At 44.1% G+C, this 576716-nt stretch overlaps 1 protein-coding gene and 1 long non-coding RNA gene across 4 annotated transcripts; both read left to right on the top strand.

Annotated features, from left to right (window-relative positions):
* The first annotated feature begins 225821 nt into the window (after nt 1–225821).
* SETBP1 (SET binding protein 1) lies at nt 225822–458000 on the top strand. Of its 3 annotated transcripts, XM_075585307.1 has the most exons (5): nt 225822–226804; nt 258137–258761; nt 394015–397465; nt 448368–448526; nt 453620–458000. In XM_075585307.1, the coding sequence occupies exons 2-5, from the start codon at nt 258273–258275 to the stop codon at nt 454114–454116; spliced, it is 4596 nt and encodes a 1531-aa protein (XP_075441422.1). In that variant the 5' UTR covers nt 225822–226804; nt 258137–258272; the 3' UTR covers nt 454117–458000. The 3 variants fall into 3 exon arrangements, with proteins under 3 accessions (XP_075441422.1, XP_075441433.1, XP_075441443.1); XM_075585318.1 differs by lacking the exon at nt 258137–258761; XM_075585328.1 differs by lacking the exons at nt 225822–226804; nt 258137–258761 and adding an exon at nt 267539–268194.
* LOC142486888 (uncharacterized) lies at nt 280286–353641 on the top strand. The gene is made up of 3 exons (XR_012799070.1): nt 280286–281011; nt 351006–351084; nt 351495–353641. It is a non-coding gene; the product is annotated as an uncharacterized LOC142486888 (long non-coding RNA).
* Nucleotides 458001–576716: the final 118716 nt, after the last annotated feature.

Here is a 576716-nt window from a genome sequence, read left to right on the forward strand (position 1 = left end):
CATATGGCATAAATCAGCATATTGATATCAGCGCTGACTGTAGCAGTATACAGGTATAGCTGGTTACTTGTACAAGTGAGTGGTATTGTACCTATATCGGTAACACAGCACACAGAGTCAGTTATCTGTGTAAATAATGCCAAAAGCCGTGCCTGTTGGTGGTGGATCTCTATATGTAAAAGCCACTTGGTGTTAGTGCGGTGCGTGAGTGTTGTACACACAAGTTAGTGGTATTGTACATATATCGGTAACACAGCCCACAGAGTCAGTTATCTGTGTAAATAATGCCAAAAGCCGTGCCTGTTTGTGGTGGATCTCTATATGTACAGGCCACTTGGTGTTAGTGCGGTGCATGAGTGTTGTACACACACATACACACCATATCAGTATCAGTATTAATCTAAAACAGTGCACAAGTAGTGCCTGTTAACATGGATTGTGGTAGATTCACGAAATTCATACACTCACACACATGTCAGAGAAATGTATTGACTGAGTCAGTGTTAATCTAAGACAGTGCACAAGTAGTGCCTGTTAACATGTAGTGGAATCGCGCAATACTTTGCTCATAACACACCAGACATACCTCCTATGTAGGGGCTGGGCGCCTTTGATACGTCATCACGTCAAAGGGGCGGGACATACGCTGGCGGTCGGAGTGCCTCCTGCACCCAGTAGCTTCAGCTGCATGGCTGTGCTACCGATGGTATCAACATAACTTTTAGCTATCACCAGACGCACCGCGGCTGACACTAGAAAGCTCCTGGCATGCTGCCAAAGGCGCCCAGCCCCTACATAGGAGGTATGTCTGGTGTGTTATGAGCAAAGTATTGCGCGATTCCACTCCATGTTAACAGGCACTACTTGTGCACTGTCTTAGATTAACACTGACTCAGTCAATACATTTCTCTGACATGTGTGTGAGTGTATGAATTTCGGGAATCTACCACAATCCATGTTAACAGGCACTACTTGTGCACTGTTTTAGATTAATTCTGATACTGATATGGTGTGTATGTGTGTGTACAACACTCATGCACCGCACTAACACCAAGTGGCCTGTACATATAGAGATCCACCACAAACAGGCACGGCTTTTGGCATTATTTACACAGATAACTGACTCTGTGGGCTGTGTTACCGATATAGTTACAATACCACTAACTTGTGTGTACAACACTCACGCACCGCACTAACACCAAGTGGCTTTTACATATAGAGATCCACCACCAACAGGCACGGCTTTTGGCATTATTTACAGAGATAACTGACTCTGTGTGCTGTGTTACCGATATAGGTACAATATCACTCACTTGTACAAGTAACCAGCTATACCTGTATACTGCTACAGTCAGCGCTGATATCAATATGCTGATTTATGCCATATGATATAGTACAAACTAGACACTTACCGTTACCTGTTTTGACTTACAACCATCTTTTGGATCTACTCTACACCACTAGTGTTATCGTGCGGCCATATCCTAGACTCTGGGTTTACAGTATAGAGATTTATTGTGGTCTACTTTGCTCATTTTTAATATTAATTCACTGTACACTGGCTATCATTAGTATTTGACTTGACCTACAGTGTTCCCCATATTATTTTAACATTAAGAGTTAAGACTCAATTAAAGTTTCTGGTTTTAATTAACTCATTACTCACCCACCTTACTAGGTTCTGATACATTAGGCTACACATTGGCAGAGTGCTCTCCTTGGGGTTATATTTCTCTCTGTTTTTTTCTATTTGACCTTACCCCTGATAGCAGCCCCTCCATATAGCCACATCCAGCAAGCAGTAGAAAGGGTATTCCTTCCCCCTCCACTTCCCCTTTTCCCCTCCTTGTGTTTGGACTATTGTACAAGGAGTGCTGGTTTCATCCAGATGGACATCGGCGTGGCTGGATGCAGGAGGAGGTGAGCAGGGGACTTCGGGACAAACATCAGCATGGCTGGGTGCTGGCGTAGGTGAGCATGAGTCTTTGGGACGAACATCGGCATGGCTCGGTGCTGGCACAGGTGGGAACGGGACTTTGGGATGACATCGGCGTGGCTGGGTGCTGATGGAGGTGAGCATGGGACTTCAGGACGAACATCGGCGTTGCTGGTTGATGGCAGTGAAAAGTCTGGGATGTCGAAGTCAGCTTCGGTGGGTGCAGGGCTACTTCTGGGGCCCGGCCAATAAATTTGACCATGGTCTATTTTGGTCTTCTTACCGTACAAAGGGCCAGCTTCTTTGCCTTGGGAGCCTTCAGAACATTTTCTTTAGGCACCTTTGGCTTTGGCTTGGAAACAGCCTCCGACTTTCGCTTTCTCGTTGTCAACACAGAAGAAGAAAGAAGGTTCCTGCATGCATAGAATCAGGGTTGATCAATGGATGCAGATGGAAAAATGCACAATATAGTATCTGTAGAAGAGCTCGTTCAGATAGAGACCAGCGTGTGGGAGGCTATGCAATTTGTGTTACCTTTTATGCACTGTGTCCCTATTTGAATTGTTTGGCGGGCATGGACACGAGCTGCAGTTGTTAAAAGTGGGCGTATTTATACTAAACCTGTCGAGTGAGGTCCATTACATTATAAATACACCATCACTTCTGTTGATTCAATGCACATTGAATACACTTTGAAAACACATCGAATATATATAGTTCTGTCCTTGATTTATTATCTAAAGCAGCGATGCCGAGGAAAAGGATATCAAAGGATCTCAGCATGAGAATACAGGATACAGTATGTACAAGAAAGGATACAGAATTTTACAGATCCAACGCTGTTTAGTTACTTCGGGCCTCGGTTTAGCAAAAAGCACTGTCAGCTATCATGTCCATGGTAAAGCAAAAAGTATAAAGCGGAGTCTCCCAGTCACAACAGAGTAAGTATTTTGTTTTCTTTCTGTAAATACTGTATTTCTTGCATAAGCTTATTGCATTTCCAAATGCATTTTTTTATTTACGTGTTTTCTTTGCAATTAGATGCAAGCCTAAAAATTACTGTACTACTTTTAGACGAAAATATGAAAAGGTTTTTTTTCACCTGCTGATTTTATGACTCTAAAAGTGTCTTGCATATTAAAATGCATATTTTTGGGCCTAACACATTGTTCTCGTTTCCGTTTCTCGTTTCGACAGCAAAGCGTCTGGTGGACAAAAAAATCAGCAAGGCTAATGGGGAGAGCTGTGCAAAAGCAGTCAGGACTTTTCTAGAGACGCAAATGGAGAAATAACTTCTCCACCAGTGCTCAATGTTACATAATACACTTCCACATTGATATGAAAAAGATGTGTAATAATATCTTCAGCAATTCTCCTCTTTATAAACGCACTATTGTTGGAATGTCCAAGTCTATAAATGTGAGTAGTACTAAAATGGGGTCATTGAGGCTCATTGATAGGGGTGTGTATAGATATAAGAGACAGATGGGATGTCAAGGAAGCCTATATAATAAAAGGAAACCTGAGCCTTGGCTCAATACTATCATAGAAAAACACACATCCTTAGAGCTAGACCATTGATTGAAGCAAGTCCATTTCATACACTGTATAGTATAGTACTCACAACCTCATAACATGCAGTCCATCTGGTTTCTGTGTGCTCTCAGCCCGGTATATGTGTCAAGATGAAATCTTCTCCAAAGGGGAAGGTAATGGCGATGCACAGCATTCCGGCAGGTGCCTCGTACGTTCCGGATGTAGGAAGTTGAAACGGATGCTGGATCACAATCTCAGATTAAGGATTTTAATGAAATATAGCAGCGTCAATAAAAACAGAACATTTTAGGAGGAACTCTGACGCATTTCGTGCATCCTCTGCACTTTGTCAAAGAGTGACAAAGTGCAGAGGATGCACAAAACGCATCAGAGTTCCTTTAAATCCTTTATCTGAAATCGTGATCCAGCATCTGTTTCTACTTCCTACTTCCGGAATGCACGGGGCACCTGCCGGAACGCTGTGCATCGCCATTACCTTCCCCTTTGGAGAAGATTTCATCTATTCTAGAGAAGAGTCACAATATCACAGCATTTGAGACCAGCATCAGGTTCATGAGATGTCAATTTGGATGGAAATATGGACGTGTAAAGTAAGTGTCTTACTGTAATAATGTACAGTATATTACAATAGTATGCAGAGTGACACAACAGGGTTGATATTGTACTGTAATTACTGTGCAGTAGTTATGACAGTATAGCTAAAGTGTTGTACAGTACTGTACTTTAGTTAAAAGTGTGGTTTGCCTGTACAGTCCCTGTAAAATTCTTCCTTATCATTACAGAGCATATCCTATGATAAACGAGGCCAACAGGATAAAAAGAGTGGACCAAGCACAGACATGGATCGAAAGTGGTGAGAATTTTCAGGGTGTCATCTTTTCTGACGAGACAGCTGTAGCTCTTGAGAGATTTGCCACTTTTGCATTCCGTAAAAAAGGACGACTATCTCTGAAGCCGCGGCCTAAGCAGCCCACTAAAGATGCATGTGTGTGGTGCAATCTCTAGATGTGGACCAGGATGCATAATCATCCTTGAGGGTATAATAATGCACAAAGCCACATGCTGTAGCCTTATGCACTGTACAACTGTAGTGTATTATGTACCCTAATGTTCGTCTTTTTCAAAGTTTTTTCTTTTCTTGTTCCAGGAATCATGGATAAAGTATTTTTTCAAGAGCAAATTGTCACCTGCATTGCTCAATACATTAAGCATGATTTTAATCTTGTGGTCACCGTTTTTTCTAGGACAATGACCCTAAACATACCGCCTCTCTGCCTATATTCTTGCCAGCGGGATCATCTGGGTTAATATGCCCCCGGAGTAAGTGTTCCAGTGTACAGTAGCTGTTTCTCATTGTTTTAAACAGTTTTTATCTGATCAACTAATTCGCCATTTTTTCCCCTCCCATTCCAGATCACCAGATTTGAACCCGATTTGGTCTGGCGTAGCATGCGATGAAGGATCATATAAGAAAGGTTCTTAAGCCATCCAACAAAGAGGAATTAAGAAATGGAATACTGTGTTTCTGGAACTACATACTCACCGTACAAAAATGCAACAATTATATTGACATATTAGTTGCGTTTTGCCCGTACTTTTAGAGCGTAATGGGCAGGCCATCGGCATGTAGTAAGGTAAGTACAGGTATGGTAAGTATAGTACAGGTAACTATGGTACAAACAATAAAGTTTTTCAATGTTAGCCTTATATTAAAGGTACTGTAATTGAACGTTAACCATTTTATATCTGCACTTACTCTCACCACATTCTACCGTATATATTATATACAGTACATGCATTATTTGTATTAGACATGTGTGTTACCTATTATTTCTAATAATTAATTATAGTTTACAGGTACGGTAAGTTATAGTTTATTCATTTTGTGTGCCTGTCAATAGTGTTACACAGTCAAGGTCTTCAATTCCCTAATCCTACAGCCATTTTTTTTCTTTCATAGGTGATGAAGCACTACAGGAAGGTGGGGGGGGGGGGAAATCCCAGTTTATTGTACTGTGTACATAATAACAGTCAATAGTTTGTCCTAATCCCCCCTCTCTCAATGATAAAAGAAATACTGGCTTGTTTACGCTGAGTGGTGGGACTCAGCTAAACCCCATGGCCAGGGGAGGTGTGTAGATCAAGTATTGTACTGTATAATGCCCTTTTCCTTGGCTTTGGGAGGGTGAGGGGGTGGGGAAATGTGCAATGAAGTTAAGCCGTCTTTGGCTAAACCTGTGATGAGCGCGCAGCAGGATTACAGTACAATCAAAATAATTTGAACTGTTTTAAAATGTAATAAAAGTTAAAACCTCCTTGAGAACATGTTTCTGTTTTGTGTGATATTTCCATAAACAGCATGAAAAGCAGACAAAGCTAACACAAATTTGAAGGTTTTGAATAGTATTCCCCCTCCTTAAAAAAAAATGTATGCCACCTCCTAAAGAAATTAAAATGACTTGATTTTATGAATATAAAAATTGATAAAATATTTAAAAAATGCATCACATTATGTTTTCTTATATTCACTCATTTATTAAGCCCTTGTCGGGAAATAAATAAAAAAAAAAAAAAATTTGCCTTTTATTTTTCTGACTTGCAAATAACATTGGCAGTGAAGTCATTCTTGAGAAATCACAATACAGGACTTATCACCCATGTGCATGTGTGTGAAAATGGCAAAGATATTTCTCAGCCAAGAATCAAAGGCTCAAAGAGAATGTGTCTTTTGTTTTTTACAGAAAGAGAATCCCTGCGCTTCTCCCTTTGGGATAGCAATCAAAGGGGAATGTGTATATATATATGTATTGTGTAAATACATATAAGAAAAAAGGAGACTTGCCAAGCCTGCTAACCACATCAAGGTAAGTCTCAATAGCAGGTCCCTACGCTAAATACATAGTAGTGTTATGTGAAATAAGCCCAGAAGGGGTTAAAATATCAAAGCATATGCTTATATAACCTAGTGCAGTTAAAAACTGGTATATACCAGTACAGATACTCACATGTCTGCAAGTGAAGTGAAATAATGGGACCTTGCTTTGGGATTATATGCCTAGAAGAGGAGGGGCTGGCCTGCCACAAACTGCTCAATAAGCAGTTGCAGGTGATTGGCTAAATATATTAAATTACACCATTTTATGTTTTTTACCACACTTCCCATGACCAGGCAGGGGGAGGTGTGGAGAACATGTCCAATAGTTATTCCTTGGCTTTGGGAAGGTGAGGGGATGGTGAAAGGTGCAATGAAGTTAAGCCATCTTTGGCTAAAGCTGTGATGAGCATGCAGCAGGATTAAAGTAGAATGAAAATATTTTGAACTGTTTTAAAATGTAATAAAAGTTAAAACTCCCTTGAGAACATATTTCTGTGTGTGTGATATTTCCATAAACAGTATGAAAATAGTATTTCCCCTCCTTAAAAAAAGGGTTTTATGATTGTAGAAATTGATAAAATATTTAAAAAATGCATCACATTATGTTTTCTTTAATTCACTCATTTATTAAACCCTTGTCGAGAAATAAATAAAAAAATAAAAAAGATATGCCTTTTTTTTTCTTTTTTCTGATTTGCAATTAACATTGGCAGTGAAGTCATTCTTGACAAATCTATATAGAGGACTTATCACTCCTGCACATGCGTGTGCAAAAGACAAAGACATTTCTTAGCCAAGAATTAAAGGCTCAAAAATAATGTGCTTTTTGTTTTCTTTTTTCTGACTTCTGACAAATAACATTGTGTGAGGACTCAGGGGTCACGTCGGTCGCAGCGTGACCTTCCATCACCTCTGTCCACTCCCGTGGCTGTGCGGCTCCCCCCTCGCCCGGCCTCCCTGCTGAGGGGACTCCCCCGTCCTCCCCGTCGGGATGCTGCTGCCCCACGCAGGGCTAGTGCTCGGCAGCCTGCCGTTGCTTCTGCGCGTGCATCCCTTGCTGTTACGGAACACATTCCAGCACCAGCTAATTTATTCACTGCACTTGCAGTGAAGCCACACCTCCCTGCCACATGCTGGTTACTAGTTAACCCTAAACCTTATCACCTGGCAGCCTATTATGGAAACCAGTCCTGCACTGCTCCTAGGGCTCCTCCAGGCCTGCCTCCGTTAACCATTGGTCAGTCACAGTACTTAATGCCTGTTCTGCCTCTCTCACATCGCTCAAAATAGTCTCTGCTACAGACGTCTATTCTGGCATTCCCTTTGTCTTTGTGCATTCAGGTTTCGACCCGGCTTGGCGGACGAACTTACCTGGCTCTGGATCCCGGCTCCCTCTTGACCCTGCAGCTTCTTCCATCCCTCAACCTCAGCTTGGACCTCGACCTTCCGGATCTCTCTCTCCCCAACTTTTGGCTAATGGCAAACACTTCGCTTCTTCAGTACCGGTACCGGCAAGTATTGCTACACCTGTTCACACCTGGCCTGGCAACACCAAAACACCACACTCCGGACACGCTCCTTCTGCTGCGGGTGCGTGCACATATACGTCCCCACCTCAGTATAAGGGACGAGTCTGGTCTGCGGGCAGCACCGGCGTAACATTATGTCGAGCCCACAAGACGCAGACCAGACTGACATGGCCTCCATGATGACGGCCATGTATCAACAAGTCCAGGCCCTAACTGACCAAATGGCTCTCCTCATTCAACAGGTACAGGACGTTTCTTTTCAGGCACCACCAGGGACCGCACCGCCACTGTCGCCAGAACCGGGTACTGCCGCGATTTCCGGCCCGAAGATCCCGGCACCTAAACCGTATGCAGGGGATCCACACGCCTGTCGCGGTTTTCTCAATCAGTGCGAGATCCAGTTTGAGATGGCTCCACAGCAGTACTCCACTAGTCGCAAGAAAGTGGCATATGTGTACAGCCTGCTTACAGGGAAAGCACTGTCATGGGCCTCCCCAATTTGGGAACTCCGTCCCGATATCACCCGTGATTACGCAGCCTTTAGACGAGACTTTCGACAGGTCTTCGATACCCCCGCACGCCAAGAAACTGCCTCTGACTCTTTGCTTGAACTTTCCCAGGGACGTCGTTCCGTGGCCCAGTACGCCTTGGAGTTCAGGACCATAGCAGCTGAGACACGATGGGGCCAGGAGGCTTTAGTTTCAGTCTTCTGGCGAGGCTTAACGGATTCCGTCAAGGACGAGCTCGCCTCACAACCCAGGCCAGGGCTTCTGGAGGAACTCATCTCCCAGGCCAATCGAGTGGATCAGCGCCTTCAGGTACTTCGCCTCCAACGCCAGCTTCCCCGATTTACACCCTTCCGTGCTCCTTTTCCGAGATTCTCTCCAACCACAGGACCTGCCGTTACCCCACTACCTGCTTTGGAGGCTCCGGAGCCGATGCAACTTGGAGTCCAGCGTTCCCGGACACCAATACAGCAGCTCGCCAAGTCGGTGGATTATGTTATTATTCTTGCGGATCCTCCGAGCATCTGATCCGTGAATGTCCACTACGCCCGGGAAACGACCAAACCTAGTGAGTACAAAGGGGCTCTCCCTGGGTGCTAAATCTCTTTGTCCCCTTTCCAGGAAGGAACTTCCCAAAAAATTGACCATTCCTGTCTCTCTCTCGGGTCCTACCTTCCGTACCTCCACTGCGGCATTTATAGATTCCGGCGCGGGAGGAAATTTCATGGACCAAGCTTTCTCTGAAAAGAATCAGATTCCACTCTTTAGGAAGAAGTCTCCCGTTGCCTTGGTCGGGATTGACGAGCGTCCACCCACCCCGGCATATATTTCCTTGGAGACTTGCCCCATCAACCTTTCCTCTCATTCACACAAGGAGACCTTGGCCTTTGATGTAATCCACGCCCCTGGTACTCCGGTCACTCTCAGCTTACCCTGGTTACAGAAGCACAATCCTCTCATCAACTGGACATCCCAAGATCCTATTGCTTGGAGGTCAAGGTCGGAGGAGCCGTTTCCACCAGCTGTACTTCCGCCTCGACTGCTGGCCAATGCATCCAACCCTAGGGGAGGATTGCCCGCTCCGTATGCTGCTTTTCTGGATGTCTTCTGCAAAACCCAATCCGAACTACTACCTCCTCACAGATCTTACGATTGTCCTATAGACTTGGTACCTGGATACACATTGTCCAAATCCAAATCCTACCCCCTCTCTCTTCCTGAGACGGAAGCCATGAACGAATATATCCGTGAGAACCTTAAACGGGGCTTTATTCGGCACTCCAATTCACCCGCAGGAGCTGGATTCTTCTTCGTCAAAAAAAAGGACGGTACTCTCAGACCATGTATTGATTATCGGGGACTGAACCGCATCACGGTGAAGAACCGTTACCCACTTCCTCTCATTTCTGAATTATTTGACAGACTTCAAGGTGCTAACGTGTTCTCCAAGCTTGACCTTCGCGGAGCGTATAATCTCATTCGCATCCGGGAGGGCGACGAATGGAAGACTGCCTTCAACACCCGTAGCGGCCACTACGAGTATCTCGTGATGCCTTTCGGATTATGCAACGCTCCGGCGGTTTTTCAGGACTTTATCAACGACGTCTTTCGGGATGTCCTTAATCAGTTTGTAATTGTTTATTTGTATGACATCCTTATCTTTTCCAAGAATCTAGAGGACCATAAAATCCATATCAAATTTGTACTCTCCCGTCTCCGAGAGAACCGTTTGTTTGCCAAGATGGAGAAATGTCTCTTTCACCAGTCTACCACCTCTTTTCTGGGATGTATTATTTCCAACACGGGATTGGCCATGGATCCTGAGAAATTTAAAGCCATAATCGATTGGCCGCAACCTAACTCCCTCAAGTCTATTCAGCGGTTCCTAGGCTTTTCCAATTATTACCGGAAGTTTATTCGTAACTTCTCCACAATCATCGCCTCGATCACAGCACTGACCCAGAAAGGAGCTGATCCTTCGTCTTGGTCTTCTGAGGCAGTCATAGCTTTTGAAACACTAAAACAAGCTTTTGTCTCAGCTCCCATTCTTCGACACCCGGACACCAATTTTTCTTTCACCCTAGAGGTAGACGCTTCAGACTGCGGGGCCGGCGCTGTCCTATCCCAAAAGTTTTCTCCCCAGGATAAATTTCACCCTTGCGGTTTTTTCTCGAAGAAGTTTTCCCCAGCTAAGAGGAACTATGATGTGGCAATAGAGAATTTTGGCCGTCAAGTTGCACTTCAGGAATGGAGACATCTGTTGGAGGGGTCAAAAGAGCCATTCACTATCCTCACGGACCACAAAAATCTTTTATACATCGAGAATGCCCGTCGCTTAGGCCCCCGCCAAGCCCGCTGGTCGTTATTTTTCTCCAGGTTTAATTTTATTTTGTCTTACATTCCCGGCACTAAAAACGTCAAGGCGGATGCTCTCTCTAGACAATATTCTTCTGATGAGAGACCAGAAAAAACTTCAGAGTCTATAGTTCCCAAACAAAAAATCCTCGCGGTCGCTACATTCAAAAATCTTGAGAGGATCATCAAGTCTCAAAGCCACCTTCCTAGCGATCTTGAGATCCCGAAGGATACCTTATACGTGGAGGCCAAGTTTATTCCGGAGATTCTGGAATGGGGACATGCTTCCCGTTCGGCAGGACACCCAGGCTACAAGAAGACTTTGGATCTCATCCGTCGTACCTTTTGGTGGCCCTATATGGCCAAATCCATTCTTCAGTTCACCCGGGCCTGTCCGGTATGTGCACGCAACAAGATTCATCGCCAGAGACCCCATGGTCTTCTTTTGCCCTTATCCATCCCGGAACGCCCCTGGTCCCACATATCCACGGATTTTATTGTCAAATTGCCTAGGTCGAATGGCATGAACACTATTCTAGTAGTCGTGGATCAGTTTTCCAAGATGGCACACTTTATTCCTCTCAAAGGATTACCCTCCTCACCCGCCCTAGCCGATATTTTCTCCAAAGAAATTTTCCGGATCCATGGCATACCCACGTCCATCGTATCGGATCGTGGCTCTCAATTTGTTTCCAGATTCTGGAGATCCTTCACGAGAAGACTGGGCATTGCTTCCTCCTTCTCTTCGGGTTATCACCCTCAGTCTAATGGACAGACCGAGAGGGTCAATCAATCTCTCGAGAAGTATTTAAGGTGCTTCGTCTCTGACTCCCAGGATGATTGGACGGAATTGCTTTCCTGGGATGAGTATGCCTTTAATTCCACCAGGAATGAATCAACTGGGGAGACACCTTTCTTCATTAATTACGGCTATCACCCGGCTTGCCTACCTATTTCCAAGATCTCCTCTGGAGTTCCAGCTGTGGTTGAACACATCTCCCTCCTACAGGACTCTTGGGCCAGAATTCAATCTGCACTTCAAAGGGCCTCCCTGTCTTCTAAAGTCCAGGCTGACCGCCGTCGCCGACTTGCACCCAACTACAAACCAGGGGACAAGGTTTGGTTGTCTACTAGAAATATCCGCCTCAAAACCCCTTCCTCCAAATTGGCTCCTAGGTTTCTGGGGCCATTTCCTATCATGGAGCAGATCAACCCGGTGGCTTTCCGTCTTCAACTACCCCCAAGCATGCGAATTCCTAATGTTTTCCATACATCACTTCTCAAACCGTTCATCTCTAGCCCTCTGTTCCCGGACCACACTCTTAAACCAGATCCTGTGATCATACAGGGCAACGAAGAGTACGAGGTCCAGACCATACTAGATTCCCGTTTCTCCAGAGGGAAAGTCCATTTCTTGGTTCATTGGAAGGGTTTCAGACCCGAGGAGAGGTCTTGGGTACCTCTTAGTGACATCCACGCACCAGGACTTCTTAAAAGCTTCCGGAAGAAGTTTCCATCCAAGCCATGGAAGGATCGTCCTGAGGCCGACCCTGAAGGGGGGGGTACTGTGAGGACTCAGGGGTCACGTCGGTCGCAGCGTGACCTTCCCTCACCTCTGTCCACTCCTGTGGCTGTGCGGCTCCCCCTCGCCCGGCCTCCCTGCTGAGGAGACTCCCCCGTCCTCCCCGCGGGCTGCTGCTGCCCCACGCAGGGCTAGTGCTCGGCTGCCTGCCGTTGCTTCTGCGCACGCATCCCTTGCTGTTACGGAACACATTCCAGCACCAGCTAATTTATTCACTGCTCTTGCAGTGAAGCCACACCTCCCTCCCACACGCTGGTTACTAGTTAACCCTAAACCTTATCACCTGGCAGCCTATTATGGAAACCAATCCTGGACTGCTCCTAGGGCTCCCCAGGCCTGCCTCCATTAACCAATGGTCAGCCACAGTACTTAATGCCTGTTCTGCCTCTCTCACATCGCTCAAAATAGTCTCTGCTACAGACGTCTATTCTGGCATTCCCTTTGTCTTTGTGCATTCAGGTTTCGACCCGGCTTGGCGGACGAACTTACCTGGCTCTGGATCCGGGCTCCCTCTTGACCCTGCAGCTTCTTCATCCCTCGACCTCAGCTTGGACCTCGACCTTCCGGATCTCTCTCTCCCCAACTTTTGGCTAACGGCAAACACTTCGCTTCTTCAGTACCGGTACCGGCAAGTATTGCTACACCTGTTCACACCTGGCCTGGCAACGGCAAAACACCACACTCTGGACATGCTCCCTCTGCTGCGGTTGCATGCACATATACGTCCCCACCTCAGTATAAGGGACGAGTCTGGTCTGCGGGCAGCACCGGCGTAACACATTGGCAGTGAAGTCATTCTTGAGAAATCACAATGCAGGACTTATCACCTCTGTGCATGCGTGTGAAAACGGCAAAGATATTTCTCAGCCAAGAATCAAAGGCTCAAAGAGAATCTGTCTTTTGTTTTTTTATCACATGTCCCATGGTCAGGCAGGGGAAAGTGTAGAGAACATGTCCAATGCATTTTCCTTGGCTTTGGGAGGGTGAGGGGATGGTGAAAGGTGCAATGAAGTTAAGCCATCTTTGGCTAAAGCTGTGATGAGCATGCAGTAGGATTAAAGTAGAAAGAAAATAATTTGAAATGTTTTAAAATGTAATAAAGGTTAAAACTCCCTTGAGAACATATTTCTGTGTGTGTGATATTTCCATAAACAGTATGAAAAATAGAGCAAGCCTGCTCAAATGTGAAGGTTTTGAATAGTATTCCCCTCTTACAAAAAAGTGTATGCCACCTCCTAGTGAAATAAAAAAGAAGTTATTTTATGAATGCAAAAATTGATAAAATATTTTAAAAATGCATCACATTATGTTTTCTTAAAATCACTCATTTTTAAGCCCTTGTCGAGAAATAAAAAAAGGGGAAAAAAAAGATATGCCTTTTCTTCTTTTTTTCTGACTTGCAATTAACATTGGCAGTGACGTCATTCTTGAGAAATCACAATGCAGGACTTATCACCCCTGTACATGCGTGTGAAATCGGCAAAGACATTTCTCAGCCAAGAATCAAAGGCTCAAAGATAATGTGTCTTTTTTTTTCTTTTTTCTGACTTGCAATTAACGTTGGCAGTGAAGTCATTCTTGAGAAATCACAATGCAGGACTTTATATATTTAGTTATTAATATTTATTTGTGGGGTTTCTTATCAGAATTACTTACACGTGCAAAGTCTAATTACTGTATACTGCAACATGCAACATCATTGATCAAAGAAAACAGTAACATACAGTAGTGTTTTCCATTTCCAGGAAGTGGAATACTGTAAAAGCAAAAATCACCTCGTTGTTAAATTTTTGTATAGGCTATGACATGTGCAGTAATTGAATCGATCACATACTTTATAGTACTACAGTGCATACTGTAGTGTGTTGTCAAAAATATTAACGTCGCAAAGTTTTAAAAGCATAAAGCTGGTATTACTGACGGACTGTATAAAACTAAAAAAGGCAAAGTTTTATAAAAGCGAAATTAGAGTTCCATCGAACTTTATCCTTTTCTTTTGCTGCTCAATTTCAAAGTTTTATTTCTGGGGAATTAAATTATGCTATTATTCCCAGAATTGCACATGTGTCAACTTGCGCTATATGGTGCCTGTCTATAAGCATACTGTACACTACTGTAGTGTCGTTGAGAATTAAAGCTAATGCTGTATAGTGTAACACTGTATAATACAGTACATTATATTTACCTTCATTATAAACTTTGCCAACTGGGTGGAGATGAGCTAATGTCAGAGGTGTATTGTGCGTATAAGCTGGGATCTGCATGTCGTCTGCATTATAGTTGACAGGTGACTGCTGGTAGTCAGACGGGGCCAGGTAGCAATGATTGTAATCAGGCGTGGCCAGGTAGCAATGATTGTAATCAGGTGGGCTCAGGTAGAAATATTGTAATCAGGCGGGTTCACTAGGTTTTCAGTGACGGTCGTCCAGCTATTGCAATCGTATTGGCAAGCCGGTGTGTATTGTGCATAGAAGCTGCATTGTCATGTCATGCATGTCACCTGCATTATTGTTAACTGCTGAAGTTGGTAGTCAGACAGGGCCAGGTAGCAATCATTGTTGACAGGTGGGTCAGGTAGCAAGAATTGTAATCAGGCGTGTTCACAAGGTTTTCAGTGAGTCAGTGACGATCGGCCCATTACTGCAATCGTATTACAAGCCGGGGTTGGAAAATTGCAGTGACGGGAAATACGAATCTTAAATGGATTAAACCCGATCTTTCTCCTTTTGAAATTGCCATCAGCAAACATACTGGCAAACCATGGGTCCAAGACCAATAACCCCTGCTATTTCCCTCAGGAGGCGCAGTGCGAAAAAAACAATCCTTATTAGATAAAGTTTGCCTTATCAAATACTTCCGCCGACATGGTTAGGTGAAAATTTGAAATAATTGCAGTTCTCAATGACATAATGATATATCTCTGCAAAAGTCGCCTTCTTACCTGTTCCAGCATTAATTGCAGAAAATATTAGATATGCGTAACTGACGTTCGGTTTTGATTAAAGACTTGGCATGATGTTGAGTGTACAGTTGCGGCCTATTCAGCCATTGTGCGGGCATAGCAATTGTGAATAATGTACCCAACATTGTGTTTAGAAACTGAAATTATGAAAACGCCTAAATTTAATAACGTCTTCAGCATCTTCAGCGACCAAGTTCATTTTACAATGGATCACTGTGGTGGACTCTCTTTTTATCTGTTTTTTAAACACCTGCAAATTGACACATACAGTACAGTAACTGTGCTATGCACTGGATAGGGGATACATTTTGCCACCTTGCGGATACGCGAAGAACTGCACCCAAACAAATCAGAATCCAGATAATTCAAAGAAATCAACAACGCTAAACACAGGTGTGATTGGCTGCATTAACGCTAGCGTTCGTCAAGAATAACGAGTGAATCACGCGTGGAATACAGGAGACTTTATGAAAACGGCTCTGAGAAATGTTCGAATAACAGCTGCTGCATCTCTATTTTATAAACACAACAAGGACTCCCCCATAGAGATTACAATGTATTTTTGTTGCCTGAGACATGGAGAAATTAAGTGACTTTGCCACGATTACAACGTAATCCCATGATTACTGGTATTTGAGCCGTGTTCACCCAAAATTATTAACTTTTTGGCGTTGTTACACTGCATCATTTCTCACAAGGTAAGCAACAATTTTTTGTTTTACTGTATGGCATTGACTTAAACATGTCTAAAGAAGACCAAGAACTTAAACTGTAATCCTGGTGCCATCTGGTCTGGTCGTTGTGATTTTTTTTCAGTGCATTTTGGGTGAAGCCATAACAACATTTTTGACTAAAGTATACTAAATTTAAAATTATCACTCTGTAAATGTGCAATGTCCATTTAATATGGGATTTTTTATTATAACAAGTAATGGTTACATAACAAATACATATCTTGAATTTAGATTTAGAATTCTGAACGGACTCCAACAATGCAAGAAAAACTTCTTCAGAGACTAAAACTAACAAGCAAGAAAGAAACATATGATTCAGTTCAATTAATTTCTACATCTTCTTCTGAACAGGTTATTTCTGTCCCAGGCAGAAATAAGCACTTATAGTTTTAAAGAGACATTTTTCTTGGCATGAAAATGTTATGAATTAAGACGAAACCTGTTTTGAGTAATAACACTAGTGCTACTTGAAAAAGGCCTTCTCTGAATAAGAAAATGTACATCTACATTGACAGAAATGGAAACACTTTGCAGAAGAAACTGGCCTGACTTTATATACCGTACTTTCTGAAGTACACTTCTTAAGAGAATAATGATTTGCATTTAAAATCAAGTGAATTTGTTTAAAACATATTCAATTAGCCTCTGTTAAAATTAGATAATAATTCAAGATAAAATAATCCAATAGCTTCAAAAGTCTGCTGAGGCGCTTTGCCAAAAAATTACTCACCACATATATAGAAAATGGCATGTGACAGATTTTATAGACTTTTAGTTATGCTGTCATCTGAATAGGAAAAAAATATATCTGAAATAATTGTCTAGATTCATTAAAGGTCACTAAATTGCAGTGACCAGTTCTTAACACCAAGTTTATTTTAGGGATGGGCGAATGTGTCAAAATTCGAGCAGCAAATCCTTTAAGGCCTTTTGACCAAAATTAAATCCACAGACGGCTATTTGAAGGCAATTTATACAGCAACAAATTTGGGAGCATGCTCTTGAAACTGCCATCTTTTTCCCTTCACTCTGCCTTTGTGCGAATATCATAAAATATGCTGGTTAATTTTCATATTAAATTTGTTTGCAAATTGAAAAAATTCAATTTGAACATGCATGCCCTATAAATTACATTTGGCTAATAAGGCACTTGGCCATTACTATAGAGGGGAGGGTATCAGTTGTGTAGGAGATGTGGAAAAAGCAGTGTACATTGGAGGTGGGTGCCCTAGGGGAGAGCAATTAGCCCACTAGGGGGGTGGGGGTATGGGTTTACCTCCCAGCTGGCCTTAAACACTTATGCCCGGAAACATCAAACACTTTTAAAGTGGAGTTAATATCGCACTTGGTAAAAAAAAAAAAAACACTACGGCTGTTATTACTGCATTTTAAGTTGTTATTAAGATTGGGCCAAACTTTTTTTAATGACCGCATCATGATAACATGTCTATTGTAAGCTTCTATAATATCTGTTACAGAAGCCTATGATCTAAATAACATTAAGCTGTTTGACGCCTGTAGTTACCAAGGTATACCACAACCACCAACGGGGTGAATCGTTCTTTTTTTTTTTTTAAACACTACCAAACCCTGTTGACCACCTTAGTGACTAGTAAAGAATTGCCTTGCAATACTTTACTAACCGCTAAGGTAACCAAGGGGTTAACCGTTAACCGCACCCATCACTCCTCCGTGCTAAGAAATCCAAAATCATCTTTACGGTAAGCTTTAGCTGGGATTTTTGTTTTGTTTCATGTGGAGTTATGCCAAGATCTGAATTCCTGAATGGTTACAATATACTACATCTAGTACGTGGTCTTACTGAGGAGTTTATAAGATATTAAACCTTTGAAGAAAAGGACTGTGAGACTTCCTATGGAGGTCCTCTGATCGCTGAAAACAATTTAGGGTGATCCCTAATTGGAGAGTCAGAGCTTTGGTAATAAGGCGAATCAAAGGAAACCACGGCTTGAGTGGCCATACTGTATATGTCAGTACCAAGCCTTTCACCGGCTTGGTACAGATTTTTTTATAATACTCTTGGGAGAAGGGACATGGGAAGCAAAGGCCTGTGAAAGTTCCAGGTCCATCCATGGGATGCTTCATTTTTCATGTCCCTTTTGTTCAGACCTGTGACACAAACCTTGTTATTTGTGCAGAGCATGGGAGGGCAAACAGGTCTACATGCATTTTTCAAAATAGATCCTCCACTAAAAGAAAACAATCCCTCTTGAGAGACAATATGATGAGGATCATCTGATGAGATAGTGCAAAAGCTATTCTTTTGGTCTCTCCCAGAACAAACATTGCTGAGAAATAGATTTGTTTGTCAAGAGTCCAAGACTATATTTCCAGAGCCTCACAATAGAGGGCTCTAGAGCAAGTTCCTACCATTTTGTTGATGTAGAGCACTGCGCTTCTGTTGTTCATTTTAGTCAATACATTTATATTGTGTCCGTGGGTTTCACCCGAATAAACCCATTCGTCCTTGTTTTGCCTAGTGAATGATCCCAGAAGGTAAAACGTGTTAAAAGTGCTGGTCTCCTGTGACACTGAGTTCTAACAGATCTATGTGATGGGATTCTGTCCCTTTTTGGAATATCCCCCCCACCCCCCCCCCGCATCCTATAAGAGACACTTTGTTTGTTATGACAATATCTGGAAGCAGTTCTAGAAGCAGAGAAAGGGGAATTATAGACCATTGAAGAAATTCTATCTTTGAGAACTGGTCTATACAGAATATGACTCACCAGGGTAACCCTTTACATACTGTAAGGGTTCCAGTCCAGGCTTTGGCTGAAACCTACCCTTACCTGGCTGCTGTGAACTTGGTTATTGGCTGCACCTGTCTCAGGGCTTAAATAGTAGCCAGTGACTCCCAGCCCCTGCCTGAGCATTGCATATGTTTCCCTGTGTTCCTGGCCACCATGGGTTCTTGTTGGTGAGCCATCCTTGTTCGTGTGCCTATTCTGTTCCTGAGCTTTCCCTGTTGCTTGCCTGTCCCCATGGTTTGCCTATCCCTGTGGCTCCCATGTTCCGGAGGCTAGCCTGTTACTGATGCTAGCCTGTTCCTGAGGCTAGCCTATCCCTGTGGTTTCCCTATTCTGGAGGCTAGCCTGTTGCTAGCCTGTTGCTGTGGCTAGAATGTTTATTTGGAATCCCCTTTGCTGACCCAGACCATGACCCCGCCTTCACTGCCTGCCGCTTGCCCTGACCCTTTGCCTGGTTACCGACTATGGATACTCTAACAGGACTCTGTCCCTGAGCTCTGGTCAGTTAATTGGCAACCCTACCTCAGCCCTGCGGGTCCACTTCCTGATCGGAGATGAGCACGTCACACATACATCTTGGGCCAGCAGAAATTGGGATTGTCTAAACAGAAAAGAAGCTTGGTAAAAGCCTAGGCTCAGGGAAATAAATTTTCCTAATGCTACTGCTAGTGTAACCAGTGTAATTATATCTTTGTGTAGAACATGTATTATACATTTCTGTATGGACCTGAAATTCTGGGGAGGGATACTGAGAGATAACAAAAAGGTATCTAGTATAAACTCTTTTAATTCAATGGACAGTAATAGTGTCGGGTTGGATTTTTCTTTGTTTATGGTAAACATAGTTTATGTCTAAATGCTGATCTACCAGAAGCATATCGTCTAGATAAATGAGAAACCAAAAACCTTTGAGACAGTGATAATTCAATACCTACTTTATAATCCTGGTAAAGGTGTAGGGAGTGGTAGATGGGCAAAAAAATGACTGTCTTTCGGTTGAAACACCCATTCTACCCATTCTACCCATTGTACCTGAATCTAAGATGCCTCCTGTGATTAGAATAGATTGGCATGCATGTTTTTAATCTATTTTCATGCAAAAGTAATGGGGTTGAACTAAAGTGGATATGTCAAACAGACCTTCCATTCTGAAATGTTTTTGTCTAATGAATTTGTTTAGCTTCTCTACATTTATAACCAGTTGAACTGAACCATCTGGCTTCACTATGGGGATGAGGTGGCTTCATTTGCTTTTGGTTTCTAGACGAGGGCTGCAGATTATTCAGGAAGGAGAAAAGCTGAAAAGCAAAACACCTGAGGTGAAGGGAAAGGCCTTTGCTTACCACTCTGAGGATCCATTTGTCTGATGTGATCTCTTGCCATTATCTACCTTTTATGCACTTGAAAGTGGAAGGGCAACCTCACGGGTTTTGGGAAGAAAACCCTCCGGTGTGAATCTGTTTTTGAGGTGGGATTTTTTTTTCTTGACCCTGTTTAGATGTGTCCCAGGCTGGTCCATAAAGTCTGATAAACTGACCTTCTCTACGAAATACCTCTAGTATCTTCTTGGGGAATTATTTTCATGTTCAAGATAGACTTGTGTGCCTTGTGTCTAACTTTGACTTGCCAAAATACTAAGGTCCAAAGAAATTTACTTTTTCAATGTTCTGAAAGTTGGAGTAGCCAACAGAATTGAACCAGCAGGACTGACATATAATTAATGTGGTGCCACTAACCCCTTATAGGAGGACTAACTTTGATGCTAACAGGACCTTCCTAGATAGATGAGGTCCCTGATTATCCTCCTTTTCCACCTTGTCCAACTTAAATAGGAGTGAACCGGCAGCATCCGATATTTTAAATTTAATGGTCCACAATATCTGGTCTGAACTGTTAGAGGGTGGGAAGGAGTTATTTATAGAGCCTAAGGCTGGGTCATTCTCTGGTGCTTTTAATGTCTGAATATCAGGAATGCACATGTGGCTTCTTAAGACGAAAGAATCCTATTTGCAGAAAGATGAATGGAAGGCATGACTGGTAAAGTTATACACTCTGACTCTGGGCACTACAATGGGTAAATAGCCTATTGGGTAATATACAGTACGCACTTGAGGGAGGGGTCTTCCCTGGAGACTGACTCTCACTGGATGTCACTCCTCCTGCCTTGAGGCATTGGACCTGGAGACTTCTTCAGAGTTCAGTTCATCAAGACGGATTACGAGGATGAAACACAAACGATGTGCTCCTTGTCTGAAGGGCAACATTCAGTTACCTGTACAGAATCCGGAAATGCAGCAAAGTGGCTACAACAAGCCATCTGTCAGCTACAGCCATTTGCTATTTTTTCCCTGGAGATTTGTTGTTATGTTTAACCCCCCGCTCCTCCCATTACTTTTTTCCTTTGAAAAAGGTTTCGGATAATGTTTTTTCCCAGAGCTGGGGCTTCTCCTCCAAATAGTCAAACGCAGAGGAACTGATGAGCCTTGTAACACCAAGTTTTGTCTTTTTAATGGGTAGATGTTCCTCTGAACCTGATGTGTCAAAGGAAAATTGTTTTTTTGAGGTACTTTTTTTAACTTTTGTGCAGAGGGAAAAAAGAAAGCAATGGTGTCTGTGTAGCAGTTACAGATACTGCATCCTCTATTTTCTCCAGGCTGAAAAAAAGTCTGGCACTGGGGGTTGCCTGCATGTCTTCTGGTTACAGTTGACAGGCAAGTAGAGCTGTTTTTATGCCTACCGTAACTTTTTTTTTTTTCAGAAGCTTTACGTTCCCATCAGCTGTTGCTAGGTGGCAAGCCTCCTGAAGAACAAAGGTACTACTATTCTAGTATCCCCTTGAGGACTGTTGAAACATAACACAGGGCTCACGGCCCCTGAACTTGATAAAGTACACTACACACAACTCCCCTTTTTAAGATAGGAGATTGTTCTGAAAACTTCTAAATTAGACGAAGTTGACTGCCACTCACTATACATTTTAAAAGTTGTATTACATCTGTCATTTATCTAAAATCAACACCAAGTTAGTACAGTATCATTCTTTTCCACACACTTTATAAATGACTATTTTAACTTTGCAAAGAGTGATGAACCTTGCGGCTTTCTTCTGTTTATACTAAAAAGAAATCACGTCAGACATCGTGTAATAACTTAAGCAAATGTAAACAGACTGGATACACGTCTTTTTTTTTATTTCAATTGATTTTTTATTGGAAACATTGTGCACATTTCAATCCCAGCAGATAACATTTTCAGCAAATTTTCGTAGTCCATTACAGTAGCTAGATATGTGCGTGCCCCCGGGCAAAAATAATAATTTCTGGGCCCCCTGATGTCTCTCTCTCCTTTTCTCCCACTCATGTCTCTCTCTCTCTCTCTCTTTGCTGTCTCCCTGCTCTCTCTTTGCTCTCTCTCTCTCTACTCTCTCTCTCTCTCTCTCTCTCTCTCTCTCTTTTTGCACTCTCTCTCTTTGCTCTCTTTCTCTGCTCTCTCTCTCTCTCTCTTTACTCTCTCTCTCTGTGCTCTCTCTCTCTCTCTCTTTTTTTTGCTCTCTCTTTGCTCTCTCTCTCTCCTCTTTCGCTATCTCTGCACTCTTTCTTTGCTCTCTTTCTCTCTGCTCTCTCTTTCTCTGCTCACTCTCTCTCTCTGCTTGCTCTTTCTGCTTGCTCTCTCTACTCGCTCTCTTTGCTCTCTCTCTCTCTTTGCTTTCTCTCTCTGCTCTTTCTCTTTGCTCTCTCTCTCTTTGCTCTTCCTCTCTTTGCTCTCCCTCTCTCTGCTCTCCCTCTCCCTGCTCTCCCTCTCTCTGCTCTCTGCTCTCCCTTATCCTCTCTCTCTCTCTCTCTCTCTCTCTCTCTCTCTCTCTCTCTCTCTCTCTCTCTCTCTCTCTCTCTCTCTCTCTCTCTCCTCTCTCTCTTAGCTCTCTTTCTTTGCTCTCCGTCTCACACTCTTTTCTCTGCTTTCTCTTTCTCTCTCTCTTTGTTCTCTGTCTCTCTCTCTCTGCTCTCTCTTTTCTCTCTCTCTTTGATCTTTCTTTTCCCTCTTATGTATTTCTCTCTTGTACGTATTTTTTTGCCGTGTTGCTCTCATGGTATGCGGAAAGGCCCGAATACAAGGGAGAGAAACATTTCCAAACATGGTGAGTTGCCGGCTCTGATAGGACCTGCCCTCCGAAAAGGGCTCACCCGGCGAGTTGTATCTGCTGCAGAGCGATCCGCCTCTCTCTGCGAAAATCTCGCCGGAAATAAAAATATTTTAACATTTAAATTGTTTTACTAGTGTATTGTAGCAGGGGTCTCCGGAGCTGAACCGCATTGGTTTGAGGTCCGGGGACCCCCTACTTCCCGAGATACAGGCCCTGTTATGGGGAGCCAGTATCTCCTATGCATGGAAATGTCCCGATCTCGTGACCGTGACATTTAAATTCTGCAGGGGGATACCGGCACCCCATAATGGGGCCTGTCTCTCGGGAAGTAGGGAGTCCACCGGACCTTAAACCAACGCGGTTCAGCTCCGTAGACCCCCTGCTCATCTATACTAGTAAGAAAATATAAATGTAAAAATATTTAGCAAGCACCAATACACAACACACCCTCTGTACTCCCCCATAAAACCAAGATTTATTGTTTTACACACATACTTAATACCCCAGTCAAGCAGGGGTCCCCGGTGGTCCCGACTGGTGTCTGCAGGTCCCACAGTGCACTCCGGGGGTACCTATGGGTAACTGGGGGCCCTCGGGTGGTCCCTGCAGGCTCCGTGGGCCTCCAGGTTGTACCCGATGGAGTCCGTGGACCACAATGGGGTTCACTGGTAGTCCCTGCGGGATTTTGGGCGTCCCTGGGTCATCCTCACGGGTGTCTGAGGACCCTCAGTTGGTTCCCATGGTGGTCCGGGGGGCCCTCGGGTGGTTCCCATGGGCGCCTGGGGGCCCTCAGGTGGTCCCTGCATGTCCCCAGGGCCACTAAAGCTGTGGGGCCCTCGGTTTTTCCATGCAGGTGTCCCCCGTGGGTCCTCAGGTGGTACCCGAGGACATCCAGGGGTCCTCGGGTGGTACTCGTGGGTGTCCAGGGGTCCTCGGGTGGTCCCCATGGGTCCCCGCAGGCCTGAGGTACCAATCATGTATGTAAAAAATAAAATGACGTGTCAGAAAAGATTCGAACGGCACTCCCACACTGTTATAAATGTGAAGAAAAGTGGAATAGTACAGTATTGAATAAATATAAAATATACAATATATCCTGGGCAGAAAATTGCTCAAAACCTCCGGTGAGGACTTGTTTATAACAGTCCTCCATATAAACACTTCTCCTCCACGATCCAGAGGGAGCAGGATCAACCCAGAAAAAAAGAACACAGTAATAGTGTACACTGTATACTGAAATGTGGGACTTGTTGATTGTGGCTTGGCTCTTATGTATGAACACTTACAAGAGATAAGTAATAATAAAGCAGTAACAATTACAGTCTTGGCTCCCAGGTCCCAAGGGTGTACTGACAGTAGTGAGGTATATCACAGATGTATATAGGTGGATGTCCCTGAAAATGAAGATACAGACAATAGTGCAGGTCAATTATGAACAAGTTCACACAGACACATACTCACACTTTATTAAATTATCAAAGGCAATAACAGGTTTATGGCTCTGCTGCTGAGCAAATGATAATCCTGCGGTACTGCAGTGTTCTGACATAGACTCCCTGCTGCCGCGTGCTCTGGCGTGTGATGTCACTGGCAGGGACTCGCCTCTCTCACTCTTAGCTGTTCACTCTCTCACTTACAGACTGCACAGCTCTCAGTATTCACTGCTCACAGCTTTAGATCCTCTAACCCCTCTCTACACATTTCACGGTGCTCTGCCGCTTCGTCAGGAGATAATCCCCTCCCCACACCATTACTCAATTTGTACAATCTTAATTAACCAGTTGCTCAAACGGGGCTAGGCTACTAGTTTGCTTTAAAGTGTATTTAGTTTTGAGTGTATGTAACAGATCGGGGAACTCGCTTTGCCCAGCGTGTCCCCGTCACCTTGTTTCCTTCAGTTAACCCTACCCTTTCCTTGCCTTCCTGATCCCTGCCTCGTCCCCTCATGGCACGATCGCGCTCTGGTTTGCGGTCTGCGCGCATGCGTGGTCCCCTCGCGATGCGCGGGCGTTCCCGATCCCTGGTCTCCCGTCAGGGGACTCACGCCTCTTGGCGTACCTTCATCTCCTTACCTGCTTCCTCCGCTCCTTCCCCCTCTCATACCCTCCAGCCAAGCACCTCTTCCACGATCCTTCCTCCACGCTCTGGTACTCGCTCGGCTCGGCGCGCACGCGCGACTGTGTTACAGAGGGTGCGCCCACCTTCTCTTCTTACCAACCCTCCCCAGGTACTGGCTCCGCCCCTCGGGGCTTGCAGGCTATTACCCTTGATTACCTCCCTGTCTCCTCCAGTTCTCTCTCACCTATCCCTGCAAGCACCCAGACAAACTCCTGCTCCACACCTTCCTGCTATTTGTCCTCCCTCCTTTATAACCCCAGTCTGTCCTCTTCCTCCTTGCTCTGCATAGCTTTCCTGTAGCTCCTGTGTGTGCAGTGTCTATGCCCAGCTCCCTTGTTCTGTTTCAGCTATGGTTCCTGTCCCTGCCCCTGTTTGGATTCCCTTGGTTTGAACTTGAACTCTGCTTTGGACTTTGACTACGCTGCCTTCTCCTGCCCTTGAACTCTGGCTTTCGGATATCACTACGCTGCTGTCTCCAATCCTTGAACTCTGGCTCTTGGACAATACTTTCCGACCTCTGGCGCCCGGACTCAGCAAGTATAACATTAACCCTTACTCTCCAGGCCCGGCAACGCAATTACCACACTCCGGGCACACCCTCACTGCTGTGGGTGCGTGTTATACCCTTACCAAACTCAGTACGGGGGACTGGCCGGGTCTGCGGGCATACAGGTGTTACAGTGTGGTAAAACACACTCACATGGTGTTAATAGGTTACCAGCAGTTTGATCAAATTGATCAACGCCAGCAGCTTGGAGCCAGGAAACTGAGTGGTGTATCCTGTCTGTGCTTTCAGCTAGACTTGCGTAGCCCGTCTCCTTGCGTTCCGGTGGAATCCCCGTATGATAGGCATGGGCAAGTTCAAAGAACGAACAGGTCACACTGGAATCAGCTTCCCTCTTGTTATTCAAGATACACTCTACGCGTTTCACCACTGCTGAGGTTTCATCAGGAGACGCGTATTAACACCATGTGCGTGTGTTTTACCATATATTTTTTAGTATAAAGTTTCTTATCAGATCGCACTATGGTCGGTTCTCTTGTTTCATTCCGTTAAGGTGAACATGTCTGTGGAGGTGTTTGGCACAGCGCCACAAAGATACCTTTACAAACACTATACCAGTGAGAAATCTGTGAGTACACATTTCACCAGTTTTTGAAGAAAATAAATACTTCATTTTCATCGCAGACATATTACACTATAGTATATACTGTATGCTTTGTTTTTTTCATGTACCTGCACTCCCCGAAATATCTGGACATCGATAACATTCACGGTTTGAGAAAGCAATCTGAAATTAGGGTTTGAGCTGCAAATTTAAATCTATTATTAGGGTGTATTTTACCACTTAATGACTTCACTTACTATTGATAATATATGCACTTTGTCTGGTATATTATAGACTTTTAAGTCACTGTATTCTTATTTAGGTAATACCACTGATTATAATTAAGCACCACAAGGTTAACACTTTGTTTGTTTGCACCATAAGATATAGGCCACCTTAGATCACTTGGATAGAAAACGTGATGGCATCAATTGAAACTGAATAGAACACTGGTTAAGAAACCCAAGACAACCAAGAGATTCGCTGCCGTAGTGGTTGGGTGTAGGGAGTCGGGTTCGGAGACTCGTTCATGGAAAAGTTTGTGGTATAAGACACCACTGAGGTGACAGGGTCCATAGGGGCATTTTTAGCCAGGTCAGCTTGTACTGAAAGAAGAATTTGCTCCATTTGCCGACTATTCTGGTCAAGCTGTTTCTCCATTTGGCCAAACATGTCAGAGTGCATGCGCAGAACTCGAGCCACCTCAGTGGGGTCCATGTTTGTGAGGCTGAGCATACTGTAATGAGTGCTCATCACAAACAGGACAGGACCGCAGGGCTGGTGTGAGGATGTTAGAGTACACCGACCAACAACCACGCAACAGCGTCCGGATTGCAGAGTCGTAGTCATGTAGCTGGTGTCACGAGCGAACAGACAATACATAGAATAACCGGGCCAGATTGAACAAGACTAGGATATAGTAAACTGAATGAGTTTATTTCCTATGAGCAGAACAGACAATACATCAAGCAAATAACATTACAGAAATATTTACACTTACTGGGGTTGGACAAGGAGATATTCAGCTGAATAGCAGCTCCTTAGTTGTTTTAGGTCACAACAAGCACGACAAGCACGACAAGCCCAGGAATAAGGGAAGCAACTATATAGATGCAGGCCTCCCATTCCTAACATGGCAGTTCAGTTATTGGTGAACAATTATCTTGTCCCAATCACAGGTTGCCAGGTAACGCAAGAAGCTGGGTTTAACCAACCCTCATTAATACAACCCTCCCCTGTAGCTACTTGGCCAGCCCATTTATAGAAAACTATGACATGATGCCTTCGTTGCCATCCTGTCTAGCAATAATGCTTATTGGGCAGGGGTCTTTCATGTAGGGGGTGTTACGTTTGACAGGCCATAATGGTTAGTATCCATCTGGGAGATCTGGCTGGATATGCAATGAGATGAGTCACCTCCATTGATGTATAAGTTTTTTCTCACCTCTGAGGAACTTCTCCACAACAAAGCCATTCAAGTAGCCTCCTTTGATTGTACAATTACATATCAAAGGGGCCATTTGGCAAGCTTCCAAACCTATCCAAAGTTATAGTAAAAATAGCAATAACTCATAACTATATTTCCCATATATTAAATCAGATTAACAATATGTATGCAACCTGTTTTCGTTGCATAGGAAAGTATATCCAAATTTCAGCCTTGTAACACAAACACATACAGAGATATGGTTCTATGGGGTTTAGATTATGACAAATACACAGTTAACCCCTCTCTTCATGTTAATGCATAACATAGCAATTAATTCTACGGAAGCAGGGGGATGCAGATCAACACATACACAATATGGTTAACCCTTTCCCTCCTGACATGATTTATACACACATAGTAATATAACACAGACTGCTGGGGAAATACATCTCAGACCTGGGTTAATTCTGCTGAAGCAGGGGGATGAAGATCAACATATACACAGATCCCATTAACCCCTCATACCCCAATCATGACAGCTGGTTCAGGGTAGGAGAGGTCAGATTAGTCGTGATACTTGCGGTGGTCTAGGATTGGAGAAGTCGGGTGGTCATTGTGCATAGCCGGGGTCCAGGAGTAGAGAGGTCAGAATGGTCGTTGTGCATAGCCGAGGTTCAGGGGTCAGAGAAGGTAGAAGACCGGGTACAAGCTGAGGTTAAAGTAACAGATAAACAAGGCAGAATGCAAAGGCAATAGCACGGCAGCAGGATGCTAGTGGCAAGCACTAGAAACATAAACAAGGTTTATGCTCAGCCAATTTGCCTTAGGGCTGGCATATACAGGTAAGCACAGGGAGCCAATGGGAAGGCTGCAGGCAGTATGTCATCACACATAGACTGTGAACTGATTGGCATGGGTGCAGTGTATCCCAGCTGTGGAGTAATGAAGGGAGTTAGCATTAACCCCTTGAGTGCCCCTGATATTGCGGCACTGATGTGAAGTGGGAACAGGGACATTCTCCGTTGCGTCATGGGAGGAGGCGTGGGGGCGGAGCCTAGGTACGGTGCAGCAGGAGTACTGAGGCACTCGTGCGCAGTGCACGCGCGAGGGGCGTCACCCAATGTGTCAAGGGATGTGTCACAGGGGCGGGACTGAGGTCCAATCCTCACAGTTACAGGCCAGTAGTTATTTTTTTATTTTACTTTTGGTGCCCACTAAAGACGAGGATGGCCTTCATCCTGGCAGGGATAAGTACAATTTTTATTTACTATATGCTGACTGGGTAATGTTTTATTTTGAATGGGCAATTGTTTTATTATCCGGATCTGTACACTACGGATTTTGGCCATTACTGTACTGTATGTGTTAGAGGGTGGGGGGTGGTTGTTGGGGGTAGAGGGGTGGGTAGTAGGGTGCCCATTTATTGCCATTGGGGTTATCTTTGCACCCATTGAGGGTATAGGTAACCACACTATCTATCTTTCACTTGAATATTAATAGAATATATTGTGCTGTATTTAGTCATCATAAATTTATTTGAAGATGTAAAAAATATTATCAATGTGCCAGAAATATTCTAACTTGTGAATATTTTAAACAAAACTAGTGTGTTTTGTCTCATCAGTAAATGCTAAAATCAACTCCAATTTTGCATGTACATTGCAATACAACACTTTTTTTATTTTTTATTCGCAGATTCAAAACCTCGGTGACATGTTGACAATGTTTTCACTGACTTCATACATTTTGACATGAAAATACAGTATAACAAATGTAAAAAAAACGCTTTGTGTTAGACACAACGTCAACAAATATTAGTAACAAACGTGTATGAAGAGTATTGGCCAATGTTTTGCTTATGTTGATAATGAAAGAATATGACAAATGTTCATAATAGTTATCACATTTCTTAAATTTTTTTTCTAGTATTTAAACCTGTTACTGAAAAATGTATATATCGGTAGCGCACTTTCCCCCACCCCCTGGGAGATATAGCAGCTATGGTGTGTGTGTGGTGCTTTTCCTGTGGCTCACAGGAGGCCTGAACCTCCGCCACTGGGAGCCTGGGGTGTACCTGATTCAATGGGTGACAGGGCCTCCACCTGCGCGGGATCCTAACTATTTGGGATAGCCCCATGCAAGACCATATATGAACAATACACACTGGTGTAATAAAACAATAGCACTTTACTGTAGATATATGAACAATAATAAACAATGACACTACTACTTTAACACTAAGCCCTGTGGGGCCGCAACCCTTCACGTGCTTTCCCAACACTGTGTCCACACCCCTGCGGGGTTACCCCAATGTACTGAGGTGCTCCGGCCACCATACCATCCCAGTGTCCACAAAACCAACCACCCACCCAACTGTGTGAGACAGCGCTGCCCCACTAGCCCATGTATAGTTGGTGCACTTCGGTGAGATGAGATACATGCTGGGTGTGTCCACACCCGGGCGCACAGCGATGCTAATGGGATCCATGGATCCAGTGACGGTAACCGCAAAGCCTCTGCCTCTACGTTGGGTGAGTCCCGCCGAGATTGTACCACCATATGCAATGTCTCTTTGTGGCAGGTTTCTGGTCCCAGATCACCTGAGGTCATTATTCTGCCGCTTCCTGGCTTTATCCCTCACTTTAATGCTACAGGGGCAGTGTCCCTATCTATGGGCCTATCCATGCAGCAACCACAAGCTGAGGGGAGTCAGGGCCTAGCTGGGGCCTAATGGGGTCTCTGGCCTAGTGCAGGTGCCACAGACACCTGCACACATACAACCTAATGCAAAAACAAAGAAAGAGACAGCGCAAAAAACCTCATTGTGCAATATTTAAACAAAATTGTATTGGTAAACTGGTGAGTATCACACGTACATCAATATAGTTAGATTTAAGCAGAACATGTTATGGACATGTTACCAATCTGTGCTCAGGGTACAGGACTTCTAGGGTAGCTGGCTTCTCACAGGTCTCGTGGAACAGCATGCAGGGTACAGCAGTCGTCACCGCAGGGGAACTGCCACTCCAGATGAAGAGAACACTCCGATACCGAGTGTTACGGTGGAAAGTCCTATCAACTGTATCCAGCCCTCTGCACACCAGCTTCAAAACGCCACACGGGGCGGAGGATGATTCGGCTATGTATGCCGCTGCAGGGAACCTCACCGTCAGCCGCTTGCTCGGAGAACGCTAGACGCACATCTGTGACGTCATCGGGCGGCGTCAGCGTCGTGCGCGAGTGAGTCACTGCTTAAGGAAGCTGGAAGTCCCAAGAATGTCCCGTATAGTGCCCGCTTGGAGTCGCGAGCAATTAGACAATGTATTAGACAATGTATTAAAACATCCAGTAGTAGGAATAAATGAATGCGCCCTCAGTCCAACGCGTTTCGTGTTTACAACACTTCGTCAGTGTTGTAAACACGAAACGCGTTGGACTGAGGGCGCATTCATTTATTCCTACTACTGGATGTTTTAATACATTGTCTAATACATTGTCTAATTGCTCGCGACTCCAAGCGGGCACTATACGGGACATTCTTGGGACTTCCAGCTTCCTTAAGCAGTGACTCACTCGCGCACGACGCTGACGCCGCCCGATGACGTCACAGATGTGCGTCTAGAGTTCTCCGAGCAAGCGGCTGACGGTGAGGTTCCCTGCAGCGGCATACATAGCCGAATCATCCTCCGCCCCGTGTGGCGTTTTGAAGCTGGTGTGCAGAGGGCTGGATACAGTTGATAGGACTTTCCACCGTAACACTCGGTATCGGAGTGTTCTCTTCATCTGGAGTGGCAGTTCCCCTGCGGTGACGACTGCTGTACCCTGCATGCTGTTCCACGAGACCTGTGAGAAGCCAGCTACCCTAGAAGTCCTGTACCCTGAGCACAGATTGGTAACATGTCCATAACATGTTCTGCTTAAATCTAACTATATTGATGTACGTGTGATACTCACCAGTTTACCAATACAATTTTGTTTAAATATTGCACAATGAGGTTTTTTGCGCTGTCTCTTTCTTTGTTTTTGCATTAGTTTGGTTGTGGAGCGGTACCACGAGCGCAGCAGCATAAACCTCTCATATTGTAAACAGGTTATCTTATTTGTATTATCAATATCACTAAGAGCACATTAACACATTTTTTAGAGCGCAATTCACTTTTTTCTTCTAACACATACAACCTACCCTGATGGCATCCCAGCTCCAACTGCTAGCGTGGTCTCAGCGCGCAAAATGTATCTCTCTCCAAGCAGGGGGATCTGGCCGGGTGATTGGCTGCTAGGCATCATGTGTGCAATGTTCTATGGCATCATGGGGTTTGTAGTCCCCCACGGGCCTGTGCTCCCTAATGTCCGCCGCTCTGGGGTCCTGCAGCGCATGTGCGAAATGGTGCACACGTGCAGGAGTACAAGATGGTGGCGCCCTGCAGAGGGCGCTGCTGGAGTCTCCGGCAAGCATATCGCCGCTCCATACTCCCCCGCAGTGCCGCCCGCACCTGTCCCTACCTCCGCTGTCAGGCACAACCGCACCGGGAGGTAAGGGGACAAGGGGCACCTGAGGGGACCCTGTTATATATCTAACATCTAATTAGGATAGATATTTGTTACAGCCAGAAGGTGAGATATTCATGTCTAGTGTAGCTTACAGGGGGATGGGGTGAGGAAGGTTTTCTCTAAACATCAGGGGAAGCCAGGCAATGTGAGAACAGTAATATTTTTGGCGGGGCAGACTTTTCAGCTTCATAGACGCAAACTGGAGCATGGACGGCTTTGTCTATTCTATGCATCCGTATCGTCGATAGTGTGGGCAAATCCCACAGCACTAATGTGAACACTAAATAATATATTATGAACAAATAAACTGTTTACTTAGCATACAGTATGCAATGTTTCACGTATTCATTTTTTTATTAATGTGAAACAGACACACAAAATAGTCTCTAAGTATTATCTGTATATCTCTGTACCCACTACTATAACAAATGTTTTGTTAAACTGTATCAATCATCTATACAGTATATCGATAGAGTTTGAAAAGGTTTCACAAATAGGATGGTTTTGACATTTCCAATGACATCTTATGGCTGTAGATTTGAAGTGTCGGAATCTGTAAAAAAAAATATTAGTTTACTGTACCCGATTATTTCACAATATTAAATTTTATTATTAAAACTGACGTGCGCTAACTGTGAGCCACCACATTTTAAAAGGAGTACGCCAAAGAGAGAGCCATGCTTACAAAGGCCAAGCGCTCTTCCCAACAAAATTTCTATTGATTTCCGGGGTAGAGCGCGGGTCCTCTGTAATTGCCTCTCAATTGGTTTTGTGGACACTGGGATGGTATGGTGGCCTCTCACCTTCTCTCCAGCATGTTCTCTAAATGACGCAACGGTGTCAAATGACAAAGCATTGCCATCTAAAGACTATGTAGCGACATCACATGACACTGTGACATTACACACATTAAGAGATGCAGAATAGGAATAATAATAAGAATATATAATAGTGTGTCTTGCTGCTAGTTTTACGCAGCACTTTACAGAGACATTTTGCAGACACAGTGCCTGCCCCATAGAGCTTACAATCTATGTTTTTGTTACCTGAGGCACAGGAAGATAAAGTGACATGCCCAAGGTAACAAGGAGCTGATCCAGGTTCCCCTGCTTCAAACTCACTACCAGAGTCAGGGTCTTTACTCACTGAGCAACTCCTTTAGCCCCTAGTAGATAAGAGGACAGCAGGGGGGAGGGGCAAACATGGTGGTATTAAATAATATTAACCTGGATTAGATACATTAAACATTTGGTGGATGTGACCCATTATTGATGAAAGGGGTATCCTGTATGTAGATGGTCGAGTTAATCATGTAGTTTTTGAAAACCATCTGGAACAAAATATTGAATAGTATTCCTATATGATATGTATATACATATTAATATCATATAATACAAATAAGTTTCCAGCTCCAGACCTGAAAGATTGAAACATAATATTAGAAAATATTTATAATATCCATAATACAACATAGGCTAATAGCATGAGGATTGTAGGAAAACCTTAAAATCAAAGCATTCATTCAGACCCTTCCGAACGACGCTGCCTAATACAAAAATCACTTCAGATTCTTTCTGCAAAAGTCTTCTTATCTTCACACCTCTTCCGGGTGCGGGCTTGGGGGAGGGGGGCACCCAATCAATTATTTGATATTTCAATTGCTAACATTGTGTCTTAATTCCAGAAATGGGAGCTAGATTTTGCGGGACCCTCTAGTTCTACTGAGGTCAACAGGGGAAAAAAATGATTTATTTAGATATATCAAAAGCTACCTCAGTGGACAGCAATTTTCTGCCTTTACACTTAAAAATATCTGCATGATTGGAAGTTGCATTTAACTCTCTTGTTTTAAGATCTGTATCAAATGTAAGGAGCTTGTTTTGACACCGTTGCAAAGAAAAACAATATATATTTTGTGACTAGATTTGTTTGAGCTTACTACACATACCTACTGTACTTCCTGTGGCAATCAACAGCCTACGGAAATCATACTCACTATTGAAAATGTACTCCGTCATAAGGTAAACAGTAGGATTATTTTTACATTTTTAGGCATTTAAGTTATTCAACTGTAATGAATACAAAGATGTGTTTACTCTATAACAGCTTGCCAGCCACTGCCAGGGTAATGGCAGTTACAGTACTGTTGTTTGAACACGGTGGTGTTCGTTAGACTTTGTCATCATTTCCTCCTAACCATTTATTGTGTAATAATGTGGCCATTGTCTATTAAGATGTCTGTTTAGTTTTTTTTCTACAGGAGTAACTCACTGAAAGACAGTTGGAAAAGTTTGAGGGAAAAGAAAAAGCTGACGGCTACTGCTGGCTACATACAAAAAAACAGCTTATAGATGATATATTAGCATTAGTAGCCGGCAGTGCAGCTCACTGAATAATAATATACATAAAACTTATCCTCAACATGTTGAGGGCTAAAACAGTTCCAATTACTTAGGCCCTCTGTATGCAAACAAAAACAGTACCCTATTTCCTCGATTGTAAGACGCCAAAAAAATAGGGGGGAAAATCCCACTATATTAAAAGTGCAGAATTATTTTGTTTATTTTTTAACTAGCCGGGTCACATGACACTTCCATAACCAATGCGGAGAGAGAGGCAGACACAGAATGGAGAGCGACAGGCAGAATGTGGGAAGAGAGAGAGAGAGAGAGAGAGAGAGAGAGAGAGAGAGAGAGAGAGAGAGAGAGAGAGAGAGAGAGAGAGAGAGAGAGAGAGAGAGAGAGAGAGAGAGAGAGAGAGAGAGAGAGAATGGAGGGAAAGGGGGGGGAGAATGGGAGGGAAAGGGGGGGGGAGAATGGAGAGAAAGGGGTGAGAATGGAGGGAAAGGGGGGAGAATGGAGGGAAGGGGTGGAAATGGAGGGAAAGGAGGAGAATGGAGGGAAAAGGGGGGGGGGATGGAGGGAAAGGGTGGAGAATGGAGGGAAAGGGGTTGGAGAATGAAGGGAAAGGGGGGAGAATGGATTAGAGGGGGGAGAATGGAGGGAAAGGGGGAGAATGGAGGGAATGGGGGGAGAATTGAGGGAATGGGGGAGAATGGAGGGAATGGGGGGGAGAATGGAGGGAATTTGAGAGAATGGAGGGAATGGGGGGGAGAATGGGAGGGAATGGGGGAGAGAATGGGAGGGAAGGGGGGGAGAGAATGGGAGGGAAGGGGGGGGAGAGAATGGGAGGAAGGGGGGGAGAATGGAGAGGGGGACACACATAGACCAGAGAGAGAGACACACCGATACGGAAGGGGCATTGTGGGGGTGGGTGGGGGGGTTCTTAACCCTTTTGCTGTCAGAGCAGCCAGCATCAGATTTCAAAGCAGTGAAAGAGTGAAGCAGGAGAGAGCAGTAAGAACAGGATGGATAGGAAGGTGTGCTGGATAAATAAACACACTATCCATTTACATTTAGTGGCCCTTTTTATGATGTTACCAAGTACCTTTTTTATTCCTGTACTCATTGCTTTCCTTAAAGTAAAAAGACCATGTTCTAACAATCTCCTATCTTGCATGTGATAGCAAAGAGAGACAGACAGACAGACAGACAGACAGAGAGAGAGAGAGAGAGAGAGAGAGAGAGAGAGAGAGAGAGAGAGAGAGAGAGAGAGAGAGAGAGAGAGAGAGAGAGAGAGAGAGAGAGAGACAGACAGACAGACAGACAGACAGACAGACAGACAGACAGACACAGAAAGATAGACAGACACACAGACACAGAGAGTTACACGCACAGACACAAGAGACAGACAGACAGACACAGACACAGAAAGATAGACAGACACACAGACACAGAGAGTTACACGCACAGACACAAGAGACAGACACACAGACACAGACACAGAGAGTTACACACACAGACACAGACACAGAGAGATAGACAGACACACAGACACAGAGAGATAGACAGACACAGAGAGATAGACAGACACAGACACAGAGAGATAGACGGACACAGACACAGAGATATAGAAGAATGACACAGAGAGATAGACAGACACAGACACAGAGAGACAGACACACAGACCTATTTAAGCCATGTGAAAATAAGAAAAAATGTGTGTCTTAGAATGGAGAAAATATCATATTTATTAATAATACAAAATATATTTTTTTTAAATTAAACAAACCATTATTAAATAAACAGGAAATAGAAAAATCAGTGTAACCAAGATTAAAGTCAAGATTCAATCAAAAGTAATAGACAATAACTGAGATACAGCAGCAAAAAATAGCAAACATTTGCACTTAGAAAGCTGCATTTGCAAGGAGAGTAAAGTACTAATGCATAACATTTCTGTGAAACATAATTGCTACAGTACGCCTACAGTATTAGTGCTAGTTAATGAAGTGTGACCCGCATAGCGTCCATATCAGCATACAAATCCACACGTATTGCTCCAAACACAATTTTCACCTGCAAGTGCACATTTAATAAGCTCTTAAATGTGAATACATCAGAGGCAAGTAGTGTCATATAGTCCCATAGAATGTCCGGGCTGCCTAGCGCTGTAACTTCCATACTCCCTCTCAGCCGTGTGATCGGACACTATTAGCATAAAGTATTAAAAATGAATAGACAATACTGTTCTGTGGATAACAAAATGTCTTTATTTGTGTGAGCTTTTGAGAAACACTGATTTCTTCTTCCGTAGATGTTTAAAATGAAATCAAACCCCCGCGATCTGCCTGTGAGAGGCGTGCAGTTAGAGTGACTGATTCAGCCTATCTCTTATTGCGCATCTATTACAGAGAGGCAGACCCTGGTAGGACTCACACAGCAGGGACCCCTGCTGTGTTAATCCGATGGGCCATAATAGTCTGCCCCGGCAAAACTTGTGCGGAATACTGGGAAATCTCGAAATCCATTTCGAGATTTGTTTGAATAACGGCCACTGCATCTGTACATTGAATAAAGCAAGCAAGGGTTTTACTTTAAAACAGTGCATCTTGGAATGTTATCTGTGACTGAAACCTATCCCTCCCCCATGTATAGTATGCGACTTATGACTTGAGGTGTTAAAAAGTCCCTGAAGGTTAGTGATGTAAGAGAGTGTGTGTGTGTGTGTGTATGTAAATATACATTTATAAAGAGCCCACATTGTATACAGCGCTTTAAAAAAGGTGTGTGTGGAGTGGGAGTGTATATCAATGGTGTGAGTAGGTGTGGAAATGTAAGAAGGTGTTGCATTACTAAAAGTGTGTATGGATACTATATGGTCCCTATTGGTATATAGGGATGTAATTACATGTAGTATTTGTGTGTGTAAGAGACAGCTGTGTGTGCATGCATATAGCGCAGTATGTATAGACATGGCCTTTAGCACTCATGGGAAGAGAGTTCTCTCATGTCAGTAGCGACTCATGAAACTGCGGTCTCAGTTTAGGCCAGCGCTAAGTGTAACAAACAGTTGCATAAACCTGTATTCATGCAACCGTTTCTCTTTCGGTGTTCTAAGATTACCTTTGAGTATGGCCACCTTCAGATTGTTCATTTTATGGCCAGAGTCAGAGAAATGTTCACCGACAGGATTGTCTCTTGTTCTGTGTGTGATGCTGTGGCGATGCAGATTCATTCTCTTGTTTAGCCCCTGTCCCATTCCCCTATGTAGAAGCAGCCCCCTGAGCATTTCATGCACATAATGAAGTACACGACATTTCTGGAGAAACTGGTGAACCTTCCTCTGATTTGTACTCCAGATTCCTGTTTGGTATTTGTATTGTGCCCACTGTGTGGGGCATTGCGCAGGTTTTGAATCTTGCATCCTGGCATGGTCTTGTCCCGCATTCAGTTGTATTGTTGAATACTTTACTCCCCATAATTTTCTTGAGATTATGAGGCTGTCTGTATGATAATAAGGGTGTTTCAGGGAACGTAGTTATGTATCTTCCTGGAGAATGGGTTGTAGTTCCCTGGCGATCTTACGTAGGGCTTCTAGGTGTGGGTTATATGTGACCACTAAAGGTACCCTGTCGCTTGTTTCTTTCTGTCTGTATTCAAGAAAATCCCTTCATGGTATTCTGGTGGCTTTGTTGATTTGCTGGTCTACAATTCTGGGTTATATCCACGGTTTATGAAATCCGATCTCAAGGCTGTAATCCACTGGCTTCTCTCTGTCTGCTGTGTCTGAGCATATCCTGTTATATTGTATGGCTTGACTGTAGATGGTTGCATGCTTAGTGTGTGTTGGGTGGAAGCTGTTTTCCCTCAAATACCTGGCTCTGTCTGTAGGTTTGTGGTATACAGAAGTCTGTAGTTTGTTGTTCTTTATAGTAATGGTGTATATACAGTAGCTGTAATGGTACAGTAGTATGGTGCTTGTGAAACCAAAGGCAAATCAGCCAAAAGGCAACTCCACTGCTCTGCTCTTCTTGTTGATGTTTCACTTTTTAGTATGTTCTCTTACCAGGGTATCTATCAAGGTTGTCAGTGCTATCCTCAAGTCATAGGTCACCTGGACTGAAGGATGGGCAGGTTCCTGTATTAACATCCAAAGTTTGTGAAATTCAAGGTTAGTTCGGAAGTTCCAGTAAACCTTAAGAAAACATTTTATAATCTGACCAGAATTTGAGACAGAACATGAGAGACTTATCCTTTATTTTTCTTTAAATATACTGGGCAAACGTTTGAGCAAATATAGATGTGCAAAGTTGTCCAAAACACATTTGCAACATTTTAAGCAGTTTTTCCCTGGAAAACATCAATCTCTCACTCAGTCTCTCTCCATATAGAATACCAGAATGCCCTCCATCTATCTCTAAGGCTATGGCCAGGGTGGGAGAGCGCTTGCTGGCGCTCGAGCGCCGTGACGTCAGGCGCTGGGCGTTTCATGGCCAGCCAGTTGCGCGCTTGAGGGTGAGTGTCAGGGGGCGTGGCCTTTACTTCATGGAACTGGTTCGCCCTCATTGGGCGAACCACTCACATGATGCATCAGTGTGCAGCCAAATCAAATTTGGTTGTCTCGCCAAGCAGGTAAGTGCTGCGCATTCGCAGGCGCTTGCTCACGCTGGCAACACACTTTGCATCAATATATTTCATCACGGCCAGCGTGAGCACGCCAGCTCAGCAGCACCCTGGCCGATGCCTAAGTTCTCCCCACTTACCTCTTAAATTGTAAGCTCTTTAGGGGCTGGCACTCCTTTTCCTATTGTTTTATGTCTAAAGCATATATATCAACACAACAAAAATTGCAGTATCCCAAAAAAGATATATGATATTGATAGATGGCCTGATTAATCTTGCTGTCTGAGATGCTTCTGTGGAATAAACTAGTTCCAAACAGATCTAAAAATAAAAAAAACAGAAGCGCCCCATAGTGTATTACCACATATTGATAGGTTGGAGTAACTTTAAAAATGCACACTCACAAACAATCGTTATAAAATCACAGTAGGAATAAACCTGATCTACGGTAGGGATCTCTACTCAGCTGTATCAGGAAGCCATGCCAGAGCAGATTGTGTGACCTCATTGATGTAACCTCTGGTCCGGATAGGCTCTGTCAGTCCAGTTGTGGTGTTAAGAAAACTGTCCCTAGCGAGCATCAAGGCTCCAGCAGCAACGGAGGGAGTTCCACACCAGGCGTTTTCATTGGCAAATCTTAAGCCAAAAGAACGTTTAGTGAAACAGCATGGCTCAGGCGGCGCCGGGCGAAATCCGCACCCGGTGTTTGGCAGTTCACAACACCGGTGATACAGCTGAGAAAGGGAGTCCCTAAGTTTGTCAGCGATCGAGGGGCGTGATCAGGCGCAGTGCATCAGAGTGACGTGACTACTATGAACCACCAATGAAAATGGCCCTACGCATTTCATCGCACACAGCGACTTCCTCGGGGTCAAATGTGTGTATATATATATATATGCAAAAAGACAAAGAAAAAACAGGCGCACTCTATTGTTGGTGATACTTGGTAATCCTTATATTCAGGCTGCAAGACTCCGGAGGACTGTGTAATGGGACTGGTTTTTCAAACATATTTCTATATATTTTTTATGTTTTTTACACTTTTTGCATTTTTTATATTAAGTTGTTATATAAATATGTTACATTATTGGTTGTTTATTAGTATTATATTGTGATATTATTAGTCTGCACTCACTCCAATATCCCATTGGTCAGTGTTAGCTTTAAGTTTGTCAGTCTAATATAGTGATTCACATTGGTTTAATATACAGTAAAGTAGGCACTACTGCTGCGACCACGTTTATCCTACAACATACCCGAAAATTTAAGGGCAAGTTTGCTGATGGTCACGGGCTTTCTCCGCGCGCCCTGAAAGCGGCCCGAAAACAGCTGATAACAGCTGATAGCGCTAATAACGCTAGACAAAGAAAGCGCTTAGCGCTAAACAATAGCAATGCCCGCAGGCGCACAAAACGGCATGAACGGGCCGCATCATCCCGCAATTTGCCCTGATTTGCCCGCGATTTTTAAAATCGCGGGGAAAAGGCTGCAGAAGAATAAAAGCGGCCGCCAGTGTACTTCATATTTTTCTTTCTCTGTTTTTACATACACATATACATATATATATGTGGAGGGTTTTTGTCACTTTTTTTACTCACCATAACTTAACTCAGTATGGTAAATCCCATCCTTTAGCTTCTCTGCATACCCAGTTAACCAACCCCACACTAATGAGACCCATTAAGGTCGAAACAGCTGTCTGTGGGTGAGTTTTCTGGCTATGCACCTTAACCCTGGCTGTGCTCAAAGCTGTGACCATGCAGCAAGCTTAAGCCTATAGGGAACCATGTTAAAAATGGTTTTTGAAGCAAAAAGTGGCACTGTGTGCTCATTTGCATGTCATTTCCCAGAATCCCTTGCTGCAGTAGAAGTGCTATGTGCTGGGTGATAATAGTGAAAGGCGGGGTTGCAGACCTGCCTAAGACATGCAGATGAGCATACAGTTGTATTACATTTGCAAATTTGCTTTGCTGTGGAGGGTTTATGTCACTTTTTTTACTCACCATAACTTAACTCAGTATATATATATATATATGTGTGTGTGTGAGTGTGTAGCCCCGGGTCCACTGTGGGCTTTCCGTGCGCCCCTTACCTCAGCGCGTGAACGGGTTTGGGAGCGCGCATCTGGGGTGGCGTGTAGGGCAGGCTGATGGCAAAGGGGGGCCACGTTGGTTGGGATGGCGAGTGGGTCAGGGAGGCTGCGGAGGCTATTAGAGAGGGCGCCACCATCATAAGATACTCGCGCATGCGTGGATTAACGGCAGTGGCCATTACACGTTGCGCATGCTGCCATGATTGAAAACAAGGTGCAGCGCCCGTGCCAGGAAGATAAAGAGTTCTGCCTGCGGTGTAAAGAAAAACTTGCTACAGGAATCCATCGTTCTGGAGTTCTGCTTCAGTGGAAAAGCCATCTGCCCCCTCAGACCCACCTTATAAGCCCTCACACTAACCCTCACCCCATTTTGCCGCTCCCAACACTTAACCCCCGGGGCGACACGGGCTACATATGAATACAAAAGAGATGGGGGAGCACAATAGTCGGAAACAGGCAGTGTTATAGAATTGATAGTTACTCTTTTCTAAGGTGAAGCAGTTGTAACCTGAATGGGTGTGGTGGCTCAGGTGTCTAATATCTAATTGGGAGGGTGGACACACATGAGTGTATGTGTGTTGGTGTAAAAGTGGAATAAAGGTATATAAGACTTACACGGCCTTGTGTAAGCCCAGTCGCATCAGAGTTTCTTTAGGAGTCCCGTGTACTTCTGATGAGGCTTTTCTTCTTGCGATGCTAGTTCTTCTTCTTGTTTTGTAGTCCACTTGCTTCGTTGGTTCACAGTGCCGCTCCAGGGGAAATTTCCTCTCGTGTAAACAAAAAGGAGGATAGGGTTAGCACATATAATTGTATACACGTAAATGAGGGGGGGGGGGGATGGTGTATTTATACACCAACAGGAATTGTATTCTATATAATATAGTTTAGCACTCACACGGGCTAGTGTGAGTGTTGTCCTAACTTGGTATCTTGTTCAAAAGAAATTGCCCAATCAATATCAGGTGATGAAAGGGTAGGGTATGAAGGTATTAGTAATAAATATATCACAATACTCACACGGGCCAGTGTGAGTACACACTTCTAGCGGTATCTTGTTCTTTTGTTCCAATTGTCACCGATGGTGAAGATGGGGTTTAACAAATAAAAGACACTAATGTCTGGGGGGTAAAAACTATCTTTAATAAAACATGAAAAATAAAAACAAAAACAAACTCTGTGTATCACAGAGCCTGAGGAAGTCCAGTACCTGGACGAAACGCGTTGCTCTTCATCTGGAACATTTTAAAAGCACATTACAGAGGAGGCAGAGGTGAAGTTGCAGCTCTCCATCCGGACGCGGAAAAGAGAGACCCCCTACAACTATACACCACACTGCCTACCCCTTGCATTCACCTTCCACAGAATCGTTTGTATTCTGAGTTTGTTTTTGTTTTTATTTTTCATGTTTTATTAAAGATAGTTTTTACCCCCCAGACATTAGTGTCTTTTATTTGTTAAACCCCATCTTCACCATCGGTGACAATTGGAACAAAAGAACAAGATACCGCTAGAAGTGTGTACTCACACTGGCCCGTGTGAGTATTGTGATATATTTATTACTAATACCTTCATACCCTACCCTTTCATCACCTGATATTGATTGGGCAATTTCTTTTGAACAAGATACCAAGATAGGACAACACTCACACTAGCCCGTGTGAGTGCTAAACTATATTATATAGAATACAATTCCTGTTGGTGTATAAATACACCATCCCCCCCCCCCCCCTCATTTACGTGTATACAATTATATGTGCTAACCCTATCCTCCTTTTTGTTTACACGAGAGGAAATTTCCCCTGGAGCGGCACTGTGAACCAACGAAGCAAGTGGACTACAAAACAAGAAGAAGAACTAGCATCGCAAGAAGAAAAGCCTCATCAGAAGTACACGGGACTCCTAAAGAAACTCTGATGCGACTGGGCTTACACAAGGCCGTGTAAGTCTTATATACCTTTATTCCACTTTTACACCAACACACATACACTCATGTGTGTCCACCCTCCCAATTAGATATTAGACACCTGAGCCACCACACCCATTCAGGTTACAACTGCTTCACCTTAGAAAAGAGTAACTATCAATTCTATAACACTGCCTGTTTCCGACTATTGTGCTCCCCCATCTCTTTTGTATTCATTAACTATAAGGGTCCTGGATAGATCCTGCTGGGGTTTCGAGTCACGAGAGGATACCACCCGAAAACCATTTACAGGCAGTATTACACCACTCTTTTTATACTTCTGCACATCAGAAATAACAAACAGAGATAGCGCCCGGGTACCTTCGCAAACAACGGGCTACATATATATATTGTGACATAATCCAAGGATATTAGACAGCTTTCTGACCGATTTAGATCAGAAAATACAGCCACAATATAAATCCCACAGCTTCACAGTTACTGAGGCCGGTGGGTGGGAAATCCAGACCAGAGTTTACAATGTTTCTAATTTATCTCACCTGCTCTCTTAATTGAGGAACAGATACTTATGGCATTTAGGTTTACAGCATCAGTCTCTCTCCTAGAGCCTGAAGGCTGGGGCACCACTGCTCCCTGCATCCAGTTAGGGGAGGACGCCCCGCTCAAGGTAATTGTAAATGTTCTGTATGTCATATAGTTGAAAAGCGGATAAAAAGGAACGGGGATTATAAAATGTATAGAAACTTCTAAAATATTATCATGAAAAGGCACAAAATGAAGTAGCAGAAAGTGAAAGTAATATGTATAAGTTTGAATTTACCTTCACCATTTGGTCAAACTTAAAAACAAAAACAAAGTGTAAGAACATTCGATGAGAGAGATCTATTATACTAGAATTCCAAGTGACATATACCTGCACAAAAAACTCCTGTAAACAACCCATGTTAGACCTGGGAAATATGCGAATTGGGATTTGCAAAGTATATTATATATGGTCAACACTAACTGTCTCCCTTCTTCGCTCATCACATGCAGCTCCCTCCACCATGGTGGTCGTGGGGGTTACGAGGTGGGTATAAAATTAGGTTCCTCGCTGGACCCTAGATGCTGCAATCCTACACCGCTGCCTTCATTTATCATATTTCTAACACAAAACTTGTCACATCCTTCATCAACGGAAGAACACGCTTAGGCAATAAAACTTTCATAATGTTTTTAGATGAAGCATTAAGAAGGTAATCCTTCATGAAGAGAGATAGGATAATCTCATAATGAAACCATCCACCTCCAGGGTTGCCTGATAACTATTTTCTTTCAGTTACACATATAAATAATTTAGGCAAAAATGCTTTGATTCTCCCAAGCTGTCAGTTAATGTTAGCATGCTTCAGTGATGAGATTTTCACACTAATCTTCCGTTAGAATGTTAATATCATTCAACCACAGATCTCTGAGAATGATTTTTGTTATCCCTTTCTATTTGCAGAAATGATGTTGTGTATTCATTATTGATATTTTGTACTGTACTGAAAGCATTGTCTGTGCTCTATCAAACAATAAATTAAATAGGAAATACCATCCCTTCCTTAACTCATGGTGATTTTCCTGAAAAGCTCCCTGAGAACATTTTCTTGCTGTTGGTGCAAAATGTTGTAAACAGAATCTGCTTTAGATCAATATTTAGAGATTCTATGATTCATTTATAATATTGACAGCATCAGCAGAATGGCTCAGGTAATGCTAAATTATGCATACATTAGTCAATATTACCAGCTGATATAAGGCTATGACATTCAGCATTAAATTAGCTATAAATTAAGGAGGTCCTTGAAACATGATGGTAATAGCATCATATAAGGTTCAACAAAGTATCCGGCCGCTGCTCCTTCTCTTACCGTGCACCTCACAACTGGAAAAATCTACCGGAGACTCTCACAGCCGCCACCCGTTTAAGTTCTTTCAAAACTAAAGCTGTCTCACATTTAAATCTGGTCTGTAACTGTTACATACGCCTATTACATATAATATCGCATACAGTGCATGCAATGTCTTGTATATAATGCATAACCTTGCTCACAATGCAACAATGTATTTGTCATCATAACTCTGTGCCCAGGACATACTCGAAAACAAAGGTAACTCTCAATTTATTACTTCCTTGTAAAATATTTTATAAATAGAATATACAGTAATGTATGCACCAAGTTGCATCCAGTGGTTATTGGGGTTTGTGACAATTTTGGTTGCTGTAGTACAGTATCATATGCATTTGCGTGCAATATTACTTTTAAAAATACTTATCGTTACCTATTTACCCACAGTTCTTAAATATAATTTAACTCACATATTTCATACAAAAAAATCTGGAGCGTATTGTGAAGATTTGTACATTTAAAGTGTATACCAAGTGTAACCCATGTTCCCTCCCCCTCTGGGAGAAGGACTGAGTTACTATCTTAGTGTGGGGGTGAGCCATACCTGCTGGTTCAGGAGAGCTGAGTAGCCGTGAGGATAGGCTTTTGGGTGGTCTCTGGGTTCTTGCTCATTGGATCAGCGCCTCCAGCTGTGATGGGCTCCTAGGATGTAGGATGTCAGCTCCCTCAAAGCACTCCCTACCCATCCTTCCCAGGAACTGACAACCAGGCAGAGGTACAGCCGCGGCCCCATTTATTCTCCAACATCTCCAATTTTTTTCAGGATTTTTTCCGAATGCCACGCACTTCACCATGTTCATGCCGCATTCTGACCTCATTCATACCACATTCACACCCACGGTTGATGCGCGGTTGATGTGTTTATTGATAATGGTTCGGATTTAATTGGTTGCAATTCTTCGCGTATCCGCCTGATGGCAGATATTCATGAATTGTAATGCGCATGCGCTTCAGTAATGTGTCGACTTGCAGGTGTTTAAAAGAATACCACAGTGGTCCATTGTAAATTGGCCCTGGGACTGAAGAAGTTACAATAATGTATCAATTTAGGCTTTTCATATTAAAACTAAACACGCAGTGTCAAGTGTTCTACAGTATTGTCCTGAGAGTTCTGAGATGAGTGCACAACTGCAGTCCGTGTTCCAAAAACCCAACAGAATATACGCTTATTTAATATGGCCGCGATTAATGCAACAGATGATAAGATGGCAACAGCTGTTCAAATTTATCAGTATTTTATCGAAAACTATGACTTTTACAATTTTTCACCAGATGCTCGTGTGTGGAAGCGTGCAATAAGGAAAAAGTTATGTATCGATCCATGTTTTTTTCGTATTGATCCCGATGTTATTGGAGGGTATTGGTGTGTATCACCGGGTTTTTCTATGATCATGGAGACTTCAAAAGGCGAAAGGTCATGTTAAAACCAACTAAGAAACGTCAGTCACAGGCAAGCAATACGCCAGCACCAGCAATGGCTTCCAATAACGGTCCGACCGTCAGTGAAAACCTGGTGACCGACCACCCTTGCTGTCTGTCCCCGCTCGGATACTGCTGCCTGAGCCGGATTTCACGTACAGATTCCAGCAAGCTTGCATGTACCTAAGCGATTTCCAGCCTCATCAGCTGACTACAGATGTAGTAGTCCTGCTGTCACATGGCAACTACGTGTATGATCAAGAATACGGGACTGGTAGTGGCTCGGCGCCAGCTGATTGGCAGATTGGCAGTCTATGGTGAGTAATGTTGCCGTATTTTATTCTGTTTTTGAAATATCAATGCACAGTCAAGCGAGTCTCCTGTAAGCAATATCATTGGCTGAGCAGCTTCTACAGTAGATACTGAACAATTGGTGGAAAGCTAGGCGCATGCGCATTGGAACCTTCTTGAAACGCATACGCGTGTCATTACATCGGCGGTAGGCGCATGCGCATGTGAACAGGAGACACCCCCCGAGAAAATTATTGGTGGGACTGACTGTGGGAACTTCTTTAGGGGACTGACAGACCATTACAATAAAACTTTTACTTTTTTTTCCTCAGAAAATAAAACTTTGTCATCTCATGCGGAAAACGGCAAATGGAGGGATTTCGATGGATAATATCGCTTTGTGTTACAATGCCTGCACATTGCTGAATCTGATTTAAAAAAAACACGTACCGGAGTCTACAGTTTAGTGGCCGTTGTTATTGATTAGGATATAATACCTGAAACAGTATGCTGTTGTTTTCAGACCGTATACAATACTTTTTTATATACTGTACAAAGTAATAAACTCGAAAAATAAAAAGTATGCATTTATTCTACATGTATTGCAGTACATATGTGTATTCTATACCCGTACAGCATGTATTGTTTTAATACTCTTGGGATGTACTGTACAGTGCTGAGCATGCCTACAGTATACTGTACAGTATGCCTGGACAGTACTGTACAATATGTTCTAGAAACACTGTATTGTGTTACCGTATAAAAGGAGACAATGGAACAATTTAAAACAAATCAACATTTTCTTTTATTGGTGGAGAAAGTACAAAAACATTTATTTACAAATACAATTTAAAAACATTTTAAGTGTACAGCAATTCAAAACATTAATAGGTGAATGGTTTACTGCTAGTGAAAACATTTATGTACAGAAAGTCAAAACATTTCCTTTATTAAAGTACAGGAAGTCAAAACATGTACAGCACAACAGTATGGTGTTATTAAAAAAATTTCTTTATACATAAAATTTAAAAAACGCAACATCTCCTTTATTAAAGTACTGATAGTCAAAACATTTACAGTAGGATGGTGTACAGAACAGTCAGTCAGGCCTGCACAACTCCAGTCCTCGAGGGCGGCAAACAGGCCCGGTTTTAAGGATAACCTTGAAAAACAGGCCTGTTTGCGGACCTCTGGAACTGGAATTGTGCAGGTCTTGTGTACAATAAGTAAAAACATTTCTTTATTAATACAAGTTAGAACACGCAACATCTCCTTTATTAAAGTACAGAAAGTCAAAACATTTACAAAAACATTTACAAAAAATAAACAACAGTTGAACAGTCACGCAAATTCGATCCCCACCAGATTGTCCTTCCAGGGCCGATGCCTTGTATGGCGCAAAATGCCATTAATGGAGTCTCAAACGATTTTCATTAAAGGATCTGAAATTGAAAAATAGCGCCGCAATTCCTCCACAATAGTCTTACTTACATTTTCAGGAAACGCCCTTTTTTCGTGATTTCCTTCGTAGTTCACATTGTAGACCCACCCGCAGTACACCAAGTAGGATACGTGGTGCTTAAAAATTAACATGGCATACTTCTTGGGTAAACCAGCACTCATCACCCTATACTTCTCCCTGAGTGCCGGTGGCAGCGCATGCAGGATGATGCCGGGCACCGTATCGATGCAAGCGTATGTAGGTTGGGTTCTGGGAGCGGGTGTTCTTCTGGGAGCGGGTGTGCTTGTGCCGGCGTGCGAGGGTAGGTTGTCTTGGAGGTTGTCTGTCTTGGTCGCCGTGTTGTCTCCTGGCATGGTCTTGACGGGGTTGTCATGTTATCCTCCTCCTCAACGGCATACATGTACACAAATTCTTCTGGTGGAGGGGGTGCGCTTGGTGTTGGGAGGCGGTCGAAGGTCCCATTCATCACATCCATGCCACCCTCCTGCTCCGCTGTCAGGGATACAGGGGCATGAACACCGAGCAAATTATGTATCCCCGCTATGTCAGTCTCTATCTTTTCCATCCGTCGATCCATCTTTTGCATCCGTTGATTCATATTTAGCATGGTCTCTAAAAGCAGATCTATCTTTACCAGCATAGAGTTCCCGGGGATATCCACACTTAACCCATTCAGCATGCGGTCTAATGAGCCGGTTCTTGTGCATGGCGTGCTGTGGACATCTGGGTGGATGGGTGCGACGGAGGATGAAATGAGGGTTCCCTGGAGAGAAGCGGCAGCGTCGTTGAAGAAGGATGGAGGAGGTGACCTGTGGATTTCCGGGAGAGAAGCGGCAGCGTCGTCGAAAATGGATGGAGAAAGCGACCTGTGGATTTCCGGGCGAGAAGCGGCTGAGTCGTCCAAGCGTAATGGAGAAAGTGCCCCGTGGATTTCAGGGACACCAGCGGCAGCGGCAGCGAAGAGCAGTGGAGAAGATGGGCTGTGGGTTTCCGGGAGAGCAGCGGCAGCGTCGTGGACGAGTAGTGGAGAAGATGGGCTGTAGATTTCCGGGAGAGCGGCGGCAGAGTCATCGAAGCGTAATCGAGGAAGTGGCCTGCGGTTTGATGGGTTGGCTGCCATTTGTTTTGCGTTGAGTGTACATCACCAGATTTCTTCTTGACATAATAAGGCTTACGTGTATTAAAACCCTTAGCTTTTGGGGTCAGCAGAAAGTTTTCTTTATTAGCCTTAGCCTGTCGCTTTGGCCTTGGCTTGGAAACGGCTTCCGCCTTTCGCTTTTTCGGTACGATAGGCACGGCAGAAGAGAGTAGTTTCTTGCGTCCGTAGAATCGGGGTTGATCCATGGAAGCAGATGGCACAATGCAGTATCTGGACAAGGGCAAGTTCAGATACAGATCATCGAGTGGGAGGCTATGTAAAGTGTGTAACCTTTTATGCATGGCGACGAGGTACAGGTGTTAAAAGTGGGCATACTCTAATGTGAGTCTGTAACAGGGGAGTTATCCCTGTTCAGGTAATGTGCTTCTAATCCAGCAGTGTGGTGGTTAACTCCTGGTAGTCAATTATCCAACACCACCTGCCTGATTAGATGGCTTAGTAAAGCCTGTCTTTTGAAACAGGAAGTGAGACTCCTTAGCTCCCACCTGAGCTGAACTTGGAGACACTTGTCTTGAGCCCTGCCAGAAGAAACAGCAGAGCTGCTTTCAAGACACAGGGGAAACTTCTAAACCTGAATGCTGACAAACCCTGAAGAAAAGGTAGCAACCAGGGACAGAGATGATTTTCCCTCCAAACCACAAGGAACAGATAAGACTTTTATTTACAAGACTTTTTATGTCTGTTCATTTCATGCTATATGTTTGGGGCTGGGAGACATGCTTATCTAAGGGAGTTGTGAACCGCATAGTATTTCACTAGAAATACTCCCAAGTGAATTGAAGCTTTGTTTACCCCTTGTTTGGATGGTTTCCTGATGTTAAGGAAAAGGCGCAATAAAAGGCTTATTTCATTTCACTATAATCAGTCTCCCTTGCATACCTCTGTGAGTGTCCGAATATAGAGTCATTAACATATAAATACACCATCCATTTTGTGGATTCACTGCACATTGAATACACATCGACTAAACATCGAATATACATTCTTGTGTTTGTATTTCTTTCTACTCGCAGCAATGCGTGTTAAAAAGATTTCAAAGTATCTCAGCATGAGAATTAAGGAGATGTACACGAGCGGACAACGAATTGCAGATATCCAATGCTGGTTAGCTGCTTCTGGCCTCGTTGTGCCATCAACCACCGTGTGTTATCATGCATACGGAAAAACCTAACAACGCACGAGGACACCAACGGTAACTAATGCATAAGTATATTTATATAACTATATAATACAGTATATCTATTATTGTTTATATTTCTGCATATTAATAGAACTATATATTGTGTAGATCTATCTCATTTTATAGTTATTTCGGTATATTTATATAACTGCAGTATATAATACAGTATATCTATTATTGTTTATATTGCTGCATATTAATAGAACTATATATTGTGTAGATCTATCTAATTTTATCGTTATTTCGGTGTATTTATATAACTGCAGTATATAATACAGTATATCTATTATTGTTTATATTGCTGCATATTAATAGAACTATATATTGTGTAGATCTATCTCATTTTATACTATTTTTACTGTAAATGATGTGCTGTACTTGTGGCCTACTGCACTGTAACTTACCGGATTGTTGTTTTTCTGTACACTGTAGGGAGACAACTCTTCTGGTCGACAAAATAAGTGAAGAGAATGATGAGAAGAGTGCCTTAAGGGTCAAATACACTCTGCAGAAAAATCACAATCTCACTGTATCCGAGACCAGCATAAAGAAGATGAGACGCAGGATTGGATGGAAATATGGACGTGTGAGGTTAGTACTGGACAGTACAGGAGGTTAAAGTGTTGTTTAATAAACTGTACTGTACCTATAAAATTATTCCTTCTCATTACAGAGCTTACCCTATGATAAGGGACGTTAACAAGATCAAGAGAGTGGTCCAGGCCCAGGCATGGATCGACAGTGGAGAAACTTTCCAGGATTGCATCTTCACTGACGAGTCTACTGTTTCGCTAGAGAGATTTGCCACCTTTGCATGCCACCAAAAAAGTCGCATATCTATGAAGCCGCGTCCGAAACACCCAGTGAAGATGCATGTGTGGGGTGCCATCTCTACGCGTGAACCAGGATGCATCGTCATCTTTGAAGGTACAGTAAAATGTATGTCACACGCTTTTGCCTTATGCACTGTACTGTACTAGTGTGCAGTTTTTGGAGCACTTTTCTTTTCTTGTTATAGGAATCATGAATAAAGCTTTTTTCCAAGAGAAAATTGTGCCTGAGATTGTGGAATACATCTGTGACGACTCAGGAGATTCCTTCCTCTCTTTGTCCCTCTCTCCCATCTCCTGTTACCCTTTCTACTCCTTCCCACTCCTCTCCTTCATCTTCTACCTCTCTCCCCTTGCCGCAGCGCGTTCCCCGCAGGTCTCGCATTCCCACATGCTCCCTGAGTCCCTGCTTTGATCCTCCCCGCTCCCTCTGCCCCGCGGTAGCTGCTTTACCTTCCCCTGTGGTGCCATCCGTCCCGTTGCCCCCTCCTTGCGTGGTGCCCACGGCGCGGCGTTCCGCACGCCTGGTGACGCGTCTGGTGTGTGCGCTCCCTCAGCCCACGGAGGGCGCGCGCACACACGCTCCGCCAATACCTCCCCAGGCTCACCTGCTTCTTCCTCCCTGCCGCTGCATGCCATCTCGCGGTCAGGTGTCGCGCACGCGTCCCCCTTCCCTGAGTTCCGTGCTCCTCCTGCAGTCTTCCCCTGTTCCATGCGGTCCCTCTCTGTGTTGCAACCTGTGCGTGCGCATCCCTAGCTTACAGGGGGCGCGCGCACAGGCTCTTCTTATCCTGTACCCCAGGTCTCCGCCTCCCAAGCCTTACAGGCCATTCCCCTGATTGCCCCTTTTGTCTCCTCCTCTTCTCTCCCTGTCCTATCCCTGTCATCTCCCGCTTCTCTCTCTACTCCTCCCCTCTCTCCTATTGGTATGCCCTCCTTTATAACCCCTGTCTGTCCACTTCTTCCTCGCTCTGCATAGTTCCTGTTTCCCTATGTCTAACTGACCTATGCTGTGCTCCCTCTGTGTTCCTGTGATTTCCTGCTCCTGTGTTACCTTTGATTTCCCTGGCTTTGACCCCTGCTTGCCCTGGACTACTCTGCTCTCTGGTATCCCTTTGAACCCTGCTACGCTTTCTACTTCGCTTACCTCTGGCTTCCTAGGACCTGGCTTATACTCTGACGATTCTAACCTCTGGACTCCTGAACATTGGCACACGGACACGACTATTCTTACACACATCCCAAAGCGTTGCAAGTATATACTAAAAACACTTCCAACAGGCCCAGCAACGCCATACCACACTCCGGGCTTGCTCCCATTGCTGTGGGTGAGTGGTATCATATCGTTCCCACCTCAGTACTGGGGTCTAGCCAGGTCTGCAGGCATACAGGCATGACATTATGCAGAGCCCAACAAACGCAGACCCCCCTGAGGTGGGTACAAGCATTACCATAGAGGATAAAAACACAAAAAACACAGCGCACAACGCTCATAGTGCATTAAAAATGATATTCACATAAACAATAATTAAGGTGAGTATCGTGCGTACATCAAAGTAGTAATATACGAGCATTTGCAGGATAATGTTACCCAACACCACGTGGAAGCCGGATCAGATGTCCTCACATGAGGATGGAAGCTGGTTCCTTTAACACCGGTTCCTGTTCAGGTAAGTGGGAAGTCTCTGTTAGTCCTTGCTCCCATAAACGAGTCAACACGTTAGCAGCTCTGCCATAGATTGCTGCTTTAGACGGAGCTCCACACCAGCTGAGATCCTCTCTCTCCCCTCCGTTGGAACACTTCCGGATTGGTGACGTCACCGCGGGGTTTCTCGCCGATGCTGGCGCCGGTTACACTGGGTAGGCTCGTCGTACTAGGGCAGTACAGTTAGAAACAATACTGCTCTTGGCTCTTCCAACGTGTTTCGAAACCCGTGGGTTTCTTCATCAGGGAATAAATGTATAAGTGGAATAAATTGGGTTTTAAATACCCCACGCCAGTACCTCATTGGTCTAATTGATTAACTTCTCCACCAATGAGTGGATGGTGGGGAGGAGTCAAAACACCCAGGCTGCACGCCTTACTTGTTGTCATAGACAACATAACAAAAACAAAATGAACTTTATTAACAAGCAAAAAAATGAACAAAAATAAACATAGGCAATAATAAAACGCGATAGGTGATTCTAAAACAAAGAGAGGAATATTAATACATAGACAAAATGAGCAGCATATTAGAATGCATCAAATATTGACACATTCAATCACCCTCTTATCTAATCATATCACCTATTGCTCACGAAAATAGAGTATAGTTCGCATGTGGAAATTCTAATTAAGAACACAGTATACCATGCAAAAACGCATGCTGAAAATTTACATAATAAAAAAATATATATATACTGATCACACATTAAAAGGACATAGAGGCAATGGTTAAAATTAATGAATTATAAATATTACATTAAGACTAATAAAAAAGTTTATTATAATGTCGGGCGTAGACCACAAATTTCTTGAGGATAAATCAATAGAGAGACAAAATATCTATATCCTCATTTAAACCCCCTGGATACAAAGTATTTAGTTTATGTATCCAGAAGGTTTCCTGCCTAGATAGTTCTTTGACTCTATCTCCCCCTCTTCTATTCCTTGGTATATATTTAATACCCTTGAATAAAAGGGAGGAGGGATCACTGTTGTGGCATTGTGCATAATGTTTTGACAGGCTATGTTTCATATACCCTATTCTAATGTTGCGCAGATGTTCTTGAATGCGCACTTTTAATGGGCGTTTAGTACGTCCCACGTACAATAGGCCGCACGGACACTCTATTAAATATACTACATGGTCTGTGTTGCAATAAATAAAATCTTTTATGTCATGATTTTCTCCAGTTTTCTTACACATAAATGTCTTTTTATCAGGGTGCAAATGCTTGCATACTGAGCACTTACCACATCTAAAGTTCCCAATAGGTTTATTGTTTAACCATTTTTTATCCCCATTATGGTGTTCTTTTGGTTTTATATCACTTGGGGATAATGTATTTTTTAAATTTTTTGCCTTTCTGTATATAAATTTTGGGAATTTTGAAATGTGAGCACTCAGCAGCGAGTCATTCGAGAGAATAGACCAATGTTTTTTTATTATTTTCTCAATCTGCCCTGTCATTGAATAAAAATTTGTGATAAAAGACACATTACATTTTCCCTCATTCTCTTGTAAGCTCTTTACTTTTTTATTCTTTGGTAATAACATTGTTTTTCTTTCTATTTTCCTCACTTTTTCCAGGTCATTATTTAATTTGTCGAGATGATAGCCCCTCTCTAAAAATCTCAGAGTTAGTTTTTTGGCCTGTTCTTCAAAGTCTATATCTGTGTTACAGTTTTTCCTCAATCTATAGAAAAAAACTAACTCTAAGATTATTAAACACATTAACTAGCATATTAAAATAAATAAAGTTCTACTGACCTCATCAATAAGAAGCCCCTGTCGCCAGCACAATCCTTGTCCTCCGTTGCCAACAAAATACATAGCCAATACATAGCAATAACATTCAGATATCAATTAACACCTTAATCACCTTATCGGATAATAACCGCAAAGGTAATTAAGGGGTTAAGTCACCCTGGCCCGATACCCACCCTTCACCCATTCATTTGTACAGTGGCTTCATCATGCATCTATATATATACATATATATATATATATATATAGAGAGAGAGAGAGAGAGAGAGAGTGAGAGAGAGAGATACTGTATATATATATATCAAAAACATGCTCTACTACAAATACCACTTATCCATACAGACACAGTACAATAAAATCATATTTCCTTAAAAAATACAACCTCATCTTCCAATCAAAATCCTCAAATGCCAATCTAAAGCATTAAATGCCAATCAAAACATTGCATTTACATTGTATACATGATGCATACAATCTATGCACCATGTACACTCTGCAAATGAATGTTAACAATACAATATTCCAAACAAAATACCATTAAATACAAACAAGTATACTATTAAATCCAAGCAAGTCACCATAAATCAATTAGCATTCATTAATCACATCCCAAAACAATTAAAATACCATCCGTACCAATTACACAATTAACTATTGCAATCGTTAAACAGAACAAGTTACCATCAGACACAATGAAAAATACAATATACAAAAGCAAGCCTCACCATGACCTAAAGTACACCATACAAGACCAAAAATTACATCTATCTAATTAGAAAACACATTACACAAACATTTATGCATACTGTAGCAGCATAGCCAAAACCATTTTAAATACTGCAAAACAAGCTTTTAAAATAAAATAATTTCTTACCCTGTATGTATATATCGATCTAGACATACATACATACATACATACATACATACATACATACATACATACATACATACATACATACATACATACAGTGGCAAGAAATTACCTTAAAAAAAAAATCACATGTAAAACAAAACAAAAATACATTTCTTTTGTTCACTTACCCTTACTTGACCCACACACCGACTCCCGTTGAACAGCTTACTCTCGAACCAATCCACGCACAGGAACCCATAAAATAATAAACCATAAAATAATAAACATTAAAAATAAAAAACCCAAACAATCCACGGATATTATATTTGTAATCCATCTTCATCTGTATTCTTCTTTCTTGTATCTGCGGCTCTCCTCCGGGGTCTTCTTCTCTTCTTCGGCCATGCCCTGGGCCACTCCCTGGTCTTCTTTTTCTTCCGGAGGTCCTTCCTCTCGGCGTCTGCCTTCAAAATGAGACGACATAGGCTTTTATAGGCCTATGACGTCACATTTTCGTCATATGGTTCCCACGGCCCTAATTGGGCCGTGAAAACCATGTGATTTTGGGGGGGGGGATTAATTTTGATGACGTCATTTAAAGGCAATGATGCCAGCCAATCAGAATGGCTGTGCTTCAATTGCCTTTAAGATGACGTCATGAAAAGAAAGATGGCCAGCCTCACATGGTACAATAGCCAATTTTGGCCCACGGTGACCCGCGCAGACCACCTGGTGGGCCATGGCGCCTGGCGCGACCCACAAACAGGCCTCCAGAACCTGTATGAAACAAGTTGCTGGTAACCTGTAGGTCTGTGAGGTGACCCATCGGGCCCACTGGGGACTCACATGGGCCTGGGGTATGAACCCTGTATGTAAAAGAATAAATCATGTATTTATGGGGGGGCACAGGGGGTGGGTTATGTATTTAATAAATATAATGATGTTTATTGTGGGGCTGTGTATTGTTTTAATTGTGGGTACTGGGGGTGGCAGAAGGGGGTATTGGTCCCAAGGGTATGTGGGTAGGCCACCCGGCTGGGTATTGCGTGAGGGTGGTTAGGCCTCACGGGGTGGGTGAGGGTGGGTTAACCCCTTAATGACTGTAGCATTTAATAACCACTATGGTGATTAAGGGGTTAGGGGACATTACATTGGATGTTTTTATTCTTGTTTCTGTTTTGCAGCAGCAGAGGGGGCATGGACGGTGATGAAGATGAGGATGGCCTTCATCGTGGCAGCCGGACAAGGGTGAGTGCAATATGTATTTAATGTATTTATTGTTCTTTATGTAATTTAAATGGGCACATTCACTATTATCCATTTGTGGATAATAGTAATTGTGCCCATTACTACATTACTATACTGTACAGTATGTGTTGAGGGGGGGGGTTATTTCTTTATAAGTATGTACTGTAGGTGTTTTGACATTAATTTGGGGGGGGCACAGAATTGGTACTGCAGGCCTGCGGGTGTTGGGCCACCGCCGGCCTATAGTATCATTGATGTGCATACTGTATACTGTATGTTTATGTTAGGGGGGTATAGGGGTTGTTGCTGTAATACATGTATATATATATACAGTATATATATTTTTTTATATATATATATATATATATATTTATATATATATTTATTTATTTTTTTAGTGTGGGGCTTTTGTGTGTGTATTTTTTTATTGTGGGTAGCGGGGGTAGGTGAAGGGGTTATTAGCCCCAATGGTGGTTGTTTAGGGCTTGCGGGTGGGTAGCGGGAGGGCTTAACCCCTTCATGACCGTAGCGGTATTAACCGCTACGGTCGTGAAGGGGTTAAGTGCACCCGCAACCCCCCGCAAGCCCTAAACAAGCAACAAGGGCCAAATAACCCCTTCACCCACCCCCGCTAACCACAATAAACCTGGCACGGCGGGTTAACACCTTCATTGCCTTAGCGGTTAGCCGCTAAGGTAATTAAGTGGGCTTTAAATGCATTTTACCTGCCTCGGATGCATGCCGGGGGGCTTCGGTGCTGGTATTAATGGGTATCAGTGGTGGAGACCCCCGGCATCAATCTCAGACAGGAAAAAGGCCTGGTTTTTTTTTCCTGATTCCCCTGCTTAGTGCATAGACCCCGAAACGTGCGCGAAAATGCCGCAATACACTCCGGACAAAAAAAGATAACGCATCTCCCCGCGATTATCAAAGTTGCGCCGATTCGGCCGCATTAGGATAAAGGCGGCCGCCACTGTATGATTGTCTCTCTAATTAATGTTTTATCTCTTGGGTTTTTCTTTTTCTGCTATATACATAAACTCATTTACATCCCCATATATATTATGTATTATAATATGCCTTTCTACATTTTATTAATTGTTATGTTATTTAATTTAATGGTATTATTTTTAAATATAAGGTTTAGATGTTTATATGTTTGTGCGAATCAAATAGTGTATGATTGTAACATGGTATATTCCTCAACAATGGGTGACCAAGGATGGATTTAAAAGGATTGATCAAAATCAAATAATTTAATCCCTGATGAAGTGGCTCTATAGCCAAGAAACATTTAAGACATTGCGTTAGTCCACTTTCTGGGATTTTGTATCCCCTACGGACTTTCAGCTTGTGTGACAATTGCTGGACACAACTTGCACGGTTGGCGCTGACGTCATCTGATGCGCGCCTTTCTAGGACTCCTTCCTGGCTGAGGAACAACGGCTCTGCGGTGCTAAACGGTGTTATGTATGTCTTATTTATATAGCGCCATTAATGTACATAGCGCTTCACAGTATTAATACACATGACAATCATATATAAATAACAAATAATACAAATAACAGATCATGGGAATAAGTGCTTCAGACATAAAGTAACTTTTAGGAAGAGGAGTACCTGCTCCGAAGAGCTTACAGTCTAATAGGTAGGAAGAACATACAGAGACAGTAGGAGGGCTTTCTTGTAAGTGCGTCTGCAGGGGGCCAAGCTTTACGTATCATGTGCATAATATTAGCCACAGTGCTACTCATATGCTTCTTTAAGCAGGTGTGTTTAAAGGTGGGTCTTAAAGGTGGGTAGAGAGGGTGCTAGTCGGGTATTGAGGGGAAGGGCATTCCAGAGGTGTGGGGCGGTCAGTGATAAAGGTGGATCCCAGAGACTCATTTGATTAAGGGCTGCAGGCGGTTCCTCTGAAAGACAACTCAGCTGGGCAGCTCTTCCACGGATAACAGAGGACGGTTTCAACCTACCTCGGTGTCCCGCAGCTTCCCCATGATCTATCACACAGTTTTTATCAATATGCTTTTAACCCATTTTATTTCCGTACATGCATACCGGTATCTCCCCATTGTTGTTATTCCAAGACTCAACTGAATAATACTATGAGAGCTCATTGGCTCTTCCATTTTATTACTCATATTTCATGTTGCTTGCGAAACAGCTTCTGAGAATGAGGGGCAAGTCCAGATGTTAGGCATGTCACTGCTTACCTTTAATATCGCAAGCTTATTGACAGACAGCAATGATCATGTTCAACAAGCAGTGTCTTCTTTATCACTTTTTCAGCTCTAACTAATCATAATAAAAGAGGAGTTTTACTTTTAAAATTCATACTATTATGTTGCACTTTGGTAGCAATCTTAGAGTGTTGTGATGCTATAACAACAAAGTCTTCCGACTATTAGGCCTTAAGCATACTGTAGACTAAATGCAGATGGAGCATTCGTACAAAAGTAGCCAAGAGGCAATGTGCTTTAAACTGGAACTATCAGACATTACTGAAATCTCCCACAATTTACTTCTTTTGGAAAGGCTAGCTGAAATTGATGTATTTACATTTCAAAAGTGGCATCTAAGAGGGGATATGATAACTATTTACAAATATGTGAAGGGTTAATACAAGGAACTTTCATGGGAACTAATCATCCTAAGGACAGTACAAATGACACTAGTTTATCCCTTGAGATTGGAGAAAAGGAGATTTTACCATCAGCAAAGGAAAGAGTTCTTTACAGTAAGGGTAGTAAAAATGGGAGTTTACTACACATGGACAGTGTAATGACAGGTACGATAGATATCTTTAAGTAAAGGTATGACATGGGATATATCAAATAAGTAAACATAGTGTAACAGGGTATGTCCAGCTGTACCTGTTTCTCCCCACATAGTGTATCTGCTATGTAAGTCCTGTTAAGATCCAGGCATGAGCAGGTTAATCTGTGGGCCCTTGACCCCCCCTTTCTGCTTCCCCAGAAAGTGAAGGAAGATAGAGGGTGTCTCATGGCCTCTGTACAGCCCCTTGTAGGTGGATACAGTCCATGAGCCCGCCCCTTCCAGAAGTTTCTAGGGGGAGTAGCCAAAAGTTTAGGAGACGTCCCCTCAGCCTTGAGTGGTGAGGTGGTGTCACCACCTGCTCCTCCTGTAGTAAGGAGGGTGAGTGTGTCCCTCTCTGATTCCTGGCTAGGGTGAAGGAGGGTGAGGTGATGGTGGGAGCTGTGTGTCTTCCCCATGGTGGGGTAAGCTTGCTCACTTGGGCTGGCTAGCCTAAGACCACCTGGGGCAGAGCAGTGGAGAGAGAAAGCACCGTCTAGAAGTCCTCGGATGGGTGGAGAAGACTATGCTGCTAAACATGCTGTATGATGCCATGAATAAAGACCCTGTAAAGATACCTCTGCCTAACGTGTCAGTTCCTTGGCAGGAGGAAGGTATGTGTGTAGTGATGGGGGCTGACGCCTACACTTGTGGGATCCATCACTGCTGTAGGCGCTGACAACCGTATGAAGAACACAGAGTCCTGTGCGAGCCAGTCCTGTCATGTCTCATAACAACAAGCGGACCACTCAGACCTCCTGCGAACCAAGAGGTGAAGCACCACAACAGAGAGGTAATGCGCCCTTTCCCACACACTGGTCCCTAAGTGAGGTTGGGGTGGGGGACGGGACATGTGTTACAATAGGAAGGATGTTGATTCAGGGAGAAATCTGATTGCCATTACTGTAGTCAGGAAGAAATGTATCCCCCCCCCCCCCCCACCAACCCCTGTCAGGCATAATTGGATAATGTTTCAATGGTGATATTTATTGTTAGCCTTTCTTTGAATCAATTCACTGTAAATACAACAGAACATTTCTGTCATCTAGATTTAACATAGGTGGAACCATATGTTTGTTTGTTTTTCAACTTCATCTACTACGTAACTATTTAAATGTAACTGTTTGAAAGCACTCTCAAGAACAGAAAACATTTGAACTCAAAGTGATTAATACTCTTTGACACTAAAAAAAAGTGGATTTAATACTGATCTGGGTTTCTAATACACTCAGAATTGTATGTATTGTACAGTATCTCTCAGCCTCCTGTTAATCTTACATTTTAAACCCCTTTATCCCCCCTGCAGACCCCCTTCACACTGCTGCTCTATGCTTATCCTACTGTACATGCACTCCACATTTCTCACAATCCTTTTCATCCATTTATTGTCCTGTCCATTTTTTATAATTCCCTCTGCTTTTAATTCTCTGCTTCATCTGCCTTAGATTGTTATCTTGGATTCAAAATATATGTTAAACTCATGCAATCTTTTGTAAATTAGTATTGCTTGGCCTGAGAAAGAGAGTAGAATTCTTGAAAGCTTGTCTTATAATAACTTGTTAGTTAAAATTGAAAAGGTATAGTATAATCTAATATTGATGTACTGATTTATTTTGCAAAACTGAACTAACCCAGCTATTTCTATTTAATTCACTGTGACATCAGCTCTCTCCTATATTATTCTATATGTCCCATGTAGCATTTATTCTAAGGGAGTTGCCTACTTAAATTATCTTGCAGTACTGTAGTTAAGGCTTTTGAGAAGTCGGTAATCTCTAAATGTATTTCTGTTTTCATTAGGAGAGTTGACTTACATAGTTGTATAGTAGATGAGGTTGAAAAAAGGCATACATTCATCAAGTTCAACCTATACTAAATTTAGACGACAGATACTTTATCATATATTTGTATGTACAGCATATTGATCCAGAGGAAGGCAAACAAAATCCCCAGGTAAAATATCATCTAATGATATCTCAAAACGGGAAAAATAAATTCCCCTTTATTTGGTTTATCACTGTATACCTTCCCTTTCTAAAAAGATGTCCATCCTTTTTTTGGAAAATATCTATTGTATCTGCCATCACAGTCTCCATGGGTAATGAATTCAACATTTTAATTACTCTTACTGTAAAGAACCCTTTCCTTTGCTGCTGCTGCTGAAATCTCCTTTCCTCCAATCTTAAGCTATGACCTGTGTCGTTTGTACTACCCTTGGGATAAATAGTTCTTTTCAATACTCTTTGTATTGTCCCCAACTATATCCTGTAGTTATCATGTCCTCTCTTAGACGCTTTTTTCTAATGTAAACAAATCTAATTTAACTAGCCTCTCCTCATAAATCAGATTATCCATCCATTTATTTTCAAAGAAAGAGTATGAGCTCAAGGAACATCGCTGTATTGATTAATAATGTTGGCTAAACCGTGGCATACGTACTGAAGTTTCTAATGCTAATATAGAAGCCCAAGTGATGAAGGAGGGAGAACTTAAAGGACACATAAGGGATTGATAGATCAAATCGCCAGGAATTAATAGAGAGCAAATATATTACTCTCACACTATAAATGTCACGGGAGACTCCTGTGGCGGGTAGGATCTCGGTGGCCGGAACAGCACGAGCGTAGTAGGGGTCACAAGCAGGGGTCCGAGGCAGGCGGCAGGTAGCGAAGTCAGGTAACAAGCAGGGGTCCGAGGCAGGCGGCAGGTAGCGAAGTCAGGTAACAAGCAGAGGTCGGCAACGAGGAGACTGGAACAGGACAGGCGGGGCAGGACAGGTCCGGGAGCAGGGACTGAGAACGGGGAGCAAGGACTGAGACCGGGGAGCAGGGACTGAGACCAGGGAGCAGGGACTGAGACCGGGGAGCAAGGAACAAACAGGGACAAGCCAGATTACTAGCAAGGGTCTTTACTGTGAACAGACTATAATACCGGTACAGGTACATAAACAGATCAGGAATCAAAGACAGGCATGTGCATGGGAGTCTGACTTGAAGCAAAGGCAAAACCAACAGACAGGAAGCAGAGCTATAAAGGACAGAGACAGGAGCAACAAGAAGACAGACAGGCAGACAGAGGAACCCAGAGGAAACAGAAGACAGCAGCACACCCAGTGGACAAAGAAGAACTATGGCTAAGCAGGAGGTCTAGGCGATCCTGACAATAACCTGGACTGTAGGATCTTACCCTGTGTCATGATGCAGTATGTGGTGTGGGGCTATCCTGGCTCCTGTGCTCCTCAATGGGCACAACACTGGATCAGCGTGTGAGCAATGTGAACCAGTTCTGCTGTGGTGCATCACTCCAATCACAAGTAGGTATCCAGCAAGAACAAAAAGGATTGGTGGGCCAGCAAACCAAATCTTTTTATTGAAACTCACCAGCAGTAGCAAAAATAAAAAATATTTATTAAATTACATACTGTAATAAAAAAACATGAAACAACAAACATGCAAAATCTAAGTAGACCACATCATCTGCATTACTGTGGTCTAAATTCCTACTTACCTCCTCAAAGAAACTAATAAGGTTAGTTTGGCAAGACCTATCCTTCAGAAATCCAGGCTGCCTATTATGAATATTTTTTTTCCATTAGGTATTCCTGAATATTATCACGTACTAAACCTTCAAGTAGCTTCCCCACTTTTGAGGTTAGGCTTGCAGGTCTGTAATTCCCCGGTTGTGATCTAGCTCCCTTTTTAAATATACGGTAGGCACCAAGTTTTTTTTACTCCAATCTTGTGGTGCTGAGCATGTGGAAATGGAGTCCTTGAGTATTAAATGTAATGGTTTGGCTATTATTGAACTTAACGCCTTAAGAATTCTTGGATGTATGCCATCGGGGCAAGGTACCTTATTTACTTAAATTTTATCAAGCCGCCTATAATCTTCTTCCTCAATAACCAATTGTTAGTTAATATATATGTTGTAGCTTCCTCCTACGGCACTATTATGAAAAATTTTCACTGGTAAATACAGAGGCAAAGAATTTGTTTAATACAGTACCTCTGCTTTTTCCTTATCTCCAATAATTTGCCTACCCGTCTTACACTGAAGTTCCTATATTTTATTTTCTAATTTTCTTGCTATTAAGGTACTTAAAGAACTTTTTAGGGTTGATCTTACTTTCTTTTGCAATTTTTTTTTTCATTTTCAATTTTTGCTAATTTGATTGTCCTTTTGCAACTTTTGTTGCATTTCTTATTCTGATATGATGCCTCTGTCCCATCTGACTTTAAGAACCTAAATGACTGCCACTTCTTTTCTATTTCCTCCCCTATCTGTTTATTTATCCACATTGGTTAAGACCCAAGGGTATACACTGATAAGTATACTTTTCTAACAATGTTTTAAAGACTGCCCAGTTATCTTCAACATTTTCCCTGCAAAAACACCATCTCAATTTACCTCCAGTGTTTTTGTATTGGCCAGTTCATTCCTCCGAGTTGTCGCAAAATAACAAAGTTTCACCTTAAAATCTGTGAGTGCTTTGTCCAGTGCTGGTTGCAGATCAACCAAGCACATCCCTCATTTTCTAAGCCAATGCAAATTTATCCTCACTTTAGCCAAACCCAGCTGCTGGTCGCGCAATTGATCCTCTGCCTTTTGTGTGACCAATGAATGAATGAGTGACCCATAATCCACTCTTCCGGGGCTCTACCATTGTTGCCTACTGGAGGGGTAGAAGAACATTTTAATACTCATGCGTTTGCATGTTTCCATGCCCTTCAGCTCTGGTTTAACCCCTGTAGGCACTAGACTTCCAGATCTGCCTCCCACCTCTGGAGGCCCTCTCTTTATACCTTCTCCCCTTCCCCCTTACATTTGGCAGCCTGGAAGAGGACCCAGCACCGTTACGTGTACCCTCCCAGGCAACCTTCCCCACGGTTGGGGGACAGGGGTTCAAATGATCCCCCAGCTCACATCTATCAGGCCATTGCAGCCCTTATGGAGCTAAAGACGCTATTCTGGGGCCTCTTCTAAAGCAGTGACAAAAATACATTGTGGAATGACATACTCCAGGCAGTCTCTACCTCTGGAGTGCAGCAGAGGACCACTGAGAACTGCATAAAGCGTTTCCCTGACATAATGAGGAAGGTCAAGAATAAACTGTCTACCAGCCAGCTCTGCGCTTTGAAGACACGAGGAGGTCCTGCTGCCCGTGCTCTTCATCTTAGCCCAAATGAACAAACAAGTCCAATAAATCCTGAGCCCTGAGCTTGTCTTTGGCTTGCCAGGGGACAGCAAAATCTGGTCCAGTGAGTTGGACCATGAACCAGGTGAGAACTTTGACATTATTGAATGTACAGTAGTATGTTTCGATGGGCCAATATCGTGATTCAATGTCCATAATCATTAGTATTCAATGATGTACAGTAGGTTCAAATCAGCTAACAACTCATTGTATTGTATTGTATGTCTTTATTTATATAGCGCCATTAATGTACATAGCGCTTCACAGTAGTAATACACGTGGTAATCCAATAAATAACAGATAATATAAATAACAGATCATGGGAATAAGTGCTTCAGACATAAAAGTAACATTAAGGAACAGGAGTCCCTGCTCAGAGGAGCTTACAGTCTAATTGGTAGGTAGGGAGAACGTACAGAGACAGTAGGAGGGAGTACTGGTAAGTGCGTCTGCAGGGGGCTAAGCTTTATATCATGTGTCCAGTATTATCCACAGTTACATCATAACACATTATTCTGTGTATTTTAACATTTCAGATATAGTGCTACGCCATTACACCTAAAATAGACACAATTATACACATGTAGAAGCAGTAGCTGACTATGTATGAGCATGGTTTACATTTAACATAAAGAAAATGCACACACAGCGCACCACAAATTAAAAAATGTATAACAATTTTAATATCTGGTCAAATGACTATACATACATTCAGTAAATGAATGATTCAATAACAAATAACCACAAAGATCAATAGAACTCCTGACGAAGCACACTGTTGCAAAATGCGTAGAGGTGTCAAGGATTAGACTTCGGCTGGAGTGGATCCCAGTGGCAAGAACAGCAGGGAGTGTGGTCAGGTAACAAGGAGAAGTCAGAGGAAGGCGGCAGGCAGCGTAGTCAGGTAACAAGCAGAGGTCAGCAACTGGAAGAGGACAATATTTCAATAGCACAGCAGTAAACACAGGAACCAGCAAAAGCTGAAGAACCAGTACAGTATAAACAGTCAAGGGAGGAATAGAAAAGGGAGTTTATATAGGCAGGCTAAGAGGTAGAGCACAGGTGCAGAGGTGTCAGGTTTCAGGGTCTGGAATGTTCCTTAGTTTAGCAGCAGCAATCCCGGTGGACAAGTATATGCCCTGCAGGCTAGAACAAGACATTGAGAGAGCAGCAGAAATCCCGGTGGCCAAGCATGGGTACAGCAGGCTTAGAACATGACATTACTCCCCCCTCCCAAGAGCGTTCTCCGGACGATCCTTGCTAGGCTTATCTGGATATCTCCGGTGGAAAGCTCTGACTAGTCGTGGAGCATGTACAAAGTCTTTGGGTTCCCAGGACCTCTCCTCTGGGCCATAGCCCCCCCAGTGGACCAGGTACTGTAGTTTCCCTCGGTATAACCTGGAGTCCAAAATTCTCTCTACAATGAATTCCTCTTCGTTATCCACGAGGACAGGGTCAGGAGGAGGAAGTCTCCATCCAGGAAACGGATTCTCACGGAATGACTTCAGTAGAGAAGAATGAAAAACAGGGTGTATTTTGATGGTCTCTGGAAGCTCTAATCTAAAAGACACTGGATTTATTAGTGCTTAAATGCAAAATGGTCTGATGTATTTTTGTCCAAATTTAATGGTTGGAACCCTTAATCATAGATTTTTTGTAGAAAGCCAGACTTTATCCCCAACGTGAAATTCTGGGGAGGGTCTGCGGTGTTGGTCTGCTGCTTTTTTATACCTTACTTGAGCCTCACGAAGTGTCTATTTGAGGGTCTCCTGGATGTCTCGCAGAATCTCCAGTTTCTCTGTGACTGCCGGAATGGGGCCCGAAGATGGAAAACGAGGAATAAAGTTGGATGAAATCCATAGTTTGAGAAGAAAGGACTCTTCTTAGTCGATGAGTGATGTGAGTTGTTTGTATGAAAACTCAGCTAATGGTAAAAAATCAATCCAATCATCCTGGAGATGACAAACAAAACATTGTAAGTATTGTTCCAACGTCTGATTTGTCCTATCAGTCTGACCATTGGATTGTGGATGATAGCCAGATGATAGATTTACACGAATTCCTAGAGAGGAATAGAAGGTCCTCTAACATTTCGAAGTGAATTGCACCCCTCTATCCGATATGATCTCATCTGGAGCCCCGTGAAGCCGAAACACCTCTTTTACAATCAACTTGGCTGTCTGGTCGGCTGACGGAAGATTCTGTGCTGCAATGAAATGAGCCATTTTTGTAAGTCGATCCACTACTACCAGAATGGTATTATGTCCACTTGATCGGGGCAGGTCAACAATAAAATCCATTGATATGGACCCCCAAGGACGAGTAGGAACCGGAAGAGGCTGCAGCAAACCCACAGGTGATGTTCAAGGAGTCTTGGTCCTAGCACAGGTCTCACAGGAGAGGACATAGTTTTTAACATCTTGTGCTAATTTAGGCCACCAAAAAGAGCGGGACAATAGTTCCTGTGTCTTAAGGACACCTGGGTGACCAGCGGGTCGAGAGTCGTGCATTAATTGGAGCACCTATAATCTTACTTCCTTAGGGACGAACAGACGTTCATTACAGTTCCACAAACCATCACATAGAAATAGTTCCGCTTCCGGCGGAGGGATTTTAAGAAAAGAGTCATTTGACACCCAAAAAAATTCTTTTTGGAAGAATAGTTTCTCTTGCTCTTTGTCTGAACTAGGATTAGGCAAAGACCGTGACAAGGCATCAGCATTCCCGTTCTTGGAGCCAGGGCGATATGAGATGTGGAACTGAAATCTGGCGAAGAAGAGAGCCCACCTGGCTTGTCACGCAGACAGTCTCTTTGCGGATCGAATGAATTCTAAGTTCCTATGATCCGTAAAGACCGTAATTGGATGATTGGCCCCCTCCAGTAAATGTCTCCACTCAGAGAATGCAGCTTTTATAGCCAGGAGTTCTTTGCTTCCAATGTCATAATTTCTTTCAGCTGTTGACATTTGGTACGAATAAAAGGCACATGGATGAAGGAGCATCTTGGGTCCAATCTTTTGTGACAGAATGGCACCAACAGCGGAGTCGGATGCATCCACTTCCAAGATAAATGGTAGTTCTGGATTTAGATGGATCAGGATAGGGGCAGATATGAAAAGTGACTTCAATTTTTCAAATGCCACATCCGCATCAGGAGACCATTTGAAGGGGAATTCTTTCCATGTTTGTCGGGTGATTGGGGCAATAATGCCAGAGAAATTTTTAATAAAACGTCTATAGAAATTGGCAAAGCCCACAAATCTCTGAATGTCTTTCTCTCTTCGAGGGATTGGCCATTCTACAACGACTTGAATCTTGGCTGGGTCCATACTCAAACCCTCTGGTGAGATGATGTAACAGAGAAATTGCATGCTTGTCCTTTTGAATTCACATTTTTCCAACTTGATGTATAATTTGTGCTTACGGAGACGCTCAAGGACAATTCGGACATGTCTCTGGTGATCCATGGTGTTATCTGAGAAAACTAGAATGTCATCCAGGTATGCCACTACGAATTAGTCCAATAACTCTCGGAGAACATCATTGATTAAATGTTGGAAAGTAGCAGGGGCATTACAGAGTCCAAAGGGCATCACCAGATATTCATAGTGCCCATAACGGGTTCGGAAAGCGGTCTTCCATTCGTCACCAGGTCGAATGCGGACCAAATTATATGCTCCACTGAGATCTAATTTGGTAAAGATCTTGGCTGACCGAATTCTTTCCAATAGTTCGGGAATCAGAGGTAGCGGGTACCTGTTTTTTACAGTAATCTTATTTAGTTCCCGATAGTCAATGCAGGGACGTAGAGAACCGTCTTTCTTTCCCACAAAGAAGAGCGCAGCGCCTGCTGGGGAAGTAGAGGGTCGGATAAAACCCTATCCTGTAGATAGTCATTGAGGACCTTCAATTCCGGCTCTGAGAGGGAATAGATTCTTCCGAACGGAATGGCAGCACCCGGTAATAACTCAATGGGACAGTCATAAGAACGATGTGGGGGAAGCGTATCCGCGTTCTTCTTGTCACACACATCTAAAAATTCAGAGTATGGAGCCGGTAGTAGGTTTTCTTGGGACGAGGAAATCTTATGTATTCCTACACACTCTGGTATAGGAGTCTTAGGTAGGCAGGCTAGCTGGCAGTGCTCAGAGGGAAACGTGAGTGTCTTGGTCTTCCAGTCAATTAGGGGGTTATGGATCATGAGCCATGGAATTCCCAGAATCACTGGAAACAAAGGCGATGGAAGAGACCAAATGAAATCTTTTCCTGATGATTGGGCTCCATGATTAGTGTTAAGTTACTTGTTTCATGGGTAACAGGTCCAGAGCTCAAAGGAGAACCGTCAACAACATCCATCCTTTCTGGCAATTCCTTGGCTATAAATGGTACCGAATTGTTCTTGGCGAATTCAATGTCCATAAAATTCCCTGTCGCCCCTGAGTCGACCATTATTGTGGTTGAAAAATGATGTGTTCCTTCCTCAATTCTAATAGGAACCAGGAGGTGTGGATGTAGAGAAGGAGGGTTGTCTTTACCTTGAGAAGCAGAGAAAACAGTCTTTGACTGTTCAGCGTGCAGCTGATTTCTCCTAGGGCTCTGGAAAGAAGACCGCCTTGACATGTTTGGGCAATCAGCAAGATAGTGCCCATCGTTTCCGCAATATAAACAGAGATCTTCTGTTCAGCGTCTATTCCTTTCCCCGGTTGAGATAGGTCCCCGCAATGTATTTACTTGCATCGGTTCCTCCTCAGTCTCCCTGGAACGTCTTGGGGTACTGACATCGCTAAACCCGGGGTTGCTTGGCATGAACCCTTGTCTCCCCAATCGTCTTTCCGTAAGCCTGCGATCGATTTGGATGCATAAACTGACAAATTCCTCAAATCTCTCGGGAGGCACCACCCGGGCTAGTTCGTCTTTAACTTGCTCTGAGTGACCCTGCTGAAAATGATATCTCTGCGCGGCCTCATTTCACTCAGTATCGTTAACCCATCTGCGGAATTCAGCAGCGTACGCAGCTGTCGAGCGGTTTCCTTGATGAAGGTTGTTCAGAGTTGCCTCAGCGGTTGCACCACGATTTGGGTCATCAAAAATCAAACTCATGGCTTCGATGAACTCCTCCAGATCCCTTAGCAGTGGGCTATCCTGTTCTAACATAGGGGAGACACAAGCAAGGGCCTCATCCTTGAGCAGTGTTATGATCAGTCCAACCTTGGCTTCGTTGGTATTATAGATGGTAGGCTGAAGCTTGAACACATGTCTGCATTGATTAAGGAAATCCCGAAAAGATTATTTTTTTCCTTCAAATTTTTCCGGAAGGGTTACACGGGGCGCAGTTTGCACAGTCACAGTTTTTTGAACAGATGCGGCGATTAAGGCTGCATGTAGTTCACGGTTTTCAGCTTCTGCGGTGCCAGCTCGTTCCTCTGAGCGGAGGGCATATCCTTCCACGCGGACGACACGTTCTTCTTGGCGGGCATCCCGTTCTTTCCGGAGGGTATCTTGTTATTCCACGTGACCAAGACGTTTGATAAGGTGTCCTTGTTCTTGGAAACCAACCATGATACGTTGTAAGTCATGGAGTGTCCGAGCCTGGGCCAGGTCTGTTCCGGCGGAATCCATGGTAGGGCCTGTTTATTCTGTCAAGGATTAGACTTCGGCTGGAGTGGATCCCAGTGGCAAGAACAGCAGGGAGCGTGGTCAGGTAACAAGCAGAAGTCAGAGGCAGGCGGCAGGCAGCGTAGTCAGGTAAAAAGCAGAGGTCAGCAACTAGGAGACTGGAACAGGACAATATATCAATAGCACAGCAGTAAACACAGGAACCAGCAAAAGCTGAAGAACCAGTATAAACAGTCAAGGGAGGAACAGAAAAGGGAGGTTTATATAGGCAGGCTAAGAGGTAGAGCACAGGTGCAGAGGTGTCAGGTTTCAGGGTTTGGAATGTTCCTTATTTTAGCAGCAGCAATCCCGGTGGACAAGTATAGGTGCTGCAGGCTAGAACAAGACATTGAGAGAGCAGCAGCAATCCCGGTGGCCAAGCATGGGTACAGCAGGCTTAGAACATGACAAGAGGTCACGAGAGGCTGCCCAATGAACTCACCCATTGGCTGGGATGGAGGGACCAGATACTGTGAGTGGAGGGAAGTTCTGCCAAGTGCTAGTGCAGTCCGGACATATCGCGCCAACCACAGCTACCCGCTATCGCTTATGGTCAGTATCTGTCCCCTCATTGTGGTATTTGAATCATGTTGCTAAGTAGAACTTTTATTATGAATGTTTTGTTAAATTAATTATATTCTTGGTGTAGGCTTCACAGAAGCAAGTGCTGGTTCTGTATCGCTAAGTGGGAGTGTTCTGATATTTAATGTAATTGTTTTATTCTGTCTTTATTTACATTGGTCTTTGTGGTTGTAGTTTTTGTTACTGTATCATTCGTTTACTGAATGTGTGTGGTAATTTGACCAGATATTAAAATTGTTATACATGTTTAATTAATTCATGGTGCACTGTGTGTGCATTTTTTTTTCTTTTGAGATCCCCTTTGGGAGTTCTCAACTTTAGGAGCATTGTGGGGAGTTGTAAATAAATCTAATTTAGCTTGCCTCTTCTCATAAGTTAGATTGTCCATCCCCTTTATTAATTTGGTTGCTCTTCTCTGCACTCTCTCTAGTTCCGTGATGTCTTTTCTTAGGATTGGTGCCCAAAATTGTACTCCATATTCAAGGTGTGGTCTTACTAATGCTTTGTAAAGGGGCATAATTATGTTTACTTCCCTTCCATCCATTGCCCGTTTAATGCAAGATAAGATCTTGTTTGCCTTTGCAGCTACTGCATGACTTTGGGCACTATTGCCTGCTGTCTACAAGCACTCCTAAATTCTTCTCTATCAAGGATTCCCCCAATTTATCCCCATTTAATTTGCAAGTCGCCTTTTTATTCTTGCATCCCAAATGCATAACCTTACATATATCTATATTAAACCTCATCTGCCATTTACCTGCCCACTTTTCCAGTCTCTCCAAGTCCTTCTGAAGAGAAATTACATCTGCTCTGATTCTACTACCTTTCACAATTTAGTGTCATCAGCAAAGATGGAGACTTTGCTCTTGATGCCAACCTCAAGTTCATTAATAAACAAGTTAAAAAGCAGGGGTCCCAGTACCGATCCCTGAGGTACTCCACCCATGACTTTAGCCCAACCTGAAAAAGTTCCATTTATGACAACCCTCTATCTGTCCTTTAACCAGTTTTCAATCCAGGTGCATATATTATTACTGAGTCCAATGTTCTTTATTTTGTACACCAACCTCTTGTGTTAAACCGTATCAAAAGCCTTTGCAAAATCTAAGTAGACCACATCAACTGCATTACCCTGGTCTAAATTCCTACTTACTTCCACAAAGAAACAAATAAGGTTAGTTTTGCATGATGTATTCTTCATAAATCCGTGCTGACTATTACTAACACTGTAACTTTGTTTTCCATTAGGTATTTCTGAATATTATCCCATATTAAACCTTCAAGTAGTTTCCTCACTATTGAAGTCAGGCTTACAGGTTTGTAATTCCCCGGTTGTGATCTAGCTCCCTTTTTAAATATAGGCACCACATCTGCTTTAAGCCAATTTTGTGGTACTGAGCCTGTGGAAATGGATTCCTTGAATATTAAATAAAATGGTTTGGCTATTACTTAGCTTAACTCCTTGAGAACTCTTGGATGTCTGCCATCGGGGATAGGTGCCTTATTTACTTAAATTTTTTTCGCTTGTGGTCAGTACCTGTCCTCTCATTGTGGCATTGAATCATGTTGATAAGTTGAACTTCTATTATGAATGTTTTGTTAGATTAATTTGATTCTTTGTGTAAGCTTCAAAGAAGCAAGTGCTAGTTCTGTATCCCTATGTGGGAGTGTTCTGGTATTTAATGTAATTGTTTTATTCTGTCTTTATTTACATTGATCTTTGTGGTTGTTGTTTTTGTTACTGTATCATTCGTTTACTGAATTTGTGTGGTCATTTGACCAGATAGTAAAATTGTTATACATTTTTAATTAATTCATGGTGCGCTTTGTGTGCATTTTCTTTTTTTCTTTTGAGATCCCCTTTGGGAGTTCTCAACTTTAGGAGCATTGGGGAGTTGCTCCAGCGTGCAAGCGGATTATTTTTAGCTGATTGTAAAGGACAGCCAGAGTGCAGATTTCTTACTTTGCAATATACATTTAACATATTATAATACATATTATGGGCATGGTTTTCCACTGTACCAAGCAATTGGTTTATTTGCCAATGTTTTTTTTATATATATATATATATATATATATATATATATATATATATATATTGAAATGTTTTGTATTTTATTCAGTGTGTGTTTGTTTTTTTTGTAGCTTGTCCATTCATTGCCATTGTGGCAATCCCTGCCCATATAATGGGCACGGTTTACCACTGTGGCAATCAATGGGTAGAGGGTGGGGATAGTTACCCCAGGGAGGGTGGTTAGGCCTCCCGGGTGGGTAGAGGGGGGTTAACCCCTTAATTACCATAGTTATTAATAACTGCTAAGGTGATTAAGGCCTTAGTGGCCAGTAGATATTTATTTTTATTTTTTTACTGTTGGTGCCCACTGAAGAAGAGGAGGACTCAGAGGAGGATGAGGATGGCCTTTATCCTGGCAGGGGTAAGTACAACTTTAATTTACTGTATGCTGGCTGGGTAATGTTTAGGGTATGTTTTATTTTTCAATGGGCAAATGTGCTATAATCCAGACCTGGATAAAAGGGATTGTTCCGATTGCTGTAGTGTATGTGTTTGGTGGGAGTGGGGGAGGGGTGGGGGTTGTTGTTCATTGTATTGGTGTTCATATTGTATTGTAATGTTTATTGTTGGTAGAGGGAGTGGGTGAAGCGTGTGGTTGCCCCAGGGTGGTTGGTTACTCCTCTTGGGTGGGTAGTGGGAGGGGTTAACCCTTTCAGTACCATAGAGGTTACTAGCACTATGGTAATGAAGGGGTTAACCCCTCCTGCAACCTTCCTGGGGCAACTACCCCTTTACCCACCCCCTCTACCCCCAATAAACCCTTATCATGTTGATAAGTTGAACTTCTATTATGAATGTTTTGTTAGATTAATTTGATTCTTTGTGTAAGCTTCAAAGAAGCAAGTGCTAGTTCTGTATCCCTATGTGGGAGTGTTCTGGTATTTAATGTAATTGTTTTATTCTGTCTTTATTTACATTGATCTTTGTGGTTGTTGTTTTTGTTACTGTATCATTCGTTTACTGAATTTGTGTGGTCATTTGACCAGATAGTAAAATTGTTATACATTTTTAATTAATTCATGGTGCGCTTTGTGTGCATTTTCTTTTTTTCTTTTGAGATCCCCTTTGGGAGTTCTCAACTTTAGGAGCATTGGGGAGTTGCTCCAGCGTGCAAGCGGATTATTTTTAGCTGATTGTAAAGGACAGCCAGAGTGCAGATTTCTTACTTTGCAATATACATTTAACATATTATAATACATATTATGGGCATGGTTTTCCACTGTACCAAGCAATTGGTTTATTTGCCAATGTTTTTTTTATATATATATATATATATATATATATATATATATATATATATATATATATATATATATATTGAAATGTTTTGTATTTTATTCAGTGTGTGTTTGTTTTTTTTGTAGCTTGTCCATTCATTGCCATTGTGGCAATCCCTGCCCATATAATGGGCACGGTTTACCACTGTGGCAATCAATGGGTAGAGGGTGGGGATAGTTACCCCAGGGAGGGTGGTTAGGCCTCCCGGGTGGGTAGAGGGGGGTTAACCCCTTAATTACCATAGTTATTAATAACTGCTAAGGTGATTAAGGCCTTAGTGGCCAGTAGATATTTATTTTTATTTTTTTACTGTTGGTGCCCACTGAAGAAGAGGAGGACTCAGAGGAGGATGAGGATGGCCTTTATCCTGGCAGGGGTAAGTACAACTTTAATTTACTGTATGCTGGCTGGGTAATGTTTAGGGTATGTTTTATTTTTCAATGGGCAAATGTGCTATAATCCAGACCTGGATAAAAGGGATTGTTCCGATTGCTGTAGTGTATGTGTTTGGTGGGAGTGGGGGAGGGGTGGGGGTTGTTGTTCATTGTATTGGTGTTCATATTGTATTGTAATGTTTATTGTTGGTAGAGGGAGTGGGTGAAGCGTGTGGTTGCCCCAGGGTGGTTGGTTACTCCTCTTGGGTGGGTAGTGGGAGGGGTTAACCCTTTCAGTACCATAGAGGTTACTAGCACTATGGTAATGAAGGGGTTAACCCCTCCTGCAACCTTCCTGGGGCAACTACCCCTTTACCCACCCCCTCTACCCCCAATAAACCCTTAATTGCCTTAGCGGCTAGCCGCTAAGGTAATGATGATGCTTTAAAATTTTATTTTGACAACACAGTATTGAAGCAGTGGGTCTTCGGAGCTGACTCGCATTAATTAATTGCAGCACTGGGTACCCCCTGCTTCCTGAGTTACAGGCCGGTATCTCCCTGCATTGTTCAAATCTCCCGGTCACGTAGGCCATGATGCAAAAAAATTTAAACATGGTGGGGATACTGGCACCCCATAACGGGGCCTGTAACTCAGGAAGCAGGGGTCCCCGGACCTGAAATGAATGCGGTTCAGCTTCGGAGACCCCCTGCTACAATACGGTGTTATTAAAATAAACTAAAACCTGTGCAATCACCTGTTAGAGGCGCGCAAGTTGAGTGACTGATTCAGTCTCACTTTAGTGCATGTCTCTTACAGACAGGTGAAACCCGGTAGGATTCAAACAGCGCGAGTCCCATTCAGAAGTAGAGACCCCCTGCTATGTTAATCCCTATGGGCCATTAAGTCTCCTTACTGAGACCACGAGCACATGCGAGCACAAATGGGGAAAAAAACCGGAGCAGAAGTGGATTTCGTGAGGAGTTTGACCGACCATTGGACTACATCAGTATAATATATATTTTCAAATATATATTGTGAACAGTGTTAGCTATATGGGGAAAGTGGGATACTTTTAGGTTTTATTACAGGGCATTTAATATGCTATTTATGTGATGTAGAGCATGGTGCACAAGCTTTTGTCTTCGCCCCCTGCCTACTCACCCTACCCTCCCGACCCCCCTTACCTTTTCTCCAGTGTCATCTGATGTCACAGCGTCATGTGACTCTGCCATTTGACCCCGCGTGTCTTTTGACTCCATGTTGACATGACCACGTGTCGCCAGAAGCCAGCAGAGACAAGAGATAAAATACCTTGCGCGCTCTCCGGGCATTTTATTTAAATGTTGTGGGGAAAAGCGCAGGGCCTCAGTAAGTGCAACCTACTCCTCCACCCCCAGAAAATCTCACAAACCCCCCCCAGTTTGCACACCCCTGATATAGAGTAAGTCTTTTATGACAAATATATAAATTGCATTCACACAATTCTTTAGGTGATAGTTTGTGATGTATTTTTTTTTTTTGCATGTTTGTAGTTGTAGGTATATTATCACATTGAATTTGCATTGATATTATAGCACTCTGCGATGTTTCAAAGATGGTGGGAATATTGGTATTTTCATCATGGCATGACACTAACTTGCCTCTCTTTCAGGAGGAAGGAGAGCATATTCATGGGATATGTCGGGGGTTTTTTGTATATAAGGTTGCGTTGGTACCAAATATTAGGAGGACCGGATACATGATGACTTAAGATCCTGTGATGGCGTCCGTAGGCCTTCTTAAAATGTTGCACGTGTTGTTATTCACTGAACACTAACCTGATGAAAGGCCATGTGGGCCTGAAACATAGTGTTTTTTTGGGATGTTTGTCTGATTCCTGGTCAGTAAAGGCATTTACAGTATTTATCACAATTAAAGCTTTTTTGTGATATTTTCTCTACATGATCTAAGACATTGATACAGTGAGTCTGTGAATTTCTAGTGTGCTGTCCCCTCTTTCCTTCCTAAAGATGGCCCGATATGTCTGCAGAATTCTAATTCTCTAAAATATATTTTAACCACCTGAAAAATAAGGAAACTACAAAAAAACAATATGTGATATTTAGGGCTTCCTATGTGCTTTTTTAATGACCATCTGTGTCTAAATAAACATTCTTATTTATGACAGGAAATGGGCCAGGAGAAATTCAGGCCTCTGAGGAGGTGTGTGTGTGCGAGTCTATATATAGTACAAAATATAAAAACAATTGCACAGCAGGGTTACTGTCAAAGATTATAGTTTGGTGTATTACTTACATGATGGACCTTTTTTCAAGGTTATATAAGAATTACATCAAACACTGATATTCATAAACCTCAAACTTCGCAAGTTCCATCCCCAAAAGATGGTGTAATTTCCCCCAATTGGTCATCAAAAAACTTTACAAAACTTCAAGTTCAAGATAGCATGTTATAAACCACGGGTTAAACATTTTTCATAAAAAAATACATCCTAATAAGCCTCAAGTACAGGAAATGATTGAGTGAAACTGAAAAAGCAGAATCCCACTCTGCTCTATTCATGTGTATTGTGCTTCATTGGTGATGTCATGACTCCCTGATTCTTCCGATCTCTATTAAAATGCATCTATCATATGACAGAGAAGATGGTAAATACATGGTAGATCAAGATCCAATACGTTAAACAGAACACAGAAGGTGAAACAACCATAGTAGGAGTTCTTCAATAATCAATTAAAAATATATATATTATTACCACACAAGAATATCAAGAAAAAGAGAAAAAACAGCCACAATATGCCACCAATGTAAAAAAACATAAATATATATTAAAATTATTATTCATATCCTAAAATACTTTACAGTACACCTACCACCCCAGTCCACTACTGGGTGAATAGGGGGTACTGACAAGACATTTGGATATATATATCCTTAACAGAGCTCTATCCTGGATTCCGTATTATCTCTCTCTTAAGGTTTGCTAACATCTGCTCCTCCTCTGTGGATCTTTCTGTGGGCATACCACGTAGGTCTGTCCGGGGACCTCTTCTCTTTTCTCTTTAAACACTCACTCTAGTTGAAATTATCACATCTCTTGGGTTGAAATATCACCTCTATGCTGATGACAAAAAAACTTAACTTTCAACCCCTGACCTTACACCTGTTATACAGACCAAAGTCTCTGAATGTCTCTCTCCTACAGTATATCATCCTGTGTTGCCCTCTGCCAACTCAAACTAACATGTACAATATGGAGCCTTCTTTCCCCCTATTGTAAAGAGTCTACCGTTGCTGGCATTACCTGTTGGCTCATGGAGGTCCCAAGCCTCCGCCACGGGGAGCCCGGGGTGATATAACAACAACAATCTCGGTGCAGCGCCTCCACCTGAGAGAGATCCCAACGTAGTTGGAGGAGCCCCTCACAGGAACTCAAAGATACTAATACACACACTCTGTATAAAATAACAATAACCTTTACTTAGGACTATGTATAAACAGAAATGAGAATAATAATGATACTGGTTACAGCTACCCATCAAGCCTCACACGGCCGTATCCCACCACCGTGTAACCCACACCATGTCCACAGTACCTAATGGGGCCCTTGGGCACCCAACCACCCTGGTGTCCACAAGAATATAAACCCCACCATTATATGTGGTCAGTGCTGCCACTATGGTGTGTGTTACTTGGTTGGTGCACTTATTGAGGTAGGTACCTGCCGAGTGTTCCAGCACCTGGGCGCGCCAACTGGTAGCTGTACAGGATCATTGCACGGTCTGACCTTGGGGTGAATTTGCTGGGACATCCACTCCTGGGAAGATTGGCAATTGTCTTGAATGTTTTCCACTTTTGAATAATCTTTCTCACTGTAGAATGATGGACTTTAAATTGTTTGGAAATGGCCTTATAACCCTTCCCAGATTGATGGGCAGCAACAATTGCTTCTCTAAGATCATTGCTGATGTTTTTCCTCCTTGGCATTGTGTTAACACACACCTGAAAGCTCCAGACCAGCAAACTGCTAAAACTTCGGCTTTTATAGAGGTGGTCACACTTGCTGATGATCAATTAATCAAGGGCATTTGATTAGCAGCACCTGTCTGCTAATTAGCATCTTTATTCCTATGGAAGCAGTAAGGGTGTACTTAGTTTTTCACACATAGCTTCTCCATTTTGGCTTTATTTTTGTTAAATAAATCATAACACAGTGTAATCTGTCATGTGTTGTTGCTCATCTGAGGTTGTATTTACCTAATTTTAAGTCCTGCTAAGGAACAGATGGTTGTTATTATGCCCTGATATGTAAAACCATAGAATTCAAAGAGGGTGTACTTTCTTTTTCACACAACTGTACTACAGATTATCTGCTATAAAGCCTCAGACCATACTTGTATTTAATATACACTTATGTCTATCCCAGGCATTTTTTAATTCCCTTACTGTATTATTCTCTACTACATCTGTCAGCAGGCTATTCCACAAATCCACCACCACGTTCCATGAAGAAGTACTTCCTCGTATTTCCCATCAGCCTGCAATGCCAACCACCAGCAATATAGCATGAGCTCTCGTATTCCAGCACTTCACTTTCTCTAATAGTCTTCCTTCCTGTACTTTGTTGAAACTGTATTTAAAATGTTCAATCATATCCCCTCTCACTCCTTTCAGCTGAACATATTAAGGGCCTTTAGTGTTTCTTGATTTTAAGATGTAGATCATGCACCATTTTAGTTGCTCTTCTTTAAACAATTTCCAATGTAAGTATGTTCTTCAGAAGATATCGTGGGCTATTTACTAAAAAGTTTTTAGTTTTTAGCATTCACACCTACTGATAGGGTTGCCAGGTATTCGGTTTTCACCCAGACAGGCCGGTAATTCCGATGCCTGTCCGGTAAAAAATTGGAGGCAACCATTGTTACGGCGGCGGAGGCAGTGCAAGCGCGGCAAGTGAGAAATCGGCAGCAAGACCTGTCCTTGCTCCCCTGTCCTGTTCCAGTCTCCTCGTTGCCGACCTCTGCTTGTTACCTGACCGCTACCTGCCGCCTGCCTCGGACCTCTGCTTGTTTCCTGACTTCGCTACCTGCTGCCTGCCTCGGATCTCTGCTTGTACCTGACTTCGCTACCTGCCACCTGCCTCGGACCCCTACTTGTGACCCCTACTGCGCTCGTGCTGTTCCGGCCACCGAGATCCTACCCACCACAGGAGTCTCCCGTGACAGAAAGCAAAGGCCACTTCTGGATCTCGCTGGAACAGATTCTTCTTCTGCCTGCACCCTTTCCTGCCTGCTGCAGCAGACCACATCCGCATGGTTGAAGATAAGTACTTTCGTTTCTTTTTTGGAAATCCAAGTTGGGATTTTGAAAGGTTTTTTTTTTTGTTGCTGCTAAGTGTTCTGCAAGAATTATTGCGTTCATAACGAAAAAAACATTTTTTCTGAGACTAGAACTGTTGCTGCAGAGACTATTGCAGCTTTCTTTGAGATTTTTCTTTTTGTGCAGTGCCTTGGTTAACCCTTGCAGTACCTGTTGCCACCTTTTTAGACTCTGACTTTTCATTTCCTGGATAAGGCTTGTCTCTGCATCACTGGTTGGACCACTGCTGTTCACAGAGTTCCTATTTCAAAAGACAAGAGTGCTTCTATTATTTTGTTACTGCATACTGTGATTTTTCCTGCAATCTGTAGTTTTTCATATGATTGGTTCTAAGGTTTCAGGTTTACCTGCAAGTTCCCCTAAAGTTCGTTTCTCTGCAACATATGATATCCCTACGCCTGATATCAAAGGTTTCAGATTTGACTGCAGGGTTCTCTGTCTGATATTCCTATGTCCGATGTCAAAAGTTTCAAATCTAACTACAAGTTTTCTCTGTATTAGTTTCCTGCTGTCTATGATATTTCTATGCCTGATATCTAAAGTTTCAGATTCAACTGCAGGTTTTCTTTGTCTATATGATATCCCTACGCCTGATGCCTAAAGATTCAGATGTAACTGCAGGTTCTCTCTGTCTGTATGATATCCCTACGCCTGATTTCTAAAGTTTCAGATATAACTACAGGTTTCTCTGTCTATGTTTTTTTTTCCTTGCATTTATAAATCTCTGTGACTGATGCTAAAGTCTCAAAAGGTCAGCTCTCCTATCTTGTGTCTCTCTGTGTCGGACCCCTGCTTGTGACCCCTACTACGCTCGTGCTGTTCCGGCCACCGAGATCCTACCCGCCACAGGAGTCTCCCGTGCCAGCTGTCTGTCCTGCAGGATATAAGGTACAATGTGGGAGGGGAGGTATATTTATTGGGGTGGTGGGCAGTGGTGGGATTCAAATTTTTTAGCAACAGGTTCCCTCTCACGGGGGGGGGGAGGGGGAGAATGGTGGGGGGAGAATGGTGGGGGGGGAAGGGAAGGGGGCAGAGCCGGGGAAATGTTTTATGTTTATATTTTTTTTTTTAAGTTTTATTCAGTTGAACAGAACTGCACGTGGGGGGGAGACAGAGACCAGAGCCCACTTCACCTCTCCCCCAGACCCCCTAACATCTCTCCCAGCCCCCCTCACATCTCTCCCAGCCCCCCCGCACATCTCCCCCAGACCCCCCTCACATCTTTTCCAGCCCCCCTCACATCTCTCCCTCACATCTCACAGCCCCCCTCACATCTCACAGCCCGCCCACACATCTTACAGACCCCCCTCACATCTCTCCCAGCCCCATCACATCTCTCCCTTACATTTCTCCCAGCCCCCCTCACATCTTCCCCAGATACCCCCCTCACTTCTCCCCCAGATCCCCCTCACATCTCTCCTTCACATCTCTCCCAGATACCACCCTCACATCTCCCCCAGATACCCCCCTCACATCTCCCCCAGACCCCCGCTCACATCTCTCCTTCACATCTCTCCCAGATACCACCCTCACATCTCCCCCAGACCCCCGCTTCCATCTCCCCCAGACCCCACTCACATCTCTCCCAGCTCCCCCTCACATCTCCCCCAGATACCCCCCCTCACATCTCCCCCAGGCCCCCCTCACATCTCTCCCAGCCCCCCTCACATCTCTCTCTCACATCTCTCCCAGCCCCCCTCATACTCTCCCTCACATATCACCCAGCCCCCCTCACATCTCCCCTAGACCCCCTCACATCACTCCCAGCCCCCCTCACATCACTCCCAGCCCTCCTCACATCTCTCCTTGCTCCCCCTCACATCACTCCCAGCCCCACTACACATCACTCCCAGCCCCCCCTCACATCTCTCCCAGCCCCCCCTCACATCTCTCCCAGCCCCCCCTCACATCACTCCCAGCCCCCCCCCTCACATCACTCCCAGCCCCCCACACATCTCTCCCTGCTCCCCCTCACATCACTCGCAGCCCCACCACACATCACTCCCAGCCCCCCCTCACATTACTCCCATCCCCCCCTCACATTACTCCCATCCCCCCTCACATCACTCCCAGCCCCCCTCACATCACTCCCAGCCCCCCCTCACATCTCTCCGAGCCCCCCTCCCAGCCCCCCCTCACATCACTCCCAGCCCCCCCCTCACATCACTGACAGTCCTCCTCCCCTCCATGCCTACCTGGGTGGACACAGGCACTGAGCTCCCCCAGCTTAAAGAATTCGCCGGTAGTAAAAATCTCCTGAGTCAGAGCCGGAGCACCACGGGGAGAGGAGCGTTCTATAGCAGCAGCAGACAGGAAGTTCCGGGTCAGGCTGCTAGATAGAGCACCTCCCCTGCAGTCCTGCTCTGACTCTCACTCAAGGGATTCTATTACCGGCTAATACTTTAAGCATGCCATCGCATACCACCGCCGCCGCTGTATTCCATCTCCGGCCGCCACCGCATATCATCTCCCTCTGCCGCCTGTTAAGCACCGGTTCGGCGAACGTAAGAAATCCTAGGAACAGGTTCGCACGAACGGATGCGAACCGGCTGAATCCCACCACTGGTGGTGGGGGTATATTTAATATGTATATGGGTGGTGAGGGAATATTTAATATGTATATGAGTGGTGGGGATATATTTTATATGTACAGTATATGCGTGGTGGGGGAATATTTGATATGTATATGAGTGGTGGGGGTATATTTTATATTTATTGGTGTGGTGGGGGTATATTTAATATGTATATGGGAGGTGTAGGTATATTTAATATGTATATGGGTGTTATAGGTATATTTAATATGTATATGTGTTGTGGGGGTATGTTTTATATTTATTGGTGTGGTGGGGGTATATTTTATATGTATATGGGTGGTGAGGGTATATTTTATATGTATATGGGTGGTGTAGGTATATTTAATATGTATATGAGTGGTATAGGTATATTTAATATGTATATGGGTGGTGGGGTTATATTTTATATTTATTGGTGTTGTGGGGGTATATTTTATATGTACAGTATATGGGTGGTGAGGGTATATTTTATATGTATATGGGTGGTGTAGGTATATTTAATATGTATATGGGTGGTGAGGATATATTTTATATGTATTCGGGGCGTGGGGGTATGTTTTATATGTATTGGGGGGGGGTCGCATTTTTTACCATTGTGTCCAGTATTTGTGGACAAGCCACCTGGCAACCCTACCTACTGAACATCCTGACGCGTGTTGTTGTTTTTTTAAAACTTAATTAGCATAATCACTGTGCTTGTCTCTAATTTATCTTGCACTGTAAATGCAATCTTACCTTTAATTGTTTGCAGGAATGTAGTGTGACCACAAGCAACCCTTATTATTAGCCGGCATAGTGAATCAGTTTAAATCAAACAGTGGAGACCTGAAAATCACTTTTTGCGAGCTGTGCATTATGAACGGTTATTAGTGTCTCTCTCTCCTTTTTTTTAATTTTTTTTTATATATTTTGCAGAATAAATTAGTTCTTCAGTATTAGATGATACCTTTTTTGTTGGACTAACAATTTATGTCATACAGTAGGACAAGCTTTCGAGAGTTCTCATCTCTTCCTCAGGTCAGCAATACTGGTTTACAAGGGAATCTATGGCTAAAACAGTGTAGAAGGGGAAAAAATGGGAAAAAAAAAAAATATGTACTGTAGATAAGGAAGGGTGTTAGTATTGAAGCCAGTGGAGGGTGACAAGAAATGGTATGGAGGGGGAGGGGATGTTGGGAGGGGGGGGAAGGTTGTGAAGTTTTCTGTTGACTAATTTCTGTTTGAGGTTTGGCGGCTGCCGGAACTCAAGAATGGGAGGTTTAGGAAAGATTTATTTTCATGTCTCATCCTCTGCCAGCATGTCGCCTTTATTATTTGTTCCAGCATAACTGTGGAAATCAAGGCCCGGTCATCCTTGGGTCTTGCCATCCTCTTTCAACCTGCTACCACCCTCCCTATCACGAAATTGTTCATATAACCCCCTCTCCATTTAACTTTAAGGAAAACTCCCGCTTTCTTACCAGAAATCTCAGCAACCAATCCCTGATCGCCTCTATGTAAGCGACCTCCATCACTGTCTCTTCCAAATCCTCACTCAACCAGGCCCGCCATTCCTCCCAAGCCCTGGTGAATGTTGACGATGTACACAGGGCTACGAAGCTTGCACCAACTCCAGTACTTCTTCCTGCCACAGTCTCTGTGGCAGGGCTCCCTTTCATGGCCACTCCTGGAACCAGCTCCCAGAATGCTGCTAACTGAAAACAAGATAGGGCATCTGCTATCCTGTTCTCCAACCTCAGGACAGGGCTTCGGGGCAAGGCATGTTATGATCCAGACATCTCAGGTTCAGGCACCTCAGCAACTCGACCATAACCAGGGATGAAGCCTTTAGCCTGTTAACGGCCACCACCACCACCACCCCCTTGCTATGCTTCCTGAAGATAACCTTCCTGTTGGCAAATTCTGTCCCCCATAGCTCTAATACCACCAATAGCAGAAAGAGCTCCACAAATGTCAGGTTTCACTTAAATCCCTGCTGTCTCCACTCCTCTGGCCATCCCTCTGAAAGAATGCCAAAACCTACGGATCCTGAAGCATCCGTAAAGAGCTCTATCTGTGCACTTTCCACTACCTCTTGCAAAGCAAGAGTGAGACCATAGTAACACTGCAAGAAATTGTCCCATCTTCAGTGAAAATAATAATAATAATTGCATGTTCTTGTATAGCGCAGCTAGTAATACGTAGCGCTTTACAGAGACATTTTGCAGCACAGGTCCCTGCCTCGTGGAGCTCACAATCTATGTTTTTGGTGCCTGAGGCACAGGGAGATAAAGTGACTTGCCCAGGTCACAAGGAGCCGACACCAGGAATTGAACCAGTGCCAGTCAGTGTCTTTTACTCACTGTGCCACTCCTTCTCTCTGGTACCATTTAATGCATTTTGTAACTCTGATGAAGTTGTTTGCGACTTCACCCCGCCATTGCGAATGCCAATTGCCTCCCAAAGACCCTTCCCATGGGGATGAACCTGGTTGCAAAATTGAAGTTTATTTAGTTATAAAATATTTTACCAGGAAGTAATACATTGAGAGTTACCTCTCGTTTTCAAGTATGTCCTGGGCACAGAAGTGGCCGAGCAAAGACTGGAACTGCCTCAATGTGGCCTTTTTAAGCCCTATAAAATCCATCACCAATGGCCTCAGCTCCACCATCTTACTGCCCGGGAGACAATACTCCATCTTAACTGTATCAATCTCAATTCCTCAGAACTGTCTTTCCCAGGCCAACGAGACCCTAAAACGGACCATTATATCCTGAAACTCTACTAGTACCCTCCAACACTTCCTATTAATAGGAAGTAATTCAGTTAATGGAAGATGCCCTCAACTCTGGCAACATCTCCTGGCGCACAATCCAAAAATGAACTGACATCATGACAACATGAAACCTGATAGTGAATTCCAGGTGTTCGGGTAGCAAACGGAATGCAGAGTCTGCCGGCATTTGTCATCCATGCCCTCGGCCCCGCTTCCTGTGCCAAATCCCTGACCCTGTCAAATGATGCATATTGGATGCTGCACAACTCCATATCAATCCCATCATTCATCAACAGCCCCTGCGGGTATGACAGGTGATGTATGAGATTAAATTATGCCACCTGTTTCTTTGGAACCACCCCCAACAGAGATATTCTCAACCCTGGTGTAGGGGGAGTGTGACAGGGTGAAGTCAGGTACTATAATTATGATTGGAAAACATACATCTGAGTCCTTCATCCATCACTTAGAAGGTTAACCCAGTAAGTATAATTGGTGCAATCGGGAAATAAGCTGAGACAGCTGACAACCAGCTTGATACGAGGCTACTGACTGTAGTAGGTGGCTGACTCAGACCACAGAGTTGTCCTGTGCAAGCTCCTATCCAGAAGGATTTCCTAACCGCTCTCTAGGGACAGAGATTCCCAACCAAAGATACAGTAAGAACTTTAATATTGTTCCATAACTATTGTGGTATATTTTTAGTGGTTGGGAACTGGACAAAGCCAGTAAGCCCGATAGATAGGGCCTGGAATGTTTAGCAAAATCTCCCTATGGGGAGTAGGCGTTCTTTTTATGAGTTTTGTTTGCCTTAAAGGGACAGTGTGCCCAAATGGTTATTGGTGTTGTGGAGAAATGAAACCACTAAATTTTACCCTGAAAATGCACGTGTGGACTCTTGTCTGACTTCGCCTACAGGCCGTCCTGCTACGGGTGGCGTCTGATGTGGGATTTCTGACGGCCCCTGCATCGAAAGGGCCACACAACATTTTTTTTTAAATGGAGGAAATGTTTTCTCAGTTACTTCACTAGCTGGCCCAGTGAGATGAGATACAGGCCCAGCAAGCTGAGCGACAAGCCCAGTGATATAAGAGGCAGGCTCAGCAAACAGAAAAGCTCCACTAATTACTGGCTCCAGATCCAGCCTCAGTCAGACCAGAAATTCCAAATAACCGGTGATGCTGCTGAAAATGAAGCCAACAGAAGACCCGGAGACATTCCTCATCACTTTTGAAAGAGTAGCCACTGTTCAGGGATGGACAGTTTATTGCTGGTTAATGACTCTGGCTCCACTCCTCATAGGAGAGCTCAGGCCGCCTACAAGTCTCTTCGGGCAGACGAGGCCATGGACTATCAGCAACAAAAGGCTGCCATTATGAATCACCTAGGCCTCACCCCAGAAACCTACCGGCAGTGGTTTTGGACAGTCAAATACACAGTGACAGACCCTGGGCTGTCCGATAGCCCACCGATTAGGAGACTTCTGTACCAGTTGGATACAACCAGAGAAGCATACCAAGGCAGAGATCCTTGAACAGTTTGTGCTCAAGCAGTTCATACAGATACTGGCCCATCCTCCCACTCCTGGGTAAAAAGACATGATGTAACTTCCCTAGATTCAGTGGTCCACTTGGTGGAAAACTTTCTTGGGTAGGAAAGCCAAGAGGGTAGCTGGGATTTACCCGTGCAAACACCAGCTGCTTTCGGTGATGCTAAAGGGAGGAGAGCAGACAATTGAGGTGTCTACCACCTGCCGACTCGGGACGTCCAGTCAACCCAATCAGAAGACCCTTTCCCATCTTGGAGGGGTCCTGGTACAAGCACTCGCAGAGACACCCGCCCCAGTTCTGAAGATTACCAAAGGGAGGACGCCACCCACAGTATTTCCCGAGATCCTGGGTTTCTGTCACCCATCCAGTGGAGAGGAATCCACCACCAACCAGAAGGGAAGATCCCTTCACACAGCGTAGAGGTCCGAACGACGATCCCCATCAGGAGACCTGGCTAAAGACTGAGTTTGGTGACTCAGTACAGGATGAGATGGACTGTTCCCAAGGGGATCATGATCTGTGGTTGGTCCCAGCATCGGTGGAGGGGAAAACAGTAAAAGCACTGGTGGTCTCGGCATCTGGAAAAACCCTGATCCTTGAGGGCCTACTTACAAACAACCAACTATCCTATGACTCTCCATGGACAATTGAATGTATCCATGGGGATACAAAGAAATACCCAACAGCAAACATCCTCCTCCACATCAACAATCAAGAGGCTTGACTGCTAGTAGAAGTTGCTCCCTGGATACCTGCCCCTGTTCTACTTGGCCAAATCTGGCCCTACTTCAGAACATTGTTAGCCCTACTCATGAGGAGCCTACTACTCCGGTACCGGAGAAGTTCGGGGACTTGTTTCACTTTTCCCCAGAGCTCTTTCCCCATAGACACCGCACCCCAAAGATGTGTAAACAGATGTGCGGAAAAAGAGGACTGGTTATGAAAAGCTGAGACTTTAAGTCAAGCCATGCAAGTCATGGTGGGAAATGACCAGGATGGGAAACGGACAGATATGGGAATTTTGCCAGACCTGGCTCTTCCTGACTTCCTTCAGAGGCAGAGGGAAGACCCAGCTCTGGCTAGACAATATGAGAAAGTCATACGAATCAATGATAATGTAGTGAATGAACAAGGTGTAAGGGTTTTCTCACATTTCGAACTACTAAATGACATCCTATATCGTGTGAATAAGGTTACACAAACCGGGGAGGTCATTCGACAAATATTAGTCCCTAAAGGTTTTATTAAAACAGTGTTTACCTTAGCCCATACTCTCCCGTGGGGTGGTCATCTGGGCAGAGATTGAGACGGAACCTGACGTAAAAGTACGGTCCCGTCCCTACAGATTGCCAGAAGGCTGCGTAGCCCTGGTAGAAAGGGAGATAATAGACATGTTGGAATTGGGTGTGATTAAGGAGCCTTCCGGCGAATGGTGTAGCCCTATAGTGTTGGTCTCAAAACCAGGTGGGAAGGTGAGGTTTTGCGTGGACCTCCAAAAGGTAAATGCCGTATCCAGTTCTATGCATACCCAATGCTAATGGTGGACTAATTGCATGACCCCTTGGTAAAGCAGAGTATATCTCCACCCTAGACCTTACAAAAGGATATTGGCAGACATCTTTAGCGGAGGAAACCAAATGCAAAACTGCCTTCACCACCCTTCCTGGTTTATAACAATTCGTCACTATGCCGTTTGGGCTACATGGGGTTCCAGCCACGTTCCAAAGATTAATGGACAAAGTTTACGACCCCATAGGACATATGCTGCTGCCTACTTAGATGACATCGTTATCTATAGTAGTCACTGACAGTCCATATAAAAAGTTAAGGGCAGTCCAAAGGTCCTTAAGAGAAGCAGGGCTCACTGCCAATCCAAAAAATGTGCCCTGGGAAAATCCACGATATTTGGGCTATGTCGTTAGGGGAGGAAAAGTAAGGCCACTTGCCTGCAAGGTGGCTGCCACAAAGGAAGTCCCAACCCCAAAGACAAAGATGCAGGTCCGCTCCTTTTTGGGGTTAGCAGGTTACTACAGGCGGTTTATACCAAAATTTTCAGAGATTACAGCATCTCTAACAGATTTAACAAAAAATAGATACCAACGCAAGTTAGATGGTCTTGGGAGGGTCAAAACGCCTTTGATACATTAAAGAAGTGCCTGTCAAAGGGCCCCGCTCTTTGGAGCCCAAATTTTAAGGAGCCCTTCGTAATTCAGATGGATGCCTCCGAGGTAGGACTGGGAGCAGTTCTGTCGCAACAATTTGAAGGCGTTGAACACCCCATATTGTTCATCTGCTGGAAGCTGTTCCAAAGGGAAATGAGGTGTTCCGTCATTGAGAAGTAGTGCCTCACCATAAAATGGGCAATTGAGGCCTTCAGGCATTATGTCGCGGGGGTACACTTCACCCTGGTCACTGACCACGCATCCTTGAAATGGTTAAATATCATGAAGGACACAAACTTGAGGTTGACCGGTGGTATATGGCCCTCCAGCACTTCTCTTTTAATATCCAGCATAGGCCTGGGAAGGAGCATGGAAATGCTGATTATTATTTTTTCCGCGAGAAGGAGTGGAGGGTCGGGCTTCAGTCGTGTGGGGCCCTAGCCACACACAAACAAGGGAGGTATGTGACAGGGTGAAGTCAGGTACTGATAATTATGCCTGGGAAACATACAGCTGAGTCCTTCATCCAGCACTCAGAAGGTTAACCCAGTAAGCATACTTGGGCAATCAGGAAGTAAGCGGAGACAGCTGACAACCAGCTTGATAAGGAACTGCCTGTAGTAAGTGGCTGACTCAGACCACAGAGCTGTCCTGTGCAAGCTCATATCGATATGGATTTCCAAACCGCTCTCTAGGGATAGAGATTCGCAACCAAAGATACAGTAAGGACTTTAGTATTGTTCCATAACTATTGTGGTATATGTTTAGGTGTTGGGAACTGGACAAAGCCAGCCAGCTTGATAGATAGGGCCTGGAATGTTTAGAAAGATCTCCCTATGGAGATTAGGTGTTCTTTTTATGAGTTTTTTGTTTTGCCTAAAAGGGACAGTGTGTCCAAGTGTTTATTTGTGTTGTGGATAAATAAAACCACTGAACATTTGCTTTACTCTGAAATTGCACATGGACTCTTGTCTGACCTCACCTACAGGCCGTCCTGCCACAGGGAGAAGAAAATGGCATGTCATTCTGCCTGTGAGCATCTTCTACCTTGCCTCCTACTGTTCCCATTCTCCCACAGATTTACCCCCCTTTCCTGTGCCCAATGCACCTTGTCCCTGCTCTCTCCTCTGTCTCCACTGCAGAAAGAACTCCCCCAAGTCCCTAAACATCTCACTTCATGTTCCTCCCCTGAACCGACAATCCCGCCCTAGAGGCTCCCCCACCCCATTACTTTTACTAGTCCCTCTAGCCCCCCCATTTCCCCTCCAGTCTGCCCCCTCTGTACTTGACACACCCCCTTCATGCTAAATGTGTATCACTGTCCAGGCAGAGAGGTGATAACCCACCACACACACTTCTTAACCTGCCCTCTACCCCAGTGCCTTCCTCCTCTCCTTCATCTGATCCTCCACTCCCTTGCTGTAGCCCATCTATTCCTCTTGAACCTGTCCTCTGGGGCAAACCCAACTGCTCTTTATCCCCTACTATTCCCTCCTAAATTGACATTCTCGTCTCTGAGGCCGGCCTGATCTTTTCTGCACCATTCTGGCACCCCTCGCTGTGCCCACATCTCTTGCCCTGATGTACTCAACCTCTGTGGAGGCTGGGAGCACCACTGCCATAGCCATTCCCTGCTGTGGGTCCTGCTCCCCTGCTCCCTGCTGTGGCTTCGTCATCCAGCTCGCCCCTTGCTCCACCTCTCATGATGTTACATGATGGGGCAGTGTTGCTGGCCAAAGGCAAGCCTCCGCTCCCTCTCTGCATGCTGCTGCCTCTCACTACTACACTCACTGATGTGGGCACAGGTACTTCCAGGCCTCCGGCTTGCTGAGCCATCATACCAGGATTCCAGGAACTAGGATACTCCCATCAACTTCGTGTAACAGTGTTTCCCCCACCCGGTGGGAGATGTTGCCATTACAGATCGTATGGTGCATGATACCTGCTGGTAACAGGAGGGCTTTGTCATCCACTCGTGGGTGTGGTGACACAGGACTAGCTTCTTGGGTTCATACACTACATATCTCTTTAGCAGTGCAGCTCCTCCATCTGCCGTAGGCTCAGAGACTGAAGGTGATCTCCCACGGTAGAACTATTACCTCTCCCCCCAGTAAGGTCACGCACCAGGCAGGAGTTATAACAACAGGAACGGTTTATTATCTCTTCTGTACAGCACAGTAACAAAGTAGGCTTCTACTCGATGCAGTAACTTTCAGCTACCACTGAAGGATGGTCCCTGGACCGTCACTAGAGGCCAAGTGCACCCTCAGCCATCCTAGCTCTTCCCTGCCTCTCTAGCAGAGGCAGAGGTACGGTCCACACTAACTCTCCCCCGAAGGGAAGAGGACTGGAGAAGGCCCAATAATCAGCCTCTCCACTGTGTGACCTGCCTTCTTCAAGTCGGGGAAGGCACTTCCGAATTTGGGACGGCCCTGTGCTTAAGTACCAGCAGGTGGAGGGCACCAGGTCTGTCCCATGATTCATCATGCCAAGGCCTGATGTCACCGCCTCCTGCTGTCACCCAAGTGCAGCTCCTCTGAGGGGGAAAACCCAATTTCAACGACTGGCAAGTCCTGCTTGTACCAGGGCTTTCTGCCAGGAGAGAAGCAGACTAGAAGCCACAGATTGCATGGCTACACTCGATTCAGCAGATCCTTGAAGAAAGTGGGAGGTAAGATACCCCCTTTAATACCCTTCCAAACACCCCACCCCTAGCCTGAACCCATGGCTCCTTAGGGGAGGGGCCCTTCAGCCTTATATCATGGCGACCTCCTACAGGTCCAGGCTTTCTTTCTCATTACTCAGTAACATTTTGTTTTGGAAACAATTAGGTTTTTATTCTTAAGAGAAGTTTGGCACAATTGAAACACCCTTAAAGTTTAAAAAGACTAAACTATATTTAATTTACAAATGTGATCAATAAAATTATATTTCAAAGGTATTTAACTATACTTATACAAGTGATTTTAAGGAACCCAATGCAAGTTCCTATTACCGTATACGGTAGTTGAAGTCAGTGTAATAATATATAACAATATTTACGATTACAACAATCTAAACTGCTCTAGGCATGAATTTTAAATATAGTTATTTTAAAGTAAGGTGTACTTTAAGGAGGTCTAATATGGAAATTAAAATTTATGTCTTCATTTAGATTAATTATTCTGGGTATAGTGTCATTGCTATAGGAATCTAACATCTTTCTTTGGCAATCATTTTGTCTCTGTATGCACCTACCTATTATGTATAGTATAGGAACAACCTAATGCAAGAGACACATTCTTCTTTTCTAGCCAGTAAAAAAAATAACAAGAACTATTTCAGAAAAGCAGATTTTATATTAGTGACATTGATCATGTGAATCCATTTATAGAGGTTTATATTCTCCCCACAAACAAGTTAACTATTATATGCCTTTATAAATGGTCAAATTTACAAACTTAGTTGTTGATATAAGGACATTTAAAATTATATTTCCAAGAAATGTTTTCACAAGAAAGTGGTAATTCCATTAAAATTTGTAACATTTCAACTGTAGCACATTACACTCAACTGTAAATACATAAAACTATTCAATTTTGTTACAATAAAACATTTCAAGAGTATTTTCTTTGGCAGCCATTTTTCTCTTAAGATATTATTAAACAGGAAGGTATTTTACAATTGATTTTAACTTGAGGTTTTAATTTAAAAAGGGTGTGCTACATGACATAAGTTATTTGTAAAAGCTTTTATTACAGTTAGAGTAAAATATAAAGGACAGATATGCTTAAAAAAAACAGTACTTTATATCATTATTAATGCATAAACTTTACAGTAAGTTCTCTTTTTTGTTATAAAGAGACACTGTCCTCTCTGGCTCTGATGCTAGCTTTCATTATACAGTTTACAATATTGGTTTATTAGTTCAGCGGCAGAAACCATATGGAATAGAAAAAATAAAGATCAGTAAAGAAATAAAAGTGTAAGAGTCAGACGAAACCAGCTGTTTTAATACTCATGGGCATATAGTTCTCACATCTGTTACAAGCAGGTTGCTCTGTATAGAAGACCCCAATCCCTGGTCATGGCGCTGCTTCATTGAAGGGGGTAACATTACTACTGGGGTTTTGGGCTCCCTTCTTTGGACCAAACTTACCTTAGCCATTGGGTACCTGAGTGGGGGAATGGTGGTGTGAGCATAACTAGAGCACTGGTTTCGCGTTTAAACCAAACGCTTCGTCAGGGTGAAAGGTACATATGGTGTACATACAGTATGCAAAGAATGGATGATTCAGGGCACTGCAGAATTTTCAAAAATAATTTATTACATAAGTAAAGCACTCAATAAATTGAAATTATTTTTGAAAAATCTGGATCATCCATTCTTTGTATTGGGTTCCAGATTTTTTGTAGACAGGTATTCCCTGAACCAGAAGCACCGGTAACTGCAAGTATCTATTGTTTACTTTGTTAGGTGTACAGCATTACATCTTTTTATGTACATACAGTATGTACAGGTTGATATACAGATGTATTTTTGTGACCCTGTGTATACCGCTACATTGTTAAACCTTTGTATAAATAAAACAAGAATTTTTACAAACTGGTGCCCCTATCCTCTTTTTCTTTGTAAAATTTCCCATCCATTGATACTTGCTGGTGGTCAACATGGATATTTTGGGCATATTGTAGTAGTTGCGAGTTGTGTAAATCAGTGTGGGAAGAGCCCTTTCTGATCAGATTTGCATGTTTTGCTATTCTGTAAGCCCTTCTCTTATGTCCAATCCGTTCGGAAAAAGGCTTTTTTAGAAGCGGTTTCATTTCGGCTCTGTAAATCCGATCCAGTTAAGCACAACTAGCTGAATTCTTTCTCGCCATCATAAGGGTGGCATGATAGCCTCAGTAGACGCAGATTTGTATAATTTAAAGCCACACAACCTATTTCAGGACTACAGAACATTAAGTAACTTACTTTGTGTTAAATATTCTCTGTACATTTTTCTCATTGTACACTGTAGTGGAAAACGTACATTTTTTTAAATAATTTGGACCCCTAAAAATATCAATACACAAAACCTTACATAGAAAGTATCTTCCCAAATAATTATATTACTATTAATAATATTAATGATTATTAATAATAATATCAATTCTTATTTATAATATTATAAAGCACTGCATACACTGTCAGTGCTATACAAGATAAATATATTATACATTATAATTGATAGTATTATTAATAATCATTAATATTATTAATAATAATATAATTATTTGGGAAGATACTTTCTACTGTATGTAAGGTTTTGTGTATTGATATTTTTATATGGGTCTAAATTATTTTTTTAAATGTACGTGTTCTGCTGTAGTGTACAATGTGAAAAATGTACAGAGAATACTTAACACAAAGTAAGTTACTTAATAATACATAAGTTACTTAATATACATATAATTTGGCCACCAAAAAGCTTACATTTTATTTTTGGGCAGATAAAGTTACTTGACCAAGGTTACAAAGAGCTGAACCAGTTTCCTCTGCAGTGTGTGTTTTCACAGTCAGTACATTTACTCACTGAGCCACTCCGTCAATGAATCATCGAGGGGGGAGAGAGGGAGAGTGTGTGGGGGAGATAGAGAGAGGGGGAGAAACGGCAAAGAGCGATAGAGAAATTCAGATGTTAGAAATGTGTGTGTTGGAGAAGGATTAATGATAAATTGGCTTTTGATGCAGGTGTGTTATTTGCGAGTGTGACTTCCCTTCTGGATCTCTGTCAGCCTCCTGATTAATTCTTGTCCAAGGTAAGTATAAAATGTATAAAAGTAGACATGACGTGTTTAAAATGGACTCTGTTACAGTACTTACTGTACATGCCACAAAGTATACAGTACAGTTGCATTTGAAATTGTTAAAGTTTACAATGCATTAGTGCCAGCATATGAGAGACACCTGACTCATTCCTTTTAATTATGTTGGAGTAGTAATTCTGAATTGGCGTGAAAGTATTACTGGTTACTTGTGCTAGTATGATACATTCTCTAAGTCTGGTGCTTTGAGTTGATGCTACAATAGGCAACTAGAATGTGTCATGTGCATTGATATGTAGCCATGTGTAAAATTGGTGTTACATATCTCTCTCATGTTGTGCAGTAACTCCTGTTAAGAGGGCAGGGTTGCCGGTAGTCATCATGGAGGTTTGCCCTCAACCCCTGTGATGTGCAACATGTAGCAAAGGAAGTGACAGCATGCTCTGTGTCCACTGTTAGTGACTAAGAGGTGAGTCTTTCTGGAACCTATATATTACACCTCACTTCCTAAAGTTAGGAGTTCTGTCTGCCGTGTGTTAAGTGTCAGCTGAGATCCAGAGTGTTGCAGAGAGTGACAAGCAGACCCCACTGTGTCCAGGGCTCTGGCACAGCTGGTAGTCTCCCTTAGGGGAGAGGTGGCAGAAATATACCTGGCTGATTAAAGAGTCAGGAGGGACTTTCCTAATGGAAAGCAGCTACAAGATGTGCGGCTAAGTGTCGGCCGCTATGATGGGCAGTCTGCCATGTCTGATACAATTAAAGATGCCCTTGTTCAAGAGACCCTTCTTGTCTGAGACTGGAGTTATTCAGCAAGAAGATGCACCCAGGAGTTCTCTTCCAGAAACTCCTCCCTGCTATCGTGGGGATCTGGAAGGGATGGAGGCGCTGTACCAACTGTGAGTAGAACTCAGCACTACCTCATACGCCTGTCATGGTGAAATCCCCACTACCAACAAGCGGGAGACTCAGGAGTCCTGTGAGCCAGCAGGTGCACCACACTACCCAGAGATGTAACTGGGGGCAGAGTATGCACATAGGGGCCAATATGAGATTAGGGTGGGGCCTTGTACCGTTACATTTTTGGAGGCGCTGCTGAGAGACATCATCAGGACAGGCTTTTGCTAGGCTAACTGGGAAACAGGAAATGTATGCTGCCAGGAAGTGCTGTGGAGTGGACGGGACCTAGGGGTAGTCAGGAACGTGACGGCCCGCTCGCAAAGTACACCCTAAGGGCCTTGAATGGAGTAAAGTGGGTCTGGAGACAGGGCTATAGCTGTTCTAGTCACCTTGAGGCAGCTAGTCGTAGGATGCCTGAGGGGATAGCCTGGTTAACATGGGTCAGGAATTCCTGAGAGGGCCTGCGCCAGGTGTAGCCAAAGGTAGGTTGACACCCTAGTACTGCATGGGAGAAGCAAGCCAGAGTACTCAAGCCAGTAACCAGACTACTTACCACAGAGCACATACTGGAGGATAGTGTGTACAGCTTAAAGTGAGAGAGTTAGCCTAGCCTGAGGTGGTGCATACATGAGTAAGACAACCATGAGATACATGTAGAGGTGCACTGGCATTATTTATTGCATTGAAATGGCGGCTGCCCAGCATAGAGGAGCACCATGTGCGATTGCAAGAAACAAGTAAAAATGGCGACCATGAGTAATGATGTCCCACGCGGTGCGGAGAGTCCAAGATGGCGGCTCGCACCTGATGGAGAGAGCGCACGTGGAGTGTGTACCACGGAGGTACCACATACAGAAGGGACTTTTGCTAGTCTAGTATAGAGTGGCGCTAAAGCAGTGGCTGCGCCGTTTTTGTCCTGCCTAGGAGCCCGGGGTGCCACCGTGGAGGAAAGTGTTGAGGACATTGCTATCATGTGTGAAAATAATGGAGTGTCTGATTGCCAGACAGGGATCACCAAACAAGTAACCCCTGCTGCTAATGTGGATTGCAGCGTGATCCAAACTGGCGGCTCCCGCTTCCCTGGGAGACCGCGTGGGCTGTATGAAGAAGAATATTTTGCAAACAGTGCTGTTGCAAGAACTTGGCCAGGAGAGGCGCGAAAGAGAGAACCCCACCCTGCTGGGGAGAGTGGCGCGAAAGCTGTGGCCATGCCCTCCTGGACTGTAACAGGCTCAGAGCCGATTCTGGGTCATAATGGGAATCTGTGGGAACCTCCTCTGATATCCACCAGAGGGGGGTTCCTTGTATCTGCCAATGGCGAATGGAGCAGACTGAGGGAGGAGCTATAGGTGCGCTTCCTGCCCCTCAGTTGCGAGGAGCTGGTGAACAAGAGAGACTGCTGTGCCGTGTGTCTCTCTTGTCAAACACCAGTACCAAGAGTGCAATGGACATTGCCGTACACCCCTACCTATTGCCAGTAGGCTTCCTGGGAAAAGAGGGCTTGCGGTGCCTGTGCATGCAATGCAGGTTACCCAGCGGAGAAACCAGTACCACTGCAAGATGCCCCAAGTGTGGCATACACTACCTATGGGCCGTGGAGTCGTTCGGGCCTAGGCAACCCCGCGGAGGCGAGAGGAGAGAAAGCTAAGCTGACGGCTGGAGCCTCACCTAAAGTGAAGTTAGAGAAGGCCGATCCCGGAGAATGGGGATCACTGCTGATGGTGGCGCCTGGAAAGAATGAGACTGGGGCCTTCAACCGCAGCGAGAACCCGGAACCTCGCTGTCGGTCCCCTGTGGAGGTACCCTTGCCGGCATCCGAGTCTGCCTCGTCGGATGACGAGCCAGCAAGCCCGACATCGGTGGTGATGCGCCTACCGGCGGGCCACTACAGCGGTGCTGTAAAGCAAGTCAAGCCACTTACCTGTGATGTGTATCTGGTGAGCCCAGATGTACTGCGACAACCTGCGCTGATGCGGCCGGAGAGGCGGATGAGTCCCATGGCCGTGGCGACTTCAATCGTGAAAGGAGAAGAGGACCTCATCGCAAGCCAACGGAGTGGTGAGACACCCTCTTCCCTCCCTCAGGCTCCGATGGAGGCGACGGAGAAGGAAGGCCCAGCCAAGGCCCTACGGAGCTGCGGAGCGAACCATCACATCCGGCACTGGATGTCAAACTGAAGGAAGAAGTTCCGTTGGGAGACCCCACCCAAGATGGCGGCTCATCTCGCGAGATCGATGACATCACTTCCGATGGCCACAGCGGAGCCGACCGGAAGCAGCCGTCGCCGCCGCTGATCGGCACCAGTCTGTCCCAGGAAGAGAGGGATGGGTGTCGGCAAACGGTGGAGAAGTGGGGCAGCAAGAAGAATGGTGAGCCTGCTCTGTCCGAGAAGCCACAGTCCCCTGCGGTAAGCCGTGACCTTACCAAAGTTAAGGACTTTACCCCGGACACTGTTGCTGCCCCGGCCCCAGCCCAGAGTCACTTTGCCCATGCCATTGCCCCTATCCATGCCCCAGCTATTTCGGGTCCCCGCCATAGTCACTGTGGGTCATTGGGTAAATGGGAAGGCCCCAAGCCACTTACTGATTACCGGTATGGGGTGGGTTTGGTTCAGGACTCTGGGGTTACTACCAATGTTGTTCATATTGTGCCTGTTGCACGGGTAAAACCCTAGGTGCCTCCAGTGTCAGCGAGAGTTGCCAGGAATCGCCAAAAAGCTTTACTTTATTTCCACCATCCATGGGAGGGAGAAATTGAGTTTGAAATGGGTTCCGCAGATTAGGAGAGGGAATTTAGTTCTGGTGAAGAGAACAGTGATGAGGAGGAGAATTGGGATACTGATAGTTCCATAGAAAATTTGGATTGTGAGGTATCAGATGAGAATTGGGATAATGAGACAGAAAAGATAGCTTATATCTCCCGGAGATGCCTTAAGGAAGTGTATGGGCATGATCCTCTCCAACCATTATCATCCAGACCGGAATATATGGGCTGATTGTGGGTGTCCAGTATGTCACCCAGAGTGTTATGGTACTTCTGCTCTAAACCCAGTGGACCATGCTGTGCGCAGGCCACCTTAAGAGGGTATAGTTAGTATAAGATATCCTGAGGTTAAGGGAGAAATCCTGGTTGTACCCCATCTAAGTTAGGATGTATTTTCTGTGATATTATCCACTGTGTGTTTAACTTGCAGGTACATTGGTGTGTACTAATGATATTGTGTTTTGTGTTTTGCAGTTGCCACCTGAAGGAAGGTTCCGCAAATTTAGGTCCCAAGCGGGTTCGTTGGATTCCACCAAGGGGAGATTGTAGCCATATGTAAAATTGGTGTTACATATCTCTCTCATGCTGTGCAGTAACTCCTGTTAAGAGGGCAGGGTTGCCAGTAGTCATCATGGAGGTTTGCCCTCAACCTCTGTGATGTGTAACATGTAGCAAAGGAAGTGACAGCATGCTCTGTGTCCACTGCTAGTGACTCAGAGGTGAGTCTTTCTGGAACCTATGTATTACAGCTCACTTCCTAAAGTTAGGAGTTCTGTCTGCCGAGTGTTAAGTGTCAGCTGAGATCCAGAGAGTTGCAGAGAGTGACAAGCAGACCCCACTGTGTCCAGGGCTCTGGCACAGCTGGTAGTCTCCCTTAGGGGAGAGGTGGCAAAAATATACTGTACCTGGCAGATTAAAGAGTCAGGAGGGACCTTCCTAATGGAGTGCAGCTACAAGATGTGCGGCTAAGTGTCGACCGCTATGATGGGCAGTCTGCCATGTCTGATACAATTAAAGATGCCCTTGTTCAAGAGACCCTTCTTGTCTGAGACTGGAGTTATTCAGCAAGAAGATGCACCAAGGAGTTCTCTTCCAGAAACTCCTCCCTGCTATCGTGGGGATCTGGAAGGGATGGAGGCGCTGTACCAACTGTGAGAAGAACTCAGCACTACCTCATACGCCTGTCATGGTGAAATCCCCACTAACAACAAGCGGGAGACTCAGGAGTCCTGTGAGCCAGCAGGTGCACCACACTACACATAGATGTAACTGGGGGCACAGTATGCACATAGGGGCCAATATGAGATTGGGTGGGGGGCCCGTACCGTTACAGATATATCAGTGTTGGTTTTTATTCACAGAATCCAAAGAACTTAGCCATCATGAACTTACGCCCAATTGACTAAGAAGTGAAATGTACGCATCATTAACTGTTTATCAAAAAGTGCCTATCATGATGTGTAACTTCTCCTTACGTAACTTCTCCAGGACATACAGTACTTGAAAACGAGAGGTAATTCTCAATGTACTACTTCCTGGTAAAACATTTTATAAATAAGTAAGACGTGCCAGTTATATTATGCTGATGTGCTAACGTGACGTTAGACATTGCTTGTTATAAATATTGTTTGCTAAATAAAAACCCTATTGTTGAGAAAATAATTTCTTAACACAATGGAGAAGTCTCCAAATAACATTATAACATGCAAGACTAATAACGGCAATTTTTGGTGCTGGCTAGAAAAGCAACGGAGCCCTCCACTCACTGTCACATGTCCTCTATGGCTATGTGTGGCCACTGGTGAAAGAGGGGTGTCAGATTGTTCATACTCAGGACTGGACCCTGAAATCACTGGTGTGACGAGTTGCAAGGCTGGATGCATTACCTCAATGGCAGCTGCATCACGCATATGAGCTGCTTGGTGGTGACCAGACTGTGCATCAAAGCCATCAACTCCCGGTGATGACAGCGGGAGTCCAGGAATATATCCCTGAGTTATCAACTTTACCGACGTCACTCACAGCGATGCCGGTGCCATGACTACGCCCTGTTTCTGTGTCTTTGTGGATGCACCGCAACAGAGACACCATGGGGAATGCAGTGATTGCACATCGGGTGGGTCAACCAATTCAGCCATGTTCATAGCCACATCCATGGCTTCGATCATAGCCACTGATGGCCCTATATACAGCTAAGATTTACAATAAGGATATTGCTACTTAGATGTGAGCATATAAAATTACCTGTTACCTAATCCAACTACTTAAGTGTCCATTGCATGGTGTAGCCATGTATTGTTGCTGAATATAGGCCAATTATTCCTTCAGGTGTGCAAAGATTGATGTAGAACAACTTGACATTGTTGTAATGTGAGTTTCAGACTTTAAAACCGCAGCACACGCTTTAGTCAATATGTTTGAAATATGTGTTTATAGCTTCTCATTCAATACATTTTGTGTTCACACGAGCACTACCCTGACAATTAAGACTACCAATGCCTGTAAGCAATAACTGTATATGATATTGTATTTTCATAAGTGAGCACCACTGTCTACAACCGAAACTTAACGCTCTACAGAATGGAGATACACACCAATTTTATTTATTTATTTATTTATTTATACAATATTTTACCAGGAAGTAATACATTGAGAGTTACCTCTCGTTTTCAAGTATGTCCTGGGCACAGAGTAAGATGAATAATACATGTTTACAAATACAGTTACATAAATGAGCAGGGTATATATTATATACAAGACATTGCATGCACAGTTAAAGATAATATATATTATTAACATGAATTGCAGATGCTGGGTGCAGATTCATTGCAGTCCTGGACCTGCTGATGCAAACATGTAACCCCCAAAAAGTGATCCTTAAAATGTGTCTATTTAATTTAATTATGGTCCAGTCCTCTTTCTATGTTGAATTTTTATATTAAGCTTTTAAAGTGGAGTTTTAGTAATACTGCTTATTTTAAACTTGATGTTTCCTACTTTGTAGGCCCTTTGATGTTCATTTTTATCGGTAATGATTAGACTGTAAGCTCCTCGGGGCAGGGACTCCTCTTCCTTAATGTTACTTTTATGTCTAAAGCACTTATTCCCATGATCTGTTATTTATATTATCTGTTATTTATTTGATTAAAACGTGTATTACTACTGTGAAGCGCTATGTACATTAATGGCGCTATATAAATAAAGACATACAATACAATACAATGTATTTTTGGTATCCTCTTTTATAGGGACCCTTTAGATTAGTTTCCTCTGCCGTGGGTAGAAACTTTGCAATTAATGTATTAGTCACGTATCTTTCGATTTCCTTTTATGTACTACTGGTATCGAACAAAATATGTCCAAGCGCATCAATACGTGAAAAACAATATTATATTATGTAATATTAGTATCAATTTAGTGATATATACAAAATAAAGCTAAAACCACAAATAACCCTGTGGATGTTGTGAAAGTGAACCGTAGTACTATAAATGTGTGAAAAAGAGAGATGTTTTAACCAAAAAAAAACACCCCCAAAAGAAGTAAATTGGTTAATGATAAGGCCCCACTATTGCACTCTTTTCCCCCCAGCCCAAGGACTGATACTCAGACTGAGGTATATTAGAAAAGGATCTTTATTCAGGCTGGCACTCACTGCAGTTCTTCATCACAGCGGTGCATGGTCTCAGAGGTCCCAGACCTTTGGATCGTGAATGCCCTGATCTTACAAGCCTCTGTGGCTGAAACTGATGTTCCCCCAAACAAAGGCTGGGGGTAAGCACGCTCATCCTGCCATAGGAGAGACTCACAGCTCTCTGCTTCCTTTCTCTTCAAGAGCTCAAGCAGGACTCTCTCTAACTTGGTCACACCCTCCTAGGAGACTCAAGAAGGGACGGGCTCATGGCATATACCTATCCCTGATAGGCTTTCACAGGCCATGAGTCACCACCTTACTTCTATCACTCATAAGAGGGGCATAAGGGGTCAAGATTTAACCTTACTGTCTGCAGCTAACAGGATTTACATAACAGGGATAACAGGGGAAATAAATGTATAATGGGACATACCCTTCTACATGTATTTTTTTTTTTTTTATAACTTGTATTTTATTGAAATATTTTTTTGCGTAAGAAATACAATAAAACATACATTACATAGTTACTTTGTGCATCGTAGTAAAATAAATACAATCTTTGAAACATTGTGCTGTATATAAAGAGGGGGTTCCATGACTTTTCGCGCCCTACTGAGCCGTGGAAAATGGGGTTGAACCGGGGTTGAGGGGGGAAAAGAGGGGGAAAAAAAAAGGGGGTGGGGAGGTGGGGAAGGGGGAGGAGGGTTAGGAAATGGCAGGGGGGATAGGGAAGGGAGGTAACTGATTACTAGATGTTGGTATCACCGGGTCACGAGAGATACTCCAGTTGTCAGTCGTAGAATGAGTAAGCTGGCGCCTGAGCGTTGAAGTATATAAGATAGAACGGGATCTTTGAGATCGCTCACTCCTACAGGAGAACGCATCTACCATTATCAATGCCAAATTGTGTTACGCTCAACCCCGGGGATGTCTGTCTGTGCTAACCATGGCAGCCAGACGTTTAGATAATTGTCACCAGTGTCGTTAACCAGACTCGTTAACTTTTCCATCTGGCAGATAAACCATAATCGATTCCGAATCTTTGGGATGTTTGGTATGTCGGGGCGTTTCCATAGTGCTGCGATCTCACACCTCGTTGCAATTGCAAAATGAGAAATTAATTTATTTTGGGATTTTGTTAGATCTTTTAGAGGTCTGTTCAGGAAGAACAGCCAAGGATCTGGGGGAATAGTGAGGTCAAAAATCCTCTGTATCCAATTTCTAATCTTGTCCCATATTTGGGCTATTCGTGGGCAAGACCACAGCATATGTAACAAGTCGGCCGTTCCTCCGCACTGCTTGGGGCATAGGGGGGAGGAACCTGGCACGAACTTAGATAATTTGAGTGGGGTGAGGTACCACCTCATGAGTACTTTATATGCGTTCTCCTTTAGTGTGGTGCAAATAGAGCTTTTGGCTGTGGCTAAAAATATGGTGTTCCAATCGTCCTCTTCTAGAATCTCTCCTAGGTCCGTCTCCCATTGGTTTCTAAAAGCAGGGGTGTGTTGGTGTGATGCTGAGAGATCGACTACTTCTTTATATATCGTTGATATAAGTCCCTTAGTGTCAGTTTCTGCCCGACAGAGCTTTTCGAATTTAGTCAGGGGGGGGTATGGGGCCTTCTACATGTATTTTAACTGGAAATAGAGTTTAATATGGACTTGACAGATATCTAATGGCATGTAAGTATGCTTCCTAATACTTAAGCTACAAGCATAGCATGTTTCTTTCCTAAGTGTAACGAGACAAAATTGTTTATTTAGTAACAGAAATTATTCTGTCAATTTGTCACCAACTTCAGACAATTTAAAACCTTTTGATAAAGCTAAAAAATTATCCTAGAAAAAATAACATTTGTGGGTGACACTGAACCATTGTGTTCAACACATCTATTTACAAAAATGAAGATAATGTACACTCATAAGTGTCTTGCTTTGTTGGCCTGCTCTTTCACAGTCGTTTAGAGAGAAATCTATGTTCTCTCAATATATACACTTTCAGGGTCATATGTAGTATTAACAAATGAATTAAATTGAAATATCCATGTTAGTCCAGTTGCAATAGTGCAGATTAAAGGAGTACTTCAGTACACAGTGATACCTTTTTTATTTGGACTAACCATTGTTATTATATGTATCCCCTCTATTTCCACTGTCTATATGTGCTATGGGGGGGAGGCCGGGGGCTACACCATTGGACCCCTTGAATAAAACCAGACGAGACTTGAGTATATATATGTACCTGTGTAACGGTGCTTTATGAATCCTGGGCAACCTTAACCAACAGGCACTTAATCTTAAAACATTCTATACTTAACACACTATATATGTACAGATGCTACTGCTGGTTGTCGACCGCACCATGGGAAAAAACCTCAGCCAATTCGACAAAAACTCTGCGGGTTGGTCCTCAGCAGGCTGTAAAGGAGCATCGTACTAACACAGAGGGGGTCCTTGCGTTTGAATGGGACTCGAACGGTGTGAATCCTACCGGGTTTCACCTGTCTGGAAGAGACGTGCAGTAAGAGATTGACTGAATCAGTCACACTACCTGCGCGCCTCTAACAGGCGATCGTGGAGCTTTTATTTTAATAATAAGGTATTGTAGCAGGGGGTATCCGGAGCTGAACCGCATTGATTTCAGGTTCAGGGATTCCCTGTTTTCCGAGTTACAGGCCCCGTTATGGGGTGCTGGTATCCCGGTGGCCATATTTAAATACTCCTGCGTCACGGCCCACGTGATCGGGGGATGTATACAAATTAGAGGGATACCGGCACACTATAAAAGGGCCTGTAACTCGGGAACCAGGGGTCCCGACCTATAATCATTTCAGCTCCAGAGACCTCCTGCTACAATACTGTATTATTAAAATAAAAGCAGCTTCATTACCTTAGCGGCTAACTGCTAAATCAAGGAAGGGGTTAAGCAAGACTATCTTGTTTATTGGGGGCAGAGGGGGTGGGTGAAGGGGGTGATTGCCCTAGGGTGGGTGGTTAAGCCTACCGGGAAGGTTGTGGGATGGGTTAACCCCTTACTTACCTTAGCGGTAGTAACCGCTATGGTAATGAAGGGGTTAACCCCCTCCCAATACCCACCCGAAGCCTAAGCACCCACCCTGCAGCAAATGCCCCCTTCACCCACCTCCTCTATGCCCAATAAAACTGAACAATACAATCACCAATACCGTGCCCCCTCCTCTCCCCCCCCCCAGACACAAACGCATATAGTACAGCAATGGGCAAAATCCCTATTATCCATATCTGATAATAGCTCATTTGCCCATTAAAAAAATATATATAACCAAAACATTTACCAGCCAGCATATAGTAAATTAAAGTTCTACTTACCCCTTCCAGGATGAAGGCCTTCCTCGTACACCTCGTCTTCCTCTTCTTCAGTGGGTACCAAAAAAAAACTACTGGCCACTAACCCCTTAATCACCTTAGTGGTTAATGTACAGTGTGGTAATTAAGGGGTTAACCCCCCCTCCTGCTACTCACCCGGGAAGCCTAACAACCCTCCCAAGGGCAAATACCCCCACCCTCTACCCACTGATTTGCCAAGTGGTACAACATACCCATATAATTTGGTCATGATTAGCCACTATGGCAGTCAATGGAGAACCTAAAAAACCTAAAAAATTCAACACAAAAAAAAAAAAAAAATAAATAAATAAAACCACATTAACAAAATTCAATCGGCAAAAAACCACAATAAAAAAAACAAGAATAAAAAAAACACTGATGGTCGGTTACCAAGACAACCATTGTAACATTACTGTGGTGCATTGCCGGGCTTGCGTCTTCTGACTGGTGACATTGATCGCTTGGACGTCTCTGAGCTCACGGTTGCCTAGACATCACAATAGCTTCATTCCACTGCAGTTCTGGGTTCCCGTCGGCTGACGCACCATGTGACTTGTGACGTTATCAGCGATCTCGGCCTAACCATGGCAACCTGACATAAACATCTGCTGCATTTTCGGGTTTTAGTCGGCTGAGGCCCCATGTGGTTAGTGATATCAGTGGCCCGAACCAATGAATGCCCTCGATTGCAGTCTCCACCCCCTGATGTCATCACCGCCTGGCGGGGTTTTAAACTCCACACGACAGCTGATCATAAAGGCACCTGGTCTCAAGCTGTACACCAGATGCCAATTGCAGATTACGAGGGATACGGTGATCGTGTCAGAGATATTCATCCAAAAGTAACATTACTCCTATTGGGTATTCACTCAAACTACCACAGACTGATCTCTATTGTGACATTCTACATTTGACAGTGATTTTCTTCAGTGCATTGTGGTCGGGTGTCATTAATACATTGTCCATGTGGGCTGTCTTCAAATGATTCACTTCCAAGATCAGTTATTCTTAGTGCTGCACTGGGCTTCCCCCTTTTTTATGTTTTGTTAGGATGTGTACCCAGTAGGGTCTACACAAATATCCTACCTCTTAGGGAGGGTTTTACCATAGGGGTTAAGGGAAGTACTTTGATCTTATTGATTTTTGGGAATGGGCCTGAAGAAGGGGCTCACTCCCCTACCTGAAACATTGCCCCCTTTATTCCCCTGTACCCGGCGTTCCTTGTCTTTCTCTCCCCTACTACCCATTACCCCATGTACCCTCCCTTCCATCGTGTTGCATTGCGTATAGTTATACCTTTTTTTGTGTGCATATTTGTTATTCTCTTTCTTCACGATATATACTTCATCTACATTCTGCATTAAGTGTACATTGTATATAGACTTTTGCCGCTGGTACCAATTACTCTGGATTCAGATATTGTTTTCCCCTTTGTATTAGAAAGCCTTGTACCAGTGACAACTTCCATAGTGTTTGTACTGCCATTCTCACTGCATGAGTACTATACTGTACTCTCCTTGACCAATTGGGCAAGATGGCTATTATCTCTGCTTTCTTTTACTTTATTTTCCTCAATACTTTTGAGATAAGAGGAATTGGTGGGGATACTGTATGTAGGTCAGCTGAAATTCCAATCTGAAACATAGAGCATCCATATGTAACATTTTGTCAGTAGCCAGGATGGCTGCTGTATCCACAGTGTGGCCAGAAGTGCATAGTCACTGTGCCGATGCCTCAAAATAACCCCCCCCCCACCCCAATCAGGAGCAACCTTCAAGCAATCCAAACCAGGTTTAGATTGACATTTCTAGTGGAAGCCTTCAACCAGAGAAGTGGCTTGGACATCTTTGGCATTCACCCAAGATCTCTCTTTGGGCCATACCCTCTCCAATGTACCAAATACTAAAGCTTACCATGTGAGTTCTGAGTGTCCAAAACGTGCTCTAGTTCTAATTCTTCCGGACCTTCCACCAAACTGAACTGGAAGGAGAGAGGAAGAAAATGAATTCAGAAATTAAGGCTTGAGGAGAGACACGTGAAAAATGCGGGTATTGTTAGGCTGGCAGGGAGTTCCAACTTGAAGGCTGCTGGATTAATTTGGATTAAACTGGATTCATTTGCTGCATAATTAAGGCCCGATGTACTTAGGACTGAGCTTGGCTGAAGGCAACTTGAGTTTGAGAGCCAGAACTGCTCACCTTCTTCGTAGGGAGGCAGTGGTCACCTGCATGAACCTTCTGCTGAACAGCCACATTAGAGAGAGAGAGAGATGGACCTGTTTCCAGTGGTCCTGCATTTCCTGGGTCTTGAGATTCACTGTGGGAACTCCAGAGGGTGTAACAGAAGATGCTAGGATAGCAGGGTGGTACCCAGAGGCACAGATGAAGGATGACTGTTAAGAGGAGACAGGTTTTATGGAGTTTCGAGAAAACTCAGCAAAAGGAATTAGGTCCGCCCAATGAACCTGCTGTTCAGATACGAAACAGCATAGAAATTGCTCCAATGACTGCTTGGTCCTCTCTGTAAGGCCATTAGATTGACGCAAATTCCAATCCTGTGACTAGAGCTGGGCAAACCATTTCCCGGAATTTCCCAGACTTCCCCTTCAAAATCCGCTGTGCTGTTATATTTCCGCAGATGGATTGTTCCAAATTCAATCCGTGTGGATTATTTAAAATCTCCCTATCTGGCTCGGTTATGTGGCTTTAAAATAACAATAAAATTGTTTATAATCCATTATTGTATTGCAAGAAATAAGTATAATAGATTAATCGGCCGCAGGAAATTTGTAATAAGCGCCGGAAGATTATTTCAGCATTAAAAATAAGAACTGGAGCTACTTCCTGCCACGTGCTGTGTCCACGCCCACTTATCTATACACTGCACTGCACGTACACCTGCAAACAATAAGAAAGCGCAAAAAGGAAAAACACAGTTAGTAAAAATAATTGTCTTTATACCAATTAAAATAAAACTACATGTAGCCCATGTCCCCCCCCCCGCCTTCCCCCCCCGCAGACACAGATCGTGCCTCTAAGGTGTATTGAGGGCTGGCTACATGTGTATGGTGGTGCATACCTGCTTGGAACAGGAGGGCCTGAGTCTCCCACATTGGTATTGGGGACAACAGGACCAGGCTTCTGGGGTATTTGCCTTCATCTTCTTTAGCAACGGTGCAGCGCCTCCATCTCCATAAGTCCCAGGGATGTGGGATAGGACCCTTACAGAGAAAACCCTGGTCCCAGGGCGAATGATCCAGCTTTCACACACACACAGTCTTTATGTAAAATAGCAGCAGCTCTTTATTTTCCTTACAGCTTAGCAGTGGCAGCACACAACAACAGCAGTACACAGCAGTTCATATGCACAATGCACTTCACAGGTGTACAGGCTTGTTCCTCTCCTCTCCTTTCCTCCCGGAATGTACCCCTGCAGGATGGCCTGGTTGGGGCTGCAATACCCCTGCCTCCACCCAAGGTAGGCCCTATGGATAAGACCAGATCTCTCCCCCCTCACCCCCTCAGCAGGGTGAGTGGCATTGGTCCACACAATATAGTGCTATCCGCTCTACTCAGTCTGGCTGAGGGTCTCCTCCTGTCTCCTGGATCATACTCCTAGGGTAGAACTGCTCACCACACTCCTCCTCTCACAGGACATAACAGCCATCCTCCTTTCTCTCTCAGCTCCCAGGACAGACAGACTGTCACTCACAGGAACAGCCTACTAAATAGAGTACAGCCCTGCCCCTTATGATGTCAGCAGGACCTCCCCTCTGTCTCAGGCCTGCCACAGAGTCAGGAGCCTACCTCTATCACTCAGGTCAGGGCTTGAAGGGGGAAAACCCATGATTACTACTGGCGCCTGCCCTTAACATGACTTACTCCAGTAGGAGAAAGATATGTAATCCACTATTTCTTACAGGGGCTACACACATAATAAGGAAGTACATAAAAAGGATTCACATGAACCCACAATTCCACAATGACAAGGCCCTAATGAGGATCCCTGCAACAAAAGCCCATAGATCTAGTGATGGAAAAAGTCCTGGGAAATAGCTAGATGTTATTAGCTTACATGTGTGTAACGGGTATTCCCTGTGAATACAGACGCTACTACCTGCTGTGTATACCTGTGTGGCTCTCAGGAGCCTAAGCCTCCGCTCGGGTAGCCTGGGGTACATACATATAACACAATCTCGTGGTGCAATGCCTCCACCTGCGATGGCTCCCGCCAGAGGAGGAGTGATTCCTCGCAGGACAAATATATATATATATATATCACTCCACACACCGCCTTTAAAATAACCAATTACTTTACTGTAGCAATACTTATTCATATATCAACAGGTGTCCCTCTCTAGAGGAGACACTAACTACTGCGTCTCGCAGGACGCTCCCACCTACACCGGGTGATCCTACCCTGTGTCCAGTAACCCCACACAATATGTCCCGCACCCTTAAAGGGAGATAATATGTGTGACTGCGCAGCCACTAGTCCCGTATGAATATAATATATGTAGGATCGTTGGTGCACTTGGTGATGGTTACCTGCCGAGCACTCCAGTGCCCGGGCCTGCCAAGGAGCTTCACAAAGGATCCGAAGGCTGATGAATACAGGAACTACCGTCTGGGCCGATCCCACCCGGATGGCTGCTGCAGCGGCAGCGGAGGTCTGAGCCCAAACCTCTGGATGGACGCGTGGCGTCTGCTGTGTCCCTAACTGACTCTGGGTAGTAAGGGGCAGGGTCCCTAACCTGGGGCCTGTCCCTACAACACTCAATACTACTTTGACTCAGGGCTATCTGGGGCCTAGGGGCTGCTGGCCTAGTGTAGGGAGTCACTGACTCCTGCCCCCTACCTCCTTCCCCTAGCTGCTCCTGATGCCGACTAACGTGCTCCAAAACCCCACAAAATGTATCTATCCCTGAGCAGGGAGATACTACAGCCCTATTGGCTCCCTGGCGTCACGTGGGGTCCCCTAAGGCTCATGGGATCTGTAGTCCCTGCTTATAGCCCTTGCTTCATTGGTGGCATTCTCACACGCGTGTACTGCACATGCGCGAGCTAACCAGAGCCTCCCGTCAACTCGGCAGCCTGCGCATGCGCAACGCAACTGCAATGGCGGCGCCCTGCACCGAGAGCCGCCGGGAGCACCGCAACCGGCCGCATACCAAGAAGGAGCGGCTGCTGTGAGTACCCGGAGGGGTGTGCGCACGGAAAGGGAGACCTGGCTACATCCTCCCCCTGGTAAAAACCCCAACGTCCTCGCTTGGGACAGAACTCAACCATGTACAGAAATTATATAATAAAAATGAAGTTCAAAATATAACTTAGCACATTCGCATTGACTTTATACGATGTTGCACAATTCTGTGAGCATCCAGATTGGATTTTGCTCCGAGACCACTGCTGAGCCTCATAATGGGGTGCCCCAATTTGATCATAGGTTACCCGAGTTGGAGGGTACCTGACTCTTTGGCTCCTACAGAGCTGTTCTTCAGCAACTCCATCTGGGGAGTAATATGTACAGTCCTGAGGCTCAGCCTCTTCCCTTGAGGGGAGAAATGTCTCTGAACAGTCTCTGTTGGGTTCAAAGCTCGGGCTCTGTGGATCCAAAGGCTGGCCTGTTGGTGCCACCTTAGTAGGCATTGGCCTACAGGGCCCATTACCCGTAGCTCCTCCGGGAGATGCCCCTTCTGTGGAATAGTCCCTTTGAGAGGGTCCTTTCATAGGGTCTTCAGGAGTTTCAGAGTGGGTTTCGTTATTTACTGTCTCTTGACCCATCTCTGATAAGTCGGACCCACCGTTCAGCGGTGTGGCCAGTATTTCTGCTTCTCTGTCTCCCACTTGGGGAATGGGGAGAAGGTGATTACGATGCCAACCTTTACCCGGCCGTCAGTGTCTTTGATGCAATAGACCGGGAGGCCGGGCCTGACTCTACTTCATATACACCGTCTCTCCACAAGTCCGCCAGTTTATGTTTTCCGGGGACTCCCAGATTACGAAGCAACACAGCGTCCCCAGGACGTAGCTCCCGATACTTGACTTTATTGTCATATCATCTCTTATTGCCAGCATTCAGTTTAGCTGTAGACTTCTCAACCTGTTGATAAGCTTGCTGCAAACTGTCCTTTAGCCTTTGCACATACTTGAAATGGGTAGCATTGTGTATCCCATCCGTTGATACTCGAAGACACACATCTACTGGGAGTCTTGCCTCCCGCCCAAACATGAGGAAGTATGAGGAAAATCCAGTGGACTCATGGCGAGTACAGTTGTACGCGTGTACCAAAGCTTCTACGTGACGACTCCATTCCGTTTTCTGCGCACCCTTCAGGGTTCCGAGCATGTCCAACAAGGTCATGTTGAATCATTCAGGCAAAGCATCTCCTTCGGGGTGGTACGGAGTCGTCCGGGATTTGGCGATGTTCAGCATTTTGAGTAATTCTCGGATCAGAGTGCTCTCAAAATCCCGCCCTTGGTCGGAGTGAAGTCGGTTTGGAAGACAGTAGTGAACGAAGAACTTCTCCCATAGTATTGTCGCGACTGTGATGGCCTTCTGGTCTTTTCTGGGGAAGGCCTGAGCATACCGGGTGTAATGGTCCGTGATGACCAGCACGTTACAGATTCCTCGGGTATCGGGTTCAATACACAAAAAGTCCATACACACCAGGTCCATTGGACCAGAACTCTTGAGATGGGCCATGGGTGCTGCTCTGGTAGGCAAAGTCTTGCGTTGGACACACCGGGAACAACGGCGGCAGTGTTGTTCCACCGCTTCCCGCATCTTGGGCCAGAAGAACCGGTCTCGGACTAACCCAAAAGTCTTCTCTACACCGAGGTGCCCATGTTCATCATGTAGAGACTTCAACACCATATATCTCAAGTTTTGGGGTAGAACCAGTTGTCGCCTATCAGGGTGGTTGTGATATTGGACTACCCTATAGAGCAAGCAATTGTCTATCTCGAACTTGTCCACCTCATGCATTAGCAATGCGATTAGGTCTCGGGGAGCACTCTTCAGTAGAGCTGGATTCTTTCTTTGAACAGCTTGCCGAAAGATGCTGATTACTGGATCTCTCATTTGATAGTCCACTAAGTCTTTCCATCTTATGACTTTGTCATGGGTTATGTTCATTCCCTTGGAATCGCAGTAGGCGGCGGGAATAGCCTGCGACTGGCATCCTAACGAATTTGCAACTCGTAGTTCGGAGAAGGCCACCTGATCATTGATGACGGCCGCTATGCTACACATTTCTCGCATCCCAGGCCCGGGGATCTCTTCCCATTCATCATCATCGGGAGTAGCACTTAATCCTGGTCGTCGTGATAGAGCGTCAGCTCCAATATTCAAAGGCCCCGGCTTGTACTTCAGAGAGAATCTGTAGTTACATAGGGTTGCCAGCCATCGGTGCCCTGCTGCATCCAACTTGGCGGAAGTATTTATGTACGTGAGGGGATTGTTATCCGTCCTTACCTCAAACGTAACACCATAGAGGTAATCATGAAGTTTCTTTGTGATCGCCCATTTGAGAGCCAGGAACTCTAGCTTGTGTACAGGGTATTTCTTTTCACTGGGTGTCAGACTGCGGCTGATGTAGACTACAGGCCGAAGACCATCTGGGTGCTTCTGATGTAAGACAGCGCCCAGTCCATTGAGACTGGCATCCACATGCAGAACGTCTGGTTGTTCTGGATCGGCATACGCAAGCACTGGTGCTTCAGTCAGGCTTTTCTTCAAGTTCAGGAAGGCCCGCTCACACTCGGACGTCCACTTATCGCCAAAAGGTTGACGGGCCGACGTGGCCTTCCTTCCGGTATCTTCAGGGTATATCTTCAACAGATTGTTCAGGGGTTTAGCTCGACTAGAGTACCCTTCCACGAAGCGACGGTAATACCCACAGAAACCCAGGAATGATCGCAGTTCCGTGACATTCTCGGGACGCGGCCAGTTCATTACCGCTTCTACTTTGGCTGGATCGGTAGCAATTCCTTGAGCAGACACGATGTGTCCCACGTAGGTCACCAAGGTGTGACAAAACCGACACTTGTCGAGGGATAACTTCAATCCTTCTTTTCCAAGACGGTCTATCACCTTCAACAGCCTCTCTTCGTGCTCTTCCAGAGTCTTCCTGAAGACAATGATGTCATCCATTTAGACAAGACACTTCCGAGGGTACATGTCCCCGATTGTTTTCTCCATCAGTCGCTGGAAGGTAGCAGGAGCTCCACATATACCTTGGGGCATACGCGTAAATTGGTAGAAGCCCAGGGGGCAGACGAAGGCTGTCTTTTCCTGGTCCTCTTCACTCATAGGTACCTCGTAGTACCCAGATCGTAAGTCGAGCACACTAAACCATTGGCTCCCAGTTAGAGCATTCAGGATTTCTTCAATGCGAGGAAGGTTGTATTGATCGGGTACCGTATGATTATTCAGCATTCAATAATCGACGCACAATCTTACAGATCCATTCTTCTTCCTTACCACCACTATGGGTGATGCATAAGGACTCCGAGACTCCGTCAATATCCCAGCGGTCTCAATTTCCTTCAGGACGTTCCTTACACCGTCCACATCCCTGGGGGCGATGCGACGAGAGCATTCACGGAACGGAGTGGCGTCACTCAACCTAATGGTGTGTTGGGCGCTGCGGCCCACATCCATCTCGCTGGTGGAAAATACCGTCCTTCTTTCATTCAGCTTGGCCATCAGTCGATCCTTCCACTCAGTTGGCAGTGTCGAGTCTCAGAAGTTGAAGTCCAGATCGACTAACTGCTCACCCACTGCAGCGGCGTTTACCTGGGGCATTGTTTCTACCGGGCTGACGGGGTAGATGCTGCCCAAACTTTGTCCTACATCAATGTCCATCGGGAATGGAGAGATATTTTGAACATACATGTAGGTTCGTAGAGGAATTTTGGTCATCCACTCTCTTACTTCGGGTATTACCCTATACCCTCTCTGGGTCTCATCCTCAGGGGTACTCTCCAGAGAGAACAGATGATCGGTCTCATCTCGATCGGGATAATAGCACCAGACGGCCATGCGTTGCACTCCCCCGGGTAAAATGGTCGTCAGTCCGCATTGACGATTGTAGAGGTCCCCATGACGCTCTAAGGCATATACTCTGTTGCACTCCTCTCTCAGTACAGGGTCAAGGAGTGGATTGGCCATTGGCAATTCATTGGTCTCTTTCAGGTAGGCTCTGATTACGGCTCGCACTATATCCGTATTTGTTCCCAAGATGACCGGGTACTGACACTGTCCTTGAGGCTTCAGGCATACCATTGCCTTCACATGCATGGGATGTTTCTTGCCGGTATTCAATTGAAGTATCTCTAGTTGAACTCTCACAATCCCATCGATGGGGTAATCTTCATTGCTCAACCCCCTCACCTTCATATGTTCCGCCGACCGCAGGGTACAGTGCTTAAGGTGTTGGTCGTAGAATTGTCGGTAGATTATGGTCACTTGGGACCCGGTGTCCAATAGAATCCTTCTACTACCACACACACGATGGCAGAGGGGCCTACCTGACAGTAACCATCCCCGGCCGCAGTTCCATCATCTGGGTTTAGGTCAGTAGGAGCTTCGGGAGGCGCAGGGGTGGCCTCAGATGTCTTGGCTTCTGTGGTCTGTATCCGACAGATCATGAACCTAGCCGGGCTTCCTTTACTGGGCGTTTTCTTTTCTTGGGTGACTCCATCAGGGCACTCTCTGGAGAAATGGCCTTTCTGTCCACAGCCATAGCAGACGATATCTTTAGAATCCAGTCGTCTTGGGTAAGTGGGGGAGGATCTCCCCGAAGTCCTGCCTTTCGTTGAGGGCGACTTGGGTGGCTCCTCTTCCTCTTTGACAGGTTTCTTGATCCGGCGAGCGGAGACTCCCGGGATGTCACTCGCAGGGGGATCTTTGACCTTGGTGCCTGTATGCAGCTTGGTATAGGCTTCATGCCCTTTGACGATCCCTAAAATGTCCATGAAGGTAGGAGGAGGCCCCTCCATTAGTGAGCACCTGATCATGATCACTATGTGATGCGTGGGAATGGCCCCTCGGAGGAACTGCTTGCGCCGGTATTCGTCCATCTCTGAGGCTAGGATGAGGCCGCAAGTTCGCAATTTCCACAGGACCAGCTGGATTCGTTGAAGGAAGTCTGACAGGTCCTCCTTCTCCTTCTGTCGGAAACCGTAAAATTTGAACCACAGCTCACTCTTCTCTTCATTTTTGCCATAGATCTGGACTAACAAGTCTACCATCTGATGAGCAGAGAGATCAGGGTCTTGGTCGCGCTGTGCACTGACCATGGTAGCTGCTGGGGGTAGGAGGCTTTCCAGGATTCTCTGACGTCTGACCGTTTCAGAGCAGGGCCATTCATCGATCACCTTGAGGGTGTGTTCCTTCCAAGACTCGATGCTATCCTCGCCTGCGGGGACAGGAACCATACCTGAAAACGCCTTCAACTTCCTGTAATTTTGGGCTTGGGCGGACGTAGTTATCGCTTCCACAAGCTGCGGGAATGTCACTCCTAGCCTGGACTCGCCACTGTCTGAGGAACTTGTAATCCCCGCTCCCTGACTGTTAGGGGTTGGGGTGAAGCTGTTCACTAACCGGTTAGGGACCGGTGACGTTGGCGGGCTACCGGCCCAGCTGGTGGCCCCTTGCCTAGCATCAGAAGAGAAGTTCACTCGGAGTAGAGATATGTCTGATCTGATGGGTGTACTGGCGGCCATATCTTTGTCTTCCCAACCCGCATGTCTGGTAAGGGAAGTTACGTGACTGGAAACGGTTCCAGGGTAAATTAGAGGGCACCTTTGCGGTAAAGTCTCTGGTAGATACACTACTCGTGGGCCTCTATCAGGGGGTATAGCTTGTTCGGTGGCCAGCAATAGGGTGTTCTCTTGCCGGTCAAGGTTGTAGTGCTTGCTGATGAGGCGGGCACCCGCCAGACCAGGTAATGTCCTTACTGTGCTGCAGACGGTAAACATGGATACATCGGCAGGTACCCCGTCTACAGCGACTACGTATCGCAGGAGCTCTCCTAGCTTTATGGCCCAGTCAGCCACTTGTTCGGGCGTGAGCGCAGACATGCTGACTGATAGGATACTACGTGAACTACTGAGTAGGGCACCCCAGGGCTGAATCTCAGCAGCGCCTCCAAATGGAACGGGTATTCCCTGTGAATACAGACGCTACTACCTGCTGTGTATACCTGTGTGGCTCTCAGGAGCCTAAGCCTCCGCTCGGGGAGCCTGGGGTACATACATATAACACAATCTCGTGGTGCAACGCCTCCACCTGCGATGGCTCCCGCCAGAGGAGGAGTGATTTCTCGCAGGACAAATATATATATATATCACTCCACACACCACATGTAAAATAACCAATGACTTTACTGTAGCAATACTTATTCATATATCAACAGGTGTCCCTCTCTAGAGGAGACACTAACTACTGCGTCTCGCAGGACGCTCCCACCTACACCGGGTGATCCTACCCTGTGTCCAGTAACCCCACACAATATGTCCCGCACCCTTAAAGGGAGATAATATGTGTGACTGCGCAGCCACTAGTCCCGTATGAATATAATATATGTAGGATCGTTGGTGCACTTGGTGATGGTTACCTGCCGAGCACTCCAGTGCCCGGGCCTGCCAAGGAGCTTCACAAAGGATCCGAAGGCTGATGAATACAGGAACTACCATCCGGGGCGATCCCACCCGGATGGCTGCTGCAGCGGCAGCGGAGGTCTGAGCCCAAACCTCTGGATGGACATGCAGCGTCCGCTGTGTCCCTAACTGACTCTGGGTAGTAAGGGGCAGGGTCCCTAACCTGGGGCCTGTCCCTACAACACTCAATACTACTTGTGACTCAGGGCTATCTGGGGCCTAGGGGCTGCTGGCCTAGTGCAGGGAGTCACTGACTCCTGCACCCTACCTCCTTCCCCTAGCTGCTCCTGATGCCGACTAACGTGCTCCAAAACCCCGCGAAATGTATCTATCCCTGAGCAGGGAGATACTACAGCCCTATTGGCTCCCTGGCGTCACATGGGGTCCCCTAAGGCTCATGGGATCTGTAGTCCCTGCTTAGAGCCCTTGCTTCATTGGTGGCGTTCTCGCGTGCTTGTACTGCGCATGTGTGAGCTAACCAGAGCCTCCCGTCACCTCGGCAGCCTGCGCATGCGCAACGCAACTGCAATGGCGGCGCCCTGCACCGAGAGCTGCCGGGAGCACCGCAACGCGACCGCGGCCCTAGCAACGGGACACGCGCGTCCCCGGCAACCGGCCGCATACCAAGGAGGAGCGGCTGCTGTGAGTACCCGGAGGGGGGTGCGCACGGAAAGGGAGACCTGGCTACATGTGGTTGAAACAGGGACCAGCTTTCATGCAAAGTCAGGGAAAAACCACCGCAATCGACCGAGCACCCGTCGTCACGTCCGCTCCTCAATGCGTGATGACGTCACCTCCTTGTCCCTCCTCTGACTGGTATGGAGTGCAGCACGCCAAAAGTATCAATCTCAGGAGCAGGGGATCCTCGCAGCCCTATGGGCTTAGTTTAGCCATGTGGTATATAGCCTCTGTGCATTCTGGGGCTGTAGTCCCCGTGGAGCCCTCTCTGTAATGGCCGCCGCTCCTGTCGTCCTCCTGCTCATGCCGCGCTTCTCGCGCATGCACGATCACATACAAGATGGTGGCGCCCTGTGTGGTAGGGCCACCGTGGAACCTCCTGTGCACCGGAGCGCTCCCTACAGTGCCTCACTCTCTCTACCTCCCACCAAGTGTCCGCGCGCCCAGCAGCACCCGCGCTAGCCGCAACCTCCCGGCCGCATCGGAGGTAGGTGGGAAGGCCAAGGGAAGAACAGCAGGAGACCTGGCTATAGTTCTACAATCATTAAATATCCATTTTAGTATCTTACGCCTTACATTCCAGCTTCATTATTCCATTCAAGCAAAGGAACTCCATTGAGGGTGAAAATCCCAAAGAATAGTTACTCACAGAGGAAGATCATCAACCATATATGCTATTACTAAAGACACTCTGAATGTCAGTACCAATTTTATTTTCATCTACATCTCACTAGAGAACAAACAGACTGTGCAATGTGCCTTTTTTCTCTTTTATATCCTTCCCTGAGATGCAGATCCTGACATAATAGAGGACCTGGCTGAGTTAACATATCATTCCACGTTTTACAGTGGTTCAAGCATAAAACTCAAGATGACCCAAGTGTGAGTCTAAACACTATAAGCGTATCAGCAAGCTGTTTTTTCTTGAACATTCTACACTATATGTTCTTTGTTTTTCTTATTTCCACATATCTTCTGGATAATCACCCAAGGCAATTTACGCAACTAGGTCCAGTAAAAGGCATACTCCTGTGCCTGCTACCAGCAGCAACCGTTGCTGGTACATCAACCATTGCTAAGTCCCGTATTGCATTACATGATGTGCAAAGGCAGATCCCCTCTTGCCCTGGCTGCCACTGTCACCACTCATAATAATAATAATAATAATAATAATCATAAAACAAATAAAAAACTAAGAAAAGAATATTAATTGAAAATAATGTGTCTGTGTGTTTGTGTGCCTGTGTGTCTGTGTGTTCGGTCTCAACCTTTCCCTTCTCACAAATCGGTGTATAGATAAGTGGGCGTGGACACAACACGTGGCAGGAAGTAGCTCCAGTTGTTATTTTTAATGCTGAAATAATCTTCCGGCGCTTATTACAAATTTCCTGCGGTGGATTAAGCTATTGTACTTATTTCTTGCAATACAATGATGGATTATAAACAATTTTATTGTTATTGTAAAGCCACATAACTGAGCCAGATAGGGAGATTTTAAATAATCCACACGGATTGAATTTGGAACAATCCATCTGCGGAAATGTACAGTAACAGCACAGTGGATTTTGAATGGGAAGTCTGGGAAATTCCGGGAAATGGTTTGCCCAGCTCTAGTCACAGGATTGGAATTTGCATCAATCTAATGGCCATACAGAGAGGACCAAGCAGTCATTGGAGCAATTTCTATGCTGTTTCGTATCTGAACAGCAGGTTCATTGGGCGGACCTAATTCCTTTTGCTGAGTTTTCTCGAAACTCCATAAAACCTGTCTCCTCTTAACAGTCATCCTTCATCTGTGCCTCTGGGTACCACCCTGCTATCCTAGCATCTTCTGTTACACCCTCTGGAGTTCCCACAGTGAATCTCAAGATCCAGAAAATGCAGGACCACTGGAAACAGGTCCATCTCTCTCTCTCTCTAATGTGGCTGTTCAGCAGAAGGTTCATGCAGGTGACCACCGCCTCCCTACAAAGAAGGTGAGCAGTTCTGGCTCTCAAACTCAAGTTGCCTTCAGCCAAGCTCAGTCCTAAGTACATCAGGCCTTAATTATGCAGCAAATGAATCCAGTTTAATCCAAATTAATCCAGCAGCCTTCAAGTTGGAACTCCCTGCCAGCCTAACAATACCCGCATTTTTCACGTGTCTCTCCTCAAGCCTTAATTTCTGAATTCATTATCTTCCTCTCTCCTTCCAGTTCAGTTATGGTGGAAGGTCCGGAAGAATTAGAAGTAGAGCACGTTTTGGACACTCAGAACTCACATGGTAAGCTTTAGTATTTGGTACATTGGAGAGGGTATGGCCCCAAAGAGAGATCTTGGGTGAATGCCAAAGATGTACAAGCCACTTCTCTGGTTGAAGGCTTCCACTAGAAATGTCAATCTAAACCTGGTTTGGATTGCTTGAAGGTTATTTTCAGGCATCAGCGCAGTGACTATGCACTTCTGCCCACACTGTGGATACAGCAGCCATCCTGGCTACTGACAAAATGTTACATATGGATGTTCTATGTTTCAGATTGGAATTTCAGCTGACCTACATATCCCCACCAATTCCTCTTATCTCAAAAGTATTGAGGAAAATAAAGTTAAAGAAAGCAGAGATAATAGCCATCTTGCCCAATTGGTCAAGGAGAGTACAGTAGAGTACTCATGCAGTGAGAATGGCAGTACAAACACTATGGAAGTTGTCACTGGTACAAGGCTTTCTAATACAAAGGGGAAAACAATATCTGAATCCAGAGTAATTGGTACCAGCGGCAAAAGTCTATATACAATGTACACTTAATGCAGAATGTACATGAAGTATATATCCTGTAGAAAGAGAATAACAAATATGCACACAAAAAAAGGTATAACTATACACAATGCAACATTATGGAAGGGAGGGTACACGGGGTAATGGGTAGTACGGGAGAGAAAGACAAGGAACGCCGGGTACAGGGGAATAAAGGGGGCAATGTTTCAGGTAGGGGAGTGAGCCCCTTTTTCAGGCCCATTCCCAAAAATCAATAAGATCAAAGTACTTCCCTTAACCCCTATGGTAAAACCCTCCCTAAGAGGTAGGATATTTGTGTAGACCCTACTGGGTACACATCCTAACAAAACATAAAAAAGGGGGAAGCCCAGTGCAGCACTAAGAATAACTAATCATGGAAGTGAATCATTTGAAGACAGCCCACATGGACAATGTATTCATGACACCAGACCACAATGCACTGAAGAAAATCACTGTCAAATGTAGAATGTCACAATAGAGATCAGTCTGTGGTAGTTTGAGTGAATACCCAATAGGAGTAATGTTACTTTTGGATGAATATCTCTGACACGATCACCGTATCCCTTGTAATCCGCAATTGGCATCTGGTGTTCAGCTTGAGACCAGGTGCTTTTATGATCAGCTGTCATGTGGAGTTTAAAACCCCGCCAGGCGGTGATGACATCAGGGAGTGGAGATTGCAATCGAGGGCATTCATTGGTTCGGGCCACTGATATCACTAACCACGTGGGGCCTCAGCCGACTAAAACCCAAAAATGCAGCAGATGTTTGTGTCAGGTTGCCATGGTTAGGCCGAGATCGCTGATAACGTCACAAGTCCCATGGTGCGTCAGCCGACGGGAACCCAGAACTGCAGTGGAATGAAGCTATTGTGATGTCTAGGCAACCGTGAGCTCAGAGACGTCCAAGCGATCGATGTCACCAGTCAGAAGACGCAAGCCCGGCAATGCACCAGAGTAATGTTACAATGGTTGTCTTGGTAACCGACCATCAGTGTTTTTTTTATTCTTGTTTTTTTTATTGTGGTTTTTTGCCGATTGAATTTTGTTAATGTGGTTTTTTTTTTTGCTGCTTTTTTTTTATGGGTTTTTTTTGTGTTGAATTTTTTGTGCTGGAATTTTTTTTAGGTTCTCCATTGACTGCCGTAGTGGCTAATCATGACCAAATTATATGGGTATGTTGTACCACTGGGCAAATCAATGGGTAGAGGGTGGGGGTATTTGCCCTTGGGAGGGTTGTTAGGCTTCCCGGGTGAGTAGCAGGAGGGGGGGTTAACCCCTTAATTACCACACTGTATAATAACCGCTAAGGTGATTAAGGGGTTTGTGGCCAGTAGTTTTTTTTGTTGTTTTTTTTGGTACCCACTGAAGAAGAGGAAGACGAGGAGTACGAGGAAGGCCTTCATCCTGGAAGGGGTAAGTAGAACTTTAATTTACTATATGCTGGCTGGTAAATGTTTTGGTTATATATTTTTTTTAATGGGCAAATGAGCTATTATCAGATATGGATAATAGGGATTTTGCCCATTGCTGTACTATATGCGTTTGTGTCTCGGGGGGGGGAGGAGGGGGCGCGGTATTGGTGATTGTATTGTACTGTTTTATTGGGCATAGAGGAGGTGGGTGAAGGGGGCATTTGCTGCAGGGTGGGTGCTTAGGCTTCGGGTGGGTATTGGGAGGGGGTTAACCCTTCATTACCATAGCGGTTACTACCGCTAAGGTAACAAAGGGGTTAACCCATCCCACAACCTTCCCAGTAGGCTTAACCACCCACCCTAGGGCAATCACCCCCTTCACCCACCCCCTCTGCCCCCAATAAACAAGATAGTCTTGCTTAACCCCTTCCTTGATTTAGCAGTTAGCCGCTAAGGTAATGAAGCTGCTTTTATTTTAATAATACAGTATTGTAGCAGGAGGTCTCTGGAGCTGAATTGATTATAGGTCGGGACCCCCTGGTTCCCGAGTTACAGACCCTTTTATAGTGTGCCGGTATCCCTCTAGTTTGTATACATCCCCCAATCACGTGGGCCGTGACGCAGGAGTATTTAAACATGGCCGCCGGGATACCAGCACCCCATAACGGGGCCTGTAACTCGGGAAGCAGGGAATCCCTGAACCTGAAATCAATGCGGTTGAGCTCCGGAGACCCCCTGCTACAATACCTTATTATTAAAATAAAAGCTCCACGGTCGCCTGTTAGAGGCGCGCAGGTAGTGTGACTGATTCAGTCAATCTCTTACTGCGCGTCTCTTCCAGACAGGTGAAACCCGGTAGGATTCACACCGTTCGAGTCCCATTCAAATGCAAGGACCCCCACTGTGTTAGTACGATGCTCCTTTACAGCCTGCTGAGGACCAACCCGCAGATTTTTTGTCGAATTGGCTGAGGTTTTTTCCCATGGTGCGGTCGACAACCAGCAGTAGCACCTGTACATATATAGTGTGTTAAGTATAGAATGTTTTAAGATTAAGTGCCTGTGGGTTAAGGTTGCCCAGGATTCATAAAGCATATGTTACACAGGTACATATATATACTCAAGTCTCGTCTGGTTTTATTCAAGGGGTCCAATGGTGTAAACCCGGGCCTCCCCCCCATAGCACATACTGTATAGACAGTGGATACATATAATAACAATGGTTAGTCCAAATAAAAAAGGTATCACTGTGTACTGAAGTACTCCTTTAATCTGCACTATTGCAACTGGACTAACATGGATATTTCAATTTAATCCATTTGTTAATACTACATATGACCCTGAAAGTGTATATATTGAGAGAACATACTGTAGATTTCTCTTTAAACGACTGTGAAAGAGCAGGCCAACAAAGCAAGACACCTATGAGTGTACATTATCTTCATTTTTGTAAATAGATGTGTTGAACACAATGTTTCAGTGTCACCCACAAATGTTATTTTTTCTAGGATAATTTTTCAGCTTTATCAAAAGGTTTTAAATTGTCTGAAGTTGGTGACAAATTGACAGAATAATTTCTGTTGCTAAATAAACAATTTTGTCTCGTTACACTTAGGAAAGAAACATGCTATGCTTGTAGTTTAAGTATTAGGAAGCATGCTTACATGCCATTAGATGTCTGTCAAGTCAATATTAAACTCTAATTCCAGTTAAAATACATGTAGAAGGGTATGTCCCATTATACATTTATTTCCCAAGTTATCCATTATGTAAATCCTGCTAGCTGCAGACAGTAAAGTTAAATCTTGACCCCTTATGCCCCTCTTATGAGTGATAGAAGTAAGGTGGTGACTCATGGCCTGTGAAAGCCTATCAGGGATAGGTATATACCATGAGCCCGCCCCTTCTTGAGTCTCCTAGGAGGGTGTGACCAAGTTTGAGAGAGTCCTGCTTGAGCTCTTGAAGAGAAAGGAAGCAGAGAGCTGTGAGTCTCTCCTATGGCAGGATGAGCGTTCTTACACCCAGCCTTTGGTTGGGGGAACATCAGTTTCAGCCACAGAGGCTTGTAAGATCAGGGCCTTCACCATCCAAAGGTCTGGGACCTCTGAGACCATGCACCGCTGTGATGAAGAACTGCAGTGAGTGCCAGCCTGAATAAAGATCCTGTTCTAATATACCTCAGTCTGAGTATCAGTCATTGGGCTGGGGGGCATAGAGTGCAATAGTGGGGGCTGAACTCCGAACATCATGGAGCCCACAACTGCTGAAGGTGTTACGCACCATGAGAAGAACCAGAGGAAGAACCTAAGCCTGTTCTGATCTCCACACTATCACAGATCCACTCAGCTCTTCTGACCCTAACTGGTATTGCACCACACACTAGGTAGCATAGGCTGTGTAATCTCCCACTGGGGGGGGGGGGGGAACAATGCTACTTACATATGTAGCAGGGTATTCCTTCAAACCACTAGGGTTGTTTACACAGCTCCTCAGGCTGACTCTGGGGAGGCAGGAAGGACTAAAGGAACTCTATGTCCTTGAACTCTGACACTGATCAGGGAATGATACACTGTGACATGTGCAGTCAGGGCTGCCAGAGCACGTGAGGTGCTGGGACTGTCCTGGGAGCCAGTAAGGCTGCCTGGGATTAGGTTAGTGGTTTCCCCTGAGGACCCAATTAGACCCCAGTCACGGTAGTCTGAGTGTTGTAGGGCTGCCCATAAGTTAAGGACCCTTCACGATAGTGATACCTGCGGAGGAGCTGTGGAGTGGGAAGGACCAACAATGAACTCCTCAAGCTCAGAGACAACGTGAACGGCTGCCGGTGGTAAGGCGCGAAGGGAGTTTATTTGTAGGCCCCGCATCGTGAGACACCGCGGATGCCAGTCTTCTAACAGGGAGGCTATTGCTGTTTGAGTGATTAAAAAGGAAGGTACCCACCGTGCAACAACAACATCAGGGAGGTAGCGCTACCTCACTAACACACCCAATGACCTTGGGCGGACATACACTATCCCAAGGGTATTGGAGATAGAGCTGTATTCACCCAGTAAGAGGAGAGGGAGCTGTTATTATTGCTTTTGTTATTATTATTACTGCTGTTGTTATTACTGCTGTTGTTATTACTGCTGTTGTTGTTACTGCTGTTATTATTACTGCTGTTATTATTACTGCTGCTGTTGCTATTACTACTGTTATTAGTGATGTGTTATGTGAGACCCTGCTGGTAAAGTGTTCTGTTGTTTATACTGGTGTGTGAGTGGTTATTCACAAGATATATATGTTCCTGTGAGGAGTCATCACGTCTGTGGTGGGATTCTCACAGGTGGAGGCGCTGCACCTTGCACCCCAAGCTCCCTATGAGCGGAGGCTTAGGCCTCCTGTGCCTCCAAACAGGTTAGCACCATAGACCCAGTAACACCCATTGCTAAGCAGATCTCCCTTAGGGGGAAACGGGTGTTACACATAGCTACTGTATAGACACAAATGTTAAAGAACTGGCATTCACTTAAGGAAATTCAAACAACTAAAGTTTTAGATAAGTGCTCAAACCCATAGCATATGAAAAAACAAAATTACCAGTTCTCAACAGAAATCCGTTAGATGTAAAAAAAAAAATCATATAGTGAAAAGAGAATGATTCCATATGTCCCACATGCCGTAGTCTAATGCATTAAGCATTTCAGTTATTTGGTGTTTCTTTTTCTTAGCCGTACAGTTATTTCCCAAATTGGTATTTCATCATATGAAAATTAGCTTTCAGCTAACCAGTAAAAATCCTAAACTAAAAACTGTAACAGGCAAGGATCATCTTGTTATTATAACTGTATAGTAATATATGTTCTTCTATGTATTGTAATAATGTAGAAACTGTAGATTGGTTGGCCCGCTGTCTGAACAAGAAAAGCACCAAACAACTCACCGGGTAATAGAAAAATAAAAAAAGTTTATTGGGTTACATGTTTAAAAAACAAAAAACATACTAGTTACAGAACAGGGATAAGATTCTCCTCCAACGCATTTCACGCTACACAGCGCTTTCTCAAGGAGACTCCTTTGTTTTAAACATGTAAACCAAGAAACTTATTTATTTTTCTATTACTCGGTGAGTTGTTTGGTTGTCCCACTGTCCGGACAAAAAAAAGCACCAATCTACAGTTTCTACATTGATGTAATCTTTTGATTGGAGTGGCGCTTCAGCAGTGGATGCAGGTTCCAGTGTCGACTATACACGCTATTTGATTTCTGATGAGACGGCGGTTAGATCCTAAGCAGCGTTACATGAGACGGCAGTACATCAGCGTGGAGGCTCCAACACACTGGGAGTTCCGCATTTAGCTCCAGCCCTGACTGCGGACTACGAGATGATGCATCTGTAAAACCTGGGACAAAGTGGAGGCAGAGGTAGGACTTCCATGTGACAAAGTGGCTTAAGAGGTACTTCAAGTATCCTCCATTGTACATATACCCTTACCAGTAGTCCATTAATACCCTGCGAGTGATTATATCACTTAAATCCCTGGAGTGATTATATCACTCCGTATAGCCCTACTTCTATCAAGGAAAAAAAGAATGGTGTATATAGCGCTAAAAGGCTGTGAATATATAATAAACAGTGTATATAAACATATAAGGTGATAAAAAATGTGTGTGACCTTACACACTATACCTTAATAATGTAAGGCTAGGCTGCCGAGTGAAACTAACCCAAAACACAGTTAGTACAAAGCAAAAAACAACACTACAAGCCGGCGCCTACAGAGTCCCATATAGGAAAAAAGTTCAGTCCAATGGTAAAGAAGTGTCCAGAAGTGTCCAGAAATGTCCAATCTTGCACTTCACGCTCCACAGCAAGATGTTACAAGAAGCATGTGATGCAAAGAGAGAGAAAAGAGAGAAAAATCATAGTGCAACAATGCTACAGTATAAACACATAAGACAAACAGGACAAGACAATACCAGACAAACACAAGCAAGGCTGACAAATAATACAAGAGTTGGACTGAACTTTTTTCCTATATGGGACTCTGTAGCCTATTTCTATCAAGTTGATCATATGTGAGAACCACCGGTTAATTAACTATACCTGATCATAGAAGTGCTGAATATATCCAGATCACAATATTATTTCTACTATCAACTATAACAACATACAGGACTTTACAGAGTTTAAATCCCCAGGTTGAACTTTGAGCTATAAGTGATCTATTTTGATTTTATGTAATGTAATATGTGACATTCTATAACATATATGCATTAATTTCCCACTAACCAGCATTATGCACATGTGCAGTGTTCAACAAAACAATCAAATGTATTTGATCATTATTATTTTAGTTCTTTAATGGTTTGAGACTTTATCAGCATCAGTTATTTAAAATGTAAAGGTCTGTTGCACAAATTAGTGATCAGATATGCTATTTAATCTGTTTATCATGTTGATAACTGAAGAACAGCATTCCCCACTAAAATGATTGCATCTTTATTACATTAATACAACATACTCTTAATATTTCATGTATTTAAAATGTTATATTACTATGTGGACAACTACAGTGAAAATTGGCATAACAAGTAAGTAAATAACAGAAATTCAACATTATGCAAAAATACTGATAATGCTCTGAAACATGATTCTGTAATAAATTAACCTCGTGGAGTTTTGGCAGCAGGATTTCATGTAAAGAATGAAGAACATATGGAAATTATTATCAACAACTAAAGCTTGGAAAATGACGTAAAGCAGTTCAAGTGCCACATAAAAATGTTCCTGTAAGTGGGTAATTGTTAACATAAAAAGCAAGGCAGAGTTGATTGGAATGGCTTATATTTGTTAGGCTCAATAGCCATTGCCTATGCTAAAAGGCTTATGTCCTTTCTCCCTTAACTACTGCAACCTGCACAATACTAGTTTCGACTCCCACCTTTCCCCTTTCCAAATGTAGCAGTAAGCCTAATTTATTGTATGTAATGTCCCGCTTTAAATCGTCCACTCCTTTATGCAATCCTATGCGCTGGCTACTCAATATTCTCCAGATTTCAGTGGTTAAATTCTATACTTCACATCCAAAAAATTTCATAATACTAGTCCATCATACAACACACACTGTCCCCAAATACTTCTATGCATGCACATTTCCTTTGGTCCTAAAGTATCTGAAAGGAGAACCGAGTTTAAGCTCTAAAGGGACATCAAAAAGTTGTAATAATATAAAAAAAATATATGAAATAAATCAGAGCGTGTAACGTGTTGTAGACGTGATTTTAGGATAAATTAGAGGAACAAAAATAGGAGGAGACACAGCAATGGTGTATGAGGAATAAAGTGGAAAGTAATTTTCCTGTGTGGGCTGTGTGAAGCCTCACAGGAGCATGTACCTCAGTAACAGCCCCGTGTCTCAGGCGCACCCGGTGTGGAGTAGCTATAACTCATGATTGTGCACCGTCCTGCTCCTACAGCTGACTTGTCTATGTGTGTAGATCAGCTGTTGAGGAAATCCTCCGATGATGTGCACAGGCAACGTCCACTCAACCAGCTGGGGTATCTGTGTGAGAATCATCTGGTGAGAGAATCCTCCGTAACCCACGAAGGCATCTGGTCGACCAAGTAAGTAGATAGAAAAGTGCCTAGATCGGTAAGACCGCCGCTCTAGGAAAAAAATTGGAAAACTCACCAGCAAAATAGGATAACAATGGTTTATTAAACTACATAAAAAACATGTAGAGAAGAAAGTGGTGGAGCACTGCTGAAAAAATGAAAGGGCTGGAGGCTGCTTGCAAATTAAAAAATGCTTTCATTTATGGCATTAGTAGACCGGGCTACAAATAAGGTACCTCTTACGCGTTTCGCGCTAAAGGAGCACTTTATCAAATCTTTATCTTTGATAAAGCGCTCCTTTAGCGCGAAACGTGTCAGAGGTACCTTATTTGTAGCCCGGTCTACTAATGCCATAAATTAAAGCATTTTTTAATTTGCAAGCAGCCTCCAGCCCTTTCATTTTTTCAGCAGTGCTCCTCCACTTTCTTCTCTACTTGGATTCATCATATCGGAAGGAGGCACGCTACACCTGTCCAGGAAGGTTCCGTGAGTTACTTATTTCTGTGATTGCAGTTCTACAATTCATGTCTTTATTATGTCTCATGACTATGGGTTGAGGGGTGCTGTCCCATAAGTGGGTGTGGGGTCTGCTCTCTTCAGTGAGTGTACATTTCACACACCCACTGTGGTGCCTGCATACCACTCTTTATATTACCCTATCATATGGCCATCAAGTGAGCACTCAATGCCTAAATATACTGCATAGGAAGTTAAGTCTTGCCTGGACTCCTATGCTATATTGCACAATACTGCAGAGACATTTGTAGCACCTACAGGGATTTAATTCCCATACCTGCTATACATAAAAAACATATTCAAAACCCTCTTCCCACGCGTTTCACTTTTCTAGCCCTAAAGAAGGCCTTCACTCTCTCAAATTTTCCTTCCATTTCAGCCTTCTCAGATATATCCCAAATATATCTTAATTTACCACTAGATTCAAATAGGCACTTGAAGTAATTAATGTAAATCAGATGGGACTAAAGGCTTCCCTTGTTGTTTGTCTTCTCTTTTCTCCTCTTATGCATCTACGATTGGATGTGGTTATCCTGTAGATTCTTCAGAGGTAACACATCAGCTAAGCAGATATTGACGGACAATCAACAGAAGGGTTGGTTTGCTGTGTATTACTATTATGGAACTGTCTTCCTTGGCGCCATATGCTGTAGGTCTTTTTCCTCCCAATTTTTTCACTAGATGGGACTAAAGGCCTTATTCTATATCTACCAAAGTGGCCATTCACCACGTTTTGGGGCAAAACTCCCCTTAGGCTTTAATAGGGATTTTGAAGAGGCATGGACACCTGCATCTACAGATAAAGAATTACCCCCTTTTTTTTATCTTTAACCATGAAAAATATGTTTTATTGGTCCACATCTCATGGCAGTAGGCACCAGAGGGGTAATTACTTCCCTGAGCTGAAGTAAGGACAGTTTCCCAAAGTAATAACCTATTTTCACAGGTATGGCAGTCTTTTGTGGTACCAAGATGCTGCGAATTTGATTTTTGTTTTTTTACATGTTCTTAGAAGGACTTGTCTGACTGGTGCTGAAGCTCCTGCTCCTTCTGCTCCTGATGCTGCTGCTCCTGCTGTTGCTCCTTCTGCTGCTGCTCCCGGTACATTCAATCCTGTGGGTTTCTCTGGGCCTCTCTCCCTCTAAAGCCTGTGCTGGTGCCCTCACTGGAAACTAATCGGGCAACTTTCTGTGACCGGAGTTTGTGGTCCTCATTCCACAATAGGCCTTACTTCTTCGCTGCCTTACTCCCGGCTGACTCTCAGGGAAGACTGTTAATGCCAAAATGTGTGGCCAGTGCTTTTGTCCTTCACCTTGGTCGCCCATATGAAATAACGTGCGCACTATGGGGGAGAAGGCATGTCATGATCACTTACCTTGAGACTATAAAAGTTCATGGATATCAATACAAAGAAGATGTACTGTAGTTGGAGAATCTTTTTAGAAGCCAGGTAAACTAATCCACACAACTTTATTTAAATTATTAATCAACAGATTAATAAGGGCAAATTTGCAAAACAAATATAAATAATTAAAGGTGAAGCGCTTTGAGTCCCATTTGGAGAATAGCGCTATATAAATAAAGTCAGTATTACTTTAAGTATTTATCAAAACTAAATAAAATCAAGCTCATAATTTAATAATTTTTCTATTCTGATCTGTTTTCTTTTTAATCCACCAAAATTAAAATAATCAATTTTAGCTGGTACATGTCCTATTGTGCTTCATAACTAAACCACCTTTATGTCTTCTCTTTTACTTAGTAACAACAAGAATAGCGGTGTCTGAGAATAGTAAGGAATAAGGACAAACATCTGAGAAGAGCAGCTCAGTGAGTAAAGATGTCACCATATGTGAAAAAATATAGAAATATATATAGTGCAGTAGTTCTTTAGATAAAGGGCATCTTAAAAACAACAGAAATGGGGACTCACACTTTCCCAATGGATAGACAGCAGTTTAAATACAAATGGTTTTTAGCTCAGGTTGTCAGCATAACGTTCCTTGGTTGGAAACAGAAGATCACACTTAGTGCAACATTGTATGTTCATAAATATGATGTATTGACAGAAAAATATTGCACTTACATTTGTACAATATGGCATGGACACATAAAAATTATAGGTGGCTCGATCCCTCTGATCTCTCCGGCCGCTCGCACGCCATCACGTCACTTCCGGCGGTCGTCCGCATCACTTCCAGGTGCGGGTGGACCTGCTTTCGGGAACCGGGGATGCGGGGCCGTCACAGGAGCTTGCGTAGCCTACTCGAACTTTACTCTACGCGTTTCGCTTTGAAAAAAGCTTCATCAGGAGTCATATCTACGACGCCTCACTGATTCTAATAAATATACTTTATTTGGTTGTGATTGGATGAAAGGAAATTCCTTGTTTACTGATTGGCCAATCTAATGCATTTTGATTGAATAATGGGCGGGACTAATACAAAGAAAAACAGTAAAGATGGATGATGACCCAGATATCTTCACCGGTAGCTGGAGCTAAAGTGGTCAACGACTATGACACATCAAGGGACCAGAATGACAGGATGCATGATGACTTGATGGGCCCCATGCGAGCAGGAATAATAAGGATGCCATCAGAAGAAGAAAGGCATGCGCAGTGATTGAGACGCAGTCCGCAATTCATGCGTTCCATATGGAATCAGGTAATATGAAACCGGCAACAGGATGACCAACCCGGCATAAACACATGCGCAGTGACTGGAACGCATAACGCAATGAGTGCGTTTCAGGAAAGAGGACCCGGATGGATGATGTCACAAAACATGGAGGAATTTGACACATGCGCATGCGCAGGTTTGAACCGCATAGCGCGATAAGAGTGTTCCACGATAGAAGACCCTTATGAAGTATACCAAATGGATGATGCCACGAGACACATGTCAGGAGCGGCTTAATAGCTGAGATGGGGTGATACTGATTATTTATTAAGGACCTGGATATGACTCCCAAAAGGGAATGGAGATAAGGATATTTTCAGCACAAATGTTTATCATCAGTACTAATTGAACAGATTGCATGATGGGGGTTTGGGTGCTATTTAATGGATCTGATGGGATTGTGTTTTATGCCACTATGTCACTTGATAAAGACCACTAAGGTCAAAACGTTGTGTTGGCTCAATAATTGAGTTTAGTTATCTGAAATGCATTGTGCCCTTCTACTACATACATTGGACTGACGACAGGCTTTCGTTCAAGCACGGGAGCACCGGTAATTGTATCATTGTTATACTTTTCTAGGTGTGCAGCATTCACCTCAGATGTCTGGATTCTGCACTGCCCACATGGAAATTCCTATTGACTTAAATGGAACTGCCCTGGATGCAGCACAGATTCTGAGCTATCATACTTTATGAATAAGCCTCATAGTAACAGTTTTCAAAGTGAGTAGATATAATGAGAAATAGAAATGAACAAAATTAGTTTGCTAAGACTTTCCTAGTATAACATTTCCATTTACAGCTAGATACAATATTTACTATTAATGTATAGCAATGTGCGTAATACTTTTAGAGTTATGTATGAAAACCGGGGCAAAAGGTACCAAAGAAAAATTGGAAAGAAATCCACTGTTTGCCCTGGTTGTGTAGCTGAGAAACTGAGAGCTGATGCATGTTAATGGTTTTACCCAGTAACAGAAAATGTTTGTAGATGGAAATATAATGACTAGAGGATTAGCCATAAAAATGAAAAGATACAAAGAAAAATAAAATAACTGCGCCAACCGTGTTAAAATGGGTTCAAGGTTTCAGTCCCTCATAGAGTGTAGTCTTGCTGCCAGAGTTTCGTTCAGAGGTGATTCACCAACCTCTGTATTAGTCACTGAATGAAAAGGGGGGGGGGATCCTCCGGCGCTGATGTTTCAATGTAAGTGTGCCTGCTGTATATCTCACTCCTAGCATACTACTGTGATTTAACCCTTCCTGATTGCGGTCCCTTGTCTGTTTTATATTGCATGTGTCCTGGAAATCTGAGTGAAGCACAGCGCCGGAGGATCCCCCCCCCCCCCTTTTCATAAAAATGAAAAGGACACATGAAGGAATTGAACAGGTGGATTAGAATAAATAAGTTAGAGAAGTAAAAATGTACATTTTCAATGAATCTGTTGACAGGCACATTAGTGTAAGCAAGAGTTCCCACGTGAATGTAGAGAAATACGAACTACCTAAAATACTGTAGATTTATTGGCAACCACCCTTGAGTGCAAACTCAACCACTTCTGTTCTAGTTTCTCAAGTGACCATTCATTTTATTTGAACACAATCACTCTAAAATATTATTTTTCTCTAGTTTAATTTTATTTAAGAATAAGATGGTAATGGCAATTATTCCATATTTGCCAAATGGGCCTCATGTTTGGAATTTCTCCGTTTATCAGTAGCAAAACTTAGGAAGCTGATAATGTCTCGCATCCTGATAACTCAAGGTCAAACTTCACATCCGGATAATCCCACTGGATGGACGCCATGGCTGTAGAAAAGAGGATGTTGGCTTATCAAGATTTGTCTTGGTCAAACATAGACACATTATTTAAGGCTAGGAATACTAAGACAACTAAAGTATATACTGTAGTAAAGCATGGGAAGTCTTCACAAACTATTGTCAAACTATACAGATGGCTCCAGTATTTGGTCCCATTCTTGCTTTTTTCAATTCTTTTTAGGAGGATTTTAATAGAATCTTAGTTTTAATTTAGTAAATGTTTAAACTCTGTCACTTATTGCTATTAGAAATCAACCAGTTGCTATGGATCATTCAGCAAAAAAAACAAAAAATCAGATTTAGACCAGACCCTTTTATTTTGGCTCTTGTTGGACTTTTTTGTAGTCTTAAACGCTCTTATCTATTCTCCAGTAGCTGTTACATCTGCAAGAAGTATTGCAGCTATACAGTATGCATAGTTTCTGCATGGAATCCTACATTACAACGCATCAGGATAAATTGGTCATGAAAACTATTCCACATTTAAGCACTAAAGTGGCTCCAGCTTTGCATCTGACAAAAGGAATATCATTACTTTCATTAATTGAATTCTCATAGGAGTGACATACTTTTGATATTGTTAGATGTCCAACATATTATTTGGAAAAAACTGACATGACACACTTTAATTTAAAATAAAATGTTAAGGGCCAAGAAGAGGTCAAACAGCTTCCAAGTCTTCATAGGCAAAATGTTTAAGAATAACCATACAAAAAGAATCATCCCTTACTTCACCAGAGTAATGGCGGCATCATGGATAGAAAGGGCCAAAACCTATCCATAGACATTTAAAAAGGTGAAACTTACAAATTTACAATTACTGTGCGCGCACACACAGACTTGCAGAAATGTACGGCTGTAGGTTGAATTGCTATTAGACTTTTAAGACAACAGCTCGCGATCGCCCACTTGAGTTTCTAGACAGAATTGCAGACAGCGCTAAAATGCAATTTTTAGCGCACGATAGAAAACCGATCGCAAAAAAGAGTACATTTCTAAATGGTTGGAAAACAGAGCACGGCTGGCCTCGGTTTTCAGAGCAGCTCGGCGTACGCTGCTTTAAAATAAAGGCTGGCGCTGCTGTAGACTGTAGTACTGCAACAGTATTCTTTTATTACTTTATTAAGAAATTATTAATTGATGTTGTGGTATTCAGAAGTAAGGTTTTCGATCAGCAATCTATTTCTCTCCGTTAAACATCCTGTTGTACAGTAAGTCTCAGAGGTATGTAAAGTTATGGGAAGTAGTAGAAAAGGGAAATGTATTAATGCTATATCCTTTTATTTGAGTATGGTTTGGCAGTACTCCGGTACATACCATCCTAAAAGTTAGTAGATTCATGAAATTGTCTCTTTTTTTGTATAGCGTTTTGGGTTTTTCTTCTCTGCAAGAGAACGCTTTCTAACGTGAGCAAGAACTGCAGGTTACAAGGGGACAGTCCAAGCTTCTTCCTGTCCTACTTCAGAGGTCAATGGCTTATATCTCATAGGTGTGTACTGCCATGTCTGGACATGAAGAAATTGAAATAGCGATACCAAATTGCCCTCTCTCCAAGTAATAAAACAGCTAATCTAATGATATCCAGAACTTGCTCGTTCTAGGCATTATTTAACGAAAACATCTGGATATTACTAGATCTAACAATGATTAATTAAAAAGTCAGTTTGATCTATAATTCATTCATAAGCATCTGGTTCCTATTAGATCCAGCTCATTGTGAAAAAAAATGAGATCCAGCCTAGCATCAAACTAACTCTGGCAAAAAAATTAAAATACAGTATATTTGCATTATGAACACCAGTTACTTACTCCAATTTGCAGTTAGACATATTCAAGTAAGAATTATGTGTAGCCCCCCTGGTAATACAATGCACATGTTAAATTAGTTTTACTATATGGGGACTACACCTACCAGAATGCTTTGGGGTTCTGATGATTGCTTCCTGTGATGTACTTCCTCTCACACTGAATGCAGATTAGAACTAGAATTTCCCTTTTGGGGAATCTGACCAATCAGAGAAGAGATTTCACAAAGTATAAAAGGGAGAGCAATCCTGGATGTGCTTTCTTTCTTTGGCCTTGACTTTCAGAACTGTGAGGTAAACCTTTTCTTTTTTCTTCTTATTAGTATATGCAAAGCATTTGACAATGTATAGTTATACATTTTCACCTACACTGCCAGTCATTTGCTGCTCCTGTTATAAATATGTAAAAATCCTGATTGTGTGCCTAACATAATGGCCGTCTTCTAACTTTGTGCTGCAGTCTGGGAAAGGATGCAGCTGATATGTAACATGATATATTACTACCGTAAATGTAACGCATTATTATTACAGCTTTCAGAGTAAAAGACAGTCTGCTTTTTGGAACATAGCAATAGATCTGTTTGTGATACTTTGTTGCCAAAGGGCACTGCTCAAAAAAGTGCATTTGAGAGTCTTTCAAATGAGGAAGTGGATATGACTTTATAGATGGTTTCTATAGCAACCAAAGAATGATTACAAAAAATCATTAAAAATGGCATTAGGAGTAAAAAAAAAATGCACACAGTATAATCTAATACTACAGAACTGATTTATTTATAAAAGTAAACATACAGTGGTGTGAAAAAGAAAGTACACCCTATTTGAATTCTATGGTTTTACATATTGGGACATAATAACAATCATCTGTTCCTTAGCAGGTCTTAAAATTAGGAAAATACAACCTCAGATGAATAACAACACATGACATATTACACTGTGTCATGATTAATTTAACAAAAATAAAGCCAAAATGGAGAAGCCATGTGTGAAAAACTAAGTATACCTTATGATGCAATAGCTTGTAGAACCACCGTTAGCAGCAATTACTTGAAGTAATCGTTTTCTGTATGTCTTTATCAGTCTCTCACAACGTTGTTGATGAATTTTGGCCCACTCTTCTTTACAACGTTGCTTCAGTTCATTGAGGTTTGTGTGCATTTGTTTATGCACAGCTCTCTTAAGGTCCTTGTGACAGGGTGAATAAACATCACCAGCCCTATGCCTGGCAGGCCTATGTTTAGGTCTGCAGTGCACCAGTGACGAGGTTAACTTTCAGCTGAGAGGTCTGGTTAATCAGTCTGATCCCAGCTGCCTCATGAAGGAGCTTTAAAAAACCCCGGCTGTACACACATGCAGGCTGTCTGAACCAGAGAGAGTACTGAAATGCTGAAGTAGGATTACTGCTATAAGGTCTGTCTTCAAAATACATTTATGATGAACTGTTTGTGTACTGTTACGATGGAATCTAAACAGCCCTTGTTGGGAAAGCGCAATCCCTGCTCAGGACTAATTTCTGTTTTGTATGCTGAAAAGAAGCTCTTTTGTTTTTGTGTTCTGTATTTTTAATAAAAAAATAAATAAGCCTTTGCAAGAAACCCACGTGTGGTTCCATGTACCCTGCAACAGTCCTGCCATAGCATGTCAATCTGGTTGAGGTCTGGACTTTGACAAGGCCATTGCAACACCTTGATTCTGTTCTTTTTCAGCCATTCTGTTGTAGATTTGCTGGTGTGCTTGGGATCCTTGTCCTTTTGCATGACCCAATTGCTGCCAAGCCTTAGCTGTTGGACAGATGGCCTCACATTTGACTCTAGAATACTTTGGTATAAAGAGGAGTTCATGGTCGACTCAATGACTGCAAGGTTCCCAGGTCCTGTGGCTGCAAAACAAGCCCAAAGCATCAGCCCTCCACCACCGTGCTTGACAGTTGGTATGAGGTGTTTGTGCTTATATGGTGTGTTTGATATTCGCCAAACATGGCTCTGTGCATTATGGCCAAACATCTCCACTTTGGTCTCATCTGTCCAAAGGACATTGTTCCAGAAGTCTTGTGGTTTGTTCAGATGCAACTTTGCAAACCTAAGCTGTGCTGCCATGTTCTTTTTAGAGAGAAGAGACGTTCTCCTGGCAACCCTTCCAAACAAACCATACTTGTTCAGTCTTTTTCTAATTGTACTGTCATGAACTTTAACATTTAACACGCTAACTGACGCCTGTAGAGTCTGAGATGTAACGCTTGGGGTTTTTGCAATTTCTCTGATCATTGCACGGTCTGACCTTGGGGTGAATTTGCTAGGACATCCACTCCTGGGAAGATTGGCAACTGTCATGAATGTTTTAAACTTTTGAATAATCTTTCTCACTGTAGAATGATGGACTTTAAATTGTTTGGAAATGGCCTTATAACTCTTCCCAGATTGATGGGCAGCAACAATTGCTTCTCTAAGATCATTGCTGATGTCTTTCCTTCTTGGAATTGTGTTAACACACACCTGAATGCTCCAGACCAGCAAACTGCTAAAACTTCGGCTTTTATAGAGGTGGTCACACTTACTGATGATCAATTAATCAAGGGCATTTGATTAGCAGCACCTGTCTGCTACTTAGCATCCTTATTCCTATGGAAGCAGTAAGGGTGTACTTAGTTTTTCACACATGTCTTCTCCATTTTGGCTTTATTTTTGTTAAATAAATCATGACACAATATGTCATGTGTTGCTGTTCATCTGAGGTTGTATTTACCTAATTTTAAGACCTGCTAAGGAACAGATTATTGTTATTATGTCCTGATATGTAAAACCATAGAATTCAAAGAGGGTGTACTTTCTTTTTCACACAACTGTATATGTTTTTCACATTTTGCCGCTTTAATCTGTGTAAAGTTTTCAGGATACCACACCAATTATCTTGTTGTATTACAATTTGCCTATTTACCTGTAGGAACCCTTCAAAATGAATAAATTTAATATGGCTAAACGCAAGACAGATAAGTAAAGAGGACCATTGGTGTGTACACTGGCGACACACTTTATTCGAGCTCGGCTAGTCCCACGAATTCGGGTATACCCGGGTGTATTGAGGTTTGTGACTGTTTTCTGCCCGAGTGCATTGAGTTATTTTCCAGGCAGGGATTGAAGCATTTTATTCCCGCTGGCTGCAATACTGCACAGTATATATATATATACACTGCATTACAATTCATGAATTTATGCCATCTGGTAGACATGCGAAGCATTGCAGCCTATTAAATCCTAATCATTATCATTTAACAGATCAGCCGCCCATCAGCCAAGCATGAACCCAGGCTGGGAAGGCAAATGCAACGGGGCTTGTCAGAGGTGAGGAGCGGCGCATTCCAGGTATCTGCCAGGTACATACTGGGTATTTGCTCGAATAAAGTGTGTCGTAGCAGTGTGTGTGTGTGTGTGTGTGTGTGTGTGTGTGTGTGTGTGTGTGTGTGTGTGTGTGTGTGTGTGTGTGTGTGTGTGTGTGTGTGTGTGTGTGTGTGTGTGTGTGTGTGTGTGTGTGTGTGTGTGTGTGTATAGATGTCCACACCACGTTGCAGGCCCTTTTAGTGCCAGATTAAGGCCGGAAACATTTTATTTCTCTATACAGGGGGTTTATTTACAGGATTCACCATTTACAATCATTCACCAACAGGCCCACCATCCTTTTAAGTCAAAACAATACATAACAATAACACCTATTTCCAATAGGGAAAACTAACTACTCCGTAGCTTTAGCCCTTACTAACTGGAGTAGCCTCAGAGAGCGGTCCCTCCCTTTGCTTCATCATTGTGATGAATGGGTGCACAGGGTCTCTGGTGTCGCCTCAAAGGCCCTGTCCCTAACTGTTCTAGGCAACCCCCTCCCTGGTGAAGCCACTGGGAGCGGTCCCGCTCCCTTTCTCCTGCATCATGCTGCTGTGTTGCACTAAAAGCCTGTCCTGTTAGCATCTCAGCAGCGCCTCCAAATGTAGCACTGTTTCCCCCACCCTACGGTAGATCTTCCTGCTACACAGTGTAAAGGTGCATGGTAGCTACTGTCTTGCAGGAGAGCTGAGTTCCACCGGTGTTGTTGGGGAAACATTTCAGGCTTTTGAGGTAGATGTTTGATTCGTTCTCTGGGTGCTAGCGCCTCCATCTGCTGCAGGCTCCAGCTTTGCTGAAGGCAGCCCCTATGGTTGAACTAGTCCATACTCCCCCTGATTGACTGCAGACTCAGGCAGGAGTGTAGTAAATTGAATTCTCAATGTGGAACCTGCGCTGCAATGCCGAGTCCGTTAGGTATGACCTTATATTGATCCAGAATAAATCCACAACACCATAGGGGGTAATAAGTGAATAATGACACTGATCCTGTGGCATGGTTTCCCAAGGAGTTGATAAAGTGCTTGGTGCACGAAACATGTAGGAGGGTTTTTGTACCTCCCTCTCTCTTTTATGGACCAATAAAGGTTATTTTTTAGCAGCTTTGACCCACTCTCTCTTTTTGCTGTGAGCCTTTTTCTACATGGATGTTTACCAGGAGTGTAGTAAAGCAGGAACATCTTTATTCAGTGTCCACTGCATACAGCATATTAATACAGCAAATACATTCTTCTCTGTAAGGTCCTAGACCTCTGAATGGTCCCTTCTGGAGATAATATGATTGAGGCCTTGTCTCTCCTCCTTTTCTATTTCACAGTCCCCTTATGGGACTGATCATATAGTCCCACCCAGCAGGGCAAGACAGCAGCTCAGAGTACTCACTCCATAGCTAGAGTACTCACTGACAGACTAAATTTAGGGTTGCCTCTTCCCTACTACAGAGGGGGAGGGTACAAGGTCTGCCCCCAGGATTGGGCCGCACACATACCCTTTCCCACCTCCACCCCTGTCACTCAGGGAAGCTGCTTGTGGGGGGGGGGGGGGACAAACCCAAGATTAGGCCTCACTGCCTGCATCTACCAGGACTTACGTGTCAGGGAGGGCAGACGGCTAGCCAGAACCAGCCATGGATACATATACAGGTTTAGGATATATATATATATATATACCTGTATCTATATTTATAAGATGCACAGGAGCAATGACTATGGTCTGGCTCTATCAGCTGTAACTATCAGCCCTTACTACATACACTACCGACACACTTTATTAAAGTGTGGCCGGTACCGCAAGCCGGGAGATTTCCCGGCTTGCTAGTGGCCGCCCCTCGGCGTGCCGCGCGTCTATGACGCGCGGTCACGCGTCTTCGGGAGCATGCGCCCCCTGCACGCGCGTCCAGGGGCTCCCCGAGGGAGCCCTGGTGTCCCGCGATCGCGGGACAGCGGCAGGGGGTTCATAATACATAGTAACTTTGCTCATGTCTAGACTCCTCCAGGACCCCTTATGAGTAGTGGCTAAGGAATATTGTAATTGGTTCCTTGAGGTTCCTCCAATCCTGGATGTCTCCAATTAGCTTAACCAACTGTAGCAATAGTGTCTAAACCATATCAGTACCTGTAAACTGCTATAGTTAGTAAAAAACAATTAAAAATAAGATCCTTCTTCATGCCATGTGGTATGAGGTGTCTCAAATTTCCATAGCCAGGTTTCTTTCTGAAGCAGACCTTTATGTGTTATTACTTGAAATATAGCTGACTGCAGATGTGTGCTGCCTGTAGAAAATAGTGTGGAACTAGTGCCTCATTGTTTTGCCTACATATGGCTGCCTTGTATTGTCATATCCTGTCCTTAATGTGCTGTGTTGTTCCTGCCACATATCTCAGTCCACATGGACACTTAATCAGATAAACAACAAACTTGGACAAATGTGTAGTATTGTTGGATAAGGAAGGATCAGATTGTTTTATGGTGTGTGAAGCAATAATGTGGTAGGAGTCTTGCCTATGTATGGTAAGAATAATTTGACTCAAACTTGTGCCTCCCAATGTCTGCACTGACTAGAGCATCCTTAATTTACCTCCCTCTCATAAGGAAAGAGTGGGAACTTGAAACCTTTCCTTCACTCTTAATCTTTCTACTCTGGTATAAGGGATCTGTCTGAGACATCCTGGATGACTGCTGACAGGAAGTGATGTCATCTTGTACGAATCTACCACAGACATTTTGCTTCCCGGCAAATCCTGCCCTCATTCCCCTGACAGGAAGTAAGCCTCTCTGACCTTTAAATAGCAGGCAGTTGCCCTTGGACTTTGCTCATGCAAAGTACTTGTTTCCTTGTACTGTCTGAGTTCTGCCTTGCCTTGGTTTTGCCTGCTGCCTATCTCGACCTCGAACCGGACCTGACTACCCTTTGCCTGCTGCCTGCCTCGACCTCGGAACCGACCTACTGCCCTTTGCCTGTGGCCTTCCTCGACCCCGGAACCGTACCTGAGTAGCCCTGCATCTCAGGCCTCTGATCCCTGGCCAAGGTCGGTGTATTACTCCCTAACTCTGCCCTGCGGATCTCTATCCTGTTCTGCAGTTAGAAACATTACATTTGGGTATTAAAAGTGGAAATAAAGGGAACAGCCTTTGGGGTCTTATTATATTTTTAGCAGATCTGTTCTTAATAATGTTTCTGCTTTTCTTCTTTGTTCTTTCAGCAGTGGTTGTGGATAACCACTTCCCTAAAGGGTAACTCCATTTTATAAAGTCCCTCATCTGCCTTCTGTGTAGTACTTTTTGGCATGGAGAAACTGGCTATAGGGTAGGTCTTTGGATGTGCCTGGCGCATGATGGCTATTAAAATGCAATAAATTGTTCCTACAGCCGCGGCCCATTTTATTCTACAACATCTTCGATTTTTTTCGGGGATTTTTTCTGAATGCCATGCACTTCACCACGTACATGCTGTAATCATGTTGCATTCATGCCGGCGTCACCCGCGGTTGATGTGTTTATTGATGTGTGTTGATGTGTTTATTGATAATGGTTCGGATTTAATTGGTTGCAATTCTTCGCGTATCCGCCAGGTGGCAGATATTCATGAATTGTAATGAATTCTAATGTTTACACTACATGTGGCTCACTAACAGTAATGTATCGACTTGCAGTGGTCCATTGTGAATTGACCTTGGTACTGAAGAAGTTACAATACTGTATCAATTTAGGCTTTTCATATTAAAAAATAAATGCACAGTGTCTGGTGTTGTTTAATTGTCCTGAGAATTCTGAGATGAGTGCACCACTGCAGTCCGTGTTCCAAAAACCCGACATAACATATGTTTATTTAATATGGGCCGCGATTAATGCAACTGATGATAAGATGGCAACAGTTGGTCAAATTTATCAATATTTTATCGAAAACTATGACTTTTACAAATTTTTACCAGATGCTCATGTGTGGAAGCGTGCAATAAGGAAAAAGTTATGTATCGATCCGTGTTTTTTTCGTATTGATCCCGCACCCAGTGTTAAAGGAGGGTATTGGTGTGTAGCACCAGATTATTCCCGTATCTTTGATCATGGAGACCTCAAAAGGCGAAAGGTCATGTTAAAACCAACTAAGAAACGTCAGTCGCAGGCAAGCAATGGAAAATAAGCCAAGGAGAGGTTTGACCCTTAAAAAAATATATTTAATGGAGCCAGCATACAATTACAGCTACATTACGGGGTACACAGGACATATATCCATGTGCTCTGGTCTGAGAGAGGACTCTCTGGTCTGAGAGAGGACTCTCTCAGACCAGAGCACATGGATATACTGCACCGACACACTTTATTCGAGCAAATACCCAGTATGTACCTGGCAGATACCTGGAATGCGCCGCTCCTCACCTCTGACAAGCCCCGTTGCGTTTGCCTTCCCAGCCTGGGTTCATGCCTGGCTGATGGGCGGCTGATCTGTTAAATGATAATGATTAGGATTTAATAGGCTGCAATGCTTCGCGTGTCTACCAGATGGCATAAATTCATGAATTGTAATGCAGTATATATATATATACTGTGCAGTATTGCAGCCAGCGGGAATAAAATGCTTCAATCCCTGCCTGGAAAATAACCCAATGCACTCGGGCAGAAAACAGTCACAAACCTCAATACACCCAGGTATACCCGAATTCGTGGGACTAGCCGAGCTCGAATAAAGTGTGTCGCCAGTGTATGTCCTGTGTACCCCGTAATGTAGCTGTAATTATATGCTGGCTCCATTAAATATACTTTTTTAAGGGTCAAACCTCTCCTTGGCTTATTTACTATTTTTGCTTTTCCTGAGCAACGGTGCCTGTTTTTTCTCTGTTCTTCACGTTTATCCTTCAAGAAAAATCGGATGCACACCCCTATCTGGCAGAAGAAGTACATGGGATCACATCCACTCCAAAAAGTGAGTTATTTCTTTATGAACTGTGCAGAGTTTTACATAACTCCAATCTGACATATATGTTGGGACACTTTTTCAATTACAAGTGTGGCCCCTTACTGCAGTGTTTGTGGGGGCCGTAGCCCACTAGTCAGAGTGTATGGAGGAGTGATTTTCCCATTCAATCCATTAAAAGGGGTCATCATCTCAGGAATAGTCTGTGTAAATGAAATTAATATTCAATTCATGAAGGTTTTTCTTAGAAGCACCGCACATTTTCATTTTTTTAGCAGGCAAGCAATGGGCCAGCGACAGCGCCAGATTCCAATAACGGTCCGACTGTCAGTGAAAACCTGGTGACCGGCAACCCTTGCTGTCTGTCCCCACCCGGATACCTGCAGCCAGAGCAGGATTTCGCGTACAGATACCAGTAAGCTTGCATGTACCAAAGTGATTTCCAGCCTCATCAGCTGTCAACTACAGGTGTAGCAGTCCCGCTGTCACCTGTCAACTACGTGTATAATCAAGAATACGGGACTGGCAGTGGCTCGGCGCCAGCTGATTGGCAAAGTCTATGGTGAGTTCTTTTTTTGAAATATCAATATCAATGCACAGTCAAGCGATTAATCCTGTAATCAATCGCTTTGCTTATGGTTCTTTACAGTACTTTTATTACAGCAATATCATTGGCTGAGCAGCTTCTACAGTACTGTAGATACTGAACAATTGGTGGAAAGCTAGGCGCATGCGCATTGGAACCTTCTTGAAATGCATATGCGTGTCATCACATCTACAGAAGGCGCATGCGCATGCGCATGTGAACAGGAGACGCCCCCCGAGAAAATTATTGGTGGGACTGACTGTGGGAACTTCTTTAGGGGACTGACTGACCATCAGTAGAACTTGTACTTTTATTTTTCCTCAGAAAAGAAAAGTTTGTCATCTCATGCGGAAAACGGCAAATGGAGGGATTTCGATGGATAATATGCTTTGTGTAACGATGCCTGCACATTGCTGAAATCGGATTTAAAAAAACACGTACCGGAGTCAACAGTTTAGTGGCCGTAGTTATTGATTAGGATAAAATAACTGAGAGCTTCATAGAAAACCTGAAACAGTATGCTGTTGTTTTCAGACAGTATACAATACTTTTTTCTTTAACTAATTCTACTTTTTTTCCCCCTCCAATGACAGATCGCCAGACTTCAATCCTATCGAAATGGTCTGGCATCAGCTGAAGGATCATATCCGAAAAGTCATGAAACCCTCCAAAAAGGACGAGTTGGCGCAAGGCATAATGAGTTTTTGGAACGATGTAATCACCGTGGAACGATGTAATAAATATATTGAACATATTGCGACTGTGTTGCCCATTGTGATAAAGCGTGGTAAGTACAGGCACAACAAGTACAGTATGATATAGGTAAGTATGGCACAGATTGTTTTACAGTATACAGCATGCACCTAACTGCACTATACATTACACAATGCCATAATATGCACCTACTGTAACTGCACAAATGGTTTTTTTCCTGAGAGAGCAGCACTAGCCATCTGGTTACAAAGTATTTAGCAGTAGTTCCAGTACAGACTAGTTTGACAGTACTAACTGCATAGTCCAATATGGAGTAGCTATACAGTACACAATGCCATAATATGCACATAATTGCACATTTTTTTTCTTTCCTGAGCGGAGCAGCACTAGCCATCTGGTTACAAAGTATTTAACAGTAGTTAAAGTCAACAGGAGGGAAACAAGGGGACTACAGAACAACTATGGACCCTCAATCCTGGATGTGAACTATGCTGGAAAGGTGGACATTTTCTATCCCAGACCACACATCTCAGCACTAAACTACTGCTGCCATGATGCTGCTACTATTTATATTTGCTCTGACCTCGCTTCTTTTCAAAATGGCTGGCTTCTTTCTACCAGCCCCATGTCTCCAACTCTATTCATATATCTCCATCTTCTTTACCCCTCAATAAAAAATACCCACACAAATCCTCTATTCACACCCTCTATCTACTCCTTCCTGCTGCTGGGGATCTCCTTTAAGCCTGAAGCCAGACATACACACCTGATCTCACCTACGCCTCCCTGCCATCTCTTCCCCTTTAAATGATGTTAACCTTTTCATTTAACACCCATCTACAGCACTTATTCCCTCACCTGCTGTCTCTGTAAGTTTCCCCTCAAACCTCTTAGATTGTAAGCTCTTCGGGGCAGGGATTTCCTTTCCCATTGTCTGATTTTTGCTGCACTTATTGTATTTTACAATTCCCTGTACTGTATTCTTTGTGAAGCGCTGAGTACACTTTTGGCGCTATATAAATAAAGACATACAATACAATACAATACAGTATACAGTAGTTCCAGTATAGACTAGTTTGACAGTACTAACTGTATAGTCCAATATAGAGTAGCTATACAGTACACAATGCCATAATATGCACATAACTGCACTAAATTTTTATTTTCTTGTCTTTTCAGAGAAAAAAGGACGGGCAGGGGGAGGGGGGGGGATAATGTGTAAATTGTGTGAACTGTGTGTACAGTAAAGTGTATCTAAAGTGCAGTCATGATTTACACAAAACCTCCCCTCTCTCAATGAACTACAGAATGAGGAAGAAGATAAAGACGGAAAATTTGTATTACTATTTTTATTATTATCAATGTGCATTATTCATGATTATCCACCGGCCCTCAATTTCCAACTGACAGAAGAACTGAATAAAGACTGCATTTTGTATTATTCATGATTATTTGTATATTTGTATTTTTTGTTCCTGATAAAATAAAATAAATATTTCTTTACATTCACGATAATCATAATCATTGAACCCCCCCAACCCCCCACCAAATAAAAACAAAGAATGACAAAAATTGGTAATTTACTGCATCAAAAACATGAATCAGATTATGGTTTTTTTAACTCTCAATTTCACAGTGCTGTGCTAATCAGTTTTTCATATCAAATTTGAGAAGGGATTATCACAAGCCTTTCCGTAAAATAAGCCTCAAAGGGTTGGGGGGGTGGATGGGTGAGTCATATGAATGGTGAACAATAGGTGTCGAAGTGAAATGGTGAAGTTATACACGCATGCGCAGTAATCATCAACTATCTCCCTTCCCAAAGAGGATTACACGCAGGCGCAGAGATGTGACTCAAAGCCAACAATAGGAAAATTAATGAATGGTCTGACAGAGGTGTCGATAAGAGGTTGAAATCCTTGAGCGAGCCTTGTGTGTGTTTGCGGGGGGAGGGGGGTAAAGCTGCCTTAAGGATATCCTTGAACAGTTAAAAGAAATATTTTCATAATGATTTGATCCACACACCCCTAAATAAATAAAAATCACATAAAGCATGTGCAGTCAAAAGCACAGTGTCGCAGTCAAAAGCTACAGCAACAATTGAATATCATAATATCAAGATGTTTTAGGCAGACACATGTCAAGAAAATAAAAATAAAAAATTACGACAAAAAAAATAATTTTTTTTGTCAGTCTTGAACTTTTTTCCCCCAATGAGCATTAATAATCAACACAGAAGAAGAAATCAAACCAGGCTCTGCACTGCACTGCACTGTACGTTATACACGCAGGAATGTGATGACAGGAATGTGATTGAAGCCAGAAAGCCATCCATTCAAAGGAATGGTGTGGGAGAGGTGCACTGTAGATAAGAAGTTGAAATACTGCAGTGCAGTACATTAGCCTGTTTGTGTGCGGGGGCGAGCGAGGGAAGAGCGCTGTATATGCCGAAATGTGATACTGTTACAGTACACGCCTATGCATTTCAACAATGTTCAAATGAGACATACAGTACTGTACATGCATGTATAAATATGCAAATTTACAATTACTGCGCACGCACACACAGACTGTGTACTGACGTAGGTTGAACTGCTACAGTATTAGACTTTGAAGACAACAGCTCGCAAACGCCCACCTGAGTTTTTAGACGGTATTGCAGTATTGCAGACAGCGCTAATAATACGAGAGCTAAAATACCGTAAAATACCGGAACATATTCCGGAAAAAAAGAAAATATACCGCATCTGCCCGCGGTTATCAGAGTTACGCCGCTACGGCCGCACTAGCATAAAGGGGGTCGCAGCTATGTCTGTATCCATTGAAAAATGTCCGTCTCTAACCTGTCTTGTCCTTTGTATACAGTAGTATGCACAAAATGTACAGTGGAGCAGTCATGTGTCATGGTGAAGTGGGCTTTTGCTCAGTAGTAAGGTTTTGCAATTGTTATTTAGTTATTCCTCAACAGTGTAATACCATCAACATTTTGTTTGTGGGAACGGGCCAGAAGAAGGGCTACACAGGCTCGAAAATGTTTGCCCCCCTTGAATAATATGCTAAGGAATTGTCATTAAATATTTTTTGGGCATAGAGTATAGGACCGATACTCCCTACCTTAAGTAACTACACTGATTAAGTTCAATGACCATTAATGCCTTATGTGCCTTTTTGACAGATACTGGTGTTTACACTTTGCGTTTATAGTTACTTACATTAAAGGACTTCCTATGGTTAGTCACTGCTCAGCAAATCCGCTGGTCTAAACAGTGTAAATACACTGGCGACACACTTTATTCGAGCTCGGCTAGTCCCACGAATTCGGGTATACCCGGGTGTATTGAGGTTTGTGACTGTTTTCTGCCCGAGTGCATTGAGGTTATTTTCCAGGCAGGGATTGAAGCATTTTATTCCTGCTGGCTGCAATACTGCACAGTATATATATATATACTGCATTACAATTCATGAATTTATGCCATCTGGTAGACACGCGAAGCATTGCAGCCTATTAAATCCTAATCATTATCATTTAACAGATCAGCCGCCCGTCAGCCAGGCATGAACCCAGGCTGGGAAGGCAAACGCAACGGGGCTTGTCAGAGGTGAGGAGCGGCGCATTCCAGGTATCTGCCAGGTACATACTGGGTATTTGCTTGAATAAAGTGTGTCGGTGCAGTACCTACGTAGACCTGCTTTTTTAGCGTGTGGCTTCTTTGCATTGTTCATAACAACTCTCTCTCTTGACAGGCTGGAAAGATACAGTGTGGACAAATTTATCCAGGCGCTTGTGGAATGTGGTCCATGCTGGTGACAAATTTGTAATACATGTGTTACTGTTTTATTAATAGAATTTTTGGATTGCTTAACAATATATGTAATATTGAAATACTGTGTAATTGTGTTTTTTTATAAGAGTGCTGGAGACATCATTATCTATTTAATATTTGGATGGATCTTGAGGGGTGGTCCTTCGTTTCCATGCACCAAGCCATCAGTTTAATTATAGTTTCTCTTTTTTACTTGAAGTGGTGCTGTCTGCCTTAAATATTTTCCATACAGGCATCCTCATGGTGTGGTATATTTATTAAGTCACAAAATTATGTTTAAAAAGTATCGCATTCACAATGTTAAAATCATAAAACAGCTCATCTGGTTTTCGTCTTTGGATCTCGTTTGTAGGACCTCTGATATTCTCTCACGTCCGCCATTTGCAGATTAGCTTTCAAGGCTTGTGATTTGTCGCTCCTGTGACCGAGTAGCTCGCTTCCTGGTTGTAATTCAGCTTTCACCTAACCCCATTAGTTGCCTTAGTCCATTGACTTTTATTTAAGTAATAATCCCCGAAGAACAAGGCATTACTGACCAATAATGCCCTAACTCAGTGGTTCCCAAACTGTGTGCCTGCCCACCACATCCGCCGCTTGTCTTGCCGCCAGCCGCCCGCATCCACCCGCAAACATGGTAATAATTTTCAACCAGACAGGCATCAGAATTACCGGCCAGTCCGGTTGAAATCGCGGCGCCCCTCTAGCCAAACCACGGCACACCAGGGTGCAGCGAGGGCAGAGTCAGGGGTCTGCTGGAAATAAGGTAAGGACAATTTTTTTTCTTTGGGGGGTTTGGGGCATGGGGACCAGCCTGCCAGCCAGGGGAGATAAAAATGATGGGTGTGGGGGATAAGATGGGATATGGGGGCCAGCCTGGGGAGATGAAAATAATGGGGGGGGGTGGATAAGATGGGGCATGGGGGCCAGCCTGCCAGCCTGGGGAGATGAAAATGATGGAGGGGGGGGGAGATAAGATGGGGCATGGGGGCAGCCTTCCAGCTTGGGGAGATGAAAATGATGGAGGGGGGGGGGATAAGATGGGTCACGGGGGCCAGCCCACACACATCACACACTAATACATACACACACACATCCACACTAATACATGCACACACCCCACCCACATTCACACTAATACATGCGCGGACACACACATACACACATCCACACTAATACATACAGGAGTAGTGGAGAGAGAGGGGGGATAGCAGAGAGAGAGGGGGATAGCAGAGATAGAGGAGGGGTAGCGGAGAGAGAGGGGGGAGCAGAGAAAGAGACAGGGGAAGCAGGAAAATTAAATCCCGAGCAACGCCAGGTAGATCAGCTAATTGTTTTCATTAACCGTAACTGCACCAAGCCACCAACTGCGCACTGCAACTGTTAGGTATGTATATACAACTTTGTTTTCACTTTGGGCACCGCGGAAAAATCCTGATCGCCTTATGGAGCCTTGGACCGAAAAAGTTTGGGAACCACTAGCCTAGCTGGAAGAGTTGAAGGTCCGAGGCGAAGCCGAGGGACTTTAACCCAGCCAGGGCATTATTGGCCAGTAATGCCGTGTTCTGAGGGGATTATTACTATTATAGGCTAATTGCAGACTTTTCATAAATAATATAGACACTTTTGTATAGTTATATAATTTTTTTTATTAAAATAAAATAGTAAATACATTAAAGCACCTCTATATACTCTTACACTGCAGCTATCTATATCCACACACTGCCGCCCCCTCTGTGTACACACACAACAGCTCAACACACACAACACAGTGCAGCTCTACACACAAACAGATACACACACATACACACACACACACACACAACACTGCAGCTCTACACACACACACACACACCAGCTCCACACACATACACAACAGACTGCAGCTCTACACACACACACAACACACAAACTGCTGCTACACACAAATTCCATAGCTACATCCAAACTCTGCTGCTGCTACACACACATACACAACAGCACCACACGCCCTGCAGCTCTACACACACACACACACACAAGCTGCTGCTACACAAAAACTCTACAGCTATACACACTTTGCAGCTACACACACACAAACTCTGCAGCTACACACACAGACAAACTCTAAAGCTACACACACAAACTCTGCAGCTACACACACACACAAACTCTGCAGCTACACACACACACAAACTCTGCAGCTACACACACACACAACTCTGCAGCTACACAAACATACAAACACTACAGCTACACACACAAACTCTGCAGTTACACACACAAACTCTGCAGCTAAACACACACACATACTCTGCAGCTAAACACACACACATACTCTGCAGCTACACACACATACACAAACTCAACAGCTACACTCACACTCTCTCTGCAGCTACACACACACACACACACACACACACACACACACACACACACACACACACACATAAACTCTGCAACAGATACACATACAGTACACAAAAACTCTGCAGCAGACACACACACTCACAAACTCTGTAGCAGCCACACACACACACACACAAACTCTGCGCAGACACACACAAACTCTGCGCAGACACACACATACAAACTCTGCAGCAGACACACACACTGCAGCAGACACACACAAAAAAACTCTGCAGCAAACACACACTAGATAGACAGAAATGCAGCTACAAACAAACTCTGCAGACAGACACTTACTTTGCAGCTACAAAAACACTCTCTCCCTCCTCAACTCAACTGCTTTGTGCACAGAGGGAGGGGAAGATTCACTGCCTAGCTACTGCTTCCTGACCAATCCCCTGCCCTGTCAGTGAGCTGTTACTGCCTCCTGACCAATCCCCTGCCCTGTCTCAGAGCTGTTCTGAAAAAAGGATATGCTGATTGGCTAGAAATAAACACTTGGCAAGCTGCCAAAAATTCCGGACATTTCTGAATGAATAATGCCTGGCATTTTAACCAATCAGAGAGCAGGGATTTCAATAATGCCTAGAATTTTACAGCTTTAGCCTATAGTATTTATTTATCTACCTTTTATATGTTCCATATGTCCTGTTTCCCCCTAAACAAAATGGCTTCTGGTGCTGCTTTTACGTGTGGGCTCACTGGGATGCCTGAGCCTCCACCACAGAGAGCCTGAGGTGCAAGAATAATGATATTGGTGCAGCGCCTCCACCTGAGAGGGATCCCAACATAGTGGAGGAGCCCCTCAAAGGACCCAAACAATGAACATACACAATGTAAAATAGAAAGGACTTTACTGTAACATATATCTTATCACTCTATAATGGCTATAACTCTATAAGACTAAAGGTACAACTACCTTCATGCCTCACACAGCTGTAACCCACCACCGTGTAGCCCACACCGTGTCCCAAGAGTCCCACTCCCAACCCCTCAATGTGTGAGACCGCGCGGCCCACTATAAAAAGTGTAGTGGGTGTTGGTGCACCTGTTGAAAAAATACCTGCTGGGTGCTGCAGCACCCGGGCGCACCGACAGGAAACCAGATAGGAATCTGCCGACCCAGCGATGTCCTCCATGGTGCGTCAGCCTCCACGTGGGGTGGTATCCCGCTGGAGTGTCCCACCATGATGATAGTCTCTGCGTATTCCAGTGTGATCTGAGCCCAGACCACGATTTACAGAGTTAGCTTGCTTAGCCGCTGTGTCCCTGACTACTCCAATGACTTATGGGGCAGGGTCCCTACCTAAGGGCCTGTCCCTATAGCAGCCACAAACAACAATGGTGAGCCGGGACCTAGCTGGGGCCTAGGGGAAATCTAGCTTAGTGCAGAGGGTCACAGACCCTTACACACATACATCCTCCCCTGTCTGTGTCCCAGCTCCGACTGACTCCTCCTCTTCCAGAGCGCGAACATGTATCTCCTGTTCCAGGAGACCTAGCTGCGCGATTGGCTCCCTGGCGTCACGTGGTATCCCTGCCCCTGAGCACTATGGGGCTTGTAGTCCCCGCTGAGCTTATCTCTATGGGCCGCCACGTGCACATAGTACACTGCGCATGCACAATCTGTAATGGCCGCCGCAATACCTTCTGTGTATGTGCGACACTAGTATGGCCCTGCACTACTGAACGCTACATTTACGCATGCGCGAGCCTCCGCGCGTGCGTGCGCAACCAAACATGGCGGCGCCCTGCGGAGGGAGCCGCCGGTGAGTCCATCCCCTCCTGCAATAGCCCCCACCGTGGCGTAGGTAAGGGAGGGAGATATAGATATATAGATATATATACACACACATACATACCTAACCTCCCAGTTTTGGCACAATAATCTCTTCCCCTCCTGCTCAATCCACGGATCAACATCACACACTGTTTTAACTAACTGTGCCAGAGCTGAAGAAATCAATAAACCTTTCCCTCCACATTCCTGTATGAGGCTGTCAGGCAGGTTTAACCAATATGGAAACAATAGCTGCCGCATTGAAAAAAAGGGAGGTGGTTCTGGAGCAACAGATGTACTGTATTGGCCAAAAGGGGGGAGTTTGGAACTGGCATTGGCAGGAGCAAAGTCCCTCCATTATCTTAAGCAAAATGGTAGCATGTACTGTATGCATACATAACATCATTGTTAAACCTTCTAATCCCAGTGTCTATCTCATTATAACTGTTTTCCGTGCAGCTTCTTCATTTTAATTCAAACTTATTTCTCAACCTTCAAAGGCAATACCAACATGTTACAAAGTTTCTAGATCTTACACTGGTGCTGCCAACATTTAATGTCCTCACCTGCCCACATCACGCCTCAACCGTCATTACATTGTGACATCTTCACATGGTAAATTCTGTGATTAGGACTACTGCATCAGTGCCTATTTTGGCAATGTTTTTTTTAATCTAAATTAAAGCATCTGAGGAATCACAAGATGACTGTGCGCTTCTCTTGTTGATTCCAAGTTTTTGTGCCTGGATACTTTCTTTGTTCTGAAAATAGGAAATATTTTTTCTATTAGTCTTTTAATTCTTGATCTGTATGGCACCCTCTTTACTTAACTGGTGCTTTTTCTTTGAAATATGATATTTTAGTTTTTCGAGCTCTGTTAAAATCTGTTTCTCATTATGTACACATTGGATATCAAATACTTTGTTTGAATTAGTTGTTTAGAATAGGTCAGAAACTGTATTTAGTCTAGATTTTACAATTTAGCACATCAGGCTTCAGATACTTGTGTAAAATACCAAAGAATTTGTCTTGAACAGAAATAATGTTTTTTTTTTCTCTTCCTGCATCAAATCTAACCCAATTATTGTTACAGTGGCCAGGGGTTAATCAATTAGAAAAGAACATTAGCAAGAGAGATTCATGCTACCTGATATCTGTTGGAAATGTTTTACACAGTGCAAAGAGAGGATCAATAACAATCAGAGTAACAGTACTTAAAATATATAATAGAAACACTGTTTTAACTATATTAAACATAACATTGATAATTTTTTCAACCAACGCAAAAGAAACATTAATTTAAAGCAAACAAGAAAAAAAGTAGCCCAATATATTGATGTAAGAGACTTGCGTTCATATTGGTTCTAGTACATCTACTGTATTTACTGTTTTGTGACCTTTTAATATATTGACACCAAGTATTGCATTTGGAATTATCAAGAAATTGAGAGACTGGAAGAATTGAGACTTCCTCGGGATAGTAACTCCTAAAGTGGTACTATCAGGCAATAGCACTGTTGGTAGGGCATAACTTGCAAATGGCACAAAAACTTGAATGTTACAGTGATGATTACATATGGTGGCTTGCAGAGATACATGCAGACTACCGAATTGGAAGACAAAAAAGAATAGCTAGTCAAATAAACAGCAAGCAGATTCTCTATATTATGCGATAGTAACCATTATATTACTGATATTAACTCAATTGGTTATATATTCCTATAACCTCTACACGGGCATCAACTCTGGTACACAGATTAGTTTAAGTAACCAGAGATGCTGTACATTGAGACAGCAATAGGGATCAATACCCTCTACATTGGTAATCAGATGCACTACGTAATTTTAAGACCAAGGCTAGGTGCAACTACTGTATGTATAGTGTATAATTCAGTCAGTGTAGCAAGGTGAAACCTTGGATAATCTGGGCCACAGGTGACCTCTGCAAATCAGCTGCTCAACTAAGTGCTTAATGAGAGCAGCTGGTGCTTGTTCTGCTAGATGAAGTATAACGAAATAATGGTAGGTAACTCTTAAGCTCTGAGTGTAAAAAACTCTCACACAAATGTAGTGAGACAATAGGGATCAATACCCTCAATAAATAAAAATATAGAGCTTAATATAACTGACACAGAACTGTGCTAACACTCCCACGGTGTAGGTAAAACAGGACCCTGCATGTATAGGGCTATTTGAACTATATGACCCACTGATCCAATGTGAGCTTATGTAGCAGCATCAATTAATTATTTCAAAAAGGTTAACCCTCAGTGTACTGCATATGTGCAATAGGTAAGTATTTCTTCCGAGTTCCATCCAGGAACTCATCTTGGAAGAAAAATGAGATACACCTATCTAAGTGAGGTAATGCTGTGGTGTTGCAGGTAAGGAATTTGTCTAGCAAATGGAAGGCCATGAGTTCGATTCCTGCATGTGTATTATATCAAATGTATTCATATTCATGTTCAATTCCCACATGGTGTAGGGGTGTGTTTATGTGTCTGTTAGCAATAAAGTATTGAATGTTTAAACAAAAAAAGTGTGTGAGTGTGTGTCCCTCCTCTGCACTCGAAAGTCTAGAGGAGAGGAGAAATTTACATGGTCTCATTCCGTGGACACCAAGGAACGCGTTATAATGGGGTTCAGCTGTACTTATTAAAGACTCGCTTTAATATACAAAAATACAGTGCGTAGGTTACAGAAAAAAAGATTATTACTAGAACATTCAGTTATAATAAATGCAGACAGTTTCTTAAAATAACAGGATAAATAAATATAAACAGAAATCCATATACAGTACGTTACCTAATGTCATAGATTCTTCCCAGAGAGGTCACTGGAGTAGAAAAGATGATAATTCACGTGTCGATCCCAAAACACACCTCTGTTGAATTTTGATTTCATAACTCTAAGACTTATATACTATTTCTCTTTCATTGAAAACAACATAATCCCACCCCTGTCATCAATCAGCTGTGGCTGACATTTTTCAACAGGAAGGTTTTTTTTTTTAACGTTTGCCTCAATATATAAAAGGCTTCATATCTTTTGTTTCTATAATACTGTACTTACGCACACACCATCTTCACTGTTGCATCTTTGTACTCCACATACACAATGTAGGAGATGTGTGCAGAGGGGACAACAGTAGACTTCTTTTAGAAAACAAATGTAGGCTTTTATTTCACCCAAAGCTTTAACAACATAAAATATTGCTTCTGCTTAGCATATAAGGAGTAACAAAAATAAGCAAACAGGTCATGATTGAAGAGGACACAAGTGAGAAAAGTCCTTGTAGCTGGTGTACATATCCGGTGTCTTCAAGTAGGCGCTTTAATTTAGCTGGGCTTTAGTCATTCACAGTGAACATTTTCAAAGCACAGCCTTTCCCCAGTGTGCTTAGCTTCCACAACCCTGTGGAGAACTTTTAACTCAAGCTTATTTTTCCATTTTACCAACTCCTCTTTTACGCGTTTGGCAACAAGTTTTTTCACATCTTTTCTTCCCTGTCACTAGGGTGACCATCTGCGTCTGGCTTGAATCCTTGATCTTGGCAGCTCAACTTTGGCAGAAGTTTTTATCAACTCTGATTGACCCCCGTGGCATCTCTCTTTGGCAATCGGCAGACTTTTAGTCTTGAGATTCTCTTTCCCTATGCATTCATTAATCCAACCTGTCTGCTGCTCCAATGTGTAGGGACGTCCCATGTGATGTCTGGTGTGGTATCTCTACTAAAATAGCACCATCTTGCAGCCACTGCAGTACCAGGGGAACCCAGCCTACAGCTTCCTCATCCATCATGGGCTTATACGCAAAAAGCATGACCCCGTTATCAGTAGAGAGGTCATTTGCGTCTGGTTCTGGATTCTTACATTCCAATAATTCAATCTTGCTGCAGTTCTCCTTACATCTACCCATTACCCATGGCCTCTCCTTTTTGCAGTTGTCAAACCTGTGTCTTGTGCCTTTTTCCCTTGCAAAGATGAGTGGACAACTAGTGTTGCATCTTTAGGGGGGGTGATTACAGATACAGTTCTGTCTCATTCTAGCCAAAGACTGAATCTTTATAGCAGCTGTTTTTATCATGAGGAATCTCGACTGGACCACGTGACCACGGTGTGAGGATGCGGGGATCGCGGCGCTCACAGCGCCACCCCTCCTCACCTCCAAATGCCCCCGCTGCCTTGGGACGGCTTCCTCACTTCGCTCAACCTGCTCCCGCTGTACGTGGGCACCCCCCTCGTTCCCGACGGACCAGCACTGCCCCGCGGTCTCTCAGGGCTCTGGCGGTTGCCTCTGGTCCCGGGCACGCGCTCTCCGACTTTACAGAGCGCGCGCCGGGCAAGGATAATTTATTCACTGCACTAGCAGTGAAATCACGCCCCCAATTCTCACAAAGGCTGCCACTTAACCCTAAAGTTCCCCACCTGGCTGTCTATCAAATGAACCAATCCAGGACAGCTCCTCATGTTCCTCCAGTACTGCCTCCATTCCCTACTGGTCAGCCGCAATATATAGTACTTGTCTTGCCTCTCTCACATTGCTCGACATAGTCTCTGCTTGCGGACGTCTATTCTGGCTCTCCCTTTGCTCTTCGTTTATTCACATTGCGACCCGGCTTGGCGGACGTCCCTCTCTGGCTCTGGACCCCGGCTCCCACTTGACCTTGCAGCTTCTCTCATCCCTCGACCACAGCTTGGATCTCGACCTCCCGTATCTCTCTCTCCGTGACCTTGGCTACGGCAACGACTTTGTCTCTTCTGTACCGGTACCGGCAAGTATTGCTACACCTATTCCCACCTGGCCTGGCAACGCCAAAACACCACACTCCGGACACGCTCATTCTACTGCGGGTACGTGCACATATACATCCCCACCTCAGTATAAGGGACGAGTCTGGTCTGCAGGCAGCACCGGCGGAACACACGGTAGCATGATGGGGTTTGTATTGCACTTCTCCGTTGTAATTCGGTTCTTCTTTCCTGAATATTGTAGCACTGAGACAGCATTGTGGATGCGCTTATACAGTAGTAAAACACAGCTAGCTTGGTTATGATGTACAGTAGGACCTATATCTGGACTGAATCACACACACGGCTTCCTTCATTTTTCTGTAGCATCTTTGCTGCAGATACTTCCTAACCATGTTCATACCTCTTTCTTTGTCATTGAATTCACCATTCAGACTGAAGAAGGCATCCTACTTTATTCTGCTGATAAAGCTAATGAGCTTTCGTTTCTCTGTAGGCAAAACAGAAAGGGAATCCCTGCGTTTCTCCTATTGGGCTAACAATAAATGTGTAAATAAATATACATAGTGAAATCTAAGTCTGTAAGACAAAGGAGACTTCTGGTTGCATCCTTTGACCAAATAATGACAAGCCTGCAACGTCAAGGTAAGTCTCAATAGCAGGTCCCTATGCTAAGTGCATACAAATGTTCTGTGAAATATACCCTGGAGGGGTTAATAAACTAATCATAAGCTTATGTAACTTAGTGCAGTTAAAAAAACTGGTACAGTATATACCAATGTCTGCAACTTCCATGGTAAGCTGAGAAGACTTTAACGCATCAGGGATACAGATGTCCCCCTCTTTGCTTGAAATTTCTGCAGTTTCACTGTATGTCTTGATTTATATAGCGCCATTAATGTACATAGCGCTTCACAGTAGTAATACACATGGTAATCAAATAAATAACAGATAATATAAATAACAGATCATGGGCATAAGTGCTTTAGACATAAAAGTAACATTAAGGAAGAGGAGTCCCTGTCCCGAGGAGCTTGCGTCTAATTGGTAGGTAGGGAGAACGTACAGAGACAGTAAGAGGGAGTTCTGGTAAGTGCGTCTGCAGGGGGCCAAGCTTTATGCATTATGTGTTCACAATATCCACAGTGCTATTCATACGCTTCTTTAAGCAAGTGTGTCTTAAGTTGGGTCTTAAAGGTGGATAGAGAGGGTGCTAGTCGGGTACTGAGGGGAAGGGCATTCCAGAGGTGTGGGGCAGTCAGTGAAAAAGGTTTAAGGCGGGAGAGGGCTTTAGATAAAAAGGGGGTAGAAAGAAGACATCCTTGAGAAGAACGCAAGAGTCTGGATGGTGCATAACGAGAAATTAGGGCTGAGATGTAAGGAGGGACAGAAGAGTGTAAAGCTTTAAAAGTGAGGAGAAGGATGCGCATGCGTGATAACGGACTGAATGGACGCTTAAGTTCACAGCTCCGTTCCCAGCCGACAATAAATAAACAATAAATGCGCTAAAACCTACCCGATTCTCACCAAAACTGACCACACAACCCCCAGATACCCCCAGGATGTCGAAAGGGACACGCTCAAAGCGCCCCTCCACGGTGCTGACGGACTATTTCGGAAAGGGAGATCAGCCGCGCACCAAAAGCCACGAGGGCCCCCCGCCAAGCGGTTCCGACTCGGAGGAAGAAGGAGACAATGATAGAGGCAACCAAATTATGCGGAGACGTGATATGCAGGAGTTTTGTGTGGACATTAAGAGGTGCCTGCAATCCGAGGTGGCAACCTTGAGAGCTGACATAGGCAGCATCGGAGCCAGGACAGACTCCCTGGAAAGGAATCTGGACTCAACGATTAAATCACTCCACAAAACAGATAGGCAACTGTCCCAAGTCAAGGACACCATCCGCGACCTCCTAGACAAACAGGAGGATTCCAAGAACTGGGAGCGACGCAACAATGCAAGGATAAGGGGGGTCTCAGAGGAAGAACCCGATCCAGAAGACTTGGTGGGCCGGTGGCTGACCCAGCTGATGCCGGATAAGGCGACCCAGGAGCTTCAACTGGATCACTGCCACAGGGCCCTTAGATCCAGGCCGCAGCAGGGAGACCCCCCGAGAGACATTATTGCCCGCTTCCACTACTTTAAAATAAAAGAACTATTTTGCCAAATGACTCGTAATAATCCTTCCTTCGAGTCACATAAAATTCAGGTATTCCAAGATATCTCCCCCACCACTCTGCTGAAAAGAAAACAACTTACCCCAATCACTAAAATCCTCAGGGACGAAGGGGTTAAATATCGGTGGATTTTCCCGTTCGGCCTCCTGGTATCCAGGAACGGGGCATCAACAACGATAAGGAGGGCGGAAGATGGAGGGGCCTTTCTCACGAAACTGGGCCTGCAATACAAAATCACGGAAGAAATGGCGGGAAACAGATCAACTCCAGACCCAACATGGCGGGAGGCAGGAAGATCTGACAAGAATAACCAAGCCCGCAGCCCCCGGTAAATGGACTGACAGAGGTACATGGTTCACTAACAGTTACAGTTGACCCCCCCTCTCCGCTCGTTTTAGACACCCGCTGAGGCCCCAAAAAGATCTCCCTTTCAGCTACACCCCCCCACGGCATCCCCAACAATGCCCAGAAGCGCCTAGGCCCAAAACCAATTTTGCGCCACTTACCTTGATCCCCGACGGCAGCAGACAGAGACTAGCGGCCATCTTGGAGCAGCTCCGGAGTCCAACTGCGAAGGGGCGGCATCGGATGACGTCAGAGGGGAGGAGACATCACATCACGCGAGAGGAACCGGAACGCGGTGCCACATCCAAGATGGCGGCGGACGCAGACGAGCCGGAAGGGGCAGGAGCCGGAGAAGGAAACCGGAAGCGAGACAGTAAAGGACACCAAACAGCAACGAGCAGCAGCAGGAACCGGAGGAGAACCTAAGCACACTGGCGGAAGCGGCAAATAAGGCCCACACACGGGCGTTATGATAGGAGAGCCCATAGGATAGTGCAAGGAGAGAGTAGACCAGGTCGCTGAAAAAAAGGGAGCTCCATCTAGATAGAAGGAGAGGAGTAGGAGATGGGGGGGGGGAGAGAGGGGGGAGGGGGAGTTAGAGGTTTAAGTGCCCGCGGGGAAAGGAGAGAGAAGATTAAGGAGGTGAGTTAGGGGAACAGGAGAGTTAACAACATAGAAAGATGGGGAGGCAGAAGAGGTAAGGGTATATGGGCTCCAGAGCAGATAACTGGGAGGGAAAAGGGAAGGGAGGGTAGAGAGACTCAAGGAGAGGGACTGACGCACAGGCACAACAGGGGAGGATGCAGACCTGAAGCCAAGGGTCAGAGGAGACGGGGACATAACTTAAAGATTTAGCGGAGATCTTGCGCTTAGCAGTTGCTACAAGAGGCAAGTTCATTGGGTACTACAGGGGAAAAGGGGTCAGGTTGAGGAAATTCAATGTTATAAGGTTAGGTTTTTGTTTATTCTTGCATTGGAGGTTTTACATTGACTTGTTGATTTACGAAATTAGTCGATATTACATTTTGGACTAATAAAGCAAATGGTTTGTCGGCTGGGACGGCGGTCCTACAGTCGCCGTGTGTGTCTACCCTCGGGCTGGGGCAGCTGCCCTAGATCCTGAGGAAGTCCTGGGGAAGAGGTGGTGCAACACGGCCCTTCGGAGAAGGAGGAAGACAGAGGGCGTGTTCCAGAGACCCACCGACCCACAGGCAACGGAGAGAAAGTGGTTTCATGCCACCGTTTACTCTCCCCCGTTGATGGGTGTGTTGTATGTGTTTTTTTCCCTTCCTTATGTATCCCATGTACCATTGTGTTTACCCCCCCCCCCCACACTGTCTCCTACACAAGTGGTCCCCCGCTGAAGCCCCGCACAGAGCTGAGTACTGCAGAGGAACAGAAACGGCACCGTAGCGGCCCGACATATCAAAAGGTAGCACTAGGAGCACAAGGTCAGTACCCTACACCACCATGCCTCTAACTTTTATATCACACAACACTAAGGGCCTAAACTCCCCATGCAAACGTAAGATAGCACTCACAGACTACAAAAAAAAGGAAGCGGACTTTATCCTACTCCAGGAAACACTTTTCAGCACCACTAGTGCTCCCAAGTACTTCGGCAAGCAATACAATCAGGTATTTCTATCCTCCGCTACAGAAAAAAAGCGGGGTGTAGCAACCCTAGTTCATAATAGGGTAGGCTTAGTGGTAGACAAAGTGAAAAAAGATCAGGAGGGCAGGTTCTTGATGCTCATAGGATCCATTAATGCACAACCAATAACAATAGCCACGCTATACGCCCCAAATGCCCATGAGGCAGATTTTTTCACAAAGACATTCAACGTCCTAATTTTTTTTAGCAAAGGAGCTCTAATTCTAGGAGGGGATTTCAACACGGCTATGAATACAGCCCTAGATAGATCAGGTCCTCATAAGCACAAGCCCAAACCACGACCTTCAGCGCTAGAGCAAGGATTAATAGATCTACAGCTAATAGACGCATGGAGAGAGACCCACCCGCTAGAAAGGCTATACACTTTCTACTCACACCCACACGACTCGTTTAGTAGAATCGATTACTTCTTTGTATCTAGTAGACTGGTCTTCGCGATCACCCACTCTGGGATCCATGATATTTCATGGTCTGATCACGCACCGATCGAGCTAAGGTGCACTCAGATACTGCTGCGGCACAGTTTATTCGAGCATTTGCCCGTTCTGTGCCGCAGCAGTAGCCTGGCGCGCGCCCGAGTGTGACGGGCGCGCGCCGAAGCAGCGGAAGAGCGCCCTCCGATCGGGGCGCTCTCCCTCCCGCTGCCGGGTCCGCCGGGTCCCCCGGAACCCCCTGCCGCCGTCCCGCAGATCGCGGGACACCAGGGCTCCCTCGGGGAGCCCTGGACGCGCGTGCAGGGGGCGCAGGCTCCCGAAGACGCGTGACCGCGCGTCTATGACGCGCGGCACGCCGAGGGGCGGCCACTAGCAAGCCGGGAAATCTCCCGGCTTGCGGATCTGGCCGCACTGCGATAAAGTGTGTCGCCAGTGTAGGTTTGGAAAGGCCTAGAGCAAACTGGAAACTAAATGATTCCCTTCTAAAGATCCCGGACCTTGAGAGAAAGATCAAAGACGAGATCAAATACTTTTTCAATGAAAATAAAGGTAGCGTTGACTCACATATAACCCTCTGGGAGGCACATAAAGCAACACTGAGGGGGGTTTTGATTAGTATGGGAGCCCAAAAGAAAAAAGAACGCAACGCAAAAATTATTAGGGAACAAACAGAGCTAAAGCAGCTTTGGGAACAACATAGAAGAACACCCAATGCAGCGACTCTGCAGCAAATTAGAGACACTCAGATTAAACTAAACCTACTCCTCACCTCCCAGGCCGAGAAATCGCTAAGTTGGTCAAAGAGAAGATTTTTCGAGAAAGCAAACAAACCAGATACCTTACTAGCTAATATGATTAACTCCAAAACACGTAATTATAGCATCCAAGCCTTACGGCGAGAAACGGGGGGGGTTACCGCCAATCCCAAGCAAATTGTAGGGGAATTTAAAGCCTTCTATTCAAAACTATATGACGGGGATAAAGTAACCAGATCTGCAGGGAACAAGGAGGCCCTACTGAACTTTCTAGAAAGCTCAAATATACCCAGCTTGAGCGGGATGGACAGAGAGGTGATAGGTAGAGATTTTACAATGGAGGAATTATCAGAGGTTATGAAAAACCTGAAACCCTCTAAAGCCCCGGGTCCCAACGGATATTCGAATCTTTATTACAAAAAGTTTAGGAAACAACTAGCCCCTTATCTACTCCGTATGTTTAACCAAGTGCTGAATGGATCCCCGTTCCCTAGCCAGATGCTCCAAGCGTCCATTTCAGTAATCTACAAGACAGGGAAAGACCCTCAGGACTGTAAGAGCTACAGACCTATATCCCTGATTAATTCGGACATCAAAATTTACTCCAAATTACTGGCCAATAGGTTGAGTCTTATCCTACCCAGACTGGTGCACCCAGATCAAGTCGGTTTTATCCAGGGTCGACAAGCATCTGATAATACCCGACGGATTATTGATCTGATTGAGATAGCCAATTACAAAGATATACCAGTTATGGCGCTCAGTCTGGATGCGGAAAAAGCGTTTGATAGGATAGACTGGCCATATCTGGAAGCCACGCTTGGGGCGTTTGGAATGGGAGACAAATTGATAAAAGCTATATTCGCTCTCTATTCGGCCCCGTCGGCTAGGGTTACCCACCAGGGATTCGCTTCAGATCCCTTCCAAATTAAGAGTGGAACACGACAGGTATGCCCGCTCTCCCCCCTCCTCTTTGCACTGTGTATGGAGCCGCTGGCGGCCCAGATTCGGGATAGCAAAGATATCTCAGGTATTGCCATCGGAAACCAGACGCATAAGGTGGCACTCTATGCGGATGACGTGTTCCTGACAATATCCAAGCCCCTCACCTCCCTGCCAAACCTGCTCGATCTATTGGGGCGTTTCAATAGAGTCTCCGGGTTCAAAATTAATCAGAGCAAATCGGAGGCTATTAACATCAATCTCCCCAAACACGTTGAAAAATGAATTGCCCTTAACTTCAATTTTCGCTGGCAACAACAACAAATTAAATACCTAGGGGTTAATATCACGCGGACATACAACACAATTTACCAGGCAAATTACCCGCGCCTGATGCGGACCCTGAGAGAGGATATCCATAGGTGGGCTAAAAATAAAATTTCTTGGATCGGCAAAATCCACTGCGTAAAAATGAACTTGCTCCCTCGCCTACTGTATCTTTTTCAAACCCTTCCAGTGCCGTTAGGCTTGAAGGACACTCTCTCCCTCCAAACTGAGATAGATAAGTTTATCTGGGGAGGTAAAAAGGCGAGGGTGAGCAAACAGATAATGCGCAAACAAACGGGGGCGGGAGGGCTAGCGGTACCTTGTTTGTTGTCATATTACAGGGCGGCCCAATTGTGTCAAATTGTGCAATGGCACACTAACCCCGACTCCAAAAGATGGGTCGCGTTAGAGTGAGAGGCATGCTCCCCATTAGAATTGGAGCACCTGATTTGGTACCCCAAGAAGGTGCGCAATAGCACCAAACTGCCGCTATCCTCAATGACCAACTCGCTCTCGATCTGGGAAGGCACGAGGCTCAAATGCGGCCTGACTAGCAGGGCGTCGGGCATGACACCAATTTGGAATAACCCCCTCTTTGCTCCGGGCCAGTCCAACACGGAATTCTCTATCTGGAAACAAAACAACATAAAGAGATTAATAGATTTGGAGGGGAGACAAGGCATAAAAATATTCGAATTAGGCAAATCAGATCATCACATCCCTAATGCCGAGATCTTTAGGTACCTCCAGATCAGGGCGTTCTATCAAAAAGTTCAGCCGCAGACCCCCATGATGAATTTTGAAAAGCTCTGTCGATCAGGGACATCCACGGCGAGACTCACATCGCAGATGTACAAGGAGGTAACCGGTTCTAGCACGATAGTAAAGGACAAAACCAGATACATGACTCAATGGGAGACAGACCTGGGTGAGGAATTAGAGGTAGAGGACTCGACAAAGATAGTGACGGCGACCTCCAAGAGTTCTATATGCACAACCTTAAGGGAGAACGCATATAAGGTGATGATGCGATGGTACCACACTCCCACAAAACTAGCTAAATTCCTGCCCAGTTACTCCCCATTGTGTCCGAGACAATGTGGACAGCAGGCAGACCTGTTACACATGCTGTGGTCCTGCGCCAAAATCGTCCCAGTCTGGGATTCAATTAAGGACTGGTTGAATAAGATTACAGGTAAACCCATCCCATTAGATCCATGGCTGTTCCTCTTGAACAGACCAGCAGACGGGTTCACCAAAGGAGAAAACAAACTCCCCCCCTGAGAACCCCGCTCACCCCAGAAGGGACTTATAGGAGAGCGAGAGAGACAAACCAGCTGAGAGTCGGCTGTCCTACGGGGTACGCACAAATTCCCCAGACGCAGAGAACCAGCGAAGGTGAGGCAGAGGCGGAACCACAGAAGGAGAGCCCCAACTCCAGCCCCCACCCCTCCCCCCTTGTCTTTCCTTCTCTTTGTTTGTCCCCCCCTCCAACCCCTGGCCGGTGGCCCGCCCCAGTTTGTCTGTCTGTCTACCCAGTATGTCCAAAGATGTCTATCCACTCACAATGGAGATTGACACATGCAGTAAGCTGATACTGTAAGCCGTCGTTATCTTACTCACTGTATGTAAATTAGGCTTTGAACAAAATAAAAAATTTAAATTGAAAGAAAAAAAAAAAAAAGTGAGGAGAAGAATGGAGTGTGAGATGCGGGATTTGATCGGAAGCCAGGAGAGGGATTTCATGAGGGGAGATGCTGAGACAGATCTAGGAAAGAGTAGCGTGACTCTGGCAGCAGCGTTTAGGAAGATTGTAGGGGAGACAGGTGAGAGGCAGGAAGGCCGGACAGCAGGAGGTTACAGTAATCAAGACGGGAGAGAATGAGGGCCGGAGTCAGAGTTTTAGCAGTCGAGCAACAGAGGAAAGGGCGTATCGTTGTTATATTGCGGAGGAAAAAGCAACAGGTTTTAGAAATGTTTTGAATGTGAGGGGCGAATGTGAGAGAGGAGTCGAGTGTGACCCCTAGGCAGCGTGCTGGGGCTACTTGGTGAATGATCGTAGTTCCAACAGTAATGTGGAAGGCGCTAGTAGGGCCAGGTTTGGGAGGAAGTATGAGGAGCTCTGTTTTAGCCATGTTGAGTTTTAGGCGGCGGAGGGCCATCCAGGATGATATAGCAGAGAGACATTCAGAAACTTTGATTTGTACAGCAGGTGTAAGGTTGGGTGTTGAAAAGTATAAATCTGTGTCGTCAGCATAGAGGTGATAATTAAACCCAAAAGATGTTATTACTGTAGGTCACCTAGAGTGTGTCACTGCACCCATCATGTTTTTCTTAAAGTTGCCGTAGTCTGCGGCAATATTTGGCGTTATGCTGGTCCTGCTTTTGCTGCTGACGTTCATGTTCAGGGACATAGGGACACAACTCTTCTGTGTGTCCAGGGTCCAGGCAACCCCAACATTCTAGGAGTGTTTATCTGGAGAGTTTTGTTTCTGGGACCATATAAGAGACATCCTCATCATCATCATATGACTTCAATGGACACTCTTTGGTGTGGCTGGTTTCATTACAGAAAAACATTTTTTTAGCCTCCATGCTGGCATTTTCAGGTGCATTCTTCACACTGACCTCAAGAGGCGCTGTTGCATCAATATTCTCAGTATATGCTAGAAATACCGCTAGTCTTATAAGTGGGGTTGATGTCACTTGCAGAGCTCGTAGCTCATGCAGGCATCTCTGTAGTGTTTTATTTTTGCGGACCGGCCATTTTAAAAAAACATGCGTTTTTTTGTTTTTTTTCACACACGTAATGGAGTAGATATTCTTCACAGAATAGGTACCTTGTGCGGGTCACCATCTGTAGCAGTTCCCCCCCCCCTCCAGCCGCCTCGTCAGAATGTTGCATTTGTGGCTTCATCCAGTGCAGTGTATGTTGGTTTTCTGCCTGGATCTGTAGCTCTTTATTGTTGGTCACCTCTGCAGTGGTTCTTCCATTTTAACTCCTGTTGCTCAAGCTGTTGCAGGAACTGTTGTGAAAAAAAATCACAAAAATTGTTTCCCTGATGGTGTATCATAAGGACATCTGGTGAGCTCATTTGTAGAAATGGTTAGTTCAGATTTAGAGAATTCATGTAGAACTTATAAAATTAAAAAGGATAATTTTAACATTCAAGAAAAAGAGGCTGTCCAAGAGTTAGAGAAGAATGACTCTATTGTCATCAAATCGGCCGATAAGGGTGGGGGTATTGTAGTGATGGATAAAGATTACTATCTACAGGAGTCCATGAGACTTTTGGGTGATAAAACCACATACCTCCCCCTTATCGGTGACCCTTTGGTTCAATTCAAGGCCGAACTTGGAGATTTGCAGACTTCTGGCGTAGAAAGTGGAGCAATATGTGAAGATGAGTTCAATTTTCTGTTGGTTCAGTTTCCCCGTAAACCGTTATTTTATTTTATACCTAAAATACACAAGAGTTTAACTGCACCCCCGGGGAGACCTATTATTTCAGGTATTTCTTCCCTCACTTCCAATCTTTCACAATTCATCGATCACCATCTCCAACCTATAGTCACTGGTGTTAGATCCTATCTGCGAGACACGACACACATTTTACAAATTTTGAAAGATCTTAAATGGCAACGTGGCTATATACTTGTCACGGCGGATGTAACATCTTTATATACTGTCATCAATCACCATCAAGGTTGCCTAGCCGTGTCTCGCAAATTGGAAATTTCTAGCGATTATTCACTTGTTAAAAGGAATTTTTTGATAGACGGTATTCGGTTTATTTTGTCGCACAATTATTTCACTTTTAATTCACAGTATTTCATTCAGAAATGTGGTACCGCTATGGGCACGAGGTTTGCTCCTAGTTATGCCAATCTTTTTATGGACAGTTGGGAGGAGGAGTTCATTTGGAACAACTGTCCTCTAGGAGCGAACCTGGTGCTCTGGCGGCGCTACATTGACGATGTGTTTTTTGTATGGTCAGGCACTCAAGATTCACTTAATAATTTTTACACATACCTTAATCACAATCACCTTAATCTTAAATTCACTTGTAGTTCCAGCACTGAGCACATTGATTTTTTGGACCTTCACATATATATTAAAAATGAAACACTGCACACTAAGACCTTTTTAAACCTGTGCAGGCTAACAATTATGTACGCGCAGATAGTCAGCATACAGTAATCCCCAGTGGTTGCGGAATATCCCAAAGGGCCAACTGGTACGTCTTAAACGTAACTGTTCCAAAGAAGAGAACTTTAGGACTCAAGCAGAAGATTTGAAACAAAAATGTATTAATAGAAAATATTCAGAGTCTGATGTAAATGAAGCTTTTAATCAAGTCAATAAGATACATAGAGACACTTTACTCCAATATAAAAAAAAGGATACGCTAGAAAGGTGTAACAAGCAGGTAGCGTTCATCACTCAGTACAACGAGATGGCGCCAAAAATAAAACAAATTATTAACAAATATTGGCCTATTTTGTTACAAGATGAGGTGTTAATAGACATTCTCCCTCAAAAACCGAACATTATATTTTCAAAGGCCAACAACCTTAAATCTAAGCTAGCCCCTAGTTGTCCGTTGAAACAATATAAGCAGGGACATGGAGGGGGCTTGAAAGGTTTTTTCACCTGTGCTAAGTGTATAGCATGCTCCCATAGTAAGAGTGCTAGACAGTTTAAATCTAACGTCACCAATAGGAGCTACTCCATACAAAAATTTATCAACTGCCATTCAACATATGTTATATACCTATTGCAATGCCCTTGTGGCTTACAATATGTAGGCAGAACAGGGAGAATGTTCCAAAGACGTATCTACGAGCACATTTACAATATTAAGAGGGGCTTGGTGACACATAGTGTCTCACACCACTTTCTCTTATGTCATGACAAAAACCCCAAGGGTCTATGTTGTCAGGCCATTGAGTTAGTTGATGTCAATCCAAGAGGGGGAAATAGACTCCAGCAGGCCAGTATACGTGAGGCTTACTGGATTTATGAACTGAAAACTCTGTCCCCAAAAGGATTGAACATAGACTTTGAATTTAAGGCTTTTTTGTAAATCTTTCAATTGTCTGCCTCATAATATTTATCTTTTTAAAGCTTTTTAATAGTTTTTAGGCATTAATGTTATCATGTTTAATGTTATTTATGTGTTTTGTGTATATTGTGTTTGTTTAGCATAGGCCCACCCTATATGCCGCCTTGAGTATGCCCAACATGGGGTTAATTTAATACAATCACTAATTAACCAATTGGAGCTCAGGACTGACGGTATATATACCATGGAGTCCATGGGGCTGGCACATCCCTTGAAGAAGTACGCGCATGCGTACGAAACGCGTCGGGAAGTTTCTAGTGTTTTTAGAGCTGTTCCAGTTGTGGAGAATTGTGTAGTTGGCGGTTTTAAGCCTAACAGCGGACTTGAGGGGACATTGCGGCATATCAGTGGAGGACTGGTGAGAGAAGGGCGTCCGGTGTGGAACCCCAGCGGACGTGACGTCACATTCGCCCGGAAGTCCTGTCACTCGAGTGATTCCACCTTCACCCCTGTCACGTGAGCACGCCAGTGAGAGGATCCCGGTCGCCATTTTGGAAGCCCAGCTGCTTGTCTCCAGGTCGTTGCTTGATTAATCCAGCATCTTGTGAGTAGGGTTGTAATTTTACCCCTCCGGATGCGTGTCATTTCTACCCTCCAGTATTAAATCAGCTTTTCTTTATTAATAGGCCTGTGCGAGTGTTTTTCGTCTGTGTGTCTTGTTTTGTATGTCCTGTTTGTCCTGTGTTGTCAAGTTTACACCTTCCATCCCAGTGTTTTGATTTACTGCACCATAATATGTTTCTTTTCTTTTTCCACATATTACTTCGTTGATGTGAGAACCCTCGAATACCAGCATTATTAGGACTCCATTTGGACATTACACCTTATTGGTTTGGTTTTTATTATTCTTTCTGTGGCGCCGGTTTACCCTTTTTTCTTGTGTCTTTGACTGACTGTACTGTCAGTTTTTCACTTGGCTGCCAGCATCTTTTATCACATAAGTGTTTTTTATATATATTAGCGCTGTTTTACACCATTCTTTTTTCTGTAGCCTGAGAAGCCTGCCTAGCTGAGACTAAGTCCTGCATTTTGCGGCCAAGTTCTATTTGGTATCTTCCTCGCGGTTAAGGTATCTTCCCTGAGGAAAGTACCATGACGTTTCTGGACCAGCAGCAGACAGGGTAAGCCTTCTGAAGCAGGCACCCATCACCTAGTTAGGCTAGTGTCTCCCCCCCCCCCCCCAGACACCAGTAAGTGTATATTCTCTGTATTTTGTGTACCATTTGTATGTCTGCTGGTCTCACCAGAGTAAACCCCATTTTATTCCACTACCTTGTTTTGCCTAGTGAATGATCCCAGTAGGTAAAGGTGTTGAAAGCAGTGGTCTCCTGTGACAGTGCCCTACTTGTTATCTGGTGAATTTAAATAGATTTCTTTGGACTTTAGTTGACATCACAAACTGGATATAAGGAGTCCAAAGCAAAATATTACTTACGGGCATCATGGCATTTGCACATATAAGTATGTATGGACTGTATCACAGTGTTATTAGTGTATTACTGTTTTAGTCTCTTAGGTAACCAAGGGGGTTATATACCATAGTGTAGTGTTAATACGCTATTAACCTCTTTGGTGCCTTTGTTATATATTGGTTGCCACACGCATGAAAGGGGTTAATGTATTTTCTGCCATAGGGTTTGTAATAACTTTTTTACATAACCCTATGTCAAAAGTATATGATTCTACATCTGGTGAGATTCCCATAGGCTGAAACATTACTCGGCTCCGGTACTTAAACAGTGCCTGGGAATCCTAAGATCAACCCCCTGACGAAGTGCCGCTCTGACACGAAACGCGCTGTGGTGAGGTCATACGCAGCGATGTAAGATCCGTGATGACGGACTGCAGAAGCTGCCATCTGTGCATACGCACGAGGACGCTGACTGAAGGACTGATTCGGCATCTTAATTCCATCATTAGAGCCGGTACTTTTCTCTTTCCTTTCAACTACTAGAACTTTGGAATCGCGGGTCTTCAGTGAATTGAGGCCTGTTCCTCTGTGGCATTGCGGATGATCAGGATCACTGTGATCCACATTTATAAGTGTTATATGTTCCATTTGAAGTGGTCGACAAATCACCAAAAAATCTACTCGCCAAACAAAAAAATCTACTCGCCACCTAGTACCACACTTGTGCTGCTTGGGCCAATAGGAGCTCGCCACGATGTTTAATCCACTCGCCCGGGGCGTGCAAATGTATAGGTTTGTCGAACACTGTCCATTTGTGCATATAATTGTATTTGACTAATTGTGTCTTTGTCGTTTCTCCTTTGCGCCCCTTTTTTGTTTGTTTGTTTTTTTTGTGTTTTTTTAAAAAGTATTTGATTTCCCTGCCCCAGTGCATCGCTTGGGGTAAATAACTTGTATTTAATCACCATTGTCATTTTCTTATATCACACCCAGTAAATGTTTACCACAGTAGTTTAGGTCATAACATTGCAGTAAAAACACTATATAGATATATACAGTATACATTTAACAGTGTGCAATATTAACTCCTATTTAACAGAGATTGATAACTTTGGATAATGTTTTATCTTTTAATGTAAATTTGATTTAATGATTTACTGCTTATAATATCATTACGATACAATCACGATACATTATTTTTCATCGTCATTGCCATTTCGCTATCTGGCTTAGCCAGGATAAATTCTATGTGTTCCAATTTTTCGATCCTTCTAAATGATAACTCCAAACAGAAGTTTGTAGCATTCTGGCATATTCATACCCATAAGTATTTAATTATTTCTTAATGAATGGAATGTACAGCTTCCTTTAATTATTGTGAGAATATTTGAGGGCAAGTTAAAGAATATTAAAGCCTCAGATTTGCTGCAGTTCATTTTAAATAATGATTATGAGGGATATGTAGAAATCGCGCAATCTTTCATTACATTAGACAAGGCTATTATTACATTTGGCAAAAGAAACAGAAGAATAATGTAATATTTGACATTCTATGATTGCTTGTGTTATCAGCTCAGTGACTACACTAAACATTTACAGCCATTTGAGGAAATCCTCCTCTGATTATTGCAATATAATCTCAAATTGTTAATGTTTAATAGGCTCCCAACAGAAGTGGTGCAATCAAATGCAATAAGGGAATTCAAAACAGCTTGGGATAGACAGAAGGGTGTGCTAAATATGAATAGAAGCCCAAACTCCAATTGTGTATGAGTCTGTGGGCCAAGTGGTTTTTATCTGTGGTCTATTTCTGTTTCTTTAACCCAGCTTTTTTAATTGAATGTGTTGCCAGTTGTAGGAGATTAGGGAGAGGTTAAGGAAGCTCAGATAACTGGTATTGGAGATCTATCTGTGTTAGCGGCTATTGACTTGTATAACAGTTAACGCTGATCGACTTCCGATACCAGTTATCAGAGCTTTGTGAGTTCGCCCCTAGAAAGCTGCGAGTTTGTTCTTGTCAAACCACGTGGTTTGACAGGGTCGTAAGTAGCGGAATAAAATTTAACAACTAACTGTATTGTGTATTACAAATTGCGTCGGTAATATTCTGTCTATTAAAATTGACATTCTACGTGGTTATATGGCAAATCCATGCAGATATTTCTGGTTTGAAGTGGAAATAACCTCAGTTTCAAATAAAACAAATATTTCTGAAAATAATTTGATTTTGTGTTACATTTAGAGAAGTGTTTCATGTTTTGAGATAACAAATATACTCATAAAATAAAAATCATATTGAGTCCTAAAAGGTGTAAAGAAAATCAACATGACAAACAAAGTGAAATAGGTCATGGATTAATTACAGAGGCAATCGAAGCAGCACTTTAGAAAAAAAAGGTTTAATATATGCAGCCTTTCATTACCTTTATTGAAAACTAGTTACCTAAGCTGACGATCAATTTGTTCTCCCATAATCGATCAGCAAACATTATGCTTCCCAGGGTTTACTAAACGGCAGCATTTCAGTTTCAATCAATCCTTCAGTCAGTGTAACTCAGCAGCTACAATGTATTCTTAAATTACTAAAGGAACAGTATCTACTGTTTCAGTTTGCAGCTCGTTAGCAAAAATTATGACAAACAGGAAAGTGTTTCAGATATCTTACACTGATGGGGAGGTGTGTTAAAACCTAGAATGCTCAGTATATAAGAAGCCATTCAAATTGGCATTAAGAGTTACATTAAAATATATATATATATATATATATATATATATATATATATGTATATATGTATATATATTTATTTTTAAATATATTTTTAAATATATATATATATATATATACAGTGTTCGACATACCTATACATTTGCACGCCCCGGGCGAGTGGATTTAACATCGTGGCGAGCTCCTATTGGCCCAAGCAGCACACGTGTGGTACTAGGTAGCGAGTAGATTTTTTTGTTCGGCGAGTAGATTTTTTGGTGATTTGTCGACCACTGTATATATATATATATATATATATATATATATATATATATATATATATAGGTAACAGAGCAGATGGCACACAAATACAGATGAGGACAGGTGCTTAGTCCCATATGAATGAATACAATCAAAGGCTCCTTACCAGGCAGACCAGAGAATCCAGGGAATCCAAAGCAGGCACAGCAAGGAAGAGACAGCACACTTGTTAGCAAAAAGAATTGTATTAGTGAAGCAGGCACAAAACACCAACGTTTCGGTCCTAAAAACAGGACCTTTATCAAGGGAGTGCTTGATAAAGGTCCTGTTTTTAGGACCGAAACGTTGGTGTTTTGTGCCTGCTTCACTAATACAATTCTTTTTGCTAACAAGTGTGCTGTCTCTTCCTTGCTGTGCCTGCTTTGGATTCCCTGGATTCTCTGGTCTGCCTGGTAAGGAGCCTTTGATTATATATATATACATATATATATATATACATACAGTGGTATATCTTATTATATATTAGTGAAAGCACTGTATGCCTGTCTGCATCTTCCTGTGTCCCTAGGGGAAATCTCATTGGTCCCTTGGGCCGCCCGCCCCCGCTCACCTCTTATTGGCCTGAGGCGGAGTGACAACACACACACACACACACACACACACACAAACACCTCCCGCTCTCTTACCCGCCGGTCCCGGAGGCTCATCTCCCGCTCCCTTACCCTCCGGCCCCAACACACCTCACCTGCAGCCTTCACCTCTCTGTCCTCTCCCCCCCATCACACTCACCTCCCTCCCCCCCATCACACTCACCTCCCTCACCCCACCGGCACTCCACTCACCTCCCCCCCTCCCCGGTGTGCTCCACTCACCTCCCCCCTCCCGGGTGTGCTCCACTCACCTCCCCCCCTCCCCGGTGTGCTCCACTCACCTCCCCCCCTCCCCGGTGTGCTCCACTCACCTCCCTCCTTCCCCGGTGTGCTCCACTCACCTCCCCCCTTCCCCGGTGTGCTCAACTCACCTCCCCCCCTCCCCGGTGTGCTCCACTCACCTCCCCCGTGCTCCTCTCACCTCCCCCCTCCCCGGTGTGCTCCACTCACCTCCCCCCCTCCCCGGTGTGCTCCACTCACCTCCCCAGTGTGCTCCACTCACCTCCCCCCCTCCCCAGTGTGCTCCACTCACCTCCCCCCCCGGTGTGCTCCACTCACCTCCCCCGTGCTCCACTCACCTCCCCCCCTCCCCGGTGTGCTCCACTCACCTCCCCCGTGCTCCACTCACATCCCCCCCTCCCCGGTGTGCTCCACTCACCTCCCCCCCTCCCCGGTGTGCTCCACTCACCTCCCCCCTTCCCCGGTGTGCTCCATTCACCTCCCCCCCTCCCCGGTGTGCTCCACTCACTTCCCCCGTGCTCCACTCACCTCCCCCGTACTCCACTCACCTCCCCCCTCCCCGGTGTGCTCCACTCACCTCCCCCCTCCCCAGTGTGCTCCACTCACCTCCCCCGTGCTCCACTCACCTCCCCCCCTCCCCGGTGTGCTCCACTCACCTCCCCCCTCCCTGGTGTGCTCCACTCACCTCCCCCCTTCCCAGGTGTGCTCCACTCACCTCACCCCCTCCCCGGTGTGCTCCACTCACCTCCCCCCCCCTCCCCGACGGCCGGACAGGCAGTGGGCAGGCAGCCTTTAGCTGCCACACGGCACCTAAATGGCGGCGGCCGGAAGGACCCTCTTCCTCCCTCGCGGAGTAACTAAGATGGCGGCGGCCGGAAGGAGAGGTGACGTGTGTGTGTCACTGTGTGTGTGTGTGTGTGTGTGTGTGTGTGTGTGTGTGTGTGTGTGTGTGTGTGTGTGTGTGTGTGTGTGTGTGTGTGTGTGTGTGTGTCACTGTGTGTGTCACTGTGTGTGTCACTGTGTGTGTGACACTGTGTGTCACTGTGTGTCACTGTGTGTGTGTATGTGTCACTGTGTGTCACTGTGTGTGTGTGTCACTGTGTGTGTGTGTGTGTGTGTGTGTGTATGTGTGTGTGTGTGTGTGTGTGTGTGTGTGTGTGTGTGTGTGTGTGTGTGTGTGTGTGTGTGTGTGTCACTGTGTGTGACACTGTGTGTGTGTGTGACTGTGTGTGTGTGTGTGTGTGTGTGTGTGTGTGTGTGTGTGTGTGTGTGTGTGTGTGTGTGTGTGTGTGTGTGTGTGTGTGTGTGTGTGTGTGTGTGTGTGTGTGTGTGTGACTGTGTGTGTGACTGTGTGTGTGTGTGTGTGTGTGTGTGTGTGTGTGTGTGTGTGTGTGTGTGTGTGTGTGTGTGTGTGTGTGTGTGTGTGTGTGTGTGTGTGTGTCACTGTGTGTGTGTGTGTGTGTGTGGGAACCTGTGTGTGTCTCAGACACTGTAGGGTGGGGACCAGAGCTATGCATGGGGGGGCAGAGCGGAGAGAGAGGGGGAGCAAAGAAACATACAGGGGGAGTGGAGAGGAGGGACCCGCAAATTTTAAGCAACCCACCCCCCCTCCTGTCCACTGCCCCCCCTCCTATTCACTGTCACCCCCCTCCTGTCCACTGTCACCCCCCTCCTGTCCACTGTCACCCCCCCTCCTGTCCACTGTCACCCCCCCTCCTGTACACTGTCACCCCCCCCTCCTGTCCACTGTCACCCGCCCTCCTGTCCACTGTCACTCGCCCTCCTGTCCACTCACCCCCCCTCCTGTCCACTGTCACCCCCCCTCCTGTCCACTGTCACTCCCCCCTCCTGTCCACTGTCACCACCCCACCCTCCTGTCCACTGTCACCCGCCCTTCTGTCCACTGTCACCCGCCCTCCTGTCCACTGTCACCCCCCCCTCCTGTCCACTGTCACCCCCCCTCCTGTCCACTGTCACCCCCCTCCTGTCCACTGTCACCCCCCCTCCTGTCCACTGTCCCTTCCCCCTCCTGTCCACTGTCCCGTCCCCCTCCTGTCCACTGTCCCGTCCCCCTCCTGTCCACTGTCACCCCCCTCCTGTCCACTGTCCCGTCCCCCTCCTATCCACTGTCCCGTCCCCCTCCTGTCCACTGTCCCTTCCCCCTCCTGTCCACTGTCCCGTCCCCCTCCTGTCCACTGTCCCGTCCCCCTCCTGTCCACTGTCCCGTCCCCCTCCTGTCCACTGTCACCCCCCCTCCTGTCCACTGTCACCCCCCCTCCTGTAAACTGTCAACCCCCCTCCTGTCCACTGTCCCCCCCTCCATCCACTGTCCCCCCCTCCATCCACTGTCCCCCCCTCCATCCACTGTCCCCCCCTCCATCCACTGTCCCCCCCTCCATCCACTGTCCCCCCCTCCATCCACTGTCCCCCCCTTTCCACTGTCCCCCCCTGTCCAGTCCCCCCCGTCCACTGCCCCCCCGTTCACTGTCCCCCCCGTCCACTGTCCCCCCCCCATCCACTGCCCCCCCGTCCACTGTCCCCCCCCATCCACTGTCCCCCCATCTACTGTCCCCCACTTCCACTGTCCCCCCCGTCCACTGTCCCCGTCTACTGTCCCATCCCTCCATCCACTGTCCCCCCTCCGTCCACTGTCCCCCCTCCTGTACACTGTCCCCCCCTCCCCTGCCCCTTTTCCCCCCCTCCATCCACTGTCCCCCCCTGTCCACTGTCCCCCCCTGTCCAGTCCCCCCCATCCACTGCCCCCCCGTCCACTGTCCCCCCCCGTCCACTGTCCCCCCCCCATCCACTGCCCCCCCGTCCACTGTCCCCCCCCATCCACTGTCCCCCCCATCTACTGTCCCCCCCTTCCACTGTCCCCCCCGTCCACTGTCCCCGTCTACTGTCCCATCCCTCCATCCACTGTCCCCCCCTCCGTCCACTGTCCCCCCTCCTGTACACTGTCCCCCCCTCCCCTGCCCCTTTTCCCCCCCTTCCCCCCCCCTCTCCCCCTCCCCCTTTTCCCCCCCCCTTTCCCCCTTTTCTCCCCGTCTTCCCCCCCTTTCCCCCCCTCTCCCCCCCACTTTCCCTCCCCTTAGGTCTGCTACTCCATTTGTACTGTGGTGTGGTGCGTACCTGGGAGGTAACAGTAGGGCTGAGCACTTCCGCGGTGGTGTGGGGAATCATCAGGACAGGTGTACAGGGTAACTTTGTTGATTAGTTGCAGCGCCTCCAGTCAGCTTGGATCCTCTGGATAGTAGTAGGATGGCCCAGACTGACACCTTTCTTTAGCCCAAGACAGTGAATCACTCTGATAGATGTTTCCATGGTATTTATTGCATGGTCAGCATTTTACAGCAGTGCATTCCTTTCCTGGCTTCCCCTAGTGAAGGTATTACTGATAGGGCTGGAGTCTCATACCAGGCCTTCTGCATGGTGTTCCTTCTTAGGCCTCCTAATGAGACCCAGGGTAGCTGTTGCTCACTCTACAGAGACACACCCACTTTTGGAGAAGTGCCAGTATTTATACCCTGGGGTTTTGCTTGTAACCCTGCCCTATAGCGGGACAGGTCTTGATACTGACAGGCCATCACATTCAGCATGTGACCAAACCAGTATCCAACCTTCAGGCTGACACTTTCTAGCTGTTGCTAGGCCCCCCTTGGATACATCAAATGCATCCAAGGCTGAAAAAGCACACAAGGCCTTTCTGAAGGAATTGACCCATCCACTGCCTGCACCTAACAGGACTTACACTGGTAGGGCCCAGGAAAATAAGTAGATGCTGTGAGGATATGCTACATAAAGAAAGCCAGGATGACAGAGCTACTACATGTATGAGCACTCATTTTGGTGCTACAGGATATGTACAAAAATGGCTACGGTATAACAGAACAGTATAAAAAATGTTCAGTTCCATCTGCCAGAGTGCAAGACACATACTGAATTGAAAGTCTTTATTTTAAAATAAATAAAACTCTACAAACTGCATGATTCCACTTGCTACCCACAGCACACAAAGTATTATTGGGTTGATAATTCTAAGGCACAATAGGAATGGGGCATAGTGTCATAGTGACCCACCAGGATCAGAAGTTGAACCCACACAATCTCTGTTATTCAGAACTACAGCTCTAGCAGTGTGAGCTAAACCAGCTGATGGGATAGTTTACTCCAAGAGATATCTATATTGTTGATTATATTTGTAACCCATAAAGCACTTCAACCACAAAGTAATAATATGTACTCAGAGCTATGATTTACTGAGGCCAGGTGACATTAAATAAAAGTAAGATGTCTTGTATCAGGAAATCAATGCTGCCATGTTACTTTGAAGATATTAGTTTGATTATTTTTTGGTTATTTGCGCCGCCATGCCCACGTTATGTGAGACATCTTGGACCAGCCAGACTCGCAGGTATGGATCACTGACCACCCAGTGTCCCCCATACCTCCCTAATCATGTGGACTATAATAAATATGGGCTAAAAGGCAGGTATGGGAGGAGAAATGTGCTTAAAGATGAGGCAATTTGAACCAAAAAGTGGAAACCGTTTGTGTCAATCTCCACTGGCAGCAAATGTATGACCATTTTTGTTTAAACGCCTTACATTTTAATTCTGGATAATGCCACATAAGACCGGTCAGATTAAATGATGAAATAAGCAAGAATAGCAGCACCATTTACAGACCCAAACTTTGATACATCCCACAATAAAATTGTTCTCAGAAACTCCTCCCCTAACTGCGCCTGAATCACTCCACAAATCATTGATTGGCACATGATGCACTAGCATTAGCATAAACTTCACATCATATTGCCCAAATACGACCCTTTTCTATATTCCTTCTAGTCTGCCTAACTGAAGTGTAATGTAGATGCTGAAGGATATGATATCAATCAATTAGAATGATATCAATCAATTAGAGTGTACATGTTGTTACAGTTTAATACATAGGGCCCTTTAGCTGACTAAATGAGAATCACACTAAGGTACAATTCATCCTATAACATTTCCTTGTGTTTTTGTTGATTGCTTCACACTGAGAATGTTGTTGCCATTTCTTTTGCATGCTGTGACCTTACACTTGTGGGACAGGTGAATGCATTTAAAGGAGTGTAAAATAATTATTGCCAATTACCAAAACCTACTGAAAATGATGGCTTTGTTGCACATTAGAGAGTACAATAGAATATGAAACATAAATACGGCATAACGCACATTAAGCTATATATGAGGAGTGACTTTAAAAAAGAATAAACTAGAAATGCAAGAGAAATGGGTTGGTGAAGCTAGAAAATCATTCAATATGGGGGCTTCACACATAATTAAAAAAGAGATTTATGACTGTACATTGAAAGCCTCTCATATCATTTACAACATTGGGGCAATTTTTTTTAGCTTTTTAATATTTATTCAATAGCAATAGTCAACATACAGATGAAAATTAAACATAACAGGATTCTTTCGTTTGTACAGTATATCTTGCTTCTGTCTGTCCCGTTGTATTATCACCGTTGTTAACCATAAAAGGAGAGATGCCACACAATCTTGCATATACAATACCTTGCACCATACAGATGTACAAAACGTGATATATCAAAAGTGGCGCTCTATTATAAGCTTTAAACACGTGTTAATCCAATATTAACATATAAACCTTAAATTGAATAAATATAAGTGATACAAACAAATCCTTGAATGCTGCTGTGACCCAGTGCAGGACTGCTCTCTCAATCCCAGGTGAATATGGCGACGTGGTGATCAAAGGGAAGCGCAAACATGTGGAGATATAAAAAATATAAAACTGATGGTGCAATTTTGTGACAAATAAATGCGTATTCTTCTTTAAGTCTGCTGTTATTTATACTCACAAGTGTGAGGATGATGCTGTGTACATAAATGTATCTTTGGGTATATGTCTGCAGTGATGATAAACTGGCTGGAACCTTGGTGTGGGAATGTATTCCTTAAATAGTTAAACACAGAAAAGCCAACATAGCGCAATCTGTTTAAAAACTGTATTTAAGTGGTTAAAAATATAACAATCAATCCTAAGGGAAGAAACGTGTAGAGTGAAGGTGATTCACAGCCAGCCCGCCAAACCGGAACTCCCGAAGTCTCACTGACGTCACATCCGCCCTGCTGGAACGCAGGAGTGAGACGCACGCCGAGAAGAGGGAAGGAAAAACTGCACTAAGACACCGGAGGCGAGATGCATTGCGTATCTAAATGCTTTTAAATAGCATACATCATGTGAGTGTATTGTTATATTTTTAACCACTTAAATACAGTTTTTAAACAGATCGCGCTATGTTGGCTTTTCTGTGTTTAACTATTTAAGGAATACATTCCCACACCAAGGTTCCAGCCAGTTTATCATCACTGCAGACATATACCCAAAGATACCTTTATGTACACAGCATCATCCTCACACTTGTGAGTATAAATAACAGCAGACTTAAAGAAGAATACGCATTTATTTGTTACCATACAGATGTAGCAAGACTTACTGTTCTAGTGGTTGCGGAAAAAATGTGGCCTGATTGCATCAGCAACAACCGCACGTTTTGCGGCCCAGAAGGATTAAGGCCATTAGTTAGAACAAGACCATTTCCCATTCCTTCAATGTAATAAGAAAAAGGAAAAAATGGGGTAGAGGACCCCAATCACCCGGTGCTACAGAGCTTTATAATAACCCACAATGATGAAAAAATAATAAAAAATGTAAGTATCTAACTGCTTATGAACCGGGTCACTTAATGTGAAAAATGCGTGCTTGAGGCTGTATGCATAAATCCCCTAGATGGCACAAGGTGGCAGAGTTATGCAGAGTTGTAGGGGGGAGTCGTGAAACCACCCCCCTGACCTCTCCAGTCTCTCTGTACTAAATCATCCTATAATGCCTGGGGCAGCTCTCATGGGGCAGCAATGTTACTCACTGTGAATCCACCGGTTCTGTGTGCTCCAAGCTTATTGTGGTAAGCAGAAGAAGTATGCCTGTTCCGGTGAGGAGAGGCAATTCAGCGGGCACCACGAGGCAGAAGAAAAAGTTGCTGAAGCTGGACTGTGCTGTATAACAATTCTTTTTCTCTTTGAAAAAGCCCATTTTGCGGGTGAAACGCGTTAGAGGTGCAGGGGTATGCGTCCCCCCTCTTTTTAATCATGCTTTATTAAAGAATTGTTATACAGCACAGTCCAGCTTCAGCAACTTTTTCTTCTGCCTCGTGGTGCCCGCTGAATTGCCTCTCTTCAATGTAATAATGTGATATAAAAATGAAAATGTCATTGCTGGCGTTTCCTGCCATGAGTACAATAATATGTAGCCGTATCTCCGTCTGAGAAGGGAATACATGGTTGGTGTATAAGCATAGTATGTAAGTTACAGATGTAGCAAGACATACTGGTCTCGGTGCCGGAATTGTCACTGTGCCGGCCACATTGAGGGTGCAGATCTTGCCGTCCCGAGGACAGTAAACTGCCCAGAAGGCTTAATGCTCCGCAGTTTCATGCTTTTGAATGGATCCCTGCAGCAGGGAGACAATACCACTACTCACCTTTCAAATGAGCTGCACGGCCGTGTGGTCCCTGTCTGCAGCCGCCTCTCCCGTCTGGAAAGGACAGGTGGACACTGTGCAGCCCCCTTGATGTAGATGAACAAATATGACCATTTAGCCTCCCCATCCTGATGTAGAGCCACATACAGTATAAGGGCATCTACATCATCCAGGAGGAGGGAAATACAGCCTGTATATCTTACCTTCACCGAGCGGGGGACATGGATCCAGACGGCAGAGGCAGCTGCAGAGAGGGACCGGACACGACTGCGCAGCTCTTCTGACAGGTGAGTAGCAATATTGTCTCCCGGCAGGATGGGTCATCAAGCGAAGGATTAACACTCCCAGTCAAAAGTGTGGAACCCCACAGCGTTCATTTTTTGGATCTGCTGTCCTTCTGGCCGCAGAGAAGCCATGCTTAGGCCGCGGGTCTCTGCATTTTTCTTCACAGCCACAAGGATAGTAAGTCTTGCTATATCTGCATATGGAATACTCTCAATACTATTCCATCACTTTGTACTAGGTCAGGGGTGTGGGAGAATTTCAAGCAGGGGCGCAGCGGCTACAGAGGCTCGGTGCTCTTCCGCAAGGCACTTAAATGAAGGCCGGTGGGACCGCGCGAGGCCTCTGCAGCTTCTCCTACCTGATCTTCGGCGACACGTCGCCATGGTAACTGGCATCAAATGACGCAGCGGGGTCATGTGACGCAGAGCCGAGCAGGAAGGGGGGTGCAAGCCAGGAGGTGAGTAGGCAGGGGAGGGGCGCAGGATCAAAACTTTGCACACCCCTGTACTGGGTGATATAAAATATGGATAATAGTCTTGGCTTTTTACCTACAATATGCTTCTTTTCATAGAACTGCAGCCCAAAAAACACATAGAAAACATTTTACTACCTTCTGCAATTAAAGGGACAGTTGTGTGGTTGAAAGGTTGGTTCAAGTAAGTTAACTACAATATTCTCCACCCACAGTGAAACTCATTATGGTGTGTTTTATTTTGTGTAACAATGTAACACTTGTCAAGAAATTACAAAAAAAACAGCTCCTGGTGCAGTTCCCTCTCAGTTCAAATTTTAATTGGTTTAATCAAGTTGTATATGTCGTCTTCCTCTTTTAGAAACAAGAACAGTATTAATATGATGTAGTAAACATTACATTTCCTCTACCATAAAGCCATGACTTTTCCTTGTCACTTTTACACAATAGGAAAATACGACATGATATAATATGCATAGCTAAAACCTTATCGTTCTAATTACATTTTGCCCCATCAAAAATATAAAAACATGGAACGTTTTCTCATACCGACCTCACTCACTGGAATAGAGCACCAGAGACCTCGAAATTAGAAAGCCAGATAGACCATTCAGGAAATATTATTCAGATAGAGTTGCAGTCACTCGTAGCTAAACAAAAGATATTTGATAAAGAACTTAAAAATCTGATTGTCTTTATTAAACAAATGTAGTTATACCTTTACTCAAAAACTGCAAGCTTGACGCTACCTGTCTCTCTATTGCCCTTTCCCCAGAGGCAGATTTAAAAATCCACCGACCCTAGGTACAGAAGTGGCGCCACTTCTTTGCTGCTGCCCCCTCCTCCTTCTGAACCAACGTGACGTTGCACCGCATTGCCATGGTAATGCAACGTCATGACGTAATTTGATGCTGCGTCTTAGCGTGGCCATGGCAACGAGACGCCGTGTGACATTTGACACTGCAGTTCAGAAAGAGAATGAGGGCGGCGGGTAAGAAGGCGGCCGCAATAGCCATGTGACTTACTATCAGACTCGAGCGTGCAGCAAAAATATATGGGGGCGGACATTTTAGCCTAATGGGAAATCCTTCACTGTCTGTCTCTTTCCTGCCTTTTGCCTCTAAACACCTTGAACACCTTGTGTTCTCTCATTTTCTCTATTCTCTTACCACCTATTTTCTCCTAATCCTCTACATTCTGGTTTCTACACTGCTCACTCCACAGAAACAGCCCTCATTAAAATAACTAATCACCTCCCTGCTGCCAAAGACAGTCATTACACTCTTCTCACACTACTCGACCTCTCTGCAGCCTTTGATACTGTGGTCCACCCTCTGCTCCTTCACATTCTCCATATCTTTGGTATCCGTAACAGAGCTCTATCCTAGATTTCCTATTACCTTTCCCATAGTACTTTACATCTCATTTACTAGCACCTCCTTCTCTGTCACGCTTTCCTTGAGCGTACACCAGGGGTTTGTCCTGGAACTTCTTCTCTTTTCACTTTACACACTATCTCTAGGTGAACTTATCACATCTCTTAGGTTCAAATATCACTTCTACGCTGATGACACAAATGTACCTTGCAACCCCTGACTTTGCACTAAGCTATTGGTTGCTAATAATAAAAACATATGTAAATAAGGGTGGCTAGACATGTTGGTCCTTCCATTCATGTAGTAACAAAGGAGGGAGAGGGAATAGGTGGTATGATACCTTTCATTGAACCACCAAGTAATTGATATGTTACAAGCTTAATGCCATACCCGATGAAGGACCCTGAGAGGTTAAAAAGGTTGTAACATATCAACTACTTGTTGCCCAAAGTCTCTGAATGTCTCTCTGCTATATCATCTGGATGTCCCTCTGCCGACTCAAACTTAACATGTCAAAGACGGAATGCCTCGTACTTCCTCCCAAGCCTGGCCTACTGTCCCATTCTACATTACTGTTGGCAATATTGTCATACACCCAGTATCACAAGCACGCTGCCTAGGGCAATATTTTACTCCTCCCTCCCATTCTACTCTCATATTTACAATGACTAAAACCTGTAGTCTTTTCCTCCATAACATTGCAAAGATACACCCTTTCCTCTGTCACTCTACTGCTAAAACCTTAACGCAGGCCCTCATTCTCTCCCGTCTTGACTATTGTAACCTTCCACTGTAAGGCTTTCAAACCTCTTAACTGTCTCTCCTACAATCTATCCTGTCTCAGCATGTCTCCTGCTGAAATCCCTCTCCTGGCTTCCTACTGTATTAAATACTGTATTACTTACAAAATGTTCCTCATCTCTTTTAAGGCTATACACTCTTCTGCCCCTCCATATATACCAGGCCTAATTTCTCGCTATACACCTGCCCGACTTTCGAGTTTTGCTGAAATATGTCTTCTGAAAACCCCTTTTGTATCTCCTGCCTTAAACCTCTCACTCACGGCCCCACACCTCTGGAATGCCCTTCCCCTCAATATCCGACTGGCACCCTCTCTTTCCACCTTTAGGACCCTTCTTAAAAAACACCTCTTTAACGAAGAATATGGGTAGCTATGTTGGCTGATACTATACATCTCATATGCACTGACATTGGCCCCTTGCAGGCACACTTACGAGAACACCATCCTACTGTCTCTGGAAGTTCTCCCCACTTAGATTGTAAGCTCTTTGGGGGAGGGACTCATTTTCTTATTGTTATATGTGTGAAGCGCTTTTTCCCATTGTGTTATAATATTATGCCACGTGTTTTGTAAAGCACTATGCCTCTCAATGGCACTATATAATTAAAGATATACATACAAACATACAGTACATAATGCTTAAAGCAAAAACATTTCTAGAAATAATGCAACTTTTCATTTTTATCAGGGCCTCTAAATGAGGGAGTGTTTGTCCATCACATGATTTCTCTATCCTTATTCTACCTTGTCCTAATAATAAAGTACAGTAAGGGGCTAGGGAAGAGAGCCTTCCCCATTCCTGATTTCCCTTAGATGGGCTTACCTTCTGTAGGCCCTACAGTAAGACCATAGATGTACATATAGGGACAGGGAAACCATCAGCAAATGTCACAAATGTGACAAAGTTACAACCTTGCCCACCAGAAAAAAAGGTTGTAAACTTGTGAGAATGTACACAAAGCCGCTGGCAGTGCGTTTCCCATAGGGAATCATAAAATTAGATTATTTCTGTCGCAATTATCCAGAGAATCTGAGGGAGTTAGGTGCACTTACATGATAAGACGCAATAAGGAAATGCCTCTGGTGCCCGGAGGTCCACCCTTCGCAGGGAGACAATATCACAAAGTAGAACAAGTACCGACACTCTACAGGTCTAGCAAAAAATCTATAGCAAAATGTATTCTGTATTTCACCATTTCGGTCTCAAACACACACCTTGAGTACTCAACGTGCAGATTTTGTTTTTGGGGCACCTTTGCACGTCCCTTACTTGTCAAACATTGTTATCTGTATTCTTATTCCAGTCATTCTTTTTTTTTTTTTTTAAATCAACTCTTGTTACAGTGCCATATTTCTCCAATTATAGTTTGTATTTCATGATGAATATTTTTGGAAAATGCAAGGAAGGAAAAACTCACCTTTGACTACACTCAATCCCCAGAGTACATTATAACAATGTAAAATGTAACCTTTAATATTACTTTTTTATATATATATATATATAATTTGACATTGAATAAACACCTTAAAGAAAAAAAATCTGGAAAATGCACAGAGAACAACAACATCTACAACAACAAAAAAAGCTTCTCACCAATCCATAAAATACAGAGTTTGGTCAAATTAAACCCTTTACCAGAGTATTTGACAGCATTGTGGATTAATAGGGTTTCAAATAAAGATTCTCAAAAGATAGTCTGCATAGTTTTATTTACCCAATTGTAAAGAGCTATTGGTTGCTAATAATAAAAACATATGTAAATAAGGGTGGCTAGACATGTTGGTCCTTCCATTCATGTAGTAACAAAGGAGGGAGAGGGAATAGGTGGTATGATACCTTTCATTGAACCACCAAGTAATTGATATGTTACAAGCTTAATGCCATACCCGATGAAGGACCCTGAGAGGTTAAAAAGGTTGTAACATATCAACTACTTGTTGGTCCAATCAAAGGTATTATACCCTCTCTCTCCTAATAAAAGCATAATGTCAAATTACTGGCTCCTGTTGTTATTGTGGCAGTTAGTATGATGTGACACAATCAGATTATTGTGGTTAGAGTATTTGATACTCATGTAACCGTTCTCTGCTACATATCAGTTAAATCTGTCCATCATGTAGGGGCCCTTACATCAATATATTTACAGCTTGACATGCAAAAATCAGATAATACCAATTTCTAAGAAGGAATCAGCCATTAATAGCAACATATTGATTATCTTTATTAAATCCACATCCACCTAGAAATCTTAACATTAAGAGCACATAATCACCACTTGGCTCATCTAGTTTTCCTATTGCCCTAAAATGCTGTAAATCCTTAGAAATGTAACCAGTTGTTTTTTTCTCTCTCCATATTTAGCATTCCCTTGTGTCTATCAAAAGCATATGTTCTTTTCTCTTTCTTGCCACGACCACCTCTGTTATGAATCCTACCCAATGCAAGGAGGGAAGTTGCAAATGTGGGAAAATGACAACTTAAACTACTGCACACTGCAATGATAGATGAAATGAGTGAATGGATAGACGTTGGATCATTTAGTCTTACCACAATACATTCTTATCCTTAATTGCTCAACTTTAATTCTTTATACCCTCTGTGTAACCGATACATTAAAAATACGAGAGAGCACAAATAACATATAAATGGAAAAGCACATATATAAACAAAGGAGGCGTAATAAATGACAATGTGATGCGCAGAGATTACTTTTTAAAGTTGCAGTCCCACTTAGGCTGCGCTTATAGTGCCTGGCGACGACGACGCGACGGCGCTCCAAAACAAATACATTTAATCTGTCGCAAGCGCTTATAGTAAGCGCGACAGCGACGGAGCAACCAAAACTTTTGAAGCTGGGTCTATTTGATTTTTTAGAGACAGTCGGCACATGTAATGGCTCTAAACCAATCAGAGACCGTGGCCCGCCCACTTTAGTGACGTCACGGGCCTGGTCGCCAGCGACGTCGCTTCAAATCAAATGATAACTTTCGCTGGTGGCAACGGCGACGGGTGACGTCATCGGTCGCGTCGCCGTCGCCAGCACTATAAGCACGGCCTTAGAATTAAAGTGTTATGTGATATATTCAGTTAGTTCAATCTTGATGATTAATGCCTTCAAAAGAAGTCAAATACAATTATTTTTTAGACCATGTTTAAAAGTGGTCTTGGATATGTACAGAAACATTGAAAACAGAGGCAATCTCTTTATCTTTTTCAGTTTTATTGAGAAACATGTACTTTAATAATCGTCTAAAGTGCGTATCTTTTGCATACATTTCAGATGTATAATTTACATATTTGCAGAGTGCAGTATATGTATACAAGTTTTACTTGGTTTCTCATGTTCCATTTACAATATTGTATACTGTATCACATTCACACATACAGTATGGAGCATTGTTTAGTGCTAGCGCTTACTGTATGCCATTTCTGCTTTATTCCTTCCATATGCTGTTTGAAATTGAGGAATAATCACTTTAGACGATCAATTGGGAGTTGGAGTGGCAAGACAGAGGCGTCTGGGTTCCCATTTTTTGACGCTCGCAGAATGGATTACTATTAAATCTGCCCAAGATTACAAAGAATCTGCACATTCTGAATCCGATGTGTAATCCTGAAGAATTTGCACGGATGTAGGAGCGCCTAATCTGCCTGCGGATTTCCGTGCACGGACTGGATTGTACCCAAAAATCCATGGCAAATCCGCATAACGAAAATGATAAATCTCATTAAAATAGTGGCTGTGGTCAAGAGGAAGACAATTCTTCATCAATGGATACACTATACTCCCCCAACAATTTAAATGGGGAGAGAAAAAAATGCTCTATTTATTTAAAATAGAAAGGGTAGAGATTACTAAAGACAAAGAAAAATGAGTGGGCAAATTCTTTAAAATATGGGAAATATTTATTAACACGTTGACACCTGCTCTTAAGCAAATAATTAATGACAAGTTTCCATACACATCTTCAAGAATTCTCAGACCAATCCACTCATCAACCCATAAATCACAGTGCCTATCCTAAATGGAAGTAGAAACATCTAGAAATCTATAGAAGATCCAGATGTACAATTTTCAAGCTATAAATATACACACCAAAAGGAAAAAGGGTTAAGTAAAATCAGTACAAAAATTCAATAACCGTAATGAAAAACAAATATAGAAAGATGACATAACATCTAATTATATGTTAGTAAGACCTTCAGTGCCTATTTCTACATAAAGAAAGGCAGAACTATTATATTAAAAAACATAAATGTGGGTGCGATATTCGCTGGGAGAGGCGTCTTTTTCTGAGGAGCTCTCTCTGCAGCAGAAATGAACCGCCGGGTAAGGCCTTTTCAGAGGGTCGATCCTATCGCTGGCGGCAACTCGCCCGTTTTGGGAATTTTGCTATGACAGGTAATCGAGGCGTTCTGAATACCGTGATAGCACCTCTCCAATAAACGGCGAAATAAATGGCCCGCCGATTTTTTTATGAACACTTACTGCATAGGCCCCTAAATGTTCTTTGTTTTTCTTATTTCCACATATAGCCTATGGAGGGAGAAAACTACATGTTTCACACGTTTTCTTCCTAAGGAGTATTTTTTCTTTTATAAAGAAGGCACCTTGTTCAGGAACTGACTGGCAGTACATGGCTGTTACTTAAAGCCCAAGGACAGTTGCCAATTACATCCTCTATCTTGGAAAAGGGTGAAGTAAGGACACTTCCTGGTTTTCGGCCATCTTGGTTGTGGGCGAGATCTAAACAAGCTTTATTGACAAGCCTGTACCAACGGAGGTTGACCGTTATGGCGGATCCTGATAAATATTTCTTTAATGCTTTGGATACCTTTTGTCTCTCAAAATGTGAATTGGTATTCTGCCTTACCGCCCTTAAATTGTATGTCTTTAACAAAAGTTAAGTGTAGAGAGATTTCTCTCTGTATTCACATTGATGTGCAAGATCTGTACCATGCTCTGTAGGTGTTAAAAAGTAAAGTATTTCTTTTAACCCTTTTGGGATTTGTTTAGGCGACATATGAAAGAGATACGCTATGTGTAAGGAAGCAGGGTTCTCTCACCCACTCCTTACCTGTGTCGGGGACTGCTCCTGCTCCCCCTTCCTCCTCTCAGCGTTACCCTCTCCGCTGCCGGGCTCTGTGTTAGCCGAAGCTCTCACACGCGGCCGCCATCTTGGCCGGGACGCGCGCGGGACGGTCTTACACTGCGCGCGCTCCCGGCCATAATTTATTCACTGCACAGGCAGTTCAGCCACGGCCCCGGCACTCGCTCCAGCCATTCTCACGCCCCCCTGCTTCCCAGCTGATGCCGTTTCAACATCTCAGCGTGCACCTATCAGCTCATGCTCCACGGCACACCTTTGCTCCACCTACCTCTCTGATTGGCTCTCCCAGCTTTATTACCCCAATCCTTCCATGGAGTCATTGCTCTGCATAGCCTCAGCTTACCTGGTGTGGATTCCCTCTCTGGCTTGTGTTTTCTGATTCTTAGGTTTTGACCCGGCTTGGCTTACGACTCCTCTCCTGGCTCTCGACCCCGGCATCCTCATCACTACGCTGTTTCCCTCCGCCCTCAGCCTCGGCTTGGCCTTCTACTATCCGGACCTCTCCTTGACCCTCGGCATTGGCACCCACTACGAATACTCTCACTCCGGATACGACAGCTACCACTAAGTCTCCTGGCCTGTCTACGCAAACTGCCACACTCTGGACACGCTTCCTCTGCTGCGGGTGCGTGTTACTAACGTCCCACCTCAGAATAGGGACGGGTCTGCTGTGCGGGCAGCACTACCGTGACAATATGCAGAGCCCAACCAATGCAGACCAGACAGACACAGATCAGCCCAAGCTAGATCAATCCTGTCGGCCCTGATTCGACAGAATCAAAACATGTCTACTCAAATCACTGAATTGACCTGACAGATAACCACTCTCTTTCTCCAGGAGCCTCCTCCTAGTACTGCTCTGCCGTTCCAGCCCAAACCTGCGGGTGCTGCCGCTCAGGAGCCCAAGATCCCCGCGTCTAAACCCTACGATGGAGACCCTCAGGCCTGCCGTGGTTTTCTCAACCAGTGCGAGATCCAGTTTCAGATGGCTCCCCTGCAGTACTCTTCAGGTTGTAAGAAGGTAGCTTTTGTATATTATCTTTTGACTGGTAATGCTTTGGCATGGGCTTCCCCTATCTGGGAGTTACGTCATGAAATAACCCAAGATTATTCCCACTTCAGAAAAGAGTTCCAACAGGTGTTTGACACTCCCGCATGTCAGGACACAGCTTCCTCTTCTCTTCTTCATTTATCACAGGGACACTGCTCAGTGGCCAGGTATGCCCTGGAATTTCGGACCCTAGCACCGGAGACACGTTGGAACGACGAGGCACTCATCGCCATCTTCTGGCAAGGCTTAACAGATTCCATGAAGGATGAACTTGCCGCTCAAACCAGGCCAGGAGTTTTGGAGGAGTTAATTTCTAAAGCTACTCAAGTAGATCGACGCCTCCAGGAAAGACGCTTAGAACGTCAACGACCTCGCTTTGTATCATTTTTCGCCCCTTTTCCTAGGGTCCCTTCAGCTCCCAGACCGTCTTCGTCGGTGTTACCAGCGTTGGAACCACCCGAACCCATGCAATTAGGGGTCCAATAGACGCGTTCCCCGATACAACAATACCGCAGAAACCGAGGGCTCTGTTACTATTGCTGATCTCCGGAACACCTAATCAAGAGCTGTCCTCTCTGTCCGTGAAACGACCCACTCAGTGAGTAGAAAGGGGCTCTCCCTGGGTGCTATCTCTCCTCGTCCCCTTCCCAAAGAGGGCCTTCCCAAGAAATTTAGGATTCCAGTTTCACTCTCGGGGCCCACTTTCCACACTTCTACTTCCACCTTCATTGACTCCGGAGCAGGAGGGAACTTTGTGGACCAGAACTTCTCTGAACTTAATAACATTCCACTTACCAGGAAGAAAGTTCCCATTGGATTAGAGGGAATCGACGGTCGACCCCTGAACCCTGCATTCATCTCCCTAGAGATGGTTCCGCTCACCATGTCTTCGCTTGACAGTCATACGGAGAACCTTACCTTGGACGTCATTCATTCTCCAGGGACTCCAGTTACCCTAGGTTAACCTTGGTTACAACAGCACAACCCCTGTATTGACTAGAGGTCTCGCTCGCCTATCCAATGGAGATCAAGGTCGAAGGAGTCAAATACGCCAGTCATTACCTCTCCTACACTCCCTACAGGAGTCTCGGTGCAACCTCTCTTGAGATCAGCCCTTCTGGAGCCTTACTGCGATTTCTTGGACGTCTTCAACAAGACCCAATCCGAAGTGCTGCCACCCCACAGGCCTTACGACTGTCCTATCGACCTAATTCCAGGTGCTGTACTTCCAAAGTCCAAATCGTAACCTCTCTCTCTCCCTGAGACTAAAGCTATGGCCAAGTACATACGTGAGAACCTCAAGAAGGGATTTATACGAAACTACTCTTCACCCGCTGGGGCCAGATTATTTTTCGTCAAGAAGAAGGATAATACACTTAGACCCTGCATAGATTACCGGGGCCTCAATCGGATCCCGATCCAGAATCGCTATCCTTTTCCCCTCATCTCAGAATTGTTCGACCGACTTCAGGGAGCCAAGCTTTTCACGAAACTTGACCTTCGAGGTGTGTAAAACCTGATTCGTATTCGGGAGGGGGGTGAATGGAAGACCGCCTTCTATATGTACAGCGGTCATTATGACTACCTTGTGATGCCCTTCAGTCTCTGTAACGCCCCGGTGGTCTTTCAAGATTTTATAAATTACATTTTTCCCGATGTACTTAACGCGTACGTAATTGTATACTTGGATGACATCCTCATTTTTTCAAAGAACCTTAAAGACCACATCCAACATAATAGGCTCGTGCTCTCCCGTCTCCGCGCCAATCATTTATACGCTAAAATGGAAAAATGTCTCTTCCACCAAACTTCCACTTCCTTATTAGGATACATCATCTCCGATAAAGGATTCTCCATGGACCCCGAGAAACATAAAGCTGTCCTTGATTGGCCGCTACCCAATTCCCTGAAGTCTATTCAACGCTTCTTAGGTTTTTCCAACTATTATCGGAAATTTATTCAAGGTTTTTAGACTATTATTGCTCCCATTACAGCTCTTACCAGAAAAGGAAAAAATGGGTGTATATAGCGCTAAAAGAAATATATGTGAATTATTAAGTGATAATGTAATATAATAAATGAATAATAGATATTAATAGGCTGCCAGGTAACACTAACTCCAAGACCTAGTTAGCAATACAAAACACAAATACACAATACAGACCGGCGCCACTATTGTCCAATGGTGGAAAAGGATTGTCCAATATGGAAATGTTCTCACACGGCAGATTTATTACCACTTGTGCAGTGTGGCAGAGGACAGCGTTGTAGCCGCAGTAGTCCATTGAAGAGGGACTTTTTGGCGATTCCATCCGCCCTTAGGAGTACATTTCCGGCAGCAGGTTGATCGACGGCTCCAGGAGAATAAGCAAGTCGCACGGAGCGACGCACTTCCGGTTTCAGGACTGTTGAGCTTCCTGGATACCACGTGTTCGACGGAGCTGTAGCCGGTCTCAACTCTACCTAAAAAAAACCCCGCTCATGGTCTGTGGCAGTGCTGTAAGTAGGACTCCGGTTTTTACCAACCGGATCCCACACCTGCGATTTTATTGTGTTTAATAAATCTATCTTAGTATCAGCCAGCCTTATATGTTTTATGTTATATGTTTTGTGTAATGTTAGTCTTGTTTGGTGTACTATATCATTGCATATCTGCACTATGATGTGTTTTTCTTGTTTCTCTTCTCTCTGCATATGTTGATGGAGTTCACACAGTGAAGATACAGCTGAAAACTACATTTAAAGCTACCATCCGTGTGAGAACATTTCCATATTGGACAATCCTTTTCCACCATTGGACAATAGTGGCGCCGGTCTGTATTGTGTATTTGTGTCTTACCAGAAAAGGATCCAACCCTTCGTCCTGGCACGAGGCAGTCTCAGCCTTCGAGAGCTTAAAGAAAGCATTTGTCTCGTCTCCCATTCTGCGCCACCCAGATACTAGTCTTCCCTTAGTTTTAGAGGTTGACGCATCGGATTGTGGAGCAGGGGCAGTACTCTCACAAAGATCTTCCCCTCAAGATAAATTACACCCTTGTGGTTTTTTTTAAAATAAATTTTCTTCGGCCGAGAAGAATTATGACGTGGGCAACAGAGAATTACTGGCTATCAAGATGGCTCTTATGGAATGGAGGCACCTGCTGGAGGGGTCTAGGGAGCCTATTTCTATACTTACCGATTACAAAAATCTATTATATATCGAGTCGGCACATCGTCTGGGGCCCCGCCAAGGCCGCTGGGCACTATTCTTCTCTAGGTTCAATTTCATCCTTTCTTATATCCCTGGAACCAAAAACTCGAAAGCCGACGCTCTCTCCAGACAGTTTTTTCCAGAGGAAAAGTCTGAAGCAGTCCTCGAGACCATTCTACCCAAGAGACTTATCATCTCAGCGGCCTCATTCGACATTCTGGACACGGTCATCGAGGCCCAGAGATACAAACCGAGTGGTTTAGAGGTACCGGAGGGAAGGCTCTATTCTACTTCCAATTTTCACCCCAAGAAATTGGAATGGGGTCATTCTTCACGTTCGGCAGGAAATCCGGGCTTCAAAATGACACTTGACCTTATTCAACGCACCTTCTGGTGGCCTAATATGGCAAAGTAAACCCAAGTGATTTAGAAAGGCGCTAAAACACAGTATAATGATAAATGTAAAATAATCAATAAATTGTAAGGTGAGTTAGAAAAATTCTCGACCTTCACAGGGAATTTGTACAAGTTCCCTCATAGGCAGTAGCGGACATCCAGAGTGTGAAGGGAGCAAAGTTTCAGGAACACCCCAAAAAGAAAAACACAACAATAGTGCAGCAAAATCACACAATAGTAGAGCAATAAAATCTTGGCTCAAGGGGATTGCCTACTTACAACAGGTAAGTGAAGAATCAGCGTATAACGGGAAACAAGGTTGGAGGATATTCGAAAGCACTCTCCCTCAGGGTTGTATTCATGTAAAACAGCAAGGAGAGATTATGGTGCAGACCAATAGACAAAAATGTATATACTGTAGATAAAAACATAAGAAATGTACTCACAATATGTACATCAAATGCGGACACATAAAGGTATCTTTTGAGGCAGTGTGGTTCACATCAGGAGAGGTGGTAGTCTGGCCGTTCGGTTTGGAACTCCCTCGGTCCAATCACGGTGGACGGTGTCTGACGTCACATTCGTCGAGGACCGACAACTTCCGGTAGGACGGAGGGCAAAACAGATGGTGGGACGGCACAGGAGACTCTTCACCTTTACCTCAGAATCAGGAGCAGCTGCATGCGGTGTACAAGCTCTACGCGTTTCGCTGATCTAAACGTCAGCTTCCTCAGGAGCAAAACACGTAGAGCTTGTACACCGCATGCAGCTGCTCCTGATTCTGAGGTAAAGGTGAAGAGTCTCCTGTGCCGTCCCACCATCTGTTTTGCCCTCCGTCCTACCGGAAGTTGTCGGTCCTCGACGGATGTGAGGTCAGACGCCGTCCACCGTGATCGGACCGAGGGAGTTCCAAACCGAACGGCCAGACTACCACCTCTCCTGATGTGAACCACACTGCCTCAAAAGATACCTTAATGTGTCCGCATTTGATGTACATATTGTGAGTCCATTTCTTATGTTTTTATCTATATAAATTTTTGTCTATTGGTCTACACCATGGTCTCTCCTTGCTGTTTTACATGAATACAACCCTGAGTGAGAGTGCTTCCGAATATCCTCCAACCTTGTTTCCCATTATACGCTGATTCTTCACTTACCTGTTGTAAGTAGGCAATCCCCTTGAGCCAAGATTTTATTGCTCTACTATTGTGTGATTTTGCTGTACTATTGTTGTATTTTTATTTTTGGGGTGTTCCTGAAACATCGCTCCCTTCACACTCTGGATGTCTGCTCCTAATATAGCAAAGACCAATCAGAAGTTTACCAGCCCTTGCCCCATTTGCGCCCAAAGTAAAGCCCATCGACAAAACCCCTCTGGATTGCTGATGCCTCTCCCTATTCCTGAGTGCCCCTGGTCTCACATCTCGATGGATTTTATTGTGGAACTGCCCAGATCCAAGGGCATGAATACCATCTGTGTGGTAGTTGATCGCTTCTCCGTGCAGGTACACTTCATTCCCCTCAAGGGTTTGCCCTCCTCACCCGCCCTGGCTGATATCTTTTCTAAAAAAAAAATTCGCATTCACGGGATTCCCAGTTCTATTGTTTCCGACAGGGGTTCCAGTTTGTGTCCAGGTTCTGGTGAGCCTTCACCAAGAGTCTTGGCATTTCTGTGTCTTTTTCTTCAGGCTATCACCCACAGTCGAATGGCCAGACTGAGAGAGCCAACCAGACCTTGGAGCAGTACCTGCGCTTTTTTGTGTCCGAGACCCAGGATAACTGGTCTGAATTGTTAATTTGGGCTGAATTTGCCATCAATTCCTCTAAAAACGAGTCCACTCAACAGTCCCCTTTTTTCATAAATTACGGATTTCAACACAGCTGTCTTCCCATCTCCATTCCTTCCTCTGGAGTTCCGGCCGCCTATGAACGGATCACCGTACTTCAGGATTCCTGGATCAAGATTCAATCAGTTCTCCGGGAGTCTGCCGAGAGGTTCAAGTTCCAGGCGGATCGACGTCGCCAAATACCCCCCAGATATAAACCCGGGGATAAAGTCTGGCTCTCTGCCAGAAACATCCGGCTGAAGACTCCGACTCCCAAACTAGCTCCTAAATTCCTGGGCCCTTTCACTATACTGGAGCAAATCAACCCTGTGGCTTTCCATCTCCAGCTTCCTCCTGCCATGAGGATACCCAATGTGTTTCATACTTCCTTATTAAAGCCATTTGTGCGAAATACTCTTTTTCCAGATAAACTCCATAGACCCAATCCTGTGTTGGTCCAAGGACATGAAGAGTACGAGATCCAATCCATAGTTGACTCCAGCCTCTCCAGGGGGAAAGTCCAGTTTCTGGTACATTGGAAGGGCTACGGTCCTGAAGAGTGCACTTGGCTTCCTCATGGACACATCCACGCTCTGGTTCTTCTGGATCGTTTCCACAATAAGTTCCCGCTGAAACCTTGGAAGGATCGTCCTGGGGCCGACCCTCAAGGGGGGATACTGTAAGGAAGCAGGGTTCTCTCACCCACTCCTTACCTTGTTGGCAACTGCTCCTGCTCCCCCTTCCCCTTCCTCCTCTCAGCATTATAATCTCCACTGCCGGGCTCCGTGTCAGCCGAAGCTCTCACACACAGCCACCATCTTGGCCGGGACCCGCGCAGGACGGTCTTACACTGCGCGCTCCCGGCCATAATTTATTCACTGCACAGGCAGTTCAGCCACGCCCCCAGCACTTGCTCCAGCCATACTCACGCCCCCCTGCTTCCCAGCTGATGCTGCTTCAATATCTTAGCTCATGCTCCACGGCACACCTTTGCTCTACCTACCTCTCTGATTGGCTCTCCCACCTTTATTACCCCAATCTTTCCCTGGAGTCATTGCTCTGCGTAGCCTCAGCTTACCTGGTGTGGATTTTCTCTCTGGCTTGTGTTTGTGATTCTTAGGTTTTGACCCGGCTTGGCTTACGACTCCTCTCCTGGCTCTCGACCCCGACATCCTCATCATTACGCTGTTTCCCTCCACTCTCGACCTCGGCTTGGCCTTCTACTATCCGGACCTCTCCTCGACCCTCGGCATTGGCACCCACTACGAATACTCTCACTCCGGATATGACAGGTACCACAATACCATACTAAGCCTCCTGGCCTGTCTAAGCAAACTACCACACTCCGGACATGCTTCCTCTGCTGCGGGTGCGTGTTACTAACGTCCCACCTCAGTACAGGGACGGGTCTGGTCTGCGGGCACCACTACCATGACACTAGGTTTATATATGGGTATTGGCTAGCCGCTAACGTAATGAAGCGATTAAACAATAGTACCTGTTTTTTTGGGGGTAGTGGGGGTGGGTGAAGGGGGTAGTTGCCCAGGGGGTGGTTAAGCCTCCTGGGATGGTTGCAGGAGGTGATAACCCTTTCATTACCTTAGCAGTTACACTAACATGTGACCCAACATGTTTGACCTTGTTACAGGTATATCACTAGATCACTTTAACTAGAAAGCTTTCTTTGAAAACACATTTTATACAGAAAGTGGAGAATAATACCCAACGTGCGGGGACTGGATCACTCTGTGCAGGCCCTCAGTAGATAGCAATGCTGACTGCAACACCTGGCTTCCCCACAGCCTATAAGAAGGCTCCTGTCCTTGTTACCTGTGCTTCACAACTCTGTTGCTTCCATTAAGACAGGTTGTGATGCTCCCTTGCTACTAAGTATAACTCCCTGGCTTGTTTCCAGCTTCCTCTAAAACCTGGTACCTATTCCATTTTGTCAATTTAATCTTCTGCCTGCTCCCTGCCCTGACCCTTGCTTGTCTGACCCTTCTGCTGCCTGTAGCCTGCCCTGATCTCCGATTGCCTGACCACTGTACCTTCTCTGTACGTGTGTACCCAACATGAAAAGGGGTTGGAGGCAATGTCGTTCTTCCTAAATTTAACTCCAAATATGGAAGAACAAGAAGCTGAATTAATTAATTAAAAAAGCTTTTATTTTAGAACATTATGTTCAGCTCAAAGGGAATTTATATTTACAAGTATGCAAAACAGCTATGGGGACACGGTGTGCCCCCTATCTTTGCGAACCTGTTTATGGGATTTTGAGAACATCAATTAAACTGGCAAAACAATCCCTTCTTTTCTGATATTGTTTTTTATTAACGTTTTATTGACGATCTAATTTTTATATGGGAGGAAGGAGAAGAGACCTCTATGGAGTTTATCAGCTATAAAAATAACAATTTGAACATAACATGTAGATGTCATCCGAGTGAAATGAAATTATTGGATCTGGTCCTATTTTCTGTAGACAACCAGGATTGTTTTATAAGATAGTTGATACAGTATGAACATTTATTTTTACGCAAAAAGCAACCATCATTCAGCCTGGATACGGAACATCCCATATGGGCAATTCCTTTGAGTTCAAAAAGTGCATTAGGGATATATGGTATAGAGAACAGTCTGAAACTCTATTGAGCAAATTTTTGCAGGAGGGGTATGATGAGGGAAGGCAAGCAGAAGCTTTGAATATGGTAGAAGATAAAATCTGGTTGGTACTCATTAACCCCAAGTGTGGCTCTAATAAAATGAATAATAGGACTGAAAAAAATGTTCATGTCCTGTTTCCCATCGCAGTGACCACCATAGGGATTAACTCCATCCTTAGCTTGAGTAGGGCAGGAAATGTAATTCTGCAAGTAGTACCATGAAAGGCCCCTCCTATCTGCAGGTAATTTTTTCCTGTCCTGTAGAGTTGATTTTTTTTTTTTAAAAAGGACTCCCAGACTGCAGGTGGTGCAGTTAAATCCAGAAGCTTCCCAGCCACTCCTCCTGCAGCTCTGTCAGTGCTGTGGGTGGCAGCTGTCAGAGGACCTTACAACTGGGCAGAACACAGATGCATCTCAGGATGTAGCGGTAAGAGAGCTCTACAGAGACATCCCACATAGTCTATGTTGCGCACACATTCCCACACACGCACTCAGACATGCTACTGTGCACAGCTAACCTTCAGCCCCATGTTTGGAGACCTGACGATTACGTCAGATGTGATACGGTTTTAAATATAAAAAGTTACTTGGCAGTATGGAGCTCTGCAGAGAAAGGTGTGCAGTTCAGCTGGAGGAAGCGGTGAGAATACCAGATAGCAGGATGGAATCTTATGCAAACAAAGGATCGCTACCCAAATCAACTGGGTGAGTCCTTAGTTAAAGGAGTGATGGAGAGAGTGTGCTTATACATGATTAAATACAGTATATTTTTTTTGTCACCATAGTTCATCTTGGACACAGCCAGGATAGGGAACTTCTAAAGTGGCAATGGAGAGTCCTTTCGTATTATTGACACCTGGAATTCAAAAGGTTCCCAAGAGAGGACATATTTATAACATCTGGATATCCTCATACAAAAGAATAAACCAAAGAAATGACTATAATTTAAAAAAAACAATTGCAGGATAAGGTTATAAGAAGAGTACCTCAAGAACAAAAGAAAACAGGAATTTATTCCAAGATTTTGCTGGAAAGAAAGGCATTCGGGGGGCTTGGAGCAGTTAAAGACATAAGGAAACTAAATACCTACCTGCAAGTGAAAAGTTCAAAATAGTCTCACTGAGCACTATCATCCAAGAAGTAAAACCCTACAATTGAATTTTATCAATAGACCTTCTTTCCCATTCCAATAGCAAGAAGACATCAGAAAATTCCCAGGTTCTCAGTAGATCAGACAAAAAAAGAAATACTGTATTGACTGAAAAGAAATTCACTTTGTAGCACACCACCAAATAATAATAAATAATATTACATAACTTTATGAGTAAATGTTAATTTGCATAACACATATAGCACTGTACAAGAAAAACAGTGAAAGAAATACAGCATATAGGTGTAGCTCCTACCAATGTATCTTACTGTGTCTGGTTGAAAGAATACCAGTGTAAGAACAAAATGATCCTAATCACATAGTGAATGTAGCCCGATACTATTGTGAGCAAAATTGCTATAGATAAACGGGTCAAACAACTCCCTAAAAAACGACCAAGTAGGTCAAAGAAGGGAGACTGTAAATAGGGATGGATGTTAGCTTAATGAGCCAATGTGGATATTGCCTCATACAGAATAGCACAGCACTAGACTAATATATAGCTAGATGTTAACATCCTGAATATAGGCAATATAAGCCAGTCATCACTTGTCACTGTAAATATATAGCATATTGCCTACGATTAGCAAATTACCTGTATGTAAGGGATCGGGGGACACCTTACAGGGGGTCCCCATCACCCCGGCTCCCGGCACTGCCGCTTGTCCCAGGCCCTCTCCCCGTCAGCTCCTTACCCGCTCCAGTCGGACGCCACGCCGCTCCTCCGCAGCACACGCTACCTCCGCCCACACGCTGCAGAGCCACGCGTGCGGGATTTTTACAGGGCGCGCGCGCACCCGTCCTCTTCTACACTCCTCCTGCAGCCTTGGCTCCACCTCCCAGAAGCTGGAGGCTATTCCCACTAGGGAACACCACACCAGGCATCCTAACCTATCCCTGGGACCGCTCAGTCAAGCCCCCGCTCCGCCTCTTGCTCCTTCCTCGCTCTGCATAGTTTTCCCGTGGCTCTTGTTGTACGGAGGTCTATGCCTGGCTCTCTTTTGTATTGCAGCTCTCGCTCCAGTCCCTGCCCTCGTTTGATACCCTTGGATTTGATCTCGGCTCTCGTTAGACTTCGTGTACCTCGCTACTCCCTGGACTCGGCTTTGGACCTCACTACGCTACTCTCTCCTGCCCCTGACCTATGGCTTTCGGATCTTTACCCTCGGACCTCTGGCACCCCGGACGCGGCTAACCCTTTCTCACCAGGCCCGGAAATGCATCATACCACACTCCGGGCACGCCCTCACTGCTGTGGGTGCGTGTTATACCCTTACCCCCCTCAGTACTGGGGACTGCCCAGGTCTGCGGGCAGTCAAGCGTTACACTGCATAATAAAAACAGCATTATTGTAGTTACAAATATAGCCTGCCGAAATCGCTACCCCTCTAACAGGGATAAACCATGTAGATACTAATAGAGCTAATCGGCTGGGCTATTAATATAATATTAGGGTGAGTGCAAGGCTAAATTTAACTATCTAAATCCTAGAGTAATGATGGTAGAGGAGCACCTATAATTGTAAAAACAGACCCATAGTGGCGTCTGATGTCATAATAAACGTGCCCGACACATGTTTCCCTCCAGTTACGGAGTTTCGTCAGGGGCAATTAGCGAAGTGCACAAAATACTTGCTATCTGTAGGGCGATGTTGCTATAGCAACCAACTCTACTCTCACATTGGTTACACGCACATTCCGGTCCACCTCTATGCCGTCGGCGCCATCATCCCATTCAATACGCATGTGCAAGGTGCCGCAACATCTCTAGCACCTCTGCGCATGCGCACCGGACTCAATGAAAGTAACTAAATTATTGAATGCGCATACGTGAACTGATAGAGCAGAAACAGACATGGTATAGCACGGCAGCTATCAACTACGCATGTGCAAGGTGGAGGGAAAGGTGTGTCGGGCACGTCTTTTATGACATCAGATGCCACTATTGGTCTGTTTTTACAATTATAGGTGCTCCTCTACCATCGTTACTCTAGGGATTTAGATTGTTAAATTTAGCTTTGCACTCACACTATTATACAGATGCAGCCACGAGTATCCGAACACTTGCCTTGAAAAATCTGGGGCAATCTCCCAGTAATGCTGCAACATTTCTGTGACATTTCTGCAGGCAGACTAATGGCCCATCGATTTAACACAGTGGGGGTCCCTGGCAGTCCAATTTAAACTGAATGGGACTGCCAGGGACCCCAGCTGTGTTAATCCGATTGGCCATAAATCTGTCTGCAGAAATGTCACAAAAATATTGCAGCATTACTGGGAGATTGCCCCAGATTTTGTAAGGCAAGTGTTCGGATATTTGTGGCTGCATCTGTATTAATAGCCCAGCCGATTAGCTCTATTAGAATCTACGTGTTTTATCCCTGTTAGCGGAGTAGCGATTTCGGCAGGCTATATTTCTGTCTACAATAATGTTGTTTGTATGTATACAGATTATTTGCTAATCATAGGCAATATGCTATATACTGTATTTACAGTGACAAGTGATGACTGGCTTATATTGCCTATATTCAGGATGTTAACATCTAGCTATATATTAGTCTAGTGCTGTGCTACTCTGTATGAGGCAATATCCACTTTGGCTCATAAAGCCAACATCCATCCCTATTTATAGTCTCCCTTCCTTGACCTACTTGGTCGTTTTTTAGGGAGTTGTTTGACCCATTTATCTATAGCAATTTTGCTTACAATAGTATTGAGCTACATTCAGTATGTGATTAGGATCATTTTGTTCTTACACTGGTATTCTTTCAACCAGATACAGTTGTCTGTCTGTACACCAGTTCACATATGCACCCTCCAATTACACCCATTTATACACCTTGGTCTAATTAGCTGGTAGCTTTAGTTGATCATTAGTCTTTCCTTGTATTTCTCTCCTCTCAGTAGATCATAAGCATAACCAGTACACATCTATTCCATTTGGTTTAGCGACTTTGCCAAGCATATTCAAAAAGATGCTAGCACCGCCAATAGCAGAATTAAGGAAGACGGGCATAGAAATATACCCTTATCTAGACGATCTGCTGGTGAAATCGCAGAACAGTGATGGACTATTAGATGGCAGGGAGGTAGTCATTTCCTTTCTACATCATGGTGGCTGGATTGTGAACAAAAACAAGAGTCAATTAATACCGACACAATCACTAAAATTCATAGGAGTAGAATTTCATACGGCAGAAGGAGAAGTTTGTGTGCCTCACACAAAGGCGCTAGAGATTGTGGCTCAGACAAAAGAGCTCAGGACACCAAGCTTCCCTTCCGCAGCAGATTGTATGCAACTCCTAGGAAAGTTCACATCAATACTGACCATGGTAAAGTGGACAAGGCTACATGTGAGACATCTGAAAGAAAACTTATTGTAAGAAGTTTTGACAGCACAAAAAAGCAATTTTATAGAAGAAATATATACTGCTGCGGCACAGTTTATTCGAGCATTTGCCCGTTCTGTGCCGCAGCAGTAGCCTGGCGCGCGCCCGAGTGTGACGGGCGCACGCCGAAGCAGCGGAAGAGCGCCCTCCGATCGGGGCGCTCTCCCTACCGCTGCCGGGTCCGCCGGGTCCCCCGGAACCCCCTGCCGCTGTCCCGCGATCGCGGGACACCAGGGCTCCCTCGGGGAGCCCCTGGACACGCGTGCAGGGGGCGCACGCTCCCGATGACGCGTGACCGCGCGTCTATGACGCGCGGCACGCCGAGGGGCGGCCACTAGCAAGCCGGGAGATTTCCCGGCTTGCGGTACCGACCACACTTCAATAAAGTGTGTCGGTAGTGTAACAAGTCCAGAGGTGTAACGGGAACAAAAGAGGGACCCCAACACCCTCAAACATAACAACCCTAACCCAACTAGGTCCCCAACACTCAATATCAAAATAACGGATAGAATCCAGAAGAATATGTATGTCTTTATTTATATAGCGCCATTAATGTACATAGCCCTTTACAGTAGTAATACACGTGACAATCATATAGATAACATATAATACAAATAACACATAAAGGGGAGAAGTGCTTCAGACATACCGTAACAGTAACATTTTGGAAAGGGAGTCCCTGGTATCAAAGGTTGATAGAGAGGGTGCTAGTCGGATGTTGAAAGGAATGGCATTCAAGAGGTGTGGGGCAGTCAGTGAGAAAGATTTAAGACGGGAGAGGGCTTTAGATGCAAAAGGGGTAGAGAGAAGACATCCTTGAGCGGAACACAAGAAATTGGTGCATAGCAAGAAATTAGGGCTGAGATGTAAGGAGGAGTAGAAGAGTGTAAAGCTTTAAAAGAGAGGAGGAGTATTGAGTGTGTGATACAGGATTTGATATGAAGCCAGGAGAGGGATTTCAGCAGGGGAGATGCCAAGACAGATTTAGGAAAGAGTAGAGTGATTCTGGCAGCAGCATTTAGGATAGATTGTATTGTATTGTATGTCTTTATTTATATAGCGCCATTAATGTACATAGCGCTTCACAGTAGTAATACATGGGGTAATCAAATAAATAACAGATAATATAAATAACAGATCATGGGAATAAGTGCTTTAGACATAAAAGTAACATTTCGGAAGCTTACAGTCTAATTGGTAGGTAGAACGTACAGAGACAGTAGGAGGGAGTTCTGGTAAGTGCGTCTGCAGGGGGCCAAGCTTTATGTATCGTGTTCAGAATATCCACAGTGCTATTCATATGCTTCTTTAAGCAAGTGTGTCTTAAGGTGGGTCTTAAAGGTGGATAGAGAGGGTGCTAGTCGGGTACTGATTGTAGGTAAGACAGGTGAGAGGCAGGAAGGCCGGACAGCAGGAGGTTACAGTAATCGAGAAGGGAGCGAATGAGCACCTGTGTCTGAGTTTTTGCAGTCAAGCAACAGTGGAAAGGGCGTATCTTTGAAATACTGCGGAGGAAAAAACAACAGATTTTAGCTACCTTTTGAATGTGAGAGGAGAATGTGAGAGAGGAGTCAAGTGTGATCCCTAGGCAGTGTGATTGGGTTACTGGGTGAATGATAGTACTTCCAACAGTAATGTGGAAGTAGGTAGTAGAGCCAGGTTTGGGAGGAAGTATGAGGAGCTCTGTTTTTGCAAAGTTAAGTTTAAGTCGGCGGAGGGCCATCCAGGATGATATCAGCAGAGAGACATTTTGAAACTTTATTCTGTACAGCAGGTGTAACGTCAGGGGTTGAAAAGTAAATTTGTGTGTCATCAGCATAGAGATGATATTTGAACCCAAGAGATGTGATAAGGTCACCTAGAGAGAGTGTGTAAAGCAAAAAAAAAACCTACAGAGCCCTGGGGTACCCCCACAGAGAGATTGATAGTGAGGAGGTGTTAGCAAAAGAGACACATAAAGTATGATGGGAGAGCTAAGAGGAAATCCAGGATAGAGCTTTGTTACTAATACCAAGAATATGGAGAATGTGAAGGAGAAGAGGGTGGTCCACTTTATCAAACGCTACAGGGAGCTCAAGTAATATGAGCAGAGTGTAATTACCTCTGTCTTTGGCAGCATGGAGGTCATTAGTTATTTTAGTGAGGGCTGTTTCAGTGGGTGAGCAGTTCGGAAGCCAGATTGTAGAGGGTCTAGGAGAAAGTAGGTGTTGAGAAACTGGAGCAAGCGAGAAAATACAAGATGTTCAAGGAGTTTAGAGGCAAAGGACAAGAGGGAGACAAGTTGATAGTTAGAAAGACAAGTAGGGTCAAGCTTGCTGTTTTTGAGTAATGGAATAACTGTTGCATGTTTGAAGGAAGAAGGAAAGGTACCAGAGTAGAGGGAAGAGTTAAAAATGTGTGTGAGCGTAGGGATTATTGTAGGAGCAAGAGGTTTTATTAGATGGAAGGGAATGGGGTTAAGATCACAGGGGGTAGAGGGAGAAGAGGAGATCAGCAACAACACATCTTCCTCCGTAACAGCGGAAAAAAGAGTCAAGGAAGACAGGAGGAGAGTTAGGAAGAGGTGTAGGATGGGAGGAGTATACAGCAGGGTGTCCTGATGTATGGATTCTACCTTTTCCTTGAAATAGTCGGCAAAGTCCTGAGTTGAGATGGAGGAAGAACAGGGAACAGAGGGTGGTCTGAGTAGGAGTCAAAGACAGAGAAGAGTCAGCATGGATTCGAATTGTGCATATTGATTAGTGAGGAAAAATAGGTTTGTTTAGCTTGTGAGAGGGCAGAGTTGTACATTTGGATTGAAGGAAGTCTGCGAGAATTTCCTCCAGAGGCGTTCAGAGGAATGAGTGCAGGAGTGCAGCATGCGCGTGTGGGAATTTAGCCAGGGTCTGGGGTTAGAAGGGTGAGAACGGCAGAGAGAAAGTGGGTCATGTTGATCAAGAGAGGAGGACAGAGCAAAGTTGTAGTTTCTGACCACATTATCAGGGTCTGGAACAAAGCTGAGGGAGGAGAGGGAGGAGCGTAAAGTGGAATCAAAAGCTGGTAGGTTAATAGTGCGCAGGTTTCTGCAGAAATGAGGGGTAGATGGAGGTGGAGAAGGGGAGAAGTGAGAGAGAGGAAATGAGATGAGGTGATGGTCAGAGAGAGGAAAGGGGGAAATAGAGAAGACAGAGAAAGAAAAGTTTTTTTGTGAAAACTAGATTTAAGTAGTGGCCATCCTTGTGAGTGCTGGCTACAGTCCACTATTGAAGGCCAAAAGAGGAGGTTAGAGAGAGAGAAAGTGGGAACCCAGGGGAGAGAGGGGTCATCGATGTGGTAGTTGAAGTCTCCAAGGAGAAGAACAGGGGAGACTGAGGAGAGAAAGAAAGCGAGCCAGGATTCAAATATGTAAATAGAGAATATTTTACTGATAAGTAAACAAAAATATGCACAAAAATGTTAGATCAATGCAAGCACAGTGAAAACGCACAATGAGTACATGAAAACAATTATCTATCATAAGTCCTATGGTAGACCTAGATCAATGCAAGCATGATGCAATCATACAATGAGTTAATGAAAACAGTGATCAATAGTAAGTCCTGAGGTGGACCAATATAAACAGAGTGTGCAGAACAAGCAGGTTGTACTGTACACGGGGGAGAACAGAGGGAAGAGACGGGGGAGCGGGAGGGGGAAAGCGGGAAGGGAGTGAGCACAAATGTTATCATGGGGGCAATGTTTCGGATGGTGAACCCCTTTATGTGCTCCTTCCCTTAGTACCCTCAGATATACCTGATGCTACGTGGATATAGACAGTCAGAGTACAAGAATACAAGGTCTCAGTGGAGGAGACTGGACTCATAAATAGCAGGGATCCTCAATACAGCATAATCCCCAAAGGGGGTAATGTTACATGCAACCAAAGAAAAGCATGGATGATCGGATCCAGGAAGTACTGCAGCGGAAGGCGGCTTCAGCTGCAGTATTTCCTGGAGCCGGTCATTCATGATTTTCTTCGGTTGCACGTAATGTTACCCCCTTTTGGGGCATTGTCCGCCTCAAAATTTGATCGCTAGTATTTTAAATGTTTTGCATTTGCTAGATATGTGGAAATTCACCAGTTGGATGAGATTGTTTTGGAAAAGTCTAACTGTAATTTGATCTATATGTGAGCATGGTCAGATAGCATTATATTTTCTATTTTTGTTCTGCTGATTGAAGGATATTAGATGATGTAAGAATGTAAACTATTCTGGTGAATACATTGTGAACATGTAAGAAAAATGAATAGCCTCGATCTAAAACAGGGGTGGCCGACTCCAGTCCTCAAGGGCCACCGACAGGTCAGGTTTCACGATATCCCCCAGCTTCAGCACAGATGGCTCAGTCATTATGACTGAGCCATCTGTGCTGAAAACGGGATATCCTGAAAACCTGACCTGTTGCTGGCCTTGAGGGCTGTAGTTGACCCCCCATAATCTGAAGGATTTAATATCCTTAAGGGATCAATTCAGTTTGAAATATTTTGAAACATTTGAGGGTAGGTAGGTAGATTGAAAAAGGTGAAAAAAGGCTGAGCACAGCAGAGAGAATTAAGATGGAGGTAATTAACATAAAAAAAAGTTTTATTAGGCATATGAGCCATCTACAAAGAACAAACAAGATCCTCTGACGCGTTTCCCGCCTGTGGCGCTTTTTCAGAGTGATCTGTAGTCTAAAAATGACTCCCTAAATAGCAGTCTCTGAGTGGGATCAAGATGAACTCTCCACCCCCACTCACACTGATTGAAATGAACCAAGTGAATGTGGGTGAAATCCTAGTGAGTGAACTGTTAGAAATCACTCAGAGGAAGCTAAAAAAAACTAATTAGAAAAAACATATGGACAATACTATCACATTGATGTTATAGTATGGACATTTTCTTATAGATGTTATATTAGAAAGTGATAATTCAAGATTTGACTCGGGACATTACTGATATAAAATGAACTGTCCCATTTATATCTTAATGACCATACATATTATATAGTCATAAGGATAATAAACATCTATATAAGAAAGGAAAAACAGACATGCTCTGTTCAAATTGATACAGTAGACCACAAAACATGTGTCAAGGACGTGAAAGATGGATACAGTCTAACAAACACATTGATTGTATAAAACTTTAAAAAAATCTAGATAAATAATCCTGTGTGAAAAAGAAGATAACCCTAATCCACACAAGATCATTAACATTATGAGAGAGAGAGAAAGAGAGAAAGAGAGAAAGAGCAAAGGAGAAAAAGAGAAAAGGAGAAAAAGGGAAAAAGAGAAAAAGAGAGAAAGAGAGAAAGAGAGAGAAAGAGAGAGAAAGAGAGAAAGAGAGAAAGAGAGAAAGAGAGAAAGAGAGAAAGAGAGAGAGAGAGAGAGAGAATCCAAATGAGTATATATTGTAATAACCAATAAAGTATAGTGTAACAGGGTATGTCCCATTATACCTTTATTTCACCCTGTTATGTAAGTCCTGTTAGCGACAGGCAGTAACAGGTTAAATCTGTGGGATTTTGACCCTTCTTGTGCTCCACTTTGATGGACAGGAGTGCGGTGATGACTCATGGCCTGTGTAAGTCTATCAGGGATAGACCATGAGCCAGCCCCTGCTTCCTGAGTAAGAGGTAGAGCCAAACCTCTTGATCCTGCTCTGGTGGAGAGAGGAAGCAAAGAGCTGTCAGTCTCTCCTATGGCAGGATGAGCGTGCTCACCCCCAGCTTCTGAGCTGGGGGAACATCTGACTCAGGAAGATGGCTCTATACTATCAGGGTCAAGCACCATCCAGAGGTTGGAACCTTTTGAAACCTTGCACCGCTGTAAGCCCATCCTGCAGTGACTGCCAAATAATGATCCCCTTGTTCTAATATACCTCAGTCCTGAGTATCAGTCCTTGGGCAGGGGGAGAAAGAGTGCAATAGTGGGGCTGACCTCCGAACTCCTTGGAGCCCACTATTGCTGGAGGCGCAAGCACTAGTGAGAAGAACTACAGATGACATCAAAAGCCTGTCCTGGTCTCCATAACACCACAGATCAGCTCAGCTCTCCTGACCCTAACAGGTATCGCACCACACACTAGGTAGCATAGGCTGTGTAATCTCCCACTGGGGGGAAGGAAAAACAGTGCTACAATAGTATAGAACATGCATACAGTAAATGTCTCTTGTTATATACAGTAAATGTAACAGAATGCAGAGACTGACCACAACATGGAGGGAAAAGTTAACACCTCATATGCCTTTTTTTTTAAATGTAACCCAGTCTTGTTCTGTGGTCCGCAACATAAATAATCCACATTCTCATTGTATTATAGGACCCAGACAATTAAGAATCCAAAATATGGTTATTGGATCAAAATATATAATCAAAAGTTTCCGACTCAAAGCATTTAAAGTTGTAGGAGCCTATAGATCCTCAAACCTATTAGGTCATTGAGTCACCTAGTTTCCAGTTGCTTGACATATAACCACAATTTACAGATGATATTAGAGCTGTTGAGGAATAATGTCGTACACTTAAATCAAAAGTGGCAATTAATGACACATTGTGCATGCTCCAAATATACATTAAGAGGGCCAATTCACCGAAAATTCTAAATGCATAATTTATATGATTTGTGTCTGCGAGCTGAAGCAGATATAATAAAGAAAACATGAACCAATAAAAAAATGCTTCAATTCCCAATCCACATTGAGACCAGACGGATGTATAATTTCCATGGTGAATATCCAGAACATCTCTCTCTTGTTCAGCGATGCCCATCCTATCCCCCCCTCCACCCCCCGAAGTGGGGCATGGACATGTTCAACACCGGAAAAAGAGAAGTTCTCGATACCTCTACCCGCGCTCTTCGTGAGTGTCTAGGTACTAGGTGTAAAAGATCCCCCTTTTTTATAGAACAAATGTGTTCCCTTATCCTTATTTTCAAAGGTCTAATGGTAGGTCCGATGTAAAATTTTCCACAGCCACACTTCAGAATATACACCACATGGCTGTTATTGCAGTTTATAAAGGTTTGTACTGTTTTTTGTTTCATACAGTTAATCTTTTTTTATTTTATTGGCACATTTTCATATGACACAAAACCCTTTTGGAATGTTTTTGATTCCGCCACTAGTGGAACCTAGAACTGAACAGACTTGGGGAAAAGAAGGTAACTAGAGATTTGGCCTTTCTAAATACAAATCTAGGTCCTTCATTGACAATTGGATTCAGAACTTTGTCTAGCTTCAAGATATCCCAATGTTTTGTAATGATGGACCATACCGAATCAGCATGTCCACTTTGTTCCGTGATAAATGTGGAATTGCTGGAGTTTTTTTTAAACTGTTGTTTTCATTTATTTTTGTTTTTTTGTGAGAAGATCGGTATGGTCCATCTGTCTAACTGCATCAAGGGCTTCACAAAAGGTGGGACTCACTATATCCACTCTCTCGAAATCTTTTGATTGAGTCTCATAACTTTCTTCCGTAGAACACAACCTCTTCAGCCTTAAGAGTTGACCCTTTGGGGTTCCCTTTTTGATTGGTCTTGAGTGGTTGCTATTGGCCATGAGAAAAGTATTTCTAGAGTTGGACTTTCTATACCAGGGGTGGGCAACCTATTTTTCAATGTAGCCACAGGTGTGGCGAATTAGAAGTGAAAATAGCCACACAATGTAAAAATTGAGGTATAATGTTGCGCATGCATGCGAAAATTTTAAACCCACACTGTTTGAACAAGTTTATAAATTCTCAGGGCCGTTCTATAGTGTGTGCGCCCGTGCGAGTCTGTGCGAACGCGCGTGCACGTGATGCATGCTTTTTGTGTGCATGCTGTGAGCGAGTGAGGTACTGTGTGTATGTGTGTGTGTGTGTGTGTGTGTGTGTGTGTGTGTGTGTGTGTTTATATGTGTGTGTGTTATAAATACGTTTGAAATAAATAAAGAAATGCTTTAGTAAATTATTTATTAACATTGTACATACGTACATACGTACGTACACACACACACACACACACACACACACACACACACACACACACACACACACACACACATTTCAGCGGTGGTAGCGGCGCAAAATCTTTATTTTCCTCATCTTCCCCCCTGTCGGACGGTTCCACTCTCACTGCCGTGCGCGCGCGTGGCACCATTATAGGAAGGCTGACTAACCTATATAACTGCCACGCGCGTGCAAACGGCACAGCAAGCGCACGCACTATAGAACGTCTCTCAGACCGCAACCCCCCTCATCCTCTCACCCCCCTCTTCATCCTCTTCTCACGCCACCAAGATTTAACCCCCCTTAATTATCTCCCAGCACCCTTGATCTCCCCCCAGCACCCTTGATCTCCCCCAGCACCCTTGATCTCCCCCATCATCAAGCACCCCCCCCCCCAACCCCCAGTGGTGGGATTCAAATTTTTTAGTAACAGATTATCTCTCACCAGGGGGGGAGGGGGAAGGGAGATGGGGTGGGTGGTGTAGAGAGAGAGAACCAGGGGGGATGAGAGACAGACAGGGGAGATGTTTTGTGTTTATGTTTTATATTTAAATGTTTTAATTCAGTTAAACAGGACTGCATGTGGGGGGGTGGAAGAGAGACCAGAGCACCCCTCACATCTCTCCCAGCCACCCTCACATCTCACATCTCTCCCAGCCCCCCTCACATTTCTCCCAGCCCCCGTCATATCTCTCCCAGCCCCCGTTACATCTTTCCCAGCCCCCCTCACATTTCTTCCAGCCCCCTCACATCTCTCCCAGCCCCACTCACATCTCTCCCATCCCCACTCACATCTCTCCCAGCCCACTCACATCTCTCCCAGCCCCACTCACATCTCTCCCAACCCGCTCACATCTCTCCCATCCCCACTCACATCTCTCCCAGCCCACTCACATCTCTCCCAGCCCCACTCACATCTCGCCCAGCCCCCCTCACATCTCTCCCAGTCCCCCTTACATCTCTCCCAGCCCCCCTCACATCTCTCCCAGCCCCCCTCACATCTCTCCCAGCCCCCCTCACATCTCTCCCAGCCGCCCTCACATCTCTCCCAACCGCCCTCACATCTCTCCCAGTCCTCCCATCCATGCCTACCTTGTCTGGTAGTAGAATCTCCTGAGTCAGAACAGGAGCAGCATGGGGAGAGGAGCGCTCTATAGCAGCAGACATGAAGTTCCGGGTCAGGCTGCTAGATGGCGCACCTCCCCTGCAGACCTGCTCTGACTCTCACTCAAGTAATTATGTTACCGGCTAATACATTCAGCCCGGTGCTGCACACTATCTCCCACGCCGCATACCATCTTCCACCGCCGCATATCATCTCCCCCTGCCGCCTGTTAAGCATCGGTTTGCGAACATTAGAAATCCCCCTTCAGCCCCCCCCCCCCCCCCCACAGGGAGTCCGGCGGCCCTGTTCGCCACAGTTTCACTGCCAATTCACCACAAGTGGCAAATGGCGACAGGGTTGCCCACCCTATTTCTATACAAATCAGTCTGTATTGTACCATTACGATCGATATACAGCATCAGGTCCAAATAATGAATATGATGTACAGTATATTATCAACATGTGTGAAAGTAAGTGTTGCAGGGAACACGCAACCACACGTGGGTTTCTTGCATGAGGCTTATTTATTGAGTCTTAAAAAATACAGCACACAAAAACAAAAACAGCTTCTTTTCAGCATACAAAACAGAAATTAAGTCCTGAGCAGGGCTTGCCCTTTCCCAACAAGGGCTGTTTAGATTCCAGCGTAACAGTACACAAACAGTTCATCAAAATGTATTCTGAAGACAGACCTTATAGCAGTAATCCTACTTCAGCATTTCAGTACTCTCTCTTGTTCAGCCAGCCTGCATGTGTGTAGAGCTTGGGGTTTTTAAAACTCCTTGATGAGGCAGCTGGGATCAGACTAATTAACTAAACTGAAAGTTAACCTCATCACTGCTGCACTGCAGACCTACACATAAGTCTGCCAGGTATAGGGCTGGTGACGTTTATTCACCCTGTCACAGTAAGATTATTGTCATTAATGTTCAGTGAATTTATTAATTGGTGAAGTGTAGGTGAGTCACCATCCCAAATAAAAAGGAGGTCGTCTATGTAGCGCCTATAGAATTTTATGTGTCGTCTGTAAGGATTGTGATTGCTGTAGATAAAATAGATTCCCACCACCCCATTAATAGATTGGCATAGGACGGTGCAAAAGAAGTGCCCATAGCCGTGCCTCTAATTTGTAAGTTAAATTGTAAATCAAACCTAAAGTATTTGTGTGTGAGAAGAAAGGTGATGGCTTCAATGAGAAAAGTGCAATGTGCTGGTGACAAATTTGATAAGTGTAGAAAATATTCAGTGGCAAAGATGCCCTGTTGATGTTTGATGATATATAATGACATCACATCCATTGGGATCCATCTGTAATTTTTCTCCCATTTGATTTTTTGTAAGTCAATAATTATATCTCTTCAATCTTTAAGAAATTATGGTAAAGACTGAACTATACTGTAGGTTGAAGATACCAGTCTTTATAACGTGAGAGACATCTCACAAAGATCCAATACTCAACACTATAGGCCTGCCCAGTGAAGTGAGTGAGTTGTGGATCTTTGGGAGATGGTGGAAAATGGGCACCATTGGATGTGGGTGGTATAGAAAGTCCAACTCTTTTAAATTTGGGACATAGAGGAGTTGTCCCATCTCTAGTAGAGCCCTCAATTGTTGCAGAAAGACCTTGGTTGGGTCTCCTTTTAAGTGTTTGTATGCATCAATGTCATTTAGTTGTCTAAGCGCCTACTGTTGATAACTGGCAGAGGACTGTACAACAACCGCCCCTCCCTTGTCAGCATTTTTTATAACACGGTTATTGCCCTTTTTTAAGGTTTGCAATTCTTGTTGTTCAATTAGTGTAAGATTATTTTGGGGAAATATGTTGAATGTGTATCAGCCAGTGCACAATGCTGACCAAAAGTCCAGTGTCTGTTATACGTGAATGGGTCCAACTCAATGACTCCTGAGGAAGATAGGGACAATTGTGAGGATTGTCTGTTGGTCCCACCCCGTTACGCACTCCATGACTGGTGATGCATGCCACACTACCAGGCTGAGGGCCACCGCATGCCCCGTGCTTAGGCTCAGCCCCCGTGACGCGTCACGTGACGAAGTGCCTAATGCACGCCACTCTGCCAGGTTGGGTGACACTGCACAGGCCTCACCCTCGTGACATCACGGGTGAGGCGCACCGCATACAAGCTACGCGCAGGCGCCACACTACCTTGGGCACACAGGGAGTTAATTGCATCAGCAATTATTCCACACCTGCACTTCTCCCCACCCCTTTTTACCAGTGGACTGAATATGACTAGGGGCGTTTTTTGTTCAATACCCTGCAGCTGTGTGCTGCTCTACCATTCACTGCCTGTCTTTTAAATGCTCAGTCAGCCCTGCTGCAAACTGGTTGAGCATAAACCTCTGTTTGTGTACTAGTGTTTGCCTCAAACACACTGCTGCTCTTTTGCTGTCTTGCCTTGCTTATCCTGGTCCTGTTTTGACCTCGGTTTGTATCTGGACCTCCGCCTCTCTGACCCTTGACCTCGGCGTGCATTTCTTTCTTTATTTATTTATAAAATGTTTTACCAGGAAGTAATATATTGAGAGTTACCTCTCGTTTTCAAGTATGTCCTGGGCATTTGGACTTCTACCTTCTATACCCCTGGACCCCGACACCACATAACAACTATCTGATCTCTCCAATCCTAGACCACGGCAAGTACCTCGACCATTCTGACTTCTCCTACCTTGACCCAGCTACACGACTACAACTCTGCACTCCGGACGTGGCTGCCCAGTTGTAGGTTGGTGGTTACCAACATCCCCACCTCAGCCTTGCGGTCCCATCTTGTTTGTGGTGAGCACTCGTTACAACAATTGATTGGATTCAGGCACCACAAGTCCACTAACACTCTCTTTATCAGCAAAAAACATTTTTAGACACAATTTTCGTGTAAAACACTGTAAGACAATAATGATATCGAACAATAGGAAATCACTCTGTGGGCCGAAGTTAAGTCCTTTGTTTAGATGGGTCAGTTGTCCTGTGGTCAGGGTTGTGTCAGAGATGTTAATGACATTATTCCCCACATCTTCACTTAGTAAGTGTGTCTCTTGTAAGAGTAACACGTGAGGTGAAAATATTTTAATATGAGACAGTGTCTTCTTCCTCTTAATAGGAGAGTTCAGTCTTCCCACGTTCCAAGAGACAATGTAGATGTTATTAACCAGGGGTTGGGACCCAACTTTATCTTGCTTTGTTACTCTTTGTGGCCAATTCCTTTTGGCCAGCTGGTTATGATGTTTTGTTCCTCAATCCGTACAAAAGAAAGGCCTTCCCAGCCAGCAAACCCCTTGATCTCATATGAATAAGTCTATTTCGATAGGTTGGTGTGTTTGTATATTGGTACAAGCTCTTAAACAAAGCACAAAACGTTAAAACCAAAACAGTGTGAACAAGAACAAAACATAATCTTGAGTTCCTAAAAATGTGGTTGCTCAATATCTTTCTTGTCAACCAAACTTTTGCAGACATCTATCAGATAAATCTTTATTCTGCGGCAGATTTAAGTTTAGGCTGAAGTGTAGTCTTGCTTGTTTTGGGTAGTTGAAGACCAAAGTCTCTGACCTATCTGCCACATAATTTGGCTGGGTATGGAGGGGCAAATTGCTTCCCTTTTTTGGAACAGTTCTTTGCAAACTGGGGAAAATACACTTTTTTTCAATCACCACTTGGAGGAAGTCCTGGAGTAGCAGAAACGTGTTACTATTGTACTGAAGAGCTACGGGTTTCCTATAAGCTGTCAGTACTTTTGTTCTTTTCTCCAACGGTAAGGAGAGCAGTGGGATACGCCATGTAAGAGAAAAAAAAATCTACATAGGGCAATAATGCTTTTACATAAGTGAAAACCTCCAAATGTCCTACTTACAATGGAGCGGTGGATAAAGGCATTTCCCAATCAGTGACAGTAGTATCTCTGTCTTGGGTAAGATGTCAGGTGGTCCAAGTAATTTCAGAATAAGAGAACAAACGATGGTGCAGAGAAAAAATGCAGACAGTGTAATTTTATAGAAAAAAAAAAAGCTTAAGATTCTAGGCTACAAAAGATCAGGTTCTTATGGGCATTACGAACAGACAGTATCCCTGTATGTCAGGTGATTCGCGATCTCACCACTCCTTCGTGTGTGGGACCGTCTCGCTCGTCTCCCTTGCACATCCGCATACGTCACTTCCGGTTTCCGGTTAATGGCCATCCAGAAATCAGAGGAGTAGCTTGTGTCTAATCCTGCAGTATTACTGGTAATTCCGTAAACTCAACGCGTTTCACTGATCAAACTGCAGCTTCCTCGGGAGTGAAGTACTTTTGCTCTGTCTGCATTATTAAGGAATCTCAGGATCACTGTCCTCGCCTGTGCTTGATTTAGTTCAGGACTATATAGTGTGCTCTTCCTACTGTTGTACTTTCATCTTGGTTTACCACATTTAACTATTGTGGCAGTCAAATTGAGAGCAAACTGCAGACGTTTGTTGCTTTTCACAGATTCTGGGATACTTATTATGTTCAGATTGTTTCTGCGACTTCTATTTTCTAAGACATCTATGTGTTTATTTCGGATATTTACAATTTTTTCCTGTAATCTGAGGTCGAGTTAAGGCTTTTGGAAACGATTCACATTTTGGGTTCTATTCTCCACCTCATCAAACCTTTAAGTGTGTGATTTAATTTGGGGCAGTGCCTTTTGTATCACATTTTTGATATCCGAAATGTCCTCATGAAAAAGAGGTGAAATTTACTTCATCACCTCTCTAGTGATTTGTGCTGCAGGAGATATCCCTTTAACGTTCAATTCTGACAGCAGCTTACTATGGGTTTCTGTGCCTGGCCTCTCAGGGTAGTGTGTTGTGCATGTTTTGTACATGAACGTATTCATTTTATTTTTGTCTTTCATCAGGATGACTTTCTAAAAAATAAATGTTTTAAATGCATTCATTGGTGTTTTAATTAGGGCTACTGAGAAATGCCACTCTCAGTCCCAGCTTTTGTATTGATGCTGCTCCTATTTTATAGTCTGTTGTCCTGATACAAGTGCTTTAGAGACTGTGCCTGGTTGTGTTGGGGTTTCTGGTCTCGCGGCTTTTTGACTGCCTGCCCCCTACTGATCCAAATCTACCTCATACGTTTCCCTATAGAGCCACCATGGACCTACCTTGTATCTCTTTTCCGCTGTGTCTCTGTTAATGAATTGAGGAAGTATTTATAGGAGTTGTTGGGCAGACTTATAATGAGATGTATACAATTCCTTATCACTTTTGACCTTTTTTTATGTGTAACGGTTGTTCCCTCTGGTCTGACCCACCCAATCTCATATTGGCCCCTGTGGTCTATCCAGCCCTCATTACATGTTCGTGTCTGATGGTGCACCTGTAGGCTACAGGACTCCTGAGTCTCCCGCATGATGGTATTGGGGGATGTTAAGCCAGACAGGCAGCTGAGGTAGTGGGTGCGAGTCCTACCTATGTCATGTGCAGCGCCTCCACCTCATCAGGATCTATGCATCCGCAGGTAGATGGTCCTGATGAGGAACTCCTTCTTGGTGGTGAGGGCCCCTGTAGAGTAATTTCAGACTCACACCATGGGGTTCTCGTTGAACAAATCATCTTTATTGTGCGTGGTGATAAGGGCCAGCTGCCCCTCACAGTCATTGCTTCAGCCGCACATTGCTTCGTGCTCCCCTTTAAAAGGTACGCCCTCCCAATGGAGTGGGAACCCCTCTCCCCGTAGGGAGATCACCCCTGTGCCAGGTCCCTGGACACAGTTGGCCTTCTCTGGCTAGATATAGAGCGGTGCCACCAGTTACTGCACTAGTGGGCACCTTTAGAACTTGTTGCTTCGCCTTCCCCTTGCAGCATCAACCTGCAGCAACCACAACCAACAACACTAACTTTTGGCAGGGCAGTGCCTTATATACCTCAGGAGGCAGGCACATCTCTGATGTCCCTAATCATGGATTCAGAGCATGTAGCCACTCCCATCCATACATAGGGCACCTCACCAGGGTGTGAGGGCAAACCTCCATGATTACTGCTGGCATTCCTGTAACTTACCAGGTTTTGCTGCCAGCAGGAGAGATGACTGTAGACATTGTTATGCATGGCTACATATGTACATGAAAATTATCTGACAAGGCCACTCTTACTAAAAACCAGTGTGAAATGTAAACCCATGTTTAAACAGGTTTATTCCATTTGACACAGAAGCTAGCAAAAACTGTTTTTTGGTGCTATGCATCGAGGTACACTTTTCATTTTCTTTGTACATGGCCCCAATAGATATTGGTCTTAATTGGTCACTTTAAATACCTCCAACAATGGAGTTGGTGAAGAGCGGGGATTCCTAAAGCTTCAATGGGTGTGGTGAAAAGAAGTATACTCATAATGTTTCTATGAAAGCGATGAAAGGCGCATGCCCAAGTTTTCCCCTTTAAAAGAACAGTTGAAAGGTACGTCTTGGAATTTACAATGGGAGGAGGTGAAAATGATGTGCTCCAGTTTCTTTTGTGATCGTTGTGGTGAGAGTTTCCTTATGTGGAAATAGGTATTTGTCTATAATTACCTTGAAGAGAGGCTTCAAAGGTATGTTGGCAACAGGAGTGAAACAAGAGTTTGCTGGGATTAGGAGTTAGAAAAGAAGCACAATGAGTATATTGATTGAATGGTAGTAACTGTGCAGCATGTGATAAGCCGATTAGTGTTAATGTACAGATAGTGATTTAACAAATTACCTATTTAGTGGATTTTGAAGTTTGGAATTATGACTAAGGAGTGTACATATTCATGTATAAACAATAACATGCTGGAAAGTACTGTAAGGCTGTGATTATACCAGAAATTACATGTGACGCCATGCAGCTTCAAAACAATCAAATGCAATGAAAGCGCACATACCAATCACGACGGTAGCGCCGCGATGTGCCGCAAAGCGTCTGTCTCATGAAGAGATTTGAGATTTTGTTTTTCACAGGCGACGGCCGCATCACGTGGATTTGCACGGCCAATCACAGTGCATCTTAAACAAACCAATTACACACACACACAAAATTTGTGAGCACATTCACATGTCTTAGACAGGTCTGCAACCCTGCTTTTCACCATTATCACCTACCATACAGCGCTTCCACTGCAGCAAGGGATTCTGGTAAATGACATGCAAATGAGCACACAGTGACACTTTTTGTCTCAAGTCCATTATTACATGGAGCCGTTAAGCCAATGCTCGCTGTTTTAAACATTGCCTGGGATGAGATGCAAAGCCAGTAAATCCACTCCCAGACAGACTGTTTTGACCTTTTGGGTCTAATCAGTGTCAGGTTGGTTGTGGAGGATTTTTTGTCACCTTTTCACCCACCATAACACACACACACACACACACACACACACACACACACACACACACATTTATTCAAGAGAGAAATGATCTGGCCATGTCTCCCTGTAGTAGTGCTACAAATCACTTCTGCGTGTGCACAGGTAGCGTCGCTACGATGACGGCAGTTTCTGGTATAATTGAGGCCTAAGTCACTGTACCACACACTTCCAGCTAATAGCTACAGTATCCTTTGGAAGCAGTGCCCAAAGTACACACAGTACAGTACAGTAGATTCCCCTGCTTCCATCAATAAAGTTAGAATGGTGTTCAAATCTAATTTAAAATATTGACATGTATTTAGATGGCAAACCTCAGAATAATCAGTACATTTGGTAAAGTTGCATTCTCCAAAACAATAAAATGAAGTTCTGAGGCTTAAGGTACAGTACTATTGAACTGTGATATTATTATCATTTATTTATAAAAGACACCAACAGTTTCCCAGTACAGTACAATGGGGTGTGAAGACAATACCCAAAAAAAATACATTAACAGGTACAGTAGGTAAGGCGGGCTCTGCTCTTGGGAGATTACAATTCAAATCTACAGCACTTATTCCCTCACCTGCTGTCTCTGTAAATTTCCCCTCAAACCTCTTAGATTATAAGCTCTTCGGGGCAGGGATTTCCTTTCCCATTGTCTGATTTTTGCTGCACTTATTGTATTTTTAAAATTCCCTGTACTGTATTCTTTGTGAAGCGCCGAGTACACTTTTTGCGCTATATAAATAAAGACATACATACATACGGCCACATTAAAGTGGAATTAAATTCTAGGTTAGGTGAAAATGCCATCATGAGTTAACCAATGTAAAGGTTGCTTTCACCCTTACTGCTATATATGTGTAGCCCTGGGTAATGTTGGGGCTATAGATCTTTCTCCTCCTGTGCAATAATCCCTGGTAAGGGCAGGTTGCCAGGAGTAATTATGGGTTTTTCCCCCACACACATCTTTGCTGTGCAGTAAGGCAGTGAAGATAGTGTCATCAGGCTCTGTGTCCAATTACAGTGACATAAGGGTTGTGCCTATTGGAGTTACTTATTGCATAGCATATCCTGAATTTGTCAGTTCCTCTCCCCATTGAGAGAGGCTTGTCTGTCCCAGCAAACTGCCAGGGCTCTGGCAGGCTTTGTGGCCCTCCCTCTGGGAGTGGTGTGGGAGACTATTCCTCTTACTCCACCAGGGAGTAAAAGGAAGAGCAAGGACAGCTTCTAGGGCCCTGATTTGGAGTGGTGTCCAGGGACTTCCTTCGGGTGACAACCCAGCGATGAGCAGCTAAGAGACCGGCCTGCAATGATGGGCAGTCTGCCATTGAAGGAGGAGGAAATAAAGTATTTCTATGTTAAAGATACCTTCTTGCCGGAGCCTGGAATCATTCAGGGAGAAGTTGCACAAAGAGGTTCTCCTTCAGAGATTCCTCCCTACTACGCTGGGGATCTGTTGGAGATGGAGGCTCTGTACCATGAGTGAGTAGGACTCAGCCATACCTCGAAACCCAGTCCTGATGACATCCCCCATAAAGTCAGTTTCCCTGTGATAGGGCCAACAGAAGATTGGGGGGGTGGGGAGAGAACAGGGTTACACATGTACAAACCATTTATGTATCAGACCGCAATGCGAAGCCTTTAGGATAATAGATATGTAGCCCCCTTTCCCTAGGCCTAAGGAAACTACACATGCTACTATACCTATTTGCTCACAGGAGGCCTAAGTCTCTGCCGCTTGGAGCCTGGGGTGAGTCTTTCTCCTTATCAATGCAGCGGCTCTACCTATGAGGGTTCCCAGCGGTGGTGGGTTAACCCCTCACAGAAACCAATCACAGTGATGAATAACACACACACACACACACACACACACACACACACACACGGTATATAACGAATATTTACTGAACACATAACCATATAACTGTAACCCACAGTATACATCCAATACCCCAATAAGTGGTGGTTCCCCCAAAGTAGTGAGGGTGCGGTGGCACCAATAACCCCGATGTCCTTCCCAGTCAGTCAATCCCACCCAATGTATGAGGTAGCGCTACCCGTGTGAACCGTTGGTGCACGTATACCTTCCTGGGCACTCCTGTATCCAGGTACCGCTAGTGGAATAAAGATCAGTCAGGTCCCATGCAGCGGGGCCTCCGACATCAATCCCCTCACTCCTTAGGGTCCTGATCCTCCTCACAGAGGTGCAAGCTCCAGCTGGAGGGTCTCACACACAAAGTCTCTGTCCCTGTGACCTGGTCCCAGACCGCAGGGCACCGCGTGGCTGTCGGGTCACCGGTGCAGAAATACACTAAAGGGGAAGGCGTCCCTATCTGGGGGCCTTCCCTACAGCACTTAACTGGCTGTGACTCAGGGCCTAGCGGGGGCAAGCCTACTCCTGGTCCAGGGTCACTGCTCCCTGGACACTACCTGCTCTCTTGCCGCTCTCCGTCAGACTGCCTTAGTGCGCTCCCTGCAGCAGAGGATATCCTGTCTCTCGTTCCTCGCAGTCTCTCATTGGTCGGGTCCCACGTGATTCCCTCCCCCCAGAGGATCCTGGGACTTGTAGTCCCATGGCCGCATGTGCGGAGCTATACAAGATGATCGCCGCACTGACTGCGCATGTGCCGCCTCGCCGTACTGCGCATGCACACCTAACCAAGATGGCTGCCCCCTGCACAGCGCAGAGCTCCGGCGGCACATAATATCAGTTTTTGCTGCTACTACAAACATAAGTGTTCCTGAGAACATCCTATTTGTATGTGGGTTTAGGAGGTGTGTGTAAGTAACATAAGCAGTTTTACATTGTTAACCACCATACACCACTCGTAATGACTGAAGTTTCCATTATTCAGGCCAAAAGAGAAGGAGACAGAATTTTGTTTACTTTGCTCAACCACACATGTTGTATCAAAGTTACAGGGATACTTTGACAATACATGGTCTACATGGTAGCCTACTTTTATTTTTTTAATTACACAATTAGAAATCCAAATAGTACTTAAAGGCAAGGCTGAATGCAAAGTGCCAAATAACATTAATTACATTATGCTCTAGGATACAAAAAATGTTCTTCAAAATAAGCATGACAAATGTATTCATTAAATAGAGAAATGTATATTATGGGGCCTATGCAGAGAGCAGCGAATTTTAAAAATGGCGAATTTCATAAAAAGGAGCTTTTTTGGAGAGTTTTAATCTCCATATGCAGAAAAGTGCGAATTCTGCTATGTTTAACATGGATGCGTCTGGCGAGTTTAAATTGGCGAGATGCGCGCTTCGGAAACATGTAAAAACAAATTCGCGCCTTTTTTTTTCCCTTTGCAATGGCCGCGAGCGCCAGTTTTTTTTGGCGAGGCAAAACGGAGACAATCGCGCCATTTTATTGGCGCGAACAGCCGCTAGATGCCGTTCGCGCCTCTCTGCATACGGATATATTTTAAACTGGCGAGATTGCGGTTCTCGCCAGCCGCGAGGCGAGTTTTACAAATAGAAATGAAAAATTGGCGCGATTTTCGGAAATCTCCATTTTCTGCTGTTTTCTGCGCGATTATCTCCAAAAAATGGCGAATTTCGAAAATTCGCTGCTCTCTGCATAGGCCCCTTTGTGTACATTCATTAAATTTAATAGAGGTAGTATTTACAGATGAGCAAGTTCTGATTATTTGGAATCAGGCACCAGCAACCTCTGCAATTTGCCCCAAATTCAGCCAATAGCATTGCGCTAAATCTTGCTCGGATTGCTAAAGTTCGGGATGTCAGATGCCAAAAATGTGAGCTAGCTCATCTCCAGAAGCATGACCACATGGTTGATGCGCACTTAATGGGAAGGAATTTGAAAACCATGCACTTGCAGTTGTGCAACTTGAGGATCCACAATAAAATGTGAACACAAACTCCCCTGCAGCCAGCTACGCTCAGCACGGTGACTGTTCCTGATGAAACTTGTTGAGCAGTTAATATTTTACTTATATTGTGACTAGACAGCAACTGATCTTCAATAAAAATATGATTAAGGGGTAAATACATTGTGCAAAGCAGATGTGTTGTATGTGGCATCTTACCAAAAAAAAATCATGTTCATATTGTGTCAGTGCACAACAGAATACATCGTTTTAGAGCAGGGTGGCCAACTCCAGTCCTCAAGGGCCATCAACAGGTCAGGTTTTCAGGATCTCTGCTTCAGCACAAGTGGCTCAGTCAAAGATTGAGCCACCTTTACTCAAGCAGGGATAGACTTAAAACCTGACCTGTTGATAGCACTGGAGTTGGCTACCCCTGTTTTAGAGCAAAAGCTTCTGAGAGCAGTTACCTCATTACATATGGTTTCATTATGTTTGAAGCTGTATTTTATGCTTCGTCCTTAACTCTACATTGTTCTGCACTGTGGAATATGTTGGTGCCATAGAACTAAAAGGATCAGCCTTTGTTATGTGTGGTCAATGCACCAGGACAGCTAACTGAGTGAGTGCCTGGTTCCCCTGTGCAATCTGCAGCTATGACCTTGGGCAAGTCATTTGACCTCTGTGTGCATGAAATGCCATTTATTAGATTGTAAGCTCATGGGGACAATGATTTAACGTGCCCATATTCTAATATGCACAGCACCGTGTAAACTGCCAGCAGCCTAAAAAAAAACAAAAAAAAAAAAAAACAAAATCTTAAAAATGTATTTTCAAATCTTTCCCTCACCTTATTTTCAAGGTGAAAGGAAAAAAATACCCCAATGCTGCAAAATGCTTCTCAACATTCCCCTTCTGGGCAGTTCATTTCGTCTACATAAAATGTGTCTCTCTCAAGGAAAACCGATTGCAAATTAAAAAGAAGGTCATTAGCCTTTTTATTAAAAATAAATAAAAAAACAACAGCAACTTCAGCCCCCCCCCTCCCACACTGCCCATGTTATGTCAGGCAGTGGCAGTGTTGAGTGCATTAACCCAGCTCTGAGCATTCACAGCCCTGCTGCTTCATTACCATGTATTTTCCCTTCACTGCTGCAGGACTAGGGGGAGAGACACAGACACAAGGGGGACGGAGCAGCGCTCACAGATCTGATTAAACAGCTTCGCCTCCCTTCCCGAAGGGGGAGAGACAGCAGTGAAGCCCCTGAGAACACAGCAGCTACAGCTACACCAGCAGCTACAACAGGGCAGTCACTGCTACTACAACAGGGCAATCACTGCTACTACAACAGGGCAATCACTGCTACTACAACAGGGCAATCACTGCTACTACAACAGGGCAATCACTGCTACTACAACAGGGCAGTCACTGCTACAGCTACACCAGCAGCTACACCAGGACAGTCACTGCTACTAAGGATACATTGTAACTGGACCACGGATTATTGTTTTGTTGCCTTTTTTTTTTGTTGCTGTTGGATAGATTAAAACAAAAAAAAGGAGAATCTTGATTGATTTTTTTCACCCCCTCCCAACTCTTCTTCATATTCCTCCAGGATACAGGAGGGAAGGGGAGAGAGAGGGGGGAGAGCAGCAGCAGCAGCAGCAGCAGGAGGAGGAGGGAGCAGTCTCAGATGAAACTGCAGTGATCAGCACAAGCTCTCACTCAGCCCCTGCAGGGGAAGGGACCGCTGTATCTCACCCACACCGCTCTCTCTGGGAGGAGGGGGAGGAGGGTACAGACTCCCCCACAGTAGCTGCCTGGTCTCGGGGTTAGGGGGTCCCCAGCGCACCGTCTCCTGCTCCCGGGTGGATATAATTAGCAGCTGCTGGGGAGAGTGCTGGGGAGAGTGCTGGGCTTTCCTTTCTGTGCCCTGGACTCGTGGAGCCGGAGACGCCATTTTCCCCTTTGGTTTGGTGGAGCCTGTGCTTGTTATGTGACAGATGATCCGGATCATGGCTTTGCCGCAGCACCTCTGGGAGCTCCTCGCAGGGATACAGACCGGGATGTGAGCCCCCCTCCCATGCCGGGGAATATGGGTACGTGAGGTCCGAACCGCAGAGCTAGCGCCGCATCGTGTGTGTGCTAATGCAGAATTGTGTACACATGTGATTGCGCACACGTGTGCTAATGCAGGATTGTGCACACATGTATTTTAATGCAGGATTTTGCACACGTGTTATAATGCAGGATTGGGCACACGTGTGCTAATTTTAATGCAGGATTGTGCACACGTGATTGTGCACACATGTATTATAATGCAGGATTGTGCACACATGTATTTTAATGCAGGATTCTGCACACGTGATTGTGCACACATGTATTTTAATGCAGGATTCTGCACACATGTGATTGTGCACACATGTATTTTAATGCAGGATTCTGCACACGTGATTGTGCACACATGCATTTTAATGCAGGATTCTGCACACATGTGATTGTGCACACATGTATTTTAATGCAGGATTCTGCACACGTGATTGTGCACACATGCATTTTAATGCAGGATTCTGCACACATGTATTTGCAGACGAAAGTTGATTATTTGCTGTTGAGATTGCCACGCTAGATCTGTTGTGCATTCATGCCCTGGGTGGTTAGAAGGGCGCCCTGACTTTATGATGGCTATTTAATGTGTATAATAGGCTGTGCTAGGTGATAATGCTGGCAGGTTAGGTTGCTGATCCGAAGAGCTGGCTATTGAATTTAGCAAAGCAGAGTTTATACGAGGGCTTGTCCAAGGTCACACAGGGCAGGCATTGGGTTCCCACTTCAGAGACAAGTGCCTTGGCCACAAAGCTAAGCCAATTTCTCTCCTATTTGCTGTCATGCTGCTGATGGAGAAAGAAATCCCACTCTTTGTAAGTTGCAGGTTAAGTGGAGCTAGAGAGCAATATTGGATCAAGTGCTTATTTGGTAGCATTTTTTCAGTGTATCAGATGGCTTTCAGTCATGTTACAGTTATGTTCTCTTTAAATGACTGCAATCTGGCCTTAGCAAAACTATCTGATCTGTTGTCATTGAGAGGACAACTAGTCATTTCCAGAAAGCTGTGTGTGTCAGAGGAAGGAAACACCAGCTGCTCTTACAGGATTTGTATGCATTGGGTTTTTATGTATGTATGTATGTGTCTTTATATAGTGCCATTAATGTACATAGTGCTTAACCGCAGTAATACACGTGACAATTATATAAATAACACATAAAGGGAAGACGTGCTTCAGGCATTAAAGTAACATTTAGGAAAAGGAGTCCCTGCTCCGAAGAGCTTACAATCTAGTTGTCTAATTAACCCATACTTATTGCTGAACATATTGGTTGATTGTATAGGTGCTGAGCACATTTAGTTGTAGATTAGGCCAGTCTCCGTATAGCTTTTGATGGCACCTAGAGGGGTTCTTTTCCTTTTGATAACATAACCAACAGGTGACCAACTCCAGTCCAAAAGGGCCACCAACAGGATAGGTTTTAAGGCTATCCCTGCTCTTTGAGTCACCTGTGCTGAAGCAGGGATCTCCTTAACCTGACCTGTTGGTGGCCCTTGAGGACTGGAGTTGGCCCCGCCTGACACAGCCTTTTGGTTCTTGTTTCTTTAGGCTGGTAGGCATGTCAATGAATCTTGTATTACATTTATGTTAGTCTCTCATGTATCTTATATGCATCATATGCCTTGCCAGGCGATCTACATGCATCATATACCTTACTAGACTATAACCATCACACGGTTGGAAGAGATTGGTGCTGAAGTGACCTCCGCTCTAAGGAACACTCAGTCAGTGTCTTGATCATGTCATGATCTGAATGGAAGCTTGCGTCCATAAACCCAGACCATAAAGGTAGCGTTTCTACCCAGTGGGTTTCTTGTGACAAATTGTGTCTCGGTTTGGCTGACACCAGGGACCCTTTTATGTACACATGTATCTATATTAATTACAGACAGCAGCTGAGGGAAGGATTTCCTATTTGTTTCCGTTTCCAATAAACTGTACTGATAATCTCACTGTTGATGTGCAGTGCTGAAAGGGCAGCCAGAGCTCATGTTTTACCCAGTGGAGAAGCTCAGATGAAGTGAAACCTCTCTTGCAGTTTAAAGAAATACACATGATCGTCTTCCCCCCCTTCCCTCTTCTCCCCCCCTTCCCTCTTCTCCCCCCCTTCCCTCTTCTCCCCCCCTTCCCTCTTCTCCCCCCCTTCCCTCTTCTCCCCCCCTTCCCTCTTCTCCCCCCCTTCCCTCTTCTCCCCCCCTTCCCTCTTCCCCCCCTTCCCTCTTCCCCCCCCCTTCCCTCTTCCCCCCCCCCTTCCCTCTTCCCCCCCCTTCCCTCTTCCCCCCCTTCCCTCTTCCCCCCCTTCTCTCTTCCCTCCCCCGTTCCCTCTTCCCTCCCCCGTTCCCTCTTCCCCCCCCGTTCCCTCTTCCCCCCCCGTTCCCTCTTCCCCCCCCGTTCCCTCTTCCCCCCCCGTTCCCTCTTCCCCCCCCGTTCCCTCTTCCCCCCCCTTCCCTCTTCCCCCCCCTTCCCTCTTCCCCCCCCTTCCCTCTTCCCCCCCCTTCCCTCTTTCCCCCCCTTCCCTCTTTCCCCCCCCCTCTTTCCCCCCCCCTTCCCTCTTTCCCCCCCCCTCTTTCCCCCCCCCCTTCCCTCTTCCCCCCCCTTCCCTCTTCCCCCCCTTCCCTCTTCCCCCCCCCTTCCCTTTCCCCCCCCTTCCCTCTTCCCCCCCCCCCTTCCCTCTTCCCCTCCCCCTTCCCTCTTCCCCCCCGCTTCCCTCTTCCCCTCCCCCTTCCCTCTTACCCTCCCCACCCTTCCCACCCTTCCCTCTTCCCCTCCCCACCCTTCCCTCTTCCCCTCTACCATTTGGTAGTGGGGGATCCTGTTGAGGCAAAATAAAAACTCAAACTGGTTTGAACATGACTATGTGATCGGTGCACAAGTCTAGAAAAACAATTGACAGGACACCACTTGTCAGCCTCTGGGCTGCTACGGGTGACTACTGTTGGCCTTCCCACTAAGGCTGTTGCTGGCTTTCAAGGAATAGAGCAACTGAACTGAGGTTTGATGATGTGAACAGTTCAGTGAGACACCCAAGGTATATGGCGACATTTTGCTCTCAAAAATAAAATAATGACCTAGTAGCCAACTGTAAAATATACATTAACCCTCTGGCTTTCCCCTGGCAGCGAAACGGTTATACACTTCAGAATAGCATTTTGTATAAAGATTACGCATCTGCTGAATAATATTTGAACCAGTTGCAGAGTAATAAAACCAGAGATGTGCACACAAGTGTCAGCTATTGCTAAATAGTATGTTGATCTTTCCTCCCTGTTTGACCTGGTCAGTTTCTGGGACACTTCTGTGCATGACTGCACACATCAGGTATTTTGATGTCCTAGGGATCTTTTGCTAGGCTATATGTGTGTCACAGTTTGAAAGTATTTTGTTTGTTTGTTTACTTGAATACTTGGCGAGTGTTACTTGATATTGGTCAATATTTATTTATTAGATATGCTGTTCCATTTAGAATCTGGGTTAAACGCCAATGCTATTTAGCTCACAACTAGAGGAGTTGTCTTTGCCTGTATCTGAATGATTGATTGAAAGTCAATCTATTTGGATAATATACAAATGCATCCACACTATGAGCCATATTTATGAAGCTGTCTTCAGCTCTACCTTCTGGTGCTGGAAGACCCTTGGCCGCCCATTCAATTCAGCGGGCTGTAAGGTGTTTTATGGGACTGTGTGTCTTTAAGCACGAATTGCATATGGCTTCTGCAAAAATACTCTATATTAGCAAAGCGTCCACAGTATTTGTTTTGGTGGTAATACTGTAATCTAAGATGAATCATTGGGAGGAGTACACATAGCCGAGACAGACGTGAAAGTATTACATATTTTGTGTCCAAAATGAATGTGTTTCATTAAACTTGACAGCTGTATAAATAAAATAAGATATCATATCGCCAATAGTATGTGCAATGGACACACCATTGTTGTATATTCCTTAAATCGTGTGAAATAGACTTGTTGAATGTGCTGTTCCTTGTGAATACCGGTCCCAATAGTCTTCTGTTCTTAGGGGAAGTAGACATTTCATCCTTAAATATTGACATTAGGTTTTTCAGTTGAGCTGCTACATGCTCCAGCAATGTGAGTAACTGTGTCCGTGCCAGAGGAGCCTGGAAATGCATTTTCTGACAGAGTTGCAAGCTTTCTGGTAGAACAGAGGTTTCTGATAGGTGTAGATACTATATAAGCATCATTTGTTGGAGAACTTCTAATGACATGGAGCATCATCCTGATTTTCTGTAATTCTTCTCAAGCATAGTAAGAGTGTATATATATACTGTATGTTCAATATACATTGTATGGCCTCTTACTGTGTACTAGAAGTTTCTGTATTCATCCCATTATCCTTTGGTGATTCAATTATTGTTTTGGTGGGACCGTCTAAATTATATTTCATAACTCCTAGAGTGCTGGTTTTACAAAGTTTGAACATCTTTTTTCTAAATATCTGACCATCCACCGTATAGAATTTTGGACGATTACAGAGTTTGTTTCCTTTTTATCTGGCAGCACTTTGGGGTGACACTCCGCGCTAGGGATATCGTGGGAATTGGGGGGTGTCTTAGACTCAGCACCCTTACCTGATCTTCTTCCTCCAAACAGACTTGCACATTTGTGTCCACTAGAAACTGTTTTGTGCTGCTTGTGGATGACATTGACCGTGGGTGGAAAGGAGAAGCTATGTAAAGTCATTGCAACTCCGCTGGCCTTGCCAGTTGGAAAGAGCATGGAATGGTGTGGAGGAAAGGACTTCCAGTACCCATATGTTGCAATCTGACAGTGGCAGAAATGTCCCTCATGCTTTGCCCCCCCTCCCACCCCCCCGTGTTCATGCCTACATTTTTATAGTCTCTGGTATAGTGTTTAATTATGGCCGAAAATATAAAAGACTTGAGAGCAACATGGAATTTTTAGGAGCCAGTGTTTTCTTTGCGGGGTGGGGGGGGGGGGGAAGAGAGAGGAGCATCCAAGCTATCCCGCTGTGCATCCACACCTGTCGTATGTCAATGTGTATCTGGGACCCAATGACACACACAGACGCACACACTCGCATTTTGCCTATCGGCTAGGACTAGCCCATCCTTTGGCGCCTGCTCTCCGATCCACGCTCAACACACACACACAGCTCCATAACTTTTGAATAGCTCTTCCCCAAGACCGCCATTTATCCCCACCCCCAATTCCTGCGCCGCCGATGCCTCCTGCTCTCTTATCTTCCATTTTAGTTATCCAAGCTATTTCTATATGTTCCTCTATGCTTTACTAGCACATGAACAGAATGACATAACTATGAAACCTATGTGTATATATTCCTACTGTATACATAAGTGTTTTTCCATTCAAACAGCTTTACTACATGCCAACAGACGACACTGGCCAGGATAGAGGTCTAAGCACAGTGCCAAGGGTTTGAGAAATAGTTGTAGAAGAAACAGGAGTTTACACATTAGCTTTGTGATAGGCACAAGTGACTCAGGAAATGTCAAGCTATGCAACAAATACAGATTTTTATAAGAGACTCTCTTGTCCTAACATGTACTTATGATAAAGAATATTGGGGACATGTTACTCAGCAGTGCTGTGCCGTAAGATCCGCTCTCAATGTTTTCATATCATTACTTAGGAAATATGGCCCTGGCTATTTTATGGCAACATGGTTGAGAAACTTGAATGCAACGTGTGAGGAGGAAAATCTTGTTGTACCATAGTTACACAAGTACAAGGACGATAAGCGTATTAAAAACCCAAATGTTGAGGCAAGATCCTCTAACCGGTTACAAATAAAACACAAGGCGGCTATTCCAAGTACTGTTCCCGCCCAGGCTCTCCTGTTGCTGTATTCGATTCATAGAAGTGGTTTGTTGGAACATGTATGTATATTTCATGGTTTTTTCTAGCACTTTGTTTACATTTTATGGGGCTCGGTTTATGTTTACTATGAAATTTAGTTATGCAGTTAAGATTGTGTAGCCCCTTTTCCCTTGTGTCTAAGGCTAAGGCCCCGCTCCCAGAGTCAGCGCACCTGCGCTGCTGACAGGCGGTGCGCTGAGATACACAGACCGCGATCTGCGGTCTGTAGGGAGCGGGAGGTGGGCGGGAGGTGGGAGGTTTGATCGGGAGGTGGGCGGTTTGACAGGGAGGGGGGCGTGGCTTGAGCGGAGGGACCCGCTACTCTCCCCCCCCTCCCTCCACGGACTCGGGCTGGAGCTGGAAGGTAAGTTTAAACACACACACGCAGGCACTCATTCATACACGCGCACACACACACGCAGGCACTCACGCACTCATATACACACACACACGCGTGCACACACAGGCAGGCACTCACGCACTCATACACACACACACACACAGACAGAGGCAGGCACTCGGGCACACACACACACAGACAGGCACTCACGCACTCAGACACATACACACACAGACAAGCACGCACTCAGACACACACACAGAGAAAGGCACTCACCTGCTTTCACTCCACACTCCTCCCCGCTCCCCGAAGCCTCTCCTCCTCCCGAAGCCTCCCCTCCCCATTGGCTCACAGCCACACACGTCACGCGTCAACGCTAGAAAACACCATTCTCTGGTGTCTCCAGCGGCTGACGCGCTACAGCGTGTAGTCAGCTGTGCCGCCAGTGGGGACCGGGACCGGCTCGCGAGGATTCCCCTGCTGGTGGGGAACTCGCGACCCGCCGCCCGCGCCAACGAGCGCAGCGGGACCGAGGCCTAAGGCCTCGGACATGGTGAAAAGAAGAGTGCTGAGCAACGCTGACACTCATGCTCTCCTGCTCAAGCAGGAGCTTTTTTTATGTCCCTGCATGAGCGTCGGCGTGCACGCTTGTGGGAGGTGGGGATAGCGCGCCACGTCACCGTGCCGACGTCACGGACTGCCATTGGCTTTTGGCAGTCACGTGAAGGGCCCTCTGCTTCCCTCAGCGGCAAAAATTAAATTCTCCTGTCTCCTGCAATTCCACACGCCTCCGGAAGCGCCATCTAAAGCCCCACTCACTAAAGATGATGGGGGTAAGTGGCGCGGGTCAGCACGGTCTTTTGGACCATGGCCCTGGCCTAGGAGAACTGTTTGTGCTGCCGTTACCTGTGGCTCACAGAAGGCCTAAGCCTCCACAGCTGGGAGCCTGGGGTGAGCTCTCGTTCTCCTTTGTGTAGCGCCTCCACCTGGGAGGGATTCCAGCGCAGCGGGATAACCTCTTTCAGGATCACTTACAGTGAAATGATACACACACCCGTATATAACAATTGGTTTACTAACAATAGAATAACGATATAACCATGTAACACACAAAATACAATAACACAGGGTTAGTGTCCCCCAAAGTACATAGGGTGCGGGGCGCCAATACTCCTGGTGTCCTCCCACAATGAGTCAGTCCTACCCACATGTACGGAGTAGCACTACCCCTGTGGACCGTTGGGGCACTTTAGCTCCCTGGGCACTCCTGTACCAGGTACCACTGAATGAGCAAAAAGGATCCTTCTGCTGAATCCTCTCTCTCTGGTCCACATAGGCGTTCGCCTCTTGAGGGAGCTCCAGCTGGAGGGCATCCCCCAATGTCTATAGTTGCCTGTGGTCTGATCCCAAACCGCAGGCTGCAGCTCACCGCTTGGCGTCTCTTCAATGGTGCTACACCTGACAATGTAAGGCTAAAAGGTAGCGTTCCTGTCTGGGGTCAGCCCTAAAGCAGTCACAATCTAAAAGGGGATGTCACGGAGACTCCTGTGGCGGGTAGGATCTCGGTGGCCGGAACAGCAGAAAGCGAAGTAGGGGTCACAAGCAGGGGTCCGAGGCAGGCGGCAGGTAGCGAAGTCAGGTAACAAGCAGAGGTCGGCAACGAGGAGACTGGAACAGGACAGGCGGGGCGGGACAGGGACTGAGAACAGGGAGCAGGAATAACCAGGGACAAGCCAGATTACTAGCAAGGACCTTTACTGTGAGCAGACTACAATACAGGTACAGGTACATAAACAGATCAGGATCAAAGACAGGCATGGGAGTCTGACTTGAAGCAAAGGCAAAACCAACAGACAGGAAGCAAGCTATAAGGACAGAGACAGGAGCAACAAGAAGACAGACAGACAGAGGAACCCAGAGCCAACAGAAGGCAGCCGCACACCCAGTGGACAAGGAAGCTATGGCTAGGCAGGAGGTCTAGGCAATCCTGACAAGGGACTTAGGACCTAGCTGGGACCTAAGGGACAAATCTAGTCCAGGGGAGCACTGCTCCCTGGACACTGCTTCAACGGTTCTCCCCTTCTTGTAACTGCCAAACTGTCTCAACATTCTACCTGCATGTCCCTTAGGCTCCTGGGACATGTAGTCCCTTGCAGAGCCTTTCCTAAGATGTCCGCTGCAATTCTGGGGACTGTGCGTGCGCAGACTCCACGGCGCATGCGCAAAACATAAAATGGCTGCCGCAACTCCTCGCCTCTCTGCGCATGTGCATGGCTGCAATTGCACATTCACGAACGACAAGATGGCCTCTGCTTGCCAGGTATGTCGCAAAGCTCTGCCGCTCCCATACTATGCAGCCATCCCCCTCCCCGGCACCGGAGATAAGAGGGGACACGTCTACAATTGTAGTAACTTTTTTTTTTTTTTTTTAATTCAAAAGCTGACATTGCAGTGCAGATTAATGTCTAAAATGTAGGCCGCACACCAAACTGTTAATGATACATCACTCCTATTTGCAAGGCCCCATGGTTAATATTGATGCTACACAGCGATGTAAAAATACACCTAGTAATTATGTCTTCAGCGATTTTTGTTGATTTTAAACAACATACCCATGTGAACGTAACTTACTGATTCTGATTTCATTTGGTCACCAATTCTGACTCAAACGGTGAACTGAGCACTCTATGCCGACTATTCCCATTAATATCTGTACTTTCTTCTCTCCCCTGCACAACCATCTCTTCCCCTTCATCAATCAGATCATGTTAGAAGCATTTTCCTGTGGGGTAAATTCTGACACAGTCTTCTTCTGCCCAACACATAGTTGTGGGAGAGAGGACTGGTTGGGAGGGTAGCAGGAGACGCGTCTAAAAATGGCGTCTCTCGCCTACATTGGGAATGTTGGCATGTTTGTGTCAGGTACTGTTTCAGGTACCAACAGAGCAAATCATCGAATGGTTCTGCAAATGTATTATACTGTGGGAAACAGTGGTAGCAACAAAACCCCAGTTCCGTTGGCACAGGGCCTGTTGGTTTTGCCACAAGTTTTTATGCTGAGGTTTTTTCCCCCTACTCTCAACAAATGTAATTGAAACCAGAAGTCGTTTGAGCAGAAGTCAAGCCAAGAAACTCCATTTTCTTTGCAGCAAGGGAGGGGAAATAAATAATGTTGCTGAGCTCAAGTTCCTGCCAAGAAGTACACTCATTGTTATTAACACGTTATCAATTTAAAACATTTATTGTTTTAAAATAATAACGCCCTCTGTGCCAGCTAGGTTAATTATGAGAATGTTGGATCTTGGAGCAGGAGGACAAAGCATTAATTAGGGAATCAAACGTATATGTTTAGTAAGCAGATTTAAGCAAAATCTACTACTGTTGGTGGGGGGGGGGGGGGAATAATGCTCAATATAATCGCAGTAATAAACTAAACTCCATTTTATATATATTTCTAGAGTTTATTCTGGAAAAAATTTAAGCTTGTTCGTTCATTGTAGTTATATTATTTACTCCTCTGCTTAGCACTCAGATATTTGGGGTATGTTTTATTTAGCGCATAGTGAGACACTGTGAGTGTTCATTTGCATGTTTGTAACCCTGAATCCTTTGCAATGGAAGCACGGTTCACTGCGTGATTATGGTGTAAGGCAGGTATGTGGCCCTGTCTCAGATGTGAACAAGCACATAAGTGTTCTTTATCATTAGGGCATGTTTAAGAAAACACATTCAAGCAAAGGAACGCCAAACTAAATAATTTGGCAAATATAACCTTGAGTTACTGTGTGGTTTTCAAATGTTAATAGGGAAAGTTCTAATAAAGACTGTGTATGAAGTAGAATAACTGCTATATTGAACTCTTACCTTTCAAACCTCAATCATGTGAGCATTTGGTAAATATATTTAGCAGCTTTTATATAAGAGAGGTTATCCACCTCCCTTGTGCGATTGGACTTCTTGCCTCCTCCCAATGTGATAGTCTTTGATATTTTAATAAAGATAAGTGTTAAGAGAAAATACCTCCTACTTGCAACAGAACATGGGTTCCGTCCACTGTAATGGCTCTCTGAAGGTGGATCAGGAAAATGGCTTTGCGAAGACTAGACAATTTTTGACTAAAGTAGATTTTATCCATTAAAAAAAATGTGACTGAAACAAAATGAGGACAGGCGGACCATGAACAGTGATGAGAACCCAAGATGGTGCAACCCTTCTTAAAGGAGGTCATTTATTTTAGAAGATCCCATTATTTGTTAGATTATTTTTTTATCCGTATAAGTGTCGTCTCTGAAATTAATCCCTATTAAAGGAACTCCTATATCTTGTGTAAAGATATCACTTTTTTTGTTGGGAAGTATGGATTCAGGCATACGAGTTACTCCTCTTGTTTGATCTAAGGAGGACTTCATCATGACTTTGCAAAGATAACCATTTCATATTCAGCTTTGAAAACTGACCCTATTAAAAAATGGTATATTTTTCTAAAGATGGTAATCGGTTACATATAGCCAATTATAACCTGCCACTGTCCTCAGTTTACTTTTGTCCTAGGCAGGACTCTCCCATTAATGGGCAGGTGTTCACAGAATGAAACCATAATTGCAGTTGGCATGCTTGTTGGCAGACTCTGGCAAGTAGTTAATTATAGAGTAAGACTGAGATGTCTTGATATAGAACATAGGGAATACTAGTGTGGGAACTCCTCTATAAAGCATGTTGTCTTTCCTTATCAATGTTTTTGCGCTTTCCTGCAGTCCGGGAAGGATTCACAGGCAGCAGCAGGAAGCAGGAATAGTGATGCAGTAAACATATCATGATGGGATCTAAGTTTGCTTTAAGGGCAATCTGTTGTTTTTCCCTTTCTATCTATGGCATGTATGAGTGGTTGGAAATCTCTGCACAAAAACACATATATTTCAAATGTGAGAGATTATTTTTGGGGGTCATATTTGACACTGTAACATGGGAAGAAAGGAAAGGTACTGAGTTTTTTTTTCCCCTTCCAAGCAAGCAGATTGGAGGAGGCACACAGGAAACAAAAAGTTAAGTTTGCTCTGTGTTTATTAATGTAATCCGACAGGTACATCCAGGGTAACATTTTAGGCCACTAAGCCCTTTCCTCAGATCTTACACCCATTATCTTATTGTGACAACACAAAATCTAAGCATTTAAATACAAAAAAAATACAATTCCCACCCATGTTTCATAATTCCGGTCCCATGTTTGTGCAGAAAAGACCCAAGACTATCGGGGATATGATTGTAAAAGCTGGTTTACTGCAACCCTCAAAACAAACTTTTTGTCAACCCCTTCCATTGGGACATCTCTACCCTGGAGTCGCAGTCAATGTAATGGAGTTATTAGGGGCGAACATTTTTCTCACCCTCACTCAGGAAAACAATATAAAACCAATGTTTTTTTTTTCTCTACCTGTTTAATTACATAGCTTTTGTGTGACTTTTCAAATGCCTTTATGTGCCTCCTTCAATCTCCTTGCTTGAAATGCCATTTTTTAATCCAGCCATGTGATGTTGGGATCAGCGGAGGTTGTGCGCCAGTGATAAAGACGACGTACAAACGATTCGCGAGTACTGGTGAGGCATTTTCATTATATTTCTGAGTTTTTAAACTTATTTTTTTTCTTTTTCAATTAAACTGCAGTGGTACTATCACTGCAGGACCACTATTACATGCAGTCAGTGGGCATTTACGCGCGATAGTGTACAGACCAGCACTATTGCAGTTTAATGAATAACTCCTTGTATAACATTGAAATAACATGGCTCCATACAGAGAAAGCATTCTCTATGTACAAGTTGCTTTCTAAATTTAAAGCAGCAATCCCACATATACAACTATTTTTTTAAAATGTATCTTTATTTTTTTCTGTTACCTGGCTCTCTGTAACAGAACCACTTAAAAAAAAAAAAATTCTCCCAAGCTCAGTGGATCCCAAGATAAGTTACGTGTGTGTGTTTGTGTGTTCAAGGTTTAAAGTGAAACAGTATAGCTGCTAAAGCTCTTTGAATATGCAGGCCAATCAGAAGCCATGATACCATTAATTGCGACTTCCCATTGGATGATACTGGCGACCATGTTGTTTTCTCCACAAGGGATTTCTGACCCCTAAAACGGTCATCTTGAGACCCAGTAGTCCCCAGAGCTAAACGCAACACAGTTCATTGCCGTAAGACACCCTACTTGCAATTGTGGGAAACCCCCCCCCCCTCCCACACACACAGATTTTGGAGATTTTTGATTTTAATTGAAATTCTGTTTAAAGGGCTGTTATTTTAAGAACTGAAACAGGAAACGTACATGGAAACTATATTTCATAACATAATTGTTGAGGGGAGAAAATAAAGTCTCTGGTGCCGTTTTTAAATGCAGAATAGTATGTTGGATCCTGTATGTCAGTGACCAATAATAAGTCTCTTCCTAACTTTTTATCCCTTAAACATGAAGTGGATTATTTCCCAAAGTTTCCCAGCTTCAAACTGGGGAAAAATAATGCAGAATATTTGCACCAGATTTTTCAGAGGAAAAAAATCCTGTTGCTTTCAATGTGATCCTTTTATTTGATACATTTGGTGCACAAAGTAAGTTATGTTGAGTAAAAAAACATGACAGAAGGCCTTCACCATTCAGCAAAGATTAAAAAAGCAATACATTCACATCTGTGACATGTCCACAAACCTGCCACTCCCCAAAGTCTCTCCCTGCCAGGTGCTGAGGGGAAGCGCAAGTTTGTGGGCCTGTCTGAGACGTGGATATATTCAGAAGTGTTTACACCTCACAATTGCGTTATAACCTTTGCTCCTGTGGCGTCTGGGCCAGAAGTCAAACGAAAAGTGATGTAACTATGTAAATGTTAGGAAGTGATATGGACTCTGCTGCATTCAGTTGGGCTCGTTGATGGCGGGACAAATCCAGTGGAAAGGAAGGTTACGAATGGGTAGTGTTCAGTGAGCATCCACTAATCCAGCGGTGCGCAAAGTGGGGGGCGCGGGAGATTTTTCTGGAGGGGGCGCAGGCGGTTGCAGAGGCCCCTCGCTCTTCCCCGAGGCATTTAAACTAAATGCTGGGGGATCGCGTGAGGCCTCTGCAATGATGTTACTTACGTTGACTCTGCCGGCGTCACTCGTGTCCATGGCAACGCGGCGTCAAATGATGTGACATCACATGCATCAAATGACGCTGTGGGTCACGTGACGTCACATGGTCCCACAGCGTCATTTGACACCGCATCAAGGTAAGGGAGTGGGCGAAAGCACCAGCGGAGGGAAGGCAGGGGGGCGCAGCTGTAAAAGTTTGCGCTCCCCTGCAGTCTAATCTGTTACTTTGTTGTTTGCCCTAACTAGTTTTCCAGGTCGAATCCAAGCTATAAACCAACATACAGTGTTATATCTACATATTTTCATATTCCCAACATGGGCATGCAAACATATAATATGTTAAACTTTTCACCTTCTAAATCTCACTATAATTGGGATTGTCTGTAAAAATTTAGCATGCTACATTAAGCAGTGCATACACCCACACCTTGGGTCAAGAAGCACACAGCCAGCAGTCAGATATAGGGCAGTTTCATCCATAAATGAATGTTTTAGAGACTTTAAGCTTGGGGAATACCTTTGTTCAGTATAAGACTTGCAGGTTAGATCTCAGTTTTTGACTTTAATTAAACACCGAACAATTGATACTGATCTGAATTGTTGGCTCCTGAGTTCAACTCCATCTCCATTATATATCAGATTGTCTGTTAATATAAACGTATTAATAACAACGATTTGCTTCAGGAGATTCCAATGTCCCATGTAGTGACTGTCCAGAATAGCACTGGCTTGTTGTACTCATTAAAATGAAATGAGGACTTCATATGAAACAGGAATCGTGGCAATGATATAATGCGGGGAAGCCCTCCCTGCATGCTCTCTCGTGGGCTTCCTGTGCTTTTTACATTTAATGCATCCATGAATAACCTGCAAAATTGATGATGAGAAATTATCGTTTATTTTTTTTTTTTTTGCTGTGATTTTAACGGTTGCGTTTAATACAGCCGATTCCTTGCTGGCGATGTTCCTAAGCACGGGGACATTTTCTCTCTCTTTCCCTGACAACCTTTGTAACCTGAAGAGATAGTTGGAAATGAAACCGGTTTCTTGTTAATGATTTACACAGTTATTTTCAGAACATGAGGTCCGGTGACAATAGTTCATGCGAGCATTTCATTGCACAACATGGCAGTTCTACAGAACAATAGCTGGGTCAGCAGACTAGTGGCTGGGGTGAGGTGTGGGCAGCTCCTTATTCGTTTTCTGTTTCATTATATATCTGAATATGCAACTCAAAACCACGGATGACTCATAACATCTCTGGTGTGTTCTTGTGAACCAGATAGATTTGGCTATACTTTTGCTGTATATATTTCCATTATTTCTGATTTCGGTGTTTTCTCAGTTACTTTTATGTGACTTTCTTACGCATTTTTGCTGCATCGAAGAAAAATTCCCTGAACTCTACAGAGTTCAGTGGTCAAGTAATAAAAGTATGGGCTTCTCATTTGCAATAAATGTCCTACACAAATCAGGAATTCACTGGAACATGCATCTGGAGATAAGCGGAAGACGTGTTTTTTCTTTCTTTTTCTCTACAATATAACACTGATATGGTTTTTTTAAACGTAGTGTTTTTCAGTCGGGGTTCCCCGGACATCCCTGAAGGGTTCCCTGCAATTTTCAAGTCGTTTGAAAAATATAGCAAATACAGAAAAGTTTAAAATGCATCTGATCTCAGATGCAATATTACATAGGGTTGGGATTCCTTACAATGCATCTGATCTCAGACGCAATATTACAGAGGGTTGGGATTCTTTACAATGCATCTGATCTCAGACGCACTATTAGAGAGGGTTGGGGTTCCTTACAATGCATCTGATCTCAGACGCGCTATTAGAGAGGGTTGGGGTTCCTAACAATGCATCTGATCTCGGACAAATACCAATTACGAACCAGCGCCTTGAGGTATATCCATACAAATGTCCAAAGAGCTTCCAAATGAGGGAATGAACTGGATAAAGGGTTTTAAACTTGCAACTCCAAAGCAACTTGATGGATCCACAGAGATGCGTCCCGTGACATGTAAAATTGAGCACAAGAAAAAATCATAGTGTCAACTGCTAGCATAAATATAAATAACACACTCACTCACAACAATAAACACACAAGACAAAAAAAGAGACAAAAAAACAACATGCAAAGCGGAAATAATTAAGCTAATTTATAAAAAAAATTAAAAACCATAAAAATGCTATAATCGGAAATGGCGTGATACAGCTGGTCCGGTTTGGGAAAAAACAGAATCCTACTCACAGAATAAATAGAGTAATCAGGCACATGGTGGCTTTGTTCTCCTTTTGCAGGGGGGCTTCTTTAGATGCACTCCGATGCCATCCGATGCTGTCGACACACTCCTAGAGCCAGTACTCCGGTGCAGGGGGCGAACTTCGGGCAGAGAAACCTCTTGCTGCTCGTCGTGGTAAAGTACCAAGCCTGATACGCTGTCCTCGCTTGTTCCTTGTAATTACTGTAGCTCGTGAACTTTAGCCCTATGCGTTTCGTGCGCTTGCGCGTCACTTCCTCAGGGGATTATGATCTCAGGGGATCTGAACTCAGACGCACTATTAAAAAGGGTTGGGGTTCCTTACAATGCATCTGATCTCAAATGCGCTATTAGAGAGGGTTGGTTGTACAGAATTTCACAATACAATTATAGGGTTCCTTAACCAAAAAAGGTTAAATACCACTGCTTTAGGCTGCGTCCATGCTGCCGCTGACCGTACTTGGTGCGGACAGCACAATCAATTTAAATTTGTCCGGCCACGCTCATGGGCGCTGGGCTCTTGCAGAGACAAATTAAATTGACTTTGAGGTGCACTGAGGGGTCACATGACCTCATCAGCCAATCGGTGTCAGTCAGTGTTTTGGACCCCCTCCCCCCCCCCCTGCTCGCGCTTACAGAAACAGTTGCCGGACACCCGTACGTACGCTCATGCTTGTAGAGTTGGTGCCGTCACCACTCTCAAGCATCAGCGGGGTCCGCGTCACGGGGGACGCGTTTTTAAGGGAGCAGTTCTGCTTGCCCTTCTGTCCCTTTTTAAAAAAAATAATAGTTTTTTGTTTTTAACATGTATAGAAAACGGGTTCTCCGGAGCTGAACCACATAAATCTTCTGCTCTGGGAGTCCCCTGCTTCCCAAAATACTTACTGGGGATGGTGCTACCAGTACAGTCCCCTCCAGGAAAGTATAAATCTCCCTTCATGCCGGCCTGTAGGAAGCTGCCACGGAGAGCTTCCCATTGGCCCGCACCACGTGGGGTTTTTACACCTCCATGAAGTACCTGCAGCCACTTCTCCGGTAAGTATCTCAGGACGCAGGGGGTCCCCCGAGCTGAAAGGAACTCTGTTCAGCTCCATACATGTGAACACTAAGTGGGGGAAGGGAGAGGGCCCGAGGGAACAAACGGCTCCTTGTACTGTACAAAACAGGTCACATTCTGCCAACTCCTCTGCCCCCTTATGAAAAGTATATGCACATTTTTGATTTGAGCAGCAAAGGATGTTTGTTCTCAGGTTGTGCAACACTGTTTCTTTTTTGAGTATATTTGTTGTAATTTTTTTGTTGACCTTGAATAAGTGGGCACTAGAGTTTAATGAGCACTAAGTAGGAACCCCCGCTTCAGCCAAAGAATATTATATAAATTAAGCGGTGCACCTCTAGGTAGTTTCGAATAGTAGGCTGGGTAAGAAAAGTAGCCCAGTATGGGCACTCGGCTTGCAATGTAATGGTGATATGTTTCAAATCATTTATTGGTCACAAAAAGATAAAATATTGGGTGTTTAAAAAAACAACTTGAAGTGCAGCAGAGATCCCAGTGCGAGTCCTAATGAGGGCCCCGGATCCAGTGTGAATACTACAAATAACCGATTCGTTTCGGTCACTATATCTGAGCATGTGGCTCAAATCATAGAAGAGAAAACAATCCAAAGATATTGGAGCGGAGCACAGCTGCAAGAATGGGGCCAACACCAATGAAAAACTGTTAAAAAGTTATATTTTAATGGACATGGTAACGGGGAACATCAGGTACACACTCTGACGCGTTTCAGGCTAACGCCCTTTTTCAAAGAGGTAGGTTCGCGTCTGATCATACTCACAGTCTTATAGATGATCCCCCGCTTCCAATCACGGATGACGCAATACAAATTTGGCCCGAAAAACACAGAGATAGATCCTATTGGAGGAACATACATCTATACAGGTATCTGTCTCCACTACTTGGACAATCATTGCTTTTAACCCCTCATTATATATGTTTATGCACTGGGTCTAATAATCTCACTAGGCTTAATCAGAGCTTATCCAATACACTATTATGTGTTTTCATCAGGACTTTATTTGAAATATATGCTTCCTTTGACACTGAGCTCTGTTATCTGGAACTTGTTTCCAACTACTTACCTGTTGCTCAAATCATCTGAATTAGATCAGTATTTCCAAAGTATATTGGAGGAACTTGAAATGAATAGAGGGGATACTCTTAAGCACCCCCCAATTACACAGCAATATATAATTGCCAATACTATTGACCTGCTAATGGATATATGCTCACACTGGATAGTGCGTGCGTGCTCTCCAATTCTGTATATGTATTTCCTTGATGGTCAGAAAGGTAATCAATGATATATAGCAGATGGTTCTAGTATGGTAAAGAAGTGGTTAAAACCAAATGCTTTCCCACTAGTGGTACACAGCGAATATTGGTAAAGTGTGTGACCATAATGTCCCCATGGGAGTTACAAGTAGAATCTGCCAGAGGAGTGAATCATTGGTAATGGTCAGTTAAACAGAGTCAAATGTGTGAGGAAGATCTATGTGCATACGGGCAAATGCAAAATCCACGATCTACGGTAGTAAGATGTTGGTACACTTACAATCTTCCAAATAACCACAGTGGATTGTATAACCTGAATCTAGTAATTGGTATGATGGTTTAAGATGAGCCCTGTGTGAGCGCTCAGAGAGACCGTGAGGTCTATTTATATGTGCTCAGCGGTTGTAAAAGGAGCAGGTAACCGCAGCGGTTTAGCAACAGTGTAGCCAAAAAGCCGTGCGTTTGTAAAATAAATGCGGCCCCTGCATGCGCGTGCATGAGGATGTCCGCCGATGCGCGTTTCACGTGATTACGCTTTGTCAAGGCGTATGGGGTAGAGTTTAGTCAGAGGACGGCACTGACTCACAGATATCGCTTAGCGCTTTTCCAATGGCAACACCAATGCAAAGTGCAATTTTGTTTCATAGAAGTTGCTAAATATAGTTACTAAAGATGGTGGGAGAAAACCCCCCCAGCGATGCTAATCAGAACAAAATCCATATAGATATATATTCAATATATGAAACATATAAACTCCCAGACAGTATTATAAACCCGGTAGCGCTGTCCCACGTAGTCGGTGATATACACTGTGCCTTCTAATCCAAACAAGTTTTGAAAACACCAGTCCGTACAGTACTCAAAAGCCTTGTAAACAAGGTAGATCTTGTATGAGTTTGCAATGGTGAACTTTGTTGCAATAACGTACTGAGTACACAAATGAGTTACTCACTCGATATACTGTGGGTTCTGTCGGCGTGCTCCTACCAGACGGGATCAACAGAGAAATGGAGTGATGAGGCGGTGCAGCTGCCTTGGAGAAAAGTATGAACCGGATTGCTGTCTTCTTGTACAAAAATACTTTAATGGCACATAAAAAACAGCAAGAGTAGCCTCTTACGCGTTGCATGCGGGTAACCGCGCTTTATCAAAGAGTACTTTTGATAAAGCGCGGTTATCCGTGCCAAATATAGTTACTAGAAAGACTCCTGAAAATAAATTTGTGATGACCTTCCCTCCTGCATAGTGTGTGTGTGTGTGGTGTGTGTGTGTTGTATATGTCTGGCTCCTCCTTTCATTCTGAGCGCCTTGCTTATTCTCCATTTAGCAAATAGGTGTATACCATATCTGTGGTAGTCTGAGGTTCACTCGCTACTGAAGAGGAGTGTCACTGACTGACAGAAATAAGTGTGCACTCACATTTTTCCTTCATAATGCTAAGGGAACATTTTGCCAGTTTTTAAATGCTTTGAATCACAAATGGCATTATGCTTTTCGTTTTAACCCTTTATGTACTTCCACATATTTCACTGTTTTATTGCACACAACGGTAGGAAATAAGATGCATTTAGTGTAGGTACCTGCCGAAATGAAGTTTAACTTCACAGGGTTAAGCGTGAAATATTTTGGTCAAATGATGCAACTAAATGGCGCCTTTGTTATTAGACGTAAGATCACAATGTAGAATTCAACGGATAAATTACATGCGATTTTGGGAGGAACGCAGGATATTTGTAACACACACACGCACTGTATTATCATTAACTTTCACCAATCAATGTGTGTGTGTATGTACAGGCAGTCCTCGTTTTACAACGCTTCGTTTTACAACGAATGGCTTATCCAACACTATGCAATGCATACCTATGTTCATTTTTACAACGCCAAAACGGCTTATCCAACGCTCTTACGATGCTTTGCAAAGATGTTTGTTTGTGTATCTAATATATATATATATATATACACACACATATTTATATATATATATCTTATTATATATTTGTGAAAGCACTGGATGCCTGTCTGCATCTTCCTGTGTCCCTAGGGGAAATCTCATTGGTCCCTTGGGCCGCCCGCCCCCACACCTCTCATTGGCCTGAGGCGGAGTGACGACACACACACACACACACACTCTGTTGCTTGGCCTCACTCTCCCCCGTCAGTTGGACCGCAGCTCACCTTCCACACCCCCCCCCTCCTCTCCCGGTGCCCCTCCTCTCCCGGTGCCCCTCACTCTCTCCCTCCTCCCCACCTCACCCAAATCCCCACGCTCCGCAACATCCCCAGCCGCACCATCACCCTCACCGTGCGCCGTTTCCGGAGAGGGGAAGCGCAGCCCTCCTGCTCAGCAACAAACTCCAGGCTCCTCCCCCCTCGCTCACAATGAGGAAAAGCGCGGCGCGGCTCGGGCCTCCTGCACTCCCCCTCACGTGTGCCGGCTCCCGGAGAGGGGAAGCGCGGCCCTCCTGCTCAGCAGCAAACTCCAGGCTCCTCCCCCCTCGCTCACAACGAGGAACGGAGGGGAAGCGCGGCGCGGCCCGGCCCTCCTGCACTCCCCCTCACGTGCGCCGGCTCCTGGACGGAGGGGAAGCGCGGCGCGGGCCTCCTCCTCACGTGCACCGGCTCCCAGACGGAGGGTAAGCGCAGCGCGGGCCTCCTGCCACTCTTGCCCCCCCCCCGCCAGCTTCCCGAACTCACCTCCTGCACCAGCCAGATGCCACGGGGTCAAGCTAAGTCACCCACCGTCTCCCACCCACGCACTGTCACCCAGTCACCCACACACCCACCCACTCAGTCACCCACCCACCCACTCAGTCACCCACCCACCCACTCACTTAGTCACCCACCCACTCACTTAGTCACCCACCCACTCACTTAGTCACCCACACACTCACTTAGTCACCCACACACCCACACACCCACCCAGTCACCCAGTCACTTTCACCCAGTCACCCACTTTCACCCAGTCACCCACCACTCAGTCAGTCACCCAGTCACCCGGGGGAAGCCCAACCTTGTCGTTCGCCCCCCCAAAATTACATCCCGGGCAACGCTGGGTTTCTCAGCTAGTATGTATATATATATAAGGCAGGGTTGCAGACCTGCCTAAGACATGCAGATGAGCATACAGTTATATTTGCATATATATATATATATATATATATATATATATATATATATATATATATATATATATATAATTATATTATACTGTATAATATATTATATTATATTTATATTATGTTATATTTATTATATATATATATATATATATATATATATATAATACAGTATATACACTATATCATTTATGTGTGTGCTGCATATCTTATTGCCTGCGTAAAATATTTGGTGTATTTTAGTGTTTAAAATGCCTTCAGGGACGGAACCTTTCATTTAAACAGTGGGAAAACATGTTTCGCTTTACAATATTCAACGCCATTTTGTTGAGTAACGCATTGTGTCGGATAACCGAGGACTGTGTGTGTGTGTGTGTGTGTGTGTGTGTATGTATATATATATATATATATATATATATATATATATATATATATATATATATATATATATATATATATATATATATATATATATAGTGGTTGACAAATCACCAAAAAATCTACTCGCCACACAAAAAAATCTACTCGCACCTAGTACCAAACGTGTGCTGCTTGGGCCAATATTTACTCGCCCGGGGGTTAAATCCACTCGCCCGGGGCGAGCAAATGTATAGGTTTGTCGAACACTGTATATATATATATATATATATATATATATATATATCTCACAAGAGACAAATAAGAGCTACCCTTGTGATGATGCACAATGTAGTATAATCCTCAATTTATGGTACATTATATCAAGTCCTTCAATATCTCTAAAGGGTTTCCTTCTTTTGATATTAATTATAATCAATCAAATCCTATAGTAGCCCATATTTGAGAACATTGTTGGCCACTGTTATGGTTGACTATGACCTCAAATATATAGGATTTACACACACACACATATATATATATAGTCCAATATTTGGGATTATGATTATATTCATAATCATATTTATATGATACTATTGATATTGTTCCAAATTGTCTTCTTGGTTCTTCGATTTCCCCCCTCCTTCTTTTTTTTCCCCTGTCCTCACCTCCCCCTTCTATCCTCCCTCCCATCCATTCCCATTCCATGTTCTTAGTTATTCATATTAATAATTATTTTCATCTTATGTTTTTGTTCTGTTTTTGTATTATTAGCACCATTTCATTCATTCAAATCCATACTGGCGTAATTAGTATTAGATAATGGTTCCATTTATTATTAGAAATAATATGATTTTTAATTACTGAAGCATATATAACCAGGGAACTATATACATCTGTATTAGAAATATGGACACGAATGAATGTATGGTATTGATTTGATTTATGTATTTTATAACTGATGTGTATAATTTATGTCTTTATTACAAAGGTTTTTCATGTTATTGTATATTTTAGACAAAGTGATTACATAAGGTTGTTGCCTCCTTAGCCTTTAATATTCATTAATTATTTTCATGTGTTAACTAATTAACCAGTCAGCCAAGATCGTGGCTGATTGGTCTACACAAATATAAATAGTCATGACGTATTGGCTGTTATGTACCCCCAGAAAGAAAACACCGTAGCGTGAAGAAACGCGTTGGGAAAGTCAGTATAGTGTGAGTTACTGATCATCGCACTCATTCCCACCTTGCTTACTGCCGGGACTGTATGTCACGCCGTCACATATCGGCAAACTCTTGCCCCCTCCCCCTTGCCCCTACGAGGTCACGTCATCTATCCTCCCATCCGGAGTTGCTGCAGTGAGCCGTGGACTTCCAGGTCAAACTGGGAGAGGTTGCACATTCTTCAAGGCCCCTAATGGACGGTGGCTAAGAAGAGCTGGGACTCCACGGAGGAAGGGAGAGACATGTGAGCAGAGCGGAGCAGTTTGGCGGTTGGCGAATGAGTATACTCATTACATGCTTTTATTTCACATTTGTTTGTGAGTTTAAATCTGTTGGACTTAACATTGGAATTAAATGTGTATTTTTCATATTACACTAGGATCGGGCGCTTTCTTTTTTTGTCTTATAATTATATATATATATATATATATATATATATATATATATATATATATATATATATATATATATATATATATATATATATATATATATAAAACTTTTTTTTACCCACCATGACTTAACTAATGTTTGGTGGATGCCTTTCCAAAGTTTGAAATTGAAAAGCCAGTATAACCAACCTCACACTGATGAGATCCAAAAGGTCGAAACAGCTGTCTGTGGGTAGGTTTACTGGCTGGGCATCTTAACCCAGGCTGTGCTGAAAAGCTGTGCATTGCAGCAAGCATAAACTTTTATAGGGGTCCATGTCAAAATGGATTTGAAGCAAAAGATGGTACTGTGTGCTCATTTGCATGTCATTTCCCAGAATCCATTGCAGTGGAAGCACTGTATGTTGGTTGATAATGGTGAAGGGCAGGTTTACAGACCTGTCTAAGACATGCAAATGAGCACACAGAAATATTTCCATTTGAGATATATAGCAATAGTGTTCCGATATTAGGTGGCGTTTGTTGCTGTCTTCTGCTGTGTGCTGTATAAATGTGTGTTTGGCCTGTGGTTTTTGTCCTTATTTTACAGTGTTGGTTAATGCTGGAAACAAAACTTACACAATCTCTTCGATACGGATATAAAACATTGACTTCCTCCATACAATAAAAGTGAGATAATGACTGCAATCTACAGTATGTACGGAGTCGTATTGATGTGTTGGTTATTTTGTAAATTAGATGACCTATCTAAATGTGAGATGTCACGTTTTTGTTGAGCAAAATGTTCTCCTGTTATGTTGACAGGCAATAGCGTGCATAATTATGACTTCGTTGCGTTTCAGTGTCAAGGTTGAATTTCATGGCCCTATTGGTAAGTAGTGGAGGAAAAAGTATGTCTGTCATTAGTTGGGGGATCTATTACTGTGTTTCTTTTCTTCTTTCTCTAAGAAGAATTTTTTTAACTACCAATTTAACAACTCCATGTTTACTATCCCTCTCCCCCCCAGTTTGCAGCCTTTTTTTAATATGCATTTCTTTAATAAATGTTGTAGTCATCAGCGCCGTATTGGACTTGTTTAGCTTTGCATGTGTGTAAGGGGAGAATCCTTTTACTGGCGACCCGCGACAAAATCAAACACTTTTTAAAAAATGTGAATATGGAATTGGAATGAACCCTAACTAAACAGAGCTTAACCTGTGATGTGTGATTACACGTGCAACAAATACTATAATACCGTGCATAAACAATTTGTGAAAAACCAAATGTGTTAACAAATGGAATGAGCTGCCACAGGCTTCCCACAATGCAAGTTACCTCCAACCTGCATACAATGATATGGCAAAGAAAAAAGGATACCTGGCACTTAAAATTACACTGTGTACATAAGAACCCAAAAAACAGTCTCTTGAAAATCCCTCAGAGTCCAAATTTTGAAGTTGATGTCTGTAGATTATCTTCAATGCTGTAACATCCCCGTCTACCTGGAAATGATAAAGAGGCACACCATTGCGCAGTACTCCTGGTCTTTAATGGCTTCCCCTTATATAGAAAAAAGAAAACAGCGCAAAAAAACCTCATGGTGTAGTATTAAAAATAAATTTTATAAAGTAAATTGGTGATTATTGCACGTACATCAATAAAAGCATAATTCAGCATAATTCAGCATGACATGTTAGGGACATGTTACCACTCGCAGGAAACAGCTATGTGCAGGCTGATGTGTATCTGGATCGTCCTCTGGTCCTCTGTATACAGTTCAGCGACGGGTTGACGGGTTGCACGTCTCTTAGGAAATCCTCCTCGTAAAGCCGCAATGGGGTTCAGATAAGGAAGGTATTGGAACGCGCCCTCTCCTACGCGTTTCGTAATGAATACTTCTTCAGGGAGACGCGTAGGAGAGGGCGCGTTCCAATACCTTCCTTATCTGAACCCCATTGCGGCTTTATTTCACTGCATAACTTGTGCGTATGACCTGTGGGACTTCCACTCTATTGAACACTGTGAATAGAGAGACGCGAGCATAGACGGGCGCCGTCTGATGACGTCAGACGCTACTGCGGTCAATCCGGAACTGCCTGTGAGAGTACCGTGTCGGAGCTGACGGCTGCAACAGGGAGATCCCTGAAGGAGTTTTAAACTTCCCACCAAGCGGCTTGCCGGAGACTGGTGAACATCATACGAGGAGGATTTCCTAAGAGACGTGCAACCCGTCGCTGAACTGTATACAGAGGACCAGAGGACGATCCAGATACACATCAGCCTGCACATAGCTGTTTACTGCGAGTGGTAACATGTCCCTAACATGTCATGCTGAATTATGCTTTTATTGATGTATGTGCAATAATCACCAATTTACTTTATAAAATGTATTTTTAATACTACACCATGAGGTTTTTTTGCGCTGTTTTCTTTTTCTTTTTTCTGTACTAGCTGGATAGCTGAGCCATCCCCCAAGAGCAGCAGCACAAAACCTCCCTATACCAAGGTTGTATTTATCTTGATCACAATATCACTTAATCCTTATATACCATTAATGAGCGCAATATTTGTTTGTTCCAACTTCCCCTTATATGATAGTTCCCAATGCAGACTGTGCCTACTTACAGGAATGCCTCTTTCTGGATACAGTTGAGACAATCTGTGCTTTAACCCCTTGCGTGTCCACTTGTATCACGAATCCCCCGAATACTTCCTCTATCCCTTGAAGTTCCGTGATTCAAGGGTCTCCCGTGTCACACGGACCCCCAGAGAAAGAGAATGGACAATAGCAAAAGATGGCACAAGATTTAATTAAAAAAACGGCTACAACAAGCCTAAAATACACTTACATGTACTCACATAGATACATGCGGTTTAAAACGTCACGAGAATGTTGTCCGCAGCTTGTAGTACTACTCTCTTGACTGTACTGGTTGAGGTCCGCCCTCTCGCTACATTTAAAAGTGTATACATAGGATCATGCGAGTTGCTGCTATTTGCTAAAAGGGCAAAGGAGAGCATCAAAGAGTGAGTGCCAGCTAGCGATTTATAAATATGCATTAGAGGTTCATTGGTGAAGAAATATGCCCCGGGTGTTTTCCGGGAAGCTCGATGCATTTGAGTAGCTTGATGAAACTCTTGCTCTCTTGATGGCTAAAGGGCAACATGTCAATTGCAAGTGTTTTGGCCTATTTGCCATTTAGCATAAGGGCCCTATGGTGTTTGTGATGGTGTAGTTAATTAGACATAATTAGTCCCTGTGTTTGTCAACTGCCAAAGGGCCCATTTCCCAACACCTTTGTTGCCAACTACTAGTAGCAGCCCCCATAGTGTCATCATCATCATTATCATCTCTACTAATGCCATCTACATCCATAATCAGTACATTATAATGATTGACTACCACACCTTATCACAACTGCTTGTGCCCTTCTCACAGTTGAAACTTCGTTACCATGAATCTTTATGATGAAGGCTCATGTGCCCTATAAATGCTGATGTATCCTTCGCAGTCCGCACTTTCCCCCGCCTCACCGTGGCATGGCACATAAATCAGGTTTTTGCGCTCTCATCCTCACCCTCCATATAATCTCCACACTCTCTAAAGCTTTGCTTGGATGAAGAACTGGAGTGAGAGGGGCTTCTCAAACTTAAAAGACCTAGAGCAAGAGTGGCCAACTCCAATCCTCCAGGGCCAGCAACTAGGCCAGGTGTTCAGGAGATCCCGGCTTCAGCACAGGTGGTGCTCAACTGAGCCACTGATAGAGCCACGTGTGCTTAAGCAGGCATATACCGAAAAGGTGACCCATGAGGACTGGAGTTGGCTACCCCTGCCCTAGAGGTACTGCTGGACTTCAGAGAGGGATAGGTGTTGCTGCTGTTGGCCTACGCGTCATTCTAGCTGCTGTCATACCCCTCCCCTATTTGTGCTATGTCTGCTGCACCCACCACCCCCAACATATTCATCATTATTATCTTCACCTCCTCCTCAGCAAATATTTAATGTTGTGTGCTGCTAAGGTAGATGAGATGTTCTTGCACTCTCCCCAGTGCCACTATGAGGTCCATGCACTCTTAATGATGATGAATGATGTGGTATTGTCTGCTATTTCCTCACAGTGTGTGCTTTTGAAAAACTTGACAATGATATGTTTGTGATTGGTGTGTGTGTCAATTGTGCTTTTTAGTGTACTGCTAATAATTGGAGCACCCGTGCTACTAGTTGGGGTGGCCATGACTGACTGCTGCTCACAGAGGGGTTGACTATGGTTATTATCATCACCACCTTCACTGCTGCATCCACAAACACCGCTAACTGTTGTAATAACACCAGTGATCACATCACCTCCTCCACTACCGTCCGTTGCTTCTCTCACCTGCTTGTGCAGTTTGTTCACTCCACACACTACCAAATTCACATACCTCGTCATCAGCCTCCTCCGTCTCTGCCTCAATCCCTCCTTCATCCATCCCTTCTCTGTCTGCCTCCTCAGTCTTGCACTATAAGCGCTCCATTCAGTTTGGCATCCACCCTGCATGCATTGCTGAGGAATATGTCTCTGACTCTTCCCTTACAACTCTTACGGTCATTAGTTCACTTTGGTCCTAGGATGGATTTCCCCTTCAGAGACAATTTTACCTTTGTTTCAATATGTATAACCAGCCTCACACTGAAGAGACCCAAGAGGTCGAAACAGCTGTCTGTGAGTAGGTGTACTGGTCTACTTCTTTTAACCCAGGTTGTGCTGAAAATCTGTGTAATACGGCCGGCAGTTTTATAGGGGTCCATATTAAAATGGACATTAAGTAAAAGGTAACATTGTGTTCTCATTTGCATGTCATTTCCCAGAATCCCTAGCTGCCGTGGAAGCATTGTATACTGAGAGATAATGGGGAAGGACAGGGTTGCAGACGTTTCTGAGACCTGTGAATGTGCTCTCAAGTAATATTTTTAATTGCTGTTTTATGTAGATTTCCCTATTACAATGGATAAAACCATTGAACGTTCTTCTAGCATGTTACAGAATATAAAATATTAAGAAAATGTTACACATATGTAACACAATTCAATATGTTGCACATCTTTCCAACTAAGGAACAGGCGTTACCTCTTACTCCCCTGGCGCTTGCCGCTTTTAGTTACACAAATCTTTATGTACAAGTCCCCGCTCACTCAAGCTTGGCGCTTGAGTAAACAAAAAAATGTAAGTTTCAAGCGCGCTCAATTTGCATGCAAGGCACCCCCCCCCCCCCCCACCGCGCGCGCTTGCAAAATAGCAAGGACACACGGCGCTCATGCTTGAGAGCTGGTGATGTCACCGCTCTCCAAGCATGAGCGCGGTCAGCGCTAGCGGGGCCGCAGCCTTAGGCCCAGGCCATGGTTAGTGCTTACTTGCTTATGCGTGCTCTCGCTTGCTGATGCTTGCCACTGAGCCCCTACAGCCGCGATTAGAGCGGCTTTAGTAGGGGCTCACCTGCGCTTCCGCGCGCTTGCGGAAGCGCAGGTCTTAGGGGAATTTAAAATTTCCCCGCTTGCCGGCGCGACAGGCCGGTCACGTGAGCGGTTCGCCCAATGAGGGCGAACCAGCTCCGTGACATCCCTGGCCCGCCCCCGGCCAGTGATGCGCCCGCACCCGGCCCGCCCCCTGACGGCCCGCCCACTGACGGCCCGCTGACAGCGCGTGCGGTAAGCAACCGCAAGGCCAGGGAAAGCACCCGCTTTCCCTGCGCCTCAGCACGCCAGCAGGGAGCATGGCCGAGGCCTTAGAAGTGCAATTCAGGGAACTACAGATGTAGCCGGACTTGCTGTACCAGGCGACAGCTGCGTAATCACAACCGTGACTGCCCCGGTGCCACAGGAGTATCGCTATGGGGGGTCCGATCCAGAAGCATGGACCCCTGCAGCGTAACCGTGGCAGACACCGTCTCTGGAGCCGCAGCTTTTTACTTTTTCAGTGAGTCTTGCTTCATCTCTATGTAAATACGTAACTTTTTCAGTAAACAGACAGAGGTTCAACATTTGGGCTCTTTGATTACATAGTATAATACTGAGCGATTTGTTTATTGTAACCTTTACTGGTCCTTTTAGAAAGCCGAACGTGTCTGTGATTAGCCTTATTGTAGTGTGTTTTACCACTCCTAGGTCAAGCACACACCGATTAACTCCTTAACATCTGTGCTTTTGTCACTGTTATGCACAGACATATGTAGCCCAGAGCCGCGGAAACAAAAGCGAAACGCCACAGCTCCAGTGACAGTAAAAACCATGGCCTGGCGGTGGGAGGGGGGAAGAGATGTGTGTCCGTTGTTCAAAATGGGATACCCCCCCACGGAGAATGTTCCTGCTGCAGGGGGTGCAGCAGTCGTCATGATTACACGGGTTCCCCCAACAGCGTGAACATGAAGTCTGGCTACATCTGTAACATATAAAATCCCAACATGTAATCAATTATTCTATATAACATGGACATGAATCGCATTGTATTCATGCTTTCAGTGTGTAGATTAAGTCAAGCACATCACTAAATGACTCACATTGCATATAAATATCTTTACTTTATTGGTGGATGGAATTAGATACGTATTTGAGCGTCTCAGGACCTACAGCCAGAAACAGGGCGGGTGTGAGGCAAGTTAATAGATGTTTCAGCTGTGGTTGTTTTCGCACATTTGAAGGTCCTCTATGGAACGCTATGCTCATATTCTTAAGGTTAAAGCTGCATTTGTGCATGTACCGTTTGGTGCAAGGGGTTGATCATGAATGTTGGCAAATTTGTGTTTCCCAATTTTGAATGCACCACAAATAGAAATATCACTAGTGAGCACATTCACAGGTCTGCAGCCTGGTGTTTCAGCATTATCTCTTGGCATGCAGTGGAAGCATAGCCCACTGCAGCCAGGGATTCTGGGTAATGACATGCAAAAGAGCCCTCTGTGTGTCACACACTTTACTGCTTATCCATGTTAGCATAGACCCTATAAACTTATGCCTGTCATATTACACTTTTTTTTTTTTTGTTTTTTTTTAAACTGTGTTTCAGAATTTTACGCATATTATATTTTAAAAAAATCAACCGGGAGGGGAAGAGTAGCATCTATCTATCTATCTATCTATCTATCTATCTATCTATCTATCTATCTATCTATCTATCTATCTATCTATCTATCTATCTATCTATCTATCTATCTATCTATCGGTACAGTCACGTTTTCCAGTTATACAATCAATTAAAATATACGACCAGTTTCACATTATCTGTGTGTACATCTTTTTTTTTTTTTATAACTTGTATTTTATTGAAATATTTTTTTGCGTAAGAAATACAATAAAACATACATTACATAGTTACTTTGTGCATCGTAGTAAAATAAATACAATCTTTGAAACATTGTGCTGTATATAAAGTGGGGGTTCCACGACTTTTCGCGCCCTACTGAGCCGTGGAAAATGGGTTTGAACCGGGGTTGAGGGGGGAAAAGAGGGGGGGAAAAAAAAATAAAAAAGAAAAAAAAAAAAAAGGGGGGGGGGGAGGTGGGGAAGGGGGAGGAGGGTTAGGAAATGGCAGGGGGGATAGGGAAAGGAGGTAATTGATTACTAGATGTTGGTATCGCCGGGTCACGAGAGATACTCCAGTTGTCAGTCGTAGAATGAGTAAGCTGGTGCCTGAGTGTTGAAGTATATAAGATAGAGCTTTTTAATGTCATTTTGCTGGAACTGGTTTTGCCTTTACAGACCACCTTTTATAGTATTGGTTTTTCTCCGCCCACATGTGTTGAAGCCGGGGCCTTTTTTGATTCTTTTATTGGGGTTTTTGGTTGCAGTACTGATGGATACATTTAAATGTTTGAAGAAATGTGCTAGCTGTTTCTGCAGCGTGTTTAGATATTGAATGGCTTCTGTGTTTGGAGTTTTGCCGCGAGGCTTTGTCTAACGGCTGCATTCACCTTAACTCAGAGGTTCTCAACCCCCCAGCAGGTCAGGTCTTCAGGATATCCCAGCTCCAGCACAAGTCGAAGACTGGGCCTCTTATTGAGCCACCTGTGCTGAAGCAAGGACTGATGGAGCCTCCTGTGCTGAAGCAGGGATATCCTGAAAAGCTGACCGGTTGGGGGGGTCTTGGGGTCTGGCGATGACAACCCCTGCCTTAATTGATGACATTAAAATGCAAACAGATACATGATTGGTTTGGGTATGTGTTTTCTACTGTGCGTCGTGATATTGTAATGTCATGATTAATCTTTTCTTATTAAGTAGGATATACAGAGTATGCATAAGCTTGTATCTAGGTTACTTAACGCTCATGTAGGTTCTGACTCTTCTTTGTTTTCAGTTTCAGGTTCAATCTTCTCTCTTCTCTTCTCCGAGTTTGGACTGCTAGAAGGTCAGGTCATTTAAATACTGTTACACCATTTTGCAATCCGCGTTTCACTCGCTTCCAAACCAAGTTAGTGGACTGTAGGGTTGCTATGGAGCAAAGGGAAAACGTAAGCAGCAACCGACAAAGGGGTTGTGATGCTGATTTCATGCTAGCTGTTTCGTCCATGAAACCCCCAGCCATTTCTAGCTCAACAGGAGAAACCTTGATGCCTGTATCTGGATCTGCGAAGGCCGGGCCTGGAAATGGAGAGTCTATGGAGCCAGAAGAAGAGGACGAACTAGGTTCTGGAAGAGATGTGGACTCCAATTCCAATGCGGACAGCGAGAAGTGGGTGACGGGAGATGGTTTGGAAGAGCAGGAGTTTTCAATCAAGGAGGCAAATTTTACGGAGGGCAGCTTGAAACTGAAGATACAGACCACCAAGAGGGCAAAGAAGCCCCCTAAAAACCTCGAGAACTACATCTGTCCTCCTGAGATTAAAATTACCATTAAGCAATCGGGAGAGCAGAAACAATCCAAGTCTGGCAAAAACAGCAAAGCGGGGAAGGAAGACGATCGAGGCCACTCCAAAAAGAAGGTAAGGACATCGAAGGCAATGTTGTTATTAGACATTTATTAATAATCAAGTGCATACCGTTTTACCCATTGTGTTTGATTTTGCCATTTGATTTCCAAGTAGTAGAGTTAGAGCTTAATGTCGCCAGAAAAAAAATTCTATTCATCCCAAGGCTGATCATACGGTCATGTACATGTACAATTTCTTGATAGTGTCAATGCATTCTTCTATAGCACAGTGCGGTTTTATCTATTACAGAAGAGATTTTCCACAAATGATGCAGCCGTGTATTTATACTTCAGAACGTCACACCCATATGACATTGTTTTGTATTTAATAGAAGTGACTTATTCATCTAATGGGATGTGACTAGTGACTAGATGTGATTTAACAATGAGTTTGAACTGGTAGTCGAACGTAGACCATAACTTCGGATCCACATGACTACCATACTATCTTGCTTTGGAGAGGAATAAAATGCATTGTTTTTTTAATGCGCTTTAAGCACCTGCAAGAGTAAAGCAATGGAGGAGATGCATTAGGAAGAGTGCAGTGCTAGCTGACGTTTAATGTTTTAAAATGTTAGTAGTTCATGAACTGTTCTTATTATACAGAACTGAATATTATACAGTGTCAAGGTGTTCATAAAGGTTATTGGGCTCAACAAGGTAGTATGTACAACACTACCCAGAAATGGATGTCGCCCGCACAACATTTTGGAAACTTTTCCTGACTAATTTATGATAAGTGCACTTCTCACATAAAAAGCATTTTATAGCCATCATATAAGAATAGTATATTATTACATTGGCTATACAGGGTTACTTAAAATCCTATTTTACATCAGTGATTCTGAAACTGTGCTTCCAATGACGTTAGGGCTGGCGCATGAAACTTTTTAAAAATTCACTTCCGCCTGCCCTGTGCGCCAATCTCTGCACTTTCTATCAATACCCAAGACTTGGATACAGGTGCAGTTGTTGTGAAGTGTGGGTGTATATATAGATAAGCAGAGCAAACTTTAAGTGTAGCGTTCCTCCCAATGAATATTAACATTGAAGTGGTGTGTGATCTATAAATAGGTCTGAGAACGCCTGCTTTACGTAGATCTGTTTAGAGCCCGCACTGGCGACATCCAGAAACCCTTCAAAATATCTACAGCGGAAAGTTCAGTTCGTTGTTCATTTTTGCCATTGCTGACATTGTTGACCAAATCTGCCGATTTAAAAAAAAAAAAAACAAAAAACAATCAATTGTAAGTGTCTGCAGCTTTTTAGTTATTAAAGTTTCCTTGCTGCAAAATTGACACACAAAGTTCAATATGTTTATCAAAGGCTAAAATCCCCATTGGTGCCCGTGGCATGCCTTCTCTTTGAGAGATCGTGTGCTGGTTTTACTCGTTGGCGTCAGTGGAAATTGAAAATGTTTAGTGGGACTAGTGTGTGTGTGTGTGTGTGTGTGTGTGTGTGTGTCTATATATATATATAGACACACACACACAATCTATCACTTTTTTTTTTTTCTTGAGTACTCCTGCAACATCTACTAACTCTGCAAGGAAGTGGCAGCTCGAAGAGTACACAGTGTATGTACTCAACTGACCTACATTCAACTATGAGAAAACAATATTCAGCTAGTAGGAAGCTGGGTTTAGCACCATTTTGAGGTGCCATGTAACCAGTATGTAGCCTGTTATATTACAAGTTATAAAGAATTCCTGCACAATGTTCAAAATTACTCTTGCAAAAAAAACAAAAAAAAAAACCCCAAGTAGAGTTAATAGCTCTCACTCTGATTTTGTTTAATGAAATTGTGGCCCTTTTTTATAGCCCTTTTAGCTTTACTGTTCTGGTTATTAGGGACACAGATTGGGCATAGAATGCATAACAAATGACTTGCTGTGTGCGGGGCCTTCATTCTTCCCTGATCTCCATGTAGCATTGCACGTTTCCGTTGCAATGAGTGCAGTCCCTTTAATAATCGCACGTCTGTCATATAATACATGGTTAGGTTACTATACACACTGTAAAGTATCTGTGACAGGCACAATGTATCCCGGCCACTGAAGATTTTATACAATCCTGACCATTGCTGCTCCACATAAACCCCTTAACACCAATGTTCCAAATCGATGCCCAACGTAAATCCTGCAGTTAATAGGTTTCACTGACATATAAATTAAAAGGTAAAACCGCAAATAAAAATACCACTTGTGAGCTCGTCTCAGACAGGTCTGCCTTTCCCCATTATCTCTTGGCATACAGTGCTTCCACTGCAGCTGGGGATTCTGGGTAATGATATGCAAATAAGCACGCTGTGTCACCTTTTGCTTTTTGTCCATTTTTAAATGGGACCCCTATAAGCCTACCGCATTACACAGCTTTTTCAGCACCTCCTGGGTTAAAGTACATAGCCGGCAACCCTACTCAAAGACAGACAGATGTTTGGACAGAGGTTTGTTTCATCCTTTTCAGTCTCAGCAGTGCAAGGCTGGTTACTCACCTTGCAATGTAAAATTGTGCTCTATTTGCTAGCCTGCGGTCATTTAATTATTCCAGGACTTGTCCACCATTGTTAACCAGGTACAGTACATCTGACCAAATGGCCGGTCATCAACCATCAATAGCCATGTCACTGGTCCCTTGTGGCTCCCTTTTATTGAGGCCCTTACCACAGTCACTTGGTCTTGATTCATATTTTTCCCCTGCAAGGCAAGGGCCATAGCAGAAATGCTGGATGAGGTTTTCAGCGCATTGCTGCATTAGTCTTGATGCCACATCGGGATTTCCTGTTAGGATATACATGACTCTCCAATAGTGCTCCAGTTCTACTATATTTTGTATGATGTTTCTGCATTCACCAATGCAAACTATGTCCCAGGGGGAAGTTTCAAAGGCATAACTCTATGTAATGTCAAACAAGAGAAGCGTACTGGCATTTAGATCCCTCTGAAAATGGAACATGTGAGATTATTACTTCAATGATTTATACTGCTGTGTTTGAGTATCACAGTCAACATTTCTTACTCTCTCAGCGACCGCTTTTAATTCACTGTTGGAGGACTTAATTGATTCCGATTGTAAGAGAGCTGGGAGCTCTTACTGATGAATTCCACCCATGGAATTTGTTTTTTTCTACGTCAGTCGTGCTGTTATTGCATAACCTTCTGCTATTAATAAAAGCAAAGTAATGCTATAATTTTACAGAGGAACGCACATGCCCAATGTTTTTTTTAATCAGGCTAAGCCTCAAATACCAACTGTTTGTAAATCCTTGTATGTGAGGTGGACATAAAGCAAACAGATAGTCTTTCCATTGCATTTACCATTCATAGGAACACTTGTTTGGGACTTCAAAATCCAATTGCACCTAGAAGGGCCTCGCTGGTGTTTTTTTTTTTTTTTTTTTTTTTTTCCCCTCTCTCCTGGAAATAACTATTTCTTCCAGCACTAAAGAAATCACTTTCCTTCCCTGCTGATACTTTAAACCACATTGAGTCTCTTAATGTTTACATATGCCTCTGTAGCATGGATGCTGCGGCATCAATGCAAATAACGCCAGGAGGTAAGCAATGAAAACTTTTGAAGCAATTTAAATAGCAGCGTGTGAGTGCGCAGAGAACTGGCAGCGCCACCGCCACGGAATGTCCGTGTGCTGGCTGATTATTGCCTGCTCACTCCCAACTGACAAGTTTGAATGGAAAATGGAAGACGTGTTAAATGTCCCTGCTGAATAACTATGTTTTTCAATCAGTCTTTTTATCTGGGAGAAAACATTTGTTGTGTAGCGCAATGGAACGTGTTCCAGATTCTCCCAGTTGTCCTCAAACATACCCGTCACGTTACCTGGTTAGCCAGCTTTTCAGTTGGCGGTATACCCTAGAGCAGGAGCGGCCCATTCCAGTCTTCAAGGGCCACCGACAGGTCAGGTTTTGAGGATATCCCTGCTTCAGTCGAAGATTGAGCCACCTGTGCTGAAGCAGGGATATCCTGAAAACCTGACCTATTGGGGGCCCTTGACAACTGGAGTTGGCCGCCCGTTCCAAATTGTTGCTCACGAAGAACCCAAACATCATTAAAATCCTTGGACAGCTGAGCTTTGCAAGCTGTGCAGCAGGTACGTATTGAAAAGTTTGAATACATAACCAAGTGTGTTCCTACCAGTTAGGTTTTTAAACATGGGGGATACTGTATAATAGGTTTCACGTCTGTACAAATGATATATAAATCTCATTGGATTTCTTGAAGTGCATCATCTTCGTTCCCATGTGTTCCCAAACAATAACTCCTTGCCATTCAGAAGGATGATGTTAATGCATTTCTGTCTTCTATTTCTTCCTGTCATCAAACAGATGTTTTAATCATTTTTCTTGCCGTATATTTTGTAACCCAACATTTTCAGCCCATCTAAGTGTATTTTCAGTAAGGTGTAGAAAACCTGAAGTTCCTTTGTGTATTCAATACATTGTTTTGTTTGGCTAACTACCATTTAATAGGAAGACCTTGTGCCACTAAATATAACAGTTTATGTCGCTCTTATCGCTATCAAAAAGACCTACACGTGAGAAATACATCTACAGTACTATATAATCTAAGCAGAAGTTGAAAAAGTAGGTTGTCTCTTAGAGTCAAGATATGTAGGCCTCACCGGATTATTTCGCTCGCTAAGTGATCCTGCAAGACATGCTTGAAATAGCTAATGAGTGATCCTGTGAATGGAATGTGAGGCCTGACTCTTTTCTACTTGCTTTTACACTACATTAGCATGTACTGTATTCTCCTTCCGTTTACCTGTTGTACTTTAGCATGTAAATCCATATCAGAACGCTCACTGTTCTCTATCCTTTACTTACAGAAGTAGCAGACCTTATTGTACTCTTATTTTTAGTTGTTTGCAGTATTCCTGGGCATACTGCAGTATTCTGCAATGATGTTACCATTTAATCCTATGGAAACTCTGACATACTGAGGCATGCCTGAGTATGTTGAGATATCTGAGGGAACAATGAAGGCTGCTATATCTGTATAAGTAATAGGAATAGTGTTCTGAATATAAACACAGTCCCATATGTTAGTGTGTGTGTGTGTGTGTGTGTGTATATGTATATGCATGGGAAAAAAAATAAATATATACATACACATACACACACACACACACACACACACACACACACAGTGTTCGACAAATCCATTAAAATACAGGCCCGTGGTGACTGGATTTGACCCCGTGGCGACCTCTTCATGGCCGACACCAAGCAGGGCGGGACACGGTGGCGAGTAGATTTTTTTGGTTCGGCGAGTAGATTTTTGGGTGATTTGTCAACCACTGTGTGCGTGTATATATATATGTGTGTGTGTGTGTGTGTGTGTGTGTGTGTGTGTGTGTGTGTGTGTGTGTGTGTGTGTGTGTGTGTGTGTGTGTGTGTGTGTGTGTGTATGTATATATATATATATATATATATATATATATATATATATATATATATATATATAATCCTCATCTCCCCTTCAGCTGTTGATTCACTGCTGGATGAAGGTCTCCCCAATGATCTTCCAGGTATTGCAGTTACCTGCCTCTTTTATCCACGTCGCTCCCACACATTTTCTGATTTCATCCATCTTACTTTTGGTCGTCATCTTGGTATTTTGTATTGGGTATTTTACTACTGTAACACTTCCCCATGATACCACTGGATAATACAGTATGTGGCTGAGGGATTGTATCGTTTTGCTTCAGTATTCACTCCGATATGCATCATGCATTCGATCACCATATCAATTCTCCTCTTAATTGCTCTTTTATTGATCAATTCTGTATTCTTCATCTCTTCTTTAACTGTGAATGCAAACCGTTAAAAGTATTTTTAATGCACTGTTGTGGAAAAGAAATCAAGTTAAACGACCTTACTCGGAAAACCTCTTGTAATAGTTGAACTTTTTGTTATTAGATCCTCATTGGGGTTCCTTTTCTTGAATAAGTAATGTGCTGTTTGTCACACTGGTTTTGACCTGGTTTGCAGCCAGGGGACTTGGGTGAATAGACTCCAATGTTTCCATGTGATTCTGGAATATTTGACACCAAGAATGGATTGTTACAGTGAGTGATTTTACTTTAGCCCCTTGGGTGCCATATAGAAATATTTTATAAATATGGGACCTACAAGGGTCTGTTGAGAGTCCTCTCCTTAGAGACAAAAGTTTGTGTGGAGACACCAACGGAGTGACTATACGTGGTTTAGCAGTTCTAAACATTGTTAAACGGCAAGATATTTTTCATTTAGATTTTGTTACAGTTTTCGAACAGGGGCTATTTTCATCTTTGGCAACGTCCCCAGTTCCACAGATTGCCTACTTGGTTTTTAGAGCTGATCTTCTCCCCCATTTCCTGGGGGTGAGGGGGGAATGGCAGCCAGAGTGCTAGCCAATAGAAGCTGCCACAGGTGGTGTAGCGGATTCTTATTGGATGATGGCTGGTGCCATCCTCAAAAACAAAACAAAACAAGGAAGCACAATAAAAACTGTACGGAACTCGGGAGCTGAGGGTCCTTTGATCTGAGAATAGCCCTGTTCATTACTGGGGCTCCATCTGCCCCTCCTCGCAGTACAAATTCTGTTAAATAAATTGGCAGGATTGCTGTTTTCCATAGCTTTAATTTGATTTTAGCAGTGTTCTAGATTAACATCTAAAGCTGCTTCTTTAAATTAATGTTCACATTGCTTTCAGTTTAATTGTATAGCATCTCCACTTGTTATGTATAAAAGCCACGATTCTGTAGACTGTCCTATACTTCAGCTTAATGCTCAGTCTTGAAGCAATGTTGACATAGTGGGCTAATGGTTAATCATATTCAAAGATTATAGTGGAAAATGGGTTTATTTGTGTTAACACTGCCTCCTACTCTGCATTAGTCTCAGTCTGAAGGTCAGTTTGATTATGCAACAAAGTCCAATGTTCTTGATGCACATTAAACAGGATGTTGACGTTTTGTTCCAGCCTGAGGAAGAGCATAACATGGGTCAAACGTCACAATCCTTCATCCTAAGAAAAAAGAGGCGTTTCATTCGTGATGCAAATTGTGACACCCGCTGATGGACTAAATATGAGAGTACTTCGTAGGTAAAATGATAGGGTTGTGTACTGTAAAACCTCACAAGTGTACAGAGATTTTTAAAACGCCACACAGGTCTGAATTAATCTGGTTGTTAGACCGTTTGACCGCATTTACTGCATAGAAGCAAATGTCTTCCTTTTCCTTGTGTGTTCCAGTGTGCCCAGAAGATTTCTAACTGGTGTTGATCAGATACGGATATTGGATGGACACGGATATTGAGACTATATCGTTGAGGGATTTCACAAGTTCCCTAGTTGTAAATGAGAGGGCCTGTAATATATAAGGAGATACACCCACACCTTCTCGTATTATGTGTCATTGGAGGTTACCGGTTGTGTTCTATCGATCCTTCAAGTCCCTCTGTTAAGTGGTTTGTGTCCCTTGTCTGTATACTAGATACTCTTAGAGAATGAAGACTACCATCTGCTCTATTGACTTTGCAACAAACTATGAGAAATACCAATAGCTCATTGTTAGAAGCAAAACTGGAGAAAAAAAGGGCATGTATGTGTACGGTCTGAGTGTCTGGTATTGTGTTTTCTTTCCCTGAGGGAAGGTTGCCTCTTTCTTCTTTTGCCTTTGATTCAATTCCCTGCCACTCTGTGAACAAGTCAGAGGTTGCAGCTGCTGCTGTCAGCTATAGATGGGGAGTCCCCTTTCTGTGAATTTCACGTGTTAATCCATGATGGGACAGCTACACCCAGCTTCTTCTTCTTTTTTTATAAATGTAACCCCCTTTGAAAGTCAGGCTTCCTTTTCACTTCGAGCATTGTAATATTTAAAAAAAAACAAAAAAAAAAACATTTTGTTTAAAGACCACAGGGCATGGAGTCTTATTTGCATGTCTGTTGCTGGTGACATTTTCATTATTACACGTACACGGCAGAGCACAAGACGCCATCCGGATTCCCCCAAAAAATGACCTGCTGCTGTGTTAGCGCTTTTCCTCTCAGGTTCTCATGCTTTTTTGCCCGGTTTGCATGTATGTTCACTATGTATTTTTTTTTTTAAGTAGTCCTATTGTGCAGCAGTTATGCAGATTAAGTTCTGCATTTGGGGCTGTTGAACGCAACATAATACAAGCCACAAATTAGCATACAACTGTGCGATCCAGACCATTTGCTGCTCTCGGCAAGACCTGAAAGCTCTATACCAGAGTTTGCCAGTTTACAGTTCATCTTCCTCATATGGTTTTGGAAAATAGAAGTATGATGGGACTTACATTCTCCGTATCTGCATTGTTTCATATTTATTTGAATTGTGAGCATAATGGATCAGAACGTTGCACATTTTGATATCATTGTGGGTGTTGAAAATAACGGTGGTACTGTATGTAAAAAAAAAAAATGTAAATGAAATAAAAACGGAATAGACCTTTTGTAATTGTATACCGTAGAACTAGAAATCTTATCCTATGCATCCACATGGCTTTCCGACTGTGACTGATCGCGTTTGTGCCTGTGTAACTAGCCTCTGACAGTCCTGAACTTTATCTGCCAACTGCTTAGGGATTCAAGGTTAACATGACCTTGTAGCCACCAGGATTTACTTTGCTTTACCTCTTGCACGCGTGAGCTGCTCTCAGTAACACATGGGAGATTTGAGCGCTTGTGTGGATTCTTTACAAACTTGTCATGTTGCAGTAGAAAGGTGTGTTCGTAGTCCTTCTTTTATTTATTATTATTTTTTTTTAATGAGCAAAAAAATAATAATTGGTTGTAGGCCATCTCTCGCTTTCTGGCATGCATCCTATTAACACCCAAGAAGATGAAGAAATACAAAAGAAAATCATGTTCTGGCAGCTTTTGTTAAATATAGCAGTGAAGTGTATGATGAAATATCGTTGAGCAATATTTTGTAGCATAAAAATTAGTAATGGAACTAGAAAAAGGAAAATACCCAAAACGGAGAGAAAACAATTATGGATGTATAGTCTAATCCATGTGCATATGTCTAGTTCAGAAGGATATCGCTGGCAGAACAAAGGCAAGCTGGAGCAGATTCAGGGAGGGTCAGCTGAAAATGCTGCAGTGTTTGCATCATAAACCATATGTGGATTAAGGATCTCAATGTGTGCACCCTGAATGAAAGGGAAGCATATAGGGCAAACTTCAGAAACTTGCACATCATTTGACAGCACAATTAAAATACAGAAGGGAAACATTTTCCATGACATCAGATCTCGGTAGGATAAATTGAGTGGAAATATTCAAAGGCATTTATTTAGAGCAGAAATTGCTTTATGGGACAGGCTCCCGCTGGAAGTGGTGACCGAAGCAGAGTATACTAATATCTTAATGGAGTTGTGTTCTTGCCCAACTGGAGTGGTCGGCTGTATGGAAGGTAAGGGGGGGGGCTTTTTGGTGGCTGCCTTTGTCTTCTTCTGGACGGCAAACACTCTCAGCTGCGTTTTGTTCATTTTAAGGCTGATCGAAGCATATCTAAATAGTTGCCTGTTAATTAAAGGAATAGCCGGGTTTCTGCAGATTGGAAACTGGAGGCATTGATGTGAAAGAGAGAATTGGTTATGACAAATCTTGTTAGAGCCCATTGTGAGCATAGAAGCTAAGCCATATGGGAGTACTTGCAAAACTGCCCCTTGTTTGCACAGCCTCCCAACCAAAGCAAATCTTTGTGGCTTGAAAGCATTTGCATACTGTCAGTTGTTTGCCAACGGGAGGTGTGTGTGTGTTATATTCCATTAGGACTGGTGCTTGGTGTGCTTTTTTCGTGTTCAGTCTGGACTTTTCTGTTTCAAAGCCAATCAAGAAAGACATGAACAGATGGCAGGAGGATCCTCCTGTTTGTGTTATTTTTGGACATTCCAGTCAAATGTTTTATTGTCCTTGTTTTCTTTTCTGTTTGGTCCTTCACTTTGGTGAGTTTGTGTGTTACAGAATGTTTCCCCCTCCCCCCCCCCCTTTTTTTCTCCGAACATGTTTTTTATTTTGTGATCAGAAAAAAAAACAAAAAAAAAACAGACTTGACTCTGATTAGATACCCCGGGGCAGATGTGATTAAATGAAAGCCATGATTACCATTCAATAAAACATTGGGTAAACTAGTATGGCTGCAAACAGAGAGGACTCTACTTCTGTAAGGTCATTTTGTGATCAAAGAACTATATCCAATAAACAAGAAGGCGATATTTAGCATTTCCTCTTGCACCACGCGAACGGCAGTATGTTTTAAAAATGAATTTGCTGCATCAGGATAATAATGTTTAATTGATAGCTCTTACATTGGGCTGGTTTATGAATTCCAGCCAACAAGGAGGACCAAAGCCGGTTATTTACCTTACAGTAGGTTGCATGTTAACGGACCAATTAAAAATAAAATAGAAAGGACGCTTGAGTTGGAACACATCAGAAGGTAGAGAACAAACGTGTATATGCAGCAGGAACCAGCTATTCTGGGGATGCCATGCCCTTTTACCTATTCTGATCCTCATTGCAGCCATAAATGTATTTCAGGGGTGGCCAACTTCAGTGCTCAAGGGCCACCAACAGGTCAGGTTTTCAGGATATCCCTGCTTCAGCAAAGGTGGAGCAGTCGGAGACTGAGCCTCTGATTTAGCCACCTGTGCTGAAGCAGGGATATCCTGGAGACCTGACCTGTTGGTGGCCCTTGAGGAGTGGAGTTGGCCACCCCTGCTCTATACATTATTGCTTCTGAGGGGGTGTTCTCTGCTCACATGCAGAACTGAAAATCGATGTACTTTTAGCTACAACTTCTCTAAATAAAGGTTGCAGATATATGGGATTTAAAAAAAGCAATCTGCAGAATTTTTTTTTTTATTTCTGTATCCCAGCTTCATAGCATAAGTACAGCAACCAGTCTACAATGGTAAAGAGTATATTCACCAAACTGTGATAGGCATGTTTGGTTGTTAGTGGTCTTTTAAGTGTATGATGACAATTAACAGTCGGTAATGTTGGTTAGTGGGTACTGCTCTGAGACACCAAGGCAGTCTGGCAGCTGGTCCCTACAGTAATTGTAACCCTTTTAGCAGTGACCGTATAGCACGTGATGTCCCAGATTTGCTGAAGGAGTTCTGTTCTCTGTCGGACACTTGCTGAGCCTTGTTTCCAGATCATGCAAAGGGGAAAATACTACACACAATACTATGCAATCTATGGTTTTATTACAGAAGATGCTTTAGATTAGGGGTGCTCAACTCTAGCATGATCTCTCAGCAGGTCAGGTTCTAAGGGTATCCCTGCTTCAGCACAGGTGGCTCAATCAGTGGCTCAGATTGAGCCATCTGTTCTGAAGCTAGGATATCCTTAGAACCTGACCTGCTGAGAGATCATGATAGAGTTGAGCACCCCTAATCTAAAGCATCTTCTGTAATAAAACCATAAATTGCATAGTATTGTGTGTAGTATCTTGAGGATTGGAGTTGAGCGCGCTGCTTTAGGCTACCGTATATCCTAACCATTCTACTGCATTGCACAATGAAACATTGCCTCATTCTAGCACACTTCCTAGCTTATCCAGTTTTATTGAACCCTAATGTTAAGAGGCCTTCATGCCACATTTGCCACAGTTCACCGCTTAAAGTTCATTTAAAAGCGATCTATGCAGCTTTAGAACTTGGGTCTTGTACAACACACATTGTAGTCTGTCTGCATGCTGTTTTTAAAGTGTTGTGGTTAGCTCTGTGAGGAAAGAACACATAGAGAAGGCAGAGAGAGAAACTCAAAGCACATTGTGGTTTACTCGCTTCCTTTTTAATGTTAATTCATCTTTTTATTTAAGCATCTTTGCTGTCTAAGGCCTGGGACATAGTAACTTGAAGCTCGCTGAGGCGCGCTCCAGCTCTGCCTCACCTGCTGAAAATTTAGCTTTTTCCTGTCCTTGCAGGCGAGGGAGTGAGCGCGCTCTGGAGGCGGGGCGAAGGCGTGCCAGGAGGCGGAGCGGGAGGCGGGGCTAGTCCCCCGCTCCCATTGGATGGGAGCGGTTACGTGACCGCTCCTCCGCTTACCCGAGCGCCAAATTTGAAACTTCCCTGTCTGTTCCAATTTTCTGAGCTTCCGCACGCATCAGCGCGCATGCGGAAGGGGAAACTATAGCCGCGCTGATGACAGATGCAGGGGGTTTGTGCATCTGCTCAGCGCGGCTCAGCCCGCCTCAGCGAGCTTCCATTCACTATGTCCAAGGCCTAAGGCTGAGTCCCCGCTGGCGCTGAGCGCGCTCATGCTTGGAGAGCGCTCCAAGCATGAGCGCCGGGTGTCCTGCATTTACACGCGTGAGGGGGAGGAGGGGGAAGAGGTCTTTGCGGGTATTTGAGCACGCTGGAAAGTTAGGTAAACAAAAAAAATCTAAGTGTCGAGAGCGGGTCAGCGTGTGCTCACGAGCGTGCGCACAGCGTGAGAGGGGACTTGCATATATCTATATATGTAAGTAACTGCCGCATGCGCCGCCTTTTCGGCACTAGCAGGGTCGCAGCCTAACTCCGAGGTATTTCAAAATAAACCAAGATCACAAATAAAATACATCGTCATCAAACTTCGCGCGGACCAACTTCACCGATCAATTTAGTTGTGCATTATAACTCTGGCACTTCTGAAAATGTCCATACTACTCAATCCAGATTCAGCCATTGGGTAAACATTGGTTTGGTTAAATACTTTTGCTCAAAGACAACAAATATGCGAAAAGGAAAATATTTCCTACTTGTAACAAATTGCACATTACATCATGATTTGGAATATATAAACAAAGATGGTCTAATTTCAAGTGGTTGGTTAATTCGAACTCCTAGAGGATTCCTATACAAGCATTAATATTGGTGGTATAGGCAATAACTTTATTTAGATCGATATTTTGGTCGTCAGATTAGATTAGACATTCTTTTTGATCACCGATTTGGATGTGTGCTTATTTTAATAGATGCCTGTATAGGGGTCATGGTTCCACACATAGAAATTCAAGAAAAGAGTTATAAATAAAATGGATGTATGTAGTATCCATAACAAAAGGAGACCGAGTAAAACTGAAAAGGTCATATGCAGTTATCATTAGGTCTCATAGTAAATTCATTCATTTCAAACATTACCACAAAGTCACGTCATGCACACGCCATATAATATGCTGATACATTTTCCGCAAACATGCCAATCTCCTGTTCATTAACCCAACTACCATTATAGAACATTATTTGAGTGTCTGCTTACTATCCTACTGATAGTTGGGCAAAGGAGAGACGGGACCTTTTAATTAACAGCAGGTTGGTCAGCTCTGCTGATACGCTGCATGGACTCCAAATGTAAACATCATGAGGGTTTAATAGACTAATATGGAGGGAATCTACAGGGCTATGGAGGTTTTGTCTCTATAATGGGTACACAAAATCGCCTTTTGCAGCCCCCAATAATTTAGCACTGCTATTTAGGACAACAAATAATAGTAACCCGCCATTTTTCACACTAGTAACATTTGGGAGCAATGTCAGTGCATTTGGAGTACCAGTTCTATCTTTATTTAACTGCAGGATTTGAAGGCGAAGGCCATGACATAAACTTCCGGTAAATGGTTACATTAATTGTGTCGAAGACTGAGGCACTGATTGAGTCACCTGTGCTGAAGCAGGGATATCCTGAAAACCTGACCTGTTGGTGGCCCTTGAAGACTGGAGCTGCCCGCCCCTGTGTTAGAAGAATACAAAGGCCTATCAGTGAAATATGTGTTGGATGCTGATAGACACTAGAATAAGCAGACGTGGAAAATTCTTTCCTTTCTTCATAATGGAAACATATTTTGAATAGCTTACAAAAAGAACATAATTAGCCTCTGGAAAACATTCACCCCCCCACCCCCCTGCAAAAAGAACAAGGTACTAAGAACATTAATGGACTACAACACAGTGAACTTACTTTTCATCCAAAAGGACAACATGTCGAGTTCTGTTTGTGCTTTTCTAACTACACTGTGTCTAAACATTAAATGTTGTCTTTGGTCTCGAATCAAGGAGAATGTGCTGAAATATACGCCACTCCAGTTCCCATGTACTGCACGATGCGAGCAGAACAGGTGTGAAACGCTCTGTGAGTCAGAATAGTTACATTTGTGCACTGAACAGAGTACAGGCAGTCCTCGGGTATCCAGCGGAATCCGCCCTGGAAGCAGCGTTGGATAGTGAGTCCCCAGTGGCGGTGAGAGTTGGATAACGCATTCAGGAGTTGGATAACGTATTCCGGCGTCAAAAAACGGCCCTTAGGGTTGCATTGTGAAGCGTTGGATATGCCATTCAATGTAAAGTGAAACGTTGGGTAACGAGGACTACCTGTATACTATCCGTTTTCAGATGCACTAATCCTCTGTGGACATTGCAGCCAGGATTACAAACTACATTGTATTTTTTTGGATCCCATCAGTACGCAACTCTGACCAACTCTTTGTCAGTTATATAGAGCTTGGGAGCGCAAACATTTATGACTGCGCCCCCCTTTCTGCCAGCTCCGGAGCTCGCGACCCCCCTTCCTACCTTTACCACTGCGTCAAATGACGCTCCAGGGTCACGCGACGTCAGGTCACGTGACCCACGGTGGTATTTGACGCCTGTGGCGTCATGTCACGTGACAGCGCAGCGTAATTTGACGCTGCATTGCCATGGAGACGCGTCACCGCGTCTGATTCCAGGTAAGGTTTTTTTTTTTGCAGGGGTTTCGCGCGATCCCCTGACATTTAATTGAAATGCCTGGGGGAAGAGCGCGGGACCTCTGCAACCGCCCGCGCACCCCCAGACAAATCTCCCATCCCCCCAGTTTGCGCACCGCTGATATAGAGCATATAGATTTTGTTCTACTGTATGTATGTATTTATATAGCGCCATTAATATACTTGGCGCTTCACAGTAGTAATACATGTGATAATCATATAAATAACAAATACAAATAACCGATCGTGGGAATAAGTGCTTCAGACATAAAAGTAACATTTAGGAAAAGGAGTCCCTTCTCTGAAGAGCTTACAATCTAATTAGTAGGTAGGGAGAATGTACAGAGACAGTAGGAGGGAGTTCTGGTAAGTGCGTCTGCAGGGGGCCAAGCTTTATGTATCGTGTTTAGTATTAGCCACGGAGTTATTCATATGCTTCTTTAAGCAGGTGTGTTTTTTAAGGTGGGTCTTAAAGGTGGATAGAGAAGGTGCTAGTCGGGTACTGAGGGGAAGGGCATTCCAGAGGTGTGGGGCAGTCAGTGAGAAAGGTTTAAGGTGGGAGAGGGCTTTAGATACGAAGGGGATAGAGAGAAGACATCCTTGAGCGGAACGCAAGAGTCGGGATGGTGCATAGCGAGAACTTAGGGCTGAGATGTAAGGAGGAGCAGAAGAGTGTAAAGCTTTAAAAGTGAGGAGGAGAATTGAGTGTGAGATGCGGGATTTGATAGGAAGCCAGGAGAGGGATTTCAGCAGGGGAGACTGGCCGAGACTCATCAAGTTTCAAGAATATCTGTTGTGTTAAGCTGACAGAAGTCATGCAGAATTTTCTTCTTTGTCCAGGTCAAATCTGTTCCTCTTTTGCCCCATTTGGATGAAGGTTTGAGGTTCTGTGCTGCATTGGGAGTACTTGTTATACATGATAGCATGTAGCTGTTTCTGTTTGTGATAACATCATTCCACCCATGTTCTGTGCATTGATAACAATCAAAACACCCAAACTCGTATCTTGGACACCTCATTTTAGAAACCTGTATGAAACCTAACATAGAGGCTCCTTGTACCCCAATTGAATACATTTTTACTGGCACTAGCAAATACACTAATAGTGGCCATTTAACCCATAGCCTTCTCTCCTAACACTAATAGTTGTGTGAATTTTACAACCCTGACATAGGAACAATTAGGTCATTTGATAAGGTCAAATGTTCCTCGTAGTAGTACAAAATGACAGATCCCATTGTATTATTATTTATTTATTTTTGCATATTGAAACCTTGATTTTACTGTTGTAGCCTTGTCACGTTTCCCCAGAGTCTGCCTCCTCCTCCGGACCCAGAAGTCAACGCTTTTATAATTGCAGTAGGGGAGGTGATAGTCCCCCCCCCCCCAGTGCCAATGTGGGAAAGTGTTATTGCTTTCATGTATCATAAGCACGTGACCTCTTCACATCTGCTCCTGTTCTGCTTCCTTATTCACTGGGATCTCACAATTAAGGTTGGGTGATGAAAAGGATGCAAAGATGTCAGGAGCAATTAGTGATGTGCAGTAGTTGCAACGCTTCACTATAAGAGGAAAACTTGTGGTTCTGTTTGTCACGTGCTATTTGACACAATGTATTTGTTGACACTTTCTGTGCTAAGCTACACTTCACAGCTTTTCAAATCTCTAGTCCCCTCCAGCAGTTATTTAGCAGTTCATTTGGGCTCGGAGTTACATTTCCGCACAGATTGTAGGATTAGATGAATTTATTGAAACGTTAAAAAATTAAATCTGACAATGGTGCAATATTATTAAAGGACTGTTTCAGAAAACCTGAATATTACAGATTTCTGGGAAGGGAGTTCCAGGTACTCGAATATCTGGAGCATATTTTTAGAGTTAATCCAAATGTGCAAATGTTTAGGAACATTTGCTATATTTCCTTTATTTTGATTGCTGTGGTAAACCTTATACAAACAACATGTTAAAACGCACCAAGCCCAAACCAAATGTGAGCAAATTGTAAGCTTTGCTCCTGACTGGTTATGGGTGAATATAGGCGTGTATCTTTCTTCTAAGGTGTGAATACTGCATATAAATGAGTTTGATCTTCCCCTAAATAACCCAAACGAGAGGAGCCTTCACTAGTAATTATTAGGAAAGGTTTTGCTACTGCTAGTTAGTTTTACAAGTCAACTTGGTGCATACTATAAATTAAACTTCCTTGGGTTTCTGTGCATCAAGGCAATTTTGGAGCAAAACGAGGATATTTTCCCTGTGCACCTACAGTATGTATCAAAGCATTTTGCTCAAATCTTGCCCAGTCTTCTCTAGTGTCAGTAGGAGGAGTTACACCGATTATAATGAGATGTATCACATACTGCGTCTCTGCCCCAGCTTGCATCTCTGGGAGAGTCAGCAAGAGGACTTGGGGAGGAGTTGCATGGTGTACAGATTATAATGCGATGTATCCCATTCTGCATCTCTGCCCCAGCTTGCACCTCGGGGAGAGTCAGCAAGAGGAGGCGGGGAGCAGTTACATGGTGCACAGATTATAATGAGATGTATTACATTCAGCATCTCTCTGCCCCAGCTTGCACCTCGGGGAGAGTCAGTAGTAGTAGGCGCAGAGGAGTAACACGGTGCCCACATTATAATGCAATGTATCCCATTCTGCGTCTCTGCCCCAGCCTGCACTTAGCCCATAAAATACTCCATACTGGATCTGATGTTGCATAAACCGCGGACCCTTTGTCTCTTATTCCTTACAAGAGTCGGGTCTTGCCTCTTGAGGAAGAAACTTGCACTTTTGTATTATTTATTTGTATTTTCACGTCGATGCAAAAAGATGTCCTCGCATACAGTGCTACTAAATCTGGAAAAGCTACCAAACTCCTCACTACTTTCACAGGGAAGTCAGAGGGAGGAAGAACCACAATATGAATTGTCGGTAATATGTAACAGAACAGAGTTATAGGCACTAATTAAACACGGTATATTTTGATTGTTTGAGGATGAGTTCTTGGTTGTTTGTTTATTTTGCGCAGAACTGAAAGTATGTCAGGGAAAACAGGACAATGTGCAGCAGGACTTGTGAAAGAAAAACAATATAGGTAAGGCCAGTCACTGATCCATCAAATCTCCGCCTGGGGCTCCGTGTTATCATTTGTCTTCTTCTTTGAGCAGCCTAAGAGACAAATGGGTTTGTTTACAGATGGCTAACAATTCTCACACAAGATGCACACAACAGGCAGATTGTGTCTGACCTTGTGCGTCAGTCTCTGACCTCTGAAATCTAACTTGGACAAGTCTTGTGCGTCAAATAGAAATGACACAAGAAGTGCGTCTCTGCAGAGGTTTGATGTGCCTGTGTTGTTTGTGGCGCTCTGCACAATATAGGAACGTAATATTAATAAAGCATAATAAACGTTAAACCAGTTCTGTCATATCTAAGTCAACACAGTGCTATGGATCAGACTTTAAAGCAGGGGAGGGCAACGCCGGGGTCAGGTCAGGGGTGAGGGGTGAGCCGTCATCAGGTCAGGTTTCAGGATATCCCTGCTTCAGCGCAGGTGGCTCTATCAGTGCTCAGTCTTTTTTTTACTGTGAATGTGCTCACAAGTGATAGTAATATTTGTATTTGCATTTCCCATTTAGACCAGATTTTAGCAGTGATCGGAGAATATCCAGAGTGCACACGCTTGCGCTTATCTTGTATGAATAGCTGGTTATCGCTAAAATACGAGTTGGCTGTGGAAGAGGGCTGCGAAACACAGAATATAACAGAAAACTTCGTCGCTAAAGCAGCAACTGGCGTTTTTTTTTTTTTTTAATTTACCTGAACCGAGAAGACTCCCAGAAACTGATCTGTGGACCCCTGGCTCCCGAGATTTCCGTTTTTGTGTGTCTGTGTTGGCGTGTCTGTGTTGGCGTGTCTGTGTTGGCGTGTCTGTATTGGCGTGTCTGTGTTGGTGTGTCTGTGTTGGCGTGTCTGTATTGGCGTGTCTGTGTTTGCGTGTCTGTGTTGGCGTGTCTGTATTGGCGTGTCATGTTGCCGGATCAAACCGGACCACGTCATCATATTGTGTCCACTGTTATCCAGGGGACAAATCTCGTATCCCAGGGCACCACACATCAACTCAGAGGGAACCCCCGTTTCAGCTACCAAAAAAAAACACCCCCCCCCCCCAAGGAAAGCGGAACTGACTTCTGTCTTTAAAGTGCGTCACAGACTTTTATGTACAGAGGTTTGAGAGAAAAGGTATTTGAGTGTTTTCATTGGTGCACTTCCAATAGAAGCTCGTCCTTGCCCAGGCAATAAAGTATTACAACAGGTTGGGTTAGTTTAGACTTATTAAAGGTAGCTCAAACTATGGCCTTTTGAGCAGAAAATAGATTTTACAAGGAGCCAACTCTGACTAATTCTGAGGTCCTACCTGACAACATGTTTCCTTCGGCCACTATTGCACCAAACTATTTCACATTGACGTGGTCAGCACAAAACATTTAGAAAAAAGGAAACGCCATTGCGCACAAATTGTAAAATTATTAAGGGATGTGAGTGACTAGTGTATAAATACAGTAGTAAATGCTTAATTGATACAAAACACACACAAAATTAACCATGAATAGTGCACCCAGAAATAAATACAACTAGTGTCATTAAAACCTTTATAAGATGTGAAGGTCCTGCTGCTCGTCCTGCTGCTCGTCAAAGCTGATGGCTCAACACCATAAAAATAACGTGAAGAAAAGAAGACGGCGCACGACCTCTCAGAGTGTAAAAATGTATCATTATAATGAAACAATGTAAGTTGGTATAATATGCACGTACAGAATAAATCAATATATAGGCCGCACCAAACGTTTTTTTAAAGACTAGAATTATGGAACACTTGCGCAATATAAAAGTTGGATAAACATAGCGTACCACGTCACTTTAACGTTCTTCATCAGTGACCCCAGTTTAATGAAATATAAAGGGGTTCAGATAGTACACCCCATTATACGAGGGGGGGATAGACTAAAATATCTTTCTAAACGAGAAACTTTCTGGATATACCAGATGAAGACCCTGGCCCCCATGGGCTTTAATGAAGAATTAAACATCTGGTCACTGTATTAAAGAGATTTCACTTTTTTTAGTTGGGAATTCATTGTTTTTAAAGATGATAATTGAAAAACATTTTTTTTAACAAATAGTTAAAATTAACATTATATTGTTTTACATTTTTTGGTGTAAAATATGTGGATATGTTTCATATATTGTTTACTGTATTTTAAATAGATTTTTAACTATATATTAATTTTGTGTCCTTTTGGTATTGACGTGTGTGTGTGTGTGTATATAATTTTTTTTTAATAAGATGAAATTATCTCCAATCACTTACAGTATGTACTTTCAATAATAGTCTTGTCTCGCTTTCTAAGGTAATAAGCAAGCCTTGCACAAACCTATTTCTTGTTGCTAACATTTTGTTTCTTTTACTTCAGCAACTTAAATAAAGGAAAGTTGTTATGTTACACTTGGTCTTTAAAAAATATTAAATGTATTATTAAATTGTAATTGTGTAACTGTGTGTAGCATTAGTTTAAATATGTATACGTCTGTGTGCTTTTTGCTGCGATTGGCTGATTGACACCCCCTGAGCAGCCAATCACTAACTGACCTGGGGTTTAAATACCCCTCACACTAATGTTATAATTATCCCTGAAGAAGTTGAGTAATTCAACGAAACGCGCAGGAGTTTTGATACTGTTATTTGGCATTTGCTTTAATTCCCCTTTATACTGCTGAAGCTTGTCCGGTTAGCTTGCGTTACAGTATCTGAAACAACGTGAGTTTGTTGTCTAGTACGGCGCAACTCGGTGACGTCAGAGCATCGCCTGGTAGTGCCGTGGAGCTGTAGCTCACATTCACCCCAGAGCCAGCAGTTTGGGGTTAAATTATTCCGTTGGATCGCCGCATGGACCGCCGCATACCCGGAAATCCACACCCGTGAGTCCACTACCGTGCAGACGTGTTCCATGATGGAGTGCTTACATCTGAGATTTGTTCAGCTTGATAACGTACAAGAACCTCTGCAGCGACCCGAGTGGGAATCCATGAGGGCAGCTGATATACATTGAGTGGATTTGTTTCAACATCCGAGTGGTAACATGTACCCAAAACATACCTTGCCTAACTAATTGATTTTTTTCTGTACGTGTATATTATACCACCTTACATTGTTTAATTATAATTATACATTTTTACACAATGAGAGGTCGTGCTCTGTCTTCTTTTCATCAGCACAAACCATACATTTTTATAACTGTAACACCCGGCAGCAGGGGGTAGGGTGTACATGCGCGAACAAAGTCCTGCTCCGCTCCCGATGGGATTAGAGTGTCAGCTCCTTGGTCAGTTACCTGTGATCTCTGGGTTCTCTCTGGTGGGTTCAGGCCTTGGCTGTAATGGAGGATAGTTGGTGGTTGGAAGAACAGGACAAGAAATAGGGCGCCAGGATCTTTTGCAGCTCACAGGTATTTTATTGTCAGGCACAACAGTTCCAGCCTTGCACAGGATCAATTGTTCTCATATAGAGAACAATACCTCATTAGACAGGTTCCCTGTATAAGGCTGTCTTCAGGGCAAGTTCCCTCTGTGCCCTTTCCCATTCAGGATCAGTACTTCTGGGTCAGTATTTGCCTCTAGTCCACCACACATATTTTGGCTTCCTATCTCCTAGCACTCTGACTCACTATCTTCTAGCTCAATAATTCACTCCTAACTTCTCGACTGTCTCTCCCGTAACTGCCCGAACTAATAAATAATAGTAATAATATTATCCCTTTTTAAGGGATAAAGAGAACTGTTCCTTTTTAACTGTGCTAACTGTGGCTCCACAGTTATAACTCTCATCTTATTTAACTGTCCTAATCTTAACTGTCTCCCTCAACTGACTAAAACTGTCATCTCTCACAGCTTCACTGGTTGCCTAGCAACATGTAACTGCAGCCTCTCTTAACTGTCCCTATTCAAAACTGCCAATGCGAGCTCCCTGCACTAAAAACGCCTTAACTGCAAATGCAGCCGCCCTATTGGCTAAGCCGCAGCATGTGACATTCCCCTGAGGCTCATGGGACTTGTAGTCCCTGTCTTGAGCCTTTCCCTATTAGCCGCCCTCGTGGGGTCCTACTGCACTTGCGCGAGTTCTGCGCACGCGCAGCCAACTACAAAATGGCGGAACCCTGCAAAGGGATCCGCCGGAGCTTCCGGCGACCGCTCGCCCTATCTATCGGCTGCAACTGTCGCGCACCTGATTGCCTCGTCCCCCCCCCTCCCCCGGCAGCACCTCATCTCTTGCGCATACGCAAAGCTCCATAATGGCCACCGCGCATGCTATCCGTTCTGCGCATGCATGGCAAATCATAACATGGCCGCCGCGAGTCATCCCGTGCATCTGCGCATGCGCGAGCCCTGCGCACGCATAACAAACATGGCGCCACCGACAAGCCTGTTGCCACAGCAGCGAAGGTAAGGGGGGAAAACTGAGGACTGGGGCGCAAGAGGGGACCTGGCTACATAACATTTCAATGCGTTAATATATAACTCTGAGCCTTTAAATCCCTGCTGAATTGTATGTATGTATGTATGTATGTATGAATGTATTATGTCTTTATTTATATAGTACCATTAATGTACATAGCGCTTCACAGCAATAGAATGTTATCATTCTTTCCCACTGTCACTTAAAATAAAATATTTAATGCAGTCCTGAAGTTTCACCAAAATGTGATATTATTTTTTTCTTACTTGGCGTTGACAAATTATTATTATTATTGGTATTATTTGTAATGTGCTAACATTCAGTAGCGCAGTACAATTGGGTCATAGGGCGAAAAATGATAAGATAACTTTAACATACATTGTAACAGTTGCTAAGGAGGGATCTTCCCCAAGGGGCTTACAATCTATCAGGCAATGTCTGTAATAGTGGAACATATAATTTTGCAGGTTCAATTAGTCCCAGCTCTTAAGAGCTTACAATATAATTTTGGTGCCTTAGAGAGACGATTGACTTGCCCTGATTGACTTGACAAGGAGAGCGGACCCTGGGATTTGAGCCGGGGTTTACCTGCTTTAAAGGCACTGACATTACTATTCCTTTTAAAGCAGCAATCCAAGCTGGCTGTTTTTTCTCATGTTTCCTCCTTTATTTATTTTTTACACCAGGTTGAAGCAGGGATAATATCAAGCTCTGGGGACACCCTGCTTCCTGACTCTGCTCGACTAGCAGGGATTACGTTATGGGCGCTTTCCAGACCTCGTGGGCCAATAGGAAGCTGTGACGTCATCCGCAGCGACTTCCTATTGGCCCATGTGACAGGAACATTATTTATTTGTAAAATATTTTACCAGGGAGTAATACATTGAGTTACCTCTCGTTTTCAAGTATGTCCTGGGCACAGAGTTACGACATGGTTACAAATATAGTTACATTAAGTGAAAAGGGTTATACAGTACATTATATACAAGACATTGCATGCACAGTTATAGATAATATATATTAAAGGCGTACATTACAGTTACAGACCAGATGTAAATGTTAGACTGCTTTTAGTTTTGAAAGAATTTAGACTAGTGGTGGCTGAGAGTCTCCGGTAGATTGTTCCAGTTTTGGGGTGCACGGTAAGGCCTGGGTCCCGCTGCATCCGGCGGCACGCGCGGCACTTACCAGACCGGAGTTCTTCCCGAGCTGGCCCCAGTCCCTTAGAAATTTAAACATTAAACTTGCAGGAGATACCGGCACCCCCTACAGCGGTAAGTATCTCTGAAAGCAGGTGGTCCCCAGAACTGAAATGAATGGGGTTCACCTCCGGGAACCTGCTTCAAACCTAAGCAAAAAAAAAATTGAAAATAAAAACCAGCTTGGATTGCTCCTTTTAACCCCAGGTATTACAATACAAAAGTATTGTAGCCACCATCTGACTTCTTTCTTTGAAGGTTGTATGCACGTGGCATGCTCTGCTCCTATAACGTAACACCTGAATTCCCCAGCTGACTTAAATGTACCATTTATTGCAAATAACTTCTTTCCCTCCCCCACCTTCAGTCAAAATTGATGTTGCTCTTGGCTCATCCCTACAGATGTAGCGAAACTTACTGTGTTTGGGGCCGTTGCTGAAAAACGTAAAGCCGCCGCTCTGGGCATGTTGCCGCGGTTGTGCTTTGGGGGGTCTCTGCTACCAGATTGGCTACTTGTGCTATGAACAGTATGTCTGCCTGCATCTGTATTTGTTGTTGTGAGTCTTTACTCGCTATGCACCAAATATGTACAGGAGCGTAAACATTTGGAAATCCTATATCTGTTTTGCCTTTATCTTTTAATAGAAGTTATTGTAAAAGCTTATGTGTTGCATGACTGTCTGTACTGTATTAAATAACAATGACCAGTGTTCGACAAACCTATACATTTGCACGCCCCGGGCGAGTGGATTTAACATCGTGGCGAGCTCCTATTGGCCCCTAGCAGCACACGTGTGGTACTAGGTGGCGAGTAGATTTTTTTGTTCGGCGAGTAGGTTTTTTGGCGATGTGTCGACCACTGACAATGACTATACGTACACTATTCTATTCATTGCTTTGGGTTTGTTTTTTTTTTAAAGAGCGACACCAGAAAAAGTTATAACAGCTTATTTTGTAAAAAAAAAAAATTAAATTAGACTTTTCAGTCTGCAGTAGTTTGTGATCAATATTTGATCGACATCTATTGAAGCCGCGTTTACTTGATGTATCTAAGAGGAAACACTACATAAATGGTGCCTGCGATTCATGGTTCGAAGGTTACAGTGTATTTTACACTCTGGTATGCACATAGCTATCAAGTATTCTCCTTTACCAGGGGAGTGGGCTCGGAGAAAAGTGTATTTTAGACTAAGGGAAGGAGAAATGTGCATCCACTGAAATATGTAGGTATATATTGTGATACTTTGTTACTCTTTTAGCATTCAGGAAAAATGATTGACTCTGGTTGCGCCTGGCTCAATAAATAATCAATGGGCTGTAACAGTGAAATCCATTGCGGGCTGTACCCTACTAACCTGCTAAGTTTTGTAATTGCTGGCTTCATGATTTTGAAGCCTTTGAAAAGACATCAGCTATTGGAAGTACAGTAGATCTGCTGTTGGCATATTACAAAAAGCTTCAAGGTACAGAAAATACTACTAAGCACCGGTGTTTCTGGTCTTGAGACTCATTATTAAAACCAAACGATGCATTTTGCCGTAACTGTACATTGTGAGTTGTTATGAAGACGGCATTCATTGCAAATTCACCCCAACGTCTCAACTTCCAGTATTATTTGTACAACTGGAGAGCATTTCAGAGCAAAATGGTGGAATATGCTAAATATGCTTTTTATAAAGTTCCAGATAAATCATTAAATCTATGCCGTGCTTTTAAATAGTACACAATGAGACATTCATGGTATTTATTTATGCTAACCTGGGTGTCAACCTCAATGCTTCAGTAGTAAAATTTTCCATTAGCTAACAGACTTCCTTTTAATGTAGGTATTAGAGAATCTTTTAAAGTGTTAGAAATGAATTCTATTTGATTTTCCATCACAGCTAATGTGACTACATAGACCGTCTTTCTTTCTGTGTCTCTACATTTTTGTGAGCATGGAAATCGAAGACCCGTTGGGAATTTAATGGAACTTCCAATGGAAAGTACAACACGTGCTCCCAGGACTTGATGCAAGTCCTATCTCATCAGCAGAAACATACTTCATTACCTAGGATTGCCGTCTTCTATGGGGAGTAATAAAGTACGGGTTGCTGTTTTTTTTTAAAGAATAAAACAGTCTAGGAATACATTTTAGCTGTAATTGCAAGTAGGAATTCCTAAAACACTTCCACATACTGTATTTTATTGGCGAGTTCTGCAAATTTAAATTCTAATTTAAAGAACTGTAACAATAGGAGTCCATTGTTTTGACAGTACAAAGCTTTCTGAAGAAATTAAAACAAAACTATAAACGTGGACTGGCTAAACACTGGATTCATATTTTCAAGTGATCCTTGGAGGTTGGAGTTCCAAGTCCACTGTGGTCTTAAGTTTTTAAACAGTGGGGGTTAGTGTTTTTATATTTTCAGATCTAAACAGTAGAATGTATTTATAAAACATCACATACATGTTCCAAATTGTCCGGATGTATAGTAAGAGAGAGAAGCAAGGCAACACCTGTGGTTGTGGTCAATGCAATAGTCCGACAAGAGACTAATCCTCTGATTTCTTTCTATACTTGCCCCAACGGTGATCAAGTGGGGATTGTGGTCATGAAGAATCCAAATCTATTAAACTGAATTATGTCAAGCAGGTGGAGCTTTTTTTGCACAATAATGTGTGGGGTCTTCCATGATCATTGTTTTGCAAAATAATTATCGTCACCAAACAAAGGCCACCTAGTTCACAGGCTCCCACGCTGAGGGAGGGGGGAGGAAAGGTGTACGGCTCTAGTTTGTTCTCTCATCCCAGAAACTCTCCTGTTTCTATAGTCTCTCATTTCTGACCCCTCGTGAGACATAGGGGTATTTACTAAAGTGTGGTAATGCCAGTTTGGGGCACTATCGCAAGGAAACTCTTGCTGATTTTAAAGGGGAGTTTTAGTGCGGCAATGCCCTATTTGGCACGATCACAGTTGAATGAATAACCCGCGTAAAATTTCAACGCCGTCACGCAATTATTCTCTTGCTGTTTTTAAATGATGAGCTTTTCATTGAACCAGAAGCTGGTCCTTTTATTTTAAGCAAGTGTCTGTGTAGCTTAAAGGCTTGGTGATCAGGGAGAAAACAGGACACATTTTGTCTGCCTAAAGTATTATTTATTTTGTGCTTTGTACAAGCGGTTCCTGTGTAGACTTTGCACAAAACAACCTCTGTGCATCTCAACAGAGATCCCTTCATTAACAAGGCAATGCAAGCGTTTTTTCTTTTTTACATTTATTTTTATGTTTCTACACAGGATTGAAGCAGGGGGGTCTCCGGAGCTGAACCCCATTAACTTCAGCCCCGGGGACCCCCTGCTTTTGGAGATATATGCCTGTCGGTAGCTGTTCCAGCTGGGTATCGGGGTTCACATTGTGGCCACTTTTCAAACCTCCCGCACCCTGCGGGCCACTCGGAAGCTATGACGTAATCCGGCGCGGCTTCCTATCGGGCCTTACGGAGGTAAATATCTCGGGAAGCGGGGGGTCCCCAGAGCTGAAATGAATGGGATTCAGCTCCCGAGGCCCCCTGCTTCAATCCAGTGTAAAAACATAATAATAATAAACGTTAAAAAAAAAAAAAAAAAAAACACACGCTTGGATTGCCTTTTTAAGGGAGACCACAATATATCGTTTGCACTTTTTTTTAAATCTTATTTTAGAACATGTATTGATTATGACCTCATAATAAAAAATTAAGAAAAACATTGATTATTAAAATTGCTTCATACCATGTTTCTCCCTTTCCTTTCACCCTTCTCCACTTTCTTTTGACATCTGCCCACTCTCTGTGTTCTTACTCTCACTCCCCAGTGCTGGTGTTGTAAACTCTGCATGTTCCGTAGCACAATCTGCCATATTTAGCAGTATTGCTCATGCAATAGCTGTCCAGTTGTATGGCAAAGTGAGCAAAACACTACACGGTTAAATAAGGTTTACCAGCTATCCCTTCTTACCTGTCCTTTCCCAACACTGCTGATATATCTGCAGATTATCTTGGTAGCATCCCAATCTGCAGGTTTATTTTCAGTGGCGACCCTTCCAAATCAAGTAACTCTGATTAACACCTAGAAGATGGTTGACTGTTTTTGTAATATTTTTTGTCTGCGGATTTGAACGGATCAAAATGAAATCGGGCGATTCGTGGTTTGCGGATTTTATAAAATTATTATTACCACTACACTCTGTGGATTCTGCAACCCATCGACGGATTTGTAGCATCTAATCCCCGGATTGGTTGTATCTAATGGCTTTTTTTTAATGAATCTGCACGGATTAAAACTGACAATCTGTTTGCGGATTTTACACCGCGAAAACGAATTTGGGGTTGAAATTGCTTGGGGCGGATTCACCCAGTTCTATTAACGCCGTTTTGGGTTCTTTTCGATTGTGCTTAAATTGAGATCAAATATCCAATGTCCCGAATAAAACATTTCTAATGATTCGAACCGTTCAGTCACTTCTATGTTCCTTGCTAACATAACTCGCATGGCTTTTCCAGCATTGTGTTACCTAAAGCACGGGCATAAGACGTTATATTTAATAAATTGGCGTAAGGCACTTTGATGACCCATTCAAATGAATAGTCCATAAGATGCCTTGCCACTTAGCACTGTTAAGTAAATAGAATTTCTTGCTAAATCTACGTGCCCAAGAAAATCCACTTTAATATTACACGCCTCTGTCGCACAATAAGGTACCAACATCAGCAGTTACATATTCGTACATAGATATTCGGCATTGAAAACGACTGTATACTCAATCCAAAGATTTAATTATCTGAAGCGAGAAAGCTTTGTCTTTCACTGCTCACCTCTTCGTCACAGGGAAATGTGGATTATTGGTATATCAGAATAGGTTAAGTAAGCAGGGCAATGTTTAGGTTAATTGTCACTGGTGCTCCTACTCTCCATTACTGATCCATCCGGGAGTCTGGCCAAAGAGCAGATGGGAGAGGCAGCGTCATCGCCTTCCGTCTCATTGTGTCTAGTTCTCCCTTCTTCTTCTTCTCTGTCTTTTTCCTTTGGCTGAGTAAATAGGCCAGATGGCAGTGAGGGGAACAGACAACAAGTGAGGCACGGCATATGGGCAGCCTGTTTAATTTTGATTCCTGCTGGGAAGTGGATTGGAGGAGGTAAGTTACAAAAAGCCAAAAGAAAGAGCCTAAAACCTGATGGGGAAATTGGATTCAATTTTCCATCGTCAACAAATAGAAATTCTTTTGTGCGAAGGGGAACTCCTAGAGGAAACTTTTCCTCTCTCCCTCTCCCACCCTTCCCCCAGTAGCTCTAAAGGATGCTGATATTCACACCTCATTAAAGATTGTTAGAGATGGGAAGGAGGGCTGGAGGAGTTCTGCCTGCACAAAGTACTAAATTAGCTCCCTGTTTCGATTTCATCTAGGGTAGGAAGTCTTGTCAGTTACACGAGGGGCTAAAGGGATGGAGATATCTATCCTACAGAGAGGAGCGGGCATTTCAGGTAAACTGTAGTCCTTTTCATGATTGATACAAGACATTTCCATACCAGTTCCTTATATTGGAAGCCGTCTTTACAGCGAAATAATATATTTGTAACGAGGGCTGTTTGTAAAGTGGCGTTCTGCTGCATATGTAAGGTAAACGTCCCCGTTTCATTTACCACTGGTAACAGCTGTTTCGGGTCAAATGGTAAACTAGTGAAAACTATGCAAAAAAGATGAAGATTTTGGAAACAATTACAATCTTGAAATAGATCAGCACAACAGGAACCATCAGGTAACAGGGTTTCAGTTTGTTAAATTTATGTGAACCGGGGTGTCCCGTGGAGCTGAATCTCACTATTTTTAGCTCCAGGAAGCACCCCGTTCATGAGATATTTGCCCTTCTATTTACCATTGTTTTCTGGAAATTAAAATGGCCGCCAATTCAGCTTCAGCCCCGGTGTCCAGTAGGATCCGCAACATAATTTGAGGGGTGGAGGGAAGTGACCTTGCAAATTTCTACTATACCATTTTGGTGGCCATCTTTGAATATCCAGTAAGAACACTGGCAACTGAAACGTAGGTATCTTTGAAACTGAGGGGGCCCCAGAGCTAAATTAACATGGAACCGCCCTGGAGCAAATCCCTCCTGCCTTATGAAAACTGGGGGAATTGCTGTTTAATGTATCCCCAATTTATCCGTTCAATGTGTCTGCATATTATGTGTTTAATTGCCCAGTTTTACTGTAGTGCAGTGTACATCATTGGCGTCATGTATTAAACCAAATAATTGTTCGTACAGCACAGTATGTTATTTATGTACAGGCTTAGCGTGCATAGTTTCTAACCTGTGCTAATCATTTGTTTTGTGTTTGGAAAACCTGTGATTTTATTATCTCGTTCTGACATGATGCACGTGCGTGCGCACACACACACACACACACACACACACACACACACACACACACACACACACACACACACACACACACACACACACACACACACACACACACACACACACACACACACACACACACACACACACACACACCTTTTTACCACAGACAAAATGGCTGACATTTTTTGGGCAGCAGTGTTTGGTAACATTATGACATCATCAAACCAGCATGGACAGCTGAGATGGTTGAAAAAATAAATACAATATTGGAGCTAGCTTGTTTTCTACTTCCAAAATGGTTTATAGCAGGGATGATCAACTCCAGTCCTTATGGTCCACCGTCCGGTCAGGTTTTCAGGGTTTATCTCTTCAGCACAGATGGCTCGGTCAACGACTGAGCTACTGATTGAGCCACCTGTGCTGAAGCAGGGATATCCATAAAACCAGACCTGTTGGTGGCCCTTGAGTGATGGAATTGGCCACCCCAGGTTTACAACATTTGGGAGTGAGATGGATCAAGCGACGATATCCAAACTCTGGTGGGTACCGAAGGGTGCATCTCATTAAAGTAAAGATGCGTAGCTGGAAGATGCAGCCTACATTCACTGATGGAACTAGTTGATGCAGCTTGCTTAACGGTGCAAAGCCTGGCTTCTAATGAATGGGGCCTACGGTGGCTACAACCCAGCAGCCAGACCTCTCACCATTAATAAACTGGGAACATTCTTCCCCCTTTAGTCCCTTTCAATGCCAGACCTGCGGTTTGATCTCCCTTCAATGCTGTCCCTCATTTGGGGCTCAGATTCTGAGAAGATTTGGTGTATTGTTTGAGGTTGCAGGATGTCGGATTGATTTCCAAGCTTTTGTATTGACTCCAAGCCTCTGAATGAAGCTGTCATGTGTGTCTGTGGCTGGCTAGCGGGCTGTCCGGCTGCAAGCTGTGCCTTCCTTTGTTGTTTAGGCCTCATTGAGCAGAGGGAAGAGGCTCATTTCAGGGTGATTTACCACCACCCAAACACCAGCTGTCTGTTGTGTTGCTGCAGCCGCTGCCTCAAATTCATTCCTATTCCCTATCCTACCCCCAATCATTATCCAGTCACTTAGACAGTGTTAACTGAGCAGCGTCCTGATATTACAACCCAATCGAACCAAACAATATCAATATGAGAAACCAGACTGGGTTTCATCACTCTGCAATGCAGCAGCGGGTTACTTGTGTAATGCATCTACTATACAAGCTGCTTTTCCCAGCAACATCAATCTTTTGTGGTCAGCATTTGTACCCCTCACATGTAACCTAGAACTGTTTTGGGGTTTGTTTTGAATAATCGAAATTTGACAAAATATTTAATGCAATATTTAATGCATTCATGTAAACTTTTTGATCATGATCAAAAGCAAAGTAGACAAGAAAAAGGGCAGAAGGTTAATTTTGCTGATGGCGGGAGACGTCATTATATGGGACGTAGTCTGGTGTGCAAATGAAAAATGCACTATATGCAGCGTTATTTAATGCCTTGGCTACTTGCATTTGTTTCTTTGAAGACTTGCAATTAGGACATTTTTGACATTGAATCCTTGCAGGTGAATCGCTGCCCATTTTATAAATACTCGAATAGCCCTTAGTTAAAAAAAAAACATATACACATTATTGTGGGTCACACTTAAGATGGCAGACAATTTGTGTCTTATCTGCATACACACCTAGAATCGCTGGGAAAGTTGTTGCATGGGCTTGGGTAGGAGCAGAGAGTGAATCTAAAATGATGCGCCTGTGAAATTAGAATAATGTATAGGAGTTTTTTTTTTCTAATAGGTTTATAAGAGTAAATTCACCTGTGAGGGCCTTATTCTGTAAGCGGTGAAGTCCCATAGCTGTGCTGTAGAAGATTTTAGTTGTATTCATTTGTATGGAGCTGATCTCTTCTCCAGCACGGGGAAGTGACTTCACAGCATATTAAAGTAGGGGCCTAAGAGCTTCTTCTCATGAGATGCCCGTGGTTCGGTGATGTGGCTGCCTATTACCTCTGTCACCTTCTTTAAAGCAGCAATCCCGTTTTAATTTATGTTATTTTGTATTGCAGGATTGAAGCAGGGGGTCTCCGGAGCTGAACCGCTTTGATTTCTGCTCTGGGGACCCCCTGCTTCCTGAGATACTTGCCTCTGTAGAGGTTGTCGGTATGTCTGGCAAGTTTAACGGTCCTGGTCACATGGGTCAGTAGGAAGCTGCGACAGATGACGTCACGACTTCCTATTGGACCGAGTGACATTTAAACGCCCGCCATTTTGTTAGGTACGCAAGTTCCCTGGCTGCTCTCGGGATGCAGGGGGTCTCTGGAACTGAAATGAACACACTTTGGCTCTGAAGACCCCCTGCTTCAATACTGTAATAATAAAAACAACAGGGAATGAAACCTAAATTGCTGCTTTAAAAACTTTCCTGTCCCTCTTAATGTGTATTAAGGCTGAAGGAGTAACTTGGTGGTAAGAGCACTTGCCACTTGCCATCTGTTAAATGGCAGGGGCAATGTATTTCAGGACTAAGTGCTGTTACTGTATTGCAACTCTTATATTTGCTGCTAAATACGACCGCACTTTTAATTCTAATAAAACCGATCTCTGCTGGTTCCAAATGTAGCCAAGTGCCCCTGGCTATAGCCTTCTACTGGCCTCAACACTATAAGTCCTGGTAAGAACAGGCAGTGTTGGGGTTAAACTCCTGCGCACGGCCTACCCTGCAGTTGCAGCCTGGAAGGGTACTATGTTGCTTATCCAGGGGCAGGCCTAAACCGGCAGTTGGAGTGTCATACCTGTGGAGGGTACTGAATGGGTCACATGTATATGGTGTGATGCCTGTCAGTACCTAGACCTGCCCTGTTTGGGGCGGGGTAACAAGCCCTTCCCCCCGGGTAAAAAAGCTGACACTCCACCAAATTGAGGGGGTGATGATTATGGGATATGTGTTACCCTTTTCCCTATCAGAGGGTTAAGGTAGGAGATTGGGAGGGGCTATTGGGGCCTCAAGTCTGCATCAGGGCTGGAGGACGATCATGCTGTTGTATGATAAAACTGCCGTTGGACCAACTATGGTGTGTGATTATTGGAATGGAGTATTGTCTGTGGGGACCATCCTGCATCCAGCAGGATCCTCATGGGCTGGGGGCGCTGCACATTAAGAACCACAAGAAAGCCTGCCGTGCTGCTCCCAAACTCCAACCGCGGAGCAACTCAGACCTCCTGAACCAGCGGTAAGCTGCAGTACCCAGGGAAACACCCATGTAGTGGCCAGATCTTCTGTGGCAGGGGGGGAACAGGTGTTACAGAAATATGTATTACTGTATTTATAAAATGTTCTACCAGGAAGTAATACATTGTGTTAACTCTCGGTTTCAAGTATGTCCTGGGCACAGAGTTATGATAACAATGCATGGTTAAATTAAATGAACAGAGTTTATACATTCAATTCACAGACATTTCATGGACAGTTAGAGTTGGGAAATTGGGTACAGGAGATAAAAGGGCTAGTGACTTTCAGATTGAAACTATCGCAGCTTTAACATCAGCAAACGGCTCGCACCCTTTGGCTGCCATTCAGGCTGCGCCAAAGGCTGTCCGCCATTGGGAAAATGTTTCTCTGACTAGCCGACTCTCTGTTCTTCCGTAAACCCGGCATTAACCAGTACATTAATGCTGAAGGTTTTCGGCAAAATATTGTTGCAAGAGAATTAGAAGCCAGCAGTCTGTCAGGCCAGGACATACAGATAATGCCTTAACACTGTGATGCCCATTTATTTGAGGTTTTGAGGCCAAGCACAAGCCACACTCAATCTGACTATGTACAGTACATTTTTGTACACTGTAAAAAGGTTTTAGTGACTTGTGTGAGACGTGGAAACACGCTTGAATTTTCTATGTTTTATGGAACCCTGTACAGTGGTGTTTTTTTACCGACCATTATTGAATGAATGCGCTGGAACATGTTCGCTGGTAGGATTTCCATTTAGACAGTGATTCTGCCGATTTTTAGTAGTGCAAAGATCTGGTAGCCATAGTGATCTCTGAGAAGTGTAAACTTGTAGCACCCTCTACGGAGGTCTGTATCTCAGGAAGCCGGGCGTCCCCGGAACTGAAATTAATGGGGTTCAGCTCTGGAGACCCCCTGCTTCAATTCAATGTGTGGGGGAATAAAGGCACAGATTTTCGCTTTAATAAATAAATATACTTATATATTGTGCATAAACTCAATACATAGAAGTAGAAACACACATGCATCATCTATTAAAATGCTATTTTTGGGGGTCCAAATCTCACAAACTTCAGTTCTTGGAGGTTGAGATCTGTTTAAGTTCTTGATAATCATGCGAAGATTGCAGACATTACAATGGAAACACGCTATGAACAGACGTTTTTCTGTAACATTACTCTCTCTTCCTTTACCTCTTACACATGAAAGGAATATTTTTTAACTGATCGTTAAACGGTTATCTTTTTTGCATACTCAAAACTTAAAGAAAAAGATTTTTTTTAAAAATGACCTTGCCATTTAATCCTGAAACAGTAGCCCAGGGGTTTTGCGTGCGCCCCCCCTGCGTGGGAGCCTCAGCTTTCGTACCCCCCCCCCCTCGGTAGGAACCCGGCGTCAAATGACGTCACGGGTCACGTCACGTGACCCACAACGTCGTTTGTCACGCGTTGTCATGGCGACGTGTCGCAAAAGACCCAGCTTGCAGAAGGTAAGTGATGTTACAGAGGCCTCACGCCTCCCCCGGCATTTCATTTAAATGCCTTGGGGAAGGGCGAGAGGCCTCTGTAACCGCTACACCCTCCCGAGCAAATCTTGCACCCCCCCCTGGGGGGGCACATACCCCAGTTTGCGCACCACTGCAGTAGCCTACGGGATTTAAGTGTTTGTTTGGATTTGGTTAGGTTATGCTTGATGTAATAGTTCATGGATGTAACAATCCAATGTGTTTTTGTTTTTAATGCAGTTTTCATGTTCTTGATCAACTTAACCAAACTTAAAGTTCTAGGTATGCAAACATCTCTGTACCTTTCATCTTATAATTAGATGTTCTAATAGGCATCTAGAAACCTTGAATGCAGTGAATGCCCATGATTGACCTCTTGTTACCTTTGGGTATCAGTAAGGCATTTTTGTACAATGTGTGATTTCGGCTAAATCCGAGATGTATTCTTGGCCCTTTTCTCCCAGCTGCCAAATACTGGAGGGGAACACGCTCACTATAGGAAGGTAACAAGCGTTTTCCTATTGCTCGAGGTGGAACTGAAAACAATGTTTAGACTGGTTCGGGAACAGCTGCCACGGGCCAGGCCACGGCTCTAGTAACTCAGTAACGCAGTAGTTCGAGAAGCAGTGGGAGGTACTCCAGGGGATACACCTATTCGGATATTGTCGCGGGGCTATTTTTATACTACCTCAATCAGGCATCACTTGGAAATGATTTGTGGGGCACTAACCCTCAGTAACACCTCTTTCCCCACCCACCCCCCCACATTCTAATTTGTGTCCACTATACGGCCACAGGGTCTGTTTCGCCCCACCGCCCAATTTGAAAGCGGCAATGTTCAGGGTATTTTTTAGTGGTGAGCCGCAGAACATATTTGTAGCTTTACTTTTTGTGTGCGTGTCAAACTGATGCAAAAACTAAAATCTCAGGAACTATGGGGGTTTCAGGTTGGGGGAGGGGGAAATCAGGTACATGAACAAAAACGGGGACTGCTGCTTTACGCCGCATTCAAAACGGCACCTACAGTCAGAATGTATCAAGGCATGAGTACAGGCTGGTCCAATCTCACTTATTTGGGGCTCGCCTCGCTCCTGTTTTAGCATCAACAGTCTCATTAGGTTTATGAATTCAGCCCCTGAAATCTTTTTGCCATTAAAGTGACACAAAATATCAGCCCGTCCGATTTGCCAATCGTGTGACTCAAACACATGGCAGCAGGGCAGCTCCGGGCATGAGTTCAGTTACTGCACTTCCAGGGCATCTGATCTTGTACGAGAGGGAGGGTTCCAGCCATTAAAGTACAAGCTTCCCTGGTTCGCAGCCAGCGCCAAGGTCTGTGAAATGATCAAGATATTGTCCTTCTGCTTGTAGTTATCACCACCAGGAGGTTGTCTCACTTCCTTGCTCTGACATTGAAGAATGGATGCAATTCTCTTTAATTGTGCGCTTGTTACGTTAGTGGGTTTCCATCCTGCTAAGCTCATTAACCTTTTTATTGATGCAATATCCTTTTTACATATAACATGCAGTGTTGTCTGCAGAGTTTAAGCTTTCAGTATGTGTTAGAGCAGCGGTGGCCAACGCCAGTCCGCAAGGGCCACCAACAGGCCACGTGTTGGGGATATCCCTGATTCAGCACAGGCGGCTCAGTCTGAGCCACTGATTGAGCCACCTGTACTGAAGCCGGGATATCCCTAATACGTGGCCTGTTGGTGGCCCTTGAGGACTGGAGTTGGCCACCCCTGAGTTAGAGCTTTACAATTGCGGTTGGTACCACTGTTCTTATTACCAAAACGAGCCATGACTAATTGTTCCTAAAAGTGGAATTTTTCTCCTTAATTTGATGTAAATAATATGTGATCCCCAGAGATAAATACAGTTCATTTAATATATATATGTACAGTATATATATATATATGTATATATTTTTTTTTAATACACACCAGCTATTGCATTGCTAATTAATTACATGGAAATGGTTTTGGTATTGCATGCATCTTCCATAAATTACACGGAACGTCACGTTAACGCACGTCAATGCTCCCGCCCGTGACATTTCGTGGCATGTGGATGTATCCAAAATGGAGTGGACACTTGAAAGACATTTAATATTATTATCTTTGCCTCCTGGGAATGCAGCGATATGTCTCCGCATTGACTCCGTTATTCTAACATTCTTTCCTAGTGCCGCTCCCGTCTCCGGATTACCAAACGTTAGCCTGCCTCGCACCCTCTAATTGCTGTCTTGTCCTTTGTTCTGATATGTCGGGGTTGGCTTACAACACATTGCAAAAATACTTCTGCTGTCTCTTGCATTAACGTGTGCAAGGTTAGAGTTATATACTTAGATGGTGATGCTTTGTGCTCATTTGCATGTCATTACCCAGAATCCCTGGCTGCAGGGGAAGCACTGAATGCTAAGCGATAATGGGGGGAGGAAGGGGTGCATACCTGTCTGAGACCTGCGAATGCACTCACAAGTGGTATTTTTTTTTGCTATACTTGAATAATATTGCTTTATATGTTCTTGCAGTTGTATGCTTAATGACTTGATATATAGTCAACTTGAGTGAAGTAGGAAGCGGGGTTTGTTAGTTTAAACTCTTAACATTTAATTAGATATCAACAACTATTGGCATTAAGAAGTGTATTAAGAGTGTGGTGAATTAACTTAACGCAAAGTTGTTACTTTGTCTGGAGCATGAAATTGTCACATTTTTGCCCCAGCTCGCTGCCGCCTCACTGCATTTGCTCTCAAACATAACACAATTTCCATTTACTGGATCAAAGTTAGCTTGTTGGTTATATTTTTAGCCAGGGGGTCCCTAATCATCTATCATGTCTGACAGAACCCTGTCAGCATCCAGGGAAACAGAGCTTAGACAGAGTCCATGCATGTAGATGTCCATGTGGCTGAGTGGCAAAACAGATTGTTTGTCTGGGAATGTGAGCCTCAGTCATATAAATTATCCTCAAGACTTGTACGTAAACACGACTTCCTCCCTAACTATGCATCTGGCTGTGACACTTCCACCTGCCAAGAACGCTGTGTATGTGTGCTGATCTCTGCGCTGATCACTGCGCGTGCTACAAGCCGCCTTCCAGAAAACCAAGCGGAGCTGGCTTTATTTGAGAAGCTTGCATTTCATTTTAAATCTGTAATTCAATTAGCTGTGCATTTCCTGGCTTTATTGTCACTATGTATGTATGTATGTATGTATGTATGTATGTATGTATGTAGAACTAGCAAGCGTCGTAAAGACAAACTAAATAACTGACAACTTTGTTTTGTTTGTTCCCTTATCTTAATTCTTTATTTAACTGTAACTAGGAACTCTCTTTTTATATATATATATATATATTTTTAGATATATTTATTAACTTATCTAGCATGTCCCCCCCCCCCCCCCCCCCTCTTTCATTCAAAGTAATATTTTGCTATACAATGCATTGTTTGTCCTGAAATCATTGAAGGGTGCACAGATGTAGGTTGCTTATTTACACATTCACTGCTACAGTCTATTTCAGGGGTGGCCAAATCCAGTCCTCAATTGCCACTAACAGAACAGGTTTTCAGAATAACACTGCTTCAGCACAGGTGGCACAGTCGAAGACTCAGCCACTGATTGAGCCACCTGTGCTGAAGCTGGGATATTCTGAAACCCTGACCTGTTGATGGCAATTGAGGACTGGAGTTGGCTACCCCGGGTCTAGTTAATATTTCTAACAGGTCCCATTGTCTTTACGTTGGCATTAAAGTCACCAACATTGTCACTTTTCTTGTCATGTTGTTGTTGACATGGTGTTGGCTTTCCAGGAGATTCACGTCATTATTGCTCCCTTGCTGACTTCAGTAGACAAGACATTGAAAGACTTAAATGATCTAAAACTTTGAGCCCTAAGCATCTTTCAACTGTTAGTTGGGACCCATAATGTTGACTACGCAAAGGTATTTTCATGACATTACTGTGCATGTACTGTGTGTGTTGGAGAATAGGGTGGTGAGAACCACCTTTTGGGGATAATTTCTCTCCTTTCATCCCCAGGTTTCTCGTGGTCTAAGTTTACATTACGTTTGCATTTGTAAAGTGCCATATACTGTACAATGTAAACAAACGCAAACAGAATGGTGTGCAGAGTATGAGTCCTAAAATAGTATTTATTTGTTTGTCTGTACTTATCGTGCGCTGTTCTGATTTAGTGCTAGGAAACGCCTTTTTCTCACTCATGACGCAACTAAAATCCTAATTTAATCACGCATTTTATGCCTCATTGACTGCTGCAATGTTCTCCTAGTTGACATTCTCCTTGTCTGCCTGTTCCAACTCCAATCCATCCAAAATACAGCTACTAGAATCATCTACCTCCCTCACTGCTCCACTTCTGCTCCTCTATGGAAATCCCTACACTTGCTGCCTATATCCTCTAGAATTCAATTTGAAGCCCTAGTTCTGACTTATAAAGCTTTCTATGACACTGCTCCCTCTGACGTCTCAGCTGTCATCCCCAAATATACCCCTAAACACCACCTCTGTTCTGCCAATGACATTTGCCTCTCCTCCTTTCTTATCACCTCCTCTCACTTCTGCCTACAAGACTTCTCCCGTGCTGCCCCCTCTCTCTGGATCTCCCTACCACGCACCGTCAGACTCTCTCCCAGCGTTATAATTGTTTATTCTTGCATTCAGGCATTTAAAAACTTACCTTTTTTACGGAAGCTTATTTGGCATACCCCCTAACATCCCCCCTCCAACCGTAATGGGACCAGTTGTATGGCTGGACCAAACTCCACGCTAACATCCACACCCCTAATGTAAATGCGACCAGCTGTGCGACTGTACCATACCCCACCCTGTGGCACCCTCCGTCCCACAATGAGCAGCCACTTTTGTTCCAGCCTTGCCCCTTACTCCCTCTGTACTGCAAGCTCTCCAGGGCCCTCACTGCCTCCTTGCATCGGTTTGCGCTGGTTTGTCCTTACTTGGTTCATGTCATTGTGCTTACGTGATTTATACACTCTGTACCCGGCTGCGGAATATGTTGGCGCTTTACAAACAAACCACAGTAATTGCTTGGTAAATGACTGTAGCATGCACCACTCATGTGCAGTAAGCCCATTAAAGCAAATGAGTTTACCGTTCACTGTACTGCTGACCCTCTAAGTTGGATAAAATGGAAAGCTGCGATTTTGGAGTGATGCAATCCTTTTAGCTGCGTAAAATAGATTAGGTTTCCTCCGCCGCCGCACTAGAAGTTAAACCGGCTCAGAAAGCTGTCAGAAGATTAGTAACGCCTTGCTCCAACTGATACTTACCCAGGCATCCCTGGAATGTGGGTGAGGAATGATTGTGGAGTTTGGGCGCAGTTAATAGAAACTTCGTGGTCTCTGGTTAAACTTCCAGGATTGTGGTGAAATGAGGCTTTCTTTCATCACCAGCAAAAAAAACAGAAAGCCACACACACAGGTATGTTTATATAAGGCCTTGCTTTCTCAGTGGAATAGACCTGTTTACAAAAATAAAGACACGCTTATGTGAACTTTAACTGCAGCCTTCTCCCCCTCAGTGTTAGGCAGTCACGTTAGAGTCTATATTTAGGGAAGACGTGAAACAGAATCCTGCCCGTGAGTTCATATTGCACTGGAAGGGCATGTAAAAATGAACCCCACTACTGGCAAATGATTATAAATAGAAGATGCTGTTGTTCAGGAGTCCAGTCCTCAAGCCCTGCAACAGGTCAGGTTTTCAGGATATCTCTGCTTCAGCACAGTGGCTCAATCAGCCCTCGCTTCAGCACAGGCGGCTCAATCATTCCCTGCATCAGCACAGGTGGCTTGACTGAGCCTCTGATTGCCCATGTACACATACCTCTCAACGTTTGAAATTAACAAAGGGACACACTCGGCTGGATTAAATTTTGCGCACAAATATACACTCGCAAACTGGACCTCAGCACTCAAATATACACAATCGCACAGAGCTCCTGCACACAAATATACACTCACTGGACCCCAGCATACAAACATACACAATAACACTGGACCGCAGCGCACAAACCTACATACTCACACTGAACCCCAGCATACAGACATACACAATAACACTGGACCGCAGCACACACACCTACATACTCACACTGAACCCCAGCATACAGACATACACAATAACACTGGACCGCAGCACACACACCTACATACTCACACTGAACCCCAGCATACAGACATACACAATAACACTGGACCGCAGCGCACACACCTACATACTCACACTGAACCCCAGCATACAGACATACACAATAACACTGGACCGCAGTGCACACACCTACATACTCACACTGGACCCCAGCATACAGACATACACAATAACACTGGACCGCAGCACACACACCTACATACTCACACTGAACCCCAGCATACAGACATACACAATAACACTGGACTGCAGTGCACACACCTACATACTCACACTGAACCCCAGCATACAGACATACACAATAACACTGGACCGCAGCACACACACCTACATACTCACACTGAACCCCAGCATACAGACATACACAATAACACTGGACCGCAGCGCACATACCTACATACTCACACTGAATTGCAGCATACAGACATACACAATAACACTGGACCGCAGCGCACATACCTACATACTCACACTGAACCTCAGCATACAGACATACACAATAACACTGGACCGCAGCACACAAACCTACATAGTCACACTGAACCCCAGCATACAGACATACACAATAACACTGGACCGCAGCACACAAACCTACATAGTCACACTGAACCCCAGCATACAAACATACACAATAACACTGGACCGCAGCACACAAACCTACATAGTCACACTGAACCCCAGCATACAGACATATTCTCACAAACACACCTCTCTATCTCTCCCCTGGAGTCCCTCTAATGCTCCTCCCATCAGGTGAGCAGCTGCACTGATTGTGCAGTGGGAGACATGGAGTCCAATGGGGTTCATTGGCTGACTCCGGAGCTGACTCTTTAATACTGGCAGCCTCCCTTCCACCCGGGAAGCAACTTTTCCCCCCCGGGACGAGATCCCTGCAAAAGTGTGTGAGACTGGTAAATTAAATTGGATACAATTAAATTACCATATACCATACACGTTAAATTGGATACCATTAGTCCAATTAAATGTCGTCATAATTATGAAGTAAAGCTAACCTGTAGATTTTGTTTGTAGGCATTGAAATTAGTTGTGCTTGTGGTGTGTTCTTTTACTATACAAGGTTGTGTCCTAGCTATTAATTTGGCAGCAGTACGGTTACCATGTTAACCTTCCCAATGGACAGGACGAGCAGGAAGTGCCGCGAGTGATGCCTGCAGCCACAGATTGTGGCGTAATACGATAAATGCCTCACTCCTCTGGAAACCGTATCTAGGCCGCAAAGTAATTATTTAGAGAATAGTGGATCCAGTTCATGTTGTTCATGACCTCTTCGACAGTAACCTCACCCCTTGCTTGAGTACCACAATTTCTTCTAACAGAGTAATAGTGGTTAGAAGTGACCTGGATCCTGCTCTGATTACACAAACCATGTGGTTTGTTAAAAAGCAGCACTTTTAGAAATAAACACACACAAATGACCCCCCCCCTGATTTTATATCTGAATGCAGCCGTTACAACTGATGCAAACAGAATACAGATGCAGCCACGAGTACTAGAACACTTGCCTTGGAAATTCTGGGGGCAGTCTCGCAGTAAATGCCTCAACATTTCTGTGAGATTCTTATTGGCCCATTGGATTAACACAGCAGGGGTCCCTGCAGTCTCATTCAGTCTCATTCAGTTTGAATGGGACTGCAGGGACCCCCCTGCTGTGTTAATCGGATGGGCCATTAAGAATCTCACAGAAATGTTGAGGCATTTACTGTGAGACTGCCCCCAGAATTTCCAAGGCAAGTGTTCTAGTACTCGTGGCTGCATCTGTATGTTCTCATTAATGTACCTGGGTATAAAGTTTTACTGAAGGCAAAGTATGGAGATTGACCCGAAGCTTTGTGTCGTTGTTGGCCAAGGACAATAAAAGAGTAATCCAAGCAATATCCTACGTGCGGTTTTTTATTTTTTATTTAAATAAATAATTTCTGTAGTATTCGATAATACTTGCTTAAAAAAGTCCCTAAAATTCATTCAATTCTTAATGCCATTTTGAATGAGTTTTAATATACTGAGCATCCTTTGATTTCAATAGCAGGTTTACTTCACCAGCAGTGCAAGATCTTTGGAACATTTTCCTGTTTGTGATCTGTTTGTTGCCAACATTCCCAGCAGTTTGAGCTGCAAGCTGTAACAGTCTTCGTAATAGAAGAATACATTGCAGCTGCAGAGTTACACTGACTGAAGGATTGATTGAAAATGAAAGGCGGCCATTTAGTGAACCCTGGGAAGCAGGATTTTTGCTGATCGATCACGGAGAACTAATCGATCTGTAGCTTAGATAATTCGTTTTCAATAAAGGTAATCAAAGGCTACATATATATTTACAGTATGTGTTTATTTTAAACTGCCCCTTGGATTGCCTCTATGGCAAAGCAAACCAGCAGCTGCCCATTCTCTCCGAACCGAAACATTCATTGTATTGCATGAGTATTCCACGTCTATTATTAAACTGCAAAATGCAAAGCAAAGAAAATATTGAAATTTTGTCTTACATGTGAACTAGTTTTAAAGCTTATAAAATTCTGAGATTAGATTTAAAGGAAGGTATTATTGTGCTTGTAATATCCTTTTACAACGGGGGCACAAGAACAAGAAAACGCCACCATTTCCTATCTCTTAAGATCTGTTTGCTTCTTTTGGAACAGGGTTATTTAATGATTGGGTTAAACAAGAGGCACCGATAAGTGGATACATTTAAGTGTCATTCTCATCACTGTACTTTGCGGCAATATTTGAAAGAGATGGTTCATTGGCTTTCTGACAATCTGCAGCAAACCCGTGGCTAGCGTAAAAGGAAAAATAACTTCCTCTCATGCACATAATAACTTAGCGCAGGAGAGGCCAACTCCAGTCCTCAAGGGCCACCAACAGGTCAGGTTTTCAGGATATCCCTGCTTCACTGATTTAGCCACCTGTGCTGAAGCAGGGATATCCTGACCTGTTGGCGGCCCTTGATGACTGGATTTGGCCACCACCGCTGCCTTAGTGGAATCACACATGGGATTATATTTGATAGCTGTACAGTTGTTGAAAGGTAACATTGTTCAATAGCTGAAGGAGTTTGATAGAGAATAAGGCATCCCGCAGACAGAAGGATTTTTTAAAAAGATGATCTGTAAAAGCCATTGACGAGCATTACTCGCCCTGGGCCACTCTAATTCCCCGTCCTGGATACGTTGCCAGTGAAATCCAGAGACATGTGTTTATTGGTCCTTACTGGCAGACACACAAAGTTGCTTAGCTTTCCTTTCTACATTCTCTGCTTGTAAAACCCGACATGATTTAGGTCTGAAGTATCCTATTTATGATTTCTTTTTATGCTCTCGTTGATCTTTTATGCGCCGTCTATTGCTTTGTATATGTAGATCTGTTTAGGTTTATGTCGTGGGCTCTCTCCATTGAAATTCCTCGAGTTGCGTTTAAAACCCTCAGGTGAACAGTTTGCTTGGTTTTGTCATTGTGCGGAAAGCTTATGCAATGCTATGTTGTTGTTGTTTTTTAATGTACAGTATGGGAACATGTTTCATACCGAACTCTTTGAATAATATATTTGTCGACTGCGCTCCCCCCACATTATATTATATTTTGGATGAGACAAAGTTAATACGGTGTAAAGCAAAATGTACAGTTTGATGCTTACTGCGGGCTGTTTTTACCCCTCAACATCTAGCTGCCATTAAATATAGTATTATGTTAGCAAAACAAGAGTTAAAATATAATTTTATGTATTTTTTTGTGTTAAAATGTTGCTACTGTATTATTAGGATGCAACGACAGCGTTTACAACACTATACAATCTAATCTAATGGGGGGAGACGGCATATCAAACGTTTGGCATGTTACAGTGGATTCTGACTGCACGCCATACGAGATCTACCACTCTCCGTCAACACTTTCCTGTGTTCGAAAAAACCACTGCCACAAAGTGGAGTGGGAGAATTGTAAGTGGACTTTGTCTTTGTCGCTTTAGTTCCCTCCTATATTTTACTCCTACTTATGGACTCTTCATACCTGGTCTCCAAAAGTGCTCCCCCCATGTGTTACTGTATGTTCAAACATAAAAATAAAGCTCTGTCGTCTTCTTTTGTGTTTTTAACCTCTTGCTTTCAAAAGGACCATAACGTATTTCAGCACAGTGCGTGGCATTCAGGTGGCTAAATGTTGAACATTAATGTGCATTGAGACATCATATTCTATGAAGATTTGCAAACGGTGCCATTGCACATCTAAAAAGAAATAAAATCAAAGTTTATATTACAAATGTGCTTTTAGATTTTTCCAAAAGATGAAATACCTCGCTTTCAAACTGTCCAGTTGTAGTGTACTGTACTATGTATGGTAGCACTTGTAGTGTGGTTGTCTAACAATACTTGGTGAACAGAACGTGTCTCAAGAAGTTTGAGATGGTAGGGTTTCATGGTGTTCATTCCCATATTGCTGTTGTCCTGCCCAGGTGCAAGTTTAGAGTAAAAGGACATTTTAGTCAGGCTCAACATTAAACGTCTTAATTAAAACAGTTTATTTGAACTGTCTGCAACTTAAAATTCAACACGCCGTTCTTCCTCAGCAAAACCTAAACATGTAAAACATGTCATTTAAATCCATGATTTTTAACAGGATATTCTTGTGTATACAAGATTAGAAAAATAATCTTCGAATCATAACAGATGTTTCTACAACTGAATTCCACTTCATACTTCCATGAAACAAATGACATTTTTCCAAGGTAGCCTTTTGTCAGGAGCTCAGGCTATTGACACATGTAGTGTGCAGGAAAAGTAGGTTCATTAATCAGAGATTGTATATTTGTATTAATCCTTGAACTTTTCACAGGGCACCAATGTTTTATGAAGAGATAATTAGTCTGCATGCTCCAGTGTGTGCTCGAGTGTCTTGTGTCACGGATGCAGATATTGTACAGAGAAACCTCAAGCGCGTTGCTTTGGAAGGGGAAGCACTGTTTGGTAATGCAGAGCTAAGCAAATATGTTTCTATGTTCTAAAAAAGCAGAGCCTATTCTTGGGAATGTGATGTGATCAGAGGAGAAAGCAATACCACAGGCCAAGTATTAAGGGAGTGAGACCAAATGATTGGGTCAACCATAACAAGCTGCAGTGGGAGCACAGCTGCCATCTGATATATGTGCATTCAATGTGTGCAGCCTGAGCATCATTTTTAAAGCAGTAATGAAATCCTCAGTGATGGGTTTGTTTTATAAGTGGATATATATCCGTTATTGTGTATCTTTTCTGCATTTAATATAGCAGTATAGATTTATTCTGCGGGTATCTCAAGTCCTTTCTATTTCTGCGTTCTCCCCTAAAGGCTAAGCGTTCCCGACATGCCCCAGGTAGCATCAAGTAAATGGTCTGATACAGAAGGCAGGGGATTGCTTCTTCATTTATTATCTCGCTATGTACTTTGTATTTGTGGCTCGATGCTTGAGGAAGGGCTGTATTGACTTTCACTCGATTACTGGAGCAATTGAGTTTGTCAGTGAAACGCGATCGGCTCCATCAGCTGTCATGCTGAGATACTCCTATCACTGCCCGTCAATAGCTTCAGGTTTCTGATCCTTCCTCAGATTAGTTGTTTGCCAGAACATCAAATGAAAATCTACTTTGGCATAGGGAGAGAAATGAATAGCAGTGTATGGGTGTCATCTTACAGGCTTCAAAGCCATGTCAGACCTGTTCTGTTGGCCTAGAAAAGTTGGGGATTGGGCATCACTGAGGCTTGCACTGTATGCACAAGACAAGCATACTTGGCTTGTTAAAGTAGCAGAGCTTCCCAGTAATAATAATAGTAATAATAATCTTTTACTATTATTAATAATAATTATTACTAAAGCAGCTATTTGTAATGATTCAGTTTTTTATTTTATTTATTCAACAGCGTTGAAAATTGGAGCCTGCCTAATTAAAAAAAAAAAAAAGGAAATGAGATTCTAGTTAAAGCAGCAATATGGGGTTAACTTAAAAAAATGTTTTATTACAGGCTTGAAGCAGAGGGGTCTCCACAGCTGAACTGTTAATTTCCGATGCGGGGACCCCCTGCTTCCAGAGATACTTACCTCCGTAAGGGTGCCGGTATCCCTGCAGGCAGTGAAACTATGTTCTGTAATCTGATGGTCGCATTTAAATGTCCCGCCTCACACAGGATAATAGGAAGAAGGGACATCTGGTGCCGCTTCCTATTGGCCCATGTGACCTGGACCGTTAAACTCTGCAGAGATACCGGTACCCGCTACGGAGGTAAGTATCTCTGGAAGCAGGGGGTCCCCAGGGCTGAAATGAACACAGATCAGCTCTGGAGACCCCTGGCTTCAAACCTGTGGGCGGGCCTTCTCGTGTGGCGCTTCAGAGCTCTGGAACTACCTACCGTCAGAGCGCCGGTGTTTATTGATTTTTCCACTGTTTGGGGCTCGGGGTAAGACTTGTCGATTTCTTCTCGCTTTCCCTGCCTAACAAAACAATCGTATAACATTTTAATTAGTTTAACTGTAAAGTATAGTGATGCCCCCACAAATGATGAGGAATCAACGGACAGACGTGAAACGGAAACAGCTCGGTTAAAACAGACGTGTAAATGCTGGAGGGCTTGGTCTGCTGAAGGTGCATCTCTCAGGGGACACGATGACCTCACACAGGGAAGTAGTCACAAGAAATGAAACCGCTTCCAAGTTTCAGGTAACCTTGTGTACAAAATAGCATTAAAATATGAGGCAGCCCTGTATTTTGCTATAAACTGGCGCGGAGACGCTAAAATGACATGGTTCATATTATATATATTTTTTAAAATAAGAATATTCTACTTCAAAATAATGTTAGGAAATGCACCGTTTTGGCTCTTTAATCAGCCTATACTTTATCCTTCATTTGATTTTTTTAATTGATAAATTAGATCATAACCTGCACTTAGAATATTCTTCTCATTTTATTCCTTTGAATTACAGATAACATTGCTTTCCGTGATATATACTTTTTTGTGACCTTTTAAAATGTTTTTTTTTTTTACAATAACAATTGTAGCGTTGTAATTATGGTTGCATGTGATGAAACCATTTAAAATAGGAATAGAATAACTGTATATATACATGAGTGCACAGACATACACACTAATTTATATAGAATAGCAAAGTTGTGTTAATGTTTGCAAAACACAAATACGTCATTTTAGACACAGAGGGACCAGGGAAGGAGCAGATTATACTGCACTCTGTACTGGCTTTATAATTTAAGCTTTTAGCAAGACAATTCAAAATATAGGGTCATACTGCTTTCTAGCTACTTTATGTTTTACTGTATCAATATTTATCCAACTCCTGTTTACAGACATGTGTCTTCATCCCATAGCTGTACAAGCCCATTACGCTTACATGCATAATCCGATATACCCTATTTCCTCGATTCTAAGACGCCATCGATTCTAAGACGCACCCTTGATTTAATAAAAAAAAATGTGGGGAAAAAAACCCAGTATATTAAATGTGCAGATTGTTTTTTTTTTTTTAAACTAGCATACAGTAGCATACATTTATCTGCACTAGAGAGAGGCAGACACAGAATGGGGAGAAAGAGAGACAGTATCGGATGAGCAGAGAGAGAATGGATGGGGGGGAAGGAGAGAATGGGGGGGGAAGGAGGGATGGGGGAGAAGGGGATGGGGGAGAAGGGGATGGGGGGAGGGAGACAGTGGAGGGGAGGGAGACAGGGGGAGGGAGACAGGGGGAGGGAGACAGGGGGGGGAGACAGGGGAGGGAGACAGGGGAGGGAGACAGTGGAGGGGAGGGAGACAGTGGAGGGGAGGAGGGGAGGGAGACAGTGGAGGGGAGGGGGGGGAGGGAGACAGTGGAGGGGAGGGGGGGAGGGAGACAGTGGAGGGGAGGGAGACAGTGGAGGGGAGGAGGGGAGGGAGACAGTGGAGGGGAGGGGGGAGGGAGACAGTGGAGGGGAGGGGGGGAGGGAGACAGTGGAGGGGAGGGGGGGAGGGAGACAGTGGAGGGGAGGGGGGGAGGGAGACAGTGGAGGGGAGGGGGACACACACATACACACAGAGTGACAGAGAAACACACACATACACAAACACACACAGATTGACAGAGACACACAGAGAGAGAGCACATACACACACACACACACAGTGACAGAGACACACACACACACAGACACATACACACACACAGAGTGACAAAGACACACACACACACACACACACACACAGAGAGAATCACACAGAGAGACACATACACAGAGTGACAGAGAATCACACAGAGACACATACACACACACAGAGAGACACACACACACACACACACACACAGAGTGACAGAGACACACAGAGAGACACATACACACACACACACACACACACACACAGAGAGTGACAGAGACAAGGGAGAACTCGTGGGGCTGGCAGCCGAAGCTGTGAGTAGCAGGGGGGGGGGGGTTCATGGGGCTGGAAGCTGTGAGTAGCAGAGGAGGGGCGGAGGGTTCATGGGGCTGGAAGCTGTGAGTAGCAGACGAGGGGCGGAGGGTTCATGGGGCTGGAAGCTGTGAGTAGCAGAGGAGGGGCGGAGGGTTCATGGGGCTGGAAGCTGTGAGTAGCAGAGATGGGGCGGAGGGTTCATGGGGCTGGAAGCTGTGAGTAGCAGAGATGGGGCGGAGGGTTCATGGGGCTGGAAGCTGTGAGTAGCAGAGGGCTCGTGGGGCTGGAAGCTGTGAGTAGCAGAGGGCTCGTGGGGCTGGAAGCTGTGAGTAGTTGAGGGCTCGTGGGGCTGGATGCTGTGAGTAGCAGAGGGCTCGTGGGGCTGGAAGCTGTGAGTAGCAGAGGGCTCGTGGGGCTGGAAGCTGTGAGTAGCAATCAGGGGCGGTCAGCTCGTGGTGCCGCTACAGCCACACTGCTGTGGGTCGCAGAGGGGGGGCCAGCACTTCAAGCAACCAACATGAGACAAGGGGGAGAGCGGGCGGGGGGCCGTGGCTCAAGCAGCCGCTACCGCGCTTTTTGGTAAAACGCTGAAAGCTGCACGCCCTCCGTCTGCAGCGCCCCCAAGCAGGTTTTTTTTTTTTTTTTTAGTACATCGATTCTAAAACGCACCCCTATTTCAGAGATGTGAAATTGGGAAATAAAGTGCGTCTTAGAATCGAGGAAATACGGTATATATAAAACAAGGGCAGCAGGCACTCTGTAAACAACAATAAACTGATGCTTATCCCATATGCATAAATAGACAGCAGGTATTACCAGAAATTCATCCGGAAAGAAAAGACAGCACACATCCAGTTAGATATGACAATTATATTAAGGTCACATAAACCAAGGCACTACATGCAACGTTTCGGTCAGCTACGCGTGCATCCCTGAGGAAGGTCACATGTAGCTGAAATCCCATCCTCATTGCTTCAGCTTTGCATAGCCAGTAACCAACCCCACCCTGATGAGACCCATTAAGGTCAAAACAGCTGTCGGTGGGTGGGTTTACTGGCTATGCATCTTAACCCTGGCTGTGCTTAAAGCTGTGACCATACAGCAAGCTTACGCCTATAGGGAACCATGTTTAAAATTGTTTTGAAGCAAAAAGTGGCATGTGCTCATTTGCATGTCATTTCCCAGAATCTCTTGCTGCAGTGGAAGTGCTGTGTGCTGGTTGATAATGGTGAAAGGCCGGGTTGCAGACCTGCCTAAGACATGCAAATGAGCATATAGTTATATTTCCATTTGATATACACACACACACACACACACACTATATAGTGTGTATGTATATATATATATATATATATATATATATATATACAGTGTTCGACAAACCTATACATTTGCTCGCCCCGGGCGAGTGGATTTAACACCCGGGCGAGTAAATATTGGCCCAAGCAGCACACGTTTGGTACTAGGTGGCGAGTAGATTTGTTTGTGTGGCGAGTAGATTTTTTGGTGATTTGTCAACCACTGTATATATATATATATATATAATATATAATATATATATATATATATATATATATATATATATATATATATATATATATATATATATATATATGACATTTTTGAGCTATATGCATAAATAAGCACAGGCATTGCTGCAGTATTTCTTTTATGAATATATACCAAAGTAAAGTAAGCATACAGATTATAGCAAGTAATCAGTTTTATTGATTAGATTTAGGCAAATTATAGTTGAAGAAATTATGCATGTCTTGTATGAATGATTTCATTGTACAGTGTCCAACTGCAGATACGTTGTTATAGATTGAGAAGATACAGCACCAACCCACCCAATGGTGCTACAGCGGTTTCTCTAACTGATTCAGAACTTGGGTTTATGGCCAGATTTACTAAGCAGTGCTAAGCTGTAAGGCACTTTACTCCTCGTATGAAAGGTCCTTATACTGTACTATCACTAGGGATACAAAGTTCTGTTATTGATACAGACAACAAATGACCTAAACAAACCTGCATTCATTATCGGTCACTAACAATAATGTCTCTGCGGTGCCATGGCAAAATGTGCACTTACGCAATCAAACAATGATATGTAAACAGTATTTATTATACCGGTTACCACATAGCACTTACACTGCTTGGGCCGTGTGGTTTCTAGCTGCTTTTGCAACTGATCAGGATCCTGTCTGGATTCCTACTTTCCTCATCGGATCTGATGCTCCGATGTGAGGGAGCCTGTTTTGGGGGCCTATATTCAAGACATAATGGGAGAATGCAAAGTGACACTATTGAACACCATGCATTAGGCAGTAGTACTATAGCGCTGTCAAATCTTCTCCAGCGAGTAAGACGTTCTCCCATTGCGTGATACTGTAAATTCACTCTTCTTTTTATATACAGAACACCTACAAGCTCATATTGAACCCCAAAATACCCACAACATATATATAAGCATATAAGTTTCACAGAGAAGTGCTACTGAGCATGGCAATATATATTAAAACCAGAGACATAACATAAAACACAGACAAAGCTCAGTGCACATCCAGAAAAACTTATATACGGTACAGTGCCTAAATATACATGTATAAATAACTAATAAATAAAATGGTCTTTTAGTTTAACATATAGGCCAAATTGTTGTAAGCCCTTTAGCCAACTGCACGGCAGACCACTGTTCAAGGGTCCCTACACTAATTTGGATTCTTAATAACCTGTGCATTGCCAGGAAGATGTGTTTTATGTTATGTCTCTGCTCTTCTTTTTACCTCAGTGTCCTACACTTCACATGATAGATCTGCAGCACCCCCTCATTAGGGAACATGGGGCACGGAGAGCTAATTGCACCAAAAGGTTGTGAAACGCTGAGAAACAAATGCAAATTGTATTCCCTTTGTTTGGCTGCTGAGTAGATGGTGGTAAAATGGAGGGCGTTAAAGTGCTGTGTAACATCTTACATTATCCGCACTGATTAATACCTCGGGTCGTCTTTTTGGCCTTAAATCACACAAACTGACGAGCGTAATTTTTTTTGTCTAATTAAGTTTGTGGTTTATGAAAAGGAGCCAGTGTTGTCTACACACGCACCATAACAGTTCAATACGGGAGAAACGTAGAAGTTAGCCTGTGAATACGAAGTTGATAGACTAGCGAACAAGTTGACATAACTCACAATGGTTTGTTCATTAAACTGCGGTAGTGCCGATTTGGACCCTATCGCTTGGGAATCCCCATTGATTTTCCATGGGCGTCTTCTTGCGATAGTGCCCACCGTTCTAAAAGTATTACAGTCTGACAACTAACCCTCATAGAATTCAATTAACCGTTAATAGTGCAATAATCGATCTTTCTACCAAGATTGAGATGAATAGCAAGAAATCAGTCCAGCTCCAGGCAACTTTTGGTTTCTTGCTAAACTTTAGCCAGACCAATATTTTTCATCTTGTGGCATTGTAGTGGGGTGGGCAGAAGGGGGTAAGGTGTGAAACTGTAAATGTAAAGAACTGAAGGAACAGAGCAATTATTATTATTTTTTATTGTGAGGTTTTCCCCCCCTCCCTCTAACAATGCTGATAGATGCAGTGAACCACTGATGTAAAGCCGCTCTTTCCTTACCTTTTCATGTCCTATAGGAGCAGTAATGGCAATGCACTGGCTTTGTGTGCTTACAGGCCATCAATCTGCATAGGGCTGTAATTGGGGGAAATTGGTCAAACAAAAGGGAAAATGAAATCCCTTGCACTTTGCTTTAAGGTGAGTACAGGGCACATACCTTCCTGCGACCTTTCTCCCAAATGTCTTGTTTGTGAGCCTATCATGGTAGATTTTGACTTTCCAGCGCATGGTCCAACATGTGACCAATGTAAGGTCTGATTTTTCTATGTATGATGTCTGGACTTCTTTGCTTGTCTCAGTAATACTCCGTTATATGAGCTGTATCGTCCCTGAAGATGAGTACGTTGGTTGCAGGTTGTGATATAGTAGCCGGCAACAAATATTGCTCATTTTAGTAACGTTTTACCAAAGTAGGCAGCCCCTGTCATGAAAGGTTACAATTTAAAGGTGAGCCACATACAGTAGTTTCGAGAGTAGTGCAGTGGTTTCCAACCCTTTTTTTGGTTAAGGAACCCTAAGTGAAATTCTGAGGAACCCCAACCCTCTCTAATAGCAACTCTGTGATCAGATGCATTGTAAAGTCTTCTGTATTTGATACTGCACCGACACACTTTATTCGAGCAAATACCCAGTATGTACCTGGCAGATACCTGGAATGCGCCGCTCCTCACCTCTGACAAGCCCCGTTGCATTTGCCTTCCCAGCCTGGGTTCATGCCTGGCTGATGGGCGGCTGATCTGTTAAATGATAATGATTAGGATTTAATAGGCTGCAATGCTTCGCGTGTCTACCAGATGGCATAAATTCATGAATTGTAATGCAGTATATATATATGTACTGTGCAGTATTGCAGCCAGCGGGAATAAAATGCTTCAATCCCTGCCGGAAAATAACTCAATGCACTCGGGCAGAAAACAGTCACAAACCTCAAAACACCTGGGTATACCCGAATTCGTGGGACTAGCCGAGCTCGAATAAAGTGTGTCGCCAGTGTACAAGTTTCAAATAAATGCAGTGAACCCTTTAGGGATGCACGGGTAACCCAAGGGTTCCTAGGAACCCTGGTTGGAAAACTCTGCAGTAGGGTGATCTAATCTTTTCTAGTTTAGCATTTTACATGAAAAATGAAAGAAATGTCCCAAATATACTACATGGACAAAGAAACATTTCTAGTACAGTTTTTCTGTGGATGATAAGCTGTTATTTAATCATTTTTGGCTGTCCACTTATTCAGGTAAAAAACATTAATTGCTAAAAGCTGTTTTTTTTCCTCCAAAGAATCATATGGATATGTACACATTTATTCACATAATAAGGTATGTTTTTGTCTGAAATGGCCAATCGGCTCATAGTCGGCTTTGTAGAGAGCGTTGTAATAGAAGCGTCAGACGGAAATCTGCATTTGCTAAATGTATTATCTAGGTAGAAGGTATTCAACAAGAAGCCATATCTTTGAGTTGGATTATAAGGTCTGTACTTGATGTGGGTAACCGGTTCATCAAAGAAAATCAAGTCCCAATAATAAATGATAAATTCTTCCGTTAGGACCACTCCAATGTTATAGTGAGCAGCAATGAAGCACCCTAATAGGGCTAAGGGACTAGTACCTAGTGCTGACAAGCACAATAAACAGTACATAAAGTGTCCCATCCATAATAATATAGAGAGTAATAATATGCAAAGAAGACTCACTTTTTACTTCCAGATTTCTACAAAAGCGCAGTCCCATCGGGTAACCTTAGCAGCGTGCAATCCACCAGGCAGGTAAGTAGAGAGCAGGTAAACAAAGGCAGTGCACTGCCTAAAAATAGTGGAGGAGGCTCATGGTGGCAAAAAGGTTCCTTTATTAAATAAGGGGATCAAACATAACCCCTGGGTAACACAGTAAACGCACACCTACGCGTGTTTCGGGCCCGAAACGCGTAGGTGTGCGTTTACTGTGTTACCCAGGGGTTATGTTTGATCCCCTTATTTAATAAAGGAACCTTTTTGCCACCATGAGCCTCCTCCACTATTTTTAGGCAGTGCACTGCCTTTGTTTACCTGCTCTCTTGTACAATATTACAGCACAATTGATGCTAGTTGTTTCAAAGTGAGCTGCTGCATTTCACCTTTTTTCCCTTCTTCTTCCATGTGTAAGGGGGTAATTCAATATAGTTTGAAGCAACTGTTCAGGCTGTTATCGACTGAAGACGCCCATTGACAGTGCTGTCACTACAGTGGGAATTGTGGGCTGATAATGACCTAAACGGCCACTTCGGACTATGTGGAATGACCCCCAAGACTTAATCTCTACCAAGTGTTATAAACTGTAGCAGCATATGTACTTAAATATGACCCAGTTTGGTGCACAAAATGGTGCAGTGTCAAAACGAGTTTATATATATAGACCACAGTGAGTCCACACATTACTGAGGGCTAGTTGTTTGATCATCTTGGACAAGTTGCCTTCACTTTTTGTGCCTCAGATTGCAGTTACATTTGTGGCAGCTTCTGCTTTACAGTAACTTTCCATGTTGGGTCATTGTGAGAAACCAACTTGCCAGGTGTTCAATATTTCTCCAATTATCACATCATTGACCAATTAACACAATGGTAGCGATCAAATGTTGCCTTTTGTTGGCTGTTGGGGACTACTACACTAAATGAGGCTAGAGCAGGAGTGGCCAACTCCAGTCCTCAAGGGCCTCCAACAGGCCAGGTACTGGGATATCCCTGCATCAGCACAGGTGGCTTAATCAGTGGCTCGGTCATTCTGACTGACATACACCTGTGTTGACGCAGGGATATCCTTAAACCCTAAGCTGTTGGGGCCCCTTGAGAACTGGAGTTGGCCTCCCCGTGCTAGACAGTGATGCTTGCTTGCCACATGGCAGCTGCTTGTACCCATGTAACATGTTAGCAAGACTCCTATCTAACTGAACAATGCAGCCGTGTCAAAGTTACATGGATAAAGCGGAGTTGGACAGCTATTAGCTGAACTTTTATAAGAATCTCCAATAGAAATGATGCGCTTGATCTGTCGCATAACAACACGTCGGGAAAGGGGCAAATGGTTCTGAAGTATCTGATAATCTGATACCATTTTTTCATAGGAAGCTTTCACAATGAATGTGATCACAATGAAAAAGCAAAGGATTTGTGCGTAGGTGGGCTGCAGATGTCATTCAGAGAGCCATCCGGCGATGCATCTTTTGGGATCAATTGGAGATATTGAGCTGTTACTCCATGAAGTGAAATAGAAGCTGTCTTTCTCTCACCAATTTTCAATCCAACTGCTTAGGTGTGAGACTGCGTGGTAGGCTTTAAAACAGGGGTCTCAAACTCGGCCAGCTTTCACGGATATCCCTGCTTCAGCACAGGTGGCTCAAAGACAGAGCCACTGATTGAGCCACCTGTACTGAAGCAGGGATATCCATGAAAGCCGGCCTGCTGCAGGCCCGTGAGAACTGGAGTTTGAGATCCCTGCCATTGATCTTTAAACAACCGTTTACGGTTCACTTTAGCCGAGATGAGTCACCCATGTTTTTTTTTCCTAACACTTTTTGTGCCCCCATTGTTCACGGCATTCTTCCCATCCTCGCGGGAAGAGCAGAAGGATTAGCATTCTGTGTAAGGTTAAAAGTTCCCCATCCCCTGAGGGAGAAGGAAACCCAACTGTAACTGAAACTGCCACCCAGTGTGTGCCTCCTGCCTTCTCTGTTCTGCTCTGAAGACCTTTGAAAGCTAAATGCCATTTAACAGGCCTCAGGCTAAACTGGCACATGTAATCCTCCTCAAATATTAGTATATGTTGTGTGTGTGTGTGTGTGTTTTTGCTGAATGTTGTATTTGTTTTCACTGCGGGCGTGTGTCAGATAAGTGTCTTGAGCATTGTCGTGCTTTAAATCCAATGCAATGTTGTGATACAGTAACTTCTTGTGTAGTGTTAATATTCAGATGATATATACATGTAAAGGCAAATTGGGGGTTATCTATAGCAATCTGGCACATGCTACCAAATAAAAATACAAAGGGATATGGGGTTTAACCGTACGGGGAATAGAGTATTGGTTTTCTGCATACGACCATTTGATGGAGTACCCCAGCAAAGGTCCCTAACCTCCCAATCCCTGGAAGGCCGCTGTGTGAGGCAGAGACCATTCCGGCTGCGGAAAGCAAGCCCCATTGCCTGCACCTTGATGAGCGTTAGCTTCTCGTGTTTGCTTTTCTTTCCGTTCTTCTCCAGTTACATGGACATCGTTGGTGAGCTCATATACCAGTTGGCCTGTGGTCCTATAGACAAAGAGGGGCTGCGGGTTGAATTCTCGTGGTTTCCACTGAACCCCCTGGCTTTGTGATTTAGAAACCCAAAAAGGCATCTAATGCTTGTTAGGGACCTATGGCTACTGGAGTGTGGCCCAAGCAGTCTTATAATGGGCAATGGCCCCACTGGCTGCCGTGTGTCGATTACAACTGCAAGAAATTATTATTACTATCGTTTACTGGTGAGGCGCCAACATATTTTGAGGCGCGGTACAGAGAGGCATCAATTACATAAACAGACTGACGTAGAAATACAAATAAGGACAGACAAGCGCAAACACATGCAGAAAGTAATGAGGGCCCTGCTCCTGAGCGCTTACATTCTAGAACAGGGGGGCTAAACTTCAGTCCTCAAGCCCCCCATAACAGTTCAGGTTTTCAAAATAGCCCAGCTTCAGTACAGGTGGCTCAATCTGTCCCTGCTTCAGTACAGGTGGATCAATCTGATTGAGCCACCTGTGCTGTAGCAGGGACTGATTTGAACTACCTCTGCTGAAGCAGGGATATCCTGAAAACCTGACCTGTTGGGGGACACTTGAGGACTGAATTTCTGCACCACTGATCTAGAGCAGGGGTGCGCAAAGTGGGGTGTTGCCCCCCATGGGGGACGGGAGTTTTTCCAGTGGGGGCGCGGCCGTTACAAAGGTTCATGTTCGCCTCCCAAGGCATTTAAATTAAATGCCGGGGGACCGCGCAAGGCCTCTGCAGCTTCTCTTACCTGGTCTTCGGCGACATATCACCATGGTAACCCAGCATCAAATGACTCTGCACAACCTCATTTGACGCCGGGGGGCAGGGAGGGAGTGAGCAGGCAGGGGGACGCAGGGTCCAAACTTTGCGCACCCTTGATCTAGAGGATTACAACAAATATTATGTTCAATTGAGAAGTAAGAAGCAAAAGGAAATACAATTTAAGCTGCTGCCTGTTACTTTTTTTCTTTTCTAATCTTCAAAATTTGAAGATGATACAAATACTGACATTTAACCACTGAATGCGTTGAACCGAGTCTTATTAATGTCTTTATAGTGTAACTATAATGCAAGGGTATCTATTCTTTTAAAGCAGGCCTGCACAACTCGTAAAGTAAAAAGGGCCGAACTGCTCCAAGGAAAAAAAATTTGGGCCGCACGGGTAAAATCATCATCATCATCATCATCATCATCCTCCTCATCATCATCATCATCATCATCATCATCATCATCATCATCATCATCATCATCATCATCATCATCATCATCATCATCATCATCATCATCATCATCATCATCATCATCATCATCATCTCTCCTCCAGCACCTTTCATCATCATCCTCATATATCTCCCCCAGAACCCCTCATCATCATCATCCTCATATCTCCCCCAGAACCCCTCATCATCATCATCCTCATATCTCCCCCAGAACCCCTCATCATCATCATCCTCATATCTCCCCCAGAACCCCTCATCATCATCATCCTCATATCTCCCCCAGAACCCCTCACTATCAACCTTTGCGATACTCCCCATCTATCTCTCATACCCCCATCTCTCCCCCTCACCCACACACATAATACTCCCCCTCCAAATCAAACACACAATAACCCCCTGCAGACCACACACATCCCACCCCCCCTGCACCTCCCATCACTCTCCCCCCTGCACCTCACATCACTCTCCCCCTGCACCTCACATCACTCTCCCCCTGCACCTCACATCATTCTCCCCCCTGCACCTCACATCACTCTCCCCCCTGCACCTCACATCACTCTCCACCCCTGCACCTCACATCACTCTCCCCCCTGCACCACACATCACTCTCCCCCCCTGCACCTCACATCACTCTCCACCCCTGCACCTCACATCACTCTCCCCCCCTGCACCTCACATTACTCTCCCACCTGCACTTCACATCACTCTCCCCCCCCTGCACCTCACATTACTCTCCCCATGCACCTCACATTACTCTCCCCCCTGCACCTCACATCACTCTCCCCCCTGCACCTCACATCACTCTCCCCCCTGCACCTCACATCACTCTCCCCCCCTGCACCTCACATCACTCTCCCCCCCTGCACCTCACATCACTCTCCCCCCCTGCACCTCACATCACTCTCCCCCCTGCACCTCACATCACTCTCCCCCCCTGCACCTCACATCACTCTCCCCCCCTGCACCTCACATCACTCTCCCCCCCTACACATCACATCACTCTCCCCCCCTGCACCTCACATCACTCTCCCCCCCCCTGCGCCTCAAATCACTCTCCCCCCATGCGCCTCACATCACTTTCCCCTCCTACACCTCACAAGGAAAACAGAGTCGACCGCACGGGTAAAAAAGCATTTATTATTCAAAATAACACATTTATTTACGATGTTTACTTGAAACAAAATTAAAATACTTTCATTCAAATTAAATTAATTTGCCCATATCAGCAGCCCCCCACAGCCCCCCACAGCCCATGTCAGCATCCCCCCCCTCAGCATTCCCCCCTCCCATGTCAGCATCCCCGCTCCCCCCCCCATGTCAGCATCCCCCCTCCCCCCATGTCAGCATCCCCCCTCCCCCCCATGTCAGCATCCCCCCTCCCCCCATGTCAGCATCCCCCCTCCCATGTCAGCATCCCCCCTCCCATGTCAGCATCCCCCCCCTACAATGTCAGCATCCCCCTGAGGGTAGGAGGGGGGTTAGGGGAGAGCGTGCAGATTCACAGACACTGCTGCAGCACGCTCCTTTCCCTACCAGACAAGGGGGGGTAAAGGGGGGGGGGGGCAAAGGGAGCGCAAGGGGGGGGGGGCAAAGGGAGCACCAGGGGGGGGGAAGGGAGTGCTGCACCAGGGGGGGCAAAGGGAGTGCCAAGGGGGGGCAAGGAGGACAAAGGGAGAGCCAGGGGGGCAAAGGGAGAGCCAGGTGAGCAAAGGGAGAGCTAGGGGGGCAAAGGGAGAGCCATGGGGGCAAAGGGAGAGCTAGGGGGGCAAATGAAGCACCAGGGGGGCAAAGGGAGCGCCATGGGGGCAAGGAGGGCAAAGGGAACACCAGGGGGGCAAAGGGAGCGCCAGGGGGGCAAGGGAGCACCAGGGGGGGGCAAAGGGAGCAAGGAGGGCAAAGGGAACACCAGCGGTGGGGGGGTGGGGCGACACCGCGCAGCAGACTGAGGAGCCAGGAGCGGGAAGGCAGACACACACACTCACCGTGTGCTCTGCACAAAGCTGAAGCCCCACCCCCGGCTTCCTCTCTGCCTGCAACCAATCCCCTGGGGCCCGGCCGGCATTCTAAGCCCCGCCCCCCGCATAATCATTCATCCAATCCTATGCGGCCCTTCATCCAACCCCCCTTCCCCTCCCCCCCACACCCTCCGCTCCAGCAGCATACAGTATACATTCATTCATTCACTTACCGGCTGCCGCATCCTCCTCACCGCCGCCGTCCAGCATCTAAATACCGGGACCGGGGACAAAAACCAAGGGGGTCCGTCGCTAGTCGCACGGCGTGCCCCGTATGTTGTGCAGGCTTTTTTTAAAGGACCATTTCAAGCATCTAAACCCCCCAAAATAGGTATGAAGTAGGTAGTCTCGGGAGCTGAACCATGTTAATTTTAGCTCCGGGGACCCCAATTTCTACTGGTCCTCCAAGAATCTTAAATCTCCCATGGCCAGCGGGCCAATAGGAAGCTACGACAGGTCATATCGTGGCTTCCTATTGGCTGTTGTGTCTCCGGACATTTAAGCCTCCATATTGTTTATCCAGCCGCTGATGTTAGTTTTGGAGGGAAGTGTTTTGGAAAACGGGCTCCCGGGAGCTGGAATTAATGCGGTTCGGCTCCAGTGACCCACTTGCTTCATACTTGTGGGGATAAAAACAAAAACCCTCAGCTTAACTGACCTCTAAAAACTAATGGTAAATGCAGCCCTTAACATAGCACGGCCATGTCATTATTTGGCATCACCAAAAAGCTACTTTTACACTGTAGCAAAACAAAGCTGTAAGGTGCTCTAACATAGACCTGACCAATATAGGTTGTAACAATATAATGAAAAAATCAATCCATTCCCAGAGATATCCCACACTATAATGGACCATCTATAATCTGAAACATCACATCCACATTGCTTACGTGTTAATAAAGTTATTTTAAAGTTTTTTTCAATGTTCGTTAGAAATAATAATAAAGTTGTTGTTGATGTTCATAGACGCGCTGACGTCACCGCTCTACCCTGCGCGACGGGCGCCACTCGTGGCGCGCCCTATACACACGGCGCGCTGCTCGTGACGCAACCAAACGACGGGTTAGGGGTGAGGAAAGGCGGGAAAATGAACCTTTATAAGGTAAGAGATTTGATCAGAGTGTTATCACCTTGAGAAAGAGCGGAAGCTCAAAACGCGTTGGTGGGGGCCCTAGGGCTCATCCTTATTATCATGCTCTGATCCAATAAACCTTATTTTTATTGGGAACACACTCTCCAGCAATTTTTTTCCGGTAGTGCTCCATCTCTCCCTGCTGAACCTGTCTACTTTTACACTGTATATTGCTGGTGCTTGAGACATAGGGAGACGCATTGATTTTCTGAATTAAAGGAATTGTTCGTGAGCCTTGAACGGATATCTCACTTTTGAAAGTCTCCCACACCCCCCTCCCCAATCATGTTGAGGTGTTGGGGTGATGCAGCTGCTCTTTGGAAAGAACACAACAGCCCATAGATATACCTGTCTCTACACCAGGGTTGGCCAACTCAAGGGCCACCAACAGGGTCAGGTTTTAAGAATATCCCTGCTTCAGCACAGGTGGCTCAGTCAATGATTGAGCCATCTTTGCTGAAGCAGGGATATCCTTAAAACCTGACCTGTTGTTGGCCACCCCTGCACTATACTATGGTATCACTCCCAATATTTTGGATTGCGATGCATGGTTTCTGAGTTACTTTGTAGCACCTACTGTACTTGCTAAAACTCCAATTAATTGCAATTAGTCCATCTTTCTTTTGTAGATGATTTGGTAGATCTGTAAAAGAGGTTAGTGCATGTTGCATGACATCTTTCCTTTGATATAAAGTACATTTTAAATTAATAAAAAGGACATTCATCTGTCTGTAGCTGCTTCACTGCTTCTAAGCATTGTTTGACCTTCCAGTTTGACCTCTTGTCTCTATGTTGACTAGACACTTACTTAGTCTCAGAATCCTGTCTGAACAACACTGTGAACAACTGTGGAACCGCATGTTAACACCATTCAGAGAAGGTACCGCCCTAAAATAAAGTGTGCAGATCATTATTCTGTCATTAGGACAAACAAATATGATGGACTGGTGCTGTCGGATAACCACGCAGTCTGTATGAGATTATAACGTCTAATTAACCTGCTGTGGGACTGCTTCTTCATGTCAGGAAACCTCTGAGCTCCGTTTATTTTTCCTGACACAGAGAAGCAGTTTTACAGCGTATTGTTTATTTCCCCAGTGTACATTTTCAGGTGTTTGGTGTCCTTCAGTGTCGGGGGATTCCTTGCAGGAATACTTCTCCTTGCTAACATGCCAATGTGTTAATGATGCCTGTAAAAGCCTGGGTGCTGGTCACAAAGCCCGTATTTAACAGGAACCGTGGACAGGTGGAATCACCGGCTTTAGGAGACTGCAATCCCTTCAAATAATCCAGGATTTGTGTGGGGCAGTGGCAGTTATCATCAACATACTGTTCCATTATTACATTCCCCCAGTGTGCCTCGATTTCCCACCCAGGGAGCATCATAATGCACCCAATAATCAGCTGGAATATTGTGCCATCAAAGTTACGTGTGATACATTCAGGTCTATGTGGGCTGCATTGTTGTGTGTGACCTGGGTAGGGCTCTATTTTATCTTTGTTGTTCAGATATTGCAGATGTCACTTTTCTGTGCTGGTTGCTTATGCAGTCCGGTACCATTTGGGACCGTAACCAGGTGTTTTGTGCCATAATCTAGAAAGTGGCATCAAAGTTCATATTACTGATGCTTTCATTCTGACAGCATTACTTCTGGAATAACCAAAGGGACTCGCCGTGCACCATGTGTTGTTTAAATTGCTGTTCACGTCAATCCTACTTAACTGACACTGGAGGGGAATCACTAAGCCAGGGGTGCTCAAACTTGGGGGTTGGGGGGGTGCTAGATTATCATGTGGGGCATGGCGCTTACAGACGCCCCATGCTCTTCTCTGCAATGAAATGCCGGGGGAGCGGGCGAGGCCTCTGTAACTCTCTCATCTGCTCTCCGGTGACCGCCACGACAACGTGGCGTCAAATGGCAATGCACTGCCATGTAACCGTGACGTCATATGATGCCGCCCATGCCAGAGAGCAGGTAAGGACAGGGGCGCGAGCAGGGGGGCGCACACAAACGTTTGCACACCCCTGCACTAAGCAACAACGTGTGGCGTTGCCCATTATCCAGTGTTAACTGCTATTGACTTGAGTAGCAGTGAAAGCTGCATCAAGGTTAACATCAGTGCTGCGTGAATCTCCCTCACTGACTGATATTCAGTTGATAGTAGTTTTGAAATGATAGTTGGGCTTTACTGGTGTGGGTGGAATGGTTGGGACATAATGTGTCCTTTCTTATATTGTTTATGCACAGTTGCCCTTATTGACATATACATTGAAGAAAAAATAATAAATGCCATTGATTATTGTTTCAAGCTTCACATGTTCTGCTTCTGTACTGTAGATCCATACAGTAAATGTAGCATTGAACATCTAGCAATATTTAGTTGTAGTCTCTTGTTACTGCTGGTGGACTATTTGCTGGCAGAGCAATATTTGCTGGTTAAATTTGTTCGGAGGGTTGGTGTGATCACAAAGCTGCAATTGTTTTTCACAATGGTACTTTGCCAAATCAGCAGTCTAATCAGCGAGAAATAATGCTAGACTAGAAATTAACGTTGTTCTACTGCTACTGAACTGTCAACTATATCTCTGAATTGCATCATTTTTTCACGCTGCATTGAGTCCAGAAGGGTGAACATAATCTTACCATATGAAGTCAACAAAGTATGTTTGTGTGTAGGAGTCGCACAAGTATATACAAGTTGTATTTGAGTTTTTTTACAAGGTACAGCAGCCAATAGGTGAAGGCACCTTCTAAGATATCTGCAGCTCACTCTTGCAATTGCAGCAGTGTCATTATCTGTCGTTTAAAAGCAGTGTAGCTTTGTGTCCATACGTTTGTGATAACGGGTATATGGAGTTGCCCGTATACATGTATAGCAAACAAACATATCACCTGTGAGCACATTAACATGTCCCTCACTACCATCTCCCAGCATACAATGCTTACACTGCAGCTAGGGATTATGGGAAATGATATGCAGATGAGCACACCATGTCACCTTTAGCTTCAAATCCATTTTAACATGGACCACTACAAGCTTCAGCACAACCTGGGATACAGACGTGCATAGCCAGCAAAACCTACTCCTCATCAGTGTGAATGATATCAAACACTGGTACACTAAACATGTTATCTACATGTGCCACGCATCTTGGAAATGGTTACACGCTGTTCATGCACCGCCTGCTTTCTCCCATCACTACCTCTTTAGTTCCACCTCCACAATGACGCTCAGTCTTCCCTGTCAGGGGGTCACGCAGAACGAAAGCTAACAAGATGCAAAACATGGGAAATCCTATATTTTTTTTAAATAAATCCGTTCTGTAGTAGATAATAGTGACTGTCTTTTTTTATTCAACTCAATGCCATGTTTAAATTTTAAATCCTCCTTTTGATTCCATAGCAGGTTTTAGCCCACCTCCCAAGCAGTGCAAGTTCGTGGCAACACTTTCCTGTTTGGGATCATTTGTTGCAAATGGTTTGAGCTGTAAACTGTAATAATAGATAATGTTACTGTAGTTTATATAAGGATACATTGTAGTTGCTGAGTTACACTGCTTGAAGCAGCCATTATGTTAGTCACAATCAGGATTTTGACAGATTCATAACAGGAGCACCAAACGAATACCAGCTTAGGTAAAAATGTAGAATTATATATGGTCACATGCATTATATACAAAAACAATAAAATAGCTAAAGACAGACCCAATGCCTGGAGGTTTCAGTTTCCCTTGGGGGGGGGGAACCTGATACAATGTGGCAATGAAAATGCTTTGTGGATTCAAAAATGCATTACTTCCACTAGCGAGAAAGCCAGTACACAGTTGCTGTGCAGCTTAGCTGATGTTAATAGTTGTAGGATCAAGATTCCAGAATTGGAGAAAAAGATCAATAAGAAATGACCTCTGTTAAATAGTAGTTCTTATTTTAGGGGTACATTTAGAAATCTGTTGTTTGGGCACATGCAAAAAGACTCGAATGGCTCAGATGTAAGGTACGTTATCTGAATATTGAGAGTACAATGCACTATATTTGTATTCGTGTAATCTGCCGCACACAGTGGTTAGACTATTGGAGTCACAAAAACATTTTATGGGTGTTTACTAACCGATAACAGCTCGCAACGGCAGATCACTCGCTTATATTGACTCTGGAGGATTTGGATTCTCATTTTGGCCTGAACCAACAGCAGCGTGTGAGGCTGCCATCTTCCAAGCGTTGGGTCTCAATACCACCTTTTGCAACTGCAATATCTAAAACTGTTTGTTTTGTTTTTTACTGACTTTTATAAAGCGACAACTTTAAAGTTCTTACGCACTGAATTCTACATTTATGATGCATTAATTTTCCTGTGAATTGCATTAGATTTTTTTGGAGATTTGTCACAGATCTTCTGCCTGCCACAGAAAGATGCCCCCGGATTCCCCACAGCGCGACTTGCAGAATCGCGCCCGAACCAGCGAGACCTCCATTCACTTTGTTGGCAGATATCGCCGATTCGGGCGCGATACTGCAGATCGCACTGTAGTGACTCCAGTGCTTTGTGTGGGATTGTGTAGTACTATAAATCAATACTATGAAATCCACAGGAAGATTAGAAGTAAAAGGATAGATAATTATATAAAGATGTGCAATAGCTTTAAAAAAAAAAAAAAAAAACCCACACAAAAGACAGGTTCAATTATTCAAATAATTTCCATTTGGACTTCAGGAGTTTATCCTCCGACCTAAGCAATAAGTGAGTCTTTCTGGCTGCCTGCAGCATAGAATTATTGGAGACCTTCTGTCTTCCATACAGATGCTGGATTGTTGCTGTAATGGATAAGTAAGAGTAAGTAGCTGACAGCCTCTAAAAACGCCAGAGGCAATGCCTAGGGTGCCAACTTATTAGAAGTAAATATAGCCACAGTAAATGACATGTGAACAGGTGGTGGAAATACACGTCTATTTCAAAGGCCAAAGATGAAACCCATGGACCAGGGCCGTATCGGATCGGTGTTTATGTTGTCATTGTATTGTTATTTTTTATTTATAAAACAAATACATTGCGACTGGCCTCTCGTCTTCAAGTATGTCCCGGCCGCAACGTGAAGCTGACAGCATTACAATTTCCGGTTACATGAACAGGGTAGTCAAGCACAACAAAAGTAACTCAATCAAAAAGGGGATTTAATGACTGAAAGAGTCATAACCGCATCCAACGTTTCAGTGCAACATGCACCTTCACCCTGGTGATTGAGTTACTTTTGGTGTGCTTGGCTACCCTGTTCATTATATGCAAACTCTTGACCTGAGTCTTTGTGTCCTAGCACCCTCTTGCTATTTTCTCTTATGGCATTTAGACCCCTTCGGGGCATCCCAAGTTTATACAGTATACCTGGCTTTGTTAAATTTCCAGTTACAAACATGTTTATAATGGGAAACAGTCGACGTCTTCAGGGAACTTGGGAAGCACATTTATGGGACTCATTGGGTTGTGCTGCACAATATGTTGGGGCTTAATACATGGCGATGATAAGGATATTAATGGTATCTTGCTGTGTTGAACTTGCAATTACAACTTGTCTGATTGAGAAGTTCCACGTAGCGAAACTATATATATATATATATATATATAATATTTTATATATATTATATTTTATATATGTTATATTTTATATATATATATATATTATATTTTATATATATATGTTATATTTTATATGTATATATTATATTTTACATAATATATATATATAATATATTATATTTTATATACTGTAATATATATATAATATTATATTTTATATAATATAATAATTTAAACATTTTTTTTTTAAAGAAATGTATTTCTTTTTTCCAAACAGATTCATCTTATTTGTATCTGGTGAAAAATATAATATTACTTGTATGTTGCTTTTCTTGAGGACCTCTGGATTTAAGCATAAAGCTGTTTTCTGTTCATCTATTAGGCAGATCATGGCATCATAATTACTTTGCAAACACATGTCAAGCTTTGCTCTGTCTTTTAACACTGGCTTTGGTGCCTGACGGACAATCTTATCCCCCCGTCCTCATTAAAAGTAAATCAAACCTGCCCCAAATAATTGGTTTACCATGGAAATGCCCGACGGTTAAAAGACCTATACATGTCATCTGGCTTAGGCTGCGCTTATAGTGACAGCGACGCGACGTCGCGTCAAAACAAATGCATTGCCGCCGTCGCGTGCGCTTATAGTAAGCGCAACGTGACGGCGTGATCGTTGGAAGTCATCTCAATTTGATTTTTCCCGCAGCCTGACGTCGCCGGCGCTATAAGCGCAGTGTTACTCCTCTTTTTTTTCGAGACAGGACAGCCTCCTTTAAAGTAGGTTTTATACGAACATGAATATAGAGAGAGATGATACCAGCCATCCGATTCATGACTTTGTGTTGTATGAATAATTGCTCAGAGAGGTGTAGACATCATACTCAATGTCAGAACTCCTTTGAGTTCGTGCCAAAAATGTGATGTATCCTAATGTCTGATGTGTCTGTATATCTTGAATGTTTCAAAAGATTTCTTCTAGGGGAAACACATTTCAAGCTTTTTCCATTTTCTTTGCTTAGCACTTTGCAAGGAAACTATCATTTCTAATTAAACAAAATGTGTTTGTTACCAGATTCCTTCTGAATATACGATTACAAAGCCAGTATAACCAGCGTCACAATGATGAGACCCCAAAGGTCGTAAAGGGTGTCTGTGAGTAGGGTTACTGGCTCTACACTTCTATAACCCAAGCTGTGTAATACGGCAGTGCAAGCTGTGTAATACGGCAGGCATAAGCTCATAGGGGTCCATGTTAAAATGGGTAAGAGGCAAAAGGTGATACTGTGTGCTCATTTGCATTTCATTTCCCAGAATCCTTGGCTGCAGTGGGAGCGTATGCTAAGGCCCGGGCCATAGAAGTGTGGGGAGAGCGGAGGCGCGCTAACGCTGAGGCTCGCCTGCTTCAGTCAGCGCGATTGCACGGACTTGCAGGCGAGCCAGCGTGCGCGAAGGGAGCCGGGGGGGAGGTGGTTGGAGGCGGGGCAGTGACGTCGCTGGGCCAATCGCCCGCGACGCACTGACGTCAATGTCACGGCGCCGTGACGTTGATGCTGCTGAAGGCTGATTGGATGTTTTCAGCCGACAGCGCGCTGAAAAACAGCTTGGCTGTCGGCTGAAAACTCCAAAGCCTGAGCACGCCTGCGGACGCTCGTGTGAGCCCCCTCTCAAGGCATCCTCATTGAGGATGCAGGGGCTCAGCGCTGAGCATCCGCGCGGCCTGTCCTTCTATGGACGCAGCCTAAGACGGGGGCAAGCAAACTTTTTTTGTCTGCGCCCTCCCCCCATACATTTTCTTTGGCATCATCTGACGTCACAATGTCATGTGATGTTGCATTGCCTCTGTATGCGCTGCACCCCCCCCCCCCCTGCCAGAGACGTGTGAATGGGCTCACAAGGGATATTTTTGTTTGCTGTACACTGTACGGTGGAGGCTTTTTGTCACTTTTGTTTACCCACCATAGCTTCTATAATGTGTGGTTACATCTTTGGAATGGAAAGTGTAAGGGCGATAAACTCGTACACAATGAAATGCAGAAAATAAACACTTCAGATGACTTAAATAAGAAACTTTTGCCAGGCAATACCCTGCATGTGTACAGGTACATTAATACACTGATCGTTTTCTTTTTTGTTTTTAGAGATGCAGGGTGCTCAAAATTGCGTGTACCTTTTTATTTGTATAATATCAAAATGTTATTGAGAATGTGATAATTTAAGGGTTGCCGAACAGCAAGCACGTGCTTCACTACATTGTGAAAGTGAACAGAAAGACTTCCATACTTTCTCTGGCGCTCATGGGATAATAGTAATATTAGCATTGGAAAGCCTCAGCCGGGGTGGGATAGAGGAAATCTAGCACGAGAAGGTCACTTCTTTGGAAATAGAAGAACAAATATGTTCATGTTTTACCTCCTTGTTCCGGGTGAATTCCTGCTGTGATTGTGAAGTTCCGATATTTTTTATTAATGAAATAACTTCACTTGAGTTTTTTTGGGCTGAATAAAAATAAATGTATTCTCTGAACTGACTGGGTGAATTTTCTTCGATGCTTTCATATAAGGTTCCATGGGACGTTTTAACACCTACAGTATGGACATTTTCATATTAGGGTACAGATATACTCTTCTTAAATATATCTCTCTCTACTAATTGAGCAGATGCTATATAGTTGCAAAAGTTAAGTAAACTGCATATCTGCACTATTTGTTTCCTGTAAGGTTCTAATAAATACAACTATTATACATCAATGTCAATTCTCTTTTTCTCTTTTCTATGCATTTGCATATGTTCAATGTTGCCTTAGAGCAGGTGTGCGCAAACTTTTTGGCCTGCTCTTCCCCCCCCCCCCCCCCCGACCCCCATACCTTGTCTCTGGCGTTTTCTGACTTTACGACGCCATGTGAATGCTGCCGCGTTGCCAGAAGCCCCTGGAGACGAGGTAAGGGACTGGCATGGTCCCCCGGCATTTCATTTAAACGTTGTGGGGAAGAGCGCTGGGCCTCTGTAAGAACCGTGCCCCCCCCCCCGGAAAATGTTGCGCTCTCCCCCTGTTTGCACACCCCTGGTTTAGAGAGTAGAGTGTGCAATTTAGTATGGAGCTGAAATCTATAGGTCCTCTTACTGTATGTATGAAACTGTCTTAAGTATTCGCTGACGACTGCTGATGTGTTTATTCTTGTGAATATATGCATGTATACCTTTATTTGTATAGGGCCATCCACGTACATAGCGCGTTATAGCAGTAATACATAAGAAAATAATTAGAGACATTATGAGTATAAACATTTTAGACCTGACAGTCCCTGCCCCGAAGAGCTTACAATCAAAGTGGTAAGTGGGGAGAATTTACAGAAGGGTGTTCTGGTAAGTATGTCTGCAAGGGGTTATGGTAAATGGATATGAGGTGTATAGTATCAGGCAGCGGAGCTACCCATATGCTTTGTTAAAGAGGTGTGTTTTTTAAGATGGGCCTTAAAGGTGGTGAGAGAGGGTGCCAGTCAGATATTGAGGGGAAGGGTATCCCAGAGGCGTGGGGCAGTGAGGGAGAGGTTTAGGTGGTAGAGGGCTGAAGATAAAATGATGCCTTAGAAGAGTCAGAGCCTGCTTCAAAAACGGGGAAGAACTTGGACATTTATTTAGCAAAAAAGCGGTAAGCTTTTTCTTGCACTAAATTTAGACTCAAATGAAGGTGTATTTATATGTTGAGTAGTGTCCTTTTTGAAGCATGTGAAAATCATTGCTGCTAAATGTATTCTTGACTCCCATGGTTGTTAAGACATCTCTTTTCTTTGGAGAACGATCACAAAGGCTGCTTTGGAGTTTGTTTCCTTGAAGAGATCTTGTATTTGTCCTGTGTGAGCTCTCTCACCTTTGTGCCCCCAGTCTCTAGAGATGTCTCCATGGATACTTTCATGAGAACCGAGATGACAGCAGAAGGAGAACCGGTGTTTTCCGCCACTGGTACAAGGTAGCCTTTTGTTACTTTAGATTTTTAGCCCGGCAGACAATATCTTCTTTGACGAGAGTTAAAGGACTTTGGGCTTTGTGGAACTGGTAGCATAATATGTGAAGTATTTTGACCTAAGAATAACATACCATAAATTTATATTGATACCAAATGGCTGTTTCGAATAGTTTACCATTGGAAGTTAATGGGATTTTACTAATTTATATTAAAAGGGGTTAGGTATTTTGGAATATGTGAGTGATTACATATTTTTGATACTAATTTATGCTATATACTATGATCGCTATGTAAATAAATAAAAATAAATATGTGCTGTGTGGTACACAGACAGTCACAGCTTATCCTTCCCAAAGTATACTAGTTTTTTGGCAATTAGAGAGACAATCTAAGCAGGCCATTTTTAATTTGAGATCCCCCCTCTCCCCCCCAATCATTGGATTGAAGAAGGGGGTTTCTGGAGCTGAACCCTTTCATTTCAGCTCCGGGGACCCCCTGCTTCTGGAGATACTTGCTTCCGTAGGTTATGCCGGTAGCCGCGTGACTAGCAGGGTTCACAGAAAGCCAGCGTTTCAAAGCTTCCGAACCCTACAGGCCAATAGGAAGGCGTGATGTCATCAGGTGTGGCAGTAGCCAGCGGGGACCTGGCCTTTGTCCAATAACCATCAGAATATCGAATGCTCCAAATCTGCGTCCTGTTGCAATATACAATCACATAGTTATGAGATGCCACTTAGAAAGAACAATAATGACTCGGGGAGTGGGGTGAGGGTTTTGCAGTTTGTCTTTTAACTGTACATTGTGAAGGGCCATATTAGCTTCAGATAACACACACATCATTGTAATCCTTTGGGGGTAGCAAGACACACACACACACACACACACACACAGAACAAATTACAGAGCTATAGATAATACTTTATCTACTCCTCTGAACATTGGGGCAGAGGTCACATGCTCTTCTTGCCCCTCCACAAGAGCATTAAATCAGTGCATGCCAGCAAAAGTGTCTAGTGTGGCTGAAGAAAAGAAGCCCAGAATCCTCCCTGGAATGTACAAAGAATGTATCTTAGTTGCTATGGCCGTCCCAGTTTTTATGTCTCAGATCTCTGATCAAATACTTTGTGTGTGGCTGGGTGTTGTTTAAGTGTCTGCACTAAGCTTTGTTCTGTCCAGTGACTTATGACTGTTTATCAGGCAAGACAATAAATGGTGTCCTTTGCCTCCCCACTGGAGGAGGGAGGGGAGGCTGGACATGTTACCCTGTCTCTTAGAGTAGGAGGCTGGATACTTTGTCACACACGAGTGGTTGCAAGAGTGTCTTGGCCTTAGTGAATGATGTACTGCTAATAGGGGCACAAGTATTCATTATTCTGTAAACTGGGGTCTTCTGCTCAGACTATTTGTACATACCGTGCATCACCTTTTCTCCGTGTTAGCTTTGTGTGTTATTGATGGTGTGATAATAACAATAATGTAAACAGTAATACATGTATTACTACTGTGAAGCGCTATGTACATTAATGGCGCTATATAAATAAAGACAAACAATACAATAACTTTTTCATATCACGCTTTTCTCCCAATGGGACACAAAGCGCTTCACAATTGCAGTACAGTGCGTGGTACGCAGCACACATGATTATTAGAGACACAGTACAGTCCCTGCCCAGATGAGCTTACAACCTGTTTTTTGTGCCTGAGGCACAGGGAGATAAAGGGACTCGCACAAGGTCACAAGGAGCTGACACCGGGAATTGAACCAGGTTCTTCTGATTCAAACTCTAAATCGTTGGTATGAGTCAGGGCCACTCCTTCCCCTCCCGCTTCCATGTGCCTTTAACGCAGGAAATGCCCCAGGCTCTTACATATGGGGCGATATTGTTGGTATCTTGCCCGCTAAACTCTTTAAAAAATAAATAAAAAAACAGGTAAATTCAGGACTGTACTGGGCTCCCGGGAGAGCTCCAAACGCTTATATCTCAAACGGAAAACTGAAAAATGAAAATAAAAGCGGTGTCAGAAAAGGGAAGGAAGAGGTCTCCTCAAAGAAGTACAACAAATTGCACACAGAATGGTGCAGAGCAGAGTACACGCCTTAGACTAAGGCCCCGCTCCCAGAGTCAGCGCGCCCGCACTGCAGACAGGCGGGGCGCTGACAGACACAGACCGCGATATGCGGTCTGTAGGGAGCGGGAGGGGGAAGGGGGGGGCGTGGTTTGAGCGGAGGGACCCGCTACTCTCCCCCCCCTCCCTCCACGGGTTCGGTCTGCAGGAGGGAGCTGCTGCGTGCTGCTGGAAGGTAAGCAGCTCCCTCCCCCTTCCCCCACAAATGCCCTCCTCACACACGCTGACACTGAGACACACAGACACACACACACACACACACACACACACACCCTACCTTGTGTAGGAAGCTGTCTGACAGCTCCCACCCCCGCCGCTGATTGGCTCATCAGCGCACCACGTGACGCGTCGCCACTCAAGATCACAATTTTCTTGCATCCCCTGGCAGCTGACGCGTCACAGTGCGTAGTGAGCTGTGCAGCGAGGGGGGACTGGGACCGGCTAGGAAGGATTCCCCTGCTGGTGGGGAACGCTCACGCGGCCCGCCGAGCGCAGCGGGTCCCAGCCCTTAGGCCGCGGTCCCTGTCTGCTCTGTAGCACGGGGCCCGGCGGGGTGGCAGCGCGTGCACCGCGCTTCTCTGCGGTCTGTGACAGATGCAGGAGACTGCAATGGGGGGGGGAGTGGCGGAGTTTTTGCAGGGGTGTGGCCATGACCTCACACGGCTAGTTTGCCCTTATTGGCTTAACCACCCGTGGGGGGCGTGGCCACCCCTCCGTCGCAAGTTGTAAATTCAACTTGGATGTCTTTTGAAGAGCGCGGCAGCCAAATGTGCGTACTGGGCCCAGCCCCATTGAGGGGCGGTACTTGTTCGTGCGGCGTGCGCTGTAGAACGTACTAGGGATGGAGCCTTACAGGGAACAGTCCACGTCTCACAAATAGAGCCGTATAGAGAGTATAATGCAAACCTGATCGTTGCAACGCAGGAAATGCTGCTGGAGAGACGGACAGTTCTTATTCAGTCTCAGAGAGCTTCACTCTTTGAAATGAGTCATTTTAAATTAAAGGGGATATCCCTGTAATGACAAACTAATGCCGGTGGCACGTTTACACCCGGGGATTTGTTGTCTTAAAACTTATCTATACGCCCTTTTAAAATCCGTTTGTAAACCAGGACCCAGGTCCAGAGAGAGGTCCATTACTGATGGAAGAAGGCAGTACCCCAAGTCAGGGGGGCTCAACTCCATTCCTCAGGACAGCCCTCCCCACCCGGGTTTTAAGGATATCCCAGCTTCGGCACAGGTGGCTCAGTCAAAGACTGAGCCACTGATTAAGCCACCTGTGCCAAAGCAAGGACTGATTGGGCCACGTGTTCTGAAGCTGGGACCCATTGACCCACCTTTGCTGAAGCTGGGATATCCTTAACCTGTTGGGTGTTGAGGACTGGAGTTGATCCCCCCTGCCCTAAATGAACGCTCTTTATTAAGTGCTAACCGGGGTCGGCGGAGCTCAGTAACTCAGTGTCAAGTTCTCTTTTGAGCCTTAACGAGCCCTTATGCTACTATAACGGACACTGGTGCTGATGATATGCAAACGAGGTGAATACACAGAGCTATGTTATAGTCCACACAGGGATTTAACATGAAGTTAGGAGTGGTCCCAAGTTACTTTATATACCTCATCAAACACCCCTTTATACAACACGTGAAGAGACTCTCGTGGACAAAAATCGCCTCTGAGATACATAATAATGACTTCGCTTTTTCCTAATGGGAGCGTAAAGCGCTTCACAATGACAGTATAGTGCGCGGTATGCCGTGCGCAGGGCTTTTTACAGGCAGTCCCTGCCCCGTAGAGCTTACACTCTGTTTTTGGTGCCTGAAGCACAGGGAGACAAAGTGACTTCCCCGGGTTCCCCTGCTTCACACTCGTTATCAGAGTCAGTGTCTTTACTCACTGAGCCGCTCCTTCTACCCTGCAGGGATCATTCAAGTCATTTGAGTAAACGTTACATTTAAATATACTTTGCATAATTAGCTGTGTGGCTTGGTTTACACCTCAGGGAGCGTAATGTCCGTTAGTGATTTTGATAACAGACGTTACGAGCCCTGAGATAACGGGGCTTTAGGCCATAGTGAGCTGGGTATTGTGAGATCTAGGCTTTTTTTTCTGGCTGCTCCCTGTGTGTTAAACAAGAGCTTACACAGGCAAAATCTCCCCTCCCCCCCATCCTGAGAAGGACAGTGTGGGCAGGGGCTAAAAAGATCCTTTCATTAACACTTTCCTGTTAAAAGGCCTCTAAGAATTGCAATTTGTAATTATTTCCCCCAAAAATTAAACAACCCAACATGTCCCCAAAATTACACAGCCAAATCTTTGTTATTGGCATGGTTATATCCATTTATGGAAGCCAATTTAATTATTTCCGGTACGTTATTTTCTGTCTGGATATATGGGGTGAGAGTCCACCTTAAAAGCATCATATTCCCTTAGATCCTACTTTTCCGGGTTATTGATCGTTGGCATGTATGAGCCTTTCATAGACAAATGTTTTAAGAATTTCACATTTTGACACCTAATTAGCGGACTATTTTCATGTTATTACTTCGATGTTTCAAAATAGTTCTGCCTTTGCCATATAATTTTGACTTTGAAAATGTTACTTCTGTCCCTGTGGAACAACCTCCTTATCTATAACTGACTATTTCTTGAAGTTTCCTTATATAAATCTTATTGATTCCAACATTGTGACTTTGTAAAGCACACTGTAGAATAGCTTGTTTTGTTTTAATCAGTTCTGTAGTTATAGATAACACTGCATTTTTTAAACTCCTGATGCCACTTTTAATAACTTTTTTAATGTACAGATCATACTTTATTTGCTACAGCAACCATTTAGAAAGTCATATCCACTAACTTTTTCAAAACGGCCTCTGACAGACACCTTTTTGAGCACTACCCTTTGGCAACAAAGTATCACACACAGATATGTTGTTGTGTTTCAACCAGCAGACAGTCTATTCCTCTGAAAGCTGTAACAATGTGTTTCACTCAATATAATGTATATAATGTTACACATCAGCCGCAGCATTTCACAGACTGCAGCACAAAGTTAGAAGGCGGCCATTCTGTTGGGTTTTTGACAGATTTCTAAATGGAGCAGCAAACGATTGCCAACTTAGGTAAGAATGTAGAATTATATATATATATATATATATAAAAAATTACATCTTTTTACACAAGATTATGAAAATTCTTTGTAACTCTCCCACCCGCCCTCCCTCCCCCTAAAAAAAAATAAAATACATTATATAGACTTCCCGCAAAGATGGGTCCAGAATAATGTAGGGGGGGCACTAATCCTCCAATTGCATCGTGCTAAATACCTTTGTGGCGTGAGAACCCCACCTGCTCTATTTCGTGACCTCAATTAATAGCACCGGTTTTTTTTCTGCTGGCATAATGGGAACATTATCCATGTTTGATGTTTCTAAGAGGACTTTGTTCATGAAAGTGAACATTTGTGTGTGTTTTCAGGCTTCTTAATAATACTTTTCAAATAAATGATATCTCCCGTCCTAAATCTATGCAGGCAGACGATTAAAGCCGGTTTGAAAGTCTGCATGCCAAAGTGTGCCTTTAATTCAATAACTAGTCACAACAAAGGGAAGAAAGTGTTATAAAAATGGGCAGAAACTGGCTTTGCGTTTCGGCAGTAGATATATATAGGTGGTCATCTAGGACAGAAATGTTTTATATATGGGAAAAGCGATTCGTTTTCTCTGTAATGCACAAGGCTTTATTAGATGGTTAAATAACATTTAATGTACAGTTATTGGGGATGAGGGAACACTTTATATGTTCCCATTTGAAAGCACAGTGAACAAAGTGTCTGTAATTCAAGATGGTAGGTTATCTAAGAATAATAAATTGTGTTTTACAACCTCTTGGAGGCCTGTAACTGGGTAGACAATGAAAGGCAAATACCATAGGCTCATCAGGTTGAAGGCAGTAAAACATTTTGTCAGCACTTCCTAGAAAAGATCTTTGTTGCCCTTTGTTTTTGAGATACATGTGTGTATAGTAGCTTCATGTTTCTCTCATTTGACCCAAAACACCGTCTTTTTGTGCCTGGAGGACATTACTCTGTAGCTTTGATATTCGACAAATCTTATGTGTCTTCAGGGGTTTTTGTTGTTGAGAAGAAAAAAGCAGAACCAGTGCACTGCCAGGGAGTCAGGTGGTGGAAAAATATAAAAATCTATTTATTCAGTAACACTCAACAAACATGACCCCAATAGGGTGAAACAAAACTTCTACGCGTTTCGGACCATAGGGGTCCTTTATCAAGGAGTTTTTGTTGTTGTCCTGTCTGTGCTTTATTTTTGTTGTAAGGAGGATTCAGTAAAATAAAATAATTCTGTTATTTCCAAAAATTCTCTAGGCAAAATGAATGTATTATCATGTATATTTACATGACACACTGAATGTCAGCAAGAATCGCACGGGTCTGTTCACTTGTAATTATCGACCCTAAGCACTCCGGGATTCACCTGTCTGCTCAAATGGAGTAATACTTAACTTGTAATATTCACAACAAAACAGAAACACCAAATTGGACACTCATGGTGACTACACATTCAGGAGCTGGGTTACCTTTTTGTAAACCCATGATGAAGGGCTCGCAGACTCCAGGCACTTTGGAGTAACGTAATCTCCGAGAGCCCTATTGTCCGTTCTTTAGTTGAATGCATGAAACTTGGTTCTGGAAGTGGAACGCATGGTCAGGAGCAGCTCATGACGATACAGAAACAATTTAGATGGTCACTGTGCAGCATGATACAGGTGAAATGGACATTTTTTATTGCAGAGTGCTGAGACTGAGTTAATAACACAACATACTGAGGAAACATCATAACTCTGTGCCCAGGACATACGTGAAAACGAGAGTTAATTCTCAGTGTATTACTTCCTGGTATAACATTTTTATACAGTACATACTCGGTTGATAGTGGCTCAAGATGAGACCGAGGTTAACTCTGTTTTTGTATCAGTAAAAGTGTCCTAGATAAACATCTACGTATTTGATTGTATTCACCACCCTAGCAACAGGGCCGATGACAGCTCTCCGGCGCCCAGAACTACAATATTAGTCTGGAGCAGGGCCCTGGCTTGTTGGGAGGGGGGTATGAGGGACAGCTATCCCTGCTTACTGGTCAGGCACAACCGCCCAGGCGGCCGATAGCAGAAAATGAGCCCGACTCCTGGCTGGGCACAATTTACGGGTTTAGTCTCCTGGTCCCCCCCTCTGCCACCGGGCCCGGGGCAGTTGTTACCCTCTTTAAAACCCCTGCCTCGCAGTACAAATGGCAAAGAAACGCTGTTAAGCCAAACTGTAAAAAAAAAAAATCTGCAAGAATAAGCACATTAAAGTGAGTACGTGTTGTGTTTTGTTTTGTATGGAAATGCCTGTACTACATCTCCGTATATGTTACAACATGGGAAAGCAGTTTTGTTGACGTAACTATATTCTTGTATAAAACTCCACTGGGGGGGGGGAGGGGGGAGCGCTCGAAACTCAAAGTGTAAAAATAGCCCTGCATGTGGCACGTAATCCATGCACTGACGTCTCGTCTCTCATATGATACACAATTGAAAACGTAGAAAAGAATGTTTAATTCCACAGATTGTGCCCCCGATCAGTATCCTGTTACTTGTTTAATTTAACTTGTAACAGTTTCTTTTTTTTTTTTCCCTTAAAAGCACTGCAATGCCAAACTGTTGGGAGTAACCAACCATTCCCTTATTAGGAATGCAAATGGTTAGGGAGTGTCTTCTACTGAGGAGCTGGGCCCGTGCCAGAAGCTGTGTGCGGTTGAGGAAAGTTACAGCACTTCGGAAAGGAAAATCTTTGTTTTTCTGGTATAACGAGGGCTCCTTGCATTGCGTATTGGCCTCCTTAACACGCACGTGGTTCTGGGCAGTATTTTTATGTTAAAAAAGTCAAAGCAAAACAGGCACTCCAGAGGATTTGTGAGAAAATGAGAATAAAAGTTTAATTCAAAGGATTGATGCTTCTGACCTAATTTGGACCTATGTCAAGAATACTTTTTTTGGGGGGGGGGAGTCTGAAAGCCACGTGGCCGTGGGTTACAGAGCACCCGTGGCAGTTTCTACAGGTGTTTGGGGACGCTCCTATCTTGCCTTTCCAGTATTTGAATGTGGCCCCTCAGAGGTAGATAATGGGGCTACTTGCGCTTGTTTTTTAGTGTTGCAAATCTTCTCAAGCACTCATTGCCAGGACCACAAGAATTCTGTCTTGCCTATAATGACTTTCAATGCGTTTGGTAACATTGTATGTTGCCCCATGCTGCTTGGAATGCACTTGTGTACATAACACACCATCAACACACGTTTTATGTTAACAAGTAATTGCACTCCAACCTACTTTTAAAGGTATCTGTTATTTTATGTATAACAGTAGCTTTGTCCTGCTTTCACAGGTCTGGAAGTAACACGGTGTAACCCATGTCAAGGTGTTGTGACAATCTGGAGCTTGAAATGATATCAGGCTAAGGAGTTCTTCAATAAGTTGCTGTATTTTAAACATCTCTAGCTTTTTGACACCAAAACCACCCTAACAAAATCCATCTCTGGACCAGGCCTGTTATCGCTACTAGTGGTCTTTCTCCCTTCTTGCTTTGTGCATCTTAAGCCACAAACGAGACTGGCCTGTACACAACCACAAGCTAAAATGGCTCCATTTCCATTCCTTTCTTGATACCCTGCGGTGTGTGTAAATGGAAGCAGGGGTAGCAAATTGGTGAAACACCCTAGAGGCATATTCTTCTGCTTGCTGCATTAAGCAATGTGTGCTTCCGAACCTGGATGCACTGTTGGTTGTATAGAGTCTGCAGCCCATTCAGAGAGAGCTCTTTCTTCCTTCCTTTCTGTAGCATGACTGCAGGACTACCTTAAGGATAATCAGTCATCCACAAACCGTAAATATCCAAGAAGTATATGATTAAAAAAAACAGTTGTGGTCACAAATCTGTTCTCTCAATGACAACTTGATTGGAGGGTTCCTTGTTTTGTTAACTAGATACTTCAAATCCTTGCCCCTCCCCCCCCCTGTAGTCTATTAAAACTACCCTACTTGTCCTGGTCTGTGCTGATAAGTGGATTCTCTAAATCAGGGCTGGCCAACTCCAGGCCTCACGGGCCCACCAACAGGTCAGGTTTTCAGGATATCCCTGCTTCCGGGCAGGTGGCTCATTCAGTCCGTGCTTCAGCACAGCTGGCTCAATCAGTGGCACAGTCAAAGACTGTGCTGAAGCAGTCTTTGACTGTGCCACTGATTGAGCCACTTGTGCTGAAGCAGGGATATCCTTAAAACCTGACGTGTTGGTGGCCCTTGAAGACTGGCATTGGCCAGCCCTGCTCTAAATGAAATGTTTTTTTTTTTTTTTTTTTTGGTTTGGTTTCCCGAGTGATAATCCACATTTTGATGCAGCTAGTTAGACACAGCCATCCTTTCATGGAGGTGACCTGCAGAAAGAAGCGGGAGATGCTATGTTAGAGTTAATATACGACAGCCGAACAAGAAAGGTTGCTTTGTTTTTCATGCCATTGCATTCCTCATTAATGCTGCTCCGGCCCCTTTCCTTTTGTTTGGCCCTAACATTGCCAATTCTCCGGTCCGCGATAGAAGAATGAGTTTGCTGCCTCACACTTGCACTTAACTCCGTCTGGCTCCTTTTCCCACAGGAATGGAGGAGAGGCAATTCTGCAATATGTTGAAAGCCTTTGAGTGGCTAAAAGTGACAAAAACCCAACGGCACTGATATTTGGCGAAATATATATATATATTTTTAAACCACTAAATAAATGTAATGTAAATAAATTAGGATTTATTTTCCTCCTCTCTGGGTTATCGAGCTTGGTTTTATTGATTTGCTACATACACAATAGCATCCAGTATCCTGTTTACGGTTAGTGGGATATTGCTAGCTACAAGGCCACTCAGTTCTCAGAGTTAACAAAGAATATTGATTACAAAAATGCTTAAAAAAGGCTTTTCTCGGGCCCACTGTTAAAATGAATTTCTATGTCACAACGAGCAGATTAGTTATAAGTTGTATCATTTTGCTGGACTAACATTAGAGTTCTTCACAGATGAAATGATTAGTGCACAGCGTTTCCGAAATCTCGTAGGGTTGTTTCTTTGTGTATAGTGGACAAGAAACCTTTCAGGTCCAATAGGCTCTGTACAGTATGTTAGTCCGCTAAATGGTATCACAACCCACAATGAATATGCTCTTCTCCTGGACCAATGCGATAACTACACCGTAGTACTGTCACAATGACCATGCTTTTTATTACTAATGTTGTGTATGTATGTATGTATGTATGTATGTATATCTTTATTTATATGGTGCCAAAAGTGTACTCAAAGAATACAGTACAGGGAATCATAATAATACAATAAGCGCCGCACAATCAGACAATAGGAAAGGAAATCCCTGCCCCGGAGAGCTTACAATCTAAGGCTGGGGCCATAGAGGGGTGAGCAGTTCGGAGCCGCGCTGACGCTGAGGCTCGCCTGCTGAAATCTGCGCGATTTCATGCCCATGCAGGCGAGCAAGCGGGCACGATCGGGAGGCGGGGGGAGACTGAGGGAGGCGGGGCAGGGACGTCGCTGGGCCAATCGCCCGCGACGCATCGACGTCAACGTCATGGTGCCGATGTCACGGCGCCGTGACGTTGACGCTGCTCCGCGCTGATTGGATGTTTTTAGCTGAAAGCGCTCTGAAAAACAGCTTGGCTGTCGGCTGAAAAATCCAGCGCCTCAGCACGCCTGCGGACGCTCGCTTGAGCCCCCTCTCAAGGCATCCTCATTGAGGATGCAGGGGCTCAGCGCGGAGCGTCCGCACGGCTCAGCGCGGCCTGTCCTGCTATGGACTCGGCCTAAGTGGTATGATGGGAGACTTACAGAGACAGCAGGTGAGGGAATAAGTGTTGTAGATGGGAGTGCTTGGCCACAATGGTTGCTACGAGTGACTGTGGGTGTGGGACAGTAGCTCTGAGTGCAGGCTATTGGGATGACTGATTTGTGGGGCGAGTTTTAATGTTAGCCAGTAGATAGGTTACAATCATTAGCAGGTGAAGAGCGTAGCAGGGAGGTGTGGGTGAGAGAAGGTGTGTGTACAGTATGGCTGTGTTCAGGGTTAGGAGAGATATCCCCAGCAGCAGGAAGGAGTAGATAGGTGTGAATAGAGTATTTGTATGTCTATTCGTATGTCTACATATCTGGTTATCAGGGACACTTTTTTCTTCTTCTTTTTGTTTGCATTTGATTGTGTGTCTGTGTAATCAAATATATACCCACACAGACACACACACACACACATATATATATATATATATATAAAAATCTATTGATGCCTATACAGTAGGTATTTGTAGAAGCGTACAGACACAGACACACACACACGCACACATTTATTTTCAGTATGAGGCCCTGATTGAAAGTTGTGGTAAATAAAGTTGACAGACTATCAAAATCGTGGCCTCAGAAAGGGACAACTGTTTAGGCGAAGCCGGCCGATTCCAGAGGTGGGAAGGGACTTCTCTCCTTCCTCTGCCTGGCTATCCCTCATGATCTCGCAGAAATGTCTCCCTGCCCCCGCTCAACAAACTGCCCCCTTCACACTGAGCAGGTCGCCATCTCCATGCTCTGTCCGTCTAGGCCCCCACTCAGAACCCGTCACCCTCCTTAAAAATCCCCTCCCCGCTGCCAACAACCCGGGGCGCTCAACACTTGGTCGTGGGAAAGCGGACCTGGTCAGACTGAGGGTGTTGCCCTCTGCGTATCCTGGCATGCAGAGTCATGTCATCTATCAGATGTTTATTTACTGGACAAGTATGCAATAAATACATAGATTTTACTTTGGTCTTCCTTAGCAGCAATTATTTCTATTAGGGCTGCCCTACTTCCAAGGGTCAAAGTGTTCACCAGCAGTGCCACTATGCTACTTCGTAGCGTATGTATAGTGCAGTCATGCATAGAAGGGACACGTATATTAAGTATATCCCCATTACTCTTCTCATTGGTTCTCTGCCTCCCTTTTCTTTTCTGCACATTGTTGCCACCAATTTTTCGCTCCTATCTACTTGGACTCATCTGCAGTGCCCTGGGCTGCATTAAATCCCTCAGGAGCATCATCCAGCCTGGGAAGCCAGGTGGACGGCCCCAGTATAAAGGCTGTATGAAATTAAAGAATTATATATAATATATACCTTCCATTTTGTATTTTTACATTTGAACACCTCATTTATTCACTTAACATAAGAAAATGTCAATACACCTTTTCTGCTCCAGGATTCACCCACCATGTCCTGATCCATCAGACTGCATTCCCTTTCATTGGTGGGGGGTGGGAGAGAACCCATCTCCCATTAGGTGACAGCTGGATAACAGGGGATAGATGGAAAAGCGATGGAGTACAAAGAAATGTTACTATTCATTTGTTTGTTTGCTTTGGACCTGTTGGGTCTGTCCTAATCACGGGGCTTTTCATGGCTTTCTCTCCCTTTCTTTCTTCCTCTTCTCAAAAGAACCAAAGGGGGTCCCACAACCGAGCGTCTGGGAGAGTTAGTTTCCCATAGGGGCTGGATGCCCACTGGAAAGCCCTCTAACCGCCAAGAGGAAGAGCCATGGACATTATTAATCATGCAGAGTGTTAAAACGAGAGGGGAAGGGGGAGACGGAGCTGGGAGAGGATCTCAGAAAAGGGAGCCACTGAATGGAAGTGGAGGAATTTTCTGGCGTTGTGAACAGCGAGGGCTGCTGGACATCTGCCCAGATTCATAGAGAGGTAGAAAAGCTGGCTATACACTGAAAGAATGAATTGTAAAGGATGAACAGACCAAAAAAAAGGGAATTGTACGTTACGAGGATGGCTACAAATAAGCAAAGGATGCAAAAATAGAGCAATTTGATCATCTGCTGCATCCCGTCTTATTTGTGTCTGCTTAAAACAGTAGTTTATTTTGCATGCTATTGAGATGCAAATCAGCTGAGCTTAACCCTACGGTGCACAATGCCGCCCGATCTGCCACTCTCAGCATTTCTACTGAGAAATGAATTGTTGATTAACACTAATGCTGGTTGTACCTGGGGTTCAGTGGTGGATTATATGAAAAATAAAAAATTCAGGACACTTTTTTTTTTTATAAGACTATAAAGCCCCTATGAAAGCCCCTATTAAAATAAATCCGATATCACAGTTTACTATACGAGCTTGGGCCCAGATGAAAGGAAGGAGGAATAAATGTCACTTGTGCGATGAATACTTCTGATTGTTAATGGCTGTTGAAAGATGGATATTAAAGCTGCCAGATATCCAGGCGTACCCAGCAAGGTCCGGGTATGTGGACTTAAAAATGGTCTCAGTCCCCTACATTTAACCTATTAAAGATGCCGCTGCTCTTACCATAAACAAAGACGCCCCGGTGCACATCCAATGCCACACATTATTTAGTGCATTGCTATGGGTTTTTACTTATAAGTACGGGTCATTTAGTTCAATCCTCTGGCAAAACCTTTCAAGCCCGTAACCACATCAAGCTAAACCTTATCTGCAGGTCCTACTCCCTATTGTATACTGTGTCTTTTTGTATTTCTTCCATTTGGAAAGAGAAAGGAGGAAGCGACACAATAATATAGCCAATGCATGGGGTGCGTGACATGAGTTATGAGTATGAGTTACAGTGCCGTGAGAAAAAAAAAAATACATATATATCATCAGTGGTCGACAAATCACCAAAAAATCTACTCGCCAAATAGTACCAAACGTGTGCTGCTTGGGCCTATAGGAGCTCGCCACGATGTCAAATCCACTCGCCCGGGGCGTGCAAATGTATAGGTTTGTCGAACACTGTATATCATAAATGAATAGAGGATACCGTTCTGTGGCTAACTAAATGCTTTTAGTCTTGCCCACATTATTCTTTTAACATTATATATACTGTATATATATATATATATATAGTGGGTTTTACTCCTAGGAGGGACTTCCCCTTTAAGCAGCTCTTTTGCAGTGGAAAATCACAATGGTTATTTTAAAAAAAATTCCCAACTCCCCCAAAGCTTCTACTCACTGAAACAAAAGCACATTTCTCCTTGCCCACAATGCGCAGGGGCCCATATTTACATAGTGGTGCTATGCCGTAATGCCAATTTATGAACATATGAGCTATTTAAATGAATGGGCATGAAGTTTTCTTCCGGCGTCAGGTGTCTGCCATGGCACCGCTTAGAAAATATGGCCGGGAGTCTTACCAGGTCTGCAGCACTGCCTTCTACCACATCAATTAGAGCCATTATGTAGAGTTTTTGCAGTAGTTTTTCTCCAGAGAGGTATTGTATTGGGGAAAGTACCTGCAAATATTGGAGATCTCCAGATATAGTTTTAATATTTTCTGTTTCCAAGTGGCTTCTTGAATTAGTCCTACATGTATTATACAGGCATACCCCGCATTAACGTACGCAATGGGACCGGAGCATTTATGTAAAGCGAAAATGTACTTAAAGTGAAGCACTACCTGTTTTCACTTATCGATGCATGTACTGTACTGCAATCGCCATATACGTGCATAACTGGTGTAAATAACGCATTTCTAGCAGGCTCTATAGTCTCCCCGCTGGCGCACAGCTTCGGTACAGGTAGGGATCCGGTTTTGCTGTTCAGGACGTGCTGACAGGCGCATGCGTGAGCTGCCGTTTGCAGCGCGATATGTCCTTACTCGCAAGTGTACTTAAAGTGAGTGTCCTTAAACCGGGGTATGCCTGTATTGTGTCATATCTACTCTGATTGTTTCCTATTTACTTAGTTTAAAATGACTAAGTGGCCAATTGCTTGTAAAAAAAAATTAGATCGGCAGATGCTCGTATTCGGTATATGTTGGACTGCAGGATATGGATCTTTTACTGGTACTGTATAGTAAAAATACAGATTTGTTTCCTTTAACATTTTTTTTTCCTTTTTGTAGCTTTTCCCAACGATGTATAGAATACCTGCCTATCATAAGAAGTAATTCACTTATCCGTGTTTCAGTCCCATGCATGTGGGCTAATGTATTCCCCTTCTTTAGGGTTAAGGTTTATTTAAGTATGCAAAGGTTTAACGCTTGGTCACCAAGTTGAATTTGAATTGAATCCACTCCACAGCCATTGCAATTACATCTAGACCAGAGGTGGCCAAATCCAGTCTTCAAGGGCCACCGACAGGTCAGTTTTCAGGATATCCCAGCTTCAGCACAGGTGGCTCAATCAGGGGTTCAGTCTTTGGCTGACCCACCTGTGCTATAGCAGGGATATCAAACCCTGACCTGTTGGTGGCTCTTGAGGGCTGAAGTTGGCCCCGCCTGGACTAGACCAACATGTATCCTATACCTGTGCCTGCTCTCTGTAGTTCACCCCCTCATCTAAAGATGATAAAATAGTTCTGTCACTATGCAGCTATAAAGGAAGCACTATGACACATTGCAAAACCATATATTAGGAAATACTATATACAGGTTTCAACAATCGTTTCTTTTAACTATGCAGTTGAAAGATTGAGTTGCATATCCAGAGAATGGTGGCGGAGTCTTTGAAAAGTTTCTTTTATGGCAGGCGGGTGTCTCGTGATGTTGGGTTTCGGATTTGCTTACCTAAGCTGAACGTTCAAATAAAAGACATCTGGTTGATTCATGCATTCTGTTTAGACTAGTTACAGAGATGCAAGATATTATGGAAGCCAGGCCTGCTATCCCATTTCTCTTTTGACCGCATTTTATATTTTGTACCTAATCTCATCAGACAGTTTTTGGATTCACTCCAATGTGTCGCTTTTTACGTTCCAAATTTAAATTGGGAACCGTTTGAACGGGGTCGACGTGCTACCCATTCCCAGTGTAAAAGGGGAGATGGCTTTCAGGATATTTACATTGAGGGAATGATCTTTTTCTAGTTGACAATAAATTGACTTTGTCGTAAAACAGTGTAAGTTAAGTGAATATGATTAAGATTTTATGTCTATATTTAGTTGTATTGAATAATTATATTTTCTATTTACATTGGTTTATGAAAACCGCATCCATTCTTTGCAAATTATATACCGGCATACCCCGCATTAACGTACGCAATGGGACCGGAGCATGTATGTAAAGTGAAAATGTACTTAAAGTGAAGAACTACCTATTTTCCACTTATCAATGCATGTACCTTACTGCAATCGTCATATACGTGCATAACTGATGTAAATAACGCATTTGTAACAGGCTCTATAGTCTCCCCGCTTGCGCACAGCTTCGGTACAGGTAGGGAGACGGTATTGCTGTCCAGGACGTGCTGACAGGCGCATGCGGGAGCTGCTGTTTGCCTTTTGTCCTTACTCGCGAGTGTACTTAAAGTGAGTGTCCTTAAACCGGGATATGCCTGTAGACATTTCATGAACACATGAAAGTAGTTTAATACAGGATGAATACAAAATATCATGATGTGTTTTATAATGGTCAAAAGTGGTCCTTCTACAACACCAATATTTGACTAGGTTGCTAGGCACCTACAGAGGTACATTGAAGTTACCTCATTCACCCTAGCTGTTAACTTGTTCAATCTTCCTTGTGTATATGGAGTCATTTGGAGTTATTTGCTGCCAGTTGCTTCACAAACTTTAATTTGTTAATCATACTCAAAGTAAAGTATTCCTTAATTGGTCCACAGCTCTCTTGCTTGGGTGTGCCATATCTTATCAGTTCTTTGAATATTCAATATGAAAAAAACTTGACAATAAAGAATGTGATGTTGAAGACAAATTGAACATAAGACTTCTCGGCAAAGAGCTTACATACTAATTTAAATTGGTCGATATTTTGGCCAGAGTATTTACAACATTTTGACAAATGCAAGAATAAAGTAGCCAGGCTTTGTTCTGAGACACACAAAGTAATAATATTATTCCACAAAGTTTTATTTTGTCAGATTCACACACAACTGTCATTCTTTGTATCTTAAACCTTATGCCACAACGCGGGGGGTTCAGTTATTTACAAATTATCGCCACAATAAGGGTTATCCAGATATGTTTTCTATGTCAAATCAGTAGGACATTTTAATAAATAAAGCAGGTCCCAAAAAGTAAAATAAAATGTTTAAAGTATTTCCAAAAATGATCCACAAATGCCACTTCTGAGCACATTCACATGTCTCAACCCTGCCTTTCCCCATTATCTCTTTGCAGCCAGGGATTCTGGGTAATAACATGCAAATGCACACTCAGTGTCACCTTTTGCTTCTTGTCCTTTTTTACATGAACCCCTATGAGCTTCTGCCTGCTCTATTACACGGCTTTTCAGCACAGCCTGGGTTAAAGAAGTGCAGAGCCAGTAAACCTACTCACAGATGGCTATTTCAACCAATAATGATCCATAATTTATGTTCGGTGTGGCTGAGTATTGCAAAGTTCCGCACTTACAGGTTGTTGGATCCCATAATCTCTTTTGCTTCATGTAGTCAGACTGAGGGTCGGCCTGTGAAATCCATTTTTGATGCTGATTTGATTGTGCCCCTTATGTGTTCGTTGCTGAGAAGCCCTCATCTTGATTCACTCTCTCCCCATCCTTCCTTTCACCAATTAGTGTCCTTTGAAGGATTGGGTTACCTTGCCGTGGAAATAAATGAGCCTGCTGTGTGATATACCACAACTGCAACAGCCGATCCTATCATTTCCCCTGAAGGCTTGTTGCTGACTATGTTGAGTCATTTGTATTTATGACAGCTTGGGTGTGATTTAATGTGACCTTACTTTGATACAAAGCCATTTATAGCTCATAAATATTGGCAGCACATTGCTTCTCTCCATGCAAATGTAAAGGCAAAACTGCAGATGTAAGGGGCGGCCAACTCCCAGCAGGTCAAGTTTTCAGGATATCCCTGCTTCAGCACAGGTGGCTCAATCAGTCCCCACTTCAGCACAGATGGCTATGACTAAGCCACAGATTGAGCCACCTGTGCTGAAGCTGGGATAACCTTAAAACCTAATCTGTTAGTGGCCCTTGAGGACTGGAGATGAGCACCCCTGGATTAATGTGATGCTCTCTGAATACCCCAGGGGTTCTCAACTCCAGTCAAGACCCCCCCCCCCCCCCCAACAGGTGGGGTCTTCGACTGAGCCACCTTTGCTGAAGCAGGGATATCCTGTATATCTGACCTGTTGGTGGCCCTTGAGGACTGCAGTTGACCACCCCTGGCATCTGCATTACTGTGTTACACAAAGAGAAAGATAAATAAAGAATAGCTGGTGAGTAATGCAGTTGACGCATTAAAATGAAAGGAATAACACAATCTGCTAGACTCTCTTAGCTTTGAAATGAGCAAGTCATTGTTCACTATAAAGACTTAATGCACCCTATGGACACTTGTATGAATTGGCCCGAAGGGGTCTTACTGCTTAGTACCATCACCATTTGGTACATGAGTTCTTTAAAGCATTACAAGTGCCAATATTCTATAGCCGATGTTTGTTTCCCACACATTCGCTAATCTTTTAGTTGGAGATTGGGGGGGATATTCACTAAACTATAATAGTGCCGAACGGGTCACTATAGCACAGAAACTCCCGTTGACTAGATTGGGAGTTTATGAGCGATGGTGTCCCGATCTGCACTATTGCAGCTACATGAATAACCCCCCATGAGCCATATTTACTAAGCAGCGCTAAGCCGTAAGGGAATTAAATGACTGTAAGGAGCCCTGTGGCTTTGCACCTCGTGATATGGCATCTGTAGCTTCTGACCACTTATTCATTCTCATTCTCTTCTTTGCACGAGTAAGGTCAATCTTCACCTGACAATGTACAGAACAATGGAAATGTCTGCACACCTTCTAAAGAATTAGAGCAGCAATACAGGCATACCCCGCTTTAAGGACACTCACTTTAAGTACACTCGCGAGTAAGTACATTTCGCTCAATAGGCAAACGGCCGCTCGCGCATGCGCCTGTCAGCACGTCCTGAACAGCAATACCGGCTCCCTACCTGTACCGAAGCTGTGCGCAAGCGGGGAGACTATAGAGCCTGTTACACATGCGTTATTCACATCACTTATGCACGTATGTGACGATTGCAGTACAGTACATGCATCGATAAGTGGGAAAAAGGGAGTGCTTCACTTTAAGTACATTTTCACTTTACATACATGCTCCGGTCCCATTGCGTACGTTAATGCGGGGTATGCCTGTACTATATTACTCCCCTTTTTTATTGTCTTACTTTTTATATACAAAGCATGTGATAATGTGTATCATTCTATATTCTTGTCTAAGCTGGTAATAGTTTGTTGCTTTTGTTATAAATCTGTAAAAAATAATTACATTGTAAGTAGTGGTGTACCGAGTACTCGGAATTACCCGGTACCCGGCGTTACCCGGCCCATTTCCAGCTACCCGGACATTACCCGGAACCGGCCACTGAGAAGTGGGCTTGGCCGGGTAATACCCGTCGTCGGGTAATGTCAGGGCAGCTGGAAATAATGTTTCATACTTACCTTTCCGAAGACATCTAGGATCAGCAGCAGCAGTCCTGTCCAATAGGAATGCTGCATCTCCTGCTCCGGTCACGTGGTTCCCCGGCGTTTCACACAGACACTGCTTACCTGCTCCGGTGCTGTGGAAGTGATTCCTGCAGCTCCCCCGTCGGTTGAAGACACCTCTGATGCTGCCACCGTCACAGGACTGCTGCTGCTGCTGATACTAGATGTCGCCGCCACCCTGCAGGTAAGTGCCCGACCGGGTACAACCTTAAATTTTGGCCGGGTACCCGTTACCCGTTTTTTTTTTATTGAGGACCCGGTCCAACACAATTGTAAGCTCTTTGGAGCAGGGACTCCTCTTCCGAAATTTTACTTTTATGTCCGAAGCACTTATTCCCATGGCCTGTTATTTTATTATTTGTTATTTATATGATTGTCACGTGTATTACTGTTGTAAAGCGCTATGTATATTAATGGCGCTATATAAATAAAGAAATCCCTCTCCTGGCTTCCTATCAAATCCCGCATCTCACACTCAATTCTCCTCACTTTTAAAGCTTTACACTCTTCTGCTCCTCCTTATATCTCATCCCTAATTTCTCGCTATGCACCATCCCGACTCTTGCGTTCTGCTCAAGGATGTCTTTGTATTTAGACCCCCTTTTGTATTTAAAGCCCTCTCCCACCTTAAACCTTTCTCACTGACTGCCCCACACCTCTGGAATGCCCTTCCCCTCAATACCCGACTAGCACCCTCTCTACCCACCTAAGACACACTTGCTTAAAGAAGCATATGAGTAGCTCCGTGGCTAACACTATACACATGATACATAAACCGTGGCCCCTGCAGACGCACTTACTGTACCAGAATGCCCTCCTACTGTCTCTGTATGTTCTTCCTACCTACCAATTAGATTGTAAGCTCTTCAGAGCAAGGACTCCTTTTCCTAAATGTCACTTTTATGTCTGAAGCACTTATTTACATGATCTGTTATTTGTATTTTTTGTTATTTATATGATTGTCACGTGTATTACTACTGTAAAGCGCTATGTACATTAAAGGCGCTATATAAATAAAGACATACACTACAATACAAAATCCCGATTGTGTGCCTTACATAATGGCCGCCTTTCTGTTTCAATCAATCCTTCACTCAGTGTACTGCTGCGGCCGAGTTTATTCGAGCATTTGCCCGTTCTCGGCCGCAGCAGTAACCTGGCGCGCCAGAGGGTGCCAGGTGCGCGCCGAAGACACGGAGGAGCGCCCTCCGATCGGGGCTTTCTCCCTCCCGCTGCCGGGTCCCCCGGAACCCCCTGCCGCCGTCCCCCACATCGCGGGACACCTGGGCTCCCTCGGGGAGCCCTGGACGCGCGTGCAGGGGGCGCAGGCACCCGATGACACGTGACCGCATGTCGATGACGCGCGGCACGCCGAGGGAGTGCGGCTAGCATGCCGGGGCATCCCCAGGCTTGCGGAGCTAGCCGCACTCAAATAAAATGTGCCGCCTCTGTAACTCAGCAGCTATAATGTATTCTTATATTACTAAGGTAACATGATCTATTGTTACAGATTGGTGCTCAAACTGCTGGGAATAATGGCAACAAATGATCCCAAACAGGAAAGTGTTGCAAAGATCTTGCACCGCTTGGTAGGTGGCCTAAAACCTTCTATAGAAATCAAAGGCGGCTTTAAAACTCATTAAAAATTGCATTAACAGTTGAATAAAAAAAACAGTCACTATTATCTAATACTACAGAACTGATTTATTTAAAAAAAAAAACATAAGATTTTCCGTTTTGCTTCTTTGACACCCCTTTATAGTATATTGAAACCATCTAAATTGCGTACTGAAAACTTTTCTTTTTAAGAAAATAGACACAAATATATTATATACTCCAAATAATTCCCTTAAATATAGCACTAAAATTCACATTATTATTAATTTGTCAATATTCTTTATTTCCCAAATACTTTTACTTTCCCGATGCTGGTCTCTTACAATGTGAGATGTTGGAATTATTTGGTGAAAGGTTGTTTTTTTTCTTCTTCTTCTTCCAGTTGAATAAATGAGTTGCTAATGACTTTTTTGATATTGTACAAAAGGAGATGTATCTGATACCAGCAGATGAATCCGATTTGATTTGTACTCCTCCAGGATGTCGGTGGAATCAGCTGCTCCCTCCTCTCCGCACACATCAAAGACTATTCAGCTATGTCTGTGTTTTCAATTAGACTGAAATCATTATTATTTCAAACATTTTGTCCTGTATGGTCGTGTTCTGTTTTTTTGTGTTGTTTTTTTTTTTTCGGAGGCAAAGTTAATTTGTCACGTTGTGAGCTTATGGAAGGTACTCTTCTCGTCTTTGATGGACTTTCCCAATGTGCACGCTGCGAGATTAGATGTTTGATTTGCTTCATTTTGCCTCTAACCAAACAGCATTTACAACAAATATTCACAGCAAACTCTTAAGTTGGAACTTGCGCTGCCCCCATCTACACATTGCAAAGATTATTCAGCATCTCCCAGTCAAGTTGTATCAATTCATTATGACTGGTGGTAATGTTTAATGCATTCCATCGTGTGGAATTGGCTCTTGCCTGGGAAGCTCGATAGAATTGTTTTTGAGCGTTATCTAGTTCGCTGGGAACAGATGAGCGAAGGATTATATTTCACCACAGATCCGATCAAAGGTCGTTGCATGAATTAGACAGCTGTATACATTCAATTCCGCATACTATCCACTAAAAGTGTTACCAACAGGGTAACTGATAGCGATGTTGTCAATTAGTTTGTGCTAGTGTTTTGTTACAAATTATACGGATACTGCTGATCACTCAGCCGGAGATAATAGTTGTTTGACCGACTGACAATTGTAAGGGCCGATCAATTGTTAAAAGAAAAGCAAAAAATATATAATCTTGAAAGGTTTTGGAGCCGGAGAGCAGAGAAGAATGACTTCCTGGTAACATGTTGGGCTTTGGGAATAATCCTGTTCCCATATAGAAACTAAACCATGACAAATGCCTGTTATTTTATACAAATCCAATATACATTTGACCTATTATCGACGTCGCTGTAGATCAGGGTGGCCAACTCTAATCCTCAATGGCCACCAACAAATCCGGTTCTAAGGCTATCCCTCAGTGTGAGCCACCTGTGCTGAAGCAGGGATACCCTTAAACCCTGACATTTGTATGGCCCTGGTGGACTGGAGTTGGCCACCCCTGTTGTAAATGAAATGAAACTGCTATTTAAAGTTCTGACTTTTTCAGAGGAAATATAAAGATCGTGGCTCTTAAAAATAGAAACAAGGAATCCCCCTGTTGTTAACGGGCTTTAGCTGAATATTCACAGATTTGCTGTTTTTATTCAATAGGTATGGTGCTGAAAACAAGGGCACTACCTGTGCAGCGGGGAGCCTGGTTCTGCTCCTAGAGACCGCGGGGACGTCACTTTCATCTCTCTGTGCCCCAGGCCCCCAAATTGGGGTTGTAAGCTTATAGCATCTGAAAAATGTTACGCGCAGTCGGGCCTAACTTCTGCAATGACCGGGCCCCTCCTGCCCATACTGAAGTGGGTGTGCTACCCCCTGCTTTACATACAGCTGGGCCTCTACCCCCCCCCCCCTCATGCATGGCAGGCTGCCAGCACCATCCTATCCTGTTTAATAACCCAGGGCCCAGGTCCCGACTTTAGTTTCCCCCGGCAAGGCTGTTGACGTGCCTGCATGTTAAATGCATTTGAGTACATACAGATTATATAGGAAACAATACACTTGCTGAGACAATAGTATAACATGTGGACATAGCAAGCGAGTAAAAATAGTCACTTCATAGTCAATTATTATAATCTTCATGCAGCGACCATGGCCCCCTGCAGACACACTTACCAGAACACCCTCCTACTGTCTCGATACGTTCTTCCTACTTACCACTTAGATTGTAAGCTCCTTGGGGCAGGAACCCCCTTTCCTAATGTTACATTTATGTCTGAAGCGCTTATTGCCATTATGTGCTATTTATATTATTATGTCACATTTATTACTGCTGTGACGCGCGATGTACATAGCTGGGGAGATATAAATAAAGATATACTGTGCATACAGACATCGAGTAATCATACCAATTGCTGCTATGTGTTTGTGATATATATTTCTGAGTGGATACGGAAAAAGTGTGCGGTGACCTGATGTAAATTCCTAATCTGTGGTGATAACAAGAACATTGATTACAGCTATTCAGAGCCTCTTTTCCTCGCCCCTCTCTCCCCGCTCTCTCCTCCCTCTCTTTCCCTGTCTCTCTCCCCCTCTCTCTTTTTCTCTCTCTCCCCCTCTCTGTCTTCCTCTCCCTCTCCTTTTCTTTTTCTCTCTCCTCCCTCCCACTCTCTTCCTCACTCTCTTTCCCTCTTTCTCTCTCTCTCTCTCTCTCTCTCTCTCTCTCTCTCTCTCTCTCTCTCTCTCTCTCTCTCTCTCTCTCTCTCTCTCTCTCTCTCTCTCCCTCTCTCCCTCTCTCCCTCTCTCCCTCTCTCCCACTCTCCCACTCTCCCACTCTCCCACTCTCCCACTCTCCCACTCTCCCACTCTCCCACTCTCCCACTCTCCCACTCTCCCACTCTCCCACTCTCCCACTCTCCCTCTCTCCCTCTCTCCCTCTCTCCCTCTCTCCCACTCTCCCACTCTCCCACTCTCCCACTCTCCCACTCTCCCACTCTCCCACTCTCCCACTCTCCCACTCTCCCACTCTCCCACTCTCCCTCTCTCCCTCTCCCTCTCTCTCTCTCTCTCTCTCCCTCTCTCCCTTTCCCCAAATATAAACCTATATGTTGTTTTCACTATCCCATAGCCCTTCCATTTGTTCACACCAGTTTAGCCATTTACAGATTGTTAGGGCCATTTCCACAGCTTTAACCGCAGGCTCCAATCAAATCTGCTGCCTGGATCCAAGAGAGACAAGTGAATCGGTTTATGAATGGTTTAGCCAGGATAACAGCTGCACTGGAACAACGACTTCACACACGTATCATACAGACTGAGGATCATGGTATCTGGCAAACGAGCTGATGGTCTGATAATTTGTAAGACGAGACGAGTAACACTTTGTTTCTCACATAATATAGGATGTGGGGTGTTTTGTGTGTGGATAGTGATAACAGCTACTGTAGCATTGGTGAAACACCAGCACAAATCACTTGGTTGGACTACATTGAGTTTAAGGTAATAGCCCAGGGTTTGCCAGCTTCAGTATTCAAGGGACACCACCAGGTTAGGTGTTCGGAATATCCCTGCTTCAGCACCGGTGGTGCAGCCGAAGAATGAGCCACTGATTGAGCCATCTGTGCTGAAGCAAGGGTATCCCAAACACCTCACCTGTTGGTGGCCCTTGAGGACTGGAGTTGGCCACCCCTGTAATAGACTAACGGCGTGTATATTTCTGTGTTTTTAAATCTTGCTTTGTTTTATCGTAAATCTTTCAAAAAGCAGTTCCAGCTATAAAAACGCCACTAGCATTGTGTGGGGAGGCTGGTGATACTGAATAATTGAAAGGAAAATAGAGTCCAGTGTGTTGGCTTGTGGTCTGCGCAGAAAAACAACACACCAAAAAAGAGTAACTCGACTGTAATGTGTTTTTTTTAGGAAGGAAAATGAAATTATTTGGTTACTGTGCAAGATGACCCCAAATACAGGGCAGGAAAACCACAAGGAACAATTTCGGTAAACTCCCACTCACAAAAATACAGGGCTCATGTTCCAGTAAAGTGAACAGCTGCCCTTAAGCTCTTGCATATGAAAGTGAAAGTCTTGAAAAGAAAACCTTTAGAAGCAGAAGTAAAGGAGGGTGCTGTACAAGTACTTTGTGAAATCCGTTACATACATACATACATACATTCATACTTACATACATACATACATACATACATACATACATACATACATACATACATACATATATACATACTTACATACATACATACATACATACTTGCATACATATATACATATATACATACTTACATACATACATACATAAAACGGAAATAGCCGTGTTAGTCCAGTTGCAATAGTGCAGAATTAATGAGTTCTTCAGTATTAGAGAACTCTCGAAAGCTTGTCCTATGACAAATTGTTAGTCCAAATAAAAAAGGTATCACCTAATACTGAAGAACGTATTTATTCATACACACACACATACATACATACATACATACATACATACATACATATATATATGTATACATGTGCATAATGTTGACATGTAAAAACCTGGGGGGAACATCACGCTCTAACCCCCTACTTCCACCCTCCATGTCTCGTAGCCTATTTCACCATTTTTAGCAGTACTTGGAACCCTGTCTTGTGTTTAGATTTTAATCAGAAAAATCCACAGATGTTTTGAGAGTTCTGCATATTCTGATTGTTGTGTTGTGGGGTTTTTGAACGTTATAAGCTGATGCGAATAAGCAGCAATAGAGACCTATTTAATACTGGACATCCACTGTCCAGCAAAATGTGTGGTAATGAGGCTACACCAGGGTGGGCAACTCCAGTCCTCAAGGGCAACCAACAGGTCAGGTTTTCAGGATATCCCTGCTTCAGCACAGGTGGTGCAGTTGAAGACTGTTGGTGGCCCTTGAAGACTGGAGTTTTCCAGTGATGGTATTCTGGTTTTAGTGCACGTTTACACTCTCAATACAGTAAGTAGCTTTAAAGATTTCAATTCTGCGGATCACACATTCAATGACAATGTAGATCTTATTGTTCACTATAGCTGCAGTTTATGTATGAACAAGAACATGCTCCATAGAGTTTGGATGCATAGCGTATGTCTTGGATGCATAGCGTATGCCTTGGATGCATAGCGTATGCCTTGGATGCATAGCGTATGCCTTGGATGCATAGCGTATGCCTTGGATGCATAGCGTATGCCTTGGATGCATAGGGTATGCCTTGGATGCATAGGGTATGCCTTGGATGCATAGCGTATGCCTTGGATGCATAGCGTATGCCTTGGATGCATAGGGTATGCCTTGGATGCATAGCGTATGCCTTGGATGCATAGGTTATGCCTTGGATGCATAGCGTATGCCTTGGATGCATAGGGTATGCCTTGGATGCATAGGGTATGCCTTGGATGCATAGGGTATGCTTTGGATGCATAGTGTATGCCTTGGATGCATAGGGTATGCCTTGGATGCGTAGCGTATGCCTTGGATGCGTAGCGTATGCTTTGGATGCGTAGCGTATGCCTTGGATGCATAGCGTATGCCTTGGATGCATAGCGTATGCCTTGGATGCATAGCGTATGCCTTGGATGCATAGGGTATGCTTTGTTCAGCGGATTGTTGTATTATTTCCTAGAATACAAGACTTCAATTGGTTGGCTTTCTGGTAATGGCTAAGACTTTGTAGTCTTTTATTTATATTTGTATTTTACTTATATTTTTGTTTTAAGTTAGGACTTTTAGGAGCTAAAACAAATTCTGCAGTCTTCGTCACTGCTGTTTACTGACATTAACACGGACGTATATTCAGGTTAGGGCATGTGTACAGTATGAATAACACAAATATACAAGTAAATCATTTCTTTTTAAGCCTCAAGTTAAAAAACGAAGACTATGCAGGGACTATACAATTAATACAGACATACGACACCCCAACTCTATCACAGTACTTCTTTTAGACCAGGGGCGGCCAACTCCAGTCCTCAAGGGCCACCAACAGGTCAGGTTTTCAGGATATCCCTTCTTCAGCACGTTTTGGACTGAGCCACTGATTGAGCCAACTGTGCTGAAGCAGGGATATCCTGAAAACCTGACCTGTTGGTGGCCCGTAATGACTGGAGTGAGCCACCCCTGATCTAGGCAATATGCCTTTGTATATTATCCTAATGGAGAAAGCTTTGGTCCAACAAATTACGTTTTATACACAGAATTATGTTTTTACATACCGTGGTGAATATGTTTACATAGTTGTGTAAAGAAAGTCTTGCTACCAAGTCGTGAAGGCCAAAGATGCAGTATTAACTTTATATATTACTTTGCAATACATCTACATTCAGGACCACAAAGTCAATGCAAGCGCTCTGAATGCGCAATCATATTGCTATCACCTGGTGATCATTGCAATACGTGTGTGAGATGTCAAAAAGGAAGCAGGCGGGGTTTCATACTTTTGCTATATTCTTAGCGTTATCTTAGAAGTGCAGAGGGTTGGCCTGAGAAACTCCACGCTCCGTCTGTGTATCTGTCCCACCGTTCTAACGTTGCATGTATGACGATACTTCCCACATGTTTTGAAAACCAGGAGGATATTGTCCTTGCCAGTAAGGTGTAATAACCTCACTGTGCAGGCACATTTGAATGCTATTATCAAGCTGGCATAAGGAATGTGCTAGCCCATTGCAGTCTGTGTAGAGATCGTTGCAGGTTACAAGCCAATGATCCTAATTGTGTCTAGGCATACTGGAATGCCATTGCAAGAGTAGTAAGGGCACTGCCTATAATGCAGAAGAAGACCGTTGGAATCCCAGTGCCAGCTCTCATTGGGCTTTTAAGCCAGTAACTTTATCTTCTGATTCTGATTTTCGAGGGAGAGAGGCACGTGAGATTGTAAAAGGTGTTGTGTTCGCTGAATATTGTTATCGCTATAGAAGATAAAATGTATTAATGTATATCTGCGCTCATTTGCATGTCATTACCCAGAATCCTTGGCTGCAGTTGAAGGATTGTATGCCAAGAGATAATGGGGAGAGGCAGGGTTGCAGACCTCTTTGAGACATGTGAATGGGTGTCACCAGTATTTTTTTTTTATTTGCTGTACACTGGACGGTGAAGGGTTTTTGTCACTTTTTTTCCCCCCCACCATAACTTATTTAATTTAATGTGTGGTTGAAACCTATCCCAGCGTCACATTGCAGAGCCCGTGTAACCAGCCTGCCTGTGGGTAGGTCTATTGGCTTCACACTTCTTTAACCCAGGCTCTGCTGAAAAAGCTGTGTAATGCGGCAGGCATAAGCTTTTAGGTGTCCATGTTAAAATGGCCAGGAAGCAAAAAGTGATAGTGTGTGCTCATTTGCATGTCATTTCCCAGAATTCCTAGCTGCAGTGGAAGCAGGGTTGCAGACCTGTCTGAGACATGTGAATGTGCTCACAAGTGATTCTTTTATTTGCCATCAATAAATGTATGTAAATACTTTGACATTTAATCTTCAGAGTACGATCTGTAGCAAAGTACAGGTATATATTGAATGGCGATAATCAATATGGTCTTAGAGGTTAAAAGGAACTTGGTCCAGTAAACAAGATGGGTGGTTAGAAAAGGTACAAATCAAAGTAGCTGGTAACAAAGGAGTATGGTCAGACGCATTGCTTCACATATCTGACAACATTAACAGATGTTTTGGCAGCAACCAAAAACAAAATGCCCTTTAAGTAGGAAAGCTCCAATTTTGATTTGCTCAAGTGACTACAACATACATACTAATAGGCAGACCATCTGCCCAAATGGTGAGTGAATTCTAGCACGGGGTAACATATCGTGGCTATCAGGAACACGTTTATTCAGTGGGTAATCTGGCAAACAAAAAGACCAACATTTGCTTACAAATAGTATGTTACCTTTGGAAATCTTTTTGGCATTTTTATTTTCGATGAATTAAATGAGTAAACGCTGCATAGCCATTGCATAACATTGGAGTGAAACCCTGATCCTGCATACAACTAAATATGGCTAAACCTTTTGGAAAGCGGACATGGCTCGGAATGTTTTTGCTCATTGTCAGCATTGACGAATGCTTCATAGATAACTTAAATATCAGTGTCCGTCTTGGCACACATTTAAGCTCTGGGAAATGGTGCCCTAATGATGATGTAGGAAGCTTACCTTAATGAAGATGCTGGGGCCGTGGCTTCTCCAATGTGCACACATGTTTTTTTTGTACACCACTGAGGCCCAGATCCATAAAAGGTTGCTAAGGTTTAGCGCTCCTTTGCTCCCATTCATTTGAATGTGAGCAAAGTCATGCTAAAGCTTAGCACCCTTTTGTGGATCTGGGGCCTAAGAGAGATCTTTCTGCCTCTTTCTTTTGCCAGGATTCTCTAAGCTCCAATATGTACTTGTGTTGGCCGTTAAGCTGCATTGAGCTCTGATGCCCCTTATCGGAGCTCAGTGAATCTCCCCTGTGAGTCCGTTACTCTGCATCGATTCAGCAGCAGATAAAGTACTTTGGGATCCCTTCACTAGCATTCTATTACTCGGCGTTCACTAGAGTTAATGGCTTTAAAAACTGAAAATGTAAGGCTAACTGCAGAGATCCTTTGACAATGTTTGGCAACTTTCTGGAGTGTTTGCAGCTTATACAGTAGTTGGATGCTTTTCTGCAATAACAGTGTTACAGTTCCCACTAGTTAGTTTGTGGGCCATTTTAAGAAGAAGTATGATCTGAATGTGAGGGAAAGAAAAGACTATTAAAAAAAAAAAAACACTTTTCTAAGCGACACTGTGCTTTAATCTTGTTTTTATCAAGGTTTAAATACAAGCCGATAATGTGCTGAAACAAGTGTGTAACTGGAGCATGCAATGTTTGACACCCCACACCCACTGAAAGGAAACCTATCTGTCTCTCCCCCCCCCCCCTGCCTTTCACTGTATCTGTGCAGCAAATAAAAATATCACTTGTTAGCACATTAACGTCTCAGACTGCAACTCTGCCTTTCCCCATTATCTCTGAGCATACAGTGCATCCATTGCATCTAGGGATTTTGGGAAATTACATGCAAATAAGCACACAGTGTCACCTTTTTGCTTCTAATCCATTTTAACATGGACCCCTATAATCTTATGCCTGCTGTATATTACACAGCTTTTCATCACAGTTTGAGTTGGAGAAGTGCAGAGCCAGTAACCCTACTCACAGACCGCTTTTGGGTTTCCTCAATGTGAAGCTGGGATAGGTTTCAACCTCACCTGTAGATAAACACCTACTGTGGAGTTTGAGGGCAGCAGGTGCAGATACTGTATACAATCAGATGTGCAAGCCTGAGTGAGGGTCTCTACATTTACATAGAGCTGTGTAACTGTGGGGCTGAATGCAGACATAATATCCAGCATTAATCTACAGGGCCAATTCTTTCTTCTACTATTGGGGCAGAACGGGAAATCCAGCAATTCCTCCAGTCTCCCAAATATGATCAGCTGCTTTATCTTGACATCGGAATAGAGGGAAGGAGAGAGAAATGATTGGACGCTTTTTTTCACAGTGAGAAAAATAACCACATAAATGCTAAAGGTGAAGTTGGCCATTAAACTACCAACAAATTCATTTAAGCCACACCAAAAAACATGAGAAAATTTGCCCGGCAGCAGTCTCAAAATAGATCAAACCACCAGGTTTTATTTACATAGACCTGTCATCCAGTAACACTGTAGGTAGATGCATCTCTTTATATTCTGTATCCCAACTTCAGCATTGCAATCTGCGGCTTAATTGGAGTCATGTAGTTTGTTGAAAGTTGGATCTCTCGGGGGCTTTCATGTGGTTAGTACATGTTCCGCCTAAGCCTCCCCCTTTTTCTCTTCACCTCTCTGCCTCATCCATCCTGAGAGCTGGAGCGTTCAACTCTTGGCACAAGTGCAGCAGCATCTGCTTTCTCGGTCACCCTCTTGCCGTCTTTTTCTATATGTCGAGCGGTGAAGAAAGCATTGCGTGTCCAGTGATTTGGAAGCATGGAATGTTTTTCCTCTTCTTTCTGGAGCTCAGAACAGAAGGAAAGACATAAAGCTGAACCTGTGCCAAGGAGGAGTAGCAGCAGCATCGACTTGAGAATGGAATCCTGTAAGCCCACTAATATTGTGAACTTGACCCGTTGAAGAGAAGTGAAATCGGAATGAGCGCAAGCAGATAATACAAACAGGTTCTGCATATAATAGGGTGTTTTTTGGCCTCAACTCTCTCTTTCTAGTAGTAAAGACAGACTGCAGATTCTGTATGTTATCTTGCTCAGGTAGACCCAACTAGCTGTACTGGAGTCATATCTGTTTTATATGCCATATTTATATTCAACATACTGAGGTGCTGTGGTTGGCACTGGTGATTTTACCATCATGGAATGGGGTTTTAGTTTCTTCTTCAAAATAGGATAATTTGTTTTTAGAAGCATTGCACAGTGTTTCTTATAGATTTCAATAACCATAGTGTTTCTTATTGGGAACTTTTGCTATTCAGTTTCATTAGAACTAGTGCACTGAGTAGTATTGTAGATCTCAAACTATTGTTGTATATTGTCTGCACATACATACATACATACATACATACATACATACATACATACATACATACATACATACATACATACATACACGAGAAACCGTTTGTGAACCGAACCAAAATGATCATTGAGGAAATTCCATAGTTTTTCAATGATAACCTTCTTGACTCAAAACCAGTCTTTTGTTAAATATCCAATAGGGTTTATATTAACCAATTCCATGTCTTTTATAACAAAATGATGTACAGTATGAATTAGATAAACAATGCGTGACTAATTAAGAGTAAGGGTATGTGAAAAAGTAAGTGAAACCCTGGTGTTATCAGCTACATTAAAGGGGATTATTATAATCAGCTGTTTAAATAATTAGGTATATCTTCAGGTGTGTGTTTGGGAAGCCCCACCCTAAATAAAGAGCAGAAACTTTGAGTTTGGTCTTCACCATACAGGTATGTGGAAACACATAATGCTACAATCAAAATAAATCTCTGAGGACCTCAGAAAAGCAGTTATAGATGCTCATTAGCCTAGAAAGGTTTACAAAACCATTTTTGAGGATTTGGGGCTCCACCAATCCACTATCTGACATATGGAGAAAATTCAAGACAGCAGTCACTCTACCCAGGAGCCATCATCCTACTAAAATGTCTTCAAGAACAAACCGGCATATAATCCAGGAAGTCATAAAGAACCCCAGAGTAACATCCATGGTTCTGCAGACCACTCTCGCCTTGGCTAATGAGGGTGTTCATGACTCAACTATCAGAAAAAGACTGAACAAAAATGATGTTTATGGAAGGATAACCAGGAGGAAATCACTCCTCTCTAAAAAGAACAGTGGTGAACTTCAGACGGGCAGCAACGAGCACATTGTTCTCTGGACAGATGAGTCAAAAGTAGAACTTTTTTGTCTCAATGAGAAACGTTATGTTTGGCGAAAACCAAATATTGCTTAGAACAGAGGAACCTCAGACCAACCATCAAGCATGGTGGTGGGAGTATGATGATTTGGGGCTGCTTTGCTGCCTCGGGGCCTGGATGGGTTGCCAACATTGGCACAACCATGAACTTTGTATTGCATCAAAAGATTCTAGAGGAGAATGTCAGGCCATCTGTCTGTGAGCTGAAGTTGAAACAAAAGTGGGTCATGCAGCAAGACAATAATCCTAAACATTCAAGCAGATTTACAAAAGAATGGTTGCCGAAGAAGAAATTCTGTGTTTAAGAATTGCTTAGTCAATGTCCGGACCTGAACCCTATTGAAGTGTTGTGACAGGACCTGAAGCGAGCTGTCCATGCACGGAAGTGGTCGGTCAAAATCACTGAGTTGAAGTTGTTCTGTGAAGAGGAATGGGCCAAAATTCCTCAAACCGATTTGAGAGATTGACCAGTAGTTACAGGAAATGCTTATTTGAAGTCATTGGTGCTGTATGGGGCACCACCAGGTACTGAATCAAAAGGTTCACATACTTTTAACCACGTGGATATTGAATGTTGACACATTTGTGGATAAATAAATGTTGAAAAAGTATCATGTTTTTGTCTCATTTGTTTGATCAGGTTATCTTTATCTATTATTTGGACTTAAGGATTAAGATCTAATAACATTTTGGGTTTGAAATATATGAAAATCGTGTGTGTGTGTGTGTGTGTGTGTGTGTGTGTGTGTGTGTGTGTGTGTGTGTGTGTGTGTGTGTGTGTGTGTGTGTATCTGCCACATTATATGCAACAGATAACAGTTTAATTTATTGGTGTTTGTTATCCACAAATATTTTGTCCCAAAGTCCATGTCCGTTGTGTCAAGCTTCACAGGAGGCTGCATCGGTTAATGTTATAAAGTGCTTCAATAGCAAGTCACATGATGGGTAGGACCTCAAGTAGCCGCCGCCGTTCTGTAATGTACGACAGCAGCAAAGCCGTTTTGGTGCTGCTCGTAATATTCTCTATTGCAGTTGTGGCCAACTCCAGTGTTTGACTGAGCCACTGATTGCGCCATCCATGCTGAAGCAGGAATATCCTGAAACCCTGACCTGTTCTATTTGAACAACATCAAACATTATACACACTGCTTTAAGGATACAGAAACTGCTACTTCCAATGAACGTCTATGCAACCTTTACTAAGGAGTTTTCATTGGGTTCTGCAATTTAAGGAATAACCTGCAATTGAAACCATAGTACACCAGAAATAAAAATATTTAAAGGATTTTCCCCCTTGCCTTAGATTAACCAAGTTATGTGTTTAATCCTCTACAATTAACGCTTTGCTAGTGCATTTTAACCGCGTATATACTGTAGCTTCCTGTAGAAATAGGGTCTTCCTAAAGCCGACATCTTTTAAGCTGTTTTTAACATGCAGTCCGGTTGTATAATGTCACCATATATTTAATGAATTCATAAATAAAACGGCATATTAATATGTATATGTATATGTTTCTACGCATGTTCAGATTTATAAAATTGACTTTGACCTGTTCCTTTGAAGATTAAAATTGCTATTTTGTTATTAGCCGTCTGTTCTTCAATTAATTTGTGTGTGCAAATTCTTTGCAGTCATGGGCCAGTAGGTTGTGTTAATGTCCAATCCTCATAGGAATAGGTGGCCGATTTGTTGCTGAATCTCATTAAGATGAAGGCCTGTCTATTGTTTTATTACTGGCCTCTGTTCAGAGGAAGCCTTAGGCAATTGGTTGTAAGCACAAACGTCTAAGATTTGGGTTACTGCTGGTAAAATGTGTGTTACACTACACTGTCAAAGATCTGAAGGCAAAATGTCACTTAACCTTATTTTTCAACATAATAGAAAAATTAGGTAAGAAGTAAAATGCATATATGCCCCTAATTTCCTGCTTCAGTTACACAGCACTTCGACACACAAACAGAATTTGCTTTTCATGCATTATTAGTCGCTTATGACAGTTCTCAAGGTTGTCAGGATATCCCAGCTTCAGCACAGGTGGCTCAATCAGAGGCTCCGCCGAAGAGCACCACCTGTGCTGAAGCAGGGATATCCTGAAAACCTGACCTGTTGGGGAGGGGGTGGGCCTTCAGGACTGGAGTTGAGCACCCCTGGCTTAGGAGACAGAGACGTGACTCCGGTAGTCAAAACGTGTGCTACTGTAAGTCAAAACGTCCTCCATCTATTTTCAGGGAGTTGTCCTGTTAATGATGAGAGAACGGCCAAATCCCCTTCCCAAGTCCCACACAATCCTGTTAATGAGAGAACGGCCAAATCCCTTCCCAAATTCAATTTCTTACTCTGACATTTGGGTGAAGTCTCACACAATCCTGTTAAATATACTGCTGATGGGAATGGCCGTGTTTGGATAATGTTATCCCTTGGAAAGTATACGATGAGGTGTTTTATGCGATAGTAAGCAACAAACATTGAGAACTTTATTCTTATTAAGCTGCGGCCACGCTAGCACTGACCGCGCTGATGCTTGAGAGCGGTCACGTCACCAGCTCTCCAAGCATGGGCGCCGGGTGTCTGCGCTATTTCGCAAGCGCGCACGGGGGGCATTGCGGGTAAGTTGAGCACGGTTGAAAGTTTCTTTTTTTGTTTACGCAAGCGCCAAGTGTGGGTGAGCGTCCATGCCCGCGCACACCGCGTGAGCGGGGACGGGATAATTTCACTTGCTGGAACTAACCTCGACAAGCATTGCGCGTTCAGCCCGCTCAGCGGTAGCGTGGCCGCAGCCTTAGAGGGGTATTTATTAAGCCTTGGGCAATGGAAATCCTGGAATAAGGTCCATGTTTACTATGTTGGGCCTGCCCATAATATACTTTCCAGCACCAGAAGACCTCCTTATGGGCCATACAAATCAATGGTGTGTGAGATGTCTTCCAGGGCTGTGAGGTGTCTAGGTGAATAGCATCGCTAACCAAAACTGTCTCTACATATACCAAAGGAACGTTTGTGGGGGCAATTTATATATGAATGGATGAATAAATAGACGGCCCCGGGTACTGCAGGAAGAAGACTGCTCTGTCGTCCTTGGTGTAAAGAGGCATATTATAAAAGAGAAAAAAATGTCATCACTGAGGAATAACGTCGTTTATTTTGGGGGCCAAAGCAGCTACTAGAAAAGAGAGTGAAATACAGACTTAGATGGAAGTGTTTTTGTTTCACTATAAAAACAGCGTGTTTTATTTGGTGAAACTAGTAACGCTGGAGTTGTGCGAGTTTACTTAGAGAATCGAGTGTTGCTTTATTCCATAATCATTTTAAATGTTTTGCGTGTTATCGCTGAATAGCAGCAGATGATCAAAATAGCGATGGTTTAGGACAGACCAACCACAGTCTTCAACAGCCACCAACAGGACAGGTATTCGGGATATCCCTAATTTCTGGCCTGTCAGTGGCAGTTGGGGACTGGAGTTGGCCACCCCTGATTTAGGATATTTATTCGGGATCAGAATTCAGCAATGCACACTTGGGTTCTCTTTGCCTTTAGGTCTCCTGTGAAATAAATAGCTATACTGCTGCTTCTGCTTCATACTGAAATCCTTTGCAGTTGTTTTGTATTACGTGCTATTGCACAACTGCCTGTAAAACATCAATATTTCTTGTCAGTTCATTCTGCTATGGACGTCTGTGTATTGCTGCTTATATTGATCCAAGTTGCTGTAATCATGCCAACCAGCACCCAAGGCCATGCTTGCAAAAGCCTTGCTGTTCCTTGTATGACACTTTGTTTAGGAGTTGCTACTGGTCAAACCTGTCCGTAATAATTGTAATTCTTTGTTGGAAAATGGAGTGCATTTCCTGTTGGGACCCTACCTGGGAATACACATTCTGTAGTAGAAAGCAGTAGATACTTACAGCTCCTGGCACCAAAAGAGTTGAAGCTTTTTATTAATGAAGAGTTTTCAAAAAACATCTGATGGTGACTTTGCCAATAACTCCAGCTGCTGACCTCTGATTTATATCCCCAGTGCCCTCTTTACCCTGTCATGACATCAGTAAGACATCAGCAAAGCCCTTCTATTGGTCAGTGGGGTATGTTAGAAGAGCAGGGAGAGGGAACCACACAATTCCAACAAGTTCTGTTTATTTGCATGGCTGGTGATTGCCTTCTCCCATGAGATTCAGTTTTATGTATAGGAACTGCCCTATAATTATTATTAATAATGTACTTTCTAAACCAGCAGTGACCAACTCCAGTCTTCAATGGCCACCAGTACCTCAGGTTTTTACGATAACCCTGATTCAACATAGGTCGGCTCAATCAGTGGCTCAGTCAACGACTGGCCACCCCTGTTCTAAACACTCTCCTTGTTGTACTGTATACAGTATGACACATCTGGTGAATAAATGCTTCCGACCACACTGACTTCAACGTGCACCATTTACACCCTCGCTCATTACTCCGAACCTTTAGTGTTTCGTGTTATTGTGCATTAGTGATTGAGGTGTTACGTTTTGTTTAGTTATATCAATACAATTTAAAAAGAGCGCAAAGGCCAACCTTGTATAAAACTGTATATATTGGCTGAGAAATATTATGTGTAATTGTTGGGTCAGCCCCCTATCACATGGGGGCTGGTCTATCTCTTACTGAGCACACTCCTTTTTCCTTTTTCACTCTCCTAATTTCTAATCTATTCTGCCCAAACGCCCACGTCCCCCTAGGAAAGAAAATCATTACACGACAGTTGGTCAAAACAATGTCTTTGTTGGGGTCATAAAGCTAGTACTATAATGGCAATACCTTGCGACCATCTGTGTTCCAGGAGGGGAACCCGTTCAGTGCTGATAGGGCCTGATTAGTGCTTTTCAAGATCACGTTTCCCTAATCAATGCTGATATATTCAATGTATACCGTTCTATAAAGTGGTCTGTAACATCTGCAATAGGTGCAGTTATTTACAGGGGTGTTTCTGTATAGAAAATGTTCCCAGACACCAATAAATTATTCTGATTTAAATAAATTAGGAAATATGGTGAACAGGGCATTTCTCCTCTCCCAGTTAGTATGACAGCCCCATTCCTAACATTTTACATAAGTTTGTTGTTGATCACCTCAATTTTATTCCAAGTTTGTAGAAAATGTCAAATCAGGATGCTCATGGAAGCCTTCAAATTTCAATGCAGTATCTTGCTGAATTATACATAGAGAGGCGGTGCATAAGGAGATAATAATGTGGTTTGAATAGAAATGATGTTTCATCCGTAGCATGCTTCTGAGAAATAATATATATATATATGCAAGTGCTTTCACTACAGGGTATTTGACCGTGATTCATTTTTAAAGAGACCCCTTTTGTTCCAGACTGTGACCGAACCAGGCAAACCTTTCACATAATCGAGGGGGTGTATATTCTCAGCTTGGCTCTGTCTCCGATGTATTTACGTATATAGAATATTAAGTGATAACATGATGTTCACAGCAATTCTAGCTGTGGTTGGGCTTGACACACACTGTGAGAGCAGATGACAGATATGGCCAGGTCAGGAGAACTGTTCTACAATGAGAAACCGGTCTCTTAGAAGAACTTCTCGGAGTAATGAGATGTACAACTCTTGCTGCCGATATCGGGATTTGGTGGCATTGTGTATACATTTTAAGCAGTGATAAAATGAAGAGATAGTATTGACGTTGGTAACATTTTCAGTAAAGGTTTCTGAACACAACACTAGTAGATTATTGGCTGAATTCTTGCATACACTTCAGACCCTTTTAGTAGATATGGAATGAATTGATTAATTAATATGAAAGTTAGAAAAGAAGCAGACCATTTCTCTAGCACCTGCCAGCAGATCCTGTACACATTCAGTCATCATAACCAAAAACGTGCTAGGATGGTATATGCCAAAGCATGGCAACAAGGATTGGGTGCTACCTACTACCGTCTTTTTAGCTTTGTGTGGTGGTGTTGCAACTTCTACAGTGCATATGGCATTGTGCAATTCTTCCACGACTTTCACTTCTGGCTCCCTGAAAAGGAATTGCAAAAAGATCTCAATAAGAACAATTCAGCCACCAAAACTCACAGTACCAATATCTAATCCCATCAACCTTCAATGGCTCCATGGCACTCATCACATCGCCTTCATATTGAAGATAGTACATTATGGAAGGTAGTTGTGTCAATGATGTTGACTGAAATGGAGTGTGAGACTGTATATCCCAGGTTAAACAAGATATGTCTGATGTTGATTAAAGTATTTTATTAAATGTTTTTGACATTTTGGGGAAAATGACATTTTACTATTATAGTATTTAAAATAAAAATTAAAAAAAAGCTTTTAGCTAGTAATATTATTTAGTTGAGGCAAATTGGATGTTTAATATATAGGCTTTTATGTAGGCAGAAAAACACACATGCAATTTGATGTGCCTCTTAATTCCAGTGTTTACCAGCGGCTGTCATCAGATCGGGGAGATGGGAAACTTCAGCAGAAAAGAACAATCAGCTGAATGAAAAATGAACAAATTAAATGAGTATTATTTCAAAGGAGGACATGGGCAGCATCAGAAATGTTCCATCAGCTGTAATAACACCAATTACTTTGGCAATTGCTGATTCCATTGTAATTTGTTTAGTGCAATCATGCTTCAGGTTCTTGTCTGGATTGATAAGCTTATTTACTCTGCTCATTTACAGTGTCTACTGACGATACTAGGCGGGTCGGGACACAATGTTGATCCCGTTTTTGGTTCACGATCATCTTCAGCTGTAAAGTTCATCACGGTAGATGACTCGATGGTGGCAAATGACTTGAAAGCCGACCTATGTGTTCTGTGATTTTAACCGTTCTCTGGACTGCCGGTGCTTTTGATAATGTTTGATGCAGTAGTCTCAGTAAAACACATGTGCTGGTCATTCTGTCAGTAGATTTAGCTGATTACTGGAATGCTTTGCACCTCAAAACGTAAAAGTAATTAAATGGGAGATGTTAAGAATCTGATAGTCAGGTATTGAAAAGCTTGATCAAGTCATTTATCGCTAGCTGTATGTGCCATTAACATAGGGTGAAGAATATGTTTAGTATTACGTAATGATTGTAGATTTCTGGGGCTACTGTATATTTGTTTATATAAATGTGTAAGCTTACACAAGACTGCAATCAAGGTAATGAATTTTGGTGAAGCAAACCACAGACATCGCCTTTAAATCAGCCCCAGGATAGTGGCCGGCTGGGAGACGCTTTGATGTGGTGATGCTGGGTTGGAATCTCGTTGTCAGTTTCTTGTGATTTCAGTTAGATGAGTCAATTCAATGTGTCACAACTTCAATGTGTCACAGATATATTATTTGTATCTTCAGACTAGATGTTCATTTTGTGAGAATGTCTTTGTATACGGTGTACACTGCTGAGCTACTGTATAAAAGGGAGGAACTATTACAGGGGTTTAAACTTTAAAGCCCAGCTCGCTAAGCCCAAGAGGCTACCAGCACTACTTCAGAGGTAAGTATCTCCAGAAGCAGGGGGTCCCGCAGCTGACATTAATGGGTTCAGCTCCGGAGACCCCCTGCTTCAATCCTGGGTGTTAAAAAAATAAATACATTTTTTTTTAAAAAAGAGCTTGTATTGCTCTTTTAAACAGAACATATGACTTTTTTTGTGTCCTTTATAAAGTTAGTGTTTTTGTTGTCCTCTTAAATTCATTCTCACCACTTACTAATTGCTGAAAACCTACGATGGCAATATAATTACTTTGCAAACGAAGTACAAAAAAGAAACAATTTCAATTGATCATTTACTTGTAGACACTAGGATCAACAAATAGTCTAATCACAAAAAAAGATTAGGTAAAGATTGTAAAAAAAAAAACATTCATGATATTTGGTTACCATGGAAATATTGCAAATCTAAAGCAGCAATGTAAACCAGGAAGTATTTTAAAATAAAATGTTTTTAAACTTTCAATGTTTTCAGCTGCAGACAAGTGCATTTCAGGGTTTCTACAATGTCCATCTAATATCTTGTATGATAAGACGGAATTCTTCTAGCCAAGATGTTAATCCCCACTTTTTGTCCTGTGTAAAGAAGTTATACTGCCATGATTAGCCAGAGAGAGAAGATAAGATAAATTCAGAATCACATGCCACCAGGTGAAAATAAACGTTCATTTCTCCACAGGAAACAAGTTAACTTTTTAATCTTTCACTTTTCTAATGAAATCCGTAAAAAAATAATCTTTTTGCCCATTTCAAAATACTGTACTTCGATTTATTTTTCATTTTAATAAGGGATCAGCCTCTGGCATTAACCCTATTAAACATGCTCCCTGTCATTAAATGACTTTTCTGCTATGAGGGATTGGCTGTTTTCCCAGCATGCAATTTCTCACCATTGTTCTTGATTCCCCGCCTTCCTTTTTCTCGAGCAGTCACGCAGTGTTTTTTTTTTTTTTTTTATGTATAGCTGACAATCCCACATCCTTTTTAAAAGAAGGTACAGGTGCCACTTAATCACTCAACCATAAGAAAACCTCAAAAGAGCAATGTGTCAGGGTCCACAGCTTCCTCTTTCAAGAAACAATATGTCAATGGCATACAACTCTTTCCCCCAGGTTCTCTGTCCGCCCTCCCATTTAAGTCTTTCCTCCATGTATAGAGCTACACGTCTATATTACAGATTAGTTTCTATTTTTATGGCTGCCTATGGGGATAAAAATAGTTTAGTACACTTATTAGCAGAGCATGGAACAGGACAACTAGTGAAGCCCTGTAGACCAGCACAGCAGCTTTAGAGATTCATGCTGGGATATTTTTGGCAAGGAACTTCAGGCTGGTACACTGGATTTTTCACATTTCGGTCAGGCAGCTCTTTATTTCTGTTGAGAGACAGTTCGCTAATGTGGAAGATCTTCTGTGCTCCCAAGGGAGGGAACTGCAGCCGAATCCCGAAACACGAGAGAACATGGTATCAAATGGAGGTCAAGGTATTATGTGGCACTACTGATATTCTGATACGAGCTCCGCTGTTGTGGATGACAAATATGCGGGCGCCATTGGTCTTTGAAGCCCAGTGCACTTTATAATCGCAGGGAAGTGTTAAACATCTATTGGGCAGCTTGTCAGGTTCTCCAATTTGTAACACAAGAAGTAGACACCAGGAATAATATGCTGTAAATTGGAATCATGTTGAAGTGCTTACTTAGTGTATTGTCATTAAACTCTTGATATTCATGAATCCAAGTAGTCCTACAGTATATCATGGTATGGAATGTGTATGAGTATGTGTCTGTCATACTACATGTTGGTAGTTGGAGGGATATTATACCAAAGAAAGGAAAGGTATACAGGGATATACTAATAAGTAAACATGGGAAGGATGTTTATCCAGGGAGAAATCTGATTGCCATTATTGGAGTCATGAAGGAATTTTTCCCTTATCAGATATCATTGGATGATATGTCACTGGGGATTTTGTTTGCCTTCCTCTGGATCAATATACTGTAAGTACGGATATAGGATAAATTATCTGTAGTCTAAATTTAGCATAGGTTGAGCTTGATGATGGGCATATGTCTTTTTTTCAATCTCATGTAACTATGTAACCATGTAAACAAGTAAACCTATTTATGACGCTGACATTATTATTTGGTGACATACTGTAATGCAAGATGCCTCAAGACTCCGGTGATAGAAGGGTAGGAAAAAATGATGTGATCTTCAGCGCTGCCAATGGTCCTATGCTATAAAACATATAAGTACCCTGCATAAAAAGATTGCTATGTTAAAAATGCTAAACATTTGTTCTTTCCACTTTTCTACAACTACACATACCGTGAGAATGAATTAACTTCACCGGAGGAGGGGCATAAATAATATAAAATGTTATTGGTTCTCCATCACTGGATGGGTTGGAAATTTCTGTGTGCTATTAACAAAAATAAATGTAGGTTTTTTTACGGTCCATGTGCTGTGTCTTCTTGCTAGAAAGTTAGCTCCACTCAAATTAATCGGACTAACCTCTTCTCCACAGCATATTGTATAGGGACCTACAACATAGTATGACCACTGTTGACAACTTAGAAGCCTTACACAGAAATCAAACAGGTACTTCTAATTAGAGACACACAGCACCTTATCTGTACCTTTCGTGAAATGCCAGTAGTGTTGGTTCTAGGTTATTCGTGTTGAGGGAAACTGATTGATTGGTTTCAGCATGTAAACTTGCATTACGGCCTAGCACTGCTTACTAAATATGGCCCTCAATGCCCATTATGGCCCATTCATTTGAATGATCGGTATGGCTTAGCACTGCATGGTAAATATGGCATTGTGTCTTCATGGGACATGCTAACTTGCTGACACTTTGTGTGTCTCCTTGATGTCAAAATTGTATGAACAGCATCCACCAACCTAAAATATACTTGGACAACTGAGTTAAACGTGGGAAGAAGTGGGAAGCAGTTTAAATGCATCTGTATAGTGGGCACTGTGTTCTGATTTCAATGACATGGTATTTGTTTATAAAAGGAAATCTAAAATACAAGGTAAGGCATATGCATGGAAGCTGTATGTTGAATTTGTCAAATGTCACAGTGGACACATCTTAAACGAGCATTATTTCACCTAATAGAATCCTTTTTCTATACTACCCAAGGGACTTATGTCACGACTACAACTTTCTAGGTCCGGGGTCCAACTCCAGCCCTCAATCATAATGACTGAGCTACCTGTGCTGAAGCAGGGATATCCTGAAACCCTGACCTGCTGGTAGCCCTTTCAGTTGGCAGGATGTTACATTTATGGGTTAATCTGTGCTGTACAACCTGTTCTCTCCGAAAATATAACATTTGTACAAATCTCTGTCTCATCTCTTTCTCTAAATTGCAGATCCTGACAATAGCAATGTATATGCTATAACCTGTAGTGTTTTGTGTTGTGGTATATGGAGCTATGTGTTCAGGCCTAAATCTCAAACACTTCTGAAGGGATGGAAAGCTCAATTGTTTTTTGTTTTTTTCTGTTGTAAAACGTAGTCATAATGTGAGTGTCTGGATTCGGATAGCAGATGACCACTAAGGGCTTTCTCGGGGTACTGGCATCCCGTACAGGCTGGTGTATTACAATTAGGAGGATATTTGCAGAGATATCCACGCACCAGAGTATTTCCTGTTCCACTGTGTCTGTCTGTACACCTATTCAGAAATGGAAATGAGATCATCGTACGTTGAGAGGACACTTACGTTAGTGTATAAATCCTAGATTCAAAATATGCTAATGCAACATGTTTACACCTTTTCTTTCATTTGGTTTGTTAAGTCATTGAAATGAATATTCAGTGTGAATCCTCATCATGGTTTTCTTCCTATGTGTAAGTAGTTGTATCCTGTTCTGTCACACAGTACAGCATGAGGGCATGACTTTGGTGTTCTTGGTTATATAAAAAATACACTACGGGGCTTTACATTAAGCCGTCATTATTTGCCGTACGGATATTTTTCCTCTGTCCGTTCTCAGTGAAGTAAAATTCGGTAAACTTGGTAATGTTTCTTACATTTGCTCTCCTTTTCAGAAGCCGAGATTAATAGTATATTACCTCAGAATTGTAGAACGTTAGAATCAACATAGGGGCTTCAACTAAAATAGAACAAGCGGCTGATCGGGTGATTTTTGGATGGAATTTCCCATTGACTGCGCTGAAATAGAATAAGCCCCATAGAGTCAATTAGTTTATTTTATTAATCCATCTCCGTTTTACATCGGGGCTCAGTGACTCGTCCTCTAAATCTTATTAGCAGACTCCAAATCTAAGACTGAGGAATTAAGTCTGCGCAAATCGCTCTCGCAAAACAACGGTAAGAGTCCCAACACCGATGCACAGTTTGTCACCTTTGATGGAAAAACAGACTTTTGAGTCATGTTACATATAGATGTAGCAAGACTTGATTTCCTGCACCGCGGACGAACAAGTAAAGGTCAGGGGGGCAGGCATCATGCTTCTGAACTGGATGTCCTGCCACGTTCACCAAAGACCTTTTAGGTTTACTACATCTGTAGTCCACATATTCATTGCATCTTGACATTCCCGTGTTTAGGTCTGCCTCGGACAGACATTCCTTCCTTATATTCAGCAGTAGGCCTACTGTACTAACTGTTAGGTGACCATCCAATGGGTATAAACAAGAGAAAATTCCTTCCTGGATTAAAGGATTAAAAAGCTGAAAGGTGATTCAAACTCTTCCTTGAAGAGAGAGCGACATGAGGGGAAATTCTTCAGCTTATGCGTTGGACTCAACTTGTTTTCCCTTTAATTAAAGAAAGTGATTGAAAAATATTTCAGGGGATTAAATGCTTATTAGCACAAAGTGATCAAATAACAAAGCGTTTGAATTCTTCGTAGTGATCACTTAAAATACTTGACCATTCTTGTTGAAAGCAGACGTTAGCTGTGATTTTTCTATCATATCGTGAATCTGAGATTCTCACTTCCACCAACCAAAATGCACTCGCTAAATAATGTGCAAAAGATCTGAATTTAAATCCTAAGCATGAAATTACTCGTCCAACATTGCGTTTTCTTGCGCTGTTTAGATAGTATTTTGAATAACAATTGTTTTATAAAGAGTTCAGGATGCTTAATTTGGTTTTCTACATCAAAATCTCAGGTGAGGGACTTGCCAGGAGAATACTCTTTAAATTTTACACTGGAGGTTTTATATCCATGGATAAATCTGGTGCTATATTCTCTAACAGTTTGTGTCGGGAGAGTTTGATGAATAACCTACAAGTGTAGAAATATAAACATAATGCAGACGGGTAAAAAACGAAAAGTTCCATGTGTGCTGGACTCCTCAGATCAATTTCATAGGCCTCGGATATTGCGTGCCTGTAGCTTGTGATCCGTGGCCTTTGGGATTTCTTCCGCACGCGATGGGGAGGCGTGGCAGGGGTATGGCCGTGACATCACGTGAGCGATTCAGCCTCATTGGCTAAACCGCCCACGTGACCCGACCGTGGCGTGCCAAAAACATTCTTTGTCTCGCAAAAAATCTGCCGCGTCATCATGCGCTATATGCCCTGCCTCATTGAGGTGCCGCCTTTTGTGCATGCAATCGCACGCAGTATGGACGTGGCCATAGAGGGGTTCAAATAGAGCAAGAACTTCCCCTCTGCAGCTTTAATCTTGTGCGGTTGCTCCAGCCGGATCTCCAAACAAGTGAAAGCAATAAAGACAAAGCGCACTAGGGTTAAGTGTAAAAAAAATATTATGATACAATGTGTGATTTTATCTGTAACTCACAATTAAGAACATGACACACCGCTCCCACCAATGGGAAGGTCCCGTTGTCCATAGTGGTGATACAACAGAGACCGTGTGCACCAGGTCTCCGGTTCAACCAACGAGCCTTGAGTTCCAGGAACGTTCTGTCCGTTTGTAACGGTCGTGCTCACCACAAACCAGGACCGGACTGCGGGGCTGAGGTGGGGATAAAGAAACACCGACCTGAGACTGCGAAGCCGGGTCTGGGTTGCGGATTCCATCGTCGGTAGCCGAGTGGTGTTGGAGATAGCAGGGTAAACTGTATCCAGGCTGGGGTCTAGGCAGGCGGCACAGGAGGATGGTCGAGGTCACAGGCTGGGGGTCGGTACTAGGAAAGACTTCAGCGTAGGAACTTCAGCATAGGCGTGGTCTCTGGAAGGTGGAAGGGTACTGAAAGCAATGAGGGCCTCTGGAAGCAGGGTATATGCAGACAGGCCATGCAGAGGTGCTTGTGACAAGTACAGGTTACAGGAGTGATGTCCTAAAGGTATCCAAGAATAATGCTCAGCCACTTCCTGGGGGGAGGGCTGACCCTAAATAGCATGGACAGCCAATAAGGGTAGAGCTGCACAGAAAGCAGCATCAAGGCAAACTGGAACCTGAGTTCAGCCACAGCTGCTTCCAATTGCTGTTCAGGGAGAGTTTTGCCTGGAACCTATACAACATGAGTTCCAACGAAACCCAGCACCGGAACCCTTTTACCGTTTCAACATAAGCCCTCAACACGTTTCCACTATATGGTGGAATTGTATATTGATGTACATATGTAAGTATATCCCCATAGGCAATGAATAATATAATAAAGTAAGAAAGTGGGCATGCGATTGTGACAAGACATTCATATTGTTTTATATGTTCTTACAATATATCAGAACCACTAAAACGGTGTGTGTGTGTGTGTGTGTGTGTATATATATTTAAAAAAAAGAAGCGCCAGCTCCATAGCATAATACGGTTATGCAATTTATTAAGGATAAAAGAGTTAAGTTGACAGGACTTGCACTCACATGATGGATAAAATACACATTCAGTTGAGAGAATATCTGTAGATTTGGCGTACATACATATATACATACTGCTGCATCGTGAAGTTAACTTTATAGTTCTGGAAACTCTTGCAACACTTTGCTCAACCATTTCTCAAGAATGTAATTTTGCAGTCAATCATTATTGGTATCTTTTCTGACATCTGTACAGATTTAAGTGGACCCGGGCTGTCAGTTTTAATTGCTTCTGGCTACCGTAGGTGTAACTTGTCATTTGAATGCTGATCATAGCTATTTTGTTTTGACATGCAGTAAATATGTAAAAACATTGTTGAACCATAAACTGCCTTTATTATATCTGTAGGTTTATCTCTGAAATGTGTGGCATCATTCTTACAGATGGATTCTGATCCTATTCTCTTATATATTTACATTTTTTATTTAATGAATTTTGAAACAAATAGCAGAGTTTGACATGTATGTTAGCAACCTTTGCATCCGTTTTGCAGCTGCTCCTAGCAACAAGGGATTCTGGGAGCTTAATAGGAGGAGTTGGGAAGGAATTACCCGGCACAACATGCTGCGAGTCGTCCTGGCAACGGAGCGCCGGGGGCAATTTGGTCGCGGCCAAACGTCCCATGCCGCTGAAGACCCCGACCTGCCACTGTAATCTCCGCACATTTCATAAGATGACACAGAAGACAAAAGATGTGAAAATAGTTTGACATGTTGATGGGCAAAATGCCAGTTTTAAAAAACAAAGGGGGCACCGACATTCCTTCATACACAGCCACTTTTTGTGGCCCTTGGATACTTTTTTCTCTTATAGGGCTTTTTACGGTACCTTAAAGTTGTATGCTTCCTCCACGAGATGTAATATGATTATTTACCTTTTCATTGTATGCATCTAATAGCGTTACCAATGGGCACCACTTTAAGGAAATGAATTGACTTGGCTGAGACGCGGAATGACCCACCTGCTCCACCCTTAACTGCTATTCAAGTCAGTAGCAGTTAACACTGGATCGGGTGTGTTATCCGGCGCTTGACCTTGGTGAATCACCCTTCCTGAGCATGTCTCTGGATTCCATAGAAGAATAGGTGAGTGCAGGGGCTAGTCATGCACCACATGGGCACCTAACCGCCAGCCTACAGCACTCGGAAAAGGTTGTAAGTGCAGAAAAGGATTATTCATACTCCTGCTAAATAAATTACCGTTCATGTACAAACATGTACACAACAAACTAGTTTAAAAAAAAATGTCTATCTGCTTGCTCTGGCAAGTGTAAACTAAAACAAATGAAATAGAAACCTTTTGGAAATGCACCATGCCTTTTAAAGTAATAGAATATGTGTATCCCTCTCTGTTCCTCCCTCTAACGCTCTCTCTGGCAGTGTCTCATTTGTTGTTTAGCATGGGACATGACTTGTACGTAGGCCTTTCCTGCTTGGCACAGTGCTGACTAGATTACATCTCATTTCCCTCTCCCAAACCTATTGATTTTACTTTTCTCTTCTCGATAATTCCCCAGTGGAATTGGAAAATAAGCTGTGATAACCAAAACAAACAGATCTCAGCGTGTTAGCACAGTGTTTCGTTACTCGTCAGAACATTGTGCCTTTCCGCGTCCATCATTTTACAAATGCAGTTGACATAAACCAATATTTTGGGCAATTGATCATCTTGGCGTATGTGTCATTTATTTATATAAACAGTGGTGGACAAAATGATAGAAAACGTAAGAGCCCACATTTGAAAAAAATAGGGGGGGAGGGATGGGTAGCTGTAACGGCATCCTTGTGTGCACTGTGTGATCATTTGCATGTCATTTCCCAGAATCCCTTGCTGCAGTGGAAGAACTGGATGCCGGTCAATAATGGTGAAAAGCAGGGTTGCAGACCTGTCTAAGACGTGCAAATGAGCACACAGTAATATTTCCATTTGCTATATATATACAGGGAATTATAATAATGCAATAATCGCAGCAAAATCAGACAATAGGAAAGCAAATCCCTGCCCTGAAGAGCTTACAATCTAAGTGGTATGAGACAGGAGGTGAGGGGATAAGTGCTGTAGATGGCAGTGCCTGGTCACAATGGTTGATAGGAGTGATTGTGGGTGGGACAGTAACCATGAGTGCAGGCTTTTTCTTTCCTGTGCATATATGTGTGTGTGTGTGTGTATGTATGTATGTATGTGTGTGTGTGTATATACATACATACACACCCTAGTGGGAAGAAGGTCCCCCTGAGTACCGAAAAGTCGGACATATGTGTGCATTTTGGACCTAATAAACCACTTTTATGTGATTATCTCTTGTGCTGTGCCGTTACAGTATGTTGAATCTATAGGGATTCTCACAGATATCATATCCCATTTTAAGTTATGGTGGGTGAAAAAGGCAACAAACAACCTCCACCGTTAGCATATAGCCAATAAAGAATATCACTTGTGAGCACATTCACATGTCTTAGACAGGTCTGCAACCCTGCCTTTCAACCATTATCACCTAGCATACAGTGCTCCCACTGCAGCAAGGGATTCTGGGAAATGACATACAAATGAGCACGTGTCCCCTTTTGCCTGGAATATCCATTCACATGGAGTCCATTTAAGCTGATGCATCGCCGTTCACACAACTTTTAAGCACAGCATGGGACTAGCAAAGCAAGTAGAAACCACTCAATGACATGTTTCAAACTTGATGGGTATCATCAGTGTGAGGTTGGTAATACCTGCTTTGAAATATTTCTAGGCTGGGTAGGTTTAACATATCACATTTTAAGTTATGGTGGGTGAAAAAGGCAACAAAAAACCTCCACTGTTAGCATATAGCCAATAAAGAATATCACTTGTGAGCACATATGTCTGTGAGTGGTTTGAACTTGCTTTGCTAGTCCCGTGCTGTGTTTAAAAGCTGTGTGAACGGTGATACATCAGCTTAAATGGGCTCCATATGAATGGATATTCCATGCAAAAGGTGACACGTGTGCTCATTTGCATGTCATTTCCCAGAATCCCTTGCTACTGTGGGAGCACTGTATGCAAGGTGATAATGGTTGAAAGGCAGGGTTGCAGACCTGCCTAAGACATGTGAATGTGCTCACAAGTGATATTCTTTATTGGCTATATATATATGTATATACATAGTTCTTTTTCTTTACTGTGCATATGTGTATAAACACACACACACACACACACACACACACACACACACACACACACACACACACACACACACCATGATCACGAAAAAAGAGACTACTTTCGTTTTTCATCTTATTTTATGTATTGCTCGCTCAATACCCATGAAAATTTGCACAATTCCAGTTCTGTTATGTGGATTAACACTATATAAGAAACACTATGTAGATTATCAACTAATGTGAACTAAATTGATGTCAGTGTATTATGTCCACAAGTCCCAGATACACTGGTTCACGTTCATTAAATGAGAAATAATTTTGGCTTTATTTTTGTTAAATAAATCATGACACAGTGTAATATGTAATGCGTTGTTGTTCATCTGAGGTTGCATTTACCTAATTTTAAGACCTGCTAAGGAACAGATGATTATGTCCTGATATGTAAAACCATAGAATTCAAAGAGGGTGTACTTTCTTTTTCACACAACTGTATATGTATGTATATGTAGCAGGGTACCCTCCCTGACAGTGGTTCCATCATTTGGGAGGGTTTAGTGAGCTGTGACGGCCATGCTGTGGTTGGTGCAGCCACATACATATGGCCTGTGTATAAGACAGCGCCATCTTGAGGTTGGCGCTGCAGGAAGAGGCGTTCTTGGCGTTCAGGATTTTCTCAGCGGACCGGAGATGGTGTGGTTAGTTCTGGACTAGGCTAGACCCGTTCCCCGTAGGCCCCAGGTAGTTTCCCCTACACAGTAGTGGATGTATTGTAGAGCCGGCCTATAGTGAGGGATGTGCCCCTTAGTATACGAACGATCCAGCAGAGCAGACGGAACCGTAGCGGAGGATTCCCCAGGCTTGGTGGAATCAATCCCGTGGTACTACCGGACGTAAAACGAGAAGATGATTGTGTCGTATGTCCCGCATTGTGGAACCACACTTGCAGCCTGTCTACAAATCCCCTGGTGTAGTTGAGTAGCCAGGAAGGTACCACCACATGCACCAACACTTCACGGCAGGGTAGCGCTGCCCTCACTTATATTTGGGTGGGACTGTTCTGTAGACAAAGGGTTCTAGGTGCCCAGGGCACCCTCCGTACTTTTGGGAATACTGTTACTGTATGGTCATAATCTATATTGTGTATGTTGTTTTATCAGGAGACTATGGGACCAGAGTAAATCGGCTGTACATACTTCTTGTGGTTATTGGCGGTATACCATATAGGTATACCAGTCCCATGAGGGGCTATCCCATCAATGCAGGGATCCTCACGGGTGGCGGCGCTGCACCAGCCACCCCATGCTCCCCAAACGCGGAGGCTTAGGGCCGCTGTAAGCCAAACAGGTAGCACCATAACACGCATATCTCCCCGAGGAGGAGGAAAGGGGTGTGATATATACCCCTACTTGTTTTAAATACACTTTTTAAACTGTTTTATTAACTTCAAAGCTCCTCCAAAACTAGGTTAAATTGGAGTACTTTCTGATTTACTAGTAACTGTAGCGTTAAACTTGCTTTGATTGTTATGGTGCTATGTGGGCATATGTCCTATTTCAAACCTGTCACGTCGTTTGCACAACTATTGTATATTCAGTCCACTTTCCAAGAAGAAAATGGTCCCACCATTGATTTCTAGTGAAGTTACACACACAGATGAATTTGAAAAGATCAAGTTCACTCAGCAGCAATCTTCATTTAACATGGGGCAAGGCTACTGTGTGTTGTTTTTCCAGATCTGCACACTTCTCCGATATTACCCCAGCGTGACTGCCTCCCTTATTTTTTCATTTAAACACACAATCTTTAATTGCTGGCTTTGTACAGTTGTCAAAACAAAGTGGTTATATTGTAAAGGCAACTAAATACAGTAAACATGTATAAGCAAAGCTGCTTTAACAATGTCTCTATTCATGTAACCTTGTGCAAGATGGGGGTTTCCTAGCTGCCTATAACAAAACGTGCTTGTAAATTATATATTTTTTGCTAAATAAAACACTTGTGAATGGCAAATGTATAGGTTGTGTTCTTTTTTTTGCACACATTGGAAACGTGCGTGCCCTTTTGGAACACATTTCCGTGCGCAGGAGGGGGTAACGTGCTGCCAGTTGGGTAGTTCTGAGAATGCTGGATACAAGTATTTAAACTGCGTTCCTGCTGTTTGCTTGTTAATGAGCCAGATAATATTTCTGGAGCTCCAGCTTTTTCTTTGTTGGTGCCGCTTTACATCACGCTTTGGACGCCACTGTACACAGATAAATAAGCAAAGACGCAAGCCACTACCCAGGTATTGGCTTAGCTGCGTTGGCTGTTTCGCGTTATTTAGAAATACGCAGTATAGCTACTACAGACATTACTTCCATTACAGTAAATAGTCACTATTTCCTATTAAAGTCTGCATATGTTTTTATTCTAGCACCTACAATTCGGGAAATATTCGGTATATATTTACTCTGGTCTTATTTTTAGGACTGTATACTGTAGGTTCAGTTATTCAAGATCTATAAAGTAATTAAGTTTATCATAAGTTACAGCCAGATGTTAAAGTGTGCCAGGTGGCATGGCTGGGATTTTGCATGCAATAGGCTATGTATCTATGCTTCCCATTGCTGTTTAACCCTTTGTTGCTGGGGCAAGGATGCTACAGGACTAACAAAGTGCTCTGCAATAGTTTGCTGTTCTTGCAGCAGTGATGGGGTTAACGATCACCAAGACCATTGTGACAAAATACCCCTGGGTATAAATGGTGTCCCATCCTGTTTTTAGAGAGAAGAGAAGAAAGAATAAGGGCAGCACTCAAAAAAACACAATTATTAGATCCTGAAATCATTACAGGGAGAAGGGGGAAACGCTCCCAATTTGGTGAAAGAAAATCATTGCATGTTATTTTGCTAGAGAGCATGCAATCACATTACTGGCACCAAAAACATAGATTGTAAGCTCATCTGGGCAGGGACTGTGTCTGTAGCATCCTTATGTGCTGCGTTGTTGTTATTGTTATTATTATTATTATGATGAAACATTGTAAAGTGATTGGAGGCTCCCTAGCAAAATAAAATGCTGTGATTTTTTTGGGAACTTTTATGCCTTTTAGAGTGTTTTTGTGTTCAGCTCTTATTCTGTTTCTTCTTCTCCTGTCTAAACCTTGTGGCCACACTATATTAAGGGCGTGCACCGGTGATAATGACTTTGCGAGTTTTACAGTTGATTTCTTGTGACGTATTTTTGTCCCTGTTCTGTCATTGTATAATGGCGCTCTGACGCTGGCACGGCCCTCTTACCAAACCCAGAGCTCTGAGCAAAAGAAGTCCAATGATATTTTCATGTACAGGGGTTCTCAGTTCAGTCCTCCAAGACCCCTCAACAGCTCAGGTTTTAAGAATATTCCAGCTTCAGCACAGGTGGCTCAGTTGAAGAACCTGACCTGTTGGGAGCGGTGTTGAGGGCTGGAGTTGAGCATCGCTGTCCTAGTACAGTGGTGCGCAAACTGGGGGGCGCGGGGTTTACAGAGGCCCCGCGCGCTTCCAGAAGGCACTTAAATTAAGTAAACCTTACTTGCCGTGGTTCAGCGGGCATCTGGAGACACTTGAAATGTCGCCGCGGGGTCATGTGACGTTGCGTTGCTATGGCAACGTGCCGGCATGAGACCCGGACGCCGGGAACCAATGTAAGGAGGAGGGAGGGGGTCGCGGAGAGCAGGACAGCGGCAGGGGGAAAAGATTGCGCTCCCCTGTAGATGCGGAAGAAGCAGAAAAATTAGGCCACACAGTCTCTAGAAACCTTATCTTTGCAGCTGACAAAAGCTGGTTTGTGTGTTTTATTTTCGGAGAATAATTGGCTTGGTGGCAAAAAAATGTTTTAAATTATAAGATATTTGCACCCTGTTCTTTAAAGAGCATACATGGCTACAGTATATTGATCAGACTGCTGCCGTAAAATAGTCCAATATAATGAATTCTTCTTTATAGTATACTTCTAATTTACTAAATAGTGTTCTGTCTCTTGAGCTGTGAAGGGTTCTTGTCATCATGTTAAGAGCATAATGGAATCGACTATTCGATTATAGCACCAGTTTAGCGGAATATATTTAGATGCAAAATACTTGTTTCTTATTGCATCAAACAAAATAATTTTGACTAAGAAGTGGTTTTTTTCATCCTAATTCAATATTTTTTTAGGAAACGTGAAAAGACTGGAAACCAACAGCCTAGTGATCTGATGATTTATCTCTGATTATTTTCCACTTGTCAAATATATATATATATAATATAATATGGCTCGACAAATGCCCTTGCCTACACGCCGGGGGCGAGGCATTTTGCCCGCTGTCGAGTGGTTCGGCGTCTCCCGGCATCTTCAGTGTCTCCCCTGCATGTCCCTTGAAAATTTCCGTGCGGCGTCAAACGACGCCACGTTCCCATGAAGTCATGACTTCAAGCCCAACACAGCGGCAGAGGAGCGGGCACCTGACCGCAGGGGCTAGGCTCCCCTCTCCCCCGGTCCACGTGCTGCTTCTCCTCTCCCCTCCTCCTTGGCATGCCGTGAGAAAAACATGTTCTTGGTATGTACAGTACATGCAAATAAATGTTCATAACCTGTTCATTATCCATATTCTTCGACAACAAAAAATGCCAACAAGTCAATCTGAAATATTCGATGGAAGTATACAACCTTACCGTATGGTTACCTGTGGAAGTATAAGAATGCACTAGCCTTAAATTATGAATAGGTCTCATTTGCAAAGTAACTCTATTTGCAGCTCAAATTTCCATGTTTGAATTCTTTCCTTTTTATTGATACAGCCACACGGCGTATGCAAATCCTTCTAAACCACAAAGCCGCATTCAAGTACCAATTTTAAGCAGCTTCTCGTGTCCATTTTTTGTCAGGTTTTTCCAGATGAATAGTTTCGAATTAGAAAGCACCGGACTATTAATACCTGATATGTCGAACAAAAATACTATCCGGGTCATTTAAACATGTGAGTTGGAGTTTTATATTAAATTTGTAGATTGTTACATTTCATAAGGAAAGAGTTGGGGTATTTCGTGTTGATAGTATTTGTTGGTCACGATTGCTTTTTGGTGATTATAAAGTCCAAACATAAGTCAGCAAAAATCAATTGTGACAAACATATACTGTATGTATGAACTACTCCAACTCTTTCCTAATACAATGTCAAAATCTACAGATTTAGAAGCAGTTAAAATGATGAGAATTGTCACCGAATATGGCAGACGTCAAGGTTACCGTTTCCTGTCCCAGAATCCTCTGCTAGTCCCCACTGCTTTAGGTTCTGTCTCCCAAGTGAGATGATCAGAATTAGCGTTATTATTGAATCTGTCATGCAGAAAAAAAAAAAAAAAATCCTTTCAATATATAAAACATAAAATATTACACATATTTTCTTCATTTTAGTGGCCCATATTTTTGGAATGAAGAATGGTTAAATATATGTAAGTCCTCTACTTTTGGCTCTCAGACTTATGACTATTGCTGAGGCTAGGGCCTGAGTCCCTATTACTAACTTACTGGGCCACTTGTGACCTACGGTAAGAGGGTATGAAGAATACATACAATGTATGGGTGATACAGTGAGTTTACTTCTACCTTACTAATTTGGGTAACCTGTGATCCTCTGCACTGGCTCACTACTACACAGTACACTAATACAACACAACCCCCAATAATGCTGTGCGGGTGTGAATCAGTGTCAGTGGTGTATTAGCCACCCCAATCCTGGTTTGTTGGCTTGTGATGGTGCCGTCACACCACGGGAGCTCGTTGTGTACTAACTGTTGCAGGCCTGAGCTTCAAAAAAGGTGCTTCGGTACCACTGTGCTTTATAACTATTGAAGGTCCCTTCCGACGGCGCTTGGACTCTCGTCCACGTCTGGTGATGTAGTGCTTCTGCTGCAGCGTGCACTCTGCAACCCTAGACCGAAACTGTAGGCCTTAAGGTCCTCGCAGATCTGACTCAACATGGCTACCCCCATTGCCAAGGCTCCTTTCTCCCATAGTCCCTCCTCTTCCACAGCTGCTCTCATGGCCATAACAGTCACATGTCAAGCGCACACTGGAGAGGAACCTGCCAGGGGACAGAGTAAGTGAGTGAGTGTGTGTGTGTATGTGTGTAGCTCATCATGCTACAGATATAAAAATGTAGGCGGTAGTTGTTAAATGTATTTTTTTCAATCTAGAATAGTACTGCTTGTTAAGAGATATCTATATACAGCTCTGTAACACCCTTATTCTGTGACTTCATAGCACAATAGCTACCTATCATATATACCATGGAGCTTTCTTCCCTGTTGTGGTCAAGAGATCAGGTCCATTCCAACAAATCGGAATTAAAATATTCCTCATCAAGGCATAGATGCCTTCACATAATATTAAATCTGGGCGGAAAAGTTAACGTTTTTCAATTCAGAAGTTCTATTTTTGGAGGTTTTCCCTCGTGACTGAGAAACCTGTGCAGTGTATAACCGCCTAAATCTGTAAACCTGCTTTGGTCCATGAACTGCTAGTGCGATATTTATCTAGCACTCTTCTAGATGCTGCAGAAAAGAGAATGTCAAATGTTTTTTGACAAACAACTTACCGCAGTAAAACTGCTTTTGAAATCTGAGACCTGGTTTATAATGCAGGTCGGGCTTCAAAGAGAGCGCCGATGTGGCAGTCTGCGCCATTCCCTTAAAGGACAAGTAACACTGAATCTGGCTGCAGTACCCCGCATGGGCGCTGTAGGAGGACATGTGCAGAGGTACACAATGAAGACTGTTGTAAGGTGAAATTATAACAAGGCTTTATTGTGCCTGTCGCTTAAAACACAGCAAAAAATCAACTTAAGTGAAATAGTGAGCCAAACAAAGAAACCTCAGCGCTAGTATGCACGCACACCTCAGCGATCTGTGAACTCTGTTCACTACCACGACGGGCAAGCATGGCCGTGTCATCACCAGGCTGGTTCGCCCTCATTGGTGGAAACGCTCACGTGACGCGGCCGGTGCGCGAAAAATCAAATTGTTTTTTTTGTCTGGTCAAAATCCTGCTAGCCGCGTCGCATAGCGCGCTGCATGGCCGGACTGGTGCACTTACATGATTTTGATAGTGCCGAGCTCGCTGTCGTGTGCACTATGTCTCACGGGGACCGAGACTCCAGACCCCCTCATTCCCATCCTATAAAATAGAAAAGATGGGGGGGAGGGAGGGGTGTTACAGCAAGGGAGAGATGGCTGCTTTAACTAATACAGATATGAGTTGCACTGTTGAACCAATAGTGTTAATTCAAAATGTAAAGAATACCATTCAATAATTTCACATTGATTTCAGATTGAAGCCTGTCATCGGAAAGTAGACAAATACTGTTATGTGGGTTTATCTTGTATAAATTGTTATGAACTGTGAGCAGTTCAGATAAGGCCTGAAAGGCTTTGAAGTGATATCAACCCTAGCAAACCACAAAACAAACAGTCATTTCAGCTGTCAATCTGCATGCTTCAGCCTTATGCTCGCTGAAGATAGGGTCTTTTTTTTATTGTAAAAAAAATAAAATAATTTTTATAAACATTATCAATACAAAAGCAACAAACAAATTTAAAATATGCCATTTTACATCTTATTTACACTATGCAGAACATGTTTACACACTTCTATCTGAACACCCGCCCATCTTCTCTCCCAGGACTTTATATCCCACCCGTCTCTCTCCTTCTGCTTTGTTTTCTTTAAATGCTCTATAACCTGTTCAACTGCGCAGGTTACAGGCACCAGAACCTGCTCTGTGGAGAGATGACTGCGGGTGATCCACAACCTGTACTTTACCAGTGCAGTGACCGGCTCGTACAAATAGAACACATCAACTTGACTGATTTGGTTCCACTCTGTATTAACGTTACGCATGCCATAGTTCATATCACCCTAATCGGCTATGGCAGGGTGGCCACCTCCAGCCCTCAAGGGCCACCAACAGGTTAGGTTCTCAGGATATCCCTGCTTCAGCACAGGTGGCTCAGTCACACGGTTAAATTACCTTAGGACCGGAGTTGGCCACTCCTGGTCTAAGGGAAAAAGGGTGTCGGGTAACAGCTTTTTTTGACCTATAACAGTATGTAAATCCCCATAACAGAATCTGGGATAGAAATTTGACCTGTGACAATCCAGGGAGGCCTCAGAAAGAGGCTGCTGGGAACAGTCACGTTTGCTTCGTGCATGAAATAATTTCATAATAAGAACACAAAGACTATTTTTTTTTTGCCTAATGAGTCTTTTTGTCTTTGCGGATGGAAAAAACAAAAAAGCATTTCTCAGGTTTCTGGCCACACGGTTGTATACGAAAAAAAGAGCAAGGTTGCTGCAGCGCTTGTCATTGAAATAATAATAATGATGAAAAGGTGAACCAATCGTTTATGAAGAAAAAAAAAAACCTCCTTGTTCCTTTCTAATGGGGTATAATGACAGATGACCTATCCCCAGGGTAGCGTCTGGTGATATTTTTGTATGTGCCTGTCCCTTCCTCCCCTACCGGTATTATGATTATTTATTTATATATATTTTTAAACAAACTTGATGATTGAGGTTCTGACTGCCTTTAAATTGTCTCTACAAGGAGAGTGTGTAGTAATGAACCCACCGAAACAATCAATGAGGGCCCATTTCTCCAGCTTTAGGATGATTAGAATATGAAAATGACGAGCACAATGGTGCAGATGTTTTAAAATCACAGCAGACAGCAATTAGTGATTTGGGAACCAGCTGCTTATCTCTCCAGATAAAGACTCCTAACAGGGAATTACACTCGAGGAACCATTAACACAGATGGATCTGCAAATAATTTAAAGAGGGGGCGGTGTAGTATTATCTTTGATTTGGGAGCCAGGTTCTTGATTTATTTTACTTAGTGTGGGAAGGTAGGTTGTACGTTTTTGCTGCGGGCCAAGAATGTCTTGTTCAGCTTTGTGTACAGTGTGTGTTCCTTTTGAGAAGTGTGACTTTAGCTGAAATTCTGTCACTTCTACAGCATTAGTAAAACATTGTATACAATATGCACCTGGATGGCATAGTCTATTGTGCATTAGCAATCCGTGTAATTTGTTCAACTGAAAGGACGTAATTACATAGTTGGCTTACTAAGTATTGAACACTGTAATGGCTTATTTTCTATTCTCACGTGCAATTTTTACAGATAATATTGATTCAGTCCCTTTTTGTACACCATTAGCATAAAACAAATGTTCTGTGTTCTGTGATGATAGAATACATTACCCCCATACAAACTCTTTCAATCTGTTATATATGGCACAACACATTCCAAAATATTCCACATAATGACCACAATGGTTTTCATTCAGTGTCTTGGATAACTTGAGGGACTTGCCTTCGAGGACCAGTGTACAGATGGTGGGGACGTGTGTGTGTGTGTGTGTGTGTGTGTGTGTGTGTGTGTGTGTGTGTGTGTGTGTGTGTGTGTGTGTGTGTGTGTGTGTGTGTGTGTGTGTGTGTGTATGTATGCACACAAACAGAGGCCGCATCCACACCTAATGATGATAGGGTATCTATAAGACCTAAGTATAAATAAAATAAAAATTTAGGTCGGTGCTAGATAAATGTAACAAAAACAAAAAGCAGCAAGAAGTCTCAAAAGAGAACACTCGGGTATACCCAAAAGTATAACAATTTATTAATTCAGACAACAACACACTTAAAATATATAAAAAAAAAAAAAAAAAAAAAAAAAAAAAAAAAAAAGAGCTAGACCCCTATATCTGACACAATGTGAGTGCAAGAAAATTAACTAGGACATAGATCTAGCTACTACATACATATATACTTTTGGCGATCTTTAGGTTCCACTCAGGGTGTCAGCGCCTCCAGCTCTAGCGGGCTCCAGGATTCCCAGAGACAATCCCCACCAGGGCAGATTTCTTCCATACCCCTACCAAATACGCTGAAGACTCAGGCAGTGGTATATAAAAAGGGATGCTTTATTTAGCAGCACTGTGATTGCCATACAGCGGATGAAGGATAGATTGAGATGGGTACCAGGCCTCTTGATGGTGCTTGGCCGTCTGATAATATTGAGGCCATGTTCCCAGTTCTGATCTCTCTCTCACAGTCAGCCCAGGAGGGACTGACTGGCATGTCTCACCCCCAGCTGAGAGGAAACCGCACACACCTCTCCCTAGGAGGGGTGGAAGAGAACTCTCTATAATTAAGCACTTCCTCTCAGACACCAGAAGGGGAGGGCACAAGGTCTGCACCATTATTGGCTCTTCACAGACCCTGTGTCACCGCCACTCAGAGAGTCAGCATGAGAGGGGGGGGGGAGCTGTCAATGCCCCTAGGATAGCCTGCCACAGCCTGTAGCTACTAAGGACTTATGTGACAGGGGGCAGAGATGCAGTCTGGACCAGTCTGGATTTATATATATATATATATATATATATATATATATATATATATATATATATATATATATACATACATGTAGAGGTATCAGTACCGTGTTAGCCGAGCTTCAATAAAAAATAAATAAATAGATGATACCGTTCTGTGGCTAACGAAATGCTTTTATTTGTGCGAGCTTTCGAGATACACTGATCTCTTCTTCCGGCGATGTTACAATGAATGAAGCAAGCAAAAGCTATACTATAAACAGTGTCTATTGGAATGTTATCTGTGCTGGTCCTTCCCCCGGTGTGGATGTGTTTTATGGCTGGAGGTGTCAAAAGGTTCCTGAAAGCAAGTGATGAAAGAGTGTGTATGTGTATCAGTGTGAATAAAAATGAATGGAGAGCCCACAGTATATACAGTACAGTATATATATATCAATAACAGGGCACACACAAAACAGAATAAGAAATAAAGGTAAACGGAGGGTGCATACCGTCCAAAAAGGTGCTTTCTCTTGACCGAAACGTTGTCACAACATTTCACTTTTTTTTCAGAATAGGAGTGCCTGTCCTGTTTATTTATATTTATGTATGTAAATATATATATATATATATATATATATATATATATATATATATATTATATATTGTACATGCTATGGTAAAACTATAAAAACAGAAAAAGACAATGGGTTATAAAATCTTTACATGAGAAGGACACTTTTTAGATGGTAAAGGTATACAGGGATATACCAAATAAGTATACATGGGAAGGATGTTGATCCAGGGAGTAATCTGGTTGCGAATTCTTGGAGTCAGGAAGGATTTTATTTTTCCCCTTTTGAGATATCATTGGATGATGTGACTCTGGGGGATTTTGTTTGCCTTCCTCTGGATCAATAAGTATAGATATATGATAAAATATCTGTTGTCTAAATTTAGCATAGGTTGAACTTGATGGACGGAAGTCTTTTTTCAACCTCATCTACTATGTAACTGCTGTATGTAACTATGTAACTACGCTGAGGATAGTGCAGAGTGGGTTACAATGATATATAAAAATGCTGGTGAATATTTAGAAATGGGCAAACATAGAATCACAGCCCTGAAGGTATAGTCCAGCAGTGCTTTTTTCTCAAGCCCTCCCCCGTGCTGCTTTCTCAGAAGAGCCGCCCCGTTTGCGTTCTAGTACAAATAAAACTTAAAGAAAATGGAAGCGCAGAGCGGGCAGGACTCTATAGTGCAGTATATTGTAAATGTTGCTGGCTACAGGACAGACCTAAATGCAGATGCAAAAGGCACTCGTAGACGTTCTTCTTTCATACGACTCATCTGACTGAAGGCTGGCACTGGTGCATTTGCCATTCTTGCTTGGGGTAGCTGTATATGAGAGTGATTTTATGGGACTGCCGCTTTAGCCCTTTACACGCACGCCATGGTCCCACATAAACACTCCACCAATAAATCACAAAAGCATAACATCTGTGAAATAATGGGAATATTATGCTTGAGTAGCCCAATTGGCCAGCAAGGCATGGGTTTCGGGCATTAAAAAGAACGCTGATCTATCACCGCAGTAAAATGCCCCTTATTGCTGCATTAAAGCTTGTGATCTGGCTTTAGTGACTTGGACGATAACAAAAATTGACCTTAATTATGGATAATGCCCTTTTTGTTTTCTTCATTTATCAACCTGTAGTGAACCTAAGACAAAGTCCTAGTAGCCATACTGATCCTGAAGAAGTTGGTGATGCCTTTTTAGTGAATGGTTTTTAATATGTACTATACAGAACATGGCATATGAAGAAGACATCTGTGAGATTTTGAAAGCCTTTGAAAGAATGTCAATACTATTTAATAGGTTAAAACTATGGTGACATTTTTTTTTTTTCTCCTTAATTAAATACTGTAGCAGTGATTTACTTTTCAGCAGTGATTATATATCTGTAAACAGAGGTCGGGTTGAACAAGTCTGTGTGTCTTGGGCGGGCATATAATGTGTGCAATTCACAGTTTGCCTTTTTTTCCCCTGCTGAGATTTTTCATCTTTCTAATCTGCATTAGAGGAGCATTAAACACGATGACAAAGAATCATTTTACTGAAAAAGTTGATTCTGACATCGAATAAATTCACTGTTAAGCAGAGGGAACAAAGGGTCAGAGGCTGAGCTTCATAGATACATTTGGAATGAAATATTCTTTGCATTCATTACAGATGATTTATCACTTGTTCTGCACACATTTGGCACAAAGTGTACCCGTTCCATCAGGTGGAAAAAAAAGTCCTGCTGATGATCACATGATTATTCTGACTCACGGCACTAAAAATACTAACTGCCGACGACCTTTATTTGTAGAGACTATTGAACGGAGCTTGTATTATTTATCTATGCATATATTATGAAATACTTTGGGGCACTTTTTTTTAACCATCTCAGTGCTGGTAGCCTCAAATGCCACGTATGCATGTGCAATTAGTATCTGTGACCTGAGGTTATACAGCAAGCGACTCATTTGCATTGAAAGGTAGTCCCAGTCCTATTGTGACCTCTATGGAGAAAATGAATGAGTGTTCATGGAGAAAGGAAAAAAAACAGTGCTGAAAATAAAGTGACTGTCAAAATGTTTTCAAAGTGAATTCTTCTCTCGTGGCAATATTATAGGATTGTGGCAATATTATAGGATTGTGGCAATATTATAGGATTGTGGCAATATTATAGGATTGTGGCAATATAGGCCAAAGAACAATTGCTTCCTACTGTTTTTTAAATGGGTTTCAGAAAGATATTTGGGTGCATAAACATGTCCATGTTGTTATTTACAGCTGCCATATTCATATGATATTGTGCCCGTATGTTTTACGGAAACGTTATACTATACACCCAGGGCGACGGCCCTCTCCCCTTTCTTTCAGAAGTACTTGTTGGTACTAACTTGTTTCATACATTATACATTGATATATAATATATATAATATTGTAGATCAACCTGCGTTACTGGCCTTTTGTACGGTAGTCAGTTGGTCTGTTTCTAATGTAGAGAAGTGCACATGCTCAAGGCGCGCATCATTCACTGCATTGTTACGTGTCATCCAGTGCTTGAGCTGAAGCCAAGGATTTTGGGTAGCAACATGCAAATGAGCAGGTTAACCACTATATGTTGTGATCATGGGGGGAATGTAGCAAGTTTGGGAGACCTGAGTGAGATATGCAGATACAGTCCTGGGTTCTCCCTCATTCCCTCACTTTGTACAGTGGAAGCGTTTTAATATAGTTTTTACTCACCATTTCTTAATTGTGTCTGTGTTTTGTAATCAGATGATTGGTGATTTTAGAGCTTGATTTAGAATGTTATCTATTTTAATGCACATTGGTTAATGGCATACCCAATGATGCAAAATCACGCATGCATTGCCGTTGCCCAGTTGTCATCAATGCAAAAATCACACTGCTTCTAGTGAACCTTTTCAAATAGCATTATTGTACTGTATTTGTGAAAGTAATTTTCAGTTTGTCGGAATGGTTGTGAACAAATAATCAATTCTATATATCTTTGTTCTCTTTTCAGGTACATGAAAGGTTTCAAAAACATTCTGGTCTGCATTATGATTCTGGCATCCATCCAGACCTCACCAGTGACACCTTAAAACCAAAGCACCAGCAGAAAAGTAACCAGCTCCATCTCGACTGGCTGACGAGCTCAGATATTGGAGCAACGGTGCAAAGTTGCTTTTTGGATACGGAATCCAACAAAGAAGCTAATGTCGCCACGAGTCCTAATGCAGAAATGGCTCTTCCATTTCTCAAATCTCAATCAAAGAAGTCTAGTGTGGGTAGCCCTTGGAGTCAGGTGTCCAGTACTAAGGAGATTTCACCTTGCAGTGCAGTTTCATCACCAAGTAATATCAGCATTGTATCATCATCTAACAATCTCCCTGAATGCAATGGGCTTTCACCATTAGAGGACCAAAAGAGTGGGCTGATGGTACCCTCAGAGCAATCTGCTGGTAATACAAAAAGGAAGTCTAGTAAAAAAGACTTAAATCAAACCATACAGGTGACTGAGCTTGAATGGGTCAAAAATAATCACAAAGCACTTGATCCCAAAAGTCATGATATGAAAGAAAGTAAAAAGGATTGTTATCTCACAGAAGACCTTTTACCAGCACCAAAACCGCAGGATATATCTTCTGTAAATAACTGTGAAAGTGACTCAAGCCATGTGCGAATAACTATTCCAATAAAATCTGCAACTGGGGATTCACCTGCCAATAAAAGGAAGAAGAGACAGTCTTTAAAAGCCGCTATAGATAAAAAGGTACAAGAGGACCACCAGCTTTCAGCACGGTCGGCAATTAATGAAATAAGCAACCAAATGCTTTCTCAAGCCCAAGGAAACAGAAAAGACAATAGATTTGTAAAACAGGGTAAAGTTATTAGTAATGAACTGCCATCCAGGTTAACAGAACATAATGCAAGTGGGGGGAAAACGTTCATAAACAGTGTAACCCGACTACACAAATCGATTACTGCACCAACTTCAAAAGCCATTTCAGAAAGTGCGAAATCTAAAGCACCAGTATTGCAACACCCAAAACTTGCAGCTAAAAAAAGATGGACAAGTGGCAAACCCAAAATAAATACACCTCATGAAAGTTCAGTTTCACTGTCTGAAAAAATTGTGGTTGAGCCTCCTTCAGCCTACCCAATAACGCCATCCAGCCCGCTGTACACAAATACAGATAGCCTTACAGTGATTACACCGGTGAAGAAAAAAAGGGGTAGACCAAAGAAACAACCTTTGCTCACTGTTGAGACAATCCATGAGGGAACATCCACTAGTCCAATTAGCCCAATAAATCGAGAGTTTCCTGGTATAAAAAAGAGAAAAGGGAGACACAGTCTTTCTGAGCTGGTCCAGATTACACCTACTACAGAAAAATCAATCAGTGAGTTGGAATTCCATAAGAAAGTTGGAAAGCTTGGAATGCTAGATAAGAAAACAATAAAAACCATTAATAAGATGAAAACTCTCAAAAGAAAGAACATTTTAAACCAAATTTTGTCTTGCTCAAGCAGCATAGCCTTGAAATCAAAATCTCAGCCACAGTCAAATGCAATAGCAACTGTGACCACAACTCTAGATACTAGATTAGGCAAACAGATTAATGTTAGTAAGAGAGGAACGATCTATATTGGCAAGAAAAGGGGGAGAAAGCCAAGAACTGAGCAGACTCCCCAACAAAACGATCGCAGAACAGCTATTAAACAGTCATGGCCTGTTTCTAGCCAGCCTGAAAACCCAGCAGTGCCTTCCAACTTGCAGTCACTTGTGGCATCTTCACCAGCAGCTATTCATGCTCTTACAACACAGTTAATAGGTTCTAATGGAAATCTTAGTCCTGTCAGCACTGATACACTGTTTTCTGATTTAAAAACGATGCCAAATCTTCAGCCAATTAGTGCTCTTCCAACAAAACCCCAGAAAGGAATACATGGCAGTTCTTGGAAGTTGTCTCCACCCAGGTTAATGGCTCACTCACCTTCCCATCTTTGTGAGATAGGCTCCCTAAAAGAAGTCACACTGTCACCAGTAAGTGAGTCTCATAGTGAGGAAACTATACCAAGTGACAGTGGAATTGGTACAGACAACAACAGCACTTCAGATCAAGCCGAGAAAAGCTCGGACTCACGTAGAAGGTATTCTTTTGATTTCTGTACCCTGGACAATCCAGAGGCTACACCGTCTGACACCAGCACAAAGAGCAAGCACGGTCACCGACAGAAACATCTCATTGTTGATGGTTTTCTTGCTCACGAAAGTGTTAAAAAGCCAAAGCACAAGAGAAAGAGGAAAAGTCTTCAGAACAGGGATAATCTGCAATTTCTGGCAGACCTTGAGGAACTAATCAATAAGTTTCAAGTCTTCAGAATCTCCCATAGAAGCTATACATTCTACCATGAAAATCCTTATCCCAGTATATTCAGGATTAACTTTGATCACTATTACCCTGTGCCATATATCCAGTATGACCCATTGCTCTACCTTCGCAGGACCTCTGACATGAAATCTAAGAAAAAGCGTGGTAGACCTGCCAAAACCAATGACACCATGACAAAGGTGCCTTTTTTACAAGGGTTTGGATACCCTATTCCCAGTGGAAGTTACTATGCACCATATGGAATGCCTTACACATCAATGCCTATGATGAACCTTGGTTATTATGGTCAGTATCCAGCTCCTTTGTATCTGTCTCACACGCTTGGAGCAACTTCTCCGTTTATGAGGCCCTCTGTACCACCACCACAGTTTCATGCAAGCTCTCATATGAAGATGTCCACTGCTGCCAAGCATAAAGCAAAACACGGAGTACATCTGCAACCACCTGTAGGAATGGGGTTAGCCGACATGCAGTCCTCTTTGGCGCCTTCAAAGGCTGGCGGAGTTGCTCTTTCAAGCAGCCGGCTTCACAAAAGGAAACACAAACATAAGCACAAGCATAAGGATGATCGCATCCTTGGGGGACACAATGATTTCAGTGGTCTTTTTTCAGGCAAGTCAACCAGCTTTTCAGGTCATGTACAAAACGAGAAGCTTAGTCCTTCCGGTAAAGACCTTTCCTCCATAAATGAGAAAAGTAAACATAAAGAGAAACAGAAGCACCAGCATTGTGAAACTGGGCAAAGAGGTTCAAAGAGCAGTTTTGAGGTGGACACACTTTCATCTTTGTCACTTTCTGATGCCCAGCACTGGACACAATCGAAAGATAAAACTGACTTGAGCAATGAATCTGTTGATGGCTGTTTGAAGAAATATGCTGGAAGCAATGAGTGCAACACAAGGACAGATTCGTCCGACCTATTTGTTGAAATTAGTTCATCGAATGAAAAGAGAGAGAGCGACATGGGTGGTGGTAAAAGAAGGAACTTTGAAGGCTTTGGGTCATACAGAGAAAAGGACATTCAGTCATTTAGAATGAACAAGAAGGACAGAAGTGCTTTTAATCCTGCAGCATCAGGTAAGATTCCCCTTACGCTGATTTCATGTTGCTGTTCTGCTTAATTGTGGTCTAGCAAAAAACAACATGCTGTAGTAAAATGAGCAGATTTATAGAACCGTTCCTAGAAAGTTAGCCCCAGATCTTCTCAGGAGGCCCCATTCAGAATACTTTGTGATGGCTAAAGTATAGTGTTATTCTACTTCTCTTAGCTGCTCAGTATACGTTTTTGTTTGACGAATGTCCTTTTAAGTATCATTTCATGTTAGTATTGTTGTAATTAGAAATAGAGGCGATATTGCAGTTAAATCAGTTAATGTTTTGAAATAAAGTCAGAGCAATTAACACAATGATTGCTTCCGTGATTGCGACTCGGGTGCTCATTTTCTTCCCAGATATTATTACCCTGTGCTATTGTAAAATGTTCTCCTTTTAATTAAAAACGGCAGTGAAAATGAAATGATAACTAAATGGACTTGTTGAGAATTAAATAATGAGCATAAGGATATACTGTATGTTCCCTTCCTCTGCCCTTCGCATTTGCAGGATTTGATGACTGGCGCAGTTGTTTTGTTTCTCGCTAGTATGAATATGCAGACGCAGTGTTAATTTATGAAGGATATTTGACTCACTATGGAGAATGCAGTGAACTTTTGTTGGTTCACGTAGACCCTATTCAATATGTCTTGGTGTTGGAGAAGACTTCAGCTCCATTTGTATGAATGCTTGCGTGATTCCTTTTAAGGGATCAAAACAGAGTTTTTCATAGATTAAATTATAGTTTAGAGGTTTTGAAACCTCATAGGTTTCTTCCTCGAGTATACCGAAGAAACCTATGAGGTTTCAAAAGCTCTGTATAGTATAATTTCATAGTTACAAACTCCTTTTGGTCCACTAAACGGTATCACAACTTACACCTACTCTGCATTTCTCCATGATTAATATGGTGCTACCAGAGCTTTGAACTATGTGAATGGGATTAAATTGTTTCCACCGTACCTTCAGGAATGAATCCACAGGAATATTGAAAATATATATTCACAACACACCTCTTTGTTACAAAGATCCTTTTAAGAAAATCCCATGATCTCCAATAGTTACGTTCCTGATTCATGAAGCTAAGCAAGTACAGTACTTATGTGCAGTTGTTGTTTAAATCATTGTTCACGTCAATACCGTTTTTTGTGAGCAAAAATGCAATAGATTGTGCATAGTGACAAATCCGTAGTTTTAGTAGTAGAATCCGTTATCCTGGACAGCACGTCTGAATTCTTAGGGCAAAGATATTTCTTAATCACAGAGAGAGAGAGAGCAGTTTTGGTTTGAGACCACATATAATACAGAGGCCTTGTTATTAGACACTGCACAAAGCGCAAAGACAATCACTAATTGGAAAGTAACCCATCTCTGCTAGCCTTCTTATCAAAGCATTGCAATCTCACTGCAGAGATGACTTCTTTTACCTCAAACGTTTATTGGACCAACAAGCAGTCGATATGTTACAAGCTTTTGAATCTCTCAGAGAATCTGAAGAAGGACCCAGAGAGATTGGAAAGCTTGTAACATATCAACTACTTGTTGGTCCAATAAAAGGGCCCATCCCACCTTCCCCCTCCCCCTCCTTTGTTATTGCATGGAAGAAGAGGACCAGGACTGCTCCCCACCCTTCTTTTTAAATAAAAGGGCGCTCTAAAGTTGTACTTTGTGAAATATCTCATTGGGTTTTTGTCTTGTGCCGACCTTGATTTCTTCCTCCCCACGGGTTTTTTTTTTTTCTTCGTCTTGAGATCATGTGGATTTGTCCATTATTCTAACCGGTTACTACGTTAGACACCTCTAGTTCACTTTTACATAAGGCTGTATTACAACTTAATGCTCCTTATTACTGATGGTATAAACTAGTTATGATATAACCCAACTAGAGGGCATTGTACGTCTATGGCTGTGCATCAGGTCTGGAAATATCCCGGGCGCCTAAAATGGTGCCTGTGTTGCGGTGCAGCGCTCACTAACCTGTCAGTCATCACCACGACCAGGCAACAGCTCAGCCGATCCTCCTTTTTTAGTAGGATATCAAAGCAGGATCGGGCGCGCTGTGACGTGCCGCGGCGATGACTGACAGGTCAGTCTGAGAGCAGGATAGAGAGGTGCGCGAGGGCTGTGGGAAGCGGGAGAGCTCCACCACTCTGGCCACCCTGCTCTCAATGATACGAGGGGGAGGTGTGACTGTGTGTGGGTTTGAAATGGGCTGCCGGCAGCTTTCCCGGAGCCCAGGACTAGTCTCCACCTAGGCCCTCCCTCTCTCTTTTTCTCTCTCACACTCCTTTCTCTCATTCTCATCCTCCCTTTCTGCACTCGCCCTCAATCTCCCTCCCTTCCCCGGGCTTGCGCTCTCTCTCCCTTTCCCAGGTTTGCGCTCTCTCCCCCTTCCCCAGTCTCGTGCTCTCTCTCCCTTCCCCAGTCTCGTGCTCTCTCCCCCTTCCCCAGTCTCACGCTCTCTCTCCCTTCCACAGACTCATGCTCTCCCTTCCACAGACTCATGCTCTCCCTTCCACAGGCTCGCGCTCTCACCCTTCCCCAGGCTTGCGCTCTCTCTCCCTTGCCCAGGTTTGCACTCTCTCTCTTTCCTAGGTTCGCACTCTCTCCCTGTCCCAGGCTGATGCTCTCTCTCCCTTCCCCAGGCTCGTGCTCTCTCTCCCTTCCCCAGGCTCGTTCTCTCTCTCCCTTCCCCAGGCTCGCGCTCTCTCTCCCTTCCCCAGGCTCGCGCGCTCTCTCCCTTCCCCAGGCTCGCGCGCTCTCTCCCTTCCCCAGGCTCGCGCTCTCTCTCCCTTCCCCAGGCTCGCGCTCTCTCTCCCTTCCCCAGGCTCGCGCTCTCCCTTTCCCAGGCTCGCGCTCTCTCTCCCTTCCCCAGGCTCGTGCTCTCTCTCCCTTCCCCAGGCTAGCGCTCTCTCTCCCTTCTCCAGGCTCGCGCTCTCTCTCCCTTCCCCAGGCCCGTGCTCTCTCTCCCTTCCCCAGGCTCGCGTTCTCTCTCCCTTCCCCAGGCTCATGCTCTCCCTTCCCCAGACTCGCGCTCTCTCTCTCTTTTGCCCAGGCTCGCGCTCTCTCTCTTTTGCCCAGGCTCGCACTCTCTCTTTTGCCCAGGCTCGCACTCTCTCTTTTGCCCAGGCTCGCGCTCTTTCTCTCTTTTACCCAGGCTCGCGCTCTCTCTCTCTTTTGCCCAGGCTCGCGCTCTCTCTCTCTTTTGCCCAGGCTCGCGCGCGCTCTCTTTTGCCCAGGCTCGCGCGCGCTCTCTCTCCTTTCCCCAGGCTTGCTCCCTCTCTCTCTCTCCCTCTCCCTTCCCCAGGCTACTCCCCTCTCTTCCTTCCCCAGGCTGCTCTCTCTCCCTTCCCCAGGCTGCTCTCTCTCCCTTCCCCAGGCTGCTCTCTCTCTCTCTTTTTTTCCCAAGCTCGCACGCTCTCTCTTTTCCCCAGGCTCACGATCTCTCTCTCTCTCTCTCCTTTCCCCAGGCTTGCTCCCTCTCTCTCTCCCTTCCCCAGGCTACTCCCCTCTCTCTCTCCCTTCCCCAGGCTGCTCTCTCTCTCCCTTCCCCAGGCTGCTCTCTCTCTCCCTTCCCCAGGCTGCGCTCTCTCTCTCCCTTCCCCAGGCTGCGCTCTCTCTCTCCCTTCCCCAGGCTGCTCTCTCTCTCTCCCTTCCCCAGGCTGCTCTCTCTCCCTTCCCCAGGCTGCTCTCTCTCTCTCTTTCCCCCCCCCCCAGGCTCGCACGCTCTCTCTCTCTCTTTTCCCCAGGCTCGTGATCTCTCTCTCTCTCTTTTTCCCAGACTCGCGCTCTCTCCCTCTCTCTCCCTTCCCCAGGCTGCTCTCTCTCTCTTTTGCCCAGGCTCGCGCGCCCTCTCTCTTTTTTTTTCCCAGGCTCGCGCACTCTCTCTCTTTTCACCAGGCTCGCGATCTCTCCCTCCCTCCCTCTCTCTCCCTTCCCCAGGCTGCTCCCTCTCTCTCTCCCTTCCCCAGGCTTCTCTCTCTCTCTCTGTCTCTCTCTGTCTCTCTCTCCCAGGCTGCTCTCTATCTCTGTCTGTCCTCCCAGGCTGCTCTCTCTCTCTGTCTCTCTCTCCCAGGCTGCTCTCACTCTCTCTGTCTCTCTGTCTCTGTATCTCTCCCAGGGTGCTCTCTCTCGCTCTGTGTCTCTCTCTCCCAGGCTGCTCTCTCTCTCTGTTTCTCTCTCCCAGGCTTCTCTCTGTCTCTCTCTCCCAGGCTGCTCTCTGTCTCTCTCTCCCTGGCTGCGCACTTTCCCTCTCTCTGTCTCTCTCTCCCAGGCTTCTCTCTCTCTCTCTCTCTCTCCTAGACTGCTCTCTCTCTCTCTCTGTCTCTATCTCCCAGGCTGCTCTGTCTCTATCTCCCAGGCTCTCTCTCTCTCTCTCTCTCTCTCTCTCTCTCTCTCTCTCTCCCTCTCTCCTTAGGCTTGCTCCCTTCCCCAGGCTTCTCTCTCTCTGTCTCTGTCTGTCTCTCCCAGGCTGCTCTGTCTCTGTCTCTCTCTCCCAGACTGCTCTCGATCTCTCTCTCTCCCAGGCGGCTCTCTCTCTCTCCCAGGCTGCTCTCTCTCTCCCAGGCTACTCTCTCTCTCTCGCTGCTCTCTCTCGCTGCTGTCTCTCTCTCGCTCGCTGCTCCCTCTCTCTCGCTCGCTGCTCTCTCTCTCTCGCTCGCTGCTCTCTCTCGCTCGCTGCTCTCTCTCTCTCGCTCGCTGCTCTCTCTCTCTCGCTGCTCTCTCTCGCTCGCTGCTCTCTCTCGCTCGCTGCTCTCTCTCGCTCGCTGCTCTCTCTCTCTCCCAGGCTGCTCTCTATCTCCCAGGTTGCTCTCTCTCTGTGTCTCTCTCCCAGGCTGTTCTCTCTCTCCCAGGTTGCTCTCTCTCTCTGTGTCTCTCTCCCAGGCTGCTCCCTCTCTCTGTGCCTCTCTCCCAGGCTGCTCTCTCTCTCTCGCTGCTCTCTCGCTGCTCTCTCTCTCGCTGCTGTCTCTCTCTCGCTCGCTGCTCTCTCTCTCTCTCGCTCGCTGCTCTCTCTCTCGCTCTCTCTCTCTGCCAGGCTGCTCTCTCTCTCTCCCAGGCTGCTCTCTCTCTCTCTGTGTCTCTCTCCCAGGCTGCTTTCTCTCTCTCTCTCTGTCTCTCTCCCAGGCTGCTCGCTCTCTCTCTCTCTGTCTCTCTCCCAGGCTGCCCTCTCTCTCTCTGTCTCCCTTCCCAGTGTGTTGGTGTGTGTCGGTGAGTCTACCACAAATACACACACTCTGACATACAGAGTGTCACAGCAGCTGTAGAATGCTCCATGTACCCATCACTTCATTTACATTTTTATTTCAAACACTCAGATAAACCTGATGGTGTAAAGAGGGTCAGCTTCCCTTCTAGAAGTGTACTTCCTGAAATCCTCTTATCACATTGTACATATTAACTTCTATAATACCACAGCCACTTATCCTGTCTCCGTGTGGCCTCTTGCATTCGTCAAAATCCAACACACTTTCCCTCATTTCTATCTATTTACATTCTCTGCTCCCTAATATTTATTGAAAAGAGAGCTGTAATATTTCCCCACTGGGCTGGTACACTATTGCAAACCGCTGTGTATCTAGCAAGAATATAATGGTACCCGGCTAAAAGGGAGCTGCGCTTTAACTCAGGAGCGGCCAACTCCAGTCCTCAAGGGCCACCAACAGTACAGGTATTGGGGATGTGGCTCCAGCAGGGGCTCAGTCATTCTGACTGACATACACCTGTGCTGAAGCAGGGATATCCTTCAAACCTGACTTTTTGGTGGTCCTTCAGAACTGGAGTTGGCCGCCCCTGATTTAACGCTTCTTTCACTCGGCATTTCATCTGTGTCCATTTCAAACATTTTCATGAGGTACTGTTCTCCGTTTCTTCTGAGCAAAAAGCCATGAGACGTATTGGTATCTAACACCAAGAGCGAGTTAGGTACTCCAGTTATACGAGCTTCCTGTTTTTCATATTAACAAGAACCTCAGAAACCACCATGTTCAAGTTCCCAAACCACAAGTGGCGCATCAGCTAGCAGATGCAATGATCTCCAGAAAGTACGCACGTGTTTTACATGACCTCACAATACTAGAAACACTTGTGTTATGCCTTTTTATTACTACTTTATTGGCAAATCTCTGAATCTGTTGAATAAAATGGGCTGATATACATTTCAATACAACGTTTAGATTGATCAATCCTGACGTGAGATGAGGAATGGCCTCGTAGTAAAGGCGGTGTAGGGCCTTGCGTAAACCGTAGCAAACAGAACCCATGTGCACTGCAGTCTGTAAAGTTACATTTTCCCTGATTGGGTTCAATTAGAATCTGTGGTTTCCAACCTTTTTTTTTTAAGTTAAGGAACCCTTAACCCTTGTGAAATTCCGAGGAACCTCAACCTCAGCGTGTCTGAGGTCAGATACATAGTTAGGAACCCCAACCCTCTCTAATAGTGTGTCTGAGGTCAGATACATAGTTAGGAACCCCAACCCTCTCTAATAGCACGTCTGAAGTCAGATACATTGTAAGGAACCCCAAACCTCTCTAATAGCGCGTCTGAGATCAGATACATTGTTAGGAACCCCAACCCTCTCTTTTTGGTATCACCTCTCTAATAGTGCATCTGGGATTAGATGCATTGTAAATTCTTTGTACAATTTTAAAATGACCTGAAATTAAAGGGAACTCTTAAGGGATGCCCGGGGAACCCAAGGGTTCCTAGGAACCATGGTTGAAAAACACTTAATTAGATTGTTGTAATGGTCTGTTGGACCAAACACATTTTCCTTGTTTAAAACACAAATCGGATAGTTCGTGTTTCCAATTGTTTCCTGAAATCCTTCGGTCAATTTGAACTCCTTTTTTTGGATGCACACTACAAATTCATTTTTACGTCAAATCAGCCTGCAAGGCATATAGCAAGGCCGTACTCCAGCTGTTTATCAGTGTTAATTATCTACTATATATTTCTGAGTTCACTGTATGTCTGCGTCCCTAGCGGCAATCTCATTGGTCCCTTGGCCTGCCCGCCCCCGCACCTCTCATTGGCCTGAGGCAGAGTGACGGGCCAAACAAAAAAATTAAAAAAAATTAAAAAAAAAACACACACACACACACACACACACACACCCCCCACCCCCTCCCCTCCCGGTGCCCCTCACTCTCTCCCCCCTCCCCACCTCACCCAAATCCCCACGCTCCGCAACATCCCCAGCCGCACCATCACCCTCACCGTGCGCCGCGGACAGCAGCAAACTCCAGCCTCCTCCTCCCTCGCGGCGCGGCCCGGGCCTCCTGCTCTCCCCCTCACGTGCGCCGCTACCGGAGAGGGGAAGCGCGGCCCGGGCCTCCCGCCTCAGATCCACGTGGGAGCGGCCGGACGAGTGAGTGAGCGGCCTTCACCTCCCCTCACCCCCCTTCAAACAACCCCCCTTCACCTCCCCTCACCCACCCCTCACCTCCACCCCCCCCCCCCTCCCGGCGCCGCTACAGTCAGCGGGGGAGCGAGCGCCCGGGACACAGCGGGGGAGCGGCCACAACAAGCTGCCTCCCGCCTCACATCCACGTGGGAGCTTCCGGACGGGTGAGTGAGCGGCCGGACGGGTGAGGGAGCTGCCGGACGGGTGAGTGAGCGGCCGGACGGGTGACTGAGCGGCCTTCACCTACCCTCACCCCCCTTCACCTCCCCTCACCCACCCCTCACCTCCCCTCACTCCACTTCCCCTCCCCTCACCCACCCCTCACCTCCCCTCACCCACCCCTCACCTCCCCTCACCCACCCCTCACCTCCCCTCACTCCACTTCCCCTCCACCTCCTTCCACCTCCCCTTCACCCCCCCTCCACCTCCCCTTCACCCCCCCTCCACCCCCCCTCCACCTCCCCTTCACCCCCCCTCACTCCACTTCCCCTCCCCTCCATCTCCTTCCACCTCCCCTTCACCCCCCTCCACCTCCCCTTCACCCCCCTCCACCTCCCCTTCACCCCCCCTCCACCTCCCCTTCACCCCCCCCTCCACCTCCCCTTCACCCCCCCTCCACCTCCCCTTCACCCCCCCCCCCTTCACCCCCCCCTTCACCTCCCCCCCCCCCTTCACCTCCCCCCCCCTTCACCTCCCCTTCACCCCCCTCCATCCCCACCTTCACCCCCCTCCACCCCCACCTTCACCCCCCTCCACCCCCACCTTCACCCGCCCTTCACCTTCCCTTCACTCCCCCTTACAACCTCCCACCACCTCCCCCCTCCTCACCACCTCCCCCCTCCTCACCACCTCCCCCCTCCTCACCACCTCCCCCCACCTTCACACCACCTCCCCTCCCCCTTCCCCTCTTCCCACCACCTCCCCCCCCTTCCCACCACCTCCCCTCCCTTCCCACCACCTCCCCCCCTTCCCACCACCTCCCCTCCCTTCCCACCACCTCCCCTCCCTTCCCACCACCTCCCCTCCCTTCCCACCACCTCCCCTCCCTTCCCACCCCCTCCCTTCCCACCACCCCCCCCCCCCTTCCCACCACCTCCCCCCCCTTTCCCACCACCCCCATCCCTTCCCACTACCCCCCCCTTCCCCACCACCTCCCCCCCTTCCCCCCTCCTCCCCCCCTTACCCCCTCCTCCCCCTTCCCCACCACCTCCCCACCTCCTCCCCCCTTCCCACCACCTCCCCCCCCCTTCCCACCACCTCCCCCCCTTCCCCCCTCCTCCCCCCCTTCCCCCCTCCACCTCCCCCCTTCCCCCCACCTCCCCCCTTCCCCCCTCCACCTCCCCCCTTCCCCCCACCTCCCCCCCTTCCCCCCCTCCCACCACCTCCCCCCCTTCCCAAAACCTCCCCCCCCTCCCCCATTCCCCCCCCCCCCTCTTCCCCCCCCTTCACCCCCCCTCCCCCCCTTCCCCCCCCCCCTCTCCCCCTCCCCTCACCACCTCCCCCCCCTAACCACCTCCCCCCCTTCCCCCCTCCCCCCCCTTCCCACCTCCTCCCCCCCCTTCCCACCTCCTCCCCCCCTTCCCACCTCCTCCCCCCCTTCCCACCTCCCCCCCCCTTCCCACCTCCTCTCCCCCCCCTTCCCACCTCCTCTCCCCCCCCTTCCCACCTCCTCTCCCCCCCCCTTCCCACCTCCTCTCCCCCCCCTTCCCACCTCCTCTCCCCCCCCCCCCCTTTCCCACCTCCTCTCCCCCCCCCTTCCCACCTCCTCCCCCACCTCCTCCCCCCCCCCCTTCCCACCTCCTCCCCCCCTTCCCACCTCCTCCCCCCCCCCTTCCCACCTCCTCTCCCCCCACCTTCCCACCTCCTCTCCCCCCCCTTCCCACCTCCTCTCCCCCCCTTCCCACCTCCTCTCCCCCCCCCCTTCCCACCTCCTCCCCCCCCTTCCCACCTCCTCCCCCCCCTTCCCACCTCCTCCCCCCCCCTTCCCACCTCCTCCCCCCCCCTTCCCACCTCCTCCCCCCTCCCTTCCCACCTCCTCTCCCCCCCCTTCCCACCTCCTCTCCCCCCCCTTCCCACCTCCTCTCCCCCCCCTTCCCACCTCCTTCCCCCCCCCCTTCCCACCTCCTCCCCCCCCCCTTCCCACCTCCTCCTCCCCCCCTTCCCACCTCCTCCCCCCCCTTCCCACCTCCTCCCCCCCCTTCCCACCTCATTGGTCCCTTGGCCCGCCCACGCACACAGGGGCACAAACACACACACACAGGGACACACACACGTAGACACACACACACACACACACGTAGACACACACACACACACACACACACACACACGTAGACACACACACACACACACACACACACGTATACACAAACACAGACACACACACACGTACACACACACACACGTACACACGCACGTAGACACACACACGTACACGTAGACACACACACGTACACGTAGACACACACATGTACACGTAGACACACACATGTACACGTAGACACACACACACACACACATGGACACGTATACACACACACACACACATGTACACGTACACACACACACATGGAGACATACACACACACATATGGAGACATACACACACACGTATACACTCACACACGTATACACTCACACGTATACACACACAGGTATACACACACATAATGTATACACACATGTATACACACACACATGTATACACACACACATGTACACGTACACACACACACACACACACACACACACATGTATACACACACACACTTATACACACACACATACAATGTATACACACAAACATGTATACACACACAAACATGTATACACGTGTATACACACATGTGTATACACACACACAATGTATACACACACAATGTATACACACACGTGTATACACACACACGTGTATACACACACACGTGTATACACACACACACATGTATACACACACACACATACAATGTATACACACAAACATGTATACACACACTATCCCCAGCACCACCACATCAGCACACCGGTATCCCATGCCCCCCCAGCACACTGGCATTCTCGGCTCCCCGCCATTCCCAGCCCCCATCAACACCATCAGCACTCACACATCGGCACCTTTGCACCTCCCCCATTGGCACACCCACATCCGCACCCCCACATCAGCACCAAACCCTCCCAAATCAGCACACCGATACAATCACCATAAGTACAGCCACAGCAGCACTACCACCGCACATGGGCCGCGTGGACCACTCCCCACCCAAATGCCACACCCACACCACAAACATCCCGGGCAACGCCGGGGCTCTCAGCTAGTATTCAATATAATGTTATTACTTCGTTTATTGATGCTCTCCAAGACATGCAGCAAAGACTGACACATGGTTGGATGCAATATGCATGACTAGTTCTAGTTCTATTTGCAAGGACATTTCTATACAGTATGAATGTGCTTGGACCAAGATATTCTACTTTTAGCATTTTTAATGGGACTCTTCAGCCTAATGTAGTAAATGTATTTAGTACTATATTTTGTGAGTTACATTTAGATGACAAATGCATTTTTAAGAAAATGCAGACATGTGTTTTTCGAATCCTTGTTAAACCGTTTCTTAAGGTTTGGTTTTATTGAATACATACTAAACTAATGTAGGACATCATATATCTAAACGTATACATTTGAACACATGTAAATTTTATAAATTTGTTGGCCTGTCACAAATTAATTTATGCTGTGGAAGTATTTTTGAAAAAGGCAGCTTAACTTTTTATTTAAGCCACATTTGTTCGCTAATGCAGCTTTTAGGGCTTATTCAATAAACTCAGCAAACTTCCATTGGCTTCAACGTCAGTCTCTTCTTATTGAAAAAGCCCCTTAGAAAATAACTGCAGTTATATTAATACATTCTTAAAATGGTTATAATAATAATATAATATGGCAGCTTGTTGTGGTATGTGAAGGGCTTAGGACAATCTTTTGAAATACTTTTAAAAATCATTTGTTACCATACATTCATTGTTTAAATAAGTTGGTAACAATTAGGATGCATTTTAAAGCAATGATACAAACAAATATGAAATACCCCGCTCTGCTTGGGTTAGTAATGGAGAGGGTGCTATCTCTAGCTTGGGCTTCCTAGGAAGCTTGTAAACATAGAGAGAACAGTAAATAAGAATATCACTTGTGGCCACATTCATATGTCTCAGACAGGTCTGCAACTCTGCCTGTCCCCATTATCGCTTAGCATACAGTGCTTCCATTGCAGCTAGGGATTCTGGGTAATCACATGCAAATGAGTACACAGTGTCACTCTTTACTTGTTATCCATCTTAACATGGACCCCCTATAAGCTTATGTCTACCGTATTACAGGCATACCCCGCATTAACGTACGCAATGGGACCGGAGCATGTATGTAAAGCGAAAATGTACTTAAAGTGAAGCACTACCTTTTCCCACTTATTGATGCATGTACTGTAATCGTCATATACGTGCAGAACTGATGTAAATAACGCATGTGTAACAGGCTCTATAGTCTCCCCGCTTGCGCACAGCTTTGGTACAGGTAGGGAGCCGGTATTGCTGTTCAGGACGTGATGACAGGCGCATGCGTGAGCTGCCGTTTGCCTATTGGGCGATATGTACTTACTCGCGAGTGTACTTAAAGTGAGTGTCCTTAAAGCGGGGTATGCCTGTACACAGCTCTTCATGACAGCCTGGGTTAAAGAAGTGCAGAGAACAGACAATCCTTTGGGTGTGATGCACACCTCTAAATCATTGTTAATTTATTCCATTAGTGGGTTAATGATTTGCTGTGTACAGTATATACAACTTAACGTGTAATAATAAATGTCTTCAAATGAAAATGAGCAGAACTTCCTGGTGATGACCAAAAAAATGATGCAAGTAAATGGTATCAGTGAAAACTAATAACGGGCAAAGGGAGTTAAAAGTTATAAATATAATCACGATAAACAAAATGAGTGATAGAATACAGGGTTTAGATTTGAAAGCAGATAAATAATTGGATTACAGGGATAGTGTGCGAGCGATCCCCATATCTGCGTAGTACAGAGATGTATGAAGGGTTTACAATTGTTAATTGTTAAGCTTGATATTGGCTTAGAACACGATGCTGTTGGTATCTGGGACTCCTTCATTAATAGGTTTACAGCTACCAAGAGGTATCACACAAACTAAAGTAAGAGCCGCAAACATATATAACATTGCTATATAAAAGCAAAGGGTGTATTACCGCTGCAATGATTTGTATTTTTAGAGAAGTTTAGAAACGTCAGCCCTTGTACAACAAGGGGTGTGAATAACAGACAATCACATGTAGAGTTAAAAGACCGCCAAACCATTCTCTGCGGCCCGTTCTCTCCAAACCTCTCTTGACTGACACGGCGGGAGCTGCAAGACTGGCGGCGGAAATGTTCAACCCCACCGGATGTTTGGAACTTCCGTGATGGTGGGCACCCTCCCTTGGCAGCCGTGCACTATAACCTGCACCAGAGATAGGACACTGGGGGCAGAGGGAGGCCGGGGGTGGGGGCAGGGGAGGAGAGAGAAGGGAGGAGAGAGAGAAAAGAGAAGGAAAGGGGAGTTGGAAGAGGGGGAGAGAAAGGGGGGGAAGGGAGAGAAAGGGGGGGAGAAGAGAGAAGGGGGGAAGAAAGACGTGACAGAAGTGAGCGAGAAGTGGGGTGGGGAGAAGAGCGAGACAGAAAGGCAGTGGAGAAGAGAGAGCGAGAAGGGAGAAGGGGGGTAGAGAGATGAGGGGGAGAAGTACCTGAAATGGGGAGTGAGAAAGGAGTGGGGAGGGAAAGGGGAATGTAGGTGAGAAGAAGAGTATGTACATTAAGTCCATGAAGTGGCCCACGACCAAAATATTTGCCCACCCCCACGTTACACTGTGCTAACTACTTGTCTTCTCTCTCAATTAGTGTTAATCTGCAATTGGAATTTAGATTCTAAGTATGAAACACACAGCTTGTAGACCATTTATATCTACCAAATGGCTCTGAACTACTCCTATGCTCCAGTATAAAAGTAACTTCACACTGGATGCCTTAATATACACACTACTCTGAAATGCCAGGTAATTATGTATTTGTCAAAAAAATTACATTCTAAAACATGATCACTAAAATGAAAACATTTTCAATAGCAGACATCATTTTTACTTACAAGCAAAACAATCATAGAGTTCTAAAACATTGGTTCTTTCCATTGATCAAATTTAGACATGTGTAGACTACATGTTCAGATGCAGCACAATATCTTCTCCCAGGTAATGCAACATTTACTTTTATAGATCTAAGCAGTCAAATGACAACACCCCACACCCCCCCCAAAAAAATCTGCCTGTTACAAGTTGGACAATTAGCAGCACACAGTTTAAAAAAAATGGACTGACATGGACTGTAGACCGTTTGTTATCCTATTGGATGTCAGTGGCTTTGAATTTATTTGCGGGTTGTTTTGTTACACATCCCTTTATCTTTCTCAGACAAAGTAGTCTTGTAAATGAAAGATATCTTTAAAGCTGTAGTTAAATCAATATTCTACATTTTTTTTGTTTGTTTTAATAAATCAGTTCTGTACTATGAGAAAATACTCGCAGCATTTTTTTTAAAACTATTTTTAATGTACAGTAGTCTAAGGCCTCGATTATACCAAGTGCTGCATAGCGGCAGCGCCATACGGTGGCGTCACCCTGCGCTGCTGCCGAGCGGTATCTTGATTATACCAGGGAGACAGGGAAGCGTAGCAGAGGAGGCTTGAAGGCGTGGCCGTGAGTGGTTCGCCCTTATTGGCTGAAACGCTCACGTGACGGTACCGTCGCCTGCCCAAAACAAAATCCTCTGTCTCCCCTCCAGTCGTTCGCCCTGCAGCTCCAGACGGCGTGCATGCCGCTACTGGTATGTTAACTTTAATTGGATTAATGTCTTTTGTTTTTGAGCTGCACTGCGTCGTGCCATGCGCCGCCGGTGGCGTTTTCCGGTATAATCACGGCCTAATGTAACAGGCATTTTTGTTTCTATAGCAATCATTTACAAAGTCACATCCCCTTCCTCTTCTGAAACAGGCTCTGGCTCTTGAACCCTGCCCTCTCTCTAGCAGTGCACCAGTTGAATTTAGTGCCTGCTTGGTAACATGATCTTCCTCACAGAACTTTGCAACTTGGGTCCTCTTCTGCAGCACTAACAGGGATTTAATGAACCCCTGAGCCGAATCTTCAGCGAGAACGGATCGATCGGCAATTTAGCTAATCCATTGTCCGTGTGCAGATTGTATTGATCTTGTATTGATTTTTAACAAACGCTTGAACTGCAGCTTTAAGAGGTACAGATGTAGTTTGCATCCACCGGTGCTCTGAAATGGGACGTACACATCGCAGCAGCAGCAGGAGACGCGTGAGAAGGGGTTGGGGCTACCACATTCTTTCACCCGCGGGAGTACACCAGTGGGTGCAATAACATTGGCTACAACTGTACCCTATTAAAAATATATTCTCTCACAAGCAGTATATATTTGCACACACTACTTCAATTATGCACAATAATAACACTTTAATTATGGAGTAGCTGAGCAGTCTGCAGAACTTTTGAACTTTCTAGGTCAGAGCTGTCCAGCTCCGGTCCTCAATGACCACTACTAACAGGGCAGATTTTGGCTGAAGCACCTGTGCTCAAGCAGGTGTTACCCATACCACCTCACCTGTTAGTGGTCTTTGAGAACTGGATTTGGGATCCTCTGTTCTAGGTGAAGCACATTCCTTTTGTAGATGCCAACATTAAACATTTGTATGCAACATTGCAACTTATGTCTACATTTAATGGTCCAGTGGAAACTGAAAAGTCAATCACATAAATATAGAATGTTCATCAAATAAACATCTTGTTCTCTTGGCGCTGGCCTTTGATGTGTCTCCATGTGGAATACTTGCATGCACTGGCTGAACATATTTCAGCTGCTATGCAGTGCGCCCTCTTTTTAAATTAGTGAAAAGTAGTGACTTTTGCTGTCTTACTGTTAGTGTGATTTACAAAGTTTTCTCTGCAGAAGTAACTGAGAATAAGTAAAATTGTAAAACAAAAACATTATTGGTTTAATAGACGCCACGCTAATATAACATCTTTATGTTCGCTTTATATAGAATCCCAGACCTGTATTGTTTTTATTAGAAGTTGTCATTGAGGTTTCCCTCGCCTGAATAGGAAATTCCATTAGCATGTGTCTTATTGTGAAGTAAACGGAGGGAGAAGAAGAACTAATCATTATTAATAAAATCATTCAAGTTGACTATATTTTTGGTTACAATTTTAACTTTCAGTAAAGGAAAAATAGAACGGTGTCCATTTTAGATTACAGTTACATTCAAAAGCTAAACAGCCTTTGGCTTGATACCCAGCCCTATGTTTTATATTTTGAGTTCAGATTTATGTCCACTTTGACACCAGGAAGATATCACTGTGTCCTAGACCTCCTAGAAGTTCCTTGTAATGCATGTTAGTGCAGGGGTGCGCAAACTGTGGGGACGCACAATTTTCTGGGGGGTGGTGGGCTAGGGGTTTACAAATGCCCCACGCTCTTCCCCAAAGCATTTACATGAAATGCCAGGGGAGCGCACAAAGCCTCTGTAAGTTCCCTAACCTTGTCTTTGGCGGCACGGCGCCATGGCAACTGACCCCACAGGGGTCACAGAGCATCATGTTATCATGTTACCATGTTACCATGGTAATGCAACGTCACATGACGTTAGAATGCTAGAGACCAGGTAAGGGGGAAGAGGCAAAAAAAAGTTTGCGTGCCCCTGTGCAGCCCTGGAAAGGTTTTACTGCAGCATTACTTTCTCTAAGCCAGCGGTGCGCAAACTTCCTGAGCTGCGCCCCCCTGCCTGGCAGCCGCAGCGTTCGCACCCCCCCTCCCCCTCTCCAAGGAGCCGGCGTCAAATGATGCTGTAGGTCATGTGACGCACATGGCGACATGCCACTGAAGAGCCAGCAGAGAGCATGTAAGGGAGTTAGAGGCTTTATGCCTTCCCCGGCATTTAGTTTAAATGCCTTGGTGAAGAGCGTAGGGCCTCTGCAACCGCTGCGCCCCCACCTAAAAATTATTGCGCCCCCCTGCTTTAAGCTATACTACTAACTTTCTTTGGGCCAATGGGACTGCCATTTTCCCTAGGTTCCATCTCTTTTAATGCCTGTAGGAAGCGATCTTGAGGCAATCCTATGAGAAGTCCTTAGGGGAAAATAACATATGCTGTACATAAGGGTTAGCTCTAACTTGTTCTGTGCTGCATCAATGAAAGAGATGGGGTTTTTTTTTCTGTTCATGTAGAGACCAATGGAGATTTTCTACAGTGACCACCGAGAAAGCCACCCTAATTCTTCATATTTTTGTAACCGTTTGTTAAACAAAGAGATTCTGTGATGTCTAATCTGAAGGAATGCACTTCAATTTCCAAGCCACAAACTACTGGCAAATTAGTCATGTACACCATGTTCCCTCGGTGTTTTTCCCGAGGAGGTATAAATGTCAACTTTGAAATCCTTGTTGTTAAAGTGCTTTTTTATTTTAGTGTCATACTTTCTTTGAACTCATATTCTGTGAGGAACTGTACAGACATAACTGTCAGCCGTTTATATTCCGAATTGGAATTATCTTTCAGCATCATTACTTTTATTCATGTACAACACATAAACACTTACAAAGTCCAGATATATTCTGCTACAATTAATGACAGTATTACTGGGATCAAACTAAAGGGTAACTAGTTACTAGGTGCTACTCTATTTAATATGTCTGCATATCTTTATTTCCATTGCGCCACCAGCTGGACTTAGCGCTTTACAGGAGATGCAATACGGTACAGGAAATTATAATACAATACGTGCAACAAATAATATCAGCAAATAGGAAAGGAAATCCCTGCCCCGGAGAGCTTACAATCTTAAGTTGTATGATGGGAGACTTACAGAGACATCAGGTGAAGGAATACGTGCATTAGATGGTTGGTAGGAGTGATTGTGAGTGTGGAACAGTAACCATGAGTCGAGGGAAGTATTTTTCAACCAGGGTTCCTAGGAACCCTTGTGTTCTCCTGGCATCTCTAAAGGGTATGTATACATAACTTGTGATCTACCGCTCACCCTGATATATAATGTATATGTCAGTTAGGGTATATATATATATATATATATATATATATATATATATATATATATTTTTTGCCTGCCGGTGCAAAGAGGATAGTGTTAACAGACAAAGACATACAAAGGAGGCATAGAATCCTCCTCAAAGATCCTCATTGGCTGCACACAAGGCTAGGAGTGAATTACACGGTGTAAATACCAAATATATCAATGTGGTTCAGTCAACCATTCGGTACAGGTAAGCAATTGCTCCCAACATTGTGAGAGGACAATTGCCACTAAAACGCCATGTGGCAAAAATAACAAATCATTTATAAGTATATAGCTAGACAAACAACATAAAGCGCACGCTCTAAACTAACTTAAAACCAATTAAAATGTGAATGTAACGGGGGACAGTCACAAGTGTAGCGATCAGGAATAGTTACCATCTAAATCATTGGTGAGTATATACAGCACACAGATAGTTTATAGAGGTCAGGTGAATGACTGCTGTAGAGTTATTCTCTACTCACGATGGTAGCTATGGTGTTGCAGGTGAGGGTGTGAGGTTAATACCACAATTTCAATCGCGTGGGCTTCTAATTATAACCAAACACTCAGGTGTCCCTCTAGTTATGTTGGAAAATATACACAGTATCTGTGACACTAATCTCTAAAGGGTACCCTGTCATTTTAATATTGTACCGAATACAGAAGAATTTACAATGCATCTGATGTCAGACACGCTATTAGAGAGGGTTGGGGTTCCTCTAAATTTCACATATGGTCCCTTAACCAAAAAAAGTTTGGAAACCACTGGTCTAGGCTATTGAAGCACTTCATTTAAGAGCCGAGTTTTAAGGTTTGATGTAATTTGATGTAAAGGTGGAGAGAGAAGGTGCTTGGCATATACTGAGAGTGTGGGAAATTTCACAGGTTTTAGGGTTTAAGGCGAGAAAGAGCAATAGAGGTGAAAGGGTTGGAAAGAAGCCAGTTTGGGGTAGAACGCAGGAGACGAGCAGGGGCATAACAAGAGATCAAAGCTGATATGTGAGGACATAACTACCGTTGTTTCCTCTTGCCTTCTAGTTGTACATTGCCATGTCATTAGTGTTCTGCTGCATACTGTAAGTGAACCTTCATGTGCTGCTCTTTAGGCTTCAAAGATCTATTAGTATGAAATGTTGTTATTCTGCAGATGAGATGAAGCTGCTTTTCTTGATTTGGCACTTGTGTTAAATTAGTTGGTATTGATCTTCTGGTGAATGAACGCAAAGTACTATTAGAGCTTGGAAAAGAAAATAGATGAGATAATTTCTGCGCTTACGAAGATTCAATGTCATTGTACATATTCTTCTAAAAATAAATATCAGACATATCCATATTTCTAGACAAATGTCTATTTTTTGAGTATTAGAATACTGTCGGACAGTATCCCACAATACTTACAGGGATCCCTGTGGAAATAGGTCTATGGGTATGCAAAATCTTTTCAGTAATGTTACCCGCATGGTAATGTCTACACCAGCAGTGGCCAACTCCAGTCCTCAAGGGCCACCAACAGGATTGGTTTGAAGTATATCCCTGCTTCAGCATAGCTGGCTTAATCATTAACCGAGCCACTGATTGAGCCACCTGTGTTGATGCAGGGATATCCTTAAAACCTGGCCTGTTGGTGGCCCTTGAGGACTACAGTTGGCCACCCCTGGTCTACACTGTGGAAGAAGATGTGGCCTTGAAGGTTTGAGTTGGCAATCAAGCTAATTTATTCATCTACTTATACTCTGTGGGATCTTGAGTAAATCACTCGCACTGCTTATACTACAGCCGGATAATTGCATAATTAGTGGGGTTTTTAATCTTGCAATTTTTAGGGAACTGCCCGATATACCACAGCATCAAATATACATGTTAACACTATTAATTTGAGTAAACATAATCTCAAAATATTAGGGCGATGGACAAAAAGTTATTTTTTTTGTAAATCAATAAATAGAAGTACATTTTCTATTTGCTCCAGCGCGCCCTTATACAGTAAACGCTTTGCTGCTTCCCTTTGCTATGGATCATTCATCACTTGTGTGTTTGAAAGGGCCCTGCCCCTGTCATTCTCTTGATGGAAGAGAACGTGAATGTGCTAAAGTGTTTTTACTCCTTTTCTACCTGTGCTGTATATAATCTTTTGGGTACTAACTGTGCTCACCTGGAGGAGGAGGGGGTGGTGGTTGTGCAGCGTTCAGAGTTGTGCTCACCTGGAGGAGGGGGTGGTGGTTGTGCAGCGTTCAGAGTTGTGCTCACTGACGTGTGATCGACACCATCAGACACATCAGACATAATCATTCACTTACATACCGTGATCCAAATGGAAAGTCCTGGATGAAAAATTCTCAGATGGATGGTACAGGATATTTTCACAGAGTCCCAGGGAGTTGATAATTCCCTTTAACGATGTCCGCAGTGATTCTGGGGAAACATAAGAGGTACACACCAATTGCGCAGTATGCCACTACTCCTGACCCCACTCTGAACCAACGGACAAAGAAACCCTACTTACAAGATAATATCTTGTGCGTTCAAGGGAGAGAATCTGTAACTGTGTCTCTGCTCTGTCTCAGTGTTTCACGGATCCCACGTGACCGGCAGCAGTGATCTCTTATTCCATGCAGCGACCAGCACTCACAGGGGACGTAAGTCAGGCATGTCATGCAGGAACAGAGGATTGACACAATGGTGTAATACGTTTACACTTTATTAAAAAACTTTAAAACACAAATCACCCACACTTACAGTAAATGGGGGATGACGATATGACTCACGGATGCCGTCCGCCACTTGTCTGCAGCCTGATGCACACTAGGGAGCCTTCCTGAATGGCGTTCTCTGAAACTCCTAGCCGATGACGTCAGCGGCAGGGCGGTGCAGGTACGCTCTCACAGCATCGGCACGACTATGGTGGCTGGACTGGCTCAAACACTAGTGGGAGCTGTGTTATATACCATTGCATATCAAGAGAGTCCACCCACAAATGGGAGGTCCTGGACTTGATTTCAATGTGAGCTGGAGTTGGGCAATTAGCAGCAATTGGGATCTAGGTGGCTGCTGGGATCAATTGCATTATGGTGAGCATGCTAATCATGCAAACCTTTACTACATCCAATTAAAATATATTACTTGCATGATTACATGGTGGATACTATTGATTGAAACACAAACATATATATTGTTATATGCCTGTTCAACATACATCAGTATAGCACAACAGTATAAATTACATTGTGGATGTTATTGAAACACAAACATGTATATTATTACATCCTGTTTAACAATGCATATACTATTCTCACCTTAAGATGAAAATCAACTGGAAATAAAATAATTGATGGAACTTAAAATTAGAACTGATAGAAATTAATTAAGAATAAACATTCTACGTATCTTTTAAAAAAGCTGCCAAATCGAAATCAATATTTAAACCTAGGGGAGACAGAGTTCTAAGTGTATATATCCAGTAACTTTCCTTTCTAGAAACAAGATTTAATCTGTCCCCCCCACGCCAAGTACCCTTTGGATTGTCAATGCCCATGCAGATTAACCCCTGTGGGTCCTGGTTATGTTTAATTTTGAAATGATTTGAGACACTATGGGTCTCTAGGCCCCTCTTGATGTTATATACGTGTTCAGCGAACCGTCGCTTGAGGGGCCTACCAGTGCGCCCCACATATTGCAACCCACATGGGCATTGCAGGAGGTATACACAAAAGTTGGTTTTGCAATTTATGAATGTCTCAATTTCAAATTCCTTTTTAGTGACACTGGATTTGAACATTTTGGTTTTTACACTGTACTTACAACCAATACAATTTTGACATACATAATATCCCTTAAGGCCATTCAGCCAAGTGACATGGCGGTCCCTGAGACTGTCAATAGGACAGCTCGGAGCTAGAGAGGACTTTAGATTCCTAGCCCTTCTATATACAATCTTGGGTTTGTCGGGAAGGCAGGTTTTTAATAGGGGATCTCGTTGGAGGATACTCCAATACTTATTAAATATTTTAGATATGATTGGGGCCAACCCACTATACTGAGTGATGAAAAAGGTAGCGCCGGGACTTTTATTTTGTATTTGTATTTATTTCACAGGTTGGGAAGATCTGTTTATTAGTTTCTCTGGCAGCTTGTACACCACTTAGAAGTGGTTTTCACTCACATTGAGTGATCACGTTCACATCACCAATTCATTGCCATTTTTCACACTATTGTGAGTTAATTGCACATTGTAGATTAGCGCTTGTTAAGGGTATTATTGTTGTTTGTATAATCATTCACTTGAATAAACGTTAAAATTTGATAATAGCTGAAGCACTTCATTAGATGGACAGTTAAAGGTAATTGTCGTAAGTACCGCATAAAAAGCTCCTGGACATTTCACTTGCCTGCTGGCCCTCATGCCGTGGCGTCATGACGTTGTTGCGTCACTTGATGAAGCGTTGTCATGGCAATGCTATGAGTCGTCGAAGCAGGAGGGCTGCTCTGTCCCCCCCCCCCCCCCCCCGGCAATCGGTTTCATTTTTGTGGAGAAGAGCGCGGTCCTCTGTAACTGCTTTGGAGGTTCATCATAAGCCGGGAGGGTCCCGTGTCTCTTTGGGCCACCCCCGGGACTTGGCCGGGCATTCTTTTCTTTGTTTGAAGCTCAGCCTTTTTTTCCCCTCTACTATAAATTGCTGTCTGTTATCAGCAGTCGTCAGAGAATGATTCACGTATAGTTTTCTGTTTGACACCCCCCCCCCCCCATTTTCTCTCAAGTCTGCCCCAGATTCATGCCAGGCAATTACTGTTCCTTGTACGTCCTGTCTCCTGCTGCCTTCAGTTTCTCATTTCCCGGTCTCCGTAGAGCTCAAATGGGTCTTATCACAAATGATTTCTCTTGTTTCAACGCTACTTTATCAAGCAACACCGTTTTCCCCATCCGTGATTCCTTCCATATCAAGGTAAACATGTATAAAACATAAGTTAACATCTCCAGAATGCTTATACTTGTTAATTCTATAAACCTTTTGACCCCATAACGTCTACTCATGTTTGCTATATTTATTATGTAGGTGGACAGCGGCAAACGCCTTTATAGATTTGTGGTACACAACATATCTTTAAATGGCCAAGTGATATTACAAGGAAGCTTTATGGATCACTTGGGTTCCTTCTTCAAGCACGTTTCACAAGAGAAACGGAAAAGTTTGCTAACAGCCCGCGGCATGGGCTCTGGCAGGCTGCTGGTGATAATTAGCTGCTTCAAATGTGTTGATCATGTTGGATAGGTGAACGTGTTTTTGTGATCATGCACAATACACCTAGTTTGATGGTACCAAAGATCACTAGAAGACTATATTTATTCCTTTTTTTGGACCAGTGAGTTTCTTTTAGGAATTTTGGTGGTCTCTGTGAATTAGCTGTTCTTGTATCTTGTCATTGGTTCAGTTTGGTGTTAGGAAGGAGCCTTTACTAAGTAACTTTGGGCAATGAAGCCCCTTCTGGCTCTGGAAGACACCTTACTTTGACTTGAATGTTGTATACGGTGTCTTCTAGCATCAAAGGGTTTCTTATGTGGTTATGGCAGAAGATACAGAGGTGGTCAAATCCAGTCCTCAAGGGCCACCAACTGGTTAGGCTTTCAGGATATCCCTGAAAACCTCAGTCGAAGACTGAGACACTGATTGGCTCAATCAGTCTCTGCTTCAGCACAGTCACTGATTGAGCAACCTGTGCTGAATCAGGGTTATCCTGAAACCTGACCTGTTGGTGGCCTGTGAGGACTGGAGTTGGCCACGCCTGGTCTAGTAAATGCTCCTTCTTTAACACCAAATTGTACCAATAACGGTAACGGGTTAATGTTTTTGTTAGAGTTGTGGTTTCTACTGTACATCCTTCCTTTTTAAATGTTGGTTGATAAACATAGTAACCTGAAGTAGGGTATACTTTCTATAGGAAATTCAATTTGTGCGGTGGCGCTGGGTTGCGTGGGGCCAAGTGTGCTTCTTTGCTGCAGTTTGGTTCTGTGACTATAGGTGGAGATATAAATAGTTTTGATTGCTGCATACAATCACGGCTGTCAATGCCAAATGTTTCGGACATGGATCACAGAGGATACTTTGCACGTTTAGGGTTCAGGCTGGAAAGTAAAATATACTTAATGTTGTGTAACGGGTCTTCCCCCACCCAGTCGCAGATTATAGCGTGGGTGCGGAGAACATACAATGTTACCAGGGTGTGGTGCTTTACATGTTGGCTCACAGGAGGGCTGAGCTTCCGCCACGGGGAACCTGGGGCAATATATTAAGAATAATAGTACTCTCATACTCGGTGCAGCGCCTCCACCTGCGATGGTTCCTAGCAGAGCAGGAATTGTTCCTCGCAGGACATCACACAATAAACACATAGACTGTATGTATAATAACCAATACCGTTTACTTATGAGCATAGAAACATACGTGCATACCACATTAACCTGTGTCCCTCCCTAGAGGAGACTAACCACGGCGTCTCTTAAGACGCTAACGCTATCTTGCGCCACGGCGGAAGCCCACACTTTATAAGCCACGGCGGACGTCAACACTTTATGCGCCACGGCGGACGCCAACACTTTATGCGCCACGGCGGACGCCAACACTTTATGCGCCCCCTTCCACGGAATGATCCTACCCCGTGTCCAGTAACCCCACCCAATGTCTCGCACTACCAAGTCATATACAGGTGTGTGTGTGTTACTGCGCAGCCACTATGTCTGGTGATAGGCCTTGTTGGTGCACTTGATGTTATGGATTACCTGCCGAGCACTCCAGTGCTCGGACCTGCAACGGCTTCACAAAGGATCAAGGCGAGCTCCAACACGATATCCGTGATCCACCGCAGGATGATGCATCAGAGGCGATCCCCCCCTTGATGATAGTCCAGCTCTCTCCCAGCAAGACACGCAATGTTCTTTTTGCACTCTATAACAAATAGCTAATGGGGTAGAGTCCCTAACCTAGGGCCTGTCCCTACAACACTCCACTAGGGTGACTCAGGGCTATCTGGGGCCTAGGGGGATTGCTGGCCTAGTCCAGAGAGTCACTGACTCCTGCACCCTACCTCCTTCCCCTAGCTGCTCCGGTCACCAACTGCCAACGTGCTCTCAGCCCGTGAAATGTATCTATCTCCTAGCAGGGAGATGCTGCAGCCCTATTGGCTCCCTGGTGTCACGTGTCACTGCCCCTGTTGCACCCTGGGGGTGGACTGCCCTTTCCTGCGCATGCGCGACCTCTCAGTGTCCTCCCGCGCTGTGAGAGCTCCTGCGCATGCGCAACAGTGCTATCAATGGCAGCGCCCTGCTCCGCGAGCCGCCGGGACCCACGCGACGCGACCGCGGCCCTAGCAACGGCCAGATCGCGTCCCCGGCAACCGGCCCGCTCAATGGAGAGGCGCGCTATGCTCGCGCCCGCACCGACAGGGGACCTGGCTACAGTTGCAAGAAACCAAAACACAAATGATGATTTTAAGGATAATGATGTTTAAGAAAAGCAATTGCATTGTTAAGCTGCTTACATAACATTATCATTTTGTGTGGCCATTAAAGAAAAAAAGGACATATCCAACAAAAAAAAGTTGGTTAAAAAAAAGTTGGTATTCCAAAAAAAATATCTACATTTTGCCCATTTTACATTTGACCTCACTGGTATTTTTTGTTGTTTTACATTTTGTACAGATACTGTACTGTTTATTCTTGTAATGCAAGCTACTCTTCTAAAATGTTCCAAATCAAGAAGTGATGTATTGATAGGAACCCCAGGGGGTGTGTACATGGCTGGGTTCCCTCTGAGTGCTATATTGCCATTCATAATAAAACCCAAGCTGTGGAGTTTATTGATGTCAGGCAAGGTCTTTATGTGAATTTACAGTCTTACATTTGATCTCGAGTCATCTGTAATCCCATATCTACTTAGAATAAAAAGTCTAAATCTGATCTGCCATCAATCCAGCTAGAAAGCACTAAACATTTAAAAATACATTTGAGAGCTAATAAATCCATCTTATTTTTCTCAATGCAGGTATATTGTCATTTTCAAATGCATCTCGAAATCACTTCCAGAGGCGGTCAACAGAAATATATATTCAAGCAGTGTAAATGATCGGGGTGTCCCAAACATAAAAGGGATTCACAGAAATGTGGTAACCTCCGCCACCCCCCATCAAAATAAATAAAACATAACTTTTATTATAAACGAATGTAATCAAGAAATTGAAAAGCCAATAAATAAAAAATAACACTGCTCCGAAGCACAAAAACATCAGTGAGAGGAGTATATGTATGTGTGTGTGTGTGTGTGTGTGTGTGTGTGTGTGTGTGTGTGTGTGTGTGTGTGTGTGTGTGTGTGTGTGTATACACACACACACACACACACACACACACACATACATATATATATACACACACATACATATATATATACACACACATACATATATATATACACACACATATATATATATATATATATATATACACACACACACACTGATGAGACCCATTAAGGTCGAAACAGCTGTCGGTGGGTGGGTTTACTGGCTATGCATCTTAACCCTGGCTGTGCTTAAAGCTGTGACCGTGCAGCAAGCTTAAGCCTATAGGGAACCATGTTAAAAATGGTTTTTGAAGCAAAAAGTGGCACTGTGTGCTCATTTGCATGTCATTTTCCAGAATCCCTTGCTGCAGTGGAAGTGCTGTGTGCTGGGTGATAATGGGGAAAGGCGGGGTTGCAGACCTGCCTAAGACATGCAGATGAGCATACAGTTGTATTTACATTTGCATATTTGCTTTGCTGTGGAGGGTTTTTGTCACTTTTATTACTCACCATAACTTAACTCAGTATTATGGTTGGCCCATCCTTTAGCTTCTTTGCATACCCAGTTAATCAACCCCACACTGATGAGACCCATTAAGGTCGAAACAGCTGTCTGTGGGTGGTTTTCTGGGTATGCACCTTAACCCTGGCTGTGCTCAAAGCTGTGACCATGCAGCAAGCTTATATATATATAGTGTTCGACAAATCACCCAAAAATCTACTCGCCCAACCAAAAAATCTACTCGCCACCTAGTCCCGCCCCCAACCCCGCCCTAGTCCCGCCCCCAACCCCGCTTTTAAATTAAATATATAAATAAAATACATTTAATAAATTCCTAGCCAGAACAACATTCGTTTTTGACGTGTGTGTGTGTGTGTGTGTGTGTGTGTGTGTGTGTGTGTGTGTGTGTGTGTGTGTGTGTGTGTGTGTGTGTGTGTGTGTGTGTAAATGTCGATCTAGAAATTAAAGCCAGACGTGAATGACTAGTTTCCTGAACCCCTTAACCAGTGTCTGGACGTCCCCGCTTCACAATATCTAAAGCAGCAATCCCACCTGGGATCTTACCTGATCCGCAGTTCCTCAATGTCCAGGTACCCTCATTCCCGCAATGTTAGGTGTTCCCTACCTGTCTTCTGGGTTAGGGGGGGTTCCGATGTCTTCTGTGTGAAGCTTGAGTCAGATCTAGAAGAAAGCAGTATAGGTTATTTTGGTGTAGTATAGGGCAGTTAAGATATATAGGGTAAATAAGAGATCCAGAAACAGAGTGTGAGACAGACACAGGGAGAGGGTGAGAGAGAGAGAGGGGGTTTGAGAGAGATAGGGGATGTGAGAGAGGGAGTGTGAGAGAGGGTGTGGGGGAGAGAGAGGGGGTGTGGGGTGGGGGAGAGTGAGAGGGGGTGGGGGAGAGTGAGAGGGGGTGGGGGAGAGTGAGAGGGGGTGGGGGAGAGAGAGAGGGGGTGGGGGAGAGAGAGAGGGGGTGGGGGAGAGAGAGAGGGGGTGGGGGAGAGAGAGAGGGTGTGGGGGAGAGAGGGTGTGAGAAAGAGAGGGTGTGAGAGAGAGAGGGTGCGAGAGAGAGAGGGTGGAGAGGGGGTTGGGGTGGGGTGACTGGGGTAACTGGGTGACTGGGTGGGGTCATGGGGTGACTGGGTGGGGTGGCGGGGTGACTGGGTGGGGTGGCGGGGTGACTGGTTGACTGGGTGGGGTGACTGGTTGACTTGGTGGGGTGACGGGGTGACTGGGTGGGGTGACTGGGTGGGGTGACTGGGGTGACGGGGTGGGGTGACGGGGTGACTGGGGTGGGGTGACTGGGTGGGGTGACACTTCTGGTATCCTACACACACACACACGCACGCCCATGCATACACATACACTCTCCCATGCATGCATGCATGCACACACACACACACTCTCCCATACATGCATGCACACACACACACACAACTCTCTCATACATGCATGTATACACACACACACACACACACACACACACACTCTCTCTCCCATACATGCATGCACACACACACACACACACACACACACACACACACACACACACACACACACACACACACACACACTTTCTTCCATACATGCATGCACACACACACACTCTCCCATACATGCATGCATACACACACACACATACACACACACACATACACACACACACACACGACAGGGGGAAAAAGAGGAAAGGCCGCGCGACCGAGCACCACCACCACTGCCCCGCTCGCCCCCCCGCGACCATCTCCCTCCCTGCGTGGACAGCCACGGGACCGCTGGGAAGCGGAGACCAAGGAGGTAAGAGGGGAACACCCCCGCTACCATCTCCCACCCCGCGCGGGGATCTGGGAAGCGGGAAGTGGCGCATGAAGCCGGGAAAACACCCACTACCATCACCCGTCCCGCGCTGGTATCGCAGGAAGCCGGGGTAAGCGGGGACACCCCCCACTACCATCACCCGTCCCGCGCTGGTATCGCGGGAAGCCGGGGTAAGCGGGGACACGCCACACTACCATCATCCGCCCGCGGGGATCGCGGGAAGCCGGGGTAAGTGGGGAACACCCCACTACCATCACCCGCCCCACGCGGGGACCGGGGAAAGCTGGAAGTGGCGTGGGAAGCTGGGGGGAATAAGGGGGGGACACCTCCGCCCCGCGCGGATAAGCGGGGGCCGGGGAGAGAAGGCGGAACACCCTCGCTACCATCTGCAGCCACGCGCGGGTATTGGCGGGGGAGGAAGCGGGGAGTAAGGGGGAACTGCAGGAGGCAGGGAAGGAGCAGAGGGGATGGAGGATTGGAGAGTACTTACTCTAGTACTCTCCAACAGATCTCTGGCCAGAAAAAATGGCCGCTCGTTAGGGGCTGGCTCATATAGAGCCTGGCCGCGCGCCCACAAAGCCTGGGAGCGCGCGCCAATCAGCAGTCAGGTAGGGGGAGTTATTTATTTATTTTTTCAGCGCGAGCGGGGAAATTTAAAAAAACAAACACGTGTTCTGCTTGGGCCAATATTTACTTGCCTGGGGCGTGTAAATGTATAGGATTGTCGAACACTATATATATATATATACAGTGTTCGACAAACCTATACATTTGCACGCCCTGGGCGAGTGGATTTAACATCGTGGCGATCTCCTATTGGCCCCTAGCAGCACACGTGTGGTACTAGGTGGCGAGTAGATTTTTTTGTTGGGCGAGTAGATTTTTTGGTGATTTGTCGACCACTGCATATATATATATATATATATATATATATATATATATATATATATATACATATATATATATATCAATCAGAGAACAAGCCTCATTAAAAGGAAGTGTGATAATATTTATGTACAAATAATAAACTGAACTATAATCAAGCTTTTCCACACAAAAAAAATTATAATAATTTCACTCACAATATATACACAAAGACATTGCCATCGTTCCGTATTGTTCTGTCCATGGTCTCTGGTTCTATGTTATGTTATATGCCCCTCTTCATTATTAAAGTAAAGGATAAGTACCCACCTATAAGTATTTGATTTGCTATTATAATATATTTTTTGAACTTTTGAGTGAATTTATAATGAATTGTGCTTTATTCCCAATATTGGATTAATACGTCTCATGCTAATCTTGGCAAATCTGGACCAGCATATCAAAATATCAATTCCAGTTTTTTATAAATGTAATTTGGTCCCGTCGGGTTACACATTGAAGACATGTTTATGTCAATGACATTTCCAGATTGCACAATGTAAAGTTAATTTATAAATTACTCTGCCAAAACCCGTTACAACAGCTGTACGTGTACACATGAAAAGAGCATTAGCGAACATTAACTAAAGTAAAAAAATAATCAGTTCAGCAAAAATGATGCATAATCCATGAATGCATGACTATGAATGCCTTGTTTATACATCACACTTGGTAAGTATGTTGCAAGCAGTGAAAGTCGACCCCCTGTTGTAAAGACCTTTAAAGCAGCAGTTCAAGTAATATCCTACATGTGTGTTTTTTTTAATAAATCAGTTCTGTACTATGAGAAAATACTTGTAGCATTTAAAAAAAAAAAAAAGAATGTTTTAAAGAGATTTTCCAAAGTGACAGCCCCCGTCTCCTTCTGATAGGCTCTGGCTCTTGAGCCCCGTCCTCTCTCTGCAGTGCACCAATTGTATCTAGTAACTGCCCAGTCAATCATATTCCAGGACTACATTGCCCAAAATTATGTGCAAGAACTGAATTAAATAACCCTGAGCAAGCACTCTATTACAGTCGACTACATGAGAACGGATCGATCTGCAGCTTAGCTAATCACTTGTCGTGTGCAGATTGTATTGATGCACATATTGATGCACATATTGAATGGGAAAAAAATAAATATATATATATATTTATTTTTTTTTTGAACGGCAGCTTTAATATTGCAAAGTCATTTAGGATTAAGGTATGCATACGAATATGAAGTCGAGGGGGTTATCCAATAGACGGTGATAGTGCTGATCAGGGCACTATCACGTGGAAACTCTTACGGGTGATAAGGTGTAAGATAATGGCATAGTGCAGGAGTGGCCAACTCCAGTCCTCGAGGGCCACCACCAGGTCAGGTTTTCTGGATTTCCATGCTTCAGCACAGGTGGCTCAATCAGTGGCTCAGTCGAAGATTGGAGATATTCTTAACAAACTGATCTGTTGGTGGCCCTTGAAGACTGGAGTTGGCCACTTCTGTCATACAGTATACAGCGTGGTCAATAACATCTATTTGTTCAGTGAACACAATTCTCCAAGCACATCATGTCTGTGTCTGCTAATTCTATTTCTATACAAACAAAAGACAGGGGTGCCCAATGCTACATCCAATTGACAAAACATATAAAGTAATAAGTATAAAGTTTGAATACTTCAATAATAATAATATTTACTTGGTTATTTAGTTAAACCCTTTGGCCAAAGTGTCATAAGCCTGCAAACCAAACGTCAAGGTAAACCAAAATGAATGCAGGTCCTAATTATAGTCCTTTCACTGATGTTTAGCACCTGCATTAGGGTCTTTGGCCAAAGGGTTTAACTAAATAACCAAGTAAATATTATTATTATTGAAGTATTTAAACTTTATACTTATTACTTTATATGTTTTGTCAATTGGATGTAGCATTGGGCACCCCTGTCTTTTGTTTGTATACATTGGCCACGCTCAGAAGCGCACTCCTATTGACATAAATAAATATATATATATAATGTGGTGGGTGTTGGAGTTAGAGCGTGCTGGGAATGTGTGTATGCATTTAAATATATTTCTAGGCTGTGTCCTTCATGACGTTGTGCATTTCAGCTGGGAAAGAGATCAGATATACAGTATTTTCTGTTTCGTAGCCTTTTAGTAAAGGAAAACATTTGTAAATGACAATTCACAATAATTCAGCATTTGGACACCATTGGCATGTTGTAAGTTAGAACATTTTATTGCATTCATAGGGGCATTTCAATAATTTAGATTATAAGTCAAGTTGTCTTAATTAAGAAAAGGAAAAAACTAGTAATAAAATAAATTCAACCAAACGAGTGCTTTATATCAGTTTAGTAGCTGTATGTCCTCTCTAGTTCATCAAAGAACAGCCTTTAATATATAGGAACTTCTAATTGAAACGGATGATGAGGTTTGCCTTGCTACTTTGAGACTGATGTTCAAATCCCACAAGCTCATTAAAGAAGTAACAAAGTTAACATGTTTAACACATATTGTATCTCTGCTAATTTGCACAACACGAGATCTGGTTCTTCGCTGTCCTGACTGCTGAGCAGAGATAGAGAAGCTATAACAGTAGGAAGGCAATGTACAATATGTTGCGTATTACTAAATTAATACAAAATTGCCCGCAGAAATATAAACCTCAGTGGATGATTTGTTTTCATGTTAGGATAAGATGTTATGTCTTTCTTTTTTTTTAAATTTGCTGATGTGTAATATTTTGTTGCTAAACGACAGAGGCATAAATCATTTTATTCCTTATATGCTGAGGTAGCAGGTATTTAATAACAAAGATCTCCTGCAATTCTAAGTATTGTCTCTCCCGTTATTAATTGTTAAAGATTTTGCACACAAGTTGTTACCTTGAGGCAGCAGTTCCCTCTGCCCTAAGCAAGGGGTCTCTAGCACTGAAGCCAGTACATTTCAGCTGTGGGGACCGCCAGCCTGCCAAGATACATCACTGAGAAGGTGTTTCCGGACGGGACTTTATCCAGGTTTCAAACTCCCATGTAACTCTGGCCAATATGAAGCCATGGTGGGTGACTTGGCAGCTTCCTATTGGCCCGCGCGTCGTGGGGGATATAAACCTCCCCCTGTGTCTTTAAAATGAACGTTGCACACTTGGTATCCCTGGAGCTAAAATGAACATTGTTCAGCTGCGGAGATGCTGGCTTCCTGTACATGTAAAGAAAGGGGGTGGGGGGGAAGGTGGGCGTGGACATATGGGGCAAAAAAACATAGTTGAGGGGTCTGCTCCTTTAAATCAAGCGAGCTCCATTTTAACATGTAAATGTAAGGTTGAAAAGTGTTTTCAATTAAGCAACATTTTCATTTAACTAATTTTCGTAAACTTAAAGCTGGAGAAGGTTTAAGGTAATTGACGGGATTTGGCCCTGGAATTGTTCAAGCTAGTTTGATTTGTCTCTTGGCGACTGACACACTTAAGAGTGTGCTCACAAAGCAAAAGGCAATCAAAATAATTGGTAAATAATGACTCCATCCCTCATGATATGAAAATGTAATTACATATTCATTACTTTGTTTACCTTCCCTTTTTCTGAATACTGTGCAGATCTGAATTGTGCTGCCGAAGCTTCACACCTTGCCCCTGTGTTAATGTACAATTGTATAGTCCACATTGCCAACAATATTATCCAGTGGCGTTGTATATTAGGGACTCAAAGCGCGTCACAATTACAGTGTAGCGCATGGTACGCAGCACATAGGAAGTTTTACAGACAGTCCCTGCCCTGCAGAGTTGACAATCTAGGAGTTTGGTGCACAGGGGGATAAAGTGACTTGCCCAATGTCAGAAGGAACGACACCAGGAATTTAACTTCATTCTCAGTGTGTTACCAGGGTCTGTGTCTTTACTCAGTGAGCCACTCCTTGTGGCTAACTATTCTCCAAATAACAGGCAGGACACCTTCATCATAATTCCAAAGGAAAGACAGGAAGAAAACTTGGCACAACTTGCCACTTGAAACAATTTATATATATATCTTCTTACATTCATGTCAACGTTTCCATCTCTCTCTATTCCAGTCCTGTGACAAACTCTCATCAACTTCCAGGTTCAAATGCCAACTGTCCTCCCTAGAACCCGATGCTGGCAGCTCCTCCGAAGGATCCATAAACAGCAGCTCAGCTCTTGCAAAGTCTCGGCATTGCAGTTGTTATAAGACAGTCTGTGCCGCTACTCATTGAAGCAGGGTAGTAGATTTGGCTGGTTTCGCTTCTGTGTGAGCCAGGTCAGGTCAGGGGCACACAGAGAGAAGTAAGGGTGGGGAAGACTCCCTGGGAGTGTGCGGTGGGGAGGGAAAATGTGTAGCATGTAGTGTGGAACTCAAAACAACAACAGTATTTTTAACCCTTTTTGACCACATGACTGAGACCCTGCAACCCATATCACATGGTTACAAATATTTTCCAACGTATCCCTGTTTTCACTACAAATATCCTTTTATTTCTTCTTTTACTATTTTATATCCATTACATGATATTAGCATTAGCTGCAGGTGAGCTAACAGTGTCTGCTTATTGGTGGAGCATTGGTCGAAGAATGGAATGGAGTGGAGGGGGAGGGGGAGGAGGGAAGCCGCAGGCCCAAAATACACGACATGTAATAATAATAATAATAATACAAAACGTTAGCCAATAAGGGTATTCATTTCCATAAGACAGGGCATTGCCTTGTCATTCATACTTTGGTGGGCTTCACCTCAACCTTCAACTCCTCCACATTGGGCATTAAAAGTCTTTATTATGATAAAGAATTGCTGTATACAGAACATTTACATTTGAGTTATTTTAGAAATCTATGCTGCAAAAGACATACAATACATAAACAAGTGTTGTATTCATTTTGTATCTCTGTGATTGTTAGAAAAATGTTTCCCAAATCGGTGCCAAATTTTAAGTGCTGGTTGTTATTAAACTGTGTGGGTGGTTTTTCCTCTTTCTCTACATGTAGCCTTTTGGGATTTTATCTTGCCTATTTCAGTACTCCTCTCTCCTCCTCCTGTCCAGAATGCAGGAAATAAAACAGTCAATTGAGATATATTTTGCTTTTCCTTTCCTCCAGACATTTTCAGGCATCCACCCTCCCTTAGCACACTATAGTCAGACCCACCAGACAAAAAACAGCCGATACTTGTGTGTGTGTCTATAAATATGTGTATATATATATATATTTAGTCTTTAACTAGCTTTATGGTCAGGGGCAAGCTTAGCCTGATGGCCTCTGCTCTTAGAGAAACCCTCCCAGTTCAATACAATACTGTATATACATATTACACAGTAAATGATGACGATGCACTGTTGTCCCTTCTATAATACCAGTGTCCAATGTAGCAGCCAAATAGGCCAATGTTAATGCCGGCACAGCGTTGGAGGAGCGCTTGCAGTATCTTAAGATGCCGTGTAGTCATGTTGCAGTGCTGTTATGGATGGAATATATGTGCGATGATTGTAGCCATTCACAAAGGATATTCAAAATGTCAAGAACGGGTCTCCCGGCAGTCTGTTATCTGGTCTCGTTTTAACAGCTGAGCAAATATCCTCTTTGCAGTTTGTGAGGTGACTTCTTCCCTCAACTCCCTCAGTGGAGCCTAAGGCTACAGCCCCAGTGAACGCTTCACGCACGCGACTGAGTGCCTAGCGACGCTCGTTCCCTCCACCCGAGCGATCTGAAGGACTTCAGATCACTCGCGATGGGGAGGCGTGGCGCGGCCATGACATCATGCAGCTTGTTCCCTCTCATTGGCTGAACCACCGCTGTGACGTGGCCGCCGCGCCATTCGACACAAATCTGGGTAAGGTGATCGCGCTTTCTGCAGGCATGCGCAGGCAGTGACTGGGGCAGTACCTTGCTCGGGGCGAGCACTGGGACCGAGACCTAAGATGGTGCTGGTTGTCTCTATTTCAGGCTATCAGACTGTCATTAGCTGTCTCTGTGTACATCTCTCAGGCTGACAGCTAGCTGTCTCTCTCTGTGTGTCTGTCTGCCCCTAGCTGTCTCTTGCTATCTGTGTGCATCTCTCAAACTGACACTAGCAATCTCTGTGTCTAGTCTCTTACTGATAGTTGTTCTCAAGAGTCTCTGTTTTTCTTGTCCAATCCCATCTCTCCTGTGGTGTTGCCAGGCAGATCAGAGAGAGTGTCTCTTATTCCTTTTCGCACCATGTGATAGGTGGAGCAGATTAAGACTGTATTGTACATAGTATACATATATTTGGAGCTACATGTATAAATGGTATATGGGAATTTCAGTGTGCAATCCACTTTCTATATCCATAAGGGAATTTGAGTGGATGACATGTGAGATAATGTGTAGGCCAAGGGTGCTCAACTCCAGTCCTCAAGCGTTCCCCCCCCCCCCCCCCATCCCCACTTCAACAGGTCAGATTTTCAGGATATCCCTGCTTAAGGTGCCTTAATCAGTCCCTGCTTCAGCACAGGTGGCTCAATCAGAGCTGAAACTGGGATATCCTGAAAACCTGACCTTTTGTGGGTGGGCTTGAGAACTGGCGTTTTGCCCCTACAAAATGAGCAAGTACCCATGACATACATAGCTGGTACATAGCGGCCTCTGGCTTGCCAGGGTCTGTGCTGTTCCGGTAAGGCATTGGGCCACTCAGCTATGTTTTGTCAGAGGTGCTAATTGTCTAGCAGACTGGACAGAGAATGAGACTTGAGTTCCAGACCAAGGCCCAGATTCGGCATCCCAAATCAGTGAAAACAATGTGATGTTAAAACCAAAACGGGACGGGGAGTTTTGTTTTTGTTAACTCCATATTTAATTGTTTACAAAGATGAATTCCCGTAAAATCAATGTGTGTAATTAGAGCACTATAACGTGAAGGATTTCTTCATACTGCGCCTGTGTCTACTTCCAGTTCTGCCCTCACCCTGAGCAAACGTCGGTGTATACAAACCATTACAGCACTCCTTTTAGTGCACCAAATTGCCTCTATAAAATAGCTTCAAAATTCCTACAGTACCAATATAAAAATACACGTGTTGTTATCACATCAGCACAACACGTGGCATTGGTTCCAGGACCGACTTTGTTTTTCTTTTTCATGTTACTAACATAAGGAAGCTGTACGATTTCTGCCCCTGACCTTCATACAGTACAGAATGTAATGTACAAAGAGTTTAGTAGTTTGAAATCTGCGTGTTCTTACATATAGTTACAGCATACTCTAGAACAGGGGGGAAAGGGGTGCGAGATTTTCTGGGGGGGGGGCGCTGCAGTTGGAGAGGCCCCCACGCTTCCCAGAAGGCATTTAAATTAAATGACGCCATGGAGTCGCATGACGTTGCGTTGGCATGGCAACGTGACATCACATAACCCGGGGATGGTGGGGCACGAGCAGGGGAGGAGAGCAGGCAGGGGGACGAAGGGGGAGTAGTTTGCACACACCCCTGCTCTGGAGTGCAATGCTCTGGGTAGGGGGGGGGGGGGGGATTGTGCAGGTTTCCGGCCCAAATGAAATACATAATGAATGAGGAAGTTAAAGGCCAAGCTCTTTACTCCACCCAGTTTATGTTCATGATTTCAACTTTTATATATTTGATCGGGGGTGCACAAACTGGGGGCAACGCAAGATTTTCTAAGGGGTAGGGGGCGCTGCGCTTAGAGGCCCCGTGCTCTTCCCCAAGGCAATTAAACGCCGGGGGATCGTGCGAGGCCTCTGTAACTTCCCTTGTCTCCGGTGGTGCGTCACGTGACCCCACAGCGTCATTTGATGCAGGAGACAAGGTGAGGAGGGGGGGGGAGAGCAGGCAGGGGGGCGCAGACTGGAAAGTTAGCACACCCCTGTATTAGATCACTATGGATTAGACCAGGGGTGGCCCACTCTAGTCCTCAAGGGCCCCCAGCAGGTCAGATTTTAAGGCTATCCCTGCTTCAGCACAAGTGGCTCAGCCTTAAAATCGGACCTGTTTGTGGCCCTTGAGGACTGCAGCTGGCCATCCCTGGTTTAGACTCTTAATAAACAACTTGCTATAAAGTTGTGGGAATGTAACTATGGTTTGAAAACATACACTATACCGTTTATGGGTGTGTGAGTTTGTATATGTTTATATACGCAACATATTTGGGCATCAAAATATATATTTATTACAATTTATTTGTCCTGTTTTAATCTGTGACGCAAAGAGCATTACTTAATGTACTGTACCATCACTACATTAACATAACATTAACACCATTGTATTTGCAGTACAATACCAGCAATGTGGTTGTACTGTATATCACTAGATGAATTGGGATTTCATGTTACGATTATTTCTCTGGCACTATGTGGTTAAATTAGATGTACAATTAGAAACTATGCTGCTATTACAGTTAAGTGTAAATAATAATGGAGAAAAAAAGTCAATTGTAAATGCAATGTCCATAACATAATTACCACATCTTCATTTGTCTTTATTCTTCTAAATGGATATATGTTGGTGTAAAATTGGATGTTACATATGCCCTCCAAGAGACTGTTAGCGGGTAACAGGAGTTTTCCTTCTGGCTATTGGCATGAAAGCAAACTTTGCAATGACTTTCATTTAATGCCAGGGGAAGGTTACTTCTTTTATTTTTTTTTAGCACCAGGTAAAACTTGCCAAGTCCTCATGGCAACACAGGTGAAAAAGAGGTCAGCCGTCCTCAGGGGAATAACTCTTACTGTCCCGTGTAATAGTCTTTCAGAGATGGAGGAACGTTTATCTATAAAAGCAGCGAACAAAGTGTTTTGTTAATTATCAAAGAGGTTGTGTTTTGAAATCTCTCGCTTTCTCAGATGTGTTTGTTTTGGGAAGATTCCTAGGCCTTGCAATAACGCTTTCCGGATTTGTGCTGGAAAGTACGTTTTGTGGTAGAAAGGTATTTTGCCCCTGGTAATTTTCCATCCAGAAATTCATTTCAGCTTCTTGGACTGTCGGATGAGCCATTTCTTCTCTTTTGCCAATAAGTCATAGCTGCCAATGTCGTACCAATTCTAGTTCTTTCAAATGTAGAGGTTTGCATTCAGTAAACAAACATCATTGTGAAATGTTTGGCATGGACAGCCGTATTGTGAAGTTACATTAGTAGTATTGCCCATGGAAAGTTGTTCATCAGTTTTTAAGGCCTTGAGACCTTAATACATTGATTCTCAACCAGGGGTCCGCGGAACCCTGGTGTTCCGTGGAGCAGCGCCAGGGGTTCTGTTGAGCTACCCGTACTAACTGCGGCCCGCGGCAGCTCTCCTCCTCTGCAGGAGTATGCTCTAGAAGTCCGACACTTCTGGTGCCTGCTGCTAGCTAGAGCACCTCCTGCCCGCCTCCTGCCTACCGCCTCAAGCCTCCTTCCTGCCGCCTCAAGCCTCCTGCCTGCTTTCTTCCGCCACCGCCTGAGGTAGGCATATGGGATGGGATGGGGGAGGGAGATCTGTATGGGGGATAGGTGGCACCGTAGCATTACCAGCATTGTGTGCGGGGGGCAGAACATGGCCTGCTGTAGTAGGGTGCTGGGATGGTGGATCGGTATGAGGGGTGAGTGGTGCGTGCAGAGGGGGGCGATCTGTGGTGACTTGTGAGCTACACGAGGAGGGAGATGCAGGGGGGGTTATGTGAGATGCAGGGGGGTATATGAGGAGGAGGATGATGAGGGGTGCTGAAGGAGATATACTGTATGAGGTTGATGATGATAAAGGGTGCTGGGAGAGATATATGAGGATGATGAAGGGTGCTGGGGGAGATATGAGGTTGATGATGATGAAGGGTGCTGGGGGAGATATGATGATGATGATGATTTTACCTGTGTGGTCCGATTTAAAAAAAAATATGTACAGGCAGTCCTCGTTTTACAACGCTTCGCTTTACAACGAATGGCTTATCCAACGCTATGCAATGCATACCTATGTTCATTTATACAACGCCAAAACGGCTTATCCAACGCTCTTACGATGCTTTGCAAAGTTGTTTGTGTATATAATATATATATTATACTATATTATACTATATAATATATTATATTATTATATTTTATGTTATATTATATATATATAATACAGTATATACACTATATAATTTATGTATGTGCTGCATATCTTATTGTCTGCGTAAAATATTTTGTGTATTTTAGCATTAAAAATGCCTTCAGGAACGGAACCTTTCATTTAAACAGTGTTCCTATGGGAGAACGTGTTTCGCTTTACAATGTTGTGCTTTCCAACGCCATTTTGAGTAACACATTTTGTCGGATAACCGAGGACTGGCTGTATTTTGTCTTTTAAAAATGTATTGGGGCGGTGGTTTTTTTTTTTATATGTATTGAGGTGGCGGGGGTCTTTTTAAAATCTATTGAGGTGGGCGATGGGGGTCTTTTTAAAATGTATTGGGCGGTGGGGGCATTTTTAATATGTATTGGCAGGGTAGGTATTTTTATTATGTATTGCGGGTGGGGTTACATGTATTTAAGGGGGTGGTGTTTTTTGGTATGTATTTTGTGGTGGGGGGATTGAGTGAGAGTGGGGTAATTGACGGAGAGAGGGAGTAAGTGAGTGAGGAAAAGAGGGAGCAAGAGTGAGATGCAGGGAAGATAAATACATGCGAGGCGGGAGGGGGGAGAGTGAGTGAGTGGGAGGGGAGAGAAATACATGGGTAGAGGGTGGGAAATAGAGGGGGCTCGTGAGGTGTGAAATTAACCTAATATGTGTCAGCCAGATAGGGGTTTCCCGAGATTTTTCGAAAAACTTCAAGGGTTCCTCCAAACAAAAAAGGTTGGAAATCACTGACATAATATCATTGTTTTATTTTGTTGTTCTATTACATTGTTTAATAAGATGTCACCACTTTTCTTGGAAAATAAAAGTGCTAAGAGATCATGATGAAAAGCAGACCAGGGCTGCAGACCTGTCTGAGATGTGATGTCTCGTGTTGTCATACTGGAATCGTACACTCGTACCTTATTCCACATAGGGCCTTCTCATTTATAGGCTGGAATTGCCCCGTGGTGCATTTTCTTCTGTTGTGGTAAACCTATTTTGCAGGAAGGACATACAGTAGCTCTTATTTATAGCATCATTTCCAATGGTGTACTGTATCTCTTTACTTCATATATTTTAAATACATAATACTGGATCCACTACAAAATCAATCGTTTACTTGGTTCATTGAGTGCTAGGACCCCACAAATTTATTTTTGTGATGTAGAATACAAATCCGATCAGAGAGACTCTTTCAATTTAGTAGTATCTCCAGTTATGTTTCTATAGCCCTTCAAACCTCCCTCCAAATCAGTTAGGAAGACATGCCTGTGCTGGAAAAGGAGCACAACTGAGGTACCTGGTTGGGAGATATTTAAATATACTTTGCATAGTACCATCCCACACTTCCTAAAAGGATTTTAAGCCTACGGCACTTAATGACTGGAATGGTGTACTGGTGTTAGACCCATAAGGACTAGAACCTACAACCACTGCTTTTCTAGGCAGCAGCTCTAGCAGTGTGAGCTAAACCAGCGGATTGGTAGCAGCACACACTGTCTACTAACAGCATATCCCCAAGGGATATCTATTTTGGCGAGTGTAACCTTGAAAGCACTTCATGCACAAAGTAATATGTACTGAGGCCTATCAGTTACTGAGTCCAGGTGAGATTAAATAAAACATAGGTTTTCAGACACAATTAAAAACAAGGTAAAGCACAGAAAATAAAGCAGATGTAGAGAGAAAGTAATATAAAAAAGTGACCTGGTGACTTGAGTTACTACTTCTAATCTTATAAAGGATAGAGACAGTGAGACATATTTACAAAGCAGTGTTCTGCCATAAGGCACCTTCGGTGCTAGAATACATTACAGCCTGTTCAAATAAATCGACTGTAAGGTGTGTTCCTGCGCCAGAAGGTGTCTCATGGCAGAACTCAGCTTATTAGATATGATTCTCTATCCCAGAATAGTGTAACGTACACTGTACAGGTATGAGAACATAATGAGAAGTTGAGCTCAAAACGAAGCATACTGTGACAGTGGTGCTAGCAATCAGCTGGTTTAGTTCACACTGCTAGAGCCGCTGTCCTGAATAACCGATTGTGTGGGCTCAACTTCTGATCCTGTTGGGTCTGACACATACCCCATTCCTCATAAGGTGCTGTAGACTTGTCAACCCAATAACACTTTGTGCGCTGTGGGAAGCCAGCAGAATCACTTCCTGCTTTTGTTTGTAGAGTTTTATTTATTTAAAAATAAAGTATTTCAAGTCAGTATGCCTGGCAGATGGCACAGTGAATATTGCTGTCCCTGTTTTGTTACACCGTAGCCAGCTTTGTGCATTCCCGTCATTTCTAGCCTGTGTGTTCTCTGGAGGCTAAGGCTGCGCTTATACAGCCGGCTACGGCTACGTGACCGATGCCGTCGCCATTGCGATCGTTGTCTTTGGAGTTTTGGCGACGTCGTTCTCATAAAAGGGGAGGGCAGAGGCACGGAGAAGCTCCCGATTGGCCGCAAGGGGAGACAGTCACCCAAAAAAATCAAATATCAGTGACTACCAGATTTCTGGTATCGCTGTCCCTCCGTCGCTTTGTCGCCGTCGCGTGCACTATAAGCGCACGCAACGGCGACAATGCATTTGTTTTGCCGCGACGTCGCCGGCACTATAAGCGCAGCCTAATAAAAAGCCTTGATGTCATCGGGAGATTAGCGATCACAAGTTCGCATTATGCTGGAGGGGCTGTGGCACTGGTATAGTGGCCCCTCTAGGACTGGGCAGGGGTGGGGGGGGGGTGAAGGGCATCACATGGATCTCACTTTAAAAATAGTTCACACTGGGGGATACTGCACCTTTAAAGAAACAATGACATAATGGGAGATTATATTTGAGAAATGGTTTGGGAAATATTAGGGTGCGAGGAGTATCTGCACCCGTGAACCACACAGCCTTTAATGGTGACCCCTGCATATATTTGTTCTCCATCATGTTCTCCTTGCAACGATTGCCCTGAGCTTGTTTACTTCTTTTCCCCATCTCTCAGAGGGTTATGATTCACACGTTTTCAGATTTATTTGAGCAAAACGCAATAAATACACTGCTTCAATTTTCACTGCTGGAATGCAGCCAGGGTTTTTAATGAATCTTGCCTGTGCTATTGAAGTGGTTTAGGATCTCAAAAGCTCTGTGCATTGTTAGATTATACACGTACTCACACACTCTCCGCCGCCTCCTCCTCCTCGCCTCGCATTCCCCACGGACGGTATGAGTCACACACGGCTGCAGCTTTTTCAGACTTGGCTCTGGTTAAAATTAGGAAGGACCTTTTATTATTCAAGAAAAGGAAGGGCTCCTCTGTATTTCATCAAAGCTGCCAGTATGTGCAATAGTTTATGTCAAAATGCTAAACTGACTGACAGTGCTCTAGTTCAGCCTTTTTATGAGCTCTTTTTACCATGCAGTTACCATTGCTTGACCTAGGCAGTGATTTTGCTTGAAAGCATTAACCACAACTAGATTGCAACATATACTGGGGGGAGGACATCGTTCTGGCCTTAGAATGGGCAGCTCTTTGTGTATTTAATCGGCGTTTAGATGTGATGTGTTAATCCGCTAATGAAAATTGCAATGCTGTACAATGTATATAATGCAAATATTCAAGCACATCATAGCTATGTAATCCGGATATTTGGGGGGCTATCAAATACATTTTTGAATATGCTCTCTGTATGCTAATTACAAATGGATAGTTTAAACTAAATTAATATTACAATTGTCTCAAAGGGGTTTAAGGGAAAACAGATTTCTTTCTTTAAAAGAGTCAGAATATGTGAAAGCCATTTCTTATTGTTTACATGTATGTTAACTTTTATATTCCTGGCCTGCACCATTTTACAATCAACTAAAAGTGAACGTACTGCTGCATAAAAAGCTAATGAGGATGTATTTCCAATACCGTAAATATTCCTGTAACCCTGCCAATAATGAATGCTGCTAACCTCACAGGCTATCCATTGTGCCATGTACGGTCTTCCAAATCCAGCCGATCCAATTAATAATTACTTGTATTCTTTGTACATTTTCTCTTTGGGACGACGCCACATTAAAAAAAAAGAAAGTCACCTGGAAGGATGTGTTAGGTATATTTCTTATTGTTTATTTCTAATTCATGTATTAAACAGAAGATGTATTGAGGGGCTTGAAATACATTGACATACTCGACATTGTTACACAATTTTTTTTTTCATTTATAAAAAATGTTTTACATTGAGTTATGTCTCTTTTCCAAGTATGTCCTGGGCACAGAGTTATGGTAACAATACATGGGTTACAATAAATGAACAGGGTTATACATTATACAGGTAAACCCCGTTATAACGCGGTCCTCGGGGTCCACCCCGAGACCACCGCGTTGGTAACGGGGTCGCGGAAAAAAAAATAGCCGCCGCATTAGCGCATATTCACCCCGCGGGACAGGAGATGGGAGGGGGGATGTCCCTCCGGTCCCCGCTTCCCCCTGTCACCGCGTGACAGGCCGCGGGACAGGAGATGGGAGGGGGGATGCCCCTCCGGTCCCGGCTTCAACCTGTCACCGCGGGACAGGAGATGGGAGGGGGGATGCCCCTCCGGTCCCGGCTTCAACCTGTCACCGCGGGACAGGAGATGGGAGGGGGGATGCCCCTTCGGTCCCGGCTTCACCCTGTCACCACGGGACAGGAGATGGGAGGGGGGATGCCCCTTCGGTCCCAGCTTCAACCTGTCACCGCGGGACAGGAGATGGGAGGGGGGATGCCCCTCCGGTCCCGGCTTCAACCTGTCACCGCGTGACAGGAGATGGGAGAGGGGATGCCCCTCCGGTCCCGGCTTCACCCTGTCACCGCGTGACAGGAGATGGGAGGGGGGATGCCCCTTCGGTCCCGGCTTCAACCTGTCACCGCGGGACAGGAGATGGGAGGGGGGATGCCCCTCCGGTCCCGGCTTCAACCTGTCACCGCGGGACAGGAGATGGGAGGGGGGATGCCCCTTCGGTCCCGGCTTCACCCTGTCACCACGGGACAGGAGATGGGAGGGGGGATGCCCCTTCGGTCCCAGCTTCAACCTGTCACCGCGGGACAGGAGATGGGAGGGGGGATGCCCCTCCGGTCCCGGCTTCAACCTGTCACCGCGTGACAGGAGATGGGAGAGGGGATGCCCCTCCGGTCCCGGCTTCACCCTGTCACCGCGTGACAGGAGATGGGAGGGGGGATGCCCCTTCGGTCCCGGCTGCACCCTGTCACCGCAGGACAGGAGATGGGAGGGGGGATGCCCCTCCGGTCCCCGCTTCACCTTCTCCCCACCGTTGTCCCCGCTGCCTGCGCAGGAGGAGGGGGGGGGGGCGGGAGCGGGTGTTGGTGCTGGTGTGTGTAAGTGTGTAAGTGTGTGTGAGTGTGTGTAAGTGTGTGTGAGTGTGTGTAAGTGTCTGTGAGTGTGTGTAACGGCGAACGTGAGGGGTGCCTGCATAAGTTTGTGAAAGTGATCGCTGTCGGGATGTGCTGCTATCCTATTCTGCTTTGGAGACAGGTAATAGTACAGTTTCCGGAAGACCGCTAACCCCCCCCGCCGCAGCACAGGGCCCTCGCGCAGCAGTACAGGGCCCGCCGTAGCGCAGTGTCATCCTGCCACTCCGCCGCAGAGCAGGGCCCCGCCACCCCCCCCACAGCACAATGACGTCCCCCGCCCCGGGCCGTACCACCAACCTACCCCCACCTACCTGCCCCCCCCGCGCTGCACCGGGCCATACCACCAGCCCACAAAGCCCAGGCACACTGCGGGGCACATCCAGGGCACCGACACACACACAGCCCGGGCATACTCGGGGCACATCCAGGGCACCGACACACACACAGCCCGGGCATACTGCGGGGGCTCATCCAGGGCACTGACACAGGAGCACACAGGCAGTGAGAGGGGAGGGGGACACAACGGACGCTCGGACACGGAGAGGGGGGGACACAGAGCAGACCCTCGGACACGATGTATTATGTGATCGCCACTATGAAAGGTGAGTGGGGTGGGGGGTAATTACTATGAATTACTATGAATTACCTGCTAATTACATGTTATATACGCGGCACTGGTGGAGGTGGGGGACCATGATACGTTCACCCTTTCACCTGGCTGTGAGGGGGTTAATGTTGAAGAGGCACCGCAGAGGTTGGGTTACCTTGCTCTGTGTGTGTGTGTGTGTGTGTGTGTGTGCAGTGTGAGCAATGAGCAGTGTGTCAGTGTGTCAGTGTGTCAGTGTGTCAGTGTGTCAGTGTGTGCAGTGTGTGCAGTGTGAGCAATGAGCAGTGTGAGCAGTGTGTGTGCAGTGTGCAGTGTGAGCAATAAGCAGTGTGTGCAGTGTGAGCAATGAGCAGTGTGAGCAATGAGCAGTGTGAGCAGTGTGAGCAATGTGCAGTGTGTGCAGAGTGTGCAGAGTGTGTGCAGAGTGTGTGCAGTGTGTGTTTTTTTTTTTTTTTTTTAAACGGGAGCCACGAGAAAACCACGGTATAACGAGGCACGTTATAACGGGGTTTACCTGTATTTAAAGACATTTCGTTAATAGTTAGAGATAATATGTTTTGGGCGTATAAAACCATTACAGACAAGTTTAACATGTGAGGCAGCTGAAGTTTTAAAAGAATTTAGAATATGGGCGGCTGTGAGAGTCTCCGGTAGATTGGTCCAGTTGTGAGGTGCACGGTAAGAGGAGGAGCAGCCGGATTCTTTGTTGAACCTTGGGACCGTGAACTGTCTCTTGGAGTCAGATCTCAGGTCAGAAGTGCTGCTTGTGGTAGGGTGAGGAGCTTGTTCATGTGGGCGGGTAGCTTGACCAGAAAGTATTTGAAGGCAAGACAAGAAAATGTATTTTGTACACAATAAACACAAAGCGGTTTGTCCCTTATTGGGGGATTTCCAGGAAATCGCCATTTCTAAAACCTTTTGCTTAGATGAGGGGTGCACAAAATGGAGGGTGCGCCCCCCCAAAGGTTGCGCACGATTCGCTGCTGGTGCTGCGGGGCTTGCAGAGGCCCCGTGCTCTTCCTGAAGTCATTTAAATGAATGTGTGGGGAGCTGCAAGGCCTCTGTAAACTTTTCCTTACCTTGGTTCAGCCGCTCCTGGTGACGCGTCGCCATGGCAATGCAGCGTCATTTCACAACGTAATTTGCCGTGAGACTGTGATGTCATGATGTCAGAACCACGAGAAGAGGGGGACAGCGGACGGGCCACAGGGAAAAAAGATTGCGCTCCCCTGGCTTAGCCAAATATAATGCTGAGCCTTAAAAGTATGAAATGAAACAATTGTGTTTGCTCTGATTTATACACTGTGATCTACTTCTGTAAGAAGCTAGTTTTCTCGGTTATCTGGTGTTGAGCGCCAGCTTTATTAGTATTAGGAAGGAGGATGAGTAAATCAACTGTATCAGACATGCCTCAGGACATCTAGAAATTGATCATTGTGCAGGAATAAGCACTCTGGGTTTATTAGCTGGGAGTTCATCACTATCTCTTCTGTTCATCTAATTCCTGAGAGATTTCAAAGCGATCATCACGGTGTTACTTCTTCTAAGTGAGCCGCTCCAGATAAAGATTGGGAGATCTGTGTAATGATGCTTCTAAGGTTGTGTAGTCTAAGGTAAATCTTACAGGATGAAAAGGAGCCACTTTAGCTTATGGTCCAGATCATGTGAAAGTAAGCTGCTAGACAGAATAGAGAAACATGCAGTACTGTAGCAGTGTAACTGTACATGTATAAGTATATGCAACCTACCTTGTATGTACACTGTTTGAATACATGATGGCTAACCTCCCCCTCCCCTCTCCCGCCTTCAATCTTTTCTTTCTGTACCCTCCCCCCCCCCCAATAAACTTGATAAAGATAAAACAAAGAAATATATTTTACTATGATTAACATTAGAGAAAATTTGATTCACCATTTAGCTCCAGGAAGATTCTGCAATGCATTGCTTAGTAAGGATTTGCTGACGCCTTCTGCAGCAATGCGGTTAAACAGCAGCTTTTAACAGGCATTTTATGAGTTAAATAGTGAACATGTATTACTTGAATCCATCTCCTGGAGCCTGAAAGATTAATGGAGATAAGATTGAAAAATCTGGTCCTTCGGCATCATTCACAACATTGCAATGTACCTGAAAATGTCTTAAATGCTGATCAACCATATGTTTCAACCTTCACTAGTCAATCAAACGGCCATTTGTTTTAACATTTTTACTCCGTTTTCTTTTCCATACTAATAACTTAAATATTGAACTATTGAGAGTCATTCACATTTTGTTTGTTTATTTTTTTTTTTATTTTTTTTTTACGGCTTTATATGTCCACTCGAACCACTGAATCTTTATTTCATATTTCGGTTCTGACCAAAAAGCCTTATTGGCAATTATTACACTTTTGGGATGGAATTTACAAAGGGAATACATCTTAAATCGGGAAATAACTGTGAACCTTGATAAAGAAAGTAGGACATTCAGTAGCTAATTGTTTTCACTCTAGCAAAACCCCAGATTGCTTAGCGATTCCCACGTAGCACGTCCATACGTAACTAACTGTCTTGGTTGAAGCAGGAATCCTCCCAGAAGCCTGTGTGTTTCCCTGCACACACAGCATCACATTACTTTTTTTTTTTTTAAATTTCACTAAAAATTTTCGTGTTAAAAACAAAATTAAAACGTGGTTTCAATCTTGAGCTTAGGGCATTCTCATGGTAACGTTTAGACTGTAATGTGCTCTAGGAAAAAACTTTAGTTTAACCTCCTGTGCCATTAATATTTTAAATGCATCAGATTTAAAAAAATAAGACCGGCTTTGAACAGGGAAAGAAAAGGGATTAAAAAAATGCAAAAATAAAATTGTGATCAGCGTGGCATGTAAGACGTGCGGAGGCTTCATTGGCTGTGTTGCGTTTTTTTGTGGTGGTCTGATTTCTGTTTCTGAAAAGTTCAAACCCCCCTCTGTCAGTAGCCCTGCGAGTCATTGTCCCCCCCCCCCCGACACAAGCCCACCGCCCTCTCTCTGTTACACAATCCCCCTCTCCCCCTCCCATTCTCTCCCCCCGCCATTCTCTCACCCTCCCCCCACCATTCTCTCTCCCCCACACCATCTTCTCCCCCCTGCCCCACACCAGTCTCTCTCCCTCCACCATTTTCTCTCCCCCACACCAGTCTCTCTTCCCCTCCCGTCTCTCCTCCAACCCCCCACCAGACTTTCTGCTCCCTACCTCTCATCCCCCCTCTTCCCCTCAGCTCCCCCCTTCTCCCACCACCGCTCTACCCTCCAACACCACCCAAGTCCCTACCTGTGGAGCGGGGTGGGGAGGGGGGGGGGTGAGTCTGTTCTTTTGGCAGATACGGAAATTTGCGAGTTAATCCGGAGCGTGCACTGTCCCTGTCCTCCTCTGCCACTGCATCATCCTCTGCTGCCCTCCTCAACTCGTCGTCACCCCCACGCTGCTGCTCACTCTGACGCCCGCCTGCACCCCCTAACCCTCTGCGCCCGTGTCGGCTGCCTCGCTCCCCCCCCCCCTATTTGTGCCTCTGAATGCAGTGTATTCCTACCCCTGACAGACTAATAGCAAAGCAAATGCTGCTTTGTTGTTGATGAGAGAATCAAAGTCAGCACATTTGTATCGGACATACAAAGAGCAATTAACTATCAACCATAGATGTGGTTAACTACATGGATATACATTTTTATGAGTGGCAATGTGAGTCTTCCATAATAACCACAATACATGACTATTTCATAAATATCATATGCCATTCCCCTTATAGAAAGTTACATCACTGCAACTTAATTAAGATGATCGTCTTGTAAGTCCTTTTTAAATTAAATGTTTGCATGTATTTGAAAGATAATCTCTATAGAAGTGTCTGCACTGTAACCTCTGCTTGGCACTTTAAATCCTTCTGTCTGCTTCCTTTTGAGAGACAATACATGACCTTGCTATGATACAGATAGCAGAACAGCAACACCTTATTCTTCATAAGAAATAGTACAGGGGTGCTTTGACCTTTAACCTGTAGCATCTTCAGTACTCGATAGTATGGCTGTCAGATGCGGTGTCTGCCAGTGATTTTTGATTTGGGAGTAGCTTAGCCTTCAGCCGATATCTCTGTAACCGTGGCAACAGAGAAGCAGTTCTTGGCATCCATGTAGGGGAATCCATAAATCAAGGTCACTAATGCAAACAGTATGGGCAGGTAAAGATTGGAAGGGATAAGTGGCTCATGAGATTACCTTTGAAGAAACGATGCCCATTGACATCATTTCCAAATCATTTTTTTTTTTATTTTTTCGTCCGTCAATTGCGGTCAAAAGATTACTGATTGAGGCTTTACGCAATGTTTTATTTACTTGTGACTACATGCCATTAGGGCTTCGGATATTTCATACAAGCAAAAAAAACATATTGGTGTCTTAAACAAGAACTGCATGCCTAAGATCATTGTTGCATGTTAATTTAATTAGTTAATGTTACAATTATGTTGGTTCCTATCATTTATTTTGATCCTTTTTCCTGGAAAAAACTGTTTTTAACCAGTGAAAAGGAATTACTCTCCGTTTAAGTCTCTTGTAGAGATGGGAGGCTTTTTTTTTATTTTCGCATTTGGATCCGGCCGGTTCCTTTTGGTTCTCGGATTTCAGCGGATCAATGTCGAAAAGGGCGATTCACGTTTTGCAGATTTGGTATTTTTATTATTACAGATACACTCCACGGATTCCACAACCTGTGGACGGATTTGTAGAATCCAATGCACGGATTCAGCAATCCGTTGGCAGGGTTCTTAAGAATCCGCCAACGGATTGCTGAACCCGTGGATTGAATTCTACAAATTTGTCCACGGGGTCGTATCCACTGGTGGATTTTTGATAAATCCGCGCGAATCTCCCTCATCAACAGCGATTTTCGTTTGAACTACAGGCGATCCTCGCTTATCCGACAGAATGCGTCCCGCAAACCACCGTCGGTTAACGGACCGCCGGATTACGGGTCCATGTTAATCGGCGGCGTTAACCGTCGGATAATGCGTCCGGCGGCCTGCATTACAAGGCGTCGGATAAGGGATCCGTCGGTAAGTGGGACACCTGTAAGCAAGGACTCACTGTTCTACTCACCCTAACTTGAAGGTGTAACAGCAGCAAAAAGTGTGTAACAGTCCTTTATTTCTAATAATGAACATTGGTAAAAGAGCAGAGCTCAACTCCAATTCAAGATGGCAGGGAGGCATTTGGCAATACTGGAAATGAAGACGACAAATAAGGAGTACGTGTTGTGTTTGGAAATATTGACATATGATACTCTGGATCAGTAAAATCCACCATTTGCGTGACGTGCCCGTTTCCGTGACAGATTTTATTTTCGGTTGTGTTGATATTTCTGTGTCCGCGCGTCGAAGGTTTATTTGACCGAAGGAAGATTTGGCAAAGGAAATGGGGAGGGAGATCTTCTATTTGTATTCAAGCATTTGTTATGTGCACAATTCACCGCAGTCATTCTGATTAGATCTTCTTGCAGGTTCACTTTGTACTGAATATCCTTCATTTATGCTTGAGCTGTTTGAATGTGATTTTTCTGCCATTAACAATTCAAAAAGAACATTATGGCACAAAGGGATTGTTCCCTTCCGTTTCATACTACATTTAGTAACCTTGGAACAATCTGTGTAATTCACATATCTGTATGTAATGCTTTCTCTCTTTTTTTTGTGTGTTCTCAGGTATAACAAATGCTCATCTACAAGCTGACCAAATGTCTCAGCATAATAAGAATGAGAACTCCTCTTCCAACGTTACGACCAAAAGGAAACCAGCAGCTGAATCTGTCGCAGAACAACCCAATCCCCTGTTAGCCCTTTTCTCATCTTCAGCAGAACCAGGTTTGTGCGACAGCAGGGTTTCATAAAACAGTGATGTTCAACTCCAGTGCTCAAGACCCTCCCCCACTCCCTGCCCCCCCCCAACAAGTTAGGTTTTCAGGATATCCCTGCTTCAGCACAGATGGCTCAGGTACACTGGCTTTGTCCATGATGTGTAATAAACAAAGAATCCAGCAGCAACGGTGTTTAATTCCAGCATTTTGTGATCCTGGTTGCAACCGGCACTGGACCTGTGTTCAAATAAATTCAAATCAAAAGCAGATTCAGGTTTAAATAGAGCTGGAGATAAAGCTCACTTTTATTGCAAGCGATGCATCAGAACAGGCTTATTGAACATTGTTTTTAAGTAAACCTCTAGTGAGGAAGAGTCCATGGCAGTTCTGCCTGCAAACATATCAATTATTAGGCTCCTTTCAGTAACCCGGACTCGGTCTTCATTACAAGGCATGGTTCATTCATTCAGATTCCCCAAGTAGCCTCAATATCTACTGTACACATCAAAAGCTCATTTATTTAAGCATGCTACTTCCATTTTCAAATCTGTATTATTAGACGGCAGGCAATGGTGCATTTCATTTGTGCCCAGGATATTTAGGGTAAGCACCATTTTTGGTGGTTTATAAAGAGCTAAAGGTGGAATTTAACGGAATTTGGCCAACTTGTGCCATAGTAAATAGTTTTAAGAGTCAACCTAGAATGAAAAGCAGTCCCTGCTGTACCTCTGCTGCACAGAAGTGGGTGTTTCCTTCTCTGACGTGCTGTGGTTGCTGGAGGGATCTCTTGGACCCTGCTTTTTGGGAGGCGGGCAGGAGAGTTTCTACATGTTACACAGTGGCCCCAGAAATGCTTGCGAGTCACATGGGATAGATTAAAAGCATAGAGCTTAGTAAATATTAAGAACCAGCTGTTTAACCTCATGCTGTATGTGCATTTCAGTGAATTTGCACTAGCAATGAAGAAGGTACAGTAATTGTGTCATAACACACTACTACTGTACATACAGTATGGCCTCTGCATCAGCACTGCAAGTGTTACCTTCTTTGTTCAATTTTGAGTTAGAGTGGACAGCTTCAGCATTGGCACCGTTTGATGCTGTTTTTGCCACCAAGTCCTGAAACACGTTGCCAATCATTGTCAATGTAATTGTGCCACCTACAGATGTAGCACAACTTGGGCCCTTATTCATAAGAGCAGCTGCTTTAAAGCTGAATAAGGGCCATAGTGTTTACTAAGTGTCTGTTTCATGCAGCAGGTGTCTCAATGCAGACTGTGACCACAGTATCTTTAATAAAGGGGAAAGCCGCGGCCCAGAGATTACACCACCGTGGTTTTCCCTCAAGTGTAGAGAGACTGTGGAAACAAGAAGTCGTGTTATGTCTGGGTATTCTACCAGTTTGCATTCATGTTTCACGCATATATTATGTGAAAACTCCCTGTTCTAAAGTCTATTTGTTGCATACATGGCACTATATAAATACAAATGTTATGTTACACATATATGTGTGTGTATATATATATATATATATATATATATATATATATATATATATATATATATATATAATTTGTATTTATATAGTGCCATGTATGCAACAGAATAATTTTGAGATGGATCTTCTTTGTACAGTAAGTTGCTTCAGGGGTACAATGATCTTATTTGTCAGTGTGCTCCAACATAAGGATTCTGGTTCATTATCATACCTCCTAACAACTGTGCCACCCAATCTAAAAATAACTCTCAGATCTGCATTATGCAGCAGCAGCTACATTATGCTGTGGAACAGCTTTATTCAATGACTCGATGAAACATTTAAAATTCATTCATCTTTTAGAAACGGGGCTTCATTCAACACAGTAAACAATTGAAAACCAGCAACAAATGAATGTGTGCAAGTCGTGAATTATTTCCCCCTACCTTCTCTTGACAAATGTCATTTGTTTTCAAAACCTTGCCAATAGTATCTATTTTATCAGAATGTACTAGTCACTTCAGGAGCGGCGTCCGAGTGCTCACAAGATCGCTTCCTCCTTCCGGCAATGTCAACAGACTGGGTCCTCTTGTAAGCACTGATTGCCAACACCCTCTAGAAAACAAGCCAAACCCAAGGACGTACAACATATGTTGTACGTATACAGGGCTCTGAAGGGGTTAAGTTAGGGTTGGGCAACTCCAGTCTTCGACTGAGCCACCTGTGCTGAAGCAGGGATACCTCGGGTATTCAGAGAGCGCCAAATAATCCATGAGTTCTCGACTCCAGTCCTCGCGACCCCAACAGATCAGGTTTTAAGGATATCCCAGCTTCAGCAGAGGTAGCTCAATCAGTGGCTCAGTCGAAGACAGGGACTGGACTGAAGCAGGGACTAATTGAGCCACCTGTGCGGAAGCAAGGATATCCTGAAAACCTGCCCTGTGAGTGGTCCTTGAGGACTGGAGTTGGTTGCCCTACCCTTGGGTTAAATGGAACTGTCATTAAAAAACAAGTTTTGCCCTAGTTACTTCAAATGCCATCTTTTCCTGAGCTTTCCATTCACAATTATGAGCCGCTTCCAAAAAAAAAAAAAAAATGGCAAACACATTTTTTTCAGCAATAAATACACGATTAAAAGAAATCTAAAAGACAAAAACCTCAAGTAGATCACTGCCAAAATGTCGGTTAATATGGAAAAAAAAAGTAATGTCCACATGAGTGCTAAATTAGGTTCTCGTTTAGGTTCGACAGGATACAAATAAAAGAAGTGGCTTTATCTGTAGTCCAGATGTTGAGATCATTTGGTGAAATTTGAAAGAAACTGTGTTAATAGGGAAGCGGGACAGCACCATGGGTTTCCTGTAATTAATGAAGAGCTCTTTGAAAACTTCTTCATTTAATAGAAATCTGCAATCTGAGCACAGCTGTTGAGCAAAAAAAAAAAAAAAAAAAAATTATTTCTTCAAAATGCTGTTGTAAATGCCCTGAGGCATAACCAAACTGATATATTGTATAATGAGTTTTAACTAACAAGCTTTAGTATTAAAATGACTATATTCCTGTCTTCTCTGTCCTCCGTGAGCCACAAACGTAGGTGGTTTTAGTTTCCATATGGAAAATGTATTTTCTATTGTAATTAATGAGAAGCAGTCTAAGGGAAACCAGTGATCCAAAAGCATATTTACACAAGAACAGATGTCTCCCTCTTTAATTTCCTTGCATCACAATTATTCTATATGCTTTGCCTTCTAGTGTATTTCATTACCGAAGTATAGTATTTTAGTATATCGGTGAGGACCATTTAAAAAATTGCCAATCTATTGTAGCTCTTAATTTATTTGTATGCATTTATCAAATGTATACAGTGTTCGTAGGGACTATTAAAGAGTTAACACGAGATAAGAGTTGTAGAGGGGCCGAATTTGTGAACTGGTGTGTCTACGGAGAAGCCAATAGTTACTGAAACAGATAATATATGCAATTACAGTATACAATATACAGTAACTTTTTATTTGTTATGAAATCACCATTTAGAAGAAATACAAATGAAATATCTTAAGTTTTCACTAACTTGATTTGCAGATAATACGTTTTGAGCAATATTTATGGTGGCAAAAATGGTCAACGTGTGCACATCGACCTCACTATTTGTTTTATTATTTTTAGTACATAGGATTGAAGCGGCGGGTCCCCCTATGGTACCTCAGGAAGCAGGACCTGTAATTAATGTGGTTCAGCTCCAAAGACCCCACGCTCCAATCCTATGTACTCAAAATCATAATACAAGTATTGCGATCTGCTGTAAGGCCTCGGCCAGGGTGGAGCAGAGCGGGCTGGCACGCTCACGCTGGCCGCTATGAAACACATTGAGGCAATGCGTGTGGCCATGCTCGGCATGAGCAGTTCTCCCAATGAGGGCGAACCAGCTCCGTGACGTCATGGTCTCGCCCCCAAAATCACCCCTTCCCTGCTCGCACCTAGCTGGCCACAAATCTCCCGGCCAAGCAGGGAGCGTGACGTCACCGCGCACGAGCGCCAGCGCGCTCCCTGCCTTGCCGCAGCCGTAGAGCTGTGTGAGGAGACACAGAGAGACTGCTTCTCTCTGATCTCTCTGCACAGCTGTTGCAGACTAGTAGCGGCCCGCTAGGATTAACGCTGTGGGAGTCCCATTCAGAAGCAGGGACCCCCACTGTGTTAATCCTTTGTGAAATCCACCCTACGCTTGGGCTGCGGTCCAGGTCCAGTTGCTCCAAGTGCCGCACGGAGGATTTTGAATCGCAAAATATCCCATTTTAATAAGTTATCGACCAGACCAAATGTAAAATAACTATATATATATATATATATAAACACAGTAAAATTCCAAAGTGCAGGGAAACAGTTTCAGGTGAGGAGCAACACAACATGGACAAACAATTTCTTCAAAGTGCAGGTCTCCTCTAACACAGAGATACAATGTAGCGCTCTACTCACAAGTTCATAATGAAGTTCTCCATTTAGTGTGACAGCCAAGGACAGCAGACGTTTCAGGTCCCATATGGATCTTTTATCAGGTCATCATCTGATCTTCATAGATGAAATAGTACCCCAGATTTTGAAACCTCATTGTTTTTTTCTTCAAATTTTTGGGAGGTTTTGAAAGCTTTGTACATTAGATTCATTTTTAAAATCCCTAATGTTGGCCTCCCCAAAGGTATTCCAACCTACAACTAATCTACATTTCTTCGGGGCCAATACAGCTACCAGAGCTACATTTGAACCCTTGTGTAATTACTCTTTTCTGTATGTGGTGCCATTTGTCATAGAAAAATACACTTTTACATATTTATTGTGGCACCAAATGTAACAACAAATTGTGGCAACCATGACATGGTTGTAGGCTTAGAATATTTTGGCCAAAGTATTAGACTAAATGACTCATATTTAGGAAGTACTGTAGCATTGGGGCCTTTTTGTCTCTTGTTGTCTGCATTCTGGTCCCTACTTAGTAGCACTTGAAATTACACAAAAAAATGTGTGTATATATAAATGTGTGTATATATTTTATGGAGTGGATTTGGGTTTTGAACTTGCTAGGACCCTGTATGTCTAATTGCAATATGTTTATCTGTTCTTTTTCAACAGCCAATGCGTCACTTCGGAAAAGATTCAAACGTTGTGAGATAGAAGCGATCCAGTGTGAGGTGCGGAAGATGTGCAACTACAATAAAATTCTGTCCACCAAAAAAAACATGGATCATGTTAACAAAATCCTAAAGGCCAAGCGATTACAGAGACAATCAAAGACGGGCAATAACATTGTAAAGAAGAAGAGAGGGCGTCCCAGGAAGCAGACACTTCTGTTTGACGAAGACTCCCAAGACCAAATGCCAGTTCTGGAAAAATGTGTCGACCTTCCCAGCAAACGAGGTCAAAGGCCTGCTTTTCATCCTCTGCAGTTGGCGATGAGTAGTCAAGACACAGTCAAGGATACCATTGAGGCAGTAATACACATGGCAAGAGAAGCTCAATCTTCTCGTGCACCAAGAGGTGGAAAGAGAAAATACAATGAGGAGGAGCAGGAGGTGAACGCAAAAAGGCACAGAAAGGCAAAAAGAGGTGAATCTGAAAACACTCCGTAGGATCATGATAAACTGGATGGTTCAAGGTGATAAACATATCAGGTCTGACAAATGGCATAACGGGGTACAGGTTACCTTAATAATGTCTGCTGCACCAGACTTGTTTTTTTTTTCTTTAAGAGAATAACAAGTAGCAACTTTTTAATATGGTTGACATGTGATCTCTTGGCACTAGACTTTAAATCAGTATCTCCATGGTATGTCATATATAACTGCAATGTTTTCAATAGTCATTAGAACTTAATGGATGTGCAGCATTGTACCTTTTGCTTCTTGTGGAGTATGCAATGCGTTATTCTGCATTGCAAGACCCAATAGAAGTAATAGCGTTAATGGAAAGTTGTACTGAATTCACTTCCACTACTAATACATGAGATTTCTGATATTGTGATGGCCAGTTTAAAAAAAAACAAAAAACATCCTGTTAAAGAACACTGTAAAAAAAAAAAAAAATCTGTAAAATCCTCAACTGTGATCTTGGTTGTAATCTGTATTTTGTTTTGGGGGTTTTCTTCAACTCCAATGTCCCAATCAGCCGTCAGCAGTGTCATTTCAAGCTATGTCACATCACTCACTTCTAATTGCCTTTTTACCCAGATAAAGTACAAGAAATGTTAGTGTAGCCTCATACATGTGTAGGCAAACACACAAGCTCTATCAAAAAAAAAAATTAAATTAAAAATGTGATGACATTTGATTAATATGAAACAGATATTCATCAGCACTCCCACTCTGGCATTTTAGCAAGCCCACAATGTATCTGTTTTATATTCATTATATGGTAGCATACATAGTAAATCAAACTTGTAAAGAGAACTGTACAACTTTAAAATTACACCAATTACCAAAAACGACGTAGCAAAGTTTGTGGTTTGTTTATAAAGAAAATGCAAACATTTTTCATTGTCTACAAATGACATCCTAGTAATAAGAAAGTTCGATATCTTGGCAACTATTTGTTAAATAAAGAGCAAGTGTTCTTATCTTGAAAATAATCAAAGGGTTTCACCACTGCAATTGTATTAAAGCCACATTGGGGAAAAAATGTCCACATTGTGGTTGCCTTAATAAAGTGATTTTTGTACATAATGTAATTATAAAGTTATCAGTCTGCATGAATGCAAACGGTCTGTGACGAATAGTCTTTTTATTGGTCAGTTCAAATTGTACATTTTCATTTGATTTTTACTGTAGCCATTGGCTTTGCTTCGACAAATGATATGAATTCCAGCATCTATTCTGAAAGCCCAGTAAAATAATGAGTTACAACATATGGAAGCATTGACATGACATTAAAGGACCCAAGACATTTGTAGGAAGAAGTCAGAATTCACTGTAATAACTTTGCCCTGAAAGGGATATTTCCAGGTATTTAGACACTTTTTGGTTGCCATGATTCTCTCATTGTCTAATAGCATAATAATGGTTATATTTGCATTGACTCCCTTCAACTTTGCATTACAATACACTTTAGATTTAAAAGGGAATAACAACATCTCATGCTGTAGCGTGTAGCCTAAAGTGGGATTCTTGGACACTCATCTACTATCATTTCTATTTGCTACTTTAGAACCTATTCGGTACTGGATTTGGCATGCAATGCAGTGATATAGTTTACTAATAATATCTATCGGCAGAAAGCAGTCTTCGTACTGCACATATTCGCACTTACTTTCTCGCAGACTGACAGGACATTTACATTTCCAAAAACACATATTAATATATGGGCCCTAAGCTCTTTAAAATGTCAACCACGCTCCTTATAGTTTCTACCACAGAAATTAGAGTGGTCTAATGTATTTTTAAGATAAAACCTTTTGGAATATGGTTCAGTGGACTATGTAGAAAAGGAGGCATTTATCAAAGCCGTGCTTCTGATTTGCACTAAGCCAAAAATTCTACCAGATCTAGCTTTGAAAATATAGCATTATTTTTAAGAGGAGAGTTGAAAGTACAAAATTGGAGTGACTAGCAAAACTTTGAGAAAATCAGACTCCCTTCACATTACCCAAATTGTCAAAAGCAGCATATGTTGGAGGGATTTTAGATGAAGAATATATTGTCAGTCCTCTGTTCAATCTTAGATTCTGTCTTTTTACAGTGCACCTGTAAAACCTGTGCTTTGCTGAGTGACGGAGTCTCTACAGTATATCAATATCATGCAACAGAGAAGTCTGCTTTGTGTCCCTGGTTCTTTGCAGACCGTGATACATTTTCCTGGGCCAATATGAAAGCCATACATGTTGTAAATGAGATCTCACGGCCACATAAAACGGTTTGTTCTGTTCTTAAAATAGAACCAACCGATCTATGTCGGATCATAATGAAGCGTATTCACAGTGATGTTGTTTTGTAGGCAATGAAAGGTCTATTTGCTGATGCCATCAGATGTCGGGAAATATGTGGTTTCCCAATCTCAGGTGCAACATCTATGAACATTTTCATGTCCAATAAAAAATACCACAGACTGCAAATACTCCAGTTTTTTCCAGGACCAATTTGGTTAATATGTGCACTAGAGTGCCCCCCATATGTGTTTATCACAGTAACTTTCTTTTATAAAATGAATGCATCTTTGAGAAGTTATAACTACACTGTGCGAGGGTTGGTTCTCAGTGTAAGCATGCAGACATTGTCTAAAATGTTGCTACACAGGTTGAGTATAGGCTGGTAATCCATTACGCAGTCCAAAAAAACATTTAGTTAATTGTAAATAAGCATGCTAATGGTTTAAAATAGGCTAAAACAGTGTTATTGCATTTACAGTTATGCTTAATAGGAATGAATGAAAGTGTTTACAGATATGAGAAAGTCACTTGCAGAATGATGCTGTATACAATGATCATATCAGATTTAGTCTTAGGCTTGAGGCTAAAACCTCACTTGTCTAGCGTATGACTTCTAAATATTCCAGTAAAGCATTCTGACATTTTATTATTGAAAAGATGAAGTATTCAGCCCATGACGTTTTTCCAGTGACATTAAAATGTTGGTGTTCATGTGTGTGTCTCAGAAGACATCTTGAATTTTTTCGGGAATCCAATACATCAGATTTTCACCCGGCCTCCAAAGAGTTATCTCACCCTGTCAATGGCCAATAGCAGTTGCTGGGTGGCTAATTTTATATAGGTTCTATTCAAGCAGAACACCGTCCCAACTCAATTAGAAGCACATGTCGTCCACAGGAACACTTCCCGAAGCTCCATACACACCGGTCTACATTTACACTACAAGGAAAACAAAAGTTAAGTAGAAATGTGAAAGCTCTGCCAATCGGTCAACATGAGCGTGCAGTTCAGTCCCATGTTGGTTTTTTTTTTAAGCTATTTCTTAAGTAATGCACATAAAAGTGTTATATATGTATATATTTAAAAAAACACAAAAACAAAACAAAACAAAAAAGAATGGGGCACAAGATTGTTTTATAAGTCGTGCTGGCTAATTTTTAGTTTGTATTCATAAGTGGTTTTTAAAGGCCTTTTTTTAAAGTGTATTTGCATGTTCTACTTTGATTGTATGTAAACATATTTTAGAGCAAAAAAATGTATTTGTATTTTATTGAATATAGAGGCAAGAAAAAAACTTGTACATTGTTTGAAATGTTCTTTTTGTAACAGTTTTTATTCATGAAGCATTTTTGTACATTTAAAGAAATGGATATGGAATTGCTGTTATTTGATGCTTAGATACATCTGGCATGCTTTAATGTCATGCGCCTTCATGATCCTAGATGTTGGTTTTTAAACATTTTTTTCTAAAAGAAAGCTCAGTTTTTTCGCTACCAAATCAGGTTAGCAGTATAGAGCACTTAACTAAAAAAAAAAAAGAAAAAAATCCTATTCATATGTTATTCATTGTGTGAAATTAAATGAATTCAATTCAGACTAATTTGTGTTGTGAATTCTTTTGTTTTACTTAACCATCTGTTTTCCATCAGTATCAGGTTCATTTCGACTCATACTGTATCATGCACTCACTGCACTGTTTATATGTATGTATAATTATATTTATATAGTACCAACGATATACACGTTGCTTTACAAAATGACAATACAAGGTAAATAAATGACAAGCAATGGGGATAAGCGCAACATAAACTATGACATAAGTACAAAGGAGACCCTGTCCGCAAAGAGCTTGCAATCTAAGGGACTCTGTATATTTGCCATCGGAAATTCTGGTGGAGAGATATGGGGCCCCCAACTCTTATGAGCGTTTTCGCTAGAACAGTGGGAAAAATATTTGAAAATTGGATCGTATAACAATGTAAGGCCACAAGATAATGAATCATTGGGATATCGAATGCTACCGAATGAACCAATTGAAAAAGTGTAAAATGAGAATTGCACTATTTTATATTTTTATCCCCCCCCACCCCCCTCCCACAAACCATTATCCAAACAGCTTCAAGACCATAACATGTGTGTTAGGACTTTAAATTACAATCCGTGGTTTATTTACTCTTTAAAGTACAGTAATGGAGTGGAGTTTGAAATATTTTCAATTGGACAATGCTCAAAGTAGTAGTTGTTCTGCGCCTATGCTTTTAAAGACCATAATACTTCAAGGCACATATGCTTATTTGGTTTGACTATTATCTACCAGACACCAAGGTTAACACACCCACATACTTTTTATATTTAATTTATGCACAAGTATAACAAAATGTATAGAATATAGAGATGCAAACTGATATTTATGCCATTTATTATTGTTACAGTACCTCAAAAAAAGGTCCAAATTGTTCTGAGTAGCGAACACGAAGCATTTTCAGACATTAATGCAAAGTGGTGCAACATACAGGTTTAGTAAGATTTACTGCCGGCGTGGGCACCAGGAAGTGCTGGCGAACGCGGCCCGATCACAGCCCCCTCCCCCCCCCCGTTTCCACAAGGGCAGTAATGCTTGGTGCCCCGACGGGATAGCGCAGTGGGGGATCCCTGCTTCTGAATGGCACCCTGCAGTGTTAATTCTCCCGGGCCAGCCACCAGTCTGTAAGTGCTGCGCAGAGACATCAGAGAGAAGCAGACTCTGTATGTCTCACTGCGCAACTCTTACATCAGCTCTCTTTTTTATTTATCATTTTTTTAGTACACGGTATTGAAGCTGGGGGTCTCCGACGCTGACCCCCATTCGTTTCAGATTTGGAGACCCCCTGCTTCCCGAGGTTCAGACCTCCGTGTAGGGGGTGCTGGTATCTGCTGCAAGTTTAAATGTCCTGGTCACGTGGGCAGTGATGCTCCAATACTGCGTACTAAAATGAATAATAAAAATAGAGAGCTGTTGTAAGAGATGCGTGGGGAGACAGACAGAGAGACTGCTTCTCTCTGTTTTCCTCCGCGCATCTCTTACAGATTGATGACTGGTCCAAGAGGAATAACACTGTGGCGGTCCCATTTGGAAGCAGGGACCCTCACTGCGTTAATCTCTTTGGGAAATTCACTTGTCTGGGCAATCATCGCATGTAACCTCAAAGTGGACGCACTTAGGCTGTGATCCAGCCGCTCCAAATTGCGCTCATGGTGGCAGTAAATCTGACTACATCTGTAACTGTGAGACAGGATCAGTAGCTAATAATACACATTGTAAAAACGTAATGGCTACATGTATGGACTGTATTGGGTTTTTAATATTTCTTTCACTTACTGTAGTATCATATTTCCCTACATGTTCATACTGTACAAGGTAAGTGAATGTTTTTTTTTTTTACCCTCCTTATTGAAGATAGTGAGATGTCATTAATACAATTAGCAATGCGTTCACTTCCTATCACACACACAAGTTAATACATCTTCACAAGATTGTACAGATGCCTTAGAAAGAGAATCTTGAGGAAAGCTTAATCACTTGTGTTATAATTTGTTTCACTTCAAAGGGTTCAATATGTGCACCTCCGTACTGCATTCATTTCAAAAGGTTACCACATTTAATTTAGAGGCATATACAGTACTATTTCCCTGGTATGATCTGTAGCCTGTGAATGAAACAGAAGGAAAAGACAATAATATTATTACTACAGCTGAATAAGAAGAGAATGGAAGGTGCAATGATTCCAAATGGTTAACGCTGGAATCAAGCTTACAAGTCTGTCCAAATGACCACCAACGGGTGTGCTACAGCTGATAATAATATGTGCCATGGTAGTGTAAGTTTCTTTTGCTCTATGCTGATTTTCTTTTTGCATTCTGAGGCACTTGCCATGGTTTTTCTATATTTAAAGGGAGCGCGTATTGCAGATGTCAAGAGGGCCCACTCGTGCAATACCACTCTCAACTGTGTCTTGTCTCCAGAGGCTGTAAGAAGGACAGTCCACAAGAATCTCCCAGTTTCACGGTTTCTTTCCTTAGGAAGCAATGATCGAGAAGATTCAACCCTCCACTTCTGTAATCTATATGGCAAAAAATATTGCATGTTTTAATCCATCTAGTACTTCCGGAGTTAACATTGATTATAAATGTTTTAAAAATACACCAATTGTTTTTTATGACCTCTCAAACCAGGCCTGTGTTGTATAGGACTGAGGTTCTCGAGTCAACATCTGTGTTGCCAGAGATGGGATTAAAATATGGCTTAACCTGGGGGTTATCACTGATGGCCCACTAAAAGTGGTGTATGTATTGTTGGGCAGGCTGTAGACGAGACCCAGCCTCAAAGAAAACCATACATTCTTGAAATATCCTCTGTGCATAACAGGTCACCAATTAGTTTCAGGGATATATTGAATATGAAGATATCCTGGGCCCAGCAGCAATTTGCAATAATAACAAATAGATATTTGTGGCCGTTGCATTGAGATGAATCAAAGTATGCCAAACATTTCATGATTAAGAGGTGCAAAAGACCGATCTGTTTCTCCTGCGAAAATAGACGTTAGGCTGTCAAATTTTAGATGCAGCCGTGTACGTTAACAACACAAACGCAACAGTGAAGTATTAGAGAAATTAAGTTGTGAGGTCTTTTTTTTTTTATATTGACTCAAAGTTTAAAGTCCATTGAAAGGTATTTTTTTTTTTTTTTTTTTTTTAAAGGCATAAAAATGTCAACCAAGTAGCTGATATACGACAGGGGTGGGTGTATGTTGTTTCAATGGAGGAAGAATAGTACATAAGTCTCACCAAGGTAATATGAAAATGAGATTTCAACTAAGGGAGTGTTCTCTCTAGAGCACGTGAAATCTCAAGACCCTTTTGGGAAAAGATCTGATCAATGTTAGACGATAACATGAGTTAGATTCTTTGTTTAACTTTTTTTTTTTAAGAACTAGAGACAGAGGGACAGGAGCGCACTCACATCCAGGGGTATATGAAAGAGGAAAAAAAACATACACATATAGTGCAAAAAAGTTTTTTGATAGTGGTAATTCTAATAAGTGATATGTAAGTCGCTCACATTTCCCATGAGCGATAAGAGCTTTGTGGGTATCAAATGACCACCTCATAGGAAGATTGATTTTAAGTATTTTAAGGAACTGTCTGCGTTTAATGTTCTTGTAATAATATATATTTTTTAATCTAAGTGTAAGGGGGTCCCCTGATTTTCCCTTGCCCCTGCCTTACCTCGGTGGCAGTGGGGGAAGGGAACGGCGACTTCTCCCGGTTGGCCCGCCATCTTGGCCGGCGCCGTCGGGGTCCTGATGCTCGCGCATGTGCGGAGGTAAGCGCATGCACAGATAGCCGTGGTGACCATCTTAGTACAGAAAGAGTAGCAGAAGAGCGCGCGCGGTGCAGAGGGCCCCAATAGTTTGCGCAGGTGCAGGGAGGCTAGGCGGCGCCCATTACATAGTTGCGCAGGCTCAGTGGAGAGTAGCGGCGGCCATTACACATCACGCACGCGGCCCCAATGACAAAGAGGGTCATGGAGGACTACAGTCCCCAGAATGCACAGAGGCAGACAGGCCACCTGATGCCAGGCAGCCAATAGGCGGCGGAGCTTGTGGCTGACAGGAGAGGGAAGTGACAGTTGGAGCTGGGATAAGGGAGGGGGGGGAGTGTGTACACTAGGCCAGGTTACCCCCAGGCCCCAGCTAGGCCCAACTCACCAGTAGATGTGTAGCTGCTGTGTAGGGAAGGCCCTAAGGTAGGGACTTTACCCTTTTAGCAGTAGCTTAGTCAGTGAGACAGACGCTGCTGCGTGCTCTGACAAGGAGGGAGCAGTGTGACAAGTGTGCATGGGATCAGACCTGCATCACTCAAGATAGAGACTATCTGTGTGGTGAGATTATCTGGATTTGGAGAGGACGCCATTGCTGCGGATTCAGCGTTGGACGCAGACGGGTCCCTTCCTGTTGTTGCTGTACCCGGGCACAGGAGCCCTGGGCAGGTATTTGTACAAGTGCACCAACTTTAACCTACATACCGATTTCCTTACAGGTGCTGATCACGCCTAGTGGGTGGGTTGCTGGACTATTGGGACACTTGGGTATAGTAGTGGGGTTTGTGGCCCAGTGAGGCCAGGTTAAGGGTAACACCGCTGTTTTGCTATATGTGATGTTATTGTTTTGCCCATTACTGTAGTAAACAGTTACATATACAGTATATACTTCCTTGTATGTGTTTCCTATTTGTGGGTCCTGTGTCAGGGGTCATTCTATACACCTGGAATCCCTGCACAGGTGGAGGTGCTGTAAGCATACGTTCCAGGATACACCCCACGCTCCCAGTGGTGGCGGTTCAGGCCTCCTGTGAGCCTAACAGGTATTGCACCACACTGTAACATATGTAGATTTCCCCATATGGTCCCTATCTGCGATTGGGGGGGGGAATACACGTTACATTTTGGAGGCGCTGCTGAGATCTCAGACCTGGGTTGCCCTATTCTATTTTTGTGTCAAATTGTTTATCTAAATTTCCACCATGTGAGCCCTCAAGGCAGGTGGTCCACGATGGGGCCTTGGCGCAAAAAGTATCTCTAAGGCGTCGGCTCCCTGCCATCCCGCTCCATGCCCCCAGATGTCTCAAGCAAGGAGAATCCTTTCCTTGTGCATGTTAATTGGGAGACACACCTAAAATGGAGTCTCCCGCCAAGTCAAAATGGCGCACGTGCTGCTGACTGCCAGCCTGCACCAAAATATGTTGCAAAAATCTGTCCAGGACTTGTGGGAAAAACAAAGCCCCACCCCCGCCATATGAGTGGCTCAGCACAGAGCCAGAACTATTCCTTGATAGAAGGTGCCCCTCCTCTAGAGTCCACCAGGGGGAGGGAGCACCTTGAGCATCAATCAGCCACTTCTGTTCACCATAAGACAGGTACAGGATGCAGCGACATACACCCTCAGTTGTATAGAGCCTGGCGAACAAGAGGATTGAATGCAACCGTTCTTTTGTATCCATGCTTACAAAAGGACTTGAATATACCTGGTAGTGAGGACTTTGATCCCTGTCAGCTACCACCTGGAGTGTTGGTGGCACAAGTGGACGGGAGGAAGTGTCACAAATCTCCATGCTCCAAATGTGATTTCCCAGGTTGCGAATTGATCTGGGGACATTACTGTTTCGGCTTCGGTGCATAGTTCCTGGAGCCAGTGCTGCTGGGGACTCCGGAACCCGCCAAGACAGAAGTGATCGGCTTAGATACTGGGCCGGTCAATGCAGGTAATCAACCTACCTACCTCCCAGAAGTTTTGGAAAGCTCGTGCACTCTAACCGCGATTCCAGAGCCGAAATACGTGGAGAAAGGTGCAATTGGCCTCTCCACTGGGGGGATCAATGCTGTTAACCCCCCTTGCGCAACCACGGAGGTTTCGGAGGCCCCGTGTGCACTAACCACAGTTCTAGACTCTGCTCTAGAACCGCAAGATTTTCAAGCTACATTGACCAAAATGGACAGCTGCGACGCTGTTGCTGCACCGAGTCAGTGTGCTATACCAAATGTTCCAGGGGGTCCATGCACCCCAGTTCTAGACTCGATTCCACACTCAGAACCACAGATTCCAGAACCGCAGATTCCGGAATCACAGGTTAAGGTGTCTCTACCCCCATCCTCTCTTAGTGATTCCAGCGACCAACAACTCGTGGTGATGTGCCAGCTGGCGGATCACTCGCGTGAAGCTGAAGTTAAAGAGCCAAGTACCTCATCTACTGTGGATACAGAGCCTGCTGTTGGTCCGTGTGCCATAGATGAGGTGTATCCAGACGCTGCCGCGTGCTCTGCGGTGGGCCCATGTGCCCAAGGTGAGACTGCTCATGACCTGGCGGTGGGCCTGTGTGCCGCCATAACCACTACAATAACTGAACTGAGTGGTAGCCCGTGCGCTGCAATTCAAATGGTCCCAGGACTGGGATCCAACACTCCAAAGTTTCGAGAAAATGAGTGGACTGCCCCAGAAGTGTCAATAACAGGTCCCCAGGAGATTGAGGGGTGTACTATCCCCACTAGCCAGGCTGCGGTGTTTCCCACAGATGATCGCTTCCAGGCGGTACAGGATCAACAGTGTGTACCGGCCATCTGCCAAGTGGAGGGACAATTCAACTCTACCCTGATGTCCAGTGCAGCTGAGGTGGTAACAGTCAGTGGTCCTGATGACCTGCTGGACACCGTGAATCAATGCAGTGGTAAGGTATCAACTCTTTACCCCCTGCAGGATCACGGAGACATTGCTAATCGCTCGCTTCCCAGTGGAAGTCTCCCATGTGCTTAGGGACAAGGACTGTGTTGTGAGTGATCCAGTGAAATTTGCCTCCTCTAAGCGCAACATGGAGCGCTCTGTCCATTATGTGGTGGACCGAGGCAAGAGACTGAACCTCTCAGTCTCCTGTGAGACTTATGCGAGTGACCGGGCAAGGGTCAAAACCAAAGACCCCTTGCTGTTTCCTCCACCAGGGGGAGGAAGTGACTCTAACCCAGAGACTATCATTCCAGTGACTGACCAGGCAGTGATTCACCTAAATTCGAGGGAGGTACCCTCACCCAATCAGTTAGGGGCACTCCACGATGGGACTCAGCTGGCCTCGGGTATTAATGTGGTTTATCTGCTATGCACCATTAATGCCATTTTGATGTATACCAATGATGATCGAGCCTACACGATAAGTTGTACATACCTTGCACTGTGTTTTTATTGTGTAACTGTGTACTGTATGACGCTGTTCCCCAAGCGGGGGGGTTGGGATTTTAACCAGGGGGAGAGTGTAAGGGGTCACTCCCGGTTCCCCTGATATTCCCTTGCCCCTGCCTTACCTCTGTGGCAGTGGGGGAAGGGAACGGCGACTTCTCCCGGTTGGCGCCGCCATCTTGGCCGGCGCCGTCGGGATCCTGGTGCTCGTGCATGCGTGGAGGGTAGCGCATGCGCAGATAGCCGCGGTGACCATCTTAGTACAGAAAGAGAGGAGTGGAAGAGTGCGCGCGGTGCAGAGGGCCCCAATAGTTTGCGCAGGTGCAGGGAGGCTAGGCGGCAGCCATTACATAGTTGCGCATGCTCAGTGGAGTAGCGGTGGCCATTACACATCGCGCACGCGGCCCTAATGACAGAGAGCCATGGAGGACTACAGTCCCCAGAATGCACAGAGGCAGACAGGCCACCTGATGCCAGGCAGCCAATAGGCGGCGGAGCTTGTGGCTGACAGGAGAGAGAAGTGACAGTTGGAGCTGGGATAAGGGAGGGGGGGTAGTGTGTAGGGAGCAAGTGGCTTCTTACACTAGGCCAGGTTACCCCCAGGCCCCAGCTAGGCCCAACTCACCAGTAGATGTGTAGCTGCTGTGTAGGGAAGGCCCTAAGGTAGGGACTTTACCCTTTTAGCAGTAGCTTAGTCAGTGAGACAGATGCTGCTGCGTGCTCTGACAAGGAGGGAGCAGTGTGACAAGTGTGTCTGGGATCAGACCTGCATCACTCAAGATAGAGACTATCTGTGTGGTGATATCATCTGGATTGGGAGAGGACGCCATTGCTGCGGATTCAGCGTTGGACGCAGACGGGTCCTTTCCTGTTGTTGCTGTACCCGGGCGCAGGAGCCCCTGGCAGGTATTTCTACAAGTGCACCAACTGTAACCTACATAACAGTTTCCTTACAGGCGCTGATCACGCCTAGTGGTTGGATTGCTGGACTATTGGGACACTTGGGTATAGTAGTGGGGTTTGTGGCCCAGTGAGGCTAGGTTAAGGGTAACACTGCTGTGTTTCTATATGTGATGTTATTGTTTTGCCCATATACTGTAGTAAACAGTTACATATATATACTTCCTTGTATGTGTTTCCTATTTGTGGGTCCTGTGTCAGGGGTCATTCTATACACCTGGAATCCCTGCACAGGTGGAGGCGCTGTAAGCATACGTTCCAGGATACACCCCAGGCTCCCAGTGGCGGAGGTGCAGGCCTCCTGTGAGCCTAACAGGTATTGCACCACACTGTAACATATGTAGATTTCCCCATATGGTCCCTATCTGCGATTGGGGGGGTGGGGGAATACCCGTTACATTTTGACATTTGGAGGCGCTGCTGAGATCTCAGACCTGGGGTGCCCAAGCAGATTTACAAAATTATCGCTAAATTATGTCTTTACCTTCAAGGCAAGAGGTTCGCGAGTGGACCTTGCAGTGCAACGTATCACCACGACACGTGGTGGCGGTGAGCAGAGTCCCCAGCCCTACTTCTGTATTCTCAGTGTCGGACCAAATAAAGAATTCACCAGGCCTGGCCACCGCCAAATATGTAGATCATACATATGACAAAGTCTGCCAGTGGTATAAAGTGCTTCTGCTGGAAACTACACCTGAAATATGTCACGAGACTGCTCCCCATGTACTACACTTAACCGAACTGTCGGGTGGAAATTGCCCGCTGGTTTACCCTGAGCTACCCAGGCGTCAGCTTCCGACCACCCCACTCCGTGCACTAGGAATGGGGAGACCCCTATCCTCAGCGTGGCCAGCCAATACCGCCATCCAGGCGCCTTTTCCCCACATCACGTTTGCACCAGACACTACCCGTCAGCACTCCCTGTGGGATGGCTCCTCTCTCTCGCCATCCCACAGCACCCAGGGACAGTGGGGGTCCCTACCCAATGTGGCCGTCCTCCAGCTGGCGGATGCCTTCATCCACTCTGCACAGTCACAGCAATAACGCAAATTTAAAGCATTTTCGGGAATTCAACCTACCCCCTTAGGTGAATACGAGTTTGAAGAGTGGAAGGATCACACATAGCATATACTCCCAGAGTGGAACTGCGCAGAGGCCGTAAAGCGACAGTGGATCATGGAATGCCTGCGGCCGCCCGCCTCGCACATGTTACAGAGCTACCGGGATGATCACCCTGAAGCGGATTCCAAAGCCATACTGCGTGCGCTCACCAAGGCCTACGGCACACCAGTGGACAGCTTCTCCTTGATGGCCAAATTCCACGCCCTGGTCCAGACTGAAGGAGAAATGGTGTCCGCATTCCTTCGAGTTCACCTGGATCTCTGGACGTTAGTGAGGAAGAAAGTAGTGAACAAGTCTGAAGCCAACGGCCTGAGAACCACGCAGCTCCTGAGGGGTCTCGTGTCACTACACCCGGTAGCTGTCGGAGTCAGTGGTAGCCTCGTTCCGGGGCAAGCATTGTCCTTTGAAAAATTGATGGATAGAGTACAAGCACATGAAACTGTTCTGCTAGGTCGTGATTCACGTCCTGCTAAAAAGATGGGGACTTCCTCCAAGGAAGCCAAGAGAGGAGAGATTAAAGGGAAATCTAACAAAGAGGCACATCAGGAAAAAGAAGACCCTTATGATGACCAAGCTGATACTGCGGATCCTCCCTCCAGGCGGATGTCCTCTACTCCACGGGCCCAGTCTAATTGAAGTGGTGTCCTCTGTTTCCGTTGCGGCAAGAAGGGTCACATCGCCTGTTCTGTTCGCAGAAGACGAAGGTTGCTGCGGAAAACGCGAAATCTATGCTGCGGAGGGTAGCGGTATACTTAGCTTGTGGTTCCTCAATAGGGGACACGGCGGTACTACTGCTACACTGGCGACACACTTTATTCGAGCTTGGCTAGTCCCACGAATTCGGGTATACCCGGGTGTATTGAGGTTTGTGACTGTTTTCTGCCCGAGTGCATTGAGGTATTTTCCAAGCAGGGATTGAAGCATTTTATTCCCGCTGGCTGCAATAATGCACAGAATATATATATATACTGCATTAAAATTCATGAATTTATGCCATCTGGTAGACACGCGAAGCATTGCAGCCTATTAAATCCTAATCATTATCATTTAACAGATCAGCCGCCCATCAGCCAGGCATGAACCCAGGCTGGGAAGGCAAATGCAACGGGGCTTGTCAGAGGTGAGGAGTGGCGCATTCCAGGTATCTGCCAGGTACATACCGGGTATTTGCTCGAATAAAGTGTGTCGGTGCAGTATTCTTTCCTCCCTACCACTTTTAGCCCCTACCCGTGGATAGTCACGTGGCACGGTTCAAGTGGGGTGTCTTACATTACTACATAATTCATTAGAGGGACATTGGACGGAGGAGTATTTTATTCATTTCTGACTGTGCTACATGTTTCTGGACTTTTTGTAAGACATGCTTGCATTCATTTAGTGTGGAAAAAAGAGAGATCCAGCGCTACACGGATTTCAAGATAATGAATTTATTGTGCCACACGACGTTTTGACCAACAGGTCTTTTTCAAGTGACAAGGCATGTTGGTCGAAACGTCGTGTGGCACAATAAATTCATTATCTTGAAATCCGTGTAGCGCTGGATCTCTCTTTTTTCCACAGTGTACTTTGGAAATTCCTGGCAGGTACTTCCTTGAACCAGCAGCACCGGTAAACTGTATGTATTTGTTTATATATTGTGGTGTGCAGCCTTAACCCCCCTTTGCATTCATTTAGTAGCACCAGTTTCTTCCTAGGAGTGATTCTAGGATATTTGTTGCATGCTGTTTACCAGCCTGAAATCTGAAGATACCACTACACCAGAAGAGACCCCGCAATCAAGTTCAAATGAAGCGTCGGTACCGCCAAAGGCAGACTGCCGCATAGGACCCGTTGCCATTGTGAAGGTCCCATGAGCCTCAGAGAGTTGGGATACCCGGTGGTCACAGCAGCCAATGGGGTTGTCAGAACTCTCTGCTCTCTGATTCTGAAACATTCCGCGCGCTGCAGAAAACAGGCAGTTGGTGACAGTTGGTGCTGGGAGGCAAGGGGAGAGGAGGTGCATAGTGCAGGGGGTCAGTGACCCACTGCATAGGCCAGAATATTCCCCTAGGCCCCAGCGCAGGCCCTGAGTCACCACCAGCTTGTGGTACTGCAGGGAACAGCCCTAGATAGGGACTTTACTATTTACTGATAGTAGCAGTCAGGGACACAGCATCTTCCTGAGGTGATCTGTAGTTTGGGATCAGACTGCATTGCGGAGTCAAGCCTCGTGAGAGACCTCGCTGACAGTGAGGAACTACTCGTGAAAGACGACGCTGGATCTGCGGATCTTTTTCGAAGTATCAGCGACCGGGTGCTGGAGCGCCCGGCAGGTATTATTATAAAGTGCACCAACACCGGTACCTACAGGCGCTGATCCCGCCTTGGGGGGTGGGTTTCTTGGCGACACCAAAGGTTAAGTGACCAAGGGACACGGTGTGGGGTGCACACGGTGGTAGGGAAGGGACACTTGCACAGTGGGGGCACTCTGAACTACTGGTATACAGCTATATCATTCTTATATGTGTATGTCATTCAAGGTTATAACTTCCATATAAGTGTATATGTTCGCTAATGTTATTTCATGCATATGTGTTATTATGCCCAACGTGTGTATATATATATTAGTAAACTGTTACATATACTTGTGGTTTGTTATTATTGTTCTTGTCCAGGGGGATCTCACATCTAGGGGCTCCTGGGCAAGTGGAGGCGCTGCCATTTACTATTGTTGCCCCAGGCTCCCAGTTAGCGGAGGCTCAGATCTCGGTGAGCCAGCAGGTATATACAGCATCAGTAGCCTGTCTAGTCAGCAGGAAAGAGGGTTACATAAGCACTACATATATTAATGTGAAACTTCAATAAGCAATGGTTTGGGGCTTTTTATGAACTGTTTGCACACTTTGTAGAGAGTAAATAAATTTTCGGACACTTTGCTACAGATTTTTGCATGTGAAGTGGATAGTTTTTTTTTTAATAAACAGACAAGAGGCTCTGTATATTTTTCTAATAAGTACATGTGGTGGTGGCAACGCATAGATTAGATTGCCATCGAGAAAGGCTTGATATGAACACATTTGAAGAACCTTGCAAAGAAGAAAGGTGGGGCAGCGAGTTGGCTGTGTATTAACCCTGGTTACATATATAAGTCACGTACGCACAAGTGTAATTTCGTGACAGACGGTATATTGGGACGGATTGAGGGAAGATATTGTTCATTTGAGGGACTTTTGCGGAAGGAGAAAAGTGGGTCAGCGAGATGGCTGTGTATTAACCCTTGTCCCATATACTGGTCACATGTTCACAGGTGTGCCGTATGTGACAGTTTTCGTCAGCTCACCATTCCTGCTCTTCCTGATTGCCTGTAAAGTGTTAAATGTGTGTCTTCCAGTGTCCTTTTTATATATGTGTAGGGTTCTACTTGTGCCACATTGTGTTTCTGTGCAAGGACTGTCTTGCATTAATTATCTGTGTGTTTGGTGTCATCCAATGCCTTTCTTTTTGTGGAATTAGGTCCAAAACCCACCTGAGTATTTTAAGCCTACTGTGTTTAGATCTGCTAGTATCTTTCTTTTCGGCCTATTCTAGTAGCTTCGATAAGTGACTTATCAAGGATGTTGGGCACTTCTCAAATGAGTTTGAAGGCGTAGCTATTCAGAAAGCTCCAATAACATGCCAAACTCGCTCGAGAAGTGCTTCTTCCCAATCGGTAGCGCTCCCGAACAGACAAACCGTGCGGGAGCTAACGAAATGCTTAATCTCGCATTTTTTGCCAAATCGAGCCATTCTAGTAGCTCTGAGATTCACATCGCACCTGCAACTCGCAAGCAACTCACAGGTTCTGATTTCGCCACCCATGGGATCCGCGATGTGACTCAGAAGGAAAACATTTTTATTACTGTATCGGATTGAAGGTGGGTGTCTCCATTAATATCAGCTCCTGAAACACCCTGCTTCAATCCTATGTAAAAAAATAAATTTACAGGCAACTTTATTAACTTAGTGGCTAACCCCTAAGGTAATGAATGGGTTAAATACCAGTGCCCGGTTTGTTGGGAGTAGAGGGGGTGGGTGAATGTGGTACTTGGCCCGAGGTGGGTGTTTAGGCCTACTGGGAAGGTTCTGGGAGGACTTAACCCCTTAATTAGCCGTGCAGTAACTACCGCTAAGATAAGGAAAGGGTTAACCCCTACTGCTACCCACCCGGTAGGCATAAACCGCCACCACGGGCAACTCCAACCTTCACCCACCCCCTCTACCCCCAATAAACATAAAAATACAATACAAACAGCAATACTAGCCAATACACCCATTGATTGTTTTGCAAACAAATGGGCAAATGTGCTATTCGCCATTTTTGGCTTCTAGTGCCTTTGCCCATTTGTATGTGTGGTGATGGGAGTGTGTTACTCCCCAGTCCTTCTCTGTAAGGCTGGGTGGGGAAAATCTCCTTATCCACTTATCGCCCCAAAGTCTCAGCGGTACCTTAATGCAGGTGGCCCTTTAGGTCAGTGGTGTCCGGGTAGTTGTCTGCTTGAGGGTCCAGGTATAGAGGTCTAGTCCCCTTGTGGCCTGCTCTCAGACCACAGCCTTCCTTTTCCTTATGCCAGCTCCATTGTGAGCTAAGGAAATCTGTCCTGTTTTTCACATCAAGCTTTTCTAAAAGTCTTAATCAGCCAGGTGGAGTCTGGTTGATTGTCTGTGCAATTAACCAGCACACTGCTGGATTTAGAAGAAGTTTCTCTCAAACAGTGATAAGTCCCTGTTACACATACCAGTAGACCTCTCTTTGGACTTTTTGCACCCAACTTCAATCCAGCCTCTTTGAAGCCAAGCACAACCTGGAACAAGCCTGGGCTTGTCATAAACCCAATACATATTGAATTTTTTACTTCAAACTGTACCTCATTAACCCCTTAAGCACCAAATGGATTCAAATACATAATACCTCATGACATCATGACACTGTGAAAACACAAATGTCAAACAGTGAGGTAGGGTCATGCCAAAACATTCCATTTGGCTGTGATAACATCGAAGCAACTAGAATAAGCCCCTTTGTGTGTGTAGCGGACCTATTTATGTGTGTGTGTGTGTGTCAGTCACTGACGTGTGTATTTGTTTAAGTGCCAATTCCATTGGATCTATAGGAAGAGGGATGAAAGTGTTGAGGTACATAACGTTTTATTGAAGAGGGGCACAACTCCTTTTTACTTGTATGTGATACCCCATGCTTTCTGTATACAACAGCCTTTTTTGACTCCTTTGTCTTTCAGTTCTTCTCTGCATCTGTCAGCGAACTCTCACAATTTGCTTAGACCATGACACATGGCAGTGTGGCATCAAGGACATTTGGGAATTCATCGGTATTTAACAAATAGGCTAAGACTTTCACTTTATAAAAATGTTTAACAGCCAGTTCCTTAGACACTATACTGTACCACACATGATGCTATGTTTCAACAATTAAAACTCAATGCTTATACAACATTTCTTTTTCAGTGGCTCTGTTTGAAAGGTTGTGTGCACAGCTGGTGTAATAAATATACTTATATCCTCTCTTTGTTCCAAGTGCTTTATTAATTTTTATCGATTTAAAAAAAACCTTCTGTTTCATTGGTTGCAACTCGCTAAAGTAATAATTTATCAAGCAGGATTTCTAGCTATTTTTATGGCAACGACAAAGTAAATGGAGTTGTGAGACAGTCATTCACCATAATATAGAAGAGTGTGGGAAGCATAACTCTGTATGATAATGTAGCAATAGATATTGAAGATATTTATTAATAGTTACCAAACCTCTAGGTTTGTCAAAATAAACAGTATTATTGCATACTGTTGTAACCCATGTTCCCCCCCCCCCCCTGGTCGCTGACTGGACTCCTAGGGTGTAATGAGGGCTGGTTACATGAATGTGGGTGGTGTGTACCTGTGAGGAACAGGAGGGCCTGAGTCTCCCGCGGTGGTATAGGGGATAACAGGGACAGGCTTCTGGGGTATATGCCTCCATCTTCTCTAGCAATGGTGGTGCAACGCCTCCATCTCTGGCGAGCCTTAAGGAATAAGGTGAAATCCTCCCAGAGAAGCCCTGATCCCAGGGCGAGAGATTTCAATCTCACACAGTCTTTTGTATAAAAGCAGCAATGTCTTTATTCTCCAGCAGCAGTGATACAGCACACAGCAACAGCAGCAGGTTACAGACTTTCCTCCTTCTCCTTCCCTCCAGAAGTACACCCTCAGGATGGGCTGTCTGGAGCTCCAATACTCTACACCTTCCACCCCAAGGTAAGGCCCTCAGGGTGATGATGACTCTCCCCTCACCCTCTGCAGGGTGAGGGGCATTGGTCCACTGCACTATTGTGATATCAGCTCTACTCTACTTGCACTGTATATTAAGAATTACCATAATGAAGTAAGTTACACAAATATATACTTTGACAACGGTAACATCTGCTTTTGTGAAGAAATATCCCCAACAATCGTAGCAGTTACATGTTAGTAATAAAGATTCCAAATGCATATTTATAGTTGTATATTATAAATGGTGACTCTGATATTAGCAAATGAAATGGTACATTCACAAAAGGTCACAAAAGGTAAGTGTTTCATACACAGAATTTTCAGATATTGACCCCTAGTGACCTCGTTTGTTCTAGATAGACTCAAGCTAGCATTCTGCTCAACAACTCTTTAGAATATTCTATATTCATCCACAATGTATAGGAGAGTTCAACCTGTGTTTTAATGCCAATCATATCACGTCTTTTAGGTTTGATTTCTCCAAGAAAACCCTAATGTATAATAAAATAATAGTTGCCACCATAATGTTTCATTTTAATAAGAGTGCCTTTTGGTATTCTTAAAAATCAGAAAAGGTCCGTCCTACTTCCCAGTCCTGTATTATAATACATCTAATAATATAGTGTAACCTCTTCACCTATACAGTATATATTTTGCACATCTAAAATGTATATTATAGTAAACCTAAAGGTGAGAAGAATTAGTTAACATATTGTACTTTAGACTATTATTTAGTTTATTAGTATAATATACTAAATAGTAATCTAAGATGCATCATATGATATAATGTATATTAACAAGATTTCAGCATCTTTGTAATTGTCCATGCATCCCAAAGCAAGTGTTTATGTATGTTTTCGATTCAGATTATGTGCGTTACATATTATAATAAAGACTCAATTGGGAGCTATATTATGGTTTCAGCCATCAATGGTTTCATTTAGGGAAGTCCCTGTCTTATTAGTTTTACCCTGGTGTCGTCCTCCATACAATTAAAAGTGTTAATGCCGTTAACCAGTATTCTTCACAGACAGGGTATCAGGGGTGATGCTTTTTTAGATGTAAAGCACCAACTTGAATCTCAGGATATCCCTTCATCTGTTTTTTTTTATTACTTATATCCTTATAACCCAAGCCACACACCTGGTAAGCCATACAAAACATTGCTCACCATTTACCAACAGTATTCATACAAAATGTTGTACTCTTATGTTAAAGAGGCAATCCAAGACTGCACATTTTTTTTTTAAATATAGGATTGAAGCAGAGGGTCTTCAGTCTGAACTCCATTAATTTCAATTCCAGAAGCAACCTGCTTCTGGAGATACTTACCTGCAAAATAGGTGCCGGTAGCAGCTCTCTTTGGCTCTCTTTGGCTACCACGGTTCACAATATGTCCGCTGTTTAAAGATCTCGGGCCCTGCAGGACAATAGGAAACCGTGACATCAGTGCGGCTTCCTATCGCCCCATGTGACGCGGGAAAAGCTCTGCTTGCTCAGCCTCAGCAGCTACCGGCACCTACTTTGGAGGTAAGTATCTCTGGAAGTGGGGGGTCCCCGGAGCTGAAATTAATGGGGTTCAGCGCTGGAGATCCCCGGCTTCAATACTGTATACAAATTCAATTAGCAAAAAAAACACCATCTTGAATTACTCCTCTAAAATAGTTTTTACATTACCGTACTGGAATTTTTATAGGCTCCAGTGAAGGACGTGTACACTTCACATACGTCTTCAGAGCTTTAATGCATATCGCTTATGGAGGACCTGCTCCTTATGCATATGACAGAAATGTAAATACACTGTAGTACCCTGATTGATACTTGTAAATTAGAACTATCCAATTTCTACAGTATTTCACTGAGATTTCTCTGGGGTCACATAATACAGAAATATGTAACGATTCTGACATTTGTCTTTTTTTCTGCATTATACTGTAACAAATTGGACACTCTGAAATATCAAATAGTTTAATGGTCATGTCACAAAGAAAGCATGCAGCCTATCCATGCATTGTTGTTTTAAAGCTAAATGGAAAAGCGAATGCGCAGCCTATTATTTTTCCTATATGCCACGTTTAACTGAATGAATCACCATTTAATGTATTCTCACTTTTAACTGTCTATTTATATTTCTCTAAAAGAAAAGAATCTGTATACGGTTCTGTTTGTCCTGCTGGATTGTCGTGCCAGACGCAGGCTAGAGGTGCCTCACAAAGGGAGGTATGCAATCTGATACCATAGTCTCTCCTGAAGCAATGTGTTGCCTTGCAACAGAATAAAGAGCAGCAGCAGCAGAACCAGCAACTGCAACAACAAATGTTAACCCTTTCGCATCAATTTCAGCTGGAGCTGCTGCACACCAATCCAGAGATGAGGTGTGTTAAGCTCCTACTACTTTGCTGGTAAAGATGCGCCCAGTGGATGACCAAGATGCCTCAAACCTTTGAGAGAATAAACCTGATGAAAACTCGGCTACCATCTTCAATGTGGACAAGGCATAAAACTACCAAGTGGGAAAGTCTGTCATCCTCGGCCTGACATAGGAGACCTACCGCCAGCGGTTCTGATCTGAGAGGTTTAGCGAGGAGATGTGTCCCATGGCTATTGCTCAGCGGCTCACTGATTTCTAAAAAAAAAAAAGGTGGTTGAGACCAGAGGGAAAAAATGAGATTGTGAAACATTATTTACAGGTATTCCCCCACCCAGCTATCTGGTGGCTAACATGCCACTGTGTAAGAACTCTTACCCACGCTGTCCTGCTGGCTGAAAACTGCATTGAGGCAGAGATCAGCTGCCAGAGTGAGGACATTGCCTTCCCTCTTGGTAAACCAGGACGATAGCCATTATACTTGGGAGGCAAGGGGAGAAGATAAAAAAAAGGGTGGGACTGTACTACCAAAGTCCCCCTCCAGGAACTATCCCCTATTGAAGAAAAGAGAAGAAAACTTTTCTAAAACCTAATGTCCAGTGTTCTACAGACCCAGCAACCTCCCTTTATGTGAGACCTGTAGGAAATAGAGCAACCGAGCGGCCAATTGTCCCCAAATGGCTTGTTCATTTGAGCTTGTCACAGCCTCAGCTGAGAAAACAAGTCTTATTGCTTATGCAAACAGGGACTTAAACTGGCATGTCTGTAACAGGACTGGTTGACTGTGGCCAAATCCTGGAGTTGTTGAGAAAAACCCCCCAAATATCCCCATCTAAAAAGTACTACAGTCTCTTCTTGACCACAGAGAATGTTCTGGTTGGCAATTTTGCGACAAGAAAATCTTGCAGGTTATCACCTGGGATGTATTTGGCTCCCAACTAGGTTGTGCAGACTAGGGAGTGTCAGTGCCTCCAAAGACCGCTTTAGTCCAAAGCCCCAGCTCTCAGAAGGCCTGATTTCGCAAGGCCTTTTATCTTCTATAATAGACACCTCTGCTGTTGGTTTGGAAGCAGTCCTATCACAGGATTTCAATGGGGATGGGCATCCCATCCTGTACAGTATATAAACAGAAAGCTTGTTCTAAGAAAAACGAGATATGCCACCATAGAAGAGGAGTGTCTAGCTATTACATATTCCATTGAGAGACACTGCTATTATTTGGGTAAGGTTAAGTCTAGGCTGGTCACTGGCCAGATTGGCCCGAAAAGGCTAAAACGGTACATGGTGGTTATAAAAGTTTTAAATGACATGGTCTGACCCTCCAGACCTTTTCTTTTGAAATCTATTACAGACCCTGCAGGAATAATGCAAACGCATGATCAGACAAAGCTGTCCCGGGATGGCTTTTAGTGTGTGAGATTTGGCTCCGCAAACCTGTGTTGCCTGTGGGGTGGGGAGGAGAAGGACGGGAAGGGGTGGGAGGGAGTATGTGATAAAGACACCCTGTACCTTCTGAAATAGACAGACTTGCCTCTGTCTTAGCCAGTTCAGGATTTCTAGTGTACCTGGAGGTGCAGAGCTAATTTCTCTTCTCCAGGTGCACATAATTTAATTAAGACAAAATATAGAAGCAGATGGCGCACCTAGTCACAAGTCAAGATTAAGCTGTTGTCATATTTAATAGTATGTATTCATCACTAATAGCCATGGAGTACCAATGTTTCGTTCCCTCTGGACCTACCGGTCACGGATTAATTAATCAGCCTTTTAGCCCCATCTCAGGGCTGAGGCAGAGAGGGTGTGACTGCACAACCTGTTGCTCTACTGCAGTTTTTCCCAACTCCAGTCTCGGGGAACCCCAACAGGTCAGGTCTTAAGGATATCCCTGCTCCAGCACAGGTGGGCCAATCAGCGGCTCAGTCATTTTGGCTGAGCAACCTGTGCTGGAGCAGGGATATCCTTAAGACCTGACCTGTTGGGGTTCCCTGAGGACTGGAGTTGGGAAACACTGCTCTACTGGGTTGTCTGCATGCTGACTTGCTGTGAGCCTAAGCTTGTCGACTGCAAAGCTATTCTGTGAGACCAATGAACAGGAGTTAAAGCCTGTGATACTAAGGATCTGAATATATGCTCTTAAAGGACCAGAGACTGCCCTTGTAACCATGTCTACTATATTGAATATTTATTGTGTTCGCTATTATGCTGCAGTTAAGCCCTTTTCATTTGATCTGAGCCTGGTGTCCGGCCTCTCATAACCGTGCTACATCTGCCAATTATTCAAGTTTATGATCCTTGTTGCCTGCTCATAACACTCTTCAATCTAATGCCCACCAATGGGGAAATACCCTAATTTATTATGGTTCAAATACAAAGGTGGGGGAGATGTCACTATATAAAGTTGCTGTGTTAAAGTACATGCAGGAAGCAGTAGAGTTCCTGTGGGCAGAAAGGCTTAAAGCAAGTATGAAAGATGAACGATTTAGTTGTGGTTGAGCAAACGATATAAACATTAGGCAGAGGGAGTGGTCCAGTGGTAATGTAACTTCCTGTGAAGTGAGGGAAGCAAGTTAATATCTCAGTTTTAACTTCTTACAGAAAGGATAGCGAATTAATAAGTGTATCTGCATGTTTTCCTCAGGTCCCATAAATCTGCTTTATTCACTGCATTGTCACATTGCATACAGTGATCAAGCTTTAGATGAGAATTAGTAGTGACGTTCATAACCATAAACAGTGACCAAACTCAGTGGCCAACATGACAAAACCAATTCTTTACTACCCTGTCCAAAGTCTGAACCTTGTTCTACTGTACTACAATCTCTGAAGCCTGCGCCAACTGATTCTGTCTGTCCTTGTGCCAAGCTTTGCTGTGTAATGCACAAAATGTACCAGCAACGCACAGCAAAATGCTAAACATAACAAAAATTGAAAGATAATCGGGCTTCCCATTGTGCCTTTTGGAGGTACAATCAGCCAAGCACCAGTAGATGTGAAGAGACAGCGCTGTCCTGCACTCTGGAGTGAGCTCGTTGATGTCCAGTAGCAAGTCCAGAGCACAGTTGAAAAACTAAAGCACTACAGTTTTATTTTACATATTATGAAAATACAGCTTTTCGTCAGGGCTACAGATACAGTGCTCAAGATGCCATTTATACACCAACCAATGAAACATTATGGAACCAAATCATTTCCAGGGCAGGGGATAAAATGGAAGGAGTCAACGTGATACTGTACTTCATGATAGTAACATATCAGAGACACCATGACACAAATGCGCCAAGACTTACATTCCCAAATTACTCCATGGTTGCCTAGGAGACAACACAGAAAACGAAGACCAACATATGAATATACTGTGAAGGGAAATTGGTCAATCTAACCATCAAACAATATAATAAGGGAAGAGACCCACAAATAACAAAAGATAATGTAACAAAATATGCTGTAATTTACATAGCTCCTATAAATAGATATGCCCTCCATTATACAGTATATACATACGAGACATAAAAAAATATTCCGTAATAGGAATCACAATTATTACATTATATATTCTGGATAATATTGTAACAAATAACTATCAATTACATAACACATCTTATCCATATACTCATAATAAACATCATGAATAGTCATAATACAGCGGTGCGCAAACTGGGGGTCGCCCAAGATTATTTAGGGGGGGGGCGTAGGCGGTGTGCGGTGAAAGCTGATGTGTGCGGGCCGTCGAAAAAGCTGTGCGCGGGCGGGCGACTAAGAAGCTATGCGTGGGCAGGTGGCCAAACAAGCTGGGTGCGGGCGGCCAAACAGGATAGTGCTGGGGCTGCGGAGGTACTGGGGAGGAGCACGCCCCAGCACTGTGATGTCAAACTCCCCTCATTCCGGTGTCTGCCCTGCAATAGCGCTGTGATCCTGCTCTCCTCCGCTGGCAACCTGCTGTGAAGTGAAAGGGTAGGCTGCCACTATATCATTCATACTATGAATGTACAGAAAGATTTAAAAAAAAAAAGTCAAAACACAACATTGAAAACGGAAAAAAAATAAAACATAATACTGTAGGTAGGAGTGTGGATGACGCCGGGGACAGCAAGCCAAAGAGCAGGGAGAATAAAAAGGCAAATGGGAGAAGGAAAAAAGGGAGGGGAAGGAAAAAAAAGGGGGGGGGAGAGAGGGAAGGGAGGTAGCAAAGAGGTGAATGAATGCACCACCAAAAGATTGCCTTTGTGCACGTACGCCCCCCTCGTGCTTGCAAAATTATGCAGGACACCCTGCTCTCATGCTTGGAGAGTTGGTGAAGTCACCGCTCTCAAGCATGAGCGCTCAGCAGCAGCGTGGGTACAGCCTAAGGTGGGAATTATTGTCCCTGCGCGCCCGCGTGAGAACGAGCACGCCGCCGTGCACACTCCTGCAGCCCAAACAATTTGTGAGCTTGGCTGCAGGAGATCGTAGACGCGTGGTTGGGGCGTCACGAAGCTGGTTCACCCTCATTGGCTGAACCAGCTCACGTGCGCTGATGTCACGCGGCAGCCACCTGAAAATACAAAATTTGTTGGATTTTCAAAACGCGGCCGCGTCAACACACAGCGCGCAGGCACGGGGGTAGGTCCCATAAGATAATAAAGCAGAGTGCTTGCCGGGTGTGTGCTCGCAAGCGCGTGCACCCCGCGACGCCTGCACCATAATCTTGGCCTAATTTTGCAAGCGCGAGCTGTTGAAATATGTAAGTATTTAAACGTATTTGTATTTACATTGTATACCGTTTAATAAAGGTTTTTATTCATGTGATTTGAATTACATCAGGCAGGGGCGGCCCGAGAAATTTCATGGATGAAAAGGGCGGCTCGGCATAAAAAGTTTGCTCACCCCTGTAAGAATACACTAAATAAATAAGAAAAAAAAAACTAATTTAGGACCAGAAGGTCCTAAAAGAAAAGATCACTCCTAAAACCCTTGATACATCAAACTCCATTTAGGAATACTCATTTTTTTAATTTTTTTTTTTTTTTTAGGAAAGATAGGTCAAAGTGAAGAGAAGGGGTGTTATTTTGTATTGAAGACTCAATTCAATTTACATTGCCAAATTGCCCTCCAAGCCTATCCTCAATTGCAAGCCTAGTTGGTTAAATTTGCCTCCCCTTCTCTAGCATAGTTTTAATGCTGCCATCTACTGTACCATCCCCCTAAAGCCCACTACAATCCCTGACCGATATTATATAACTCACTATCTTGGCACAATTTCCTCTAAATGGGAAGAGTGAGCTGTTAGTTCTTGCTGATTTTAATGTCAATTGGCTTGACCCTAAAAACAACTAAATCCATACACAACTCAACTCACTAAATGTAACCCAACTCATTTCCCAACCCAAACGGACAAACCTGAAATCTCACAACCATTACTTGCTAGATTGCCTTCTATCCTCTTGTCCCAACAGAATCCAGTCCTCTGGTATCCTACCTGACCTTTTCAATAGTGTACTGTGTAAGGAAAAGCAGGCCACCCAAATCCAGCTCTAAAGTTCTTCTCACGAAAACATTTAGAAACTTTAACTCACAACATTTTCTGGCTGATCTTACCAACTGCCCTTGGTATAGAATCAACTTGATATCCGACCCCGATTCTGCACTTGTTTATTTTCAAAGAGTGTTCTTACAAATTTGTGATACCCATGCTCCACTATGCAGAATAAGGGAACGAGGGCCCACCTACTGTAGGTTACAACCAGCCTTATTGTGCTTTACCATTTTAGGGATGTCGTGTGGAAAAGATACAAAGTAACTGGCACTATCAAGGATCTTCATAACTATAGATACCTGCGAAATACATGTACAAGGCAAACAAGACTAGCAAAAGCCCAATATTACAAAATGACAATCTTTACCAAAATACATCAAACCCAGCAAACTTCTGGAAGGTCATCAATAATATATTCTAGCCTTTTAGCCATCAACAATCATCTAATATCAAAAAGGATGATACTACTCTGGCAAATCCGACTGACATTGCAAACACATTCAATGAATACTTTGTGGGGTGTCCTACTTCCCTACTATCAAAGCGCAACCCAAACTACAAACACGAAGCCCAACCTGTGAGATCCCCTATAGTTCCATCCCCTCCCAACAATGCTTACTATTTGTCCCAGTATCTGAAGAGGAGATTACACGGGCACTCTTAACATTAAAACTAAACAGACAATGTGGACCCGACCTACTGCAATCAAAGTTCCTACGACTCGGTGCCCCAGCCATTGCCATACTTCTTGCCTCCCTAATCAACTCTATTTTGTCTTCAGGCCATATCCCACTGACCTGGAAAATGGCCAGAGTTGTCCCAGTCTTCAAAAGTGGGGACAAAAACATTGTCTCCAACTACAGATCAATCGCTCTTCTTCCTATACTACCTATACCTACCTATACATGGAAACATTTGTCCACACCCAATTAAGGGATTTATTTTACTTAGACAAATTTTATTAACCAACTCCAATGAGGCTATTGCCCAAACCACTCCACGGTAAGTACTCTCCTAAAAGTTTGCAATATGATCTATTGTGGAATGGAACTGGGGCAACTTACTGGTGCAATATTCTTAGATTTTGCAAAGGCTTTTGATACCGTTGATCATCTAATTCCAGTATGTATCTCAGGCTGTAACTCCAACCCTTGGTTATCACCTGTGGGGACCGGCAAGGCTCTGTCCTGCGGCCCTAATCTTTTCAGTCTTTATTAATGATATAGCTATAGCTTGTAAGGGAGCTTCAATACATATGTATGTGGATGACATAATGTTATATGCACAAAGCTCGAGCCTCTCTGACTTTTGACACATACTTTAATCTGACTGTTCGAGACTTGAAAACTGAATTTCCTAAAACAAACTGTTTTTAAACACTGAATGTTGAAAAAAAAAAAAGTTATGAAGTGCGCTAGTAAAATGAATAAAATGTGAACACCAAGGGATGATACCCTAAATAAGGAATATCTATAGTGGTTCCCAGCACTCAGTAAGAAAAACCAGACAAGAGCATCAATTTTGAAATAGCTATGATATATTGAATTTTTTTTTAACAGATCCAGAGCCAGCCCTAATAAGGGCTAGGAAGGTATTTTATATGGAACCACAATGAGCAAACAATAAGTGAATAATGCAGAGGGTGAAGGGGTTGGAGGAAATACAAAAGGAACAATACAGAGTATAAAAAATTAAGGGGGGGAGGGGAAAAAAAAGGACAACGTATAACAAACGCACAGGTCAAGGTGATAAAATATAGGGGGCAATGTTTCGGGGACTACAGCGCCCCTTCTTCAGGCCGGTTCAGATGGACTAGTATAGTCCATGGTACTTCCCAAAATGATATAGCTTCACCCAAAAGTGCCTCTCAAAATACAAGCGTATGACAGAGACTGTTAAACAAGCCTATACCAGCTACTCCCTTGTGTTAAACAGTCAAAGTAAACATCAGTCTCAGAAGAGTAGAAAGGTACATGAATTCAACCTAAATAAACTGACACTAATACTATATTAGCTTAAGGGAATACTATCTCCTAATGGAGCAATATACTGCACAAATATACACTACACAGAAAATACTTGAATGAACTGCAATAAATCTGTGAAGAAAAGATAGGCAATATGAATCCTGTAAGTTGTGCTGCTCGTCAGTAAATCTCATGTGCTCTCCGCGAGGGTCCCTAAATAAGGGGTGCTCAAACTGGGGGGTTGGGGGGAGCAAAGTGATGCAAGATTACGCCACGGCGGGCCACCAGAGGGAAGCACAGAGCAGAGTAATTAGGAGTTGCACGAAGGCAGAGCAGGGTGTCTGGGGAGGAGCGCCCCCCAGCGGTCCAACCTGGAAGTCTTTCTTACTTCTGGTGTCTATGTTGCTACAGTGTGCTCCTCCCCAGCAGTCCTGCTCTGCCTCCATGCAACTCCTAACTCCTCTGCTGGCTTCTCATCTGCTTAACTCTGGAGACCTGCCACCATTATCATCTCCCTCCGCTATCATCTCCCTCCGCCTGCTTCTGTCACCACCCTGTTCCACAGGTAGGCATGGAGGAGGGTGAAAGAGCTGGAGGAGGGGAAGAGATGAGGGGGAGGGGAAGACAGAGGATGAGGGGGAGGGAAAAAAATTGCAGTCAGTATTATCTTATACTACTATGCTGATTTATTTGAAACTAAACCTATAACACTTGTCATGTTTTACTGTTTTAAAAAAGTTATACCGATTAATAAATAAAAGTCATGTGATTTGGATTACATCAGGCGGGGGGATGGGGGGGTCCGACTAATATCACAGATGAAAAGGGGGGCTCGGTGTTAAACGTTTGCTCACCCTCGGCTAAATAATAAATGTGTATAAATAAATATAACTGCTATATTAAGTGTTCTATAGATACAACAAAAAGAATATATATCTCATGTGAATAAAGTGCAATCACACAAGTAAAAAAAAAAAAGGGAAAAAATGTATTATATAAATAAATACAAATGATATATTAGTCTGTTATTAATGTGAATTAACTATATAAGGAGAAGATAAATGAGTTATACATAACATATGTATTAACCCCTGGATTCATGTGCTGCTCTTGTCTCTGTGGGTTGATACAAGGCAAAAATAAATAAAAAAACAGCACCCAGAATCCAAATATTGATATTGCAAACAATTATCTGATGACAGACATAAGTTGAATCAGAAACTGAAACACAGTAAAAAAACATGCAATATAAAAAGCACAAGATTGAACAATTAATCTGTTTGTAACCAGAAATAAAAAAAAATGCTGTGGAATAAAAAACAAATACAGTTTTATTGACTCACGGTTGGAGCAAGTGATAGCCTAAAACTCTGATACTGCCGCTCTGCAGTAGTTAGTGGATTAGGTGTTGGTAAAGGTCATGCGTGCCTGTTTGTCCAGAGTAAACCTCATGCTGAATGGATCAGTTTTGACTTTGGCCAAATCCTAATCCTGCATTTAATGAACTGGAGAAAAGTACCCATGGACTCCCTTATCCAGAGTCTGGAGCTGGAGTTGTGACACCAAAGTCAAAACTGATCCAGTCAGCATGAGGTTTACTCTGGACAAACAGACACGCATGACCTTTACCAACATCTAATCCACTAACTAGAGCGGCAGTATCAGAGTTTTAGGCTATCATTTGCTCCAACCGTGGGTCAATAAAACTGTATTTGTTTTTTATTCCACAGCATTTTTTTTTTCTGGTTACAAGCAGATACATTGTTCAATCTTGTGCTTTTTATATTGTGTGTTTTTTTACAGTGTTTATCTGGTTCTATTTATGCCTGTCATTAGTAAAGTGTTTTCACTTTTTGTTGTTGTTTTTAAATACTGACAAAACTGTAAAGATGTTTTTTGGGACTAAAGTCAAGTTTCTAAAGCTACCAATGACAGAGCTACAGATCAGAACCAACTCTCACACACACTAGCTCCTGTCACTAGTTTTAAATATCAGAGCATATGGTTTGACTCCCATTTAACATTTGGGTTGCACATTGATACCCTGACATCCCTAACCTATGCCAAACTAGGTGTACTATATAGGAACAAATCCTCCGCTGGTCAGAAAGCGCATCGCACAGCAGATGCTAATACCAACTATAGACTATGGGGACATGGTAGAGCATCCCAAACTCACCGTCAGAAACTAGATACATTGAGCAACCCAAAATGCTGCTTTGTCCTACAATGTAACTACAACACACATCACTGCAAAATTCTTCAAGCACTAGATTAGCTCTCCCTTGAGTCCAGATGCGAGGTACATTTTTTCCCCATCTTGCCTTCAAATACTTTCTGGCCAAGCTACCCGCCTATCTGAACAAGCTATTCATACCACATGTAGCACCATGGTTCAACAAACAATCCTGCCACTTCTCCTTCTCTTACCATGCACCTCGTATATGGAACAACCTGCCAGAGACCCTCAAGACTGACACTAGTCTAAATTCTTTCAACAGAAAAACTGTCTCACATTTTAATCTGGTCTGTAACTGTTACATACGCTCATAACATAAATTATCTCTAACTGTCCATGACACGTCTGTAAATATATAACCTCTGTTCATTTAATATAACGATGTATTGTCATCATAAATCTGTGCCAAGGATAGACTAATAAAAAGCATGCATATCTTACAACTAAAGTAGATAAAGGAATTAACACATTCTCTTTCCTTCAAGAAGCAGTAAAAATTGAGTTTGTCAGTCAAGCCCTCAAGATAAAAGTACCAAATGTGAATATTCAAAATTATATCCTTTCTAAAAGTATTCATGGCCCATCACCATGCCTCCCATTGATACTTTCACATGCACAATGCCCTTCAGCTGCAGAAAGAGTGTCAAGATGTCCAGCAATACCGTACCAGTGAGGTTGTGTCAATACCACAGTAAATACTACTGCAGTGGTCAACAAACCTGGTCTATAAATGCCTTTTCATTTTACCTATGTAGCCCCATTTCCCCGTGTATAAGGGAACTACACGTGCTGAGTACCTGTTTAGCATACAGGAGGCCTAATCCTCCGCCACTGGGAGCCTGGGGTGATCACGTTCTCTCTGGATACAGTGCCTCCACCTGGTAGGGATCTTAGCGCAGCTGGATAACCCCTCACAGGACCCAATACAGTCATAATGAGTATACATACACGGGTATAACAAACTTATCTATACTGACACACAAGAGGTCGTGAATGGCGGTGCAACTGCCTTGGAAAAAATGATGACCGGAGGTTGCAGGGTACTGGGTACAAAAATTTTAATGGCACATAATAAACAGCACAACAGGAACTCTGAAACGCGTCAGAGTTCCTGTTGTGCTGTTTATTATGTGGCATTAAAACTTTTGTACCCAATACCCTGCAACCTCCGGTCATCATTTTTTCCAAGGCAGTTGCACCGCCATTCATGACCTCTTGCATCTTGATACTCCTTCTGTAGGAGCTCGCCAAGCAACACCTGGACCTCCAGCAGATTATCATGGGAGTCAATTCCACTTCCTTCTATTCAGTTCATTAAGTTTCACTGTTCTTTGTAAGGCTGTGACACCCATATAAGACATACCTGTTTAAGGCTATTGGGAGTCTACACAAAGTGGCTTTTTGACGGTTGGAAAGTGTTATTACTGATTGCGGATATGGTGGATTATGGAGGTCTAATTTAAGAGTGCTGCTTTATTTGGAAGAATAATCACAATGATATAAGGATACATTCATGCATGGACTTTCCTTGTGAGCATTGTATAGGGGACATTCCTCTTATTCTTTTATACTGACACACATACTTAATACACAATTACAATCCAGGCCCCACTACAAAACACACATATACATATACATATATCACCTCAGTGGAACCCCCAATGCTGAGGGTGCCCTGGGTACCTATCCACCCCGGTGTCCACAGAGGAAAGCCCACCCAAAGTGTGTGGAGTAGCGCTACCCCCTGTGTGTGGCCATTGGTGCACGTTGGGTACCTTTCTGGTCTTAAGCCAGACCAGGCCATCTTGGGATAGTGGATCCGCAGAACCACAACGTGATCCCACGATGCGGTCTACCGGATCCTCTCCTGTTCGTAAGCGTCGCCTCTTGAGGAAGCTCCCACTGGAGGGTGTCCCTTAATGTCTATGGTTGCCTGTGGTCTGGTCCCAGACCGCAGACCGTGCACACCGCGTGGCGTCCATCACCGGTGCACTAACACAATAAGTGCTATTGGGAAGAGTCCCTATCTGGGGGCCTTCCCTACAGCACAACAATCTATATGGTAGTCAGGGCCTAGCTGGGACCTATGGGTGTATCTGGCCTAGTCCAGATGAGCACTCCTCCCTGGACACTACCTTACCCCTTGCCATTCTGCTCCTGACTGAGCGCGCGGTTCCTAGTGCGCCAAATGTATCTTTCTTGGTCTTCGCTATTCCTGCAGCCGTATTGGCTGCGCTGCCCTGATGTGGTGCATGCCCTGGAGTATTCTGTGACTTGTAGTCCCGTGCAGAGCCGTCTCTAATAGCTGCTGCACTCAGGTCCAATGCGCATGTGCAAGGATCACACTGCGCATGCCTGAAAGTGAAGATGGCCGCCGCCTGCTCTCCACAGTAGCCGGGTCCGCCCGCAGCTCTGGCAGCACCCGGACACCTCGGCAGCCGTTCTCCTCCAGGCAAGGAGGTAAGAGGGGACCTGGCTACACCTTTGTAGACCAGGCCACAGGGGCATTTGATCACCATATGATCATGAAGCTATGTAGCCCTCCTGTATGCTGGAAAGGTTGGGGATCACACTCTAGTTGGGGACAATATTTGCAAAACTTTTGCCACAAAAAAGGACTCATAGTGCTAGATGAAGTGGTGAGTGGGCAGTACCCTCTCTGTAAAAGAAACATTGTCATGGTCATAGTTCCCAGCCTCTGTGAACCCTGATTGTCGACCCTTTGAAACCTTAGAAACTAAGAATAAGGAAGCGTTCTAAAAGGAGAAGGTGGGTGAAAGGAAGCTGCTTGCAAAGCCAAAGACTTTTCTATAAAGAACAGTGTGTAAAGTGCCATCTACAATCCTTACCAGTACATCCAAGAAAGCAAAATAGAATCTGCTCAAGTTATCTGTAAATGTTATACTGTCGAGCTTGTTCAGATAATCAATTAACTCAATAAGGACCACCTCAGGACCCTGCTAAATGACAAAGCAATTATCAATATACCTACAATATACCAATGAGACATAATCTAGTGTAAAATACAGTATACAGTTTCATTGTAGTCACACCAGTCCATATTTCCCTCTCCAACTCCAGTAAACATGCTGTAACACAAAGACACAGTCACAAGTCAAAATTATTATTACATTTTTTTTATTCATTGTGTTTTGAAAGAACTACACATACTGTATATATCTTTGATCAGCCACACCTGGTGAAGGGATAAAGTTAATTCTCCCAGTAAACACAGAATTTCAAAAGAGGGAGCGCTTTAGGGTTTCAAAATCAGTAGGTAGTCCTGATTCTGTTGATGATGGATTAGTAGTATAGTAAATACTGTAATAAGCATTTTTGAATAACATGATTGGAAACCAATATGCAGAAGTCTCCACATTTTTGGAAACCTGATCTGTAATTTATGAAGTTAAAATCATCCATATTTAGCTACTGTGCAAATCCAGCCCACACTGTATCAGAACTTCCAACTCCAGTACTAACGCTTTATTCCCATTTGGCATGTCTGTCACTTACAAACTCACAGCATTTCCAATCATTAATTCTATCCCATGTGTTGTGCATGAGAGTTGATGGATTTTAAGGAGCTTCCCCCCCCCCCCTTCCTTAGAAATAACTAGAAAGAGAATCTCAGTACAGGGCAATTATATGCAACTTATACACATAATCACTTCCTAAAGGCAGATGGAAAACGGAACAAATGAAAGCACTTTAGTGCCCATAAAACAGATGGCCTCGCAAAATTGGTGGAGGAGGGAAGTATTATTTATTTATACAAATATTTTTAAATGTCATTTGAAGTTGTACACACTGAATATATGTGACTCTACAAGTCACAATGAGGGATGAAATATTCTGCCATAAGATACCATACCTTCTGACACTGGAAGACCACTTACTGCCCATTGACTCAAGTGGGCTGTAAGGTGTATTGTGGCAGAATGCTACTTAGTAAATGTTACCTCGTATGTTTAATAGTAATATACATAACTATGTTATTATATTTGTCCAATGGAATGGTGCTGACCCAAATAAACACAATGTACTTGGTTACAATCTTAACCACTTTTGGAGGGCATCACACATACATGTAAATCAAGATAGTAGAAACTATTATAGAAAACGCATTTATAAAAAAAGAAAAAGTGAGTAGAGGAGGGGACCCAAGTAAGCAATGCACATTCGCCAAAAAGCAGGAAATAAATAGCTATGTACATTAGTTTCCCCTGAGCATTATAGTCTTCCTAAATAATATACATAGCTTCCATTCATAGATACTTGGGATGGCATACTAAACAAAGTATCACTGTGGCCTGTCCTCATTTGCCCATCAGTCTTTGGATATTAAGACACTTATTACAGTCCTTTGTTATGCAAATGTTACTACTACTTGATTGAATTAGTCTACATTTAATGTGTCTCTTTTGATAGCATTTCAGGAGGAAAGTCCAAATAGTTGGTCTGAGAAGTGATCTCACTTACAACTATACTAATCTACTTGAAAAATTATGTTCCTTATGGTAACTTGTACTTGCATAGTTTGGAAGCAGCACGTCAGACAATTTCTCCAGGGTGGACAGATTTCCGGATTAGCACCATTCTGTTAGTCCAGACATTTGACTAATACTCGAGATAATTAAACTTGAAGTTAATAAATACAGATAAAGTGCTGATTTAAATATAGTTGTATATGAGGAGTGTTAGCGTAAGACTGAAATAGTTCATAAAGGAAAAAAAATATTTCAAAGCACGGATCTGAGCTGGGGTAGGTACAGCAGCGGGAGACTTGCTTGGCTGCACCCCAGCCAGGGTGTGCACAGGTACAGCTGTGAAGGTAACTTCTCCAGCAGGGCTGGCGGAACCGTTAGCATCGGTTCTTAGCACTCCCAGCGACCCCGCCCCAGAGTCAGTACTGAGCGAATGTCTAATCCCGCTTTTGAGATTGGGACTCACCAATGGCTGGAGCATGGTCCAATAGTCGAGCCACGGAGCTTAGATGTCTGCCCCACCACCTCCACCAATCTCTGGATGACTTCAGCAATGGCAGTAAGGTGAGCAGACGTCTCCAATCCAGGTCCCTAGAAACGGAGCTATGGTGTGGTACATTCTGAGCCTAACTCCTAACTCCTTTCAGGAGTTCTAACTAATACAGCTTAGTCCCTAACTAACAGTGGGAAACTAACCTCTTTCCCCACTTTACACACTGTACCTGCAGCTTCCCCTTTTGCAGTTTCTCTCATAGGGCTGTCTATGTGTGCCTTCAGATCAGCACAGCAGCAGTGTCTCTCACTGTTTCCCTGTCTCTGTCTCACTCTCAGCAGTGTGTCTCTGGCAGCATAGGCAGCCTCTGTAGTCACTTCCTGACTATTCAGGCTAGGCTAATTAGCTTCATTAGTTAGCAGCTGAACAGCCATTCCAAGGAGGATTAACTCTCTGAGGGCTGCAAAGTCCTATAACTGCCCAATTCTAGCCCCTAGAGGGTAGTGATGGTATCACAATATATATATATATATATATATATTGACATGATTTGGATTTCACTGTGTGATAAGCAGAGTTTGTGTGCAAATGAAGACATTTTCTTGTAGAGAGAGATTGACTGACTGAGACTGCGAGAGACTGCCTCTAGTGGCCAGAAGTCTAGTCTCCGAAACTAGTAGATGTGCAGCAGGGCTAGGCAACAGTCACTGTTACCACTGCTACTGGGGTTTCTTTTCTACTGCGGTTCCATCTTGAGGGCATCAGTGGAACACGGGTGAAACCAGAAGAAACCTCCTCACCCATGACTCCCTGTTGGATGTAGAATTGGCCCAGGGGCTCCAGGTGAACTATGGGGACACACTCTTTACTGTGATGGCATCCCACATTCCCCCTGGCTGGCAGCAGTAGCAGCAACAGCAGACGTACAGTGCTTGCAGTGCAGTCTCCACACTTGAAAGCATCCTGGGAGCAGGCACCACAGGCAAGTGTTTCCATCCGGATTACATTCGCAAACCATCTCTGATCTTGCATACCTTATTTATTTATAACAACATTTATATAATGCCCTTATCCCTTGCACTCTACAGTCATTTGTAAAACAATGGTGGTTGTATATATCGAACACTTCATGTGATGGACATACTGTATGGACAGGCCTGCACAACTTGTACAGTGAGAAGGGCCGAACTGCTCCAAGGAAAAAAGATTTGGTCCGCACGGGTAAAATCATCATCATCATCATCTCTCCTCCAGCACCTCTCATCACCATCCTCATATAAATCTCCCCCAGCACCCTTGATCATCATCATCATCATCATCATCATCATCATCATCATCATCATCATCATCATCATCATCATCCTCATATCTCCCCCAAAACCCATCATCAACCTTTGTGAGACCCCCCATCGATCTCTCATACCCCCATCTCTCCCCCTCACACATACACATAATACTCCCCCTCCACATCAAACACACAATACCACCTGCACACCACACACATCCCACCACCCCTGCACCTCATATCACTCTCCCCCCTGCACCTCACATCACTCTCCCCCCCTGCACCTCACATCACTCTCCCCCCTGCACCTCACATCACTCTCCCCCCCTGCACCTCACATCACTCTCCCCCCCTGCAACTCATACCACTCTCCCCCTCACAAGGAAAACAGAGTCGGGCCCCACAGCCCATTTCAGCAGCCCCCCACAACAGCCGCCACAGCCCATTTCAGCAGCCCCCCACAGCCCATTTCAGCAGCCCCCCACAGAAGCCTCCACAGCCCATATCAGCAGCCCCCCACCCCCTTTGAGCAGCCCCCCCCCCACCCCATTTCAGCAGCCCCCCCCGACCTCATTTCAGCAGCCCCCCACAGCCCATTTCAGCAGCCCCCCACAGCAGCCCCCACAGCCCCTTTCAGCAGCCCCCCACAGCAGACCCCCACAGCCCATATCAGCAGCCCCCCACAGCCCATATCAGCAGCCCCCCACAGCCCATATCAGCAGCCCCCATTCCATTTCAGCAGCCCCCCCAGCCCATTCCATTTCAGCAGCCCACGCATGTCAGCAGCCCCCCCTCCCATGTCAGCAGCCACCACCTTCCATGTCAGCAGCCACCACCTCCCATGACAGCAGCCACCACCTCCCATGTCAGCAGCCCCCCCTCCTCCCATGTCAGCAGCCCCCCCCCTCCTCCCATGTCAGCAGCCCCCCCATCTCCCATGTCAGTAGCCCCCCCTCCTCCCATGTCAGCAGCCCCCCCTCCTCCCATGTCAGCAGCCCCCCTCCTCCCATGTCAGCAGCCACCCCCTCCCATGTCAGCAGCCATCCCCTCCCATGTCAGCAGCCCCCCCTCCCATGTCAGCAGCCCCCCCCTCCCATGTCAGCAGCCCCCATCCCTCCTCCCATGTCAGCAGCCCCCCCATCTCCAATGTCAGCAGCCCCCTCCTCCCATGTCAGCAGCCCCCCCATGTCAGCAGCCCCCCCTCCTCCCATGTCAGCACCCCCCCTCCTCCCATTTCAGCACCCCCCTGTCAGGAATCGGCGTTCTCCACGCTCCACACACAAAACACCCCCTTCCCGCAGGGAGTCCCTGGACACACTAAACAAACCTGCCTTACCGGCCTCCACGGCTCCTCGCTCCTGCCGCTGTCGCGGGATCACTCCCCTCGGCGATTCCTCTGTTCAGCGCCGGGCGTGCCCATGCCCTTCTGCACGCACACCGGCACGCACACCTGCACCATCCACTGGCTCGGTTCACACGCGTACACGAGTTACGGAGCACGCTCAGTCTGCACACTCTTCTTCCCGTCCCCTGGACCTCAGGCTCCGCCCCCGCACACTGCACGGGCATACTCAGGTTACCAACAAGACTCACCTGGCCTGTTATGCCTGCACCAATCTGCAGTGTCTCCCTGTAGCTTTTCCTGTCCCGCCTCCGTTCCTAATTGGACCTTCCTGCTTTATCTAGCTCCTCTCTGCTCTCAGTCTTTGCTCGACATAGTCTCTGTATGGAAGTATTTCTAGATTCTCTCAGTGTTTTCACAGGTTCTGACGCGGCTTGTACGACTACCCCCTCTGGCTCTCGATCTCAGCACTCCATGGACAACGCTCACTCTGGTAACCCCTTGAACACGGCTTGGACAACGACCTATCTCCACTCTCCACTCCCTGACTTCGCGAGGCATCCTTCACTCTATCTCTACAACCGGTACCGGCAAGTATTGTCTACCTTACTACACCTGGCCTGGCAACGCTTCATACCACACTCCGGACACGCTCCCTTTGCTGCGGGTGCGTGTATTACCACTTCCCCCTTCAGCTCAGGGGACGGGTCTGGTCTGCGGGCAGCACCGGCGTAACATTATGTCGAGCCCACAAGACGCAGACCAGACCGAACTTCAACAGTTTCTCTCCAATCTGCTTCAGCAAAACCAGGCCATGGCAGATCAAATTGTGGCACTTACACACCAGGTCACAGTACTCTCAGACAGGGTACCGACCGCGACCCCTCCAGATGTAAGCCCCCACTCCGCAAGCGCAGTTAGCAGCTCAGATGTAAGAATTCCTCCCCCGAAGCCTTATGCAGGTGAACCGCAAGATTGTAGGGGTTTCCTAAACCAGTGTGAGGTGCAGTTTGAAATGGCCCCCCCATCTCTACAATACTGATCGCAAGAAGGTAGCCTACATTTATAACCTCCTCACTTGGGCTGCCCCGGTTTGGGAGCGACGTTCTGACCTTACCCAAGATTACCCGGCATTTAAAGCCGCGTTTCAACGAGTATTCGATTCTCCCGCTCGTCGGGAGATGGCATCTGTTTCTCTCCTCCAGATCACTCAGGGACGGCGAATGGTGACACAGTATGCTGTGGAATTCCGGACTCTAGCATCCGAGACTAACTGGGGACAAGAGGCTCTCGTCTCCGTATTCAAGCAAGGCCTGGCAGATCCCATCAAGGATGAACTCTCTCACCAATCCAGACCGGATCAATTGGAGGTCCTCATTGATTTGGCTGTCCGAGTGGATCAACGTATCCAGGTACGCCGCTCTGAGCGTCAGCGCACTTGCTTCCATAACTTTGGAACGGAAGTTCTGTTCCCCAGTACTCCCAGCAACACTCCTACTCCCCCAAGTGCTACCATATCTCTTCGTCCTGCATTGGAGTTGCCAGAGCCAATGCAATTGGGGGTACAACGCATCCGCACACCGATACAGCAGTTCCGCCACGCCGGGGGATTGTGTTTCTACTGCGGATCCATGGAACATCTGGTTCGGGAGTGTCCACTGCGTCCGGGAAACGGGAACACCCAGTGAGTACAGAGGGGCTCTCTCTGGGTGTAATTTCTCCACGTCCCCTTCATAAAAATGAACTCCCTAAGAAACTTACATTTCCAGTCTTCCTTTCAGGCGATAAGTTCAAGACTTCTACCGCCGCTTTCATTGACTCAGGAGCTGGAGGAAACTTTGTGGATCTTGAATTCCCCAGGTTAAACCGCATTCCACTCGTGAGAAAGAAGGTTCCCATCGCACTCGTCGGTATCGATGGACGTCCTCTTACCCCGGCCCACATCTCCTTAGAGACGGCTCCTTTGCTTCTGTCCTCACATCTGCACAAGGAGACCTTAGTTGTCGATGCCATTCACGCTCCTGGGATACCCATCACCCTTGGTCTTCCTTGGCTACAGCTTAACAATCCTCTCATTGACTGGACTTCCTCTGCTCCCATTTCCTGGAGGCCGAGGTCAGACGAGACTCATCAACTGCTGGCCAATACCTCTGTTCCCAAAGTTATTCTACCTTCCGTTTACCATCAATTCCGGGACGTTTTCAATAAGGTACAGTCAGACCTCTTGCCACCACACAGGACATACGATTGTCCGATCGACCTAGTTCCAGGTTACTCCCTACCCAAGTCCAAGACCAACCCCTTGTCGTTACCAGAATCTCACGCTATGGAAGAAAATATCCAGGAGAATCTCAAGAAAGGCTTTATTCGTCACTCCAATTCCCCAGCAGGGGCTGGGTTTTTCTTCGTCAAGAAAAAGGACGGGTCGTTGAGGCCTTGCATCGACTACAGGGGTTTAAACCACATAACTATTAAAAATTGTTACCCCTTCCCCTTATTACCGAACTGTTCGATAAATTACAGGGGGCCAAGATTTTTTCCAAGTTGGATCTACGTGGTGCCTATAACTTGGTGCGCATCAGGAAGGGGGATGAATGGAAGATGGCCTTCAACACGCGTAGTGGACACTACGAATATCTGGTAATGCCTTTCGGCTTATGTAATGCTCCCGCTGTCTTCCAGGATTTCATCAACAACGTCTTTCGTAAGGTACTCAATATTTTTATTACTGTATACTTGGATGATATCCTGATTTTTTCCAAAGATCTCCATGACCATATACGCCACACCTCCTATGTCCTTTCCCATCTCCGTGAATACCATTTGTACGCCAAACTGGAGAAGTGCACCTTTCATCAGACCTCTACTCCGTTCCTGGGGTACATAATTTCTGATGAGGGCTTTATGATGGATTCTGGTAAACTTCAAGCAGTCAAGACCCAACTCTCTCAAGGCCATACAACGTTTTTTAGGGTTCGCTAATTATTATCGTAAGTTTATACAGAGTTTTTCCAGCATTGTGGCACACCTTACTGCGCTCACCAAAAAAGGAGCTGATCCTTCAGCTTGGTCATCCGAGGCCATCTCCGCCTTCGAGACACTCAAGGAGGCCTTTATATCCGCACCTATTCTCCGTCATCCCAACATTGAACTTCCCTTTGTCCTGGAGGTCGACGCTTCTGATTGCGGCGCTGGTGCCGTTCTTTCTCAGAGACACACGCCCCAAGATAAGTTACATCCTTGTGCATATTTTTCCAAGAAATTCTCGTCTGCCGAGAGGAACTATGACGTGGGTAACAGGGAACTTCTGGCCGTGAAGATGGCTCTTCAAGAGTGGAGACACCTGCTGGAGGGGTCGAAAGAGCCGTTTACTATTCTCACGGACCACAAGAACCTTCTTTACATAGAGAACGCTCGACGCCTTGGTCCACGACAGGCTCGTTGGGCTCTTTTTTTTTCTCGATTCGATTTTCACCTGTTCCATATCCCCGGGACCAAGAACGTAAAGGCAGACGCACTCTCCCGTATACATTCTTCTGAAGAGAGGCCAGAGGAATCTTTGGAGACTATCCTTCCGCATGAGAGGATTCTCGCCACGTCTTCTTTCAAGAATCTTGACAAGATTTTGCACTCCCAGAGATGCATTCCCAAGGACTTGGTCGTTCCCGACAACAAACTCTTTGTACCTTCCAAATTTGTTCCAGAGGTCCTGTCTTGGGGTCACTCCTCTAAATCTGCAGGTCATCCAGGTTTTAAGAAGACTACTGATCTCATTCGTCGGAATTTCTGGTGGCCAAGGATGTCTCAAGATATTCTTGAGTTTACCCACGCATGCCCCACGTGCGCTCAAAGCAAGACTGTCCATCAAAAGCCTCAGGGTTTTCTGTTACCCCTTCCAGTTCCTGACCGCCCCTGGTCCCACATTTCGATGGACTTCATCGTGGAGTTGCCCAGGTCCAGAGGAATGAACACTATCTTGGTGGTCCTGGACAGGTTCTCGAAGATGTCCCATTTCATTCCACTTAAAGGATTACCCACCTCCCCCGCCCTTGCTGATATTTTTACGGAGCAGATTTTCCGGATTCATGGGATCCCTTCGTCCATTGTTTCTGACAGAGGTTCTCAGTTCGTATCCAAATTTTGGAGAGCTTTCACGAAGAGATTGGGCATCTCTTCTTCTTTCTCTTCCGCCTATCATCCTCAGTCCAATGGACAAACGGAGAGAATCAATCAATCCCTGGAGAAGTACCTGAGATGTTTCATATCCGATTTCCAGGATGATTGGGCTCCACTCCTCTCTTGGGCAGAGTATGCCGTCAATTCTGCCAAAAACGAGTCCACCCAGGAGTCACCCTTCTTTATAAATTATGGGTTCCATCCTCCCTGTCTTCCCATCCCCAACATCCCTTCTGGAGTACCAGCCGTAGATGAACACATTTCTTCCCTCCAAACCGCATGGTCCAGGATTCAGTCTACCCTTCTCAACTCCTCCCGCAGATCGAAACTACAGGCCGATCGTCGTCGTCGTTCGGCGCCCAGTTACAAACCAGGGGATTTGGTATGGCTCTCCTCTAAGAATATCCACCTCAAGGTACCATCTCCTAAACTGGCACCTAAGTTCCTGGGTCCCTTCCCTATTTGCGAACAAATCAATCCCGTGGCATTCCGGCTCCAACTACCACCCAGTATGAAGATTCCCAATGTCTTTCATGTGTCCCTCTTAAAACCATTTATCTCCAGTCACTTATTTCCGGATCAGACTCGTAAACCGGATCCCATTACTGTACAAAATAACGAGGAATATGAAGTTCACTCTCTTTTGGATTCTCACCTATCCAGGGGTCAGCTCCAGTTCTTGGTGCAGTGGAAGGGCTTTGGCCCTGAAGAGAGATCCTGGGTACCTTCACAGGACATTCATGCCCCGGCCCTTCTTAAGTCCTTCAGGAAAAAGTTTCCTGAGAAATCGTTCTTGGATCATCCTGAGGCCGTTCCTGAAGAGGGGGGTACTGTCACGAATCGGCGTTCTCCACGCTCCACACACAAAACACCCCCTTCCCGCAGGGTGTCCCTAGACACACAAAACAAACCTGCCTTACCGGCTTCCACGGCTCCTCGCTCCTGCTGCCGTCGCGGGATCACTCCCCTCGGCGATTCCTCTGCTCAGCGCTGGGTGCGACCACGCCCTCCTGCACGCACACCTGCACGCACACCTGCACCATCCACTGGCTTGGTTCACGCGCGTACACGAGTTACGGAGCATGCTCAGTCTGCACACTCTTCTTCCCGTCCCCCGGATCTCAGGCTCCGCCCCCGCACACTGCACGGGCATACTCAGGTTACCAACAAGACTCACCTGGCCTGTTATGCCTGCACCAATCTGCAGTGTCTCCCTGTAGCTCTTCCTGTCCCGCCTCCGTTCCTAATTGGACCTTCCTGTTTTATCTAGCTCCTCTCTGCTCTCAGTCTTTGCTCGACATAGTCTCTGTATGGAAGTACTTCTGGATTCTCTCAGTGTTTTCACAGGTTCTGACGCGGCTTGTACGACTACCCCCTCTGGCTCTCGATCTCGGCACTCCTTGGACAACGCTCACTCTGGTAACCCCTTGAACACGGCTTGGACAATGACCTATTTCCACTCTCCACTCCCTGACTTCAGCAAGGCATCCTTCACTCTATCTCTACAACTGGTACCGGCAAGTATTGTCTACCTTACTACACCTGGCCTGGCAACGCTTCATACCACACTCCGGACATGCTCCCTTTGCTGCGGGTGCGTGTATTACCACTTCCCCCTTCAGCTCAGGGGACGAGTCTGGTCTGCGGGCAGCACCGGCGTAACACCCCCCTCCTCCCATATCAGCAGATCCCCCCTCCAATGTTAGCAGCCCCCCCTCTTTCCAAGTCAGCAGCCCCTCCTCCTCCCATGTAAGCAGCCCCCTCCTCCAATGTCAGCAGCCCCCCCCATGTCAGCAGCCCCCCCCCTCCTCCCATGTCAGCAGCCTCCCCCCTCCTCCCATGTCAGCAGCCCCCCTCCTCCCAAGTCAGCAGCCCCCTCCTCCTCCCATATCAGCAGCCCCCCCTCTTCCCATGTCAGCAGCCCCCCGCTCCTCCCATGTCAACAGCCGCCCCCTCCTCCCATGTCAGCAGCCCCCCCTCCTCCCATGTCAGCAGCCCCCCCTCCTCCCATGTCAGCAGCCCCCCCTTCCATGTCAGCAGCCCCCCCTCCTCCCATATCAGCAGCCCCCCCTCCTCCCATGTCAGCAGCCACCCCCTCCCATGTCAGCAGCCCCTCTCCTCCCATGTCAGCAGCCCCCCCCCTCTTCCCATGTCAGCAGCCCCCCCCCTTCTCCCATGTCAGCAGCCCCCCCTCCTCCCATGTCAGCAGCCCCCCCTCCTCCCATGTCAGCAGCCCCCCCATGTCAGCAGCCCCCCACTCCTCTCATGTCAGCAGCCCCCCCTCCTCCCATGACAGCAGCCCCCCCCCTCCTCCCATGTCAGCAGCCCCCCCTCCTCCCATGTCAGCAGCCCCCCCCTCCTCCCATGTCAGCAGCCCCCTCCTTCCATGTCAGCACCCCCCCATGTCAGCAGCCCCCCCCTCCCATGTCAGCAGCCCCCCCTCCTCCCATGTCAGCAGCCCCCCTCCTCCTCCCATGTAAGCAGCCCCCCCACCTCCTCACATGTCTGCAGCCCCCCTCCTCCTCCCATGTCAGCAGCCCCCCTCCTCCCGTGTCAGCTGCACTCCCCAAATTCCATGTCAGCAGCCCCCTCCTCCCATGTTAGCAGCCCTCCCCCTCCTCCCATGTCAGCAGCCCTCCCCCTCCTCCCATGTCAGAAGCCCCCCCCTCCTCCCATGTCAGCAGCCATTACCTGACGATGGTGGTGTCGGTGGCGGCAGGGAAGCGCAAGGGATGCGCGCTCTAGCCCCAGACCCAGAAGTTCCGGGTCGCGCTACACTTCTAGAGCACGTCACCCTGCTGGAGCAGGCTGGGCGGTGGGCGTTTGAGGGGGGGAGAGCACGGTCACACAGTCACACAGACGCTGCTGGAGCATGCTCCTACTTAATGCTGGAGCGCGGTCCTTCTGTCCTTACCAGGGAAGGGGGGTGAAGGGGGATGTTGAAGGGGGTCCTCAGTGTCTGTTCTGGCCATGATCATTTATGAGAGTCCTATGGCTAAGCAGATCAAATACATGTTACAGGAATGTTTTACCCTGCAGTCGGAACTCCAGTCACCCAGTTTATTCCTGGCCACACTAATTGGAACCTCTGTCTCATACCCTAGCCCCAGCTACTCCCAACAGGCAGAACCATAACCCAAAACCAAGAGCCAAATAGTACAGTAGTTCAATGGCTAGCCACATAACTAAAAAAGCCCTCTACTATATTGGTCTCTATCTCACCAAAACCCTATTTTCCCTAGCTAAGGGAAGAAAGTATTTGTCATTTTCCAGGCAGTATGGCAGAAAATCAGATGAAAAGTGCATGCAAAGTAAATGCAAACTACTGTATGTGATTTTTTTTAACCTAGATAATTTTTAAGGAATATGGCAAAAATTACCTTTATTACATTAAAATGTATGCTGTTTTAGAGTGATTTTGCTTTTGCAATATTGATAATTGGACAACAATGAATAGGCCCAACTATCTAGATGCTGTTCAGTGTCTTAAAAGATGTAGTGTAGCAGGAACAGGTGAATAAGATAGCATTCAGGAACTAAAATAACATGTGAATTAGTAAGGCAATGCTACAGTACCTGGTCTCAGTTTAGGATCCCAATAGAATTCAATACTAAAATGCAGGCACTATAAGAACATGGTACAATTAAGCCCCAAAAGAAAGGCATCCAGGACCCACAAATTGCTTTGTACAATGGAGACGCTAAAGCAGCAGGTTCCAGTGGAATATCACAATCTGAAACCACCTGTACTATTGTAATAAAACAATGTCACATAGTTACATACTATAATAGATGAGGTTGAAAAAAGACATAATGTATGTCCATCAAGGTCAACCTATTATAATATTTAGATGACTTATATTTATCCTATATTTGTGTAGCCCTCTTCCCCCCCCCCCCCCCTCTGGGAAATGTTGTGCTACCGATGTGTTTCTGTGGCTGGTGGCGCATTTCTGTAGGTAAACAGAAGGCCGGAGATCTCGGCGGTGAAACGCGTTAGAGCGCTGAGGGGGCTCTCCCTTTTTAATCTGTATTTTGCTTATGGTTTAATAAAGGCATTTTTTTAGCGCTGTCCAGCCTCACCTATTTTTGCCAGCAGTGCCTGCTGATCCATTCCCTTCATTGAGAAGTTTTCTGTTGAAACAGGAGATCTCCGGAGCTGAACCCTATTAATTTCAGCTCTGAGGACACCCTGGATCTAGAGATACTTACCTACAAAGGGAATGCCGGTATCTCCAGCAAGTTTAAATCTTCTGCGTGACGTGGCCCAATAGGAAGTCGCAGCTTACTATTGGCCCGCAGGGCGTGGGAGTTTTGAAAAATGGTCATTACATGAAAATGGTCATTACATGATCCCTGCTAGCCAAGAAGAGCAGCTAACGGAGCCCCTCAATGGAGGTTTTCCCGGAGGCAGGGGGTCCCCAGAGATTAAATCCTAAATTTAAAAAAAAAACTTTACTGTAAATGTAAAGCATGGAGAAAAAATAGAAAGTGGAGCACTGCAAAGGGCTGGAGGCAAAAAAATAACTATTTATTGGGTATATAAGCCAAATGGACAAACACACATGATAAAAACACATTTTTTATCATGTGTGTTTGTCCATTTGGCTTATATGCCCAATAAATAGTTATTTTTTTGCCTCTAGCCCTTTGCCCTTTGCCCTTTGCAGTGCTCTACTTTCTATTTTTTCTCCATTTTTGATCCATTCATTGGTATTGAGGCACGCCTATCCGGTTCATGCGCATTTACAGCAGCAGATCCATCGTGAGGATTTCCTCCACATCTGCTTAGTGGACCCGGCTGGGCCAGTGTGAGAACGGGGCTCCATTCACACACGTGGACTCCGCGAGAGGAGGACCTCTGAAAGAGACGACCATCGCAGAGGTGTGGATCGTCTGCCAGTCCCCCATCAGCCGCCACCCCCTGTATGGAACCTAACAGTGACAACGCGGGAGGATTTGCAGGCACCCGGTGAACGAGCAGGAGGTTCTGTCTATAAAGGTCTCTGCCATTACCATCTGGCATCGCATCCCGGGGTGCCATCCCTGCAGTTAGAGGAAGGAGGTGCAGCCCCATCTGGATCCCATATATCTGGGGGTAAGAGAACTGGCGAGCCCTTGCAGATGGCTACCCCGACAGAGTTCAGGTGAGGTGGTGGCTGCACCAGGTTCACACACATTTGGCTGAAGCTTATGGACCACTAGTCTATTATTATTCATGCATACCGGTCTCTGATATTACATATTTCTTTATTTCTTTATATATGTGGACACCGCAGTATCGGTAGCATCAGCATTGGGGGTTTCCCTTCTTCCTCTTACTGTAAAGAAACTTTCCTTTGTTGCTGGAGAAATCTCCTTTCCTCCACCCTTAAGGGATGACCCAGTGTCATTTGTACTGCCCTTGGGATGAATAGTTCTTTTGAAAGCTCCTTGTATTGTCTCCGAATATATTTGTATCTAGTTATTATATCCCCTTGTAGTGGTGTTCCTGTTTCCCCTCTGTACCTCTGCTGTAGGGCGCGTCAGGAGGTTCCGCGGCGGCCCGATAGCATAGGGCGCCGCCATGTTGTGATTGGCATTGTGCAATACTCATGCTCGATCGGAGGCACGGAAAGAGTTCGCGCATGCGCATTGTAAGCGCGCGAACGGCTGGTCAATAATCAGGAGGCTCTGAAGTAAAACTACAATTCCCATGAGCCTCAGCAGAGCCACATGACACCAGGGAACGAATAGGAGTGAAGGGATTGCTGGCAGGCAGGAAAGGGAAGCGTGGGGGAGAGACGACGCTAGCAGAGGGAACAGGAGGAGCAAGGGGAGAGGTTGTGTGTGTGCAGGGGGTCAGTGACCCGCCTGCGTAGGCCAGATTCCCCCTCAGGCCCAGTGCAGACCCTGAGTCACCATTAGCTTGTGGTGCTGCAGGGAAAGCCCTAGAGAGAGAGACATTCTATTCCCTTACTGTATTAGCAGACAGGGACACAGTGTTCTTCCTGAGTTGCTGTGTGCGATCAGTGGTTTGGGCTCAAGCTACTGGACATTCCCAACTCGTGAGAGACTACGCTGGATCGGTGGATCCTTTTCGAAGTCTGTTACCGGCTGCTGGAGTAGCTGGAAGGTATTTAATAAGTGCACCAACACGGTACCTTCAGGCGCTGATCCCGCCTTGGGGGAGGGTTCTTGGGGGACACTGGGTTGAGTGACCAAGGGATTGAGTCTATACATTGGACACGGTGGGGGGTACACGCGGTGGTGGTAAGTGACATTACTTAATGTGGAGAGAGGCCAGGCCACTGGTGTATAATTACTGAGTATCAGCTATTCATGTACAGTGATTATATGTGTTTCATTCCTAATAGGTGTACGCTAAGGTTTTGCGATTATTTATTAGTAAAAGTTAACAACGTTGAGGCTTGTTATCATTATTCTTACCTAGGGGAATCTTACTTATTGGGGATCCTGGGTAAGTGGAGGCGCTGCCAAGAACATATTGTTACCCCAGGCTCCCAGTTAGCGGAGGCCCAGATCTCGCTGAGCCAGCAGGTACATACAGCACTTGTAGTCTCTCTATATCAACAGCAAAGAGGGCTACACCCTCTAAGATGCCGTTTTTGTAAAGTAAACAAATCTAATTTAGCTAGCCTCTCCTCATAAATCAGATTATCCATTCCCTTTATTAATTTGGTGACTCTTCTCTGCACTTTCTCTAACTCCATATTGTCTTTTTTATGGAGTGGTGCCCAAGCTGTACTTCCTATTCAAGGTGCGGTCTTATTAATGCTTTATACCATGTGTGATAGAAACCAGGGGATGGTAGTAAATTCCATATATAGGGCTCCCAGGATACTGAACAGTTTCTATCCTGTTTAGGCTGGAAAGTGCAGCCTCAGAATGCATGCACTCCATCCCACAGTTTGGCAAGTCCTGGAACTGAGGGATGAGGGATCCAGACCAGAGTTTGTCTGCTGCCTGATTTCTGTCACCTGTCTTGCTAGATAGAGATCAGTTATGTAAGGCTGATTTCCTGGTTCCTCTCCCCTCTCCCCAAGAGACTGGAGACAGGAAGGCTGCTGGAAGCAGAGAGGGGAAAAAGCCTCTCCCCAAATAGGTAAAATCATTCTGTTCCTTTTTCCTAAAATTGTAAAGTTCCTTATTTTGTTCTTGGAAGTGGATAAGCCGCTCCAAGCGCAGTCAGGGTAAACCTTAGTTAAGTTATTGCTCAGGTGAGCAGGCTTTTGTTTGCTTATGTTTTATTTTGTATTCCGTGTGGCAGTCTCAGTGCCTGGGACTGAATAAACCAGGCAGTAGCCTGTTTAAAGGAACAGCACGTTACGCCTCGTCATTTAACCTACCCTAAAAGACCGTGTTCTAACAGTCCCGGACAGACGGCGGAGCCCCGGAGTAAGCCGTTTGTCTCATATGGTGGAGAATGCGGGCAGAACACTAAAAGGTCTGCGGGTAAAAGAACTTTAAAAAAAAAAAAAAAGATTTTTTTTTTTCCCAAACAAGATGGAAGACGTGGTGAGTGCGCTGGTACGCAATGTCGCTGCCCAGAAAGAGACGAATGAAACCCAGCAACAGCTATTAATAGCCCAGAAAGAGACTAATGCAAACCAGAAACAGACGAATGCAGCCCTGCAAAATGCGAATGCAACCCAGCAACAGATGAATGCAGCCCTGCAAGAGGCGAATGCAGCCCTGAGAAACGCGAATGCAACCCAGCAAGAGACAAACCGCTTGCTGAGAGAGGAGCAACAACGGTTCGTCCAGGGCTTACAGCAGGAACTTGAGGTCCTGAGAGAGGCTCTCATTAAGACTCCACTGGCAGAGGCAGGCCCAGTCCCGAAAATGACCAGGGCAAGCCACTACCTTCAGAAGATGGGGCACCGGATGATGTTGAAACCTATCTTCTGACTTTTGAACGCACGGCACAGAGAGAGGGTTGACCAGAAGCTGAGTGGGCCAGTCTAATCACACCCTTCTTAAGCGGCGAACCCCAGAAGGCTTACTTTGATCTAGAGCCAGCCGAAGCTAACATCTATGCAAAATTGAAGTTTGAGATCCTCGCCCGCCTCGGCATAACCACGGCCGTTCGCGCCCAAAGGTTCCATGCATGGTTTTTCACGTTGGATAAAGCCCCCCGATACCAGATGTATGACCTCATCCACCTCGCTCGGAAGTGGCTTCAACCCGAGATCAACTCAGTAAGCCACATCGGGGAACGGTTGGACCAGTTCTTGAGGAAACTTCCCTCTGCCCTACGCCGTTGGGTCAGTCAGAGTGACCCCCACAATGCAGACGAACTGGTGGCCCTCGTAGAAAGGTACAATGCAGCAGACGAGCACCTGCAACCCACAGTCATGGAGCATCCCCACTACCCAAGGTTCCAGGACTCTTCCAGAGATGGTAACAGCGTACCAGGGTTAAGGGGGGCTGAAGAGCGACAACCGCCTTCACACAGCACCAGCAACAGTGGCTCGCATACTAAGGGCAACAGCCAACATGGAGAGCCGAAAAAGGGTTCTAAGTGGGACACAGACTATGTACCTAAATGTGTAAATTGTTATGAGAGGGGCCACACCGCGAAAGTTTGCCCACTAAATACTGAACCAATGCAATGCAACAGCGTTAAACCTTATTCGCTGTGGTCTCAATATATGGGCCCTAGCCCAGAGGACCCCTTGAATAACCATCTCTGGGCATCTGTAAAGGTAAATGGTAAGAGGGTTCGGGCACTACTTGACTCTGGGAGTATGGTGTCCGAATACCTGTTGCCCATTGGAAAAAAACAGGTAAACAGTTCACAAAGAGTGGCAATTTGTTGTATACATGGGGATAATCATGAACATTCCACTGTTGATGTTCTTATTGAAACAGAGTTTGGTTCTTTAGATTTCAAAGTCGGTATAGTACCCAAACTGGCACATGATGTGTTAATAGGGACCGACTTTCCCCATTTTCTAAAAATGTGGTCCTCCTCTCAGAATAGCACCCAGAGATCAATAGCGGACAATAAAGAAGTAACAGAAGAAACAAATCCTTTCCCTTTTTCAGAAATGGAGGTTGACGAGGGCCCAAATAAAAAGGGGAAAGAGGAAGAGTGCTGTAAAATTCCCTTTCCCATGGCCGCCTTGGTAGGGAATACCCCAAATCAAGATGTTGAACAGGCGCTTACCACCCCAGAACAGGATAAGACCTTCGCTGACCTAGAGGTCAGTCCTGGGAGTTTTAAGAAGGCCCAGTGGGAAGACTCCACATTAGCGGAAGCAAGGGGTAATATACGGGATCAGAATAGTACTCCGGGCCAACCAGATAGGTCACTTGTCTACCCCTACTTCGAGGTAGAGAATGACCTAGTTTATCGGGTTGATAAAAGGAAATCCATTATAACTAAACAACTGTCGGTACCACGGACATTCCGTAATGTAGTATTACACCTCGCACATAGTCACCCATTGGGGGGACACCTAGGGGTTGAAAAGACAAAAGAAAAGTTTCTCCGAAGCTTCTATTGGCCTGGGGTTCTGGCAGAAATGACAAATTATTGCTCCTCATGCCCAGAATGTCAGATCACCGCCCCGTTCAAAGCGTATCGTAGCCCATTGTTACCCCTTCCCATAATAGATGTACCATTTGACCAGATTGCTATGGATCTAGTAGGACCCCTAATAAAATCTGCTAGGGACATCAGCATATATTGGTAATATTAGAATATGCCACAAGTTACGGCAATTCCCCTACATAGCACCTCTGCAAAAAACATAGCAAAAGAGTTAATAGTCCTGTTTATCCGGGTTGGAATTCCTAAAGAGATCTTAACTGACCAGGGAACACCATTTATGTCCCAAGTAACAAAAGAGTTATGTAAACTCCTACAAATCAAGCATCTCAGAACCTCAGTCTATCATCCACAAACAGATGGTTTAGTGGAACGATTCAATAAAACCTTAAAAAGCATGCTATGCTGGGCGGTCGATAAGGATGGGAAAAACTGGGATTGTTTGTTACCATACCTGTTATTTGCCATTAGGGAGGTTCCCCAATCATCCACAGAATTCTCCCTGTTTGAACTATTGTATAGCCGACACCCAAGGGGCTTACTGGATATAGCCAAAGAGACTTGGGAACACGAGGTTACCCCATACAGAACATGTTGCCCAGATGGAGGACCGCATAGCTGCAGTCCTACCTATAGTGAGGGAACACATGGAAAAAGCTCAAGAGGCACAGAGGAATACGTATAATAAGGGTGCTAGGGTCAGAATTTTTTTTCCAGGCGATAGGGTGCTAGTTCTGGTTCCCACCGTAGAGAGTAAATTCCTTGATAAGTGGCATGGGCCATATGAGGTCTTGGAAAGAGTGGGAGAAGTAAATTACAAGGTGAGACAGCCAGGTAGGAGGAAACCTGAGCAAATTTACCATGTAAACCTACTTAAGCACCTGGAAAGCAAGAGAGGTCTTGTTAACCCTAGTACCCCCAGGTCCGTCAGAGAATCGAGAAACTGACTCAGAGGTTAGCATAGCTGAAACCCTGTCCGTTCATCAGAAACGAGAAGTCCAGAATTTAGTGAGAAGAAACAAAGAAGCCAGATAGAACTAGCGTAATTGAACATGACCTAGTCTCTGAACCGGGGGTCCGAGTAAACCTTAAACCGTACCGAATCCCAGAGGCCAAAAGAGAGGCTATAAGTTTAGAGGTTAAAAAAATGCTAAAACTAGGTGTAATTGAGGAATCCCAAAGTGGGTGGAACAGCCCTATAGTTTTAGTCCCAAAGCCAGACGGTACAACAAGGTTTTGCAATGACTATCGTAAACTAAACGCTGTGTCAAAATTTGATACTTATTCTATGCCCAGGGTTGATGAACTGGTAGAGAGACTGGGCAAAGCCTGATATCTCACGACCCTAGACCTAACAAAAGGGTACTGGCAGGTTCCCCTCATAGAAAGGACAAAAGAAAAGACAGCCTTCTCAACCCCAGACGGCCTCTTTCAGTATAGGGTGCTGCCTTTTGGCTTACATGGAGCTCCCTCCACATTCCAAAGAATGATGGATAAAATTTTAAAACCACATGCTCGGTATGCTGCCGCCTACCTGGATGATGTGGTAATCCATAGTGAAGATTGGCAATCCCACCTTCCAAAGTTCCAAGCTGTGCTTGACGCAGTTCGGTCTGCTGGACTAACTGCTAACCCCGCCAAATGCACTATTGGTCTGGAGGAGGCCAAGTATCTGGGGTATTCTATTGGCAGAGGTTTACTCAAACCCCAAACACTGAAAGTAGAGGTGATACAAAATTGGCCAAGGCCCGTTACAAAAAACAAGTAAGGACCTTCTTGGATTTAATTGGCTACTATAGAAGGTTTATTCCCAATTTTGCAACTAAGGCAACCCCACTAACCGACCTCACAAAAGCAAGAGGGCCGCTAATGGTAAAGTGGTTCCCCGAAACCGAACAGGCCTTTAGAAGCCTGAAAGAAGCTCTCTGTGCCCAACCAGTGTTGGTCACACCTGACTTCTCTAAAGAGACTACTCCATAGTCGAGAAAGAGTGTCTCGCAATAAAGTGGGCTGTAGAGACGCTCAAATACTATCTGTTGGGGAGAAAATTCCGGTTGGTCACAGATCATGCACCCCTCACCTGGATGTGTCAAAACAGAGAGAAGAATGCTAGAGTGACCAGGTGGTTCCTAAGCCTACAACCCTTTAAATTTTCAGTGAAACACAGGTCAGGGCACAAACATGGTAATGCTGACGGGTTGTCAAGGATGCACTCCCTAATATCCATGGTCGCTCCTCCCTCGAGGTCTGAGCTGGGGGGGAGGATATGTGACAGAAACTAGGGGATGGTAGTAAATTCCATATATAGGGCTCCCAGGATACTGAACAGTTTCTATCCTGTTTAGGCTGGAAAGTGCAGCCTCAGAATGCATGCACTCCATCTCACAGTTTGGCAAGTGCTGGAACTGAGGGATGAGGGATCCAGACTAGAGTTTGTCTGCTGCCTGATTTCTGTCACCTGTCATGCTAGATAGAGATCAGGTATGTAAGGCTGATTTCCTGGTTCCTCTCCCCTCTCCCCAAGAGACTGGAGGCAGGAAGGCTGCTGGAAGCAGAGAGGAGAAAAAGCCTCTCCCCAAACAGGTTAAATCATTCTGTTCCCTTTTCCTAAAATTGTAAAGTTCCTTATTTTGTTCTTGGAAGTGAATAAGCCGCTCCAAGCCCAGTCAGGGTAAACCTTAGTTAAGTTATTGCTCAGGTGAGCAGGCTTTTGTTTGCTTATGTTTTATTTTGTATTCCGTGTGGCAGTCTCAGTGCCTGGGACTGAATAAACCAGGCAGTAGCCTGTTTAAAGGAACAGCACGTTACGCCTCGTCATTTAACCTACCCTAAAAGACCGTGTTCTAACAGTCCCAGACAGACGGCGGAGCCACGGAGTAAGCCGCTTGTCACACATGGCATAATAATTTTTTTCCCCCCAAATACATAACCTTACATTTATTTGTATTAAACCTCATCTGCCCTTTACCTGCCCAAGTTTCCAGTCTATCCATGTCCTTCTGGACAGAAATTACATCCTGCTCTGGTTCTACTACCTTAAACAATTTACTGTCATCAGCAAAGATGGAGAATTTGCTCTATATGCCAACTTCAAGATCATTAATAACCGCCTTTCATTTTTACAACAGTGTAATCATATACTCGTTCTCCTTATAACCAGAACGGATCTATTAGCACAATATTTATCATTAATATATGAATTTTTATTTAAAGACAACAAGCGCACATGTATTTTTTTATTGGGGTGTTAATTAAGGAAGTACCACAGATCATTTTTATCTGTGGAACGGGTTTGAAGAAGGGGCGTCAGAGGCCCCAAAACGTTCGTTGCCCCCCTACATTTTTAGGTGTATTGCACGTTTTTCCTTTTTTTTCCCTTTTTGTTGTCACATTGTTGTTATCCTTCATCCCCTTTTTTTTTCACCCCCAAGCACTCCCTCCCCTCCACATTATTGTAGTTGTTGTTTCGCGAGGTGTGATCTCCAGACCCTGCATTTGGGTATATTGTACAGCTGCTACAAATTTGGCCAAATATATCTTTATTGACTTATTCAAATGGACAATTGTCTATTGTATCTATTTGCGTGCTGGGGCCCTTCTGTATATATATATATATGATTCTATATATATGATTGTATATATATATATATGATTCTAATGGGGGGTCAGAGGTTCCCAATGCCTCCGTGCACCAATTTATCTACAGTGTATATTGATACATTTAGTTCTTTGTGGAGTGCTACCTAACTAACATACTTTTTGTTATTTATTAATAATCAAGAAGAAATTGATGCACAAATTATACTGTATGGAGAGCGTGCTACTGATAAACTTGTACGGAACACGTGTCTTTAATTTCTGCGCATGCTAACTGTATGCAAGATCTGTTTTGACGCATGCGCAGTACAGGTATTGACAATGTAAGGGAATGCATAAATTACGTTCATTATACATTATTGCTGTTGATGTTCATCAGCCTGCCTAAATCTGCAAAAAGGGATGAAACCAAGGATTAAACAATTACTAAAATAATGCAAATACTGTTTGAAATAATACGATTTCCTTCAACCGACATCATACAGTATTCTTGCTGTCTCTTTTACAGGTTGAAATGTAAAATAATTGTGAGATTATTTAGAAAATAAATAGATGCATGAATTACATTCTTACCTTACAGTATCGCTGGATGTGTTTCCTACATGAACATGGCATTGATGATCATCAAATGTAAAACATATATATATATGTTGGCGTTGGCGTTGGTGTTATGTACGCCACTTATGACCCACTTACCTTAGATGCGGTCACTCCATTGGTGCTGGTTAGCAACACTGTTTCCTATTGGTGTCAGTTGGATGTGGGCTGTACCTGGGATAGCTAATTCGTTTTTTTAATATTGGTTTCAGGTGATTTGTTGCATGATGTTAGGGGTATATATGGGTGCTTAGAACAGTCACTTGTTGCATGCTCTGAGGAAGGTCCCTCTACGAGGACCGAAACGTTGGCGGCCCTGTGTTCACAATACACATTTTTTGGACTACTACTGCGGTGTGCTGTCTTTTGTCATCAGGATTTCCCTGGTTACCGCATATCTATATACTGTATATAGATATGCGGTAACCAGGGAAATCCTGATGACAGAAGACAGCACACCGCAGTAGTAGTCCAAAAAATGTGTATTGTGAACACAGGGCCGCCAACGTTTCGGTCCTCGTAGAGGGACCTTCCTCAGAGCAGGCAACAAGTGACTGTTCTAAGCATCCATATATACCCCTAACATCATGCAACAAATCACCTGAAACCAATATTAAAAAAACGATTTAGCTATCCCAGGTACAGCCCACATCCAACTGACACCAATAGGAAACAGTGTTGCTAACCAGCACCAATGGAGTGACCGCATCTAAGGTAAGTGGGTCATAAGTGGCGTACATAACACCAACGCCTATACCTACGCATCACTAGACAACCCGATCGGAGTGCCTAGCAACCTGCAGGAAGCGCGAGTCAGCTGAAACATCCCATCGCATATGGCGCCTGCGCTTCTGTATTTAGCTACTGGCAGTCAGTGATAGTGAGGGAAGTGTGCGCATAAAAGCCTGATCGCAGAGCGGGCCGCGCATGTGTCCCTGCGCCTAACAACCCGATAGCGTCCTTGCCAACAAGGGGAGATGTGCGCGCGCAACATATCCAAGTGAAACAGAAAAATGTATAAAATCAAATAGCAACAGCACCCCTAGTGGCGCATAGCCAAACAGTGCGAGCAATCTATCCACAACCTGTTTATGCAGTCGTAATGTTACTAGTTATGTTAATGCAAACCTCAAATAGACATATAAGAGTGAGATGATAAACGTTGGATAAAAGCTGTAGAACTAGTATATATGTATCAACAAATAAAGCTAACTAAAAGGGATATATATGTAACCCTTGTTCCCCCCCCCAGACTCATCTGTGGTGTCTAGGGTGCGTGAGGGCAGATTACATGCATAGTGGTGGTGCATACCTGCGTGGAACAGGAGGGCCTGAGCTTCCCGCGTTGTTATTGGGGAGACAGGACCAGGCTTCTGGGGTGGTAGCCTCCATGCTTTAGTGGTGCAGCGCCTCCATCTTCTATACTCCCAGGGATATGGGATAGGACCCGTACAGAAGAATGAACCCTTGTCCCAGGGTCAATGCTCCAGACTCACACAACAGTCTTTGTATAAAAGTATTGTCTCTTTATTTGTCAGATCAGCGACTTCAAATGTAGTGGCGACCCGCAGCCACAACAACAACAGCAAATTCCCGCTAATTACTCCGCTCTCCTCCCTTCACAGGTCTTTCCTGCTCTCCTGCCCTCCAAGTCTCTCCTCCTACAGGATGGTCTGGGCTGGGCATCAATACCCCGCTGCCCACCTCCGAGGTTATCCTCGGGGTGGGGAATGGATTCTCCCCATCACCCCAGATGGGGTGAGGGGCATTGGTCCACCGGGTTTTTGGTGCTATCAGCTCTACTCAAAGTGGCTGAGTCTCTCCTCTCCTCTCTCTGCTCCTGTACAACTGCACAGGTGAGACTGCACTGTCTCCTCCAACTCCTCGGACAGAACAGACAGTCACTTACGGGAGCTGCTGCTAAATATAGTCAGCCCCACCCCTCGTGATGTTGGCAGAACCTCCCCTCTGTCTCATGCCTGCAGCAGAGTCAGGGGCCTGCATCCACCACACAGGGCAGGGCTTGGAAGGGGAAAAACCCATGATGACTACTGGTGCCTGCCCTTAACAGGACTTACCACAGTAGGAGGAAGATAGGTATAGCCTGTGCTGTTTACAGGGGGCTACATATATATATATATATATATTTACTGCGCTTCTCCGTGTAAGGAGCATGCTGCTGGTGAAAAGATAGGCCATACATAAGTGAAAAAATAGAAAGTGACACATGTGCTTCTCCCATTGGGCTAACAATAAATGGGAAAATAAATATACAGAGTAAAACCTAACTCTGTAAGACAAAGGAGACTTTGGTTGCATCCTTTGATCAAATAATGAGAAGTCTGCTAACCAACGTCAAGGTAAGTCTCAGTAGCAGGTCCCTATGCTAAATGCATACAAATGTTCTGTGAAATATACCCTGAAGGGGTTAACAAACTAAGCATAAGCTTATGTAACTTAGTGCAGTTAAAAACTGGTACGGTATATACCAGTAAAGATACTTACTGTACATGAAGGCATGAGTTTACAGGGACCTTACCGGGAGATTATATACCTTGAAGGGAGGCACTATAAATCCCCCACAAGCTGCTCAATAAGCAGTTACAGGTGGATTGGCTAAATACATTAATCACACTCTAATAGTGGTGCCCACTAGAAGCGTACTGCTAGGGATTTCATTTGGTCCAACAGAAAATGCAAAACAAATATATATATATATATGTAGCCCTGGACACCTTGGGCTCCAGTGACCCCTCTTACCTCTGCGGGTCATGCGGGTGCGGGGGTTGCATCTCCGGAGGGCGTGGGTGACGCGGGGGTCAGCGATGGATAGTCAACACCTCAGAGAGTTGGAGGCGAGGTGCTTGGGAGCGCTCCGGTGCTTGGGAGGCTCCTTGACGGCCCGAATGCTCAGGGCGCCGCCATTTTGTGAGTTGCGCATGCGCAGTGTGTGCGCATAGTGCGGTGGCCATTACGGGGTTGCGCATGCGCGGGAGATAACCAATAGGAAAAGGCTCCGGAATGGGAACTACAGGTTCCATGAGCCTCGGTTGCGGTCACATGGTAACCAGCAGCCAATAGTACTCAAGGGTTTTCACTGTCTGACAGGATATAGTCACAGACTCAGACCACGTTAGTCAGTGTGTGACAGGCAGGGATAGGGGACAGAGGGGCTGTGCAGAGAGGCAAGTAGCCTCTGCTCTAGGTCAGCAAACCCCCTAGGCCCCAGATAGGCCCCAAGTCATTGTGATAGTTTGTGGCTGCTACAGGGACATGCCCTAGAATAGGGAACAGATCTCCTTAGCATTTCAGTACAGTTAGGGACACAGCGGATGCTGCCATCCCTGCAGTGAGGTCTGGGACCAGGCCTCACTTAAGAGAGAGAGACATTCACATAGTGGAATCATTCCTGACAACGTCGTGGAGGAGCGTGGATCGGCGGATCCTTTTTGAAGTCTCAGCGGACTGGGTGCTGGTGTGCCCGGCAGGTACAGTCTGTAAAGGGCACCAACATATCGATACCACACAGGCACTGATCACGCCTTTAAGGGTGGGTTCTTTGGGGCACTGTTGGGTTAAATGACCAAGGGACTACGCATAAATGTGGTCATGGTGAGGGAATCACCGAGGGGGAAGATCCCTCACAGGTGGAGACGCTGCACCATCATAAGTACATACCCCAGGCTCTCCTGGAGCCAACAGGTATAAGGGCAGCACTGGTAGCTTCCTGTGTTCTGGGGGAAACAGGGATATATATATATACACTGGCGACACACTTTATTCGAGCTCGGCTAGTCTCACGACTTCGGGTATACCCGGGTGTATTGAGGTTTGTGACTGTTTTCTGCCCGAGTGCATTGGGTTATTTTCCAGGCAGGGATTGAAGCATTTTATTCCCGCTGGCTGCAATACTGCACAGTATATATATATATATATATATATATATATATATATATATATATATACTGCATTACAATTCATGAATTTATGCCATCTGGTAGACACGCGAAGCATTGCAGCCTATTAAATCCTAATCATTATCATTTAACAGATCAGCCGCCCGTCAGCCAGGCATGAACCCAGGCTGGGAAGGCAAACGCAACGAGGCTTGTCAGAGGTGAGGAGCGGCGCATTCCAGGTATCTGCCAGGTACATACTGGGTATTTGCTCGAATAAAGTGTGTCGGTGCAGTATATAACTTAACTCAGTATTATGGTTTAGCCTATCCCATAGCCTCTCTTGCATTCCCAGTAAAATCAACCCCACACTGATGAGACCCATCAAGGTCGAAACAGCTGTCTGTGGGTGGTTTTCTGGGTATGCACCTTAACCCTGGCTGTGCTCAAAGCTGTGACCATGCAGCAAGCTTAAGCCTATAGGGAACCATGTTAAAAATGGTTATTGAGGCAAAAAGTGACACTGTGTGCTCATTTGCATGTCATTTCCCAGAATCCCTTGCTGCAGTGGAAGTGCTGTATGCTGGGTGATAATGGGGAAAGGTGGGGTTGCAGACCTGCCTAAGACATGCAGATGAGCATACAGTTATATTTGCATATATATATATATATATATATATATATATATATATATATATATATATATATATATATATATATATAATAAAGAGGACAGCGCGGCTCCCATAACATAATATTGTAAAAATAATTTTAATCAACGCTCAAATACTAGATCCCGGCCACTCACAATGTTAAAATAGAATATAGGCAAAGAACTCAAATTAAATCTTTAGAACTTCACCCAGCTCCTCTGTCTGGTGTACCGCAGCCTCGTGTGCATACGCCTGTAGACTTCCGCTCAAAAACGCCAGGGGTGTGCGTCCTCATTATTCCTTCTCCTGTCCAAAATCTCGCAATAGCAGTCTCTGGCCGCAAACGTTCATTAAACCTCACACGGGCAGCAGTTCCACCGCATTATCTCCCATCTGAGTGTTTAGTGCAGGTGCAGCAGTATACTTTTTCTTTTTTATATATATTTATATATATATTTTTTTTTCTCACTGCGCTTCTCCGTGTAAGGAGCATACTGCTGGTGAAAAGATTGGCCATACATATGTGAAAAAAACACTTAGGGTCTTATTAATGTATTTAGCCAATCAGGGATTCACTTTCTGTTCATTGATGATCGTCAGCCAGCCAAACCTGTAAAACAGGGACGAAAACAAGAATTCAACAATGACTACAATAAATGACTACAATAAATGCCTGTATTAAAAACTTTAAAAAAACTGTATTAATTCAATAATATTTTCCATCACTCTGATGACTTCAGACCACAGTTCTTTGATTCTGTATAAGTGCATTGATTATTTATTTCACAGCCTTGAATTCTGCAGCAGTGTATTGAAACAGCTTCTTCACTTCATCTATAATCGCTCTCTTCAAAATGTTGGGAATAACCTTCTTACCCATGGAGTCATCTAAATTGACTTGTTTGAACCACTGGGAATATTTCTGAAAAGTCATATGGTGTTAGAAGCTTAGCTGGGCATATTGATTAGTTTGTCCTATGCTTTTTGCAAGATATATTTCCAAAGTTTCCCTCTGTATTACAAAAAGCAGGATTTCACCTACTCCATTCCAATTGATCATCTCAGATCTTTGCCTACAGTATGTGGTATAGCAGGTGTGCTTTGGAAAGCAGGCACTGCTAACTGCTCTGGGATTCCATATTCCTGCAGGTCTCTCCCTGTGTCACGGGGGCTTGTAGCCACAATTTCCTCATTATCTGGGTATGGCATGGAGACACGGGGTGGGGAGGGTTCCTCGAGATGTCTTACTTTCTCCTGGTATTGAGGGCCTAGAATTGAATAGAGAACTGCACTGTCCCTTGCCATTTCCACCATGTCACTCGCCATTTGGTCCAACCTCTCAAAACTCAGGTCAATTTTTCCTTCCATTGTGTTCCATTTGTTGCATCTCTGCTCCAGATGTTGTGGCAGGGTCCGATCAATGACTTGTCTGGTCATAGGAGTGCGTGCGTCCTGTACAGGGGGATCATAATTGTAAGTTAAACCTTCACTTGACATTGCCAAGCTGGATATGAACAAATCGCTATTTGAAATTAGACTGGAGCTCTGTACTTTGGTGGGGGTTATTTCGAGTTGGGCTGAGCGGGGTCTGGGGCAAGGTCCGAGTTAGGTTGAACTGCAACCGGGGCAATGTGAGCAGGGTCTGAGTTGGGTTGAGTGGTGTTCAGGTGAGGTGAGCATGGTCCAAGTTAGGCTGAGATGTGTCTGAGTTGGGTCCAGGGTGAGGTGACCAGTTTCTGGAGCTGGAAGGGATGGGGATTGTGGTACAGGTACCTGGTGCAGAAGAAGGTTTCCTGGTTACCTGAATGGCAAGGGTTTGGCCTTCTTCTTCTTTCTCCATATCGGTCCCCAATTCTTCACCTTTTGGGTGCTGCTTTGTTTTCTTTCCCCACTTAAGCCTTTTATTGGGATGTCTCAGGTAGAGTTGGGTCAGCTGGTATTCTACACCTTCTTATGCTCTTTTCTGGTACAGCAGCAGTAACCAGGATCTTGCGTCCAAAGAAGCTGGATTAATCCATCGTTCAAGGACAAGATATTTGAAAGCACAAGCATTCCCCAAATTACTCCTACTTTCCCCCATATTCTTACTCCCCCATAGGTTCCCCCATACCTCCTTCCCCCTTATCCAGGTCCATACATTCTTCCCCCAGTATGCCAGGGGGTAAAGATGGGAGGGGATGCCTGCTCCATTCATTTGTCCTGGGTCCCAAGATTTCTGTTGGTGGCCCTGGCCACAATGTTTTTATTTCAGTGAAACTCCCACAGTATAAAAGTATAAAAGTCTATGTGCCTTCTTCGATTAATATATATAAAATGAAAGTTGAATATAACATGCAAGTAACAGAAGATAGTAGGAAAAAGTTGAACATTTTATTAATTATTAGACTTCAATCGCCATCTTCTTTTGGCTGTCTCTTGTACAGTTTCATTCTGCAAAATAATTGTGAGATTGTTACTTATTAATAAACAAGAAGACATAAGAGCTTAAACACATGCGGGTCCTTGAGTGTAGGTGCATTTGTGTTTTATGGAACGCATATGCAGGTCTTTGAATGTAGGTAAATGTATGTTCTGTGGAACGCTTATGCAGGTCTTTCAATGTAGGCGCTTGTGTATTCTATTGAATGCATATGAGCGTCTTTGAATGTAGGCCTTTGCGTGTTCTATGGAAGGTATATGTGGGTCATTTGGGAATGACAGATCTACTCTATGTAAACATTTACCTTGATTATCCATGGGTAGGGTTGAAAATAGGGAGACAGCAACCTGTTGTAGAAGTTGTACGAGGTAATGATGAAAAGGGTGTGTTGCCCGCAGTTGTTTGACTCGATCATGTAGTTGGGCTGTAGGTTAATCTCGTTTTTGGAGTTGGTTGATCCATGCTGGTAATGGTAGTGGGGCAGGTACTAATGTGGGGTACAGAAATAGGCTCCAGGGCACTCACAAACTGATCCTGATCACTTACTTGATCAAACAAAATGAAAAATCGTGGTCCCAATGTAGAAAAAAGTGAAAAATCTTTATTGCAGCATACAAAAGTGAACAGTATAAAACCTCCCATGCGTTTCAACCATGGACTGGTGTTTCTCAAGGAGTATATGTGGGGTAGGAACTCTGGTGTGATCTAAGTGATGAGTTCAGAAAGGGCTATTCAATCTCTTTCTCTTTCGAAAGTTGACAATCGAAAATATCCATGATGTGTAGTGCCCAGTATCTGCCTCTTTTGCCCGGAGCATGCTACTTGAATAATGCAATCATTAATACTTAAGTTGTGGCAGATAGAATTCTTTCAGCCTTATTGTTTTTTTTTTGTAGAATGGGTACTTCATAGATGTCAGAGAGTTGCCCTCTTATCTATACTGTCTTGAATGGCAGAATAAATTATATAAGCATAACTGCATGCAGGTTTTGTCTCGCGTATAGTAAATGCCATGTTCAATGCCATGTAAAAACGGACTGAGACATGTTGTCTTAATGCATTGTATTTTGAGTCTAGCGTGAACCTGCTACAGTACTGAGGAAAAGTACAAGGTCATTAAACAAGGGAAGGCTGTGTTTAAAGCTAGACATTTCTATCATTGTATCATTCTATTGCATCTTGTTTTGAAACACATGTGAAGTTCCTGGCTGCAAGGGCATAGTGTGTGTGGAGTGTTTAACCAAATTTGGCGCTCATATACATTTACAATAACAGTGATATAATCAATACAATAGTGATAATGGTGATACTTAGACAAACACAATGGTTGATTGCAGCTGTGACCTGGTGTAGGATTTCTTTCTCAATCCTCATAGAAAGTGGCAAGTGGATCATCAGGAAGCGCATACCATGTGGGAACACATAAAAAGAAAAATGCTTTTGGTGCAATATTGTGCAGACAGTGGTGAAGTAAAGTTGCTAGCACAGAATGTGTACACAGAATACTCACAAACGTGAGGTAGGATGAAGGCACATAAAGGTATCTTTAAGAGCTGGTGTCAATCTGTGGAGTATGGTGTTGCCAGAATAGTGTGGTTCCCAGCTGACCTTAGGACAGGAAAACACTGGACATAGCGTAGACCGTATAACAATTTAATAAACGAAGTAGTTATAATCCAATCTACTCACATGTTGCAAGATTAAAAACAGCATTTTAGATCTCAATGATCTCTGCAAATATCGCTCGATGCTGCCACCGGATGGGGCCTCTCTCTCTGGTCTCCCTCCTTCTCTGCTGTGCGTGTCACGAGTGCGTGTCAGCAACCGGAAGTGACGCTGTCTCTACCCACCGGAACCCTTGGATGCCGATGACGTCACTTCCGGTTGCTGACACGCACTCGTGACACGCACAGCAGAGAAGGAGGGAGACCAGAGAGAGAGGCCCCATCCGGTGGCAGCATCGAGCGATATTTGCAGAGATCATTGAGATCTAAAATGCTGTTTTTAATCTTGCAACATGTGAGTAGATTGGATTATAACTACTTCGTTTATTAAATTGTTTTACGGTCTACGCTATGTCCAGTGTTTTCCTGCCCTAAGGTCAGCTGGGAACCATACTATTCTGGCAACACCATACTCCACAGATTGACACCAGCTCTTAAAGATACCTTTATGTGCCTTCATCCTACCTCACGTTTGTGAGTATTCTGTGTACACATTCTGTGCTAGCAACTTTACTTCACCACTGTCTGCAAGGGCATAGATACTGTACTGTGTAGCAATAAAAGAAAGCACAACCTCAATCACCTAACAATTCAGAAATGTGCGGCAAGAAAAGAAAGCACAAACCCAAACACTTTATTTATTTATTTGTTTGTGACTGTACTGTGTGCAATATGCCCTCTGCTCTATACACTAAATGAATTCTAAAACAAGACTGACACTAAAAACATCAGGTTTAAGTACAGGACAGATGTAGCAAGACTTGTTGTTATCTGTCCCGCAAAACACCAAGTGTAAATCCTCTGCATTTATTTGCAATCTGCGGTTCCCCCGCTGCCCCTTTATGGGTACTGAGTATCATAGGCAAACCTATTCAGTGCTCGATCTGCTAGCTGCACGTAGTGAACTGCAATAACATAATTATAATTATTCCGACTGACCATAGCTGAGCCGCAGATGAGCCTTGCTAGTCCACGGATGACGCGCGGACAACAAAGTGTTCATGTTGTTGTGTTCTCACGGTCACTGGTCGTGTAAATCTTGTTAACGTACATCTGTGTATTCATTTTGCCAACTCACTACTTATGGTAGGCATGCAACATCCCTCTGAATTATAATAATCTGCAATATGTCCAGAAGGAAATAAGTGGACTTCCTTCCTAGATGTACAGATGTAGCAAGAATCCCCATAATCGGCGCTGCAGCCGATGAAGCAAAAGTCTGCAGCGCCTGAGACGGTGATACAACCGCTCTATGGGGGGGTGGGGAGGTTTCATGCTTCCGAATGGGATCCGCTGCAGCATTAATCCTCCGGTGCAGCGACCACCACGGCTACGCGACTGGAGGTGGAAGTGGCACAGAAGACAGTTAGCTTTGCTACATCTGTAACACATGGAAAACAACTTCAAATCTTATTGAATATTGTGATGGAGTCGGTATTGCACAACATAACTAGCGAATGTAAAATAACTACAGTATGCTGTGCTCCAATTGAAAAAAAATACAGAAGCCTTTGCATTTACTTTGTTTTACGTGAATCGTTTGTTGACAGATACTCAAACAGTCAAACATAATGATCACTTCATTAATCACGCACAAACAGCCCACATCTTTTCCACGTTTAGTAACTGAAAAACCTTTATCATCGTGATATATATATAATTGATTATGTATGGGATATAAGAGTGGTTATGTATGTCTTCATGTGCATATGTCTTAGTTTTATGTTCGGAGCTTAGGGTGAGTATGCAGACAGAAAACTGCACGATGAGATCTGGCATTCTGCCCTGACATCAGCAAGCCACAGCCATCATTTATAGATTCCTTTGGTCATTTATATTCTGAAGCAATGAGCAATTTCAGCGGTGACAAATGATCATGCTGTACATTTTACCAGTAGATAGATTTGTCTGAATTTTAGTTTAATGAAACTTTGTGTCCTAAAGTAATAGGTAAAAAAATAAAATGTATATATACGGGTTTTATAATTGCACACTAAAATATTTGTTATGGTTTTGGTTCTTTGTTTATGCCATCGGATTTTGGAGGATTTTTATGGTTTTGATGTAGAACATTGAGCCTTGGATAATTGTTTATGGGTTTTTTAATGGTTGGGCATCGGCTCTTTATTGGAATGATTTGGGGTTGCTTTAGCAATGAAGATGAGGATGGCCTTCACCCAGGGTGGGGTAAGTAACTCCATTTTTATTACAGGTCACCATTGATTGTGAAAGTGGCTATCTCGACCCCCATTGGGAGGGCCTAGGAAGCCACAGTGACAATCAATGAATTTTAAAATGATGATTATTTGTATATTTCTAACGTTTTTAGTTTTTTTTGTCAGACTGTATGTTTTCTTGTGGTGTTTGTAATGGCCAAAAGTCTTACTAGACACATTTGGCTAATTGAGCTTTTTGGCAATAAGTCTATAGGGGAGTGGGTATGTAGGTGTGTTGAGGGGAGTAGGTGATGGTGGTAGTTGGCCCGGGGAGGGTGGTTAGACCCACAGTGGGTAGGGATGGGTATAAAAACAAAGAGAACCCAGTTCAAGAAAAATCTCCTACGGCAGGAGATGGCAAGAAAGCCCCGGGGCAATTTAGGAGATTTTTCTTGGACATGGTTCTCTTTGTTTTTGCTTTAATTATATTCCCCTAGTGCATCGACCCTAAACTTCACCTATTTATCAAGGTAGAGATTGGGTACCACATCTCTGTTCTTTTTGGGATAGGGGTTAAGCCTTGTTTGCCTAATCAGTTTGTAAAGCATTGCATAGCTGATCACTTGGGCAACTAATGGGTTAATACGTGCTATAAGGTGTTTTATGTTTATTTTTTATCACCTATTCAATGCTGGTTTAGGATATCTTGCCAATATATATAATGGCCAATATCCCCCTAAATGGGGGAAAAATTAGGTTGATTGAGAAAGATAGTGTTCAATGTCAGGCAGTAGCTGCAAAGTCTTATAGGATATTGTCCTAAAGTGGAGTGAAGATAAAAGGGAAGATGGGATCATTTTTCAACTGTCTAAATCCTTATTAAGACCACACCTTAACTAAGAAGGTTTAGGCTACGCTCCATAAAAAAGACAATATGGAAGTGTAAAAAGTGCAGGAAAGAGCCATTAATTTAACCAAAATGAATGTAAAGGAAGTGTGAGGAAAGGTAATCCAAACTAGGATTATTTACATTTTAAAAGAGGCATGTAAGAGGGGATATGCTTACTATTTACAATGAAAATACAAGGCACTTTCAAGAGAGATTTTCATCCCAAGGACAGTAGATATTACATGAAATTATCCCTCGAGAGTGGAAGAAAGATTTAACCAGCAGCAAAGGAAATGGTTATTTTGCAGATATTCACTTCATTGACAAAATGGCATACAGTACTTTACCATATGGTCCATTTGTAATGTTTCTATTAATGACATTAAAGAGCACCAGTCCAAGTACTGATCGTTGATCATAGTCATTTCCTCTCTTCAAAGTAAAATACATTTGCAGTGTTAGGACCTACAGATGGGCCATACTGTGACGTTGGTGTAGGCTTAAAATACTTTTGCCAAATAATTTAACTAAATGACCCTTGCTTATGAGAAGCTATACAGATAAGTATCTAACTACCTGTGTATAATATGTCAAGTTAGATGTAGTGCTAGGGCTATTTGTCTTTTGTTCTATGTATGAAGTCACAATCCTACTAGCACTCCTTTTGCACAATATATACAGTATGATGTGTTGGATTTGGGATCTAAGTTTACAGGGGCTGTGTGTTCTTTTAAATTTCAGTTGGTAAAACAGCATGGAGGTTAATGACCCCTCCTCCATTTTTCCAAGCTCGCTCACCCTACCTTTTTAATTGCAGTTCTTGCTAAGCACCTGTAAATGACCAGTCTATTAAAGACGGCTCTCCCTCCATTAGAGAGGTTATGAGAGCTTGTTGCAAGAGCAGCAGTGTTGGAACCTTCAGATGGGCCATACTGTGACGTGGCTGTAGGCTTAAAATACTTTGGCCAAAGAATTGAACTAAATTACCCTTGCTTATGAGAAGATATACAGATAAGTATTTAACTATGTCTTTAGATGAAGCCCTGGGCTTTTTGTCTTTTATTCTATACATTAGGTCACAATCCTAGCAGCATTCTATTTGACACAATGTACGGTGTATGATGTATTGGATTTGGGTTATGAGTTTACAGGGGCTGTGTGTGTTTTTTTTAAATATATTTCCCACAACTCTGTCACCGATCCCTCAACCAATGTCTTACACATTCAACCACCTCAGAATACACTACTGGCATTGCTTCTTGGCACAGTATCGACAACCTTTTCAGAAATCTATATATGTTATGTAGCCCTTTTTCTGACGCCTCCCAAAGGGACTACTGGTCACTGTACACAACCTGTGGCTCCAGGAGATCTGAGCCTCCGCTAGCTGGGAGCCTGGGGTAACTATTCCAGCGCAGCGCCTCCACTTACCCAGGATCCCCGTTATGCAAGATTCCCCTGGGCAAGAAACATACCACCACAGTGCATGCAACCAAGTTTTACTATGCAATCATTCCTTATACTCTATATGACATCACACATAACATATTCTTATACTATAATGCTAGTCTTGGCAGCAATACCTAACACCGTTATAACTGCTACGGTCCTTATACTATAGTGGCTCGGCCACACCTCTAGGGAATATTGTCCTGTACAATAGTGGCTCAGCCACGCTCTTATAGAGTATTGTCCTTGTATTGTATTATGTGGTATAGGCTCAGTCCTCTAGCCACTCGCTAGTGTCCCTAAAGAGTTTAGCCTAAGGCGGAATCAGCGCCTGATGACCGGTGTTGGTGCACTTGTTGTTACAATATACCTTCCGGTCACGGCGGTGATCGGTACCTCTTCACAAAGGATCCGATGCCTCTGACCCTTGACCTCCAGATGTCGCGATGTCCAGCCGTCTGGTCCCAGATGACTGCATCCGGCCGCAACTCTGTGCTTTGTCCCTAACTAATGTATAGTAGGGTGACAATCACTTCCACTACAGGGCGTCCCTGCAGTACAGCAGCCTACTGTGACTCAGGGGATACTCCTATGGACCTGAGGGGATAGCTGGCCTATGCAGGCGGGTCACTGACCCCCTGCACTCACACTACCTCCTTCAGCTCTGTCCAGATCTCCTCTGACTAGCGTGGTCTCTCCCCCACGCTTCCCTTTCCTGCTCCCGTCATCCTAGCCTTCTGATTGGTTCTTTACATCAGGTGACTGCCCAGGATCTCATTGGAGTTGTAGTTTCTCCATGGAGCCTCTCTGCCTTAATCTGCACAGAAACACAGCTATTACATCAGCCACTGCCTGTCTCACTCTGCTCTGACACACTGCAATACTGTTGCAGACACTCCACAGGCCTCTCACTGAACAGAGTCAAACACCAACTGAACACACATCCTTACAGTTACATCTACTATTCCATCCTAATCTACCAGTCACGCAGTAAACATATGTTATATTCTTGATCATTATCTGTGGGCCGTCTTCTTTAAATTCGTATGTGCTGAGCAAAATAATTAGTTTTAATGTTTGTTTTACCTTAATCTCCCTTTTTATACAGTACCCCTTCTTTTGTCTTTAGATTTACCTTATTCGATATTCTCTTTTCACTCGTATAACTAAACGTTGTTAGTCCCTCTTGTTTTACTGTCTAGGCTTTTTTTTCTTTCCCATTTGGACTTTTGCACACTTGATAGGTCTTTAATTCTTCTGCCTTATTTTATATTTCTCTGTTCTCCTCCAGGTAAACTTTTTTTTATTTCTAAAAAAAAGTACAGATCTGTCCAAACAGATCTATTTTTGGGGCCACGAACTTACATGCTGAAATCCGTGGCCCACAAAACAGTGAGTCGTAGCCTGGGAGAATTAACACTGTGGGTGTTAATGCTTCTGAATGGGACCCCGCAACATTAATACTCACCTTTTAGAAAAGCAGCGCATCCATCTCCCAGTCTGCAGCTGCCTGGATCCATGTCCCCGCAGTGCTGAAGTAAGAGATGAGGGGTTATGCAGTATTTCCTTCCCACTGGCTGATGTAGAAGCTCGAATTTGGGGCCCCAAAAGCGGATGCCTGATGGGATTCCCCAAGAGCTGTTCCCCTCTGCACATATCCAGCGTGCTAAGGGTTTATATCTGCTCTTGCTTACTGCTGTATTTCCTCAGCCCTACCCTCTGGAATGTTAATAACCCAAGAGGACAAAAGACTTTTTGAAATCACAGCTGCATTTAGTCTGAACCCCTTCAGTCTGAACCCCTTCAGTCTACATCTGTGTTGCCCCAAAGCAGATGCCTGATGAGGTTCCCCATGAGCTGCTCCCCTTTGCACATACCCAGCGTGCTAAGGGTTAATATCTGCATTTGCTTACTGCTCTATTTCGTAAGCCCCACCCTCTGAAATATTAATGACCCAAGAGGACAAAGGACTTTTGAAACCACAGCGGCATTCAATCTAAACCCTTTGAGTCTACATCTGCGTCACCCCAAAGGCGGACAGCCTTTGGTGCAGCCAATGGGTTTGAGCCGGTCAAAAAAACTAGGGCGCTAACTCAAATAGAAAAACTTAAATGAGAATAGAATAATAATAACCAATACAACCATACAGAAGTCCCCTAAGTGCACTCTAATAATGGAGCCACTTATGGAGAGTCAGATTCCTGCAGCTCAACCCAATAGCATCTATCCTGGATCCTTAGAAATGTATAGACAGAAAGAGTAGGGGAGCACAGGGTCATATTATACAACAGAAGATATATATATATATATATATATATATATATATATATATATATATATATATATATATATATATATACACAGAATATACTTATGATAAATAAACAGCAGGATATCCAACAGGATATCACAGATGGTAATAAAGCAGCAGTGATAGTGATTTATTGATACTAATAATAATACTCACACGGCCATGTGCTAGTACAGGGGTTGAAACTGGTTTATTTCAAGTATTCCTTTCCCGGCTTTCTTTCTGATTTTCTGTAGATGACTCTGTATGACATAGGTCCTCTCCTGGCTCACGTGCGATCCCACAGATCAACAGACACAACGAGGAGACTGATTTAAAAGCAAATATTTATTGCACAAAATGTATAAAAAAACTTACATATAAAACTTAATCTGACGCCGGCAGCAATCCCCGGGTTCAAAATGGAACCACTTTGCCCCTGCTACCGCGTCCGGTATTAGCTGCTGGAATGCAGCTCTTCTGAAGAGGAACAGTGGCCGCCAAGGCTCAAAACTGCACACAGCACAGAACAACGTGTTTCTCAGATCCTTCTGTTCCTCAGGCTCAATCGTTCTGTGTGCCGGCTCCCCAGAGGTATAAATCCTTGCGGATTGTTTATTCAGTCTTGGTGGCAGTGAAGTTCTTCTATCATCCATGCTCCTCTCATAATCACGGAGCAATCAGTACCGGATCACAGTATTACATAGCAACATATACATAACTCTCTTAATGCTTGCCATAAATGCTAAATACTATGAATACATATATAAACATTGGTAATAATGATCTCACTTATGTCTAAGCCCTAGGGTGTGAGCCATTTGCTGCCATTCGCTGATGTTTGGTGATGTTAAAGCTGCTCTATTGAATTTGAAACTCACCAGCCCTTTTATCCTCTATACTCAATTTTCCAACTCTCACTGTCCAGGTGAATTGACTGTATAACTCTGTTAATGTAATGTAACCATGTATTGTTATAACTCTGTACCAGGACATACTTGAAAACGACAGGTAACTCTTAATGTATTACTTCCTGGTAAAACATTTTATAAATAAATAAATACCTTTGCGTTGATAGGGAACATAAAAGTAAATAACATGTGACAATTGGTCATGAGTTCACAATGTAAAACAAACAAGCTGTAATAATACATCATGTTCGAGATGTTACAGAAAATGCTAGACATATCTATGAAAATAATAAGAAGGGTGAAAGGTGGAAGTCGCTAACAAATCAAGATGCTAAAGTGACTTAAATATGTAAGGTGGAGATAGTGACAAAAACCTAATTATAGTGAATTAGGAAGTGTACAGTGGACAAATACTATACTTCTCCAGTAGTCCTGGTCCTGCAGGCGAAGATTGAAAGACTTTCCAAGTCCTATTAGTATAATGGTGTAAAGAAAGATGTCCTCTGGCGCCTGAATCCAGGTGAAAATAGGGAAAGAAGAAAGACGGAAAAAAAGGAGAGAGAGAATAAACAATAGTGTAATATTGTCAGGCAGGTTGGTAAATCGAATTCACGTGGTGAGAGTTGTACTCACATTTAGCTTCTTTATATTTACGCTTGAAAGTAGTATCTTTATATACTTTACTTTCTTTCTTTGTCTCTTGTGTTCGCTCCACATAGTCGTGTACGGGTATCCTCTTGTGGTGATGAAACCTTTTTTTCTATTAAAACATAAAAACTTCCATAGTATAATACTGTTTTATTTAAAAAAAAATAAGGATTATAACACTCACAGATGCATACCTTGGTTTTTATGCATGGTAAGTGTGTAGATATCTGGTAACCCGATATGGCTCCTCCAAAGTTGCAGCAAAATCCGCAGAATTGCAAACAGTGGACGTCCTGTTTTTTCTATTCTAATGGATAGTCAGCTTGGAGGGAGATGCCTTTTACCCTTCAATGGTTGAAATAGTTGCCTCCCAGCAACTGAGGGAGAATGATGGCTGTAGGCCTGGAGCGCGTTCGTCTGCCTGTTTGAAGACTGCACATGTCCTTGAGCTTGTTGGTACGCGTTCAGTGGAAGTGTCAAATATGGGAGCCTCTCGGGTTTAAATAGCAACGCGTTTCACCAGAAGGATTCCTCAGGGGTATGTCTTGGGCTGCTGTCTGTCTGCCTTTTATACTCATGAGTATTCTTTTTGATGGAAATAGTGGGATAGTTCATGAAAGTTTCTAATTCCTCCAACTTTTACACAAAAAACAATTGATGTATACAAACATGATATCAATTTAACATATTAATTTTGTGTAAAGGGTTACACGTGACGTGGTTGCAGGCTTAAAATGCTTTGGCCAAAGGTTTGACTGATGACCCTTACTCATGAGAAGAATTACAGTATTTAACTTAATAATTTGTCATGTTGGATGTACAGCTGCGGCCGCCTTTATCCTAATGCGGCCTGATCCGCGGCGCTCTGATAACAGCGGCCAGATGCGCTATATTTTCTTTTTTTCCAGAGCGGTTTGCGGTATGTTAGCGCTCGTATTTTTAGCGCTGTCTGCGTATACTGCGTCTAAAAACACAGGTGGGCGTTCGCGAGCTGTTGTCTTAAAGATCTAATACGTAAGTATAATGCATGTCTAATGCATTATGTCTGTGTGTGCGCACACATTATTTGTAAAATGGAAGATTTACAGTATACAGTATTACAAAAATATAGCGTCGCGTCTTCGAATATAAAATGATCACATTTGTATACAGTACTGTATGTACTGTATTATTTTGTAATCAGTACTTTTACTTGTTTTCATACTCTTTTTATATTATGCATGTACCGTACAGTACTGTATGTCTCATTTGAACATTGTTGAAATGCATAGGCGTGTTACAGTATCACATTTCTGCGCATACAGCGCTCTCCCTCTCGTCCCCATTAACAGGGGAGTTATCCTTGTTCAGGTAATGTGCCTCTAATCCAGCAGTGTGGTGGTTAACTGCTGGTAGTCAATTAACAAACACCACCTGCCTGATTAGATTGCTTAGAAAAGCCTGTCTTTTGAGACAGGAAGTGAGACTCCTTAGCTCACACCTGAGCTGAACTTGGAGACAGAGCAGAGATTCCTTAGTCCACAACTGGGCTGAACCAAGGAAGGACAGATGTCTTAGGCGACAAGCTGACCACAAGACAAAGGGGACAAGATTCTAACCTGGAGACTGACATTTCCTGTGCACACAAGGGTGCGGTTCGAAGAGAGCAAAGAAGCTTCCGCTACAGCAGCCCAGCTAACAGATAAGACTTTCATTTATAAGACTTTTTATATCTGTTCATTTCATGCTATATGTTTGGGGCTGGGAGACATGCTTATCTAAAGGGAGTGGTGGATTGCATAGTATTTCACTAGAAATACTCCCAAGTGAATAGAAGTTTTGTTTACCCCTTGTTTGGATGGTTTCCTGATGTTAAGGAAACAGGTGCAATAAAAGCCTTATTTAATTTCACCATAACCAGTCTCCCTTGCATACCTCTGTGAGCGTCCGCCTACACCCCCGCACACACACGGCTAAAGTACTATTTCAACTTCTTATCTACACTTTAGTACACCTCTCCCAGCTTTCTGAAAGCCAGATGACTTTCTGGCTTAAATCATCCCGAACCTGTCATCACATTCCTGCGTGTATAACGTACAGAGCCTGGTGTCACATTTCAGCGCCTGCATGTAATCCTATTTGGGAATGGACCTAGTTGATGATTAATGCGCATGCGTGTATAACTTCACATTTATGTGTAAGTTCAAGTCTGAAAACAAAATATTTTTTTTGTTTATGTTTCGTTTCCAAACATGTATGCCTGCATAAAAATTCTTGTTATTCTGATATTCTATCGGTACTGTAGCTTTTTAATGCGACACTGGTCATTTATTTATGTGATTTTTATTGATTTGGGGGTGTGGGGATCAAAACATTATGATGCCCAGTTGAAAGTATGTCTTTGAACTACAGTATAGCTAATCCTTCATGCAGCTTTACCCTCCTTCCCCCCGCACACACACACACACAAGGCTCAAGGATTTCAACTTCTTATAGACACCTCTCGAAAACAATTAATTTTCAAAAGCTTGGCTTTGTGTTTTTAATCGTCCCAAGCCGAGTGTCACATCTCTGCACCTGCATGTAATCCTCTTTGGGAAGGGACCCAGTTGATGATTAATGTGCATGCTTGTATAATTTATGCTAATCCATTATGATGACTCATCCATCCACCCCCCCCAACCCTTTGAGGCTTTGTTTACGGTAACGCATGCGCACTTGTGATAAACCCTTCTCGAAATGAGATTTAAAAAATATATGTGTATCCACACCTTCCCGAATTTTATATGTTAATCTGACAAGCCCTTCTTGGCAACTACTGGAAGAACAGTAGTGTAGCCCCTAAGCACTTCACACACAACCCCAAAGCCTTCTTGAAGAATCCCCCCCACACACACATTCAAAGTGAATTGAAAGTTTAAAGAAAAAAAATATATATTTTTATTTTATCAGGAATAAAAAATACAAATAATCATGAATAATACAACATTCAGTGTTTATCTTCTTTGTTTACGTACTGTACAGTAGTATACTGTAGTTCTTCTGTCAGTTTAAAATTGAGGGCCGGTGCATAATCATGGAACAATGAAAAATACAAATAATCATGAATAATACACATTTAAAATAATAAAAACAGTAATACAAATTTTTAGTCTTTCTCTTCTTCGTCATGGAGCCTCATTTCATTCTGTAGTTCATTGAGAAAGGGGGGGGGGTTGTGTAAATGTGTGTACTGTTGATACACTATACTGTACACACAGTTCACACAATTTACACATGATACCCCCCTCCCCCGCCCGTCTTTTTTTAAAGCAGCTCTCTGTGAAAAGGAAAGAAAAAATTAGTGCAGTGAAGTGCATATAATGGCATTGTGTACAGTGTTGGTACTCCATATTGGACTATGCAGTTACTACTGCCAAACTACTGTATACTGGAACTATTGTATGACTACTGTAAAATACTATGTAACACGATTGGGAGTGCAGCTCTCTCTGAAAAGAAAAAATTAGTAAAGTGCATGCTGTATACTGTATACTGCAAAACAATCTGTGCCATACTTACCTGTAGCATACTGTACTTGGTGTGCCTGTACTTACCATACTACAGTACAGTACTGTACCATACTTCCTTCCTGATGCATGCCGATTACGCTCTATGACAATGGGCAACTCAGTCGCAATATGGTCGATATATTTATTACGTTGTTCCACGGTGAGTACATCGTTCCAAAAACTCAGTATGCCATTCGCCAACTCATCCTTTTTTGAAGGTTTCACCACTTTTTGGATATGGTCCTTCAGCTGATGCCAGACCATTTCGATAGGATTGAAGTCTGGCGATCTGTCATTGGAGGGGGAAAAAGGAGAATTAGTTAAAGAGATACACAGAAAACAGTGGGAAAAAATGAGGCACGGTTACCGTACTTACTCCACTGGCGTCTTCATCCAGTTGATACCGCAGGCAAGAATATGCGCAGTTGACGCTGTGTGCTTCGGATCGGTCAGTAGAAACGGTGACCATCTGGGAATTCACGTGTGATGTATTCCACAATCTCAGGCACTATTTGCTCATGGAAAAAAGCTTTATTTATGATTCCTGTAACAAGAAGATAAAAGTGCTCAAAATAATGCACACTACAGTAGTACAGTACAGTGCATAAGGCTACAGCATGTGACTTTGTGCATTATTATACTGTGCCATCAAAGATGACGATGCATCCTGGTCCACGACTAGAGATGGCACCCCACACATTCATCTTCACTGGGTGTTTTGGACGCGGCTTCATAGATATGCGTCCTTTTTTGTGGAATGCAAAGGTGGCACATCTCTCCAGCGATACAGTAGACTCGTCAGTAAATATGCAATCCTGAAAAGTTTCGCCACTGTCAATCCATGCCTGTGCCTGGACCATCCTCTTTATCTTGTTGACGTCCCTTATCATAGGGTACGCTCTGTAATGACAAGGAATAATTTTATAGGTACAGTACAGTTTATTAATCCACACTTTCACCTCCTGTACTGTCCAGTACTAACCTCACCCGTCCATATTTCCATCCAATTCTACGTCTCATCTTCTTAATTCTGGTCTCTGATACGGTTAGATTGTGATTTTTCTGCAGAGTGTCTTTGACCCTTAAGGCACTCTTCTCATCATTCTCTTCACTTATTTGGTCAAATAGAACAGTTGTCTCCCTACAGTACATAATTTATGCTCAGGCCTACAGTATGGCCAAATATATATGACTTTAATATAATAGTTATACTGTATAAATATACAGCGATAATAATAATAATAGAGAGAAACTGTATAGAATAGAGTTATATAAATATACAGCAATAACAATATTGTACTGTATATATATATATATATATATATATATATTACAGAAAAAAGAAATACAATAAGTGCAATCACATAAAGACTAATAATATAATAATTACCACATACACTGGAGGGTATAAACCCTCACAATCTAACTTTCCCTGACTCAGTCTGCAGCCAAAAGGTCTACCGCTCCACGGGCTAGTAATGAAAGATTTCCCAAAAAGAATGACCTAGGCGCAAGTGGAGACAAGAAAAACAAACATAGGGTAATACGTTCTAACAATTGAACCACCAGAAGGTATGATATGCACTCACAGCATGTAGGATATAATCAGGCCTTGTATCCACTCTGGGATCTGGAACAGTTATGAAGAATCTGGAACTTCTAGCAACTTGTAATCCGCAGCAAGCGTACTCTCGTGCGTGATGTCACATGCAGGAAGAGAAGTAAAACACACAAATAGTGTAACACAGTTTAATAAAAATTGAAGATAAAATAACAATAAGTAAAAAACTCACATTTGGTGAGTTCTCATAAAATGTTTGAGAATTCAGAGTATCTCACACTCATAAGGGGTTAATCGCACTTTGCAGATCTTTTAAACAGTCTCTGATGTTGTTCCTTTGTGTGAAGAGGACTAAGACACTGATCTAACAACTAGCCGGAGGAAGTCTCGCGAGAAGGAGTGACGTCATCGCGTCGTCACGTGTCACAGGACGGTCACGGAGGACGGGAGCAACCGGAGGAGCAGAGGAGTTCACATGCTGCCGGGGATTACTTCCACAGAAGGGAGAAACTGAACACTGATTACCCAAAAATATCGTGAGTACTGCTAGCACATTAGGTGCAGATAGAGAGACCCACGGGGGTCCATACTAACGGAGTTATTCTCTAACAAAGGAGACTGTGGGCAGCACTCAAAAGTGTGGTCACAAAGTGTTTCTCTACTGACTATTTGTGTGTTTTACTTCTCTTCCTGCATGTGACATCACGCACGAGAGTACGCTTGCTGCGGATTACAAGTTGCTAGAAGTTCCAGATTCTTCATAACTGTTCCAGATCCCAGAGTGGATACAAGGCCTGATTATATCCTACATGCTGTTAGTGCATATCATACCTTCTGGTGGTTCAATTGTTAGAACGTATTACCCTATGTTTGTTTTTCTTGTTTCCACTTGCGCCTAGGTCATTCTTTTTGGGATATATATATATATATATATATATATATATATATATATATATATATATATATATGTTTTCAAGTTATCCTTGCTTCATTCATTGTAACATCGCCGGAAGAAGAGATCAGTGTATCTCGAAAACTCGCACAAATAAAAGCATTTCGTTAGCCACAGAACGGTATCATCTATTTATTTTTTGATTATATATATATATATATATATATATATACAGTATAACAGATATATACAGTAGTTAACATATATAAAACAGATATAATATTAACGGTACTTTATGTGTGTGTGTGTGTGTGTGTGTGTGTCATAATGTGAGTAAACTGTGTACTGAAATGGGGGGTTGTGAGTGCGTGAGTCATAATGAGCAGTGTTCGACAAACCTATACATTTGCTCGCCCCGGGCGAGTGGATTTAACATCGTGGCGAGCTCCTATTGGCCCAAGCAGCATACGTTTGGTACTAGGTGGCGAGTAGATTTTTTTGTGTGGCGAGTAGATTTTTTGGTGATTTGTCAACCACTGATAATGAGTAATAATGAAGTGAGTCACAATTGATTATAAGAATGTTCTGTAGGAACGCAAGTATTCAAAATACTAAACAGTATACAGTACAGTAGTACAGTACTTACGCGGTAGTTACCGTTGGAGTCCTCATGACATTTTTGGTTATTCCGTGTGCATGATAGCTCATGGTGGCTGCTGGTACAACGAGGCCAGAAGTACTTAGCCAGCGTTGATAATCCGCAATTCGTTGCCCTCTCGTGTACATCTGCCGTGCCTGTCGTGCAGAAAAGGCGAAAGGCGGCAGCCGTTTCCAAGCCAAGGCTAAAGCGAAAGGCTAAGGCTAATAAAGAAAACTTTCTGACGACTCCAAAGGCTAAGGCTTTTAAGAAGCCTTATTATGTCAAGAAGAAATTCGGTGATGTACACTCAAAGCAAAACAAATGGTCACCTTCTGCATCAGCCCTCGCCGCCGCTGCCGCTTCTCTCCTGGAAACCCAGAGGACACCTTCTCCATCACTCCTCGACAACTCTGTTGCTTCTCTCCCTGAAATCCACAGGGCACTTTCTCCATCACTCTTCGACGACTCTGTCGCTTCTCTCCCGGAAATACACAGGACACCTCCTCCATCACTCCTTGACGAAGCTGCCGCTTATCTCCAGGAAACCCCCATCTCATCCTCTTATGCACCCATCCACCCAGATGTCCACAGCACCCCAAGCACAAGAACCAGCTCATTAGACCGAATGCTGAATGGGTTAAGTGTCGATATCCTTGGGAACTCTATGCTGGGAAAGATAGATCTTCTTTTAGAGACCATGCTAAATATGGATCAACGGATGGGGAAGATGGATCAACAGATGGAGAAGATGGATCAACGGATGGAGAAGATGGATCAACGGGTGGAGAAGATGGATAAGCGCATGGAGAAGATAGAGACTGACATAGCGGGGATACATAATTTACTTGGAGTTCAAGCCCCTGTATCTCTGACGCCGGAGCAGGAGGGTGGCATGGATGGGATGAATGGGGCCTTCAACCTTCCATCACCAAGCGTGCCCCCTCCATCAGAAGAATATGTGTTCATGTATGCCGTTGACGAGGATTACATGACAACCTCGTCAAGATCAAGCCAGGAAACAACACTGACAAGGCGACCAAGACAGGAGGAAAGCATCTTCCCAGACAACCTACCCTCGCCCGCCGCCACAAGCACACACGCTCCCAGAAGAACACCCGCTTCCAGAATCCAACCCACATACGCTTGTATAGCATTTTGCGGCATACAAGGCATCGCCCATGGAAGGACAATCTGCTGGGGATCGAATACCAATAAAATAAATTGCTGCTTTTTAAAAATATATCTGTACGGTATGTTTGTACTTACTGGACACCATTAATGTTTTTTTACTTACAGTACTCCACCAATAAAAATAATATTGATTGTTGTAGATTGTATTCATACTGTCAATGTTTTTACTGTACTTGTACACCATTAATGTTTTTTTACTTACTGCACCCAACAATAAAATAAATTGCTGCTTTTTAAAAATATACCTGTACTGTATGTTTGTACTTACTGAACACCATTAATGTTTTTTTTTACTTATTGCACCCACCTGTAAAAATGTAGTGTACTATACAGTTCCATGAGGCATACTGTAGGCATGTGCATTACTGTACAGTACATCAAAACAGTATTAAAACGCATTATCGGTATTTGTATTATTATTACAGTAGAACACACATACTGCACCGACACACTTTATTCGAGCAAATACCCAGTATGTACCTGTCAGATACCTGGAATGCGCCGCTCCTCACCTCTGACAAGCCCCGTTGCGTTTGCCTTCCCAGCCTGGGTTCATGCCTGGCTGACGGGCGGCTGATCTGTTAAATGATAATGATTAGGATTTAATAGGCTGCAATGCTTCGCGTGTCTACCAGATGGCATAAATTCATGAATTGTAATGCAGTATATATATATATACTGTGCAGTATTGCAGCCAGCGGGAATAAAATGCTTCAATCCCTGCCTGGAAAATAACCCAATGCACTCGGGCAGAAAACAGTCACAAACCTCAATACACCCGGGTATACCCGAATTCGTGGGACTAGCCGAGCTCGAATAAAGTGTGTCGCCAGTGTACTGTACTGTAATACATGTACAGAATAAATGCATACTTTTATTTTTATATCTTAATCAATAAAAATGGCACTGATTCAGATTCAGGAGTGCGCAAGCATCGTTACAAAAAGCGATATTATCCATCGAAATCCCTCCATTTGCCGTTCTCAGCCTGATGACAAGGTTTCTTTTCTGAGGAAGAAAAATAAAAGTATTACAGTAATGGTTAGTTGTAACTGTACTGTAGTCAGTCCCCTAAAGAAGTTCCCACAGTCAGTCCCCGCAGTACCCTCGGTCAGTCCCAACAATTTTTTTCTCGGGGGGCGTCTCTTGTTCACATACACGCATGCGCCTAGATGTGATGAGACGCATATGCATTTCAACAAAGTTCCAATGCGCATGCGCCTAGCTGTCCACCAATTGTTCAGTATCTACTGTTGAAGCTGCTCAGCCAATGATATTTGCTGGACTACATTTTGGCGAATTGTGACTAAAAGAATAGAACTACTGTAAATAACCATAAGCAAAGCGATTGATTACAGGAGAATCGCTTTAATGTTCATTGATATTGACATGGCAAAAAAAGAATTACTGTAAATACTGTAAGGCAGTTGTACCCACCATAGACTTTGCCAATCGGTTTGCGCCGAGCCACTGCCAGTCCCGTAGTTTTGATTACACACGTAGTTGACAGGTGACAGCGGGCTCGCTACACCTGTAGTTGACAGCTCATGAAGCTGCAAATCATTTTGGTACATGCAAGCTTGATGGTACCTGTACGTGCAATCCGGCCCAGGCAGCAGGTATCCAGGCAGGGGTAGATAGCAAGGGTTGCTGGTCAGCAGGTTTTCACAGATGTTCGCCGGTGCCGGTGCTGGTGCTGGCACATTTCTTGCCTGGGACTGACGATTCTTAGTTGGTTTTACATGACCTTTCAGCTTTTGAAGTCTCCATGATCAAAGATACTGAAAAAATCCGGCGCAACACACCAATACCCTCCTCTAACTCCGGGTGCGGGATCAATACGAAAAAAACACGGATCGATACATAACCTTTTTCCTTGTTGCATGCTTCCACACACGAGCATCTGGTGAAAATTTGTAAAAGTCATAGTTTTCGATAAAATATTGATAAATTTGACTAACTGTGGCCATCTTATCATCTGCTGAACTAATTGCTGACATTAAATTAGCGTATGTTATGTTGGGCTTTTTGAACACGGACTACAGTGGCTCCATATACGGTCGAGGTGTACTACTTGAATGCTCCATATAGGGTCTTCCAGTCCCGGAAGGTGACTTATGAAATAGTACTGCTTAATAAATATGGCCCAGTATATTTTCTTATCTGCTGTTGTACAATAAAGAGGGAACCGTGTCTTGCTGTAGATAAAATTAAGTTGCTGCTCAGCAGCAGACTAATTGTGGGCTTTATGAAATACAGGGAGCTACAATATGTACTTGAAAAACTCGCAGAGAAATTCGATTCCAGTAATATGTAATTACTGCATGTGTAATTATTTTAAAGATGAAAAAAGATATCACATGTCACTCTGAAAATTACCCAAAGTACTTCATTGTATTATTATGATAAAACAAAACAATACACATAGTGCTTAGTCCTAAACCCACAGTATAATAAAGTCCAGTTACAGTACCGATTGGTATTACTGTGTTAAAGGGTTATTTTATTTAATATTGTACGGTTGTATTTAAAAACGCATGGTAATGTACATCCATTGTACTTTATTGTAATAACATATTATAATAAAGCACACCATCTTATAGTGCCAAGTAATATCACCTTAGTAAATTAATATGTGTTGTAGTGCTAAGAAACATCTGAATAATAGAATAATGGTAAGAATCTATATAAAAAAGAAAAGATTTTCAATAACTGTTAATGAAATCTCTGACAATGACTGAATAATCTACAGCAGTGGTATCTGTTCAGTATGATTAAATAACATAAAACGTACTGATTGGTAATTCTGTGTTGAAATGAAGTACTTGTAAGTCTGGGTTTTGACTATAAGATACAAATAATGAGCATGATTGTAAGAAGCACTACTTCCTTACAATCATGTCAAAATGTTGTAATGAGTTATATCATTGAAATTAATTGAATAAAGAGAAGGTAAGGGATAGTGGTAGAATACCGCTAACAATTTACTTAAGTTAAAATAAGAATAATTTTATTGAAACGTGAGGCATTTTGTAGCCTATTTATATGTGTGATTGTGAAATGTTGTAAATGTGTTCCGGGCCACTCCAGGGAGATATTAGGACCCTGATTTAGGTTAAAGCTAAATGTCAGATTGGTATCCCTGAGTCCTTAGTAATGCTGGGAAATTTATAATAATACTGTGTAGCACCAGTGCGCCCCACCAGTGTACATCTAGTCTACCTTTCATCCCTGGTAATGTAGTCAGGTAACTGGTTACTCATGATTGATGGTGAAGTCTACACATTCACTGGTCCCAACAATGACTACACCTTCTTTGTTACTTCCCAGCAAGGATTCTATTGTGCTGCTTAGGAAGAAATCTAAACTTACTTTTTACTAATTGACTAGTGATCAATACCATATATGAACAATAATATAATTAATAAGCAACAGCAGGATATTTTGTGCAATTAATAATACAAAAAATATTAGCACATTTTACTAAACAAGGAGTAAACGAGTAGATACTCTAAATAATAACAGCAATAAAAAATAAGATAGACCACTCTTCAAACAATTACTTGTAGCAGTGTAGGCCGACGAGCTCAATACGATCCAGACCCACTTAAATTGTCTGAGCTCAGTTAACTTCTGAAGGGTTAATGGGAAAGTATAAATCCCAGCTTGATGTGTGACTTATTTGAAGATGTGGGATTCCGCCGGACTCTGCTGATCAGTGAGTTGTGATGTTGAACAAAAAGTGCAGGTGCAGGATCCTTCAAATACCTGACCGATAGTACCTAACTAAACAAATAGATGATCATCCATAAACTGATGTAGGTGTCTAATCCATGTGCTTAAAGTCCTAGTTGTTAAATAATTATTTCACCTGGGAACAGTACCAGTTTAGTTGTTTGTTTTTGCCTATATCACACTGTTTTTAAAGAGAGAAGAACATTTGGATTACCCTCTTTAAGAATAGGAGCAACAACAGAAACAGCAGATGGACCATGAACTTGACAGGGTATTAACAGATATTACCATTTTTGTTCAATGTTGTGTAAAGGACTCCCCCCCCCCCCATCTCTTATTGGCCCCTATGTGAGGAAACTGTCCTATGTTACATGTAATGTAGTGTGGTGCACCTGCTGGCTTACAGGACTCCTGAGTCTCCCGCTTGATGGTATAGGGGAATACACCAGGACTGGCTTGTGAGGTAATGCTGAGATCGTACTCATTTCTGGTACAGCGCCTCCATCTTTTCCAGGTCCCCACGACAGCAGGGAGGAGTCTCTGGAAGAGAACCCCTGGGTGCAGCTTCTCCCTGAATGACTCCACTCTCAGGCAAGAAGGTTCTTTCTTTCAAGGCAATCTTTATTGGCATCTTGACTGGCAGACTGCCCATCATAGCGTCCGGTCTTTAGCCGCACATATTCAAGGTTGCTCACCTCAAGGAAGTCCCTGGACACCACTCCTAGTCAGGGCCCTAGAAGCTGTCCTTGCTCTTCCCTTACTCTCTAATAGAGTAAGGGGAATAGTCTGCCCACCTCTCCCCTAAGGGAGGGCCACAATCCTTGCCAGAGCCCTGGCACTGTGTTGGGTCAGACAGTCACACACTCTGCAACTCTCACTGAACAGACACTGACTTGACAGGGGATGAGGGCAAACCCCATGATTACTCCTGGCAAACCTGCCCTCTTAACAGGGATTACTGCACAGGAGGAGAGAGGCATGTAACCCCAAAATTACACAGGGCTTCAATCTCCCTCTGGTGGATCCAATGGTCCCCACTTGGTCCTAAATTTTCAGAGCCTTCCTTCAAACAGGCAACTGCAAAATATTCAAAACAACAATATATCAATACAATAATACATTGGTACACACCATACATATTTCAATATAATGCATTACTGAATCCAGAACTTCCATATCTACAGATTACTCCTTAGGAGAATCCAAACATCAATAATAATGTCTGGGATCAGGCTTCTTAACCTCTCGCCCGTTGTGATCAATAACTGTAATACTATATGATCTAGGCGGCCCATTTTCTGTCCTGTACTCCATTTTATTCATGTAAATGTTGCGCCCAACACTCCAAATCCTCATCAAATAACATATTCTAGACTCTGTTCTGTGTTCAGAGTAACTAGACTTGGACTTGAGGTAGTCCTCCACTGCTTCCCTTAGCCAGGTACTCCTATTGTCCTCTATCTCCTGCATTAGAGGTTCGGGAACATAAGGATATTCCAACCCATGCGATTGCTTATACCTCGCTACTATGGCCCTCTCAGCCCTGCTGATCCTCACTAACTTCTTATTCCCTGCTTTGCCTGGCAGGAATCAAGACAGTGGTTCTTCAGGGGCAATGACATCATAAAGTATAGATGATCCCCTTGGGGTTACTATTCCCTTCTGGATTTCATCCCACATTCTCACTAATTCTTCATGGCGTTCCTCAGCTGAGTATTCACCCACATCCCACCAGTGGTCAACTACATCTCCCCGCATTAATATAAATCTGGTGCGGTCTAACCACTCAAAATACCCCTCATACAACGGAGCCCACCACTTGGTACTATGCTCCGAGGACTGCTCCTTTACTGCTAACGCAGTCTCAGACTCCTCAGTCTCTCCACCAGAAGAGACACCTGAAGTAGTGTTTGAATGGGTGGCAGTCCCATAACGTTTTGGCCTTCCCTTTACAATATGGGTATAAGTAGTGGGGTTCAATTTCGGGGATGTCACAGCAGTATTACTTCCCTCCCCGACCCCTCATCAGACGTGAAACAGTCCCCCCAGTCCATGGCCAACCCAGGCCGTTCCTCCGACGTGTGCCTTGACTCCCCAGACAACCCTTGGCTCGATCGGGACCCCGAAGGAGACGTGACAGGGGCAGGGATTGGGGCAGTGGCCTTGGGCAAAGGGAAGGGGAAGGGTCCTTACGTTGCGGGATCATGATCAACAGCTTGGCTATGCCGCGACCCGTGGTAACGTTGGGCAGAGCGGGCTCACCATTCTTCTTGCTGCCCCGATTCTTCACCGCTTGTCGATACCTGTCCATTTCTTCCTGCGATAGACTGGTGCTGATCAGCTGCAATGACGGATGCTTCTGGTCGGCTCTGCTGTGGCTACCGGAAGTGACGTCATCATTCTCGGGTGAGGACGCGCCATCTTGGGTGGGGTCTCCCACCTGAACTTCCTCCTCCATTTCGACGTCCAGCGCCGGATACTCGATGTCGCTCCTCAGCTCCGCTTGGGCCTTGGTCGTGCCTTTCTCCTCAGCCGCCTCCATCGGAGCCTGTGGGAGGTAAGAGGGTATCTCACCACTCCGCTGGCTTGCAATGGGGTTCTCTTCTCCCGACACGCTGGGAGTCGCCACGGCCGTGGGACTCTTCCGCTGCTCCGGTCGCACCAGTGCGTGCTGTTGGGGAATCTCTATACTCAGCTCTTCGATACCACTGGTGAGTAGCTTTTCTTTACTTTCAGCACTGCTGTAGTGGCCCGCCGGTAGGCTCCTCACCACCGATGTACGGCTTCCGTTCTCATCGTCCGACGAGGTGGACGCCGATGACGGTAAGGGTACCTCCACAGGTGACCGACAGCGAGGTTCCAGGTTCTTGCTGCGGTTGCAGGCCTCAGCGCCATCCTTTTTAGGCGCCGTCGTTAGTAGCGATCCCCATTCTCCGGGATCGACCTCCTCTTTTTTAACTTTTGGCGAGGCTCCAGCCGTCAGCATGGCTGTATCTCTTCCCGCCTCTGCGGCGTGATTGCCAGGCACGAACGGCTCCACGGCCCACAAGTAATGAATGCCGCACTGAGGGCATCTCGACGTGGTACTGGCTTCTCCTCCTGGTAGCCTGCACTGCATACACAGGCACCGCAGTATTTCTCTATCACCCGTCTTCACTACCAGGAAATCTCCTGGCAGTTGGTAAGGGTGTATGTCAAAGTCTGCCATGATACAATTAGTAGTTGCGCTGGGTAAGGGAGACACACGGCACAGCAGTCTCCCTTGCTCACCAGCTCTTTGCAACTGAGGGACAGGAAGCGCACATCCAGCTTCTCCCTCAGTCAGTTCAGTCTTCCATTGGCAGATGCTGGGACCCCTCTCTCTGGTGGAGATTAGAGGAGGGTCCCACAGCTTCACGTCATGACCCAGAATCGGCTCTGAGCCTGTCACAGTCCAAGAGGGCACGGCCATGGCTTTCGCGCCACTTCCCCGATCAGGTTGGCTTTCTCCTTTTTGCGCCTCTCCCGGCCAGGTTCTTGCAAAATTATTTTCTGCACACAGCCCACGCGGTCTCCCAGGGAAGTGGGAGCCGCCATTTTGGATCGCTCTGCAATCCATATTAGCAGCAGTTGTAACTTGAGTAGTAATCACCGCCTGGCAATCAGATATTCCATCAGCATTCCCACACATAATCGCAATGTCCTCACAGCTATCCTCCAGGGTTGCACCCCGGGAATTCAGGCAGGACAGTAAAGGCGCGGCTACCGCTTTCGCGCCACTCCACAGCAAACTTGCAAAAGTCACTTCTGCATTTTGTACCTCCGTTGTGCACACAGCACGTGCGCTTCCTTTCTCTGGTGCGAACCGCCATTTTGGACTCTCAGCACCGCACGGGACATCATTACTGGTTGCCATTTTTACTTTCCTTTGGCAATCGCACATGGTACTCCTCTGCTGGGCGGTCGCCATCTCGATGCAATAAAGTATGCCAGTGCACCTCTACATGTATCTCAGCAGTGCCTCCAAAAATGTAACAGACTTCCCCCCCCCCCACCCAATCTCATATTGGCCCCTATGTGAGGAAACTGTCCCATGTTACATGTAATGTAGTGTGGTGCACCTGCTGGCTTACAGGACTCCTGAGTCTCCCGCTTGATGGTATAGGGGAATACACCAGGACTGGCTTGTGAGGTAATGCTGAGATCGTACTCACTTCTGGTACAGCGCCTCCATCTCTTCTAGGTCCCCACGACAGCAGGGAGGAGTCTCTGGAAGAGAACCCCTGGGTGCAGCTTCTGCCTGAATGACTCCACTCTCAGGCAAGAAGGTTCTTTCTTTCAAGGCAATCTTTATTGGCATCTTGACTGGCAGACTGCCCATCATAGCGTCTGGTCTTTAGCCGCACATATTCAAGGTTGCCCACCTCAAGGAAGTCCCTGGACACCACTCCTAGTCAGGGCCCTAGAAGCTGTCCTTGCTCTTCCCTTACTCTCTAATAGAGTAAGGGGAATAGTCTGCCCACCTCTCCCCTAAGGGAGGGCCACAATCCTTGCCAGAGCCCTGGCACTGTGTTGGGTCAGACAGTCACACTCTCTGCAACTCTCACTGAACAGACACTGACTTGACAGGGGATGAGGGCAAACCCCATGATTACTCCTGGCAAACCTGCCCTCTTAACAGGGATTACTGCACAGGAGGAGAGAGGCATGTAACCCCAAAATTACACAGGGCTTCAATCTCCCTCTGGTGGATCCAATGGTCCCCACTTGGTCCTAAATTTTCAGAGCCTTCCTTCAAACAGGCAACTGCAAAATATTCAAAACAACAATATATCAATACAATAATACATTGGTACACACCATACATATTTCAATATAATGCATTACTGAATCCAGAACTTCCATATCTACAGATTACTCCTTAGGAGAATCCAAACATCAATAATAATGTCTGGGATCAGGCTTCTTAACCTCTCGCCCGTTGTGATCAATAACTGTAATACTATATGATCTAGGCGGCCCATTTTCTGTCCTGTACTCCATTTTATTCATGTAAATGTTGCGCCCAACACTCCAAATCCTCATCAAATAACATATTCTAGACTCTGTTCTGTGTTCAGAGTAACTAGACTTGGACTTGAGGTAGTCCTCCACTGCTTCCCTTAGCCAGGTACTCCTATTGTCCTCTATCTCCTGCATTAGAGGTTCGGGAACATAAGGATATTCCAACCCATGCGATTGCTTATACCTCGCTACTATGGCCCTCTCAGCCCTGCTGATCCTCACTAACTTCTTATTCCCTGCTTTGCCTGGCAGGAATCAAGACAGTGGTTCTTCAGGGGCAATGACATCATAAAGTATAGATGATCCCCTTGGGGTTACTATTCCCTTCTGGATTTCATCCCACATTCTCACTAATTCTTCATGGCGTTCCTCAGCTGAGTATTCACCCACATCCCACCAGTGGTCAACTACATCTCCCCGCATTAATATAAATCTGGTGCGGTCTAACCACTCAAAATACCCCTCATACAACGGAGCCCACCACTTGGTACTATGCTCCGAGGACTGCTCCTTTACTGCTAACGCAGTCTCAGACTCCTCAGTCTCTCCACCAGAAGAGACACCTGAAGTAGTGTTTGAATGGGTGGCAGTCCCATAACGTTTTGGCCTTCCCTTTACAATATGGGTATAAGTAGTGGGGTTCAATTTCGGGGATGTCACAGCAGTATTACTTCCCTCCCCGACCCCTCATCAGACGTGAAACAGTCCCCCCAGTCCATGGCCAACCCAGGCCGTTCCTCCGACGTGTGCCTTGACTCCCCAGACAACCCTTGGCTCGATCGGGACCCCGAAGGAGACGTGACAGGGGCAGGGATTGGGGCAGTGGCCTTGGGCAAAGGGAAGGGGAAGGGTCCTTACGTTGCGGGATCATGATCAACAGCTTGGCTATGCCGCGACCCGTGGTAACGTTGGGCAGAGCGGGCTCACCATTCTTCTTGCTGCCCCGATTCTTCACCGCTTGTCGATACCTGTCCATTTCTTCCTGCGATAGACTGGTGCTGATCAGCTGCAATGACGGATGCTTCTGGTCGGCTCTGCTGTGGCTACCGGAAGTGACGTCATCATTCTCGGGTGAGGACGCGCCATCTTGGGTGGGGTCTCCCACCTGAACTTCCTCCTCCATTTCGACGTCCAGCGCCGGATACTCGATGTCGCTCCTCAGCTCCGCTTGGGCCTTGGTCGTGCCTTTCTCCTCAGCCGCCTCCATCGGAGCCTGTGGGAGGTAAGAGGGTATCTCACCACTCCGCTGGCTTGCAATGGGGTTCTCTTCTCCCGACACGCTGGGAGTCGCCACGGCTGTGGGACTCTTCCGCTGCTCCGGTCGCACCAGTGCGTGCTGTTGGGGAATCTCTATACTCAGCTCTTCGATACCACTGGTGAGTAGCTTTTCTTTACTTTCAGCACTGCTGTAGTGGCCCGCCGGTAGGCTCCTCACCACCGATGTACGGCTTCCGTTCTCATCGTCCGACGAGGTGGACGCCGATGACGGTAAGGGTACCTCCACAGGTGACCGACAGCGAGGTTCCAGGTTCTTGCTGCGGTTGCAGGCCTCAGCGCCATCCTTTTTAGGCGCCGTCGTTAGTAGCGATCCCCATTCTCCGGGATCGACCTCCTCTTTTTTAACTTTTGGCGAGGCTCCAGCCGTCAGCATGGCTGTATCTCTTCCCGCCTCTGCGGCGTGATTGCCAGGCACGAACGGCTCCACGGCCCACAAGTAATGAATGCCGCACTGAGGGCATCTCGACGTGGTACTGGCTTCTCCTCCTGGTAGCCTGCACTGCATACACAGGCACCGCAGTATTTCTCTATCACCCGTCTTCACTACCAGGAAATCTCCTGGCAGTTGGTAAGGGTGTATGTCAAAGTCTGCCATGATACAATTAGTAGTTGCGCTGGGTAAGGGAGACACACGGCACAGCAGTCTCCCTTGCTCACCAGCTCTTTGCAACTGAGGGACAGGAAGCGCACATCCAGCTTCTCCCTCAGTCAGTTCAGTCTTCCATTGGCAGATGCTGGGACCCCTCTCTCTGGTGGAGATTAGAGGAGGGTCCCACAGCTTCACGTCATGACCCAGAATCGGCTCTGAGCCTGTCACAGTCCAAGAGGGCACGGCCATGGCTTTCGCGCCACTTCCCCGATCAGGTTGGCTTTCTCCTTTTTGCGCCTCTCCCGGCCAGGTTCTTGCAAAATTATTTTCTGCACACAGCCCACGCGGTCTCCCAGGGAAGTGGGAGCCGCCATTTTGGATCGCTCTGCAATCCATATTAGCAGCAGTTGTAACTTGAGTAGTAATCACCGCCTGGCAATCAGATATTCCATCAGCATTCCCACACATAATCGCAATGTCCTCACAGCTATCCTCCAGGGTTGCACCCCGGGAATTCAGGCAGGACAGTAAAGGCGCGGCTACCGCTTTCGCGCCACTCCACAGCAAACTTGCAAAAGTCACTTCTGCATTTTGTACCTCCGTTGTGCACACAGCACGTGCGCTTCCTTTCTCTGGTGCGAACCGCCATTTTGGACTCTCAGCACCGCACGGGACATCATTACTGGTTGCCATTTTTACTTTCCTTTGGCAATCGCACATGGTACTCCTCTGCTGGGCGGTCGCCATCTCGATGCAATAAAGTATGCCAGTGCACCTCTACATGTATCTCAGCAGTGCCTCCAAAAATGTAACAGACTTCCCCCCCCCCCACCCAATCTCATATTGGCCCCTATGTGAGGAAACTGTCCCATGTTACATGTAATGTAGTGTGGTGCACCTGCTGGCTTACAGGACTCCTGAGTCTCCCGCTTGATGGTATAGGGGAATACACCAGGACTGGCTTGTGAGGTAATGCTGAGATCGTACTCACTTCTGGTACAGCGCCTCCATCTCTTCTAGGTCCCCACGACAGCAGGGAGGAGTCTCTGGAAGAGAACCCCTGGGTGCAGCTTCTGCCTGAATGACTCCACTCTCAGGCAAGAAGGTTCTTTCTTTCAAGGCAATCTTTATTGGCATCTTGACTGGCAGACTGCCCATCATAGCGTCTGGTCTTTAGCCGCACATATTCAAGGTTGCCCACCTCAAGGAAGTCCCTGGACACCACTCCTAGTCAGGGCCCTAGAAGCTGTCCTTGCTCTTCCCTTACTCTCTAATAGAGTAAGGGGAATAGTCTGCCCACCTCTCCCCTAAGGGAGGGCCACAATCCTTGCCAGAGCCCTGGCACTGTGTTGGGTCAGACAGTCACACTCTATGCAACTCTCACTGAACAGACACTGACTTGACAGGGGATGAGGGCAAACCTCATGATTACTCCTGGCAAACTGTTACGCCGATGCTCGCCACAAACCGGGACCGGACCGCGGGGCTGAGGTGGGGTTATATAATCACCGACCTGAGTCCACGCAGACTGATCCGGAGTGCGCAGTTCGTAGTCGTACATCGCAGGGTCAGGATTGGAGAAGGCAGCATCGTCGTTATGGAAGCAGGAGTTCGGCAACAGGTAGTCAGGATTTCCCCGCTTCAGCTTAGGAGCGTGAGCGCGGGGGTGGCTTCTGCGCGAGGAGCGGCCTCGGCCCATGACGCCGATCTCAGCAGGAGGAGACAGCAGGCTGGCCGAAGTTCACCGCAGGGCAGCGTCGGGAAGAACCAACGCTTCAGCGCAGAAGTCCAAGGCAGGTCACTGCAAGAGGATCGCAGCAAGCCGCAGGAAAGGAAGGGTAGCCACTGCTAGGAGGGAATGCAGCAGGTACCGGTGCTGGCAACACGCTTCAGCACAGACGTCCCGGGTAGGCTACTGCAGGAGAATAGCAGCAGGCCAGTGCTGGCATCAACGCTTCAGCACAGACGTCCAGGGCAGGCCACTGCAAGGAGATAGCAGCAGGCCGCAGGAAAGGAAGGGTAGCCACTGCTAGGAGGGAATGCAGCAGTACCAGTGCTGGCATCAACGCTTCAGCACAGACGTCCAGGATAGGCCACTACAGGAGAATAGCGGCAGGCCACAGGACAGGAAGGGTAGCTACTGCTAGGAGGGAATGCAGCAGTTACCAGTGCTGGCATCAACGCTTCAGCACAGACGTCCAGGGTAGGCCACTGCAAGGAGATAGCAGCAGGCCAGTGCTGGCAACAACGCTTCAGCACAGACGTCCAGGACCAGGCCTCTGGATACTCAGGAACTTGGAAGGTAAGAACGCTAGGAGAGAGGCCTGGGGTGGTTTGTGGCAGAGACAGTAACATAGAGGTAGGAATAGTTATGCTCGGCGCTGGTTCAGAGCCAACGCCTAGAATATAAAGGGCGGAGATCCAATCACAGGTGGAGGGTGTGAGAGAATTCCTCCAATGAAGTAGCACAGGGCAGAAGTTGCAATGAGAGGCAGCACCTGTGCCATAGATTGCCAGAGGAAGCTTGCAACTGCACAGGTCTGCACGGCAATAGTCAAAGCCAGTAGTGGATTCCTTACAGTACCCCCCCCTTCAGGTGAGACCTCCGGACGAACAAGATCCATCACAGATTTGGGGGACATGGAATTGTTCCTAAACCTCCTTAGGTGAGAGGTGGCGTTGAAAGCCCATAGTTTGTTGGGATTCCTTACAGTACCCCCACCACTGGGTGAGAAGCCTGGGTGAACAGGACCATTCATAGGTCTGGGAGACATTGAGTTGTTCCTGAAGTGTCTCCGGCGAGAATTAGGTCCACAATCCAGATGTACATTGGCGAGTGCCATGAAAGACAGCGGTGGTACTGCAGTTCTTGGTACATGGACAATGGGACCTGAGGGCTCCGGAATGGGAACATCGGAAGGACAGTAGCCAGGTGTCCGGTGCATAGTAATAGTCCAAGAGTATGGGACACAGGACACAGATTGTTGGACAAAAATGGCAGAGGGACCTTCAGAGAAGGCAATGTCTTTGGTGAAATCAGCACGGAGGAAGTTGCGAGAGTCTTTAGCTTCCAAGGAATTCCGGGTGGTTGTTAGCAAGGGAATGGGGCGGGAGGGTTCACTACACACTATTGCAGCGGTACTTTTGATACCAAGCAGGGTTGCTATCCCAAGCAATTTGCGAGAGTCTGTAGCAGTGTGTATGCAACTCATGGTACTGGCAGTTGAAGAAGGATCCGCTTCCTTTGGTTTGTGATCCTTAGAGAGAATCAAATCCGAAATTGTGGCCTTGGCGAAGGACATAATAAGCATGTCTATACCCATAGTGGACCCATAGAGAACAGGAACGGACGCTTCAGGTAAAGCGACGAGGTCCAGTAAGGGTGTCTTCGTCTTAGGGAGAGGCCAATTGCCATACAGAACGGGCACTTTGGGCACCGCACAGAGACCTGCGAGTAAGGAGTCTGTTTGAAAGGTGAGAAAACAGATTTTATCCAAAAAACAAGGCAGGCGGTTAAGCGGTGCATCGACCTTAGGGAAAAAAGTCTTGGGGTTAAAGCTGGGTGCCTCCAACACAGAGAAAGAAGACAGAGAACTAGAGCTTGGCTTCGGAGTGGAGGTCCCAGGTACCCAGGTCTCACATGATACTGTGGGAGAAGCAATGCAAATTGTTACTGTTTTAAACATAGGGTTTTTAACATCGGTAGCTCCAGGCACCTTTTTGAGAGGTAACCCTAGTCTTGGGACAGGACAGTCAATAGCAAGTACCCCAAGTATTGTGGAAGACACAGAGAAATATAAGTCCATTTTAAAGACGGTATCTTCTGAAAAAAGGAAAAGTTCCAAATGCGATACCCCTGAGTTCGTGGTAGTAGACATACAGTCAGTAGTGGATACCCCGAATACTGTGGGCGAATCAGCGTGAAACAGTATTATTGCAGGAATGGGCATCCCAGACTTAAAGTCATTTTTGATCATCCCGGAGGCTGTGGCATGATCCGTGAGAGAAACTGGGTAAAACTCTTCAACAGACACAAGGGACATCTTGCTTGTTACAGAATTGGGTCCCTGAGAATCCCTAGTGAGGGCATCAGACTCCATGGGAGACTTAGTGACAGGGGTTTTGGAACTGATAAAAGGAATTGAAGGTATCACAGATTTAATAGGAGAAATACCTTGCAAAACAGAAATTTTAGTAAAGGTGATAGGCATCACAGATAGGACAGACAGAAGTAAGCTAGGCAAGGTTGCTTCTATAACAGAAGATTTGACAGCGGCAAAGCTTAACTCAGCGGCTGCTGGAGAACTTTTAACTACAGTGAGAAGGGGCTGCAGATTTACAAAGTCAGGGATAAAGGGAGTCTCAAACTTGAAAGCCTGATCCTTCAAAAAGAAGGGCCCTAACTTTAATGGTACTGAGGGAGCAACAGCAGATACGCTGATCTCAGAAGGGGTCACTTGGAAAGGAGCATAATATGTACTGTTCGCTTTAAACCCTAGGATTTGAGAAAAGGAGAACTCAGACAGTGCAAGTGGGGCAACCACGACTGTGCTGGCCTCTGAAGTGGGTATTTGGGAAAGAGTGTCTGGGACTTCAGAAGCGACAACAGATTCCACGAAAAGGGGTCTATGCTCAGAAGCAGGGGTCTCAGCTCTCTGAGTGGCAGACGGGGTGAGTGAAATACCTAGGAGTAGGGATTCTGCGAACAGGTTTAGAGAAACAAACGGCTCCAGAATACTTTTTACTGGAGCCAGTATATTTGCCGAAAGTTCAGGGGGCATAGCCCCGAGAATTTTAGCCGAGTCAGAGGACAAAAGGGGTTGATCCTCTGAGGCTAAGGAGGTGTCCCTGACTGACGAACTAAAGGGATCTACCAAGGAAGGTTCACAGGGCTGACCTGCAGGGGTTAACATAGGAAAAACCCCAAGGGTTAAATTACTCTGTACCTGAGAATCAGAGAAATAGAAGCTAGTCTCCGAGAGTGGGGTCATAGGGGGTTCTGCCTCTTGCCCTAGGGACCTATCATTAGACTGCGGAATACTAGGGTTAGCAGTAGGAACCTCACAGAGCAGACTAGCAGGGGTTAATACAGAAAAAACCTCGGAAACAGAGCTTAGAATTTTTGGTTTAGGAAAAGAGGGCAAACAGGATTCATTCTCTGGTGCTAGGGAAGACACACTGACCTGGGTACTGCAGGGATTTACAGTGGGGAACGCATAAGCCTGACTAGCAGGGGTTAAGACCGAAATAACCTCAGGGACAGAACTTAGGGAGGTTAACTCAGGATTAGGGAGCGTGGCAGCTTCTTCCTTAGCGGGCAGCGACAGAGAAATGGTTTGACCATTCTTAGGAGAGAGAGGTAACCCCACAGGTTTAGTAACAGGACTGGCAGCACAGAGAATCTGCCAAGCAGCAGCATAGCTGGCAAGGAGGGGATCCGGTTCTATTATGTGAGTGTCTAGTGTTGAGGAAAGTACATGGAGTGTATCTTGAGACTGGGCCAACATGAGGAGGGCGCTCTGTTCTACTAGATGAATGTCCAGTGATGAGGCCAGGGCATAGATTGCCTCTTGGGCGTCGGCCAGTTCCATAGGGTTCACATTATCCCAGGTTAAAGGGGAATCAGGGGAGCGAATACATTCGGCTAGAGACTGTTTTAAGTTCAGGATACAGTAAGCCTTAATAAAGAGATCACAACGGCATTGTCTTTGCAAAGGGGTTAAACCTTCATAAGTCCACAGTTCATCAATCAGGGGTAGTACTTCACACAAATACTGGCCTTCATAGTGGGACTGATACGCAGGACGGGACATAACTTCAGTTGGAAAATTGCCATCCCCCGCCACGGTGCGGTCCGGTTTTAACGGGCCGAGCATACTGTTACGCCGATGCTCGCCACAAACCGGGACCGGACCGCGGGGCTGAGGTGGGGTTATATAATCACCGACCTGAGTCCACGCAGACTGATCCGGAGTGCGCAGTTCGTAGTCGTACATCGCAGGGTCAGGATTGGAGAAGGCAGCATCGTCGTTATGGAAGCAGGAGTTCGGCAACAGGTAGTCAGGATTTCCCCGCTTCAGCTTAGGAGCGTGAGCGCGGGGGTGGCTTCTGCGCGAGGAGCGGCCTCGGCCCATGACGCCGATCTCAGCAGGAGGAGACAGCAGGCTGGCCGAAGTTCACCGCAGGGCAGCGTCGGGAAGAACCAACGCTTCAGCGCAGAAGTCCAAGGCAGGTCACTGCAAGAGGATCGCAGCAAGCCGCAGGAAAGGAAGGGTAGCCACTGCTAGGAGGGAATGCAGCAGGTACCGGTGCTGGCAACACGCTTCAGCACAGACGTCCCGGGTAGGCTACTGCAGGAGAATAGCAGCAGGCCAGTGCTGGCATCAACGCTTCAGCACAGACGTCCAGGGCAGGCCACTGCAAGGAGATAGCAGCAGGCCGCAGGAAAGGAAGGGTAGCCACTGCTAGGAGGGAATGCAGCAGTACCAGTGCTGGCATCAACGCTTCAGCACAGACGTCCAGGATAGGCCACTACAGGAGAATAGCGGCAGGCCACAGGACAGGAAGGGTAGCTACTGCTAGGAGGGAATGCAGCAGTTACCAGTGCTGGCATCAACGCTTCAGCACAGACGTCCAGGGTAGGCCACTGCAAGGAGATAGCAGCAGGCCAGTGCTGGCAACAACGCTTCAGCACAGACGTCCAGGACCAGGCCTCTGGATACTCAGGAACTTGGAAGGTAAGAACGCTAGGAGAGAGGCCTGGGGTGGTTTGTGGCAGAGACAGTAACATAGAGGTAGGAATAGTTATGCTCGGCGCTGGTTCAGAGCCAACGCCTAGAATATAAAGGGCGGAGATCCAATCACAGGAGGAGGGTGTGAGAGAATTCCTCCAATGAAGTAGCACAGGGCAGAAGTTGCAATGAGAGGCAGCACCTGTGCCATAGATTGCCAGAGGAAGCTTGCAACTGCACAGGTCTGCACGGCAATAGTCAAAGCCAGTAGTGGATTCCTTACACAAACCTGCCTTTTTAACAGGGATTACTGCACAGGAGGAGAGAGGCATGTAACCCCAAAATTACACAGGGCTACAGTTGTAAAAAAAAATTATGTATGGGTTTCATTTAAAATGTGATTGGGAAGGAGTTCAGAGTTTTTGCTTTTGTAATCTGGACTAGCCCATTTAGAATTACAGACACTTTGAACTAGATGGAAATAGTTCAGATCTCTGCAGGAGATTCATTGGTTGTAGTATCATGTGACTTCATGACAACTGTTCTACGACAACCCTGGCCACTTTTAAAGGACAGAGCCCTAGGAAAAGATAGGAAGTTAATGAAAAGGCTACTTCCAGTGGCTGAAGAATCAAGAAGAAGAAGAAAGAAGACATTGGAAAGAAGAAGACAATAAATGCTCACTCAGGAAGACGTTTCAATCAATGGGGGATCAAGAGCATTAGGTCAAGATGAGGATCCCCCGTTGATGTGCCTGGATTCTAAATAGACCAATGGGCTTGGATTTAATTTTTATGGCTTTTGAATTTTTGCTTTTTTGGGGCCATTGGGTTTTCTTTTATTCTTTTATTTTTGGCCATCAGGCCTTCATCATGGATGGGGTAAATCTTCTATTACTGACTTCCATTGAGTGCCAATGTAGCTAACCTATGCTCTCATTGAGAGAGGCTAGGTAGCCACATTTGCACTCAAGGCTCTCAATGAAACCCTTCATAATGGATGGGGTAATTTTTTTTATTATAGGCTTCCACTGAGTGCCAATGTGGCTACCTAGGCTCTCACTGAAAGAGCCTAGGAAACCACACTGACACTCCATGAGTTAATGTTTAGAATGATATGTTTAATAATGTTTATATCATATATTGTATTGTTAATGTTACAGTATTTTGTTTATTTATTTTTAAATTTATTGTGCTTATAGTGGACAAAATGTAACGATGCTCCTCTCTAAACAGGAAGCAACCCACAAGGCTGAAGTAGGATATAGATCACTGATCTGAACGGAGAGACAAATTTCTGAATTGAGAATAGAATAGTCGTTGTCAAAGGCTGGGGTCGAAGCAGGCAGCCAAGGAGCAAGGTATGGGTCAGAGGCAATGGTGAAGGCAGAGTAGCAAGGTCAGGGTCACAGGCAATGGTCAAGGCAGGCAGCAAGGTCAAAGGCTTAAAATAAGGTATGGTGGAGATCAACAGGAATACACGAGCCAGACAGGAACAGCATCCTGGAGATAGTAATGCCTTTATAGATGACTAAATATGGAAATTGTCATGCGCTCTGGAGCATAGTCTCTGTACCCGTGGGTATGAATGAAGCCACTGGGGAGCGGGTTGTGAGAGATGAAATGTGGACCACTGGGGTTGATCGGGGCTGGGAGGGAAAATCCCTTACCTCAAGGTTGCTCCGATTTTGGTCCGTTCTCTCCTTGGCTCCGCTGCTCCTGCGTGCTGCCGTAGGAATGTAGAGTAGTTTGAGAGGAAATGCGGCGCCACTGCAAGCGGCAAGAATCCAGGATCCAGGCGACTTCCGGTTTGTAGACAAAAAACTTTATTCACCTTCACACACACAAAGAACCAGGCTACACCTCGATATCCCCCTCAACGCGTTTCACGCTATAGAACAGCGCTTCGTCCAAGACGCGTTGAGGGGGAGATCGAGGTGTAGCCTGGTTCTTTGTGTGTGTGACCTTGTTTGCAGCAGCAGTTAGTTAGGCATTGCCGTGCAAGACATACTAGATATTTAACTTGCCAAGAAGGGATAGGTAATGTAGTTTTAGTTAAATATTAACCCCTTTGGTAGCCACAGTCATCATTGAGCTAGTGCATTTTCTACCATAAGGTTTGTAATTATTTATCCCACTTAAACCTATGGTTGAAATATATCTTTCCCTCTCCAATTGTATTACGATGCAGAAATTAATGCCTTTTTCTCAGTGGAGTTAATTACTTGATTACAAATCAACTTCAAATATTGCACACAGTAAAATGTTACAGCAATGTTGATAACTTTGGTCGTAAGATTACGGTAAAACCATGGTGCGATATTAATATATATATATATATTATTATATATATATTATATATATATATATATTAGACAGAAGGAGAAAGCGCACAACCCATAGCGTACCCATAGCGTAAAAACGTATAAAAAGTTTAATAAAAATTTATAGAGAGGGAAATAAGCTCACTCACAAACATAAATTGTAATTAGGCATGTATGATAGTAATATCACCACCACGGGAACAGATCTTCTGCAGCGTCAGATGTAGCAAACGCCGCCCACTCGTGTCCCACAGTCTCAGACCTCATGGATGGTGTTGAAACCTGTAATCTTAGGAGTCCTGAGTTGTCAGTCTCTCCACACCAGACCGGCTACCAACCGCGCCAATTCTGGGGCTGTATGCAGCAGGGCTGGAAGCTTGCCACTGCTTCCGACCCTTGTTGATGACGCAGTGTCGGCGCTGCTTCCTAACGCGTTTCGTCAGACACACTGACTTTTTCAAAGGATGTTGGGTAGGAGAAATGGGTGCCAAGAAGAACAAGATGCTAGCCAGGGCTCTGAGCTAGAGAGTCAGGAATGATGCTGGTGATACTGTGCTACTGTGATAATGTGATGCTGTGCTGATACACTGAAATAAAGCTACAGAAAGATACTGCTGTGTGGAATCCCTGTCTCCTGGTATGTGAAGAGTGTCCCTCCTCTGAAGACCCAAGAGGTACCCTACTGGCTGGAGGCGCTGCACCACCCAGAGATGACCAGATCAAGGTAACCTGTTCCACCCTCTGTCCCTGTCCTGGCTCTCCCCACACCACCGCGGAGACTCAGCCCTCCTGTTACCAGCAGGTTCCAGCACCAATACCCTTGTGTAACAGTGAAGGAGAATACCCCCCCTCCCCCCAGATCACTTAGGGGGCGCTGGGATAAAAGGGTTACAGTTGGAGGTGCTGCTTAGATGAACTGCTCCCCAGGACAGGCTATACCAACGGGACAGGTTTTCAGAGGCAGGTGAACCATGAAGCGGTATCAGAGACTTCGTGAGCAGCTTACAAACTTTGCAGAGAGGGGATCCCTCCCTGAAGCTTCCCCAGGGAGGGGGTCACCCTGAAATAGACATTCTTCTATGTGGGGCGACTCTTTGGTGGCTATGTGCCAGGGAGTGTGGTGACCCACATACAGTCGCTAGCCTGTGGGACGACTCCCTGGGGGGGCTATGGCCCAGGGAGCGTGGATACCCACATACGCGCTCCTGGCATAATAAGTTTGGGGCGACTCCCTGAGGGGGCTATGGCTCAGGGAGCGTGGGTACCCTGCCTATCCTGAGTAAACCGGAAAAGGATGGGGAATATCGGGTCCCTGAAGCTACACCAGGGAGCCTGCAGGCCCATCCTGGCACTGCTGTTGGGGTGTCCCCCTGGGGGCTATGGACCTGGGGGGTGTGGATACCTTTCTGTACTCCCCAACATTGTATCGGCGAGATGGGGACAGGGCCTCTGCAGTGAGATCAGAGACCCCTGTGCACCCAGGCAATAACAGGACTATTGCTGTAATGGTTCGGGAGGCACCCCCTGAAGCTACCCCATGGCACGTGGTACTCTACAAAAAGGAAATTGTGCTTTACTTTGCGTGGCCCCTTTTGGGAAGAAAGTGGGTCACGCCGGTCTCACAAGTCCTCACGGGATGGCGGTTTAACTCTCAAGGAGAACGCGTGGTGATGGACTTTGTGCATTAAAATGGCGGCTCCAGATCACTGGGGGCCACATGGACTCTGATTCTGCCTCAAAATGGCGCTTCCCACCTTACCAGGGAAGACATGTGCTCATCTGCAAAAGTTGCATCCACTTGCAAGCTTTTGCTGCTCTACAGTTTGCAGAAAACAGCGGAAACCACTGAAATCCCTCCCCCTTTGCTTGCTCTAGATTGGACTATACTGTTAACCAGAGGGAGGAGCTGGGTGTGCCTTGAAGGAGTACACGGGAAGTGAGGAGCAGATGCACTTCCACTTCAAACACTAGTGGTTGTGTTTGCCAAGCTGCCTTACTTGCTCCTCTATGAGAGAATGTGGCATAGTGTGAACTTTGGGCCAGTGTGCTGAGAAGTCTGTCAGCATCTACAGAGGTGTTTGGGTGGACGCCTTCATCCGAGTACCTGATCCTCCTCTATCTCCGGAGCCGTCCTCGTCTGCGCCTGTGCCAGCGGTGGTCAGTGGTCTGCCGGCCGAGACATGCGGTACCGCCTCACGCTCATACTGTGAGGTGCGTTCTATTGTCGGTCTGGAAAGCTGCTCCGACAAGGAGGAACCGTCTGTTGAGCCTGCTGTTCCCGCCACCCCAGAGGTATCGGCCGACACCTCCCACGTACCCGATGTTTCTGTGACTAGGCTTGCTGCTGCCGATGGTGGTGAGTCACTTGTCCTCTCTTCAGATCCCCGCTGGGATCAAGCCCAGAAAGCTGCGGATCTGTACCTGCGGCGACAGAAGGAGATGTGCGAGGCCCGTGCTCGCGCACTCTCCTACGTGCGAGCTGCGGAATGCCACTATGACGAGATGCTGTTGCCGAGTCCACTGATGGGAGAAGTGCCGGCCGGCTCCACTCCTGATGACTGCATCCACTCTTCCACCGTTGCTGCTCCACCACCGGGAGATGAGAATGCCGCAGAGTCACCAGGCCGGGTGAGCTCCAGTGATATCCAGGCCGCTCCGGTGAGTGCTAAAGATTCGAACGATCCTTTCCTCCTACGCTGTAGGGAGAGAAAGGAAGCCTGAGATGCTTGCCAGGGCAAGAGCTTGCTGAAGCCTGCTACATTAAGGCCAAAGGGAGGGGCAAATTGAACTTGACCTGGAGAGAGTTCCCTGAATGAGCCCCCTTGAGACTATGGTGAGGCCCCCTTGTCACCGGCTGCCCCAGTCCCTGTGTCATATGCCCCTTCTGCCCTGCCTTCCCCGTCAGTCACCAGTCCCAAGATACAACCCCTGACCCCAAGGACTTTAACACCAGTGAGTACCGTGGCTCCAAATAAACACTATGACTTATTGTCCAATATGCATGTGTCACTTTTGGAGGGTGTTGTTCAGTGGGGTGATTTTGATGATGAGTGGATGTGCTTATCAAATTCTGAAAATGTGTTGTCTCCTGTTAGAGAGGAGGCGGAAGGAACCCCTATGTGGGATGATCCTCTGTTCTGGGTGCTACCTGGCACCGCCACTGATAGGAGCCTAATAAAATTTAGCCGTGCAGCTCGAGTAATAGTACACAGGTTCAGGAAGATGGGATATGAGTTTCCATATCTTCCTGAAACATTGATGCGAAATGTAGAAACTCACGCCTAGAGTGGGTGAAAGAAGCCATTATTGCCAACCTTGGGACCTATGCAAGAGATCCTGCTTATGTGGATCTGGATAGAGCTCCACAACTTCTAAAATTATGGATGATAGGCCAAGATATCTACCTAGACAGGGTGGAGTATATCTCAGAGTATGGCAAACGCAGGTGCTATTCTATAAAAGTACCTGATGACAATGGTAAACTGGTCAGGAAGCCTGACCCAGCTCATTATTATTAATGCCATTCTGTTACTACAGAGGTAGTAAATGTTCTGTTCATTCACTGTGTGTCATGATGTATCATGTATCTGTGATATGCAGTGTTATTGCAGGTCCTGTTAGTTGAAGTGTACAGTGTTGCATTTCAACTCATGTTGAATTTACAAGTGTTGCACAGCAAGGTAAGGTTATACCTGCTGTAGTCCAAGCCGGGCCGGTTGGAGTTTTACCAGAGGGAGAATGTAACATGGCCTCCCGGCAGTTACTTCTTGTTCTTGGACTTTTCCTCTGTCAGTCCTGTTAGAACAGGCAGTGGAAAGGTTAATTCCTTCAAAAGGTCTGTATGTGTATTCAGCCTTGAATATGTAGCCATATTCAAGGGCAGGCCTTGCAACCTGAGGTTTGTCAATCAAAGGGGTGGATATTGGTTGGAACGCCCTCTGCTGTGTGTGGGCCAATCTGTATCCGACTTTGTCTTGTAATGATTCAAAGTTAGAGACACTCCCTTGAGATGTTCCAATTGAGACACACCTCCTAAATTAATTAGTCAGTAAGTTAGGAGTCAGTTGAGTCTGTGATCCACTGAGTGAGAGGAGTAATTACAGGAACTCTCTCCCTCCACCCATACTGGGTAGGAGGGAGGGAGGCCAAGAAGAACAAGATGCTAGCAAGGGCTCTGAGCTAGAGAGTCAGGAATGATGCTGGTGATACTGTGCTGCTGTGATAATATGATGCTGTGCTGCTATGCTGCTGTGCTGATACACTGAAATAAAGCTACAGAAAGATACTGCTGTGTGGAATCCCTGTCTCTGGTATGTGAAGTGTCAATGGGGGTCCCTCGTCTGAAGACCCCAGAGGAACCATACTGGCTGGAGGCGCTGCACCACCCTCAGATGACCAGATCAAGGTAACGTGTTCCACCCTCTGTCCCTGTCCTGGCTCTCCCCACACCACGCGGAGCCTCAGCCCTCCTGTTACCATCAGGTTCCAGCACCAATACCCGTGTGTTTTTTATTTTTTTTATTTTGTAGCCCGGGTGGTGAAAAGGTGATTCCACCTCAAAAACCGTGCTCGTGATCCACGCTGTGAGATCAGGTGCGCTCCACTTGTGACTATAGGCTCCGGAGAGCTGCAAGTCCATGACATAGTCAGTCCTCTTCAGCCACGAGGGCCAGGAAAAGTTCTGATGTTACACCGACGTCGTCATCCGAAGAATCCGACGTCCATCCTGTTCCTTCCTAGTGCAGCAGACGCCGCAGGAGGGTCCAAGTCTTTAAGGCTTTCGGCTGACGCCTACTCGCCCACCGCAATCTTCTCCCGAGGGATGGCGACCACCGACCAGCACACAGTCTTGCATTCTCCGAAGAAAATTAGGTGACTAATAACCCCCCAAAAAAATGGAAAACAAATTGATGGTGCGAGTGCTCCAGTGCACTGTGTGATGCAGTGCAGGAGGTGCTCAAACGAAACAACAAAAATAAGTGTGCACAAGTGCACGCCAGACCCGGAAGCCTGACGGGTAAAAAAATTGTGGCGAACCCCTCAGCGGAAGGCAATAAGGGGTGCCAGTGCAGAAAAATTTAGGGGTGTGCAAATTATCCGTGCAAGTGTCAAGTGCTGTGTAGTGTAGCAGCAAATGACTCCACCAGGTTAACCACTCCTGGGGTGCCGTGATAAAATAGCCCGGGCTACATACTGTATCCGCCTTCTCAGGCCATGACCAGACCAAGTGATCATGTCCTTCACAGGACAGACCCTACACTTGATCTTAGCCAAAAGGCCGACCAATACCCGTGTGTAAAAGTGAAGGAGAATACCCCCCCCCCAGATTACTTAGGGGGGAATGGGATAAAAGGGTTACATATATGTATATATATATATATATATGTATATATATATATATATATATACACTACCGACACACTTTATTAAAGTGTGGCCGGTTCCGCAAGCCGGGAGATTTCCCGGCTTGCTAGTGGCCGCCCCTCGGCGTGCCGCGCGTCACCGACGCGAGGTCACGCGTCATCGGGAGCCTGCGCCCCCTGCACACGCGTCCAGGGCTCCCCGAGGGAGCCCTGGTGTCCCGCGATGTGGGGGATGGCGGCAGGGGGGTTCCGGGGGACCCGGCGGACCCGGCAGCGGGAGGGAGAGCGCCCCGATCGGAGGGCGATCTTCCGCTGCTTCGGCGCGCGCCCGGCACCCTCCGGCGCGCGCCAGTTTACTGCTGCGGCCGAGAACGGGCAAATGCTCGAATAAACTCGGCCGCAGCAGTATATAACCATAATACTGAGTTAAGTTATGGTGAGTAAAAAAAGTGACAAAAACCCTCCACAGGAAAGCAAATATGCAAATATAACTGTATGCTCATCTGCATGTCTTAGGCAGGTCTGCAACCCCGCACTTCCCTTGCTGCAGTGGAAGTGCTGTATGCTGGGTGATAATGGGGAAAGGCGGAGTTGCAGACCTGCCTAAGACATGCAGATGAGCATACAGTTATATTTGCATATTTGCTTTCCTGTGGAGGGTTTTTGTCACTTTTTTTACTCACCATAACTTAACTCAGTATTATGGTTTAGCCTATCCCATAGCCTCTCTTGCATTTCCAGTAAATTCAACCCCACACTGATGAGACCCATCAAGGTCGAAACGGCTGTCTGTGGGTGGTTTTCTGGGTATGCACCTTAACCCTGGCTGTGCTCAAAGCTGTGACCATGCAGCAAGCTTAAGCCTATAGGGAACCATGTTAAAAAAGGTTATTGAGGCAAAAAGTGACACTGTGTGCTCATTTGCATGTCATTTCCCAGAATCCCTTGCTGCAGTGGAAGTGCTGTATGCTGGGTGATAATGGGGAAAGGCGGGGTTGCAGACCTGCCTAAGACATGCAGATGAGCATACAGTTATATTTGCATATTTGCTTTCCTGTGGAGGGTTTTTGTCACTTTTTTTACTCACCATAACTTAACTCAGTATTATGGTTTAGCCTATACCATAGCCTCTCTTGCATTCCCAGTAACATCAACCCCACACTGATGAGACCCATCAAGGTCGAAACAGCTGTCTGTGGGTGGTTTTCTGGGTATGCACCTTAACCCTGGCTGTGCTCAAAGCTGTGACCATGCAGCAAGCTTAAGCCTATAGGGAACCATGTTAAAAAAGGTTATTGAGGCAAAAAGTGACACTGTGTGCTCATTTGCATGTCATTTCCCAGAATCTCTTGCTGCAGTGGAAGTGCTGTATGCTGGGTGATAATGGGGAAAGGCGGGGTTGCAGACCTGCCTAAGACATGCAGATGAGCATACAGTTATATTTGCATATTTGCTTTCCTGTGGAGGGTTTTTGTCACTTTTTTTACTCACCATAACTTAACTCAGTATTATGGTTTAGCCTATACCATAGCCTCTCTTGCATTCCCAGTAACATCAACCCCACACTGATGAGACCCATCAAGGTCGAAACAGCTGTCTGTGGGTGGTTTTCTGGGTATGCACCTTAACCCTGGCTGTGCTCAAAGCTGTGACCATGCAGCAAGCTTAAACCTATAGGGAACCATGTTAAAAATGGTTATTGAGGCAAAAAGTGACACTGTGTGCTCATTTGCATGTCATTTCCCAGAATCCCTTGCTGCAGTGGAAGTGCTGTATGATGGGTGATAATGGGGAAAGGCAGGGTTGCAGACCTGCCTAAGACATGCAGATGAGCATACAGCTATATTTGCATATTTATATATATATATATATATATATGTAACAGGTATTCCCCCACCCAACCGCATATAAAGTATGTGTGAGGGGGAACCTATGTGTTACCAGGTGTGGTGCATATACGTGCAGGTGCACCAGGGGCCTGAGCCTCCGCTTGCTGGGAACCTGGGGTGCTCTCTGGAACGTCTCTTGATCAGCGCCTCCACCTTTGCAGGATTCTAGGAGTATAGAATGTACCCTTCACAGGACCCGCATACAGTAATCACATACACTGGAGTATAGGTATAACCATTTACTATATGCAGCATCAATAACACAACACATTAACTATATATCAACAAGTGTCCCTCTCTAGAGGAGACACTACTACTGCGTCTTGCAGGACTCGAGCCCCTTCCACCGGGTGATCCCACCCTGTGTCCAGTAACCCCACACAATATGTCCCTTCACGTGAGATAGATATGTGTGACCGCACAGCCACTAGTCCCGTGTGAGTACTCTGTTGGTGCACGTTATAACGATACCTGCCCTGGCTCCAGCCACGGGTGCCGCTATACCACTGGGTTTGGATCCGCCGTGATGTCCTCCTACGCGTGGGGTGAATTCCGGCATGGATAATATCACCGCAGCTCCGTGCCGTCTGTAACTTGGCAGGAATCTGGTTGCCGCCGGCAGGCCGCAGTCACTGCTTGACGTGGCCTCCGGTAAGATAGTCTTTACATATAATATATATGTGGGTCTGAGCCCAGACTTCTGAGGGACGCGCAGCATCCACTGTGTCCCTAACTAACTTCTGAATACTAAGGGGCAGGATCCCTAACCTGGGGTCTGTCCCTGAAACAACACAACTACTGGTGGCTCATGGCTAGTGCAGGGAGTCACTGACTCCTGCACCCTACCTCCTTCCCCTAGCTGCTCTGGTCATCGCTTTCCTCGCTGCAAAAACCCCGCGAATTGTATCCATTCCCTGCAAGCAGGGAGCTCCTGTAGCCCTATTGGCTTCCTGGCGTCACATGGGGTGCTGCTGAGGCTCATGGGACTTGTAGTCCCTTCCAAGAGCCTTCCTTGGTAGGCTAGCGTTCGCGCGCTTATCACTGCGCATGCGCAGCTCTTTGGGGCCGCCGGCACTCACTGCGCATGCGCGAACTTGCGCAACAAGGCGGCGCCCTGCACGGAAGCCGCCGGGGACCTCCGGAGCACCGGAGATCTCTCTGCTCGGCCCCCACCCTCCGGAATCGCCGTCGCATCTGCCGCTTGCCTCCGGCAGCACCCGCCATCGATCAGGGCCATATGAAGGTGATGGGGGTCGCAGGGCAACAAAGGGTGACCTGGCTACATCTACTGTATATATATATATATATATATATATATATATATATATATATATTTTTCACGTTTTGCTGCTTTAATGGATAAAAACATTTGTTGGGGAGTCCAAAGCAGGGTGTCACCCATCACTAATTTGTCATCGATGTTTTTGGATCTCAAAGATGAAAACAAAGGAGGTTCTTTAAATAGATGTGATTGTCACAGTAACTTATGACAAGCTATAACAAACACCAAATATCTGGGTTGAACTGAACAAGGCTTAGATATGATAAAATATAATTTATTCCTTTAAGAAGGTGAACACAACAGATAGTACAAATAATAGACAAAATATAGCACTTAAAGGTTAGGACAAGAAAGCCATCAGGATACAGGATGGGCCATTTCTTCCATAATTCAGGTTCAGATGTGGACATCACGACAATGCATGAAGAACATGAAGACCATGCATGAAGACAATTGAGTAGAAGGTGACTCTGACTCATATACCATTTCAACTCTTTACTCTTAACCCTAGGCGCCGAGTTGGCTAGAAAAATCTCTTTGAAGTAGATTTTGGCTTCTCCTATAAGTGTGAAGTACCACACTTAAAAACACTCAGCTCCTTTGTTCCTGCCCCTAGTATAAACAATCAGGGCAGTTAATTTTTGATCACTTTTGATCACAGGGCTATGCTAAGTTTTTCAGGATGCCCTTCCTGACCTATTAGCATAGCAGATGGGGTCTGCATTTTCAGAGCAGATCCAAAATCCCATATACACTTTAATATTTTCACTTATTAATAAGTTCCGTTCTGGAGGGTCCAGTGGGTCAAAATCTGCCATTTATTAAAGCCTACAGTGACCCTACATAGTGGCCAAATTACAACTCTCTGCGACCTCCAGAACCGGAGATACAGAAATGCAATTTAATACATTTTTTAAAATACCGGATTCGTCCCTTTAAAATGAATCTCTGCTTTTCACTCTTTCCCCATTGAAATCAATGGGGTCCACTGCCATAGCATTGAATGGCGGGATCCGCCATTGCCGTCAATGGGGGTTTCCCACCATAGGCTTTCAATGGAGAAACGCCCCCATTGAATCCTATGGAAAAAACACAAATCTTTACATTCGTCCACACTCCGTCTGGTTGGTCGGAGGGGGCTGGGAAGGGTCATGCATTAAAGCCGGAACCTGGGCTACATGCCACCCAAATCCCATTCCCCTGGTCATTCCAGAACCGGAGATATGGACTTACATTTTTCATCATTTTACACTTAGTCGTTTTTACGCCACGCGGCTTTTCCCCATTGGAATAAATGGCAGACGCCGCCATAGACAATGCATGGCGCACGCCGCCATTAGATTCAATGGGACCTCCGCTCCGCCATTGAAGTCAATGGCGCGACCCTCCTTCTCCGCTCGACCCCTTACGGGGGTCTCTCATTCCTGGACCCGGTGTGGATCATGTGTGGGGGTTCCTAGGAGCTAGGGACAAAAATAACTTTATTCCCAGGGGCCCTAGAATTTAAGATTCCCACGCCAATTGTCTTTGAACTTGACCAAAGTGATTAAACTCTTTTCAAAGACATTGTATCCGCTTTTGCGGCTGCCAACCTGTTCCTCCAGGCCGGCGTTGAGGAATCTCCATTGAAGTCAATGAGCCCATTGACCTACAATGGGAAACCGCCGCTCCTCCTCTCGGATGCCACCTGCTGGTCGTCACGGGAAAACAGGTCCAAAACCGCTACTTCTGCCATTAGAACGCAATGGCGACCTATGGACGGCTGCAAAATGAAGCCTGAAAAGGCGGGAAAAGGGAACAAAGGGCTATAATCACTAAACTAACATTAACCCCTTTCCTCCAGCATCAACCCTAGTATATATGTGAGTGCAAACACCAGGATAACACAATACATTTATTATATATTTGATTTTACTTGCCATGCAGCTGTACAGTATGTGGAGAGATTGAGGATCCCCGCTGATTGCTTATCTTTAATATTTTTTTGTAGCTCTGAGTAAAGCAGGGGTTGTCAACTCCAGTCCTCAAGAGCAACCAACAGATCAGATTGTCAGGATATCCCTGTTTCAGCACAGGTGGCTCAATTTTCAAAAAGTTAAACAGCCCATCCTAATTCTGTTTTATACATGTGTGTACAACACCATCGGTTTAATATTGACAATACTTGTAAATACATACTTCAAACAGACATTTAACAGGGTAAAGTGCTTAGATTTGTGCTACTGCATTGTAGCAGTACTGCTTAAAGGCAACATTACTCATTGGCCGCTGTGGTGACTTGACTTTGAGCCACTGATTGAGCAACCGATTGATCCACCTGTGTTGAAACAGGGATAGCCTCCAAACCTTACCTGTTGGTAGGCCTTGAGGACTGGAGTTAGCTACCCCTGGAGTAAAGACTCCTTTGAGCTCAGTCTGTGGGTGTAGATTTACACTCTTCTACAACTTTTGTAGATACCCTCTTTCCTGGAAATCTGGGGCCATGTCATTAGCATTTTTCTCCCCTATAGGAACTGGCAGTATGGCTGCTCGTCTTTAATACTCTTAGGGTAAAAGCATGTTATTCCTATCTTAGAGAAGAAATCAGGGGTGATATTACATTTTTGTTTTTGACATTCACATTAACATCCAGTATTGTGTCTTTTTCATATTCTACTTTACAATTGATCGTAGGGTGGGCTTCAATTACCTCCATCAGCATCTCGAGGAGTTCAGTACCCGATCCCTGCCAAATGAAAAGCACGTGCTCTATATAATGACCCTAAGGACGTATGTGCTTTCTCAATTGTGTACATGATTATATTTGCATAGGACGGGGCCATGTGGTCCCCCATAGCTGTTCCTTGGATTTGTAGGTAACATTTATTTTCAAATCGGAAGACGTTTTTGGTAAATAACTAATTCAAGTAATTTCAGTAGGAAATTACACTTATTATCCGGAATCATAGTGGATCAAAGGGCTTCCTTAACTGTTATTAAGCCTTCACTATGAGACTTTGCAGCATACAAACTTTGTACATACAAGTCTTTTCATCAATTCTAGGGATGTTTGATATATTTTAATAAGGAAATCTGTAGAGTCTTTTATTACTGTGGCAAAGCATCGGACAAATAACAAACCAAGTACTGTAATAGAGGTTGTAAAATACTGACGTCAGAAACAGAGACAATAGGTCTACTTGGTGGCTTTTTGAGATCCTTGTGGTATAGAACAGATGTGATAGGGGGACTTTAAAAAAAAGAATGTTGCTATATTATCATTGATGATGCCTTTGTTTAATCCTTCTGTTTAATACAGTCTGTATTATTGTAGTAAAATTAACTGTAGAGTCGTAGGATAAGCAAGTGTAATGGTTTTCAACATTCATTTGTCCTAGGGCTTTAGCTGTATATTTATCCTAGTTCATGATTACAACTGCCCCCCTTTGTCTGCTTCTTAAATTATAATATTTGGGTTGTTTTCTAGTGACATTAAAACAAATTATTCCGTTTTGGCGATATTGTTTCTATATTTTTTGCCTGTCAAATGGCATGTGCGATTAAGTTGGATTAAAGATGGATTAATAACAGAACAGCAAACATAGTCTGTAAAACATTTCAATCGCACACTATACTGTAATTGTCAAGCACTTTGAGTCCCATTAGGAGGAAGACGCTATATGAAATAAAGTTATTATTAAAAGTCACTTTTGATTTTCAGGGACACAAAAGACTGAGAAGATGTAGACTGCATTTCAGAACTGTTATCCTTATCGGCAAAGTTTTTCAAATTCAACATTCTTACAAATGTAAACATCTATATATCCCCTTTATAAGTTTTTACAAATGTACAGTAGGTTTAAGCATAGAGATACTAATGGTCAAGCTTTTGGGACCTTGGCAGCATACACCAAATGTCTATAACCCTTATGGTATACTTATCTGTTTTTATATAGAGTATATATATATATATATATATATATATATATATATATATATATATATATATATATATATACATATATATATACATATATATATATATATACATATATATATATATATATATATATATATATATATATATATATATATATATATGTATATATATATGTATGTATATATGTAGAGGTATCAGTACCGTGTTAGCCGAGCTCCAATAATCAAAAATTAGAGTAGAGAAGAGAGTACTCTCTTCCCATGAGTGCTAAAGGCCATGTCTATATATACTGTGCTATATGTATGCACACACAGCTGTCTCTTACACATACAAATACTCCATGTTATTCCATCCCTATATACCAACAGGGACCACATAGTATCTACACACACTTTTAGTAATGCAACACTCTCTCACATTTCAACACCTACCCAGATCATTAATATACACTCCCACTCCACACACACCTTTTGTAAAGCACTGTATACACTATGGGCTCTTCATTCATTTATATTTACATATACACACACACACAAACACACTCTTACATCGCTAACATTCAGGGACCATTTAACACCTCTAGCCATAAATCACATCCACACACGGGGGAGGGACAAACACAGATAACATTCCAAGAGACACTGTTTTTAAGTACATCCTTTGCTTGCTTTATTCATTGTAACATCGCCGGAAGAAGAGATCAGTGTATCTCGAAAGCTTGCACAAATAAAAGCATTTAGTTAGCCACAGAACGGTATCATCCATTCATTTTTGATTTTATATATATATACAGTATACAGAAAAAAAAAGATTCCCTGATGAAGTCAGTTTATCTGATGAAACGCGTAGGATTGGACTATACTTGATTTACCTATCCTGGTGCTGCTCCGCGACAGACTGTCAGAGATTTGCACTGATTTCCATTGGAGCAACACAGAATTAATTCCCCAGCCGGAACCACATATGCTTGTGGTGTGTTGCTGGAGGATACCTACACAGAGGACTAACATCGCAATTTCCTGTTGGTGTGGAGACTCATGGTTTGCAGCTTTGATGACCAGCAAAGACACAGTCACGGATCGTTGGAGCATGAGTATATACTCATAATATGCCTGTTTTTAATGTTTGTTTGTGAGTGTTCATTTGTTATCTGGGACATTAAATTGACATATATTTTTAAACATATTGCACTAGGATCGGGTGCTTTTCTTTTTTGTTTTATATATATATATATATATATATATATATATATATATATATATATAGCAAAACAACAAAAAAGAAACGAACGCCTCTATTATACCTTGACAAAATTGTGATTAAGTATACCTAACTATGAATGCATCCAATGGGGTGGCAAAAGTGGGTATAATATACTAAAACCAGTATTTATCCAAGGATTTTACGTTTATATGTTAAAATATATAAAATGTTCAATAACAATAACCTAATACTTTATTCATTAATAAAATCACATAAAAACTAAATAAAAAATGTAAAAGTATTATGAAAGTAAATGAATTAAAATGCAAATGAATTAGAACTTAAAAATCCTTAAAAAACACAGAGTCCTGTTCCAAAATAAAGCATCCAGGTAAAGGCAGCCCGTTTCAAAGGGGTCACTACTCCCTGTTGATACCTATGAAAAAAGAAAAGAAAAGAAACAGGCGCACACCTAGTGCATTAAAGTATAACAATTTAGTTTATAGAACAATAAAAACAGTCAAATGCCCACTCACAAAGGTACACGGTTTAAGAGCTCTCATAAGCCAGTACTGCCGTCCGATATCAGCAATGGTATCCTTCTCCTGTTTGTTCTCCACGTGGTTCGAACAACCGGAAGTGGCGTCCCTCCGGTCAGGCGCCCCGCACAGGAAGTCCCTCCGGGAACCAGCACCTTCAGTTCCCTGCTTCTGATCTGTGCACCACCGGGGGAAAAGGATCCAAAATTCTTCTTAGCCTCACACAGCCTGCAGTGTCTCTCAAACAGCAGTGGTAATGTCAGTGGGAAAGTGACACCCATATATACAGTGGTCGACAAATCACCAAAAAATCTACTCGTCGAACAAAAAAATCTACTCGCCACCTAGTACCACACGTGTGCTGCTTGGGCCAATAGGAGCTCGCCACGATGTTAAATCCACTCGCCCGAGGCGTGCAAATGTATAGGTTTGTCGAACACTGTAATATATATATATATATATATATATATATATATATATATATATATATATATACTTAGTTAAGTTATGGTGGGTAAAAAAAGTGACAAAACCCTCCACAACAAAGCATATAGCAAATGGATATATTACTGTATGCTCATTTGCAAGTCTTAGACAGGTTCAACCCTGCCTTTCACCATTATCACCCCGCACACAGCACTTCCACTGCAGCAAGGGATTCTGGGAAATGACATGCAAATGAGCACACAGTGCTACCTTTTGCTTCAAAACCATATTATATATATATATATATATATATATATATATATATATATATATATATATATATATATATATATATATATATATATATATATATATATACCTTGAAGGAATCTCTGCTTGAGCACTGTAAGTTGCCTCTATTATTATTATTATTATTATAATTTGTAAAGTGGCAACATATTCTGCTACATGGTACAATTGGGAAGATTTGATATTTACATAGAGTTACATACAAATAAGGACAATAATGTACAAACAGATATAATGAGGTAATTAATGCCCTTTTCATGAGAGATTACAATCTAGAAGAAGTAAGAGACAAAGGTGTAATAAAAAGGTAAAATGGCTTCCCCTTTTTGGGATGAAGTATACCTCATGGAGTATGGTCAAGCCTGACAGTTTATCCCATTAAGGTTTGAGGGTGCGGGTGTTAGATAGCATGGAGATTGATCCAGTTGCCATGCACAGGTGAAAGGCTCAAAGGGGCAGGTAGGGCACATTGTAGGGCTTGATAATGAGAAGAGTAGGAAGACCTCATCCTCAGTTACAGAGGAAAATGAGCCGAGGGTGGATTTACTGTAGTTGTACTTGGGAAGGTACAGTATGTGTTTATATGGAGCTTGACATGAAGAGTTGTCATGTCTGATTAACTACAGTAACTCTTCATACAAAAAAACAGAAAAACAAAAACAGACAAACACAGATACAAAAACTATCTCTTCATGTTCCCATTTGTAATGTAGGACCACAAGGCTGCATAGCTGTTCATTGTTGATATTGCCTAATCCTAAATTGCCAACCTTTATTTAGTGCTATATCTTGCCCTTCTAGTATTGATGTCTATGGTGGTATTATCTTAATTGGAGTGGTCCAAAAGTAAAAGGGACAGACATTAATAATTGATTTGGGTATTTATTATACACCAGTGTGTTTTCTTTGCCATAACACTCTACCTGATGAAGGTGACATGTCCACCGAAACGTTGGGCTTTTCACCTTCACGTTGCCTGCAATATATATAAGATGATGCTTTTCTAAGTAGCCAGTTTGTTGTGTGCAGCAAACACTAACCCATTTATTCACCAAGCATGCCATTTGGGGGCCTATGCAGAGAGCAGCGAATTTTAAAATTGGCGAATTTATTAAAAAGTAGCTTTTTTGGAGAGTTTTAATCTCCATATGCAGAAAAGTGCGAATTCTGCTATGTTTAACATGGATGCGTGTGGCGAGTTTAAATTGGCGAGATGCGCGCTTCAGAAATGTGTTAAAACAAATTCGCGCCTTTTTTTCCCTTTGCAATGGCCGCGAGCGGCAGTTTTTTTTGGCGAGGCAAAACGGAGACAATCGCGCCATTTTATTGGCGCGAACAGCCGCTAGATGCCATTCGCGCCTCTCTGCATACGGATATTTTTTAAACTGGCGAGATTGAGGTTCTCGCCAGCCGCGAGGCGAGTTTTACAAATAGAAAAGAAAAATTGGCGCGTTTTTCGGAACTCGCCATTTTCTGCTGCTTTCTGCGCGATTTTCTCCAAAAAATGGCGAATTTCGAAATAGCGCTGCTCTCTGCATAGGCCCCTTGGTCTCTACAACGTTTAATAGCGATACAACTAAATGATCAACCCATTATATTAGTTATATTGTATAGTAAAAGAAGAAATACGTGTTTTATGGTGTCATGAGCATGACAAAGTGAAACACATATGGTGATAAATTGTGAGTGACGGCTCCCTACTACTTTAAACAGCTGATACTTACTGTAACTCCAGTGCACCAAATAAGCTAATTAATTAATGTAGGATTGAGTATGTTTCAGTTATAACAATTTGAATTTATTATCTATTTACATCTAATTGCCAATTTCCTTTTCAATATTTCTTGTTAAGGTAAAAAAAATACCACGTTTTAAAATACATCACCCAATAAAAAAAACATAAAGAAAGCAGCTTATATAAGTAGATACTGTTAAAGTACTTGCTTCCTGTATAGTAAAAATTTTTTTTAAAAGTACCTTGCGTAGAAGAGAGGGAGTTGGATAGAGTAGCCGTGTGTATTAACCCTGGTTGCATATCTAAGTCACGCTCTCCATAGTGTGCTGTTTGTGACAGATAGTATATGGGGACAGATTGAGGTGAGATGTTAGTAATTTGAGGGTCCATGCATGGAGAAAAGTGACTCAGCTAGAGAACTGTGTGTATTAACCCTTGTCCCATATGCAGGTTACGTGCTCACAGGTGTGCCATACGTGACAATGTACTAACACACTGGATAAATGCTCTGCACATTTGTACTCTTCCTATACTATAATACCTGGGAAGTCTCTCCTCCTGCAACTCACTATGCCCCCCCCCCCTCTATTGCTTTTTCTGTTTACTATTTCCTCATTCCTTTGTAAACGTTTCTGTTCTCTCCAACTTCCCCACTCCCCTCCTATCCACATTTCTTCATCTCTCCTCCCCTCCACTTATGCCTGTGCCCGTACACTGCACCATTATTTATACAACTATTCCGCAAGAACTTCTTTACCTCTCAATAAAAAACACCCCTATTCACTCCTCTCTATCTACTCCTTCCTGCTGCTGGGGATATCTCTCCTAATCCTTGACCCAGCCATATACACACCTGCTCTCACCCACGCTTCCCTGCCACCTTTTCCCTGGATAATGGTATTAACATATCTAATTTAATACGGACTAACCTTAAAACTCGCCTCACAAATCAAGCATCCCAATAGCCTGCACTATTATCCCATACCCACAATCACTCCTACCATCCATTGTGGCCAAGCACTTCCATGTACTGCACTTATTCCCGCACCAGCTGTCACTGTATGTCTCCCATCATACCACTTAGATTGTAAGCTCTTTGGGACAGGGATTTCCTTTCTTATTGTCTGACTTTGCTGCGCTTATTGTATTATTATAATTCCCTGTGCTGTATTCTTTGTGAAGCACCGAGTACCCTTTTGCGCTATATACTGTAAATAAAGATATACATAATACAAACATTAGAAAAATTAAAAATCAGTGCTACAGTGATCACCTAATAAGTGAATAGTGCTTACAAATGTGCTGTCTAATGTAATCAATTGTATTGATCACTTGATTGAATGTGTAATATGACAAACCACAGTGTTTGGAAAGGTGTACCAATGATAAATACAATCTAATATTAATATATTGATAAAACAAAATATAGGTAAAAAACAGGGATGAATGTCAGTGATCAAAAATAGAAAAGTCAATACAAGGGTTATATAACCAACTTGAAGAGTTTTTAAAAAATGGAGACGTAGCAGCTAAAGGTGGAAACTGTGGGTTCCAGAAGAATCTAGAATGCAAAAAAAGAAGTACATGCTCCATAGGACAGATCAATTTAACTTATAAATAGTGATATAGTCAGATTTGAGATTAAAAACACTCACATGGTACACAATCTTTTGAGGATTAAGGAAAGAAATTCACCACTCGAGATCCAGCTTGAATACATAGGTAATATCCCGAGGTGGGTATGTTCTCAAAATTAGAGGAAGTTCAAGGTATACCTTCATATGGCAGAGTCTGAGGGAGAAACAGTAGATGTCCGGATGAACCACTCCACACAGACGTCTCGGCTGAAGGACACCTACAAAGGGTAACAGCTGACTGCAATCGGAGGGTACAAGTATTGAAAAGCTTCCAGAAAACCACAGCCTTTATCCTTCGCACCGCCCGGTAGCTCAAGTCTCATGCAGCTGGTGTGCATGTTTCAAAAAACCCTGCTGGATTCAGCAATGGTATAAGAAAGTGTACAGCACCTACCAAAAGTACAGGTAGTGCAAAAAACTTACCTGTAGCTGCTACTGGTGAGTACTGTATGTTACTGTGTATGAAGACAGCAGTGTAAGTGGAGTCCTCAAAGTCACTGCTGAATTCAGTAGCAAAGTTACATAGTTACATACAGTAGTAGATGAGGTTGAAAAAAGACATGCGTCCATCAAGTTCAACCTATGCCAAATTTAGACGACAGATACTCTATACTATGTCCCTGCTTACAGTATATTGATCCATAGGAAGGCAAACAAAAAACACCAGTGAAATATCATCCAATGATATCTCATAAGGGGAAAAATACATTCCTTCCGGACTCCAAGAATTGGCAATCAGATTACTCCCTACATCAACATCCTTCCTATGTTTACTTATTTGGTATATCGTTGTATACCTTTCCTTTTTTTTGAACATATCTGCCATCACAGTCTCCATGGGTAGTGAATCCCACACTGTAACTGCCCTTACTGTAACGGACCCTTTCCTTTGTTGCTGGTGAAATCTCCTTTCCTCCAAACTTAAAGGATGACCCCGAGTCCTTTGTACGGCTCTTGGGATGAATAGTTCTTTTCAAAGCTCCATGTACTGTCCCCGAATATATTTGTATATAGTTATCATATCCCCTCTTAGACGCCTCTTTTCTAATGTAAACAAATCTAATTTAACTAAACTCTCTCCTCATAAATCAGATTATCCATCCCCTTTATTAATTTGTTGACTATTTTCTGCACTCGCTTTAGTTCCATAATGTCTTTTCTAAGGAGTGGTGCCCAAAATTGTACTCCATATTCAAGATGTGGTTTTACTAATGCTTTATAAAGGGGCATAATTATGTTTACTTCCGTTCCATTCATTGCCTGTTTAATGCAAGATAAGATCTTTTTTGCCTTTACAGCTACTGCTTGACTTTGGGCACTATTGCTAAGTCTGCTGTCTACAACCACTCCTAAGTCCTTCTCCATCAAGGATTCCCCTAATATATCCCCATTTAATTTGTACTGTAGTGCCCACGGTTATTCTAACACAAACCAGTGGCAATCGCCAAAAAGACCCAGGTACACCCAGGTACATGCTGGATACGCCTTAAACTTGCCTTAAACTAGACCCAGCATTTCTGCATTGATCAATGGCCCATCAGATTAACAGCGGGGGTCCCTGGCAGTCCCATTCAAACTGAATGGGACTGCCAGGGACCCGTGCTGTGTTAATCCTATGGGTCATTTTCCCACCAGGAAAAGTTGGCAGGAAGGTGGTGAGAAGCTGCCAATATACGGCCAGAGGAGACAGAAATTTTTTTTTTTCCTGCATCGGATTGATGCCGACAGTCTCCGGAGCTGATACCCATTAATATCAGCACCGTAGACTTCCTGCATGAATCCCATGCGGCTAACCGCTAAGCCAATGAAAGGGTTAAGGAACAACAGCAGCTTTATTGGGGGCAGAGGGGGTGTGAAGCAGGAACTTGGGCCTTCACTCACCCCCTCTGCCCTCAATAAACATTACAATATGTACTAACCACCAATACACAACCCACCCACCCCCTGTCCCCCCACATAAAAGCATTTTTGTATTTTTTATACACAGGATTGGTACCAGAGGCCGGCAGGGGTCCCCGGGTGGTCCCTGCGATTGTCCGTGGGCCTGCAGGTGGTCCCCACGGGTGTCTGGGGGCCCCAAAGAAGTCCCCATGTGGTCCCTGTGGGTGTCTGGGGGCCCTCGGGTGGTCTCCATGGGTGTCTGGGGCCCTCGGGTTTTCCCCATGGGAGTCTGGGGTCCTCGGGTGGTTCCTGCGGGTTTACAGGGGTCCCCACTGTACTGCAGTATCAATCCTGTGCCTAAAAAAATATATATGCATACATTCAAATAAATATATCCCCTCCCCCCCAATACATACAGTACAGTAAAGGGCAAAATTACTATTATCCAGATATGGATAATAGCTCACTTGCCCATTATAAAATAAAACATTAGCCAGCCATCATAAATAAAGTAAATACACCTTTCTACTTACCCCTTTCATCATGTTATCTGCCTTGATAACCCAACATTTCCTCAGTAACCCAAAACTAGGGTGCTACAAATGTTACAACTTTAGTGTTTGTAACAGTCTCAACACAGGGGAATCATTTTACCATCCTAGGAGTGGAGCCATTTAAAATTAAGGAACGCATTATTTGCACCACCACTAATATCATCTATAATTATGATTAAGGGAGTCATGCACTAAGCTCCGTTAAGTCTTTTTAGAGCGCAAAGTGCTCTTAAAACGTGATGTTGCGCTGAATACGATGCACTAAGCCACGCAAATAGGCAGTTT

The sequence above is a fragment of the Ascaphus truei genome, chromosome 1, assembly GCF_040206685.1.
Source record: "Ascaphus truei isolate aAscTru1 chromosome 1, aAscTru1.hap1, whole genome shotgun sequence".
NCBI lineage: Eukaryota > Metazoa > Chordata > Amphibia > Anura > Ascaphidae > Ascaphus > Ascaphus truei.

Excerpts from the sequence above, each read along its gene's own strand:
- SETBP1 (XM_075585307.1), top strand. The coding sequence starts at position 258,273 with ATGGAGCAAAGGGAAAACGTAAGCAGCAACCGACAAAGGGGTTGTGAT. Across the intron at positions 258,762-394,014 it reads GAGGCCACTCCAAAAAGAAG|GTACATGAAAGGTTTCAAAA; the intron begins GTAAGGACATCG and ends TTCTCTTTTCAG. Across the intron at positions 448,527-453,619 it reads CTCATCTTCAGCAGAACCAG|CCAATGCGTCACTTCGGAAA; the intron begins GTTTGTGCGACA and ends CTTTTTCAACAG.